The sequence below is a fragment of the Chionomys nivalis genome, chromosome 7, assembly GCF_950005125.1.
Source record: "Chionomys nivalis chromosome 7, mChiNiv1.1, whole genome shotgun sequence".
NCBI classification, from domain to species: domain Eukaryota; kingdom Metazoa; phylum Chordata; class Mammalia; order Rodentia; family Cricetidae; genus Chionomys; species Chionomys nivalis.
Window position 1 is genome coordinate 34,628,322 of NC_080092.1, and position 542,458 is coordinate 35,170,779.

General features: G+C 46.5%; 1 protein-coding gene and 1 pseudogene across 1 annotated transcript; one reads left to right on the forward strand and one right to left on the reverse strand.

The window, feature by feature from the left end:
- The first annotated feature begins 54,462 nt into the window (after nt 1-54,462).
- Fstl4 (follistatin like 4) lies at nt 54,463-485,334 on the forward strand. The gene is made up of 16 exons (XM_057776294.1): nt 54,463-54,668; nt 64,237-64,372; nt 107,122-107,155; nt 287,519-287,764; nt 361,168-361,358; nt 365,553-365,676; nt 429,129-429,295; nt 444,220-444,340; nt 456,814-456,975; nt 457,310-457,444; nt 458,631-458,657; nt 459,953-460,071; nt 462,009-462,158; nt 469,637-469,744; nt 477,939-478,048; nt 479,526-485,334. Exons 2-16 carry the CDS (start codon nt 64,247-64,249, stop codon nt 480,226-480,228), a joined length of 2,523 nt encoding a protein of 840 aa, XP_057632277.1. The 5' UTR covers nt 54,463-54,668; nt 64,237-64,246; the 3' UTR covers nt 480,229-485,334.
- Nucleotides 485,335-534,688: 49,354 nt separating this feature from the next.
- On the reverse strand, nt 534,689-534,995 carry LOC130876736 (NADH dehydrogenase [ubiquinone] iron-sulfur protein 5-like; annotated as a pseudogene).
- Between the last annotated feature and the right edge of the window lie 7,463 nt (nt 534,996-542,458).

A 542,458-nucleotide genomic window follows, 5' to 3' on the forward strand; every position in this document is an offset into this window, starting at 1 on the left:
AAAGTCCTTATTGAATCCCAGGCTCTGTTTCACACACATGTCATAGCATGGCATCATTTAGTTCTCACTACCACCCCGAGAGTTATCACATGTCTTTAAAGATGGGGAAACTGTGGCTTGGGAGCTTCCATAGTTTTCCCAAGATCATGACAATGACAAGTGACAAAATCGACAAGAGCTCAGTTATTTAGCTTCTTGGAAGCATAAATAACTGGTTTTATTCTCCAAAAGTCTGTGCCCTAATCTTTCCAAATTAATGTACATGATCATGTACAAACGAAGATGAAGACACTGAACAGATGTGACACATAGGCTCAGAGCAAAGGTGATGGCCTCAGGAAGCAACGAGTCACTCACTGTGATACTAGTTTAGAGTTTCCCACTGACTCAAGCTGAGGAGACAGGGAAGGGCAGGACCATGTGAATCCCACACTGGGCTGTCAGAGAATCCAGGCTGGCCCCACGCTCAGGGCAAGCACCATGCTTTGGTCACACCTATGATGTTTTCGTGTAACCTTTAGAATGCAATGAGCCAGTGTCCAGCAGGAAGATAGCAGTGCAGCCCACTTCTGTCATGGTGCTGGTGGTGGGGTCATGTCCCTTGTCTTAGCTGAGATATCAGTTTATACAGAAGAGTTGCCTGGTCCCCACAGATGCTGACAGGTTCAGCATCTCTTGCTGAATGCTCCCAGGATGCCCCACACTTTTACATTCCATGTTCTCTGTACCTACTCACTTGACTGGGAATTTGAGAAAAACTCAGAACCCTGTGGCTCAGCACTTTGTCCCCAGCTCTAAAAGAGGGCTTTGAACACAGTGACCATTCATAAGTCATCATCAAATATTTGGAATGTTGTCTCAACTGAGAGCAGAAAAATAGTGTTGGGATACTGGCAGGCATCAAGGAGACCTAGAGTTTTCTCACTGTTTGAATTTGGTCATGTTATAAATGCAAGATCTTGTCTTCCTTCCCTTGGATCCCAGCTCCTTCCTTTGGTCAATTACCCATCTTTCTATTCCTCATTGGCCTTTTGTTTCTTCATTTATTTCCTTCCCTCTACTCTTCCATTTGTCTCTTTAGTTTAGTTTTTGCCTTTGCCTCTTAAATGTGTATGTGTGTGAATGTGTGTGTGTATGTGTGTGTCTGACTGTCTGTTCATGTGCATGCATGCATCCTTGCCATCCTATGAAGCTAGAGGATGATATCAGGCTGTCTTCCTCAATTACATCTCTACCATATATATATATATATTTAAGTTTATTTATTTTTATGTGTATGAATGTTTCATTTTCATGTAAGTGTACCATGTGATGTTATACCTATAGAGACCAGAAGAGGGCACCAGATCCCCTGAAACTGGAATTAGAGATAGTTTGAACCACCATGTGGGTGCTGGGAACTGAACATAAGTTCTCTGTAAGAGCAGCAAGTGGTCTTAACATCGGTGTTATCTCTTCAGCCCGTTTACCTTATTTTTTCAGGCAGAGACTCACTGAACCTCACCATTTCATCTATACAGACTGGCATGTAAGCCCCCAGGATCTACCCATGTCCACCTCTCAACCCTGGAATTACAGGCATACAATACAATGCCTGACTTATAGAGAAATTCATTTTATAGGAAAAATACATGTTAGTATCTTGAGGAATTTAAAGAGGAGAAAAAGTTCTTTCAAAATTTTTATTTCTATTACATATCGCAATTGTGTGTATGTGTGTGTGTGTGCATGTGTTGATATGTGCACATGTATAGTTTGTCCATGGAGACCAGAAGAGGGCATCAGAACACCTGAAACTGGAGTTACAGGTGATTGTAAGCTGTATGATGTAGGTGATGGGAACTTAATTCTGCCTCTGCAAGAGTAGCGAGAACTTTTAACTGCTAAGACATCTCTTTAGCCCCCTATAGCCATTCTTAATTGCTGAGGGGCAGCTCCCAGAAGAGGATAAAGCTAATGTTTAACTTGCAAACCATCTGAAGAAAATATTAGAAGGAGGGGATACAAAAAAAGCACAGAAAATAAAAAATATATTTAAAAACTGCCTATGAGTGATAATTGTCTTTCTGTGTCTTAGTTACCTCACTCACAATAATGTTTTCTAGCTCCATCCACTTTCCTGCAAAATTCAAGATGTCATTTTTTTTCTGCTGTGTAGTACTCCATTGTGCAAATGTATCACATTTTCCTTATCCATTCTTTGGTTGAGGGGCATTTAGGTTGTTTCCAGGTTCCTAAACATAAAGCAAAGAAAACCAGCCTACAAACCACAATCCTAGAGAATTTAGACAATAATGCAAACACTAAGAGAGACTTACATATATCTAATCTACATGAAAGTAGAAAAAAGGCAACATCTCCTGAGTAAATTGGAAGCATGGGGACCTTGGGGGAGGGTTGAAGGGTGAGGGGAGAGACAGGGATGGGAGCAGAGAAAAATGTAGCTCTCAATAAAAATCAATAAAAACGAAAATAGAAAATAGAAAAAGGCAGAAATAAACGTTAATAAAGGAGGAGCTATAATCATTATAAGTTACATTACATTCACTAATAAAGCCACAATGGCCCCTATATGAATCAATTTTGTTTTGATATTCAGTATGTTTACAGGATATGTATTAGAAATTAAGGTCTATGTATTAGAAAAGACAGGAAAGCAGTTACCAATTAATGAGCCATGATAGATAGAAATTTTAACATTAAAGAAGTAGTAATTCAAGACACAAAATAGTGGAAGGGGAAATAAAGACATTATATATTGGCAAAATAGGTAATAGATCAAAAAATATAATGACCCTGAGCATTCATGTCCTTACAACATAACATAAAAGTAAATAAAATAATGGTTATAGAATAGGATGAGAACTAAAAAAAATATGTAAGATGTTAATACACGCCCAATGCATTTACCTTAATTATTCTAGCATTAATAAAAACTTGGGAGCCAGATCTGGGGGTAAAAACCTGGTTGATCAGAGAAGTGTGCAGAGAAACAACCAGTAACCTCCTCTTTCTTGTCTTCCTTGGTCTGGGTCCATGAATCCTTTTAAGCCCTCCCTACTACTTCCTGTGTCTCCCTATATAATCCTGGGTCATCCAAAACCTCTATGGCTAATTCTGGTCAGCTAGTAGTTAGCTCTGTCCTCTAATTCAAGGTAAACTTTATTGTCAGTCTTGAGAGTGTCAGAGAATGATCAAAATAGCCACAACATTTCCCCCTTTTTGTCTAAATAAAAGGGAAGGTTTTAACTCTAACATAGTAAAACTATATACAATAAGAACAATTAACATGTAAGAATTACATTCACAGTGTTCAGTCCATTTGTATTTGGCAAATTCAAAGAAAATATTTCATTATCTATCCTATCTTGGTGAGTTCAAAGTTTTGTACCCAATTCACCTTCTATCCTAACTTATATTGCCAGCTCAAAACTACCTTTTTAGACCTCAAAATATTTTCTTAGATAAACAACTTAAGCCTTTATGTCTTCCAACCTTATACACTTTACACTTATTTTGTGAGTTTCTTTTCTGAATTTGGTAAGGATGAAAACTGTAACTATCTAGTCTTCAATCCCATCAGAGACTTGAGAAGGATATAACTTATCTGAATAAATAGGAAATGTAGAGCAAACAACTTCTAAAACTATAGAAATGACAGAGATATCTGGCTTCCTAGACAGTCACCCGTGATTCCTCTGCAACACTGGGGCATCCATTTTTGACCTATAGGCTTAGAATATCTGACAGGAATTTTAAATGGCTGTCCTAATTTGTCTTGGTAAAGTTTGACAGTTGCTTTCTTTTGTGTCTTGCTTGTCCAGTTTGGATAGCATACTATCAGATGTTGAAGCAAGGGCAGTTTCTTGCCCAGTGACTAACTTTGCCACAGTGAAAGGAAACTCCATTTGGACGTTCTTTGATACCCAACATCTTTTGTGAAGTAAATTGGTGCTGCCAGGAGATGTGTCTCACTGTCGTGAAAAGTCTTATGCTATTAAGACATCTTAAATGCAATATTCTATAGGTCTCTGAAGTGTTTTAAAACCATCTGTCTATCTAAAATATATGTTTGACCTTGAAAACATACCTAACATGGCCACAAATTTGATTGTTGGATGACTAACTACCAACCTGTATTTATTAATTATCCTAAAGGGTTTGTAATACTAACCTTTGAGGACTAGAAATTTACATTACATTGTTAAATGAGCTGCATAGGTACAATACCTTAGACAAGATCAGAAACATATATACAGTATAACAAAAATAATTTTAACCTTGCATCAATATGCAAAAATCCATACCAGTATAAAGTATTTAAGACTAGTAGTCACTTTTTTTTTAGTTTAAAAGTAGATTCACTAATCTCCCCTTTTATCCTATCATTCCTATATCCCCCTTTCCCTTTTCAGAATGAGATGACTGAATCTAATCTCCTTTGCTTAGTTTCTTCCCTGACTATAACCAATAACAACTTGCAACCAACCTCCCTAAATGATGACAAACATGCATAATCCACCAAATGACTAAAAGCCATCCATCCCACCTCTTGGGAATGTTGGTATCATGTTCTTACTACTTCCTGTTGTTTGGGAGTGATGGCATCTTTGGGGACCCTGAGAAAATTGAGGTAATGGTGAGCTCCCGAGAGAGCTAGCTGTTGTTCAGGTGTGGTGGGAAAGTGCAGGGCTTTTCTGAATTCCTGACTGGAGTAGTATACGAGGCTGGACCATCTTAGCTAACTACTTTGAAGTTGTCCTGAGCAGTTTGTAGTCCAAAGCTAATCTCTGGATGCTGTTTGTCAGCTTAGTGGCATTACCACAATCCAGATGGATTCAGCATTATGGGGCTCCATTATCTTAGAGACCTCAAAGGTCATTGCTGGAAATGGTCATGGGTCAGTGCAGAAACTTAAATATTTTAAATGTCATATGCAACATATCTGTGAGAGGTTAAAGGACCACAATTTGTTAAGTATGTCTTGGCTATAATACTTAATTTCTAGTTACCTGCTTCAGATTCAAACCCAAAATCACACATAAAAAACTAGATTAATCATATTTCTAGAATTAGTGCTCTATTTGACCATTAATATCATGACAGAATATATATATATTATATATAAATCTTATAAATTTTGAGATATTGTCTATACCTTAAGAAAGTTTTAAAGAGTCAAAATAAAACCAAAGGATTATGGGATTGGTGACAATAGAACAGTCTGTTAGTTTTTGTTTTCTTCTATACCATACCAGGTAGCTCCTCTAACATGAAACAGAGATTTTTGATTTTTCTTTAATGAGTATGCTTGGAGAAGGAGAGAGTCATGCTCCAACTCCAAAGTTAGCTTTAGTTTTAAATTGAATTGGGACTATGAAAAGACCATTTGCTTTATGTCTGTAGAGGAAAACAGAAACATATATTTAGGAAGATTTATGAAATTTTATCCTGTTGGAAATGTGCTGCACCATTAGGTCAATTTACTCTTTTTCTTGGGACATTTTCTCTGGGTTATTCATCCTTCTTCTTCTTCTTCTTCTTCTTCTTCTTCTTCTTCTTCTTCTTCTTCTTCTTCTTCTTCTTCTTCTTCTTCTTCTTCTTCTTCTTCTTCTTCTTCTTCTTCTTCTTCTTCTGATATCTCATTTGTCCAGTGGTCTTCAGATTACTTAGTTGGATGCTTTTATTATCCTGGAAAGACAAAAACAATACCCAGCCCCAACCCTAACTTTGAGAAGTTCCCTTTTTGGCAGGCTATATTTTACCAAATAAAAGGCATTTGTTAGTTTTATAAGTTAGTTTAGATTTAATGCCCATGCTCTTTGATGATCTATTGCATCTCCTAATCAAGAGTTCTCTTTGATGATCTATTGCCTCTCCTAATCAAGAGGTCTCTCTTGTTCACATCTAATCTTTATCAATCGTGATGGTATCCATAGCTTTTCTTCTCCTGTGTGCACAAAATCAAGACCTCTTCCCAATGCAACATATATCCTGGTTACCATTCTGAGGCCAACATATCTTTGAAGTATATAGGCCAATTTAATTCAGCAGTTTTTTCTACTACCCAACATCTCTCCACAGCTGATGTTCCTTTCTCATTAGCATTTAAAAAATTAAAATTAATAGAGTGTTGTGTGATCTATCTCTGGGAGGGGGGGTCTTTCTTAACCCTTTCTGTTTATTAAGCATATCTTTTAAGGTACAATTAGAACTTTCTATAGCTGTTCATCCTATAGAATTGTGTGGTATACGTTTAATATGCTTTATATTGCAGTATTTAAAAAAGATGTTTCATTTTACCACAGACATATGCTGGAGCATTGTCAGTCTTAATTTGTACAAGTATTCTCATAATGGTCATAATTTCTAATTAATGTGTAACTATAGACTCAGTCTTTAAAGAACTCAAAGCAGTTTTTCATTGAAATACTGAATATGTATCTATAATATGATGAACATACTTCAATTTTCCAAGCTCCACAAAATGAAACACATTCACTTGCCAAACTTCATTTCTTTGAGCACCTTTTGGGTTACTTCCTACAGGTAATGGAATTTGGTTATACAAAGAACAAATAGCACATTTCTTTATAATTTCCTTGGCTTGTTGTCAAGTGATAGAAAAATCCCTTTTCATATCTTTGCTATTAACACAGTGTTTTTCATGAAACTTCCAGCATTTTTACTACTAGCAGTCGATCAATTTCATTGTTACCTTGTGCTAAAGGGCCTGGTATATATATCCTTACGGGATCTGATATGTGTTATATATAAAAAATGATGTCTATTTCTGATTGTTTATTGTAACTGAATAAATAACAAAGTTAATTCTGAATCATCTGGAATATGTTCAGTGGTTTCAATATGTAAAACAACTGTTTATGCATTTTGAGAGTCAGTAACTATATTATAATACCATGAGACTAGCATATAATTCTGAATTTTGAACAGAATCTTCATGGCTTTGAGCCACTTAAATTTCTTGACTTATAACATTCTTTTCTGATTTATTTGCATCAATATAGAATGTAGGTGCTCCAAAAATTAGTGTTCCTTATATGATGTGAGGAAGGACTTAGTTAGTTCTTTATATAAACTGAAGTCTCTTGCTTTTGGGATATTTGTTGCTAATCTCTCCCGATATACACTTTCCATGGTTGAATTTTTTGTAAACCTATCTTATATCTTAGAATCTCCTCTTTGTATTTTGTTCAGGAGCAATTTGTAATTCCCCAAAAGGCAAAATTTTCTTTACTTCTTCAAACATTTTTTTTCTAAGGTATCTGCATCTGAATTGGCATGCTGGCCTTCAGTGAGAATCTGTTTGTGGGACATTGCCATACCTCTAGCCTACTTTGTGGTTCTGGGACCCTAGCTTCCTCTCTTCACCATGTTCCCCATTGTAACTTAGGACCAGCTTCCAATATTGCTATAGCTAAATCTTTCAAGTCTTGTGGGATAATCCTGTTCCAAGCTGCCCATTAATTTAACATCTGCTTCACAATGGGTGAATGCACACCATATGAAATGACTGCTTCCTTATGTCTCTTCAAATCTAACACTTTTACAGGATCCTAGTTGACTTCTGCATAACCTTAGGGGCGCCTGTCATCTGGGGTTTGTTCTCATATGGTCACTGGATAAATTAAGGTTAATTTTCTAATAACTTTGGGCCACTCTTCTTCAGTTTAATAATACAATGGTGCAGTAGGTTCTGCTCTAAATTCCTCTGTCTGTGTGTGAATTATTATTATTTTTTTAGTTTCATTATCAGGTCTTTCTATGGATTGTATTTTATCAGTCAATTTTTTTATATTTGGTACTGTTATCAAACCACTTTTTAAAGGCTAAAACATAAATTTCCAAACTGATAATAATTCAAATCAATATTATATCAATCCCAGTTAGGTTGATTATCCCTTCATTTAATTTTTTGATTTTCAAACTGTCCACTGTGGAGCCCTACAGAAACCTAACTCCCTGCATCGTAATGTTCCCCATTGTTAACATGGGAAAACTAATTCCCATTGAAGAACTCCCACGTGACTCACCAGATCTGCTGACAGTGGCAATGAAAGTGAAGCTGGGCACAGCAGGCCAGCTGTGAGGGTGGCACTCAGATGTGGGCTGGGAGGTTGGCCAAGCAGCTACAGTAGCTCCACTGGATCCAGGCCCTTGTGCCAGTCCATGAAAGATATGTCTGGGAAGGGAGCTGCTGGTGTCCCAGGAAGCTGGGATAGCTCCACTTGGCCCATGTGCTTGTTCCAAGTCATACCGGGAGGGGTAGTAAGAGGCCTGAGAAGTGAACACAAGGGGAAAATGGGCAGAAACCCGTGTGTCTAGGACACAGCATGGGAGGGCACCAGGGCATCTGAATGACAGAACCATCAAAGAGCAGCTGACTCAGGCAGCTGCAGAGCTGGTGGGTGGCTGCAACTGCAGCATTTGGGGTTAGGGAATATAGCCTGGGATGCATCTGTTGCAGGGAGATTGCAATGGGAAAACCCCTGGTGGGCAAAGCTGGTCACCTGCAGGTGGCAGAGAAGAGTGGCAGTTTAAAAGCTGCTGCACAATCTCTCCATGCTTTGTTGGCAGATACTGTGTTTACCTTAATTATCCTAGTATTAATAAAAAATTGGAAGCCAGATATGAGGGTAAAAGCCTGATTGATAGGAAAAGCAGTGGAGAAGTAACCAGTGACTCTGTCTGTCTGTCTGTCTGTCTGTCTGTCTGTCTGTCTTGCTCTCGCTCTCTCTCTCGCTCTTTCTCTCCTTCCTAGATTCAAAAGGGCCTGCAAATCTTTCTAAGCCCTCCTCCCTACTACTTCCTGTGTGTCTCTATATGTCCTGCATCCTTTAAAACCTCTATGGCTGATTCTGGTCATCTAGTAGCTAGCTCTGCCCTCTGATTCAAGATAAACTTTATTATCAGTTGGAAGTGTCAGAGTGTGATCAAAATACCCCACAACCCTCTTACAAATTAGTGACTTAGTGGGGCCTCTAAGACTGTGACCTCTGCACCCGGGAAGCAGAGGCAGGATGATCAGGAGTTCATAGCAAATCCTTGACTAGATTTGTTTGAGACTGGTCTGGGCTACAGGCAGAAATAAGTAAACACAGATGATTACAGTAATATAATTTACCAGTACCTAGCTATCTCAAGAAACAAAATATACACTTTTCACAGACATGCAACAACCCATCAAATTGCCGCACACTCAGCCAAGTGTCTTGGTGTATCTTCTGTTGCTATAACAGGTTATCGCAGGTCTCTATGATGGACAATTGACTTGACTCACAAGTATAACATAGTGGTTCCAGTATCTGGTGAAGACCTTTCTGCTGCACAGGGACATGACAGAGGGTGTGACACAGCGTGGGAGAGACAGAGAGACATCAGTGCTCACCCTTAGAGCAAGAGCTCATGGCTCTGATCACTGACCCCATCTGAAGATAATTCCTCCATCCTTTGTGGTCCATGATCCACTTCTTGAAGGTATTAGCCCTTAATGATGTTCCAATGACTTGCTTACAGTCCATTGTAGACATGGCAGAAAGCATGATGGCATGCAAGCAGATATGATGATAGAGAAATAGCTTGAGAGCTCTATGTTCTGATCCAGAGGTCAACAGGGAGAGAGAGACAGAGACAGTGAAAGGAGAGAAAGAAACAGAGAGAGACAGAGAGAGAGAGAGATAGAGAGAGAGACAGAGAGAGAGAGGAGAGAGAAACCACTATACCTGGCTTTGGCTTCTGAAACCCCAAAGCTTATTCTCACTGACATACTTCATCCAACAAGGCCACATCTACTCCAACAATGCCACACCTCCTAATAGTGCCACTTTCTGGTGACCCAGCATTCAAATCTATGAGCCTCTGGGGGCCATTCTTATTCAAACTACTATATTATGTATGTCTGTGCTGGGTTTGTGCAGGGCAAAGGAGGGTATCAGATCTCCTGAAGTTGAAGTTGTAGGTAGTTGTGAGTCACCTGCTATGGGTGCTGGGAACTGACCTGGGTCCTCCACAAGAGCAGCAAGTGCTCTTAACTGTTGAGCCATCGCTCCAGTCCCTGACAGTGGTAAATTTTAATGGGAGTTTTGAAGGGGATAGATATTCAAATTATAGTAGCCTTCAAAGCAGCTTTACTAAAAACTTAAAAATCTACAAATTTAAAAGAATTAACATCTTTCAAGCAGTGTTTCTGACCATGATGCAATTAAATTTTAGATCTATGTCTAGACTTTCACAAGCCCTACCAAATGGCACCGAGCTATAAAAGAAATCAAGGAGAAGTCACTAGAGACAGACAGTGACATGTGTCAACTTTTCTGGATCATGTCCAAAGCAGTACTCAGAAGTATATTTATAGCTTTAAATAGACCTATTTATTAAGAAATAATGACAACAAGAGGGTTAATTTTTCAACTTACAAAGTTCAAAGAAACAGATTAAGTCCAGATAAGTAGGTAGAAAAGATATGAATGAGAATATAGGCAGGAATGTATGAATCGAGAGGACAAAAATAATAGGAAGTTAACAATTCTGAGAGTGTCCTTTAGAAAGATTAATTATATCCATTGCTTTGCTGTTGCTGTGAGGGGCACCCCAACAAAAAAGCATCGTTTATGAGGAAGGGTTAAGTTGTGTAAAGTTCCAGAGGAGACAGAGTTCATCATGGTGGGGAAGGCATGGCAGCTGACACTTGAGGCTGGCTATTTCATCCATGACCAGGAAGCAGAAAGAGACTAAATTAAGTGGTCCCAGGCTCTAGGACTTCAAAGGCCACCCCTAGTGACATACTTCCTTCAACAAACCTATATTTCCTCAAGGTTCCAAGACCTCCCAAGTTACACAAGCTGAGGCCAAGTATTCACACACATGACCCTACAGGGGGGCATTTGAAATTCAATCCACAACACTAATCAAATGACAAGACTGATGGGAGAGGAAGAAATACAAGTAAGACAGAAGCCAAAAGTGAGTAAGTAAAAATGCCAGAAACTGTGGGTCATGGCCTTGTGCAAAAGGTCACATTACTGAAGGTGGCGGTTGCAAAGAATTTGACAACAGCAAAGGTCTCTCAACAATGCAAGCATGTAATAAATTCAAGGCATTTTTGGCCGAGTTATCCCATGTTGCATGGTGTGTGTGTGTGTGCGTTCGCGTGTGTACATGTGAGTGTGTGTGTTTTGAGACAATTGTTTTAAAATAATTTTCTTTAGATTTATTGTCAATGAATATTTGATTGGTATGGCTCTTTTATATATCTAACACACTTAGAGCCTTGTAAATAATCAGGTTTGAGTTGGGAAGATCCTTCATGATGAAGTCCTTGCTGTGCAGGCATGCAAGTCTGAGTTTGGACCCCCAGAGTCAAATGGGCAGATTCTGGAGACTTGCTAGCCATCACAGTCTAGCACAAATGGCAAGATCCAGGTTCGGTGAGAAACTGTGTCTCAAAATATAAGATGGAGGGACTGGAGAGATGGCTCATCAGTTCAGAGTGCTTGCGGTTACTACGAAGGACTGGCGTTGCATTCCCAGCATCCATGTCAGGGGGCTCACACCACTGTAGCCCGAGCCCCTCCCTGCTGACCCTCTCTTCTAGCCTCCGTGATTATCTATACATCGCATCACATATATATACTCACAGTCCCCTCTCTTCCTTGCCCCCGTTCCCCTCTCTCTATCTCACACACATCCCCCCTCTCTTTGTCTCTCTCTCTCTCTCTCTCTCTCTCTCTCTCTCTCTCTCTCACACACACACACACACACACACAAATTAAAAGAAAAATGAAATCTACAAAAAAGAGTGGAAAAAAATTGAGCAAGACACCCAATATTGACCTTTCATCTCTACCAGTACACCTGTACACACACCCATGTGGACACTTACATACGCTACACAGTTCCTCGGGTGAAAGCCCATCCTGGTTGTAAGTGGGAAAATTTTAAGAACCCTTGACTTAGAGAAAACTCTAGAAATACGTAAAAGGCTGAAGGTTGTCTAAGACATTGGCAGAACAAGGAGTCTTAATAAAATGGAAAAGAAATTATATTTTCAAAAAAAAGGCCATAACACTGTATTGTGGGAAGTGTGTTTACAAAGCCATCAAAAAGAAGATAGTCATACCCACTAAAACACTGCATGGAAGAACAGATGTCAAGGGAAAACTATTGCATTATTTTGTCTGGAAAGTGTAATCCTGGTTCCCAGACTGATTTCAGATAGTTTGGGTGGGAGCTCACTTTGGTTTTACTATAACATGGTATATTATTTTGCTATTGCTGTGATAAAAAAAAATGCAACCATCAAAAGCAACTTAAGGAAGAAAGGGTCTGAAAGGGTTTGTTCTGGCTTCCAACCGGAGGGCGAGAGCTGACCATGGCACGGCAGCGGGAGTGGGAAGTAGAGAGATGAGTTTCATCCACATGCTTCTGACCTCTGCGCCATCTTGCTAGCTCCTGTTACCTAGTTTTCATCACGATTTCAAGCTGAATTCTTGCAATGCAGAGTGAAATAAGAGAAATGTGTGTACTAGTGCTTTTCTTTATGCTGTGACAAAATCCATGGCAGAAGTTCCTTAAGGAAAGAAAGCTTGAGGGCACAGTCCATGGTGGCAGAGAAGTCACGGCAGTGGGGGTCAACAGTAGCCACAGTCAGCTCCAGCTCTCCCTTTTTTTTTGTTTTTGTTTTTGTTTTTTGAGACAGGGTTTTTCTATAGCTTTGGAGCCTGTCCTGGAACTAGCTCTTGTAGACCAGGCTGGCCTTGAACTCACAGAGATCTGCTTGCCTCTGCCTCCTGAGTGCTGGGATTAAAGGCATGCTCCACCACCGCCCGGCTTCCAGCTCTCCTTTTATGCAGTGCAGGATCCTAGCCCATGAGATGATGTCATCACCTTCCTCATCTGCTCTCCTCGGTGAACCTTTCTGGAGGTTCATTTAGACACATTTAGAGGTGTTTCCCTGGTGTTCTGAATCCCACCGGGATTACACTGAAGATTAACTATTGCTATAGGGAATCCAGGGCATTTCTGCAGGAGCAGACGGAGTATAGGCTATTGTGAGCCAACAGGTGGGGATGCAACGCCCTCTGGCTCTATGGAAGGATTGGTCTGCTGGTTAAGATACACACACATCAAGTCACCCACAGCCAGGCATAAGATCTTGTTGGTTTTGCTGTTCCATGGCTTCCACAGTGCTTGTATGGCTGTTCATGTTCCTAAAGACCACATGCTTGCATTCAGACACTCAGTCTTGATAGCACAGAAGAAAAATATTCTTGTAGCAAAATTTATAAAGGAGTTTCAGGAAGCCCAGGCAGCTCTCTTCAGTAGAATGGGTAAGAAAATATAACCTAACATCTATTTTATGTTTTTATAATTATTTACTGTGGGGTATATATGTGTGTTGTGTGTGTGTGTGTTCATTCTACCACATATGTGTGGTCATCGGAGGGCAATTTTTAGAAGCTGGTTCTCTCCTTCTACCATACAGGTCCCAAGAATGGGACTCAGGTTGTCAGGGTTGGCAACAAGTACCTCTACCCACTGAGCTATCTGGTCAACCCCTATCTATGTTTTTTATAACTACATGCAGTTGCAAAAATAAATTAAATATACTGATAGTAATGCAAATAGATTGTAACACAGTATCAAGTAAAGAACAGAATTTATAACGCTTTGAGTTATGGGACAAACATAAACCAACACAATATATTTCTCAAGGATACCTAGATATATAGCGGCATTGATGAATTGTTAGAGAGAGAGGACTAGACCTGGAAACAGGGAACTAGGAGAAATGATCCAACCGCATAACCAGGAAGGAGCTCTCAAGGACTAAAGAGACTTTGCTGGTTAATTTTAAATGCCAAGTTGACACAGCCTAGAGTCACCTGGAAAGAGAGGGACCCACCAGAGTCAGGTTGGCTTGAGGATTGTTAATTCTTAATTGATATGGGAAGTCCTAACCTACTGTGAGTGGCACCATTCTCTAGGCATGAGGCCCTGACCCATGTAACAGTTGGGACAGTTAGATGATTGGCGGGAAAGCAAGCAGGCCACACGGGTGCATTTGTTTCCTTCTGCTCTTAACAATGGTGGACGTTATGTGATTAGCTGCTCCAAGTTCCTGCCGGGACTCCCGCTCGGTGATGAGCTGTAACCTGCAACTGTAAGCCAAATGGACCCTTTCCTTCTTTAACTTGCCTGTTGTCAGGCTCTCTTGTCACAGCAGCAGAAGTGAAACTGGGACAAGGACTGTGTGCTTTAAATTTAGCCGTGTGATTCACTCCGCTCTCTGCAAGCAAGGCCTGACAGACCAAAGCAAGCCTCTGTCTGTCTTACAGACTGCTGGGCTGTGCAGCGATTGTAACCACTGATCCTCATGGCCAGTGTTTCTCCTGTTCGTCTCAGCCCTCCTGCATATCTAAGCTCATCAAATCTCTTCCAGCCACGTGGTACCTGTACACTACATACTAGATGACTCCTAGTGTACCTTGAGTGCTTCTCGGGGGGACCTGGAGGTGGTTACACCATATCACAGCAAACCTAGCTGGACTCCCCTTTGGCCTCTAGTCCTTGTGTTCATGAATCTAGTTACTAAAGTGTTTCTCAAACTTCCTGTCGAAAACACACAATTCCCAAACCCTGTATCTCTGAGCTTGCACCTGCCCTTGTATCTGTCTCCGTGGGTGAGCCCTCAGTTCTGTTTATACACTAGGATGGACTTCTTATCAACTGTCAATTCTAGCTATAACCTGAATTTAAACCCCAACAAAATGCAAGGCGACACACATGTCACTGGGACTAATATCACAGTCTACTAAGGATCCCTTCTGTCCATCCGTCCTGTGGTCTTTTCCCAGCCCAGCACCTAGAAAGACCATTTAAAGTTATACCTGGCCTCTAGGACCCTCTCTGGTGGCAATTTCTATCACACAGCTTGGCCCTGTCAGCCCGAGCCTTGCTTCTCCTCTTTGGCATACACACCAAGGCAGTTGCCGCCCATGGACCTTCACCTATAGAGGGATCCTTTCTATGTGGAATATTCTAGTAGGTGCTTCTGGTGCCTTGACTGTATTATATCTGCTCGGGCCTCCGGGTTTTGGTACAGATGGCCAAGCTACACCTCCTACGTGTCTTTTCGGGCAGCTTTTCTTTGGTGGGAACCTCTACTGTCTCTGCAGATGAACAGGTCATAAGCACCAGAGATTTGTTCCATGGTAGCAGCTACCAGCTGAAGAGATGGGGCTTGGGGTGGGAAGATGCAGAGGCTCATGCTTTACACTGGATCCCAGAATCCCTGGGAGGTAGCATGATGCTAACACAGCCATGGCTTCCTTCCTTCCAGTGTTAGCTACTTCTCTTGTTGCTCTGACAGGATACTCGATGAAAAGCAGTATGAAGGTAAAGGGGTTTATTTTGGTTCTGAATTTGAAGGTCCAGGCCATCGTGGTGGAAAGGCGTTGTGTCAGGAGTGTGAGGCAGCTGGACATATCACTCCCACAGTCTGGAAGCAGAGGGAGATGGATGCTGGTGCTGGGTCTACTTTTCTCTTGTTTTTCAGTCTGGGATCCCAGTTCATGGAACTATGCCTCCTATGTTCAGGATGTATCTTTCCTCTCCGGTTAATTTTCTCCTGTAAACATCCTCATAGACACACCCAGAGATGTGGTTTCCACGGTGAGTCTACACCTAGTCAAGGTGATAATGAAGATTAGGTGTCAAGTGTCTATTCTCTGTCTCACTTCCACACTCCCTTCCCACGGCTTCCTGAGAAGCCTTTCACACAATCTACTTGCTCATGACGGTCTGCCTTCAGGTCACTTCAGGAAGAATCCATCCTAAGTTGCGCCTCCCATAACAGGCTTTAACTTAGACATCACCTCCTGGGACAGGTAGCTTACCATGGTGGTAGCAGAATGGAAGTTGGTGGAAGCAAATGTCCTAGATACAAAAGTCTGGCTCCTTTGTGAACATGGATTCCCTATACTTGACTTCCTCATCTTCGGAACGAAACTAACAGTCTATCTCAGTGGGTTGCTATGGCAGTTGGATGCAGGAATGAACACAATGGACTTAGAATCTGGCCTTTGTGCTCTAAGGATTTAACAGACATCTTACAATCCCTGCGCATCCCAGCCGAGATAGGGCTCGGCCTTGGCATGCATTATTCTTTTCCTTTGCCTTTCCCCCTACTGTGCACACCACTGTCTGACATTCACTTCTGTCCATTCATTCTTTGTCTTTCCGAATGCTCCCCTTGGCGCGTGAACACAAGGACGTGTTGTAGAGTTAATGCCACCCGCCCATTGCTCCTAGCATGGGGCCCGGCTCACAGCACATGCCCAAGGACATTTGTTCAGTAAATAACTCTCGGCTAACACCATTTAAAGACTCTGAAAGTTTTCTCTTATGGTTTATCTCCCATTGACCAACAAGATTAACAAGGATTTCTAGAATCTGGAGGCAGGAGCTCTATTGGAGGTGCATGCAGGCTAGACAAGAAGTACAAGGATAACTTTGGTGTTCACTGCGGGGAAGGAGAGGGAATGGAGCGAGTTGACATTACCAAGCAGGAAGATCCCAAGCTCTGCCACTTGTTTCCCGTGAAGATGGGGAGGTGAAAGAAACAGGAGGAAATAGGTTTGGGGGAAGGCACTGTATCTAGTTTGGGTCCTATTATGTTAGAAGAGGCTGCGGCCCTGATGGAGATCACTCTTGGTGCTGAGCTATGGATATTCATCTTGGGACTGAGGTGGTAGCCCCAACATTAGCTTGTGGGTATGTTGTGGCCTGAGAAAGTTGAAGCATCAGCAGGGAATGAGATCACCAACTTTTATCCAGAGAGAATCCCAAGCTCCATCCCAAGTCCTCTCAAGGCCAAGATGGGGCCCACCTCTGGGATCTTTGTCCCAATGAGAAGGGCCTGAACTCCAAGGTTCCTATGCATATATATCAGGATGCACTTATTGTAATTATTCAGCCACAGATAAGGCTGCACTTCTGGGTTCTAAAGCCACATGCAGACTGACTCTCAGGCAATTGCCTGAATGTTAAAGGGCCCCCGCGTGACCCACATGTGTGCATGTGTGGTTCCATCCACATGTGACTCAGCTAAACCCTTGTGTGTATGCATGAGCCTGTCACCTGCGTCATCTGTGTATGACATAGTCACACCAACCCCCTGTGCACATTTATGCTAGGCAGCTTTTAAAAGCTGGACGCGCCATCTTTCTCTTTCTCTCTGTACACCGATCCCTTGGCCTGTATTCACCCCCTCTAAAAAACTCCTAAGTGGGTTTGTTGTGTGTTTCGTGTTTCCTTTTCACTTGCACTAGGTAATTTCATTTATATCCTTTGCTCTCATTGTACCATCACCTGATATCCCTGTGACTCTGGGCTCACCCCTGGGAGCCTGAAAGACCAGGTTAGATAACATCTCATCTGATGAACTAACTACAGAGCAGAAAGTGCCAGGAATAAAGATTCATGAAAACATTGCCTGGGGTGGTAACAAACCAATCCCTGGGAAACAACAGGGATCAGAAGCAGTGGCCTTGGGGTCCCAGAGCAGTACAGAGACCTGTAAGAGCACCAACTTCTGTGACTTCAGCATGTGAGGCCTGGCCTTCGTGTCTGAGGCAGCCTTCAGGAACAGGGCTGTTGCAGAATAGTAGTTGAAGATGCCTTACATTTGTTTATGTAGAACGTTTGTTAATGATGCAAAGATGTATTACATTCTTTTATGTTTCATTTGTTTAACACTGTGAAGCTCTGTTTCTTTGCCTGCCTGAAAAACTTGCCTGGTCTAATAAAGAACGGAACGGATAGCAGCTACGCAGGAGAAAGGATAAACGGGACTGACAGGCAGAGAGAAAACATAGGAGAAATCTGGGAAGAGAAGATCATGAAGCAAGAAAAGGAGAAGGAGAGGAGGATGCCAGGGCCCAGACACAAAACACACAGCCAGACAAGGATAAGGAGGAAAGAAAAGATATACAGAAATAGAAGAAGGTAAAAGTCCAGATGCAAAAGATAGATGGGATAATTTAAATTAAGAGAAACTGGCTAGAAACAAGCCAAGCTAAGACTGTGCTTTCATAAGTAAGAAAAAGACTGTGTGATATTTTGGGAGCTGGGTGGAGGGCCCCCAAAGAGCGAAAGAATAAAGAGTAAAAACAACCAAAAACACAGGGTTCTTGAGGTTCTATCACTTAGACTTAGATTCCCTGGTTTGTGATCTGCAGGTTTGGGATAGATTGTACATTATCTGAGTCTTGGATGACAAGGACGTGACAGGAACAAATGTGGAGGCTGCAGAGATGGCCCAGTGGTTAAGAGGACAGACTAGTCTTGCACAGGACCCAAGTTTGGTTCCCAGAACCCACAATTGCCTCTAACAACAGGTCCAGAGAATCTGATGCCCTCTTCTGCCCTCTGTGTTCTCAAGTACAGGTAGTCATGAGCACTCAAGTATGTGTGTGCACATGTGTGTATACACACAGACACACATGCAGACACACACACAGACACATACACACAGACCCAAACTTCAAGAATAACAAAGGAATAGCTGGTCATGGTGATGCACACCGTTAATCCCAGCACTTGGGAGCTAGAGGCATGCGGGTCTCTGATTTCGAGACCAGCCTGGCCTGCAGAGTGAGTTCCAGGAGAGCCAGGGCTACACAGAAAAACCCTGTCTTGAAAAACAAAATGAAACAAAAAAGAATAACAAAGGAAAATAACAAATTCATCCTTTTCCTCACAGGATTGTGATATTAATAATCTGTAGACGGGACTCTTGTCAGACCCAGTGCATAGCAAGTGTCAGTTGGTGGTGGCTGCTATGATAACTAAACACCTCAGGTTCACCTTGCACTCATGGGAAAGAGAGATTGAATATGGGAATTAGTTCACACAAGGCTATGGGGCCTGTAAGAGGCAGAGCAGGAACTGCTTGAAATACACATTGAAATTAATTATTGCCATACTCTTTGGTAGAAACGGGCAAACTTTATATCTCCCAGAATCCTCTTCTGGTCTAGCACAAGGCTTTTTATAGCAAGGCTGGAAGCTGGTGAGGAAAGATTAAATGAACAAATGAACAGCAGACTGAAGGACTAAAAGAAGCGGATAATGAGCCTCCTGTTATGTCCCAGTGACTCTGGCCTTTCTCTGGTTCCAGGCTGCAAACTGTTAGAGCCGTATTCAGGACGCAGTCTGGCGCAGTCTCTCATTAGCTGGTGTGCACAAGTGTGTGTGTGTGAGCAGCCTGCGCCTGTGCGTGTGTTCATTGAGATTAACATGGGAATAAATCACAGATGTTTAATCTCCTTGGTCGTTGACAGGCCAGTTAAGCAGAAGTTATCAGGGACATAATTTAACTTGCGTTTCTTTTTCCGCTTCCATCAATCTCGGTGTGGACAGTTGTGGACTGCAAAGCACCTCATGAATTAATAAAGCGACGTCAGCGTCTCTGGCCTTTGCTGCTGTATTGACTTCATTGATGGATTTGACCACAATAAACAGCAAGGAACTCATTTTCTGCCCAATATGCAGCAGTGCTAATCCTCAGACACAAAAAGAAGATCTTTGAAGGGGCCTAAGGTGGAGCAGAGAGGGCCATGTTCCTGCAGCACAGATTTCCAGAGCTGGTGTCCTAATGGGTGCCTCCTTGTGACTTAAAGTATTCAGGATTCCACAGAAGCCTCCAGCGTGTCTGGGGTGCCTTGTAGTGTGTCAGTGTAGACAGTTCATCGTCTGAGGAAATAAGGGCATGAGAAACAATCTGATGAGTGCAGTGCTCTCTGAGGCAGGGTGATGACAAGTTTGAGCTGGGAGAGGGGCTTGCCTTGGCGAGTTTTCTCAGGACTGCAACAACAAACCTAAGAAGGGGGGAGGGAGGATGAAGGGAAGGAAGGGGGAAGGAGAGAAGAAAAAGGTGAAGGGAAGGAAGGAAAAGGAAAAGAGGGAGGGAAGGAGGGAGGGAGGGAAGGAGGGAGGGAGGGAGGAAAGGGGGAGGAATGGAAGGAATGGGGAGGGAGGGAAAAGGGTTTATTTTGGCTCAGTTTGAGGATTCAGTCTCTTGTGGTGGGGAAGGTGGCGGGAGCTTGAGGCAGCTGGTCACGTGACTCCACAGTCAGGAGGCAGGATAGACGGAAGCCAGTGCTGCTCTGCTCCTGTTCTTTTTTTCTCTTTTTTTTTTTTTTTTTTTTTTTTTTAGTAATAGACACAATCAGCCTTTATTCTGTTGGAAGCCACAGGGACTGTTTCTTTCTTTTTTTTTTTTTGCCTACTTTCTTTTTTTATTTTTAATTAATTAATTAATTTATTTCTTAAAGATTTCTGCCTCCTCCCCGCCACCACCTCCCATTTCCCTCCCCCTCCCCAAATCAAGTCACCCTCCATCATCAGCCCGAAGAGCAATCAGGGTTACCTGCCCTGTGGGAAGTCCAAGGACCACCCACCTCCATCCCGGTCTAGTAAGGTGAGCATCCAAACTGCCTAGGCTCCCACAAAGCCAGTAAGTGCAGTAGGATCAAAAACCCATTGCCATTGTTCTTGAGTTCTCAGTAGTCCTCATTGTCCACTATGTTCAACGAGTCCGGTTTTATCCCATGCTTTTTCAGACCCAGGCCAGCTGGCCTTGGTGAATTCTATAGGTGCTCCTGTTCTTTTGATCCAATCCAGGACCCCAGCCCATGGGATGGCCCCGCCCATGTTCAGAGTGAGCCTTCCAACCTCCCTTAGCCTAATCTAGAACTCCATCAAGTTGCGACCTCAGGCTTGTCTCCTAGGTGGCTCTAGATCTTAAAAAGGTGACAATTGATATAACCCTTACAGGATTTTACAGGTACTTCCCTCACTTTGAGTTCCCTGCCCACTCCAGGAGGAGCTGAAGACACAGGGTCAGTAAAGTGCAAACACCCTAACCCAGCCGTGGTGCTCTGCTCTGGGAGTCTGTATGCAGGTGTTTACATGTGTCTGGTTCTGTCTCAAGTCCAGGGAGTATTTGGCTGGGACAGGGATGGACACTTTCATGGGGGACATTTCCTGGACCTGTGAGCCCGCTCCTGATACGGACAGAGGAGGCTCCTCTGACTGTACACAATTTCATAATAAGATCAAAACTTCTAAAAGCTGAGGTGTGACAAGGACATATATTGTCACCAATATAAGTGATAATTGTCTCTTAGTAAGCTGAAGCGGGAAAATTGTGAGTTCAAGTTAGTCTGGGCTACCTAATGAGACCCAGTCTCAAAATTATGCCGAGGAGATAGGTCTGTGGGTAAGAGGGCTTGCTGAACCATCATGGGGATGTGAGTTTGGATCCCCAGAACTACACTACCCAACATCCCCCCCGAAACATATACACACACATACACACACACACACACACACATACACACAAACACACCCACACACCAGAGTACAGCCACATAGGCCTATAATGCAGAGGCAAGGACAGTAGGCCCAGGGCAATCACTGGGGCTCGCTGGCCACCAGCCTAGCCAAAAATTGGTGAGCTCCAGGTTCAGTGAGAGACTCTGGCCTCCATGCATGCCCATGAACACTAGTACTCACCCATACACGCATATGTACATATACAAATTATTATACTTTATAGAATACAGTGAAAGCAGGGTCTAAGCAGGCTTTTATATGCTGCATTCAAAAGAAGAAAGAGTTGAGATCAGTAACATAAATTTCCACCTTAGGAAACCAAAAGAATTAGACTGTTCAGACCACAGAATGTAGAAGAAAGGAGTAATAAGAAATTACAGCGGAAATCAATAACGTTGAAAACATGAATCAATATAGAGAAAAATCAATGCAACCAAAATCTGTTCTTTTCAAAATACTGATAAAATCAATAGGTATTCAGCCAAGCTAACTGAGAAAAGGGAAAAGATACCAATTGTTAATTTCATAATCTAAATAGAGGATGTCACTACAGATGTGTGGAGGAGAAGTAAAATCAAAGAACAGGATGAAGAACTCTATGCCCACAAAATCAATGAGCTAGAGAAAGTGGACCACTTTCATTTTTGTAAACACATCCTGCCAAAACTCGCTGAAGTAGTGGACAATCTGAGTGGACCTATATTCATTACTATTAAATCAATAATTAATCCTCTTTTGAAACTAGAAAAGCAGCAGGCCCCAAAGGCTTCACGGGTGATTCTACAAACATTTAAGAAGAATGGCACCAAGTTCTCTGAAGTCTCTTTCAGATGATGGAAGCAGAGGAAGCATGTCACTCCACAAGACCAGCATTGGCTTAATATCCAAACCAGGCAAAATATTAGAAGGAAAGAAAATTACAGACCATTGTCACTCATACACATGGATGCAAAATTCCTTTAACAAGATATATTGGCAAATCAAATCCGACAGTGTATAAAGAGTTATACTACATAATCAAGTGGGATATTAACAAGATATATTGGCAAATCAAATCCGACAGTGTATAAAGAGTTATACTACATAATCAAGTGGGATATATCCCAAATATATAAGACATGTCCAACTTTTAAAAGATCAGTTAGTAAACTTTATTTAATAAATTTAATTAAAAAATTTATTTAATAAAATCATCCCACAAACAGGGAAAGAGGATAAAAACACATAGTCATATCAATAAATAGAAGAAAGTTATGTGAGAAAATCCACATGTAGTTGTGACTAAAATAGCTAAATAAGGGCTAAGTGTGGTGGTGCAAATGCTCAATTCCGGCACTCGAGAAGCAGAAACAAGTGGATCTATGTGAGTTCAAAGCTTCCCTGGTAAAGCGCGAAACAATCCCACACCAGTTTGGATTCAAAGGGTTATTTATTTGAGGGGGAAAAACTTACAGAAAACCATCCTACACGACAGCCAAGAACCCACATATGTTCATACCCAAGCAACTTGTTATAGATTAACAATGTTACAAGCAGGCTGTTGTTATTGGCAGGCTGCATTTTGCCATTACAAAGGAAGGATCGATCACTTTACTCCTTACTTGAAGTATAAGGAATCACAAATCTAAACTTTTGTTTATAAAAACAATCAGTCAGCTCTACTTTAAATCTTTAGGGTACATACCCACTCATCAATAGTTTTTTTTTTTTTTTTTTTTTATCGGATTAGGGCAGAAAAGGGCACAAGGAATTAATCATCACCTTTGGCCATCAGTCATTCCTAGCAAGAAAGGTACATCAACTAATGATATTTGGGCTACTTTGTTCTTATTCCTGACCTTAATGAGTTTCTCACTTAACTATGTTTCTTTCTAAAACTTTAAATTATCTTCTTGAGTTTCTCAAACCTATTTAACAAAAACATCTTAGTTTAACAAGTTATTTTCAAAGCTTTGTTTCAGCTATGATGCACTCTGAAACACCTGCCAACATTAAGATTAAAAGAATTTAAGCTAGCTGGGCTACTGGGACTCATTTGTTTTCCTTAATCATTAACCTAAGCCACAGTCTATACGGTTCCTCACTAGAAACTCATGTGTTCTAGCAGTGTGACATTTCCTTGTTTATTTTTAACCTTTAAAACTCTATTTAAACTAACATAATTATATAAAATCATTGTTTCAGTTAGACAGTACACCTTAGGAAGAAATCATCTTCATAATCCTCAGGTAAAAATGCCCTGTAGAGTAAAATGTGTCCATGAGATAAACACACTACATTACAGGCAGTGGGGATTTCACCACACCCATTCACACCATGCTAGATACCAGAGAAAGATGGCAGCGGCAAACACGTAAAGGCACAGCAGAAGCAAAGGGTCTAGGGTCTCAGAGCCTAGCCTGCCTGAGATTCTCTCAACAGGCATTTTCCTCCTGGTGGGCTGATGCCTCGAACTTCAATTGCCAAGTTATAGTCATCGAGAATTTTGTAAAAGAACACAGAAACTTTATAGAAAAGTCTAAAAGTCAAGTCGTCCTCCGATCTTCTTGTCTTTCCAGCTTGTACTGGCTATTATGAGTGCACTGCTGGCTTTGTGTGTCAACTTGACACGAGCTAGAGTCATCAGAGAGGAGGGAGCCTCAGTTGAGGAGATGCCTCCCTGAGATCCAGCTGTAGGGCATTTTCTCAACTAGTGATCTATGAGGAGGGCTCAGCCCACGGTGGGCTGTGCCATTCCTGGAGTGCCGGTGGCCTTGTCAGAGGAGCGACCCATAGAAATACAGTTAATCGCTTTGGCAAGGAAGCACATGTAATACAGTGGATTATATGTTATTATTATATATATTAAGATAATTTTCTCAATAAACCATGCTAGAACAATTAAGTAGCTATGTACAAGCAAAGAATTGAGATTGTACTCTGCTTCCTCAGTTAGGGTGGAATCTTTATGTCTCTTACAAAAATCAGCTTAAGATGAACCACAGATCATGTGTTATGGTTTGGAGATGAAGTACCCCCCATCCATGACGATGGTTGGAAGGCTTGGTCCCCTTTTCCAGAATGTTCAGAGGTGGGGTTTGGAAAGGTGACGGTGTTGTGAGACTGTTAGCTTGGTCGGGGGTTAATTCACTGCTCATTTCATAGCTGAATGTGTGGTTAGGAAATAAGTCCCAGTTGAGGAAAAGGCTGTCACTCAGCCAGGGCCTGTGAGGAAGGAGTTAGCCCTCCTTAGGCAGTAAGGGGGAGAAGGCCCATCATGGTAAAACCCCAGGCTGACCAAGTAACTTAAGAACAGAGTACAGTTTAAGAAAGAGCCAGTGAGACACCAGCCAGTGTTGGAGACAGGAAACATCTATAGGGTCAGGACATGCAAAGCCAGCCAGGGTTAGCAGCTGCACGCAAGTCAGCTAACAACGCAACAGAGGTGGTTCAACAATGTATCATCCTCCTAACTGAGAAATCAGAGTGCAATTTGCTCCTTCGTTTGGGTCACATGGGCACGCACAGTGTGGGCCCTCTCTCCCCCCGACACCCGCCACTAGCTTATTCTGTTATTCACCCAGAATTAATCAACCTCAATAGAAATTACCTCGGTCTGCTCACTTCTGCTATGGAGTCTGATGAACAGCCAATCTCTTTCCCTTTCTTGGGCCCTCTCGTGCCCAGAAATTCCTCCCATCTTTCCTTAATTTCTCACTTTTCCTGAATAAATAAATCTTTGCTTGGCTCTCTTCTCCATTTTCCACATCTTTATCTCTCAGTCACACAAGATAAAGACCCCAGAACCACTGATCCAAGTGGACGTTTGGTAACTGTTGATTGACTGACACCTTAGTCTCTGTGTGAAGCCCATCTGCTCTGAGAGAGGCTCCTTCCCTCCCGAAGGCCTGTTTCCCTGTGGTGAGTGAATCTTGTCAGTCACCAGTGCTTTCCTCTTTCTTTGTGCTCTGCTTGCTGGGTGTCCTGGGGTAGCAGCCTCCTCTGAAACTCTCTGCTGTGATCCTCTGCCTTGTCTGAGGCCTAAAACAATGGAACCAGCAAACTAGCCCTTGGCTGTGAAACCAGAACAAATTTTTTCTACTCTTAGTTGACATCCACAGGTGTTTTGTCGTGGTGATGAAAAGACAAGTAAGACATCATCATACATGTAGAATTCCCAGAACATGAAACACACACACATTTGAATGATCTTAAATTTTGGCTGAATTTAGTTATCATGCCAAAGACATGATCCATGAAGGAAATCATTGATAAACAAAATCCACCTGCATGGAAATATTCTCTCTGCAAAAAATGGTGCTGTGAAAATGAAGGTAAGCCACGGGTGGGGAGGTGGGGAGGCCACTGATAAAAAACTTGTATCTAAGCACAAAGAATGCTTAAAACCCATCAATTAGGATATGAACAGGTCAATGTCTTTAGTAGATGTCTCACCAAAGAGATAAACATCCAGAAAAATGTCCAAATGAAAAGTTGTCCTGCATATTATGTCATCTGATGAAGACTGACACTAAAAGGAAATCCCACACTAGCTCATAATTGAATATAATAAAGGGTTCTTTATTTAAGGGTAGACTCACAGATCACAGTCCTCTGCACGAACAAGGAACAGGAACAGAATCATGCAGCTGGAAGAGAGGGCTACCATGCGCTTTACATCGGCATTTATAGTATAAAGGCCACACCCAAGTGGACGGATGACTTAAAGGCTACTGGCTGTGGGATTTCCTACAACACCTCCCCATCTTGTTTAAATAAGAAATTTCTAAGCATAATACAAAATTATATACAATAGGAACAAATATCAGGCATAAAAATTAGAATTGCAACCAGCATAAACAATATCAAGCAAGAAACATGTGATAAATGTTTCAATAATTATCCTATCCTAAGGAGTTTAAGTCTTGTATTATAAATAGCTTGGCCAAGTCATGAGAGGAAAGTAACTATGACTATCTAGTCTTCAACCACATGAAAGACCCGAGAATGGAAATAATATTACCTGAGTAATCAGGAAGTGCAATCAAGCAACTTCCAAAATGTGCAACAAATGACAGAGACAACTGGCTACCAGGGCCAAAGTCTCATTTGCAATATTGGAGCAACCAACTTTAGATAAGGCCTAGAGTAACTGACAGACCATTTTCAGAGGCAAGAAAATTTTCAAAACCATCTTACCCTGTCTTGGCAAGATTTGACAGTCTTTTTTCTTCTATCCTGCTTGTCCTATTTGGACATCGTGCATTTTGTCAGTGGTCAATGCATGGACAGTTCCTTGCCCAAAGGCCAGTTTTGCCAAAAAGAAAACAAGCTCTAAGTAGAGTGTTTTCAGTGCTCAATATTCTCTCAGGAATAGATCGGTGCTGCCAGCAGTAATCATGTCTCACATCAGCAGAACCTAAGTTATTTAAATGTCATATTCTACAGCTCTTTGAAGTAGTTGAAGATTATTTATCTACGCAGAATACAATCTCTATGTTTCTAAAGAACCTGATTAGTCTAACTATAAGTATGACAAACATAGATGACTATTGACCTATAATTCTTAATACCTATATAACTTAAAGACTAAGACTTCATATTAGAATATTAAACAATCTTTAAACAACTGTGCAACAAATGAGGACAATGACCTCAAAATGTAGACATGTATAAGTATCTTGATCAGTGGTAGAAATGTATATTGCAAAATGATAAATATATCCTAAAATTGCATCAATATTCAAAATGTCTTAAGCAGAGGTAGAAGCATACATGCATGCAATATGACAAAATAACTTTGCCTAGGTATACAAATATTGTAGATGAAATAGGAACATATTCAATATAATTTAAGTTTGTATCAATATACAAGAATCTATACCAATATAAATTGCCTACAAATAATAGCTCACAAATATTCACTCTATTATTCACTATTATTTTTAGTGTGAGTAAGCACACACTAATCTATTATTCCATCCAATTTCCTCCCTTTTTTCTTTTCAAAGAGATCCCAGAACCTACATAATTTCCCCCAACCCCTAACCCTATAACAGTTATAATCAACCCCAAAATGATATCCCTAACCCTGAGGACAAACTTTGTTGGGAGAGGGAATGTCGTCTTTTAGAATTACTTCCAGCTGTCATGGGGGTGATGCTCTTTTTATGGGATCCTGTGAAAGTAAAATGATGGTTAAATTTCAAGATTACTGTCTAGTATAATTGTAAATAGTGTTCAGTAGGGTTTTTCTGAGGTTCTTATTTGGAGTTCTGGCCAGAATGTTATAAAAAAAAAAAAGTGCACCATTTCAGCTAACAAAGTTGGAACCATCTTGAGCATCTGGTACCCAAAACAGGTCTTATGGTAGCATTGTCAGCATCATGATGTCATACCAGTCAGGTCGAGTTGTTGCTGTGGGACCCCATCTTCTTTCTGAAAACTTCAAAGATTACTGTAGGAAAATTCACTGTTTATTGTAAAAACTTAGACATTATTTATACAGACATGTATTCAATGAAAGTTATGATAGAGACAAAAATAGGTATGAAGAAAAGTAAATTTTTTTCTAAATTCTTTCTTCTTTCTGTCCCATACCAGATGGCTCCTGATATGAGACAGAAACTCTGAATTTTTTTTAACAACATGCTTGGATTTAGAGGAGGACAGAGCTGTTGTCCAACTCCAAAGCCAGCTTTGATTTTTAAGTGAATTATGACTATTATTCTAGTTTAAGTTTAGATATTAAACTTATCTGATTACCCTCAGATGACCTGTCCTCATAAGTCATAATTCTCTTTGCTTGGTGATCCTATCTGGATAATTATCTTTTCCTCTTTAGGCATCTAGATGTCCAAGGTCTCTTGACTTTTTGAAGATGAGTATTTTCCTGCAAAGACAAGAAGAGAACCGTGCCCCAACCCTTATGAGGTTTCCTTACTACCTGATTGGTTGTCACCTCTGTGGATGAGCCGTCATTTCTTTTTCTCAAAAGATTTCTCTTTTTCAAACTGAGTCTTTATTAATTTTGATGGTATCCATAATTTTTCTTCTGTTGAAACAAGAGCAAAACTCCTTCCCAAATGTAGCACATCTCCTAGCTTCCATTGTGAGGTTAACACATCCTTGAAATACACTGGCTGATTTAATTCAGAAGATTTTTCTGTTACCCAATGTCTCTTTGCTGCTGTTGTTCCGTTCTCATTAGCATAAAAAACAAAGTCAATAAAGCATCATGTTATCTATTTCTGGGGGTATTTTCCAGCCTTTTCTGTTTATTGAACATTTATAGCTTGGTTTGATCTTTCTATAACTGTCTGGCCTATAGGGTTGTGTGGTATACCTGTAATATGCTTTATATTATAATAAGCAAAAAAAGGTTTCACTTTCTTAGAGACATATGCTGGACCATTATCTGTCTTTATTTGTGCAGATATACCAATGATGGCCAGGACTTCTAATAAATGTTTGATTACAGAATCGGCCTTTTCTGAGCTCAAAGTTGTTGCCCATTGGAAACCGGAATAAGTGTCAATAAGTGTAGTGTACATATTTTAATTTTCCAAATTCTGCAAAGTGGAACACATCCATCTGCCAGATTTCATTCCTTTGAGTACTCTTTGGGTTACTCCCTGCAGGTAGTGGTGTTTGGTTATAGAAGGAGCAAGTAGGGCATCTTTTTATAATCTCCTTAGCTTGTTGCTATGTAATGGAAAACTCTTTTTTTTTTTAAAGCTTTGCTATTGAAATGATGCTTCTTATGAAATTCTGAGGCCTTGAATACATTTCCAATTAATAATCAATCAAATTTCTGCATTACCTTGTGCTAGAGGACCTGGCAGACCCATATGGGATCAGATGTGTGTTATGTATATGGGACAAAGCTTTTTCCTGATTATATATTGAATCTGTTTGAATAATGAAGTCAATTCTGTATCATCTGGTATAAATTCAGTGGTTTCAGTATGCCCAACAACTCTTTCTACATGTTGTGAATCAGTAACTGTATTAAGAGGTTCTTTAAAATCCCTTAGTACCATGAGAATAGCATATAATTCTGCCTTTTGACAGAATTATAAGGGCTTTGTTCCACCTTACTTAAATCTTCTGATTTATAGCCTGCCTTTCCTGATTTATTTACATCAGTATAGAATGTACAAGCTCCAGTTATTGGTATGTCCTGTACAGTGTCCAAGTAGTTCTCTTTATAAGGTTAATTGTATCACTTTTGGGATAATTGCTATTAATCTCTTCTGAAAAAATAGCAGAAGCTCTTTGCCAAGGTTCCTTGTCTTCCCATAATTTTTAAATTTCATCAGAAGTAAAAGGCATGATAATCTCTGATGGGTCTATACATGCTAGGTGACAAAGTCTTGATTTTCCTTTTATAATTAATTCAGAAACTTTTTTCACATTAGTTTCTAATTTTTTACTTGGTTTATGTGGTAAAAAGATCCATTCTAACATAATATCTTCCCTTTGTATTAAAATTCCCGTGGGAGAGATTCTGGAGGGCAATATGACTAGAATGCAATTAAGATTTGGATTCACCCTGTCTACATGTGCCTCATGTAATTTTTCTTCATCAATAATCAATTCCTTTTCCACTTGAGCTGTTAATTCTCTGGAACTATTTAAGTCTTTGACACCATCTAAGGTTTTATTTAAATGAACGATTAGATCAGGTGTTATCCCAACAGCTGGTCACAGACTGGAAATGGCTCCTAACAATCTTTGAAAGTCATTAAGGGTCTGCAATTGCTCTCTCCTAATTTGTGCCTTTTGTGTTCTAATTTTCTGTAAACCTATTTTATAACCTAGGTAATTAACAGAATTTCCTCTCAGTATTTTTTTTCAGGAGCAATTTGTAGTCCCAGTTTGGCAAACCTTTCTTTATTTCAAAAATTATTTCTAAAGTATATATGTTTGAATCAGATAGCAAAATGTCATCCATATAATGGTAAATTATAGATTTAGATTTTTTTTATAGATTATTTCCAATGGCTGACTTACAAAGTATTGGCGTAGGGTGGGGCTATTGAACATTTCCTGTGGAAAGATGGTCTACAGGTATCTTCTAGTAGGTTGAGAATTATTATAAGTAGGCACTGTGAAGGAAAATTTTTCTCTGTCCTTTTCTTGTAAGGGTATAGTGAAGACACAGTCCTTCAAATCAATAACTACAAGAGGCCATCCTTTTGGTAATAGAGAAGGAATTCCAGATTGTAGAAGACCCATAGGTTGAATTACCTTGTTGACAGTTCTTAGATCTGTCACCATTCTCCATTTACCAGATTTCTTTTTAACAACAAATACAAGAGAATTCAAGGACTGGTTGATTCTTCAATATGGTTAGGATCTAGATGCTCCTGTACCAGCTGTTCTAAAGCCTGAAGTTTATCTTCTGTTAATGGCATTGTTTAATCCATATTGGTTTCTCAGTTAACCATTTTAAAAGTAGGGCCATTGGTACCTCTAAAGGTTTGTTAGTTGCTTTGTGTTCTTGTACAGCCTGAATGGCTGGTGACCTTTGTGTATAGTACCTTATAATATCTTTCCCAGAATTATGAGTTTCTGAAACTGCAGGATTGTTAATCTGGGTATTCCATTAATGCAGTAGGTCATGGCCCCATAAATTCACATATGATCTCAGCCTTCCTCTCTGTCCTTCTGGCCCTATGCATTCAACCCATCTTGTGTTTTGTTTTACTTGAGATATGATCTCAATTCCGAGTAACTGAACATCTGCATTCTGAAGAGACCAATTTGGAGGCCAAGATTCTGGATTAATGATACTCATGTCTGTGCCCATGTCTATCAAACCCACAATTACATTGCCATTTATACAAGCACTCTTAGCTTTGGTCTTTGATCATTTATAGAAGTCTTCAAGAATATACATTTCCTATTTCCTATTGAAATTTTTGATTTATTCTCCATGCTTATTCCATCATCCAGAACAGAATGATCTTTTACAGAAGGCTCTGGATTTTTAAAAAATTTTTGTGGTAGGACATGTCCTTCACAGTGACTGGGAATGAATAGAACACTTTTGGCTTGGGGACCTGCAAGAGGCCCCCGCCCATGGAGTTTCCCAATGGCATCAGGTTGCCTTGTTCGTCTTTTGTTGATCTGCATTCATTGGTCCAATGTTGACCTTTGCCACACCTTCTACATATACCTGAAGGCGGAGTCCTCCTATTCTTGCTATTCCCAGAGGAGACATTATTTCTAGGAATTCCTTGTCTTCAGTCCCTTCTCAGATGTCCTATTCTATCACAATTAAAACATTTGGCATTTTGATGTCTCCTCATTCAAATTGCTTCTCCTACCCAAAAATAAGTGTTATCATCAAATGTCTCAATGTTTGCAGGGTTCATTCATCTATTGGTGCTGATCTAACCTTTAAAGGCCCAGGTATCTTTTTGCATTCTAAGTTGGCATTTTCTTTCTTTTTTCTTTTCTTTTTTGCTTTTATTGAGTTCTACATTTTTCTCTGCTCCCCTTCCTGTCTCTCCCCTCCCCTTTAACCCTCCTGCAAGGTCCCCTTGCTCCAAATTTACTCAAGAGATACTTTTTTTTCTATTTCCCATGTAGATTAGATCTATGTATGTCTCTCTTAGTGTCCTCATTGTTGTTTAAGCCCTCTGGGATTGTGATTTGTGGACTGGTTTTCTTTGCTTTATGTTTAAAAACCACTTATGAGAGAGTACATGTGATAATTGTCTTTCTGGGTCTGGGTTACTTCACCCAAAATGATGTTTTCTAGCTCCATCCATTTGACTGCAAAATTCAGGATGTCATTATTTTTTCTGCTGTGTAGTACTTCATTATGTAAACATACCACATTTTCCTTATCCATTCTTCAGTCGAGGGGCATTTAGGTTGTTTCCAGGTTCTGGCTATGACAAACAATACTGCTATGAACATAGTTGAGAACATGTCCTTGTAGCACGATTGAACATCCTTTGGCTATATATGCAAAAGTGGTATTACTGGGTCTTGAGGAAGGTTGTTTCCTAATTTTCTGAGAGATTGCCATACTGACATCCAAAAGGGCTGTACCAGCTTGCATTCCCACCAACAATGCTAGAGTGTTCTTTTTAACCCACAACCTATCAGCATAAGTTGTCATCAGTGTTTTTGATCTTGGCCATTCTTACAGGTGTAAGATCAAATCTCAGAGTTGTTTTGATTGGCATTTCTCTCATGACTAAGGATGTTGAACATTTCCTTAAGTGTCTTTCATCCATTTTGGATTCCTCTGTTGAGAGTTCTTTGTTTAGGTCTGTACTCCATTTTTTTTAAATTGGGTTATTTGTTCTTTTGATGACCAATTTCTTGAGTTCTTTGTATATTTTGGAGATCAGACCTCTGTCTGATATGGGGTTAGTGAAGATCTTTTCCCATTATGTTGGCTGTTGTTTTGTCTTGTTGACCGTGTTCTTTGCTTTACAGAAGCTTTTCAGTTTCAGGAGGTCCCATTTATTCATTGTTTCTATCAGTTTCTGTGCTGGGGTTATAATTAGGAAGTGGTCTTCTGTGTCAATGCATTCAAGTGTACTTCCCACTTTCTCTTTTATGAGGTTCAGTGTGGCTGGCTTTATGTTGAGGTTTTTGATCCATTTGGATTTGAGTTTTGTGCATGGTGATAGATATGGGTCTATTTTCATTCTTCTACATGTTGATATCCAGTTATGCCAGCACCATTTGTTAAATATGCTTTCTTTTTTCCATTTAATTTTTTTGCTTCTCTGTCGAAAATCAGGTGTTCATAGGTGTGTAGATTAATAGTCAGGTCTTTGATTCAGTTCCATTGGTCATTCTGTCTGTTCTTATGCTAATACTGGGCTGTTTTCAGCACTGTAGCTCTGTAGTGGAGTTTGAAGTCAGGGATTGTGATGCCTTCAGAAGTTCTTTTATTGTACAGGATTGTTTGGGCTATCTTGGGATTTTTGCTTTTCCATATGAAGTTGAATACTATTCTTTTGCGGTCTGTTAAGAATTTTGCAGGGATTTTAATGGGCATTGCATTGAATATGTAGATTGCTTTTGGTAAGATTGCCATTTTTGCTATGTTAATTCTACTTACCAAGAGCATGGGAGATCTTTCCACTTTCTGGTACCTTCTTTCCCTGCTCATCAATTCCAATAATTTCCTCAATCATTTCAAATCCTTTTGCTACTGTCTTTTGTAAAGGCTGAATCTCCTGGCCTGTATATATTTCTAATGATTTCATTGAGTCATCTAGCCTCAGGTCCTCATTCTGCACATGTGATTCCAAGATCTGAAGTTTTTCCTTTAAAGATAACTACTCATCCTTGGACATTATTTGGATAGTGTGCAGATTGCCTTCCTGGAGAGATAGTCTATCTGCTAACCTATCATAACTTTTTAACAAATTTTGATTGTTAAATTCAAAGTATGAATTCTTTCAGAAAATTTCTTAGTATCCTTTGACATGGATTCAAAACACTGGCAAATTGAATCCAAGAACACATCAGAACCATCATCCACCATGATTATGTTGGCTTCATCCCTGTGATGCAGGGATGGCTCAACATATGAAAATCTGTCAATGTAATCCACCATATAAACAAACTGAAAAATAAAACACATGATCATTTCATTAAATGCTGAGGAAGTTTTCAATGAAATGCAACATCCCTTCATGATAAAGGTCTTGGAGAGAGCAGGGATACAAGGAATCCACCTAAACACAATAAAGGCAATATACAGAAAGCCAACAGTCAACGTCAAAGTAAATGAAGAGAAACTCCCAGAAATCAGGAACAAGACAAGATTGTCCACTCTCTCCATATATGGGGGCGGGCAGGGGGGATTGTGCGCAAGCTTGAGAAATTTCCAAGTCGCCACATGCAGTTAGCTCCGCTGTGGTGGGGATTTTACAAAACCTACTTAGTAAGTAAAAGCAAGCCAAGCAGGTAGGGGTGGGAGACTTTCTGGCCTGTGGACTGGTTAGGCCTTTAAGCCAGTCCACCCAGTTAGGTGTGGAGTTCAAATCCATGTGGGTGCCAGATGAAGACGGACGCTAAAAAGAAATTCCACACTTGCCCATAATTGAGTATAATAAAGGGTTATTAATTTAGGGGTAGACTCACAGATCACAATCCTCTGCATGAACAGGGAATAGGAACCAAATCACACAGTCGGAAGAGAGGGCAACTGTACGCTTTACATTGGCATTTATAGTATAAGAGGCCATGCCCAAGTGGGCTGGTAACTTAAAGGCAATCTGAGAAACACAAAACAATGGCACACTCCTGCATGTTTCATAGAATGGTCACACCCAGCACACCTATACCACCAAACATGGATCAGGGCACAGAGTACCCAGAATGCTAACCCCTTGCCAATAGGAATGTAAAATGGTATGACCACTTTGAGAAACAGAGTGGTGGTTACTCGTAAAAATATACATATTTCATTTTTTAACTAAATAATTTTTACCACATGATCCAGCAACCACACTCTTTTATATTTATTCTAAGGAGATTAAAACTTAGGTCTACACATGGATATTTATGGAAGCATTATTCATAATTGACAAAACCTAGAAGCAACTAAAATGTCTTTTCGTAGGTCAATGGATAGACAAACTGTGGTACATCTAGAAAATGCAATATTATTCAGGACTGAAAATCAAAAAACTATCAAGTCATGAAAAGGTAGGGGAGAAGGTTGAACGCACACTGCCCTGTAAGAAGAGCCAATCTGAGAAGGCTGTTCCCTGTGGCAGTCCTACACGGGAGGAGGTGGCAGAAAGACCAGAGGTTGCTAGGGATTGAGGGCAAAGAAGTGATGAAGAGACAGAGCATAGAGAGTGGGGAGGGCAGGGAAATCACTGTCCAGTACTATAGTAGTAGATTATGTCATTGTTTTGTTTTTCTAAAGAACAAAGAGAAAACCCGAGTGTTGGCTGTGAGTTTTAAGTAAGATGGTGTTTCACTGAAGATTCATCACTTACCCCAGTTGGACCACTCTGATTGATAGTGGGGGGTATGCATGTGGGGGCATGTGAGAAATTTACAGACGGGGTGTTTAGTTTTTCTATGAACCTAGATTTCCTATAAAATAAAACTTCCCTCCCTCCTTCCTTACCTCCTTTACTCTCTCCTTTCTTTCGTCCCTCCCTTCCTCTTCTCTCCTTTTCTTCTTTCCCTTCCCTTGCCCTCTCTTCTTTCTCCTCCTCCCCTCTTATCTCTTCTCTCCTCCTATACGTCTTTCCTTTTCCTCTCTTCTTTTCACAAGTCTACATTAAATCCCAAGTCACCTCTCATTGTCCTGCAGAGCATCAGCATCTGGGAAAGCCTCGGCTGATGACTATCTGCTGTGTTGCCAGTCTTCCCAGGCTCACAACTGTGCTGGATACATCTTAGTTAATAAATGCTTGCTCTTTCTGAGCTGATAGCATGGCTCCTCCTGCTAAGAGCCAGGTATGGGGTAACCCAGGAACATTTTACCGTGGGCATGTTGGCAAAGGACATCCCTTCTCATCTGGTACTGAGAATCATTTATTAAACCACACAGCAATTCAGTGTCAGCCCCTTGAACAATTGCACTAAGCGATAATATCTGCCTGAACACTGTCTGGCCTCACATTTTCCCAATTCTTCTTTCTGCTTATTGCATCCTTTGTCCTTGTGCTCTTGGCTGCTACCTAATGGCATGCGCTGATTCTAGAATTTTTTTCTCTTCCCTTGCTAGTTATTGCTGCTTATCTCTTGTGAGTTGGAGCTGCAGGTTATCCAGAACTAAGTACTATGAGCCACCTGACATGGGTGTTTGGAATATCTGGATTAAACTGAGAGAGCCTGTAAACCTTGCTGGGAAGGCAGAATCTGGAGTGAACGGAGCTCTGATTTTCCAGTTAGAAGAAACATCAGCCTTGGTTTACGGCTTAAGGCTCTGTGTGCCTTTTGTCTTTTTAACTCTTCCCTGCATGCTAGATAGGAGCAGGGAAACAGCCTGCAGGATGGGGAGGTGATTCTTCTGCAACTTTGCTCAGAAAGATCACCTGTCAGCTCAGCGCATGATGGGCTTTGTGTGGGCTCCATCGTCACAGGCCTTCTGAACTCTGCTTTGGGGGAACGAAGGCATTCTGTTGAGTGCCAGGCATGCCGTCCATCCTTTTGACATTGTGACATGATGTTGTCATCTACAAAGTTCACGCTTAAGATGCACACAGCCAACCTACCCAAGATAAATCACAAAAGCGTGCAAAATGTTTTAATTAATTTTATGACCTTGTGGTGGGAATTCATAGTTATCCTGGCTGCACCAGGATCCAGGGCGCCCATAGTACACTCTGTAGGCATCCTAACCTTTTCTATGGCTCCTCTTCTATTTTAGATTTGTTTTTATCATTTTAAATTGTATATATGTTAATTAAATTATGTGCCTTTGTGTGGGTATGTGTAAGTGAGTCCACGTGACCATGGAGTTCAGAGAGGGTATCAGATCCCCTAGAGTTGAAGTTCCAGGGACTGTCAGCCACTTGATGTGGGTGTTTGGAACTGAGATCGGGTCCTCTGTGAGATCAGTGTGTGCTCATAACCTCTGAGCTACTATGCCAGTATTTTCCCATTTTATATAGAAGAATGTCATCAATTCAGAAGCTCAGTTCAGTGAGATGATGTTCAGATAGAACAGAAACAATTTTAGTGGAATGCTTGACAGGTGGTCAGGTATTCAGAAATTCAACTATTGCTTTTCTGTATCTCTCAATTCATCTTCAGCAATGTCAAGACCATGGTGTGTAAATGTCCAAGTCATGTAGACCCATTACCTTAGATCTCGGGCAACATAAACCGTGATGTACATGGACCCTTCTTCATGCAGCCTGGGGCTCAGGATAAATTTCTCTTTTGAAAGACCTGACTCCTGTTGGCTCTTTCTGTGTTGTGTTGTTGTGTTGCACTGTGTTGTATGGGTACTCAAAGGATTAAATAAATCCAGGGACCAGTGGTCCTAGGAACATTTTTTTCAAAAGTCAAGATATTTGTCCTTAGGCCTTAAAATAGAAGTGGCACATTTTTCTCTATGTTGGAAAACTGGCAGTATAAAGGGAGTGGGGGTCACTTCCAGACACGATGCATTCCTATTCTTTCTCTCATTCCTACACATCTCATCACAGTAAACAGTACTGCACCTGCCCAGTGATGCTAGCTTTGCATCTTCATGTCATGCTGGACTCGTGTCTTCCTCTCATGTCCCATACCCATCAGTTGGTGACAGCTGAATCTCTAAGTGATGCCTCTAGTCTACCTCCTTACCCATCTTACCTGAAAGACTGTGATGCCTACTAACTTGTTCCTCTGCTCCCTCCAGATCCTCCCCACTCCCTAAGATGTCCCCACCAATAAGAAGATGAACTGAGAGAAACCTTTAAATCGGTTCATAGCAGTCCATTCTTCTGAGTCCTCAGGAACCTTGTCACCAAAGGACAGAACCTGGAGGCCTTTGCACAGGCTGTGCACCCCATGTGTCCTTCTGACTCCATTCCAACTTTGTGCTTCTCAAGCCTGCTGTACGGTTCCCATCTAAAGCCTTTGACTTCTTGCCTTTGCCTGGACACCCATACCCAGAACTTCCTATGGCAAAGCCCCTCTCCTCTTTGGTCTGAGCTAGGAGGTCCCTTCCTCTGAGAGGCTTTCCTCAGCATCCTTGTCACCCCACCTGAGTATCTTTGTTATCTGTCTGAGCAAATGTAGCTGCCTTCTAGTCGTGTTCCTGGAGGCAGCATCAGCAAATTCTTGGTTCATCAAGCAAGACTTGTGTGGACTGACTCCTTTGTTCCATTGTCGGTGCTCTATCTAGATGGAATAGATGGTTGTTCATCTCTCCCTGGGAGTAGTTAGCTACAAACAAAACCGTCCCCCACAAGGAAAATAACAGCAGGTATGCCAGTGGAGAGAGTGAAGAAGCAGGGCTCACCTGTTGAGTCAGAGGAAGAGCTTTTACCAAGAAGACAGCACCAGCAGAAGAGAAGACGGGGTGCTCATGGATCACACTCTTCGGGGGTATAATCCAGCGGGGAGTTATTGTTCTGTTAAGGTTGATGAGACAGAGAGGAAGTCATGTCAACAGAGTCTGATGAGGGCTGAAGTGACAGATGTGGGCCACCTGCAGGAGGGAGAGCTGAGAGACAGCAGGTCAAAGCAGGCCAGGGCAGAGGACGAAACATGTTCCATCTCTGAATTACTGGTGCTTTCCGGTTGAGGAAACGGGAACCTAAGCATACTGATGTTAGTCCACAGAGGTCAGCCACTGTGGTCCAGAGCCAGAAAAGGACAAGGTAGAAGCCTGGGGGGAGGCAGATGGGAAATAATTACCAGAGTAGGGTGGCCAGCCGTTGTCTTGGTTTGACAAATCAGAGGAGCAGCAGGGGCTGTCACTGGACTCAAATGACTAAACATTAAATGGGAGCCCTAGGCTGGCTCCTCTTCCTCCCTCCACACTGGTACCCTTCATGCAAGCAGGTGGGGCTGGCGGCATGCTTTCTCTGCCCTCCTGTCAGCCCAGCAGCTGCACTGCTGTTAGCTCTCTGCGGGGTCCTGTTCCCCTGAGTCTCCCTTACAAGGCTCTGGAGAATATAGAGGCCAAACACACAATGGAGGGAGGAAAAAGCTGATAGAGAGCAGGGGCCAAAGGCCACCAAGACATTAACAAGGACCGGGGAGGGGTGTCTCGGCAAGAACTTTAATTCCGCAGCTGGTTTCATGGTTCAGTCCCTCCCTCTGCTACGGGTTAAGGAGAAACAGACTTTCACTCTTTCCTTAGAAGAGGAACAAAGGAAGGGCTGAGAATTAGAATGGTCTTTCTCAGCACAGCTGCAAACTTGAACTCTGGTGACTGGAAGGAAGCTCGGGCTGAAAGCAGATTGCACATCTCCTTGAATGTCCAGTGATGCAAGTACAGTGAAGCTTCTCGTCTCATAACAAGGTGCACACGCCTGTGGTCCAGCGAGAAGGGCACATTTCACAAAGCCCTTCTAACTCTTTCCCACTGCTGTTATATTTGATAGCGGCTGGAATTTAAAAGCTCTTTTCTGTTTTATTTTTGAGATTATAATATAATTAAAACATTTTCCTCTCTTTCCTTTCTCCTCTCTTAAACCCTCTTGTATACTCCTTGCTCTGCTTCGCATTCATGGCCTCTTTTCTCATTAGTTGTTATTGCGCACACAGTAGCACTGGCCCTGGTGACATAGGTGTGGGTGAGCTGGTTCTGAGGACATGAGAGCAGGAGAATTGTAACAGCCCCTTGCTGCCACATAGGGTGAGCTAGCTGGGGTGGTGCTGGAGCGCTACCGGGGGTTGCGGATCAGGGAGTGCTGGCAGACTGGCCAATCTGGCAACCACTCAGGCCCAGAACCAGAGTTGAGTTGGCCCATCCCATCATCCACCCCATCTATGATCTGCTGGAGCACATGAAGGGGCTGCTCCTGCAGACACAAAGTTATAGGATCTCCATGACACCGGACAATAACAGGGTATCCAAGAAGAGACCCAGTGAGGGCCCAGTATTGATGATATTGCAGAAACCAGGTACTCCAAACCAGGCCAACGACTCATTGCAATGAACTTATAGGAGGAGATATCTCACTGGAGATGGCTTTGGAGCTTTGAGGTTTGGATGTCTGTTCCCACTTCCTGTCTGGTTTCTACTTCCTGGAAGTATAAGTAGAGTTACAACTAACTTTGACTGTTGCTACCAAACCTTCTCGTCACCATAGACTGTAGCCCTTCAAACTATGAGGCACAGTAAACCCTTCCTCCCTTCTGTTTCTGCTTGTCAGGTTTTCTGATCATAGTAATGAGGAAAGTAGCTGATACACCTACTAATATCTCCTAATATCAGAGATGGAGGCAAACAGTCCAGAGGGGTATGAAGGTCTCCTGAGACACTCCCCACATGATAAACCCTACATTTTGAAAAGCTCTGTGGAGCCAAGGATATCCCACCCTTCAAAATGGATATATGCCTTTAAGATTTTCAGTGATGATAACAGTATGTAAATCTTGCTCACTGCAAATCTTTAAACAATTTAAGCTGCATGAAATAACAAGAGAAATTCTTGTACCATCTCAACCTACTGAGTTAATAACTTTTTAGTTTGCAGAGGATGCATCTGTAACTTTATTTCAATGACTACATGAAATACATACATATATATTTATATGTATATATGCTTGCAGGCTGGATTCAAGCTTATACACGCCTTCATCCTTCTTATCCTACGTTGGAATAGATGGGCAATCTCCTGTGTTCACACATAATATATGTCTGAAAAGATATTCAAAAGTTAAATATGCAAAAGTGGATAGCAGATACACACCTTCAGAGGTGATGGCAATTTCGGAGTTCTGAATCATTCTGGCATCTTATTCTCAGCCTTACATAGCTGAACACCAACCTCAGCAGCTTACGCCCCACAGGTAGCAAACCCAAGGTAAAGACAGAGTCCCAGCAACTTCTTTATTTCAATCCCATTTAGCATGTCTTCTTGAAAATATCTCCACTTTAATTTTTTTATTTTCCATTGTATAAGACAATGAGGCACGTTGTAATAAAATGTTTGTGCATAATCATCTGAACAGGCCCTGCTATGTATCGATGACTGTGGTCCTTCAGCCGGGCTGAGGACCATTGTGCAGTGACACAGAATTTGAGCATGCATTCTTCTTTGGAGTTCTGAAAATCTAAACTGCACGTTTGAATCATGGCTAAGAGGATCTTTGTGTTCAGAGTTGTGGATTCTCTACAAATTCCAACAGTGGAACCAAGGATCATGTATCACAGATTTTTTTTTTCTTTTGTTCAAGCCGAAGCAGCTCATAGAAAAGAAAGAGTAGCTGGAGAGGGGCTCAGAGTTTAAGAAGCAATACTCCTACAGCGCTGCTGACTCTGGCTCCAGAGATCTCACAGCTCCCTGTACCTCCAGCTCCAAAGGCTCCAGGGTCTTCTTTTGACTCCTCAGGCAACTGTGCTCATGTGCATACGCCCCTCCCCCTCCCCCACAGGCACACACAGCTAAAAAACGAAGAAGAAGAAAATATCTTCACTCAGTACTCAAGTCAAATAATTTTTAAAAAGAAAAGGAGTTTAATGGAGGAGACTGGGCATCTCACAGAAACACCAGAAGACCAAAGAAGAAGGTTTGGTGCTCTGGCAAACAACAGTCAAGCTCACCTGGCAGAACCATCCTCATGAGAAAACACCATTGCGATAGCCAGTGCAGCCATTGGGAAGCTCTCGGTACTGCACGTGGCTTGGCTGTGAGCCCATCTTTGCTGACCCCACCCACTTTGTGCTACCACTAGCCCCACATAGTGGTATAAGTGCAAAAGGACCTTTTTGGCCACTGTTGGTCTTCTCTAAGATCTCCTCACTCCTTTTGGTTTAATTTATCTTATGTTTATGTGTGTTTGGATATGTATGTGTATATGTTTATGTGTGTGTATATGCATCTTATGTTTATGTGTGTGTATGTTTATGTATGTGTCAGAGGACGATTGTGGGAGTCAGTTCTCTCCTTCTACCACGCGGGTCCTGGGGATTGAACTCAGGTCATCAGGCTTGTGGCAAATGTTTCCCCTGCACCCAGGCATCTCAACAGGTCCTAAAATCTTGCATTTCAGTAAGTTGTCTTCCTGCTTGCTAGTGTACCTGTCAGTATAGAAATATCATGTCTAAAGAATTTGTTAGCAGGCAAGATAGCTCAGTGGATATAAGCGCTTGTCACATAACCTGATCACCTGAGTCGGGTCCTGAGAACCTGTGATGGAAACAGAGGATGGACTCCTAAAAGTTCTCCTCCAACTTCTGCACTTGAGTTATAAACATCCTCCCCAACATACCTACACAGACAATCAAATAATAAAAGAGCTGTTAGGTTTACAGTGTTTTAATGATTTCAAATATCACTTACACACAAATGGGCAACCCATACTTGACATGATGCTGTTATTGAATAAGTAGAGTAGTGAGCCTGTCAACAGAAAGCTAACTATATTAGTAATTCACAAAGTCTATACATAGATTTTTTTTTTCAGGCTATTGATGTGACTGCTATGTGGCTGGCTCTTTGTGGCCTATTTTGTGACATTCCACAAGCCCTTAGGAACACTCAGCCTGGGTTAATCAGCGACATGGTTGATGCGTGTTGTTGTGAAGACTCCATTGCTCTTGCAGGTACTGTAGCAACATGGAAACAATGGATTATATACTGTGCACGGTATATCACCTGCAATGGGACACAGAATCCCTGCCAAGCAGAGCAAGAGACACCGCATGAGAGCTCTTCCAATACTCTTTGTGGACCTGTGATTCATTTGTCTAAGACAACCAATTATGAAGCAACAAGCCTGGTTTCCCCTTCAGAGCAGCGAGGCCGCCACAGTGACAGTTCCTAAGTACATAAGAAATGTACGTGGAATTCTGTGACATTTTGCATTCCCAACTCTGCCCGGCGGCCAGCAGTTCCTCCTTCCGAGTGACATATTGATTGGAAGTACATGCAGGCCGAGTATGATTGTGTTCAGTATTTTGAGTTCATCATCTGTTATCCCATTCGCATTGTCATCCTGGGTCCGGACAGTATCAAATTGGAAGCAGTAGTGTAGAAAATTACGAAGAAATCAAAAAAGACCACAGCTGTGAAATGAATCAGGCCAGCGGCCCCTGGTTAGTGCTGCTCATGTGAACGCCCTGGCTTTCTTTCCTTGCCTTGGCAGCAGGTCTTAGAGCCAGGATTACCCTGGGCTGATTACAGATCAACTCTGACCTTGCTTTGGAATTAGGTACAAGGTGTCCCCAAGAGCAGCTGATTTTTCTGCCCTAGGAACCAGGTCACGCCACGCCACGAAGACTGTGGGTGGCTCATCAAGGTGTGATAGGGAAGAAGCAGGTTGGAAATGTGATGAATGCGGCTGGCTGTGCATGGCGGTCTCCCTCTCCTGGGGAGCTAGGGATGACCCATTCCCCTGGGTTGTATGAGCTGCTCACGCATATACCTCCAGGTGACTCTGTGACCAGGGCTTTAAGAGCATGCTGTGTTGCAAGCTGACACGGGTGTAGGGGCAGCTCCACCATGGTGGAGAATTTAATGCGTCATCAGGGTGAAAAGCCTTAATGAATCACATATCTGAGAAGACAGCTCAGTGCACGCAAGCGTGGGAAGCAGAGTTCAGAGCCATAGAACCCATGGAAATCTGGGTGCAGCCGTATGTGCCTGTAGTCCCCGTGTGTCTACAAAGAGATGAGAGGCAGAGTCAGAAGACCCCCCCACACACACACACACCCAGAGGCTTGCTGACCAGCTGGCCTGGTACTTGCAGCAGTCATGAACGAGAGACTCTGTCAAACAAGGTGGACACCGAGGACTGACTCCTGAGGTTGTCCCCTGACCTCAGCATGCAACACCACCACACAAGCGTGCCCACATCCATCCCTCTACAAAATGACAGCTGGGCGGCCCGCATATTGCCACCATGCTAATTGTTGGCTCATCTGTCACGCACCTGGATGGTTGGCATGTTTGCGTTTGCTTAGAATACCTGTACTTGCTGTAAATGAGGCCTGTACTGTGATGTTAAATCAGAACTAGGGCACGCTTTCTCCTTATTCCAGAAAGTGCGTTCTGGCTCCTCTTCCTAGCTCACTGTGAGCCTGGGCCAGGAGACTTGTGTTTAGGAAATGTACCTTTCTTGAAAGATAACCTCAGCGTCTACCCCCAGAGTGAGTGGGATAATAGCTGAGTTGAAGTGATTGCCTTGCGAGCACTAAGACCCAAGTTTGATTCCCCCAGAACCCACATAAAAAGCCAGGTGTGTTGGTGTATGCTTGTAATTAGACGGGGAGGTGAGACAGATGGATCCCTGGGGCTTGGGGGGCAACTAGCCTAGCTTAGCCTGCTTGGCAAGTTTCAAGTCAGTGAGAGGCCCCGTCTCAAAAAACCAAAGTGGATAATAACGAAAATTGTCCCGTGGCCTCTATACACACATGTACACATCCACAATTGTACAGACATGTTTACACATTCACCCCCTCCGAAACTTCATTCCATGAGACAGTAAAAGCTTGCTCTCTCTGTACCTGTTATTGTGACTGCTGAACCAGACAGAATATTCTAGAGAGAAGGTATGTTCTAGGAGTGTCTAGCGGAAGTCTTTCCTGCCCACTGCCCTTCTCAGTAAAAGTGGGATTCCAGATACCTCTCTCCTCTGTTGGGGAGATTCTGCCCCTTTTCAAGCTCATATCATGGCTCCCCAATTTTATTTGTTCACTTGGCTTTGGGGAGGTCTGATGGGATACTCACAGACTCCACCATATATACCCCAACAAAGGCCAAGAGGGGAGATCCACACTTACACACTCACTAGACTGCAGTAAGGTGCCCAAGTCCCCGACCAGAACAGTGTCCTAGAAGACCAGTGTGGTAGCTTTCTGATGCTGTGACAAAAATATCTTCAAAGGAAGGAAGGCTTATTTTGGCCCATAGTTTCAGTTCATGGTTGGCTGGCCCCATTATTTGGGAATTTATTGCACACACACGCATACTCACTGAGCACTTGAACATTAGTGGGAAAGCTAAGCCCTAGACATGTCTTTTATGAACATTCATTCAATGTGGGTGACAGATTTAAATGGAAGGTCTAAAACTCCTAAATTTGTTTCTTAAAAAATAGGAGAGACTCTTTGGGATCATTGATTTAGAGGAAAACAGAAGAGAAATTCATACAATGTTGATAAATTTGTGTCAACATTAAGTCATTTGCTCTACAAAAGATTTGTTTAAGCAAAGAATAAACAAGCTATGAATTAGAAGACAACATCTGTGAGTCTTGTGTCAATCAAAGGCTGACTTTTGGCATGTATAAGAACCCTCAACACTCAAAAGTTTTTTTCCTAAAATTCCATTTATGAAAGGGTCAAGGTGAATACAATGGTTCACATTTGTAATGCCAACACTTGGAAGATTGAGGCAGGAGAATTGCTATGAGTTCCAGGAAGTGTTCACTACATAGAAAATGGTCATGAAGAGACATTTTACCAAAGAAAATATATAGTTGACACAGTAAAAGGTTGGGGCTGGGGCCATAGCTCAGTGGGTAACCTGCTTGTCACTCAAGCATGAGGACCTGAGTTTACACCCCCAGAAACCCATGTAAAATGTGTATCTCAGTAATCTCGGTGTCCTAAGGTAAGACTGGAGGGAGAAAAAAATTCCTGGAAAGTCTTGGCCAGCTAGCCTGGTATGCACAGCAGTGAGCAACAAGAGACCTTGTTTCAAACAAACAGAAGGGCAAGGATACACACCTAAAATTGTCATTTGACCTTCAGAGCCCGGGCACAAGTATGACCTCTCTCTCTCTCTCTCTCTCTCTCTCTCTCTCTCTCTCTCTCTCTCTCTCTCTCTCTCTCTCTCTCCCTCTCTCCTTCCCCCCCCCACAATCACATACACACAAACTTTTAAAACTGAAGTCCATCACCATTAGCCATTAAAGACATGCAAATTTGCACTATAGTGAGCTGTCACCATATGCCTATCAGGACCAATGAAACCCAGATCTAAAATGTGGGTGAAGCAGCAGACATGGAAACATTCGTGCTTGGCCGGTGCTAATGCAAAATGGTGCAGCCATTCTAGAAAATGGTTTAGCCAATTTCTCTCTCTTTTTTTGGAAACACTTTTATTTAAAATTTGTCATTAAAAAAATTGAACATGAAATTATTGTACTAACCAGCAGTTGCATTTGTGAGCATTTGTCCCAGAGACATGAAAATTTATATTCACATAAAAGTGTTTATAGCAACTTTATTCAAAATAGTCCCAAAGTAGAAAAAACCCAGGTAGTTAAATATATGTGGTACATCTACATCAGGGGATGCTACTCAGCGATACAGAGCAACCGCCTGTTGGCCCGTGGGCCACCATAGATGAGTCCTGGTCCTTGCACAGGGTAGACTGAAGCTAGCTTCCAAAGCTGTGCATTGCAATTATTTTTTTATAATATTCTCAAAATGAGAAGATAATAGACATAAGAAGATGACCCATTTATAGAGATTGGGTTTGGGAAAGGGCAAAGGAGAAAGGGAGTGAACATGGTCATATGGAAAAGCTCTTGTCAAGGTCAGGAGCTTGGTTGAGATGGTGCACATGGCTTAAATATCTATCATCTATCTATCTATCTATCTATCTATCTACCTACCTACCTACCTACCTACCTACCTACCTACCTATCTATCTATCTATCTATCTATCTATCTATCTATCTATCTATCTATCTATGTATACAATATTCTGTCTGTGTGTATATCTGCAGGCCAGAAGAGGGCACCAGATCCCACTACAGATGATTGTGAGCCACCATGTGGTTCCCGGGAATTGAACTCAGGACCTTTGAAAGAGCAGGCAATGCTCTTAACCACTGAGCCATCTCTCCAGCCTGCACATGGTTTAGAAGATGCTGGAAGATGAAATGGAGTCAGGTGTACACAGGACCCATTTGTGTCTTTGCTTGAAACCGTGAAGGCCTGGAGACCTTGATAAAGTGACTACTGCACAGGCAGGAGGGCCTAAGACTGGATCTCCAACCCATGTAAAATCATGGCGTGGCCACGGGTCTGCTACCCAGTGCTGGGATTGTAGAGACAGGTGGATGTTGGGGTCTCACTGGCCAGGGAGGCTAGCCCAAATGCAGAAGTCCAGGTTCAGTGAGAGGCCCTGTCTCAAAATAATAAGGTAGAGGGTGTCTGAAGAAGACATTTAACATGCCTCTGCCCTCCACACATGTACTTAAGGGTGAACATGTTTGTGCATACACACACACCACATACACCCTGTGTAAGCGGCAACTTGAAAGAGGGCCCAGATTCACAGTGCATATAGCTGTTGCAGAAGACCTGAGTTCAATTCCTAGCACCCACACAAATGGCTCACAACTGCTAGTAACTCCAGCTCCAGGGGATCCGATGCCCTCTTCTGGTCTCCACGGGCACCTGTACTCATGCCCATAACCACATATACACAGATGTGCATGTCATTTAAAGTTAAAAAACTTTTATAAAGAATCAACACATGATCATTGAAGATTTCTTTCATTTGCAGTCAGAGACAGCAGGCCTGTCGGAGTGTGGCAGGGGCCACAGGGTGCGTGAGGTCAGGGGAGGATACACATGCATCGGTTGCTCAGATTGTCTTTCAGCTAAAAAGCATGAGCTGTGTGAGACGGTTAGGATGGTAAATTGCTTCTCTTCTTAGTCATAGATGTTTGATTTGTGTCCATAAAATACTATGTTTAAAGGCGAGAAGCATAAGGAACCCAATGATGAAATGTAAGATAATTAAGGGTGGAAAAAAATGGCAAGTCTGCACTACGGTTACAGAATTACCTTTGCCAGTCTGTGAAGTGTGCATCCATCTGATAAAGAATCCTCATATGGACCCTCATGATGCCGTTGGTACTTCAAAAACAGTGTTAAAAAAAGGAAATAGGGTGACAATTACATTCAATTTGGGTTTGCATTTGAGAATAAAGGTTTCACCCACACCTACAATGTGGCATTTGCAGAGGACTTGTAAATGGTGTCCTGGAATCTTTCCCTTCCTGTCACTTATAAATTAAACATGGGAATTATAAAGATAAAACAGCAGTATTTTAATCACATGAATCTAGATGTTTTAATTGATTTTATTTTGAAGTGGGGCTTCTTGCATCCCAGGCTATTCCTGAACTTGATGTGTAGTTGAGGATGGCCTTGAACTTCTGATCTCCTTGTCTCTACCTCCTGAGTGTATGCTGGGCTTATGTGGTGCTGGGGTCTAAGTCGAGGCTTTGTATTTGATATGCAAGCATGCTACCAATTGAGCTGTATCCCAGCTCCAGTTCCAGAATTTTCGATGTCAATTTTTAGAAGATACATTTTTGCTCGTGATTAATGCTCTGTCAGTATTTACACAGTCTTCCAATTTGCTATGATGTCACCTCTTAGTGTGCTTGTCAGAAAGTTATACTTTCTTCATAGAATTTAACAAAGATCATGTCTGTTATAAAAAAAACTTACGAAATAAAATATGACTGTGACATTTATCTTATGACTATTATTCCTGACTGCATTAAAGCAAACTTCAGGAAACAATATTTATGCAATACCCTAGAAGACTTCGTTGAAAACAACAGATCCCTCTTTTGGGTACACACTACACCAAAATGGCAGGATTGTTTAAAAATGGTTTTGAACAGGGTTGTAGAGAAAGACATTTGCGAGTCACATATGGTCAGGCAAGGCTGATGTGTGTGCACGCATTCGTCAGCTTTAAAGCATCCTGTCAAGTCACTTGCTTTGCACCCACTCTCTTTATCCAGCGCAATTAGAACTAAAGGATCCTGGTTGATCATATATTCCCTATAACAGAAAATTGCCACAGTCTGAGCTCTGGGTTAAAGTCCAAACCCTTTGCACTTTGGCCCGCACGGAGACCTTGTCAAATAGCACGGGAAGCACATTTCCACATGCAAAGCAGGAAAGCCTCCCTACTGTTCTCTTCCCTGGTCATGCACTGGCTTTTATTTCTGCTTTGGTTTCTTGTGTGATATATTTTTCTACTGCTTTCAGTGAGAAATCCCCAATTCAACTGATTTAGGAACCATGAGAAACCTAAGTCCCAATTTAGGAGCTTCAAAGTTGGTTACATCAGTGACTCACTCAAGACCTAGATTCTTTTTTTTTTTGTTTTTGTTTTTTTTTGTTTTTTTTTTGTTTTTTTTTGTTTTTCGAGACAGGGTTTCTCTGTGGTTTTGGAGCCTGTCCTGGAACTAGTTCTTGTAGACCAGGTTGGTCTCGAACTCACAGAGATCCGCCTACCTTTGCCTCCCAAGTGCTGGGATTAAAGGCGTGCGCCACCACCGCCCGGCCTAGACCTAGATTCTTTTCCTGTTCTTTCTCTTCCATCCTCCATGGGTCAGCGCAGCTCTTCTCAAGAGCACAAGTTGGTGGCCATGAGTATACAAGGCTGTCATGGTTAATGATGGCATCCAGAGAAGAGTAACTGTGTCTTCCTGGGATTCTCTTTATTCCACAGGAAGTTTTCTCTCTGGTTTCCTTGGCTAACGTTGGGCCCCCAACTCGGTGCTTTGATTGACCAATCACCATGAATGTCTTGGATGTACTGACAGTGAGCGACATGCTACAGTCAGGAAAGCCTAGAGAAAAGAATTTTGAGTCTGCAACTAATTTTGAGTCTACCAGGGATCTTCAAGATCCCTTGGTTTTATTACATGACAATGGTTTGTGATGAGGAGGCTGACATACATAGGCTCTCTATATACCTTACCTATTTCTAGGAGTTGGATTTCGAGACATGTGCTGGCTGCAGTATGTAACTGGTGCAGAATGGCCATAGTGAACACAAGGATTAAAGTCAGACCTAACACTGGCATTTTCCAGCCAGTTAGTGTTTTGGGCTAAGAATACATTTTATAACTAATGTTAGTGTTTAGGGTTAGGGATAAGGTTTAGGGTGAGAGTTGAGGTTTGGGGTTAAGGTAGGGATTAGTGTGCATGTGGAGAGGGTTTATGATTAGAGTTAGGGTTAGCATTGGTTAGAGTTGGTGGTGAGGGTTAGACTTCGTGTTTGGGATTAGGGTTGGGACTAGGGTTAGGATTGGGATTAAGGCTAGAGTTGAAGGTTAGATTTAGGTTTGGGGTTTAGGATTATGGTTGGGGTTTAGTTTCAGGGCTGGAGTCCACGCTTAATTATGATTTAACATACATTACATGATGATGTGATGGCAATATTGATAATGGTGTGCTAGACAGGACTTTGTGTTAACAGTTCAATATCTGGTCTTCTTATCTACACTTTCTTCGTCTATACTACAGCTGGAATGACTTTTTAAATCATGTCATTTTCTTTGCTCAGAAGCCTCCACTTGCTTCCATGATACCTACAATCAGAACTCAAGTCTGTCTAATCCTCAGCCCTTATTGGCATCTCTATTTTCTCCCCTTTCCAACTGGATCCATGGCTAGGCCACTCTGGTGCAGCTGATATCAATCCGTCCCCCGTCATTGTTCTGGCCTTCTATGACTGCTGCTAGGGGCTCTCACCCCTTCCCCTAGAAGCTATTTATTTTTCTGCTCTAAGCCCCTGCAAAGAGAGAACCTTCTCCTCTGACTTCCCTAAAGGCACAAAGGTCAACTAGTAGGTGCCAACACTCTATCAAGGAGACAATATTCGTGATGAATGTCTGAGTTTGTATTCCCACTTTTAAAATGCACTTGGCCCCTCTGTCCTTGGCTTTTCTTCTAGGCCCGTCTGTCCTCCCTCTCTCTTGACCTCAGCAGGCTGTGATCCTTAGTTACATGGAAACCTGGCCTTTTCGTTCTGATTTTAAAATTTGAGGTGCCCTGAATTCTTAGAGTAATAAGCTCAATTTCCTTCAATCACTGGAACCTTCCTTGGGTTCCTTGTGCCATCAATCTAGCCTCTGGGAGTCAATGGGGCTTTTGTCTCTGGAGCAGTGTCATGGAGAAGGGCTTCATTTTTCATCTCCCTCCATCTTTTAGTACCCACAATGCCCTTTCCATCATCACATCTTCTCCTTCATCCTAACTTCTGAATGAAATTCCTCCTTTACCCAACTGCTTCTTCATTAGCCTTGAAATCCCTCGATCACAGTTATCTCCAGACTCAATCCCATACTTATCTTTCTGTCTCTCTTCTGCTTAAACCGAAGCTTAAAACAATTATCTGGGGCTGGAGACATGGCTCCATGGGCTCGCCGAGAACCTACCAGCCAGCATACACTTTGCTATTTTAAAAAGCCATTTGTCCTGAGTTTGAGACAACTAATGTGGTGAAGATGGGCATTTGGATAGAAAGTAGTCTTGGAACTTCATTTCCAGGGCTGGAGAGATGGCTCAGTGGTTAAGAGCACTGACTGCTCTTCCAGAGGACCTGGGTTCAATTCTCAGCACCCACATGGTGGCTCACAATCACAACTCCAGTTCCAGAGGATAAACGCCCTCTTCAGGCCTCCATGGGCACTGCACACACATGGTGTACAGACATACATGAAGACAATACACCCATACACATAAAAATAAACAAAAATTTAAAAGGAAATTCATTTCCTATGTCTGTCTTCCACTCCACCCATCCCTAGGTTTGACATAAGAGAGGAAAAAGCAGAATTCTGAATGGATGTGGTGTATCTGGCCAACCAAGTCCAAGTGCAGCACAGAAGAAAAAGACATTGGAGGGTAGCAAGTTGCAGAAGGTTGATCATGGGAGACAAGGAGGAGGTTGCTTCTGTTTTCTGCCTTGTCACATGGCTTCCCAGACTGGCTACCTCACCCATAGCGACTGATGGGGACAGTGTGCGACTGGTCTGGAGGAAATGGGGCGTGCCAGTCTCTGTGGAATCGGAATGAAACTAAAGGCAATGTATACAACCTGGAAAGAGGAGGAGGGGAGAGTCTTAAAAGCACAGTGCCAACTGCAGAGATGGCTCAGCAGAGAGGAGCCAGGACCTCTCTTGCAGAGTTTGATTTCTGGGAACGATGCCTGGTGGCTCACGACCACCTGTAACTCTAGCTCACAGGGGACCTGATGCCCTCTTCTGGCTTCCTTAGGTACCTACACACACATGGACACCCCCACCCCCAAATATGCATAATGAAAAACAAATCTTTAAAAAATACTGGTAAAGTTTTTTTTTAAGTCACTGTTAACTTGGGCTATATAGTGAGGACCAATCTCAAAGCATAACAAAACAAGGAATGTTTAGACTTCCTGATTTGTAGAGGAGTATATTAACCACTTTCTTCTGTGTTTCTGAGTCTGAATAGCTGAAATGCTCACCAGCGACTAAGGCTGAGGGTTAGGGCAGGAATAAAATTTGTGTCCAGAGCCCTTCCACTCCAAACTTATTGTATGGAATTCAAATTTTACCTTAAAAGACAACAAAACAAAACTTTCCCAAGCACCCTAGTTAGCTAGTGGGAAGCAGTATGTGTGCAAGTTCTGAAACAAGGATGCAGGCCAATTCTGAAACTCTCTGTGGGAAACCTAGCCTAGTTCCCAATTTGGGATGTGCTAGTAAACCAAGAATTATGCTGTAAGATGAAAGCCCAGAGCAATTGGAAGAGGTGTCAAAGTGTGGCGTGTGATGCTGTCTCCTGGAGGCCCTCTGACTTCACCCTTCACACCTCATTCTCTTTCAAGGTGACTCCTCAGACTCACTGTGGAGGTCAGCGCCAGGGCTCAGAGAGCCTCAGTGCACCTGGTTTACAGCAGGTTCATTCTCCTGCTTCCTCGGGAAGCATGAAGAAGCCCGGTGTTGTTCAGAACATTACGTATCACTATTTCTGGTCTACAGTCGGTCTCCTGGCCTTGACTTATACGTGACCTCTAGTTATTAAAAACAAACAAAAGCAAAGCGCCCAAGTTCTGGCTGGAATACTGTACAGTTCCCTGGGCGGCTTGATGCTTCCAAGGGGAAGCTGCATTTCTCCCCCACTTCAACTTGGAGAACTGTGTGGTTTAACCTTGTCTGTGGACTTAGAGTGCAAGTCCAGATGGGGGCGTAACATCACTTCCCTGCTACCTGTTAGGTCCACTCCTTGCTTTTTCTCAAGATGGAATCTACACCTTCTAGATTTCCAGATTTACTCAGAGAATCCAGCCTCCCGCCATCCTCAGGGATTCATTCATGAATGGCCTTGGCAGAGAATCTGGTCAAATAGGAGAGAGCCTGCTGCTGGCCACAGCCCCAGGGCAAGGAGAACACAGTTGCATATATATATATATATATATATATATATATATATATATATATATATATATATATATATATCTGAATGCAAATCTTGGCGTTCACAGGGCAAATCACAGCTGCCTAAGACCTGGAAGTCTCCTCGTTTTGCAGCTGGGAAGCAGTTATAACCGGGTCTGAGTTGCACCACTCGCTGGACAGTGGTAGAAGGAGGGCTAAATACCAGACCAAAAAACCTGAGCAAGAAAGACTAGTAGGCTCACTCACCGCGGTAACTCCAGCAACCAGTCCAGTGACTTGTACTCAGTGAAAGGAAAGACTCCACCAGCCCGTTAGTATTTCCCCCACTTCCTTTTATATCTAACTAACCTTGTCTCCAGAAAAGCCCCGTTGCACCCTCCTGCAAATCAGGAGAGATCTCCAGGCGTGGGGCAGGACACTGTATTCCTAAGTCAAAAAGCCACTGGGCATCCCTACAACTCAGCAGGAGGCCGGACCTGGAGAGGCACCGGCCACCCCTGCCTAGCTGCCAGGTGCTGCTTTCTCAAGTGTGAGGTTAGATCGAGCGTGACAAAGGTGGATTTTTTGCAACTTATCTGAGCACATAGCAAAAGCTGTGGAGGTTGAAGAGAGAGTTGGAAAAGCCAGGAAGCCGCGCTGTCTCGGGATCGGGAGAGGGGAAAAATGATCTTGTTTTAGGAACAAGACACGCTCCCGGCTTGGCAATGGATCTAGCTTGACAAATATCACCTGGGAATTTTTAAGAGCCTATAGTTGGGAGTAACGAAAACTTTGCTCTTTCACAGGTAGTTGTTTCTCAACGCAGGGAGAAGTGTCTTTTGCTCCAGGGACAGCTCTCTGGTGCAGTGTACCGACCCGCTAGGGCTTCACGAGAAATGGCCGCTGATTGAGAACAATTCTGCGCTTTGAGCAAAGCACAACCTTGAAGGAGGCTGGCCGGAAAAGGAGCTTGGAGGAGAGGAGGGATGAGGAGGGAAAAGGAGGCAGGGGGTTATCACCTGCTGAGCTTCCCGGGAGCCAGGGGAAAGAGAGCCGCCCTGCCCAGGTGGTGCAGGGCGCAGGGAATCCTCGAGCCCCGCGTGCGCGCCGGGCTCCTCCACACCTGCCGCGGGGTCTGACCGGCAGGCGGGCGGGCGGGCGGCGAGCACAGGTGGCGGCGATTGGGCAGGCGGGGCCCGGAGGGTGACGTCACGGGCTCCGGTCCCGGCGGCAGAAATAGGGCAGCCGCGGCAGCGGTGGCACAGCGGCGGGCGGCGGAGGCTCCGAGAGCTGGAGCTTGTACTGTCTCTAGCACGCCGGGGTACACCAGCCGACAGCAGGAGACGACCCAGCGGAGAACGTGGGGGCCGGGTCGCTGCCGCTGTCGCCGCCACGGGGCGCTCCCTCCCTTCCACCTGAGTCCGGCCACCTGGTCTTCCTCACGGCCCCGGCCACCGCAGGTAAGCGGGGCGCAGCTCTGGAGCAGATGCGGGTGTCCGAGTCGTGCCACTACCGCCAGCCCGTCCTGCTGCTGCCAGCCGAGGTCCCGATGCCCGCAGCTCCGCAGCTCGCTGCAGGGCCCGGTGCGGGCGTTCACTGGTCCTCATTGCCCACGCCTGAAAAGCCAAGTTTGCGCGTCTGGCCGCGGGCACGGGACCGCAGGGCTGGGACTCGGCAGGGCCACCGTGGATGCGCTAGGACTGCAGGTTAAAGCTGGGGCATCTGCGGCTTGACACCCGGACATCAGCGGTGGGGAACTGAGCGATTCTTACAGGCGCGCGGGGCGCCACGCAGAACCGCTCCCGCTGAGCCCAAGCTCGCGATCCTCACCGACACCCTGCGGGCGCCGCTCTTAGGCTCTGAACCTCGAATGGCCTCTCTCGTACCTTGGCGAGCTACAGACCCTGGTTCGGACCCGTGCCCTTGGCTCGGATCTAGAGTGCGGGGCGGTCATCCTCTGCACCTCCTTCCCCTCCGCTTTGCGGGGAAACTTGCGTCCCCTTGTCGCAGCCAAAAGATGAGCTGCGCCTCTCCTGGCCCTCATTTTCCACTACGGTCCCGGTGTAGGGAGCTCGCTGAGGACATCCGGGCAGAAACCTGCTCGGGAGACCCCATATCTTTAATTCTGCGAGACCACAGTTGTTGCCAGTAAAGGGCTGCTGGAACCCACTGGGAAGTCTCCAGGGAGCAGTTGTCCTGAGGACATTCAGGTTGGGGTCTTGGTGCTAAGAGCGATTGTGCTGAGTGGTCTTGCCTCCCCTTCCACCCCCCCCCCCCTTAGCCCCGGTAAAAGAAGAGAGACCATTCCCAAGTTTCAGGGGGGACCTGGGGACCGCAGGCAGAGTGCTGCTCTTGGGGCGCACATCGTCTAGAGTTTGGGTACCACTGCAGCTTTGAGCATTCCCTGCAGCTGACAAAGCCGCGTCCCACTTGGCTTCTCCCATGCCTACCACCTGAGGACTTCGTGTCTTGAAACTCTTGCGAGGGCAGAAACTGACAGCAAGCAGTCTGTAGAGCTTGTGATGCCCTGATTTGGCGAGCACCTGTGCTGTACTTTGGTCTACTCAGAATTCCCTGGGAGCTGGGCCCCTGCTAGGTCTGTATTTGCTCCCAGAACTGGTCCACCTTGCACTGCCCAGAGGACTTCCCTCCCTCCAGATAGCCGGCCCTTGACACTGATGAATAGCGCTTCTGTAGTCTCCCCTCCGCTCCCCTCTAGGTGTCGCTTCCACCGAGGTTTCCATGAGTGAAAAACAGCGCCAGGAGCTTTAGTCTGTTGTCTTAGTAAATCTGTGGCAAACCTGTGCTCCAAGAATTGTTCTAGATACCCCCTATCCGTGAGGTACCCAAATCCACCCCCCCTTTATGCGCCTAACACAGAAATGGGGTAACTGCTAGACAAAACCACGCACAGCAATACCCTTGCCATTTTTTAAGGGAAAAAAAATGGGGTCATGAAGAAGACATCGGGACTTTTCCCAGAAAGCCTCCAAGTTATTTTCCTACCCACCAGCCTTTGGTGAAACAAGAGTCATTTTTAACAATTTATTCTCATCCTTGGTACTGGTCAACCTCGTTCTAGTCCCTCTGATTCTGAGGACAGGCTCTGTTTGGTGTGGAAAGCAAATGGGCAGGGGCGTAAGTAGGGCTTGTGTGGTATCAGAGCGCCAACACCTCTCTGTCCAACCCTCGAACCCCTAGACCTTGCAGAACTTAGTCACTTCTGGTTTCAGCTTGAACTGAAAGGAAAGGGTCCCCTGGACGTGGTGTATTAGCATTCCTAATTATGTTGTCCCGGTGGCTTTTATTTTCCTCTTAGAACTTTTAGGTCACCAATTTTTGTTAATTCTGGAAAGACTTTTAGTTCTTCCTCCCAGAGAGGGGCCAGCTTGTTGACTTGGAACTAGGTCACTCGCCATGCTTTCTTCTGCTGGGGACTTGTAGAACCTATTTATTTACTGTGGCCTCGTGTGCAGATCTTCTGTTTGACTTAATAGACTTTCCCAGGGACCGCCACTGAGCGGTTAAGATTCTCCAAGCCTGCCCTTAATGGCGGCCCGATCTCTGGAGGTATTTTTTCTCTGCAGGTCCCACCTTCTTGTATAGCTTATATGTAGTTATTGTTGTTCTTCCAAACTTAATAAAATTAGATATTTCAGGAGATTATCTCTCCTGAGGTGTTTTACCTCTTATACATAACACTAAAGTGTGGAACATCAAATATAATGAAACAGCCACAGATAAAAGAACATATTAATACAGTATCACCTGAAGGTCAGAGGAGAGGGTGGATTAGAAGCCATAGGTGAATGTACAAACTTCCGTTCCAAGATGAATGTCATCAGTTTATGCATTGCACCTGGAATAATTTAGGTAGCCAATTCAACCATTGTTGGAAAATATATAGAGTGCATAGTTAATAGAAAATGCAATTCAGGCCTGGTTAGATGCCTCAGAGAGTAAAGGCATTTGCTGTCAGGCCTGGCAGCTGAGTTTGAGCCCTAAGATTCACGTGTGGAAGGAAAGAAAGGATTCCTGCCACCTCACTGACCTATACACACACAATAAAGAGATGAACAAATAAACCAATGTATTAAAAGCGTCAAAAGAAAATGCAATTCCACTTAATTATGGTGTTAACCTGATAAAGTTACAGGCTTATCTTCTCCAGGTTGATATTTTAGGGGCAATTTGGGGCAATTCGAAATGCTAAAACACACAGATCAAAACTATAGAGTCCTAAACCTCTCTGCAGAAATCGAGTAGTCCCTGGTTTCAGGTTGGGTTTGGTGTGTGCCCCCTCTCCACAACATTTGGGAGGACAACAGGGCTCTGGGGTGCTCCCCGTTGGATTTCTCTTCACTGACTATCAGCAGAACATGGTGTAAAATAAAGTTCGATTCAGGTATCAAGCAAATGTTTGGCAATGCAGGTGCCTCCAGGGACCTCATTGCTCTCTCTGAGGCTCTACCGAGTCATCTTTGTAATTTCTAAGCCATTTGTGTGACTAATCCATGGTGACTGGCCTGGTAAGGTTCCCGTGTTCGGGAAAAAAGGTCAAGAGAGAAAGAGAGCTGGTGAGCATTGTCCCCGGTGGCCAGCATTTCTACTCATCCTGATAGGGTTGGTTACAGGAACAAACAAGACTTATCTTAAGCCCATCACCCGCGGAAGACTCTGGTCACGGTTCTGCACGGTAAATACAGCGTACATATTGGTTTGTGGTCTCTGGATGGGGGCAGATCTTGTTTTTCAAACATGAGTTCATATTAGTTTTAGTCCTTCCCTAATAACTTAAGTTTTTAGTCACATTTTTTCCAACTTTCTTGAAAAAGCAACTTGGCATTTGGAATGTTACATTACACTACTTTGTCATAGCTCTGTAATTTTGAACACAGAAAGATAGCACAGGCACAAGCCTGTTTTACAGCGTCAGGAAGTCCTGTGGTTTGCACAGAGAGGCTACAGCACTGACAAGCACAAACACAACCTGCAAAACACGCAAACCTGAGTGCATTACGCTATAAGTCTGTAGCAGCGAAAGAACACAGGCGGGTGAACAGGAGGTGGGATGCTGGCCTGAGAGTCTAGGTCTGGGCAGGGCCTTGGTTCCAAACCTTCTGTGACTTAACTAAAGCTACATCAGGCAGGCTAGTACCTAGTTCTCCTGGCTGTGGGACAATGTTGAGCACCAGGTGGGGACCAGAGGAAACACTGGAGTGCCTCTCTTCAAATGAAGATGTTTTATCTGCTAAGTGATTGATGCCCTGAGTTGTTTGGAAAAAGACGCTGTCTCAGGGACTCCATCCTAGTGGAGTTAGAACCAGTGCTTGGGGTCTGTCCAGGACTGGAGGAAAGATACAATAAATGAAGTGTAGTCTCAGAAGGAGGTCTAGGCTGGTAAAGAGAATCTGCAACCTTGTGAGTAGCTGATTCCCAGATCTGTAATGGAGGAACTCTTGCTAAAGGCTGGCAAGGCTATTTAAATTGGAGTTGCAATGAGTTCAGTAACAGATTGATGTCCTCAAAGTGACTTGTGCACCCTGGAGTTGGAGGAACATCCCTGCCTCCTAGAATTCTGTGTAGTTTTTCTTGGAGAGTGTGCACAGTTGCACCCACTCTGGGGTCAGATACAAAAGGGTGGCAGCTTGGCTCTTTCTCCTTACTCTGAATCTTTGACCATGGTCAGAGCCCTGACAAGCAAAGGAAGCTGGCTCTGGGCAGCTTTAGGAGCAAGAAGGGACTTCCAGTTTGCTGTGTATAGAATCACTCTGTCATATGAAAAAGAGCTGCCTACTAAGATTAAATATTGCCAAGGGTGGAGAGGCATTGAGGGACAGGATGTAACAGAACCACCCACCTGCTGACTTACATGCCACGTAGCTTTGACAGGGTACTTACCCTCCCTGTGACCCTGTTGTCTCTGTCAGGAGATGGAGAGGAAGGATAGTCATTGCCTTCCGCAGGGAGTGATGAGGGTTATGAGTGAATGCCTGTGAAGCAGTTAGAATAGTACCTGACACATGGTAATTGCTAGGTGAGTGTTAACCAAATAGAGAGTCTCTATTTGGTTATTAGACAGATCATCAAAATTGATTTAGACCCAATATTAATTCCTCTTTTTTATTGACTGAGTTGTCATAAAACTCAAGCTGAAATTTTTTAGGCTGTTGCTGTTCTAGATGCAATGAATTGTCAATCACCCTTTGTATAAAATGACATCCAAGACACATCCACAGTGTAAATGAAATCAGCTAGTGGTGGCCCAACTGAGCTGCATTTTATAAAGAAGCTGTGTAGGCTATTTCAGCAGTTGATCTGGCTCACGTGTCTCCCTGTCTTCAAATAAGGTCTTAATAGGGAACCTCAATGCAAGCTGAATAAAGATCAGCATCAGCTCCAGCTCCCGAGGCTGGGGCTGGGGTCTCAGAATCCAGCCGGCTTAATGCTCACCCTTAGGACCTGCCTCTTAAATGATGCTACATCATACTTGCCAAGACAATAATTGAAATGAATAGATTTTATTTTAATACTATCCATTAATAATAAAACACCATTGGTGTTTTTTAACTACTAATTGGTCTTAGATTACTAAGCAAATTGAAAGTAAGGCGTTAGATTTTGTGGCTTGTATATTTCATAATTCCAGGATTTGACTGACATCTGTACATTGAGAAAGACAGATTTTGATTATCTCTGTTTTTAGTGGGTTTGGGCAAGGAGGCATGATAAAGGAGGTAAGTAGACCTTTGAATGCAGGCACTTACCTCACAAGCAGTATCTGTAAGAGGACTAAGTACAGGCAAATTTTTAAAAAAAATAGCATAGTCTTTCTCAGTCTAGCTTGAAGTACTATAGTTAGCTCTTAAAATATGCAGAAGTCCGGTAGCTGCCATCTGCAGTCTCTGCAATGTGGCTCCAGGTTCAAAGAGGATAATTCATGAAGAATTTGGAGTTGCTGTTATTTTTGAAGAAACAAAATGGAGTATGGGAAATACTCTGTTGTAGCCCCACATGTGAGGATTCTTTTCCTTCCACCATCTCATTCCTCTGAGATCTGTCTGTCCTTTGTATAGGGTCAGGAGCTACAGGTTGGTATCACAGGCCTCAAGGTAGCAGCCAAAGCCACACTGTGCGAAGTTCTCATCAGGTGTAGAGATGGTGACATCCAGTGATAGCTGCTGGCCACCTGGACTGCTTTCTCAGTAGCTCAGCTTTGCTAACAGATGTCAAAAATGAATGGCTAAAGAAATAGAGAAATGAGCTGGACAGTGGTGGCGCACGCCTTTAATCCCAACCCTTGTTAGGCAGAGGCAGGTGGATCCCTGTGAGTTCAAGGCCAGCCTGATCTACAGAGTGAGTTCCAGGACAGCCAGGACTGTTTCACAGAGAAACCATGTCATAAAAAAGGAAGGGAGGGAGGGAGAAATGGGGTCTCTGGAGGTCTTTCTGAAAGATAGCTATCCCTGGGTACCTTGTCATCTCATAAGCCAGAGTGTGGTGTTCCAAGTTTGCCTTTTCTTCTCAGTGGGCATTTTTTTTTGTCTCACACATGGGGAGGCAGCAGAGGAACCTGGAACACGGTACAAGTGGACGGTCTGTTTGGTGACCATGGCCATAGCACTAGTGACCGAGTGACAGCCTTTGTCCCTTGTCTAGGTCAGATTCTTAAACTGTTCCTGATCCCTTTTTGCCTCTTACATAAATTAGATTATAAATCAGATATTTACTGATGATAAATCTTAAAAATTTCTACTTGTTTTGTTTTGCTTTTGCTTTTTGAGACAGTGTTTCTCTGTGTAACAACCCTTGCTATCCTGGAACTTGATTTGTAGAACAGCCTGGCCTTGAATTCACAGATATCTGTCTACCCCTGTCTGCTTAGGGCTGGAATTAAAGGCATGCACCACTACCATCCGACTGACTTTTACTTAGACCCCAAAGCTACAGAGAAACACTGTCTCAAAAAAACTAACTAAATAAATAAATAAAATTTATTGATTGTGTTTGTGTGTGTGTGTGTGTGTACGTGTGTATGGATGTACTAGAGAGGAAGTACCTCCCATCCCATTGCAGGCCAGAGGCATCAGACCCCCTGGAGTTTGAGTAGGCTGACATGGATACTGGGAATCAAACTTGGGTCCTCTGCAAGAGCAGTTTAGAGCAGTGTGTTCTTAACCACTGAACCATGTCTCCAGCCCCCAAGAAATGTATTTTAAAACAATTCTTTAGTATGTACTTTTACCATTCGTTAAAGATGAAAGTAAATTTGCATGCTCATGAGATGATGTGCATAAGGAATTAAATTTTGGCATACATTTGATACTGCGGGAGGAAGAGCATCTTTGGTGTTTCTCGGAGCTGATTAATATTTTGATTTTTTAATTGTCAGTATTGAACACTGTGTCACTTAAATACACAGTACAAAATGGCAGAAGGGTGTTCAGGACCATTTCAGAAACGGTTGGAAATTCTGTCCTGCTCCTGAGCCAAAATTCATTTAACAAGTTTTATGGAATTCCAGCCAGTAACTCAAATAGCAATTTTAAAAATCAAACATTCTTACACAATGCCATCCAAATATATATACTCATTTGATACTTACATGCTGAGGAATGACAGTAGGAAAATATTAAAAGACTTTGTCTTCTATAATCAAACCATTATTTTCCATAAGAGCGAGAAAACTTTGCTCAGTGAAACCTGCGGTTCAGAGCATGCAATTGTCTTGGCCCTGAGCCCTGGTGTTTCAGGCAGCATTTGGTGGTAGTGTGTTTGGTCACACGGCATGTGTGAGGCAAAGCCTGGTGTGCTTGGAGCCAAGGCTGCCGTGAGGTGGTCAGATGTAGCATGGGTAAGCATTGCCAGAGACCCGTGGATTTGTTGTGCATTTGCTTTTTAATTAATTGTTGGTTCTGTATTTTACTGTTTACTATATTTTACCATTGCCCAGTTTGTAACAACCCCCACAGGAGAAACTGTACCCTCTGAAGTTGTGATCCCCAGTTGAAAAGGCTGAGGTCCAGAGTTAGAAGTTATCCAAGGATGTTGATTTGAGTATAGGGATGGGACTCTTCAGCTACAAGGTATCTCAAGCCCCCAAGTTTTTGAATCAGATGTGGGCTGTAGCCCAGTCCCCAGGCCAGGTCATTTGGGGTGCTGGCCTCTAAAGAGTGCTACATGTTTTCTTCTCTGGGCAAGGTCACACTGTGGCATGGAGAGCTTGCAATGAAATATTATTGAAATTATGGCTAATATATACTAACAGTGAAAACTTTATTTAAAAAGTAAGCAGGTGGGCCAGCAAGATGGCTCAGCACCTGTCACCAAGCTTGGTGACCTGATCCGTGTGGATCCATGTGGGAAAAAAACAGAAATGACTCCGACAAGTTGACCTCTGACCTCCAGCATATCCCCCACAAAACAAAAACACACACAAACATACAGACACACACACATCATACACAGACACACAGACACACACACACAAACACACACTAACACACCCACCCACAAATACACACACAGACACAATCACACACAGACACATACACAAACACACACAGACACCCATACCCACAAACACTCCCCCCACACACACACACAGACACACACACACACATGCCACCCTAATAAAATTTTTAAAAAGTGCAGCTACTAAGACACCTGGAGCAGACTATCCTCGCTCAATCAGCCCAGTACCTTGGCACATGAAGTTTCTCTTTCTCTCTCTGTCTCTCTATTTATTGCGACAGGGTTTCTCTGTGTAACTGCTCTGGCTGTCCTGGAACTCCTCTGTAGACTAGATTGGCCTTGAACTCACAGAGATCCACCTGCCCCTGCTTCCTGAGTGCTGGGGTTAAAGGTGTGCACCACCACCAGTACACATGAGGTTTCTCAACCACTGTTTATGCCCGAGCCCCAGTGTCTCAGTGCGGTGCGGGTCTTATATCTTTGGTTACCTTGAATTGTCCCTTTGTTTCATTCTAGGACTTTAGGTACTAATGTTACCAGGAGAGTGTCGGGGAAACAACTTCCAGGTTATTGGGGTTTAATTAGTTTTGGCTGCTCAGATTCTGCTGTAAAAACTAAACTACTCTAGACCTTATGATGCTATTTTGAAGTTCATCATTTTGTAAACTGAGGTATTAGATATAGAGAAGTTGCTACACCCTTAATATTATTCCTCATCAACATTTCTCTAACCGCGTTTGTTTATTTAGTATGTGTATATGTGGGGATGTGTGTGCCATGGAAGACGACTTGCAGAAGTCAGCTTTAGGGGATCAGACTTAGGTCATCAGGCTTTTCCTAAGCTTATGTGCCGAACTCCAAACAGTTTCTCAGGATACTGAGGCATGTATGTGCCCAATAGCTCTGACTCAGCTGACTCATTCTGGTTGTCCTTGTAGATGTGGCGGTTGGTGGCAGTTCAGGTGGGACACTAATGGCTTACATTTGTAGAGATCTGCTATGTGCATGACACCAACTAATTCAGCTCTCAGAGCATCCCCCATGAGGTCTGTAATACCGTGCCCATTTAGAGACAGTGTACTGAGGCCCAGAAATAATGCTACTTCTCCCAAGTAGAACAGAGGGTTTATAGGGTATTTTATGCTTAGATTAATATGATTCTTTGTGTGTGTGCACCGGTGTCCATGTGTGTGATTGCATGTGCGTATGGGAGCCAGAAGTCAACCTTGATTGTGGTTCCTTACCAGCCATCCATCTTGGTTTTTGCGAGAAAGTGTTTTTCTCACTGACCCACCGCTCACCAATTAGGCGGTGCTGGCTGGCCAGTGAATCTCTAGGATGTGCCTTTCTCTTCCTCTCCAGCCCTGGGATTAGAGATCCAAACTGTCATTCTCAGCTTTTTATGGGGGTCCCAGGCTAACACTCGGTTCCCATGTTTGCATGGTAAGCCTTTACAAACCAAGGTTAACTTGATTCTGTATGTCCATCACCTCCCCTGTGACTGCTGTGACTTCCTACTGCTTCCCTGCTGAGCCTTTGTTATTTTCCCAACAGGCTGGACAAAATGAAACCAGGAGGCTTCTGGCCACATCTCGCCCTGCTTGGGGTCTCCCTGCCAGCTGTGCTGGGATGGATGGACCTCGGAGCCAGCAGAAGCCCCAATGTGGTTCTGAGAGAGTCCCAGGCAGAGGTATGTTCTGGTAACTACTGACATGACATTTTGTACAGGTTGCTTTTCAACGTTATAGTGTCTGATTTCTCTCCCACCTGTAGATCAGTTGTACCACTGTGTAAATTTAAATTGCACTCCAATTTTGGTGAGGGACGAGAGGAGGCAACAGGCATTGTCGTCACGGGTGGGCCATGGTCCTGGAATCTCTCACTAGTGAGAGCACGTCCCTACACTACGCTTTCTCACTGTGCATTTATCCTGCCACACAGACCCTTCTAGGACTGACGCTTCTGTGTACTTAATAAAACCCCACGACTTCTGACTAATTGGTGGAGCACAGCCATAAGAACTGATGAAGTGTTTTAATGACAAAATATTCTTAAAGGGAATGGATCCCTCTTAGGGTGTATAGATAAAAAAGAATCAAGCTTGGAAGGAATTGGCGAGCTGAGGTCCCGAGGGAGACAGCTTTAATGAACAGATAAGAGTGATTAATGGCATGCTAGGTGTGTAAAAATACTTCTAAAGAGCCTGGAAAACTTACTCTCAGAAACCTCCCCAGAGGGCCTGGATGTACCGCTAAGTTCTTAGTGATCTCTAGTCTTAAGTATCCCATGCCAGCGCTACTCAAGGTAGCAGCTTCAGTGAATTTGGGGTGGCCTCGTGGATTTAGGGTGCATACGGAATGCAGGTTATCTTCAGAAAATGCACTGTGAAAGGGCTGAACTTTGAGAGAGAGCACCCCTTCATTAGAAACACCTGGGAGTTTCCTCTTTGCCTTGAGCTGAGCCCTTATCGGGCTCTCCCAGGCGTCCCCACTTCCATTGTCTTACACTGATACATGCCCGGTCCTTTTCTCTGCACCTGTGTCTGTGTTCCTGGGGAAGGAGAAATCAAAATTACCAGAAAAAGTCAACATACTCGGAGAGCAGATAAGGGACACACGCAGTGTGTGTTAGGATTAATGCATTATTTGATCAAACGGCACAGAGTTCTCTCTCATTATTCCTTAATTGTCATGCGATCCCAAACCTGCAAGTCTTATTCTTCGGGGAGTTTTGGAAGTAATTTAATGCACATTTCTGCTGCTGAAGTTGGTGCCGTGTGCTTTTGTCTCCAGTCGATGATTAAATAGAAACACTATCACTCCTGTCTAAATCTATGAAGGACATACCTTAATGTTGCTTTGAAAGCATATAATGGCAGCCGCCACTGGGCCGGCGAGAGCCACATTTCCCATGTGGAAAGGGCTTCGTTTTTGTATGCACATCCCTAGGGGAAACCACTGCTTAAGGCCTATAGATCCATCCTTGAATATTTAATAGGAAAGCAAACAGGCAGGCCTTACAGGTAGCTTACTCTCCTGAAAGTGGGGGGCTCCATGGCCCTCTTTGGTGAATCACTTATTTCAATTAAGAGGCAGGCTAATTAAAGTGGGATTTAGCTGGTGGTAAATGGGAGGCAAGTTAACGTCACCCAGAGCCTCCTGTGTGAGCACTTAACACCTCAGCTTTGTGTAACAACAGGGAGGCAGGTGCTGAGCATGGGGGGGAAGACCTCTCTTTGTTTGTCTGCCCACCCCCATCTTCCCGCAGCTCCAGCTGCGTCTCCCGTCTGAGTCCAGGAATGTCACTGACTGCTTCAGGGAGGAGGGACTGAGGGCAGGTAGAGCTGGCCTTCGGGCACACCTCTCAGCTGTAGCTCTGTTTTCTGCTGTGCCTTAGCTCATTGAACCTGCACCTAGCTCTGATTAATGAGGCGGTCAGGCTGTGAATGGGCGAGTCCACAGAAGCTGAGGGTGCCTTTGGTCAGTGTCTAGCTAGCAGGAGCAGAGCATTCGCTGCAGTGGAGGTGCTTGCTGACTTTGGTCATGGTCTGGATGCCCCCCAACCTCTGGTATGTGCGTATTTGGGTGCCTGTTCATACAGTAATGCCAAAGCCAGAGTGGGGCGTCCTCCGCTATCACAGGTCCACCGAGCCTGGAGATAGCCGTTTTTCAATTGGGCTAGCTGGCCAGCAAGCCCCAGGTATTCTCAGGCTTGCACTGCAAATGTTCTTTCCTACTGAGCTGTCTCCCTAGCCCAGCAGCTCTCAATCCGTGGGTCACACCCCCTTTGGGAGGGTTGGATGACCCTTTCACAGCAAAATTATAGCTATGAAGTAGCAAGAAAAATAATGTTATGGTTGGGATCACCACAACATGAGGAACTGTATTAAAGGGTTGTGGCATTAGGAAGGCTGAGAACTACCGCTCTAACCTAAGCTCTTGTTCTTACTCCTTCTCTAAAACCTTCTTAGACCACTATTAATCACATTTGGGCTGGCTTTTTGAATCTTTAAAAGAAAGATTGATTTGCTCATTTTAATTTATTTGTGTGTGTGAGTGTGTGTGTGTGTCAGAGGGGAGGTGAGTTTAAGTGTACCAAATGCATTCTAGCCCACAGAGGCCAGAGAGCATCAGATCACCTAGAGTAATGTGGGTGCTGGAAATTGACCCCAGGTGTGGTGGTTTGAATAGGGATGGCCACTATAGATTCTAGTGTTTGACTGCTTGTCCGATAGGGAGTGGCACTATTAGGAGGTGTGTGACTGTGTTGCTTATAAGAGTTGCCAAGGTCATGGTGTCTCTTCATAGTAATAGAAACTGTAACTAAGACACCGGGTCCTCTGCAAGAGTAGCACCTGCTCTTAAACCTTGAGCCGTCTCTCTAGCCCCTTATTGGTCCTTCTTATCTTTTTTCCTACTTAGATACTTTTATTTTGCACATAGATGAAGCTGATCTTGTTTATATTTCTCTCCCTTTCAGTGTCTTATTATGAGCAAAATGGAGGCTGAGTATTTTTTTAAGTCAATCAAAACTTGATGCAAAAACCCAAGGGTGGGTGCCTTTCTACCCACAGACATGTCTGTATATGGTGAGACAGTAAACAGTGTCCTCTGGTAGCTGGGAGTGGCTTGCAGTTCTGAGTTTACACCTTACTGACTGATATCAAGATTGCCCTTGAGGCCCGGCAGTGGTGGTGCATGCCTTTAATCCCAGCACTCGGGAGGCAGAGGCAGGCGGATCTCTGTGAGTTCGAGGCCAGCCTGGTCTACAAGAGCTAGTTCCAGGACAGGAACCAAAAAGCTACGGAGAAACCCTGTCTCAAAAATAAAAAAAAAATAAAAAAATAAAAAAAAAAAAAGATTGCCCTTGAGGATCATGGCTTCCGGATCAAAGTTTCTTCTTCGAACTGTAGCTAATCATATATTTATAACTCACTGTCCAAGCTGTACTGAGGTCTTCTAGAATTTTCTTCAGGTAGTCTTGTTTCTGGGAAGAATTCAAACCAAGAGAGATTTCTGAGATTCTAAAATAAGTGAAAATCAGACAAAACAATTTTTTCTTCTATATACATTCGTGTGTGTGTGTGTGGTCTATCAGTCAGTGTTGGGTGTCTTTATCACTCTCCATCTTGTGTTTTGAGGTAGGGGCTTTCATTGGCCAGCTCACCCATCCCAGCACAGGGATTGCAGATACACTTACTGTTCTACCCATGTTTGTGAGACATGCAGCTGGCCAGGAGGCGCCTGTCTAGTAAGACCTGCCCGGTTCTTTATATGGATGCTGGGATCCAGAACCTTACGCTTTGGCAGCAAGCACTTTACCACCTCACCCATCTCTCCAGCTCCAGCAAAATGACTTTTTGATAAATAATATTAAAGTGGTTTTCTGGGTCTTTTCTCCCTGGCAGCGGTGTGTCCAAAGATTATCAAGGTTTTCTAGGTACTCAGGAAGCATTAATAAGGGTTGACTTGTCTTTAATGTTATTACAACAATTACTTCATTCTCCTAAGAGTAAATGAAGATTAAATGACCAACGGACATGCATATGCATACAAACACGTATTCTGAAAGCAATTAGAACCAATATGAATTTTAGTAAATTATTGTTTCTTGTACAAAGACTGGAGTTAAAATAGCTTCCGGGATTTACCGTTTTACAGATGTGGATTAGGAATGCAGCTGCCGGGTGTGCTGCTTTATAACAGCTGAGGAGCAGGATGTGGTCTGGAATGCCAATGAAAGAAACAGTTCTGGGGTGGAATTCACAGAAATCTTAAAATATTATTTCATTGTCTCTCTTCCCACCATACACCATGGGCAAGATAAGCTGCTCATCCTTGACCCCCAAATCTGAAATCCAACATAACGGGTCATTTAGGGACCAATAGGACTTCACAAATAGAAAACCCCACACCCGACTTCATGTGACAGGCTGTGGTCAAAAATGCAGGCACCAACAATATCATACAAAATTACTACAGGGCCTGGAGACATGGCTCAGTTGTTAAGAGTACATTCTGGCCGGGAGGTGGTGGTGCATGCAGCACTCGAGAGGCAGAGGCAAGCAGATCCCTGTGAGTTCGAGGCCAGCTTGGTCTACAAGAGCTAGTTCCAGGACAAGCTTGATAGCTACAGTGAAACCCTGTCTCAAAAAACAAAACAAAACAGAAACAGAGAAACAAAAGAGTACATTTTGTACTCTCAGAGGACCCAAATTCCATTCCCAGTACCCATGGGGGTTGACCCGCAACTCCATGCTAACTCCAGCTCCAGGGGATCACATGTCTCTGGCATCCTTAGGCATTGTACTCATGTATATGCGTGCACAAACACATAATTGAAAATAAGTAAATCTTTAAAATTTTCTGCAGGTTATGTGTATAAGAAACATATGAATTTCATGTTTTGACTTGGGTTCCATGCCTCCAAGAGCTCATTATATGGGTGTAAATAGTCTCAAATCTTTCCAAATCCCAAGTGCAAGCCATTTTTGGTTTTAGGCTTTCCAGGGAAGGAATTTATTCGGTGGGGAGCTGAGAAGTCAGAAGAGAATGAAAGAGTTCCCTAGCTGAGTTTCAGCAGAGTGTCTGACCTAACTGCAGTACTCAGGGCTGGACAGGGAGCCCATCCATGACCACCTGTACCCTTCATGCACTTCACTTGGTTCTGAGACCTGTGTCACCATGGAATGCATAATTATGCATGCAAAATAGCATCGATGCCTTTAAAACTGTACCCCAGGGCTTACAGACAAGTTCTAGGCTTGGAGGTCAAACCCATGTTTTCAGCATTAGCAAACACTCTCAAAGGGCCTTCTCTGAGGAGCAAATATATAAGGTGGGATTAGTTGACTCCTCCTACCCCAGGGGTTACACTCGAAAGCCGTTACTCTACGGTACTGGCTGGCTGGCCCCTTCCCCTTTCTCCAGACATGGGCCACAGATACAGACAGCTGGTGACCACTCATGTCCCTTACTGACCTGCCACTCTGCAGGCTCCCTGCATGTTGTCGGGTTGGACCATCTGGAGCACTTGACTGATTGGTTAGGAGAGTCATAGTTTGCCAAGCGGTTTCCTGTCACTCCATCTCACTGACTCACGGCAGCACTTCCACCCACTTTTAGGAAGGTCCTCCTGGGGGTCCCAGGGAGGAAGGCTGGTCACTTGTGGAGGGTGAGGTGCATCCTTCCACATCCCTGTTTACTCTGCCTCTTCCATGACTGTAGGCATGGAAACATAAAACTCTGTTATCTCGGAATGGTCCAGGGCCCAGACTGGGTGCCTGACATAGCCTCCCACCTGTGGGCAAATAAATACATCTCCAGTTTTCAAGGTGAAGCGTGGCAGCCAGCCCCATCTTGCTAAGTTAGTGGGGACTGTGCCCTGTGCCAGTATCTCCTGAGTTTCTATGTTCTTCAACAGCCCAGGGCCTTCTGAGATGCAATTAGTCTAACTGGGTCCTGAATCTGTGTTTCTCATAGGCTTCCGACAGTATAGGTACTTTCTGTTCCAGGGAATGCTGGGTAGAAAAGCATAGGGGTTGTTACCTTTACATGCACTGGGTGAGGACAATCCCAGTTGAATTCCTCCCCCACTAGTCTGTTGGTGATTTTAAGTCCCTTGGGAGGCAGTTCTCAGTGGCTGCTGTGATGGGTTATTGTCAGCTTGAGAGAATCTAGAGTCTCCTGGAAGATGGGCATCTGGGTGTGCCTGTGGGAGATGACTTTCATTATGCTAATCGATATGGGAAGATTTATCTTAATTGTGTGTCGACCGCCTTGACGGGTTACTCTGTCTAGGGTCTGACACCCGCCTGGCTGGTCAGTTATTCCAGGGTCACGGAGAGGTACCACCTGAAAGACATGGGAAGAAGGCTAGGCAAACTTGTCGAAGCCTCCGTTTATTAGTCATGGTTGAAGCTTATATAGCCCCTGGATGAGGAGCTTGGGGGGCTGGGGCACGGGATCTTGCCACGTGGTCCACGCCGGTCACGAGGTCGTTGGCCAGGAGGTTACGATCGGTCAGGTCACGATTCCTCTTCCAGGAGTTCACAAGTTGACACACCTAGTTCTCTAGATAGTTTGGAATGTGAGGCGGGTTCCTCTAACAGATAGCTCTCTATTAACAGACAATTTGGGTGTGGGATAGGCTTTGTCAATAAAACAATTCTCAATACAATTGGGAAGTAGAGCCCTCTGCAAACTTCTCAGGGCAATGCTCCCTATAATAATTTTGGGGTGGGGGGGACATGGCTCCTGACAATTGTGGGTTGGACCATCCTCCTGGGTAGGGACTTCAAAGTGTGAGAAAGATGACTGAGCGACAGCTGTAAGCATTCATTGCCATCTTCTAGCTTCTGAAGTAATGCGGAAGCTACATTTGACTTCCTCAGTCTTGATGGGCTGGACCTGGAACTGGGAGCTGAAATAGCCCATTGTTCCCGAGGTTGCTTTGTCAGAGTATTTTATCATGGTAACAAGATCAGAAACTAAGACAGATGCTGAGGGTGGTGACACCCCAGTCGCCAGTTCATCCACAGACCTACCCATCACCGTGTACCCATATTGGTGTCTCACCCCTGTCTATGCCCACAGCTACTTAGAGACTACAGCATCTGGGCAGACACTGTTTGGGGTCTTGTTTTTATTTTATCCTTGGACAGGGGACATACATCATTGCCTGTGCTCCTCACATCATGACTCCCAGCAAGCCCGCCCTCTCTGTAGGCAGACTGTATTCCCTTTAGTAGTTTGACATCATGGTTGACAGAGTTTTAATTGGCCTTAAAAAGTTCTGTGACCCAGGAAAATGAGTATTTATGAGTTCACAGAAAGCCATTATTTTCTTCCTCTTAATTTATGCAATAAGCTATTTTTGCCTTTGCAGCTAAATAATCTAAGCCTCTCTAGGAGGCTCTGCACCTCGTCATTGGGACATTAGGCCACGCACTGTAAATGGGGCTGTGGTTCCCATCTTTTGGGCAAGTTGTATCAGCAACTTTGCTAAGCCCCAAGTGTCGACTTGATTTATCCTCCGTGACTTCTGGGTTATCACTCGAACTTCCTGTTTAGACAAGTATGTTGGTGCCAGTCTGATACTAAGAACTGGAATGAGTGGCTTCTCCTTTGCCATCCTGCCAATTGTCCTTCTGCCTCCATTGCTGTGGTCTCCAGTATGAGGCTTCTGGGCCCTGTCCTGCCACTAACCACAGGAGAGGTGAAGGGTACGGTTCCAGAAATGAAGTCCTACAATGGAGCATAAATCGGGCTCTGTTCTCTGAGCAGGAGACATGCATAGAAATTACAGAGGAAGTCAGCATATTGGTACTAAATGGGAGATGCTTTCTGTCGTCTGTCCTTTTGCCTCAGCTCTCTGGTAGAAAGAGAAGGATCAAGTCCTCAATGCGTTCTCATCTACTATGAAGATATAAAGCACCGGGAACCCTGTGTCTTCTCCTGGGCTGGGGAGCTAGCTCTTTCTGTAGGTTGTATGCTTGGTTAACACTAACAAAGTCCTGGGTATGATCCCCTATGCCACATAAGCCAAATGTGGGAACTCCGAGAGCTAGAGGACCAGGACTAACTTTCTTCCTATTTTCTTTTATGTTTCTGAGACAGGATCTTATTATATAGCCATGTTTGGCCTCGTGTCGCAGAAACCCACTGGCCTCTGCTTCCCATGTGCCAGGACTTTCTTTCTTTTTGACAGTCTTGCTCTGTAGCCCAGGCTGACTTTGACTTCGAACCCTTCCTGTCTCTGCCGTCTCAGAGCTGGGGTTATAGTTGTGCAACCACTATGCCTGAAAAGACAGCTTTCTTGATGCCCAGACAATTGGGTTAAAATTAAAACCTTGTTTGACTTCTATGTCATTTAAAGCTTGTCTCTCTATTTAAAGAAAGCAAAATTCTTTTCCTATTTCTTTTCCTGGCGTTTAAAACCATGATTGGAAACCTTCCCTGCAGAAAAGACCTTTTGGTCTGTGTTTCTGCTGAAGCTCTTGGGAGCATCCATCCCAAGCAGATAGACTTCCTGTGGGTCGACCAGGCCAGCCTCAAACTTGTGGCCATTCTCCTGCCTCCAATTCTGGCATGTCTAGCTACTTAAGCCATTCCCATCACCACAAGCACAGGGGCCTTGTGCATGCTAGGCAAGTGCCCTACCACTGAGGTACATTTCCAGCTAAGATATGCTCCATGGATCTCTGCATTCCCCTCTCCTCTCTTCTGCCTGGTTAACATGCTGGCTGATGTCTTCATGTCATCACCTGACTGTGAAGAATGGACTTCTCTGCTTCCTGCACAGTGTGGTATTATGTTTTTGTCACAAAGGAGAACTTCAAGGCTGATCTCTCATAGGCCCTACATGAGCCCTGGGCTATCCTAGCCAACTGGAAACTCGTGTCTTAAATCTAAACAACAGGTCTCTGATGAGCACCCAACTACGTGTGCTAAGCTCAGCCATATGGCCAAGATTCCATCCCAAGAGCCCGAGGGTTGTTGGAATGTGTGTGTGTGTGTGTGGGGGGGGGGTTAAAGGCTGTCGCAGAATGGAGTCCGAGTTCACAAGCAGAATTAAGCAACTATGTTAATGATGTTTTCTAACATAGAGAAGTTGTAATGACTAAATTAAGTGCTCAACTTTTGCAGAAAGAAAATTAGGTTTATTTATGGAGTATTAAAGAAGAAATTGGCCACTGCCTCCTGTGTGTCCACGTCTGCTCCCAGGACAGGAGGCACACGTCCCTTCTCCAGGACACAGGAGGTGTGGGACTGTCTACTGTTGAAATTTTGTTTTGGAACATGGCTCAGCTGCTCTGGATACTTGAGGATGGAGTGGAGAGGCAGCTGGCATCTCTTGAATGTCACCTGTATAGGGTGGGCATGGTGCTGCATGCAGCTGCCCCTGGGGTGTTTCTAATCCCAGCACCCCTACTCTTCTTCCCCAGAGCTTGTCCTCCAGCACCACACCCCTCTGAGACATTTACCTTAAGGTTGCATTCTTAGTGACTCAGTGATGCCTAGGTTCACTCGGAGAACTTGGGTGGGCTGTGGGGAGGGAATGGCTGCTCCTTACCATTCTGCCCCATTAGGGTACCATGCACCATTATACCCCAGGGCAGCACACGCCATCATATCCCAGTACTCCAAACTGCCAAAATGTACATCATATCCTGAGACTGAGGAACCCCACTCTAGGCCGGGGGTCTCCTGACTGAAGGGCTTACAGACAGCTGCTTTGGAATGAAACACCTCTAAGCCATGTGGACCGGGGCAGATTAATCTGTGACTTGTTATATATTCTAGATAGAAATGTGTTCTAGAATTCAAAGCGCAAGCCTTTGGAGGGGCTGCTGTTGTATCAGGAGAAAAGCTGATTGATCAGCCATGAATTAAGACCATACATATCTACTGGAGGAGGAGGGAAAAGAAATTGGTCAGGTGGGCATCAGAGCATGTTGTCCAGGTAGTCCACCAGGGACCTATTGGCGACCAGGACCTGGACTATCTGATTAGGTGCTCAGTGATAGAAGGACCCAGATGACCCACAGAGCAGGTCCTAAGTTACTCCAGGGTCTTGAAGAGGCACTATCTGAAAGACATGGGGGGAGAGAGAAACGGACGCCAAGCAGTATTCCTTGTTAAGGCATCCTGTTTATTGAAGTAAGATTTATGTCTTATATACTCCTCAGTGAGGAGCTCGGGCAGGGGGGAACTGAGGAAGGGGGAAGGGGGGAAGGAAAGGAGGGGCTCGGTAGCTAGGCAGCTAAGCGGGGCAGTTGCAAGGTCAGTGGCTAGAGCACCTGCTATTAGTGATAAGCAGCATAGAAGACACTCTGAGGTGCCGTCTGAAGCTTGAATCTCCAAGGTCAACATACAATGTCTCAATTAACTTTAAGTTTTTCTGTCTCAAGATTTCCACCTCAAGGCCCTGTAAAACGTGAGAAAGGAGAAACCTAAAATGGCTCCTGACACCCAGACATTCTCTAGAATGAACAGTAGGAGGTCCCAGGGGATTGAGAGCATCGGGCAATGGCAGCCTGTTTCTCCTTTACCTTCTGAGTTGAACCACCTCTCCCCTCTAGCTCTCTCTCCTCTTGCTTGTCCCTTTTCCACAAAGCCAGGAAGCCTGTTCTGCTATCTAACTATGCTGTGAGAGCATGTCACCTTGTCTCTGCTAGCACATGGACTTCCAGCCCCGGGCTATGGTCTGTCTCATTCCACATCTGGTTTGTGTGATTAGAACTCGGGACAAGAAACTCAGGGGGTGAGCCTGGTGAAGCAGTGGCCCCCACCCAGCTTCTTTGGCCAGTGTGCAAGTCCTGGCTTGTGAGATAGGGTTCAGGGGCTCCAAGAACAGAGCAAATGTAAGGTGGACATCTCTGGTGGAGGCTGGGAGAGGTCGCTGTGCATAGAGGACCCGTGGAGCCTGGGGAGTCTTGGGCATCTGGAAAAGCATAAGAGGACCATGAGTTGAGTTCTTACAAAGATGGATGTTCTATAGAGTTGAGCTCTCCATCCTGCCCAACATCACCAACCCTGCCCCTCTTCCTGGTGTCCGTTCCCACTTCCAAAGCCTGTACTAAGGTTTGAGTGTGTTTCCCCATAAATAAGATTTGGAAACTTCAACCCCAATGCCATAGTGTTAGGAAATGGGCTGCAAGTGGAGGTGTTTGGCTCATGGGGGCTCCACACCTATGCATTGAGCCAGTGTGACTAGCAAAGACCCTGAGGCTGTGAGTCTGGTCTCTTGCTTTCTGGTCTACTGCTCTACTCCTTCCACCTCCACCATGGGATAATGTGCGAAGAAGGCCCTTCCTTGTAGCTGGTCTCATGGTTAGAGTCTTCCCAGGCTCCAGAGCAGGGAGCCAGGACAAGTCTTCCATTACAGAAACACCAAAAGGACTAATGCCACCTGTGGCCATACCCTTCCTATCAAGTAGACTAAATAGGAGCAAACAACAGGGTTTGGTGTGGTCACATGGTTGAGAGTCACACATCCTGGGCTCCAGAAGGTGCTTTGGAGCCACTGCTTTGACATGGAGTTGGAGTTCTGGGTCAGAGAAGGCCACAGGGCAGGGAAGTCGTGACTCAACCAGCGAGCCACAGCCGTGCTGACTCCAGGAACAGCCTGGTGATTGAGCCGGTTTGGGGTAGTTAGGCCAGGCAGCCATGGATGCCTCTCCAGCTCTCAGGCTCAGCTCTGCTTCCAAAGAGGTACAAGGCCTCGGTGTGATAGGGCTTATTTTCTGCTGTGGAGTCAGGACTGCAAGGAAGAGAAAAAGCAGGGGCATCTTCAGAATGGGATAATGGAGGGGTAAGCTCTTCAGCTCAGGCAAGGGGCTGAATAACTTTCTTACCCATCCTTTAAGTAAGTATCTTCTTTGTCCTGAAGGGAATTCTGATTCCTATCATGGAATCCCTACAGTCCCATAGCTGTGGACAGTAGCATTAACCAACAGCTTGTCTTGTCAAAGTTCTTGGTCCTTACTTCACCGGTCTTGTCTGGCTTACTCTTACATGCTTGGCAGCTAAGACTGGACTGGTATGAGCTGCTGGAGTTTGCCTCCATAGCATTGGAGCAGGGTTTGCGCCTGGTTTTCTGACTGCCCAGCTTGTGCTACAAGATGCTACCTGTGTTTCCTTGCGGCACATATTTCCCATGTGACGAAGAGCCCTTCTGATGTCATAAAGCAAACAGAAAAGGCATCCCACTTTCTGGAGTTCAAGCGAGTCTCCCAGAGCCGGCCTGGACACAGCCTCTTGACTTTCTCCAATACACAATTCATACAACCTCACCCCTGCCTCACACCCCCACATCCTTCTCTTGTCTTTCTCTTGGGATGAGGTTGGGTCTACCAGATAGCTATTACGGAAACTCTGAGAATGAACTTCCCCTTGGCTGTGTATTTGTGTCTCTTCAAGATACCTGTAGGAACTGGGCAGGTTCTCTTGAGGTGGGGTGAGACCTAGTCTGCTCTGGCCATTGCTGTTTCTGCAGGGAAATCATCAGCTTTGGGAGAGGGCTATGTGTGAGGGTGTGCAGCCTTTAGAGACTTGGCCTTGAGAAACCCCTGAAGAATGACTCTGCCAGTCTCCCTTTCAGAGGGAGGCCCTGCAGCCCTGACCTTGGTGAGGGAAGATTCTCAGCCTCAGCAACCAAGCTGTTGACTGTCAGATAAAGGTGTTGATGGGTCAGGACCCTACTGCAGGAAAGTGCTGTGTTTGCTGCCTTCTCCGTGGGCCGCTGGAGAGAAGACCGAGGGGTGTTGAGGCTAAGTCAGAGGCAAGCCTGGTGCTCCTGCAGGGAGGAGCAGATGCTGAATGTGGAGGAAGCCCTGAGCAAATTAGTCCCTGTGTTGATTAGCTCCTTCATGGAGGTGCCCTTATGTGGGGGAGCCTGCATGGGGGAACACCCAAGCAAAGCAGCCCTATGTGGATTAGCTCCTGTGTGTGGGTGCTTGCTTGTTAGGAGAGCTATGTAGAAAAGCTCCCACATGTGGGAAGCTCCTGTATAAATCAGCCCCTATGTGGATTAGCCCCTGCAGGGAGGAGCCCTTGCGTGGGAGAGTTGTTGCATGGGGGAGTAACTGAGTGAATTAGCTCCAGTGTAGAGGAGCCCTTATGTTGATTAACCCCTGTTTGGGAGAGCCCCTGTATGTGGGAGCCCTTACAGGAAGGAGTCCCTGTGTAGGGGGAGTCTCTGCATTGGAGAGCTCTTTCCTGAGGGAGATGCGGGAAGCATTGAGTCCAGTGTGAAGCAGTCTTGTGTGAATTCGCTCCTGTGTGGAGGAACTGCTGCCTACAGGATCATCTTTATTGAGGAGCTCCTGTGTGGACCCTGGTCCCCTCCCTGGAAGAGGAAGCAGGATCAGACACACCGGGCATAAGATTTGTCTAAAATGTTAGACTATCCCCACCTCATGTGGGTGACTGAAGGACATGGCTAGTGAGTAGTCAGAGCTGCCTGGAATGACAACAGGGAAGACCATTCTGAGGGAAGCCAGAGATACCCCAGGCTCCTGCAGGACCCAGGACATTCTGAGTACCCACACCAGCAATGCCACGGGGAAGGAATCGCAGCATTCACATGGTTTGAAGCAAATGAGCCAGTGGGGTCCCAGAAGGCAAAAATAGGTCATGGGTGGACGCACTGGCCTGGGATAAGAGCAGCTCAGGCCAGTGTGGCTGATTCCTATCTGTGTCATTTTCTGCCTTGTCCCTCCTGGTCACTCACCACTGGCCACTGGCCACAACGTAAGAGCTCTTCTCTACCCCAGAGGCCCAGACAGACTGGTGGGCACCTCTTTCAGGCCAGCTGCTAGGCTAGGTACTGGGTACATAGTACATGGGTGTGCCTTGGGCTGAGATGTTGCCTGTTTGGGAAGCATGGTGTTCACTATGAGAGAAATATGGACGGATGAACTGCCCATTTCCCTCTGCACTGTCGTTGGGATGGATGCGCTTCAGGGAAAGGCCAGTTCAGGCTGTTTGGGATTGGGTAGGGTTCTAAGGCATTTGACTCGAGTAAAAGGTACTGGCGGGTTGCATGGGTGTCTTTGATGACTGGCTTCTTAAGCGGCACATATTAGCAGAGTGGTGACCCTTGTGCTTTGTGTAGGTTCCTGGGTCATCAAAAACCATCTGACACCATCCTTAACCCCATTCTCAGGAAAGGACAGCAGAGTCCCCAGAGATTCCCGCGTGGGCTCGGAGAGAGGACAAGGAGCGGGTTGTTGATGTTTCCAGAGGGCCTAGGTCCTGAGTAAACATCAGCCCAGTTGTGATGACCCCTGGTGCTTTTCTTCCTTTGGACTCTGTTAGGAAAGAAAATTGAAAAAGAGCCTCATTGTGCCTTACAGGCTTTTTAATTAAATATGATGCATTTAATTTAAACAACTCTAAGTTCCATTTTCTAAATGTAGGTGTTAGGGTGGTGCAGTGAGTGTGTGTGTTTTCTATTCAAAACATGGGGGAAGTGGTTCTCTTCCTGAGCCTAGGCAGGAGCCCACCCCAGTAATTTATTCAGACAATGACCCAAGCTCATCAAGTCTGGAGAGAAGGCAGGTGAGGCAGACTCTACCTGGATGAGGTGGGAGACAGTGTTCTCTGGGCTTGTAGGGATAAGTCCCATCCCTTAGGGGGCGTGTTCGCCTCGGGCTAATGTTTACCTATAAATCTGGCCAGCGTGTTTGCTTCTGCTTTCCTGGTCTCTGAGGGAACGGTGGTTCTGTAAGTCTATTTCCCCATTAAAGGTGTATATATTTTTACAATATTTTTACATTCGTTTACGCCGTTACATTTTGGCACCCAACGTGGGGCTATTTTGCCCCCGACTCAAGCGCGTAGCCCGCTAGCTAACACAGCACGCTCCCAGGTGCCGTTTTTTAGTTCTTGACTTGGGCCCCAGTGCCTAGTCTGAGATACACTCAGCCACACAGGCCCATTCTGCCCCGCCTGCTCGCTGGTTGTGGTGGCGCACGCCTTTAATCCCAGCACTTGGGAGGCAGAGGCAGGTGGGTCTCTGTGAGTTCAAGGCCAGCCTGGTCTACAAGAGCTAGTTCCAGGACAGGAACCAAAAGCTATGGAGAAACCCTATCTTAAAAATAAAAAAAAATAAAATAAAATAAAATAAAATAAAAAAAAGCCTGTTAGTAAGAGAAAAACCCAGAGTTTCTGGAGTTTCTGTCTCATGTCAAGAGCCATGATATGGGACAGAAAGAAATATGAGTTTAGAAAACATCTTTGCTTTTCTTCATATCTATCATACTTTTCATTGAATATATCTATCATGCCTTTCATTGAATATATATATGTATGTCTATATATGTCTATATGATTAATGTTTAAGTTTTTCACAATGAACAATGAGTTTTTCCTGAAGTGACATTTGAAGTTTCCAGGAAGAAGATGGGGCCCCACAACAACAACTCTACCTGGTTGATATGACGTCATGATACTGATAGCACTACTACAAGACCTGTTTTGGGTACCAGCTGCACAAGACGATCCCAACTTGGTTAGCCGAAATGGCGCACATCTTGTACAACATTCTGGCCAGACCTGCACAAAATACTCAGAGACTATTTGCAATTTTAAAAGACATTGATCTTGAAATTTAACCATCATTTTACTTTCACAGGATCCCCCAAAAAGAATGTCGCCCCCATGACAGCTGGAAGTAATTCTAGAGGACGACGTCCCCTCTCCCAGTAAAGTTTGCCCTTGGGTTTAGGGACATCATTTAGAGGTTGGGAGATTGGGGAGGAATTTTATAAGCTCAGGGATCATTTTGAAAAAAAAAAAAAAGAAGAGGGAATGATGGGATAATAGATTTATAATTGTGAGTTACTGTTTTTAGACGAATATATTGGTATCGATTCTTATATATTGATACAAAGTTAAATTATATTGACTATTGTATGCATGCATGTTTATACCTCTGTTTAAAATATTTTTTGTGTATTGACATATATTGTATTGATAAATATATTGTATATATTTACCATATTGCAGTGTGCATTTCTACCTCTGATTAAGATACTTATATAATGTTTGTGTATTGATATATATTTACCATATTGCAATGTATATTTGTACAGTATTTATATTTGGAGGTCATTATCCTCATTTGTTACACAGTTGTTTATTGTCTTAGTCTTTAAGTTAGATAGATATTGAGAATTATATAGATTAATAGTCATCTAAGTTTGTCATTTGTAATTAGACTAATCAGGTTCTTTAGATATATAGAGATTATACTCAGTATAGATAGATAATCTTCAACCTCTTCAAAGAGCTGTAGAAAATGGCCTTTAATCTAACTCAGAGTTTTGTGATAGTGAGACACATTTGCTCCTGGCAACACCACTCTATTCCCGAGAGAATGTTGAGCACCAAAGACACTCCACCTGGAGCCTTTCTTTTTGGCAGAACTGGCCTTTGGGCAAAGAAATGCCCATACCTCAACCACTGACAGAGATACAGAGCGTGCATCAATGGATAAAACAGGACTGTCATATCCTGCCAAGACAGGATAAGATAGTTTTGAAAAGTTCCTTGCCTTTAATAATGGTATGTCAGTTATGTTAGGCCTTAGCCAAAGTTGGTTGACTCAACATTGCAAACGAGACTTTGGGTGATTGCCCAGGTAGTCAGTTGTCTCTGTCAATTTTTGCACATTTTGGATATATCTCGTTTATTAAGTAATATTTATTCCCTTCTCAGATCTTTGACGGAGTTGAAGATTATATCATTGTAGTTACTCTCTACATTATTTAGACTCCTTGAGATAGAATGTTTAGCAAAACTTTTGTTCTCAATATTGTTTGTTATATTTATTATTTGTTATTATTGTATATAGTTGTATTTGGTTTAGTTCTGTCTTATTTAGACAAAAGGGGGAGATGTAGGGATAAGTCCCGCCCCTTAGGGGGCGTGTTCACCTTGGGCTAATGTTTACCTATAAATCTGGCGAGCATGCTCACAGCGCTTGCTTCTGCTTTCCTAGTCTCTGCAGGAACGGTGGTTCTGTAAGTCTATTTCCCCATTAAAGCTGTATATATTTTTACAATCTGTCTGCATTCGTTTACGCCGTTACATGGGCTGAAGGAGGTAGACATGGGAAGGGCTCAGCCGGTCCGTCGTAAGCAGTTCTCTGCCAAGTCTAGGAGCCATTGCTGGCTCTCGGCTTTAAGTGCCTCGAGTCCTCCATTCCCCTCACCCCACAGCATGGTCTGGGACCTGTAAACACAGGACCAGAAGTGAGAGGAGATCCCGGAGGGGGAGGCATGCCTGGTGGACAGGAGGAGGAACGGCACAGTTCAGGAGCAAATGCCTGTACTCTCAGGTGGAGCCGATCTCTCATGCAGCATAGTTCCGGTGCGAGGACCGCCTTGATGACTAGTCTGAAATAGTGCTCCCTAAGGCCCCAGAGTAGATAGTGTCCCCCTTCCCTCTCAAACTGTGGCGCTTCTCGTCATGGGGTGATTTGTCTCCTTTGCTTCTTGATCACCTCTTTCTGAATGAAACTATGATCTTCATGGGGATTGTGACCATGGCTGCCCTAGTATGTATATCTGGAAACAGCCATAGTTCTTGACTGAATGAATATACTATTATGAGGGAAAGATCAAAGTAACTGCTTAGGAAGCTCACCAAGAGTGCTAAGGAGAGACCCTGTTAAGAGCTTGTCTTGGAGAGAGTTCCTGAGGGAAATAAGAGGGTAGGACTAGGTGGAAACATGCCTGCAGACCCAAGGAAGTGAGAAGCAGGGTCGTACCTCAGAAGGTAGAGAAACCCCAGCCTCAATGCCAACCATAAATCCACACGATGCTACACACTGTGATTCTAGCACACTTCTTCAGGTAGATGACTTTCGGTACTTAAAGTTAGGAGCCAGCAATGAGTCCTAGCGTTGACAGGAAACTGGAGGATCTGAAGTTCAAGGCTATCCTCGACTGTACAGTGTATTTGAAGCCAGCCTGAGCTATGTGAGGCTTTATCTCAAAATGAAAAGGAAGGATAAGTAGAGGTGATATTCAGGAAGCTGGAGGGGACACTGGGCAAGGAGAACAGAGGGACAGAAACTTGTTTCCAAATAAGATGGCAGTTCATGGTTAGAATCCCCACCTGGGGAAGAATGCAGTCTTGTCCTTAGACATCAGCCACTTTAGATATATCTGCCTTTCTCTTACCCAGACGGACACCTCTCTTACCTAGCTCTGGTCTGCAGCCACCCTCTCCCGCTGGCTCACCTTCTCACAGGTACACCTACCCCCACTTACCAGGACTCAGGAACAATTTGTATATACGTGAGGTCATCTATATAAGGGTGACCTTTCACTTCGTGTATGAAAGCAAAAATAGAAAATGGAGTCATGCCTGGGGATACCCCCAACCTTGCTCATCTCACTCTCTTTAAATTCCTGGGCACAGGTCGTTCTAACCCTCATCTAGGGACTGCCACCGGCAGAAGGGTGGCAGTTGAGAACATGCTGTTGAACAAGCTGGCGCAGTTATCTCATCTTTTGGATGGTCCCTAGAGGGCATCCTGAATGAATAGTTAAGACTCAAACTCCTGCCCTCTCCTTCCTGGGCACAACTGTCCTTCCTAAGAAGTCTACCTGGTGGCCTTGATTCAATGGAACTTACACAGCGGTGACAAGGCCTGGCAGGGGGTGACATTGCTTGCTTGTTTGCTGGGTGGTTACAGAGCTTTTCTAGACTGCTTGCCCAGTGTGCATGAAGCCCCGGGTTTGATCCTTTGCACCACATAGACCCAACCTGGTGGTGCACACCTGTAACCCCAGCATTCCAGAGGCCTAGAGGGGGAAAGAATCAGAAGTTCAAGGTCACTCTTAGTTTATGTGATGAGTTTGAGGCCAGTCTGGGCTATATGAGACCCTATCTCAAAAACAAAACAACAAAACACCCCCAAACAAAGCAAATATTAAAAAAAATAATAATAATGAAAAAGCTTCTCAAGTGGGCAACATAGTACTGACAAAACAAACCACCAACAACACACCAGTAGTCAAGAGTGTGCCCCAAAGGTCTGGAGCGAAAACTCACTATATTCAAGTTTTTAATATAATTTGGTTTCTCTGGGCAGTGGTGGTACATGCCTTTAAACCCAGCACTCAGAACTCTGTGAGTTCAAGACTACCCTGGGCTATAGAGTGAGTTCAAGGACAGCCAGGGCAACACAAAAACCCCATCATGGAAAAGATATACATACATATACATATAATACATACATACATATACATACATATACATACATATACATACATATACATATATACATACATATATACATATACATATACATATATATATATATATATATATATATATATATATATATATATATATATGATTTCATTCTTTGAAGAAACGTGTTTGGAGCCTTAGCTCTCATACTGAGGATAGAGGATCTGTGGACCACAGGATAGGCAGATGCTGTTCTCAGTGCTATAGTCTGGTACAGGCATGACTGTGAGGTGAGAGGTTCTGCACAGGCCCCCCTCGTTTGGGTAGAAATGATATGTGAGCGCTGAGGTCCCTTGGGTTGCCGTATTAGAGCCCCAGGCTGCGGACTGCTATGATAGCCCTGGACACAGTGATTGCTTCTTCTGGGAAGGCATGGATTGCCTTTCCCCTGTTAGAATGATCATTAGGTTTTAATTTGTTGGGTTGTCAGAGAGATACAAGTGTCGAGTGCCTGTCTTCCCTCTCTCTGGTCCTTCAGTAATACTGTTCAGTCCCTGATTTCCGATAGGTGGAGTGATGGATTGGAGAGTGTGATTGATTCTACTCAGTTCAAGTTAACGGTTCCCTGTGCTGTCGTGCGGAGGCTCTACCTTGACCGTGGAAGACGGCAAGATGGCCTCAAATGCAAAACTATCCCTTCTTTTTAAAGTGCAAGCGAACAACGTTCCTGTGTAAAGCTTATAAAGATACCTACAACTTAAAATCACCAGATCTTCACATTTTACCTGTCATAGTTTGGTTTATTTTCTGTGAATTTGGGGAGGCTAGGGCTTTACACATGCTAGACATACATTTTATCTGTGATAGAATCCTACTTTTTGTTTTATTGAGACAGGGTCTTTCTACAGAGCCCTGACTGTCCTGGAACTTACTAGATAGACCAGGCTGACCTTCAACCCATGAAAGATCTCCCAAGTGCTGGGATTAAAGGCATCACCATGCCTGGCTTACTTTTTATTTTGAGATAGGGTCTCTCTCAGTTGCTCAGGATGGCCTTGAATTCATTCAGTTGCCTTGAACTTGCCCTCCTCCTGTCTTTGTCTCCTGAGTAGCTTGAGTTATAACCGCATGAGGCTCAGTACCCCAGTACCGTGAGAGGTATGTTTACATGCGTGTAGTTACATGTGGATATCCATGCATGTGTTTGAAGAGACCATAGGTTAATGTTAAGTGTGTCCCTTAATGACTCTCTGTCCTGTATTGAGGCAGGGTCTTTCCATACAGAAGTAGAGTTTCCTGAGCCCAGAGCTCATTGGCTTGGCTAGTCTAGCTAGCCTGTCTCTGCACCCAGGTCCTGGGATTATAGGTTGCCACCATGCTCACCTAGCATTTTCATGGGCGCTGGATATCTGAACTCCAGTCCTCACACTTGTACAGTGAGCACTTTACCCACTGTGCTATCCCCAGAGCCCCTCTGTCACTTTTGCATGAGAACCCAAGTGTCCAGATGATCTTTTCCTCGAAGGCCTGACAACTGCGCCCATACCTTTCCTTTCTGATTCTAGAAATAACCACAAATCCCATTCTCTTTAGAGTGACATCTTTCTCTTTCACTGACCACTCAGAAATCCCTGATAGGAATATCTCTGGATTTTCCCCTTGTTTCTGAGACACCTCCCAATTCATACTGGCTGGGTCCTGTCCACCATTGCACAGGTAAGTGAATTGGATTGAGAGCCATCTGGGTGACTCCCTCGGAGGCTGCAGCAGACAGAGCAGCTGCTAATCAAATGGTTGCTCTAACCCATCAAAGACGTTGAGGGCCCATGTAGCTTCCCAGTTTTTCTTACGGAGCTGACAGAATTGATGTTCCCAGATACGCTCTCTGGAATGCTGTTCATGGGATTATTATGTTAGTTATTTTTTATAGTAAAGTCAGAAAATTACCTCAACAGTAAAGAGATTGTTTTGATCAAAAAAAAAAAAAAAAAAAAGTCAGGCATGATTTTTTTTGGTGGGTGGTGGGTGAGTAGACCATGTCATATAGCCCAGGATGGTTTCAGATTCCCTATATAGCTAAGAATGACCTTGAGTTCCTGATCCTCCTGCCTCTACCTCTCCAGCGCTGGGATAGCAGGCATGCACCATCACACCCAGTTTATGTGGTTTGGGGATGGAATCCAGGACTTTGTACATGCTAGGCACACACTCCACCAACTGAGCTACACCTCCATGTGTGCGTATGTGTGTGTGTGTGTTGATGATGATAAGCCTCCCTTCAAATTCCCTGGCTTGGTTATATTTATTTATTTTAGCCTTCCCAGTGTTGTGTGAATTCTGATTGCTTTACATCAGTTCATTGGGACACACAGAATTTGCTCACCATCCTGCTTGTGTTTTTAGCTTCAAAGTGTGAGATAATTACACTTTCTCTGTCCGTGTGATCAGGCTCAGCTTCTCCCTGTTAGCCCTTGTACTCCTGTGGTAGTGTATAAGCAAGCCAGGGCTCGTCTGCCCAGGCAGTCTATGGTCAGGGCTGATAGACAGGTGCCAGGGTCTATGATGCGAGTCAGACTTCTCAGCTCCCTTGCATCTCCATGTCTCCACTTTTCAGCCACACCTTTCCACACTGACCTGGCTTTAAGGCAGGAGCCATAGCAGTTCCCACACTGCTCCTTAACTCCAGGATCCCTGGGACCCTGTCCCTTGTGAGGGAGGAGATGAGCTCTGAACCCTCCTCTAGGTGGCATCCTCAGGAAGCCTGTGGTTTGGCACTGTATTGGATACTTGAGTAGGTTCTGGATGAGTGGAGGAGGCAGGAGATGTCCACTTTCTCAGAAAAAAAAAAAAACAAAAAAAAAACAACAACAACAAAAAAACACCTCATCATGTATCTGTGCTGGATAGTGTTATGTCAATTTGACATAAGTTAAAGTCATCTGAGGGGAGGGAACCTCAATTAAGAAAATAACTCCATAAGACCGTGCTATAGGTAAGCCTGTAGGGTATTTCTTAATTTGTGATTCAGGGGAGAGGGCTTAGCCCTTTGTGGGTGGTGCTATCCCTAGGTCGGTGGTCCTGGGATCTATGAGAAAGCATGTTGAGCAAACCACAGGGAACAAGCCAGTAATCAGCACCCCTCCATCAGCTCCTGCCTCCGGGTTCCTGCTCTGTTTAAATCCCTGCACTCACCGCCTTTGATAATGAATTGTTATATGGAACTGTGAGCAAAATAAATCCTTTCCTCCTCAAGCTGCTAGTGGTCATGGTGTTTCATCACAGCACCAGTAACCCTAAGACATGGTCTACCTACCTAACTACCTATGCTACCGACCATCTCTCCATCTACCTCCCTGCCTACCTATCATCTCTCTCCCTTCCTACCTATCATCTATCCTTACCCATCTATTTCCCTATCATCTGTCTATCTATCTATTGTCTGTCTTTCTATCATCTCTTTCCATAGCTATCTACTTATCTAACTGCTTACCTACCGACCTACCTACCTATTATATGTCTCCCTACCTACCTATCAGCTCTATCCTTACTTGTCTACTTACCTATCATCTATCTACCTACTTATTATCTATCTATTCTTTAGTTATTTATTTACTTATTTACCTATTATATATTTATCATCCATCTATATCCATCTATCATGTCTATCTAGCATGTGATAGATGCATGTGCATGCACGTGTGTGTGTGTCTGTGTATGTGTGTATGTGTACAGGTTAGATGCTGGTGTCAGGTGTGGCCATCTAGCATTCCTTACTTTATGAGACAGGAGGCTCTCCCTCTGAACCTGGAATTCACCTTGTCAGCTAGACTGACTGGCCAGTGGGACACCACATTTGTTTGTCTCCAGTGCACCAGTGCTGAGATTTCAGATGTATGCCATGCCTGCCTTTTACATGGCTGCTATGGCTCTGGACTCAGGTCCTCATGCTCGCTCAGCAAGCACATGCCTCACTAAACCATCTTCCAGCCTCTTCTGCCTTCTTGTTTCTGTAGCCTGGATCTTGAGCTAATCACAAGTTGAGAGTCAACTCTCTAGCCTTCTCTCTTACCTGGTTCTGAAGCTCCAGACACACATGCTGGGAAGCCTTCTCTCGCCGTGGCTTTGCTTCTGCCTCTACTTCAGTCACCCAAAAGAGAGCGATCCTACAAAATGCTTGTGCCTGCTCAGTGAGTGGGAGCCAGTCGTGGAACGCACGCCATACAAGACGTTGCTTTATTTAGCTGTCTGCTGTCAGTCCAGGAGGAGATTTTAATTGCAGAACGGTGTCTTGCTAGTGAAAATGAAAGTGGTTGGAGTGGAGCTGTTAAATTTCAAATGAATCCGTGGAGGAGGTGCAAGGATGCTTGGTAAAGCAGCCTTGGTTCTGAGAGCATCTCCGTCAGGAGAAGCTTGATGTTGAAATCTCAGCAGCAAAGAGGTGTCTGTCTCCTCCACACACCGTGGTTTAGAAGCTGAGTGTGTGGGTTTCCTTTTGTCGCATCTTCTAGAAGTTAGGGTCTGAGGAATCCTGGTGCAAGCAGTTTCCTCAACTCCTCTGTGGCTGGATAGTGGTCATGGGGGGCTCTCATCAGAATAGTGATACTAGGACCCCTCACAGTCCTGCCCATCCTTGACGGGCTATCCTCCACCTAATCTGCATACACTGATCTAATTGGGCTCCACTTGGTTTCCCAGAAGATCGCTTTTCAGTTGAAGGTGCTTGTCACGTCCCATCTTCCTAAACCACATGGTCCACACTTTCCCAGAAGTCACTGAATTCCATCATAACTTGAGGGACAGCCTGAGACTCTTCCACTAACCAGGCATAGTTGGGAACATGGCTGAGGAGTCAGAACTAGGGTCATGGGAAGGTGCTACCCACCTTCTCCTGGACCTCAGTCTTTGTCCCCAAGAGGGACACGGGAGGCTCCAGGCCTGCCACGGGAGATACTTTGTTCAAACACTTTAGACAGCCCTCAAACTGCTTTTTTTGGTAGTGGAGAACTTCTGAATTAGGAAAAATATTACTTGGCACTCACATTATATTGATTTAAAAATAAAGATTATGCTGTTCAACTGCACAGTGAAAATACAGCTTTCTGGAATGGTAATTTCTTTTTACTTAAGTTCTTCTACATTATAGTGGGAGATAATGGATTCAGGAAGGGTACAACGAGGAATGAAGTCGTTGTATTGTATTGGTTAAATGACATTTAGAATGATTTGGCTGTCAGATTCATGGAAGGGTTATGAACAGTGAATGAAAAATCTAAAATTAATTCCCTACTTCAAGAAAGTATGATTTATACCACAATAAAATTAGATTTTTAGTTAAAGGAATTTAGTCATTAAGAAAGACCCATGTGCTTGCTCATTTATAAGCATCTGGCTTGATGCTTCCCACAGAAAATCATTTCTTCCTTCAGCGAGGCACCCAGAGCCCTGATGTCACCATGCATGACAGTGAATTCACTTTTGTATGTTTCCTCTCTTTTTAAAGAGTTGCTCTCTTGTGGTCTAGAAGGGCGGGTTCTGATTAACCCTCTATCATCGGAAGACCTTCTCTGCCTCCTCCAGGGGTCTTTCTGTTGTCCCGCTTGTTTGTTTTCAGTCGTGGTCAAGATTAACATTGGAGGCCTCTGTACCGAACACCTACTAAGCAAAGTTGAGACTCATTGTCATTTGCATCAACACTATTCTATGGAAATGTTCTAGTCCTGCCTAGATTGCTTAGATACACAAACCAAAGCTTAAGAAGCTCAAATGATTTAACAAAGGAGATGCTTGTGTGTTTGGAGCATCTTGTGGGGATGAGGTTAGAGTCATCTGATCTGAAAGCCCAGTTGTTCATCTCTGTCATATTTTTCAGGGGTATTTGTGGGTTACTTGTTTTGTGGCAGGAGAGTGTGTGGTGGTATTTCAGACACTGGAGTGGAGCTCTGCCTGGACCCCTTCCTCTGTGTGGGGTAATGAGCAGAATGTAGCCTTTTTCTCAATAGAACTGACATTGAGAATACATAAGACTAGTTATCCATAAAGAACTTCATATAGTTCTGGAGACTGGGAATTCCAAGAGCATGTCACCAATACCTGGAGAGAGCTTTTGTACTGTATGAAAGAATGGCAGAGGGTGTCATACAGTAAGGACACGCATACACATATGCACCAGAGAAAATTTCAACCCATTCCTGGGCAAAATAGCCCATTCCTCTAACAAGACCCTTAATCTGTAACCTTTTCACCCCAAGGTTCCATTCGTTCATGCTGTTCAGTGGTCTGTTTCAGAGGGGACAGTCAAAAACTTTCCCTTGCCTTCTGTTATAGACCGTAAAATTTACAGTAGAGACTGAAGTCTGTTCCCTCAATCCAGCAAACTTCCAGTGTGCATTCTTTGTATGATGTCTTCTATTTTATATTTTAAATGTCAACAGATGGGTATCAAATTCATAGCAAAGCACACATTTCCTGAGTGCAGAGCTCAATTAATTTTGATAAAGAGAAAATGCTTGTGTGACCTGCACCAAAATCATGACATGAGCATCCCCAACCCCCAGAACCCTCTTGTATCCCCCTCATTCTCCACCAAAGGTCACCACTAATCACCAGATGGCTTCTTTCTAGGGCTCAGGAATAAAATCTCACACTGTCCTCTTCCTTCATTCATCCCTGCTTTTGAGACTCCCCCAATCTCTCTTGTGTTGCAGAAATTGGTTCTTTTGCATTGCTCTCAGGTTTCCCATTGCATAGCTGCGCCACAGACTATTTATCCATCCTACCACTGATTAGCATTTGGTTGGCTCCCATTTTTGGCTGTTATGCAACAAGTTGTGAGCATCAATGAGCGTGCCTTGTGGTCCTTATGTGAATGCTCTTCTTGTTCTTTCTTTCCAATCCTTATTTATTCTTTCAAATGTAGGACTCAAATCTTTTTCTGCATTTAATGTATTTCATTATCTTTGGTTTCTGGAGTTAAGGAGTTTGTGAACTTGAGGAGGTGTTATAATCACTCATTGTCTTGCATTCTTTTTTACTTATTAAACTTTTTGTACAATATATTTTGATTGCTTTCCTCTCCCTTAGCTCCTCTTAGATCTTTTCCCACCTCCCAACCCATCCAACTTTATATACTTTCTCTCTCTACCCCTTCCCCTCAAAACGAAACAACCCCCCCAACAAAGCTCAAAACAAAACAAATAACCCTAGTAAAGCAACAAATGCCAAAACAAAAAGCCCACTAAAAGCCATAAACTTTGTTTCGTGTTGGCAAAGTTCTCTTCCTAGGCATGGCGCCTAGCTTGGCTTGTGGTTGATGTCCGAAGTGACCCTGTGCTGAAGGAAACTGATTTTCCCTTTTACAGCAGGTATCAATTGCAAATAGCATCTTGGAAAGGGTAGGCCTTTGTGTCCACTTCCCCCCATCAGTCCTGATCCCTGCTTGTCTGGAACCTGTGTGAATCTTGTGTGTGCTGCCATAGTCTTTGCGCGTTCACATGGGCATCAGTCTTGTGTCGGGAAGACAGCTTCCGTGAAGTCACCCACCACCTCTGGCCCTTACAGTCTTTCCACCTGCTCTGTTGGACTGTTACTTTCGAGTGGAATCGTTAAGTCAGAAAAATAGATGTCACAATAATTATTATGGAGTTTAACAAAATATTTATTTATAAGCAAGCAAATTTCTATGAATTTGAAACCAGCCTCGTTTACATAGGGAGAACCTGTCTTAAAAAACAAAAATAAAAAAGCAACCAAACAAAACAAAAAAGACATTATTTTATCCACCTGTCTGTCCATCCATCCATCCATCCATCCATCATCCATCCATCCATCCATCATCCATCCATCCATCATCCATCCATCCATCATCCATCCATCCATCTATCCATCATCCATCCATCCATCCATCCATCCATCCATCCATCCATCATCCATCATCCATCCATCCATCCATCCATCCATCATCCATCCATCCATCATCCATCCATCATCCATCCATCATCCATCCATCATCCATCCATCATCCATCCATCCATCCATCCATCCATCCATCCATCCATCCATCCAGTGACAGAGTCTCATGTGTCTCAGGCTGGCTTTAGACTCTATGTTCCAGAGGATGACCCGGAACTTCTAATCCTCCTGCCTCCACCTCCCCCTCCCCCCACCGCACTTAAGTTTTTTATATGGTGCTGAAATGGAATCCAGAGCTTCATGGATTTTGAGCCAAGCATTCAATCAACCAAACTTCATCCCAGCCCCCAAATATGTCTTTTAGTGAATTTTTAATACAGAGAATTGGTTAAACATAGGCTAAAGAAAAATTTTAAAACAACAAAAGACTCACGGTGATAACCTGGAACCATTCCTGAGAGGACACAGGTCTCTTTGGTGACCTGCAGGACATAGGTCTTGCTGCTGAGGAGGAGACTCACAGAGCCAGATCTTTGACTAGTGAAATTAATCCTGCTGTAGCTGATCCCCCCAAAAGCAGGAAAATGATAGCCACTCCAGGTCTGCACAAACATTTGGCATCTTGGAATATAGTTTTAAAAAAACATATTGTTGATTCTGTGGAACATAGTACTATTCCCTTGTTTAAGAATGTGCTGTTCATAGCATCTTTTGCTCATTCTTCACCTAGGCTATTTGTATGTTTCTTATCTACAGAAATACTTATAGTCAGAGAGATACACTTCCAAACTTTCCCGTGAGACATCTGTATCTGTTTGGCCTGTTCTGTTACATTTCACTAGAGACAGTTGTGGGGTTTGGGGATGGCTCAGTCCACGTGGCTTGACTAGCATCCATGAAGCCTTGGTTTCCCCAGCATCACATAGACCATGTGTGGTGGCACACACTTGTAGTCTCAGCACTGGGGAGGTGGAGGCAGGAGGATTAGAAGTTCAAAGTCATCCTCCACCACATGGAATTGAAGCTACTACATCTTTCCCCATCACTACAGAACCTTTTTAATAATTAAAAGTCTCCGTTTTGGTCAAGTCTAGATAGCAGTCTTAACCTTTTGGATGCCCCTTCGTCACCTACCACAGACATCTCCATTCTCTTAAATGTCACCAAGATACAGGTTGAAGCTACCCAGGGTTTCCAATTCATGACCTTTCACCTCCAGACTCAGCATCCATCTGGACCTGACCTCTACCTGCATGTTGTGGGGCAGGAGGTTGAGATCTGATTTTCTGCCTGTGGATGCCACTGATCTAACACCGTCTGCTGCCAAGACCATTGTTCCCTATTGTGTTGCAGCGACACCGCGAACAGAGCGCGTGTGATTTGTTAGCATCGCTAACCTCCCTTCCCTCTTTGATTTGCTTTCTTAGAGATTTATCAAGCTATTAATCTTTCCAAAGATTTAACTTTTTCATGGTGTAATTTTCTTTCCTATTGTATTGATTTCTGCTTCTGTCATATTTTTTTTTTGCTCTACCCTTTGTGGACTTAAATTGTTATTTTTCTAGTTTTTAAAGATAAATGCTTAGGTCATTCATTTTCAGTCTTTTAAAGAAATGTCCTTCAGGAATTCATTGGAGGCTATCATTTTCATTTCAACGCTGACATATCCCACTAGGTTTTTTTGTTTGTTTGTTTGTTTGTTTGTTTTTTTTCAGTGATAGGGACAAACTCAAGGTCCCATGCACCCTGGGAAAGTGCCCAACCACAGAGCTGACCCCATCCCTATATCCCGTGTGAAATGTTGTAATTTAGTTATTACTCTGCTCTGAAGAGCTTGCTTCTCATGTGATTCTTCCTTGTGGAACTTATGTGATATGCTTTGGGGTCTATGGGCCAAAAGTTTGTGGAAATTTTCCTCACTGTCTTTGTTACTGATTTCTACTTTGAAATCACTCTAGTTAGAAAGTTACTCAGAAAGCTCTCAGTGCGGGTCCTGTAGTTTGAAACTTGCTGAAGGCTCAGTAATTTCTTTCTTTCTTTCTTTCTTTCTTTCTTTCTTTCTTTCTTTCTTTCTTTCTTTCTTTCTTTCTTTCTTTCTTCCTTCCTTCCTTCCTTCCTTCCTTCCTTCCTTCCTTCCTTCCTTTCTTTCCTTCCTTCCTTCCTTCTTTCTTTCTTTTTTTCTTTCTTTCTTTCTTTCTCCCTTTCCTTCCCTTTCCTTCCCTTTCCTTCCCTTTCCTTCCCTTTCCTTCCCTTTCCTTCCCTTCCCTTCCCTTCCCTTCCCTTCCCTTCCCTTCCCTTCCCTTCTCTTCCCTTCCTTGTTTATCCTTGGCTGTCCTGGAACTTGCTCTGTAGACCAGGCTGGCCTCAAACTCAGAGATCCACTTACCTCTGAGTGCTAAGATTAAAGGCGTCTGACACCACCACCAGGCAAATAAGCAATTTTTAATAAATGATCTACGGAGACTTGAATGAATGTGTAGGGCTCAGTTATTGGAAGCAGTGATTGTGTGTACCATTAAGTCAGGCTTCTTCATCATGGTGTTCAACTCGTGTATGTGTGTGTGTGCGTGTGTGTGTGCGTGTGTGCATGTATGTGTGTTATAGGCATATGTATGTGTGCAAATGTGTATACTGGTCAGAACAGGATATCTGGTGTCTGCTCTGACACTCTTACTTCTGTGAGACATGGTCTCTCACTGAGCCTGGAATGAGGCTGGGAGCCAGAAAACCTGAGCGATCCTTCTGTCTCTACCACAGTGGTGCTATGGTTACAGGTGTGCAGACACCTCTATCTTGGTACATGGATGCTGGGATGGTCTTCACGTCTGTGTGGCAAGAATCCTGCCCCACTGAGTCACCTCTCCAGTCTCTCTTCTATATTCTTACTGATTTTCCCTCCATTTGTTTTGTTATTAATAGAGATTTCTTAAGTTTAAATATAATTATATCCTAACAATGTCTCTTCCTAGCTCTTTTAGCTTTCATTGTGTGTGTGTGTGTGTTCTCTTATTAGGTGTATATATCATGAACCATCCTTTTTTATCACTAATACTAATTCTTGCTGGAACTAATGTGGTGTATCTGCTTTTAAACATGTTTACACTCAAACTTTTTATGCAGTCCATTTCTTTATTATTTTAATTCTTTTTTATTGCTTTTTATTGAACTCTACATTTTTCTCTGCTCCCCTCCCTGCCTCTCCCCTTCCCACTTCAACCTTCCCCAAGGTCTCCATGCTTCCAATTTACTCAGGAGATCTTGTCTTTTTCTACTTCTCATGTAGATTAGATCTATGTAAGTCTCTCTTAGTGTCCTCATTGTTGTCTAAGTTCTTTGGAGTTGTGATTTGTGGGCTAGTTTTCTTTGCTTTATCTTTTAAAACCATTTATGAGTAAGTACATGTGATAATTGTCTTCTTGTGTCTGGGTTGCCTCACTCAAAATAATTTTTTCTAGCTCCATTTTCCTGCAAAATTCAAGATGTCATTTTTTCTGCTGTGTAGTACTCCATTGTGGAAATGTACCATGTTTTTCTCATCCATTCTTGGGTTGAGGGGCATTTAGGTTGTTTCCAGGTTCTGGCTACAACAAACAATGCTGCAATGAACATAGTTGAGCACATGTCCTTGTAGCATGATTGAGCATCCTTTGGATATATACCCCAAAGTGGTATTACTGGGTCTTGAAGGTTGTTTCCTAATTTTCTGAGAAATCACCACACTGACATCCAAAGGGGTTGTACCAGCTTGCATTCCCACCAGCAATGGAGAAGTGTTCCCTTTTTCTGACAATCTTTCCAGCATAAGTTGTCATGAATGTTTTTGATCTTGGCCATTCTTATAGGTGTAAGGTGGAATCTCAGAGTTGTTTTGATTTGCATTTCTCTGATGACTAATGTTGAACATTTCCTTACGTGTCTTTCAGCCATTTTAGATTCCTCTGTTGAGAGTTCTCTGTTTAGATCTGTACTCCATGTTTTAAATTGGATTATTCTTTTGATGAACAATTTCTTGAGTTCTTTGTGTATTTTGGAGATCAGACCTCTGTCTGGTGAGGGGTTGGTGAAGATATTTTCCCATTATGTAGGCTGTCGTTTTGTCTTGTTGACCGTGTTCTTTACTTTACGGAAGCTTCTCAGTGTCCGGAGGTTCCAGTTATTAATTGTTTCTCTCAGTGTCTGTGCTGCTGGGGTTATATTTAGGAAGTGGTCTCCTGTGCCAATGTGTTTGAGTGTACTTCACACTTTCTCTTCTATGAGGTTCAGTGTGGCTGGCTTTATGTTGAGGTCTTTGATCCATTTGGACTTGAGTTTTGTGCATGGTGATAGATATGGGTCTATTTTCATTCCTCTATATGTTGATATCCTACACTCAAACTTTTTATAGGCTTGTAGTTATCATGAGTCTCTTCTAAGCAGCATGCCATTAGTGGTTTTTTTATTTTTATTTTTTTTTCCTTGTTTCCTTCCATCATTTTCTTGTCTCAGTTTGGAGTGGACACTTTCTTGTTGTTCCATTCCATTGGCCTCATGGTGTTATAATGCCATGGAGGCCCCTTAAGGAAAGCTACTTCCTCCAAGTCAAGAGAATAAAATCTACTTCTCTGTAGAGACTTAACATTCCAGTTGGGCTGACCAATCACCTGCCTATGGGAATTCCCCTCAGGGAGGCTGATCCCCCTCAAGACATGCAAAGGAAGATTGTAGGAATAATTATTCCTTTAATGAGGTAATGTATCTTACCTTCCCAGAAACCCTACCCATGTAGTTGCCTACGGAGCCACAGCCATGCAGCTGAGTTAAGCCTGCCCAAGTTTCTGAGTTACCGAAAAAGGGATAACTTTTCTCTTTCCCTCATTTTTTTCTCCCCTTTTTTTCTTCTTTCAGATAGTTTCCGAAGCCTGGGCATGCTTTCCCAAATGCTCTGGGTTTTCTCTCTCTCTCTCTCTCTCTCTGAAGCCCTCCCCACATTTGCCATGCAGCCATTTGTCTGGCAAGTGTTCGCTTGCTGACCTCCATGTCTGACTCAAAAGGCATGGTTTTCTCACTTCCCTTCTCTGTCTTCCTTCTCCGGGCAGCTGGTTTTATTTTAAATTCTAAAACAACAAATCCTCTCAAGCTTCCTTCTGAGTTTATTCTTTAAAACTCCCAAGATGGGAGTCCAGCTTTCCTGAAAATATGGCACCCAATGTGGGGCTCCCCAACATTTGCAGTAACAAAAACATGTTTTTAGTCATTTTGAGGGGAGAGTTCTAGGACAGTCTATTCCATTCCACCCTCTGACCTTTAGTGATTATAGTCTCCTGTAAGTCAGGTTTTGCCCTATAGGACATTACTGTTAAACAGTGTTTTAAACGACAGTCATACTCACCTTTTAATCCTATGTGGCACTTCTTATTCCACCTTACATGGCTGTGCACTTAGCTCAATAATTTTCCTTATGCTCACATTTCCTTTTCATATTGCTATTGTGAATCTGCAGCATTTCCTGTCAAGTTTCGTATGCCTAAGTAGATCTTTATTTCACCTTTACCTGGTTCACCATATTAATGTCTAAATTTTTAAAAGGATTTATATTAAAATTTATATATGCACCCCTCTGTGTGTGTGAGAGAGAGAGAGAGAGAAAGAGAGAGAGAGAGAGAGAAAGCGAGAAAGCACATGTGTGAGTAAAGGTTCCCCAGAGGTGAGATGCTGGCGTTGGACCCCCTGGAGATGGAGTTACAGGTGGTTGTGAGCCACCTGGCATAGAAAGATGCTTGGAACCAGACTCTAATCCTCTATAAGAGCAACATGCACTTTTCAGTACCATGCTATTTCTTGAGCTCCAATACCTGTTTTCTCACAGGATATGGAATTTTAAGGTTTTGTTCACCATACTTTTAAGGGTATCATTTCATCATCTTCAAGTTCTGCTTTCTCCTCAGAAGTAGGCCTCACCCTTCTGTTGATGCTGCATGCTCCATCTCCACCAGCCTCTCTCTGACCAGTCTTAAGATTTCTTTTTGTTCACAGCCATTCAGCTATTTTGCTGTGAGAACCCAGGGGTAGATTTCTTTGTATTGATTGTGGTCAGAGTTTGTAGAGGTCTCAAATGTCTGGCTTGCTGTCATTTATTCATTAAAAAATTTACCACCAGTTTGTTTCCAAATATCAATTCTCATCAATTCTTTCTCTCCCTTTATTCTCAAATTCCAACTACACCCATGTTTGGCCTTTTCACTGGGTCATGTGTCTCTTACACACATATAATTTTAATTCTCGTGTTTCTTCACCACAGTTCTTCAGTCTGATTGTTTGCTACCGACCTGCCTCTTATTCAGCAAGTCCTTTCTGTTAGGTGTTAAATCTGTTTAATTCTCTCAGTTATTTAAATTTTAGTTCAGAGTGTCCACTTGGTTCTTTTAATGGATTCCTGTTTTATGCAGAAACTTAGAACCCTTTTTTCTGTTTTTCAACATTTTAGCCATATTCTGAAGCCTGTGTCTGCTGATGTAGAGTGTAGATAACCTGAGGTCTCTTTTCTTGGGTTTTCATTGTTTAATGCTGTCTTCTGTCATGTTTGGTAATTTTGGATTGGATGCTGGAGAGTGTGTGTAAGGAGCCTTAAGAATAATTCTTCTGGCTTTCATGAGTTACAGTTTTTTTTTCCTAGGCACAGAGAATGCTTGTAGATCATCTTGATCTAGTCAAGTACACAAATTACTTGAGAATATTATGATGTTATAAAGCCTGTCGTGTACCAAGACCATTCTTCTGACTCCCTGGTATCATGTTGCCATTGAAGTCTGTACTCAGATTTTATTATTTGGGGTTTATTTAAAAACACTTTTCACTTTGTAAGCCTGGACTATATTTCCTTATTTTTTGGTCCCTTGTCCTGTGTGTGTCCAGTTTAGTCACAGACCTTTCAGGGGAGCTTTGTGAACACCAATGGGCAACCGCTTTCTGAATCCTGTCTGTGGGATTAAAAGAAAAATTTAGAAAAATGTTTTAAATTGATTACTATTCATTATGATGTTGGTTGTGGGTTAGGTGTATGTATTCTTTCCTGGTTTAGGCATGATATGTCTGTACCAAGTTTCTTAAAGGTGTGTTGAATTTTGTCAAGGGATTGTTTTTTATTTGGATCTATTGAGCTGGTCACTTGATTTTTGTTCATGATTCATTTTACATCCAAGATTTGCCTTTGTTGAACCATCCTGACGTTTCAAGAATAAAACCACCTTGATTGTGATATGTGATATTTTTAACATGTTATTTAATTTGGTTTGTACATATTTGGTGACGATTTTTGTGTATGTCCATCAAAGATGTTGGTTTTCAGTCTTAAGTTTTGGTTGTGCCCATACCCAATTCGAGTATCGAGGTAACAGTGGTTTCACAGAATGAACTCAAAAGCATCCTCATCCTTTGTATTTCATGGACCAGCTCGAGGAAGAGCATCATTCATTCTCCAAATGTCTGTACAGTTCACCAGAGAATCTGGTACTGAGGTCTTCATTGTTGGGAGACTTTATTTCTACACAATCTCATTCCTTTTTCTTTTATTTCCTGAGGTTTTCTTAGATTTATTTTTATTGTATGTGGAGGAGTACTTTGCCTCCTTGCTTGTATGTTTGTATGCCACATACAAACATATGCCTGATTCTTGCTGAGGTCAGAAAAGGGTGTTGGATCCCTTGGAACTAGAGTAACAGATGTTTGTGAGCCACCATGTGGGTTCTGGGAACAAAACCCAGGCCCTCAGCTCCTAACTACTAAACTACCTCTCCAGTTCCCCTTGCTGAAGTTTTTAATTTCCTCTTTGTTTAATTTTCATAGGCAACTTATACCAAAAGGTGTAATCATTTCTTCTAATACTCTACTTTATTAGGGCCAAATTGATCCCTGGTGATCCCTGATTGTGGTGATTTGTGCTGTAATTGCTCATGCTTAACCCCAAATCTGTTCATTTCAGTCTCCTCTATCTTTCTTTCTTTCTTTTTTTTTTTTTTTCTTTTTTTTGAGACAAGGTTTCTCTGTGGTTTTGGAGCCTGTCCTGGAACTAGCTCTTGTAGACCAGGCTGGTCTCGAACTCACAGAGATCCGCCTGCCTCTGCCTCCCGAGTGCTGGGATTAAAGGCGTGTGCCACCACCGCCCGGCTCCTCTATCTTTCTTTTGGATAGATTGGCTAAGGGTTTGTCAATCCTGTTTATCTTTGAAGAAAAATGTCTTTTGTGATTGAACCTTTGTTTTTTTTTTTTTTTCAGATTTTATTTCACTAATTTCAGTTATAATTTTTTATTCTTTCTTTCTTTTTTTGTTTTTTTTTTTTGCTTGGGATTTAGCTTATTTTTGTTTTTCAAAGATCTTGAAGTATACCATTACATAACATGAGATCTCTCTGATTCTTTTCTTTTAGGCATTCATTTATATAAACTTATATATGTAAGATATATATAAGATGGCCTTCATTGGACCTCACAGATTTTGATATATTTCCATTTTCATAAGAATCTAGGAAAAATTTTCCTTTTGCAATTTCTTTAGTGTCTTACTGATGGAACATCTCAGTTTCTGTATGTGTTATACAGTGTCTGTAGTTTCTCTGGTTGTTGATATCTAGTATTATCTTATTGTTATCTCACAAGGCACAAGAAATTGTTCTATTTTTAAAAGTTTAAGTCTTACTTTCATGACTGAAGGAGTGTTCAAACTTTTGATATGACAATTGCTGTCTAAAAGGTTCATGCTCAAGAACTGAGCAAACAGGTTACAAAAGAGTTTCAAAATTATCACATAATATTTAAGCAAGCTTATGATTTTATATTAGACCACATTTGTATACTTGGCTGCATGTGTTGCATATAGCCCATGAATTGCAGGACAGACATGCTGGACCTGGAAATCTGTTCTGAAGACAGTTCCATGTATTACTTAAAGAAGGTATATTTTGTAGTTACTGGATAGAACATTCTATAGATGTCTGTGAAGTCCAGTTAATTTATAGTATGGGTTAACTGTGAAGTTTCCATTGTTGATTACTAGTTTGAATGACTTACAGTGGTAAGAGTGGAGATCTGAAGTTATCCAGTACTAGTATAGTGATGTCTATCTATTATTTTTGTTCAGTGGTGCTTGTGTCCTGTCATTTGGTGAGCCAACATTCAGGGAACCTTCTTTGATGTCTGCTTTACTGACTAAGTTTTGGTTGGAGTCTACTTTGTGGGAGAGAAGCATAGTATTGCTGCTCTCCTCAAGATTTGTTTAGAATGTAAGTTCCCATCCTAAGACTTTGTCTGTATATGTTTTTGCCAGTGAAGTGTGTTTCTTGCATTCAGCAAACAACTGGATCTGTGCTTTAATCTAGACATCTCTTTCATATCTTTTAATTGAGGTCACATATAGTCAGAGAGACAAACTAAACGTATATCCTAATTCCTGTCATTTTCTTATTTTTCTGATGTTTTTTTCTTAATTCTTGCTTGATGATCTATACTTCTACTAGAATTTATTCTTTTCTGCTTGCTAATGGTTATTTTTGTTCATTCTCTTGTATATATAGAGTTTCATTAAGTTTTTCCTATAATACTAGCTTACTGATCATAAATTGTTTTATATTATACTTATATTGTTAAATCTTTATTTCTTGTTCAGCTCCCAGAACAACTGTGCTTTATAGTAATACAGCTTAGAAGTTGTTTTCTTTCAGAGTTTGGAACATTTCATTCCACGTGCTTCCATCCTTAAGAGTTTCAGTTGAAAAAGAACTCCAGTTATTCTGGTGGGTTTACCTGTGTAGCTGTGTTTATCCCTTGCAATTTTCAGTGTGCATTCTTTGTTGTGTATTCTGGTGTGTCTGTTGTGAATCTAGATACGTCCTGTACCTGAATGTCCAGATCTTTGAAGAAATGTTCTGATATTATTTTATAAACATGGTTTTAGTATGTGCTATAACACTTCATTCAATAAAAAAATCAGTTTGGTCTTTTAAGCATGTCACAAGTTCTTACATGTCTGTTCATAATTTATTTTCTCTTAACTATTGTGTGATTGTTTTCTTTTTTCAACATTATTCTCAAACTCTAAAATCTTCTTCTAAATCTCATTTATTGGCTTTTCAGTGAGTTTTTTATTTGACTTACAGAGGCTTCCATTTATAAGATTGTTCCTTGTCCCTCACCCGCCACTCTCTTTATTGAGTTCCATTAATATTCTGCATTGTATTCTTTAATTTTTCATCTGTTTCCTTGTAAGTTCTTGGAATTCATAGGTATTTTTTAAGAGCCATTATTTCGAATTCTTTATCTGACATTTTTTTCTACTTCAGTATCTTGGTAGTTATTTGCTAAAGAATATGACTCTGGGGATTAGTCATGTTGCCTTGGTCTTCTGTGTTTTCTGTGTTGAGATTTGTGGGTCTGTTGTTCATGAATCTCTTCTAATTTTATATTAGAGGCATTTTAGGAAAGAGCCTTCTCTTGGTCTTGGTGGTATCTTTGGACATCAGCTTGATGTCCTATGTGCTGAATGCATTTCTGATTGGGTTTCATAGTACAGTTTTTCTGTTACTCCTTTTGTTAGGATTAGTGTATTTTGGCACAGTGCATACTATTCCAGAGTCTAGGTGTCTGCTTTCTCCATGGGCATGAAAATGTAAGGATCCTTCTACTAAATCAGGGTAGGGGTGTCATGGACAGCAGTGACAATAGGGTAGACTCAGTTCTATATGAACTGAAGTGTTCTAGAAGCCGCTCTCCCACAGTGCTTTATAGGCATGGTGCTCTGTACGGCTGCTGTAGCGTAGGTGGATGTCCAGGACTGGGTGTGGTTGCTCCTGGCCATGCCTATCTGGCCATTGACTTAGAGTTTTTATCTCTTCTATTTTTTTGAGGTAAAGAATGTGTTGAAGTGTGAGCAGAAGTAGGATGTGTGTAGAGGAATCTGCCCTGACTCTTAGCTGGATAGCCTGACTCATCTCAGTGGCATTGGACCAGGGCCACATTGAGTCATAATGGGGATGCTGGCCAAGACAGCATGGCACTATTTGCTGTGTGTTCCAGAGAAAGGGGGAGTGTGGAGACGCCTGCTTCCAGAAGCAGCACGTGCAGGCACAGGGTCCTTGTGACCCTCCTGTCACAATATTTTAACGCTGAACATGGCAGAGCAGCAGGTAGCTCCCACATGAGCTGCAGCCACACTGCCCTTGGATCGGACTCTGCTTTGTGTTCGCTCCCCTAACCTAAGGTGTCTCTCTCTTTCTCGTTCTTCCCCTTATTGCTTTCTCCGTCACACCCCTGAAGGCCACCGCCTCAGCACTACTGTGCTTCTCACTGTCTAGGTTCCTCCCAGCCTTGTCTGCCCCGTATTAAACTTGAGAGTATCTCTCCCATCATCCACCTCTCTGAGATGCTGTTTGCAAGCTGCTGGGTGCCAGGAGGAGCTGCTAGCTTCTAATCCATCAGCCTGGCTCCACCATCAGCTTTGGAGTCAGGTTTAGGGATTTTACAATCAACTGGCCGCTGACCAAAATAACAGACGTTAGACAAGTGTAATCTCTTCGCTGTTTAATCAATAACAGAAAAATGTGAGTGAGAAACCTTAAATGATCAGGCAATTCCCCTTCCACATCACTTTTATTCAAGTTTGAAACAAGGTCTCATTTTGTAGCCAACGCTGGTCCAGGAATTTTGCCTTCCTGTCCAGCCTGCCAAGTGTTTACAGAGCTGGGCTACGATGCCAATCTTTCCTAGTTTTGTTTAAGCTGTATTAAGTCATGGTAATAGGAAAACTTATAAATTCATTACATAAAGCTAGAATCCTTTAAGTTCCTAAATCTATAAAAAGTTTTATCAACCTTATTTATGAGTATAAAATCCTAGATGAATCAATATGAAACATACTTAAAAATCACAGCAGACAGTATTCAAGATCACTTTTTTTTTTTTTTTTTTTTTTTTGGTTTCTCAGTAGCTGTAGAGCCTGTCCGGGAACTTGCTCTATAGACCAGGCTGACCTCAAACTCACAGAGATCTGCCCGTGTCTGCCTCCCAAGTGCTGAGATTAAAGGCATGCACCACTACTGTCTGGCCAAGATCACATTTTTAAAATATGTGTTTGTTTTAATTATGCGTGCTTGGGTGTTTGTCTACATGTGTATATGTGCACCATGTGTATACAGTGCCTGTGGAAGCCAGAAGAGGGCTTCAGATGCCCGGGTACTGGAAGTAGAGATGGTTGTGATCTGCCACAGGGGTGTTAGGAACTGAAACATGATCCTACCATCCTTCTAGCCACCACAATGGTGTTCTTAAAAGTGCATCACAAACTAGAAAATCTTATTCCAGAAAGGTAGAGTATTATAAAATCTACTTGATAAGCCTCCCTATTAATGAAACTAAGGCAAAAAACATTTCCATAAATGCAGAAGAAGCACTTGATAAAATTCAAGACATACGTATTTTATTTTATTTTTTCTTCAACAAATATGTATCAAGCACCTGTTCTCTTACAGTCCTGAGGCTGCAAGAGTGAAACAGATACTGGCTTCATCCCAGCCCTCTCACCAACAAAGGGAAGCAGTCAGCAGATAAGCGAGCAAGGGGACAGGAAGTTTCACCCAGGGCATTGTTTACGTGAAACTCAAAGTATATTGATCGCACTAGTATATCACACATCTCTGCCCAAGACTTGCTTCTTGAGTAGAAAGACGCTAAAGATTTTCTCTTGGAAGTCAGAAATGAGTTGAAAGTGCTCACTTTGTCTGCACATTTTTTTTTTTTTTTTTTTTTTATTTTCGAGACAGGGTTTCTCCATAGCTTTTGGTTCCTGTCCTGGAACTAGCTCTTGTAGACCAGGCTGGCCTCGAACTCACAGAGATCCGCCTGCCTCCCGAGTGCTGGGATTAAAGGCGTGCGCCTTTGTCTGCATATTTTTTATTTTAGGAGGTGGGGACAGAGTCTCATGCCGTGTCTCACCTTAACTCATGTAATACAGACTGCCCTCAAACTTGTGGTAATCCTCCTGCCTCAGTCTCCCAAGTGCTGGAATTCCAAGCATGTACTGCTGTGCCCAGCTTGAAGCATTTACTATCCAGCTAAGGAAGAAGTTAACAAGATGGGAAAGTGGAACTGAAAATGGGCACTAAGAACAGATGAGGCTTGCTGTGTGCAGAGTACAGGACAGTGAACTGTAGCTGCTTTTCGTTGGTTAGGGAACCTCGGCAGCTCATAAAAGCTGCAAATGGGAATCCCAAAAGAAGCAAAGAGGAGACCTATGGCAAACAATAGGAAATTTGGTCAAGTGCCTGGCTTTTAAATCTGGCTCAGTAGGTAAAGGTGCTTGCTGCCAAGTTTGAAGACCTGAGTCCGTCCCCCAGGTTCACGTGGTGGAAGGAGAGAACCAACTCCCTCAGGTTGATCTGAGACTTTCACGCATGTGCTATGGCATGCTTTCATCCAAACATGTACGTATGTATGTGACCATCTCTCACTTTCCACAGGGTCTGGGGATCCAGACTCAGGTTCCATGCTAGTGTGGTAAGTGCTTTATTCACTGAGCTATCTCCCCAGTCCTTCATACTCCATGAAGAAATGATTAGAAATGCCATGTTAGTTGAGAAGATACAGCATCATATAGACACCAGCTTTCCTTAATGTATAAGCTTTACACAACCACAACAGCAATATCGTAAAGGTTTTCTTAACAGCACAAGAGCGGACTTATGACTACCTGTCTGTTCCCAGCACTGTGTGTGGTTCCTAGGGGGTAGAGTTGCCAGGCCCAGGAACAGACTGCTGAGGAGCAGCTTGGGAGAGATGACTTTGCCTTGGACTTATACATCTCGTATCATCATTCCTGTCTCCAGGTCGTCCCCACAGGGGCTAGCATTCAGGAGGCCCTTTGGTTTCTTCGTGTCAGGAGACCCAGCATTGCTGAGTGTTGTTTCTCAGTTTACCTGCCCTCGTGTGACTCGCATCTTCCACTGGTCCCCATTGGGGCTTTTCACTCACAGGAGAAGTTACTTGAGTGGTCTGGATTCATTTCCGTGGCTGTGTAAGACATCCTACCTAAAGCAAATTAGGAGGAAAGGGATTTATTTGATTTACAATTCCAGATTATAGTCCATCAGTGAGAGGAAATAGAGGCAGGAATGCAAACAGCTAATCACGTCATATCCACCGCCAAGAGCAAAGAGAGAAATGGAGCACACGCCCTTGCTCGCTTGCGCCTTGTGCTCAGCTAGCTCTCTTCACTCCTGTGCAGTTCGGAATCCCTTTCGTCAAGAGTGGTGTCACCCATGATGGCCTGGGCCCTTTCCTTGTCAATCAGCTGTCTAGAGAACCCCCACACACATGCCCACAGTCCAAGTGAGCTAGTCCATTCCTCCCATTCTCAAGGGTGACTCTCTTCCCAGGTCATCCCAGGCATGGCAAGATGACATTTTAAACTACCACCGGAGGTAGGGAGACTTCCCAGGATGGTCTCTATTGTTGCTTCCCTCTCCTGACCACTCAGGAATGCCAAGGTGGGAAAGACCATTCCACCTGCTTACCGTGCAGTGTTGAACGGCCTTGGTGGGGAGGAGGTGGAGGGCCACATTGTTGCTTTCTTTTTAGCAGACAGTGCAGAGTTCCAGCTCAGCTCGGCCTTGTGGTTTCCATTTGAAAGCGGCCGTTTATGATGAGTTGTATCTTCTTCATATCCGTTATGTAACCATGGTGTGTGTTTCCAGCCTCTTCCCTTTAATTCTTCTCCCGGGGACTGTCCTCCTCTCCCCCAGCCTACTGTATACCCACTCAGCGTGTGACCTCCTGTTCTCTCATCCTCCCATCCCGGTGCACGCTCCCTTCCTGCGCCCTGCCTGAAAAGCTGCCCATTATTCAGTGCCATGTTCAAAGATTCTCTTAAGAAATAATTTTCCTTGTTTCCAGCTGAATTTGAAATGCTGGCATTTATCAAGGCAAATCGCCCTTTGATTTCTCAGTAATGTGTATTTCTTCTGAAGCTCCCTGTTCAGCTGAATTTTAATGCAGACGTCCGTGGCACCTGGGCAGTTTCTGAACTAGTTTGCTTATTGCACTGCACAGGGCACAGGCATCAGAAAGATCCCTGGGGTCGGAATGGCTAAGCCAAAGGGCTTGACTTAGCCCGGCGACCTAGACTCACTAGCCAGACTGTCCGTGAGATCTCAGCCTTTGGGAACTACAGTCATAGACTGCATGACGATTTTTCCTGGGGGCCATACAAGCACGTAGAGATGAGGCTGAGCATGGGAACCACATCCCGGAACTATCTATCCTTTTTAATATTTGGAACTAAACTGGCTCAAACTTTACATAAAGAAGATCCATGATTAACAATGTATTTTTAAATGTTTTAGCTTTATTTTTAATTACTTGTATGTATGTGTTGGGTGTTAGTGTCCATATGAGTGCAGCTGCTGGAGGAGGCCAAAAGAGTGTATCAGATCCCTTGGGGCTGGAGGTACAGGTGAACTGCCCCACAAAGGTTCTGGATACTATACTTGGGGTTCTCTGCAAAACAGTGTATACTCTTAATCTCTCAAGTCCCAATAATGTATTTTTAAGATGTAAGTTTCCACAATAATAAGTTGTTTATATTTACAAGTGTGTGTCTGTGCACTCACACGTATGAGCACATGTGTGTGCACATGCTGTGTAAGGTTAGGAGACCCAACATTGCTGACTGTCCCACCTTGCTACTGGATTCACCTTTTGGTGAAAATGCAACTAACAAGACAGGAATCATTTGCAAGTATATCTGTACCTTCGGTATCTTTGAGTTATTCTTCAAAACCACATCTCTTTTCTCTTCCAGGAAACGAGAGACTTTGAAGTCACAAGAAGAGAAGGTAGGAAAAATTTACTTACATCTATATCATCCTTGGCACTATTGATGAAGCTAAGGTGAACTTAGACTACAGGCAGCCTGTTCTTTGAAACGCCATGTGGTCTTTTCTGCATTCTAGCTGTTTGCCTTTGGTTCAAGAGACCCAAGAACTTAACGCTGGGTTTGCCTGTGAGAGCAGAGGCTTCTGCCTTCAAGCATCAGGGACGGCTCTTGGGAACTGGTTTATTCACCATCACATCTATGGTCTCTGAAGAAGACCCTCATTTTTGGGTGATGTTTGAAGTCATTGGGTTTCACCCAGAAGAAAACATTAATAATAGGGACACACACACACAAATAGTTTATTGTTTGGGGAGTTTCACTGTTGGGCAGGCAAAGCCTCTATGAAAAATGTTTCTGATTAGATTTTTATAGCTTCATCCAAGCCAGAATAGAAATAACCAATTAATTTCCCCCTTTGAAAACAATTCCATGATGTTCCATTTCCCCTGGCAGCCTTCCTCTGGCACATTGGTTTTCTAGTCTCAGAGGTAAGCATGTACGGATGGCAATTTCAGAATCTTCTAATGGAAATTTCTCTTCTTTACTTTCAGTAACAGCTAGTCTCTAATGAGAGAATGTCTTTTGTGTGATTTGTGGAATCATCTCTTTACTGTAGGGACGGGGAGTGAATAAAGCCAGAAACCATAGTGCACCATAGTCTAGTGCAGAGGCTTTGGTTTTAGCCTTAACCACATCCTCCTCTGTGGTACCACCTCCAAAAGAGTAATGATGGGGTAGAGAAACACCCTTGGCTCCTAAGTCAAACACTCCTGGTTAGAAGCTGGGGTAACTGTGGTACGAGTATTTAAGAGCTCATTGATAACATCCTGGTTATCAACTGCAGTACAGTCCACACCCGTCACCCGAGCGGCTGGCGTCCATGCTCTGGAACCATAAATCCAAAGGATTTGGATAATCTGATTCTAGCAGGAATTTTCTGACTTCCATGGACTCAGTGTACAGTGGCCTCTGGACCATTTCAATGGGGCAAACCACATTCTCTGGCTATTGATTCTGAATTAAATGGGATGAAGGTGATGGGGCAGTTTTCATTTTAGAAAATTCCCTTCCCACTGGGACTAGTGACTGTAAGCAGGGGAGAAGGCATGAAGGTAGAAGTTGGCATGCTCTGTGTGGCTTTGAATATGTTGTTTGTGTGAGTACCCTGCCTGAGAATGTCTGAAGTTAATTTTGTATGAAGGACTCACAAATAAATTTAGCTTCTTTGTAATCTTACTGTCTGTGTATTGAAAACATCTTTGACTATGTTGGAGTTTGGGACAATATTTCTTTCTAAAGACATAATTGTCCACCCTGAACTCACAGGGTTTAGAATTTCCCAAAGGATGACTGTGAGTACACCAGAAAGGGCACAGACATGTGGACTATGCTGTCTTCATCACAGTTCCTGCTTTCTAAGCCTTGGCTTCCATAGTGACTAACTGGGAACATGTTTCTTGGGTTGTTACTAAGCAAGTCTCTCCCTACATCACAAATGTAGTTCTTCCTATTGTGAACGATGTCTCTCCTGTTTTCTTCTGTCAAAGTTGAGTGTTTAAGAGTTCCTGAAATAGCTTGGTGTCAATGCTTGTCACATGGCAGTGAGAAAGGGAGGTTGGGGCTTTGGAGGGTATTTCCAAGTGTTTGGGGACCTGAGAACTCAAATGCCTTGGGTTTTGCAGGTTGTTAATCTTCAGAACAGTATATTAGTGTAAAAAATAATAACAGTTCTGTGAAAATTTTACCAAATTATTCCTATCAACAGGAGAGATCACTCTGAATGACTTTTGAATCTAACAGAATCTAAGAGAATTTTCCGTGTAGGTGTGTTTTATTTAATTTCTATAACTTGGAGCAGCAGCTCTACCTGACAGTTAATGTCACAAACACATGACCCTACACAAATTCCCACTATGACTTTCAGAGGTGCTTGAATAAGTGTGGTGAGATATGAGAGAGGCTGGCACTAGCCTGGGAGGTGACGAGTCTAGGCTGAACCTCAGCGAGGGGCAGGGACGAGGGAGGTGACTGCCTATGACTCCTACAGCCGGTATGCTTTGTGCCTCATTCCAAGTCCCCTCTGCTTCATAGCATCCAACTCTTTCCTGACGCATCTGGCTTCAGCTGCTAACCCATCCTATCCATCACCTAACAGCAGAAACCTCTTCTGTCCTTCTCCATGTTCCCCACAATCCTAGGCCAAGGCCAGTAATTTGTTCATACGTGTTTCTTCTTTAAGGCAATATTTGAGAATTTCATTCATGGATACAATGCCATTTGATCATATTCACCTCATCCCTTAAATTCCCCCCAGATCCACCCCTACCTCTATCCTCAACAACTTCATGTTCTTTTTCTCATAAACTATTGGCTCTGCTTTCTGATGCCTGTATGCACGTGAATGTAAGATCATCAACTCAGGTATAGACAACCTATTAGATACCACACCCTTAAAGAAGAGTTTCTCTCTTAGCTGCCAACAGCCGTCAATAGTTCCTAAGCGATGGGCAGGAAGCAGCGAGCCCCTCCCCATCCATGCTAGAATGTTGACTGGCTTGATCAACATTGTAGCTGTAGGCAGCTACAACTGAGGTGAGTTCAAGTGCAGTGGTCCTAGAATGTCCAAAATTTCAACCCAGTCCTTTCTGGTGTCTTAAAATCTTTCTGCCCCTCTTTCTTAATGTTTTCTAAGCCTTTGGCACAATAGTGTGGCTGGGTACTCCAGTCATTTATTCTCTGCACAGTGACCAGCTGTGACTTTCTGAGTTAAGCACTGTCCACCACACAACCAAGTGTCTCCAGCAAGGGCAGAGAGCGTGGAGAAACAATAACGTCTCGATCCTACTCACTGGGAAGCAGAAGTTAGTTTGATATTATGTCCATTTAATAAAACAGCAGTAGTCAATTCCCCCCTAGGGCCCATGAGCTCCCCAGCCATGGGTTCTTGGCCAGATTTACAGCAGTATCAATCACACATCTCCTGCAGAGCAGGCCTTCTATCCGAAAGTGGCTGGTAAGGCCCATAGTGTCCACACCACTATCAGACCCATGGATGTATCTTGCCAGGCTGGTTGTTATTGTAGCTTTCCCAGTTTACAGCTGAGTAAGACTGGTGATGATTTTTTTTCTCCATCAGCCTGCATAGGACTGCACGGGAATAATTATTTCTTGAATTATGTACAAGCTGCCCATGTGTGCTCTGCTCTCATCTTCATGATATACTAGTGAGGACCCAAGGCCTTTATATTTTAAAAAGGTAACTTAGAAGAGATATTTTGAATTGTTACTACTAGTTTTAAAAATACCGTTATAGTTCTTCAGTGTGTGTTGCCTTCTCTGGTGACATTATATTCTAATAGGTTCTAATAAAAAGAAAAGACACATTCTGTGTACATCCACTAGGTGTTCCTCGGTGATGCATTAATGAGAGGACTTCAGGTTCAAATAAACTTGGTGTCATATGGAGCCATATTATGAGACTCTGTTCTCAAAGAAAACTGACGAAAATGGTATATTGAAGTCCAAAGCCGGAGTTTGTGAACATGACCTTATTTCCTAGGGTCTTACAGACAATAGACAAGTCAAGTTAAGGTAAAGTCATATGGTTCAGTGCTGGCTTTGGTTCCATGTGTGAGTGGCAGTGGGCGCTTCATATATAGATGCAGAAGGAGAATGCCATGTGAAGGTAGAGACGGGGCGACACTGACAACTACTAGCTAGGAAAAGGCATGGGGGCATTGCTCCTAGAGCCTTCAGAGAGGAACCGTGAACGGTCCAGTCAATGCCTCCTTCGATCTTGGTCTTCTGATTTTCAGAACTCTGAGAAAATGAGTTCCTGCTTCTGAAGCCTCCTAGCTTGTGGTACTTGAATACAGCAACCCTAGGGTACCCGTACACTCAGAAAGTGCTGAACTCAAACAAGCAGATGAGGAGTTTGGGCTGCAGAACCACTCTGGCTTCTTTTGTCTTAAACACCCTCTCGGCAGGGAAGATAATAGGCAGCACTTCCCCAGATCAGCTTCCCATGGGATGAAATTTTGCTGGTGTTCAGGGCTGGCACTGCACTCGGTGCCCTCATGAGATCTGCTATAGCGAATCCAGGCAAGTGGATGGCTTCCTCAGCCGCCAGGCGCCAGGAGCTGAGCCTGTCTGGAATGGTGAGGTGGGTGCAATAATGCTGACTTGCTCATGAAGTTTCGAGGATTCGTTATCTGCCTTGACCTCCAGTGCTCCATGACACACGCAGAGCAGACGGCACCCCACACTTGAGGTTCCTCCCTTCCGTTCCATGTTGTTGGTGGAGACAAGGCCTCTCCCGCACCCCACTCTCATAGGTGTGCAAGTTGTCTGATCATGGTTCCTCCCATCAAGGGGCATTGCATATAACAGTGGCTACCAAGCCTACATAGCTGAGAGCAACTCATGAAGTTCTTGGGACTTTGTAGCCAAGTTAGGCTTGCAGTGATTACTCTATCATAGTGGTAAAGATGGGGGTAGGACAACGAGACCACAGGTGTCTCTAGGCCAGGACACGTTCCTCCTCAGAGGGACAAGGCTGTTGCTTCTGCATTACGTCTCTGTCCTGACCTAGTATCTAGGACCTACCTGTGCGAGCTGCACAGGAAAGCAGCCATGGCAACATTTTGTCTGTGTGTGTGTGTGCGCGCACATGCGTGTGTAAGCAATGCACATGGAGGTTGGGGTGAGTGTTAGCCATCTTCTCTGCTGACCCTAGAGCTCACTTGGTCAGCTGCACTGGCTGGCATGAATGCTCCGTGCATCCTCCTGTCTCCATTTGCTCAGCACTGGTGTTACAGATCATGCCACCCTGCCCAGAATTTTACATGGATGATGGGGATCTGAACTCAGGGCCTCATGCCTTCACAGAAAGCCTTCTACCCATTGAGCCATCTCCGGAACCCAAGCATGGTTCTTTTTACACCTCTTTCCAGACACCTAAAATTTAATTTCAACCTCTTCTGAAACTTCACAGCGAAGAGTTGCCAACCTTAGTCCTTCCGAGCCACTCCCATGTCCACTCAGGGCAGGTGCTGATTGTGCCTGCCAGAATCCATCGGCTCCCACCAGCGCTTTTCTCTGACTGATCCCATCACTTTGGATTACAGCCATAGAGCACCCTCGAGCTCTCGGAGCAAGTGACTTGGATAATTCAGCCCTCGCCAGCTATCTCTGAAGGGCAGGAGGTGATCTGTAAGCTATTGCAGATGTCTGTGATTGTGCAGTGATTAGAGGCTTGAGTTCGGAGCTGGGCGCCGGGTGTCCTCCCAAGGATGCTCCACTCACTGTGTTCGGCCTTAGCCGGCCTGACCTAGCTTTCCAGGAAGGCAACTGGAGACTGGAAGGATGAGGATGCTGCTGTTTTCAGGGGAGAGGAAAGGAAGGAGAGACTGTTACCCTTAGCCTGGGTGACACTGGGTACTTAGGCTACTTAGCAATGCAAATCCACCCAACTAAACAGGACTTGCCAGCATTGAGTGTGAAACTGGGACCCTAGCTTCCCGAAAGTCCCTGGAATCAGTCCCCAGTTGACAGCTGCCTCTAATGGCCCCTTTATTGTTCTCTGCATCTGGGGGAACTTCAGCTATCAAGATCTGTATGGTGTTTGCCATTAATTCTGATTTTGTTTAGCAGATGTTTTCTGAATCTCTCCGTTGCCTGCATAATGCATCTCACTCTAATGTGAAGTGGCTGACTCTGGGCTGAAACGGATGAATGAACTCCCAGGTTTTGAGGGGACTAACTTTAATGGGTGCAGATGGAGGGAACTTGAGGGAAACTGACCAGAGTTGACAGCGCTGGGGCAGTAAGTCCTTTTCAGTTGTAGATGTCTACTTGTCTACTTAGGCGAGGTGAGGGGTTCTACGCCCCCACCCATTCATTCCTCTGTACTGGAGAATTACTCATTCTTGTGCAGGTGCTGGGTTCAAAGAAGTGGAGAGTGCCGCCGCTCTTTACAGTCCTGACTCAGCAGAGTCATCGTTTCTGTGGCACTCTGTCTCTCATAAGCAGACGGAGAAGACTTTGTACCCAGTTGCCCCAGAGTAGATGGGAAATGGACAGCTCTGCTGCTAGGATGTCTATTGAAGTGCAGGTGTTCTACACTCAGTCTTTTGTTGTTTGTGTTTGTGTAAGTGTGTGTATGTGTGCACTGTGGAGGTCAGAGGACAACTTGCAGGAGTTGGTTCTCTCCTTCTTCCATGTGGGTTCTGTTGATTGAACTCAGATCATCAGGCAAAGCTGCCTGCTGTGAGCCATCACCATCCCTCCACACTCTACAACCATCCCTTAAAGACAATGCTCATGGGCCACGTCCTTGGGGATTCCCACCACAATGCTTAGACCAGGGAGGCTATCTGGAGTTTATGGGGAGTCACATTGTCAATGAGATAATGATTTTTCTGTTCTTGTTTCATTTCTGTTGCTGTGATAAAACATCTTGACCCATAGAAACATAGGTTGGAAAAAGAAGGCCATTTGGCTTACAGTTCCAGGTTACAGTACATAATTGCAGGGGAGTAGCATCAACAGGAGCTTGAGAGCTCTGGTCACACCGCATCTATAATCAAGGACAGAGAGAAACAAGGCACCTGTGTCAACTGCTTGCTCACTCAGGAAGTGAGTTTTCTTTACTCTTACACAGTTCAGGGGCCAGACTAGGTTTTGGTGTTACCCACAGTGGGCTGGGTCAATTAACAATCAATATAACTCCTTGCAGACATGACCACAGAACAAGCTGAACTAGATAATTCAACTGAGACACTCTCCCTGGGTGATTCTAGATTTTGTCAAGTTGATACTTAGAATTAACTAGCACAATTCCCCTCGGTGTGAACCACTGCAGTGTCACAAGGACCGTGAGATCACCCTTCCCCTGTCCCATCATTATGATCCCACCCCTCAAAGTTCAGGAGAAAGAGGAGATAGGCACTCTTATGGGACCTGCCAAGTTCTCCTCCTTGTACAGAAGTTGCACCTCCCCTGAGTATCCACCAAAAGATAAGATTGGCATTTGTTATCTTACATCCTTTCTTAGTCCCCAGATCAGGAGTCTACACTTTATAGGAACCTTTGAAATGGTCTTTTTTCTGTAAGCACCGACGCTTTGTGAAGCTGTTTGCTCCGGCATATTAATGTGCCATCGGCAAGCCTTTGGAGTTAATTATCTGTGACTTAAGAACCATTTATTTCTGTCTCTTTGTCTCATTGTCATCCAGCACTTTTCTTTATTAGGAAACAAAGTAGAGAACCCAACTGACCATTATGTCCTAATTCTCTGGCTGTCATCAAAATTAGTTTACCTCTAAAAAATTCTTTTTAACAACCCCTACCTCCCAAACCTGTGCCATCTCATTATTTCCAAATCGTGCTGTCTCTTAACAAATCTTTAATTTCTCTGCATTGGCATGAGCAGAGTCCAAACTGGGACTGAGCTGAAGGGGGGGAGGTAGCTCATCTAAATTAGCAAGGCTGTCAATGTTCTCGTGTGATTTATCAGCCTTACTAGCTGAACAGTTAGCTTTTTTCCCCTCCCTCCCAACTATGGAGGGAGAACCACAATGTTTCTTCTAGGGTACACAGGCTGGTGAACTATGGTAACTCAAGTTACCATAGTTGAGTGGGTCTGTGAGTTAGTTATAACATGTTCCTGGGTCTCTGTATTCTCGTATTTGGATTGTTCTTCTTACCCAAGGCTTCAATTCCTGGAAATGCTTTAGGGCCTGCTTATAGAAGGCTTTGTGTATGGTGTTGGATTTCACCACAGAGAAGATGACCTTGTCTTGATGTCCCTGGGAAGTCAGGGCCCGTGTGCTGGAGAAATGAGCAAATGGGGTGAACACTGGCTCTGTATTATGTTGACAGTATCCCACACCTCTTGGGACCGAGGTTCCAGCGAGTGGTCTGAGTGTGGTTGGCGCTGTAAGATGGTGCACAGAGCTAGTTTGCCCCTAGACCATCAACTCTTCACTGTCTGTGCAGGCCATGGCTCCTCAGTTCATCCTGGGCCTCTTGAGTGTTCTCTCACTACCGCAAAGGCAATGTCCTGGGGCCAATTGGAAAGATAGCGTTTGTGGTGGAGAACCTTCTCTGTGAAAAGGTGACACATCTCTAGATTGTTGGTTGATACTGTAAGTTTCCTTGAGGTGACTGAAGGGTTTGCTGCCTTCAGCGCACTTGATGTGGGCCCAGGGACCTGGCTTTTCTCTTCAGTTCACTCCTCTGGCTGACTCCCCATATACTGAGTGCCAAATTTCCTCATCATAAAGCCAGTTCATTCGAAGAGAGGCAGCATAGCGTCAGCCTCTAACTGCGGTGCTGGGGTTCTCTGGGTCTGCATATATTTAAGTCACACAGCCTTCCTAAGCCAATGACTGAGGACTAGGGAGAGTCACCAACTATGCCCTCTCTGGCGAGTCATTAACCAAGTATGGGAGGAAGATAATTCCCTAAATGACAGCTGGGACGTGGAAGCAGAAAAGTTAAGAATAACAAACAACTCTGTGGGGTTAGGAAGACAGCCCGGGGCTGGGGGTGGGCTGAGAACACTGCCTCACAAGCCTGATGGTCTGAGTTTGATGCCCACAAGCAACATAAATGCCAGAGCAGTAGGGGAAGCATCTTCAATCTTCAATGCCAGCATGCCCTATGTGGAGATGGGAAGTGGAGATGGAATACCCAGAAGCTTGCTGGCTAGCTACCCCACCTTGCAGCATCTCACAACCAGAGCTGCCATTTCCTCCTTCATATTCTCTCTCTCTCTCTCTCTCTCTCTCTCTCTCTCTCTCTCTCTCTCTCTCTCTCTCTCTCTCTCTCTCTCTCTCTCTCTGTTTGTGTGTGTGTGTGTATTTGAGGCTGGGTCTCACTATTTAACCCAGGCTGCTTTCTGTCTCACAGAGACCAATCTACCTCTGCCTCCTGAGTGCTAGGCTTAGCCGGGCTCACACTGTCTACATTGTAAAGCCAGTTTGGAGACAAAATTCAATTCTGCAGGTAAGAAGGGTTCTAGTGGAAACATTTTCAGAATAGCCTTACTTGGTCTCCAGAAACTCCTTTCGTGACGGGGCAGTGCACTCTCAGTTTGTAAGCAGAAAAAAGACTGGGTGGGGAACACTGAGACTTAGTTCTGTAGGAGACTGATCACAGAATTGAACTGTAGATTTCCTAGAGGCCACTAGGGAAAACTCATTCTCTATGGCTATCCAACAGTATTTGTATGACTCTGTTTCAAAGCTCAGGCTCGCATATGGACTCCTTGTTCTTCAGGTGACAGGGGAAGGGACCCTGCAGGGCTCTTGGTGATGGTAGGGTTGCTTGCTCTGAGCCCTGGCTTGCTGCAGTCCCAGAGGAACAGAGCCCCTCACATCAGCAGGGCTGGGCCTGGCAGAGCTGTGGGAAGAAGAGGACTCCAATCTGTGTGTTTTACTAATTTTAGGATTCCTTTTTGGCTGGAAGCAGTACTCGTATCAGCTGCTTAGTGGCTTTATCTGCCATTCGATCATTTGCATGAGCTACTGCACATTCAGACTCAAGTCCAGAGTCCCGTGGCCAAGGGGAGCCGGGTTACATCTCATCTGGTGCTTAGATGCTCAAGCCCAGCAGGAAATGACTTGATCCCTTGCTTTGGTTTTAAAGACAGTGGGTTTGTAAAAATGGGCTATGAAATCGCTTCCCTCCTTTTAGGGAATTTGAAATAATGTCTTAGACTTGAAGTGTTCCTTGGCTGCCCTTGCTCCTCAAATGCTTTCTGGTTTCTCTGCTTTTTCTACTTTTATTCATTTTTACACTCACTTATCCGTGCATGTGCCAACACGTGCACCATGTGAAGTCAGAGGACAACTGTTGGTGCCAGTCATCTACCGTGTGGCTCCCTGAAATCGAACGGAGGTTGTCACCTAGGAGCAAGTGCCTTTACCCACTGAGCCATCTTGCCAACCCTGAGTTTGTCCTCCTTCTAACATAGTGGTTCTCAACCTTCCTTTAATACAGTTCCTCACGTTGTGGTGACCCCAACCATAAAATTATTTATGCTACTTCATAACTGTGATTTGCTACTGTTGTGAGTGGTAATGGAAATATCTGGCATCTGGCGTGTGGGGTGTCTGGTATGCGACCCCCATGGAAGGGGTTGAGAACCGCTGTCTGACATGTTGAAGAAACTCTGTGAGCTGGAAAGAGTGAAGAGTCTGTCCTTGGTGTTTAGAAGCAGAATCTAGCACAGAGATAGCAAGGGACTTGTTCTGGGCCACACAGCTCATAGCTGTGTTAAATCCAATGGGATGGGGCTGGGGGCATAGCTCAGGGCAGAGTGCTTGTCTCACATGCATGGAGGCGGTCCCCAGCATCGCACACCGAGTGTGGGAGTATGTGCTTGTAATCCCAGTATGTGGGAGGTAGGTACAGGAGGATCGAAGTTCAAGGTCATCCTTAGCTATGGAGAGAGTTAGAGCCTATCCTGAGCTACTTGAGACTGCATCTCAAAACAAAAAACAAAACATCCAACAACAAAAACCATTGGGAAGCAGAGATTTGAAAACAAAACTAACAAACAAAAACCCTTTTGGGGTGGCGTCCTTTAAAATACAATAACTCAAAGAGAACTTTATCAATGCAATGAGCCCTTGCCTTGGAGAATCAGAATATTTAAAATATTTAAGTCACATTTAAGGTGTCTGTCTATGCTGATGTTTAAGTACCATGTGACATAGCTCATGGTTTGAAATGACAACAGTTTAAAACAGAGCCCCCCAAACTCCATTCCCGAGGGCTGGAGAAATGGCTCAATAATTAAGGGCCCTTGCTGCTCTAGCAGTAAATCTGAACAGCTCAGCAGATCTGCTGAGTTCAAATCTCCGCACCAACATGGAGCCTTACAACTGTCTGTACCCCAGCTCTAGGAGATCCAACACCCTCTTCTGGCCTCTGTAGGTGCCAGGTACATTTGTGGTACACAGATATACATACAAGCAAAACACTCATATGCATAAAATTTTAAAAAATGGAAAAAAAATAAACTAAGGTTTCCTGCCACATGTCAGCAGACACATCAGTAACCCCAAACCAAGGTGGACAGTTCTGCAGCTCTGCTGAGAGCTCCGCGTCTCCTGGAGACCAGAGCCTGAATTGTCAACTCTGAACTCAGGACCAGCAGATGCTTGGTGGAGGCTGAGATTCTCCCGTGAATCTCAGTGCTCAGTTCCCTGTGGTCTCTCACAGCCGGGCCTCTCCGTGGTTCTCTATAGGGTTTCTTTTCTATTGTTTTTATTAATTTGTCTGTGTGCATTCATGCATCTGACTCAAGCTTCCATGCCACAGTGCACATGTGGAGGTAGGAGAAGAACTTAGTGGAGCTTGGTCTCTCCCGCCTCCATTAGATGGGTTCTAGGGACTCAGGTCACCAAGCTTGGTGGTAAAACCCTTTACCCACTGAGCCATCTCACCCGCTCCTTTTGCAGGGTTTCTGATGGACAAGTTAATTCGCATACCCAAATGAAGGAAAAGCACATAAACCTTCCTCTAGTCCTTTTGGGAATGCACACCTTTCCAAGGCAAGGAGGCGGCAGTAGCACTTTTTATTCCTTGTTGTTTAACAAGCTCAGCAGCATCTGTGTGTTTAGGAAATAATAAAATCACTGCTTCCTCCCCAAGAGATTTCTGCAGGCAGAGCTGTCCAGGACCAACCCATCTGTCCAAATTCCACATCTCCATGTGGAGAGTCTCGGGAGAAGACCAGATGAAGCCATCTCAGAGCCAAATGCAGCTAGACAACTCTTAGTTCAGAGTGTTTCCATGCCTGATGGCAGAGTTCACTAGGATGCAGGAGTCAAAGACCTGAGATGCTGGAAATACAGGGAAACACGGGTCCATAGCTCAAAACCTTGATTAGATGGTGTGCCTAGCACTCTGGGAAGATTCATTTCCCTTCCTGGTGCTAGGCATGGTAGCAACCATGCTTTCTTCGGCAATGCCATTCATGGTATCATCCCAGCTACTCAAATGCAGATACAAGATTCCTGGACCTCTTGTGGTTTGGATATGAAGTGTTGCCCTCCAAAAGGCCCATGTGTATTATAGTCTGGTTCCTAGCTGGCTGCACTAGTAAGAAGTGGCTGGAGCACGAAGCCCTAACCTCATCACTGGGCCAATCTACAGATGAGTTCAAAGCTGGATGCGCTGTTAGGAAGGACGACCTACCTGGTTGGAATAATCCCTCACTGGAGACGTGCCTTTGATAAATACATCTTGTGTCTGACCCCTTGTCACCCTCTCCCCGTTCCTTTTGAGCCTTCCCCGCTTTTCTGCCACTGTGAGGTGAGCAGCCCTCTTCCACTGTGCTATCGGACACAATGCTCCGTGTCACTATAGCCCAGAGAATTCTGTAGCTCTTCTATATTCAAGGGCTAAGAGTTACAGGATTCACAGCTCTTTGTGCACACACAGCATTTCTGTTGGCTGCTAATACACACATACAGACACACACACACACACACATATTCCACCATTAGGGCTCCATTCTCCCTTTCCTTGTGAACACTCAAAGATATTTTAGGTTCTGTTGAACTTACTGAACTTCTGCTGTACCAGCTTGGACCCCACCTACAGTTTATAAAGCAAATACAGACTTTTCCAAGACCTCTGAGCCCAATTATCGCTCCACAGTTGTTTTAAACATAAGGTAGTCCACAAGTCAGATGTAGCCTATAACCATATTTTGTTTGTTGGCTTAGATTATCAACCTATGGGGGTGTACCTTTTTTCTATTTTAATTTGAAATAGTTGCCATCATTAAAAAATATGGACATTTTGCATATGTTATTCAAAACAACTCTAAGCCCACACAGTATCCCGCAAAACATGTAAAAAAAAAAAAAAAAAAAAAAAAAAAAAAAAGACACTGGAGGCAGCCATGCCCCCAGGTGTGCATTCTCACCTGTCTGACACAGTAAACATGCACCACTCCCCTGGGCATCTCTGATACGGACACTGCTGGATACAGTGCAAGAAAGAAATGCAGCCAGCTGGAAAGCCTTGGAAACGTGCATTTGTCAAACCATCGGTGTGGCTTTAGGAAACATTTGGGTTAATTTTTTCATATTTACTTATTCTGTGTTTAAGAGTGCATGTGTGTGTCTCCCTGTCCACACACACATGTATCACATTGGGTGGAAGTCAGAGGACAACTGACCATCTAATTTCCAGAGATGGAACTCGGGTTGTCAGATTGGGTGGCAAGCACCTTTGCCTACTGATCCAGCTCACTGTGGTACCAGCTCAGGTGTAGCAGGTGCTCAGCACAGCAGAGTAGTCAATGTCAGTGAGAGCAGACAAAATGCCCCCCACCCCCAGAGGCAGGGACCTGTCCACACCTTGAAAATATCTGACAACACTAGTGTTTAGAAGTGGGTCCACGGTTTCCCCATTCCGCTGTTTTAATTTCTATTATTAAACCCTTGATCTATAAGCATTCACTCTGGGCAAGAGATTTGCAGCCAAGCACAGGCGTGGTAATTAATATTTGTACCTCTTTGTGTCAGCTGCACAGATTTAAAACAGTGCTGCTTAAGCATTTAAAAGACACTCCACGTGTGTTGAAAGTAATTACTTTCCAAAGATATTTCCCACTGATGTCCCGTTGCATCTAAATACGTATTTACAGGACTCGGTAGACCAGAATAGCTCTAATTGATATATTTCAGTTCACTGGGTTAAAAAAAGAGAGACATTTTGAAGCATATTTTTAATCAGTGTGTTTGTCCCAAAGACAGTGTTTGGCATCTCCAAAATCAGTCACATGGTGCTAGAAAAACATTACATATGGTATGCTCCCTGTGCAGATTCAGAATTTAATGAGAGATGACATTGCAGCCTAAGCATGACTGTGGCTGCAACTTCAAATCTGGGCTCATGAATGTCCTAGATCTTGGAGGAGCTGATGAACTCCCTCTGTGTCATTTTCTTAATGTGAAAAATGCCTGTGACACACAGCCGCTGCCCTTGCGTGGCAGGAACTAATGCTTGCTGAGTTGCAAGCGTTGTTCTAATAAAACAGTCTTAATTGTTTGGTTTGTACATTTTCTATTTTATTGTTTTTATTATTTCTCTTGCCTCCGTAATTGGTAATTATTGGGCTCCCATTAATTCTTTATTAGTCAGTTTATAAACGCTACCATGTGATTTAGCCTCCTGCTTACACTTGCTCTCCCCTCGTGACTCTGCCTGCATCTAATGGGGCCAGCAGGGCTGCCAACAGCTTCCCCTGGCTCACTCTTGTCTTCAGGACTGATCATTCCCAATTACTTGGTTGCTTTGCTGTAGAAGGATGAGTATGAAGCCCAGGAGGTTTATTAGAAATGCATTCGAAGAAGCAGTAAGGGGGCACAATGAACAGCACCTGAACAAGGACTCTACGTTTCTTTTCTCTCTTTTGTTATGGGAGAGAGTTTTTAAAAAGTGCCCTTGAGGCTTGGGACAAGCATCCTGAATGTAAATGATCACGTAATGTGGCATGCCGGGTAAAAGGTCAAGGACTCATCATTCATTCAGAACCACGAGGCCAAGGCCCATTGAGCCTGAGATGTGGTATCTTGACTGTACTTCTAGACACTGTTACTCTGGTTCCTTCTCCTGCTTCTGCCTTGTGATTCCACATAGTGTCCAATCATTCTCATCTCTCTCTCTCTCTCTCTCTCTCTCTCTCTCTCTCTCTCTCTCTCTCTCTCCCTCTCCCTCTCCCTCTCCCTCTCCCTCTCCCTCTCAGCAGCTTTGCCAAATTCCAAGCAGCATAAGTTATGATCCAACTCACAGAAACCTGAATGAATTTGCCCTGGGGAGATGAAGACAAATGTTTATTTGCCCCCCAAAAGACACAGGGTATAGACTAGAGTAACACTGCACACAAGGCTTATGTGATGGTTAGTGTCTGTTGTCAGCAGACTCTAGAATTACATGGGTGACATGCCTCTGGGGGTGCCTGTGGGGATTATCCTGACTGCCTTACTTGGAAGACCCATCCACTATGGGTGGCACCATTCCCTGTCAGATCCTGCACTGTGTAAGTGGAGAAAAAGAGCCGAGTGACAACATACGTTTGTCATCGACACTTTATACTTTTTGACAGTGAGCTCAATAACCCGCTTCCTCAAGTTCCTGCGCTGTGACTTCCCCACAGTGATGGACTGCATCCTTGAGCTCTGAGCCAGGATAAGCACACCCGTTTTCCTTAAGTTCCTTTCTTCATGGTTCTCCTTAGAGCAACAGGAAAGAAGCTGAGACGGTTGGCTTCATGACATTGCATTTATTGGGCATACATACAAGGAATACTTAGAGGAGCAGGTGACCCCCACATAGATGCATCACCAGAAAAATCTTGCCCCTTCGTGGATCATAACTTCAGCATAGCTGTAAAGATGGAATCCACCCTCTTTTTCAACCTTCCACACTCTATGGACTCTTGTACCTCTCAAGACCAGATGTATCTTGGGGATGGGGATGTATAAAGAATAAATGTCGCTAGATTCGTGGACAGCTCCTACCAACTGTTCAGTCATTCACCTGAGGGATGTCAGAGGCCTGAGACCGGCGTCTCTGAGGGGTGATCTCATCTGCTATCATGTAGATGTCAGTGGCTGTGACACTGGGAGGGACAGCATTCTCCACCATCCATTGTGTCACTTGGAGGAGGTGACTTCATCTGGGCCTTGCTATGGGTGATACCCTGCGTGGTAAATCTGTGAGTTAAATCTGTACAAAAAAGCTTAACATAGCATTGGCCCACATTCTGACCAGGTTCTGAGTCATCTTTAATTAGTTAATCAGTTGATTAGTTTTATTCTTTGAGAATGTCATGCACTAATATAACGTGCTTGAATTAAATAAATTCCCATTCCCTTCCCTCCACTTCCTCCCCATTCCCCCCTACTATTTTTCTCTGCTGTTGTCAAATGCTATTCTTTCTCTCTTTTTTAACCCATTGAGTCTACTTAATGCTGTTTGTATGTGCATGGGTGTAAGGCCCTAAAGAAAGCCGACCCCTCTCCTCCAGCAGCCATTACTTGCCAGTCATTCCTTGGCAAGGTATAGGATTTCATGAGCTCCTCCAAATCCATGATGGGTTTTTAACGGATGCATGGAGTCACAGGTATTATGGATTTGTGTATGTGAAAGCCCCATCACGTTGGCAAACACTTTCAATGCAGACATCCACCTACAGCTCTTATAATCTCTCTGCTCCTCTTTGGTAACAATCCCTGAGCCTTTGGGGACAAGGGACGATATAGATGTCCCATTTAGAGTGGAGCACTCCACTGTCTTTTGTTCTCTGTGTGCCAACTATTGTGAGTTTCTGTGTTAGTTCACTGCAAAAGTAGGCTTCTCTGATGAGGGTTGAGAAACACACTAACCTAAAAGTATAAAGATAACAACTTAGGGGAAAGTTTATTATAGCCATTTAGCAAATAGTCGTGGGATTTTTGGCTAGTTAATAGTATCAGGCATGGGTTCCATCTTGTGACGTGGCTAAAAAGCCATTCAGGAAGTGGTTCCTCACTCACAACATTGTACCACTGTTGCACCTTATGCTAGTGGTACCTCTTACCAGGCCAGTCATTACTGTAGCTCACAGAGTTCATAACTGGGTAATATTGTTGATTATTTTTCTTCCCCAGTAGCATATACGAAACCTTACAGCTCTAAGGATGCTAGCCAGTGGGAACTAAGCTTCCAGGTCAGTACTGGCTTGATTTCTCCATGTCCTGACTCAAGCATGTGGAGTCTTCAGCAGTAGGGTCTTACATTCACGTCGTTCTGAAGGGTAAGATGGGCAGAAGTGTAGTGATAAGGAGTAGAAGTAGGGGCAGGCCGCTTCCTGTCTCCCGGCTCCTGGCCACCGGCTAGCTTTACCCAAAATAATTACACGGAAACTGTATTCATTTAAACACTGCCTGGCCCATTAGTTTCAGCCTCTTATTGGCTAATTCTTACATCTTGATTAACCCATTTCTAATAATGTGTGTAGCACCACGAGGTGGTGGCTTACTGGGAAAGATTCTAGCCTACATCCGTCTCAGATTGAAGAATCATGGCGTCTGCCTCACTGCCTTCTACCCAGCATCCTGTTCTGTTGACTCCGCCTACCTAATTTTCTGTCCTATCAAAGGGTCAAGGCAGTTTCTTTATTAACCAATGAAAGTAACACATAGACAAATGACCCTCCTATATCACAGAAGGAATAACCTGCAATGTTGGGAAGATGTCTACAGGTCCCTGCTGACAAACAACTCAAACAGAGGTAACCTGTACCTGTCACTGGGCCTTTTATTTGGTAAGTTATGATTTCAAACTGCCCTGCTGCTAAAAAGGAGCTCCTTGTGTATGTGTGTGTATATTTATGAATTTCTACAGCCTTAGATTTCCACATGGCATTTCCAAAGGCCTTTAGTCACTTCCTGCTGTGCTTACTCCTCCACCCTGCCCTCCCATCCCACTGTAATGTGATCCTAATTGGTCTTATTAAATAAAAACCTGGAGCCAGATATGAGGGAGGGAAAGTTAGAAGATCAGAGAAGCAGAGCAGCCAGTCGCTAGAGTTCATGCCTCCCCAAATTCTCAGACTGAAGGGAGTATCCTGTCTCTGTGAATCCTCAGACTGATTGCCCTAAGCTCCTGTCTCCTCCTGTCTTATATTCCTCTCTCTGGCCAGCCATATCACTTCCGATCTCCACCTCCCCAATGCTAGGATTTAAGGCGTGTGCCACCACTGCCTGGCCTCTATGGCTAACTAGTGTGGCTAACTCTGAACGCTGATCTTCAGGCAAGCTTTATTTGTTTAAGCACAAACAAAATATCACCACATTCTCTACTCCATTCAACCTTTCTTGTTCCATTATCCACCCACCTTAATGCCACCTGAGTCTTATTCTGTTTCACTTGAAGGCCCCCTACACACATACCCACCCTTACCCCATGTCATGACCTCACTAGTTTTCTGCCTTCTGTGGTTAACTCCAATTGAAACACACACACACACACATCAAGATTCAAAGCTAACATTTAAAGATGAGATGTCTTTCTATGTTGTCCTTCATTGCTGGCTATTATTGGGTTCTCTTTGGGGCTGGGGTCCCCTGGGTTTGTGTCCTGTTCTCTCCCTTTGTATGCTTGAGGTACTGAGAACCAGGGAGTCTTCGGAGAACACTTGCTGAGATGCATTGCTCAGGAACCCTTGGTTAAAGCAGGCCAACTTATTTTCTTTTATCTCTGCTCGGTAATCACATTTACCTGCCATGTGGGCAGAGGGGGAATAATAAAGTCAAATTCCAGGACTGTTTGCACAGGTTGTTTCTGGCCACGTGGGAGATGAGATACCTTAGCTGACTCTTTCACTCAAAGCAACTGAAAATTATGGGTAGAATATTTCAGCCATCCTTTAAAGACATCAGTGGGAGGCAGGGAAGGGAAGCCTCACGCTAAAAGGCCAGAAAACTCAGAGAAAATCGGAAATCAGGGCTTAGAGGCAGACTTTTTTGCTTTTAAGAGTCTTTGTCCATACTGTTGTTTGTGACCTCAGGAGGCACAGGGTATGGGAGCTGAGCCCAGGACACATTGGTTCATTAGAAAACCCACTTCTGTTACCAGGAGAGTCTACTGAGCCCCTGTATGCCTCGGTGTTAGTTCCAGGGTAGAGCAGCAATCACCGTGCCCTAGCTTCCCTCAGGAGGGAAACACGAAGGGAGATGGCTTGTCTCAGAACACAGTGCTAGGCAAAGACAGGAACGAAGGGAGCCTCTCTGAGAAGATGCCCAAGCAGCATTCTCATCAGAGTTCTGCCATCAGGAGTTCTGGAGGAGGCCTCAATCCAAGAACTGACCATAAATGGTCCCAGTCCGAGTATTCTAGGGCACCTGGTGGGGTAAACAAACCCTGACTGGGCGGTCTCTTCCTCATAGAGCTCAGGATATTGAGTCTGTTGTCAGATGAATACTGTGGTCTAAAGTTCTTTTTTTTTAAATTTTTATTCATTTTACATACCAACCACAGTTTCCTCTCCCCCTTCCTCCTGCTCCCCCACCTCCCCCCACACCCATCAATTCCACAGAAAGGGTAAGTCCTCCCATGGGGAGTCAACAAAACTTAGTACATCAAATTGAGGCAGGACCAAGCCTCTCCCCACCACATCAAGGCTGAGCAAGGCATCCCACCATTGGGAATGGGCTCCAAAAAGTCAGCTCATGCCCTAGGGATAGATCTTGGTCTCATTGCCAGTGGACCCATGAACAGACCCAGCCATGCAATTGTCACCTGCATGCAGAGGGCCTAATTTGGTCCCAAGCAGGCTTCCCAGCTGTTAGTTCAGAGTCCTTGAGGTTCCATGAGCACTGGTCTGCTGTCTCTGTGGGTTTTTCCAGCATGATCTTGATTCCCCCTTCTCCCTCTCTTCAACTGGACTTCTGGAGGTCAACCAAGTGATTAACTGTGGATCTCTGCATCTGCTTCCATCAGTTACTGGATGAAGACTCTCTGATGAAATTAGGATAGTCACCAATCTGATTACAGTAGATTTAGGTACTCTCTCCACTATTGCTAGGAGTCTTAGCTGGGGTCATCATTGTAGATTTCCTGGGATTTTCCCAGTGTCAGGTTTCTCCCTAACCCCACAATGAGTTCCTCTATCAAGATATCTCTTTCATTGATCCTCCTCTCTATCCCTCCCCCGACTCACCCATCCCATTCCCTCTTGTTCTCACCCCAATCCCCTCTGCTGTACTGCCCTCACCCCTAGTATACCCAGGAGATTTCATCTATTTCCCTTCCCCAGGGGTCCCTCTTGGGTCCTCCTTGTTGCCTAGCTTCTCTGGTCCATTTGATTGGAAAATCTTTTCCCAACCCTTTACCTCAAGGTAGTGTCTGTCTTTGAAGTTGAAGTGTGTTTCTTGTATGCAGCAGAAGGGTGGTTTCTGTTTCATATCCATTCTATTAGCCTGTTTTTATAGGCAAATTGAGTCCATTGATATTAAGGGATAAGAATGACCTGTGATTGTTAATTCCTGTTATTTTTTTGGTTTTGTTGGTGGTGATGGTATGTGTGTTTCTCTTCTTTGGGATTTGTTGATGTGGGATTATCTATTGCCTTTGTTTTTATAGGTGCAGTTAACTTCTTTGGGTTGGAGTTTTTCTTCTAGTAGTTTCTGTAGGGCTGGATTTGTGAATAGGTTTTTAAAAATCTGGTTTTGTCATGAAATAATCTTGTTTTCTCTGTCTATGATGATTGAAAGTTTTGCTGGATACAATAGTCTGGGCTTGCATCCGTAGTCTCTTAGTGTCTGCATAACATCTGTTCAGGACCTTCTGGTTTTCATAGCCTCCATTGAGAAGTTGGGTATAATTCTGATGGGTCTGCCTTTATGTTACTTGGCCTTTTTCTTTTGCAGCTCTTAATAATTTTTCTTTATTCTGTATATTTGGTGTTTTGATTATTATGTGGCGAAGGAACTTTTTTTTTTATCTAGTCTATTTGGTGTACTGTAAGCTTCTTATATCTTCATAGGCATGTCCTTCTTTAGGTTGGGAAAATTTTCTTCTATGATTTTGTTGGATATATTTTCTGTGCTGTTAAGCTGGTATTCTTCTCCTTCTTCTATCTCTATTATTCTTAGCTTTGGTCTTTTATGGTGTCTCAGATTTCCTGAATGGGTTGTGTTGTGACTTTGTTGGATTTAACATTTTTTCTTTGACTGATGTGTCTATTTCCTCTATTGTATCTCCAACACCTAAGATTCTCTCTTCCATCTCTTGCATTCTGTTAGCTATGTTTGCATCTGTAGTTCCTTTTCTTTTACCTAGATTTTCCATTTCTAGAATTCCCTCAGTTTGTATTTTCTTTATTGCCTCTATTTCAATTTTCAAGTCTTGAACAGTTTTCTTCACCTCTTAGATAGCTTTTTTGTCTTGACTTTCTTGGCATTCTTTAAAGGATTTATTGATTTCTTCCAGTTTTTTGTTTGTCTTTTCCTTGATTTCTTTAAAGGATTTTTTTCATTTACTCTTTAAGAGCCTCTATCATCTTTATAAAGTTATTTTTAAGGTTGTTTTCTTCTGATTCGTCTGCATTGGGATGTTCCAGGCTTGCTGTTGTAGAACCACTAGGTTCTGGTGGTGTCATGTTGTTCTTTATGTTGTTGAATGTGTTCTCATACTGCCATCTTTCCATCTCTTCCTCCAGTCAGTGCAGGTGGTGCCAGCACCCCTGGGGCCTCTGTTGACTGGCTGCTGGGGTTCTTCCTCCAGTAGATGCAGGTGGTTCCTGTGTCTCTTGTGGCATTGATGCCATGGTGGATGGTTAGGCAGGGGGAGGATGATGGATTCTGTGGGTTTGTGGGTTAGGGTGGGACTAGTAGGTTGCAGAGTTCAATGGGTAATGTGGTTGGGGTGGTGAAACGACCTGACCACAGGAGTCTTACCTGCTGACCCACTGCTAGGGCTGCGATAGGAGGGGTGTGGGCCTCTAAAGTTCTTTTTAAATATGAAGGGAAGAAGGGAAGCAAGAAATTAAGTAGAGCTAACAGAGAACCATGAGGACTTCAGATAATTTAAATTAAGAAAACAGAATAAAATCATGCATGATACAAGAAATAAAAAAAAGGGTAGGAGCAAAGAAAATAGTATAATAAATTATTTGGGTAATCTAAAAAAATACCCAAATGTAATTTTTAGAGATAAAAATATTTAATTGAATTTTGAATAGTCAGAACTGCAGGGATAGGTCAGTTGATAAATGGATTATAAGAATAGGGACCTGAATTTGCTCTCCAGAAGTTCTGTAAAAAGCTGGGGTGGGGCCAGAGAGAGAGCTCAGTGAATAAGACCATTGGCTGATCTTCTAGAGGGTGCAGATTTGATTCTCAGCACCCACATGGCAGCTCACAACCATGTTTAACTCCAGTAACACATGTGGTGTGTAGATAGACTTTTACGGAGACGAAACTCTCATAAAATAATATAAATTTTTTTTGAAAGCGGGGAGCGGCATGAGTGTTTGTAATTCCAGTTTTGTGGAGGAAGAAACAGGAGAATCCCCGAGACTCACTGACCTGCTGCTCTGGTGTACGTGGTAAGCTCCAGGCAAGTGAGAGACCCTGCCTCAAAGTGACAAGGTAGCCAGCACCTGAGGAACAGTCCTCTGGCCTGCACACATGTGTGGTCAGGTGTCGTTGAGCACACATGCCCGCATACACACGCACATGTACAGGTGCACTTGCTTACCCATATTCACATGCATGTACACTCACATGCGTATACACAATCAATCGTGGGTCTAAGAGCAAATTGGATGTAACTGAAGAGAACGGGGAGATGTTCTGGATGTACCAGGATGCAGTTAGGCGGCAGGGTCATCAAGGTTGCACAGAGCCAGGACAAGAAGGACGGAAGCACTTCTACAGGGAGCACAGGAAGAGAACAAGCGGGCGACGGATGTTAGAAAAGGCTGTGGTTGAAAATTGTGAGGAAAACCAAAGGAAAACAGCTTACCAGCAACATAAGAAATCCAAAATCCCAAAGAAGATAACCAAAAAGGAATCTATACTCATGTGTTTTGCAAGGACCAAATGATGAACTTAACCATAGCCACAGAGAAAAAGACATTTCTTGCCGGGCGGTGGTGGCGCACGCCTTTAATCCCAGCACTTGGGAGGCAGAGGCAGGCGGATCTCTGTGAGTTCGAGACCAGCCTGGTCTACAAGAGCTAGTTCCAGGACAGGCTCCAAAACCACAGAGAAACCCTGTCTCAAAAATCAAAAAAAAAAAAAAAAGACATTTCTTATGTACTTTCCTGATGGAAATCAGGAAGTGAGAGAATAATCTCTTCAATGTGTTGAGAGGGACGATTGGTCATTACGGAATTTTAGACTTATTAACCGTGTCCCATGCCTCTCTTGCCCTGCCTCGTCTTTCTAACTATGCATCCATTAACCTGTACTTTTCAAAATGCCCATTTTGATGTTGTCTTTGTCAGTAATTTCTTAAAACCAGGGGCTACATTTCTGAGACCTAGAGTACCCATTTGATTCTATCTAATAGCTTCCAATTAGCCATTGGCTTTCCCCATCTTTGTCTCAATAATGATAGTAATTTTGAAGTTCTCTGTCCACTCTTGTCATGTGGTGAGCTCTCAGAGGATGCATTGGTGAGTTTATCCTGTGATTATGAGTCCCTTTTCCTGTCCTGCATACCTGGACTTCATTAGAGGATTCTGGTTTGCAGGAGGCCCTTTTCTGAGATGTGGTCCTCACGCAAAGAGCAAAGCCTTTTAGAGATCAGTTCTGACACTCAGTGGCACACAACAACTGAGTTCTGTCACTATCTGAAGTCAACATTAGTCACCCCATCCCCATGGTTGGGATTCAGTCCTTAGTGAGAAGCTCGCTCTGATATTAAACTCATTATTTCAGCCCACTCTTTCCCCAGAGCTCAGGCTAGCCCCCAGCTTCAAGCCTCTAACCGCATGGTTGCTCTCTCTGGTGACCAGGTCTTCCTTCTGTCATCTCATCTCTTAGTGTAAGTACAGAAGTTAACTATGGGATTCAAAAATAACAAAGATTTTCCTATTATTAGGAAGTTTCTCAGGATTTTTTTCCCTCACAGAAATTGACCAAAACCTGTCCAACTCTTTCTTAGGCCACTGTGTCTCAACTGTGTGAGAGTTCAAAACTCTACCAGACTCAACTAGGTCATCCCCCATTTGTCTGTACAGCCTGCCGGGTCTGTATTCATCTCCACAGAGACATCCTCTTCAGTTCTCACAATATCACTATTATCCTCAGGATTTAGCTTAGGACCAAACAGAAGCCCTGTTCAGATTTTGGAGATGCTTTTTCTGCATTTCTTTCTTCTGAACTTAACCAAAGATTAAAGTTGTGATTATCATATTTATTTAACTGGGTATTGTGGAATATATCTTTAATCTCAGGAGACAGAGGCAGGTAGCTATCTATAAGCTTGAAGCCATCCTGGTCTATATAGCAAGTTCTAAGACAGCCAAAGCTACATAATGAGACCCATGTGTAAAACTCAGTGTATGTGTGCACGCGCGCGTGTGTGTATGTGTGTGTGTGTATTTGTGTGCCAGGTTACAGAGTAAGGGTCAGAGTTCAAATTCCCAGAATCCATGTAAAAACCAATTGGGTAGGAATGGCAGCCTGCCTATAGTCCCAGCAAGCCAAAGGCAGAAATGAGATCTTAGAGCAAGCTGGCTGGGTAGACTGGCTGAAGTAGCAAACAGTAATTTCCATTAGAAACTGTGCCTCGGTATAAAGTGGAGAACAATCAAGGAAGGATCTGGTAGGATGTCAACCTCAGGCTTCTTCCACTCACATGCACTCACACACATATGATAAATATATATACATGAGTTCATACACCGGTGAATATATGTGCACATATACAAGCACCATAAACACATACATAAAATAGAATTAAAGGATAGTACTGGGGACATAGCTAGTGGCAGGCCACTGGCCTAGCATGTATGATGCCCTAAGTTGAGTCTCAGACAATAATCATAAATAATAATAATAATAATAATAATAATAATAATAATAATAATAATATACAAGGATAATGAAAAGCCGAAAATAAGGAATGGAAGAAAATATTACAGGAAACCCACCAGAGCTGCCTGTTGGTGCTGCCATCAAAGAAAGGCAGAGTCACAGGGCCTTGCTAGAGAATAAGACACTCAACAGGGCCAAGGGTGACTCAGTGGTAGAGTGCTCGGTCCTAAGAAGAACGCCCTGGGCTCCACTCCAGCTGTCACTCGTGGGTGGGGGAGCATCACTAAACAATAGTAAATTTCCCAGGAACACAAGTAATCTAAATCCTGGTTATTCATCAAGGCCCTCATCACTGCAAATATAAAGTCTCCTTTTTGTGGAGTAAAGTAGACAGATTCATAATTGCAGTGGGAGCTATTACATAATTTTAAATAGCTCCATTAGAATAAGAAAGCACAAAATTTGATGAGTTAAATATCCGACTCATAGAGTTAGGAAAATACTGTTAGAATAAAGCCAGTGAACCAGGATGGAATAAATAATAAAGAACCATTATGAAAAGAGATGGAAAAAATAGCAGGAAGAATCAAAAAAGCCAAATTCTGATTTTTCTGAAAAAATATAACCAGCGAAAGTCTGGCAAGAGCCATAAAGAAAAGAGAAGAGGGTACACTTATCAAGAATGAAAGGAGAATTTAATTACTGGGTCTGACAAAATTAAAATGCTAACAGAATCTTATTTTGGCAATACAGTTGAAAGTTCTGATGGTCCAGGTCAGAGAAAAAAGAAGTTTGCCAACTTACGAACCAAACCTGGTCATGGAGCTGAAGCCCGGGGGTAAGAGCACAGCTGCTCTTCTAGGAGATCAAGTTTGGCTCCTGGTACCCACATCAGGGGCTCACAATGCCTCCACCTCCACCTCCACCTCCAAGGACCCCAATGCTCTCTCCTCTCCTCCCATGGGCATCTGCTCATTTGCACATGTTCACACACAGACATGCATGTAATTAAAAGCAATAACACTCTTAGCAACGGACAGGGGCTGCTTGTAGTGGGGAGCTGCGGGCCTCTTCCCACAGCCCGGCTCATGGTTGCCTGGCTAGCTTATGCCCCAAAATAAAGACACACAAACTCTATTCTTTTAAACACTGCTTGGCCCATTTCTGTTCATGTATGTAGCACCCCAAGGTGCGCTTACCGGGAAGATTCTAGCCTATGTCCATCCTGGGTCAGAGCTTCATCGTGTCTGCTCTGGAGAAGAGAGCATGGCGTCTGTCTCTCAGAGGAGCTGCCCTGCATCTGAGCTCACTTCCTCTTCCTCCCAGCATTCTATTCTGTTTACTCCACCTATCTAAATTCTGCCCTATCAGATGGGCCAAGGCAGTTTCTTTATTAGCCAATGACCTTCCTCCATCAGCTGCTACAGAAAACCACAGCCAATCAATATGCAGAGTTGTGGTGTCCTGTCCCAGTGGACAGGTCTACAGCATGCTCCCACATCTAAGGGTCAGGGAACATTGCAGAAGAGAGTGTAAGGGCTGGAGGAGCAGGGACTTCCCCATGAGACTGTGTCTCCTAGCAACATCAGAAGCTACACCTGTAAAGTCTCACCAACATGACTGGTCAGATGTAAGCTGAGCAAGGAGTACACAGCGAACACGTCAAACTGGACTCAAGAAAAGCCCACAAGACCTCAACCCTGCACACAGAAGTCACAACTGAGGAAAGCGGGATATAGGAGGGGCTGTCTTCCCCAGGGAAAGCGCAGTGCCAGGTGCTCAACCCTGAAGACATACATACAAGGAACACTATAGACAGGCAACAGGCTATATCTGGGAACATATATTTACATACAAATACATATGTGCATACAATAACAATGAAAAAAGACGATCTTGCCTGTGAATTGGAGTACAGACAAGGCTGTGAGGGGTGAGACATAGCACTTCCTGGGTCCCTGTGCTAACAAAACATAGGAGCAGTAGCTTGTGATACTGCAGGGAGCCCCTTCGCGCCCAGAGTTCTCCACCAGGACTCACTTCAGGAATGGATGATTCTAGCACCAGAGGAGAAAAGGAGCAGTGGATCTGGAGCCCTGCTTTGTATGAGAAAGTGAGACTTTGCCATAGTGTACATGGGTCAGCTGGAAAGGGAGCACCAGATCATCTGAGCTGGGCGGGAGAGGGAGGAAGGGAGAGAGAGTTAGGGGAGATAGCAAAGCGTTCACCATACAAACATGAGGACCTGAGTTTGGTCTTCAGAACCATGTTTAGAAATAATTACGGAGAAAGCTAAGCATGGTGCATACCTATATAGGCATACTTATAACCTCAACAATGACAACACAGAAACAGGAAAATCTCTAGGACTCTCTCTTAGTCTAGCCTAACTGGGGAGATTTAGTCAGAAAAAAACAAGGTAATGCCAGGCGGTGGTGGTGGATGCCTTTAATCCCAGCACTCGGGAGGCAGAGGCAGGAGGATCTCTGTGAGTTTGAGGACAGGCACCAAAAACTACAGAGAAACCCTGTCTCAAAAAAAAAAAAAAAAACAAAAAACAACAACAACAACAAAAACAAGGTAATGTCACTTGGAGAACAACACCTGAGGTTGTCCTCTGGCCTCCACTTACACATGTGTACATACATGTACCTGTATACATGTATGCAAGCACACACAAGACAAAAAAGAGTAAGTGCTAAGTCAATAGTGGCGTATTTTGTTTTACAAAGTTAGTCAATGCAATATTTGATGTATTTTTCTTACTTTGCTCCCTGTCCTTGAATGTGGGTACATTGGTAGAAATTATATAGAGAATTTTTGAGGTTGGTCATAAAATCTGGGTGGCTACACAGTTCTAAGTAGAGAACCCATGCAGGGGCTTAAGCCTGTCTAAGTTTCCTGGGGTCACTGTGCCATAAGGAAGGCCTACTTAGTCCATATGAGAGAAGCACGTGGGGGAGGGACCCCAAAGTGAGCAGAGGAAGAATAATGTCTTGCCAGCCACCACTTGACAATAACTACCCATGAGCTCCTGAGCAGTGGTAACCTGCCTGCACCCTCCCCAAATCCCAGACCTACAGAGACTGAGACACACTGGAAAATGCTTGATTTAAAGTGCTATTTCATGGTGGTTTGCTGCAAGGTGTTAAGTAATCTTCCCTAGTAAGTTGTGTGATGAAAGCCTGAAGTCCAGCACATTGTTCTGGGACAACATGACCAATGTAGCGAAGAAGAAGCGGAGGAAGGGCTTTGAAGAGACACTGCCGGCAGCAGAAGGGCCTGAGTGAGAAGGTTAGTTGTTGTCTGGAGGGCTCTCAGGAGGCTCTTACCAAGCAAGGAGGGAAAATGTTATTAGAAGTTAGATGCTAGAGGACTCTCCATCTGTGGAGGAGAGTTTGCCAGTATCGGCTCTTGTCATAATACAAGAAAAGGGAAATCTACCAGATAAACTCTGAGTCGGTTGAAGAGATTGTCGGGAGAATGTTCAGCAGACCCCCACAAGGGCTTCCTGCCTGCTTGTGATAAAACACAGGAGGAGAACGGTGAGCTCAAAGGACCAGCAACCCAATGGAAAGGTGGCAGGACTCAGTGGGTTTGTAGAGCAAACTCTGTCGCGGAAAAGGACATCTAATTATATTTTAGGGCAAAGAACAAGGCCATTGGGGGAGAGGGTACATGATCCCTTGTGAAACCTTGGGATATGTAAAGTGTCGCAGGTGTTTCCACCCAGGAAGAAAGAGTCAGGTCTTCTAATGTGTTTAAGGATGTACCCTTCTGTAAGTGAGCAGGCGTCTAGTATTGCAAGAGCATTGCCCCATAGAAGCCTCACATAGACATAGATTAATCTCAGCGATTTGTAGAACTGCCTAGAATATGAAAATATATGCATATTATAGAATAATATAGAATATGTATGAGCCAGTATTCTTGGAAGAAATACAACCAACGGGATGTCTATGTGTAGGAAATACTTTAAGAACTCCTATGGCTGTGAACGTTTAGCAAGTCTAAAATCTGATGGACCCATCTAGCATGCTGGAGACCAAGGAAGGGTTGCAGCTCAAATCCAAAGGCAGCCTGACAATTGAACACCTTCTTACTTGAGAGAGTATTATTATGTTGGGACCTTTATCTGATTGTTAAGCTTAATCTTCAGTATGACACCAGCTGTGTGTACTTATCCCTGTGAGGGACCCCGAGCCACAGGAGTCACACTTGGTGAGCTGCAGAAGCCTTACATGTTTTAGAAGCATTCCTCTACACCGTGAACTTTAATTACAAAAGAACAAATAGTGACGGCTTTGTAGGGAGACCCTTGGTAGGCACTGCCTGATAAAGAAACAATTAGAGCTTGCATTGCCAGTCCTGGGACAGACGAACATTGCCTGTCTCTTAATAGGCTGTCCTGAGAAAGACAGAGGGTCAGCTCAGCGCTATTCTTGTGACAGGGTTGTGACTGAGACCTGAAGAGGACACATCAAAGGCGTCCAGGTTGAGGGTCATTCTACAGAATAGCTCTCCTGCTCTCTTCAAAAATATCAGGGTCGAGAAACAGAGAAAGGCCAAGGAACTGTTCAGATCAAAGGAAACTAAAGAGACATAACAACTAAATGCACTCTGTGATCCTGGAATAGGGAAGAAAATGGCCACAAGGACATGCCTAGGGCAACTGACAACGCTCAGATAGGGCTGCGGATTGGTGGTAGTCAGGTAGGATGCCGACATGTGCAATTACACCAGAGGAGACTCTCTTGACCTTAAGAAGTGTGTGCTTGAGGTCAAAGAAACATGTCACCTTATACTTGCTCTCAAATATTCACTCAGCAAATGCATAGCAATACATATTGTGTATGTGTGTGTATAGAAAAGTTAGTGAGCAAATAGGTCAAAATGGTGACTCTGATAACACAAGTCCTTATCTATTCTTGCAATAGTTCTAAGCTTGGAATCATATTTTGTTGTTGTTGTTGTAGTTTGGTGTGTGTGTGTGTGTGTGTGTGTGTGTGTGTGTGTGTGTGTGTGAAAAGGATGGGGTCTCAAGTAGCCCAGACTGTTCTCAGAGTGTTTACAAAATAGACAAAGATCTTGTTGTTAGAATCCTTCTACCTCCTCTGCCTCTCACATGCTGGGATTACAGGCTCCATGGCATTGATTTCAAGGCAATCCTCCTGCCTCAGCCTCCAAAGTGCTGGGATGTAAGCATTATATTTATTTTTAGTAGAGAAATATTTAAAGTTTCTTGAGGTTGAGGAACATGACAAGGCAGCCAGCTTTCCTGCTATTTAACTTGTTCCAGAGTACTCAAGCAGCATAGCAAAGCAAGACAAAAGTACAGCTGTCGTTCACAAGTGATGTAATTATATAGGAAATCCAAAAGACTTAATAATTGTTAGTATTGAGTAACTTATTATATTAAGGTTCTTAAATAAAATCAGTATACACAGTTTAGCCACAGAGACAATAATAGCAACAAAGAGGTTGGTAGGTTGGATGGACAGATAGACAGACAGACAGATAGTTGATGTTAGAGAATACATACTAGATTTGAGAGATGACTCTGTGGTATAGGCGTTTGCTGCCAAGCATAAAGACCTGAACTTAATTCCCAGGACCCACATGATAGAAGAAGAGAACCAACCCCTGCAAGTAGTTCTTTGACCTCCACACATGCATGTATACAGATTCACACATGTACACACACACACACACACACATGTAAAATAGACAATACCCATTAGAGTAAAGATTGAATGCATTTCAACTACATGCATTAACATTGACTCCCAAGAACACAATACTGGACAAAATAATCAAAAGATGTCTTTATAAATGAGTAAAAGTTAAATAATACACATAAGCAATCATCTTATTATTTTATTTGCTACCTGTATCTACAGATACTTAATTTCTATTGGAGCTTAATTTTAAATAATTTTAAATTTATAGAAAATGCTCATCATATTGCCTATAAGGGATGTCTTACAAAGGTAACCAACAAATGCCACCATGCTACATCCATCCTCCTAAACAGCTGCTGCACAAGGATGTTTGTTGGAATGAAAAATTGTCTTCAATGCCATGTGAGGATGTGGAAGACAGTTTAGAAAAAAGTACGCTTGCAGGCTTACAGTTTGAAAAGCACAGGAAGCAAATACAAGTATATATGGAACAACATTTATTGTTTATTTTGATTTATTGTTGAAGGACCGAAATTAATGCACAAGAAAGCACAGCACTGTTAAACACAGCCCATCTGCATAGACTTTTCTCCACAGCTGTTGGGATCTCCGAGTGTTTCCTCACAATAAGCATATGCTCCTTCTATAAAGAAGGTAAATCTGATGCTGGGGAGGAGAGCGGGAGAGCGTGGTCCACCCCCAGGAGCTCCGTTCAGCTGTTCACATGCTTGCTTGTCACTTAATGAGGGCTTGCAGAGGCTCCATAGTGTGAGAGTGGTGGCATGGGGACCGTGAGCAAGGTGTGGTCCTTGCCTGTAACTCAGTCAGCACACATAGTGATACAGCATCCTATGTATTCAACACGCAGGACTATACTCTTGATAACACCAAAGAAGCATCCAGAATCTCTCACATGATTTCCATCCCCTTGTCTTAGTCTGTGTGGATCCCACCACAAAATATCAGACGAGGATTAAACCTCAGGAACTTATTCTTACATTGTTGGTGGCCGGGTCCAAGATCAAGATGAATATGGCAGCCACTGTGGCCCTGATGAGGGCTCTCTTCCTACATTGTAATACCTGCCTCTCTGTGTCCTCATACTGGGGCAGCGAGGGACCTCAGTTTATGTGTCTCTTTTAGGGTGCTAGGACAGTCTGATAATCACACACGGCTCTTTTCCCTCCTGGATGACGTCCTTGGCATGTCATTATGTCAATCTAAGTCCAAATGCTGTCACATTGGAGGAATGGGCTGTCAAGCTATGAACATGGGACAGGCACACTGCAGTCTGTAATGCCCTCTTCTGTCTCCCTTCTTCAGTAAAAATCACCATGTTGAAGAGGTGAAGGAGGGTATAGCAGAGAAGAAAAAGTCAAGAAGAACGATAGAGGAGCTTAGCACACTTGTAGGGAGAGACACCAGGATGGCTGGGGTAGAAGATAAAAGGGATGGAAACAAATGCTTCTGTAAATTATGTCTTTACCCCAGTGGCTATTCTAGAAAAAAAATGAGCGAAGAATCTTATTTTTGACCTGGGGCTGTGTTTCTTCAGCCACATTATTCTTGTGAGGCCAGGACCTTATGGGCCCTGAATTTAATGGTTATACAATGATGGTTATGGGTGCATAGAGGACAGAGTGACCAAAACCCCTATTACCAGGCATAGATAGAACCTGAATACGTGTGAAGAAATGAATCAGAATATAAGAAACTCAAGCTGGGTATAGGTTCACACATTGTTAGTCCCAGCACTTGGGAGAAAGAGGCAGGTGGATCTTTGAGAATTCAAAGCCAGCCTGGTTTACATAATGAGTTCCAGGACAACCAGGACTATGTAAGAGACCCCGTGTCTTTGTTAGGGTGTCTATTGCTGTGATGAAACACCGTGACAAAAAGCAAGTTGAGGAGGAAAGGATTTATTTGCTTACACTTCCACATTGTAGTCCATCACTGAAGGAAGCCAGGACAGGAACTCAACCAGTTGGGAACCTGGAGGCAGGAGCTGATACAGAGGCTATGGTGGGGTGCTGCTTACTGGCTTGCTCTCCATTGCTTGTTCAGCCTGCTTTCTCACAGAACCTAGGACCACCAACCCAAGTATGGCACCACCTACAATGGGCTGGGCCCTCCCCCATCAATCACTCATTAAGAAAATGCCCTACAGCTGGATCTTAAGGAGTCATTTTCGCAATGAAGTTGCCTCCTTTCAGTTAACTCCAGCTTATGTCAGGTTGACATAAAACTATCAAGCACACCCTGACTCAAAAAGCAAAACACAAAACAAAACAAGAATATAAGAAACTCATCAGCACACCTCAGTGTCTTGGTAATGATTCATTTTCTGTCCTGGATCTTAGCTCTTACCCTATGCCTGGGCTTGTCACAAGTCAGGACCACACTGTAGAAGCAAAAAGGTCTCTATTCACTGGGAACTGGCAGAGAGATTTCGTAGGCAGATCTGGAGTTGAGAGCACACATCTTCAATCCCAACACTTAGTAAGTACGGGCAGGAGGATCACCTGAGACACTTGTGGAGACCCTATCTCAAAAACAACAACAAATGTTTAATCACAAACTGTGGATGATTTCTTAACCTTAACTTGGAAATTTCTTCTAAAGGAGGGTCTACCTTATTGATTGTAGGTGGGAGACTAAATACAGCCTTTTCTTCCCCATGCTGTCTGGTTGCTACAGTAGAGCCAGCTTTGGGTGGGTTGAGGAGCCATAGCTAATGGAAGCTGCTGAGAAGCAGAAGGCAAAGAAAGGCAGGGACAGGGTGGAGAGTCATCTGGGGCAGGGCTGAATCCGCTGCCCCCTTTCCTCATGGAAGACCTAAATCAGCTTGGGGAAGGCTCCAGGACCACACATTTCTTCTTTTGATTTACTTATTTATAAATATTCAAGTAGATGTTTATTGTATTTATGCTGGGAATAGAAACAACGACCTTGGGCATGCTTTAGGAACATGCACGACTGAACTACAGTCCCCAGCTCTTCAGCAGCTCCTTTCTGATGAGAGATGATGGCTATTGGGAAAGGATGTTGCTGGGTTTAGGAGTATCTGCCATGCTAAAGGGATGGGACAACTGTTCTAGAGAGCTTCTCTTCCTTTCCTGTTGCTGTGGTAACAAACTCCCCTAAGCTGGCTGGGTTAAACCAACACCGATTTGATGTTTTACATCTGGAAATTACAGCTGTAGAATCAAGCTGTACAGTGCTAGAACCAAGGTGTCAAGCATCAGGGTCACCATGGGGTTATTTTGGTGGCTCTGAGTGCATGACAAAGCCTGTTTTGTTCCTAACATGAGCTCCTGGCTTATGTTAGGCACTGCTCTGAGCATGGCACACCTGAATCCAGAGCCTGGAAGTTTCACAACTGAGATGGGATCTGGGGGTGTTTCCCTGGTGTTTTGGCCCCTGAGTAGATGGGGCTTGTTATACCAAGAAGCTAGCTGGTCAGCCCTGCTCTGATAGGTCTTTCTAAGCAGGCATCTTCAGGGACATTGGTAATGCATGATCTGAGCGTAGCTACTGTCTGTGCATATCCTTACCCATGTCTTTGGAGAAGCTGAATTCTGTACAGGTAGAAAAGACAAAGCCCTGCTTGTAAGGCCCCTTGGCCAGGGGAAGCATCTTAGCCCCACCCCCAACAGTCTCCTATGGGAGCTCTTCACCCTCAGGGTTTTGGATTCAGTAGTGACATCCCCTCCCTGGCCTAGCTCCAAGATGGAGGCTTTGCCTTGTGCCATGCCCAGAAAGGAGGCTGTCTTTGCCTGTAATCGGTTCTGGAAAGTACACTCGACACTATTCCCTAGCCTGTGAACTTAAAAGACACAGCATGGAGTGGGTGGTGTGAGGACAGCGTGTGCTGACTGTGGATTCTTTCTGTTTGTTTGGGGTTTTTTTGGTGGTGTTGTTGTTGTTTGAGACAGTGTTTTTCTGTATAGCTTTGGAGATTGTCATGGAGCTCATTCTATAGACCAGGCTGGCCTGGAGCTCATAGAGATCCACCTGTCTCTGCCTCCCGAGTGCTGGGATTAAAGGCATGTGCCACCACTGCTTGGCCTGACTGTGGAGTCTTGAGGTTATGCACAGTACTTGGTCTTGTGGCCCCATACAGCATACAACAGGCTGGGAAGAGCACAGTTTGGGAGGCAGGGGAGGGAGAGGATCACCTAGCTTCTAGAGGCCATCTGTTTCAGGCTGGTGACTCCACACCACTCTCATGTCGGCTTCTGTCTGTGTCCACTCATATTCTGATGCTTCTGCCTCCCTTTTAGGAAGATCTTGTGATGATATTGGATAATGATGGCCACCTCTCTACCTCTAGACCTTTCCTAATCTCTCCGCAGAGGCCCTCCTCTTCATAAAGAACCGTACAGAGAGCCCTCGGTCATGGACACGATGTCTGTGGGCGCATTCTGTCCACTAGAGAGCTGCGTTCTGAGCCCTGTTTTGTCACCTCCCCATCCTGGAGTATGCTTGTTTTCTCTTCTCATGGTGAATGTCCACTCAGTATTAAAATGCTGTCTACTGTGGTGATGGATGTCAGAATGAGGTCACTGTGTACTTACATGTGGCTCATCAGAGCATGGCCGCCAGCAAGGAACTGAGGGTTTGGGTCTCTGTTGCCATCACTCACCCTGTGTTGGTACAAACTCAACCCCAAATGGCAGTTGAGAAAAAGGACATCTTTCTTCACTGTAGCTCAGAATCTAAGTCACTGGAAGGATTCATGGCTCCCCTCATCCCTGTACCCCCCCAAACTGAGGAGTCTATTCGGCGCACTGTTCTTTTAGGGAGACATGGATGGAAGGCTCAGACTTCTGTCTGGATGGGAAGATGCCGTGTGAAACACAGTCTAAACCCTGCTGCTTCCCAGTAGATCTGCAGCAACAGAAGTAGGGTTCCTGAGGGAAGGCTCCCCAAACTCTTAGTATGAGTTCCCTCCCTGGTAAGGTGACTATAGAGGTCAGAGCTAGGGGTTCAGGACTACAGCCTGCCCCTCCTTGCTGGGGTTTCTCGTTCACATCACCGAAAAGTTGGCGGCAGTACTGTTTCTGGAAGAGGTACCTGTGATTGTGATGGCTCACTGAAGGGAATATGAAAAGATTATTAGGATCTCTGTGTGCGATATGTGTGTTTATGTACATTCATGTTATTGGGGTGTATGTGTGTGCCTGTGTCTATATGAAGGCCAGAGGTCAATGTCTTGTGTCTTCTTCAATCGCTGTCTTTTGTGAAACAAAAGACCCTGAAGCTCGCTGATACAGCTAGGCTGGTTGGCCAGGATGCTCCTTGGACCTGCTTGTCTCCCCCCAGTTCTGGGATTACAGTTATGCACCACCATGCCCAGCTTCTTATGTGGGTGCTCCAGACTTTAGGTTGGGTGCTCATGTTTGCACTGCAGTCAGTCTCTGACTGAGCCGTCTCCCATAGCAGAGAGTCAGCCAAGCAGCTGGACCTGTTGCTTTTTGCATTAGTTCCCCTGGCACCAAAAAAAAAACCCCACACAAATCTCCAGCTGACTTCCCAGAAGGGAAAAATCTCTCAAGTCCAGGTCTGGGCATTGACCACTGAGTTCCCAGGTCCTTGAAATTTTGGGTAATAGGGCAGGATTCCAGACCAAGGGTCATGTTAGTGTTAGCCCAGTGTATGACCTGTGCCCATCTGAATATCACCTCAGCCTGAGGCTTTCTGCACTGGGGCCTGAACCCTGGTGAGCTGTGGGCAGAGGTTGCTGGGCTCTCCAGCATACAGGTATCTTTGAAGAGGTTTCGGGGGTTATTGTGTTCTAGATGGAATCATTGATCCTAACTCCCCTGAAAGCTACCTGACAATGCAGAGGCTCCACAGGAAGGGATAGAGTTTCCTCTCGTTAACCTTGTTCATCCTGTGCATGATGGTATTTCAGTTGTCAACCGGACACAATGAAGAATCCTGAGAAGAAAGTCTCAATGAGAGATTGTCTAGATCAGCAGGCTGGCATATCAGTGGGTTTTGTGGTTGCCTTCATTGATGTGGGAAGACATAGCCTAAAAGGAGACAGCGCCGTTCCCTAGTTTGCAGCCCTAGACTATTTCAGAGCAGAGAAAGCTATCCAGCCACCAGCATGTGTGCAATCTCTTCTCTGTTGCTTGACTGCGGATTTGAAGTTCCTGCTTAATGGTGCCTCCCTGCTGTGATGGTCTGCTACCCAGAACTGTGAGCTTAAACAAGCCCCTTTCCCCTAAGTTGTTTCTTGTCGGTTATGTTACCACAGCAGCAGAGAGGAAGTCAAACCCCTGAACGCAGGAGCAATACAAGCCCAGCTGTTATAAGAAGTCTGTCTGATTGCATCCTCCTTGCTGGCAGGTGCTGTGTGCTTAGCTTACTTTGTGGCTACTTCATTACTTTGCCCTTCATGACTCCTAGGTTTGTGCCCAGCATGCAAATACTTATCACATGACTTCGTATCACACATGACCCTGGAGAGCTGCACCATGAGAGTTGGCCCAGGATGGCTAATGAAGTGCACAGACGTTAGACCAGAGCCTGGAGTTCTTCATGCATAGTGGCTTTAACTTACCATTCCCTTGAGATGAAGTATGAGCAGAAAGTGCCTCTGCCACCCTCACAGACCCATAAAAGTCCCCCGCTCTTGTCCCCAATGCCTCTGAAATGCTAACATGTTGCATTTTCCCTGAACTGGTTTCCATAGTTTCTCACTCTGGTTTTTACAGCACCCTTGGGTGCCTCCTGTCCTCTTAGGGGCTGGTAAAGATTTCCAAAATCATTGACTTCCAACGGAAAACCAAAGCAGCACAATACAGCAGTTTTAGCTGCATTGGAAGAAGCACAAGAAGGAAAAGTGCCACCAAATCCAAGCAGGCAGACTGGGTGTCACACTCTGAGGCTTTTACTAGCTGCCCTAGGAAAAGAGATGTTTCGGGCTCTGCAGGGACTTGGAGTACAACTACAACCATATGGGGTTTCTGATTTACAGATACTTGTACTTATTTTTCCCTTTTCATAGAAAACAAGTATTCTTACAGGTGAAGAGTGTTGTTAAAAACAAAATACAGCAGAGGTCTGAGCAAGAAACCTTGGGAAGTGAGTCTGCAGTGACAAGAATGTCACCACTTGGGCACTGGAGAAATTGGCTATAAACAGTGAAGGGTGTGCACTGTTCTTACCGATGATTCGCTTCTTCTCCCAGCACCCACATCAGAGGGCTCACAGCTACCTGTAACTGTGGCTCCATGGGATCCGACGCCCCCTTCTGGCCTCCAAGGGCACCTGCACTCATGTGCACATTCCTAGGCACAGAAACACACATAGGCATCTAATTTTAAAAATAAAATAAGCTGGGTGTAGTGACTCACATGTCTAATCCTAGTACTTGGCAGGCAGAGGCAGGTGGATCTCTGAGTTCAAGGACAACCTGGGTTACACGGTGAAAACTGCTTCTCAAAAACAAAAGTTTAAAGTTTCAAATTTGTTAACAAAGCTTTAAAAGATCACCATCTGCTAAGGCTATGTTCAGGAGTGTGCTCAGATCCAGAAACTCTTAGCCTAGATTATGTGCTTTCCAACTGCTTGACCTGGCACTGGAGAAGCAGCTGACCTCAGTTTCCCCATCTTTAGGATGACAGTTATGGTGGTATGTATCTCACAAAACTAGGAGAATGAAATGAGCCAATATTTATAGAACTGTGAGAACAAATCTTGGCACACAGTAAGCATTTGATTAGTGCAAGCTTGGTAAGATGCTGAGCACCAATGTAGACCAAGGTTGGTAAGTGCTAGCTAGGTGGGTTTGTGTCTGGAGAGGATGGAGAGGGAGCCAGCTGAATGCAGGGCCTTGTGGATGCTAGCTCTTCGTGCAGCCATGTGGGGACTCTTAATTAAAACATGGAATCCACTGCTGGCTTTTGTTGTTAATATTTTGGGTGAGTCATTTATCTCCCTCTGCCTTGGGGTATTTGTAGGGAATGCTGGGTTACAATGACAAATAGGCTTCATAATTTCAGTGGCACAGCACAGCACAACTTTATTTCCTGCTCTGGGACAAATGTTGGGCAGGTGTTCAGATGTTGAAGGCAGCTGCCCTCTACATGGTCATTCGGTGACCAGGCTGATTCTGGCTTCCAAAAATCAGACTAAGAATCAACATCCTTGCCATGATGGGAAGGGCACAGTGGGATGCCTTCTTGGTGCTCCTGAAGCTGCATCACCACGGGCAACTGGCAGGCAGGGTGTGATGATGTAGCTAAACTGAGTGGCAAGAGAACCTACATGTTATCCTCAGTAAGTCTAAGGCAGACCGGATCTTGCTGGGTGCCTCCATTTGCTCATTTGTAAAATCCCACGTGATACTCCCTGACTTACAAGGATCAACATGGAAGCTCTGTGCTCTAAAAGGAGCCAAACCACCTGAGCTAGAAAGACCATGCAGGTGGGACAGGGTGGAGGGACGGGGGGTGGTCAGTCATTGTCTGGGTGGAGTGACTTTGGCTCAGGAGAGTGAGCTGGGGAGCTGTTGGCATCTGGGCTTCAGTCCTTTGGTGTCTGCTGACGGAATCAATTCAGCTCAACATAGGAGGGGTGACAGAGGCCCCATGGCAAGTTTGGTAACTTTACCAGGGGAGAGCAGGTATGAATTAGATTGACAGTCAGTAAGACATGCAGAATAGATGCGTGCTAAATTCAGACCAGGGACTCAGGATAGCTTTCTCAAGAACGGAAGGAATGTGTCCAGTAGGTAAGGGAGAGACAGCATCCCATGAAGGTCCTGGGGGAGGGAGAGTCTAAGTGAGAAACTGAAAGTTGTGGGACCAGAGTGGTTAGTGCACAGGGCAGAGTTTTGGAGGAGACTGTAAACAGTCATGGAAGCCCACCTTCCCACGGGAAAGGTGCCGTTTCCTGAAGCCATGGTGATATGTACTTAAAGCTCTCACTAAAGCATCTCATCTAGAGCCAATTCCATCTGCTCCATCATGCGCATCACTAACCTAGTCCCTGAGAATGACGGGCAGATAGTGCGGAGACGGTGCTCTGTGTTTAAATACATCTGGCCAACAAAGGTCACCCTCATTCTCAGCACACACCATTTATTTGGGAGGAGCTGAGCTCATGAAGTATGTGTCTTCCTAGGGGGATTCAGGGTTTCTTCAGAGTGGGAGGCCAAGACTAAGCTTGGTCAGGGCTGCAGTGCCAAGCGGCTGGCTCCTAGCTACGTACATTACAGCCTTACAGGAGCATGCCCCTGTGCTTTCAGCTGTAGCCCTGGGTGTTTAACGCGACTGTCTGTCAAGAATGCTCAAAATATCAGCCAGTAATTCAGTAAACTCAGCGTTTTTGTATGTGGGTGTGTGTGCATACGCTCATGCAAATGCATGTACATGCAAGAGAGAGACAGAGTGAGAGAAAGTAATAGAAAGAGAAAGAGAAGAGGAGGTAAATGAGGTAGAGCATGATAGAACTGGCACTGGCTGGAACCCCTGATTTGGGGGTGAATCCTATTCTTCAGAAGTCATTTCGGGTGAGAGTGACCTGACTCTCAGAAATCTAGCTGTGCTGATCTTCCTGGAACTATGACTAACTTTTGATTCCCTGATTCCATCCACCAGGCATTAGCCAAAGTACCAAAATATACCCTCAATTTGCAGAGAAGTGGAAGGTGTTTAAACACAGAATCAAAATAAAGGATAATTTTTCATCTGTCCCGGAAGCCTCTCATTTTCCAGTAGCATAGAAACAGAGTGGGTGGCAGTGGGGACATGTGGAGATGGCAGATCAATGCACTAGTGGCCCCCAGAGAGGACAACACTCATCAGTGAGCTTCTTGGGACCGAAGCCGCAGTCAGGAGGCATCTCTGCCCACCACAGTTGTGGGGCCCTCAGCTTCCACCAAGCAGCTTGCTGTAGGCAAGAGCACTGCAGAAATGAAAGGGATCCACTGGTCCCTCGTCCATCCGAGCTCAGCAAGGAGCAGACTCCTCTGGGTCCCATGTGTGACACATCTGGTTTGGCCAAGGAGCTCTGTTCTTCCTCCTCTTTGGGCTCACAAAGACAGCTTGGTTTGGGGTTGAAGCGTAGGTGATGAAGCAGTTCTCACGGACCTCAGAGACTGCCAGGAACCCTGGGGAATCTGCACTATTTCCTGCCCCAACTTCAAGGCCTCCTTTGGTTGACCTTCACCTACCCTTTTAGTGATGCTTTCCCCCCCAACCCCTTCCAGTATTCTTTCTTTCAGACGGTGTGTTTCAATGTGTTCCTTCCGAAGTTCCTGTACTAGAAAGCTAATCCCCAGTACAGTAGTGTTGGGATGTGGGCATATGAGAGGTGAGCAGGTAAAGAGGTCCCACCCTTAGGCAAAGACTAAAGTCTTCATGCTTGACTAGGCTAGTTATCATGGAGTCTGACCCTCTTATACCCTTCCATTTTTCATGAGCCAGTGTGGCACAGAAGCCCTGGACAAATGTCACACCATGCTTTTGAACTTGCTAGCCTCCAGAACTGTGAATCAAAGAAATATCTTTATAAATCACCTAGCCAGTGACATTCATTCATAGGAGGAACAAACACACAGGCAAAACCAAAACCAAAACAAAAAATTGCAGACTTAAGATTCTGGCTTTTGTCATCTGTGAACACATTCTGTTCTCCCTCCAAGACCCAGCAGAGGCCTCCTGTCTGTTTCCTCTCTGCCTGCTCCTTCTCAGTATAAAGGCACTAGGATTCACTCATGAGGCTACCTTCTGGTGACTGTATCCCAATCCCCTCCTAATGACCCAATCACTAAACACTGTACCTGGGTCAAGTTCCCACAGAGGAGATTAAATGTCAATATAGGCTGCCTTGGGGAACACACTCAAATCTTATCTAAATCAGAGCAATATCAACACTCATTTATTTAGGCATTTGATTCTTTGAAAAACAAGTTCTTGCCGGGCGGTAGTGGCGCACGCCTTTAATCCCAGCACTCGGGAGGCAGAGGCAGGCGGATCTTTGTGAGTTCGAGACCAGCCTGGTCTACAAGAGCTAGTTCCAGGACAGGCTCCAAAACGGCAGAGAAACCCTGTCTCGAAAAAACCAAAAAAAAAAAAAAAAAAAAAAAAAAAAGAAAAACAAGTTCTTACCATGAGGTCCAAGCTGGCCTGGCCTCCTACTCACTATGTAGCATAAGATGGCCTCAAATTCTCTTCAATCCACTTGCCTTATTCTTACAAGTTCTGGGATTATAAGCATACACCACAGTGAGCTTCAATGTCTTACTTTAATTAGCAAATCACTGTCAAGATTCAGAACTATTTTTCTGTAAAAAGCAGTGCTTTTTCTTCAGGACCTTCTTTGTGGTTGGCTTACGATTGGTGCTCAGTAGATACCTACTGAAGTACTGATATAAAATGTTAACTTTTTCCCAGCTTGGTACCAAGCATGCAATACACACTCAACTAACAAGTCTCTGTCCTACAGATTAGAAATAATTAAAGGCTGAGTTAGTCAATAAAGTACCTCCTACACAAGTCTGAGGATCTGAGTTCGAATCTCTAGCACCCACATAAAAGCTGGGCATGGTTGCCTATGTCAGCAACCCTCGTACCATGAGGAGTGGAGACAGGTGGCTTCCCCAAAACTTCCTGGTTTGTCTGCTTCTCCGAATCCATGAGCTCCAGGTTCAGTTGGAGACTGTCTCATGAAACTCAATGGAGAACAAATGAAGATATCTTGACATAGACTTCTGGTCTCCACACAAATGCGCACACATGCACACATAAAATAAAAATAAATATAAATAACCAATTTTTAGAAAAGGAGAATTCTGACTCTCCCTTCTGATGGGGAAGGTAGGTTAAACTGGGGTTCCAAGAGACAGAATGGCTTTCCATATTCTCCTGGCACTCTACTGATGGTGGTGTGGCCTCTGACCCTAACATCCTTAATCTGGACTCCGTCAACTGAACGACAAGGTATTCTGTGTGGGTCTTGTGATCTCTGGGATTCTCCACGCTGTTATTTTCATCCTTTGAAGAGGTTAATTAGGACTGGTGTTCGTTAACTGGCTATTACGCAACTGAGATGCATCCCCTTGTTAGTGAGGATGGACTCATTGCCGAGACCACAGTGGTTACCTATGATTATTTGCTGGTCTCAGGAGAATGGAGACCCAGAGACTGCTGAAAATGAGTAGAAATGGCCCTCTCTCTCCAGCAAATGGGAAAGCCATGATTCAGAGCTAAGGAGTCTTTCTCACATTGAAGAAGGAAGGAGCTGCCTCAGAGAGGAGCTCTGCTCTGGCAGCCCGACAAGCCTGAGAACAGTGCAGAGGAGGGACCCAGCCCTTCTGGAGCACCGAATGCCAGGCTGTGCTCTTGGCCAGCTCTGTGTAGGCTACAGTGTCTATAATGAGCTAATTCACACAGAGATGGAAATAACCAACAAGCAGCATTTGCATTTTTAACCAAAGGGATGCATAATTTATAGAAGTCCTTCAGCCATCAAGCCAACCCTGGGCCCGTCTGCCGAAACAGCAGAAAGACTGTAACATCCGCGGGCTCAAGAGAGTCCATGGAGCAGCGTGACAAGCGAAGTGTCAGTGTTCTTAGTGGTAATGCTTCCGTTCCAAGATTCTTAACATCATTCATGGGCAGATTAGCGATATGTAGTGATCCCAAGGGGTTAAAGAGGACCTAATCCAGGAGGATCAAGCGTGGTCCCGAAAGGTAAATTTGCCAATGGATCCAAATAGGGAGTTCAGGGGGGTGATGCCCTTCACAGATGGGTAAGGTAGGTGGCACTGCCATCGAGTATGAGAGGAGACTGTATTGGGTGTGACCTCCCTGTGTCTAGTTCTCCACATTTGACCCACTGTGAAAGCATATGGCTAACCCTGGGAGATGTCCGTGGAGGGTTCTCTGTGTGCAGCTATGTATCAGAGAGGGCTGGCTGGGCTGAAGCTCAAGTTCCATGTACGCCTGTTGCTGATGTTCTCTGAGAGACGGTCATCCCATCAAGCTCCTTGGGGCTTACCCTACTCGAATCTTTTTCTATTGCATAGACAGAGGCCATGACAGTGGTCCTTTGCCTCTCAGCCACCGTAAAACCTTTATCTTTAGGCTTTGGAAACTCCAGAGGACAGCTGGGACTTTCTTCCTAAATCTTAAGTGTCCTCCCATCGCACTCAGGACTTTCTGCTCTGTGCCCTCAGCCTGCATTGCTCCCGCAGATCCCCATTCTCCACAGCCACAGAATCTGTCTTCCTGCCCCTCCGATGGAACAAACTCTCCCCACTTTAGACCTTTGCCTAGACCTGCCGTGGCTTCTGCTTTCTCAGCTCCCCAGAGAGATGGTCACGGACTGTCCCATCTCACAGTGCTCCAGCTTCCTCTTCAGCCAGCCCCTCAGAGTCAATCTTATTATCTGAACTAAAAGTGGGTGTTGCTTGCTCTGGTGAGCATCAAGGCATGAACATCTGACTTGATAAGCACTGAATCCCAGGTGTCTGGGACACTGATATCAGGAGGAGGGTCTGAAAACCATCAGAGAACCACTTGCCTCTTGCTGAACACATAGTTGTGTGTTGGGATCCATATATTGACATAAGTAATTGTCCATCACACCAACTCCACGTGCCTGGTGCTGTTACCTTACATGCAGGGCAATGAGAACTCAGATGCAAGTAGCCATGTAAGTAATTCCCGTAAGTAAGCATGATAGCGGGGTTTAGACCCAGGTCTACCTGACCTGGGAGCCCACACACATTCTCTAAAGAACAGTGAAAAGCTTGACATGTTACCCACAGGCTGCCACAGCAAACTGCATGGGTTGGGGGAGATGAGGCAACAGCAAAGTATTTTGAGATCATGGATCCAGCAGGATTGTTTTCTGCTGAGGTTTTGTTCCTAGGGTCACATATGCTGTCTTCGTATTCGTCTGGCCTTTCCTCTCTAGACACAAAGGGGTCTTGAATGCCTCCTCCTCTTTCTAGGACCCCATCTTTATCACACCACAAACCTTACTGGTCTCCTGGAAAGCCAGATTCCAAATGCAGTCATATGGGTGGTTAACCTTTCAAAACTTGGATTTTTTTATTTTTTCTTTTTGTCTTGCTGCAACAGAATACCTGACCAAAAAAAAAAAAAAAAAAACAGCTTAAAGGAACAAGAATGAAATAGTTTTTTGGTTTATCTTTCTGGTTTTATTTTGTTTTGTTTCTTGTTTATTTGTTTTTTTTTTTTTTAACCACAATTTGCAGGTACTTCCCATCATGGCAACAGGAACATGAGGTGACTGGTCACATTGCAACCACAATCAGGAAGGAGAGGTAGAAAGCAGTGTTCAGCTGGGCAGTGCCATCTTTGTTTAATCTGGGACCCTCCCCCGGCCTAATGAGTGATTGTGCCTATATCCTGGGTGAGTTTGCCCACCTCAGTTGCCTTAATCCAGATAACCCTTCACAGGCGGCCCAGAGGCCAGCCTCCTAGGTGACACTAGATCCTGTCAGGTTGACAATCTTACGTATCAGCGCTCACTCATTATGGTAACAAATATTAGTTGCCAAGAAGTGCTTCAGGCGTTAATGAAGATAGAAACTTAAGAGTTTGGGATCACAGACTCAGTGTGCTGTGTGCTCTTTTAATGGTGAAAGAGGCCTTTGCTATGGATTCTGGATGCCCTCATTGCAGCCTCTTGGCTCTGAGGGGCCACTGGGGCGGACACATGTTAAGAATGTGTCAATTAGATAATCAATTAGCTTAATTTCAAAGTGGCCACCAGGGAAAGATGCATCTGAAATTGTTTAGTCTGCAAGTCACATCAGAGAGCCGTCTGTGTCAGCATTATATCATGCTCCAGCCCCCAGAGTTTAGGCAGGATATGAGGAATCTGGAAGAGGTCCAGAAATAAACAAGGCCAGATGAAGGGGAAGAAAATGAGGCTGTGAGGAAAGGTAATAAGAGTCATGGGCTTTTTATTGTTTCAAATCCCAAGGCCTAAGAGAGTCTGGCAAATCAGTAATGTACTGTCTTCTAGGGGGCTGAAGGAGGAATGCTGACCAGTTTTCTCAGAAAACTTAATAGGAAACTTGGGCTTCAGCCCAGCAAGAGGGCTAATGTTGGAGGGTGCAAATAAGCCATCATTTAGATTTTTAGTGTGACTCAAGACTGAATTGGCCAGCAAAGGAATCACACCCTGTGGGCTTGTTCTGGTAGCTACCTGTTGTGAAAGGCTTAACATGAAAGGAGGTTCCAGACTTTGTCTCCCCAGTGGAATTCCTGCCCCTCGTGGATAATTTCCCTTACAGATCTGTGTCCTGGGGTGAACTCTGGGGACCCCAGGAGCTGTCTCTCTCTGTTTTATGTCCCCCAGGGTTGCTACATCTTCACCAGCTGAAGAACTTAACTGGGGCTGGGAAGGCAGGGAATGTAGCTCAGTTTGTAAAGCACTTGCCTAGCATGCAAGAGGCCCTGGGTTCAATCTCGGCACTGCACAAACCAGGTGTCATTGGTGCACGCTTAGAATCCCAGCACTTGGGGGATGGAGACTAGACAATCAGGAGTTCGAGACCAGCCTTGGCTACAGGAAGCTGAGTGGGGTGGGCAAGTGGGAGAATGAATGAAAATTAGCTGGATGCTGCGCTGTACCTCCTGGCAGTGTCAGCATCTTGGGGGACAGAAAGGATGCACAGTTCCTCACTGTCACCCTCAGCAGGCTGTCAACTTCCCCTGGAGTTCTAGAAAACTCGACAGTGGCCAAACTCGGATTTGTAGGACACTGAAAAGAATTTTGGGAGTAGCTAGTTTATGAAGCACAGTTGGAAATTTTATTAATAAAGGCTTAATCTCAAAGATAGGGAGAAAAAGAGGTGCTCAGAGAAAACAAGAAACAAAGTGTGGTTCAGGCTTCTCCAGGAAAAGCCACAGCTCATTGTTTTTACAGTGCAGCATTTGGGAGGGGTTTGAAGCTACTGTCTTAATGACCGAGTAGTTCCTGGGGGGCACCTGACTGTGCTGTATTTGGCTAAGACCAACTCTAGCCCACAGGCATTTAGGAGCTAGGACATGAATGCTATAAACGGTGAGTTTTGTTTGATAATCGGGCAATGTCTTCGGAAAGGAATGAGGCCCCATCCAAGATCGCCACAGTGGGATTTAAGTTTGGATCATAGACCATTGCTGCCTTAACATATCTGTCTGCGGAAGGCACGTTAGCTCTGCATTGGCAGCTTGGTTGCAGGCGTTAGCTGTGTCCAGAGTTCTGCTTCTCCGCTGGTGAGAGGCTTCTACCAGACGCCAGCAGGAGGGACACTTCTTATCATGTCTCCATAATTCTCCCCTTTCAAGCCTGTCTGAGCTTTTCTCCTCTCCGGATAAGTACTAAGTCTACCCACCTGAAGGCAGGCGATCACACCTGGCATGGCCAGAATATCAAGGAACCTTATTTATGAGTAATGGGTACAGTACCCCACCTGCCCATTTGGCCTTACCACAAAAGAGAATTGACTAAAATCTCTAAGACATTAATAGGCAAATAAAGAGTTAACAGGATCCCTCTCTGGGAGTTAATTTAGAAAGAGTCGTATAGGATGATGGGCAATAAATGGAAAAGGAAATAATGTTTCTAGAGACTCATTTTTCTTTTAAAACATAGCAGACTTATCAAAGAGAAGCAATTGTTTCTACTATATCATTCAATTCAGTGACTCCACGAAGATGTTTTTATCAAATTCAAGCTCATTTATTTTTCTCCATTGGCAGATAAAATTGCATGTGTTTCTCATGTATAACATGATGCCCAGAGGCACATACATATTGTGGAGTGATGTCTAGCTGGTGTTCCGCTAGTCACCATGCTCGTGTGAGAACACAGAACTTCCACTCTGTCAGCGTTCCTCAACATCTGCTTCTGAAACCCAGCTCAAAGCCAGGCACTGGCACAGGTTTGGAAGGTGAGAAGCAGATTGAACCAGGTCCTGCCTTTGTGCAGCCTGTGATTCCCACCAGCTGGGATTCCCAACAGCCAAGGACAACCCAGCTGTCTTTAGCAAGGAGGAAGTGATTCTTGCCTAGGAAATCCAGTCCCTGGCTAGATCATGTGATTGCTGGGCTAGGGACAGCTAGGGATGCCCACACCCACATTCAACCCAATCCAGAAGTATTAGGTATATAATTGGTATAGGGTTAGGGGTTGGGGGAAAATTATGTAGGCACAGGGATATCTTTGGGGAAAAAAGGGGGGATTGGATGAAACGATAGATAAATGTAAGCGTATACTAACAATAATAGTGAATAATAGAGTGAATGCTTGTGAGCTATTATTTATAGGCAATTTACATTGGTATAGATTCTTATATATTGATACAAACTTAAATTATATTGAATATGTTCCTATTTTCATCTACAATATTTGTATATCTAGGCAAAGTTTTTAGTCATATGCATGCATGTTTCTACCTCTGCTTAAAGCATTTCTGTATATTGATACAATTTTAAGTTGTATTTATCATATTGCAATGTACACTTATGTTTGTCATACTTATAGTTAGACTAATCAGGTTCTTTAGATACATAGAGATTGTATTCTGCATAGATAAGTAATCTTCAACCACTTCAAAGAGCTGTAGAATATGACATTTAAATAAGTTAGGTTCTGTTGACGTGAGACACGATTGCTCCTGGCAGCACCGATCTATACTGAGAGAATGTTGAGCACTGAAGACACTCCACTTGGAGCTTGTTTTCTTCTTGGCAAAACTGGCCTTTGGGCAAGGAACTGTCCATGTATCAACCACTGACAAAATGCCCGATGTCCAAACAGGACAATCAGGATACAAGAAAAAAGACTTGTCAAATCTTGCCAAGACAGGGTAAGATGGTTTTGAAAATTTTCTTGCCTCTGAAAATGGTCTTTCAGTTACTCTGACCTTAGCCAAAGCTGGCCGCTCCAACATTGTAAATGAGACTTTGGGTGATTGCCCAGGTAGCAGTTGTCTCTTTCATCCTGTCCACCCTTTGTCTTCAGCACCCAATTGGTTCTCTGTTTTCCAAAATGTCACCTTGTTCCAAACCACTCCGTAGTGCAATGGAAAAAGCTATGCATACAGGTCACAGGCACAGGGACATGATATAGGTGAGTCTTCATAAACAGCCCCGTTTAAAAGCCCCCTTTCTGAGATATTCCAACCCTCCCCTGCCTCCGACCCATGCTGAAGTTGAGCACCACACTCTGAAAACAAAAACAACCACGCTAGTTTCTCTCCCTGGAGAACTGCATTCTCTGGGTGTGTTGGTTACTTTTGGTTGCTGTGGCAAACTACCAGAGGACACTGAACGGTGAAAGATTCACTGCGGCTCCGAGTTTCTTAGGTTTCGATCCAAGGTCACCCAGATCCGTTGTTTTAGGCCTACAACAGGCCAGAATGCCATGGTGGCGGGAATGTGTGGAAGGAGGCTGCTCAGTTCATTATAGCCAGGGAGTGGGAAGACAGAAGAGACCAAGGGCAAGATAAAGCCTTTGGAGTCATCCTCAGTGACTCACTTCTCCAAAAGGGCCCCACCTTCCACAGTTTCCACCATCTCCCAACTGCTCTGTTCAATTACAAGTCTAGCAATGTGTCAATTGGTGATTGGTTGATAAAATCTCTGCCTGAACCCTCCCCCCCCCCCCCCCCCCCCGGCCAGCTCTGAACGTTGCACTGGTTACCTAGCTCTTAGCATGAGAATCTTTGGGGAACTTTTTTTTTTAAACTTACAGACAAAATTGCATGTGTTTCTCATTATAGAGCACACAGTGCCTTCGGCACACAGGCATTATGAGATGCTTGGATCTGCTTAAGCCCTCTCAGCCCTGGAGTTCCCCTCTTAGTGCCCCCATTCACACTCTGCACATGCTCCCGCTGGTGTCGCAGCTGAGGAGGGACAGACTGAGCTAACGTAGTTCCCCGGGTTGCAGGATGAGAGGGAATGCCCATCTCCTCTCCAGTGTGTGTGTCGTTTCTTGTCCTGGGACATTATCTACCCACTGGACCTGCCCATTCCCACACTCTCTTCCCCTCAACCTTGCATTCTTCCATAAGAAATACAACCCTGGTGCCTAAAGAGAAAGAAGGCAGGCAGGGAGAAAAAGAAGGGCAATAAAAACAAGATCCCAGCTAAAGAAGTAGGGAAACTCATTACTCTGACTTCTTCCCAGACTCATTTCCCTGGGCATCTGTTCTGTGTCGTTTGTACTTTTCAACACCGAGCCTACATCTACTATAACATCTTGTTTATATCAAGTAATTTCGTGTGTATGTGTGTGTGTGTGTGTGTGTGTAAAGCTGGTTCCCAGTTTCCTCTATGTCCTCTTTAGGGTTAACACCTACCTACCCGCTAACTATTGTAATTAGACCTCAAATGAAGTGCACGTGGCTGACAGGGTTGAAGATTCCGTGTTCCCTCTCCCTGATAAGGAGATCCCAGGGATGACTTGTTTTGAATTCTCACTCCTGATGCTGCCTCTTAGGGCCGAAACAATTCTTGTTAAACAACAAAATTTTTTATGAAAGACATCTTGCTGGGAAAGGAGGGATAATGTCTGGTTGGGAAAGCATAGCCAGTTCTTGTATGGAAAGTGTCAGCGGGTTCCGGCACTGTTATTACTGCTATTACCCTTTTCTAAAAGGCTTGAAGCAACTCTGCCATTTGGAAATGAACTGCACCCCTCGGGGTTCTCCTCTGCATTGCTCAGTTGGCATACCAGACCAGGAAAAGTACCCCACTCATAAATGCTATCACCCAGCACCTGCTTCCTGAGGCTAGCTCAGCACCTAGCCAGGTGCCAGGGTAGGAGCAGAAGGGTGAGGTCTGTGTCTGGGGTCTTTGGAAAAGAGCTAGCTGTATGGCAGGTACTGGTGCCCAGTTCCTGTATATCTAAGAAGCAGTGGGCAGAGTCTGGCTTATGAAACGAAAGTCTTGGTGTGGGAATGGGCTGTGGGCCTTAACAACAATCAGAGCAAATAGTAGCATTTGATAAGCACCATGGGCAGCAGTCAATGCTAGTGATCAGCAATTGGAGCTTAGAGGCCAGAAGCAGGAGGAGAGCCCCATCTCTGCTTAGTGGACAATCGTTCTACCTGTCAAGTGAGCCTAGAATGCCAGGTTTGGTTCTCCTTTCTTCTAGGCATCAATACTTTGAAATATAATAATCCAGTCCTTCCAGATTATGACTCAAAGAAGCACTCCGTACAAAGATCATTGTTGATGTTGCTCTTTGCTTTAGGTCAGGCGACAGTATCCTTCATAATCTGGCTTTGGGGAAGGTTTACTTCTCCCCACCCCTTTCCAAGCTAATACATCTTTGTTGTCATAGTTTTAGCCTCTTTTCCCATCGCTGGAATAAAACACTCTGTCAAAAGCAACTTGAGGGAGAAGAGCTCATAGCTCAAGGGTGGAGTCCTTTGTGGCACGGAAGTGATGGTGCAGGAGATTGAAACAGCTGGCTACACCACACACACAATCAAGAGACGGGGAAAGGCCCTTTCTCCATCCAGACGGTCCAGAATCCCAGCCAGGGAATGATGATACCCACAGTAAGTGGGTCTTTCCACCTCAGTCAATGCAATTGAGATAACCCCCAAAGGCGCGCCCACTGGAGAGTCTGCAGGTGATTGTAGGTTCTGTTGATGCACTACCCATTGGAGTCATCAATTCAGCAAATAGCACAAAGAACATAAAAGTATTTTAAAATTACTACCAGACATCAACAGGTGTCATCATCTGCATGTGTTCCTGAACAATTCTAGGCTTTACTTTTCCACCTAAGTTAAGAAAAAACAAGCATTTAGTATCGTGTATAGTTCTTCTTGGTCTATGTATTCCTATTTTTTCCCTAACGTGGTCACCATACTGTTACTTTAGAGAACATGTCTGGAACTTTAGATCTTTAGAGGCACAGGGTCAAACTGCCATTTTGAAAGGTTATTTCAGCTCACATCCCCACCAGAAATGAGAGCTAATGTCTTTCCTCCCCCTCGCCCCTGTTCATCTGGGTGTTAGCATTTCTAAAAATCACTACTAATTCGATAATATTGAAATGGTATTTCATTGTTTCAATTTGCCTTTCTTTGATTATTGATGGTGATGAACATGTTTTCATCTGTTTATTGGGACCTGTATTGATTTTTGTAGCTAGCCTGCTTCCTTATCTTTTTTCCATTGACATGTTTCCTCTTTTTCACTATTAGTTTGTAAAAATAATGTGGTTTTGGGTTTTTTGTTTGTTTGCTTGCTTGCTTAATCTGTTTAAGACTTTAGCTTCTCAGCATCAATTTGCGGTATTTTCCTTCTTTTCATTTGCCTTTTATTTGTGGCACATGGAATATTACAGAAGGATTGTTTATTTTTCTATTTGTTAGCCAAAAGTTTCAGTTTTCCTAGTACAATATTTGAATTTGTTTTTATGCTTAGAAGTGCTTTTCGGATTGTGATGGTTGCTGCATGTAGGGGTGCATGCCTCCAGTCCAGCACTTGGGGGCCGAGGCAGGAGAATCAAGAGTCCATTGCTATCATGGAACATATAGACAGAACCTGTCTTAAAAATCAAAACCAAAAACCATGGCTAAGCCATGGTACACAGATACTAGGTCAAACATTATTTTATTCTATGTATTAAGATGAATATTAAGATCAGTAAATTTTGAGTAAGGCAGATTACTCTCTGTGTGAGTGGACATTTTCTCATTAGTTGGAGACCTTAATGGAAAAATAAACTGATCTCAGGCGGGAGATGAGGCTCAGTGGGTGAGTGCTTGCTCTGAGTCTAAGGACCTGTTCAGATCCTTGACACTGATGTAAAACCTAGCATAATGGGTGCATATCTATAACCCCAGTGTTGGGCAGGAAAGAGGTTGCGGGGCAGAGACCAGTGGATGCAGGGGAATCACTGGCAAGCCACCCTAGCAGGAACAGAGGGCCCTAGGGTCAGTGACAGAGAGCCTGTCTCAAAACAGTAAGATGGAGTGACTGAGGAAGAAACCCCACGTTGATCACTGGCCTCCACTTGGGCGAGCGCAGGTGAGCTCACCCACACACATGTGCACAGACACACAAAGAAAAAGAAAAGAAGACTGATATTCCCTGAGGAAAAGAGAGTTCTGCCAGTAGGCATCTTTGGGCTCCAGCTGTACCAACAGTTCTTCCTCTGATCTTCACCCTGCTAGTCTGCATGGCGGCTTTTGACCTTGCCTGCTTCTATGAGCACATGAACCAATTCTTCAAAATAGATGGAGTCTCTCACTCCACCCCAACCCTCAAGCCCTCTCTCTGCACCAAATCCATGTGCTGTGGGAGTTGTGTCTCTGTAGAATCCTGACTGATGTCCAGACCAAGAATTAGATATTCATCTATATAATTCCTTGTGTTTATCATTTTGTATGATGGTAATAATTGAATCCAGAGCCTTGCACATGACATCCAAGTTACTCTACCACTGAATTACACCCTCAGCTTTTATCTCTATCTCCTCTTAGCACTATTGTACTTTGATTTTGTACATTTTTTCCAGATCATCAAGCATTGAACATTTTCTGTTAGGGATTTTATTTTATCTTTCTTGGGGTTAACTAGGTTCACTGACAACTGCCAAACTAGATGCATCTATTTTTTTTCCATTTGAACTGAAATAATTTTTAACATGTTCCACAAAGAAATGTCATTGGAGATTTACTAGAATTGTGTTAATGCTATATGTGTGTATGTATACATATATATATGTGTCTGTATATATAAATATATGTGTGTATATAATGATATATGTGTGTGTGTGTGTGTTTGTATTCATTTCTTTTCTCTTGTTGTGAGAAGACACCATGACAAAAAACAAGTTAGAGAATAAAGCGTTTATTTTGACTTAAAGTTCCAAAAGGATACAGTCCAGTGAGGTTCGGAAGGCATGTGAGTTTGGCCAGGAAGTGGAGGGGGAGACACAGAGAGGAAGTGAACCCAACTCTAAGACCTCAAAGCCCGCCCCCAGTAGCATACTTCCTCCAGCAAGCCTCCACCTTTTAAAGGCTCCATAGCCAATAGCGCCACCATCTGGAGAACAAGTGTCAAGCACATGAGCCTGTGGGGTGCATTCCTCAATCAAACCACCACACAGTTTTAGTGGAGAAAATTAAACTCTTTACTATTATGAGTTCTCCCACTCAGGAATATAGACTCTCTCCATTTATTTGCATCCATAATTTTTCTCAACACTCTTGTCCCTTATTCTGTGTGTGTTTTGCTTATTTCACTGGTGTGTTATACTTTGGGTACAGTTGGATTTTGGGGGGCTGTCATATTTTGTTTTTATTTTGTTCAGCTACTTCATTTTGTAAACAGTCTTATGTATGAAATTAAACTCTCTTGCAAGTTCCAACAGTGACTATTTGAATTATAGATTTTCCCCAGAAGACGATCATTGCTCTCTTTGTCCCTTTGACTATTGATTTGTTTCTTATCTAATTACAATGGCTAGATGTCCTCATTTGTTTTCTGTCGGTTTAATAAAACACTGACCAAAAACAACTTAGGGAGGAAAGAGTTTATTTGGCTTACCGTTTATAGTCCATCATTAAGGGAAGTCAGGATGGGAATACAGGCAGGAACCTGGAGGCAGGAACTGAAACAGAAGCCATGGAGGAGCGTTACTTACTGACTTGATCTCTATGGCTTTCTTATACTACCCAGGCTCACCTGTCCAAGGATGACACCACCCACAGTGGCCCTGGCCCTCCCACACCCATCAAGAACTGTTAAAATCTTGCCTACAGGTCAATCTGGTGGAGGCAGTGTCTCAACTCTGAGATTCCCTTTTCCAAGGTATAGCAGGTTGACAAAAACTAGCTGTGATACTAGCCCTTCCAGAAAACTAGCTGTGATACTAGCCCTTCCAGAAAACTAGCTGTGATACTAGACTATCCAGAAAACAAAGCTGTGGCACATGAGCCTTCATTCCAGGCATTCACCACTGGGATGACGTTGGCTGGTACTTTATCCCAAGGAGCAGTCCCCACACGGGGATGACTCTGGACCTGGCCTAGCACTGGTCCTCCATTGGCCCAGAGTAATGTGTCAGTCTCTAACCATTGTACTGTCAGTGTGCAGGCAAGGTAGTTGTGAGTTCTGGAGCTGAGTTCCTCTGCTCAGGCTCAGATACTCTCCTTGCTAGCTATAAAGATCTGGGCAGGTTACTTGGCTTATAGTATCTGGCTTTCTTCACCTTTTGAATTTCTTTTTCTCCAACTCTCACATCTGTCGAAACACTAGATCTTGAATCCTAACGTTAATTCCTTTGAATAAACCGTAGCATTTTCCCCCATTTTTCTCCACATCTACCAATTCCTACTATCACCACCATTGTTGTTATAGATTTAGAGCCAAACCAATTAAAAAAGAACAACAAAACCCCTTAGTCTGTATTTTCAAAATTGTTGACAGTTTCTTCACTTTATAAGCAAACACATCACTTATTTAGGTTTCCTCTCTCGCTTGCTGTGTTGCTTGGTTTGTTTAGGTTTCCTTTCCAGATGTTCATTTCCTTCTCCTGGGTTCTGTTAATCTCGCGTCCCCTGCAGTTCTGATACAAGGGCACATAAGTGTAAACCCTGAACACCGCATATCTAAGAATATAATACTTTTGTATACAAAAGACACCTCCCTTCCTATACTTCTTATGGAGAATTATTTTCTCATTTCAGTCTTATAGATACCAGTCCTTTTGTCTTGTAGTATTTTGCGTTCTGTAATAAAAGTCTAAAGGAGCCCTGATTTTATTTCTTCTGCACAACAACAACAAGATCTCTTTGTTCCTTTGTTTCCTTGCCAAACTGCAGGAACCACTTGTTCTTTCTTGTTGTTACTGAAGTGTTTTATTTGGATAAGTAAGTATAGGCCTGTGTCGCTCACCATGTTCCAGAATGACGAATGGTAAGAACCCTCAAACAGTGCTCTGTTCTCTAGGGCTAACGTTATCAGTTGTGACATCTGTGCACCCACCTCATCTGCCATCACAGTGAGGACAGGGACTCTGTTGTCTCTCTTCTCCTTTCTTTGCTGCATTTGGGGACAGTTTTGAGTGACAGTCATCTCTGTCACTGATCTATTTTTGTCTGTGTCTAGACTGCTCTTCAGTGGCACCACAGTGACAGAGAGTACTCACTGCACAAGGGTACTCATTCCTTTTGTCTTTCATGGGCACAGGGCCTACTACAGTTGACAGTGTAACCTGCCAACAGCACGCTGAGCCCCTCTGTCCTGACATGAATTCAATGTGTCATTGCTTGTTTTAGGGGTGACCATTTCTCTTTCTGACAAGAGAGTATAATTTAACCTTTGTCTGTATGAAATAAATGATGCATATTTATGGAAAGAGTAACCATTCGACCCTGTTTGGATCTAAATGACATGGTACATGTATACCAAGAAGCATCATGCTTATGGCTGGAGTGAGGTATCACCAAGACAGACTGCCGGATACAGAAGACAGGGAGCAGAGGAGCGGGCTCTGGGTGAAGGGTGGAGAGGATGGTAGACAATCTTACTCAAGGAGTTGCCGAGATGCCTCAACAATGAAAGCATGCACTGCTCTTGCAAATGACCTGAGTTTTTTGTCAGTTCACAAATATCTGTAATTATAGCTCCAGGGGACCTGACACATTCTTCTGGCCTCTGTAGACAATTACACTCGTATGCACATACACACTATTTAATTTAAAAAAATTGTAAGACTACAGCCTACTCGCTTCTTGGCTTCACCTTTCTCATCTAAGCCCACCCCTCTTGGCAGCTAAGGCTACCACAGAAATCCCCTGTAAAACTCACTGCTTTTCTTGCTGAGAAGATGGGCATTTCTAAATATATAGAAGAACAAATGTATACATTTATCTTTTTGTAGCATATGATACATAATTTATAATACAGAGGATTGAAAAGCACTTAGGCTGCCTCAAATATCACTCACCATATGTAGGAATATAATTGAATGACATGCATTCTAAAAATCTGGTGTGTAAAATTCTTTGAAAACGTACTCACATGATTGCGTTAAGTCTCTGTTTAAAATAATCTGAAACATTGCATTGGGTTGTTGTTGATTTTAAACTCCAAGTCTCCAAATTGTTTGAGATCAGAGACCTCAAAAGACCGTAAATCCTTGGTAACACAGTTTGTTAACTGCCAGCATTGCATGTGTCTGTGGCGCCCATTGAGGACCTAGAATAGATTAGATTGAGGGCAAGGAACGAGGGTGCTGTATTTGGCAGTGCCCCTCTCTGCTCCCCAGTGGTGGCTTACATTACAGCAGTTCTTTAAAAAAAAAAAAAAGATTTATTTATTAATTATGTATACAGCATTCTGCCTGCATGTATGCCTGCACACCAGAAAAGGGCATCAGATCTAATTACAGATGGTTGTGAGCCACCATGTGGCTACTGGAAGTTGAACTTAGGACCTTGGAAATAGCTTCCAGGGCTCTTAACCTCTAAGCCATCTCTCCAGCCCATTAAAGCAGTCCTTGTCACACCCAGAACCCCCTCTAAGGAAAACTAGCTTGGTCTCAGATCCAGCTGAAAGTTATGTGCTCATCGTTGGTCTTTTGCTACAAGTAAGATTGCTCAACAGATCCTATTGCACGTAATGGCTTTGTGGGAGCCTAGGTAGTTTGGATGCTCACCTTAATAGACCTGGATGGAGGTGGGTGGTCCTTGGACCTCCCACAGGGCAGGGAAACCTGCTTGCTCTTTGGGCTGAGGAGGGAGGAAGACTTGATTGGGGGAGGGGGGAATGGGAGGTGGTGGCGGGGAAGAGGCAGAAATCTTTAATAATTAAATTAATTAATTAATTAATAATAATTAAAAAAAAAGATTGTTCAACAGAGAGAAGAAGGGACCCCGGTGGGAATCATGGGGTGGTACATTTGTGCTGAGAAAGGGTGAGGCTGACGTAGGCAGAGCAAGTGCTCTGGGTTTCAGGCTCTAGAAGGATCAACAGCCCTGCTCAGTGTAAGCCCTCAAAGATGTCCTGCAGGATCTTCACTATCAGACTGGGGTGACTGAGATAGCCTGAGGGAGCAGTAAGGACAACAGGGACCTTCGAGAACAGACCACGGAGAGCTATGGCTCTGGGAGAGCCATGAAACTGGAATACATCATGGAGTAGATAGCAATAGGCTGTGGGCAGGCTCCCTGTGGTCACACAGCTCTCACACCGTGTCCATCCTCGAAAGACGTCTGCTGGGTTCCGTCCTCACTTCTCCTACCACATCCGTTCTAGAACCTAACATCCCCTCTGCCCTAGCTCTTTATTCTACCTCACAGCTTCTGACTACCCAGGGATGCTGCTTTCTGTGCCTGCCCCCCAATTCCTGGTCACCTCAAGACCATCTTTGAAGCTTCTTTTTTTATTTCAGTTCTGGGGGAAACTGATTGATTTATCATTTGGATTTTAGTTTGTTTGGTTTTATTTGTTTGTGTAAGTTTATCTCAATAAACTGAATCTAACTGGCCTTGCTCTGTTCTTATAATGTGTTACTGAAGAGTCTTTGGAGTTCCCTCCTCTGTATGGGGAGTGTACCATTGTAGCATAATTAATAAAAACCTAGAGACAGATATTGGGGTTCAACCTGAAGGCCAGAAAAGCAAAACAGTCAGCCACTGGCTCTTACCTCTATCCCAGTATGAAATGGTGATCCTGCCTCCAGGGATCTCAGAATGAGACTGAGAGCTGTCTCCTCCCATCTTATATTCCTTTCTAGAGCTGGGATTAAAGGCGTGCACCACTGGGATTAAAGGCATGCACTGCCCAGTTTCTATGGCAAACTAGTGTGGCTACTGGGATTAAAGGTGTATGTCACCACTACCTGGTCTGTAAGGTTGACCAGTGGGGCTGTTTTACTCCCTGATCTTCAGGCAAACTTTATTTATTAAAATACAAATGAAATATCACTATATACTATGATCCAGCTAGAAGGTTTACAGGAAGTCACAAGGCACAAAAATGGCTGCTTGGAGCCATCCTTTCAGCTGATTCTGTCGCTGAGATGGTTTTCCTTAGAGGGAGTTGTGGGCGAGGTAAAAACTAATGTAGTATCTTCAGCCATTGAAGAACATAGAGGGCACCACACGAGCACAGCTGCCTTGTTCCTTGTCTGGCTGCAAAGACAAAGGGTACAGATGCAAACCAGCAAATACTCAGAATATCAGGGGACCAATCACATCTGATACGGCTTGGATGTGAGATGCCCCCACAGACTCACATGCTGAGAACTTGGTCCCAAGCTGATGGAGCTACTTTGGAAGATTCTAGAAACCTTAGAAGTGTGGCTCAGCTAGAGAAAGTAGGTCACTGGATGGGAGTTGTCCTTAAAGGTCATATTTTTCCTTGACTCTGCTTGTCTGCCTCTGCTTCCTGAGTGCTGCTTGGTGAATAAGCTGTTCCACCACAAACTTCCTCCGCCATGATGTTCTTCTCAACACTCGAGGCCAAATGATGGAGAACTGAACCCTCTGAAGCAACGAGCCAAAATAAGTCCTTCCTGCCCTAAGTTGTTCATGTTCAGTATTCTCTCACAGTGATAAAAAACAAAACAAAACAATCCGCTATTACACTACACTAGGGACTCGGACCCATACAAACCACTCTTGCTGCAAGAGATGCAAACCTAGACAGAGATGGCCCAAAGCTGGCTCGGCAAGCATGAGGCATCCTCGAAGACTTACTCCATGGTCATGGAGGAATTTGCAGGGATGCATCCCGGGCATAGTCATCAAGATGACAGGACACCTTGAACTGAACTGTGAGAGGACCAAGCAGCAGAAACACTAATTGCTAAAACCGCTAATGGTTTAATGGCTAAACTGTTTATGGCTTCTGGGAAGGCTTCCTCTACCAGAGCTGTAGAGCTATCGTTGTTGCTGAAGGACTGGCTTTCCTGTTCCTGTCCTGCAGATGGGTCCTGTGGCCAAGGGCTTCGAATGTGCAGCTCTCACTCCAGCCCTCTGCTGAGTCTGTTCTGCTGCCTCACCATAGATGTTGGGGATCAGAACCACATTTCTTCCTGCTATGTGGGGTCTGTGGAGTCAACATCCCTAGTAACACACTCTACATTTGTCCCCGTTTGCCTTTAAACTACTCTATTTTCCCCCAGTGCTCTTGGAGCAGGTGATAAAATCTAGGCAGGAGCTGAGTCTGTAGTTTTCTCTCTGCTGGGAAAATTGATCTTCAGCAAGCCTCAAGGAGGGCTGGGGACATTAGAGGGATGGTCCAGTAATGAACTCCCAAGTCATGCATGAATCACAGGTGGTGGACAGGAAGGTACCACCTGGCATCATGAGCTACTGCCTCCAGACCTGGGAATACACAGGCCCTGTCCTTGGGGTTCAAAAGGTAATTTCTAATACAGTCATAAGCAGAGTCTCATGTGTCTGCCTGGTGGGTCTTTGGGGGTTCAGGCCTTAGTGAATATACAATGCCGTCAGGTTGCTTTGTGCAGAGCTTGGTGTTTTGGTGCAGGCTATGGTCTGCTAGTTAGGAGCCTTGGGAGTCAGGCAACTTGGTTCTATTGTCTGACCCTATGGCTTAATAACTTGGTGATCTTACACAAATGAGTGAAACCCATTGGGCCTCTGTTCTCCTACTTGCAATACTGGTGGCCACCTTGTAGGCTCATTGTGCAGATTTAAGGAGATAGTGTGTATATCTAGCTACCATGCCCTGGAGCCTGCATCCAATGCCAGTTATAATCTGTAGGTATGGGTAAGTGGACTGGAGCTTTTGCCTGTTCTCTGTGTCTGAACCGTGACATCTAGGACATGAACCAGTCACTTGTCCCTGAGAGCTTCACAGTTAGTGGATAAAATCATGACTCCCACAGCCCCTGCCTAGCTCCTAAACAGGCACAGCCTCGTCAAGGTCTTCAGCTGGCAGATGGTGCTCAGAGCGGGCATGGGCAGAGTGGGCACACTGGCTGAAGCCCTCACACTCTCTCAGTATGTTCTCCGTGTTCTGGTTTCTTGCTTTCATCTGTAGGTGGACCCATTATCTATAATGAAACACTCAGCATTTAGCAGTTCCACAGCTATTGTGGTCCTTGGCTGAAGGGCTCTGGTTATGAAATGTAGCATTTCCGCGAGAAAGCAAATAAGGACACCGGCAATTGTGTTCCTGGGCTGAGAGCAACAACCATTTAGCAGTGAGGACTCACACTCAGTGGCTCCAGCCCTCTCCATGGTTTTCCTGGGATACTTCAGTACTGCTTGTTTGGGTCATGTCTTTGAGAGTTCTCAGAGCTGCCGCAGTACACAAACAGTTGAGGACTCATCGGTAATAAGGAATCAGAAAACTAGAACATGAAGATGATGGTGGAGAAGGCAGGCCAGACTTTTTTTTTTAGTTGTCTAAAGAAAAGAGCTCTGTCCTAGAAGATTCCAGAGGCCTAGGGAGGTGCAGAATAGGATGGCAGAACAAGTTTCTTCAGCACATAGGAGTATATCTGCTGTGGCCAGGAGATGCCCACACACAGGGATGGGGATGACGGAGCCTTAGGGCAGTGCCTACGGTCTGAAAATCATGTCGGATGGTTTCTATTCATGATCTCTGCTTCCTTTTGAGAGGGAGCAGTGGACCACCTGCTGAGTTGACAAACATGGGTTCTGAGCTTCTTTAGAGAAGCCTTCTGGTCGACCTAAGGAAATATCCATTGAGCCCAAACTTTTCCAGCCTGAGAAGACCTTAGATAAAGTGATAGGCTGCTTTATTCATATTCATTAAGACACAAACAACAACAACAAAAATTTAATATTTGTACTTCCTGATTTTTCTAAGCCTACCTAATTTATTTTAGGTGAACTCTATTGAAATGTGTGCTGCTTGTTTACTCAATCACCCTGCCATCCATTCCTCCTGAAAATGTTTATTCAATGCTTAGCAAATGGCCTCACTTATGCCAAGAGGTGGGAAGCTAAATAACTGGTTTTCAACCTGATTCTCAACCCACCTCAATTCTCAAATGTTCAGAGTGCCTTCTGGTCACGTAACAACATTGGGTAGCTCGGTTCTTGCTTCCCAACTAAGAAAGCCATGATAAAGAGTGGTTAGTGGGGCCAATGAGATGAGTCCCCCTCAAAGGGAAGAAGAAGTAATGAAAACATCAACATGGTTTTCACAACATAGGCACTTCCCCACCAACCAGTTACCCCCATCCCTATGTGAGGGCATCCTCCAGGCCACGGTATACACACATGTTTACCAAAGAAACATGCTGGTATCCTAACTATCCTGTTCCTCACTTCCCCTAGGCTTCTGGAATCTTATAAGTAGAGCTTTGATGAGCTGATTTCAATCCCCAGGACCTACACAATGGAAGGGCAAACACAGACTTCCACAAGTCTCCTGACCTTTGCACTCATGAGTGGGGGGGACAAAGATAAACGATAATATAGTATGTATGTATTATGTATGCATATATGAGTTGGTGGGTCCATGAATTATCTAAACTCATGGGGGAATCAGAATCCAGATCTTCACTCTCCTCCCCATCTCTTCTTGTCCACCTAATTGAGTTTCCAATCTTTGCTCTGCTCAACTCTTGAAATCTTATCTGCAGCTTTTTTCTTTCCTCTAGGACTGATCTGTCGGCTTTTCAGGGTGACAGGTTGATAGAATCAAGTCATCTGTGCTAGCCAGGAAGGTAATAATGGCTTCCTGCAACTCTTCAATGTCTTCGCTTTGATCCTGGCTCAAGGTCATGTGCTTTCAAACAGTTCTTCACCTCTGGCTCTAACAGAGTCTGGCTTGGTTGAAGTTAGGAGTGTATTTTAGGCCAAAACTTTAAATCTGGTTAAGGTATAATTTTACCATGTTATACATCTCTGGATAGTCAGATGAATTCACACACACACACACACACACACACACACACACACACACACACACACCCTTACTTGTATGTATATAATCAACATTTTCCCCAAGAGGTGAGTTTGAGTGATGATAGCCACAGTGACTTCTCATCTAATAAAGTCTTCCAAAAGTTAGAGGTCCTTCTCCAGCTCCCAAAGAGACCCCACACCTGCTTGGGATTGGCAGGCAGCCCAGCTGCCCTGCTGTCTGGGATCTGGCAGTTGTCTTGCCCTAAATAAACCAATCTAAAGGATATATTCCTGAGCAAGTAAGATGGGTATTTTTGATGGGCATTGAGCAGAGATGTAGTTTATTGGATTTTATCTCACAACTGATTTGTTTCTGCCAGACGTTGATATGCAACCCCCACTCCGTGATTTCAGGCCTCAGGAGTATTAATGTATAAAGAACCCTCCGTTGCTCCGTCTGCTAGTAGGAGCCTTAATTTATCACAGAGATGGTAGAGTTACAATTTCTCATCTACTTGCAAAAAAAAAAAAAACCCAAAAAATAAAAAACAAGAGGCAGCTGTAGGGAATGTATCTTCTTCTCGTCCCTCTTTTAAGAATTCATTCTTTGGAATGAGAGAGAAATTTATTCTAAAATATCTTCATCCCGAAGGAAATAAAAACCCTGCTTAATGGTGGAGAGTCTCCCCTGGGCTTTGATTAAGCGGAATTGCAAGGCTTTCTGTACTTGTTGTTTGTCATCGGGGCTGCTTAGACTTGGGGAAGAAAATCTTGTCTCAGGCACCTACTGTGACAGGTACCTTCTGAGATACAGACGTCTGCCTGCTAGAACCTGCTGCCGCCACAGATGTGCGGGCAGGATACACGTGAGTCCGGTGGCCTACTGATGAGTGTGGAATGAAGGCAGGAAAACATTGCCTCTGTTACTTAACCTGGATACGATGCCTCTTCTACTATGCTGAAAACATAGCATTCTTTGTGGGTTTCTTTCTGATTATAAAGACAGAACCGTTTCTCATGAAAACATTTGAATGTATAACTTCATAGCGAGGATGACAAAACCTGCTTGCAGAGTTGTGAATGGCTTAGTGGGGAATAGTGCTGGTCATGCAAGTAGGAAAACCTGACTTCAAATCCCCAGAAACTATACAAAAGTCAGACACATAGCATGAGTACCTGTAATCCCAGTGCTCCTATGGGGAGATGGGAGTTGGGGAGGGGTGAGTCCCTGGGAACTCATGGGCCATATAACCTGAAGCATGAGGCAGAAAAAATCAAGAGCCTGTCTCCAACAGGAGGAAGGAAAGGACCTTGCACACATATATGTCTGTGCACATGCACACATGTGTGTGTGCACGCACACACACACACACAATCTTCCTTATAATCCCACCACTAAGAGTTAACATTTGTTGCCACTCTATTTATACCCAGCCTATTCTGTCTTAATTCTGTGTTGTTTTCACAGAACTGAAATCTTCCTATACATCTTATCTGACCTGTTCTTCACTCAATTGTATATTTCTTAGTTGTTGTTATTAAAAATATATTCCACATCTCTGCACAAAAAGGTCATTGTAATACCACGACAACAAAGTAATGAATAGACTTATAGCACCCACTACCTTTTTAAATTCAAGAGAAGAGGACCCTGGAGAGATGGCTCAGTGCACTTTCTATACTTGCAGAAAACACAGGTTTGGTTTCCAATACCCACATGGTGGCTCACCACTGCCTTTAACTCCAGTTCCAGAGGATCTGATGCCCTCTTCTGACATCATATGTTGCACATGTATGATCCATATGTACACATGTATACACACACACATAAATAAAATGAAAATTTTAATATCTATAAAGTTCAAGAGAGGGATAGACATTACATCATTCTATAGAGGACTGTTTGATTGTAATTGAGATAAACAGTTATGCAGGGGGTTCTGAGCACCTGACCTAGTCTTGGGAGGTCAGGAAGATTTCTCCAAGCAAGTGATGTTAAGGCTGAGAGCTCAGGATGGGCTGAGGCAGCAGCTGGGAGAAGCATGGCAGGGGACATGAGTACTCTTTGGCCCAGAGCTCGGGTAGGAGGAGTAGATGGGAAAAGACAGCAGTGTGGGTGAGAGGGGGAGGAAGAGCTGAACCGAGATAATAGCAGACATGGCAAGGACCGACCACATGAACGACTACAGTTTAGGATAGGGGACTTTTTCTGAGAGAACTGATAAGCCATCAAGGGTTTTAGTCATGGGTGTGGCTGGAGAGGGTAGGGAGATTGTCCTACGTGGTCCTTCTATTGTACAGAATTGTGAGGGTGGTGGCTGTGAGGAGCTGGATCAGGAAGCCACTACTGTGACCTAGGTGGCCCTCTCAGGATGCTAAAATGGGGAAGCCTGGGGGAAGACCAGGTCTTTGGGGGTAGGGGATGATGGAGAGAAGCCCGCACATTGGCTTCGTTTAACAGACTGGAATGAAGCAAGTACATTCTGAGTGAAAGGTGGAGAGCTGGAAATCAGCGTGAGGACAGCAGAGGAAGCAATGAGTGGCTGAAACTGTCCAGGCTAAAGTGCTAGAGAGGCCCAACCTCTGCACTTTGGGAGGCTCAGCTACACCTTCTCATCTCTGTCCACCCAGGCTCAGCTGAAGTCAGCTGCTCATGACAGCCTTCACCATTTGACGATGTGCGGCATGCAGCTCCCGCCAGTGCACAAGTGCTGACTGGCTTATCTTGGGGGCTTTTCTGTGCCTGTTGTTTGAATTTGGCCGTGTCAGAAACATCCACAAATGGGAACTGGCAAGTGCTATGAATTAGCGCTTTGAAAAGTATCTTTTCCTTTTCACAGATAACAGATTGTTAAATATTTACCAGCATGCTGTTTTTGACCAACCTCTGTATTTGTTCCTGGTGTCATTTTGTAGTTTACTTCCCTTGGAATCCATGAAAGACAGTAAACTGTGATCATCTTGATTTATGTCTTGAAAATCTCCAATTTGCTTTTAAATCATCAGCCCTCCAGGGTAAAGAGTCAGCCAGCAGCTCCTTGAGTCATGTGGCCTTCTCAGTCTCAATGCGATTGTTTATTTCCCCACCACAAACACATTAACAACCTAACACAGATCAGTGTGCTCTTATAGTTTCTCTAGTTTGAGAATCTTGGGCAGTTCAATGGGGTTCTTGGCTTAGGCGGCCAAGGGCTCTTTCTAGAGGCTCTAAGGGCAAGCCCCCTCCTGTGCCCCACTACAGCATGCTAAATGAATTCAGTTTCTTGTGCCAGTGGGACCAAAGTCATCACTGTTTGCTAGCCGGTAGGGCTGCTGCGTCCATAAATATCACATTCTCTTCTGCCAATGCCTCCTCCTCTGCTCCCAGCTGGAGAAAGCCCTGGACAGCTCCCCCATCTTAGCCTGCCCCTGCAATACTGTCCTGCACCTTTCGTAAGCTGGATAGCTTAAAACATTGATGATTATTTCTTTCGTAGTGCTGTAGGCTCAAAGTCAGAACTGGGTGTTCCCTCCAAAGCGCCTATATAGGACTCTTTCTTTTCTTTTTCCAGGTCCGAGTGTTTCTGGGTTGTGGCAGTAGCACCCCAGTTTCTAGCTCAGTCTTCGGTACTGTAGTCCCTCTATATTCTCCTCTCTCCATGCCTGAACCCACATCTTCCATTACTTGTATGGGGCCACCCTGATGACATCATCTTCCCTAATGCAATGGTTCAATTTTAAATTTTTCATAATGTCCCCCCATGTGTTAAAGGCATAGTGTTTTGATTGCCAACTTGATACATCCTATAGCCACCCGGCAAGAGAGTCAAATGAAGGATGGTCTAGATTAGACTGTCTGTGGGTGTGTCTATGGGGATCATCTTGTCTAGATTAGACTGTCCATGAGTGTGTCTATGGGGATCATCTTGTCTAGATCAGACTGTCTGCGGGTGTGTCTATGGGGGGGATCATCTTGTCTAGATCAGACTGTCTGTGGGTATATCTATGGGGATCATCTTGTCTAGATTAGACTGTCTGTGGGTGTGTCTATGGGGATCATCTTGTCTAGATCAGACTGTCTGCGGGTGTATCTGCATCAATTGTCTTGGTTGCCTTAATTGATATGGGAAGACCCAGCCTGAATATGGGCAGCATCACTCCCTGGGCCTTCTAAGAGTAGAGCAGGTAAGTTGAGCACTAAGCACGCATGCGTGCATTTCTCTCCGTGTCTGACTGTGGGTGTGATGTGAGCAGCGGCCTCAAGCTCCTGACTCACTCCCCTGCTCTGATGGACTGTAGTCAAGAGTTGTGAGGGGAACATAACCTTCTTTCCCCTCAGCTGATTTGGTTAAGTTTCTTATTCCAGCAGCAGAAAGAGATGTAGAACCTGTATCCACAAGGCTGGGGTCTTTTTCAGAAGTGGAAGGCACTCAAGAGGCAGGGCCCAGTGGAAGGAAGTTAAGATGTGCACTCCTTTTCCTTGTTACTATTTAGTAGCCAAGAAGTAAGGTATTTTTCTCTCTACTGTGTGCTCCCTGGCCGTAGGCCCAAGGCAGCATGGTTATGTGACCAATGACCAAAACTAACGAAGCCATAAACCCAAACAAACCTACTCTTTAGAAGTTATCTCAGGGACCTTGTCCCAGCAAGGGAATGTCTCAATAATATCTGTAATAATAAGATTCTATTCCCAAATCAAGACACATGAGCAGCTGGTTAAGATCTCAGCATATCTTTCTGAAGAACACAACACACCCCCTTAACAGTGCTACAATAACAGTTTAATCACAGGAATGGTGTCGGTGATGGCAAATGTTGATTGTCAACTTGACAGGACTTGGGGTTGCCTAGGAGACACACCTACAGGTATATCTACATGGGAGTTTCCAGAGAGGTTTCACTGAGGAAGTAAGATCCACCCTGTCTATGGAGTTAGAACTCCCAGACTGAATAAAGTGGGAAAAGGGAACTGAGCACCGGCATCAGCCCCTTCCGGCTTCCTGACTGTGGACACAATGTGACCACCACTCTATGCTCTACTAGGCCTTTTCCACCATGATTGACCAACCATACCCTTAAACCCTGAGCCAAACAAACTCCTTCTTCCTTTTTTTTTTTTTTGATTTTCGAGACAGGGTTTCTCCATAGCTTTTTTTTTTTTTTTTTTTTTTTTGGTTCCTGTCCTGGAACTAGCTCTTGTAGACCAAGCTGGCCTCAAACTCACAGAGTTCCTCCTGCCTCTGCCTCCCGAGTGCTGGGATTAAAGGCGTGTGCCACCACCGCCCAGCTAAACTCCTCCTTCCTGAAGCTGCTTTTGTCACGTATTTTGTCATAGCAACAAGAAAATTGACGAACTCAGTATCTCATTATATTCACAGGTCCCAAGAATGTGGGTGTGGAGTATTGGGGAAGGGTGTCGCCAATAGAATCCTGTCCGTTTTCAAATGTGCCCGTCAGGGTCACTGGCTGACAAATCAGAGCCCATGCTATTCATGGGGTGACAGCAGTGCACTGGTTTCGTCTTTCTCCTGTCATGAAGGTTTTGCAGTTTTACATTGTAGTTGTGTGTGTGTGTGTGTGGTGTGTGTGTGTGGTGTGTGGTATGGAAGGACACGCATATGCTGTGGTGCATTTGTGGAGGTCAGAATCAGTTCTCTCCTTCTGTATTGGGCTCCCAGTGATCAAACTCAGGTCCATCAAGCTGGGTGCAAAATGGCCTGTACCTTCTGAGCCATCTATCTAGTCCATCTCGAGTTTGTCTGTCAGACCTCACCATTTTCCTTCTTGGGGTCAGGCTTGTGAGCTGAACCAGAGGCCAGGATGGGGCAAGCTATCATGAAGCTCACTCCTACTTTTCAGGCATGACCATCTCTGCTCCAAATCAACAGCAACGGCAAGTTTGCTGTTGCTTTTTAGTTATGTTCCTGACGTTAGAACGTGTGTAACAAACCGCTCCTCATTTTCCCTCACGGGCCTCGGCGTGGAGGAGGCTTTCACTCTGTAGCTGCCCGGGCCGTTCTGCAGCTCCCCTGGCGGCTTGCGTGCTTGCTCGAGCTCCAGCTGTCTTCAGGGCACCTCTTTTCCCATCTGCCCTCTCTTTTCATCTCCCCCAGCAACGGGGTACCCACTTTGAGTGATGGCTGTGTTTCATCTGCAACTGACTAAAATTACATGGCAGTCAGAGACTCCCTTTTATCTCTCCTCGCCTCGAAGTCCAGCAAATCCCAAAGTTAAAACACGGGTTTTTATGAAGCAAAGAGGAGTCTGGTTGGAAGCTATGGCTTACAGACATGTGGACAGCTGGAGGGCCTCCCGCAGTGGGAGCATCCTTTGGGAATTTTAATTATGTTGAGTTATCCTCTGACCTATGACCATCCGCTCCTTCTAGAAAGGTTAGAGAATATCATTAGTCACTAGGAAATTTTGTTCTTGGATATGTTTGGTTCTTCTATCGCCTTGTATATTCTCAAAGGATAACGTGTCAATCACTTTTCCCCCCACCACGGCTGTTTTGTAAAACAGCTTGAGAACCCAAGCTTGGAAAATGTTCTCTTTCATTACTGTGTGGTTTCCCATGCTGAACCCCTTATCCCAGGAGGCACGACAGCCCCGGATGCAGAAGCTAGGGTCTTATTGCCACCGAGGCCAAGCTCTAGCCATATCTGCCACAGCCTCATAGATCACAGCTCTGTGCTGAGGTCACAACGTGAGGATGAGGAGACTTTCATTGGAGGACAGAGCTGAACCTGCCACTTAGTCTTATCATCCTCTGTTCAGAGCCAAACATGTACCGTGCCCAAGACCAGGACTCCAGGCACACGAATCCTCCGTCTTAGAAACGAGGGTTAATGGTGCTGAAGCCGAAGACAGGCTGACAATCGTGAAACTTGTCTCTGCAAAGCGAGGGCTGGGTTCCCTTCCGGGGACGCTGCGAGAGAGACGAGTTAATGGAGCAAAAGCCAGGAGACTGGAACGACAGGAGCAGGAGAAATGACTAGAAGAATAAGACCTCTGCTAATGGCATTTCTCAGGCAGAACAGGGTCCCAGTAGCCCCCCCCCCACCACACACACACACACACTCTGAACAGAGCGAGTGAGTATTCAGGTGAGTAGACCTCACCCTCCACCTCCCCAGCGAGACTTGACAAAGACAGAAGTCGCCGCTGTGGGATGGCTGTAAAGACAATACTCCACGGGGAGTTTCTACATACACTTTGGTTGACAGAATAAATGAAGATCAAAATCTGAAACGGCAGGGTTTGGGTCTTCCCTCGCCAGGATGCCCTCCTCCAGCTACAATGCGTGCAGCGGGAGGTGGGGATGGGAGAGAGCTTTGCTGCCTCCAGGACTTCAAAGGGAATGCGGAGCCATTCACAGTGACTGGCGAGGCCTTGGCAGAGGCTCCAAATCCCCAACACAGGATTAGTCATCTGAGCCCGTGTTCAGCCACAGAAGGAATTTAAAGCCATGTAAGAGTGTGCTTCGCTGAAGCAAATGTAAGTTGTCACGATTACAAACAGCGCATTTTAAACTGAACAGAAACCCTGGGAGGTTGCTTGATTCCTGGGGGGGATTAGGGGAAGCAGCTGGTAATTGCAGCTTATAGGATCTTTCTCAGGCACCCATCCTCACGGTCACGATGATGCGTATCTGGCTTTTGCTTGAGTACCCAAACAAATAACTGCATTGTGAGGGCCAGTCCTGCTTCCCAGGCCTTCTGGACCCACTGATGTAATTGTAACCAGGAGATGGGTGTTCAAATGACTCATCTTGGAGCTCTCTCTGCTGCTTCAAGCCACTACCCCAGGACCTGACCAGACAGGGTTGGAAGAGAGCCAGGTAACAGATCTGTGTGTGCTTTGTAAGGAGCCTTGAGGGGGGACTGTTGTTCACCAGGCAACAGCTCATCCTGATTGGCCAGCATTATTAAAAGTTTGACTATTACTGGTGGGAATAAGGGGTGTGTGTGTGTGTGTGTGTGTGTGTGTGTGTGTGTGTGTGTGTGAGAGAGAGAGAGAGAGAGAGAGAGAGAGAGATTTGTTGATTCTGAGTCTTGAGAGATTGCTCAGAGTGTTTTTTGCCATACGAATATACATAAGTTTAACCCCAGAACTGTTGTAAAAATGTCAGGTGTGATGGTCCTCTCTTGTAATCCCAAAGCTAGGAAGACAGAAACAGGCAAACCCCTACACCCTCCTGCCCAGCGAGCCTAGCCCCCTAGGTAAGCTTCAAGCCCGCAAAAGACCCTGTGCTGAGAAAACGGTAGAAGGCATCTGAGGAATGACCCTCAACATTGTCCTGTGGCTCCCACACACTCATACACACATGTGTACATATATACACATGAGCACACACATGCATAAGGAAATCCCCATATTCCCATACACACATGTGTGCCTATATACACATGAGCACACATGCATAAAGAAATCCCATTTAGACAGCCATGTATGGTGATCATGGCATTTCCTGTAAATGCAATATATATATGTTGACCAAAGACACTAGAAATCCCTTCCCCGGGGCCCTGTTCTTCCAGGGCTGCCCAATGGGATAATTCTAGCTCTAAGACAGCAGGTGGAGTACAGAATTCTCTCACGCCTGTCTTCAGCAAGATAGGATTAGAGAAAACTTCAATCCCCTGGACTCTCTTGTTCGTAGTCTTGTTCACTAAGAACTTCAACACAGAAGCTAATGAAAGCTGGGGCGAGTGTTTCAGAGACTGCGCATTGAAGTCTCCTTTCGAACCAAGCTGATGAGGCTGTTAAGGCCCTCTTCAGCTTCCCAGAGTCCCGTTAAGATTCCGTCAGTGACTCTGCTCCCCTCCCCACCTACACAGTCTGTGCTGCCTAGCTGGCTGGGTCCTGAGCTCCTGCCAAAGCCTGATCCACATGAGGTGCTACTTTGACAGAAAAAGGGATGGGAGGAAGATGCTCACAGCTTCTGCTCTCGCAGACGCTCTAGGGACATGTGGCCTAGAACAGGTGCCCACAAGAGGTCTGGGCACTGCTGTGACAAAAATAGAAGAGACACTCAGATGAGGTATTAATTGGTGCGTTCTGAGGGGACCATGGGAGAAGAGGCTGAGAACGGGGCTCCTTGGGACCAACAGTTAGACAGGCGGCAGCAGAGTTGGCCACCTCCTGTTTCAGCTCCAGCCTCTCATGCCCAGCCCCTGTGAAAGTGGGCTAGTGTCTGCATGGCTGACACATGGTCCCTGGAGAGGTGCCTGTGTGGATGCTGCAGCCCGGAGACGAAGCACCCCGCCCTCTGTGTTTATTTACAATGGATATGTTTGCTTTTCTGCCTTGGAATGGAGACGGATGTTTACAGGCACAGCATCACAATATTGACTCAAAGTAACCCGTGGTTCCAGGATTGAGAGCAGGGAAAACACGACTCACTTTCTGCACCGATAAAAGCCTGTGTACTGAGCGTGCCATGGTGCTCGCGTCCTCCGTATGCTAGAACAGCATGGTGGTAGTCCGCTGTCGGGCTTCCTCAGCAGCAGGCCATGGGCTTCCTTCTCAATGTCGTGTGACACAAATGTACGGAAGCAAAGCGCCCGTCTGCAGAAGGACATCAGGGTCTCGTTGTCCACATCTGCCTTCGCCCGAAGAAACAGAGGAACACAACATTGATCGGAATCCGTGCTGGCAGTCTCACAAGGTCTGAGGACGCAGGTGTGAAATGTCCCATCTCCCAGCGCTCCTCCCTGCCTCTCTGCGTTCTGTGCTGCCAGGAGATCCAGAAACACCTGGAAATGTGTTTGGAATGTGAGATTCAGTTTTCATTAGCGTCTGTTGGAAATAGTCGTCAGGACACTGACACTGGCATTCGGCAAATCACTCCTGTGCCTCAGTGGATGAGAAAGACTTTCGAGGAAGTGAAATTACATATCTGTACAGCCCAGCGTTGTAAGAAGACATCATAGTAAGAATTGTCTTAGGCAGGCTAATCCAGTGTGAAGTTCCTGTGGGCAGGTGAAAGTTGTGGGAACCATCACCTGGGAAATCCCTAACCCTCTAGACCTAGGGCATGCAATCCCTGTGTCTCTGCGTACGTGGGTGTACGTTTAGTGTACCACTGCACTGACCAATTCTCTTGCTCATGTAACTCTTGCTTCAGCATAGCACTCAGGTCTGTGAAAAATCCCGGATGGGGAGCTGGCTTCTGCACTGAGCAGGGCCAGGCAGCTGTTCCACAGGGAGCTCAGCTGAGAAGGGCTCTTCAGGGATCCAACCCCTCACTCCGGAGGCCCAGGGTTGGTACTTTCTGTGGACTTAGAGCCTGCTGAGCAATAGCTCCTTGGGTGGGGCAGGACCCAGACCAAGGTAAGCCACCCTGATATGAGTAAAACCCAGTTCATATCAGTGGTATGGCCCCTCAAGTGCCCACTCTGCCTCAGTAGGACTGGCAAAGTGACCTCTGGGTAAAGCTTGTAACCAGAGCTTTGGAGACTCAAGGATTCATGAACGGAATGGGCAGTGTCTAGATATCAGACAGCAGGAGTAGTGGTCCAGAAGCTGCCGGAAGCATGAATGGTCTTGTCTGTGGTGAGAGCCGGATACCATGGGGCCTGGAGCATGGAAACATATACTACCTGGTGATGGATACCCCCAACTCCTGATCACCCTGACTGATACCCCCAACTCCAGGGAGGTTTTTCTGTTCTTTTTCATTTTCCTTGAAAGAGAAAATTGGCATTGGGTTGGGAACTTTTCTCCAAATTTGCATATTTGGGAACATTTCTCTTTCTCGCTGAGACAAGCGTGTAATTCCTACACCACACACAGGGGGACATGCCCCGTCAGCAGTCTGTGTTGGTTTCTGGCTGCCAGGAGGGTCTTTGATGAAACTGACTCATTTTCTGTGACCTTTAAAAAAAAACCTAAATCATATAAGAGAATAGTGTCAGCAAAAATGAAGATTATAAAAGCATCATTTAAAAAGCACAAATATGGATTAGAGATTCTACCAGCTTCCGGCCTCCATGACAGGGATTCTTCGTCTTTTCCACTCACGGGTCCTTTTCACCAACACTTGGGCTAGAGAGAGGGCTCAGCAGTTCTGAGCCCTGTTCCTGCAGAGGACCCCAGTTCAATGCCCAGCACCCATGTCACGTGACCTACCAACTGCCTGTAACCCCAGCTCCTGGTGACCAGATGCTTCCTTCTGGCCTCTGTGGGCTCTGCACTTGTATTCGCAAAGTTACACAGAAATTACACAATTAAAAATAACAATAAAATCCATAAAAATAATGAATCAAACATTCATTTATGATAAGTTTTCTTTTAAAACAATTCTTTGGCATGCACACAATTTACCATTTATTAACGATGAAAGAAAATTGCATACTAATGAGATGGATGTCATTGTTTGTTGACCACATTACAGTCCGAAGGCATCTTACATGTTGAATGATAGAAAAATATTGTCTTTGTTTACCATAATTAAACCATTATATTCTGCTAAGAATAGAAAACTTTATGCACATAGCAAAAACACTATAATGCATAACGCATAGTAGGTCCAATCTGAGTCCAGTATCTGTTGGTAGTGTGTGTGCACACGTGCAATACAAGAGCATGCCTGTTATATGTTCAGGACCAAGGCTGCAGTGAAGTCACGTGGTCCAACACAGGCTACTCTGTCAGGAAGACCTCGGATTCATTAATACATCTGATTTTGGATTGTTGGTCATCTTGTATTCAGAAACCTTTCATTATTGATCAGGTCACAACCCACACTTTAAGAACCTCTTTGAGTGCCTAGAGAGATAGCTCAGTGGTTAAGAGCACTTGATCTTCTTGCAGAGGACCTGGATTCAGTTCCCAGCAATCCTGTTTGGCAGTTCCCACCTGTAACTCCAGGTCCAGGTGATCCTAGCTGCCCTGTAGACTCCTGTTGGCACCTGTGGAAACATGGTGCGCATCCAGACAAACCTTTTAAAGACAAGTGTCTGAATACCGGTTCCTTCTCTCTTGTGTTCTTACACATTTTCCATCTTTGCACATCAGACTCTCATTTGCATGGTGCTGCTGTTGTACTGGTTGGTCCTTCAGGCCCTAGTAATCAGCATTTGGTTCTAAGAAAACAAACTGGTAGCTGAGTGAGAAGATTTTGAGGTCCTCCACAGCAGAGATGGAGCCAGTTATACGGCCCCATAGGGTTTAAAATCAGAAAGTCTCAAGTTGCTTATGCTAGTCCTGTGTGGTAGCTATATACTGTATGGAGGGGCCAGTAAAGGGCTGGGCCAAGCAATAGCAGGCTTGGTTTGTGTTAAGAAAGTATGAATGTTTCCATTCATAACTCAGAAAACACTTACAGTGTTCGTGTGAAAGATGGGTTATTATGTTTAAGAAATGAGAGCCAAAAGCTGTGAGGCAAGAGTTAAACCCGAAGTCATAGAGACTGTACAACACCTCACCACAATGCAGGCTTCACTTGTGCACACGGAAGGACTCCCTAACTCTTACTTAACCTCTGGTCCCTCTTCATCACCTGCGAGAAAAAAAACGGTGACAACTCCGATGCAGAAAAACGTGTGTTGAAACAAGCAGCATCTTCAGTCACAGGGACCTACCCTTCACCTTGAGCTCCTAACCTGAACTCCACACTCCTGGAAGGGACACCATGTTCATGCTCCATGCAGGGAGATGTGAGGGAAGTAGCAGAACAGAGGGGCAAGAGCGCTACTGGATCCTCCTTGTGCCCTTGGCATGATGCCCACATTAGAGCATCCTCTCCAGCTGTGTGCACACACTGGCGCCCTGAGAGGCAGCCGCAGACCCACACGCCCAGACAGAGCTCTTGGAAAGAAGACTATATTTGAGATGTAGTCCCTGGTTAAGCTAGGCACTACTATCCCTCCAGGGAGGCAAGTGGCAGGGGTTCCTGCTGATGTCACATGCCGCACAGGGGCACCAGGTTCCCATACTTTTGGCTGCCTAATTTTTAGCTTATTGAGTTTATTTCCTTCCCATTACTTTCCTGGGGAGATGAGTCCAAATGTCTCTGCACTCCAGAGAGGGCACCAAGCACATACCAGAGGAACGATTCCACCCAAGCCTCGACTGGTGAACCAATGAGTTTATTGTGGTTATTTATGGAAGTCAGATAACCCAAAGGCAGATGCTTTATCAGAACATCCACCCCGGCATGAGTGATGACTCATGGAAGTTGCATCCCTGGAGTTTCCCACACAATGAGAAAGGAACTCCAGCCACAGTAGTTTCCTTTCTCCAGCAATTGTTACTGCTGATAAAATGGGGTGGGGGCGGATGTGAACCCTACTTTCCAAGCTTTCTGAGTCTCGGGAGCCCTTTTCTCTCCAGGATGAAATATTTCGGTTTGGAGGATAGAACTACACAGTATTCACTGGGCCTTAGTTTCCTCATTGGTCAAATGTAGGTAGCATCCCCTTGCCTGGGTCTGAGGCTCCCCAATGTGTATGTTTCTGCCCATGACAGGGCGGTCCAAAGCTTTTCCTCTCCTGCAACCCTGTCAGTCTCCTGGCCCCGTAGGACCTTTACCTCAGATGAAGAACTCAGGGCAGGAGCCGTTTCCAGCCGCCTCCGGTGGTCTGATGGTAACAAGTCTCCTGAATTGGCTTCCCTTTCTTCACACAAGTCAGGGAGAGTGAGTTGTGTTGGTGATGGATTTACATAGGGGAGCACATTTCTCTTCAGTTTATCTCCTCAAATCCTTTTCCAGACATGGCTGATGGTTGAGCTAGTTTTAAAGAAACTGAAGGACAGAGCAGGCTGAGGAATGCTTGCTGCAATCATGTTCCCTTCCCTTGCTCCTCAGAAAAATCAATCACTCCCCTATCTTTCTTTCCTTTTCTGTCCTCCCTTGCCTCCATCTCTCCTTCAGTCTCATTCTCCCTAAATGTTTTCCTGGTCATGGTTCTTCTTGTACCTCCCACTTCTCATTTGTTACCATCTTATAGCCTGCTCCCTTCTTTCAGACCCTTCTCTCCCCCTCCCCACACACATCTGACTCATTGATCTCCATGAGCCCATTTTGTACTGACAGCTTCGTGGAGGTGAGGGGTCAAGGGTGTGAGCTAATGCGGCTGTGGCTGCTGCTGTGGCTGCTGCCGCTCACCTGACAGGACTTCCTGTTCCTCTCAAGTGAGACCCATGACCTGATAGAAAGCAGGTTCTGGAGCTGAGCTTGGAACTGAGGCACGTGGAAATATGCTGTATGAGGGAGTTTGTCTCCCAGAAGAAGTCCGTTAGGAAGATGTATTCATGGGAGCAGTAAGGGTGCACGACCCCAGGAAACCGCGGCACAGGACCATGTTGTGCCCATGTATGGGGACTGGGCCCCTCAAGGCAAACGTGTGGTTAAATTCTCTCGTACAAAGTGTCAGAAACATCGTCTTTGAGACGGGGTCTTACTATGTAGCCCAGGTTCACTTTGAACTCTTGATCCTCCTGCTTCAGACTCCAAAGTGCTAGGATTCTAGATGTGCTCCACCACATCTGGTTTAATATCTACATTTTGCATCAGAAACTGGCTCAGAGCACTTGCCGGGGCTGTAGGTATCACAGTGTCAGTGCCTTCTGCCTGCCCAGTCTGCCTGTGAAGGACAGTAGCTTGTGTGCAGCTGCCGTGGCTGGGGCGACTGGGTACTTGCCCGGAGTGTGCTGATAACATACCGTTTCCCTCTAGTTGAAAGGGTTCAATGGGCTTCTGTGGAGCAGCAGGTCCTAGCCATGCTTTCTTTCTAGTCTAAATAGCTAAAATGAAATCATACTTAGTTTGCAATGTTCCCATATCTGGCCATTGCTGACATAGGCTGGCCCTCCACCAGTTAGGTGGAACTGGTGAGGCTTGCCTGCCTGGGATGTAGTACCGTTACCTGCCATCAAGCCCTCCCTCCTGCTTTCTCTGTGAGTCTTCAGGCAGGTGTTTCTTTAGCATCTGTTCCCCAGAGTCAGCTGTGAACATGATCCCTGACTCCTTAGCTGTTCTGAAGCACAAGCGAAAGGGAAAGACGGTTCCTACAGTGGAGGCTGCTGCGGGGCCTTCTTCATGGCTCTACGGAGTATTCTAGAATGTCTCATAAAATTATCTTCTGGGCAGAGACTTAGCACTACCTGGGGCAGTCATATTTCATTTTTAAACCAAAATTCACAGCTGCTGTCCAGAGTAACATATTGAAGTTTTTGACAACAGAAAACTAATAAGCCTAGAGCCAGAAAGTTCTTTTGCTGGAGTTACCCTTCTAATCATGCCTGGCCCGAGATGGAGCCTTAACCATGGGATCTCCCCTACAGCCGCAGCAAGAGCGGTTACTCAGTAATTGCAAAGGAGCTTATACTTGGCATTCTTGTCTCATTTCTTTTGCTCTGACAAATTCCCTGACAGAAAACAACACAGGAGAGGAATGGGTTGTTTGGCTTACAATCCTGGTAGCAGTCCATCATTTCAGGGAAGTCAAGGCAGGAACTTAAGCAACTGGTCACATCATATCCATAGTCAAGAGCAGAGAGAAAAGAATGCCCCCTCCCCATTCTGCTTTCTTCTTGCTCAGCCAGCTTTCTTCACATTCTGTTCAGGGTCCAGTCTAGGGAATGCTATCACCCTCAGTGGTCAGTTAACAATCAAGAGAATCGCCACAGATATGCCCACAAGCTAAGCTATGCAATCCCTCATGTAGGCTCTCTTCCCACCTAGTTCTAGGTGGTGGAAAATTGATTTTGCAAATCAAAAACCAGGCATCATCTACATGATTTCAGTTCTCCGTTACCACAGACATGCAAACTAAGCAGAGAAAAACTGAGTCCCTCAGACCAATCTCTGATGGAGAAGCTTGAGAGGCTTTGGGGTGTCCCTAATGCTCACGCTAGGCTCTCTTTGATGAGCATGCTTTCATTTGAGAGACAGACAGCAGACAGCATGGATGCGCTGTGTGGAGAAAAAGTGCTACCACTAAGCACAGATAAAGCAGTGGCAATGTGGAAAATGCTGGTTGTCTGCTGGGATGGAACAGGATGGGAACTGCAAGCTGAGCTACCCTGCGTCTGTGTGTATTGTATATGTGGTGCTGCTGATGGAATCCAGGACCTGAGCTACCCTGCGTCTGTGTGTATTGTATATGTGGTGCTGCCGATGGAACCCAGGACCTTACCCTTACTAGGCATGCAGTCTGCCAGTGAGTTACATGCCCAGGCCAAACCAACCTGTTTAAAATCACAGACAGAAGTCTAAGCAGGTGTGGCGACATGTGCTAAAATCCTTGTATTCAGAGACTGAGTCAGGAAGACCACAAGTTCAAGCCAGCCTGGGCCACATAGCAAGACATGTTTCAAAACAAAATCAAAACCTAAAGAGGACCCAGAAGCCTGTTTTTATTTGACACATGATACTTGGTTAAGGTCAGAGAATAGCTTCTTCATCCATATAGACTAGTGAATTTCTTCTTTCTTTCTAAAGAAAGTAGGGGTTTCCCACCCTCTGATGCCTAGGAAAAGCTTAGTTTATGGAGTGCCCTTCTTCTACATGGAACAGCCCCACTTTCTGTGATGCCCCTAAGAGTAGGGGCAGATGCTCACGTACGGCTTATTCTCCACCAGTGTTACCCTGGTCTTTCACACAGGGAAACAGGCTCACAGAGATACATTCATTTACACAACCTCCAAGGGCTTGCCAGTGGCAGCCTGGCTTCAACAGGTGCCTCTTGCCCTTTGCTTGCTGGATGGGGTGTGTGTGTGTGTGTGTGTGTGTGTGTGTGTGTATGGCAGGAATACTACATCTGCCCAGTGTGCTCTGTTCAGTGCTGTCCCTAACTTTGCTTTGTTGGATCCTCACACAACTGCTTCCATCTTTCTCCTGAATTGCTTTGGATGCTGTGTGTAATTTGCTTTGTCAGAAGGAGGAGGGTACATGTACCATACCACCACGCCTTCCCCCAGGACCACATAGAAAGAGCTCATAGCACTAACAGAGTTTGTTTTATTTATGCACGTTTGTATTTCAGGCATACATTGTGTGCATGCATGTGGAGGCCGGGGCCCAACTTCTGCTGCCTTCCTCAGGAATCCTTCTCAACTCCTTAAAAAAATTATTTTTAAAATAATCAGGATTCCTCATTGGCTTAGGCTGGCTGCCCAGTGAGCCCCAGGAGCCTGGTGTATCTACCTTTCCAGTGCTGGGATTACAAGGGCATGCTACCCTCACCCCAGATTTTTTATTCGGTTTCTAAGGATCAAACTCAGCTCTCCATGCTTGTGAGGATGTTGCCAACTGAGCTATCTCTCAGCTTCCCGAGTCTCAAACTTAATAGCTCTGGAGAATTGTACTTTGATAGCTATATTAAGATATAACTTGAAGATATAGTTTAAGATACAATTCATTTATTTGTGCAACTCAATGACTTTTAAAAATTTTTTACAGAAGCATTCGGTCACTGCTACAGGCTAATTTTAAAAGTTTCTGTTACCCCACAAGAACCACCAAAGAAACTTAAAGCCCTTTTCTTTCCCAGCCCAACTCACAGCCTGAGGCAACTGCTCCGCCACCTCTTGTCTCCACGGTTTGCCTCTCCAGGCGCTTCATCTGTGAGTCAGACAGCAGGGGCTCCTGTGTCTGGCTTTCCACAAGCCCCAAATCTGACTTTCTCTCATGTTGCTCGAGTCAGCTCTTTGTTCCTTTGTGCTGCTGAAACACGTCCCTCCGTATCTGCCACACTTTAATGGCTCTTCACCTGGTTGGTTTTCCTTCGTGGGTTGTTGTGTCCCCTTCTTTGGATGGAAAAAGGAAAAAGAAGTCATAAGCTGCCCCAGGCTAGCCCCAGGCTAGCGGCTTCTGTTTGATTCAGTCCACACGTGTAGTTAGCATCTTCTGGGTGTCGACTGCCAGGCCATGAGCAAGGGGCACTCGGCCCATCCACTGTGGGAGACTCGTGCTGCAGGAGGCAGATGAGCAGCGAGTAAGCAGATCAAAATGAGGTGGTGATTGCTGATACCAGGGGACATAAGGAAGATCATGTGAGGGGCCAGCCAGATGGCTAGGCAGGCAAAGGTGCTTGCTAGACCAGACTGAGTTAGATCCCCAGAGCCTACACAGAGGCAGAGAGAAAACCGACTGCACAGACTTGTCCTTTGACCTCTGTACGCATGCCATGTGAACTCTCTCAGATAATAACAACAATAATAATAATAAAAAATAATGGCAATAATAAGAGATCATGTGGGAACAATAACCAAAAATGCAAAATTTTTTAGAATGTTCATTTTACTTACACCTTTATCAAAATTACCACCCAGCATCAAATGCTTAAGGAACTATCCAGGTGAAGTGGCATACTTCTGTCATCCTAATGCTCAGAAAGCTGAGACAGGAGGATCGTGTTAAGTTCAAGGACAGGGGCTGGAGAGATGGCTCAGAGGTTAAGAAGATTGTCTGCTCTTCCAAAGGTCCTGAGTTCAATTCCCAGCAACTACATGGTGGCTCACAACCATCAGTAATGAGGTCTGGTGCCCTCTTCTGGCCTGCAGGCATACACACAGACAGAATATTGTATACATATTAAATAAATAAATAAATATTTTAAAAAAATCAAGGACAACCTGCACTACCAGGTTAAGACCCTGTTGCAAGAAAAAAGAGAGAGAAAAGAACAGAAATACAAAATTTTTATGTGGAAAAAAAAGCTTTGTATTTCGCATAAAAAAATGTTCAGATTTGAGAATCCTTTAGCCTGTGTTGTTTGGGGATACAGTCACAGCTACAAAAGGTCTTATGGATAAGTTAGTTTTTGTTCACACTCTTTGAGGGGGGCAGTAATGCAAGACCCTCTAGCTTCCATGTCCTCACCCCTGCCTGGCAAGACAGCCTCCTTCCCACTGTGCCAATTCAGGTCAGTGCCGAGGCCTCAGGAGCCTCCAGCTGAATGGAATCAGTGTGTGTGAGCAAATTACCCCAGTTATCTGGCCATGTAGAAGGCTGCAGCACTGCCTTTCATGAAAAATTAAAACCTTGTCCTGATCTGATGGAGAGAAATGGATGCGGCAACTTGGGGGGCTGCTCGGCTATTGTGCACCAGGCCGATGATAAACTACACGTTTTTCTGACTCTGGGGATCAATGGAGAATGTTAAAGAGAAAAACCACAGAAGAAATTAAGATTAAATTTGCAAGCCCATAATATTGGGCCTGCATCCTAACAAGAGCAGCAGAATGAGAACCGCTCCTAAAAATGCATTATTTATCCCTGCCTGTTATCACAGTGACAGGCGCTCCTCCCAGAGGCTTGAACCCAAGCGGGTTACAGAGGGAGACCAGAGACAGACAACCAGCTCACGGATACAGTTAGAATTTCAGATGAGCTGTGGAGGCTGCGTTTTTTAGGCTGTTGCATGGACCGTCATGCCATAAATTGTGAGGACGAAGGCAGCTGAGTGAGTCTAAGTCCAAACGGGGCCACAGTGTGCTCTCTATGCAGCACACATTTTATTAAGAGGGGGGAAACAGGGGTTGGTTATGCAGCTCATCCCCACGTCTTTCATTAGTAGAATCTTAGAGAAGCATCGTAAGTGGTTTGGGGTTCAACAGGGACCTTGCACAGAAGAGCATAATTCATTTCCTAATGAAATCCGCTCGTCGTAATGTGTACGAGAGAAAGTGGGAAAGAGAAAACGGGCCCACTGGTGTCCGTGGCTGAGCGTCTGTCTCCGATGCCGTCGCCATGGAAGTCACACAGACCAGGCAATGGACAGTTTCGAGTAATTGAAGTATAAAATGATATGAGATGCCCCCAGCTCCAAGTGTCCTTTAGTACCCATGAACAGTTATCAATTATCTGGGCAAATTTCTCTCTGAAGTCTCCGGGAAACTGGCATTTCTCATGGGAGGAAAAACAGAGAGAACGAATTTTACAAAGTTTTAAAGGTAACGTTTGAAATGGTGCTTAAGGACAAGTTGCCGTCCAGGCCAATTAGAATTCCAGCTGGTTGTTATCAGGGAGAAGAGACAGCAGCAGGGTGCTCAAGGGTGATTTGTTCCCCGGGTCTCTCCTGAGGGGATTGTGCTGGGGCTCTCCTGGGAGGAGGTGTCGGAAATCACTCCGTGCAGTTAGAGTTCCAATCCCAGCGGTCTCTCGGCCTCAGTTTCCCCCTCCTCACGTGTGAATGTAATAAAGCCGTCCCCCAACAGGTCTGTTAAAAAGATGCAGTGAGACGCATGGAAATTGTTAAAGATGGAATAAGGAGCATAGCGTGCCTGCCCTGCATAATGGCAGGCTACTGGAAAGAACTAGAAGAAATAGAATTTGTTATATGAAAGGCTAGGGAGATGGACCATTGGCTAACATGCTTCTTCACAGTGTGAGGACTGAGTTAAGATACCCAGGATCCAGGTAAATGTCAGGTACCTATAATTCAAGCCTGGGAAGGCGGAGACAAGATCCCCAGAGCAAGCTAGCTGTGGAGGCTAGCCACACTGGAGAGCCCTAGGTTTGATTGAGACCCTGCCTCATTGGATAAGGTGGAAGAAGGGCGGAGGATTATCTGATGCCAGCCTTGGGCTGCCACATGTATGTGCATATGCACACACATGCACTCACATGTACACGTGTGTGTGCACGCACACACACACATACACACACTCCAAAAAGAGAATGAGAAAGGAAACAGTAGAATGGTGTATTGGTTGTTTATGAGAATTTGACTCCCTCCCCTTAGATTTCGAGCCATATTTTCAAAGACCATCTGATAAAAATAGAAGCTATCAGCAGGTCTAAGGAATACGTTTAAAACCCTCTCCTTCCCCTTTTCTCCCTTTCCTCTTTTCTCCCAATCCCCTCCTCCCTCTGTTCTTTCCCTCATTCCCCCCCTTTACCATCTGAACAGGTGGTTTAAACCTTAAGTAAGGAGAGTGGACAAACACGTTCCTGGTGTTGGATCCTTGAGTAGAGTGCAGTGGCTGGAAAGGCACAAAGCTTTAAAACTGAAATGATTGACGGAGCACATTTTGTGTGCCAGGCACAGCCTCAGGGTTTAAAACACTGTTGGAGGAGGCATCCTGGTGGGGTAACCTTCAGGGGGTCAGTTAGTTTATGTAGATCTGCCTGATCTTAAGATTCTCTAACCTCAGCCCTAGGGACTGAGAATCCGTGATCCTGGCTAAGCTTGGTCCTTGACCCTGTTCAGTCATTCCCCAGGTTTGTATCGTGAGGTACAAGAGACAACTTGGGCATCAACCTTCCAGTTACAAGTTATGTCTGTGTAGAGACCTACAGCCTGCTCAGCAGAGGGCCCAGCAAGTGAGGTCCACAGTTCACAGAAAGGACAGTCTCTGACCTCTAAACAGAGGAATTGTGGTAGAGTAGTGACCAGAAAAGGGATGTGGCAGCCACTGTCATGGGGTGAAAAACATTGTCTTCTCAGAGATTGCTCACACATGGGTGAAGACGGCCCCTCTGACATCCAATGCTCTGTTTTCTGCAGGAGAGTTTACCAAGGAAGTAAGTGGCCGCACGACAAAGATTTCACAGGATAATTTGCTCCTCCGCAACCTCTCCCTAGCCAGCTTTTCCATGTCAGTCATGAATATTTATGTCTCAACTACTTGAAATGCTTAGAAGAGGAAAAAAACAAATTTTGATCTGTCTTAAATTTTTCTGAGACGTGAAAGCACTGGTTTAAGGTAACAGGAAGGTCCTGCTAAATGGAGGCCTTGGGCAGTGTTCAGGGCTGCGTGGCAGTTGCTGGGGAGGTGAAATCAAACACCTGTTTAGTCTGGGTAGGGCGCTGGCGGCAGAACAAAGAAGTTGATCCACCCAAGCCCAGCTCGATGAACGAGACCTGGAGGGGCTACTTGCAGAAGAGTGGGTGACTCAAAAGAAGTTGGATCTCTACAAAGTCCACCCCGGCATGGGTAGGGACCCAGAAAAGTTGTGTCCCTGGAATTCCCTGCAGAGCTCCAGGCTTCCCCAGCAATTGTTTATCATTTTGATGACTCTGGAGAGGGACTTGTGAATCTTGTGAGTTTCTTGTACTTCCTGAGGCTTCTAAGTGTCCTTAGCTTCCAGAACTTTATGACCCACTGCCTCCTCAAGTCTGCTACACGTAAGAGAGCTCAGTTCAGCTCTGATTCAAACCCTGGTGTGGCGGGGTGCACTTCTAGGTCTGCATTCTGCAGTCCCAGAAGAGGCTCATTTGAGAGTCCAGGAATTTGAAATCAGTCTGGCAATATAGTGAAAGCCCATCTCAAAACAAGTTTTCAAACACCAGGATGCCGTAAGACAAAAAGTGAGAGAAAGTAGGTGCCCAGGATGTACTAGTAACTGGCTCTCTGATGCTAGTGTGGTTTTGTAACCAAGCGTAAAGGAATCAGCCTCATGCAGATGATAGGTGCTTCCAGAGGCCTGGCATCATTTCCGTTTGGTTTCCCCCAGCTCACTAAGCATTTCCTCTGGGTTTTGCCATCTCTGCTCTGTCCCTCAGTCTCCTCACACTCTCCGGCTGGCCTTGGGTCCCTTTCTTTGCCTCTCCCGCTGTCCTTTTCTCTCCTCCTGCTCTTGTACTTGCCTCCTGCATGGTCATGCACACACTCACTACACCACCCTGCCACCTCCTCAGAGAGCCCTCCACTTCCACATGGACAAACAGCTCTGCCGTTTGGAGTTTCTAGAAAGCCGGGCTCTACTCACACAAGCTGGCAGGGTGGCTCGCGCACCAACACACACTCATTCCCAAGCAAATTCTCTGAAGCGAGGGGAAGCTGATTATGCGGGACCACTCCAAATTCAATCTGCTGGTTATGTTATCACTGGAGCCCGTGATGGAAGCACTGCCCGATAATTCAGACTTGCCTATTACTTATTCTTTATCTAGAGGAAATAAAGAGAAACAATTACCTTGGTGTGACATTCTGCCATCTCTACAAAGCCACCTTGCACCCGAGCCTTCGCCAGCAGCTGAAATAACGAGTTAAATGCTAAATATTTCATGGAGAAGAGAGTGGAGGGGCTATTGAAAATAAATTTAAAAGACCTTCATGTATTCTGGTCATATATCCCTGCATAAAACTTCTCCAGAGATAAAATGGCTTTATGACAGGCGGGGCTGTGGGGAGGCAGAGTGAAGGAGGTGGAGAAAGGAATCCTGAAGAATCCTGCGACCTCAGGGTGACACTGCAGCGGGGAGCACGGCTGTAACGGCATCTTGGAAATAATTGAGGTTGGGCTGTTACTGCAGAGCCCTTCTCAGTGATGAATTTTAAATTATGAATGACATCTTGTTATGGCCCCTTCACACCCACCTGTTGGCAGATTGCTGGGAAAACAAATGCAGATGTCATCAGGGTGGACAAACTTCTCAGGGACTCAGCCTGGAGCTTAGGCTAGGTGCTTAGCTTGAGAAATGAATCATGTGACTCTTAGACTCTTCCAGACATAAATATCCAATTCACTGTCTCCTGGGTTCAACCAGGGTTGGTTCAAGGCTTGTGAGCCCTTAAACATGAATGTATTCCCTTTCATTTTCTTACCATTGAGGACAGGCTAAGGAGGATGCTAGGGCCATAAGATGACTTTAGCTGAGCCGGGCAGTGATGGCTCACACCGTTAATCCCAGCACTTGAGAGGTAGAAGCAGGCAAATCTCTGAGTTCAAGGCCAGCCTGGTCTACAAGAGTTAGTTCCAGGACAGACTCCAAAGCTACAGTGAAACTGTCTCAAAAAACCAAAATAATAATAATAGTAGTAGTAGTAATGATAATAATAATAGTAATAATAATAAAGATGATGACTTCAGCTGTTCAAGGGGTGCTGGACTGATGCTCTTCCTATGGTGTTGGAAACACTGTAAGGGGGTACCAGAAACTAAAATGACAGGACTCAGGCTGGGGAAATAGTTCCGTGGATAAAGCGTTTGCCACACAAATATGAGAAAGTTTTTATGCCCAGAACTCATGTGAAATCTAGGCAGGTATGACAGCTAGCTACCTGTAATCCCAGCATTCAGGAGGCAGAGACGGGGGAATCCCTGGGACAAGCTGGCTAGCTAGATTAGTCTATATGTGATCTCTACATTCTGTTGACAGATCTTGCTTCAATAAAGTGGCAAGTAAGCAAGAGGATACCAGAAGTCAGCTTCACATGCATGTAAACACACATGCATGCATCCCCAAACACACATGTGCCCACACAGGCACCGACACATGTGCAAACTTTCACATGAAGTATAAGACTAGTTCAATTACAGAGTTAGTCAAAGCTACAGAGGAACTGCTGATGTTTACCGCCTTTAAAGGAAATTGCTAAGAAAGGAGAAAGATAATTTAGCAGTAATCACGGGTATGCCAGCTCTTCCCACTGACCCTGGTGCTCACGGTTCTCGCTCACTGCAACAAGCATTCTTGGCAATTAGATGTGATTGCCTTATTGATGCCAGGGCCGGGGAGCAGAAAATGAAGGGCCTTCATTGCAAACAGCTACCTAATGTTGCACTGCCTGCCTATAAGTCAGAGAAGCCGTGGGTCTCTGTCCATCCCTGTTCGCAGACTGCCTTTGATGACAGCTGCAGAATAGAAGTGTTGACACAGACGGGCACACCCTGACAGTTTCTGCTGGCCTCTGCACTTTGCCATTGCACGGGTGGAGCTGGGACACTCCTCCATCTAAGTCAAAGATGCAATAGCCCGCCGGTTCCCTGGGAGTCTGATCCTGCCCTCAGAGGGTGCCGTGAGTTGAATTGCTGGATATGGATCAGGAGGATCATTTGGGAATCAAAATCTGGGCCGTGGGAGGATTGTGCGACTGTGTGAGACCTTATTTACCAGGTGCCTGCATGTAAGATGCCATAGCAGGTGACACATTCCCCTGTCCTCAACTTCCCCTGGAGGTGAGGACCAGCTCTTTGCAGTTCGCTGACTCTGGGATGGGAAGAGACTATGGAAGGAATTGCTGTGAGACCTACCAGCTGCTTTCTTTGCCAAGGTGGGGGAGGGACATACCAGCCTTGTGACAAGATTTCTCTTAAGTGTTCTTACTCTCTCCTTGGAGTAAGAACATACAAGATATTTCATTTAAACATGTCTAGGGAGGAACATTGGTCCAGAAACTGAGGACTGGCCTCACTTAATTCTTGACTCCATAACCACTTGGCAGCCACACCAAGGCTGCCAAGGTGGCCTTACCCTATGCACAGCTGATCAGTGCCAAGTGCAGACTCACGGGGGCCATAGGATAGAAGGGACATGCTGCATGCGACAGGAAACCACAGTGTCCAGCTGTAACCAAAGGCTCAAACCTTGCTCTGTCCTGCTAATGCTTTGCAGATGGAGCAGTGTGGAACTGCCCGCCTGGAAGACCGCCAGGCGCCGACAGGTTCTGAAGAGTCACCTCTTTGGAGCACACAATTGATTTTTTTTTCTTTTCAAATCAGTCTTTCAGATAGTCTCTGAAAACTGGAACCAGAGCATTAGATGAGAGCAGTCGGACAGACAAGGTTATCTTCTCTTAAGAGGAAGTTGACAGCCACCCCTACTGGGAGGAGAAGTGTCTAAAGCGGCAAGAAGGGGGGGGCTATCAGAAGCTGATCAGGGGAGTGCACTCTGCGGAAGTCACATGGTGTTCCCTGAGAAAGAGAGGTCATGGGTAGGAGCTCCCCTGCCATGGCTCCTGGGAATTTTCTTTTGAACGGGGTAGGGCATTGAGATGGGGGTCATACATGGATGACTGATCTGGAGTGCACTATGTAGATCAGGCTGGCCTCAAACTCATAGAGAATCGCCTATCCCTGTCTCCCAAGAGCTGGGGTTAAAGGCATTTGCCCTCAGACCAAGCTTCCCTACCATAGCCCATCAGCGTGGATCCATACATGGGCAACTGTGCAGATAGTAAGACAGCAACAGGCTGGGTCAGGGCCAGTGCAAAAGGGCCACACAAAAATCCCATCCCTAGTACCCAGCTTCTTTGTATTCTATATGGATTGGAATCGGATACAATGACCAAGATCTGCCTACTCTTGAGCCAGCATGTTCATAGCCTTCCATCATTGACCTGTTAGCTGGTTCTAAAAGTTGAGGGCAGGAACTGGAGAGATGGTTCAGTAATTAGAGTGTTTGCTGTACTTATAAAGGACCTGGGTCTGGTTCTTAGCACCTATGTGGTGCCTCACAACCTCTGTAAACCAGTTCCAGAGGATCCAGTACCCTCCTCTGGGGCACGTGTGGTGCACAGATGTACATTCAGACAAAATGCCCATATACATAAAAATAAAATCTTAAAAGTCAAGGATAGTCAGGACCTGGAACTAAAAGCATTACAGTCAGATTTCCAAGGTTATCCCTAGGAATTGTTGACCTTGGTCAATCCAGTCAAATGTTGGTTTCTCTACCCTTCTCTGGGCATCCAGCCCTGGTTCTCCTCACTTCACTGCCCCAGAAGCCCTCAGACTATCTCTTTGGTCATCACTTGTCTTATTTTCCTGGGGCCCTCTCTTCTAGAACCTCTGTCGGTCTGTTCCAATCTAGAATGTTCTTTTGAGTTGTTCTATCCTTTCCAAGATAGCTTGTTGTTTGTTTGTTTGTTTATGCTTTTCATTTTCTGGAGCACATTCTTCTTACTTCAAAAAACAAAAAGTAGGACAGTAGCAACAACAACAAAGCATGCTTAGGGGGTCAAGTGTCTGTCCTTCGAATGTCAAAAACTGTTCTTGTTCTGTCTTCACATCTTATTGGCTGGACAAAGAATTCCAGTGCTCTTCCTAGTCAAGATAATGTAACTGTCACAATCGACAGCCCCTGCCTGCCCATGGTCCACACTGCATGCTTATGTCACAGCCTGCTCATGTCCCCTGCAGTGCCAGAACACAGGTATTTTTACTGCATACAGTAATTTTGGTGCCAGACTCCTTCCCTTGTGTGGTTTCCAAAGTCACTGTGGATGAGGACAGAAGAGAGAGTGTGGGAAAGGCCCCTGGCTTGTAACTGGCCCAGCTTAAGAGTGATGCCTGTCCCTACTTCCCTGCACAGGTCACATGGCCCCATGTAAATACAGATGGGGTGGAAAGTATGTCTCTAGGAAGAGAAAAGGGCATCCCCATACTGTTAAATAAGTCATCTTTAAGGAAGTAGTGTCACTGATGGAGAGCCCAGTGCTGGGGCTGGAGCGTAATCTGTCAGTACAGGGCTTACTGTGTAAGCATGAGGACCTGAGTTCTGATCCCCAGCACCCTCATAAGAGGAGCACACAGCAGCACGTGTCCGTAACCCAGCACTGGGGATGGGAGCGAAACAGGTGGGTGCCTGAGCGCTCACTGGTCAGCCAGTCTAAACAATTGGTGAGTGCCAGGTTTAGTGAGAGACTGTCTCAAAAAATGAAGTAAATGACCATCAAAGAAGACACCCAATATTAACCACCCAATATTAGCCTCTGGTCTCCAGAGGCTTCCACTTACAACATGTACAGAGGACCTCACTTGCATATACACAGACCTACATCGTCACAAAACTTGAGAGCGGAATGTGAGTGGTGTGTGTGTGTGTGTGTGTGTGTGTGTGTGTGTGTGTTCTACACTGACTCTTGTTCCTAATGGGAAGCCTGTTGGGTTTATTTGAAATTTATTAGAGTCACCCATGTCTTGATGTCCTAGACTGTCTGTAACAGGATACCGTGAACCGCAGAAATCTCTTTCACGGGCTGGCACTTATTGGCTAAAGGTGATTACAGTCAAGTCTGATGGCCTGAGTTCAACTTGTGGAACCCGCATGGTGGAAGAAGAGAACTGACTTCATGTTGTCCTCCACGTGTGTGTACACTCATGCACATGCACACACATACACCCTAGATTAACTGCAAAGAAAGACGTTTGCTTATCTTGGAGGCTGAGATGCTGACAGATTCCTTGTCTGGTATAGATGGACCTCCCGTCTGTGTCTTCACCTGGGGGAAGGGTTGAGGTATGTCTCTGGGGCATTGTGAATAAAAGCATTGATCACATTCATGAAGGGTCCGTCTCACCCAGAACACTGCAGCCTACCACTACTTCATGGTCCCATTCACGAGGACTCTGCCCCACCCAGAACACTGCAGCCCGCCACCCCTCTGTCTTCTTTAAGGTCGTGAGAGTAAGAACAGTGATTCACCCCTTCATCCTCCATGCTATTCCCAGGCATGAGGATATGGCAGCTGAGGCCCTTGCTTCTAACACAGAAACTCAATCAAGAAAAGTGATGTTAAATGCAATATTTTACAAATTAAAATTAATGTAAAAGGTACGTGGTGAACAGACTAATTAATACCCTTGGTGTTGTGAAGTTCTGCAAGGCTGTATCGGGCTTTAAGGCTTTAGTGGTCATTCCCTGTGCTTTCCACAGTCTAGCTGCACTTGCCTGTTCTCGAAGGAAAGGAGGGAGAGAGATTCTCTCACATTGGCTTTTTCTTTCTGGAATTTTTAATTCATTTAAAAACCGCCCTGGAATAGAAGTTCCTCTCACAGTTTCCCCCAAAGCTTATGCCTCCCAATATATTTTATTCTTCATTCTTGAATGCCTTTCGCTTTGATGCTCAATCTGAGTATTGAACGTTTTAGGTCAAAAATCCATGCTCGGAAAGCATAATATTAAGTGAGATCATTCAAATTAAAAAAGAAACAAACATGTCTGCCTTCGTATGCAAATCCCCAAACTATAAGGCATGCATATATCTATGGAAACAGGGGTAAGAGTGGGTAGGGTCTAAAAGTCTAGAAAGGAGACCAGGATTGGGGACATAGGTAAATGTCCCAAGGGACATAAAAAAAGGAAAATCACAGGAACACACTTTGTTAAGACATTTCGTAACAGCATCTAACACATTGCTATATGCTGGTTTAGAGAAAGAAAGGAGCTTGTGCTTTGGCTGGGGAGAAGGCTCAGCAGTAGAGCACTTATCAGCCAAAGCTGATGCCAGAGTTTGATCGCCAGGACCCTGAGTGGGAAAGGAAGCTAACCAAGTCCTGAAAGTTGTCCTCTGACCTCCACTTCTTTGCTGTGATTGTTAGCTGTCCATTCATGCATAGGAACGTGGAGTGTCCAAAGGCTGGCTGGAGGCACTCAGCTCTCGCTCCAGGGTGGGACTTGGCTTCTGGCAGCTTCCTCTGTAGGATGAAGGGTCTGAGATGGACGCTCTCTGGGCTTCCCCTCTACAGTACCCAAGAAGGATTCCAACTTCCACATGAGCCACTTCCTCTCACAGTTCATTCTACGTTTTTAAGGTTTTATTTTTACGTGTGTGTGTGTGTGTGTGTGTGTGTGTTTTCTGGGTGTGTATTTGTGCACATGAGAGTGCAGTGCCCACAGAGGCCAGAAGAGGGCACTAGATCTTTTGGAGCTGGAATAATAGGGGATTGTGAGCCACCTAATGTGGGTGCTGTGAGCCAAACTCACTCCTGTTCAAGATCACTAAGCTCTCTGAACTGCTGAGCTATCTCATTTTACTTTTTAAGAAAAGAACCCTCCACTCCTTTTTCTTACATTAGCAAGTCTTCCATATTCAAGTCTTGGCTTTTCCCGTGCGTCTAGGGGAGGTGTGAATCTGGAGGTGGGTTCCCTTTCCAGAGGCAGCTCCCTCTGCATATTCTTTTGGCTGTGGGCTGTGAACTGAGGCATCTTTGGCCCATGTCCCGGAAATGTCCTAAAGTCCCTTGCTCTAAAGAGGCTTCTCCTGTTCTCTTTGCTGTTGTGACTTCTTTTATAAGTCACTCTGATAGAGTCTCGGAAGGAGGTGGTAAGTTGGTTGTCATCTAAGCAACTGCATCTTTTTTTTTTAAAAAAAAACTTTGAGAGACCTGCTTTCTGCTTGCTTGTCCCACCCCACTTCTGGAACCAACATCTAAGACCACACCATACATGTTTATATCAGGAAATAGCCATTGACCCTTGTCCCTTTCCTGTATCCTTCAGCAACCCCACACAGCTCCACTTTTTACATTGAGATGTCAAATCCATCCACATTTTTTTTTACCAAATGCCAAAGGCATCCTCATTGCTCTACCTTACCCCGATGGTCCAGCCTCTCTCACTCCGCATCGGTCACTGGTCTTCCCTTCTCACCCTCTTCTAGCCTGTCCTCCTCGGAGAGAGTGACCAGACTCAAAGGCACTTAATCTTACCTGTCCTTTCCGAACTGGACCCTGTTGCCCATCAGCAGCATCCAAACTCCGTCTGGCTTCCTGGTCACCTGGTCCCACACTGCCTTCCTTACCTTGTTCCCTATGGCTTCTGCATTTGACGAGGTTTCAGGGGGTGACCACCAGCCGCCTCACGGAACCTCTGCCTTCACGTCTCAGTGCCTTGAACTGCCGCTTCCTCCTGATCTCTTTTAAAATCCTGCTTAGATTTGGGGGTTCTGGACTAAATACTCACTCTGCCAGGGAGGTTTCTCAATTCCCAGCCATAGCAAGGAGCTTTGCCCCTTCATACACTTCCTGCCCCCTCCTGGTGTATCTGTCACGCAGCTTTCAGGCAGTTCTGTCCTGCATCTCAGTAATGGTGATAGGGCAGTGTCCATTTCCCCACTGAGCTGTGGGATCCCAGAGGTAAGGTTGGTTATGACCAGGTCCATCTCCTGTGGTCCTTCAGCAGGCACATGACACAGGGAGAGGCTGACCCATGCCTGGCTGATGAAGAATCACAATTCTGAACCCTGGACCTTTGGCTGAGGTGTAGCTTGGTGAGCAACTAACCCAGTGCCTGGATGGGAGGGCAGTTGTCATGAAGCTAATTTCCCTCGGGGTACAGAAGGCTGTTCTGTGCCTTAGCAGGCAGCTGTCATCATTCCTTCCAGAAGCTTGTGGTGAGCGTTAACTAGAAAACAGAGGCAGCCATGTGGCCACTGCCTCCCTGTTGTGTGACTTTTCCTGGGGATCCATGAACAAAGAACAAACATCTGTTCACCCCATGTAAGACACCAGTGACAGACCCGAGAAACGACTCCACTCCTGCCTAGCTTGGGGAACCAATCGCGTAGTGGGGTTACTTGCAGGAGAATGACTCGGAGGCAGCTGCACCCCACCATACACTGCCCTCCAGCATGGGCGGCAACTCAGAGCAGCTGCATCCCTGTATGCCTAGCTTGCAGGCAGCTCCCCTGCAGCGCCTCCCCTTTCTAGTAACTGATTACTGCTTATGTAGCTTGGGGCCTTGTAAGTCTTGTAACTCTGAGCTTCCTGAGTCTGTTGAGTTGTACCAGTGTCTCTTCTCTACAGGAGAGAATGTCTCAATTTGGAAGAAATAACCACGTGATGCTCTTTCTATCCTAAGGCACAGCCAGTGGTGACTTCACTTAGTAGAACTGAACCACCATACACATAGCCAGGAGCCTAGCCCAGGTTGCCCTCTCTACCCATCCCAGATTGTAGTCCCTGTCATCCCAAGACAGTCCCCAAATCTGGTCTGACCCATCAAGATGAAGTTTTGGGGGAAGCAGGAGAGCTATGTCCTCAGCAGAAGCACAGGGCTTTAATGTTGCCAAAGGTGCTCTGTGGTATGTAAGGGGCTGACGCCCTGATGCCGCCATGGCAGATGCCCTGGTGCTGTGTGGCAGAAGCTTTTATTTCTATCCTTCCAATGTGTGTGGCTGCTAAGAAGCTGTGAAGGGAGGCCTCGGGGTCTGCCCAGCCTCACACCTTTCCGTCCCTGAGATGTTTCTGCCCTTGACAGGACAGGAAAATTAGTCCATGAATTACGACCCTGGAAGGAACCTGCCAGGCACCTCCTGTGTGGTGTTATGGTTGTCGCCTATGAGTGCACCATTCTGAAGGCAATTAATCTAATTGCTTTTGTTATTTCAGAAAACAAATTAAGCCACCCAAGTATTTCCAGGTAGGAAAAAAAGAGGTCTGTAATGTAGAAGACACATTTCTGGGGTGTTCAGCTCACAGCCAGCAGTCAGAGCAGACACCCACAGAGCCATTGGAGGGCCTTTACGAGGTGAGCAGCTTCTTGAGTGGAGTCTGGGTGTCTGGAGGACCCTGGAGCCGTTGGACTCCTGCTCCCCTTTTCCTCCCTGGCCTGAAAGGCCTGTGTGTGGATTCTGTCCCCTGCCATCTGCTTTCACCGCTGCCCTAGGGCGGGGCTCCTTCAGTGGTCAAGATTAGTGGGACAGCCACCCCACACACAAAGTGAGCTCTTTGCCCCCAAACCAGTCACCCTCCCTCAGCCACCATGGGGACTGTAAAAGGCAAGAGTGCCACAAATCAGACCTGGGCTTCCTATACACTGGAGCACATGCCTGTCTGCAGCCTAGCTTCCTGTACTCTCTCAGCTTTGTCCTGGGGTTTGGTTGCTATTTTAGAGGCTGGGCACAGAATCTAGGGATTACTCTATGCCCAACAGGCCCTCTCCTTCTTTCATTGTGTGCTTAACACTCCTGTACCCTTCTCTCTCTCTCTCTCTCTCTCTCTCTCTCTCTCTCTCTCTCTCTCTCTCTCTCTCTCCCTCTCCCTCTCCCTCTCCCTCTCCCTCTCCCTCTCTCCCTCCCTCCCTGCCTCCCTCCCTCCCTCTGTGTATGTGTGTGTATCTTTGCTCCTTGCTTTCTAGACCAGGTATGCTATCTTAGTGATGTCGTCATCTGCTCATATCATAGCAGAAAGAGCTTGACATTTGCAGCTTGGTACTTGCTCTTAGCATCAGTATCAGTCTTCAGGTTTCTCCCACATCAGCTGACACTGCATTGTGCCCATTGAATTTGCCATTGCCCTATGAGCAACCAGAGTAGCAACTTGTTCATCTACCTACCTGCCACGTGCAAAGACTGTATCCCACACGATGAGTGTAGCAAGCCCCAGATGAATAGAAGGCTAAAGAGATAGAAAAATGAGTGAGCAGCTAAGGATTATGGGTAAATATTGTCCCAAGGAAGTTCCACTTAAAATTAGAAACTACTTGGGGTGGAGAGGTGGGGGCATTGGCTCAGCCAGAGCCTCTGTTGTCTATCTGGCCCCGTGGGAAGTGCAGGGAGCAGAAGGTGGCGAGGAGCTACTCTGAGAGTGGGGAGCACTGTAGAGGCAGAGCCTTGTCACAGCTCCATCTGCTCAGAATGAAGGAGCACCCCAAATCAACTGTGCTCCTGTTCCATACCAAGGAACACACAAATCCTGCATACCCCCATATCAGGCTCTGAAAGTAAGGTTGACATGACCTCAGAAGGTCTGGTCTCCAGGACATATGGGCCTTGTCATGGCAAGCTCCTCTGCGTGCCCATAGGAAGTGCTTGATAATCAGAGACACCCATTTTGTCAATATTTTCGTAGCACCATGTTGGAACTGCAAGAGGGCAGAGCCAGGAGGCATGTTTCATTTTGAGGACCCAGTAGTTTCTCTAAAAGGGGACCTAGAGTACCTGCCTTGGAATCTCAGGGTTGGGGAGCATCTCTTGCTCTCATCCTGCTGATCAGAGCTTAGCTGGCTGTGGGAGAGGATGCCGTGCCAGCCTGAGGACTGAGAACAGTAGAAACAAGTCGCCGTCCGTCTCATCCTCTTTACTTTCTCAGGCCTGAGACTTGGCCTCTTGGAAACCATCCAGGGGCTCAGCTGCCTTCTGCTGTGATCTCAGCATCCTTAGCCTCCAGTCTTTAATCTACATTTCCTGCCTCTAATGAAACACAGCCTTCCCGCCATGCCATCAGCAAAGTGTGGTGTATCTTCAGCCAGCCATGGAATTACTCAGGAATACCGAGTGCCTCTTGGGATTTATTTTGGTCACATGTATCTCGGTGCCACTTTGTCAGACTCGGGATTTAGGCTTCTTTAGCATCACACCTGAGAGTGTGCCAACCTTCCCTTCATGCCTACAGCACACTGCCACACAGGCCAGAAGACACACATGAGTCCCTTCTGTACCCACAGCTTATCTGGTTCTCGAAATCCTCTGCCTCCTCCTGTGGGTGAACCCCAGGGGCAGAAGCTTCTGGGCTAGCCCCTCTGATCATGCTGAGTTTGAAGTACTGGTAAAGTTTTCCCCCCTTTGGTGAAAAACAGTTATTTCCTTCAGAAAGCTTGAGCTTTGTAAACTGGAGCCTCCTTAGGGCATGCAGAGGCCATGGTAGAGAGCTTTCTACTGGCTTGCTCTGTCTGCTTTCTTAGAGAACCCAGCCCAGAGATGGCACCACACACCATCGGTTGGGCCACATTGATCACTAGTTGAGAAAATGCCCTTCAGCTGGATCTCAGGGAGGCATTTCCTCAACTGAGGCTCCTTCCTCTCTGATGACTCTAGCTTGTGTCAAGTTGACACACAAAATCAGCCAATACTTATATTTATGTGTGTGTCTGTCTGTCTGTGTGCTTGAATGCTTGGCCATGCCAGAGTGTGCATCTGGAGGACAGAGGACAACTTGTAGGAGTCTGTTCTCTCCTTCCACCAAGTGGGTTTCATGACGCCAGGCTTGGTACCCTTACCTGCTACATCATCTCAACAGGCATTTCTTAGCCTGATCAGTTGATAATCCAAATTACCCATCATGCCATCCATGGAGGCTTTGTGCCCATTCCTTCTCCTCACTCACTCTCTGGAAAGGGCATCTTCTGTTCATGTATCCAGATGTGCTAACGTCAAGCTCCTTGACATTGGCTATGTGGCTTTTAATCCTAATGGTGTCGTGGAAAACTCGGGTTAGTGTTTGTGTGAAAGCATTGTACCAGGAGACTGAGGAATCCGAACAAGGGGGAGAGGAGAAGTGCTCTGAGTGGCAGGCTTTTCCCAGATACTAAAAAGAAAAGCAGACATGGGTGCTGAGGGCAAACGAGTGGTCTCTGACCGTGAGACTGTGTTGACACATGTTAGACATGGTGGTGATGTGGAGATGTATCTCAGGTGGTAGAGTGCTCGCCTACCAAGTACAAAGCTCTGGGTTCGATCTCAAAGCTATATAAATTGGGCATCGTGTTACCCACCTGTGGTCTTAGAACCTGGGAGATGGAAGCAAGAAGATCAGAAGTTCAAGGTAATCCTCAGTAACATAGTGAATTCAAGGCTAGCCTGTGCTATTTAAGACCCTCTCATATAAAAAACAACAGATACAAAAATGATGGTGGGGGAGGTTTTATTCATATGGTCAAGCCTGTCACCAGGGAGAAAGACCCTGGACTCAATTATAAGCCCAAGAAGGACATGTAGGAATTTGTAGCCAATGGGCAGGGAAAGGGTAAAAGTTACTGCAAGGTCCTTGGTCAGCACTGGGGAGGAGGAAACTGACCGATGGTCAAGAGTAAGGAAGAGAAGCCTTATGGGATTGCAAGCCTGGGTTTCTGGATAAATTGGCTTGGTGGAATTCTCTTAAACTCAAGATAGCAAGCCAAGGTTAAGGACCCATTGAGACTAGGGCTCCAAGAAGTTCAGCTAAATTTTAGTCAGGTCTTGGTCAGCATGTATCCGTGAAGTGAACCATGACCTGAGAAGCCTAGTGTACCCTCTGCGAGATGCTGGAATAGCCACACCCACAGGTGAGATGAAGATAAAGTCCTCATCCAGATTAAAGGCAGTTCAGTTTCTAAGGTCGAGAAAAGCCCTCCTGCCTCACGGGGCATTTGTCAGCCAGACTTTGGGAAGATTCAGACTTTGGGTACTAGAGAGCCAGGAACACTGAGGATCTCAGATCACTGCTCCTGTCGCTGAGATTCACAGCTTGTCCCAGCTCAAGTCCTGAGTGCCTTGTCAGTCACTTATCCCCTCAGGTTACAGAAAGCCCCACTCAGATTGGCCCAAATGATTGGAGAATCATTCTCATGCATTGCTTAGTCCTAGCGATGGTAGGTCTAAAGCTTGGGGCTGTCATTGTGATCCAGAACCTGGTTGGTTCCACTCTGCCATCCTCTATAGAATGGCATAACCCTCCACCTGACCCCTGCATTCCCCGTCAGCACACAAACATGACAGATCCTTCTCTGGTGGACTCACACTTCATTATCCTCAATAGGATTTTTGCCCTGTCCTGAAGCCATCCTTGGTGTGGCAATGAGTTTTGGGGAGTGTCTTTGACAAACTGCATGGGGTAAAATGCCAGGGTAGGGTCAACAATGTGTCCTCTACTCATGCTCCTCTAAGCTCACTTGAGTGGAGCAGAAGTCAGGGCCACAAAGTCGGCTACTGATAAGCTAAAAGATGAGCAAGGTGTCTCTTGCATCTTTGAGTGAGAGGAAGGCGAAGTCCATGCACCAGAGGTTCTGGGCACATTCCCTCGAAGTTCCCTGGGGCCTCAGGGAAGGGGCACTACATTCCTAGGCTTTGCCCCTCAAGGGCTGTTTACATAAAAAAAAAAAATGCTTTTCTTAAGTACCCTCAAGCCTGGCCAGCTTCTGTTTTGAAAAGGTTCCATCTACCATCACAGCATCAGGGACAGGGGGAGATAGCACAGAAACAGATATATGCCCCCTGGTGTGCTTCCTGGGGGAAGTTACAACCTCAATGATCTGTGTTAGCTTTCTCCATCCCTCTCCTCACCTCTCTGGCTAGTTCCCATGCTTGACTAGAGCAGCTCGAATGGTCTTTGGAAGCAGATGGCCTGTTTGTCATCTGAAACCCTTGTTTTTTTCTCGTCTTGACTGGGAGAGACAGTATGTGTCTGACAGAGCCCATCCACTGAACCTGGCTAGGCCTAGAACTTGCCTCAGCTTCCTAAAGGCCGGAAGGTTCCAAGATGTGGTTGTAAAAATGTGTAAGCCTTTTCTCCCTTGAGCCCCTTAGGGTGTGAGTGTGTGTGTGTGTGTGTGTGTGTGTGTGTGTGTGTGTGTGTGTTGCAGTGGGGTAGGTTCTCAAGATGTCTGAGGTTTATTGTCTAGGCCAGTCAAATGGCATAATAAGTCACATAGATAGTATGAAATACTTAGATAGCAGTAGTGAATATGGAGTGAGCCCCAGACCCCACCCCGAGAGTACTAGAGTGACTGGGATGTTCTGTATTTTGATGAGAACTTCTTTGGTGGTTTTGAGGGTTTTGCTAAGCTTGGGCAGGGGGCAGATAAAATCTTCATTCTTCATTCACCCCGGTATGTTTCTGGGTTACAAACATTGATGAGTTCAAACTTTGAGATTACATGGGGGTAAGATAACAGCAGAGGAAAAATTTGAAAACCCAGTATATAGTTAGGCACTGAATGAACTCCCTTGTAAGAGACTGAAAGGCTGGGGACAGCCCACCATTCTTGAAGACCCACTTCTAAGGGCAATCAATCTGTTATGACAAGCAGGGATGGATGGCAGGTCCCAATATTGAGACATGGGATTGAAATCCATACTCATCATGGATTCTCCTTCTAGATTAGAAATTTGAATAGCAGAGCAGCATGGACAGATGGAATTTGAGAAGTAATTTGTATAAGTAGTCTACAGTTCACCGGAGGGTTTTGTTCACAGTAGTTTATCACAAGGTAGTCACTGGTCCTTTGGAAACAAAAATTAATTTTTCTCCACAGCACAATACCCTTGAATGTGTTTTGATTTTTGCATTAGTGGTCCCAAATTTATTTACCCTTTAATGCTGCAAAAAATAATTTGAATGTTGGATTAATCAGAGGCCTTTATTATAGCTAAAAGAGCATCATGGGAAATAATCACCTCAATTTCCTTTGCTTTCCTGGGATAAGATACATGGACCAAAGCTGCTTAGGATCACAGTAGGGAGGTCACAGCAGCAGACATGAGGGCAGCTCATCACATTGAACACACAATCAAGAAGCAAAGGATACCTGTGCTCAGCTCACGTGTTCCTTTTTATACAGTCTAGGATCCCAGCCCATGGAATGGTGCTACCCACAGTAAGTGGGTCCTTCCCACCTCAGTTAGCCTTGCCAAGTTCATACCCCACAGGTATGCCCAGAGGAGCATCTCCTATGTTATTGCAGATCTCATCCAGTGAGATGAGATGGCAGTAAGATGAACCACAAGGATGGTGGTGCATTTCCTACATTGGCTGGAGTGACCTGAAGAAAACCGACTTGCCTGAAGGAGGAAGAAGTTAATAACCTCATCACGTGTAAGAGTGGGAAAGGGTCTGAGAGAGAGTTGGGTTCACACCCTTACTTAACAAATAATGAAAGTAGCATTCCAAGAGAGTATTTGACCCAAAGCTACACAGCCAGTGAGGTATGACTAGAACCCAGACCCACTCTGACCAGGGAGTAATGCCTGTGAGGTTTCTAAAGAGACTATCAAATATTTTCAAGCAGCATTGTGCTTCACTGAGAGTCTGTTTTCCCAAGTTCCTCATAACGTATGCCCTGTTCTTCATTTTATAAAGAGGTGAGGGTCAGAACTGGGGGCAGAGCCCCAGTATCTGCGAGAGGCAGAGCAACAGCAAGTCTAGACTGATGAAGATGGGGCTGTGGGGTAGATGAGTCTGAGGCAGGGGGAATGCATGGTCCAGACAGGAGGCTCACTGAGATGGAGTCAGGCAGGTGCTGTAGCCATGGGTAGTCTTGTCGCTGACCTTGTTAGAGAAACACCATAGAAGGCCAAGGCTCCTTGGCAGGAACAAGGCAAATGACGACTTCCTTTGTTACAGTGCTGTGACAAAATTGCTGACAAAAGCCACATGGGATAGGAGGCATTTGCACTGGGGTATGATGTAAGACGATCAGTCATTGACAGTGGCAGGACAGATGTCATGGCTTGGGTTGTAGCAAAGTATTTTTTAATATGTATCTTAGTAAATGAGGAAGCAGGGAGCTTGGGCAACATGGGGAGCAGGCTATAATCCTCACCCTCTTTCCCAGTAACCTATTTATTCTATGTAGCCTACTGAAAATTGAACAACTTCTTAAACAGTACCACATCTGGAGATCAAGTGTTCAAACACATAAGACTACAGGGAACATTTTTGTATTCAAGTCATAACTTTCTACCCCTGGCCCCCGTAGACTCATGGCCAGCTCACATTGTAAGATGTATTCAGTCCAACCTCAAAAGTCCCAATACTCTTAACAGTTTCAACACTGTTCAAAAATCCAAAGTTCAAAATCTCTTCTGAGACTCACGGCAAACTCAAAGCTGTGAGCTCTGTAAAATTTAAAAAAAAAATAGTTTATATATTGCTAGTACACAATGCTACAGAATAAACATACCCATCCCACAGGGAAAAAAGAGAGCATGAGGAAAGACTGAACCAGCATGAGTCCTAAACCCAGTGGGTCCAAACTAACTCCTCGAGCTCCGCGTCTAGCGTCTGCAGTGGTAACGGCAGCATCTGTGCCCCCAGGGCACGGGTAGCTTCACTCCTGCAGCTCTCCTGCCCATTGCAAACATGATCTCTCTCCTAGACCGGCTCCACTTAGTGCCTACAGCTTTCCTCTGCAGACACTCTGCTTTGCTTTATGGTTTCTATTAAAAATTAGGTCTCGTGTTTATACATTGGCCTCTCGGGGTCACTCTTCAGGAAATCCCATCCTTCTAAATACTGCCTGACCTTGGTGACTTTGCTCCGGAACCTGATGTGAGCCTCTGTGACTCCGTAACTCTTGCATTCTGAATGTCTGGGGAAAGAGTCTGCACAGACACTCCCCTAGGTGGGGGAGCTCAAGCAGGCTCCTGGTCAGGCTCTTTGCTCAGGCATCCTCTTTTCTAATGACAGTTTTTAAAAATGAGTGTGTTGTTACTCCCTGGGACTCTCGGTGGATGAGGTCTTGCACTTAAGATGCTTTTCTTATTATCCTGGGGCAAAGTGTGAGATTTCTCTTTGTGTTGTCAATCTGCCTAACAATTACAGTGACTTTCTCTGCACCCAATTTGTCTGGAGCTTTAAATACACTCAAGCTCCTGTCTTTAATAAACTCTACATTTTCTTCATATTTGTGTTCCACTTTTCTCTGTTCTCCTCTCTCTCTCTCTCTCTCTCTCTCTCTCTCTCTCTCTCTCTCTCTCTCTCTCTCTCTCTCTGCCTTCCTCCTTCCCTCCCTCTCTCCCTTCCCTGTCTGTTGTATGTACATCTAAATACCACGAGCAGTAACCACACCACAGTCTAAATGCTATGCTGGTTTAAATTACTCCACCAAAGAAATAAGTGTTGTCTATCATTTTTAGATAAGCATTACTCAGACTTTCAGAACACAGGAAGAACACAGCCAACTTGTCAGAAGGTAATACGAATGGTTTCTAGTACAATCCCCAATAGACGCCTTGTCATCCCCAAAACCTCGTGAGCACAGACTGTCTTGTCTGCATTCCTGCTGTCATTCTAGCCTCTGAATCCCTTCAGAATAGTTCACTACACTCTCACGTTTGTCCTGCAAACCAGTTCTAAATATCTACAAATCACAAGGTCAGGTTTCTCGTAGCAATAACCCCACTCCTGATACTAATTCTTTAACCCTCATGGCCTATCTCCCAATGACTTGCCTTTTTCCACCTGGTGCCCACTAAAGGTTTCACGACATTCCCAAACAGCACCAATAGCTGAGGAACAAATGCTCAAACACATCAGCCAGTGGGGCACATTTTACATTCAAAATATAGCAACTTCTTCAATAAATGGGAGGGTGGTTATCCAAAGGCACAGAGCTCATGATTCAAGTGTACGACACTCAGAGACATTAAAGCTGAGTAGGAAGTGAAAGTCGGAGCTTTCGCTCCACAGATCTCCACCAGCATCCGGTCTGAACATCACCGCTCTGGGCTCAGGATGAACAATGGGGCCTCGCAGGGCTCTTTTCTCTGTGTTGTCCTTCACCTCAGACTACAAACTGCTCGAGGACATGGGCTGCCTTTTGGTTTTCTTGTTTTTAAATTCTCCAGAGTCCCCAGCAGCTGTTGGTAATATCCACTGAATGAAGTTACTCAGTTTTAAGTGGATTTCTGACAGCAAAAATATTTGAAAAAAAATAACACTATGTAAAATTGGCACTTGAAATTCAAGGCAAACATCTCTTTAAAATCTATAATTTAGAGACCTAATCCTAATCATGGCGCTTTGTATGGGATCCTGTCTGCATTCGGGCTTTTTTTCTGGGGGAAGGGGGTTGTTTGGCAGCTTCCCCACCCACCCTGTCCCAGGGCCATGGAGACAGTAGCTACTCTTGGGGACAGTCTGGGGTCCTGCCTTGTTCTTCATTTTCAGCTCCATAATAAATGCACAAGCTCTTTGCTTTAGCCACCCAGATTCTTACCTGTACCCCACACACACAAAAAAATAGAGGCAATGATGTGATCCCTGTTTTCTGGAAAACGCAGCCCCATGTACCCCCCTTTGGATGCAGCTGGGTTTTCTGGAGGAGGGAAGGGGCCATGTCTCAAAGGTAGAGATTCGAGCCACCTGTCAGCATCATCCTGCCCTCCAAAGGCCCTGGAGCTGAATGTCTCATTTCCCCCAGAGTCTCTCTCCTTCCCTCTAGAATATGGCATAGGAACTTATCTCTAGCACCCTAGAGCTATCTAGCATGTCCTCTGTCCTCTTGGGAGGCTGACCAAGTCACTGAGGTTCAAATAATCTAATAGCACCTTCCCTTTCCAACCTTCTGGGATTTCATAACCAGACTCCTTTTAACAGCAACAGTGATGGAGCCCTCATGTCTGTGAGGCCCCTGTTGTTGGCATGCAGGTGACAGTCCTCTAGTGTAGTGCCTTAAAGCCATGTCATCCCCATTTCACAGATGAGGCACAGGCCCAGAGAGGGACTGGCTTGATGAAGACTGAGGGGTCAGAAATCCACCCCATTTGAGGGGAGCTCCCAGGAGGGAGCCTGTCCCCCATCCCTGACACATAAGGCATGCCATGAAACTGGGCCAAGTCCATGACTAACTTCACTTAGGAATGAAGATAAGAGTGGTGATGGGAGGGGCTGACTTAGCCCCCCCAAAGACAGCAATAACATCCCTGGTTCCTCCTGGGTGTGATTGACTAGGCTTGCAAAACCCACAGCTGAGATTTCAAGGCTTCCATTACTATTTTGTTAAGGACAAAAATCATTCTTTTTTATTAATACATAAATAACTTTCTTTTTCTCAAGCAAGCCCCAAGAAATGAAACATAGATGGTGATAATGTTGAAAATGTTTACCTATTTCCTCTCTGAGGACATCAGATTAGTCCTTTCTGTGGGTGGAATGTGTAATCTGAGGGAAGACAATATCACCCTTTTGATCTTGCAATACATTTTTCATATCTTTGCCACAAAAGCTGATTATTATCGTGACATTTTTAAACAATGACTGTCTCTCGTGCAGAATGGGAAAGGAGAGCTGAGCTCAATGTATAGATAGATGGATGGGTGCTTGTTGAAGGCCAGGCTGTGCGGATGAGTTTTCCTGGTGCGGTATTCACCAGGGCAACATCGTGATTAACCCCTTCCTTCGTCCCAGGATGTGATTCTATGCACCAATTGGAACCCATGCTCGGCCGTACGTATTTGGCCTCTTCTCTCTCTTGATTAATAGCCCCATCCACTCCTTCCAGGGTCAACGTAGCCCCTTTTCTTCCAGAACAGGAGAGAATCCTTGATTAGATGACAGAAGAATGGGCAAGAAAAAGACAGGGAAGACTTCCACACACCGAGCCAGGGCACAGACTTGGTGCTGAGAACCTCATGTCTAGGAGGCCATCTGAGAGACAGGCTCAGCTGCCTGGGCTGGCTAACATGGAAAATGGCGTTTCTGGAAAGTTCCTGTCTGGGGCTTACTAGTTCCCCTTAGGACTTTACCACACTGCAACGGGGTGTGTGTGTGGGGGGGGGGGGTTGTACTGAAGGAGGGTGATTCAGAAATGGGCGAAGGATAGAGATTTCAAACATTTCTAACATGACTATGTGTTGGGAGAATGGAGCAAATCCGTGTACCTTTCTATGTGAGGATTTGTGCTATTGCTGAGTGCCACACAAGACCAGGCTAGGAGTCAGCCACGTGTGAGGTGGAAAGCCACCAGCAAAGGAGAGGTTAACATTCCGGGAGCTGTTCTGCGTTCCACGGCACGCAGCACTGGGCACGGGCAGGCCATCTTGCAGTGTGGTTAAAAATTCTCCTGCAGTCACAGGGAGCAAACAGATAAATCATGAATGAATTTGAAATTATATTTCCTTCTCTCGGCTTTCTTCCTGCCCCCACCTGCCTCATCCACCTACTGACCCCAGAAACAATGTTATAGAAAAATTATTGGTTGTAAATTCTGTCCAAAGCATTTGGCTCCGTCCTTGCTAAGAGTTTAGGGAAGGGAATCTCCAGTATTATTTAACGAGGTTATGGGTAGATATTGGAGGAGCAAAAGCCAGACACACCAGAGCGCCTGTGGAGCTGAACACAAGAAGAACGCAGGTGTCCTAGACAGTGGGCGGATGTCACCAGGTGTGTGGGCTTCTTGTGCCTTCAACCTTCCTCAGAAAGTCATGGCAGTAGGAACATGACAAGGTTGGTCACCTTGCGTCTTCTTCATTCAGTCGTGGGTGGTGCCACTCATACCAGGGGAGAGGGGATCTTCTCACTTCAGTTAAACCTTCCCGAAAACCGTCAAAGACAACTAGGGGTGTGCTTCAACCAAAGTTCTAACTCTCACCAAGGGGACAGTCACAGAGCCTCTCCTCTCCCCCATTGTGTGTTAGGCACGTTGGTATTTTGTCCTCTACGCCAGATCAGAGTTTTCACAAGGCAATACATAGGCTTACATTGCTAATGTCACTCTCCTGAAACACACTCCACAGCCCATGAACAGCGAGTGGGTCACTGGTACCTGAGGGAGAGATGCACGGTAACCGATGGCCCCTCCGTGGGCCTCTGCAAGTACACAGAAGCATCATGGGTCTGTGCTGGAACCTCCTTAGCACACAGAGCAGGAATAAACCAGGTTTCCCCTGAACAGGAGACCCCCTGGGTATCCCTGCCAAGGAACCCCAACCTCAGGCTATGGGACACTTTGACCACAAAACTGGGAGTCTCTTTCATAGTTCTATAGCCCCAGTTCTTTGCTTTTTGACAAGCGTAACCTGTTTCAAGACCTTAAAGACTAAGCCTTGAGTCAAAATGGGTCTAGAAGCCCTGATGGGTCAGCTACCTGATACCAGCCCTTCTCTATGGTTTTCCCTTTACAAAAAAAAAAAAGATGATTTCTCATCCTCCTACTCTTCTTCCTCTTCCTCCTCCTCCTCCTCATCATGTGTGTGAGTGTACGTAGCAGGTTCCTGCAAAGGCCAAACAGATGATGACGTCAGATCCCCTGGCGTTGCAGTTACAGGTAGTTGCAAGCTGCCAGATTTGGATGCAGGGAACCAAAGTCCTGCCTGTTGCAAGAGCAGCAGATGCCTTTAACCTCTGAGCCATCTCTAGCACCTCCATCTTCCATACTGGAGGATCTCTCCTCTTTTGCACGTACCCCTCGGAGACCTCACCTCTGCCCCATCTGCTGTGCACCTGGCCCTTGCTAAAAAGGCACACAGTATATGTGAAGGAAATAGTCAGTGAAGTGTGCGTGCATGCACGCACACACACACACACACACACACACACACACACCTAGAAAGCAGTTCTTTCTTCCCCTGCCACGCCAACAACAGCAGCTACAATACATTACCTTTTCCAGAGGTCCTGGTGTCTAAAATCCTCCCACCCATTCTTCCAGGGCAAGCATTTCATGTCCATTGTCTTTTTGAGAGATTTAAAAAAAAAAAAAATCAGTCTAGTGCTTTTTTTTTTTTGTGATGTGTTTTGCTTTTCTCTATAGCAGGAAAACTAGGAAGCACCAAAGCAAGGTGCCTGGGAAGGCAGGGATGTTAAGAAGGAGGAGATCAAAATGTGGGGGTGTCACTGGCTATCCTAGCCCCATCTCCCTTTATCCCACCTGGACCATACACGTCTGGCAGCAGGGTAGCTGTCATCTCAGCCCCTTTCCCTCTGTCACCTGTAGAGCCTGTCACCTGTGCATCCATCTAACCAGTACATGAGGGAGGCATCCCTGCAAAGCCCCCAGCTGTGAGGGGGATAAAAGGCATGTGAGACACATCCCCGCCCTCCACATTGGTGGGGAGATTGTATGTCTATTTCATAAGTTATGTAAGAATACGCCTTGGATTCACAGAAACGTGTGTTCGCTCCATTCCTTGGGATGCCTGCAGCACCCTAGCATTGTGGGTGTCACTTCACTGGGCTCTGTCTCCCATAGCCACCACATGTGTGGGAAAACACTCAACATTCACGCTGCCTTTTTCAAGAATACAACACATGCTCATCAAGTCATCGTCACGTTACATGATAGACCTCTTGGCCTTCTGCCTCCTGGCTTGCTGTGATTGTGCATCCTGGGACCAGGATCTCCCCAGAGCCACTTCCCCGGACAGCTGCCTTTCAGTTCTCTGCCTTTTATGAGTTTATGGCTTAAGAGTCCACATGTGAATGAGGTCATACAGTATCTGCTGTGTGTGGCTGTCCCACTTCAGGTGACAACATATCATCCGGGTTGTCATAACATGATACAGAGTGGAGAGTTTCCCAGCAGGGAACAAGATCAAGGCCAGCCTGGGATACCAAGTGAGAACCAGTCTCAAACCCAAACCAGTCAAATCCCAAGTCAGCAGAGCTCAGATTATGGTAGGAACGTAAAGGGACAAGGTTCAACTCTCTAGCACCCAGTGGGGTTAATAGAGAAGCAGAATAAGAAAGAAAAAGCCTATGAACAAGGCATGCTGGGAGATGGCCAGTTCTTGCCTTTCCATGGCCTTCTTGCCCCCGGTTATAAGGAAGGCCTTTTGTATAGTATTTCAAAAGAAGGTTGTATGGGTCTCAGAAAGTGAATGTCTTGTGTTATAAAGTGACCTCTTCTTCTGAGAGGTGGAGTGTGTGTGTGTGTGTGTGTGTTTTCTAGTTCACAAAGTGGGCGAGTCACATCCCAGTGGATCTAAGACAGACACAATCACCATTTCTGTGCTGATTGGAATCACTTGTGTGTGTTTTCGATGTAGTTAACTTCCTTCTGGAATTGACCTTGACTGTGGCTGGGGCCCAGAGAGTTACCATGGAGGATGTTTTTGCAAGCTAACTTCGGTGTATTGTTAGTCTACCAAAAACAGACCCCATGAGGCAGCCAGTCCTTGCTAAATAGAGAAGGGAGGGACAAGGAGAAGGTTATGAGAGTTAGGGGACAGGGGGGGATGTATGTGATCTTTCAAGGGCAGACTGTGGAAGGCTCTGTGGCCTGAGGTTGGGGTCCCTTGGGAATCCTCCCCCAGGGCACTCAGGTGAAATGGACCACAAGCAGAGGAACGTCCCCTACTGAGGAGTGAGGTCTCTCCATTTGACAAATGGCTGGTGTCTTCAGGCATCCTTCTGCCACCTGTGCGAGCATCTAAACTGCTGACAGTATAGATTCTGAGCAATGGCTTTATCCCAGCAGATCTGCCAGTGTGTATGTGTGTGGGGGTTGGGGAGAATAACCTAGTACCCTTGCAGAGGGAGCCTGACCAAGGGCTTCCTTGCCAAGTTTCATTTTTCAAAGCTCTGCAACTTTACTTAGATGTATGTGGGTTTTGCTTTGTAATCAGATTCCCACCAAGCATCTATCATTAAACCTTTGTTTTTATAATACATGCTTTATTGTAAAACCAATTTCAACAGTGTTGCAGATGCAATGCAATTTTCATGTCTTAGTTGGATTGTCTTTTATTTCTTTGCTTTTTGTTTTTGAGGGTTTTTTTTTTCTCTCTTTTGGTTGCTAGGGTACTAAGCACTTGCGAAAGTAGCTCGGTAGTATCTATAATACAGAGGTTTTCTGAAGAAGAGATTGCATTAGCCCTGTCTTATATATTTGGGCAGATTGTATCCATCATGCCTCTGCAGGATAAATACATTAAAATGCACTGATTGGGGAAGAAATGAGATACTTATATTGCTGACAATAGTTTACGCTTCTCTTCTGACGGATGCTGTGCTACTGGCATCGCTCATACTTGCCCGACGTAGCGGTTTCCATTTCTTAAGGGAGACAAAAGGCCACAGGAAGGCTAGGAAAATAGTTCAGTTGGTGAAGTGTTTACCTCAAAAGTCTGAGGGCCTAAGATAGATCTCCAGAGCCTATGTAAAAAGTCAAGTATTGTAGGACTTTCTTGTCATTCCAGAGGAAGGCAGAGACAAGAGGCTCCCTAGGGCTCTCTCTGGTCAGCCAGCCTATCCTATTTGGGAATTCCAGACCAGCAAGAGACCTTGTGTAGGCAACCATGTCTGCTGCTTGCGGTAGTTCCGTCATGGCTAGTCCTTCCACCCGCCCCCTCTTTCACAATGGTCCCTGAGCCTTGGCACAGCAGGGTGTGATACAGATGTTCCATTTGTAGCTGAGCAGCCCCCCCCACCTGTTCTTGGTGCTTGTGGGTTTCTGCATTAGCTGTATCAAAAACAACAACAGCAACAACAAAAATACACCTTCTCTGATGCAGTCTGAGAGCTGCACTAATCTACTGCTAAGGAGATACGGATTTAGAAAGTAGTTTTGTACAATGTCCCTTTAGTAAATCAAGTAGTAAGTTTATTGCTGGGACCTGTGAACTCTTGAATAATGGGTTTGTGACCAGATTAAAGTACAAGGTACATGTTTCCTCCTGTGTAGAAGGTCTTAAATTCAAGCAGAGTGGTTGGTTAGCTTCATAGCATTCATGCCACTCTCGTACCCATGGGCATACCTTGCCATGCTGGCCGTTACTGTAGTTTGTGAGGTTCACAGCTGGGTAAGAAGACTATTGATGACTTTTTTTCCCCAGCAGCCTGCAGAGCACCTTCCAACATGGTGAAAGCCAGTCAGTAGAGAGGAAGCTTCCTGGCCAGCCCTAACTTATTTCCTCCGGGTCTTTATACACATTTTTAAAGGGATATAGAGGAGCTAGAGATGGCATATTGTATTGCAGATACAAAGCAATTTTCATGCATTAAAGTGCTTGGCACACAAATATGAGGGCTGGAGTGGACATGGAGGCTCAGTGCATCTGGCCCTGGAAGATAGAGACAAGGGATTCCCAAAGCAAGCTGGCTAGTGAATTCTGGGTCAATTGAAAGACTGCCTCAATGAATAAGGTAGAACAATGAGCCTAATTCAACCATGAATATCTATATCAACACGTGTGCAGCCACACACCTATGAACATACATGTGCAGTATACCTATATTATACACACACACACATCTCCCCAGTTCCCCAAAAGATGCATGACATGCATGCAGGCTATGCCTCAGAGGTGAGCTGCCTAGCAGCCCCCTTCAGGCTCTGTCTGCTCACCCTGACCTTCTCTTCTTGGAATAACAAGAGTTGAAACCAAGGATCACACTTAGCGTGCGTCCCTCATAGACTAGGGTGGGCTGCGACTCCCATTGAACTCTAGGTGGTCTGTTCATCTCCTTCTCTAAATTGGCAGCTGTGGCTGGCCAGGAGTCAGGGCCAGTCCTGGCATCTAACCTATAGCAGACACATAGTCTTAAGATGATGTAACAGAGCCCCTCTGCCCATCATGAGGCCATCTGCCTAGGTGCAGTGAGGCCATTCCCAGTGATGTGCTCCCCTGTCTGGGAGCCAGAACACTCATCCTAAAGTCCATTCATTTAGACTATGAAGCAGTCCTGTGCACTTGGATAGCACCCTATGCAAGCCCTGGGGCATGGCAAGGACGACAAGCTGCAGACTTCTAGAGAGGATGGCACTGGTAAGCTCTTTATGAGTAGCTCTTGTTCATCTCACCTTTTTTTGTTTTTTCAAGACAGGGTTTCTCTGTGTAACAGCCCTAGCTGGCTTAGAACTAGATCTTTAATATTTATTTATTTATTATGTGTACAATATTCTGTCTGTGTGTATGTCAGAACTTTGGAAGAGCAGGCAATGCTCTTAACCACTGAGCCATCTTTCCAGCCCCAAGATCTTGTAGACCAGACTGACCTCAAACTCTCAGAGCTCCACCTACCTCTGCCTCCTGAGTGCTGGGATTAAAGGCGTGTGCTGGCTCCACCACCCATCCTTATCTCAGCTTCTATAACCTGTCCCTGCCTTCACACTACCTGGGTTGTCATGGTGTGGAGAAATGTGCCTAGGGGCTATAGCAGAACACAGTGTGGTAAGGTCTGGATTTCAAAACAGACTAGTTTGTTCATTCATTGACCATTCAGCCACCCACCCATCTACCCTTTTGCGTGTCTGAGGGAGTGTGTGAGTCGGGAAGCGGGGCTGAAGGTCAACACTGAGTGTCATTGTTCGTGTGGTATTGCCTTTTCCCCTTCCTGTTTATTCATTTTGAGGCATGGTGCAGAGCTCTTGAATCACAGTAGGCTGGCTCACCAGGAAACCTTAGGAATCCACCCATCTCTACCTCCCTGGTGCTGGGATTATACACCTGTTCCTCCTTGCTCTGATTTTTATGTGGGTCCTGGAGATCCAATGCAGGTCTTCATGCTTGTGCAGCAAGGACTCTGTCTCCCTCAGCTTCATCCATTCATTTCTGAGCGCGCATGTGCTCAGACAACAACACTGACCCTGGTTCACAACGCACTGTTTGCATTGTCCCACTCAGTCATCCCTGTGAGCCTCAATTACCTCACAGATGCTCCTGGGAGGATTAACTACTAACTGGCCACAGCACAGAGGAAGCCCGGGACAAAGAATTTCACTGCTATGTCTGTCTCTGAGATGCGGTGTAAGGGCTGCAAAGGTGTAAACCTACAATCTCTCTGGGCAGGAATAGGATGGCCACCCCCTACTCAGTGACCTGGAGTCTCCTCAAAGATTACTGAGTGTATTCCCCGCTTTCTCAGAGAGAAAGCAGAGGAAATCGCAAGATTCCAAGAACTGTAGCTTTTCCATTCTCCCGTGATAACAGCTGTCTCTGAAGTGCTCGCCTCCCAAGCTAGGGAACTTGAGTTTGGGTGGGTTATAGTAGCACATGCTGCAATCCCAGTGCCAGGGATACAGAAGTAGGTGAGTCCCTAAAGTCACTGTCCAGCCGGCCTGGCCTAATGGGTGAATTCAGGGGCTGTAAGAGACCTTGTCTAGTCTAAACAAATGACAAAGTAGGGAGACACACACACACCCCTATTTCCCAGCCCTCTGAATTCTTCCCAAAATAGATTCCTACAAGATGTAAACTCTTATTAAAACCAGCTAACCAAACCCTCCCAGCCCAGCTGTGGAGATCATGGGAGCCAGAGTCATTGCCTGATCTATACTTAGTACCCACAGCACATCCACAATCAGATGGTGGGTTCTGAAGCCGTACTGCCTGGGTTCAAGTCCTGGCACTGCTACTTACAAGCCAAGTGATCTAAGATTGATTGTTTAGCCTCCCTGAGCCCCGACTCCCTCGTTTTTAAAAAGTAGACCCACTTCCTAAGGTATTCCTGAAGCTTAACTGAGTTATGTGAGGCCTTTCTGTGCGAGGGCTCAGGGAAGCACAAGGTGTGCTGGCTGTTGTTCCTCTTTCAGGAGGAATTTCCATTTAAATGAGAAATGTCTACAGAAATTGCCTGCACAGAAATCTCTCAGCTCAAGAAAATTTCCCAGAGCTGCAGATCCCCCCGGCTAAGTGTGCCTCTGTTGTTTTCTTCTCCTTCTCCTTCTGCAACACACACACACACAAAAAAAACCATTGTCATCTTGGTACTTGAGAGAGATGAACAGCAGATGAGGCAAGAAAAACCCTCACCGCCTTGGACAAGCTTCTGGGGACTCAGCTAGGCCAGAGGGACACCCAGCAGTGCAGGTGGACTTCTTAAATTTCCAAGGCTATGGGAACAGGTGCCCATCCCAATATACTGTTAGCTTCCAGTGAGAGTCTGAGTTCTGGTTCCCACACTGTGGTTCTAGCCACAGCTCTCAGTTCCAAGGCTTTAACATACTTATAGGCTATTACACACACACCGTCACCCAGATGTGTGCTGGCATGAAGCCATGCCTCCTGTAAGTCCTACGTGCTGTCTTCCTTTGATCCTGACCACTGCTGTGTGATCTCCACACAGAGTCAGGGCCTGCCTTCCATACCCCCCATAGCCCAGCATGTGGCACAGATGCTCCTCCTCATCTCCTTAACCAGGCAGGAGTTCCTGAAGGAAAGGAACCCTTTGCATTTGCACTTGGAGTGGCAAACGCGGGGCTCAGATGCAAGTCGGGGACCTTGCAGGCCGGACCAGACCCTCTCTCTCCCCCTTGGTCACAGCCACTCTGAGTATTTTGCAACTCGATCACCTTGGTGAAGAGTTACAGAGAAATGGATAAGTCCAGGACTTCTGCTTCCATTTGACAGCTCTTCTCCCATCAGTCACCTAGGGGCCTTGAAGTCCCCTCTGCCCTCTGGCCACTCTCTCCTCTGTGTGGTTGCTCTATACCCAGTTATGCACCCACAGACCCTGACCAAATCCCAGTCCAGAGAGATGCCAGCAGCTCTGAGCTACACATGTGTTTCTGACCCCCGCTCAGCCCTGTTCACCTCTGGCTGCCCTTGGCAGTCTTAGGCTTTCCCATTGCGTACAGCAGGCTCTCGATGGAACTTTTGAGTAACGCTGGCACCCACCAGTGCAGGTGGGGTTAATCAGTGTGTATAGACACTGCCTGCCTTGAGCAGTTTATTCGCCCCTCTAGGAATTTGCAGATACTGTGAAAAGGTCCATTCTGCAGGTTGCTGAAGCCCGGAGCTTACTCCCCACCTTCATCCCCCCTCCCTCTCTCCCTTGCCCTCCTCCGCTCCTTCACACTAAATGCTAAAAGGCAGCATTCACCTGGGAATACCTGAAACATAGGGCTCGTCCACTTTGCATGTTGGCACTGTCTGGCTCTCCCCTCAGCCGTGAATACCCAGCCCGTTGATGGATCCAATCTGAAAAGGCATCTACGGACTGCCGCATCAAGTGGACTGTGGTGGCACAGAGATGACAGATGTGGCGTGTTCCCGAGGATGCAGGGCTGAGCCTAGCACAGTCCTCTTTTGTAGTGGAGTTAATGGTGTTCTTCTGAGGCAGCTGCACTTACATCCGGTGTTAAGCCACTGTTATTTAAACTTCATGATGGGGGAGCATGCCAGCCCGTCCACTAGCAGCATATAAATTATGTCGATGGCTCATGCACTTTGTCTAACCCCAGTTCTCTTGAATTATGGAAGATAGACAAGACTGGTGAGGGTTTTTAGGATTTCCCTGAGCAGATAGCTATGAAGTGGTGGCTAAAGTCCCCAGTCTGTCACCACTGCCTCTAAGGCACAGGCCTTGCTAAGCCTTGGGGCTCTGAAAAGGCTATCACTGGGGACTCCAGGTTCACCCTCAGGCAGTCTTTTTTTGGGGGGGGAGCCCCTGACCATGTACCATGGCACAGATGGACCCTATAGCCAGTCAGCATTCAAAGTCTCTCCTGGTGGACACTCACATGATGGCTTTAACTTTGCCTCCTGTATGTTTTCCCTGGGCACAGGGATGTCAGAGGCTGGCATTTGTGTTGGTGAAGAAAATGAATGGGGCCCTTAGCATGAATAATTCTTGGAAGGAAGTTGATAAGTGGGTGATCCAAAGCCACTTGTATAGTTGCTGATAAAAACAGAAGTCCTTCGCTGATCTGAGTTGAACTTGATCTGGATAAAAGAAACTAGATTGTAACTCTGAATGTGTGTGTGTGTGTGTGTGTGTGCGCACACGCATGTGTGTGTGTGTAGGTTTGTGTGTGATGAGCATGTGTGTACAGATACATATAGAAGTCAATGGACAAGTTCAATTGTCACAGGCTCCTTACAATGTGCTGGAATCTGCCAAGTAGATGAGGCTGGCTATCCAGTGAGCCTCAGGGATCTCTCTCTCTCTCTCTCTCTCTCTCTCTCTCTCTCTCTCTCTCTCTCTCTCTCTCTCTCTGTGTGTGTGTGTGTAAGTGGATTGCAAGCACATATCTGGCTTTGTGTGTGTATGATTTTTGAGATTTATTTAGTTTTATTTTTTGTGTATGAGTGTTTGCCTGCAGGTCTGTGCACCATGTTCATGCCTGGTACCCACAAGGCCAGAAAAGGGCATCAGATCCTCTGGACTTGGAGTTCCAGATAGTTGTGAAACCACTGTGTGGGTGCTAGGAACAGAGCCCAGGACTTCTGCGAGTGATACTCTTAACCACTGAGCCGCCTCTTCTGACAATGCCTAGCTCTTTGTACATGGTTCTAAGGATGAGAACTTGCATTCTCAAGCTTCTAAGGCAAGCACTTTACCAATTCAACAATCTTCCCATCCCCCAAATTTTAAATTAACATGGACACAGGTGACCACAACATCTCCCCCAATATAGGCCAGGTTGAACCCCTAGGGCAGGAATGCTGGGGATCAATTACTATGGAATCCTTTCACTCAAGGCAAAATCCAATTTGCCTTCCATTTCATTTTCTCTGAATTCATACATTTGCCAGTACTTAAAAGCCCCTGCAGCAAAAATGAATTGCGCAGTGATATTGAGGAAGAGAGTTCCAAACAGTGCTCGGTGGGAAAGCCAGCATCTTGGAATCATGCCGCTGTCCTTACAGGCTAGAAAGAAAGCTGACTTGGGGGTCACTGGACCCCCATGGGGTGTGCCTGTCTGTCCTCTCAGGTGCTTTTCAAGGCTTCCAGTATCTTGGCCTGGGCCCCAGCTACTGACCCACTTCCAAGGTCATTGCTTGTGACTTTTGTTCCAACTGTTCGGTCATGGCTGCGCTTAGCCTTTCTGACTCTGCTGCTCCAAGTGTCACTCCAGCCTCCCTCCGCCCCCTCCCCAGTCTTTGACGGTGTCTCTGTATACCCAGTTCCATAGACTCTACCTATGGTCTGGTGTAGAGATGCCCAGCCTGCCAAAGGAGCAGCCAGGACTCTACATCCTCATAATACATCTACCATGGTGGGTGACAACGAACTAAGGACAAGGCAGAGCCTCAACGACCGCTGTGGCTCACATAAAGAGATGTTCCAGGGAACAAAGAAGAAGAAGCCATGTTCAGAGATATACCCAACACCTCATCTCCCAGGAACTGCCTGTTTGCCTGAAGGCCACCACTAAAATGTGCTGTCTGGAAGGGAGGCATTGCCTCCTCAGTATAACTAGTCAATTAGACATCTGGATAGAATTAGTCAGTTGATTACCTGAACTGGTGGAGCTGTGGCTTTTTAAGAAGTTTGCTATTAAGGGGATCTGAACACGGAAAACCCTGCTTTTGTACCTTTGAGTCAAATTTCAGGCTGCCCCCCCGAAGCCCAACATTTATCGAGAAACAGAATATTCAGAGGCCCAGTTCTCAGAGTTCCAGGGTCCCCTGTGTCAGTGGGAGCTACCCACAAGCTCCTTCAGCTTTCTTCTTCTGTCTGTGGGGTGAGGGCAGTAATGTGCTCACCTCAATGTCATTGTGAGGAGACTGAGCTTGGCTAGGGGTCAGCAGCACACTGCTTCCCAGGTGCTACCATCCCCACTGTGAACCGCAAGGGCTGGAAGCACCAGACTTCTCCCCTAAGCATGAAGAACAAACACCAAGTGTGAACTGGGCTTGGGGGCACAGGCCTGTGATCCCAGCACTTGAGAGGCTAAGGCGGGAGGATTACAAGGTCCAGGTCAGCCTGAGATACATTGTAAGATTGTGTCTCAGAAAGATGTGCACGCGCGCGCATGCGCACACACGCGCACGCGCACACACACACACACACACACACACACACACACACAGGAATGACACCTGTGGGACATCCATGACATCATCCCCACAGCTATGCTCTGGTGGGGGTCCGAGCAGCGTAAACCTCACTGGCAAGGCGGGTGCTGAGCCCAGTGTGCTCCCAGGTCACCAAGCAAGACAGCAAGGCCTGTGGAAGATGGAAAGTGTAGAGAAAGATCGCTCCAGCTGTGCCAACAGAAGCAATGGAAACCAGTAGACAGGCACCCCAAGGAGGAAGAAAAGCATCTGGCTTGGGTGGGGGCAGATGAGTGAAATGTCGGCTCCTGCTACTTTACGACCACTTTTTCCTGGTGGCACTTAATTGAAGTGTCTTCTCCCATCTCCTGCGTGAGCAAAGACTAAACAGTCACTTCCACGCTCATCTGTGAAACGTGAGGTCCTCGCCCATGAACGCAGGGCACAAATAACGGTTTCCGCACTGCAGCTATTCAAGATAAAAAATCTCACCATCTGTTCCAAGAAAGAAAAAGAAAAGAAGATCTGCTGAAAATTACCACATTTCCACCAGGGTTGGGGGGTGGGGGTGGGGTGTAGCTGACATGAAGTTCATTTTCTGAAGGCAATCCCATGTACAAGATAGATCACTGTGCGTATCTGACTTCGTCAAATGTGAACTGCAGGAATCTGTGCCCAAATGTGATCACGTATATTTTTCTTTCCCTAGTAACAGTCAGGGTGCTTCTCTCAAGCATGGACTTTGGAAATTTCCAGAACATGCATTATATACTGGAGGAAGGAAGGCGCATTTGTGCCAAGGCAAGCATGCAAAGGACCGCTTCAGGTGTCAGTCTTTTCCTGTTACTTTGTCTGAGACAGTTCTTGCTCACTGCTTGTCACACGGGCTAGCTGGCCAGCGAGCTTCTGGTGATTGGTGGTGATTCTCCTGGCTCTGTCTCCCATCTCCCAGCAGGAATGAGTTGAAATTACAGATGCCTGTACTACTGTATCCTGCTTTTACAGGAGTTTGAGGATTTGTGTCATAAGGCTTGTGTTGTAAACCCTTTACCCAGAGAGCTCTCTCCTCAGCTCCACTATGTACTATTTTGCCATGGCTGACTAAGGGCAGTCTTCAGCAAAGTCAGAAGCCATAGTGACCTGGGAACAGGTGGCCTGGGATGGCAGTTTAGGTCCTGAGCAAAGCCCTTCCTCACCCTGTGCCTTGACTTCTTCACCTGTTTTGTGTACTAATGCAAACATGGCCTCAGATGAGGTCATCACAGCTTCCGGCACAGAAGACAGCTGCCCTGATGAGGACACGTGGGTGGTGCAAGAGATAGCGAGGGGAGCCCAGGATGGCTAATATCACTGAGGTCTTGACAAGCTAAAAAGAAATGGCATCCTGTGTGAGCCTTCTCTACTCCCCAGCCTTCCTGCTGCAGGCCTATGTCTCCCTGTGGCCTCTCAGCTCCCATAGCTGCTCACCAAGGAGTAATGACTAGTCACAGCACCTGAGAACAACGTCGAGAAAGGGAGTTGGATGTGCTGAGACACACAGCTAGTAAGGCTAGCGACAGCCCTGGACCTTTGACCCGCAATCCAAGCAGGGGCATTGGCATATGGTCATGGCTTTTGCAGATCTCTGCTGAAATAGGAGACATGGTGTTTGATTCTGACTGTCAAACTGACCAGATTAGGAAGGCGCTGAGGGAACTGGCAGAGCCTGTATCTGGGTGTTTCTGCAGTAGTGTTTCCAAGGACATTAAATTGTGGGGGCTCCGATCTAATGAGTGGACTCATCAGTCGATGAATTCTTAATATGATGGACTTGCTGGAAGGTGGTAAAAAGGAGACACGGGGCCAAGTTGAAGAAACTGTGCAGTAAGGCCGCATCTTTGAAACTATACCTCACCCTGGTACCTCCTTATACTCCCCTTGTCTACTGCCTGTCTGCCAAAAAGTGAAGAACAGCCTCCACCACAGGCTCCCACCGTGATGTTATGCCCAAGCACGACTATGAGCTGAACATTCTAAGACTCTGAGTCAAAATAAATGTTCCCTCCTTGTTATCGTTTCTGCTGGGTGTCTGGTCCAGCAATAGAAAAGTATCAACTACAGGAACCTTGGTAAAGGATTTGGGAGGAGCCTGGGCTGTGGGAAAGATGTTACCAGAAAAGACCATGCGAGGGCTTCTATCTATTGAAGAATATGCTTGGGCATGGCACTCAGACCAGACATTCCAGGACGTTCTGAGGAGGGAACACCCACCCATAGATCCAAAAGTTAACATTGTTAATTTTGGAATAAGCATGGAATTTGGAGCAGATGTTGCTAGACTCTACCTGTGCACAAGGGCCTTGGGGTCTTGGTGGGGCTCACATTGTCCAGATACCTCCTGAAGAGGGATGGATAGGCAAGGACTCTTCCTGGGAGAAATGAAGGTCATAGCAATTATCAGTTTTATGTTCTAGGGTCTCAGCAGCACTTGAGTTTATAAAGCACACACAATCTTGTAGCATCCACGAACAGATTTGCTGGGGTTCTTGATTCACCCATAACAGCCCCCAGCCTGCCATCTGCTCCCACAGAAAATGATCTATGTTTTATGATCTCTCACAGTATTTGTTTAAAGAAGATTGTCTTTTTTCTCTTTCTTCGAAACCCAAATGTAGGGCTGTGGAAATGGCTCAGTCAGTAAATCCCTGCTGTACAGGCATGAGGTCCTGAGTTTGGATCTCAACACCCATGTCAAAAACCAGATGTGGGGGCTGGAGAGAGGGGTCAGAGGTCAGAGCATGGCTGCTCATCCAGAGGATCAGCTTCAGTTCTCACATCAGCCCACATGACAGCCCACAGCTGTCTGTAGCTCCGGTCTGGAGGATGTGATGTCCTCGTCAGGCTTCTGTGGGCACCTGCTGTACACACGGTGATGACATATATGCAGGGGAACGCTCATGCACAGAAAATTAAAAGAATTAATGTAAAGATTTTTTTTTAAAAGGCCAGGTGTAATGAAATGATATGTGCCTGTAATCCTAGCACTGAGGAGGTGAAGGCAGGGTCTCTGGAACTCGATGGGCAGCTGGTTAGCCAAATCGGTAAGCTTCAGGTTCCGTGAAAGAACTCATTTTTTTTTTGTCAATTCATTTTTTATTTAATTTTTTAGATTAAAATTTTTTTTGTTTCATTTTCATCCTGACTGCAGTTTTCCCCCGTCTACTTCTCCCAACCCCCACTCCCCACAACCCCTCTACCCTAGATCCACTCCTTCTTTATTTTCCTTCAGAAAAGAGCAGGCCTTCCACAAATATCAACCAAACACAGCATAACAAGTTACAATAAGACTAGGCACAAACTCTCATACCAAGGTCGGACAAGGCAACCCAGTGGAAGAAAAGGGTTCCAGGAACAGACAAAATAGAGTTCATTCTCAGCATTAGCGGTTTCACGAAACAGCACGCTAACAGCCATAACACATATGCAGAGGACTTAGTACATCCATGCAGGCTCCATGGCTGCCTCTTCAGTCTCTGTGAGCTCCTATGATCCCCGTTTAGTTGATTATATCCGTGAAAGAACTTATTGCAAAATACAAGATAGAGAGCAGCTGAGAAAGATATCCAGCATCAACACACTCTAACCTCCACATGCACACACACACACACACACACACAAATGTACACCTCTTTCTCCCCCCACATACACACAAATGTACACCTCTCTCTTTCTCCCCCCATACACACGTGCACGCGCACTCACACTCACACACACACACACACACACACACGGTTCTAGTATAAACTCGAAGCTCACCTAAAGAATCCTCAAGAATTTCTTTCAGTTTGAATATTTGCCACAGTTCTGAGAAGCAGATGTGCAGGTCAGGGGGACCCTACAGAGCCTGTTCTGGCAGAGAAAACCCATGTTTTACTCCCAGTGTGACTTAGAGCCACCCATTCTCAATTTGTCCTTGAAAAGTCAGTCCACCCTACCTAGTTGGTCTCTCAGAGGTTCTCACGTGGAGCTCCCTAGTCACTAGAGGGGATGCAGTTTGTTCTCAAGCCCCTCAAAGATCTCTGGGAGTATGGGGCAATGACTGAGATAGTGTACCCCAAGACTGGCCATATCTCAGTGTCAGGGTGGAGAGGGCTCAGGAGGCTGGGCCTGTGTTCCAGAGACTGCACTCACTGGGGCAGTAATCTTAGGGCACGCATGCTCAACCCCAGCCATCAGATGGGCAGCAGCAGGAGGTCCTGTATCCACAGGCGAGGCAGGCTAGTGATTGGCCCTGGAGCAGCCTCTGGTACTGCTTTCCTCAGTCCTCCTAACTCAGCAGCCTGGTAGGCGTCCTTCCCATGCAGACCACAGAAAAGTGAGCCTGAGTCTTTATGTTTTGCTTTTTCCTCCTTCCGCCCCTCAATTTTCAGCAAACAGTTCTTGCATGCTTAGCATGTCTCCAGTGCTGTAAGGAGCTAGGGCCGCAGCAGCCATGCAGACACAGCTCCACCCTCCACATGCTCTGCTCTGACTAATGAACAGCTACAGCTGCAGATGGGTGCCGCCTGCGGGAGGAAAAGGGTTAAGACTGGTGTCGCCCGTGAGGGATATCTAAGCGGGAAACCAGCAAGGGGACGATGCAAAGGGGTGTGGGAGAGATCACAACAGAAAACCATATTCAAAAGCTTGATCCAGTGGTGCAGCATTGCCGTAAGCAATGAAATCAGGTTGGAATAGGGCACAAGAGGCAGAAACAGAATAGTGCTTCCCCTGATGCTGGAGGGGTTCCCCAGGACAGTGACAAGACAATCTGTGGCCCTCACACAATAGACTGAGGCCATAAAGCGGTTAGTCTGAAGGAACCAGAACCACTGACATACCCAGGTCTGACCACATCTGAGTCAGAGAACAGTGTCCCAGAAGTGTTTGGCAGACGCCTGATGCTCTCCCCGTCTTGTTGGAAAGTTCTGGAGGGTTAGTCATGTACACTGGTTTGGAGGAACAGAAAGAACCAGGTACTTCCCTACAGAAGTTGTACCAGCAGCGGAAAGTATGAAGATTGAGTCCCAGTTGGAGACTTGGGATAACCAGGTGCCTTCCCTTCCCAGGTGGCATTCTGTAAATGCTGCCATTTCTTGTTCAAAGCAAATAGAAGGATGGAGACGCCCTTAGCCCTTTCTCACACCTGGAAGAAAGAGCTCAAGAGGAACGATATGGTAATTTGGAACTTTAAACAAAGTTGAATCCCACGTTTAGATTCCACCGTCTCTGTTGAGCTTTTAATTACCGTGTACTCACGCACAAGGTGCTGTGCACAAGACAGTCTGCAAAGGGAGGCTGAGGATGGGCAGGAGCCACAGTGGCCCATATGGAGCAAAACGATATTGCCATGAGTATATTTAGACCTAACAGTTTTCTGATGAGCTATATCTGGGAATGTATTGTTCAAAAACACCAGATTTGATGTAATGAGTTGGGTTCACATTTCATAAGGTAAACAAAATACCCTCTGTTGCTTTGAGGCAGTTGTGGTGGTGTGTGTAACTGCATGAAAAACAAAGGAACAGGGGTGGGGCGTGTGAAATGTGAAGGCGGTGTCAGCCTCAGGTCGCTTATACAATGCAGCCTGGTCTAGCAAATGGATTGGTCCCGCTGGCTGTGAAAGCCTGGGTGAGGCTGTGTTGCTTGAGAGAAGGGATGGCATGAAATGTGGGCCCCGGGGGACTTACATAGAGTCACAACACGGAGACCTTTGTGTTTCCTCCTTCCTATTTCTACCAGGGTTGAAAATAACATACAGCTCCATGAAAATTGTGTTTGTTTGTTGTTTCTAATGTATAGGCACTGGAAAATGGGTTAGTCAGTAAGTGGTTGCCGAACAAGCAGGAGGGCCTGAGTCTGGACCCCTGGCAACTTCAGACAATGGTGCAGTGGTCCATGCTTGTAACCTCAGCACTGGGAGGCAGAGACAGGAGGATCCTTGGGGCTTGCTGGTCCACCAGTGTAACCAAACTGTTAAGCTCTAGGCTCTTCAATGAGAGACCCCCCGCCCCCAAAAAATCATGATGGAGAAGCAGTTGAAAAAGAGAGCAATATGGCCTCCAGGCATGGACACTCACGCACACACAAGCTTCTACACACAAAAATGTTGTAAGTAAGTGCATCATGCTATATGGTATTGGTTTTGATGAACATATTTTTACTGACTCTGGTTGAGAACAGAGTAGGATTTTTTTCCCCCTTAATTTCGATGAAAAGAGGTAGATTTAAAACACGCGTGGGCACATACTTCCTCATGCACCGGCATCGTATCTCAAGGAAGCTGCACAAGATGAGATTCGATAAACACAGATCTGACTCCATGCAAGCGTAAATCTGCTTAGCATCCCCTCTGGCCCACTGTCTAGATAAGCACAGCTATACAATTATGAACGAAGAGAAAGTGTTGGGGGCTGAAAGGGACATCATGCTATCAATTTTCAGCCTTGTGGGTCTTTTGTTGTTGTTGTTATGAGAGAGGGAGGGGGAGGTGGGGGTAGGAATTTTATTGTCCCATGGTGCAGAAGCATAGCTGTCCTCAGGCAGTAGTTTGTCGAATTATTGCCACCTCAGATCATGAGATGAGACAATTGCAGGAAGACACCCCTTCATCTCTCCTGGAGGATATGCCTAGTCCTGCTGCTGGTGTGCACATCTGGGGAACTTACTGGCAGCTCAAACCCAAGGCATGAGATTCCCCTGGTCCCATATGACAGAGAAAAGGCAGATCACTGCCCCCTACCAACCCAGCTCCTCCATCAAGGGAAGGACACCATCAGCTGAGTCATGACTAGCAGCATAGCCTCCTACTGTTAGGCAGAGGTGCGACAGGGTTTCTATCCATGGGCACTCACCCGCCTGAGCCCCTTCCACTCTGGACTGACATCCCTGCAAAGGAGAAGCTGGATTCCCCAAGGAGACTGCGGCTGACGGCTGTGTGTAGATCAGCGTGCTCTGTGAGGGTGGGAAGGAGTGGGCTCCAGTGCCGGTGCCTTAGCTGGAAGTCAGATCTGGGTTCACTGGCCCTAACCTTGCCAGCCACTTCTACAGCCTGAAATAAGTGACTTAATTTCAGTAGTCCTGTCTGTCACCGCTGCTCACTTCAGGCCTTCCTGCTCAGGTGATCATCTTGTTCTGCCCTGTATTGATGGATTTTCTATGCATGGCCTTCTTCAATCTCTTCGCTGGACATATTTTCTCATTGTAATAGTCCGCAGTGAGCCACGCTGGCTTCCTGGCTCTCACTATTCCCTACACACTGAATATGTCTTCAGCAACTCTCTGCTCCACCTTAGACCTTGCCAGGATCCAGGGGCTTTTTCTATGATCTCACAAGACAGAAAAAGTATGGGAGCTGATGTACTCGGGAACAGCCTTCCACAGCCACAACCATGAGTTGGTAGAAAAGCACCAACTCCATGGGCATCTGCCCTGGTTCAACATACTCCTCCTGCATCTCCACAAAGGCCCAAGAAGCCCCACTGGCCATGGCAGTAACCTGCTCACCAGTGTTACCTTTGATGGCTAATTTCTATCCCTCGTTTCATGTCCCCAGCCCCTGCTTGTGCTTCCTGGGACCAACTCCTAGTGAGCTACCTGCACTCATATCCTATTGGGCAGGCAGTGTGGCAGTGTGAGCCTAAAGTCAGCACTCGCAAGTCTAAGGCAGGAAGACAGACAGTATGAGGTTAGCCTGGGCTATGTATCAAGACCTTGTCAAGCTTGCTTATACCCTACTGACACTCAAATTCTGATTAACTCACTAATACTTGAGGGTGACCTTGAACCAGGCCACGCTGCTTCCATTTTCTATCTATCTCTGGGGTAGGACTGACCTTGTAGGCTAGAAGGGAGGAGCGAGCTGCATCAATCTCTGGGATACTTGCCTCTTCTATGTGGTCCCAGGGTAAAGGGGTAAGAGAAGGGTGTAGGGTCTGGTTCTTATGAGATGGCTAAGAATCTATCTCTAGTTGCCTTCTCTTTCCTCTTCTTAGTTTTGCCAGGGGTACAAGCCACTCGCTGCCCTCATACAGTATCCTGTGGAGGTGACCCAGCCCTCCGTAGGACCCTTGGCATGTCCAACCAGGATAAGCAACGGGCTGAGACCAGCTCCAACTGCTTCCTGTATAAAGTTGATGTCTCAGGCCAAACTTGGCAGCATTAGACAGCTTTGTCCCCCAGCTAGCTGGAAGGGCTCCGTGCAGCTCTATGACATATTGGGTTGGTGGAGCAGGACTCCGCATGGAGTTGATTGAGTAGAAATGCATGAGGGCTACTGAGGCAGAGGTCAGTAGATGTCGATAACCTCTGTGAGAAGATGCCTTGTAGCCTAAACTCTCTTCAGTTGTGAGCCTGGAAAGACAACTTATAGGGGCCCTGGGCTATCTACCATTGGAAAAACAGGGAGCTCTTATTTCTGTGTGCCTTGCCTGGCTGCTGAGCCCTTTCTCCTCGGTGGTTTACAGGAGTTAGTTCATGAGCTTGTGTAAGCCATGCATCAAGAACCCTTTCCTCTTTGTCCTGCCCAGCTGGTATTTGTTCTTCCAAGGCCCGTGCTCCAGGATAGCGTTCTCGCCTTCCTCTCTGGCACCCTTCCCAGCATGGGCTACATCCATGGTGTGTCTCTCTCCTAGAACTTTTGACCTTTACATGACTCAACAGTCATGCCTACCTACAGCCAATGAAGGCCACATCCAATTCCTGCCAGGGAAGGAGAAAGAACATTTCCAAGGAAATGAGTTCTACCTCCAAAAGGCACACTTGGGCTGAGCTGAGGTGTCCTCAACACGCAGACCCTTGTGTCTCTCCCTTGGGGACAGCCTTCCACTTACATCTCAGGATGTGCAAACTGACAGACACAGGCCTCCCTCATGCCACTGTACTGTCTCTGCCATCGTGGGTAGTGGGGCTAGGTTCTGGAGCACTCTGCCTCTATGTCCTGACTCAGGGACACAGAGAACCTTTGGAATAAAGGGATATTCCCAAGATGCCCCTGCAATCAGCCCTTAAAGATTCCCTGTGTGGAGAAAGAGGACTAGCAAGGTGTTGATTTTACCAGTCAACCTGGCAATCCTGGACCACTTGGCTTTACTGGAGGAAAAGACAGGTGACCTTCCCCTGATAGCAGTAGAATAAAAATGTCACATGGGCTTAGAGAAGACTGTCAGCACTGTGACAGGCCTCAGGCAATGCAGGCACACACTCTGCCATGTGCCTCCACAGGTTTCCTCTGAGGTAACACTGGTAACGGGTACAGTAAGAGCCAATATGGCATCACATGTCCATGGCTTATTAGCGCAGCTGGCCTCACCATACTGGCCAGAGAGATGAAGGGAGTGTGAGACTCCGGAGCTCCGGAGCATCCCTGCTTCTCGTGACCCTGTTGTGTGGATGTAAATTATTTCTCACAAAAGCTCATTCTCAGCCTGCAGCCAAATACACCCTGACTCCCCCAGACTTTCTCAAAGGGAGTGCTAACTAGCTAGGAGAATGATGGGCCCCTGTTCACCCTCTAAATCTTTTATTTCGTTTGCATGTGTGTCGTCCTCATCACCATGTCCTTTCTGTGAGGTGTGAGCCTCAGTGTCAGGGCATGCAAGGCGGTTTATTTGCAGTTCAGCCCTCACTGGAATCCTCACTCAAGCAAACTCCGTCCATGCCCCTCGCTCGTCTGTGCCTGGGATCCCATGAATATAGAGGTTGTGCGGCTTTCACCCCGACTCCTCTTGTATCCCGTGTCCATTTGTCTGTAGCACCTCAGGGATCTTCACATGTGTCCCTGGAAACAGGCCCTTCATGGATTCTTTCCTGTGAACACTGTCTGGTATCGTTCCTTCCACCTAAATGACCCACCCTCCATCTGATCAACACATCCCACTTCATAGGCACAATCTCAAAAAGGCTTTTATTTGTTTTAAAGTTAGTTATTTATTTTGTGTATGTGTGTGCACGCACACATACATATATATACACATGTGAAGGTTATAGGACAACTTGGAGGGCTCTGTTCTCTCCTTTCACCATGCAGGTCCCAGGTATTGAATTCAGCTTGTCAGCCTAAGTGGCAAATGCCTTTGCCCATTGAGCCATCTCATAGCTCCTGCAAAGAATTTTTAAATCTATACACAAAGAACTTTTTCTAACATCCTAGAAGGAAAATAAAATCCATTTATGGCTTTTTGTCTGTAAGCACTGAATGCCAGAAGATGATGGATCAGTGTTTGGAGGATTTCAAGGACAAAAGATTATAATCCATGAATTTTGTGCCCCGTCTGAATGTTGTTCGTGTGTGAAGGCAGAAGAAAGGCTCTTGCAGAATGTACAGAAGCTCAGAGATCCCAGCTTCCTGCTTTTTCTTATTTGAAAAATAGTGTTCCTCTCACATGCCACACAATTAATAAATGAACCAAACAACTCGGGAAGCGAAACTGTCTTAGAAGAATGGCCATGAGAGTTGAAATCAGTCAGTAATGAAATTAAGCATATGTAGTTAGGGAGGTATGTAATAATTTGGTAACTATCGGTTCAAACCAGGTGTAGGGAAGGAGACGAAAAAAGAAGGGAAGGAGGGAAGAAAGGAAGGGAGGGAGCTAACTTGGTCCTATGATGCTGAAGACAAAACAATATCAAGGAAAGATGCATTAGTCACAGGTACAGGAAAAAGTTAAGAGGAAAAAAATTCTGATAAAAAAGCAAAGACTCTCAAATTTGCCAAAGAATCCAACTACACACAGTTTGGGTTCACTGTTAATTACCAAATATCGTTAGTTATCTGGGAAAGTCAGTTTTAGCTACCTTGCCTTCCACTCCATGATCTCTTCTGTAAGAGCTCATGCCTGTTCCTTCCAGAACATGTGACTCTTCTGTGGTTTCCAAGCCCACTGGTCTAACCGCTACTTTGTAGGCAGAGTTTTTCCATCTTCACTGCCAACTCCCCAGTAACCACACAGAGACTTAATACTAACTTTAAATACTAACTTTAAATGCCCAGCCGATAGTTTAGGTTTGTCACTAATTAGCTCTTAATACCTAAATTAACCCATATTTCTGGTCTAAATTCTACCATGTGGCTCATGGCTTGTTACCTCATTTTTTACACACCCTGCCTCCTTTGCTCAAGACTCCTCAGACTCCACCCTTCTTCCTCTCAGCATCCTCCTAGCCTGGCTCTCCTGCCCACTCTCTTCCTGTCCTGTTATAGACCAGTCAGCTCTCTATCAACCAATGAGAGTAATGCGTATTTATGGCGTACAAAGACTTCCACAGCGCTACTTGGTTACTAAAGCTGAACTCTTACTTTTTCAGTATCACCTAACTCTCTATCCAGGATTAAACAAAACACTTCCTCAACCAGTTACATGTCTCAGTGAAAGAAACAGCTACTAATCTATTTGTATAAATCAAAGAAAGATGCAGGAAGATCCCTGGTCCCCTCTGTGTCCTGTAACACCCTATTCTAATGTACTTCTGTCCAACTGTGTAGTCCATGTCTGTCAAAAAACATCCGCTTTCTCTATCTCCATTGCCTCTGTTCCAATCCTAGATACAGTTTCATTGACCAGAATCCTGGCAGCTTCCTAGCCAGCCACCCTATATCCCTGAAATCTGTTTTCCTCTGAGACGCGGTGCATCCGGGATAATGCTGGTCAAGAGTATGTGAGTAAATATTTAACAATAGGCTCCCCAGGGGGAAAACTCCGGTTGAGAACAGATGCCCATTTCCGTGGTCTGAGCTCCATCAGGCAGTTTCAGTTGGTCATCAGGGAGCACAGGGGTGAGAAGATGTGCACTCTCGTGAGCAATGGGCTGCAGCACATGATCACCTCACACAGGAGAAAAACCGGACACGGTGCTGAACCTTTGTAAAGCTAGTTCTAGGGGAGCGGAGACAAGAGGATCTCTGGGTCTCACTGGACAGCCAGATTAGCTGCATTAGTTAGCCCAGGGCTAACGACAATGCCCTTTCTCAAAAAACAAGGTAGGTAGATTGACCTCTGGCCTCCATGCACATCCACATATGACCACAAACACACATGAATACACACACATGAACACACACACAGGCCTGGTGCTATAACTTGGTAGCAGAACAAGCCCTCTGCTTAAAGCATTTAATGACTTCTTGTTCCTTGTAGATCAAATGTTCAAATTCCCCATTGGTCTCTCCCACGTTTACTGCTGCTGCCGTGCTGATTATCTGTGTTTGGCCAACCTTTGACAGCAGGCTCCTTCCTGCCACCATCTTCCTTCATCGCAATGAACCCAGTGACTTCCCTGTCCTCGAGCTAGTTAACAACATCCTTGTCCCTTAGAGTCAGTCCTCAGCTCTACCAGACTTCATGCTGTCATCCCCTTAGGAATCTCTCTGGCATTCAGTCTCTCACAGTACTAACCCTGCGCCTCCACTGTAGAAGCCTTGCGTCTGTGAACTCTCTGATTAATGTCTGCCTTTTACACGGTGCTGATTTCTATTTAGGTAAGCATCATATTTGTTTTATGAAGTTTGTTGGATTCCCTAGTGCCTGATACTGGCACTGTACAAAATTCTCAATAAATTTTTGATGAACAAGAGAACAAAAAGACACACACTTAAAGCCAAATGGCCAAAAGGGTTTCAGGTGGGTTTAAGATTTAGCAAAAATCTAATAGTCAAAAACCCAAAGAAGAAAGCAAAGGTAGCAGTTTTAGAGACAACACGGAAGTCAAGTAAATTTAAGGTTAAAACACTGAATGAGAAAAGTAAAGGATATCCTTTCATGGTAGGAAAAATCTATAAAGAGAATACAGTGGTCTGGGAGGTTTGGGTACCAGATTACCCAACACCAGCCATTACTGCTCTGAATAGAAGGGAAGCTGAGAGCACACTTGGTGTGAGAGAGACAAACATGTCAGCAGGACTGATGGAAAGGCCATCAGCCAACAGATGGCACAGCTTAAGACAATGCTGTCTGACTAAACATTTTCCTCCCCAAATGCAAGAAATATCAACAGTGCTGAGACAGATGATCAGGCATTAGAAACAATAATGCTATGGCTCTATGAACCAGGTAGATACAAGGTGACTTCTAAAGCATTGTCCCAAACACCTCAGAGCCACCCTCGCAGGAAACAGACTCTGGAGTCAAGTGTAGATCAATGCTGAGCAAAATCAAACAGATTTAGTCTTTCATTTCCACATTTCAGTTTCAAGGGGCAAAGATGGGGCCTGTGCAAGTCAGGGAGGCACTGTAACACTTGCCTAGAGTCTCTGAACTTAATTTTTATCTCTAAAATTTGAGACAGGGTCTTGCCAAGTTACTCGGGCTGCCATAGCTACATGTCATCCTACAAGCCTTGGATTCACTCTGTAGGTCAGGCAGACCGTGAACTCACAATCCTCCTGTCTCAGCCTCAGAGGGCTAGGGTTGAAGGCCTGTACCACCAAGTCTAGCTAAATAGGTTCCTTTCAGAGAGGGGGGACTTGAAAACTACTTCAGTGCACACCACAGCCTCAAGAGCGACTGATACTGCTCCAGCTGTCCCTGTGACCCTCTATCAGGAGACCCCTCGTGAGACCATGGCTCATTCTACAGGAGTCAATGAAGAAACGAGGACTTTAAAGATTAGCAAAAGGATGGAAATTATCTCAAATAAATATGAGTTGGTATTTGGGAGCTTCTGTTCGGTGAAGAAAGCTCTGATAAAGCAAACAAAGGGAAGGCAAAATGAGGGAAACTTGATATATACGGAAAGACATAAATACTTAGTGAACAGCATAAGAAAGATGGAAACAGGAGGAAAAAGCAGCTGGGTCGAGGAAAAGCACACAGGAGGACTGCTAGGAGCAGGAGAGATGGCTCAGTGGTTAAGAGGACCTGGATTTAATTCCCAGCACCTATCCAGGTAGCTCACATTCTCTGACTCCAGGGAATCTGATGCCCTCTTCTGACCTCTGCAGGCACCCATACATGGACAGATACACATAAACACCGAGGCATATAAACATAAATAAGTATGCCTGGAGAAACTTTTAATAATCAAGAAAATGGAAGAGAATGTGAATAAAAATATGAACAGGGCACACACGTGCGCACACACACACACACACATCCTACATGATTGTTAAATATTAGAAAGATGTTGCTATCAGAAAAAGTGAGTTAAGATAGTGTATCATAAGTTCTGGGCTATGGAACAGACAGTGTTCTGTTTTGGTTCTAGTTCTGGTCTTTTGTTTGAAACAGAGCTCATGAAGTGTAGGCATGCCTCAAGCATAGTTGAAGCTGGCACTGAACTGATCCTTCTGCCTCCAACCCCAAGTGCTGGGATTTCAGGTGTGCACTCTCATGCTGGGCTCTGGAATAGGGGCTTTTTAATGATAAATTCAGCTTGGCTGATGGTAGAGGGAAATGGGAATATTCAAATGTAGACAATGAGAATATCAAACAGCACCTACTGTGACCAGTCCTTTGACAGTACCTATTTATCAAATCTCCTTTTAAAAATGCCTTTGACTCAGTAATTCTGCTTCAGGAAATTTATTGTGGGCAAAACCCTCAGAGATCACCCAAAGAGTTATGTTGGGAGTGTTTGCCACAGCGTTATTTCCAATAGCAGAGATATTGGAAGTCGCCAAATGCCAAGCTGTGATTGACTGAAGAAATTATGATGAGTTTATTTGGCCATTAAAAATTTCAACTTGTGGAAATATTCACCAAAAAAAAGAATATTAAGTTGAAAACAATTATGTAGAACTGCTTTCTGATTCCGGTTTTATAAAAGTACATATGTAACTGGAAAAGACGAGAATGAAATTACTCAGATGCTGAGTTATTCTCCCTGGAAAACATTCCGTTTATTTTCTCACCCTCCCCCACAGCATCTAATCCATCAGCCAGGTCTTATCAACCTGACTTCCAGCACACACCCTGAGTCTTGTCTACTTCCCTCCGTCCCCACGACTCTGCCCCAGTCAGAGTTGCTGTCATCTTTCATCTTGACAAACGGAAAGGTGCTCATTGGCCTCCCTCCCTCTTCTTTTTGCTCTCTTCTGATCCCATCTCCATGCGGCAGCTGGAGTAATCCATTTCCAATGGAAATCAGATGGCATTAGCTCCTGCTTGAATCCCCCAGGGCCTTCCCACCAGGCATCCAATAACACAACAGAGCCTTCCCCAGCCATGGCTACCCTCTGGGCTGACCTCTTTTCTACCCACCCCCACTTCTGCTGAATTCTCTCCTTCACACCCCTCTTTGGTCCTGTCACTAGCTTGTCCCTCTGCCTTGGTTGCACACTCTCTTCTTTACTCAGCTTATGTCACCTCCTCAGGGTCACCTCCTAGTTGCCCGAAGTCATCTTTCTTCATTAGCCTTTATGACCACCTGATTTTTTTTCTTATATATTGATGTGTCTCTCTGTGTATTGTCTAAACTTCTGCCCATTAGACTATAAAATTTATCACAGTTTTTGGGGTTTACTTAGCACTCTGCACAGTGCAATGAGGGCTTACTGAATGAATGAATGAATCAGAAAATGGAACCAAGGTTGTGTCATTAAAACTGGAAAAAGTAAATCTTGACAAAACTTGGCCGCTTATCTTCAAACCTCAGATACAGCGCTCCAGTAAATCCCCAGGCTTAAATGGGCACTTTCTCCTGTGCCTGGGTGCCCCGCTGCCCTCTAGTGGGTGATTCCTCTCCAGTGTAGCCCACCAGACCAGAAAATGACATTAATGTAGACAGGCAGGTAGAATGGATTGTGCTGTGTCCCCTGCTTCAGGAACAAATAAAACTGTTGAGCCTTTTTGGATCTCTGGGGAACCTCTCTAGGTTTTGGTGAATTCCAATGAGCTCTGGTTTTAAACATGCAAGATTTCAGCTCATGGAAAGAAAACACCTTGAGTTTTCTTTACTTTATCAGCCTAGGAATTTCTCTTCCCCTCCCTGACAGGTGGCGAGGACATAGTGGTGCCAAGTGGCTTTTAATGAGGTAGAACTCAAGAGGCGGACTCCACTCTCTAGGAACTTAGTGGATCTGGGCCATAACTACACACAGCAAGGCTCAACAACGCATCACCAGCTGCCACACTTGATTCAGTGAACGGGTCTATGGGACAGGTCCCTAGAAGATGTTGATCTGTCCTGTTTCCATAGGGCACACTGTGTCAGGGAAACTCAAAGCTTCCATGTAAAAATCAATCATTTGTCTAGTGAGGGGGTCATAGCTGGTCACCCAGGGTCCCCTGTCTCAGTGGTTTACACTTGACATTGAAAAGCAAGATCTGGAAGGGACATGGGGATGCCTAATTTGTTCTCCAATCAGTCACTGGTACCTTGAACTGCAGTGATCAGATGCTCAATCAATTGTTAAAGAAGTTAGTAAATGACTTGTATTGCTCTCCACTGAATATGGGGTCCATCGGTCTTTACAGTAATTCAAATTTTTTTTATTCTCAGTAGTTTGATATGGATAGAGTATTTAACCTACATTAAAGACATCATATTGATAAGCAATTTTGGCTATTTTTAATCATTTAAGAATTTCATGCACTGCATTTTGATCATATTCATCCTTCACCCTGTCTACTCCCAGATCCATACCCCAATTCCATACTCACCTAACTTTTTATTTTCATGGATTTTTTAAAAGCATAATTCTTTATTGACTCTTTGGAAATTTCACATATGCACCCCAATCCCACTCACATCCCAATCTCTCCATATCAGCCCCTCACCCCTGTAGTATACCACTGCCAAAATTAATTAAAAACAAAACAAAAACCCCACCTTACTCCATCTTTCCAACCCCTCTTCATTCACGCTAGTGGCACAGGAGCTGGGGTGTGTCACACGGCGGTATGTCCCTGTGTCCAATCAACCCCACCCACAGAATGTTCACTGAAGTGAGTTACTGGTTTGGTTCAAGGTCTCTGGCTCAGTATCATCACTGGGCCCTCAGGGAAACTCCTCTCAGATTGCCTGCTGTTGCCCTGAGTCATGGAGATCCTGCGGTTACCCTTCTGCAGGACCAGTCCATTTGCGCACTCCAGGAGATCAAAGATGGGGCAGCTGCTAGGGTGAGCCAACCCAAGGCCCAGGATGTAGGTCTGGGTGGTAGCTGAGCTGGTCTGTCTGGGCCACTGGGACCTCCCCACTCAGCCACTCCTGTGGTGAGGGGTAGCTCTATCTCTCCTGAGTGCTGGGGTTGGCTCTCCCATGGCATGGCAGGGGGGGGCTAGCATCAGCTCTCCTGCTACAGTGTCCAGCAAGGGGCAGGGCCAGCTATCCTGGAGCCACTGAGGGACAGGGCTGGGTCAGCATGGCCCTCGGATCTCAACATGCCTGGTTACTATGACCCCCGTTGTAACATGAGCCATGGACATCAGCCCATCCCCCAGCTGCTGTTGGGCCAGGGACCCAGACATGGTTCATGGCACCATCCTGGCCCTGTGTGGCTGTGCAGGTCCCTTGGATTAGCATGGTTCCCATGGCAATGAGGCCCTCTGACACCAACATGATGACGGGGCAGTCCAGACTGCTGTCATCAGCATTGCCTTCGATGGTATCAGGAGCCATGCCATGGTGAGGATGTTTTTCAGAGTGCAGTGTGTACCAACCAGGTCACTCCAAAATCCAGCAACTTGAAATGGCCACTCTCATCTCATCCCTTACAGTCTTACCAATAGAGCTTGGTCAGGGATCAGCTGAGTGTGTGGTTCTTTGGCTTCAGATGGCAAGGCTAGAGTGTCAGTAGTGACAACGGTGCTCCACTGATGGCCAAGCTTTAACTGAGGGTCCTCCACAGGGACTCACATTGTCTAGCATTTTGACAGCGTCAGCTCCAAGACTGGACCCACAGCCTTTTGCCCCTGACATTTTTTTATTCTAAAAAAAAAAAAAAACAAGCCGGGCGATGGTGGCGCACGCCTTTAATCCCAGCACTCGGGAGGCAGAGGCAGGCGGATCTCTGTGAGTTCGAGACCAGCCTGGTCTACAGAGCTAGTTCCAGGACAGGCTCCAAAGCCACAGAGAAACCCTGTCTCGAAAAACAAACAAACAAAAAAAACTATCTTTTTTTTTCATTATACATACCAATCCAAGTTCCCACTCCCTCGCCAGTGTCTCCTCTTTATGGTTTCTGAGTTCCTTAGCCTCTGAGGGCACAGTTGTAGCCTCCATAGTCCTCTATAGTTTCAAGTATGTAACCAAGGCCAAACCAGATGTCAGAGGCGAATCAGACTCTGCCTCTCAGAGAACATGGTACCTTCTTTAACCTGCCATAGATAGTAATGCTGACACCTTAGCCATTTAGAAGAAGGATGGGTAGAAAGGAGGACTTTGTGGTGGCTGTTGTGGGGTGATGTACTAGTATTCCACATTTGCTATCTCTGACTTGGGGCTTTGTGCTCCGGAAGGCATCCCACATCTTCCTCCTGGATTGTGTGCACTTTTTTCCTGCCAGAGAATCTTAGAACTTTGCAGGAAGCAGGGTGGGGAGGAGGCTTATACTTGTGACTGAAACGCCTGTCTTTACACGGAGCCCTTCTCCTTGGCTGTTTCCTCTCTAGTTTTGCCAGGCTAGAGTTATACACAGCCAGGAACGCATCTCTATAGATGATCAACAAATAGTCGCCAGATAGCATGAATGATGTTGTCGCCTCTAATCTACCAGATGGATTCATGTTGAAAGAACCCATTGTGAAATCGAGGAAAGAAGACACAAACGAGCCAGGTCGTCACTTTAGAAAGCTCCATTTTACCCTTTTATTCTGTTGAGTTTTGTGTAGGGCAGCACACACAGTGAGCCGAGGCATGCCTGAACAGCAATTTCCCCCAATTCTCTTGCTAGTTCATGAATATACATCTCTAACCAAACTTGTAACCGCTCTGGCTTGGCCATTCTTCTCCCAGGTCCTGCTGAGATAGTACTGATGGACTGCAGACTTTATATTCATTGTCATGGCAACAGATATCACTGTCCTAGGGCCACTCCTTGAACCCTTTGCAAATGCCACTTCCTTATTAAGTCCCACTCCTAGGAGAGGGTGGACTGTATGCAGAAGCAGCGAGACCCCATTCCCACAGGGCCCCTCCAACTGGAACAAGACTAGGTTTCAGAAAGGGCTGACGGGGCTCCGTGCACACATAGGCAGCAGGTGGAACAAAGACAATTAACTCAATTGGGTTTTCTCCAGTTGTTCCTTTTCTTGTAAAGTTTGCCCCTAGTGTGAAAATCTCACTTCCAGCTTGCAATCTATGCCCAAGTGGTTCTCCATCTAGAGACAGGAAAATTGCTTGGACAAGGAAAAATGCACCTTGCGTTTCCCAAGTGGTTTTTTTTGTTTTTTTTTTTTTGTTTTTTTTTTTTTTTTTGGTTTTTCGAGACAGGGTTTCTCTGTGGTTTTGGAGCCTGTCCTGGAACTAGCTCTTGTAGACCAGGCTGGTCTCGAACTCACAGAGATCCGCCTGCCTCTGCCTCCCAAGTGCTGGGATTAAAGGCGTGCGCCACCACCGCCCAGCTCCCAAGTGTTTTCTTGTGGCTACCCAGTCTCTCTCAAGTGTGAGCGTTTGTTTCCAGCTCACGTTTCAGATGCTCGTGGTGTGCAATGTGAGTCTGTAGCCAATGACTTGCCGTTAATCAATAACCAGAGATGTGAAAACAAGAGTTGTGAACCATGGTACGGACCTCACCCCGAGACAGAGAAGACGCTTTATCCTCTGTCTGAGCTACATCTTGATGTGGGGTTTGCCGGTGGATTCTGGGAAGTCACTGGGTCATGGTGACCTACACAGGGAGTAGAAATCTCACAGGCAATAGATGCCTAACTCACCAGGATCAGTCCTTGCTACTCTGAGTTACCTGCAGCGTCTAGAACCCAAATGACCTAAAAGTCCTGCAAACATTTGAACCAGGGCATCCCCAGTTAAGACAGAGCCACTGAGTTGGTTTTCCTGGAGAGGTCTGTGAAAATGCCTGTGCACCCCAGATAGACTGAGGAAGTGATTCCATTAAGCTCAGTTTGGTGAATCAGCGAGTTGGGGGCACCACATTACATATGGCACCACAGTGACTAAAATGCTGCGTATCACCAAAGACGCTCCCACCAAGCATGGCCGACACCTCTAGAAAGCTGCATCCTGGACTTCCCCATACAGTTGGCAGAGGGTCTCTCCAGCAGAGTCCCCTTCCCCCATAAGTTGTTCATCGCTCATGTAACCCACAGGAGGCTCCCCATCCCTCCACGAGGGGATGTTTCAATCTAGAGGAAGTACCTGGAAAAAAGGGTGCCTGATTCTGAGGAAGTTTCTAGAACATGAATGAGTGCACTCAGACCCTGGCTGTCTCCTCTCTGCCATGCACCTATTGTCATTAACACTGCTTCTCTTAATCCCAGAGATGTTGGCCATGATCAGAGGATCTGGTACCACACTGTCCTAGGGTAGAGTCCTCCTTCTGCCTTTTCTCTTGTATAGATGAGAGAAATACATTGGGACTAATACAACCTACTTGTCCAGGTGGGGCACACATCAGAGAGATTTTTCTATGAAGTTATAGGATGCTTAGGACTTGGTTCTTCTTAAACCATACACAAACCTTAAGAACCCTCCTCCTTGATTAACACCAAAAGGAAAGAGTTGAAGCCCTCTCTCTGCATCAACCTTGGTGGTACATGTTTCAAAATTAGAGATTAGGACCCAAGGCAGATGATTCAAATGATGGCATCTGTATTCTGTACAGGTGGAGATGGTACCTCCATATCTCAGTCTGTCTCTTGTAATGAGAAACCAGATGAAGGCAGGGTGTCCCCAGCATTGTGTGACACTTCAGGCTAGCCCTGGCCAGAGACTTGAGTAATGACAGGGAGAACAGGTCCTTTAAAATGTGGCCTTAAAAGGAATGCCCTTGAAGAAAGGTGACATCCCGAGTTAGACCGCCTCTGCCAGGAGTTTGGCATGGGCTGCTACTGCAGAAAGTGAGGACAGGAGCCTGTGTGTGGAGCCCCTCTGGGTGACAGTCTCTTCCACTTTGGTATCCTGTTGCTCAGGGTCTTGGGCTGTGTGGCTGCCACCAAACTGAGCAGAACACTGATGTCACAGTGCACAGGACTCAAGCATTGGTGTGTTCTTGGTGTGTCCTCATTGTGGACGGTTAGAGCCTGCCTTCATCATGGCTGCCCCTCTTCTTGAGATCTGAGCAGGGTGTTCAGAGTCCCTGACATTCCCTACTTGGATCCAGCCAGGCGGGTGCCAGTAAGGAGCCCTGGGACAATTTGTGGGTTCACAGCCCAGACAGGACACATGATACTTCTGCCATGACACACAGCAGAATACATTTCAAGGGAACAAAAGCCCTGCCTATTCCTCACACTAACTGGGATCCTTTTCATATTCATTGTGGTTTTTCAGAGATCAAGGGTGGGAGAACAATGATGGTACTGAGATCAATTTAAATCTATCTACTCAAACTTTTCAAAAGGGGCCCACACCCAAAGTGGCACTCCCGGAGTTACTTGTGCTATTTATGACCTCATGCTTTTGATTTTTACTTAGTGTTGTGTGGCCAAATATCTGCGCAGAAGCAATTTACAAAAGGAAATTTGTTTAGGCTCATAGTTTGGAGGAACACAGTCCATCACCAAGGGGAAGGTATGGCGGCAGGCACTTGGTGATGGCAGGAGCACGGGCAGACTGCTTATTTGCATCTCAGCAGACCAGGAAGCGGGTCAGGCAGGAAGTGGGGCCAGGTTACAAGCCTCAAGGTACCTGCTCATCACCCCCCTTGGCTTAGTTATTTAGTTAGGGGCTCCTATTGCTGTGAAGAGACACTACGGCCACAGAAACTCTTTTTTTTTTTTTTTTTTGGTTTCTCGAGACAGGGTTTCTCTGTGGGTTTGGAACCTGATGGAGGAAGGTCATTGGCTAATAAAGAAACTGCCTTGGCCCATCTGATAGGGCAGAATTTAGATAGGTGGAGTAAACAGAATAGAATGCTGGGAGGAAGAGGAAGTGAGCTCAGATGCAAGGCAGCTCCTCTCAGAGACAGACGCCATGCTCTCCTCTCCAGAGCAGACGCGATGAAACTCCAACCCAGGATGGACGTAGGCTAGAATCTTCCCGGTAAGCGCACCTGAGGTGCTACATACATGAACAGAAATGGGCCAAGCAGTGTTTAAAAGAATAGAGTTTGTGTGTCGTTATTTTGGGGCATAAGCTAGCCAGGCAACCATGAGCCGGGCTGTGGGAAGAGGCCCACAGCTCCTACTACAGGAACCTGTCCTGGAACTAGCTCTGTAGATCAGGCTGGTCTCGAACTCACAGAGATCCGCCTGCCTCTGCCTCCGGAGTGCTGGGATTAAAGGCGTACACCACCACCGCCCGGCCAGAAACTCTTATAAAGGAAAACATTTAATTGAATGGCTTATAGTTCAGAGTTTCTGTCCATTATCATCATGGTGGGACATGGAGGTGCACAGGCAGACATGGTGCTGGAGAAGTAGCTGAGAGTCCTACATCTTGCAGGCAGCAGGAAGTGGTCTAATACCCTGGATAGTATCTTGAGCGTATCTGAGACCTCAAAGCCAGCCTCCACAGTGACACACTTCCTCCAACAAGACCACACCTACTCCAACAAGGCCACACCTCCTAAGAGTACCTCTCCATTTGTGGGCCATTTTCTTTCAAACCACCACACACCTCCAAGAACCCATTCCCTCCAGGGGACACTCCACTTCCTGAAGGCTCTCTGACCTCTCAAATCATCATCACCAGCTGAAGTGGCCAGGTTTTCAAATACTTGAACTTGTGAGGGACATTTTACATTCAAGTCCTAATACCTTACAAATAAGGTGCACTTGTTTTGGGGGGCAATTTATTTTCCCACTCGGGATTTCAGGAAAGGCCTTGGACTACCCCTCTGCCCAGATTGCTGGCTCTCACCTCCTGTGAAGAGTCTGTTGCCCTCAGCATGGTACTGCCACCCACGGGACAACACATGCTTATAGGGTGGGAGGAAAATTGCTGTCAGGAATATGGGGAAAGTTTTCATATTGAGTGAATTCAACTTGCCCTGAGATTGGGCATCTGAGAGACAGCAATGTCAGCATGACAAGACGCTGAGGAACAGAGATTATTTCAAGGCTTGAAACCTCTGGGTGCTCTTTCTAGAACACATTTTACCTTCTAGAAGGAGCAAACCTAAGCTAAAGAAAGGGCATGGAGGTCCATCCAGTGTCTTGTTAATACAGGGAGGAGGTGGCTCCAAGCCTGGAGCTAAGGGCTAACAAGACTAAAGTTCACTTCTAGCCAGAGAGAGCTCCTCCCCAACCCCTCCATTACCTTTTTTACCACCTCCGTTCACTTCCTGTTCTTTCACTGACCTACTCTGTTAGGAAGCAAAAAGCTCATGTCAATCATCCCTGACCCACAGTCCACCTCTGCATCCTCAGCCTCTAATTGGCTGTGGAGCTGCATCAGAAGGCATCTGAGCTGTTCGTATCGTGCCTAATGATTGCTGCCTGGACACCAGCTTGAGAAGATGATCCAATTACAGAACAGCTAGTTCGCAGGCAGCACTGCCCACCTGCCCAGCGCCCTCATTAGACAGGTTGTTGTCAATGCAGGGTTTAGAGGGCAGTGAATGTGTCTCCTGCCCTCACACCCGCGGACTCCAGCTCTGTCTTGCTCCTCCTGTGTGTCCTGCCACTGTGGGGACAGCCTCCCTTTTCCTCTGAGAATAATGCTAGTCAGGGAAGGTAGGAGCTGTGGGAGAGGCCAAGCCAGAGTCAGCTACCCTTTCCTGACACAGAAGATGAACAGACAAAGGTCAGCAGGGATAGTAATATCCCGAAGGGCCCTTAGCACTCAGATGGAAACTCTAGGAGCCCTAACGTCATTCTGCTTCCCTCCCACCCCAATTTCACACACCATTTTTTCCATGTTCTGTCCCAACTTTGAGGCCCACTTTCTCTAGGGCCTCCTATGAACCAGGAGAAGCTCTGTGCCATGACCCCAGGCTGTGAGGGTATGGTTGAGATAGTCATGGTCCTGGGACAGCTTGAGTCCATCTCTCTGAAACCGCTACACTCCAGAGCCTCATGTGAGCCACAAGAAAAGCACCCACTGTGTGCAAACAGAGCCCTCGGGGTTGTTGGCTCAGCAAGTAGACTGTATTTTTGCACAAAGAAGATAGTTACCCTTCATCCAGTCCAATCTAACTCCCTGCCAGCGTGTGTAGGTGGGCAAGAGGGGCATGAAATGGATTTTATCCCCCACTTGGTCTTTTGTGCACGATATGAACTACTCAGCTATACACACCAGTCATGATTCGGCACAGCTTTTGAGGGCAGGATCTGTGTCTGCTGTGTTTTCTGCTATATCCTCGGAACCTATGGGTGCCGAGTCCATGGTTGGAAGGCAAAATTACTCAATGAATGAAGTGGTTAATTCATGTTTTAATTTAGAATTCAGATTCAAAGCTTCAGAGATGACCCAGACGGATTACAGAAAGCCTTGAATTGCTAACAGTGGAGGATCAGATGTCGCGGGAGTCTTGGGAGATCCACTGGGCCTTAATCACACCCTGTGGAAACCTGTTGATTAGTTTTCTGCTGAACCAATTGGAGTCACATTCAAACCACTCTCCCTTGTGCTCCTTTGTCATCTCAGCACAGGACAGTTGTTAAGCCGCAGGTGGGAGGGCTTGTGATATGGCTTAACAGGCTTAAAACCTGGGATGGCCTGGGTCTTGTGGGCCAGAGTCTAGTTGCCTTTGCCTCGGGTTGGGACAGACTATTCCTGTAACTTAACAATATCTCCCAGGACAAGTTGTGAGCTTTAACCAAAGTATAACTTTTTGGTCATATTTTTAAATCACATGCTTAAAACGTTTTATACTAAACAATATGTGGTAAAACGATTTTAAACTTGTTAACAAATGAGCAGTTAGCCCTAAATCTACATCACCTCCTCCAAGACTCAGAAAACATAGTGGAAGAAGGGGTGGATTGGATGTAAAAGCCAGAGGGTAGGAAGGAGTACTGAGACACCTGTCCTCCTGACGTGACCTATGGGGCGTGTAGCACCCATAAACCCACAGCAATGGTGATAACCTGCACAAGACTGGGCCAGGCAACAATCCATCCTGGATGGGGGAGGGGCTTATGAGGCCCCACCCCTCTCAGAGAAGCTATAGATAGTCAAGGGCTACTGGCAGAGGTGGGGAGGGGGCTCATGTTCTTTAGTGATGTCGTCATTAGCAAGTTGTCCTCACTCAGTAACCTATCTTTTCATGTTCATGCAAGCAACCCTAATTAGATGCAGCTTGACAGTAGCCCCCCAAAAATGAAGACATAAAAGTAGGAGGGGAGCCGGGCAGTGGTGGCGCACGCCTTTAATCCCAGCACTTGGGAGGCAGAGGCAGGAGGATCTTTGTGAGTTCGAGGCCAGCCTGGTCTACAAGAGCTAGTTCCAGGACAGGCACCAAAAACTACAGAGAAACCCTGTCTCGAAAATCAGAAAAAAAAAAAAAAAGTAGGAGGGGACTTGGAAAGGAGGGGTCCAATGGGAGGGGGAAGGGAATAAGAGGATAATGGAGGTGATAGGATCAAAGTCCATTATAAATATTATATATATATATATATATATAGTGAAAGAATAAATGAATTTATAAAAAGCAAATAAAATATGGAGATCAAAAACTATTAGCAAAATAACCTGTGCAGATATTCCTTAACGGGCAAGCATTTATAAAAGCCAGGCAAAATGAACACTGGGCAACTGAGAGCCCATAGGTCACCATCTGTATCTAATCTATATCAATATCTAGTTACTGAGACTAGACAATGTCAGCAGTCTCCAAGGTAATCACGATCTGCTATAGATCATGGTTTTTCTATATTTTGTTTTGTTCTTATGAATAGATATCTGTCTGGTTATTCATTTACTTATTTTGAGACTGGTCTCAGGTAGTTCACATTGGTCTTGAACGCCCTATGTAGCCAAAGATGACCTTGAACTTCTGATCCTCTTGCATCAACTTACAAAGTGAAGGATTATAGGTGAGTGCCAACACATGAAATTTTACATGGTGCTAAGGGTCAAACTCAGGGCCCTATCCCTGTGACTAGTTCCACAGATATCCTTTTAATTGAATCTTCTGCTTAGAGGGAAGAGAGGAACCATGGGGCCTCCTTCTGTCGTCACTGGGCTCCAGGGACCACAGTAGGTGCTCTTAATTCATTATTGGATGTGTCCACTGACCACAAGAAAAATGTATTCTCTGACTTTTCACATGCCAAGTCCAAGATCATTAGACTCCCAAACCCAGTGTACTTTCTTTGACATGGTGTTTAGAAGCAAACCCAGTAATACATATGCTCCTTGGTGACCTCAGAGCCATGGCCCATGGTGACCATGTGGTCATTGCCAGCATTGCTTCAGCCATGCTTTGGCTGGAAAAGAAGAATGTGACTTTCGGAGGACACCTCCATCCATCCCTTCAATGTCTGAGCACAGCAAGGGAAGAGTGTGTGAGAGCAAATGCAGATAATTGTAGAGCGCTCTAGCGCCCTGGATGTTCTCAACATTGTAATCCTAGTGACTGCTGCGTACACACAGACCTTGTCACAATGTATCATTTCCTTGACTCTAGTGTGCCAAGAAAAACATCACCTCTTTGATCCCCCATCTGCAGAACAGTCCCCTCAGGTTGTGTTTCTCTCAAGTTCTCAGTGACCTTCCTGGATTGTCAGAGCTCCCAGGAGAGTTTCTGTCATCCTGACAGGACTGCCTCGTCATCTTTCCTGACATCGCCTCCTGTGCCGTCCGTGCATCTCCGGCATGCAGCAAAGTCACTCTGAGAACGCGTTCTTGTGTGTCCCGACTTTGAACTGTTAGATAATTCAGACCCCATCTGCCTCTGAGCTGCTACTGTGAGGGGCAGGGCCTGAGGCGCCCCTGAAATCACAGACACAGGTACGCCCTCTGATGCCTTCAGATGGGATGCTGTTGCTCACCCCATCCTGGTTCCACAGATGCACACAGCTTTGCTTGTCTGCCCTTTGACACCTAGGGGCAAGCTGCTAACGTTCTGGAACCTAAGTGCTCGTCCTCTGATTCTGTGGGTGTCTGTGTGCAGGCTTTGTGTTGATTAGATCATCCTGACACCTCGGCCTTGCCAGTGCATACACAGAGGGTGTGTGCTGTGCTGGATGAAGTTCTATCTTCTTGTTCTTCCTGGACACTGCAGGAAGAGAGGCCCTGTGGCCTCAACCATGAAGCATGGGGCTGGTCTCCTCAAGGGTAGAAGCGGCCTGTGCTTCTAACTGCCACTGCTACTTCCGCCCCCTTGCCCATCACCCCATCCCCACTAGCTTCACTGTGAATCACGCAAGCGTCCCCTATCACCACAACTACCTGTAGCTACCGGCTGCTACTCCCTGGCACAACCATTCTCTCTTCCCCACTGCGTCCACCGCCACCAAAGTTTCAGCACTGTTTGGATGCTCCCGTTTGCAGGTGGCAGGGACTTGAATTCTCATGTCGCAGCAGAACAGGGCAGCTCCTGCACTGTGAGGATGTGCCCCGTGCCCTCCATGAGGATGATGTTCTGAAGAATCTTGACAGGAGCCCAGGAGGTCCCTGAGATCACAAGCCATGGTTCTTCCTGGGAAAGAAGACAGGAATGGTCCAGCTCATTAAAAGTCGCTAGAAGGGCACCAGGTGCTGCCTGAATGCATCTGGTTGCAAGTTTTTGATGTTGTGAGCAGAGGCTGCAAACCGCCACCAGGGCCAGTCTGGATGGAGCTGTAGTTAGCAGTGCTGAGTGGCCAAACAGAGGCCGTAGGGGTTGGGACCAGTAAACAAGTGACTTGCAAATTCCTGAGTATAAGAACAAAGCCCGGGTTCTAATGTAACCTGTCAATATGAAAATCCCTGGGGAAAATTCTTTCCTTCTGTTTCCCTCCCTGACCTGTTTCCCGTTCACTTCGCCTCCTGCTTTCTGCATCCCACCAAGAGCATCCAGCAGAGAAGCCATATTTCCCCAGGGCCTGCCTCCACCATGAGCCAACGTGCAGGCACAGAAGGGAAAAGAGGTTCAGATTCACCAGTTTCTTTCAAACCCATCCAGACGACCTGATTAAACAGCTCTTACCTGTGCAGAGGTAGAATTGTTGAATTTCGCAAGTTTCCACACTTGTTAATTGTACAAATGTAATTTTTGCTTTAAGTTAAGCTGTCTTCTTCTATACCCACTCTCTGGGCGACATCATTCAGTCTCCAAACTTTGAAATCTGCCTTAATTGCCTCTCCATTCACATCCCAGATTCGCAAGGCCAGTGACCCCTGACTGTCCCCACATGGACACCATAGAAGTTTCTCACGCTTAATGTAATTGGAACAATCTCTTGTTTGTCCTGCCCCATCTTTACGAGCTTGGGAAATAGCATTCTCCTGGTTATTCAGCTGAAAATCTGCACAGTCTCCTCTATTCTTACCCCATCCACTCTCCAGCGAGCCTCACCTTTCCCTCCTCCCCAGGTCTCAGCCTGCTTTGGGCTCTTGTTTCAGGAGCAACACTAGCCTCCAAACTGTCCTCCTCCTCAGCCACTGGCCCACCCAGAAGTCACAGCGCATTAGTAAGGACGTAAATCACCATGCATCACCCTCTCGCTCTCTCTACAAGCTTCTTCACTAGACTTAGGATGTGACCGATGCTCTCCACACAGCTCCAAGGCCTCCACCCCCACCTTGGTCCCTGACCTTGCCTTATCCATTGCCCTCTACTGTCCTTCATACCATACCCTTCTTATTCCTTCTTCAAAACCCAAATCTACGCCCACTCCAGGTACTTGACACTTGGACAATCTTCAGATTACTTCCGGCTTGTCCCTCACTCTGTTCTCATCACTGCTGAAAGGCTACCTCTCCCAGAGGCCCTCTGTGACCATGTGATCTGGTTTTCCAGTTTTCTATTTCTTGGTGATGTTAATGGTTTTATCTCTGTTTCCTCTTCTCCAGCCTAAGTTTGCAAAGGTAAGGGGTGGGTCGTATTTACTGTTCACTAATACATCTCTAATATTTAGAATATTCTACCACAAGAGTACTTAATAGGCTTATGAATGAATGAATGAATGAATGAATGAATGATCAAGAATAATGTCCACTCAAAAGAGCCTGCTGTCCTTTGTTCCCATCTTTGTGCTCTATGCACCGTCACTCAAGATGGCAGGGTGTGCTCATATGTTTTCCTCCCAAGAACGGTGTTTAGGAGTCATTTCTAAACCCTGTGCAAGGTATGGGACCTGACTCTACTTCCTTCACAGCCTGCAGATTTTGCCATAGGCACAATCACGAGCTTGGCTGGCATGTAGAAGACGGTGTTTCACCAAGAGGGCAGATACAAATGTAAGAGCTATGTCTATATATGTGGCTGCCTGGGCTGAGATCAGGGAAGAGAAGATATGGCTGTGACTGGTCAGGACAGGTGACATAATTTGTGGGGCCCACCCTAGAGTGAAAATGTGCATGGCCCCAGCTAGAAATGGATATCACTGTTCCCCGGGCAACAACTGAACCACGCAATGGTGAGCCCAAGGTCATCCCAAATGTGCCATGACTCTGCCGGCCTGGGTGGGGACAGCCACCCCCTTATCCTTCCCTAAGAGGCTCATGGGTCACTCATAGCCCCATTCATACATCTTCAAGGCAACAGCAGAGTATAAGCCTTTATTCCCCAGTACAGTTTATCGCTGCCCAGGGCAGAGAGTGTCAAGAGAGGTGAATTTGATCTGCTGCCCACCCAGGGCATCTTAAAGGATGGAAGCAAGCAGCGGAACCAACGTGGAGAAGAGAAAAAGAAGGTGGCAAGAGTTAGGACTGCACATGAGCCAAGGCTTCCAGGCCTTGGAACATTATCCACTGCTGACCTTTTTTTTTTTTTTTTTTTTTTTTTTTTTTTTTAATAGTACGAGTTCAAACAGAATGAGTAAGAGGTTCAAGACACCTCCGGGAACTAAGTGTTGAGCCCAGAGCCCTTTTGAATGTTGGGGCCCTGAATTATGGTACTAGTCACGCAGCCATGAACTGGCCCTGGCTGGAAGCCCAGAACACAGGGGAGCCAGCATTACTCTGGGAGTCTCTCTGGTCCTTGGAAGTACCTCGGTAGTAGCTCAATCAATGCCTGACCAATGTTGGACTCCTGATATGAGCGTGATGTCGCTGAAAATCAGACAGATGACCCAGGCACACCAGTAGCCCAGGGATCTGGGCACACCAACATCCTGGGGATGCAGGCACACCACCAACCTGGGAACCCAGGCCCACCAGCAGCCCAGGGATCCAGGCACACCAACATCCGGGGGATGCAGGCACACCACCAGCCCAGGGACCAAAGCATACCAGCAATCCAGACACCCAGACCCACCATGAGCCCAGGGACCCAGGTCCACCAGCAGCCCAGAAATCCAGGCACACCGTCAGCCCAGGGACCCGGGCACACCACCAGCCCAGGAACCTGGGCACACCAGCATCCGGGGGACACAGGCACACCACCAGCCCAGGGACACGGCACATCAGCCGCCCAGGGACCAAAGCACACCAGCAACCCAGACACCCAGATCCACCATGAGCCCAGACACCCAGGCACACTATCAGCCCAAAGACCCAGATGGAAACAGAACACCTACCAGGCAGCCGATGAAGGTGCAAAGCTCTAGATTCTACAAGATCTAGAATCTATAAGAGCTAAAAGGGGGTTCTTAAACTTCTGTTTGCGATAATTAATCTGAAATATGCTGTGAGGAAAAATCTGAGCCATTAGTTATGTTTAATTGAAGTAGAGTTTATAGACAGCAGCATACATAGAACTTCATAAATGAACTCAAATGTCTCACTGTGCCATCCCAGCCATGACAGAGCATTTCCTTCACTCTAGACCAGCGGCTCTCAGCCTTCCCAGTGCTGCAGCCCTTTGATACAGTTCCTCTTGCTGTGGTGACCCCAACCATAAAATCATTTTGTTGCTACTTCATAACTGTAATTTTGTTACTGTTATGAATTGTAATGTAAATATTTGTCATGCATGATATCTGATATGAGACTCCTGTACAAGGGTCGTTCAACCCCCAAAGGGGTCAAGACCCTCAGGTTGAGAGCCTGTGCAGAAGCAGGCGTAGTGCTGGATCTTCACGCCCTAGGTACTCGAACGTCACAGAAGCGGTACTGTAGTTTATAGTAAGGAAGTCTTGGCAGCTGCCATACTCTACTTAACAGTTTTTGAGTTTTTTTCCTAAGCAGTTTTGTCATTACTATGACAAAATACTTGAGGAAAAGGAAAAGAAGAAATATTTACGTGGCCCGTGGCTTCAGGGGTTCAGTCCATGGTTACTTGGCCCTTGCATTTGGGCAGAGCCTCATGACGAAGCTATTCACTTCATGACTGATGGGGGCTGAGAACATTTTAGGGAACATCGTTTTGTGGATATAGGCTGTTGTTTCTCTTGGAATGAATGTACAGACAAGCACATAAGTAGTTTCTCAGGGCCATTAACCATTAGGAGCTACAGTTTAAATCCACAGTGACATACCTTCACACACCCGCTGGGCTGGTTAAAAGGTAGGACCAGTGACAGGCAGGATTGGTAAAGGCAGAGGGGAAGCATGAAATGCTATGGCCACTCTGGAATACAATTAAACGAGAGAGGTAGCTCAGTGGTTGACGCTCACAACTGCTTGTATGCAGCTCCAGCTCCAGAGGATAGATGCCTTCTTCTGATCTCTAAGGACACCATATTCACGTACACACCCTCTCCCCCCACACATGCGCACAAAATTTAAAAATGATTCAGTCATTCTCCTCCCAAGTATTTACCCAAGATAAATTAATACACAGGTCCATGAAAATACTCGTATATGAATATTCATATCAGTTTTATTTGTATACTATTTTTTATTTAATATTTATTTTACATCCTGATCACAGTTTCTCCTCCCTCCTCTCCTTCCACTCTCTCCCCCCACCTACTCCCCCTCTGTTTCTGTCCAGAAAGGGGCAGGCCTCCCATGGCCTATCAAGTTGCAGTAGGACTAAGCACTTCCCTTGAATGTAGGCTGGGCAAGGCAATCCACTGTGAGGAATAGGTTCCCCAAAGCCAGCCAAAGCATTGGGGACAGCCCCTGCTCCCACTGCTAGGAGTCCCACAAGCAGACCAAGCTACATAACTGTCACATGTATGTAGAGAGCTTAGCTGGGTCCCATGCAGATTCCCTGGTTGTTGGTTCAGACTCTTTGAGTTCCCATGAGCCAGGCTAGTTGTTTCTGTGGGTTTTCTTGTGATGTCCTTGACCCCTCTGGCTCGTACAATCCTTCCTCCCTCTCTTCAGGGTTCCCTGAGCTCGATCTAATGTCTGACTGTAGGTCTCTGTATCTGTTTCCATCAGTTATTGGATGAAGGCTCTCTCATGACAATTGGGGTAGTCACCAATCCTATCACAGGGGATGCAAGGTCAGGCTACCGAGCCACTATTGCTCGGAGTCTTCGCTGGGGTCATCCTTGTAGATTCCTGGGCGTTTCCATTCACCTGGTTTCTACTTGTCCCTGAAAAGCCCCCTTTCCAGTCATCTCTTTCAGTATTCCTCCCCTCCACCCACCCTCCCCCATCCTGATCCCTCAAGTTCCCATCCCCACCCACGGTCTTCCCAGGAGATTTCTTCTATTTCCCTTCCCAGGGAGTTCGTACATCCTCCCTGGGCCCTCCTTGTTCCCTAACCTCTCTGAGTCTGGGGATTGTAGCATAGTTATGCTTTGCTTTACTATTAATATCCAATTATGAGTGAGTATGTACCAAGTTTGTCTTTCTGGGCCTGGGTTACCTCACTCAGGATGATCTCTTTTAGTCCCACCCATTTCCCTCAAATTTCCTGATACATTGTTTCTAACAACTAAGTAATAATCCATTGTGTAAATGCACCACATTTTCTTCATCTATTCTTCGGTTGAGGGGTATCTATGTTGCTTCCAGGTTTTGAGTATTACAAATAAAGCTGCTTTGGTCATAGTTGAGCACATGTCTTTATGATATGATTGAGCATTCTTTGGGTAAATGCCCAGGAGTCATATCACTGGGTCTGGAGGTACACTCCCAATTTTCTGAGAAAGTGCCATATTGATTTCCAAAGTGGCTGTACAAGTTTGTACTCCCACCAGCAATGGAGGAACATTCCCCTTGCCCCACATCCTCTTCAGCAAAAGCTGTCATTTGTGGTTTTGATTTTAACCATTCTGATAGGTGTAAGATAGAATCTCAGAGTCATTTTGACTTGCATTTCCCTGGTGGCTAAGGATGTTAAACATTCTTTTAAGTGCTTCTCTGCCATTTGGAATTCTTCCATTGAGAATTCTCTGTTTAGGTTTGTACCCATTTTTTAAATTGGATTGTGTGTGTGTGTGTGTATGTGTGTGTGTGTGTGTGTTGATGTCTAGTTTCTTGAGGTCTTTATATATTTTAGAGATCAGTCCTCTGTCAAATGTGGAGTTGGTGAAGATATTTTCCCATTCTATAGGCTGTCCTTTTGTCCTATTGACAGAAACTTTTCAGTTTCATGAGGTCCCACTTATTAATAGTCTGTCTCAGTGTCTGTGCTGCTGGTGTTCTCTTTGGGAAGTTGTTCCCTGTGCCAATGTGTTCAAGGCTATTCCCCACTTTCTCTTCTATCAGGTTCAATGTAACTGGATTTATGTTGAGGTCTTTGATCTACTTAGATTTGAGTTTTGTGCAGGGTGATAAATATGGATCTATTTGCATTCTTTTACATGCTTACACCTAGTTATACCAGCACCATTTGTTGAAGATGCTTTCTTTTCTCCACTATTTAATTTTGGCTTCTTTGTCAAAAATCAAGGTTCCATAGGTGTGAGGATTTAAGTCTGAGTCTTAGATTTTATTCCACTGATTAGTGTGGCTGTTTTTATGCCAATACTTTGCTGTTTTCATTACTCTGTAGTAAAACTTGAGATCAGGGATGGTGAGACCTCCAGTAGATCTTTTGTTGTACAGGATTGTTTTAGCTATCCTGGGTTTTTTGTTTTTGTTTTTGTTTTTCCGTATGAAGTTGAATATTGTTTTTCCAAGGTCTTTAAAGAATTGTTTTGGAATTTTGATGGGGAGTCTGTTCTATAGACTGCTTTTGGTAAGATTACCATGTCTACTATGTTAACCCTACCCATCCATGAGCATGGGAGATCTTTCCTTCTTCTGATATCTTCTCTAATTTTTTTCCTCAAAGACTTGAAGTTTTTATCACACAGGTCTTTCACTTGCTTGGTTGGAGTTATTCCAAGATATTTTAGATTGTGTGTGGCTATAATAAAAGGTATTGTTTCCTTGATTTTTTTTCTCAGCCCTTTTATCATTTTATCATATTATCATAAGAGGGATACTGAGGGTTTTTTTTTTTTTTTAGTTAATCATGTACCCAACCACTTTGTTAAAGGTGTTCATCAGCTGTAGGAGTTTCCAGTTAGAATTTTGGGGATCACTTATGTATACTATCATGTCAGTGTCTCACGTAGCCTGGGCTAACCTCAACTCACTAGTCCTGTGTGTGCACCACCACACCCGGTTTATGCAGTGCTAAGGACCGCAGTCAGGGTTTTACACATGCAGTGAAAGTATTCCACCCCTGAGCTTCATCCCTAGCCCAACTGTAAACCATTTGAAGCAACTGAAATATTCATTGGCAGTTGAATGAGTAAACGCTATCCATATCATAGAATACTATTTAGCAAATAAAAATAAATTGTTCCATGACAAAGTTTGATGAATTTAAATCTTTTTAAAATATTTATTCTCTCTCTCTCTCTCTCTCTCTCTCTCTCTCTCTCTCTCTCTCTCTCTCTCTCTGTGTGTGTGTGTGTGTGTGTAAACTAGAAGAGGATATCAGATCTCCTGAAAGTGGAATTACCGGCGGTTATGAGTTACCTAATTTTGTGGGTTCTAGGAACCAAACTTGAGTCTTCTGGAAGAACAACAAATATTCTTAACCACCAAGTCATCTCTCCATCCCCTGGAGCTGGAATCTTTTGATTTATACTGCAGCATAAATGAATCTCACAATAGTTATACTGGACAACAGACAAAATGAGTATCTATTTTATGATTCCATTTAACAAAAGTATAGAATGACTAAGCTAGTGTCTGTGGACAGAAGACATATCAGTCATGGGTGGAAGAGCTAGGAAAAGAGGGTTGGAAAAGACCGCAAGGAAACTTGATAAACATGTTTCTTACCTTTAAATGTTTTAAAGTGTATTGATTTTTATTTTATAGTATGAATGTTTGGCCTGCATGTATGTCTATGCACCACATATGTACTAGTGCCTGAGGAAGTCAAAAGAGGATATTGAATGTCCTGGAACTGGAGTTGCAGATGGTCGTGAGCTACCAAATGGGTGCTGAGAACTAAACCAGAGTCCTCTGACGGTGAAGCCAGTGCTCTTAACTGCTAAGTAAACTCTCCAGCCTCTTGTCCTTGATCTTTTTTATTATTTATTCATATGTGTGGGTTTTCATATACTTATGCGTGCTCATGGACCTGCACATAGGTCCACAGAACACTTGTGGAAGTCAGAGGACATATTTTCAGAGTCTGTTCACGTCCTCCACCATGTGGTTCCTGGGACTCGAACTCATGTCATTAGGTTTGGTGGCAAATGCTTTTACCCAATGAGTCATCTCATGGACCCTCTGAACCTTGATTTTGATCTGATTTCATGGCTGTACACAAATTCCAATTTGTAAACTGTGTAGATACAGTTTATTGTTTTTCAGCTATACTTCAAGAAAGTTGGTCTTTGATAGTTGAGTGACCACACACACAGTAAAGATGTCTAATTGACACATCACTGATATTTTTTTATTGTATCTTAAAGTGATTTCCAAATCACATTGGTATTAGTTCTCCAAATCTGCTCTTTTTCAAGGTTTTTAAATATATTCTGGATTATTGGCAGAGGTTTCTGTCCTGCCTGGTCCCACAGCCATTCAGTCACAAAGAAACCATGTGGTTGCTGGGAATTGAACTCAGGACCTCTAGAAGAACAGTCAGTGCTCTTAACCTCTGAGCCATCTCTCCAGCCCCCTGGAACTAGATCTTGTAGACCATGCTGGCCTCGAACTCACAAAGATTGATTCACCTCTGCCTCCTGAGTGCTGGAATTAAAGGCATGGGACACCACTGTACGTCTTATAAGTTGTGCTTTTTAGTGAATTTCCATGTTATTGTTTGTCAGAAGTACTGATATAACATTTACAATATATACCGATCTTCCATGACTCTAGCATATCTCTAGTTACATTCTTGATTTACCCCTAGTGTGGGTGTTTTGTACACCAGTCCCCACCCCTGCCAGATTTGGTAGAATTGGCTCTGATTTTTCCTTATTTTTTTCTGATTTGATTATGTTCTTTCTTACCTTTATTTTTCTTTGTTCAGCTCTCTTTGGTAGTCCTCCTGCCTCTTCTTCTTTCCTGAGGTGGAAGCTTCATTCCTTTTCCTTTGGCTCTTGCTATTTCTTCTGACTGATGTCATGTTGTGTAGTTTGTTAGAAACAAGATCTCATGTAACCCAGGACGTCCTCTCTGTTTTTAATTCCTGAGCACTAGAGTGCATCACCATGTCTGACTTCTGCCTTTCCTAATGTGAAGTAAAATATCGTTCCTATTGTTGTTGCATTGAATGCATTACTTGTGTTTCTTTGCTGCTTTAGGCATTTTCTTCTTCTTTAGTTTCTGGAGATTACCTGGGACCCTGTCTTCTGCTTTACTATGCTCCCTTCTGTTTATCTGGCAGTGGGATTACTGGCCTTGGATATTGTTTGATTTTTTTTTAAACAGCTTTGAAGATTTTTAACCAAAGTCCTTGAAAACGCTTCTTCTGCCCGCTATTCCTCTGTTCCGGGGGTCCCGCTGCTCGTGTGCCAGCCCCTTCAGCCTCCCCACAGTCTCCGTAGAGTCTATTCCATTTGTTCCATCTTTTTTTCCTCCTCTGTACTTCATTCTTGGCATTTTTAAAATCTTAACCCGACTTTATATTTATTAAGCCCCTTTCTCTCCTGTGACGGATCAGCTCTCACTATTATTAAAGATCGTTTAAATCTTTATTTCAGATCATATATTTGTTTCAATTCAAGGCATGTTCTTGTCTGGATTTTAGCTCACCTAGACATGTATTTCTTTCTTATTATCATAAGGCTTATGGTTTGTTTGATGGTTCCTTGTTGTGAAAGTAGAAACAATATGTCTGAGGGTTTATAGCCAGCTAATAGTTGCTGGGGGAGGAAGAGGTAGTGTCTGGAAAGGTGTGGAGGCACTAATAAGGTACCCATATGCCTGTATGCAGCCCTACTGGGATTATTGGACACACACACACAGACACACACACGAGGAGAAAGTGGAAGGAAGAGGACCAGTGGGGTATGGTGGAGAAAAGATAGGGCTAATGTGATCCAAGACATTCTATACATACATGAAAACCTTTTATGATGAACGCCATTGTATTAGTTACTTTTCTCACTGTTGGGACAAAATGCTTGACAAAAGCAGCTTAATGTTGTAATAAGAGCGGCGGGGCTGCGTCCCCGGCACCCGGCCGCCCACATGGCTTATGCCCCAAAATAATTACACAGGAAGTGTTCAAAAGAATACAGCTCTTATATATTGATCTAACCCATTTCTAATATTCTGTGTAGCACCACGAGCTGGCTTACCAGGAAAGATCTTAACCTGCGTCTGTCTGGAGTGGGAGAATCATGGCGACTCACTGACTCGGCTTCTTTCTCCCAGCATTCTGTTCTGTTTACTCCGCCCACCTAAGGGTTGGCCTATCAAATGGGCCTAGGCAGTTTTTTTATTAATTAACCAATGAAAGCAACAGATTAATACAAGACCCACCTCCATCAGCTTAAGAAAGGAAGGGTTTATTTGGATTCATAATCCAGGGTGGACTTGATCATGGTGGGAAAGTCCTAGTGGTACAAGAGTAAGGCATCTGCTCACGTGACGTCCACTGTCAGGAAGCAGGGATGAATGCAACTGCTCAGCTCACAACCCCCTTTACACTATGGGCTATTGGATGTCATCACTCACATGAGTCTTCTTCCCACCTCAGCTTTCCTCATCTGGAAGCCTCCTCATTGCCATGTCCAGAGATTAGTCTCCAACGTGATTCTGGATACCATCAAGTTGACACTCAACAATAACCATCACACTCATCATTATGCAGAATAAAGATACTTAAACTTTAAAGATTGGAAACACTACTTTGTAAACATCCATGTCCTGACCAGTATTTAGTCCGTGAAACTTGGATGTTGTGTATTTTCAGGGTTACTGGAAAGTTACAGGGGAAGTATAAAGATTTCTCACATATTCTTCACCCAGAGAACCTATTCAAAATTTGCCAACTATTCTAATATGTCATTTACAGAAAAAGAATCCACAGCAGAACACTGACTGCCCTTAGTTGTCTCCTGTCATAAGAGTTCTCCAGTTCACAGCTGTTTGAGTCCTTCCTTGACATCCCTCTGCTTTGCATGCTCTAAGACAGCAGACCAGTTGCTTCAATGATGTTCCTTGATTAGAGTTTATCAAATGTGTCTTCACAACCACATTACAGCTGTGGATTGGGCAGGAGCACTGTAGAAATTATGATGTTGTCTTTTCCCTGAGTCCCATCCAGTAGACTGTGATGTCAACTTGGCCCATATATCCGGTTGCTTAAGCTGTCTACTCAACACCATATAGAATTATCTGAGAAGGGAGTCTTTGGATGTGCCTGGGGGGAATTATCTTGATTGCTACTTGATGTGGGAGGGTCCAACCCACTGTGGGTGGTACCATTCCCTGTACAGGTGGTCCTGGGCTGTGTAAGAAAGCTAGGTAAGCATGGGCCTGTGAGTAAATCAGCTGGCAAGTGGCATCCTCTGTGTTCCCACTGTACTGCTTTGGCTGTGGAATGAGTTCCTTGGTCAGGAGTAATGCTATTTGGAACAGCAAGCAGGCCTGCTTTCTTTGTCCTGCTTGAGTCCCTACCCTGACTTTTCTCCATGACAGGCTGGTAAGCTGAAATAACCTTTCCCCCACTACGTTGCTTTAGGTCAGAGTGTTTTATCACAGAACTAGGATCAAGCTAGAATGGCCAGTTGGGCCATGTCTGGTGGTTGGAGTAAGGTGATGCCTGCCAGTTTTCTCCACTGTGAAGTTGTCCTGTCTTCTTTTACAATTCCAGATGTGTTGTGGTGATACCTGCCAGCTTTCTCCACCCTGAAATTATTCTGTCTTCCTTTACAAATACAGATGTGCTGTGGCGATGCACGTTGGGACTCTACAAGTCCCATTATGTCTTTCTTTAACTGTGCAACTCTATCTTGTCTGAGTTAGTGCTACAGTAATTGCCAAATAGAGGTTCTCTGATTCCAGCACTGCATTTCCTAGTTGGAGTTCTACTACAAAATTCTCTCTTGCTGGTTTGTTCACTCTTTAAAAAAAAAAAAAATCCCTGTAAACTCAGGGATTCCATGAAGTTAAAGCACCTGTTACTCTCATTATTTATGTTCATACCTAAAGCGCACTGGACTTGGCCAGCGGGGGTCTCCTCATCCTCCTGGCGTCCTTTGGTACACATTACTCTTTCACTGCTCGCTTATTTTCTCTCACAAGATGTTCCAGGCTATTCTTATTCTTTCCCTGCCCCTCCCTGCAACAAGCCGTGTTTTTCAAAGAACCTTGCTTCTCTTTAGCAGTAAATTGTATCGACACACTGAGACGTGGGTGTTAAATGTGTTTCTCATTCCTGCTGTTTCTCAGATCCTTCCAGAACAGCAAGGAGACCCGCACATGTGTTGGCGTGCACTGACACGTGTCGGTGCGCATTCACATGTGTGTCTTCTAAACCATGAGCTTAAGCTTAACTATGCTGATGTTGACACAATTGAACTGAGAGATGCCTAGGGAGTTAAGAAAGCATACCCCCAGTGTGTCTCTGATACTATTTCCAAACATAAGATAGGATTGCAGGAACTCTGGCTTAATGACTAATCACTGATGGCTTAAAATTTGGAAGAAGCTCTGTGCAGGGTATGGCCTTGTTGCAAGAAGTAGGCCACTGTGGGGGGGGGGGGGTCCCTTAGGGTCTATATCCTGCCCTGACCTTCCTGTCACTGGTCTACATGACTTCCTGTCTGTTATGCTGTGAAATGTTCCAGCCCACACTCACAGCTGTGGTAGACCAAAGCCTCTGCACCTATGAGTTAACTAAACTCTTTGCCACTATAAGTTTTAAATGAACCCTTTCTCCATTTAAGTTGTTTATGTTAGGCAGTCTATCACAGCCTTGGACACCTGACTAACAACCTCCAATGCCAGTTCACTCACGGGTTCCCTGTAAGACTCCTCTCTTTGTGTTCATAACTCTCTCCTAGTTCCCATCATTTATGATATCTGGATGTTTTGCTCGGTTCCTCCTCCCCCGTGAAAATGATCTCCTAACCACCAAACCACAACCCCACTCAGCTGCCTTCTTTGTTGGCTACAGTTCATCTCAAGCGGCCTTCTAGAAAGGAGCAAGATACCCTTCCCACTTTGCCATTTCCTTGTGGTGACCATGACAGGACCCTGTTGGCCATCATCATGATCTGACACCTTCCTCTTCATTACATTTTTTTTTTTTACAGATTAATACCTTGCTGGAATTTTGTCTTCTTGAAAAAAAAGTAGAAAGATAATTCTTATGTGTTTAACCTTGTACTAATATGTACATTATCATAGATCAGGGATAACTTTAAGTTAATATGACACACTTAGAAAAATTTTGACTTTCTATGTTATATAACTGTGCTATGGTAAAAAAAAAAAAACAATTGAGCCAGTGTGCATTGCAGAACGATTCTGTTTAAGCTTTTTATGTAAGCATACCAAGAGAGTGAAGCCCCTCTGAGGTGCTGTGGGATGGCCAAGTCATCAAAGGCAGGGTTGGCAAAGACTTGCAATCAGGTAACATTGTAGCTTAGAGACCCCACTGCTAAGCTTGCCTGGGGCATGACATGACACTCAGAAAGTCTCTCAGCTCAACTTAGACTTTGATTTGTTTTTCTCCTTTCAAACATGATCCAAAAATTGCCAACCACTGCCCTGTAATTGTCATTAGCTACATCTGTGGGTTGAGGCAAGCGCGCATGCCCAGGGCTCTTACTTGTGACGGGGGTAGGGGTGGGGGGTGGAAGTTGGCAACACTGGTGTTTGTTTTCTTGAACACTCCTAATGGACTTCTCTTTGTTGTTTAAGTTTCTAGTGAAGGGAGAGTGTAGATTTGCTTTCAGTACACAGAGGGTGCAGACTACCTGGCTGGCCCATAGCCTCCCTGGGTCTCAGTAGCGTGACCCACTCCTGCACTCCGGAAGGATGGAATGGCAGTGTATTGGAAACAGCGCCCTGCACTTCCCTCCCCGATTACTCTAGGTTGGATTCTATTTTTAAAAGTCATAGTCTGGTTTCTGCCTCGAGCAATGAGGCAGATAAACGGTTTTTTGAATCCTTTAAAGCAGTGGTGTGCCGACAAGAGACAAATTCCTGGAGAACGAAAGAGCAGCCGAGGGTCTGCGGAGATTCCCCAGCTGTTAAAAAGCCCTGGCTGCGCTTGCAGGAGACCCAGGTTCCATTCCCAGAACCCACATGGCAGCTCACAACCATCTGTAACTCCCGCTACAGAGGATTGGATGCCCGTGTCCAGCTTTCATAAATACCGGATACATATATGCCATACATACAAGCAAATAGACATGCAAAATAAAAATTATTAAATCTTAACAACATTAGTTGAGAAACGCTCTGAGGCTAACTTTACCCTGAGGATCTGGCCAACCTGAGTGAGCGTTAGCCCTGGTCTGAGCGAGCAGCCTCCGTGACTCAAAAGGCAAACCCCAGGAGCCTGCCAAGGCAGACTTAGAAATCCCCCTCCCACTATAACCCTGGGATCCTGAAAGGCTTCTCCTCTAGAGTCAAGGAGAAATAGGAAATCTACATTCCTCCAAGGAACTGCAAGAAAGTATGCTTGTTTAAAATCATGGCAGCAAGTAGGGAGAGAAAGAGAGAGCCCCTGATAATTTATAGCCCCCTGTTTATCTCCACAAAGCAAATCAGTTCATTGAAAACTATGTGCGTAGTTTGTTTTTTAAAATCTCAAACATGAATTGTAGAATGCTGGGGTCCATTGGTACCTGGCACAATCAGTAATTTCTCATGGCTAACCCATACCTCAGACGTGTTCACAGTAATATCCAGGAGATGAGAACTGGTTTTTTTCTTTGATAATGATTTCTGTTTATTTATATGTATGTGTCTGTGTGTGGAATAGTGCACACTGATACAGTGCCATGCGGGTGAAAAGAGAATGGCCGAGCTGGAGTTACAGGTGTCCTGAGGCAGCTGCCACAGTGCTGGGGACCACACTCAGGTCCTTTGAAAGGGCTACAAGCGCTCCTAACTGCTGAAGCACCTTTCCAGTCTAGTGGACTATTTGGGGGGCATTTTGCTTGTTTGATTGATTGATTGATTGATTGATTGATTGATTGATTGATTGATTCACAAGAGACAGTGATGGCCAGAAAAGAGCCAGCATGATGTATAAGTAGCAAAATTACACAGAAACATATGCCCTTAATTTTTTAATAGAAATGTAATTTTAAAATCGAGATGATTCAAATGACCAAATGTGTTTGTGAAGAAAAGAAATAGAAGTTTTGTAGATAAAATTTTAAGTTGAAAACTTCAACTGTTCTTTTTTTGTTCAGGATTGTTTTGGTTTCCTGGGCCTTTTGTGTTTTCATATGAAATTTGAGATTTTTTTTTCAATTCTTTGAGGAATTGCATTGGAAGTTTGATGGGGATGGCTTTAAATCTATGAATTGCTTTTGGTAGGATGGACATTTTCACAGTATTATCTCTGCTATTCCAGGACCACAAAGACCTTCCCATTGCCTGGTTCCTTCTTCAATTTCCTTTTTCAGGGTCTTTAAGTTTTCATTGTACATGTCTTTCATTTTCTTGGTTAGATTTATTCCAAGATAACTTTCGAGGCTCTTGTGAGTGGAATTGTTTCCCCGATTTCCTTCTCTGTATGTCTGTTGTGTATGAATAGAATCTTTGTGTGTTAATTTTGTGTCCTGTTCCTTCACTGAATGTGTTTATCAGCTGTCGGAGTTTTTTTTTGGTCTTCAGGGTCTTTTCTGGGTAGAATCATATCACCTGTAAATAATGGCACTCTGACTTCTTTTAGGGTATTGGGTTTTGTCATAGGCCTTTTCTGTATCTGATAATTTGATCATGTGGTGGTTTCTGTCTTTAGTCTATTTGTGTGGTTAATTATATTTGTTGATTATGTATGTAAAACCATATCAGCAACTCTGGGATGAAACCAAGTTGATCTTTGTGGACAATATATTTGATGTGTTCTTGAATTAGATTTACACATATTTTATTCAGAATATTTGCATCCATGTTATTAGAGATATTGGCCTATAATTTTCCTTTTTTTGGCAGTGAAGGTGGGGTCTTTGTCTGTTTTGGGTATCAATGTGAAACTGACTTCATTAACAGAATTGAAAATGTTCCCTCATTTTAAATTTTGTGTACTGATTTTAGGAATATTGATATTAGTTCTTCTTTGAAGGTCTAGTAGAATTATACACTTAATTCATCTGGATCTGGGCTTTTTTAGTTGAGAGATTTTTAATTGCTTCTTCTATCTCAGTAGATATCATCTGTTTGTTTAAATTGTTTATTTCATCTTGATTTGTCCTTTCTAGGCCATAAATGTCTAGAGATTCCTCCATTTCTTTTTAGATTTTCCAGTTAAGTGGGATATAGATTTTTAAAGAATGTCTTTATGGTTCTCTAAATTTCCTCAGTGTCAGTTGCAATGTTTCCCATTTATTTTTTATTTTATTAAATTGAATCCCCTCCTGTTTTGAGACCATATCTCTATTATTTAGCTCTAGCTGTCCTGAAATACTCTATGCAGACCAGGCTGGCCTCAAACTCAGAGATCGATCTGCCTCTACCTCATGAATGCTAGGATTAAAGGTCTGAGCCACTAGACCTGAATCCCTCTTGTCTTTCTCTGGTTTAAATTGACTAAAGTCATGTCAGTGTTATTAATTTTTTCCAAGAATGAGCTCTTCTTTTCATTGATTCTTTGTATTGTTTGATTGTTTTTACTTCTGTTTCATTAACTGTATTCCTTATTTAAATGAGCTTTTCCCATGTAATTTTGGAAGTGTTATTTACTCTTGTTTCCCCAAGGCCTCCAGGGTCATTATTAATTGATCAATTTGAAATCTCTAATTTTTTTTAACACATACACTCAATGCTATACACTTCCTCTTAGGATGTCTTCTTAGTGTCTCATAAATTTTGGTATATCATGGCTTCATTTTCATTCCAGTCTAGAAATTTTAAATCTCCTTCTTGATGTCATCCTTGACTCAATTATTCAGTAGTACATTGTTTAGTTTATATGAGTTTATGTACTTTCTGTAGTCTATTGCCATTGATGTCCAGCTTTATTTACTCAGTTGAATGTGAATTAGGAAAAGATTAGCAATGGCTTAAGAGAGAATTCATGATCTAGAAGATGGAATTGAGGAAAGTGTGCAGAATATAGCACAGCAGCATCAAAAGGAAAAACGTGGAAAGGTATTTAATAGAATGAGAACTGGTAACATATACTGGATCATAATGTCGGAAGAAGATAGAAGAGGAGCAGAAGGAGGAGGAGGAGGGGGAGAAAGAGGAGCAGGAGGAGGAGGAAGAGGTCAAGGAGGAGGAGGGAAAGAAGGAAGGGAAGAAGAAGGAAGAGGAGGAGGAGAAGGAGGGGGAGAAAGAGGAGCAGGAGGAGGCGGAGAAGGAGGATATGGAGGAGGAGGAGGTCGAAAAGGAGGTAGAAAAGAAGGAGGGGAAGAAGAAGGAAGAGAAGGAGGAAGAGGAGGAGATGAAGGAGGAGAAGATGAAGGAGGAGGAAGAAGGAGGAGGAGGAGGAGAAGAAGAATAAAGAGGAGAGGTGACAAATTGGAGGAGATGGTAGATAGCCGAGAATTTATAAGAATTATAAAACACGTAATTACTCATTTTCAAGAAACCTAACGAAGTACAAGAAGACAAAACAGAAATATTCATGGTTCCCCTTCTTTTTAAAACATTTTTTCTCTCACATTAATTCTTTTTAATTTTGTATATAACTGCAATAATTAGGCAGGAAATTATAAAGAATGTGATTTGCACACTTTTACATTTCATCTGAATCAACTTCTGTGACAATCAGTGGATCATCAAGCTTCAGACTGTTAAATTCAATTTAAAAAACAACTCAGAATGGGCATTTTCATTAGCCTAATCAAATGTCTCAGAAGTTAACAAAAATATCTTAAACAAAGTAAGTCTTTAATCAAGACTACTCTTGATTTTCATTATAAATGTTTCAACAGAAAAATCAGTGCTTTCTTATAAATATTTTACAGCTCACAATCAACTTAATTTCTACTAATTTTTCTTGCTTCTATAACTCTACATTCTTCATAGATACATACTGTCTTTTTACTTTTTATTGTTTAAAACAATTTTTAATTTAAATATATTATGATCATATTCTTCCCACGCCCTCCCAGATCCTCTCCCCCACCCATACCCAACTTTAAGTTCATTCTCAAAAAAAAAAAAAAAAAAAACAAACATAAATCCAAAACAACAAAACCAAGTAAACAAAATAAAATACCCCCCCAAAAAAACCCCACCAAGATGTAACCAAATAAAAGCACACCACAAAACTGTGGACTCCATTATATGTTGTTCACCTGCTCTTGCACATGAGACCTGCCCTGGGGTGGTCACTTGCCACTCCATTGGATCAAACCGACTTCCCCTCTCCCAGCAGGTATAAATGACAGTTCCGTTGTTAATCTTTACCTTAGTGGCTAGGTTTTGATTCATTCATTTTTTTTTAGAATATAACAAAATAAAATATAATAAGATAAAACGAACAACCATATTGAATTGTGGGAAGGAATACGGGGAGAAAGCTAAAATTAAGGGGCATTTGAGGGGTAGTATTAAAATGTAATATAGTAGACACTTCCTAAAATATGTATATATATGAAGATGATCTAAATGAAATCACCAAATAATGGGGGAGACAGAGTACAAATTGGCTGTGCCTCATCACCAGATGAAGTTTCCAGTACCAGAAGTGGGCTACATCTAATTGAGTTGTTGGCCAAAGGAGCCTCACAGGAATCCACCAACAGCACAAGCTCTTGCCGAGGCTATAGGTTGCTCTCCACAGACTGACAGCAAGGCCTCATTGTGAAGACAACACCTCCATAACCCATTGAAGATGGAAATCTAGTGTCAACATAGAGCCTTCACCCCTAAGTTCCAGCATCTTCGGTGTATGAAGAAGGTACACGGCGCACTATCAAAAGAGAAACATAAACACCAAGCCAACTACAAACCCTCCATCCACAATAGTGTCCTGCCTGCAAGATGTGCTAGGGCAGTGGTGGTACAAAGGCTGTCGCAGGAACCAAACAGTAGCTAATTTGACTTAAGGTCCACGCCACAAGATGGAACCCATACCCAGCACTGCCTGGGTGACCAAGAAACGGAGACAAGAAAGCCTAGGGACCTAGGGTAAAAAATAAATAATACTGATCTTTAAAAAAAAGTAGTGATCAAATGACTCCTAATGAGTGTCTTGTTCCACCCTCAGCAGAGAAGCTTCCTCCTGCAGCAGATGAGACCCACAGCTAGACCGTGTGCAGAGAGCGAGAGACCTTGGAACACTCAGCCTGAAATGGGATGCCTCCATCAAATCCCTGCCCTCAGAGCTTAGGGAACCCCTCTGAAGAGCAAGTGAGAAGACTGTAAGAGCCAAAGGGGGTGGAGGTCCCAAGTAAACCAGGTCCCCAAGATCAACACGAGCACAGTTCACAGAGACTGAGGCAGCAAGCGCAGGGCAGGAGCGGCTCTGCACCAGGGCCTCTGCACTTAGATCACGGCTTCCAGTTTGAGGGTTTTATTTTTTCTGGGATTCCTCAATGTGCTAACACGTGGGCCTCTGATACGTGGCCCTTCTCTTGATTTCCTTCTTAAAGACCATTTAAACCTTTATTTCAGATTATATACTTTATTCAAGTTAGTTAAATATCTGTTTAAAGTGAGAAAGCAGGTTAAATGAATGGCTCAGTGGTAGAGTATTTGCCTGGCATTGACCCTCCAACACTGCAGCTCAATATGTAAATAAAATGGACATTTTAGACGAATGCAGCTGAGAGGATTTGAAGCATAAGAAGGTATTGTGGTAAATATAGAATCAATACATGTGGGAGTATTTTCAAGTCAAGAAAAGTGGCCAGAGTTCATTTGTCCTAAGAGTCTTTATATGGAGAGTAAAATATTAATTAACTCTAGACTTTCAGTTAATTATGGCTTGCAAATGAACTTTGTAAACCAAAGAATAAAGAAAGTACATTTGGGGTTGGAGCAGTGGGTCAGCAATTAAGAGTGCTTGCTGCTCCTCCAGAAGACCCAGGTTGGTTCCTTGCACTTACACGGTGTCTCGTGACCATCTGTAACTCCAGCTCCAGGATCCAGTGCCCTTTCCCGCCTCCCTGGCTCTGAAAGTGTGTGGTGCACTCTCGTACAGGTGAAACAGTCAGACATAGAAAATAAACCTGTTTTAAAAATAAATTGTATTTAATTTTTAAATGAGTAGAGGGAGGAATCTGCCCCCAAATAAGAAAATGAAAGAAGAGCTGAGAAAAGTGGAATGGAAGACCTTGTATAGACCTTGAGTGTATGATGATAGACCATACAATGGGTAACACAGTGGAAATGAGTGGATTATAGGTATATGAAAGGATGTGGATAAAAATGCTACCAGTATTAAATCAAGGGAACTAGATCTCAGATGAATGCACATGGCTCATTTATATAAAATAAGAAGTATATGAAGCAAACAATATATTACATAAAATGTGAAGCTGAGGGAAACAGGGAGATGACTCAGTGAGCAAGAGTACTTGCTCAGCAAGCATGAGGACCTGAGTTCCGATCCCTAGCAACCCGTAAAATGGTCAGCATAGGTGTGCATGCCTATAATCCCAGCAATGGAGAGACAGGTGGGAGGATCTCAGGGGCATGCTAACCAGCCAGCCACCCCAGTCAAAACAAGTTTCCCATTCCATGAGAGATCCTGTCTCAAGGAAACATGGTGGAGAGTAATGGAGAGGAGGACTCGGGGGATAAGAGCAAATGGCAAAATCACACAGACACACACACACACAACCCTCATCTTTAAGCAGGTGGATGAGGACATGCTTGCTCATGGTACTTCAATGCCTATGCTGTCCACAGTATACACAGCACTTACCAGTATACACAATGCCTCCGGCTTGATCCTTAGGAAATAATAATAAATTAACATCAATTTATCAAATTAATAAACTCAATTATTCGTTGGCTATTTTTCATATCCACTCATTACTTAATAAGAATGATTGAGGCATGTATGTTTCTAGAATTTGGTTGGGGGAGGGCTGTTATGGGTGTGTTCCAGTATTTTATTGCAGGTGGGTGACCAGCTGCACCAATGCCATTTGTGAAGTAGTGACCTTTTCACCTATTGGAATGAACATTCTAGTCACATAGACATTCATATATGTTAAGACTTATTTCTGGGTCCTCTCTTATTTTTTGGTCATCAATTTGCCTGTTTCTGCCTCAATATCCTATCACTCTTTATGTCAGCAGCGGTCTGGTCTGGTCTGGTCTGGTCTGGTCTGGTCTGGTCTGGTCTTCTAACACGGGGCCAGGCACCACCACCCCCATCCTTCTCTTATCTTCCTTCTTTATCTGAGGGCACTTATTCTTTCAAATGAACTTTTAAAGACCACTTTATACCGTTTCAAAAGGATTATATTAAATGTATAAATTTATGGGAATGTCTTCCCCCTGGAAGAATAAGGAATGACTTTGCATTTGTTCAAATCTTATTTTATGACCTTCAATAAGATTTTATAGTCCTTTTCACATAGGTCCTATGGTTTTCTTGTCAAATTTATTCATAAATATTTTATGGATTTTGCCATTATGGTGAGAGGACTGTTTTCCCCTTTTTTGTGTCTAATTATTTATTGCTAATGTAGAGTATAATGGTGAATTTTGACGCATTTATTGTCTGTCCACCTGCTTCATCACAGTTGCTTTATAATTCCATCTATTTTTTTTTTCTTTTTGCAGTATGGGGTGTTAACTTAGAACCCAGCTCATGCTAGGCAAGTAGGCAAGCGGCATTTCCAGCCTTCTTTTTACTTTTGCAGTTTTGAGACAAGCTCTCAATACATTACCCAGGCTGCCCTTGAACTCCCTTTGCAACCCAGGCAGGCCTTGAACCCCTTCCTACCTCAGCTTCCCAGGTTGCTGGGATCACAGACCTATACCACCATACCTGGATCATTTCAGCAGCACCCAGTGGAAACTGCTCATTGCCTTTCTTTCTCAAACATTGAGGTTAATTCATACCCCTATCTCAGCTTATTTTCTTTTTGGATGATGATGGTGATAATGACGATGCCAGGCTGACTCCCAGTTTTTAACCAGAAACACTCTGAGATTGGCTATCTATGGGGACATATTTAAAGGATTTTCTCTTCCTTCTTCCTTAACAATTTTACTTTGAAGGACTGATATTTTTTTTTTTTGTAATATTAATGCATGTGTTTTGACTGCCTTTAAGTGCACTGCATGTGCAGTACCCAAAAAAGCCAGAAGAGGGCTCCAGATCCCTTAGAATGAAAGTGCAGTTAGGGACAATTGTGAGCTGCCATGTAGGTGCTGGGAACAGAACCAGAATCCTCTCAAGAGCAGCCAGTGCCCTTTAAGACTGGGTCATCCCTGCCATGAAAAGACCAAACCTAAGAATAATAGGTATAGAAGAAGGAGAAGTTCAACTCAAAAAGCAGATAAAATATAATTAACAAAGTCGTAGAAGAAAATTTTCCCAACCTAAAGAAAGATACAAGAAGCTTACAGAAACACCAAATAGACTGGATCAAAAAAAAAATCCCCTTGCCACATAATAAAGCACTAAATATACATAATAAAGAAAGAATATTAAGAGCTGCAAAGGAAAACGGCCAAGTAACATATAAAGGCAGATCTATCAGAATTACACCTGACTTCTCAATGGAGACAATGAAAGCCAGAAGGTTCTGGTCAAGTGTTATGCAGATATTAAGAGACCATGGATGCCAGCCCAGACTACTATACCCAGCAAAACTTTCAATCACCATAGAAGGAGGAAAAAAGATATTCCATGGCAAAACTAGATTTAACCCATATCGAGCCACAAACCCAGCCCTACACAAACTACTAGAAGAAAAACTCCAACCCAAGGAAGTTGCTACATCAACAAAAACACAGACAATAGGTGATATCACAGCAGCAAATCCCAAAGAAGGGAAAAAACACACAAATTAACATCACCAACAACGAAAACTAAATTAAGAGGAGATAGCAATCACTGGTCATTAATATCCCTTAATATAAATGAACTCAACTCACCTATAAAAAGACACAGGCTAACAGATTGGATAGGAAAACAGAGTCCATCCTTCTGCTGCATACAGGAAACACACCTCAACCCTAAAGACAGATATCACCTCAAAGTAAAAGGCTTGGGAAAAAAAAATTCTAATCAAATGGAATTTCAACAAGATTTTCAAAGAACTAATACCAATACTCCTCAAATTATTCCACACAATAGAAACAGAAGGAACATTGCCAAACTCTTTTTGTGAGGCTACAATTACCCTGATACCCAAACCACAGAAAGACATTACTAAGAAAGAGAATTACAGACCAATCTCACTCATGAACATTGATGCAAAAATACTAAATAAAATACTGGCAAATCGAATCCAAGAACACATCAGAATCATCATCCACCATGATCAAATTGGCTTCATCCCAGAGATACAGGGATGGTTCAACGTACAAAAATCTGTCAATGTTGTCCACCATATAAACAAATCAAAAAATAAAAACCACATGATCATCTCATATATGCCAAAAAAGATTTCAACAAAATACAACATCCCTTTATGATAAAGGTCTTGGAGAGAGCAGGGATACAAGGAACATACCTAAACATAATAAAGGCAATATACAGCAAGCCAACAGCCAACATCAAACTAAATGGAGAGAAACTCACAGCGATCCCACTGAAATCAGAAACAAGACAAGGTTGTCCACTCTCTCCATACCTATTCAATATAGTTCTTGAGGTCCTAGATAAAACAATAAGACAACAAAAGGAGATCAAGGAGATACAAATCAAAAAAGAAGATGTCAAACTCTCACTATTTGCTGATGATATGATAGTTTACATAGGTGACCCCACAATTCTACCAAGGAACTTCTACAACTCATAAACACTTTCAGTAATACAGCTGGATACAAGATTAACTCAAAAAAATCAGTAGCCCTCCTGTATACAAATGATAAATGGGCTGAGAAAGAAATCAGAGAAACATCACCCTTCACAAGAGCCACAAATAACATAAAATATCTTGGAGTAACTCTAACCAAGCAAGTGGAAGACTTGTATGACAAGAACTTTAAATCTTTGAAGAAAGAAATTGAAGAAGACACTAGAAAATAGAAAGATCTCCCATGCTCTTGGGTAGATAGAATTAACATAGTAAAAATGGCAGTCTTTCCAAAAGCAATCTACAGATTCAATGCAATGCCCAGCAAAATTCTTTACAGACCTTGAAAGAACTGTACTATACTTCATATGGAAAAGCAAAAAACCCAGGATAGCCAAAACAATCCTGTACAATAAAAGAACTTCTGGAGGCATCACAATCCCTGACTTCAAACTCTACTACAGAGCTACAGTACTGAAAACAGCCTGGTATTGGCATAAAAACAGACAGAAGAACCAATGGAACCGAATTGAAGACCCAGATAGTAATCCACATACCTTCAAACACCTGATTTTTGACAAAGACGCAAAAAATATCAAATGGAAAAAAGAAAGTATATTTAACAAATGGTACTGGCATAACAGGATATCAACATGTAGAAGAATGGAAATAGATCCATATCTATCACCATGCACACAACTCAAGTCCAGATGGATCAAAGACCTCCATATAAAGCCAGTCACACTGAAGTTCGTAGAAGAGAAAATGGGAAGTACACTCGAATGCATTGGCACAGGAGACCACTTTCTAAATATAACCCCAGTAGCACAGACACTGAGAGAAAAAAAATAATAAATGGAACTTCCTGAAACTGAAAAGCTTCTGTAAAGCAAAGGACATGGTCAACAAGACAAAACAACGGCCTACAGAATGGGAAAAGATCTTCACCAACCCCACATCAAACAAAGGTCTGATCTCCAAAATATACAAAGAACTCAAGAAATTGATCATCAAAAGAACAACTAATCCAATAAAAAAAAATTGGAATACAGGCCTAAACAGAGAACTCTCAACAGAGGAATCTAAAATGGCTGAAAGACACTTAAGGAAATGCTCAACATCCTTAGTCATCAGAGAAATGCAAATCAAAACAACTCTGAGATTCCATCTTACACCTGTAAGAATGGCCAAGATCAAAAACACTGATGACAACTTATGCTGGAGAGGTTGTGGGGTAAAGGGAACACTCCTGCATTGCTGGTGGGAGTGCAAGCTGGTGTAGCCCCTTTGGATATCAGTATGGTGATTTTTCAGAAAATTAGGAAAATAACTTCCTCAAGACCTAACAATACCACTTTTGGGTATATATCTAAAGGATGCTCAATCATACCACAAGGACATGTGCTCAACTATGTTCATAGCAGCATTGTTTGTCATAGCCAGAACCTGGAAACAACCTAAATGCCCCTTGACTGAAAAATGGATACGGAAAATGTGGTACATTTACACAGTGGAATACTACACAGCAAATAAATAAATAAATAAATAAATAAATAAATAAATAAATAAATAAAATAAATAAATAATAACAACTTGAAATTTGCAGGCAAATCATATTGAGTGAGGTAACTCAGACACAGAAAGACAATTATCACATGTACTCACTCATAAGTGGTTTTTAGACATAAAGCAAAGAAAACCAGCCCACAAATCACAATCCCAGAGAACCTAGACAACAATGAGGACCTTAAGAGAGACATACATGGATCTAATCTACATGGGAAGTCAAAAAAGACAAGATCTCCTGAGTAAACTGAGAGCATGGGGACCATGGGAGAGGGTTAAAGAGGAAGAGAGAGGCAGGGAGGGGAGCAGAGAAAAATGTAGCTCAATAAAAATCAATTTAATAAAATGAAAGAAGGAAGCATAAAATTGAGAAGGTGATGTCTTATGGGGATCCAGGAAGAGTTAGAAGGGAAAATTGGTGTTGGAGATATTTTGTTGTATTATGTAAAAAATTTTGCAAATAATAAAAAAACAAAAAAAAACTATTTTAAAAAATAACCATGTTCTCTGAAAAAAGGAAAGGCATGTTCTTTACTAGATTCTCCTGGAGTTTGGGTATTTTTGTGACGCCATTTAAGTTGGCCTTCTCTGGAAGTTCTGTCTGTTTCTCCTCTTCTCTATGGTGGCCAGACCTCTTGATACATACAGTTATTTTCTGTGATGGATCTTTGGGCTACAGTGCAGAGCCTAATGCAGTAGTGATCTTACAAACAGCCCTGGTGGATGACCACTGATCCTGGGAACCTGTTGTGAAGACAGTTTGTTTGGTCCCTAGAGAGGAAGGCATGGCCATGAACTCTTCTGGTTTCATGAGGAGCAGACCCAGCAAGTCCCTCAGCCCACCTGCCAGAGGTTTCAGCTCCACTGAACCTAGTGTCCGGATTTCCTTTCTGTGGCTGTGATAAAATCGCATGACAGAGAGCAGCTTAGGGGAGAAAGGGTTTGTTCGAGCTTACAGTTCCAGGTTAAAGTCTATCATGTGGGGAAAGTCAACATAGGTCAAACAGCCACACCACATCCATGGTCAGAAGCAGAGAGAATGAGTGCACGCCTGAATATTGTGCTTGGCTTTCTTTGCTGTTACACAGTCCAGGGCCTAAGTGAGGAAATCATGTCACCCAGTTCTAGGCTTGACCTTCCCACATCAATGCAATGCAAATCAGTGCAAGCAAAACAGGCCCCACAAACATCACCACAGGTCAACCTGAGCAAGATCATATCTCACAGAGACCCTCTTCCCAAATGAATTCTGGGTTGTGCCAAGCTGACAATTAAAACTTGCCGTCACACCTAGAATCTGATAGTATTGCCAAGTTTGGACATGCCACCAAACTTACATGTTTATGCAAGTTGTCCCACTGAGATAAAAGAACAGTTATTGAGGAGAAATTGGCACCCTACTGATTATAAAATAGTCGTTCGTGTGTGCACTAATATTTAACTTTTATTCCTATTTAGGTATATGGGTGTCTTGCCAGCATAGATGTCCGTGCGTTACATGTGTGTCTATCAGAGAGCAGTAGAGGGCACTGAATCTCCTGGGGCTGGAGTTATAGACAATTGTGAGCCACCTTGTGAGTCCTGGAGATTGAACCCAGATCCTATGGAAGAGGAGGCAATACTCTTAAGCACTGAGACATCTCCCTTGCCCCAATTTAGTCTTTTTTGAAAAGTATAATTGAGTCAGAGACCATGCTTCTTAGCTTTTTTTTCCTTTTGCTGTGATTAAAATACGCCGAAACAGAGAATTTGTCTCACAGTCCAAGGGTACAGCCCATCGTGGCAGGTACATCATAGCAACAGGAGATTGAGGCAGCTGGTCACAGACAAGAAGCAGAGAGCAATAAATACTTGTACTCAGCTCACATCCTTTTCCATAGAGGCTAAGATCCCAGCCTAGGGAATGGTACCACCTTTTGTGGGCAGTCTTCCCACCTCAATAGTCTAATCAGATTACTCCCACACAGGCATGCTCAGATGCTAACTTAAAATAGACAGTCCCTCCCAGGTGTGCCTGCAGGCTTGCCTCTTAAGTGATTCTAGATCCTGTCGGGGTGACCTTAACAGTAACCATGACAACATGTTATCTATCATCTTGAGATACATCCATGGCATGGGACTGACCTAGAGGCTACACTTGCAAAGTGTATAGAGTGCTAGAGGAAGTTAGCATCATTTTAGCCTGGTAAGTTTTCAGGGATAAAGTGGCAAGAGACATTCCAGCTCTTCCCACCGAGTGCCTTCACAGTAATCCCTGAAATAATTGGAGACAGCCAGAGGAGCAGTGCCCTTTAATCATGAGCAGAGAAACTGGAGCAAACCCACATACTGGGGCATCCACAGGTCGGTTCTACAGTCACAGAAACTAGTAACCGCTGGGGCCCTCAGCTCTGAGACGGAGGGAACTCAGAGGAGCCAGAGAGAGTGACAAGGAAGTTAAGTACCATGTGGGGCAATGCTGGGCCTGCTGGCGGTAAGAAGGATGGCAGCTGGAGGGGCTTCTTGGAAAGAACTTGGCGAGAGGAATTTATTTGGATGCAGTACTCTAAAATAAAGCCATTTTGAAAAACCAAAACACCCCCCACCCCGAGCAAAACTCCTTTGGTGCTTTGCATTTTTATGCTGTTTTTGTTTGCAAGAAGATTTCTAAAGTAACTCCTCCAAAGCCGGTTCAGATCGCATGGTTGAGCATGCAGAAGGGAAGGGAATGAGATGACTTCCCTCTGTAGTCTTGTAGCGGGAAGAGCCCAAGTGAACGGTGGCCATATGCCAGATGGGAGATGAGTCTTTTCAGTTCCAATGTATCTCTTTCCATTTTGGTTTCTTGAGGCAACAGAGTTTCCTCACAAATCCAGGGGCTCTCCTCCTCTGACACTCTGATTGTCTCTGTTCCTTCTGCTTCCTGTGAGTCACCCCCTTTCCTCTCCCCTCCCTGAGAGCCACCTCTTTTCCCTGTCCCTCCCATCTCTCACCAGCCAGCCTTGGGACTCCACCCACGTCCATCAGATGTGTCTTTACCTGGGGTTTTCTACAACTGACTCTGTCAGCCCCGGAATATTTGAGAGGTGGGAACTGGCCTCAGCCAGATACCACAGAGGCCTCATGCTGTAGACACCCTCCCCTCCCCCACTGGCTGCCTAGGGCCCCACCACAGGGCCTGCTGTTGGGGAGCACAGATCCCCAATTGTATGACAAAGAATGTAGTGAGCTAGCAAACTGCCAGAAAGAGTCCGGGGACATAACCAGGAGCTCCTTTCATGCTTGGAAGAAAGTTCTAGAAATAGTGAGACCAGAGTTGCTATTGTCTCCCCACATAGCAGAGGGGAGATAGCTGTTAATAGTCATGGAAAGGGCTCTAGAAAGTATAAGAGAGCATTGACCTGACTGAACTTAGCTAGCCTGCCCAAGACACTGGGCTTCAGTCCTAGCACCATGCAATTAATTAACTAATTAAAATAAACAATAGTGGAGATTAGTTTCTGGGGTTTTTTCCTGACCACCTATTTTCTTTTTTGTTATTATTAAATTGTTTTTAATTGAACTATATATTTTTCTCCATCCCCTCCCTTCCTCTCTCCCCCCTTTCTACCCTCTCCCATGATTCCCATGCTCTAGCCTCCACATACCTGGGGGCACACATACACTCATGCACACATGCACACACGCACACACGCACACACGCATGCATGCCTGGACACACAAGAGTACTGATGCCCTGGCTCCCGTAAGACTGCCTTTGACAGTGAGCTTCGGGGACCTGGTGAGGCCCACAGAGTTTGTCCTCCAGTCAATCAACTCCAGGCACATTGTCCTGACAGCTTGTGATTTCAGATTCACCCAGCTTGAGCAAATCCTGGGGAAAGTGCAATAGAAGTGTCCTCTGGGCAATATTGGGAGGCATGCTGTTTTGAGTCTGCCGTATAAACTCAGTCAATACTTTCAACATAAACGCGTCTCCCGAAGGCAGTCACCACCCCACCAGGCTCCTGGGCACTTGAATTTGACTAGTCACAGGGCTCCCTCATGTCCAGCCCTGTGTACTCTTCCCATCACTGACTCAGAAGCTCTGGATCCAGCCTTTGCTGAGTACCAATCTCTTTTCAGTCCTCTCAGCCATCTTGTGAAGAACATACATCATTCACGGTTTAAATAAGAAAGAACACAGGGAGCTTGCCTCGGGTCACAAGCTACCACCAAGCCCCAAGGAGCACGGGCCTCAGGCCTGGGTAAAACAAAGGTTTGAAATGTGCGGTTGCTTGAGGGCAGACACTAAGCCCAGCAACAAGTTCTGATGTAGGTCAGGAGCATTCTTCTGGCCCTGGCTCCCTCTCTCCTGCCCATGGTGCCTGTCTAAGCAGCATTATCTGTATCTCTAAAGCCAAACTTAGTTATCTGGAACCCCCACATTCCTCCTTTTCTGGGGTCTCTTTGTGAGGTTGGGACTGAAACCCCAGTTTGGGAAGGATGAGAGCCCCGCCCAGGCTCCCTGGGAGTAAAACAAGTCATAGTGTCAGGCTGGTGCCTTGTTTACAGACCCACCTAAGCCACAGCCCTAGGCTAGCAGGTCACTGCTCTGTTTAGCTCAGTCCTTAATAACACTTGCCATTCGTTAACAGCCCGGACCGTAATGTTATGTATGAATTTATACATTTATTCCAGTAAGAATGCAAATTATTCCTTCTGGTGGCAAAGGTAAGCCCAGAGGTCCTAGTTTGCCCAACTGTATCGGTCATTGACTGGCAATTATGCCATGGCCAACCACCTCACTGCTTCCTCCTTCTGTGTGTGGTTCACTTCTCCAGTTCCCCTCATGCATAGCATAACCACAGCTGGGGAGACAGCTCAGGAGGTAAAATGCTTGTCATGCAAACATTGGGGACCTGATTTCAACTCTCAGTACCCATGTCCAAAGCCTGTAAGCCCAGCACTGGGAAAACATAAGCAGGAGGATCCCTAGACTGACTGGAGAGATGGCTCAGCAGTTACGAGCACTTACTGCTCTTGGAGAGAATCGGGGTTTGGTTCCCTTCATCCTACATAGGGTAGTTCACAACTACCTGTAACTCCTGTTACAGGGGTTCCAATGCCCTCCAGCCTTCATTGGCACCTGCATGCACATGGCACATATAACTCATGCAAATGTACATGAGTACACATAAATAAAAATAAGTTCCTCTTTAAAGATAAAACCATCAAAGAATGACACCTACAATCCCTGAGGTTGACCTCTAGCTTCCATATGTATGTGCTGCCTCTATTACATGCACTAGCACACTCACACGTGTACACACACACACACACGAGGAACAATGCATAGATGACCATGTGTTTTCTTCCGAATGCCTCTGCCGGCAGAAGCTGAACATGGCTGTTGTCCCAGGCAAGGGTTTGTGGCAGAGAGCAGACAAGACTCTTGAGGTTCTTGGTTCTTCTCTGTTTTTTGTATCCAACTCCTTCTTTGAGCTCAGCCAGCAGTGAGTGGTTTCCCCGGAACCTCACTGTGGCTTCACAGGGTGTGGGTGGAGTTGTGGAGCTTTATCCTGGGGTCTTGTTAGGCATTGGTGGTGAGCGGAAGGCACGTGGCTCCACCTGAGATCTCGAGCAGACATTTGCAAGACCTGCTGAGGGGAATGCAGGGCTGCTATCTGTACCAAGCAGAAGGAAAGTTCTAGACACGGAGACACAACACTAGGAAAAACATGCCAGCCAGCAATCCTCATCCCCACGTGGAAAAATGAATGGGTCTCCCCTCATGTTTGTCCATTTTCTCTAGCTTTAACAGAACACCATAGACTGGGCAAATCATTAACCACAGAAGTTTATTTGTTCTTGTTTTGGGAAGCTGGAAAAATTCAAAAACATGGCCTCTGCACTGCTTTGTGGTTTGACAAGAAGGCAAGAGAGGGCTAGGGCTGTGACGAAATGAGTTGATGGGGAGCCCACCTGTGTCCTGGCTCCCTCACTTCCGTGCTGGCGCTCCTGCAATCATGGCTGTCCTAGCTTCACTGTCACCTTGACTGGATTTAGAAACACACCTCTGGGCCCATCGATACAGATGTCTCCAGAAAGGTTTGGCTAAGGAGGGAAAGCCTACCATGGATGGTGGGTACCAGCATCCCGTGGACTGGGGTCCCAGACTAATGAAAGTGAGCTGAGCTCCTGCATCCATCCCGCTCTGCGTCCTGGGTGTGGATGCCACATGACAGCTGCCCCATGCCCTTGCTGCCGTGATGGACTGTGCCATCAAGAAACTGGCTGCCAGGGGAGACCCTTGCTTCCTGGGTTGTTTTTGCTGGCTGTTTCGCCTCAGCAGTAAGGAAAGAAGTGCCAGTGCCCTAGCCACCTCTGAAAAACTCTGTCTCCTTAACTCTGTCACAATCATAATTCATGCCAGCACGAAATCTAAAGGGACATTCAACTGTAGCTTTCCCATGTGTCACCCTGGACACCATTTCTGAGATGGGAACACTCCTGGGTATACTGGAGGACCAAGGAGCCAGAGTTTGGAAGCAAAGTAACCCACCTGGATTCTTGAGCACGCTGGGCTAGGAGGAAGCCACATCCTAAGCCACAGGTGTATCGGACTCCACTTTTCTGCTTCCAGAGGCTGTGCTGGAACTCGCCCACCTTGAGCAGCCTCCCCTGGGGCTCAGGCTAGTGCTGAGTCCCCCACCTTATACAACCAAGCTCAGAGCTTCCGGCCACCAGGTCTGTGACACTCTGGTCCAGAATTGTCTATGAACGACAGCAGAGGGTCTTCAGCACCAACAAGTACAAATAGATTTGTGGCTGTACCACCATCCCTTTAATGTATCAATTCCCATGTCTCCCCATGTTCCGTAAATTTAATTAGTGTTGAAAAGCAGCTTATTTGGCAAGATGATCAGTTTTTAACCTGGGTAAATGACTTTCTTTATGACTATAAATTAGGCGCACGCTATCTTTTTCACGCATCACGGTTGTCCTCATAAACACTGGAGGCAGTTGCCGGGAGTCTCACTCCGTTACCTTTTCCATTACTGTTTTATCATTGTCCCGGTAGGAGTGGGGAATTCATTCTGCTTTAATGACTAAAAGGAAGTGGCGATGAGGGGCTTGTTTAATGAGGAACTACCTCATGGTCAGCGTCTCCATCCACGCCTGTCCCTTCCCTGGGCAGGCTCAGCTCCCCATGGGGCCTGCTGGCCACAGCCTTGGTGAGGGCCACAGCCTTGGTGAGGGCCACAGTCTTGGAGAGGGACATACACGGGGCTTCCATGCTCCTTTTATCTTAATTGCAAATGACTAGAAATCAAATATTTGCCGAGAGCTGATTTTCACAGCAGGGAGAGAAGGTGAGCGTTCTCATTGTCTTCCATGGCCACAGGTTGGCACAGATGTTTTCTTAACTGTGACCCCCTCAGAGCACGGTTTATAGAAAGTCACCTGCAAGCTAATCATGGAGCAATGGACCCCAGTGGTGTTTGCTACAATCCAGCCTTTCCAAGAAGAGTGCCAAGTGCAGAGGTTGCCCCCATCTGAACAAAGGTGGTCTCTGAAGTTCCCTTTCCCCTGTCTCTCCAGGTCTCTGGTTCCCTTGACTGCAGAAGCCCACTCCAGAGAAATGTCTATCATCCTCCATGCCTCCATCTTCCACTTCCTGCCCCACTGAGGAGAGAGGCAGGCAAAAATGAACGATCACAGCGTGTGACCCCCATCTCCCTCCCCATGCCAACCTCTGACCTGGCATTGGAACATTGATACTAATTGTCCTTAAAATTGTTGTGTTTTTTAAAACCTAAGGGGGCAATGGCCTGGAATCTGTGGAGCCTCCTAAAGCTAGAGTCAGAGCACTCATTCCAGGACAGTGGGTAAAGGGAAGGAATGCGGGCTGACTAAGAAGAAATACCCCCCAGGGTAAATTGGAGCTGATAGCCAGTGGGGGAACAAAGGGGGGGTGTCACAGCTGGAGAAGAAACCCCACAACTGGATCTCAGAAGCCAAAGACTTGAGCGGTTTCTTTTCGAAATGAGCCATTAGTCAGTCTGTTCTGTTTGCACAGGGAAGTTTATTGAAACAGCATCTAGGGTAAGCCTTCACTTCCTTGCTCTGTCTTAGGAAAGAAACAAAAACTGATCATTTCACCACTGTGTTAGTTTCTTCTAGAAGCTGTCAGCATTTTCCAGGGTGGTCCATTTCTCAACAGCCCAGGAGAAGGCTGCTAATCAAACACACTTGGTGGCCAAGCAACCCCAAGTCCCATGAGAGGGGTGCTTCCAGCCTAGACCCTCCTCTATGAAGAGCCTGCTCTCTGCACCCTCCCCTTCCCACTGCCATTGTTCAACCTCCAGAAAGGGTGGGAGGGGTGGCTTCATAGTGCCACGGAGTCTTAGCAGAGATGTGGGCGCAGTCAGACCGTGGATAAAGGAGGTTTTCACGCCCCGCTCTGGATCTGCGCTCTTGCTCTGCAGAGATGTGTTGACCTTCGAGTTTATTATGATGCAAGAAAAAAGTCAATACACTTCTTAACTTGCCAAGGTTAGGGGAATTTAAATGAGTTATTGAATCAAGTAATTAATCTTCCCATAACTGATTTGTTTCCTTTTCAAATCTATGATGACAAAAAGCAGACCTAACCCAAAGCAGGAAAAGGAGTCTTGGTTTTCCCCTTATATGTGTGTTTGTCCCAGGAGTGGAAGGCTCAGTGTCGATGACCAGGGCTATCCTGTCTTGTCTACTATATGGGACGTGGTTTGTTTCGACTAGGTTGCTTAAGTGGTGTTTTAGTTTGAGTTTTTGGTACCTGGTCTTATGTAGTCCAGGCTTGTCTCAACTCACTATGTAGCCAAAGCTGGCCTTGAACTACTGATCACCCTGCTGCTACCTCCAAGATGCATTGATGACAGATGTGCACTACCTTAACAAGCATGAAAGATCATTGCATCAAACCATAAAGCAGATAAACTCTGTATCCACGTTTTAATTCTTTGGACGTTGGGTTCTCTTTTTCATTCCCAGCATGCCACATGCTGTCATTAGTGGCATGGAGTCATCCTCTAATTCCCTGCCATCGCTTCATATGGTGGACTATCAGTTAAGTGTTCTCTGTGGACGCCTCACTTTATCAGTGAAATAAGCCACCCCCTAGCTGCCTGCCTCTAGATGTGAGCTCTGAGCACTACTGTCCCGAGATCCTTGTGAGTGGGTGTCAGACACAGGAGCTACCCAAGCAGTGTGCCATCCCCAAACTCCCGGGTCTCAGCCCTCTGTCCACAGATACAAGATCAAGCTGGAGAGGACTGGTCAGGGGTTAGAGGAGGGTTCTGGTGGCCCTGCTGGTGGTGTGGTTTTCCTACTTGCCTCCTCGCCACACTTCCTCTCTAGACTCTCCAATAGCTTCCCAGGGTCAATGTAGCACTCCTCAGTTCCTCTGCTCAGCTCTCTCTACAGCTATAGTCTTTGCTCCTGGACTGCCCATCTCAGTTATTTTTAAACTGCTATGATAGAAGATACCATGGTCAAAGGAACACATAGAAGAGTTTGTTGGGAGCTTACAGTTCAGTGAATGAGTCTGTGACCATTATAGTGGACAGCATGGCAGCAAGCAAGCAGGTATGGTTTTGAGAGTAGCTGAGAACTCACATCTCATCCACAAGAGTAAGGTAGAGAGAGAAGCAGAGCTAATCCAGAATGGCATGAGCCCACCCCCAGTGGCACACTCCCAACAAAGCCACATCTCCTAATTCTTCCCAAACAGTTCCACCAACTAGGGACCAAGCATTCAAATACATGAGTTTATGGGGCCATTCTCATTTAAACTACAGCACCAGCCTTGACTATATCATGGCTTTGTCACATTCCACCTTCAACAAGAATGACTAGGTCGGAGAGAAGTAGAGTTACAGCTTATTCATCTTTATCTCTCAGAAACCTAATGCACAGCCTGGCTGCAGGTCATCACTTAGGAAAGAGAAAGGTGGGTGCGGTAGCCCATGCATGTGGTACCAGCACTTGGGAGGTGGAGGCAGGAGCATCAGGAGTTTGTAGCCAGTCTGGGTTAAATGAGACTATGTCTCAAAAGAAAGAAAAAGGAAAGTAAAAAGAATAAGAGGAGAAAAAAGAAAGAGACAGAGGTAGGAATGGGGGAAGGAACCAGTTTGATAATTTTGATAGAGTTCTGGTGTGTGGAGTCGTCTCAAGGCACGGGACCGGTGATTTTTAGGTCTGTCCTCTGGTCTAAGGCACCCCTTAGTGAGCACGGGAGGACTGAACGTCCTCACTGATCCAGTTGACAGCAAGGAAGAGCAAGCCTATGAAAGCACAAATATTCACCAAGGCCTCCCATGGGTTCTGGAGGAGCAAGTGCCCTGTCTGAGGTGTTCAGGGTGAACCTCATGAAAACATACACAGGAAAATACACATTTTTGACTCCTGTAGCTACTTCTTGGAGGAACATGGACTCCATGTAGACCCTAAGGTCCTTTGTCCCACCTTGGGTCACCTCAGCCTCACGGAAAGTTGAGGTCTTTATTTTTCTAGTGTTTGTGACCTGAAAGAGGAACATGAACTCTGTTCTCCAACCCTGAGCTAACCCTCTGTGTTTGTGTGCATCCACAGGTCTTCCTAGTCCTGGACTGTCGGCCTCCTGTGGGAAGAAACCCTGCAGCCCCGGGAGCAGGTGCTTGCTCGATAGGGCCACAGGGCGGCCCCCGTGCCACTGCGTGGAGGCGTGCAGGCCCCGCTACATGCCCGTGTGCGGCTCCGACGGGAGGCTCTATGGGAACCACTGTGAGCTTCGCCGTGCAGCCTGCCTGCTGGGCAAGAGAATCGTCAGCGTACACAGCAAGGACTGCTTCCTCAAAGGTAGGAGAGGGCTCCTTGCCCTGGGCCTTAGAGTATGTGATGGATCTCCTGACTCTCTTTCAACAAAGGCGATGACGGTGCTGGATGCACAGGTCACAAGTGTAGAGAAAGCAAGGAGAAGGATTGGTACATTAGCCCTGTAGCGGCAGAGACCTTTTTTAGCAATGTGTCTTTAGGCTGAGATCCACCCCCAGAGATCCTCACCCCTTCACCACCCTTGGAGAACGGAATCTAGGGAGGTCAAGCCGAACTCTTAACTGGAGTGGCATCTGTATCCTCTAGGCACCAGACAACAGGCTATGACCCAAGTCTCCACACTGCACGTCCTTGCAAAGTGACAATGAAGACCACATGAAGCAGAGTTCCATGAGTCAGGAAGTGACACTGTACATATAAAATGACCAGATGATACCAACAGAGTGATCCCCAGCCTGTGGGAGAACATCCCATGCCTTGCCTGTTCAGAGAAGCTCTGAACAAAATCAGGAAACCACCAAGACAGCCAAACATACAAGTGGAGTCAGAGTCCAGAGAACTCACTCTGTGCTGGGCTCAGGTGGGAAGAAAAGGGCCAGACAATAAGAGCCCCAGGGAGGGGCTCTGTTTTGTGTGCTCAGAGGCTTGCAAATACATGTGGGTGTGAAGGCTAGAATGGTCTTCTTATGTCACTGTGGCCTCAGCACACGTAGTATGTGCCTTGGCCTGCAGAGATGCTTGTAAGCCTAAAGTCAAATGGCCATGTGTGCACTAAGCCACAGAAGCAGAACCTGGCAGATGAACGGACCTACCTGTACCAGGGTCCCTAGGGACACAGGAGGTGGGAGAGCTGCTCCCGATCCTGTGAGAGCAAAGGTTTGCTTTGGATAGAGCAAGGAAGGTGAGAGGGGCATATGTCTGCAGTGTTGGCCACCAAGGGCTGCAGAACTACTTTGTGGTGATGAGCTGGGTCTCCCAGGCTCCCCGTGACTACCTCCAGCATGTGTGTGCGCCGTAGGACACAAGCCTAGGTTGGGTAGTCACAGCCTTAGGTGAGAAGTACAGTTATGTGAGCCTCCACCCCCTCTGCCCCAAGCCACCAACACCCAAGTAACAAATAGGCGGTTCTGGGTTGGCTGTGGTGGAGGGGGCTCTGGGAAGATAGATACACTTAAGCCTGTGACAGGAATAATCTCAGACGCTTTCATGGCTGTGCTCATGACGCTAATGTTAAGGTGCTTCAAAATCATGAGGTGCATTATGCAAATGAGACCACAATGAGCTGAGGACAAATGCCTGGAAGCGCTGCCCAGCTCATGCCCGCCGCCTCCCCGGCAACCGAGCACACTAAAACACTTGACCAGTTGCTCCAGCTTTATTGGGCGTGTTGAGTTTTATAGACTGATGTTCCATCCTCTGGTTTCCAATATCCCCCAAATTGCATCTTTCTGAAGGTTTTTTATTTCCTCATTGGAGTGTGCACAGCCTCCCTTGCCATCGCTTATTCAAACGGCATTTCTCATTTCACACGAGGGAAAGAACGGCCACAAACCCTGCCGCAATGAGAGATGACAAGGGCGGCCTCCAGCAGGCTCTGTGGTGGTTGAATTTATGCACTGAATCTTCCTAATGCAGTGAACCACCGGTTCTGTGAACCCCGACCATGCAGAACTGGTCCCCTCCAGACCCCTCTTCAAGCGAGCAATGTCTGCACATATCCCTAAATACCAGGTTACATCTGGGCTCTGGTATGTCTCCGCTGTGTGACCCTGGGTATCTCTCTTGTACTGCTCTGGTCCATCCTCTCCTTCAGCTATAACATGGGTCTAGTGGCCATCACTATCTGCTCTGGCTGTGCAAGGTGAGGGAAATACAAAAGATCATATGGTATAGGACCTGGCCCACCGCATCTGATAGGAACCATCATTGCTTCTTCTCAGCTAATGTGGCCACAGAGTTAGAGCATGGAGATGCCCAAACTGGAGAGAACACAGAGACAGGGACAGACAGGGACAAGTTTGCCTGGGAAGCTCTTGAGGGGACTTTCTGAGCCCAAATAGCTTAATAGTGGCTAGAGATTGGATGTAGGAGGTACTGAGTGCCAAGCACTGATGTTGTCATGACGTGCCTACCTAGACCCAGGACTTCTCTCCCCTTGATCCTTAGGTCTGGACTTCTTGGAAAGTCCTTTAACACAGTTGTTTTCGTCCTTCCCAATGCTGTGACCTGTGACCCTTTAATACAGTCCCTTGTGTTGTGGTGATCCCCCCAACCATAAAAGTATTTCCTTGCTACTCCATACTTGTAATTTTGCTACAGTTATAAGTAATAATGTAAATACTTTTGGAGATAGAGGCTTGCCAAACGACAGGTTGAGAACCCCTGCTCTAAGACCTCATGTGAACATTGGCTCCAGTCATGGCAGGCAGGAAGGCCCAGCCTCCTCCTCTAACATTCCTCTAGGGTGTGTCTAGCAAACTAGAAGGACCCAGGCACCGATTAGCAAGGACTTACAGGGGCAGAGGACAGATCATCCTGAGCAAGGAACTCCCCCCCAGAGCCGTGGCTCCAACAGAAAGCCAAAGGCAGAGGCTTGAGGGGTGGCAGCTGAGGAGGGTGTGCAGGACCATGCCATCTGCTGTCTCCACCTCAAAGTGGCAGCAGTCTGTTTGATAGCAGCTTGATCTCCCAAACTTCCACGAAGTTATTAACACAGAAAATTTTAAAACACTTTTTTCCCCACAAAAAATACAAATTCTAAAATCGTCTGTCTTCGTTCTCCCAGCGAACATGTGATTCCACTCTCCAGGAGTGCTCCTGTCCCCAGAAGCCGATATATGGACTCTTGTAACGGGGCCAGGGTGTTGATCGAGTGGGAGAACTGTGGCAGATCACACTGGACCAAGGCACTGTGTCTACAGCCCCTGCGGGGAAAGCTTCTGCCAAGGGCTGGATGGTGACACACAGCCCTCTCCACACAGTGTGAGAAAAGAGTCAGAATTCTAAGCCCCCTGTTCATAAGAAAACTTCTGGTATCAATCAATCCCAGTTGCTATGGTGACAGAATTCAAAGTGTCTTTTAGGGATCATTGGTCTGCATGAAAAAAAATCAGACTAAACTCGGATGGCTTCTACCCAAATTTGTGGCTTTAATCCCAGATCTCCTGGGCCAGAAGCTGGGCATCTCGTGTTCTGTCAGGAGCAAGGAGAGGTGGGGGAAAGGTTGTTTGTGCATGCTTTTCCTCAACTCCAAATACCACCAAGATGATGCACCCGAGATAGTGAATGGGACTCACAGCCTGGCTTCATGCAGAATTCATGTTTGAAGGCATCTTACCACACACGGTCCTCCTGCACACTGGTTTTCACTCTAGAAGTTATTTTTCTGACTTGGTTTTAAAGCCGTGCTCTCTCTCTCCTGTGAGCGTGTCTTCCAAGCAATCCCTCATCACGCTAGAGTCATGTTATTTGGCTGATCTGGTGGCATAGTTCAGAAGGATGCCAAACAAACCTTGAAATTATGGAAACGCAGAAAGAAAAGGTGGTTCAAGTTTGTGTTAAGTGAACTCTTCAACTTCCTCAGCCTGCTGTGTTTGCAGATGTTCTTTAGATGGCTCAGCATCCAGAGGCCTGCAGCTGTGCTAGTGACATCCAAGAAGAAAATTTCCACTTACATTTACCAAAAAAGGAGTAGGCCACACAGTCGCTAGATTTTTCTATCCTTTTCCAAAGACTTACCCTTCTAAAATTCTATGCATGTGTGTATCTGGGTCTCTGGGTCATGTATGTGAGTGTGAACATGCTCACAGAGGCCAGAACAAGGTTTCAGATCCCATGGAGCTAACGTTACAGGAACCTGTAACTAAACTCACTGGGAACTAAACTCCCATCCTCTGCAAGAGCAGCAAGTGCACTTAACTTCAGCATCTCGCTCTAACACCCTGGCTTTTTTTTCCTTTTTAATCTTAAGTGTTGGTGAACAACCAGGAAAACTCAATTCTTTGTTCACACATTAATAAAGCAAATCTTGATGCCAGAGAACCCTCTTTTCCTTCTACCTCTCTTTTTATCTTACTGTTATATTATTATTATTATTATTATTATTATTACTATTGCTGTTACTTGCATCTTGGTGCCTTCAGAACTTATGTTAGGTTCCACACCTTCCCAGGGCCTTTTCTATTCTTGTACAAGTCTCTCCTGTCCTGCCAGCCTCATCCTAGACTATGCCAACCACGGAAACTCTAGTCGCCAAGATGTGTGAGATCTTGCTGCTGACTTGGTGACAGAATGGGGTGTGGCTAAATTCTGCCAGATGAGCAGTCCCTCTAGCTCAGAAGTTCTCTAACAAGGAAAGACTTAGACCTGAAGAAGCAAGGGAAGGTTCAGGATTCTGGCGCTCAGTGTAGTTCTATGCTTCCCTGGACTAGGACTCTGAAGTTGGCCTCATCTGTAAAGTGGCTATAACAGCCTTGGGGTGTTGTGAAAACAAAATGGGCCACCACAACTGCTCTGATCAAACACTTCTGAATGGTATTGAGGGCTTCGGATGATTGTGATGTCATTGCAAACAGCTGGATACATTCAAGGGGCAGGTGCAAGCCATTATACAATCCCCAATCTCTTCTTACATGACCATGATGGTCACGCTTGATCATCTGCTTGACTAGACAGAGAGATGCCTATGAGATTGGTAAACTGCTTCAGTGAGCGCGTCTGTGAGGACATTTTCCAGATTAGCCAGACACGATGGCACAAGTTGTCATCCCAGCACTGGGGCAACTGAGGCAGGAATGTCAAAAATTCAAAGTGAACCTGAACCACATGGTGACGAGAGACAGAGAGAGACAGAGACAGACAAAGAGACAGATAAAGAGAGACAGACAGAGAAAGAACGAGAGATTAGCCTGGGGTTGTGAAGGCTTGGGATTCAGACTGAATTAGTCATAAAACAGTAGCATTTTGAGGTATTACAGAAGCAGAAGAACCAGGTGATGGGGTGTGTCCTACAGAGCTTCCCCCCACACATCCCCTTCTCAGCTTTCCAGCAAACACGGGCAAAGACCCCTCCATACCAAACTTCCCCGCTACTGGCTGCCCAAGTGCGTGAAGCCAAGTGACCATGTGCTGGGCCTTCCTTCTTTGAGATTGTCCTCTCAAGTACCCTTGAGCCCAGCTACACAGAACTGCAGTGCAATGCTGGACAAGAGTCAAAAGGTGAAGGCTGCTAGGTCTTCCTTTGAGTTAGAAGAGACGAGATGGGCCTTCCCTGTTTCTTTAGTAAGTGATAGCGTTTGACCTCCTTCGAATGGCTCCTTCTATGAAAAGAGATGAGTCACTGGAGTTTACTAACTGATTAGCAAGAAGCAAGAGAACCTGATACCCAGCAAGGAAGCGGTTCCTGGAGTATACAAAGGGTTTAGGGAAATGCTAGTAGAAACCGAGGGAGAGATTCATCTGTCAGATGGGAAGGAGAGCAAGCGCTCATGAGCATGCTTGGCAGAGGAGACCAGGAGGTGGATAGAGGGGCTGCCAGATAGAAACAGTGGGGAAGGATTTCTAGGGGTGCAAAAAAGATCAAGTGTCTAAACTTTGGGTTCTGGGGAGGGGTGGGGCTTAGTTAAGGACCAAGCAGAACAGTGTGAACTCAACTGACTCCGTATGAGGGAGGCGGGGAGGGGGGAACAGCTGGAAAGAAAGTCAGCTCCCGTCCTAGCATCTGTACTCTCTCCTCCTACAGCTTCTCTAGCCAGGGATACCAAGATCTCAAGGATAGAGAGAAATCTATAGACAGGGTACTTCCCACTCCATGGAGCTGGTCAGCATCCATACAGAAAACTAGAGATTGGCTGAAGTGAAAATTAATCCACATCCCAGCATAAACATGCATCCCCATCTCAACCCCCTTGGAGTGCATTTATCCCACTTGTAGAATCTGCTTCCAGAGTAGAGAAGAAAATGACTTCAAACAAAGTCTGCTCTTTGAATATTTCCCCTTGAATTTCAGCAAGAAATGTCTTGGTAGGAGCCCCTTGCAAATTCACAAGAACCCTATCAGTTCAGCATGTGTGGTGTGCTCCACAGAACAGCTGCACTCTGAATGAATTAATTACAATCCAGTAATTAAAAATTGCTAATAAGTTATTGAGCTGAGAAAGTCTTGCACTGCATTGATTTCATGCACAGAAACGAGTCACAGCCTCCGAGCCTCCCCACCTCTGCCATTGTTCCCTGCTGTCTTCAGGCACCCCTCCTGCTTGTCTCTACACACTCCCCTTTCTGTCTAACGTCCTCAGTGTGCTGGCCACTGCCAGGTTCCCCCTCTAATCCTAAAGTCAAAAGGAAAGGTTTTGCATTGGGTCCTTCAGGAACCATGTAAGCTCTCTCTAGCCCTTTCTGCCACAGCCATTGAATTATTTAAGGTTGCCCACAGAGGGCCATGGCAATGGCTGAGGTTTGAAGAGTACTCTTTGAACAGCCATGGGAAACAGTTTAGACTCCAGCAACCACGTTACATGCTGGGTGTGATCTTGAGATCCCCTGTAGCCTCAGTGCTGTGGGGACCTGAAGACCACTGGATGTTGTTGGCTGCCAGCCTAGTCAATAAAAGCAAGCTCCAATTAATGAGAGACCTTGTCCTAAAGGCATAAGGTAGAGAGAGATGGGGGGTACCCAGCACCCTCCCTCCACTGACCTCTGTGCTTTGTTCTCATGTGTACATATACCATATAAATATAAATGCATAAAGATCATCCACACAGACTAATAAATGGTAGATAAATACATGATGGATTGATATGATATGATTTGATATGATACATGCAGGACCAGGACTTTGCTGAGTGAACTCCAAGCTAGCTAGCGTGCCAGGAGAACTTCTGCAGAGTCCAGGATTCCTTCCGTGATAAGTTCTTGCCAGTGCCTAGCTCCCTTCCATACTGATCGGCCTTACAAATGTAGATGTCTACTTTATTTTTCTCTGTCTAGGTCACTGGAGATGTTCTACTAATTTTTTTTTTTTTTTTTTGGCTGAATCCACACATTAGTGACTATTCAACATACAGCCTCTTTGAGGACCCAAAGATACAGAACAGGAACCCCTTATAAGGCCTCTCAGCAAAGAGTAGATGGATCCACTGGGCTGGATCCATCTGGTATTAAAGGTACAAGCCTTTAATCCCAGCACTTAGGAGGCAGAGACAGGTGCCTCTTTGAGTTCAAGGTCAGTCTGGTCCACAGAGCAAGTTCCAGGATATTCAGAACTAAATAGAGAAACCCTCTCTTGAAAAATAAAACAGACAGGGGACTGGAGAGATGTCTCAGAGGTTAAGAGCATTGCCTGCTCTTCCAAAGGTCCTGAGTTCAATTTCCAGCAACCACATGGTGGCTCACAACCATCTGTAATGGGGTCTGGTGCCCTCTTCTGGCCTGCAGGCATACACGCAGACAGAATATTGTATACATAATAAATAAATATTTAAAAAAATAAAAAAAAATAAAACAGACAGAAAACAGAAAAGATTAGATGGATCCACAAGAAGGACCTTGCTCAAAAGCCTTGTAGGTTCTCTGGTCCAGGAGGGTGTCATGCCTTGGATCTAGAAAGCCCCCACAGACTCATGGTTTACATCTTTGCTCCAGCTACTGGCACCATTTGAGGAGAAAAGCTTAAGAAGGAACTGTTAGGACATGGGACCCAGCTGGTGGAAGTGACTCACTAGAGGCAGACCTTGAAGATTATACCCAGCCCCTGGATCCTGCCTTGCTCTTGATTCCTGGTTTACCAATGTGTGAACAACCTCCACCATATACTCCCATTGCCGTGAACTCTCTCCCCCCAAAAAGTCATGAGCCAAGGCAAAACTTCCTCCCCTAAGTTCTTCTTGTGTAATATGTTGTCATAGAAAGTCATCAAGGCATTGCAGAAAGAGGAGGAAGGAAGGGGCACAGTGAAGGGACAGACAGACATGGAGCCCCCCCTCTGACAGCTATCTCTCTAGGAGGCTGCTCAGGGGAAGGCCTGCGTGGGGAGAAAAGTGACCGTCCACTCCAGCAGCTCAGGCCCTTCGGAGTGAGCTGGCCCCACACCTGGGAGGTTTCAGATGATCATTCCAAGTCAAATGTTAAGTTACTAGAGCAAGAAGTAGTTGATTTGGGACTTCCTTAAGGCTCCCCCCTACTGTGCCTTCAATTACCATCAAGGTCCCTGTGCAGCAGTCACTAAATGGCACTGCACATTCAGTCTCTGTGCTCGAGCAGTTCATCTAATTATGTGTGTGACAAGCTCAGCAGCTGTCAGAGCGGCCCAACTCAGATGTGTTGACTCTGTCCCTGCTGCAGTGTGTGTCTGCTTACTCAGATCCCAGGGCAGATGTCCTCCCGCTCCTGTGAATGTGTGCTCCTTTAGGTTTGCTGCTGTGCGGTAACTTGAGGATCTGGAGGGCTCATGGGGGAGAGGGGGTAGAAGTTGGGCAAGAAGCCTGGTGGCCAGACTGCTCCTGATTCCTAGTTCCTTTGCCCTTGCCTCTAGTCTCCAGGGGTGACAGACGTGCCCAACCCCTCTCTGCCTACTTTTCTGCTCAGGAAAGCAATGTTGAGGCCACCTGTCCTTCTCAAAAGAGAACACAGAACCATGTCCAGTAACTGAAATGAGTAAGCCCCCTGCAGCGACCCAAGGAAGCACAGTTGGAGTCAGTCAGCAGGGGCCCTGGTGGAGTGAGCTCACGCCTTGGGCCTCATGGATCAATGGTTCCTTGTCAGACAAAAAAACCATTCCAGCTCCCAGGTGCCATGGGAGAGCCAGGTCCAGGACAGAGAATGTGTAGGTGTCACGGGAAAGAGTGCTCAGCTGCGTCTGCCCCTCTTAGGCATCACCTCTCCTCAGGAACCCTGCCTGCCCTCTGCTTTCTTCGCCAACTCCATTCTGCTCCGATGCAGCCCCACCCCTCAGTAATGGAGGCGACTGAGTGGAAATGGCTTTCAAAAGCCTCCTGCTAAATAAAAGGAGAAGAATCACTTTATCTGCAGCTAATTAAAGCAGCCAGTTGCAGTGAACTCTGTCCACTTCCTTCTACAGGCAGGGGTTTCTCTGTGTAGCTAGAGAGGTGCTCCCCCAGGAACGGCCAGTCATACTCCTTTACCTCTCTTCCTAGGAGAACTTCCATTTCCTCTTCACTGCTTGTTCTCAGTCTACCCTCACTTCTTAAGATGGCTAAGAGGGGGCCTGAATATCTGGGCCTCAGTGGCCCAGCAGATGCCTCTGGGGTGTGGACCAATGCCTCCTTTACTCTTACCCTGCCTTAGTAAACTGGTACTCATGAATTCACATCACATATATTCGCTCTGTGTCTGTCTGTCTCTCTGTCTCTCTCTCTCTGTGTATATGTGTATGTGTGTCTGTCTGTCTCTCTGTCTGTCTGTCTGTGTCTGTCTCTCCCCCTCTCTCTATGTGTCTCCCCCTCTCTCTCCCTCTCTCTAGTCCGTTCCTTCCTTCCTTCCTTCCTTCCTTCTCTCCCTCCTTCCTTCCTTCCTTCTCTCCCTCCTTCCTTCCTTCCTTTCTTCCTTCCTTCCTTCCCCAGTTCTCTCCTTCCTCTCACATCCCTGTTTCTCAGATGCTGTATAGTTCATTCTAACACAGTGACGTGGTCCATATTTCCTTTGACACATAATAAACCTGAGGTCTTTGTTGAGGGCATTGGCAGAGATCTTCAAGTCTATGTAGACCATTTAACTCCACCTGATACAGTGATAACGCTCACACAGACCCAGGTTTCTTTGCCCCCCTCCAATAGCTTTCCCAGTGCTCTAAGAAACCCTAGAACAGGGGTCTCTAAGCCATGACAGCCTGATGGCAGAAACTTTCCTGATAGGGAGATGAGGGTCAAGAAGGATGGGCCAAGGAAATTTATTGAATTCATGTATGTCTGTGTGTGAGTGCTTAGTCTGTATTTGCACCCCAAAGATGCAGTGCCTGTGGGGGTCAGAAGAGGGTGCTGGAGCCCCTAGTGCTTGAGTAGCTGTGAACCTGCTCAGTGTGGATGCTGAGAACCAAGTGTGGGTCATCAGCAAGAGCAGCAAGTGCTCTTAACCGCTGCCACCACCTGCCCCCAAGAATGCGACAAAGAGAAAGCCGTGGTCCTCAAGACTTAAGGGGAGTATGTGGCTGCCAAAAATGAGAAGCTGTCTAAATAATTGTCCCAAATGTAATTAACAAGAATTGCAAAGGGGAAATTATGAAGTTAAGCGCACTTCATTCCTGTCTCTTGCTGTGCCGGTTAGTGTTTTGTCAACTTGAAATAAATCAGGGTCATGAGGAACGGGGGAGCCTCCTCCGGGAAAACGCCTTGGACATACTGGCCTGTAGGCAAACGCGTGAGGTGTTGTCTGTATTAATGATTGATGTGGGGGGGGGGGTCAACCCTCTGTGAGTGGCTCCAGGAGCAGTGGACCTGGGTTTTATAAGAAAACAAACTGAGAAAGCCACGGGGAATAGACCAGTAAGTATCACTCCTTCATGTCCTCTGCTTCAATCCCTGCCTCTGGGTTCCTGCTTTGACTTCTTGCCCTGACTTCCCTTTATGACAGACATAAACTGCAAGATGTAATAAACCCTTTCCTCCCCAAGCTGCATTTGGTCACGGTGTCTATCACAGCGATAGAAAACAAACTAAGACACTTGGGTAGGGGAATGTCAACAGATTCTACACCATGTTTTCAGACAAGGTCTTGCTGTATAACCTGGGCTGGACTCACATTCCCTCCTCCTGCTACAGCCTCTCAAATGATGAGATCACTTGTTCGGGCCATCATACCAGGCCAGATCATATACGTACATACTTCTTAACTAAGAACACTGAGTTGTATATATAAGCCAAACGAGGCAGTTTTCCATTCCCTCTGTCCTAGTAACCCAGAATAAACCAGTGCTAGCTCTAACAAGCATCCTTGATTATTCCCAGTTGCTTGCAGGAAACCCTACCTCCTTGCCTCTGGTGGTGTGTCCAGACAGCACGGCCAGGCTTGGCCTCTGGCTGAGGTTTTGTCCACAAAGATCAGGCCTTCCGTCCTTCATCCCCTTTGTTCCCCAGGAATCGTGATGAAGATGATGGTAAAGGGGAGGAGAAGCCTCGTGCTGACACACAAGCTCTGCTGACAGCTGATTAGATTTCAAATCCCCTAGGAGACACACCTCTGCATGTGTCTAAGTGCTGTTTCTAGAGGATTCAACTTGAGAAAAAAGACACACTCTGAATGTGAGTGGCATCCATGCATGGGGTCCTGAGCCAAATAAAAAGGGGCAAAGAGAAGGCAGGGTGAATGTCAGGATTCCTCTCCTCTCCTCCTCCTCCTCCTCTCCCCTCCTCCTCCTCTTCCTCTTCTTCTTCCTCCCCCCCCTCTCCTTACTAAGGGTGCAGTGTCTCATGCCCCCTGACATGCATTCCCCTCTAAGATAGTGTATATCCTCAACCTATAAACCAAAACAAGCCCACCCTTCCTGACTATATTTGTCATAGAGAGAAAAGTAACTAACAAGGGTTGTGGTGTGTCTTCCTTAGGCCACAATGTGCAATAAGCATATGACACAATGCCTGTGAGGTGCAGTAATAAGTTGGATGGCCAGCACTGTTAGCAGTAAAGTTCCTCCGGAAACTACAGCTAATCGCTGAGAGAAATGTGTGAGAGCCTCGCTTTGCTGGGGAGAGGGAGGCAAAGCGTTGCACTGCTCAGAGTTGGAAGTGGAAGGTTAGCTCTCAAGACAGCCGAAACCAACATGGAACAAAACCGTATGCAGAAGTAAACAGGGGCCAATGCAGCGGGTGTCATCATCACACCCACCACTCACTGAGGACCTGCCAGGCTCCCGGCTGTTCACTAGTCATCATCTCCTGACCTTCTCCCCCAGCTGGCATTTGGCTGAGGAGCCAAGAGAAGTCAGACTGTGACCAGCTCTGTTTATGAGCTGGCAGATGACTGGAACGCTGGGATGTCGTCTGTCCTGTGCATCGGACAGAAGAGGACCGTCCTGCCCCTCAGGAGGTGCACACGATAAGTGACCAGGATGAACAGATGGAAACCTCTCAGACAGATTCCCTAAGCAGTCATGGTGTTCCTCCGCCACCAAGCCAAAAACGTGGGGCTTGTCCAGCATGAACCTGAACACGGTCACCCCTGAAAGGGACAGGAAAGAAGTTTGGGCTCTCACGGACATTCAATGTGGCCATATCCAGTCTTCAAAATGGAACTAATCACATTCATTCTCTGGCCCCGAGTGGCTGTCTCCATGTGGATGTCACCACCACAGTGAGCACATTGCAGAGAAAAGGGTCCCCACTGATGCCAAGCAGGACAGGCATGGGTGGGGTGAGCAGGCTTTGCCCCTCCAGGAAGATGGGCACCACCCACATTTCTCAGTAGCTTCTCTCTGGCTCTTTCTGCTTCAGTCCCCCTCATCTCTGCTAGCCTTCCCACCCCTGCTAGGTTTTAATTGCAAGGTCTTGTTTAAGTGCCAGACTTGCCTCCATAAACGCTTCCCTGCCTGCCAGTTGTAAAGACATAAACTGCATTTTAAAAAGTTGCCAGGCCCTCTGGGCAAAAAACTTTGGTTCTAGAGAAGCCTTCAGAACAGCAGCAATGGATAGGAAAGACAGGTCAACATGGACTCCCTTCTGTGCCTCCAAAGCCCAGATTCTAATGCACAGAAACCATTGACAGGGAGCAGGGACACACCTGACCATGACCATCTAGAATACTGGAAAGAAATATCTAGAAGAGAAGGTCTCACCAGGCTTTTTGGGGGTCCAGTCTGCAGGGACTTCACTGACTGATTAAAATTACCCAAATTTGTAGTGAATTATTATTTTTACACGTGTTGCTTTTGTAAGAAACTGGACATTAAATGGTCATGGAGGGCAAGGTTCAGAGGCCCTAGTTCAAAGCCAGGTCCAGCACTAAACAATTTATTTTCTTAGCCGGGCGGTGGTGACACACGCCTTTAATCCCAGCACTCGGGAGGCAGAGGCAGGCGGATCTCTGGGAGTTTGAGGCCAGCCTGGTCTACAAGAGCTAGTTCCAGGACAGGAACCAAAAAGCTACAGAGAAACCCTGTCTCGAAAATGCAAAAAAAAAAAAAAAAAAAAAAGAAAGAAAAACCAATTTATTTCCTTGATTTAGTTTACTCTTCAGGATGAGGACTTCCATTGTGCCTACTTGGCAGATGGAGAAACGAAGGGCACACTGGCCCTCTGTCAGGGGTACTCACATGTCATGCCCTGTGCTGCCTTAGAAGAGGCTCAGCCTGGGTGTGATTCCTCACCCACTGCCACTCAGAGTGCTGGCTCTTTTTGTTCATCACATCCCCCTCCCCACCTTGGAAAACCCTGCCCTCCCATACATAGGCATCCACAGGATAGCGGAGAAGCAGCGGATCCCAGACATCCCCAGCAAGCCTGACAGGTGCTTTCTGCCATTGCTGCCTGCCCACTGTAGTCTTCCAAACAATAACCATTTGAAATTACCATTAAACATTCAAACAAGGGGCTAGAGAAATGGATCTCACATTGCTCCCACAATTCCCAGCACCCATGTCAGGCAGCTCACAACCTTCTTTTAACTCTGCATCCAGGGGTATCTGATACCTCTGGTCTCCACAGTCACCTGCACACATGGGCACATGCCGTACACAAATACACACACGTGCACGTAATTAAGACTTAAGTACAAAACACCCACAGTGTAAGATGCAAATCTCTGAGGAGAAAGCTCAGAGGAAAATAAAAGTAGCAAGAATGACAGAGAGAAGGAGGCAAAGAGCAGAGGACGCCTCGGGTGCCAACACCTGCTTGCCCCAGATGCCCGGGGCTAGTGCAAGCGCATGCTCAGAGACACTGGGATTCCAGTCTTGAATCCCTGGTCTGAGAGACTGCCATGAATGAAGGATAGGGAGCCGCAGTGACTCCTGGAGGCCAGCGAGGAAGGCTAAACACAGCAGTGGTCAATTAACAAAGCAAATGTTTGAGGTGACCTCCTAGCAATGAGATGGCTCATGTCTCCCTTCAGGGCTCCCAAGGCCATCGGTCAGACGAGGAAATACATGAATTAAGTTAATTGGAGAAAAACTCCTTCCAGGGAAGTGGCCACTGGCTTGGCTTTTAATGGGATAAAGGTTTTGATCTGACCAGAATCTTTGCCTGACCCAAGAAAGGACACAGCCTTCAGAAAGGCTCTTCTCTCGCCTGCTCTACCCTGCCCCTGACACTCTGTTTAGAAGTTCGTATCCCTGAGACTCTTAGAGCCAAAGGTCCGGGCATCTGTGACCCAGGAGATTAGGGTGTGAGAGCGCTGCAAACACCTTCCAGAGGAGATGCTACTCCTTTCCAGGTACCCAAATGGGTTCCACCTGTCTCAAACCCACCAGGTTCTGGTCTCTGCTGTAACTGTGGAGGAGTGTGATGGGGGCCATGGGGGAGCTGTATCCGGAAGATGTCCAAAGGACAGGGTTGGGCAGTAGCACCTGGGCTGGGTTGGCCATGGCCAATGGAGACATTTCATCGCATGTGAATGAAAGCCATTCAAACATGGAGGACCTTCTTCAGCCAAAGTAGGCGCCAGAGAGCAAAGCCTATGGAATCTCCATCCTTCTCTTGAGCCACCAGCCATCCCATGCTCTCACTCCCTTGTCTCCCCTCCCCCATTGCCTTCCTTTTAGCTTCAGTGAAGCTGGTGACCAACAGGTTGTACAGGTATCTGCCGTTTTCATATCTCCAGCTCGCTCAACAGTTATTAAATCCCTGGTAACAGGAGGCGACCAGTTGATCTACCCAGTGGACTCACATCCCCAGCCGGCACAGTAATATGTCTCTGGCCCCCCACATTTATCTGTTTGGGGCTTGGAGCGAAAATGACTGGCACAAACATAGAGCCCATGGGATCTAATGATTGCTTGTCTCTCTGGGAGATTGCAACCAAACTGGAAACAGGACGCCCCTTGATCTAAGTAATGGGTGGGTGGGTCCCAGCTCTCTCCTGCCAGTTTACAGAGGTCCATGTAGAGGTGGGGGAACCAGGCTCCTAGAGGGGTCTGATGAGAAGTAGTGCTATTGGCTATAATGCCACTGTCTGTGTTGACAGTTATCCAAGTTTGCTTCCATGCAGCTTGTGGGTTTCCTGCAGCTCAGATGCCAACGGGTCCAGTCACCACAGGAGCCATATTACCGCTTGCATCACACCCAGAATTTAAGGGGTTGCCGATCTCTTTACGCCTATCATCCTTAACCTTGATAGTCCTCCCTGAGTGTGAAGGGATCAGCAGGCCTGGTGTGGGTGTATTGAACCTAGGTGGCTATACTATCAACCTTGATCGCCATGGGTGTGCTTAGCAGGATGGCATATGGTCCCTTCCATTTGGGTTCCAGTGGCCCCAGGCAGTGTCTCTTAGTGTAGACCCAATCCCCTGGTCAGACCTGTGGGGTCCAGGGGAAATACCAGATTCATAAGGGCCCTGAGCTTGAGCCAAACTTTCTTATGTAACCACTTGACCCCTTGCATAGCATCAAGGAGGTTTTGGTCATCCAATTCTGCCAGCAAATCTGCCTAGAAGTTGGGACTGATGGGAGGTTGGGTGCTAAACTTGGTTTCTAATGGAGTAAGCCCCATCTGGTGGGGGAATTCCAGATCCTGTACAGGACAAAGAGAAGGAGAACCACACAGCCCATGCCAGTCTCCAAAGTCAATTTAGTTAGGGTAGCTTTCAGAGTTCTGTTCATCCTTTCTACCTGTCCTGAACTCAGGGGTCTGAGAGCACAATGTAACTTCCAATCACTCCCTAGGAAGGTGGCTAAACTCTGACTTTCCTGGGACACAAAATATGGTCCGTTGTCTGACCTATCATATTTGGAAAGCCGTACCTTGGCAGGATGTCTTCAAGTAACTTCTTTGCCACCACCTACACCATTTCATATTTGGTGGGGGAACCCTCTGTTCACCCTGAAAAAGTATCTACAAATACTAGCAAATACCTGTAACCGTACTTGCCAGGTTTTATCTCAGTGAAGTCTACTTCCCGGTAGGCTCCAAATTTCTTTCCTGAGTCAAGACCCAGGGATTTTAGGCTTGGCAACAGAGCTGGTGAGCTGACAGGCTTTACAGTTGGTTACAATATAATTTTTTGTTGCACATTCTTGATTTTGATTTTTTGACTGTCTGAGCAAGTCCTGTATCCTCTGTGTTCCCATCAGTGGATCATGTTGAGCAGTCTCTTTCCCAGCTGGTCAGGCAGGATAATTTTACTATCTACAGCTCTCCTCTACCCATACTGGGTCATAGGGAGGGTCTAAACCCAGGCAAGATCTTCCTCACTGTACCCAGAGTTCTCAGGTAGGTTAGGGGCCCCTTTCTACCAGTATGTGTGCAAAAACTACATTAGTCTGAAGTGCCACCTGCCGGGTGGTTTTGACTGCCAGGTTGTTTCCCCTGGGGATGGGTCCAATCCCTCTCTGGTACCCTGAGCAATGGATGATGGCCAGTTTCTTGGATAACCATAGCTTTGAGGAGGTCCAGAATTTCATCTTTATTTTTGATGGGCTTTCCTTCCACGGTTAGCAGTCCCCTTTCTTTGTACATTGGCCCATACACGTGCATTGCGGCAAAAGCATACCTGCTATCAGTGTAGATGTTAACTGTCCACCCTCGCTCCAGTTCTAGTGCCTTAGTTAGGGCTATCAACTCTGCCTGTTTGGCAGAGGTCCCAGTTGGCATTAACTCTGCCCATATTACTTCCTCTTTGGTGGTGACTGCTGCCCCTGCATACCTTCTGCCATCCTGCATGAAGCTGCTGCCATCAGTATACCAGGTAACTTCCGCATTGGGCAATGGGTATCCCGCAAGTCTGGCCTAATGCTATGTGTCTGGTCCAGGATCCTGGGACAGTCATGCAATGGTGCTTTCAGGTCAGGGCAGCAGAGTAGCTGGGTTCAGAGCTGAGGGCACCTGGAAGGTTATTCTGGCAGGGTCCAGCAACAGAGTCTGATAATGGGTCATCCTGGCTTTGCTCAGCCACCAATCACGGGTTGCTTGAGAACTCCCTCAAGTGCACAGTGGGGATGGTTATGGTGAGACTTTGTCCCAAGATCAGCTTGTCAGCAGCCTTGACCAGTAGGACCAAGGCTGCTATTCTGTGAAGCAGGGTAGCATGCAGTTGTCACAGGACCCAGCTTCTTTGACAGGTAGGCTATGTGCGGTTGCCAGGGGCCAAGTGTTTGGGTCAGGACTCCCTTGGCTGTCCCTGTTTTCATCTACATACAGGTGCAATGGTTTGGTCACTTATGGAAGACCCAGTGCCAGGGCCGAGAGCAGGCTTTGCTTGAGCTTAGCGAAGGTCAGCTGGTGGTCCTCATCCAGGTGAAATCCTGCCCTTCTTTGGGGGCCTCATATAAGGGCTTGGCCAGTTCTGCAAAGCCTGGAAGCCACAGGCAACAGAACCCTGCAGAACCTAAGAACTCTCTCCCCTGCCTGGTGGTAGTGGGTGTTGGGATCTTAAGTACTAGCTCCTTCCGTGCATCAGAGAGCCACCGCTGCCCTTCCTTTAAGATGTACCTCAGGTATGTAACCTGCTGCTTGAACATTTGGGCATTCTTGGCTGAAGCACAGTACCCTAGTTCTCCCAGGGTTCTCAGCAGCTGCTCAGTACCAGTCAGGCAAGTTTCTTGGTCTATGGCTGCAATCAGTAGGTCATCAACATACTGCAACAAACTGATATCTGGTTTCTGTGCCAGGTACTCACTCAGGTCCTCATGCAAAACTTCATCAAAGATGATAGGGGAGCTTTTTAATCCTCGTGGTAGTCTGGTCCATGTCAGCTGGCTGCTGATCCCCATCTCTGGATCACGCCATTCGAAGGCAAAGTGCTGTTGACTCGGAGGCCAGAGGCATACTGAGAAAGATATCTTTTAAGTCCAGGACAGTATACCAATTCTGGTCCAGGTGCATTGAGCTGAGTAGAGTATATGGGTAGGCACTATGGGGTGTATGCCAACCACCCTCTTGTTGACCTCCCGCAAGTCCTGGATTGTTCTGTAATCATCGGTATGAGGCTTCTTGACGGGCAGCAGGGATATTTCTAGACCAACTGCACAGGCCTGAGGACACCCAAGTTCAGTAGCCTCCTGATGTGTGGTGTGGTGCTCTTTTTGACCTCTAGGGGCATGGGATACTGGCAGACCTTGACTGTGTCTGCCCCCTGGCTTAACTTCCACATAGATGGGGTGATGTGCTGCTAGCTGCATTCCCCCTGCTTCAGCCCAGACAGATGGGAACTCCTGAAGTCATCTCTCCAGCTGGGGGTCAGGCCCAGAGGATACTTGATGCAGCCTGTACTCTTCGGTCAAACTACTTGTCGCCGGTACATGAATGGTTTCCTATCCTCATTGAGCTACTTAGCTCCTCCATTAGAGAAGTAGACCCAGGCTTTTATTTTGGTCAGTAAACCATGGCCCAACAAGGGTTATGGGCATTCTGGGATTGCCAGGAATGTGTGTGTTACCTGGCCTGCTCCCATGTCCACTGTTCTTCAGGTAGTTCATGAATAAGGTTTAATTCTGGTGGCACCCTGAACCCATGTCTGTTTGTCTGTCGCGGGTCCATCAGCCCCCAGTAACACTGAGTTCTGAGTTCCTGTGTCCACCATGAAGTCCACTGGTTTCTCCTCCACTCTTAGGGTTAGCCTGGACTCAGGGAGGGGGGCCAAACCCCATGTCCTCTAACTGCTATCCATATCCGCTGGCTGAAGACCTTAGTGTTGCCTCTAGCCGCCCTGGGGGGCGGGGGTGTCACTCTTTGCCCCAGTGTCCTTCCTCTTTACAATGCACATTAATATTTCCCAGTCAGGTACACCTCAGGTTGCGTGGTTGCAGCCGCAGCACACTAGCGAGGTATTGGTTCTTGTACCGCTCCTTTTTAATTTCCTTTCCTCGGCACTATCCCTTCCATTACACACCTCCACCACTGCTACCAAATCCCGGATACTCGCCTCTCTGAGGCTCAATAGCCTCCGTAACTTTTTCTTAATATCTGGAGCTGGCTGGGTAATAAAAGCCAGGGTGATTACAGCAGCGTTTTCCTGGGGCTCTGGATCATAGGGTGTGTATCTCCTGACAGCCTCCTGGAGGGGCTCCGTGGATGTCACTGGGCTTACATCACAGACCTTACTCTAGTTTGTAGGCCGTCTCACGGCTGCTTTGAGACCTGCCAACAGAGTTTAGCGATAGACCAGGAGGCTCCCCCACCTTCGTCTGTGATTTAGTCCCACACCAGGTAAATTAGGGGGAAGGGTGCATCTATGAGAGCCTGGTTAGCAGTGGACTCTCCATTGGGGCCCAGAACCAGTTTCCAGGCCTCAGTCTGTATTCCGTCTCTCTCCTCTGTCGTGAAGAGAAGCTGCAAGAGTTGCTAACAATCATCCCAAGTGGGCTGATGGGTGAAAAGAATTGTTTCAAAGAGGCCAATCAGTTCCTTAGCATTTTCCAAGAAGAGCACTGTAGGCTCTCCAATTGTAAAGATCACTAGTGGCAAAGGGTCAATCGTGATGTGGCTGCTTCCCATCCTGGTCTGGGGGTCCCTCTGCCCTAAGGGGACATATTCTGGTCCCTGGGTCAGGGGTGTCTCCTCTGCAGCTATGGGTCCCGTGAGCCATTCCTCCCTCTAAAGCAACTGGGACTGGTGGAGGAGGAGCCGGCTGAATTGTCGGTGGAGCTGGTAGTGGAATAAGTGCACCAGGGTCGGGGTGTAGGGAGGAGGGGGCAACCTCCTCTTCCGTGTTGCCTCCTTGAAAGAACTCTGACTTGGGAACCGAAGGGGTCTTGGTGGACCAGTCTTCTTCCGCAGCAGCCAAGACCTTAACCTGCCTGGGCAAGAATGGTTTAATCCAGAAGGGTCCTCTACCAGGTCTCTCTAGACCACTACATAGGGCCTGAAGACAATTTCCTGTGATGCTCTTATAAGGGTCAGGTCGACGGTTCCCTCGGGGCGGGAAGGGAGGACAACCAACATCGAAAGCTGGCCATTCTGACCTGCAAAAGTGAGCAGTTTAGACTTTTTAATCAGGACTGAGAGGTAGTGAGCCTATGCGTTCGCATCCGTGTAATGAATCAAGAGTAAGTCTAGGGGAGAAGAAGTTGTCTGTCCCATAGCATCCATCACAGTCAGGAACACAAGTACAGACAAACTCAGACACACAGGAGATGGGGGCACAGGAAAAAGTTCACCCCAACGAGACTGAAAGCGAAGCGGCAAATAGAAAGATGGCTTGTTCTTGTCGTCACATCATGGGAGTGACCCATTTGTGCGTCCAAGCACTGTCCAAACCTGAGGCTCTCTGTCCTCAATTAAACAGACGTAGGGTTCTCATCCCCACCACCGGGGTCTGGAACATCTTCGAGCCCCTTTTGATCCCGGTTGTCCAGTGTGTCTGCTCTAACTGATGTCGATCACAATTACCGACTCATATATGCCACAAGAAGCGAAAGTAAGGAAAGTGAGTGCGGACAGACAAAGAACAAAGACACTTACGGGCTGGGGTCCATGGGGTTCTGGGGGTTCCCAGTCAATGTGCCAAATGTTATGCCCGCATCACAAACCCCTCAATGAGACCACCAAGGAGCCAGTTTCCAATGCAAACACACAAAGGTCTCCAGCTTGAGCCTGGCCCACAACCCAAGGCTCCGATACAGCAGATTGGGAATGCAGCCTGAACTCAGGGGAGAATGAGTTTAAAGGAAAAATCCTCAAGTAGGGAGTTCCATGTCTTGGTGTTTCAGGATTGGGTCACGCAGAATGGGGCAAGGTGATTTTTAAAATCCTTGGTCAGGCTACTGGTGCGAAACCACAAACTGCCCACAGGATGTCTATAAGAACATCTGGACCTTGTAAAGTTTATTGCCCTGTCTTCTGATTGGCTGTGTCTAGGGGGGTTGTTTAAATTTTGCTGCCACAGCACATTCTGTGTCTTTTTTCTGGAACTGAGTTCAACCCCCGGTCACCAGATGTCTTAAGATGGAGACCCTTTTTCAAAATGGAGTCTGTGAGGCCAAGTAGGTTTTCTTAGGTCCTCACTCTTGTTTCAGGGTTTGGGTGCTGCACAATGCGACCGTGCCCTTATGCGGACTGCGTCAGGACTTGGACTTGGCAGCAGCAACAACATGTTTATCCTTACTCCTTCTGTGCACAGGATGGGTCAGCAGGAGCTCAGCTCCTTGTCACAGCCCGCTTCAACAAGGTCTGGAGCCACTGATGAGGGGGAGGGGATTCGCCCAGCCTGGAGTTCACACAGGTTCACTGAGGTGTCTGTCTTGCTTGTGAAGGAAGCAAGTCACTCTGCCGGAGCCAGCTGCCTCATGGTTGTGACATCACGCGGCTGTGAGAAGCCCCTGAACACGTGGCCAAGGGTGCTGCCCCAGAAGAATGGGGAGCTGGTATTCAGGGTTGTCTAGAATCCCAAGGCTCCCACTTCCAAGCTTGAGTCTGTTTCAGAACCTCTTTTGGCATCAGTTTCTCAGTCTGTGAAATGGGCCAGTGGGTGCCGTGATCGTCAACTTCCATTATCAAGTGGATTGGATTAGAAAACACCTAGGATTGTTGAGGTATGCCTTTGGCTGTGTCTGGAGGGGGTTGTTCTCAGAGAGCGTTAGCTGAGGATAGAAAACTCATGGAGTGTGGACAGCATCATTCTGTGGAACTGGAGGCCTGGGTCTAATAAAAAGGGAGAAAGTATGCTTCCTGGATCAAGTCATTTCTGCCACCATGCCTCCCTTATCATAATGAACTATTTGCCTCCAAATTGAGCTACAATAAACCCTCTTGTGAGTAGCTTTTTGTCAGATAATGGTCACAGCACTGTGAAAAGTCCCTGATAAAGTCCCTGTATTTCTAACTTAGTTTCTAAATGTCCCCAGAGTTCCTTCCACAGCAGGCAAGGAATCCAAGATTAGGGCAGCAGAACGGGAGAGAGGCCTGGCCATAGACTAAGACACAAACAAATCACGGGGACTTGTGTTGGTTCCTTTGTGAACATCGAGATTACATGACAATGAGAACCAATGTGGAGTGATATTGTGTAGCACGGGGCACGATGCTCCTTCCACATCCAGGCTGCCTTCGAGTGCTTGCTTACACCTTCCCCAGGTCTTGTGGGAGAGAGAACACATGTACGAACGGAGACATAGATCTCTATCTGACCTTGCTCCCACGTGAGAGCACATTAAAGTAATAGGTCAAGTCTTCTTCCATCCTGCCTACTTCCCTCCAGAGCTAAGGAAATTCTCTAGGGAGGCTGTAAATTCTGAAAACGGACTCGGAGCTAATGGATGTAAGGCTGAAGCTCATTCCCTTTGTGTCATCAAAGAAAGCAATCTCCTTACACATAGCGTGGGTACCTCTGGGCGATTACTTCCACCTTGACCTTAGTGCCCACCAGGTATCTTGAATATCCAGAAAGGAACAACAAAGTGGCCAAAGCAGAGCACACTGTCCCTTTCGCACCCAAGCAACACATCAATCATACACAAATTCCTAATCACCAAACTTCCCATCTCGGAAGCTCCAGCTGTTTACAAACATCCACAAAATTAGTATTTTACAGACAAGAGCAAAAGGCCACACTATTTTCCAAGGTTTATGCACTGGACCCAGTACTGGGTATGGTTCAGTGAGCTGGAGTGTAAAAGGTTCTGGGTTTTCCTCTGTGCCCCTTGACACCGATAATCAGAGTGATCACAGCGCACACAGTTGTCTTGCTGAGCAGAAGGGATCTATTCTATCTCACTCACTACTACATTCTAGGCCTGGCCCTAGGGTTTCTGTTGCTCTGAAGAGACTCCATGACCATGGCAACTCTTATAAAGGAAAAATATTTAATTTGGGAAGCTTATAGTTTCAGAGGTTTAATCCATTGTCATCATGGCAAGACATGGATGTGTGCAGGCAGACATGGTGCTGGAGACGGAGCTGAGAGTTCTACATCTTGACTCATAGGCAGGAAGAAGTGGACTGAGACACTGGGTCTGGACATATATGAGCCCTCAAAACCCACCTCCACCGTGACACGCTTCCTCCCGCAAGGCCATACCTGCTCCAACAAAGCCACGTCTCTGATAGTGCCACTCTCTATGAGCTTATGGGGGCCAATTACACTCAAACTGCCACAGTGCTGTAAACACTCAGGGAGAGAAGGATGGCAGAGAAGGGTCAGGGGGTGGGCAGCAGTCAGTGTTGACCTCCATCCGCAGAGCAAAGCTTTATGGGGGGGAGGGGCAGTGAGGTGTATTTATGGGTGAGAGCATTTGACGCCAGGTCTGCCAACCTGAGTTTGCACTCATGCTCTGTGGTGCATGCACACACACACACACACATACACATGCACACGTGCACGCACACACACACACAAATGTAAAAATGCTAACAGTTGCAGAATCAAGAACAGCCTTCAGAACCTGTGTGAACAGAACCCTCCTTGTTTCTTGTCATCAGTCATGACATTGTCAAGGTCATCAGTGCGTGAATCCGAGTCACCCTTGCTTGGGGGTCACCCTTTCCTGGAGAGCACCCCAAAGCCATGCCTACCACTACAGGCTCACCTCTACATTAGACTGGACTTGAGAACCAGTCCCCCACTCATAGTACTGAAGGTGTGAACATTGCTCACTGTCCCCCCTGACTCTATGACCGCCATCCTCTGGTTTCCGCTTTTGCTGGGATGTGTCTCAGTATACCTTGCCGGTTCTGTTTTGAATGCTGTAGACGCTCTTTTCTGATTTGCTTTTATTTCCCTCGGCATCTTGTTTGGAAGATGGTCCTCTGAGAATAGTTGGAGCTTGTTCATTTCTGCTACTCTGTCTCCCCTTACAGGAACCTGCCACAGTGTGTCTCTTCTGCTGACAGCCAGCATTTGGGCTTGTTTCCATTTGGGGCTATTCCAAGCAATGCCACCACCTTCTTGTCCCTGACTTGGAATGCACCCCCCACAACTGTTTCTCCCACGTGGATCTCTGTAAAGATGCTAGTTTCACCCAACTAGATGAGGTTGTACACTTCTCTAAACTCATTGACAAGTTTACCTTGTGCACAAGTTAATTTTCTCATTACTATGACAGAATACTTTGCAAGGGCCATTTAAGGAAAGAGAGGTTTATTCTGACTTTTGGTTTAAGGAAAGCATGGTGGTGGAAGCATGAAATTGCTCACATGGTGGCCTAGTCATTGGAGTCTCTCAAGGCCCTTCCCCAAAGACCCACTGCCTCCCCAAGGCTCCACTTCCAAATAGTTCCATGGCCTCAAAAAAGCACTACCTGCTGGAGATCAAGTGTTCAGACACCTGAGCTTAGGGGGTGCTGTTCACATTCAAACCTGCCAATAACTGTGTGTGCAACTTTCCACACTTTATATATTTTATTTGTTTGAGATGTGAGGAGGGTCTCGCTATGTGGTCCTGGATGTTTAATTTTTGCTGGTCTCATGTTTATCAGAGAGTTCTCTGATGGCCCTTCTCATCAACATAAGACTGAGCATCCTGTTGTTTGCTCGATTGGCCATCCTGATTTCCTCTTCTGTGAAGTGCCTACCCAAGTATGCATTATTCCATCAAGTCAGCTTTATTATTATTGATTGATTGATTGATTGATGGCACTCTTTATATATTCTGGATACTTACGCTATTGATTATAATTATTGTAAGCATATTCTTCTGCTAGTAGCTTGACTTTTCACTCTGTCTTGATTTCTTTTTAAGGATAGAAATACTTCATTTTAATCGATTTGAATATATCAGTCTGTTTCCACATGGTTAGTGCATTTTGTGACTTTCAAAATAAATGCCGCCCAGTCTCCAAGGCCCAGAATTATTCTACTTCACCTCTGCCTCACCGTTCTGCCCTTCACACCCAGTTTTTTGACATGATAGTGTCGTTAATATCCACATACCTAACCAATTTGATCCATTAAATGTGCAAGTCAGTCACTGCTCCTATATCCAGAATTGGGCAGTCAGCGGCACAAACTTTTCATGCTTTCTTGCCTCCAAAAGGAAGCCGCCTTCCCCAGCAGTCACCGTCTGGATGCCGTGACAACACACCCAGCAAAAACAACAGAGGGGATTAGAGACTCAAGGCCTGAAGGCAGTTTCTAGCCCTTTCCAGTGGTCATGTCTGGCCCAGAAGCTATGGTGTTTACTTGTTCGTTCATCGTCTCTCCAGATCCAGTCATTTCTCTGGAGAATGGCTCTACCGAGCTCCTGCGCTGCCTTCTATGAGTAGAATCATGTTTATTTTTTAGCTTCCTTGGATTTAACTTTTGGGATGGCATAGAACTGCTCGGTTTCCTTACCTTTCAGATGAATCCCAAACCACACTGGTGCTGTTTGTTTTTGAGAATCCGTCTGTTCCCCCAGAGATCTCCATGACCCGCCCTGCCCTGTGATGCAGTCTACATTTGCAAAGGGCCCCCCGTTTCTGCACAGCCCCCCTGAGCAGCAGCTCTGCAGACTTCATCTCCAGAGTTTGCACTAAGTTTCCATTTTCACCCAGCGAGCTCTTTTTCTTCAACAATACTGCAGATACAGCCGCCGCGAGTCTCTGTACAAATCTGCAAGTTATAGTATCGAATTGTCAGGAGTGTGCGTGCATGTGTGCACACACACATGCACACACACACACACCTACCTGTTGAGAATTTTGTGTTGTATTGCATTTGTGACTCAAGATGGGAAAAACTGGCATTCCGTGACAGTGTTTTCCAGTCAATAATCATGGCATCTTCCTCCCTTTCTTCTAAGTCTGGGTATCAGTTGACATGAACAATATGTCTCCCCTCACCCAGCGTGGCTCTTTCAGAAATCTGTAATATTTTCTTCTGTCGGTCTCAACCCTTTCCTCACAAGGGATCCACTCACTTTAAATCATGTCTGTGTAGGAAGAACACATTCAACTTGGAGTCTATGGCTTACCCGCACTTATGTGAGAATCAGGCAGGGGATTCTGGGAAACTGATGCTAATGGATCAACCACAACCAACCGGAGAGCAAGGATAAGAAAGGACATTTTTGTCACACAGCAGCACCTGCCCGAGAGCCCCCTCCAGCACTTTCTGCTCCAAGGCTCCAGCTGTTCTCTGTCAATGAGGAGCTAGCATGAGGCTTGCTGTTTCAGTCGAGGGAGGAAATTCATGATTGGGCGGGTCTTTAAAAGTCATGGCTATTACTTCTCATTGTCGTTTTTCTGATTACAAAGGTATTGTGTATTATTGCTAGAAATTTAGGAAATACAGAAAAGCACAAAGGAGAAAATAGAAGCTATTTAGCATCAGAGGGAACTGCAGATAATGGTATAGAATGTAACTTTATAGGGTTTTTTTTTCTTTGTGTTTATACAACAGACACAGGCACACTGGTTTTTCAAACTGGTACTTTACACACTGATGTCTTTATTCAAACCATAAGTTTCTTGGGCAGAGGTCTCCCAAATTCAGTGTAGGGCTACATGGAATGCCTTCAAGAGAGATGGATGTGTCAGAATTGAAACTGCCAGCTAGGGCATGCGTGTGCCCACAGATCTCAGCTAGCCTTTCTCAGGTGGATACACAAATCTGATGGCCACCCAAATTGCTGTCCACTTTTAAAAGACTGGGATTCCAAATTTCCCTCTCTAGTCAAGGTCCATTTCATAGCCTGAACTAAAGTGAGGAGGTGTCTCAGCTCATCTGATTGCTAAAACACAATGCGATTGACTGGCTACTTTAAAGAGCTTTTATTCTCACGGTTATGGAGGCCAAAAAGTTCATGATGGGGGTGCTGGTCATTCTGGTGTCTCACTCATTGGGGCCTTCTTGCTAGAGTCAAAATGGCCACTTCTCTTTTTCTTGAGAGAGAGAGAGAGAGAGAGAGAGAGAGAGAGAGAGAGAGAGAGAGAGAGAGAATATGGATAAACCTCTTTCATGCCTCTTTCCTTTCTTTGGATTCTTTGAAAGTCTCTATGTAAACAAAAGCTGACCTTGAACTCCACGTAGCCCAGGCTAGCCTCAAGTCCTCCTGCCTCCACCTCCTGGATGTTGAGATGACAGGTGTGTGCCACCCAGCGCTGGTTCTTCTTACAAAGGCCCTGATCTCATTTGTCACGGCTGCATCCTATCGGACAGCTGGGGGAAGGTCTGGCCAACAGAGTGTAGGACTCACGAAGTGCAGGCCCAGAGGCTTTGCCCTGTGAAATCACTTCTTCTAATGACCCTTCTGGGCAGGACAGCCTTGATGGACATGAGGGTCAAGGTTCCTTTTCCTATGAGATCTCCACGCCTCGTCCCTGTGTTTGTGCTTCTGAGGATAGTTCCTGGGGAAAGCCAGCCTTTTCGGGGTCGGTGCCCAGCTCTGACTGCTGGCCAAGTGGCATATGCCCGCTCTCGTTCTATACTGGTTCTGCTCTGTGTCAGCACAAGGCTGCCCTCAAGCTGTGCCCAACAACTTGTCCGTGTTGTTATGTGAGAGCCTTTTCCTGGGAAGACACACACACGTCTACCTACCCTAGAAAGGGAACCCTCCACTCACCAACTTGGTGAACTAATAAGTTTCTGTTGGGCCTGCTAACTGGCATATGGGTGAGAGGTCACTTACAAAAGCAGGAACAACTCAAAAGCAGCTATTTGACAGAAAAACAAAACAAAACAAAAAAAAACCACCCCAACACAGGTGACAGCTCAGGCTGCAGCCCTGGGCCCGTCCGCACATCTTGCTGGCAGCTCGACAGGCTGGGGACTGTCGTCCCTGTGGATCACCTACTCAGATCTTCCCCACCATTCTGTTCTGCCCCTGTCACTCTGAGGAGGAGCCCTAATGAATGTTGCAAGCTTCAGCTTCCCCAGACACATGATGCTTGCTCGCCTCTTGAATCTCTTGAGTCTCTTCTTCCCTCTTACAGGGAGTGTTTCAATTCAGAGGAAAGTGCCATACAGCGTGTGTGCACACAGTGGGTCACCCATTCTACAGACTTCAATCAATACTAACAGAGAGAGAAGAGTATTATTGTGGGTAGAGCCAGACAGTGCTTCAGTGCAGGGTTGTGAAAGGGCCATGACCCCATGCTAGACAACATAACATGCTAGGCTAGGGTTAGGGGTTCCCCAGCCAAGAGGATGAGACATAAACAGTTGCTCGACATGCAGCCGTGCATCCAAACCTGTTAAGGACCTGCTTACAGATGGGGCCACTCCATCCTGAGCAAAGCCATTGATTGCAGGTAATGTTTATTCCTCCCTCTGTCTCGTAAGTACTGACAGATAGAGCCCCAGCAAGAAGCCAGTGCTACAGGCTGAAACTACGTGCACCATGGCCGTGGAGCAGTGCACTGCAGCTGCCATCCCACACTGCTCCTGTGCACACACAGTAGAACTCGTTCTAGAGACAGGTTATTGTATGATGATCCCATGGGGCACTGTCACTCATAGAGCCCTCGTTGCTCCCAGGGTGTTGCAAGGCAGTTATCACTATAGTAGATTCTCCTAGGCCCCAAGGCCCAAAGTATTGAATGTTCCAGTCACCCTTTGAGTAGCCCCATTTGGGGCAGTGGGCTGAGCATGTCAGTTCAGTTCTCAGTGGCTACGAAGCCATGGATCCATTCCATTCCTCTACATGGAAAGCCAAGTTTACAAACCAAAAAAAAAAAATAAATAAAAAATAAAAAAAAAAATGAAGCCCTCCAGAGGCCTAAAGAGGGTAGATGGCCACCAGATGACCCAAAGGCTGTTCAGACTTTGTCCCAAGCTGCACCCCATGAAAGTGATGCTACTGTAACAGCTGCTTTTGATGCAAGCAGGCTTCACGAGTCCCTCTGAGTGTCCCTTAAAATGAGCTCATAATGAAGCTGCATCTCTCCACAATTGCCCTCATTGGCTTTTAACCAAGTTTCTAGAAGTTGGGGTTCTGCTGACTCCAGAAAGTGTGTCTGGGAGGCCTGGCAGATGGTGGCCAGAAGGACCGGGTAATGGCACAGTCTGGACTGGGACCATTCAAGAGGATGGATGCCTTTAGTGAGCACCAGCTGGCACTAAGTGAAGCCCTCTGCTCCCTCTCCTGTCATCACAAGTTGAGGGGGACCCTAAATCACAGGTGAATTTCAGGGGCTTCAAGACTATAAGATAACATTGCAACTTAGAAACTTTATCCTGTAGAAGAGTGTCTTAGCTCTTTATTGCTGTGATAAAACACCATGACCAAGGCAACTTATAGAAGAGGGTGTTGAATATAGGGTTACGATTTCATGGGATTAGAATCTATGACGGAGCTGAGCACTTGATTCACAAACAGGATACAGAGATGGCACATTGAAAATGGTGCACCTCTTTTGAGGTCTTAAAGCCTGTTCACGTAACACACCTCCTCCAAGAAAGCCACACTTTCTAATCCCTCCCAAATAGTTCTACCAACATGGGACCAAGTATGAACCTATGGGGACCATTCTTATTCAAACCACCGCAGACAGGTACAAAAACATCCCCCAGCGACCTTGAAATCACGCCTGAAGCAGTCTCCTTTATGCTGTAAGAAACAAGATAAGTTTCTTCAGAACCCCAGGCTCTCCACCTGGATGTTGGGGGAAGTAGGTGTTGGGCAGCTCAGGAAATAGATGTTGTTCCTGCAATTGGGCGACAAGAAGGGCTGATTTCAGACACCTGCCTGTCACTACTGTGTGCTCTCATCCCTTCCCTCTGGAAGTTTCCACTATCAAAGGGTGACCCTTCCACCAGCGGGGCTGCCTGCCCAACTGATGAATAACTGGTTTCTCTGACCCTGGAAGGAGGTTATGAGCAGAGGCCACAGGGCTGCCTTGTATATTCTGGAGGAGAAACTCGCCATGAGTATCCCTTCCAGCTGCAGTAGACACTGCTGGTACCTCAATATTGTTTGTGCCTGTTATCAGTTTTCTTAATGAACCTCCTATAACTGACAATGCCCAGTGATAGCTGTGGGGGTCCTCTCCTATCACACATGAGAACTAAGGTGAAGGCAGCATCTCCCTGTCTTTCAGAAGACAGTCTGTACATGAATCAACCGCCAAGGTCTAGATCACTCTACTTGATCTTTGCATGGTTACCGATGCCAGGATCCCCAGTGAGCTCTTGTGCTTTAAAGATGGGGGCAGTCCTGCTGTGGAGACACCAGCAGCTTCCTCCCTCCAGACAGGTCCACACACAGGGCAACACTGCCCACAGCACACTGCCCTACACTTTCCCAGCCCCAGGGCCATTTTCCCTCATGTTTATTCTCTCCCTGGTGAAGGTGTTAGGGACCCTAGTTCTGACTTTACATTTCACGAGAACCTTCTGGGGGATGTCTTTGGTAGCAGATGCTCTGATGGAACACCACATGAAAAGCACACATTACTGCTGGGTGCCCCCAGAAATGCAGGGAATCTGAGCTTATCACCTCTCTGAAGTGTATGCCTAGCCTAGGTAGATCAGTTTCTTTCACTGCCCAGGCTGGCCCTCGTAGGTGTGTGGAAGTGGTATTCCCCTGAGTGCCCTTGCGGGTGCCTGCCAACACTGTCCAAGGCCACCAGGCATCCAAAGAGCCAGACCTGTCCCTGGGCTGGGGAAGCAGTCAACAGCTGCTTAATATATGTGTCCTAACCCAAATTGGCACCCAGTCCTGGAATCTAAGACACATAAACTCTTGCCCTGAACTGACTTAGCATGTTAGCTAGCTCAGTAGCCCCCCTCTTCCTCTGAACTCTCTGTCATCCTTTCTTCTCTCCGCTTCCTGTAGCCCCCACGTGATCTCCTTCCTGTGACGAAATACCTGAGAAAGCAAAGCTTAAGAGAAAACCCTTCTTAAGGCTCACTCATTCCATTGTGGCAGGGAAGGGAAGGATCATGGTTCCCAAAAAGCAGAGGTGGGGGGAGGGGAGAGAAAATACCCACGATCTCTAGCTTGCTTCTCCTTCCCCCTTTTAGTCCATCTGGGTCCCCAGCCTATAGGATGGTATCATCTACCAACCCTATAAGTGATTCTTAACCCTGTCAGAGCGACAGTCTGTAGGGGGAGTCAACCCTGCGGGAGGCAAGAAGGCAGTTCAGCTTAGTGCGACTCAGTAGCCAGTGTTGGTTCAACCTTCTGAAGTCTGACCCCGCATGGTTTATTTTAGGCGTATTTAAGCACAGCACAGTTTGGTGGGAAATTATCCTGGCGATAAATAACTCAGTCCTGCATTCACAACATAGGATACATAAGTCTGCTTGAGGAACGAAGTTAGCCAAGTACAGCTTAGACATGACTGCACTGAAAGTCTTTGTAACGTTCGTAAAGATAAGGTCTCCAGATTACCTGAGGATAACAGATTTGCAGTAATGGTCTGGGGAAGGAGTCTCCAGCCACACAGGTGGAGCAGAGGTCACCAGGCTAGTTAGTTAGCACGTGCGCTCCCAGCCTTCTGGATGGGTAACAGGTGTTGCATTGCTTTCCTTGAAGGATCAACCCCATGTGCTTAACGGTCCAGGTTCTCCTAGTGCTTATGCGAGGGTACAAAGGTCTTCATGCCTTCTACAACAGTCAAGATGAACCGTAGCAAGCTCCCTCCTCCCTAACCACAGGCCACCCTGAGCCCCTTGCTCACATGCTGGGCTATAATCCTCACCTCAGGCTCTTGCCTCTTGTAGAACCATTTCATCTCACAGGCGCCATCTGGAGCTGGAGGACAGGAGAGACCAAGCCTGGGGCTGCCTGCAGACGGGCCATCCTAGGACGAGGCCCTCCCTGTGTTTGTCTTTGTGCTCTTCTGCCCTGGAAGCAGGGCCATGCAGGCCCGTGATCGCACTGACTGGTCATGCCCCGCCTTTTCTCTTCTGAGCCGGACAGGTCCTCTCCCTCTTAGTGTGCCTCACTGCCCTCTGCCCAGCCTCCTAACTGTGTTTCTACCACCATTGTCCTTCTTACTTTGTCCTGCCCTGAGCTTCTCAACTGGGAACACAGGGTAGTTCTGGTTCCTTTTTCTGCCATGGAGGACTCAGAGTCAAGACACAGTTGGGGGTTCCGGGGCTCTGACTACATGCCCAGCACCAGTCTAAAAAAAGATGGAACAATCAGCGTAGGAGTGACTAGGAAGCTTCCAGAAAAGGTAGGAAGATGATCTTGGCTTGGCTAAGTGTGGAGGTGGCCCTGTAGACAGAAAGTAAATGCTACAAGTGGATTGCCCTTAATGGTGCCTATTGTTGTTTTTTGGTTTTTGGTTTTTTTTTTTTTTTTTTTAACAAAATCCCAATCGTTTGATTTTTTTCAATGAATACTCAGGAGCCAAATCCTGGGGTGAAAGCCTGATAGTTCAGAAAGGCAGAGGAAGCACCCAGCTGACCTTCCTCCTCAGCTTACATCCCAGAAGCCTCTCCCTTTTTCTACTCCGTTTCAAAACCAACTTCCTCAAACTCCATGTCCCTCCCTTCTACTTCTTGTGCCCCTCTCTATCCATCCTCCTGACTTCCTCTTACTCTTTGTTTTTTTAATAAACCTATGCTTACTTCCTGCCAATTGGTTGCTTGTTCTGCTTCTTGACCTATGGTTGACTTTATTTAATCCTATTTACAATACTCAAACGGAAAACTCTTGGATGAAAGAGCTAAGGCTGAGCCACACCACAGCTAGAAGCAGGGTTTTTCCAGTAAATAACACAATCTCGGGGTTCACGGTGTGAGCAAATACCCTGCAACAGGTGCCAGCTGGGGTTCCTAAGCGCACACCGCCTAATAGGCTCCCACCTGTCAGGCTGGAGGCTGCCCACACTGAGAGCCTAAAGATAGAAAGTAGGTCAGGGCAATGGAGAAGGCTGGCTGGGTGCCAAGTCCTTGTGAGTCCAAGCTGACTTCCTGGCCTCACTCTGTCCCACATGGTCACGGGGCTGGCCTGCCTACCTCCCACTCTCCTTGCTGTGCCTCTGCTAGGTGTGGCATTAGACATGTCCGAGTGGGTCTCAGCCGAGGTCCTGTGAGGAGCCAGGAGAGCAGTGAGTCCAGGCAGCAATTACCACGGGAACCATGCACCTTGAGTGGTTAGCAAGATAACATTGCCAAGAGCAGCGGCTGCTTTATTATAAGGCTTGACTCCCTCAAGCCAAGTCAAAATGCCAAATGAATGCTGAACTTTGAGATATCCAAAGAGCTTAACCAGGAGCGCACAGCAGGGGCTATCTTGGGTCGCTTTGGAACTGATGATTATTAAGCAGGCCATAAGCGGGTACAGGACCCCAGCCAACCCTAGAAGCCAGCCTCTATAGCTTCATGCCTTCGCCAGTGGGGGTGACCACCTATCTTGGTTCAAGATTGACTTTTCTCACCATGAGAACTGAATCCATCTGCTGGAAAAATCCCCTTCTGCAGGAAAAATATTCGCCTGCCAACTGATCTTCGCTCGGTAAAAAGGAGTAATTCCAATGGGCCGGGTGGGGGCTGGGGAGGTGGCTCAGTTGGTACAGTGCTTGCCTTGCAAGCCTGAGGACCTGAGTCGAATCCCCAGAAGCCATGTCAGAAGGTCAGACACAGTAGCGCACAATACAGACCAGAAGCCGCAGAGCGAAGGGGCTTCCAGATCGAGTTGCAAGAGAGGTGGAGGGAGTTGTACCTATGGAACGTGCTCCTTCTCGTGACCGTACATGACAATACAGTCACCCCTGAGTCAGCCCTGCCCTCAGTTCCCACTGAGGTTGGCTACTGGAAACCAACTGCAGAAGCTGTAGAAAATTCCAGAATTGCACCATTTTAACAGCCTGATACAACCTCATGCCACCCTGCTGTGTCCCACTCGGCGTGTGTGCCATCCCTTCCTCCCGTGGGTCTGCAGTGTATATTACCCACCTGACAGTAGCAATCAGAATGGCTGCCACAGTTTGGGAGTGCTTGCACACGAGGCTTGATACACCCAGTTGTAGGCATTCACTGGGAGTGTTAGAATGCACCCACAGTGGGTAGCAGGGGACTACAGCATGCATGGGTTAGTGCCAGCCAGGGAAACTTACCTGCGCCTAGGTATTCAAAGACTGTGATGGGGACCAGCTGACTGACTGCCAGAGGTCACCAAAGCTCTAGACTTTCAGAGGTGGGGCTGGTCCTACCTGGTCTGTATGGCCCACCAGAAATTACACTGTTAGTACAGACTAGGTGGCATGGCCGAGAACCGTAAGGTCAACAGAGGTGATCTTACCAGGGAGCACAGTTCAGGGTAAGTCACCTCCAAGGAGCCATGGCCACAAAACACCAAGTCCCTACTGGGACAAAGCTAATGGGCTCTAGACAGGGCTGGCCATACAGGATGATGGCTCCTTCAATTCTCAGACGGCAGCATCTTGACAGGCTTGGGTTTATCTGTAACACAGCACGGAAGACAGCATTCCAGCCGACCTGCAGAAAGGGATGTGAGACTGTGTTTGGTTTCCATTCAGGTACATCTCTGTCACCTGTGGGATTGTTTGATTCGCGCTCTGCCAAGGATCAGAGCTGGCAGGCTCTTTAAAACTGTTAGCTTTCGTTTCCTTTTCTCCATTCCTGATCTTTGATTCTAAACTCCTGCTGTAGTCGGCAGCAGAAACCCCACAGTGGCAGGGACCGTTGCCTCTGTGCACTTCTGAGCATCTTTCATCCTTGAGGCATAAGGGAGCTAAGGAGAGGAAACATGGACACGGAGCCTTGGTTGAAATGGTCCTTCATACGGCAGTCTGAGACCTGAGTTGGAGGTGCTCACCGAAAAATGGTGTACTCTGTGGTGATGAAGTGGCTTTCCTAGAACATCCTGAAAAACCAGGGTCTGTACTCATGCATAGGTGGTTTTTAAACATAAAGAAAACCAGCTTACAAACCACAATCCCAGAGAACCTAGACAACAATGAGGACACTAAGAGAGACTTACATAGACCTAATCTACATGGGAAGTAGAAAAAGACAAGATCTCCTGAGTAAATTGGGAGCATGGGGACCTTGGGGGAAGATTGAAGGGAAGGGGGGGAGAGGCAGGGAGGGGAGCAGAGAAAAATATAGAGCTCAATAAAAATCAATAATAGTAATAAAAACAGGGTCTGACTGGAACGGAATGAAAACAAAAATTTCCCAGGATGCTTTTCAAAGATTCTTTGGAAACCAAGAAGCGTGTCATGCAGCTGTTCCCTTGTGTGTGCCTCGGGACTGCAGGCAGACATTCTGGGCCAAACCTTCCACACAATTCCAGGGATAGCACCTGCAACCCTGCATGCCCTCAGAGAGGCCTGTGGACCCATCTTTATTCTACCTGTCGGGCCACCACCCAGAGCTCAGCGAGGGGAAGTCTCTAAACAGACCTAGGCTCGAACCCTGCGTCCTGAAGATGATTGCAATGTTGTAAATTTTCACGCTACCACGTGCGTGAGGAACTTCTGGCTGAGTCATTTGGTAGCGCTTCGGCTGAAACACTACAGTGAGTCTAGATTCTAGAGGCTGGGTTTCACCTGGCATCTGTCAGCTGAGCATTTGCAATAGGGCCTCCCAGAAGAGGGTGACAGGAGGGGACCTGGGAAGCAGGAAGAGGGAAGCTCTCTGTGACCAGAGAGGAGTCCCAGTTAGGACATCCTTTCTCAGCCAACTGCATTGTGACTTTCCACCAGCACACATTCACTGAGGACCTGCTATGTCCCTGTGACTGCCCCAAGCCCTGGGGATGCAGAGAGCAGATGCTGTCCACCTGCCGCCCTTTCTCTGCCCTCAACATGCGACATGGATGAGATAAGCAGGTGGCTACTGACGGGCTATAAACGAGATGTTTAGGGAGATGGCAGCCAGTAGCGTGTTTGTATCCCAAACATGAGGACTGGGTTGGGAACCCCAGCACCAAGTAAAAAGCCAAGTGTGGTGATGTGCCTGTAACATCAATATGAATAAACCGAGCTAGGAGAATTCCTGGGGTTTGCTGGCCAGTTAGTGAGCTCAGGGTCACTAGTTCAAAAGATAAGGTAGAGACCAATCAAGGAAAATCCCTGGCCTTGACCTCTGGCCTCTCTGTGCATGAGTGCACGTTGGCATATGTACCTACTGGCATCAAAGAGAGAGAAAAGGGAGCAGAGTATTGTTTCCATGAGGAGAGACGCATGGGAGATGGCACTGGAGCCTGGGCTATGCGTTGAAGGAAAGGCAGCCAAGCCAAAATCTAGAGAAAGACAGAGTTAAAGCTTAGCATGTGCAAAGGCCAGGACTGGAAGGAGACTGTAAGTTCAAGGTGTCATATGAAGGCCACTGTGGCCGCAGCATCAGAGTGATGCGGAACTTAATGGGCAATGCATGGGACCTTGCAGGTCACAGCGAGTCACCTGGATTGCTCATTACACGACAGTGACAGTGTCTGCTTGGCAGGGAAGAGGACCTGAGGACTAAATCCATCGCTTTGTTGGGTCCCGTGGAAGGTTAGGAGCCTGGCAGCCTGCGGGATGCCGGGGCAGATGGTGTTAGCACCCACCCCGTGGCAACCTTTTCAGCGTTCAGCGCTCTGATTAACTGGTCATTCTTCCTCTTCAGCACACGCTGAAGACGCTCTGTTCAGGAGAAAGTTGAAATGGCCAGCCCCTCTAATAACAGAATATTGAAAAGGTCACAGCAGTTCAGCCGAGTTCTCCCACCTACAAATCAGAGACCGGCAGCTCAGATAACTCACTCTCCTGACAAATCAAGAAGCCGGGACTGAAGACCATACCGCTGATTAGGCTCATCCAAATCCAAGGCCTGGGGAGAAATCGATGGCCAGAACGGGGCTGCCTGCCCAGGGGAACAGGTCAAAGCAGCAGGGATGCTGATTAGCAGATCAGCAGGTGGGGTGCAGTGCTGCCCCCTGGTGGCTGCTCCTAGGACAGCAGGAGGCCCTGCCTTGTGTTTGCCATGTCAGTTAGGAGAGCTCCGGGAGACCTTTCCATTCAGCCCCCAAAGAGCCTTTCCCAAAAAAATCATTACTAAACAAATGTTTGCTGTTAAACCCAACATTTTTTGTTTCTTTCTTTCCATATAGTTTATATTCTTTTCTCTTAAGAATTTTTTTTTCTAGAAATTAGCTTTTGCTCAGACCTGGTAGAACAGGCCTATAATCCCAGGTACCTGTGAAGCTGAGGCAGGTGAATGGAAAACCAAGGTTCTGGTTAGAGAGATGACTCAGCAGACAAGAACACCTCCCGTGCAAGCCTGACGACCTAAGTTCAAGTGCGGTTGGGTGCTTGCCTGACACCCTGCCCTGCAGTGAGGGACAGAAGGAGAAGGGTCACTGGGGCTTGCGGGTCATCAGCCTAGCTCCAAGTTCAGTGAGAAACTTTGTATCAAGGAAATAAAATAGTCAATGAGCAAGACACCCAACTTTTTTCTCTGGCCTCCCTACGTGCAAGCAGGCACAAACATAGCCATAAACACATGTGTACATAGACACACAGAGAGAGGAGAGAGAGAGAGAGAGAGAGAGAGAGAGAGAGAGTTAGTTTAAGGCTAGCCTAAGCAATTTACAAAGACCTTGTCTCAAAGTTTAAAAACTGTTAAAAAAAAGGGGGGGGGATATAACTCACAGGTAGGGTGCATGTGCATACGCAAGGCTCTGGGTTCAATCCAATGCCACAAAAAAATAAATAAATAAAAAGGAAATTAGCTTCTGCCATGGCCAGTCTTCAGGAAAAAAGTCAGCAAGAGCGTGTAAAACTCAGTCCTCATAAAGCAAGGACAGGTTTGCGGCTTAATTTACCGTGAGCTCTACAAACAACATGAAAGGAAAATGATTTCGTTAAAAGCTGGACAATTAGCCTGCGTGCTAAGAGAGAGGGCAGCAAGAGTTCAGCGCGTGCGGGTCTTCGTCTGTGGGCGGTGGCCACAGCGAAGCTTAACGGGTCCACAGAGCCGGGTGTGAAGGGGAAAACTGACCTTAGGAAGAATCTGAGAAGATCAAGGGAAGGATGAATGTCAGGAACGACTCTGATTAAGCCATAATAAAGCACACCGGAAGCTGGGAGGGAGAGACGGTGCATGGGAGTTCTTTTTAAAGCCATAGTCCCTGAGATTGCAGCAGGCTTTGGAGATAAGGGGACTGACATTTGAGAAGGGTTGATTAAAAGCTTTTCGGCACCAATGCTCATTTTCACTGGGGGTTGAACACAAAAATCCATGGAGTAAATTGAAATTCTAAATGCTAAGAGAAGACTCAAAGATTTACTGCCACAGATTCGATTAAGGGCTAAAAACAAAAAAGGGATGGTCTCCTTCAGGATTCATTTAGACACCAGACTCATAACCACCCAATTTCCCATGTCTGCTAATAGGATAAGCCCTGCAGGTAGACCTCGAGCTGGAGAAAGGGGCCTTAGCTTGGCGCCTACGTCTATACAGTGCCCTGGCATAGCACAGCTGGTGTCTTCTTGACTATCGGGTCCATTGTCCAATAGAAACCTACTCAGTGACCCTCTGAGGTTCCAGGCCTTGAGACAGCAAGCTCTCCTCATATGCCCTCCATCCCATGCCTCCAGAAGATCTTGACTCCAGCAGTTACCAGCACCAGCCCTAGAGAGACCGAGGCAGGAAGGTCAGGAGTTCAAGGCCAGCCTAGCCTACAGGAGACCCTATCTCAACAAGGAGAGAAAGAAAATGAGCAGAAGAGGTGAGAGGCAAAGTCACCTGATGTGAAGCACAGGGACCTGGGAGCTGCCTGGGCACTGCTAGCTGCAGAGTAAGGAAAAACTCCCCGGAAATAGCCACGTGGGGAGGGACAGGCAGAACTGGGGAACTGAGGGTGAGAATTTCTGGGGCTAACAGAGGAGAGCAGGACTGAAGGCGGCTGCTGTTGATGGTCCCCAGGCCTGTGAGTCTCAGAGGAGGAGCAGGCTGGGCCCAATGGAAACAAAGACACCAGTCCCCACCTCCTCCACCACAGGCTGAGCCAGGAAGTCATTTAACACCTGGTTTGTTTCCTTCTCTGTGGAATACCCAGATTACTAGAAGGGATAAAGGAAGGTAATTTTCTTCTTTGAAAAATGACACAGCAGACCCCAAACCCCAAACGGAAATAAAGCAGGAACACATCAGACCGGTGGAGAATCAATAAAACGGATGAGATTAAAAGTGAGAGGGTTAAAGAGCTGACAGCGACAGGAAACAGGAGAAAAGGAATTAGGAGACAAGAATTTTAAATCCCAGACATTAAACGTGAGATAAAATAGAAAAAAGGGGAATAAAAGCAGACTGAATTTTGAAATCTAGTATGAAAAGGGGGGGGCTAGGTTAAAAGCGTGGAAATTAGTGCTGTTAAAATAGAAGTAAGAGATAAGGACTTTAAACCTAAGAAAAAGCTGCTGAGGAAAGAGAGATGCGGAGGCAAGGGAGAAAGGAGGCAGTCCTAGGGAATAACTGCCCCTTGTGTACCCTCCTGGTGTCTTTCATGCCCTTTTAGCCAGAAAGAGCTGTCCTTTTAGGCTCGAAGATGTAGACACCTTAGCCCTTGACCAGTGGTAAAACCCTGACTGCATGGCCAGTAAGCCCCATAGAATGATCTAGAAGCTGCTCAGTGCCATGGGGTGCTTGGTTAATGAAAACTAGTTAGCTGGAACACAGATGAGCAAATGGAGCCCCCTCCTTAACATCTTTTGGGTAGCCATGACTTGGAACACAGCCAGATCTCCAAGTATGAGTTCTAAACTCTTTCGGATATAGTACTCATTTTTCTTTTTTTAGTACCAATGCGACGTCCCCTCTCTGGTACTGAAATGATAGCATAGACTTCCATGTATTTTTTTCCCCAAATAGGATGTGTTAATTGATACTTTTGTGAGCAATACAAAGGAAGCAATCAGTAGTGTAAGATACTGCCGCCGTCCGATATACAGGTCCTGATGCAAACCCACAGCAGAATTCCTAGTGATGGAGCCCGATGCCTCTATGAATGCAGTTTCTGCAAGCACAGACCATACAGGTGCACTGAATTGGCAGCTCATGGACCACCTGCTGTGTTACCATGGGCAACACAATAATGGTAAACAACTTTTGATAAAGTTCTGAACAAAGCAGCATATATTCTTTCCTTGGTTTTCCAAGTACGTTAGCCATGCTGAAAGGCTTGTGTGTTCATGTCTAGCTAGAGTAGGCTCTGGCTTCAATGGCTGTGGACGTTTTCACGGTTTTCAAACACTGAGGTCACAGGACACTTCATTGATGTGAAGGATTAGCCTATGTCATTCAGAAAGTCCAGCATGCCTGGATTTCTCATCTCAATATTAATAACAGTCGGTCCTTTTGGCTACGGAAAATATTCTGAAACTTTCCAGAAACCCTGCCATGCGTTCTGCCCTACTGGGAACCACTGTTTTGGAAGGAGATGCTTGACTGACAGCTCTGTGAATTTCCTTGTGGCTACAAGGAAATCACAATGACCTCGGCTCAGTTTTACAGGACGGTGCTCCAATGAATACTTATAAAAACAAGGGCAGAGAACCTGGAAGGAGACACCTGTGAGTCTTGGCCAGGAAGTCCCTGTTGGACACTCCTGGGAGCCCTGCCACTTCTTGGGCAGAGGCAAGAAAGGAACATGGAGAAAGTGAAGACAGCTGGAAAACAAAATGAGGAATGTGAGCCCGGCAGAGACGGACAGCCTGATGAGAGCCTGCCCTGTTGGCCACCTTTGTACATGAGCCACACAAGGGGAAAAGCCTGGTGCATCTCTGAGAGTGGGAGATAGAATTCTTCTGCTGGGCTGGGAAGATGCCTCAGTTGGAAAAGCGCTTGCCTTGCAAGTATGAGGACCTGAGTCAAATCTCCAGAGCCCAGGCTTAAAAGATAGATAGATAGATAGATAGATAGATAGATAGATAGATAGATAGATAGATAGATAGATAGATAGACAGACAGATAGATAATAGATAGACAGACAGACAGATAGATGATGATGATGATAGATAGATAGATAGATAGATAGATAGATAGATAGATAGATAGATAGATAGATAGATGATAGATAGATGATATACAGACAGATAGATGATAGATAGATAGATAGATAGATAGATAGATAGATAGATGATAGACAGACAGATAGATAGATGATAGACAAACAGATAGATGATAGATAGATAGATAGATAGATAGATAGATAGATAGATAGATAGATAGATAGATAGAAACCAGGTGTAGCATGTGTGCTTTCCATTATCATCATAGCATCATAGCACTGGAGAGGCAGATGCAGGGGGATCCCTGGGACTAGCTGCTAACTTGAGCCTAATCATAGAGACCCAGGTCAGTGAGAGACCCTGTCTTCAAAAACAATGATAACAAAACCCAAGGTGAACGGCGCCCAGTGAATGACAGCTGAGGTTGTCCTTTGGCCTCTAATGTACGCACAGACACAAACATACGATTATTTCACCAGCCTCAGAACCCGAAAATGACACACAGAGGCTTCTACTCCCAGGCTAGATTTCATCCCAATACAAAAACAGTTCTTGGAAAATTCTAGAGAAAAAAAAAAATGGCCTGTGCCATAGAGTAGCAATAGCCCACCTCCTCGGCAATAGTTTATTGGTGACTTCGGAGGTCAGAAGTCAGGATTCAGGCTCATTCTCCAGATGCAAGGACTTGGGGAAAGTTAATTCAGTGTCCTCAGTCAGTTAACCCTGTTTCTGAATTGGTTTCGTAGTCAGAGGAGGACTTTGAGGTGTATAAATGCCAAGGGAAGAAAAAGGGCTATACTCAATTGTGTTATTGTTATTGAACAGTTTTATTCTCAGTGATTCAATTCCCCCAAGTTTTACCTTAGGAAAAAAGAAATCGTCATAGCGCGAGATAAGATGGCAATTAAACTCGCTGTGCCAGGGAGCATCCATCGCGGTGATAATTGGAAGAATTGACAGAGAAGGGGGCGCCGTCTTTCTGGAACCTTATTTAGGAGTTCTGGAGGGTGATGCATTGCTGCTCTTCACTGCCTGAAATTAAAGTGGGTATCAAAGAATCACCTCCTTTATGATCTTATTCTTATTTTTTTCCCTGGGCGTGATTAGATGAGGTAAAGGTAACTTTGCCTTTTAAATGCACCGTCTCCTGTTTCCCTGCAACTGTAATCACATCACTTGAATCTTTGCCTCTGGAATGTTATTGCCTTGCCTCCAATCCCCCTCCAGGCAAGCAAACTTAGTAAACTTAAAGGCAGTTCACAAATCAGGAAAGCTGGGTTATTACAGAAATACACACGTATGTATTATTGACTGAAGAGCAAACCCAAGAGACACTAATCGTAATATTTATGCTTTTAAACTTGAGATTTGAAGCAAGAATATTTTCAGGTACAGAGCCTGTGAAATGATCATTGGGATCGTAACACATTTCCTTGCGTTAAGGTCGGAGCTTGAAGTTAACTTTGAATTAAGGTTCCTTCTAATCCACTGTAAAAAAAAAAAATAGGCTTCAGATGGTGCTGAGGGTCAAGCACTAGCCCCCTTTGATATTTATATTTACACACAAACACATGCACATATATTAAATGTGTGTGGGGTGGGGAGAGAGACAAAACACCGTGACCAAGACAACTTACAGAAGAAAGACTTTATTGAAGTCTTATAATTCCAGAGGGTGAGTCTGCGACCATCATAGCGGGTACACAGCAGCAGGCAGGCAGGCATGGAGCAGCAGCTGTGATCTTGCTTCTTGAGACAATACCACAAGGCTGAGAGAAAAGGAGGTAACTGGGAATGAAACCTCAAAACCCACCTCCAACAAGGCCACAACTCCTAACCCTACACAAAGTATTCCATCAACTGGAGGTCAAATATTCAAATCTATGAGCCCATGGGGGCCTTCTCATTCAAGCCACCATATTCCATTCCCAGGCCCATAGGTTCCTGGCCAATACATTTTGTCCAACCTCGAAAGTCCCCATAGTCTTTCTCAGTCTCAACACAATTTAAAAGTCCAAGTCTCTTCTAAGATCAAGGCACTCTCTTAACTATAAACCCCTGTAAAATCAAAGAGTCAATTACACGCTTCCAACTTACAAGGGCACAGGATATACATTACCATTCCAAGAGGAAGGAAAGGGAGCATACTGAGGAAATACTGGGCATAGTGAGACCAAACACCAGCAGGGCAAACTCTAACTCCTATAACTCCTTGTCTCGTGTCAAGGGACTTAGAAGGCTCTGCCCTTCCATCTTTGCTGACAACACACTTCTCTCTGGGGCTGTCTGTGGGATCGATGGACTTGCCAGCAAGATTGAAGAAATGCAGCTAAAAAGAGTCTCCTTTTCTTACATCCTTTTGTCTGGGTTGCCGCTGGAAGGTGCTGCCCACACTTTGAGTGGTCCTTCCTCTCTAAACCATCTAACCAAGAAAATCCCTCCCAGAAGGACCCAGCTGCTTGCATTTTAGTTGATTACAGATCTGGTGAAGCTGACAAGCAGGACTTGCTGTTCTAACATCCTAGTCCCCGTAATCTGGGCTTGTATTTCTAACAGCCCAAGGCTGCGTAGGCCCTGGGAGCACATTTGCAATAAGAAGACCCTCAGAGTGTAGGGAGAGGGTAGCATTTATACCTGTATTATTTGGGAAGGCGGAGTTCAAGGAAGAATCCTTTCAGCTTAGCAAGTAGGAGAGCTACAGACTTCTTAAGTCCTTCCCCTGACTCCCAGCCAACCCGTGCCTCTAACTTGCTGCCAGTCAGGCTCCCAGTCACTGGTAATGGGCATATCACATCAGTGCACGGCACTGAGGGATCCCACTCTGAATTAGAAGGAGAGGATGAGGGGGGAGAGCGTTTGGAGTCTGAAAGAGACAAACAACAGAGAAGTCTTAACAGGATGGGGCATGGAGGATGTACCAGAGGGAAACAAAATTAAAACTCTGCAAGCTACTGCTCTTGCCCTAGTCTAACTTCAAACATTCTCTCTCCTTCTTCCCTCATTTGCCAGAGATGTCATGTGACCACTCTGGTTAGCCATGTACAGGTCCCTGCTCGAGTCTCCCATGGCTGCCCATGGGTCCCCGTGTGTTCCATCCTTGCACTCATGCTTCACGGACCCCGGAGACTCTGGGGCTAACGTGGCCTGCGGCTGAGCCTGTGCCCCACTCTGATCCTGCTGTGTTTCAAACCTGAAGTTTGAAAGGAGATGACAGGTCCCTGGATAGGCTTGGGCAGGAGGCAGGCACACTTGCTGTTATGGTAACCCCCTACCCCTGCAACCTTGTCTGTGAATGTCTACTCTTGTGACCTCCCTGCTCATTAGCAGGATCCCCATCAGTCATTCTGGTCCCTCCTGAGGACATCTGCTGCAGGGGTGTCCAACCTGACTCCCTTTGATTTGGCATGTCTCTGTAGGAGATGGTTGGGCCTGGGTCCCTGGGTCTGGACCTGCCACCAAAAGCTCGCCACAACACGGTTCTTCCTCTCCAGGTGCTTCCTCTCCGAGGAGCTCATGGACACCACCTACTGGCCTAGGCTCAGTGGGTCCATAGGACGTACCCCAAACTCTCCTTTGTCTTTGTGAGCAATGGTGAAGGAACACAGCACTGCCTCCAACAGCTTTGAGGAGTTCCCTTCCTGCCTCAGGGACCGCCACTCAGGTAGAGCAGGATCTTTGACTATAATGCAAGAAAGAACTTATTTCAAGGTGAGCCAAGTAAAGAAAAATTAGTAAATTTATCAATGCAAGGGAGAGGGCATGCCTGAGGTTACAGCATGGGAGAGCGAGATGGACCTAGAAAATTACAGTATGCATACAAGATGCAGAATTGGTTTTTAAAAAAATTATTATAATTTAATTGTAAAATTTCTCCCTTTCCTTTTTCTCCCTCCCTGCTCTTATTCAAATTCATGGCCTCTTTTCTTACTAATTGCTATTGCACGCATACATGTATATGTTTATACATATATATTCTTAAATAGAACTTGTTGAGTCCATATAATGTTACTTGCGTGTATGTTCTCAGGAATAACTGTTTGGTACTAGATATCCAATTGTGTGCTCTTCTCCTGGGAAGATCATCTCTTCCACTCCTAGCCTTCCTCAGTTACCTATAGTTCCTTGTTAGTTGAGGCCTCAAGGGCTTTTGCCCATCTAGTTTGGCATGATCACTTTGTCACACAAATAGAAAACAAGCTAGAACAGTCCCCTCTCCCTACCCTATTAGAATTACACTCAGTTTGAACATGGAAATTACATATTAAGAATGACTTGATACTGCTAAAATCTTCCTCAGGAGTTCAGTGTGCACCTCAACCAAAGACTGCTGCAGACCTGGGACTTCCCGGAGGCAGTCAGCAGCAAGAAGAGCCTCCTAGGGCAGGAGTCCCCAGGCCCGCAGGCAGTGACAGGTCCTGTTCCCATCACGGCTCCCCCCGACCCCCCACACACATACATGCATGCATGTGCACAGACATTCAAGAGTGCCCTTGAGGGTCTGCCTACCATCTGGAGGGAAGCTGCTCTCTGTAGCCGCAGCTTGGGAGAGAGGAGGAAACTCTGGTCTCCCTGGGCACCATCAGGAATTACAAAGTCAGCATGCGAGATTCAGCCCTCTTGGTTCTCCCAGTCTCTAAGACATGGCCTCTGCCTGCCTGCCTGCCTGCCTGCCTGCCTGGTTCCCATCTCCTTGCCACCCTCTGGAGGCTCCATCTGGACTATAGGAGGGACCAAGTCAATCCATGGGCACAAGGGACCTGCAGGGTCAGGTTGGAAAGTAAAAGAAGCCCACATTCAGCAGAAATCAGCTGGCTAGGAGGCAACCAGACTGCTGGGGACAGAAGGCCAGATGCCTGGGACCTCGGTGTGCCTTTCCCTCCCTCCACCAAGTTACTCTATCTTCCCAGCTTGTACTCTGAAGTTTATGGGCTGCATAGTTCCATTTCTTGCTATAAAAAGCCAAGGTTTTAGAGCTTTAGAAATAAATTATTTTTTTTCAAAAAGACTGTCTTCTGCAAATTGAAAACCTTAGTTTTCAGAAAATTGTCTCTGCTCTGAGTTTCAAGAAGCAAGAATTTGCCAGGCAGTGGTGGCGCACGCCTTTAATTCCAGCACTCGGGAGGCAGAGGCCGGAGGATCTCTGGGAGTTGGAGGCCAGCCTGGTCTACAAGAGCTAGTTCCAGGATGGGCACCAAAGCTACAGAGAAATCCTGTCTCGAAAAACAAAAAAGAAGAAGAAGAAGAAGAAGAAGAAGAAGAAGAAGAAGAAGAAGAAGAAGAAGAAGAAGAAGAAGAAGAAGAAGAAGAAGAAGAAGAAGAAGAAGAAGAAGAAGAAGAAAGAATTTGACACCTTGCTGCTCTGTGCCCCTACCCAAGCCTGAGCACTCTGCCTCTTGCCTAGTTTTAGTAGGGAAAGAACTAAGGAGATGGGGATAATTTGCTAAAGAAAGAAAAACAAAACAAAAAAGCCACTGGTTGTCCTTTTTGAAACAGTTTTGCTCACCTAGCTATGACTTTGGACGAGATGGAGCAGCGGGTTTCTGTCTTCTGAGTGATGTGTGTCTCTCCCTGGTACAATCCAGCAAGAACACCCAAGTCCTTTCAACGAGGACATGGCAAGCAAGGGTCTCTCCTCTGCAGTTGGAGGCGATTTGGGAAGCCAAGGTTCAGTCTGCGTCTTCCATGCTTTGAGCAGCACTGGGCCTGGGACGGAGAGCCTTGGCTGAAACGGAAAGCGATACAGAATGGAGGCTGTGATGGGCCTGATTTGTGAATGTGAATGAGAGCTTTCTAGAAAGCCATTTGTAAAATTCATGGCTGTCTCTAGCCGCTGCCAATACATTCCATCTTCCGTCTTCTCAGAACAGGCGATTTCACATTCCACGCATTTAAAGGTTAGAGTGGATGATGGAGGGGAACATGGAGGAGGCCGGGTGGGGTGATGAGGGTGCCCCTGAGTGCCGCCCTGCTTCCTCACAAGCTCCAGGGACTAACGTGGCCTGCTTAGCCCTAGGGACTCCTGAAAGGGATTTCCTCAGACCCTGGGGACTTTTGCCTCAGCTGCAGAGTTCAGAAAACCAAGGGGCTCTCTGCTGAATCTTTCTCACTTCTGTGCCCCTATTCCCCACTCTGTCCCCCTCTGCCCGCCTCTGCCTGCATCTGCACATTTCTGTGTACCTTCTGCATTTTCAGAACTGGTTGGGGAGAGACCCTCTGGTTTCAGGTCTTGTGAGCAAAACGCCTGGAGTCCCCGCCATCCTGGCAGGAGAGGCGCCTGAGCCACAGCAGGGATTCCTTGGTGCAGCAAAAGACGCACAGCAGTAGAACTAGAGATCTTGACCTGGACACAATTCAAATTTTCATAGTCTGACACATTCTCAAGTCCCCGAAGCCATCTTATATCCTTTCTGGACTGAGGTCTTCTCTGGCAAAGAGCCATTGTACTTCTGATTGACTTTTGAGGTAGGTCTGAGATTAGCACTAAAATTGCGGTGGCCCTGGATTCAGTCCCTAGCCTCCATAAACTGGGTGTGGTAGCACATGCCTGTAGTCCCAGCTCTTGAGAGGTGGAGGCAGAATAATCAAGAGTTCAAGTTCATCTATAGTTACATGGTGAGTTTGATGCTAGCCTGAGCTGTTTGAGACTCCAACTGGAAAAAAAAAATAGTAATCAATTAGAGTAATCAAGAAAAGTAGTTTCCTAGCTGGGGGATGGCTCAGAGGGTAGGAGTGCTCGCTGTACAAGCATGAGGAACTGAGTTCAAATCCACACTGTTCACATCAAAAGCTATGTGTAGCTGCTTGCTCCTGCAACCAGAGCCCTGCAGTAGAGACCGAAGGATCACCAAGTTCCCTTTTGCCGGCAACCAGCCTAGTTCCCGGTGTAGTGAGAGAGACTGTCTCAAAGGAATAAGGTGCAGACCAATACAATATGATCATTGCCCTTCCAGCCACTACATATGCACACACACACACACTACACATGTTCCCCACACACACCTGCCACACATACAAATAAATAAGAAAGCAAGCAACATTGAAGAAAGTAACTTCTTTAGCTGTGTTTGGCTAACACTTTCCTTATCCTCAGTTTACGTGTTTGTGGGACGAGAAGAGTCATCTGCCTCTCAGCAGATCGCTGTGTGGGACCCGATTTCAGTGGCAGAGGGGAGTGACAGTATGGACACGGGGGTCACTTTGGTGGCTCTGAGCCCATTAGAAAGCCCCTCAGTCTATAGACTACATGGCATTGTTTGCTGCTGAGTCTCAAGTTCCTGCCTTGCTCAACTTGAGGTTCAAGATTACATTCAGTTTTTACCATAACCAGTAACTGTCCTATGCAAGGCCCTCTTGGGGACCAAAATAAATAATGCTAATCTGACTACAAGAAGCCTGGGAGAGGGGGGTATCAATCTGCCTGCCTGTCCCCTACCTGAGCTTCTTAAAGCTCTGGGTTTGATTGAGCCTGTCTGGTGACATCACCTCCCCCACCCAGGAACAAGACACCCACAGCCACACAGCACCCAGTGTCTGATGACAGCATCGTTCAACCTATCACATACAAGGGGATGGTTGAGCAGGGACCAGGAGACATGCAGAGGACACCAAGAATGCAAAAGACATAGGCCAATATAGACGAGACAAACACCTGGCCCCGCGGGTACAGGATAAAATGCAAATTCAACCATGTCATAAAAATTCTTATAGAGACTCAAGGAAGTAATATTTTCATGAAATAGGAGCAAGGTGCTATGAAAAGGGGCAGAGTAGAGTAAGAAATATTTCTTGGAAATTAGAGCTACAGCTGGCGAAAGTGTTAAGATCTAGTAGATAGGTACAAAAGTAGCACAGTTCCAGCCACAAAAGGCCACAAACGTTGTCTTCTTTCTCTTTTATTTTTCCCATTTACATGTGTGTACATAGGATGTACGCATGTGTGTATAGTTGTGGGTATGTACGTGTCTGTGCTTGCATGTGGAGACCCAAGGTTTATGTCAGGGACGATCTGATTCTTTCACCTTTTTCATTGAGTCGGGATCTCTCCATCAAATCCAGAGCTCACCAATATGCTACTTCTTCCTAGCCAGGTTGCTCTAGAGACCCTGGCCTCTGACCTTCAAGACTGGAATTACAGATGGGCCGCTACACCCACCTGGTATTTTACATGGGTCCTGAAAATCTGAACTCCAATCCTCATGATTGCATGTCAAGTACTTTAGGTATGGGTCATCTCTCCAGCCACCTCCTTTCCTTAAAAGATTATGCGTGTATACTCACTGTGGAAAGGGTGGGTTTCATAATGGCATTTTGATTCACGTATATCATGGTCTGTGGCCATATTTTCCTTTCTGACTCTCCTCTGTCACCCTCCTATTAGTCACAGACAGTCCTTCACATACTTTTGTATCATGTGCATGTATGTACATGTAGAGAAAGAAAATCGAAGCCCTATATTTGAGAGAATATTTGTTATATCTGTCTTTCGGAGTCTGACTTAGCTTGCCTAGTGGGGGGAGGTATATCCAGCAAAACGGAAAAGGAATGAAAAGAAAGGAGAGCTGGCTCCGGAAAAAGTAAAGCTAAGCCAGGTGTACAGCAAAACAAATCCCAAAATGAGATGGATCAACAGTGTCAGACGCCTGGAAGATGAGAAGTGGAATGACAGTGAACACCTAGAATCCCAGTTACGTGGGAGGCTGAGGCAGGGGAATCTCTTGGTCCTAGCAATTAATGACCAACACAGAAGAGAAGGACTCATCTTCAGAAATTAAAAAATAAAAGTTACCATTCAAGTTAGAATAAGAATAAAAACTCAGAAGAGTTGGCTCACTCTCAGCTGGTCAGGTCAAAGACAAGGCTGGGGCTTGAGCTTAGCTGGTAGAATACTTATCTAACATACATGAATTCCTGGGTTCAATTACTAAGTAGGCATGGTGCCCTACACCTGTAATCTCAGGACTGGGAGGGTCAGAAATTCAAGGTCATTCTTGACAAGTTTGAAGCCAGCCTGGGCTACAGGAGACCCTGTCTCAAAAAACAAGACAAAAGATTAGTCAAAGCTGGAAAACCTTAATGGTAGGATGGAGGAAGCATGTATTCTGTCTTTCAGTACATTTTTGCGTGTGTGTGATGTGCATATACATATATGCATGTAGACATGTGTGTGTGTGTGTGTGTGTACAAATGTGCAGTATGCATACAAGTCCAAAATTGATATCTGGTGTCTCACACAATTGCTCTCTAACCCAGAACTTGCATTGCCCCAGCAGCCTCTGGTCTCTGGAGTGCTGACACTCTGAACTCTGACCCACATACTTAAGCAGAAAACATTTTCTCCATTGAACCATCTCTCCCCAGACCTCTCAATGCATCTTACAGGGAATTCAAAGTTCTAAGAAAGACAAATAGCTAACCCAGAAAAGCATGGCCTAACGTTAAACAAATGACAATCTGTCATGGTTCTAAGCAGTAGAAGGGAGGCGAAGACAGCAAACCAACAGCAAGGGTGACACTCGCCTGAGCCAGCATGAGCCCTGCATGTGGCTTGCTGTATCCTCCTGCCAGGGATGACGGGAGCAGCAGGGTATGCTGACACTGCCCTACTGTCCCTTTGGCCATCAATGAATAGAAGCGTCACGTCTGTACTTTTAATAACCAGATATAATGAACTACAAATTGATGCTGTAGGTAACAGTGAGAAGTAGCAGAAGCATCAGAGAATGTGTGGCTTCCAATTGGTAATAAGATATATTTTGAATTTTGCTTGTTTGGTGACGTTTTGTTTATTGTGTACTTGTGTGCATGTGCACATATTTGTGCCATGGCACAAGTACAGAAGTCGGAGGAGCAAGCACTTTTACCCACTGAGACGCCTCACCTGTCCAGTTTTTATTTTCCTTTATGGTATGCATGGTTTTTACGTTTGTAAACTTTTTTTTTTCCAGAAATGGTGCTACATGAAACATCTGAAGATGTTTCAAAGGCTTCCTCAGACTACTAAGAATCTACCACGTTTCCCATTCTGTGCCTTTTACTGGATTTATTTTGCTGTTCCCTAAAGAGCGCATTGTGGAATTGCTCAATATATTTCCTCAGCTGAAAATGCCAATGTATTTATGTAATGAAAATGCCAATATGTATGTATATATTTAAAATTAGCATAGATATGATTAAGGCAGTTCAGGACTGATCAATAATCATATTTGATTTGGCTTTTCTTATTTTGCCTCCCTCCGTCATCCTGGGCTTTGATATTTATTACCACCCACTGAGATTCTGGCCTTAACTAAATAGAAGTTGCTTGGGGAAATTCACAGTCCAGGGATTGAATTGAAGCGGCTGCCGGATACAGAATTAGCTTCGGCAGAGTAAACAGAAAACTCAGTAAGCCGGCACTGTGCCTTTGATAAAAATGTCTCTCTCTACCTGGAACACAGCAGAGTCAATAGTGCCACACTAGAGTCCCCAGTTACAAAAATTTCACAGTTCAAGAATAGGGTCAGAATCCTTTCTCAAATGTACAAAGGGTTTTTTTTTTTTTAACCAAATACTGTATTTTTAATTATGTGAGTGTGTGGATGGATGCCATGCATATACCCATGTGGAGGCCAGAGGTCCACGGCAGGTGTCTCCCTCAAATGTAACTGCTTGATTGATTGATTGATTTTAGACAGGGTCTTCTCTGATCCTGGAGCCCACTAGCCTGGCTGGCCAGCAAGCCCCAGAGATTTTCCTGTCTCCATGAGCACCACTCTCACATGGGTGCTTGGGGTTGGACTCAGGTCTCCGTGGTCGTGACCATCTTCCCATTACTCCCAGATACTGTATTTTTAAAACGCATGGTGCTGTGGTTTGGATGTGACTTGTCCCCGAGAAGGTCATGAGCTTAGTCATCAGTATGGCAGAATTAGAAGGCAGAGAACCCTTTAAGAAGAAGAACTTAATACCAGGTAATTAGGCCATGGGTCATAGGCATCTGATGAGAATTAATATGAGACCTTAAGATCTCAGTTGGATTCCTCAAGGGGAAGTCTCCATGAAAAAAGTTAGTCCAACAGCTGACTCCGGTTCCTTGTTGCATTTTCCATCTCTGGTGACACACTCCCACCGTTGTGACACCGCCCACTCTGAGGCCCTCGCCAGCAGCCAAGCATATGGAGCTGCCCAATCTTGGACTTTCAGCTTCCAAAGCTGTACCCAGCCTTGGGTCTGTTGTTATAGCAACAGAAAATAGCTTACTGCATGTGGGTTTAGAAGGCTAGAGACTCTCATACCCAGAAGAATGAGGGGTACTTTGCTGTTTGGAGATTGCTGAAGAGTTCCTGGGGAGAGAACAGTGACCCGGGGACAATCTTCCAGGAGTCCAGACACCAGTTGTTCGAGATCTCCACATACAGGCTGAGCATCGGACTCCAGCTGAGGGGTGCTGGCCTTCTGTTAGTGCAGCCGGCAGCCCCAAGAGACACTGCAGAGCATGGGTCCAGAGAGGTTCTGTTTTTTCCACAGTTGCTAAGGAAACCTACACCCTGCTTTACTGCTTGCTAATTGAAATGAAATGGATTTTTCCAGGACAGGTGACCTGGGCCCTTAGCAGAATGCATAGCAATCCAACACAGGACAAGAGACATCTCCCCTGGTGAGGGGCCAGCAGCGGTGGCCCACTCAGTCTGTCCCTTTTCAGAAGAAAGGAAAGGCCTGGAGAGTTCCAGGCCTTCAGGTTTTCCAAGGCTGGTGGGAAGTAGATCTCCTGGAGAGGAGGATCCATGAGCACCTAGAAACCAGAGTCCTGTGGGAGACGTTAGAGATGCACACACGGAACGTAAAGGAGAGTGACCACAGAAGATGAAGAAACAGAGGTGGCAGGGCTGGGGGCAGGCATGGCTCAGTCAGTAAAGAGTCTGCTATGCAAACACAAGGACCTGAGTTCAATCCCCAGAACTCAAAGGGGTCAGGGGGACCCTGTACTTGTAAGCCCAGTGCTTGGGGACATGGAGACAGGAGGATCCGGGGGGCTAACTAACCAGCCACTATTGCCTGTGTGGTGAGTTCCAAGCTAGTAAGTGCCCTGCCTTAAAAACCAAAAAGGTAGTCAGATCCTGCGGGACGACACTGGAGACCTCTGGCTTCCACATGGATGTGTAAACACACACGCGCACACACACATACACACACAGAGACATGAGATAGAAAAGCAGTCTTGTCTGTCTGAGGTCATTATTTTTTCTTTTGTCAAAATTTCTTAGAATCACCAGGAAAAGGAGAACTTTTAAGACTGAGGTTTAGTTCTCTGTATTGAACTGTTTGCTGCATGCCTGGGGGCTCTTCCTACATCACACCTAATGAACCGCTATGTAAGATGACGTGAGACTATGCCTGCTGCTCGGCTCCAGGCCTTCCTTTCTCTCCCATTCTGTCTGCAGAGGGAGAACATCTCATCACTCACAGTTACCTACTTCCAGTGTAGAGACTGGCTTTCACGGCTTATTTTTTTTCTTTGAAAACCTGTCACCATCCCCAGGGGAGTTTCTCACTTAGCAGGACCTGAATTAGCCAAGTGTCTGTCCATCTCTAGGAGCCTGGTCAAGCAAAGATCAAGGAAGTTAGAGGTCTGTGGATCCAGACCTATGCCAGCTTGCCTGGGACCCAAGCCTCCAGAATAAGCCAGCCAAAAATGCCCTCTTTTCCACAGAGCCCCCACCCGGCCTACTCAGGCTGAATTTGTCTTCTCTGGCATTTCTCGTGTATGTGTGTGTGTGTGTGTGTGTGTGTGTGTGTGTTCGCGCGCACACGAGTATATGTGTGAGCACATACACTTGTGCACATATGCCTGAGTGCTTTATAAGGCACGAGGCCCCTGCTCTCCACACTTGCCTTGTAGCATCCTTAGCCTGATACCCTCAACTAGGCCCCACTGCCCTGCAGACATGGAGACACTGGGCCCCTGTGTTTAGGGTTACAGTGTTTGCCTCACTGAGTGAGCATGACAGGAAGATGCTGCGTGTGCACAGATACACAGGACTTCCGCTCCTCCCGCTTTGGCAGAGGCAGGCTTAATCTGTCCGTTTTGATTCCAAACTTGCTCTATTCTCACCCTTATCCAGCCCAGACCTGTCACCATCTGGGTTCCACCCCTTACCATGATCTACGGCCCTCTCCCCACGCCCATGCGGACTCTCTAGTGTGCTGTGTTTCTCATCACAAGCTTGCCACTCCCTGAGTGGTGTGCCACACATTATCAGCTCCAGGACTCTCTTCCCTGTCTGACCCTAATTTCCTCTGGATTCTTGGGGACTCCTGTGCAGTTCCCTCTGTGTGAATACTATCAATCTTTCAAAACCATCAGCGAAGTATCTCAGTTTCCAGGGGAGATTTCAAGGAAGATGGGTATCTGGCCACAAAGCCAGAAGAGGTGATGGGTTTGGTAATACAAGTAGCAGCAGGTAATAAATGTGGAACGGGGCTTGTGGTCCTGGCAAGATCAGAGTTAGACTGAGGACACTAGGGACGTATCAGCCAACACGGTAAAGACTTGTGATTTTTTTTTTCTTGCTTTATGGATGCACTAAAGTTCAGAGAGACTGTGTAACCAGAAATCGCACAGCTTGTGAGTGGTAGATCCAGATGGGCCTAGAAGGATGGATGGGTGTTGTAGAGTATTATTTGAAGATGTGTTGAATTTGTTTAAGCTGTGGAACATTTGTTTTAATGATGCAAAGCTGTGTTGCATTCTTTATGCTGCATTTATGTAACTCTGTGAAGCTGTGTTACTTTGCCTGTTGAAAACACCTGATTGGTCGGCCAATAGTGAGGCTGGAGCAAGGATAGGTGGGGTTGGCAGGCAGAGAGAATAAATAGGAGAAATCTGGGAGGAAAAAAAAAGAAGGAGCAAGATAGATCAAGGAGAGGAGGACATCAGGGGCCGACCACACAGTCACACAGCAAGCCATAGAGAAAGAAAGAAAGAAAAGTATACAGAAATAGAGAAAGGTAAAAGCCCAGAGGCAAAAGGTAGACAGGATAATTTAAGATAAGAAAAGCTGGCTAGAAACAAGCCAAGTTAAGACTGGGCATTTATAAGAAAGAATAAGACTCCACATGATTTATTTGGGAGCTGGGTGGTGGGCCCCCCAAAACAGCCAAAAGAGTAATAAAGAGTAAAACCACCACCAACAGATGAGATATGGTCAGGCCAGACAGAGCACTGGAGGCTGGGGCAGGGGAGGGTGGAGGGTTGAGGAAAGGGAAAGGACCTGAAACTTGCACAAAGGTGTTGATAACTTAGTGTGTTCCCTTTACACACAAGCATAGAGTCTCCATGGTCCTTCCCACATTCCTCCCCTCCCTTCACACTCTCAAGGGGGACTTGAGAGGGGACTATAGATCACAAAAGGGAAGGTGCTTGAGGGGGGTGTAGGTATTGTGTCTGTAGCTGTGTGGTGGCTCCTGAGTGCTTGCTTAGTCATCCAGCAGGAAGCCTGCTCCCAGCTAAGGACAGTGATCTTAGCCTTGAGCTAGACCTTGGAAAGTTCACGCAGGTACGTTCAAGTCTCTGTACAGATTTCTATTTCCCACTTACTGCTAGTTAGGAGAGATACTAGCTGAAGACATTATACACGTGCATGGCCCTGGGAGACTAGCCACCTCTGGGATGTGTGACAAAAGGCACAGGAGGCTGCTAGTCCCATGCCATGGGGCATTGAGTGACCTTGGAGGCCTCTGGTACCACACACCTGGGTTGGACAGTGGTTCTGAAACCTGGCTACACCTCCATCCTCAGCAGAGCAGAGGAGACACGAGACAGATACTATGTAAAAAGAGCGAGTCACAGAATCAGATAACCCCAGCTTCTCACTATCTTGGAGGCTCCCTCCTGTCTTGGGGCACACTACACATTGCTGTGGAGTTATTTGAGTGAGTTATTTTATTCCTTTTTTAATGTCCCGAGCAAACCCACATCATCATTTTATTAATGTATTTGCAATTACTGGATAATGATTCCTGGTAGCGTGTGGTCTGTGATATGGGGACACTTAATCAAATATCCACACGACGAGCCTTTAAGTTCTCTGGGGCCAGAAGCTTTTCCCATCAATTAGGCTTTAAAGAAATGGGTTTCGAGCCCATCTACAACTGCATTTTTATGTGTCTTTCATGACTCCCTGGCCTCCCCCTGGTGTCTTTAAAGATACCAGGAAATGGGATATGGGGCAGAGGCATTTATTAGTGGGTGTGCAGAGAATGGGTTTATAATGCGGCTGCAGAGTATTAAAGTGACTGCTTTGCAGCGGGCTGACTTATGTTCCCCTGGTAGTCACTCTGTGCTGTTTTCTATACACAGTGCCACCAGGAAGAGAGACATTCGTTGGCCCAGTGAACTCCCTGGAATCAAGCCCCAGGGAGGTGCTTCCTCTGACAAGAGACTAGATGTTTAGAAACTTCGACAGTCCTGCACTTTCCCCTTCACTACCAGAGAGCTGGGAATCTGACTTAGTGGAATACAGAATATCTCTTCATTGTCCTCACCATCCTGGGACACTGACCCCCACAACCTGGCCATGGGGTTATCATAGATAGCTCAGGGGAGGTGGGAATGGCAGCCTGGGCTTCTGGTGAGCAGGCTGGTTCTGTTCTGCTGTGCCTTGGCCTGTACGTGAATGTTCGGGAGACTCTGGACTTCCATATCCACTCTGCAATTTCAAACTGACTCTTGAAATATTTTAGGGATTCCCTCTTCATAGAGGGGATGCTACAGAGGCATCGGAGAGCTGTTAAGGTAATTTTTTTCCTTCTGGTCTAGAGAATGTAAGCTACGTCTGCTATTGGGTGGAGGCTGTTCCAAGGTACCCTAGCTGCTTCCCTAGCTTTGGTTTACTCTCTTGAATGGCTTAGCATTCCTTAGCTACCTGGTGCAGATTGGAAACTAAAAAGCCTATGGTATCTACTGTGTTCTATCAAACTGGGGACTCAGAGGCATGAGCTGGGCAAAGAAGCTCTTGAAAGAAATGGGTAGCATCTAAAATGGAATTCTTGCCAATGTTTTTGTCTGAAGTTTTCAAGCTAGCCGATTCTCTCATTTCTTTTAGTTTTCCTCTGTTTCCTGGGATCCATTAGCTTCATGGGGCCATTTAAAAGTTAAAATTGTGGCTGTTTGTTGGGGTATATATAATCCTGATAAGTGGATGTGGGTCCACACCTTGAGGGTGTCATGGACTATCGTCTTACGCTTATACACCCCAGAAAATCACAAAGCACACATTCCTCTTAGTCTCCCCCCATTGCGTAGGACTCAGATAAGTCCATGAATGGGTTAGTGGCAGAAGAGCCTGTCCTTCTGATGGCAATTGAAATGGTCACTTCCTTAGCCTTATCATTTTGGACCACAGACACATGGAACCTTCTAGAACGCAGCTATGGTTCCCCTTCCTGGTTAACCTCTTCATCCTAGAACTGAGACCTGGCTTTGCCCATGTCCAAGAGCAAGCTGTGGGCTACAGTTACCCAGACTATTACCCAAGTCAAGCAGTATGGGACTTATAGCCTCTACCCCACTGTGGTAGTTTGAATGCAGTTGGTCCCCATAGGCCCGTAGGGAGTGACACTATTAGGAAGTGTGGCCTTGTTGGAGTAGGAAGAATGTCTCACTGTTTCTTTCTGCTGCTTGTGGATCCAGATGTAGAACTCTCAGCTCCCTCTCCAGCACCATGCCTGCCTGCACGCCACCATGCTTCCCACCATGACCAGAGTGGTCTGAAGCTGTTAAACTATGTAAGCTGCCCCAGTTAAATGCTTTCCTTTATAAGAGTTGCCGTGGTCATGGGTGTCTCTTCACAGCAATAGACACCCTAAGACACCTACAGACTCCCTGAATGCAGATCTGTGCCCAGAAGCTACAGGTGCCCATGGCTCTCTTCCCCTCAAAGCAGGGGGTGCTAATGGATTGTTCAAATCACCCATCCTATCAGAGGTCATGTGTCTAGAACACATCTGTTGTCTCTCTGTATGACCCCCATCACATCCCGTGGGTCTGTACAGAAGCAGCTGTGCCCTGGAGGATATACAGTGTGGCTCAACCCATTGGCATTTCTTCCCACCCACCATTAGATACCAAATGCCAAGAGGGACTCACGGGAGAACGGTACAGGATAAGGAGTCCGAAAATGCTGGAGTGAATGAAGAACATAGCTAGCTTGAGGGACGGGCAAGGCTCTGGGGGTCAGGCCTGCTAGAGTCCTAGGTCAATGTGTCATTGGACTGGCTAGGTAGGAAGAAGGCTAGTAGCTGACCAAGAGGGAGGAATGGATGTGGGGCCTTCGTTACAAGTCTAGGCACGACTTCTCTAATCCGTCTCCTAGCCCTGCCCTGGCTGGTAATGAAGTCCATGGTGCCATCCCTTCTGTGTATTTTATAGAGGCAGTGGCACTACATGTGGAGGGGGTGAAGGGGGAGCCTCTAAGGCCTACTGAGGACAACCAGGTGTGTTTGGGGGGCTTTAACATGAAGGGGGGCTGCTATTCCGTTCAGAACACTTTAGTGTTCAACTTGAAATCTAAAGTTAACTCCAGAAGCCCAGACAGTAATTTTCATGCTTATGAATTCTCAGCACAGGTGGCTTCCAGGTCACGGATGCCTGTCAAGCCAAATGTTCAGCATGGTTATAAATTATCTCCTGGGGTGGAGTGCACTTTCCTCTACTCCCTCTGTGTAAGCAAGCCGAAAGGGGAGTGCCTAGGGTTAATTGGTCTGTCAGCACAGGTGCCAGACAGCTCTTGTGGGCACGGTAGGTGTAACAAGTCCAGACAGTCTTAGAGGGTCCTGCAGGCAGTTCGTGGGGCCCCATCTGTAGGTGGGTGTCACCCTCTGCAGCCGAAAGAAACCTAATAACACTGGTCAGTGAGCTGTGCTACCTGGAACTTGACTGCTCCAGCAAGCAGAAGCTGGCCTGGGAAGACACTGTAGAAGTAAAGGAAACACAATTTGTTTAACAAACAAAAGTCAGGACTCAGCCACAGAAGCCATTTCAGGTGGAGGATCTGACTAAGCAAAGCCGAGAGGAAGTCAGGCTGGGACTGTCCATGCCCAACCTAGCGCTGAATCAGGTATGACTTGGCCATGCGATGAAGATATCAAGGACCCATGTTAGTTCCTTCTGGACAGAAAGTCTTTAATATCTGTGTCCTGTGAACCAAAAGCCAGAGCCATATGGTGAGAGACGCAGCTGTGCCCAGGTCTTCATTTCAATCCTTGGTGGCCTGGGGCAGAGCAAATCATCCTGGTTCCTGTATCTAGTCCCTCATGCTCTCTCAGGAGCGGAGGGTGAGAGTGAGGCCAGGTTGTGAGGATGTCCACTGGGATCCCCGACCCCTAGGCTCCAGCATCCTTCCTCCTTTGATACTCAGCAAACCCCTGCTTCCACATGCAGCCTTTCACGTGCAGTCTCAGGTCCAGAAGACTCAGCAAATGACCGTGATGGGGAGGATGGGCAACCCAGTTTCTAACGGAAGGCATGCTCAGCTCTGGATGTCTTGCTGACCAAAGGCAGAGTATTGGAGGCCAATAAGCCAAGGCCATGGTATTTCCATGTCTTTGACCAACTGTGGGAACCCTGGTCTCCACCCTCCCATGTCCCCAAGCTTGGATTTGGCTGAGGTATGTAATTAGTGTCTTTCAGTTGTTGAGATACAATAGGTGACTTTTTTTTCTTTTTATGTGTGCATGTATTATGCATGTTTTTGCAAGTATGTGGACACATGTGCCCATGTACACATGCAAGGCGAGGACCACAATGGACATCAGGAATCATTGTCAATCTCTCATCTACCTTACTCATTAAGGCAAGGTCTCTCAGTCAAACCCAGAGCTCACTGATAAGGTTAATCTTCCTAGCCAGATTGCTCCCAGGATCCCCTATCTCTACCATCCAAGGCTGGAATGGCAGGCAGACTGCCATACCCAGCTAGCATTTCTGTGGGTTTCTAGAGATCTGAACTCTGGGCCTCACACTTACATAACGAGTGCTGAGCAATCTCACCAGCTTTCAGGCTGCCTGCTAACTACAGCAATTACTAACATCCAACACACAGAGAAAGTGCCATAAACGTCAAGCTCATGAGCTTTCCCCATAGAACACATCTGCGCAACCAGCAGCGCCCAGGCCAGGGGGCAGTCTTACCAGCACCCCAAGTGCCCTAGTATGGAGCACATTCAAGGCTCTACCCAAGTACAGCCATTGCCCAGTAGGCTTTCCAAAGAGAGGGAGGCACAAGTCAAACAGGGCAGAGGCCAACAGTGTGTGTTCGGGGATGTGATGATGAGCGTGGATTTTCAGCCTGACAGGATCTAGCATCCATTGTCCAGGAGGCTAGCCTTCGGGTACACTGGTGGGGGGGATATCTAGTTTAGGTTCTTAGCCTCTAGGTGTGTCCACGCAGAACAATAGATTCAGCTAATTGAAGGGAGAAGACTCACCCTAAATGTAGGTGGCACCATCCCATGGACTAGGATCCAAGATTTAATAAAGAGGAGAAAGAGGCCTGTGTACCAGCAGCCGTCTATCCCCTTCCTGACTGAAAACAATGTGACCAGCTGTCTCAAGCTCCTGCCGCTAGGTGTTCCCTCCAGGGCCGGCTCTGCTCTCGAACTGTGAACCAAAATAAGCCCTTCCGCCCGTAAGCTGCCTTTGCCTGAGTATTTTATCCTAGTACCGAGGAAAGTAGTGTCCGGGAAGACATAGGGAAGAAGATAGAAGGCGAATGGTCCAGCAAAGAAAAACTGATCCAGTAAGTGTTCCTGACAACTGGCCGCTGTGGTTTGGGCTCTGCTGGAAGCAATGTCAGCAGCCACATAGGAATTAAATAGACTCAGTTGCAATATCTCCTTAGAAGTTGGACTATTTCTGGGCCCTGCACCCAGAGGAAGAGGAAATTTTGAATTGGAAGAGATAGCAGAGTGAAAATAGAGCTGTCCCATATACTCTCAGCCTTAGGCAATGGCTAGGAATTCCATGAAACCTGACTTTTCAGGGGTCAGGCATGGTGCACCAGCATCTCTTGCCTTAAGCTGGGGTCTGCCTGTTCTCTGGTAGCCCACAGGTCAGTGTCTGCTTCCTATAGAAATGCCTTCCGTGAATGTGGCTCTGTTTCCTCAAAGGGAATTGGCTACAGGTCACTTCTCTCAATTAAAAGATTGGCAACCCCATCCTTGTGGACTCTGGTTTCCTGGGCGCTGCATAAGGCTAAATCCAGACTCCCGAATCTCTAAGCCAAGGATCTGACGAGAAATGGCAGCATGTCCCAGTGTATTCGTGAAGATAAGACTTGCCAGTAAGAAGCCTCGGGCACGTCCAGGATTCTTACAGCTTCCTTGGGCTGTGGAGCCTCCTCCTCTCTCACATCTCAGCATCCCATCCCTGTCCCTGGCTTTATTCTCACATCTGGAGGGGGTCTGTGCAAGAGCTGGGTGGCTGAAATTAGAGCAGAAGGAAGGTGTCACTGAGAAGAAAATGCCCCCAAGAGTGTGCGACAACAAATGCCAGGCCATGTTGTCTTTCTGTTACCGGGGCCTTGACCCTTAGGCTGGGTCTCTGTCTTCTTCTGGGTCTCTTCCCTAATCTGTAAATAAGGAGTTAGCTACATCATTCCAAAACCTTTACCTGCTCTTGTGTTCTATGGCCTGGAAGCCATGGTGGACTGGCTAACAGGCAAGCCAGGAGGGGGATGGGGCTGCGACTAAGCTGCTGGCATAGGGCCATCGTCTCTGGAATACAAGCCCAAATCCAAAGCTCTGTGTATGGGAAGCAGAGATAGAGGGGGCGATGCCTCCCACTGCTAGCAGGAGGGTAAATCAAACCCCATGAGTGCGAGGTGTCCCCACTGTTCTCTCTGCACTGACCCTTAGGTTGTGGGCCACACTTTCCTCATGAAAGTCCCACCAGGAAGGACATTATTCTCCTTAGAGCACTGTTGATGAGGGAAACAAAACTCAAGGTCAGGAAGAGATTGGCTTTTTCACTGCTGGCTCTTGGTTTAGGAGGCAATAGCATTACCAGATGGGATTTCTGAGAAATCCCTGACATGCACGTGTATACAGACACACACACACATACACACACATACACATACACACACACACACACACACACACACGGAGCTGGGGGAGCAGCACAGTGTATTTCTACATCAAAACTTTGTGAGATATCTTTGTCTAACTACATTCTCAAAGTCTGATCCCCAAAAATGTAGACACGCCTGTCCTGAGGCAACAGGTGTGTGTCCGTGGTACATGAAGGCTGCGCTACATACACAGGGCACAGGTAGGCAGGGTACTCGCTTAGGCTCTTGGGCACAAAGAGCTTCGGGCTGCATGCTGCTGCTCCCATGTCTCCAGGTCCTGGCACACTTCCAGTTGTGTTCCTACTTCCTCGGGGAATTCAGGCACAGCCCTCTCGCTTCCATCGTCTCCTTGAACCCTGAGCCCTTTCAAAGCTTCTGAATCCATTTCCATGCTGGCCTAAGGCAGCTAGGAGGCTGTTCTGGGGCTTGGAGAACTTATGAATATGGAAGACAGAGAGGGCCAAAGGGATTTCTTGGTGCGGGAATGTAGCAAGAGCCGGCCTACCCTCAGACTCCCATCCCACTGCCACGTCCGTGGCGTTTCAGAGGGCACACCACAAACACCATGCAGTCAGTCGGGCTGAGATGTGACCAAAATAACTCAGCCGGTTTGGGAGGATGCTTTGTGGGAACTCAGAGGAGAGCACCCAGGGTCCTCTCCCATCCGCCCTGCCTACTTCCCTCACAGACTGCTCACTGCGCATGTCCAGGCCCTGCTCCCGGATGCCAAACCTGAAGCTGGTCTGTGACCTGCTTAGAGGCTTTGGGGTAAAAACCCCGAATGTGCCACCTGGGTGTGACATCCACAAAGATGAGGTTTTTGACAGCTCCCCCATAAGCTGCTGCATTCTGGAAGTTCCCAGACGGAACAGTGCCCAGTGGGCAGCCTGTAGGAGAGAAGCCATCTCCCCTGCGTCCTACAGCCCCAGTATTTCTCGTATACCCATGTTCTACCTATAGCCCTTCTGATCTGGCTCAGAGTTCCCAGCAGCTTTGTTTGGTTTTGACCTGGGATTTACTATCAATCTCCGAACACAGGGAAGTAAAGAGCAAGCTCAAAACCCCAGGAAATCCCCAAATCCTGCCAAGTCTAAACCTGTTCAGCTTGCTCTCTGAAATGCTGTTTCCTGGGAGCTCAGGCTAGGGCAGGACTGGCCTCTACAGACCATCAGGAGGCCTCTTCCCCAGCTCCGTGGAGCTCCTACCAGCAAAACACCCAGAGCGTTTGTGTTTTGAGCGTAGCTCCGCCCTGGCATCAATACATGCCCCTCACCACAAAGAGAAGGCTCTGCCTGCAGTCCTTAAAATCTAGTGGCTTTTTGGCTCAACTGAGAAGCCAACAATTGCTGTGTGTAAGCAAGAAGCCCTGAGATAATCCCCCAGGCAGTGCCAAACAGTGAGACACCATCTGGCACTCTGGCCGGCTCCATCTTCTCACAAGGCCGGCCAGTCTTTTACTTCCATGACTAGGGTCTTCAAAAACTCAAATGAGGTTCCTAGCTGGCCACCAAAGGCTGGTTGAGCACGATGAAGCTGCCATGACTCTGGCCACTACATGTCGTGAAGTCTTCCTCCACATCATTGTGACAATAGAAAGTGCTCACGCGCGCAAGCGAGCGCGCGCGCACACACACACACACACACCATGTGCTGTCTCCCAGGAACTCTTGATGAGAACAGTGCACGCCCTCCTGACGCATCCTTTAACTCACATGAGAATTAAGTGCTCCTGCTCTTCCTGGCTGCCGAAACTGAACCCTACCCTTGAGCCTGGTAGCTCTTGTCTCAGCCACTACCTGAGGGAGGGACAGCCCCAGCTGCTTCCGGGGATGTATGTACTCTATCCGTCAATCTGGTCGATACCTGACGACTATGGCAGCTTTAAGTGTTGAGAAAGAGCATTTTTGCTATGGTTGATACCTGGGGAGTCAAGATAGTCCCACCCCCAACAGCCCTACTCTTTCCCTGACTAGATGTCCAGTGTGTGTGGTGGGGGTGGGGGTCAGTCTTGCAAGAAAACTTCTCACCTCATTCATTCCCTCCAACTTCCCCGTTCAGCTGTTCCCTGACTCCAGCTCTCCTGCTGCTTCCAAGTGCAAATGAAGGGTGAGGCTGGGAATGGCCAGTGGCGGGTCTTCTAGAAAGACCACTGAGACAAGCCCCTCCCTGAGTCTGTGAAGAGCTAGTGCCCACATCCCCAAAGTAACTGATTTCTTAGGGTGAGTGGATGGCGGAGGCGGGGGCTCAACTAACAACAGTAAAAAGTGAAATTCTTAATTCCAAGAGGGCTTTAGTGTTTATACAAATTCCCAAACATTATTCCTTCACTCTGGGGCACCTGATGGATGTTCCAGTCAGCCATAAAAAGCGTCAGTGATCCCTCTCCCAGGAATCTAGCCAATTTTGCTTTCTTTAATAGGAATAAAAGTGAGGGCTGTAAATGTCAAGTAGCAGATTGTGTGGCAACACCAACTGAGCCCCGCATTCGTGCGCCAGTGTAGCACTTACCTAACAAAGGTCTTTGTAGCTCTGGATCATTTAACTCGCCAGGTTCTGGGGCGAGGCTTGAAATGTTTTGTCCACATGAGGTGTGGGTGTGGGTTTGACTAGTCCCAGTTCAGTGAATTTGGGAATTCAAGTGTGAGATCTGCTCATGCACATATGGGCACATGAGTGTGTGTGCATGCATGTGTGCGAGCGTGCATGTGTGTGTGTGTCTGTGTGTTATGCATTGTAGGTCGTGCAAAGCCCTAGATATGCAGATTCTCTTTGTGGTCCCCAAACAGACTTTGTGCTTTCAACTTAGAAAGTTCACCATCAACTGAAATGACAAATGGGCACCCCCATCACCACCCCAGGAAAAGACCAGGTGGAGACTAGCCAGGGACAGCTTCCTAGCCTGATCCCACTCCCACTGAGTTCTGGGAATATGAGCGGCTGCATCCTGGAGATCCCTGTGGCATCTAAGAAGATGCTACCATTCAACCATTTAGTTCTCCTTAACAACCACTGGCTGGCAGGATGCCAGCCTGCCAAACATCTGCTCCAAGATATGGCCTGGCCAAATGCCAGCAGGTGACCTTTGCAAGAACCAATCCTTTCAGCTACAAATCTAGTCATGACTGTGACAGCTGGCAGATCCATGATACAAGACGAACTCCATCCTGTGGCCATGCTCTCCTGTCCCTACTCCTAGGTGGAGGGCTAGGCTAGCACATGCCTGACATTAGAAGATGTGTTTCATGTTCTCTCTCTCTCTCTCTCTCTCTCTCTCTCTCTCTCTCTCTCTCTCTCTCTCTCTCTCTCTCTCTCTCTCTCTCTCTCTCTCTCTCTCTCTCCCTCTCCCTCCTCTCCCCAACCCCTAGGGCAAGGCGCCTATACTCTGGTGTAGCCTGGATTCCCTTTCTCACTTAATCCCTTTGGGTGCCCCTTCCAGGCTCTCTAGAGGGGCATCAGCTTGAATCCCTTCCACAGGCAGTAGGACAGAGCACAGATTATAAAAGGAGGCTGGAGACATAAGTGGCTTCAGGTGAGGCCACGGACAAGCATGGACAACTCCATTGTATTCTGGAGTAGAAGTCATAGTAACTGGTCCACTTAGCAGCCCCAAGACCCGGCTTTGGGTCACCAGGTGGCATGACTTTGGGAACATCAGTCTCGTTAGGATTGGGGACTGTAAGGTGGCCCGTGTCTTGTGTGTTTCACTGTTCTCTGGAATTCTTAGGATTCTGTGGCTCCGTCAACACCATCTGAGGAACTGTATCACATTAGCGAAAACGTATCCAAAAGATAAGCCCATTGGTTGTGGCATTTATTGTTAATTGAATTTTCCCAGAAATGGCAGCTGAAAGATTGTTAATGTGCATGAATTTACATCAAGTGAAACATCTGTTTCTCTTAAGCTAAATTCCAGCACAGCCGTGGTGCCTCGTGAATTAGATCTGGGAGCAAAATGCGTCTTGCTCTTTGCACAGCTTAGCGGTTTCAAAATAGACCTCAGAATGACACATGGCGACCAAGGCTGGGATAGATAACACAACCACTTGGGTGGGAATGTGGGCGCCAGACGCTTATACAAAATTTCTGCTTTGGTGGTAAAAACCACAGAATTGTCAGGGCGAAATGTGACAGTCAGGGGACGGGGGAGGCAGGACGGCTATTTTGGAGGGGAGAGGAGACTGCCTGTGAGCAAACCGAAGGGCAGACAGAAGGATGGAGTCCCGTGCTGTTCCTCAAGCCCTCTGGGGGTGTAACCAGGTGTGGTTCTAAGGCTCTAAACTCTAGTCACAGCCTGGAAGGAGCCGGGCCACCCTGCCTGACCAAAGGCAGCTGTATTCCAGTGCATGTGGCCCCTGTGTGGGTATTGAAGCAGTGGTCTATGAACCCCCAGTGGCTCCTTGAGCAGAGCCCATAGTCCCTAACCCAGCCCTTCCCTCTTCCCTCCCCCCCCATGTTACTTACATTTCTCCTTCTGTGACGAAATACCTGACAGGAAGTGACCTGAGGGAGAAAAAAAGTTGATTTTGGTCACGGTTTGAGGGCGCAACCCGTCTCAGCAAGAACGTAAGGTATCCTGTTACCTAGTATCCCCCAATCAGAAGCAGGGAGTAGACAGGAAGTCAGCTATAAACCCCAAGGCCCACATCCTCCTCTGAGACACCATCTCCTAAAGGGTCCACAACTTTCCAAAGAATGCCAACAACTAGGAACCAAGTGTTCAGATCTCTGGAAGGGTGATTCGCTTTCAGCCTACGAGTCATTCCTCACGCAGGTCCCTGAAAGAAAAGCTACCAGGGGATGACGCTGGCGGTCCAAGTCCTGGTCCTCTCTGCAGGACAGTGGTAGAGGTTGCCTGAGTCCAGGGCTGACCAGTGACCTCAAAGCAGACAACTGTGTCCAGACTCAGGCCTGGGGTCTTTATAACAACCTTGGGGTTTCCCAAAGCCACTGCACCCTCACATCCTGCCTGGGTACCATATTCTGCCCAGGCCCAGAGGGTCCCTGGGCTACTTTTCTGCACATTTACTGGGCAGAGTCCAGGTAAGGGAAGGGGCATTTCCTAACACTATTCATAGCTGAATGCACCCTCAGGCCTTCCTTAACGTTCTCCTCATGGCCACACTGGAGGGAAGAGAGAAGAAATTTTCTTCTGCTTCCTCTCCCAGTCACTTTTCAGGGAGCCACCTTGTGCCCACCAGAAGAGACCCTTCTATATAACCTAGTGTCCACGCTCCCTGTGACTGGCCACCCTGCCCCCACTCCCAGGATGGCCATGCTGAAGTTCACCCTGTAGGGCCAGTTGTGCAGGCTTAGGAGCGTCCACTGGGTGAGGTAAGACCCATAGACCCTGGCCATCCCAGGAAACCTTGACTGTCCATGAGCAAAGCCACGTGCCCACACTCAGGAGTTATCCCCCTGCACCTACATTGTACTCAGGGCTGGCATGATAAAGGACTGGTGCCATCACCTTCAGATGTCTACCCCTCCCCCAGCATTGTGGCACTACCCAAGCCCCTCTGCCTCCCTTCTCTGTGGAGGTAGTGGCGGCATTGTTAACAGCTGTTTAAGCCCTAAACCCCAGGTTCAGGTGACAGGCCAGGGGCTGGGCTTGACGCTGCAATCCAGGCCAGCAGGAAACTTACTTAGCAGAGTGGGGAAGGGTGAGGAGGAGGAAGTGGGGCAAACAGTGGTGGAGAAGGAGTCTGGAGAGGGCTCACTAAAGGCCTGGGGGAAAAGAGCCTCAGTGAGGAAGGAGGAAGCAGCAAGGCGCCCACGCAAGCACTCCTCACTATTTCCATGCAGGCACTCTCAGAGCGTGGGCTTCTCGCTGCCTGTCTGTGTCACTCATTTTGCTCCATGTTGTCCTCCCTTTGACCCTCTGGAGTCCTCCAACCCCACCCACAGCCAAGAATAGAGCTTCACCTGCCAGAGAATGGAGACAATTCCTTTGGAGGCACAGTCTGGCAGAGACCAAGTGGCTGACGGAATATCCCCAGTTCCACCCCTGTGTCCCTGTGTTTTGCAATAGCAGATGTCCCTTTGATGGACACTTAGCTCTGGAGGCAATTCCTACTTCCTAGATCCCTCTGCTCAAAATATTAAGTACAGCTAAGTCTGTGCTCCTGCTGTGATCATCTCCCTCGGCATGGAGGGAGCAAGGCCAGATTGGGGACACTTTGGAATCTCCAAAGAGGGACAGTTACTGAGGGAGCCAGATTAATGAGGTGTCGGGACAGCTTAGCCAGATCTGCAGCTGACCTTTCTCGTGGAGAACGGGCTTGATAAATGCAGTTCATTACCAAGTTCTGACAGAAAAATAGGAACATACTCTGGGCTCCTCAGTACACTGATCAATATTCTATCTGCCAAAGAAAGCCCAGTCTAGATGCAGGAGGATCCTGGGACGAACTGGACAACCTCTGTTGTGGGTAGGACCCTAGACCAGCCAGGAAGTGACGTGGGTGCCTTCTGACAGCTTGTCAGGCTTAGAGAGGTCCCAGAGTAGGAACGGCCCTGGGTAGAGGAAGGGGGTGAGAAATCCAAGATGGCTTCCTCATTCCTTGAGACTATATTGTAGGGTTAGTTGTCAGCTATCTCAGTGAATGAGACAAAAATGAACTAGCAGCATCTCTCCTCACTGGGGGCAACCTGCCAGTGTCACCAGAAGGATACCTCAGGCCTGGATGGCCCCATTCCTTAGCAAAGTCCTTTCATGGTTTCTCTTATGTCATGATGCTATAAGATGTTAAGGTGCCTAGGGCCCCCTACCCCATCAAGCTTAGGTGTCCTCAGGCTCCCTAGGCAGTGCTCATTAGAGATGTTGGTGTTGGTTGTATTGGCTACTTTTCTCACTGACGAGACAAAATTGACTTAAGGGCAAATTGATTTGGGCTCACAGTTTGAAGGTGCAGCTTGTCATGGTGGGGAAGACAAGGGACAGGAGCATGAGGTCCCAGTCACATTGCATCCACATTGCAGAGAGACATGGATGCTGGTCCTCAGTTGGCTTCCTCTTTTTCCTTTTAAGCCCCAGCCCACAGGACGTGCCACCTACATTCAGAGCTCCGCCTCTTTGGAAACTCCCTCACATATGTCTTCAGAAGTGTCTCTCCTAAGTGATGCTAAATTCTGTCAATTTGGCAGTGAAGTTGAAGCATCACACAGGCCCAGTTCAGTAGCCTGTAACATTTATGCTCTGAATATCTCCTGCCCCAGGCTGACCCAAGAAGTCTTGGAAATGGACTAGAGAGGGGTGTGTAGTGCATACCCAAGCCTATGCCATACACCTTTCAGCAACCGTCCCCTTCAAGTCAAGAGTGTTGAAGTTCAGACTAACGCTGGACCCTGCTCTGTTCCAATGATGCCACGTGCCCCTCCTTCCTGGAACCCTAGGCAGAGGCTAGCTTAGCTTCCAACCAACTATGCTGACATCAGTTGCACACACTAAATGAACACAGATGATATGATTCATCTTGTTCTGGGTTCTTTTCTGTTTGTTTTACATTTTGAGTAGGGTCTCTCACTCTCTCTTCCTGGCTGGCCAGAAACCATATAACCCAGGCTGGCCTCGCGCCTGTGGTGATCTGACTCCCGGATGGTGTGATTACCACTCTTGACTTGATTTTATGTGTGCATCCACGTGGATATCCGCTTATCTCTTCAACTGGTGCATTGTTCTTTTAGCGCGTGGAAGTCGGGACAAATTCATGGAGTCACTTCTCTCTCCACCTTCACACAGGTTGCAGGGATGGAACTTAGGTTGATACACTGGAAACAGGATTTGGAACCTCAGGTGGACAGGTGTGGCAGATGTAAATGAGTGCATGTCCCGTGGAGCTGGGTCACTGCTGTCTAAAGTGGGCAGCGTGAAGTGGACACTAAGCCTAGGACTCAGGGAACCCTCCTGGGAAGACAGGCATCCCGGGGTCAAGCCTGTGTCAGGGAGGAAAGCTCACCTTGAGACTGAATTCAGAAACCTGAGGATAGCATGGAATGGTGACGTAGAGTCCCCAGGAGGACGTGTTTGTAGAAGAAGCACCAAGAGAGGCCCCAGGAGGAGAGGGTAGACCACAGACTCTAAAGTTATTGGTTCCATTGGTAGGTACATAAATCCCTACACGTGGATGGCTTTCTCTGCTGCATCCTCAGATCAATGTGTGGGGTGAGGGCACAGGACTAGAAGAGTCAGTTCAGTGACTCTAGGCAAGTGACTTAATGATTTGAGTTAGGCAGAGTTCTCCGTGCCACTCATTTGAAACATGGCTGCTCTGGGAATGAAGAGAGATCAAAGACTCCCTGCCAGAGGCTGCAGTGTAACTCAGTCGTAGAATACTTGCCTAGTGCTCGCAAGGCCCTGGGTTCGATACCCAGCACTGCAGAAGTCAGACAAGAGCAATCCTCAGGAAAGGAAAGGAAAGGAAAGGAAAGGAAAGGAAAGGAAAGGAAAGGAAAGGAAAGGAAAGGAAAGGAAAAGAAAAGAAAGGAAAAGAAAGGAAAGACAGGAGTTAGAAACATTGGGTTTCTGTGTCTGGATCCCTGCCCTGGCTCCCACACAGCCTATGGCCTCTCTGTCCTTCTGAGATGGACCAACCACCGTCTCCCACCCTGATGTTGCCCACAGACCTATGAGTGGCTCTCTAGCTCCACTGGTCTCCAGGTGTCTGTATGTGTGCTGCACACCATGCTGTTCCCTCTGCCTCCTTCCATAGCGCACAATGTCCTCACACCACAGGTCCAGGCCTGCACACCTTCCCTCCCCCTCCCCTTAGCTGATCTACTCCTTAAGACACTCTTGAAGCCTTGGCGTGCACACATAGACTATCAATACAAACCGCTGCACAGCTGGAAGCAATAGGGCCTGATCAGCATAGGACATGACCCTGGAGACTCACGACACTCAGCTGGGCCCCCAGCTTGACTTCTAGACACATAACAGAAGCCTCTGGGTCCTCAGAAAAACTGGGTCTCATATAACCCAGGCTGGACACCTCAAACTTGCCATGTAGCTGGGGATGGCCTTCTCATCCTTTTGCGTCCACCTCGGGAGTCCAGGGTAACAGGCATGTACCACTCCTCCTAGTTTTAGGCAGTGCTGAGAACTGACCCCAAGGCTTCTTGCATGCAAGGCAAGCACTCCAAAAACTAAGTTGCATTCCCAGTCTGAAGAATTATAGGATTTGGTAGGAGAACAAAGCTTGAGATGTTACCTCAGCCCCCAGCTCCACGTCGTGGTCTCCCCAGCTGCCCATGGTGGAGGTTGTCTAGCAATCAACCCTTGGTCCACGGCAGCAGGCAGCTCCAAGACTCCCTGAGAAGGTTGGGAGACCAGCAATCCAAGACCTCACTACCCATCCCACCTACCTGCTCTAGCCTCCAGGTGGCCCTGCTCTCACAGGTTCTCGGGATGCCCGGCTTTGGCTAGCATGTCCGAGGGAGTCTATTACACCACTCCAGTCACTGTAGACACCAGCTTCCCAGCACTGGTACAGGTGCCTGTCCCCGGGGAAACCTGACAGTCCCTCCACATGGACCCTTCTGCCAGCTCCTACCCCAACAGCTAATCAGCTACCTCTCCATTCCCCTTATGTCTGCTCCGTTTGCCAGCCCAGCACTCCCCGTCTTTGGAAAGGCCTGATGGACTAGACTCAGGTGAGACCACCCTACTCTTTCCCCAAAATAATTTTTTGAGAAGTAAAATCCAGCCATAGTGGCTTTGTCATGAGACCAGGCCATGAAGGCCATGTGCAATACTCCACAGCCATGTAGGTTTCAAAATGGGGTATGTCTATGGGTGCCAGGGACTCTCGCAAGAGAAAAGATGTGAGCAGGTCTGGGGATGGGAGACAGTCCTTGTGTCAGAGCGTGGTGACTCCCAGGAGCAAATAGATTTGATTATATTGAACACAGCAATTGATTTTTTTTTCTCCTAAATAAACACACAAGGGAAATAGTAACAGGCATTTGTTTCTGACCAGAAGCAATTGACCCCAAATTGGAAGAAAAATCTAGAAACACAAACAAGTGCAAGAAAAAGTGTTTCAGCCACCGGGGCTTCTCCAATGAGAGAAGGGCAGGAGAGAGCGACAGCTGCTCCCCCTTTCCACTGAGGAGCTTCTGTGGGCCTGTGCTCTCCCCATCATGGTTCCCACAACTAAAAGTGGGAGGGCAGCTGCCAGTCACTGAGCACGGGCTCAAAGATACATGTGACTATGTTAATTAACCTTTATAATGTCCCCATGTGGGGTGCATTATTATCCCATTTCTCGGATGAAATCACTGAGGCCCTTTACTCCAGGTTACACAACCTGGAAGCAGCAGAGCTGGGGCTCACAAACCCAGTGGTCCCCAAATTCAAGCATGTTCACTGTCTGGTCCTGAGAGGTTAACCTGGCAGCTTCAACTGGTGTTAGAATTCATGGGAAGAGACCTGGACCCCAGATGGTCCATACCCAGCACCCACTGATCTTAGAATAGAGGGTGGGGAGCCCACACTAGCACCCCCAGACTCAACAAGGCCAGGCTCAGGAAGTGTTTGTTGTCCCCAGGGGAAGTGGGAAGCAGGGCTGGAGGATCACTGCTCTGTGGCATCCCTGCAGCCCCCATTTACTGACTGTGCCCTATATGGTGGCCCTGTCACCAGCAAGATAAACTGTGTCATGTCACAGCGCATCACAGACCTCATTTGCCAAAGCACCGCGCGATGCTGTGCGTTCAGCAAGCACACCCGTGATAAAAGGCCTAAGAGTAATGGGCTGTGCGCTCCGGTTTAATCTCCTAAAGCTTCCTTTCGTTTCTTGGTCGTGGACTTGTGTATGCACGCTTGTTTCCGAGTAACCCAGCTCTGGGAGTGTACCTAATTACCTTAAGCAGGGATTATTAGCCCTGTTAACTAAAACGCCCTAATCTATGAGGCCAAGGATTCAAAAGCAGCCTTTAAGATAGGATTAAGACAAAAGACGAGCTGTGACAGAATGAAATGGGGGCTGGTTTTCCTCGCACTGTGGGGCAACAGTTGCAGGTTCCACTGGAAGAATTTCCCCCATTCTGCCTGGCTCACACAGGCACTCACTAGATATCAGTAGGCTGGATGGGTGGGTAGATGGACAGGCAGGCCCCCTCTGTGACGTGACAGGGGCTGGAGGGGCAAATGGACAGGCAAGGCCCCTCCGTGACAGGGGCTGGGGGGGGGAGGCGGATGGACAGGCAAGCCCCCTCCTTGACAGTGGCTGGAGGGGCGGATGGACAGACAAGCCCCCTCCGTGACAGTGGCACTGTTCACTGCACACTGGAAATGCCCAGCAGCTGCTGAGGAATGAGATGGATGAATGTATTGATGGGTGGAGCACTGTCTCAAGACTGTAGGGAACATTTGATGTAACAACCCCTTCTCTTTCAGGAGACATGTGCACCATGGCTGGCTACGCTCGTCTCAAAAATGTCCTCCTGGCACTCCAGAGCCGCAGACAGCCACTCCAAGGAACCAACAGGCAGAACCTCGCCTCCCAGAAGCGCCTTTTGGTGGAGTCGCTATTCAAGGACTTGGATACCGATGGCAGTGGCCACCTCAGCAGCTTGGAGCTGGCTCAGGTGGGTTTGGCATGCAGCAGGGACTGTGGAGAGAGCCTGTATGGCACGTGTGGTGAGGAGACACTCCTTGGCGGAGACAATGGTTTGTCACTGTCTCTGTTACAGATTGCCAGGGGCCCTGCTACCCTTCCTAGAATCCATAGCTTGTTGTCAGCACCTCTGAGAATGTCTTGCACACAAAATCCCGCCACCTGCCACCTCAGCCTAGGTTTACAAACCAGTTTCGACGCTTCCTCGGCTTACAGGCAGAGTCTCCCTCAGAGGGGCTGCCCGCTGGTGTTTTTCTCAGAAAGCCAGTCCTTGATGCTTTGAGCCTGTCCTTTTCTACAGGGAAATGTCAAAGGGGAGCAGTACTTGTTAGGGTGAGCGTCTTTGACGCTTCAACCTGGGGGTCCCCGAGGCCTCTGCCCAGTGACAGCGTTGCACTTTGGCGTCCAAATACCAATGATCCACCCCCCACCCCCGCAGCTGTTTTGCTTATGGGATGTCCTGGGTCCACCCCTCACAGGCACTAGCCTGAGAATGCCCGTGGATGCTGCCCCAAGGTTTGCCTCTGCTCCAAAGGCTGTGGGTTAGAAGCTATCACTCTAGGCAACTTTAAGGGGGTGCCTGCATGGTTAGTGTCTATATCACAAAAGAAGCAAGAAAGAGCAACATCACTCTCTGGGGCCACTGCCACTGCCAGTGAGAGGCCTGAAGAGTTCTGGTGGCAGGGAGGCTGGCATGGGACAGAAGGACTGTGATGTCTTAGTCCAGCCAAAGTAGATATAAGCAAGGAAATGGGTGCAGCTTTCCCGGGTGAGGGGTCCATGGAGACCACTCTGCCCCAGAAACCCAGAGTGGTCACCTAGAGAAGAGGTGACAGGATTGAGTTCTCACTTTTGATTCTGAGGTCCATTTTGCTGATGGAACTCAGCAAAATGACAGCCTGGAGGCAGAGGCGTTGGCTTAGCCGATAAGACATCTGCTCTTTGAGGGTCCGACCAGCGTTGAGATCCCCAGAAGTTGTGTAAAGGCCAGGCAGGTATGGCGTCACCCTGTAAACCCTGTGTGAAGGAAACAAAGACAGAAGCCCAGAGTAAGCGCTGGCTTCAGTGAGAGGACTTGCCTCAATAGCATTGAGAGCAGTCAAAGAAGGCTTCCATGGACCGTGCATGTGTAGCGCTCACAGGCAAACATGCAGACACGCGCATGCTCAACAACAACCACCAAGTTGGTAGCCAGATCATTGTGCAGGCCCTTTGCCCATGGTGGATAAACACTGCCGTCTTGCTCTATGGAGGGATAGCAGCTAAGAATGCAAGCTTCAAAGCCAAGCAGCCCACAGTCAAGGTCTGCTGCCAGCATTCATGAGCTAGTGAGTCTCCAGAGGTGCCTCCATGCCTCAGCTGTGAACCTGGAGAGGTCATCACGAGAGTTAATGGGGCTAAGCCAGTGAGATGTGAGACGTGTTTAGCACTGTACTTGGCACATGGGATGTTTCCAGTGGGCGGCAGCATTGTCATCATCCGTGTTCCCCCTTTACCCTTCAGCATCCTCTCCTGTAGGGCCAGAATGGCTACTGTCCCACTTCACAGACGTTTTTAGAGGAGGAATCTGAGGCTCTAGGGAACCAAGTAACCAGCAACTCCGTTCCAGCTCACCACACAAACCCAAGCATCCTAGGAAACCCACAGAGGCCATGGTGGCATCGTGCAAGCACATCACTATTCTATCAGTAATATTCAGCCCCCAACACTAGCTGAGACCTTCAGGAACAGGGCCAGGAACCCTCATATGACAAGAATGACTCCAGGAGAGCCCAGAGGTCTTGTCGGTTATGGCTATCTGCAGGAGCACACCCCACCTGTCAGTCCTCATACTGCAGGCTGGACAGGAAGAATGGGGCATGTGACATCAGCCTGCCCTAGGCAGAGGCAGCTGAGAGCTCCTGGTGCCCAGACCCACGTGGCTCCCAACAGACCTTCTTGGGTTCATTGCTGTAACCTGGCAGAGATGTGGCCAGAGGCATCTGAAGCCATTAACAAGCATGGTAATTGGACTATGATTTTCTCTTTAAATTTTAATATATCTAAAGTCCATCTCATAAATCCACCAAGCAGAGCCCAGCCAATGTGTGCCTTGCCTTGACACTGAGTCAGAGGCGCCGGAGGGAAGAACTCCTCAGTCCTATGAAAAGTTAATCAATTTCCAATGTAGAAATAGACAAAGGGAAATTTCCATCTTTGGAAGATTGATCTGAGGCGTCATGGTTGATCTCCTTTTTATCGAACACGCTCACTTTCTGGGTGAAGGGTCATTTTTTTAAACATTATCACATTAAATTGCCTTTAATATAGCAGGCCAAGCTGGGAATGTTAAACAAAGAGAAAAAATGCCTCTACCTCCACCTTCCTCAAAATAAAACCATTTCCTCTCTCTTGATTTCCTTTGTATGGTCTCCCTTGCCCAGCCTGTGGCTTTCAGGACTCAGCCAAGTGAGGGTGCGTGGAATTTCTACCCACACGAACTTTAGTGTGTGACTGACTGTGATGGGGGCAGGGCTTCTGTGTCTTGTGGGTTAAACCATAACCACAGAGGAATCCACTAGAGTCCACCTCAATCCTAAATCGGAATCCTGACTGAGGGGTGACATTTGTGGCCCTAGAAGACTATGGAAACATAAAATGCCCTAACAAGCTCATGTGTCTGAACACTCAGTCTAGCTGGTGATGGTGTTTGGGAAGGTTATGGAACCTTTAGGAGACAGAGCCTTGCTGGAGGAAATACATCACTGGGGGCCAGTCTTGAGGCTTAATAGCCTGGTCCCCACCTCACAGTCACCCTGTGTTTCCTGAGTGGAGATGTGCTCTGACAGGCAGCATCCCACTCGCCACCATACTATCCCTGCCCTGTCTTCCATGACTTGATGACATTCTGTTCCTAAGAACTATAAAACCACTATCTCCCTTAAAGTCACCTTTGCCTGATGTAACTGAGACAGATCTGGTCACCAACTGCTTTCTGGGCATGTGCTGTGTGGTGAGGGCTGGTGTGTGGTTAAGGGGAGTGGATACATGATGAAATACGGCATGTTCTTTTTCTCATCGCTGGGATATAATACCTATCAAGAAGCAGCTTGGAGAGGGGTTGGCTTCTGGCTTACAGTTTGAGGCGATACAGTCTTTGTGGTCTGAAAATACGGTGACAAGAGCCTGAGGCTGCTGTCACCCTGCGTCATCAATCAGAAAGATGAGTGCCAGTGTTCATCAGGTTTTACAGTTCCTTCCCCCACCCCTTATTCAGTCTGGGTACCCATCTCATGTTTAGGGCGGGTCTTCCCTCCTCACTGAAACCTCTCTGGTGTCTTCCAGGATCATTCCAATCCCAGTCAGGCTGACAGTGAAAATTAACCATCACCCATAGTGGCCTGGACTCCCACCCTGAGGTCAGCTGTTCACTGACTTCCTGTGATCAAGCCCTTCTCTAGTCTGTTTCCCCCATAAGCAGCGCAAGGGACAGACAAGTGGCCACAAACATTCTTCCTTGCTTAGATCCCTGGCTCTGTCTGCCAGTCATGAGACCACAGACCTTCTCTGGGCCTCAGTTTCCTTATCTGTAAAATGAAGGATTCAAATCGGACAAGACCAGAGGTCTCTGGATGCTCCCCAGTGCTGCAACCTACATGACTTTGGAGTTGGGGGAATATCAGGGAATGGAGAAAGGACAGACATACAGACACACAGGACACTGGAATCGGGAGTGGAGATGCACCACCAGCAGTCTAGAAACCCAGCTGGTTTTATACCTCTGAACTGAGAAGGCAAGTCCCTTACATACAGCTGAACCAGGAAGTGGCTTTCACTAATCCAAATGGGAGTTTCTGCAGAGGAACAGTTCAGGCTGCAGTCATCCAGGAGGAGCAGGAAGCTGTGGTCCATGCTGTCTGTACACACTGTCAACATCTGCACATGGACCCAGGGCAGGCTTTACTCTGTCCCTGAGCCTGACCTAGAAAAGCCCTTAACGTTCCATGGGTCCTTGATGCGGCCATGGCCATGTCAACAACACACATTTACTCGGGACTTCATCCGTTCCCATACCCCAAGGCCTATTAGGCTTCCCTGAGTCCCCACCGGACCTGGGCATTTTCCAGCAGCATCCGTGATGCTGAGCTCACTGATAACTCTGGCCTTGTCTCTTCTCACCTCACAGTATGTGCTAAAGGAGCAGGATCTGGACGGTTCCCTGAAGGGATGCTCACCAAGCGATCTCCTGCGTTTTGATGACTATAATACCGATGGTTTCTTGACCCTTGGAGAGTTCTACACAGCCTTCCGTAAGTGAGACCTCTGCACGGGGCTGTGGGAGTGGGAACTAATTGCCTTGGTTGTGATGTGGCATCAGAAGCCTGGACGGCAGGTACACAGGGCATGTGAGCTTGGCTTCAGCAGTCTTCAGGTGGATTTGGCTTAGATGTGAAAGAAATTGAGATTGCTCTGTGCAAGCCTAATCTATAAGAAAGGGACAAGGTAAGATGGGTGGGAAGGAGAGAGCTTGCCAACTCTCTACCTTTTGAATAAATACGTTCTTCGTCAACGGAGGATTTGGGGCTGTAACCACAGCAGATCTGTAACAACAATCCTCTTGGCTGCATATCATGTGATTTCCTGGGGAGACTTGAAGAAATGTTTATTCACCTCAGATGTGACATCAGTGACAGACCACAGAATCAGCTCCATCCATGTCCAGCTTAGTGAACCAGAGGAGTTATTGGAGTTACTTACCAGGGGCCTGCGTGACTCAAAGGTGGTAGCATCCCTGAAAAGCCCACTAAAGCATGGGCAACGGCTTGCAAGTTAACAATTTTCCTGCAGGGCTTGAAGGCAACTTAACTGGTCAGAGAATCTCCTCTGCCTGCAATTTCCATGTCTTTGGTAACTTGAGAGAGGGGGTCCTGTGAATTCGGTGGGTTTCAGGAGCTTTCTGGTCTTGTTTCATTTGCTTCCTGAGTCATAAGCCTCCGTCCTTCCTAAAGGAGGGAATGTTTTGATCTTGGGGAAACTGGACTACAGCACTGAACATGGAGGCAACCAGGTTGCCTGGACAGAAACTCTGAGGGATGGGCTGGAGGCATGGCCAGGCAGAAGCTGGGCCCAGTCATTGCCCGAGGGCAATAGAGAAAGTCTCTATGTTCAAGAGAGGTAGCAGGATATCTAGAAACGTCAAAGACAGTAAGTACTACTGTTGGAGTAGGAGTGGGAGCTTTCAACTTCCCCCAGTGAACAATTCTCGGGGGAAAAAAAACTTATTTAGTTAACATGCTGTTGTAGCCTCTGCTACTGCTCTGAGAGGCCAGGCTGCGTCAGAAACATTTCATAGGGTTAGGCATTGCCGTAATCTTGTGACCATCTTAGTGTGATCTTTTTAACCCTACCCCAAAGTAGATTTTTTTCCCCCAGAACTAAGTAAGTTTTACAGAAACTGAAATGTACAGGTTTCTAGTTAAGACAGTTTTAGCAGACATCAGTAGTTCATACAGTGTTAGGTCAGTAGTCTCAGATGATAGACCATATCTTACCCCTGTGTAACTTCCCGTCTCCTAAGTCAGCTTGCTAATCATAGTGTTAATGCTTGCTATTTTCGTTTTCTTTTTCACTCCTGTGCCCTGAGTGGCTTATCCTTGGGTTCCCTGGTGTGTGCCATACCTGGAGATGACCTGCTTAGAGATTCCATCAAGCTAACTCTGGGCAGGGTTGCTGACAATGGAAGTAACCTCAGAGAGGTCCACCAGGGCCCGCACTGAGGGAAGGGCAGCTAGTGTACTGGTCCCACACAAGAGAACAGAGGAACATGCTTTGCCTTAAGGAGGGGACACCCCTTTATATTCAAGGGTACGCTGGTCTACTTATAGCAGATAGTGTGTGAGCCCTGTGATGTGCTTGTGGGCGTGACCTGCAAGCTCCCAGCACCTGATGGTAGGTATTGGCCTTGTGGAGGCATTATGAGCTCCTGAAGACACTGAACATCCTAAACCACAGAACTTAGAATCTTTCCTCCTAGCGCTCATTAGGAATTTCATCTTCCCAGAAAGTATCTCTGCAGCATAGTGACACTTCTTTGAGCTCTGGTTATTCCCAGAGGCAGTTCTTCCTTCTTGTTGGCAAAACGGGGTTTTGTGGCAAATAGAAGATACACTTGAAAGACATAAAGAAGAAAAGCAAGTGATTTTTCTCTGCAGGAACTTCCTGTACCTGGTGTGGTTCTGTGGGGAAAGAGAAAGCTTTCCAGTTCTTTGGTGTCCAGGGTTACCAGCCAATCACTACTCCAAGGCTTTGTTTGATGTACAATGATTATGTTTGGTCTCTAGCATCCTCATCCTTGCCAATACATAAAGCCTGTATGTATCTGCTGATACTAGTTCATGACAAAGTGTGATTGACTTGTAAGCTCGTCATGTTTCTAGAAGTTCCTGTTGGAACATCAGAACTTATTAGCAAAAATAAATCTTGAGATTTAAACTGTTTAGGGAGTTGACTGTTAAATGATCAGGCACTTTGAAAACACACAGTTGAGTAAATCTACAGTGGTGGGGATCTTAACACCTCTGATATCCACAACCACAAAAAGACTACCCAAAAGGGAAAGAGGAGTTGTTGTTATCATCATCATGATCTGGAGAAACACATGCTAAGTGTTGACCTGGATATCACAAGAGACCGTCCCTGTTGATCCCAGTGCTTGCTTCATCACTCGTCTCTCCGTCCACTTCTCTTGTCAACTCTAGTCCCACAGAACTCAGATGTGTAATAAGGAGGTTACTTGTTGGTTCCCAACTGCTTAGCCCCAAAATAATCATAGAAACTGTATTAATTAAATCACTGCTTGGCCCATTAGCTCTAGCTTCTTATTGGCTAACTCTTACATATCAATTTAACCCATTTCTATTAATCACGTGGCTATGGCTTATCAGCTAAAGTTCCCAGCATCTATCACTGGTAGCTCCATGGCTTCTCTCTAACTCCACCTTCCTCCTTCCATGCTATAGGTCAAGCCAGTTTCTTTATTCATTAACCAATAAAAGCAACACATAGACAGAAGGACCTCCCACACCACAGATGAACTAGAGAAGCAGCATTAGAAGAGATGACAGCCAGACTTGTTCTCCAAGTCAGGAAGTTGGAGGGGACAGATCTAATGTATTTCAGGAATGCTGCCTAAAAGCTGCCTAGAGGGCAAGATGGCCTTGAAGGCACTTTGTGGTGTGCAGGGAGGGAGTGTCTAGATTGGGTTAGTTGGGATGGGAAGAGCCACCCCTAGATGTGGGCAGAGCCATTCTGTGGGCTGGGGTACTAGACTGCTTGAAAAGGAGAAGGCAAGCTGGGCACCAGAATGCATCTCTCTCTGCTTCCTGACTGTGGGCACAATATAGCCAGCTGCTTCACGTTCCTCCTGCTGTGCCTTCCCTGCCGTGATGGTCTGTATCCCCTCAAACCGTGAGTCAAAGTAAACCCTTCCTGAAGTAGCTTTTGTCAGGCAGTTGGTGACAGCAATAAGTAATTAATAGAGCTGGCTAGTGCCACCACTCATGTGGCCAGTGGTGGCACACCCTCCATCCTGGGAATGGATAGAGTCAAACAACAAGCTTGTGGATTTGCTCCTAAGGAAATGCAAGCATCTCTCCTGCCCATGAGGATAGACAAATAGATGTCGATATAAACAAGAGCCACTGTAGGGGAGGGGGGCACATGGTCCCTTCGGTTTCAGCCATAGATCTCAGGCAGGGTACCCTGATGTCTGCTCCTTCCATTCCTGGGTTATTACTTGAAAAGCTTTATAATCATCATCTTTGAAGCAAATTAGATTCTGCGGTTGCCTTGGACTTGTTTCGAACCAGGCAGCCAAACCATTCATCACAGCCCAACCCAAATAATAGATATGCAATAAAATGTAAACTCGCAGCCACTGAGGAAGCCACAAAATGAGTTAGCCCAGCTATAAAGACCTGACATGCTGAGGCTCTGAGCATCCAAGGATCAATGGCTTTTCAAAGTTCCAGGAACTACATTCTAATTCCCAGAGCTGTAGTGATAGATGCTTGGCTCTGTGAGTTTTAAATGAGTAATTTAAATGAGACAAACAGGTATAACTGGTTCCCTAGAAAGCAGTGGGCATTCGAGAGATCTCACTTAAAGTCATATCTTACACGTCTCAGCAACAATATTTTAGATTTAATTTTAATAACTGGAGTTGATGGGCTAGCAGAAGCTGGGAGTTTGGACTTTTGTTTGGGCTACCAGGTAGGGTAGAGGATGCAGTGGGACTCGAGCCCCACAGCCTTCTGAAGCAAATCCCATCACTCTACTGGAGATGGTAGGTCTAGGCTGGAGGTGTTGGCATGCACCTTTAATCCCAAGCATGCCCAAGCAAAAGTGGATGGATCTCTGTAAGTTCCAGGCAATCCAGGATGACATAGTGAAACCTTGTCTCAAAACAGAGATAATGTGTCTCAGTGTTTGCCCTACAGAAATGACATGTATTGATGAGTTTGTGGCAGGGGTGGAGAGGGAGATTTCCTCATAAGCTCACCTTATGGTGCAGCTGTTTTGGCTGTTCTCTGAGCAGGACTGCAGTATGCAGCCTATTAAAGCCTAGCCCATGTCTACCAGCTGCCTTGCTAACTAAGTTGGTTAATGGTGAGGTTGCTTTAGGAATGCCACTCCTGGCTTTAGGAATGCCGCACTCAGGGAAGAGGACACAGGACAAGTGTGTTAGCCATAAGAACCAGATCTCTGAGTATCTGTCTGTCTCTCTGTGTCTCTCATCTCTCTCTCTCTCTCTCTCTGTGTGTGTGTGTGTGTGTGTGTATAGGTAGGTATATACGTGAATGCAGGAGTGTGGAAGCCAAAGAACAACCTAGAATATAGTTTCTTGGTCACTGCCACCTTGATTTTTGAGAGGGTTTCTCACTGGTCTGAAACTCATCAAGTAGCCAGGGATGCCTGGCCGGCGAGCCCCCAGGATCTGCCCATCTCTTCCTCCCCAGTCCTAGACTGGGATTATAGTCATGTGCCACCAGGCTGAGTTTTAAAAAGGGGGAAATGGGTGTCCAAGGATCAAACTCAGGTTCCCATGCTTGCAAAGCAAGCCCTTTGCCAACTGAGCCACCTGCTCCACCCCGCATCCATCTCTTTCTGACCATCAGTCAGCGCTAGGGCTCTCTTCCCAGTCACCCACATAGTGACAGGCATGAAAGATGAAGGTGGCCTCCCTGTCTTGCTCCATCTATCAACTAAACATTGTTTTCAAGTTGCTTTTGACATCCCAGATCAAAGTCAGGCCTAGGAACTAAAGACACAGTGTCCTCTCTGCATGTGTCCTCCCCCTTCCTCCCCTCCTCCCTGACAGCCACCTGTCCCTGCTGTGGCAGAGACCCAGGCACCAAGGCCACTGGAAAGCCAAATGCAAGCTGGTCCTGACTGTTCATCACAGTCAATTAACTCAAAAGTCGCTCACTTTAAAAAGCTTCTAGATTTTGCATGTTTTTACACTTTTCCAAATGTTCACATTGGGATCGTGGGGGAAAAAAACAGGTCGCTTAAATGAGGACTAATTTTTTTTTCTCTTTAAATTCATTATCAGTTCCTTCTCCTTTTGGAAAGATACTTGTCCGCATAATTAATCCTCTGAAGGCAAGCCCAGCAGATGTGTGGATGGGGGCAGGTTTTGAGCAGCCACATGGGCTTCACACAGTAACACTCCGGATCACCAGGGACCCCAGGGTACTGACAGGGTGCGAATCTGACCCAGGCTTCCAACTGGCACTTGGGAGCTCCAGGCGTACAGAAAGGGAAAAGCTGTGTTGATCTCCTGACTCTTGTAGCCAAGGCAACTCTGAATCAGACGGCCCAATCACCTGGTGAAGTTGCACAAGTTTTTCCACCATCTTTGCTGCCAAGTGGAAGGGAGGCATAGTCTGGCTGTGCACATCTTATCTCCTGGAACCAATAGACGCTGCCACCATCCCTGGCTTCCGTACCCACCTCCTCAAACCCAGTGATTACCTGGTAGAGAAAGAAGATAGCCACAAGCTGAAGCCAGCTTTCTCAAACGTAGTCGGACTTTCCTTCGTGCGACTGCCAGCTCCCAATAGCAACATGAAGACTTAATATTCACTTAGCCTTTTTCCCAACTAGATTTTTTAACTTAATTAACCTGCTTTTATTACTCTATATTTTGCCACATGACTTTGTCACCTCTCCTCTGTATATTCTACTTGCTCCACCTCTCACTGGCTTCTCCATGAGCCTAGATTCATCTCCTCTTCCTCTCTCTCTCCAGACATTCTGCCCATCCTCTCCTGCCTTGTTGTTGGCCATATTTATTAAACCAATCAGAAGGCGCCTTGACAAAGACACATCTTCACAGTGTACAAAAAGTTTATCCCACAACAAGCACCCTCACTAACCAGCTCTTTTGGGCTCTTTGCCCAATCAAGGTGAGTCTGGCTGCCGGCGAAGGCAGATCCTGCTTCATCCTTGCCATTTAGTTCCTAGCAGTAGGAGCAGGCTGGAGGATGGTTCAGAGTCAGCACAGCCTCTTAGGGTCTGTGTATGTCAGTATCGCTGTAGTTGGTAATGGGCTCTTACAGTCATAGAGACACCTAGCACCTAGCTTGTGCCAGTTCTGTGCACTTTTCCAGAGAAAGAAACAAACTCAGGGAAGTTTGCAGCAGGTAGCAGAATTGGGATTGCCTTGCACACGATTCCAGAACTTTCTCGTGCATTTAAACTCCTGTGGCGTTCCCCTCTACCATCTCCAGGGAGAAGTGTGTTGTCCCCACATTTCAAGGTTATCCCAATAGTCTCCTCCCACCAAGATGTCTTTCTCACGTTCTCTCTCACAGGAGCTAAGCCCTACACCACATCCTCTGAGAGCCCAGAGACGGTCCTGAGCTCATCTCTGCTCTTCTCCCTCCTCCTTCTCCTCCTCTTCCTTCTCTATCCACTTTGAAGTCTCAAAACCATGCTGCCTCTTTTTCTCTCCACAGTTTGCTTCTAACTGCAACTGCATTGTGAGGCCCAGCATCTCCACCCTTTGTCTGGATCTCAGTTTTCCTTTTTAAAATATCCCAGCTGGAGGCTGTCAATGGCCTCAGTGCAGAGCAACTGAATAGTAGAAAATGAACTAATTACAGGTTGTTATTGAAAATCTATTATATATAAATTGCAAAAAAAAGCCCTCATTAAAATATGACGCTTTAGTGATTCTTTTAACCCTTCCTCTTGAACATCTAAAGGCTGTAGAGCTAACTCACGTTCATGGAGTCAGACAGCCCAGCCTGACTTTATGCATCATGGAGAAACTAAAAATTCTGCGTGGAGCTCTCTGGATATTAGTAAATACTTTAAAATGACTGCAGAGGAGGCAAAAGATTTGGTTGCAGGGATATGAACGAGAACAATTGAAATGTCAGCCTTTTACAGGATAGCTCCGTATTACCATCATGAATCTCACTGTTCTCTGCAAAGCTTTTGTGGGAACTTTAATGCGCGATTCAGCACTGAAGGTCATATATTTCTGATTTCCAGGCTTGATCCCCTGAATCACAGTGTTGGGAAGGCTTGGAATGTGCAAGCCTGAGCTATCCGAAGCCTGTATCTCAATGAGGATCCTTGTGTGGTCAAGGTTGTGTCCAAGGCTCCAGGCAAAAGCCCAGAAGGCAAACTTAACAACCACACAGAGTGAGACACCTAGCCAGATACTGCCTCCTTGACCTGCCAATGACACCCTTTTCTCCTTGTGGGTGTGGCTGATGGTGGGAGCTTGAGGCCCCTGGTCAGGTGCACTGGAGTGTGAGAAGGCACACACAAAAGGTGCTACGATGTGGAGTGTCCCCACAGGATCATGTGTCAATGCTCTGACCCCAGCTGGTGGTGTTCTTTCAGGAGCTTATAGAACCTGCAGAAGTGGGACCTAGATGGAAGAAGTGGGACCTAGCTGGGGGAAGCGGACCTAGATGGGGGAGGAAGCAGGACCTAGATGGAGGAAGTGGAACCTACATGGAGGAAGTAGGACCTAGATGGAGGAAGTGGAACCTAGATGGGGGAAGTGGAACCTAGATAGATGAAGCGTGACCCAAATTGAGGTAGTCGGACCTAGATGAATGAAGTAGGACCTATATAGGAGAAGCGGGACCTAGATGATTGAGGAAGCAGGACCTATAATGAGGAAACAGGAACCTAGATGGAAGAACTGAAACATAGATAGAGGAAGTGGGACCTTTATGGGGGAAGCGGGACCTAGATGGAGGAAGTGGAACCTAGATGGAGGTAGTGAGACCTAGATGTGAAAAAGTATGACCTAGATGATTGAGGAAGTGGGACCTTTATGGGGGAAGCGGGACCCAGATGAAGAGAGTGAAACTTAGATGGAGGAAGCTGGACCCAGATGGAGGAAGTGGGACCTATATGGAGGAAACAGGAACTAGATGCAGGAATTGGGACCTAGGTGGGGTATGTGGGACCTAGATGGTGGAGGAGGTGGGACTTAGATTATTGAGGATGCGGGATCTATATGGAGGAAGCGAGAACCAGATGGACAAGTAGGACCTACATGCATGAAGTGGGACCTAGATGATTGAGGAAGCAGGAATTAGATGGAGGAAGTGGGACCAAGATGGAAAAAGTGGGACCTACGTGGAAGAAGGGGTACCTAGATGTAGTAAGTGGGACCTAGATTATGGAGGAAGTGGGATCTTGATGATGGAGGTAGCGGGACCTAGATGGTGGAGGAAGTAGGACTAGATAGGCGAAGCGGGACCTATGTGGAGGAAGTGGGTTGCTGTGGGGGTAATCTTAAGGTTTATGATCAATCTCTAACTCCTGGCATGTCTTCCTGACCACTCAGACATAACATAAGCCAGCACTGTCTCTCACAGTCCTATTGTCATGTGTCCCTGCCTGGATGGACCACTACCCGAAGCAGGAGCCAAAATCAGAGCTAAGAAAGAAATAGACACAAAGGTGGACCTCCCCAGACTGGACACTTGAAGCATAGTCTTGAGTCTACCACTTCTGTCCCTCTGTCTGTCTGTCTTCTCCTACCACCTCTTTTCAAATGCAGTAACAGTCCCTTGCAAGACCCTACAGCCACCATTACTCAGGCCCAGTCTGGAGTCTGTACATGGCATGTGTCCTGGGGAGGGGTAGGGAGGCAGTAGTCAGAAGAAATCCGTGACAGGACACAGTGACTGGTGAACAACAGTCACACTCAATACCAAGCCCCAAGAGCAGGGTACCCCTTGGTGAGAGCAGTCTGGAGAGTCACACCCTGGGAAGCAAGAAGCTCTGGGTAGGTAGAGAAAGGCATTCGATGGCTATGCTGCTATGCTGCTACTTAAACACCAGGTAAAGGGGAATTGCGGGCCCTAGACTGCCAGATGCCGCCTCATCTTCAGCTCCTCATACATCATCCCCTTCCCACCATGGCTCTCACAGGGCACCCTCCCTCCCTGGAGGTCAAGGTGTCTTCTGACCACCCCAGAACTTGGCCTTTCCTTGGAGCCTCCCTCTGGGCCCAAGGTTGAAACAGGGAGGATGGTAGGTACTTGGAATATTGGCAGAGGCCGCAGGACCAAAGATTATCCCCAGAGATAGCAGCAGAGGGCACGAGGCAAAGGAGAGAGGGGTGAGGGAAAGGAGAGCAAGATTGGTATTGTCCTGAGGTCCTGTCCTGCTTGGAAAGGAAAGGCAGCTGAGCTGAAGGGGAGAAGCCTGGAGCTGTTCATCTCATGGACTTTCAGCCTCATAACAGCAGGAACTCTTTAAAAGATTGAGGCCATACTGAAAAATAAATATATATGTAAATATATAAGAAAAGGGTCAAAGTGGTCTGGCAGTTTCCTGAAAGAAGAGTCAAGATGTTTCCCTGTTCCCCTCATTGTGCTAGCCGTGTTAGCTGTCCTCCATGGTCCCTGGGGTTTTCTAGGAGTTGGGCAGTCAAAGAAGTCCCTTCCCCTGTATATAATCCAAGTTACTCTCAACCCAGCTTGCCTTCTCTCATGTTCCCACTCACTCCATGCTGACCGCATAGGACTCTGTTTAGAAGGTGGCTTTTGCTGTCTGTCTGACTGGGCATCTGACCAGTCCTGCCAAGAGTCTCCCAGAGGCTCCCTGGAAACTTTGAGCAAGTCCAAGAGACTGGCAGTGCACTCTGAAGTAACATGTCTGGACCCAAATCACATCCAATTTCTGTGTGTGCAGAACCTACAAGGTCAGGGGTTGTGGTCACTCTAGAAGTTGGTCTTTCTAGCTATTTGTGTTCTCGAGGATACGGGACCACAGTGACCGCGCAGAAGCCCAAGCCAATGAGAGATGCTCTCTAGTGATGGAGGGAGGAGCTGGTGTTCTGACTACGTGGAGGGAGGCGCATGCTAAGCATCACACACTCTGATAACAACTCACACAGATGCGAACAGGGAAAGTTCTGGTCTCCCCTTCCCTGACTCCCCCATGAGTCCCACCTAGAGTTGGGCAATGATCAGAGGACATCCAGTCATTCTGACTGCCACCACCAGGGGACTAAATGCTGCTTTTTAGCACAGGATACTTGGTAATGTTTTTTTGTTCCAGGCTACAAATAGACGCCAGTCCCTCAGCCACAGTCCTGCTGGCGTGGCCTCCCGCTCCTGGTATGGAGCTGCCCCCAGGGAAGCTGTGCAGCAGCTGGCATCCTGAGCCTCGGAGAACAGTCTGGGTGGTGTGGGTGTTTGTCTTCAGAAAAGGGTTTGGAGTAGAACAACATGGTTTGTTGGGAAATCGCCCGCATCTGGGGATGGACTCATATCACAGGGCTCCCTTCCCCATCCAAAGTAAAATGTTCTGAGACGCCCCCACTGCCCCCTGTCCGTATGGTGCATCTAGAACACTTTGGAGCCTTTCTAGGCTGATCTTCCCCAGCTAGCTAGTGCTGACTCTCCTTAGCTGCCGTAAGCCACACAGAGACACACACACACCCCAAAAGCCCAAGGAGGCTAGTGGCCACAGAGTTCCATTCAAAGCCAAGTCACTGGTTCCAGATCTGTCCAAGACATGGCATACAACTGAAGACTTCACACCCTGCTAGGACCCTTTAGGGTCCTCAGTTGTCTTCCTCCAGCTTGTCTGGGCACACTCGGGCTGTCCCTCCAGCTTGTCTGGGCACACTCGGGCTGTCCCTCCACCTTGTCTGGGCACACTCGGGGTGTCCCTCAACCTTGTACGTGCACACTCAGGCTGCTCACACATACACTGCTGCAGAGAGGAGGACCCTGTGCCTCCACCTTGCTGAGCCCTGAAGCAATGACATCACGGGTGCTTTCAGACTCCTGTCACCTGCCTCCTTCCAAGACAACACCACAAAAATAACAGAGATACTGGCTGGCAGATGGATGGGCAATTACAGCAAGAACTTCCTGGTGAATCTGGGGGGCTTTGGTTCCACAGGGAAACTGATGTCCCAAGAGCATACTTGTTCAGCCCTCCCACCCCACCCCCCGCTCTCCCTGGAGTTACTGACTCTATGTACAATGTCTTCCTCTGAAACCCAAACATATAGAGAACAATGATTTCTCAGCCCCCAAAAAATAAATGCAGTTCCAGAGACTCTCTGATAGCCTTTTCCATCTCTAGTATTTGCCCTAACCATCCAAAGACCACCTCTTTGTTATGGCATTGAAAACACACTGGTACCTGGCAATGGGTTCAAATGTGAACAAGGACAGACTTGGGGACAAAGGCTATATATCTCTGCCTCTCTGTGTGTTCAGAGCGCTCATCACTCAGCCTCCCTCACTGATACCTTGGTGGCAGCTGACAGCCTAAGAGCTCCCAGGAAGCTTGCGCTGAGCCCTTGCCTGCCATAACCGTGTTCAGGGCTACATTGCTTGCGCTCAGGACATGGCAAGGTATTTAAGGTTTGAGGTGGCCTACAGCTGGCTCAGACAGGATGAGTGAGAGTGGATCAGATTGGCACCAAAGAATTACAGGTCTTATAACTCAGCATCAAAAAGTTCCTGGTGTTGGCGAAGAGCCCTGCCAGCCTCTGGTATGTGTCTGAGTGAACAGATGGGCCTGGAGTAGGCAGGTTCCATCCCTGTGGGAGACCAGAGTTCCCATGTTTCCTTGTATCACATCGTCCAGCACAGGGCGCAGAACACATGCAAGGTAAAGCAGGCCCACATCATCCTACCGGCCAGGCCCGCCACATCACAGCCCTGCCTTCCCCAAGGAACCATGAGACCTGAGAACACTGGCATATGAGTGTCAGGCAACAGATGACCAGTTCTTCATGAAGCTCAGGGTTCTGGGTTTGGAAGGGAAGAAAAGTTGTGGAATATCTTCCAAAGAGGTGGGGAGTTGAGAAAGCGATTGTGATCACATCCAGAGGGGGTCTTGGCCTCAGGCAACAGTTCTGTATTAGTTGGGGCTCTCTAAAGGAACAGAGCTGATAGAAAAGTTTATACATGCACACACACGTGGATGTGCGCATGCACACACAAAGGTACACACACACGTGGATGTGCACGCACACACACGGGTGCACACACACACGCCTCATTAGAGCGGCTTACAGGCTGTGGTCAGTCAGTCCAGCCATGGCGGTCTGCTAATGGGCAGGGCAGGAATCTGGTAGTCCACAGGCCAGGTGTCTTCGCAGTTCCGTTCCGATACTGGCCTCCCAGAGGGTCCTGGAGAACTGCTGCTCTGCAGTCTGTGCTGAAGTTCAGAAGAAACAGATTCTAACACCAGGAGAGAGGAAGCTGCTAGTGAGAGTGAGGGCAAGCATGCAGAAAGCTTTTGGTGTGGACAGTCATCGGAAGGTGTGGCCCAGATTCAGGGTGGGTCTTCTCACCTCAAAGGATCTAATCAAGAGAACCCCTCACAGGTGGGCTCAGCTTCAGGGTTTTCGTTGATTCCAGACGTAGTCAACTTGACAACCAAGATTAGCCATTGCAAGCCCCATGCCCCCAGCCTAAATACAAGTCTGTCATTGGGGCTCCCAGGCAGATTGTGTCATGTAGGAGCCAACTTCTGTCCATCCATCGTGGGTCCTCACTTCCCCTCCCCTCTGCTCTCAACTGAGGGTGCGATGGAGCGTCTCTTCTCAGACATGAGGGTGCAGTGGGTGCTATTTGGAGGCCCCATAGAGCTCCTTTCAGGGAGGGCGGCTCCTACAGGCAGGGGAGCAGTTAGCAACTGCTTCTGACTGGAGAAGGAAGCCAGTGTGTTCATACTGCGAATGCAGTAACCATAAAAGAATGTCCTGCGTGGGACCCCTGGGTCCCCCAAGTCGACTCTCCATCCTACAGAGGCTGAATGTCCACTTCAGAATATTCGGGGCCAGACTCTGCAGCCTCCCCTCCCTCCCCTGCCTTCCAGCCATGACTTGGGAAGAATTTGGAAAGAAGCCCAGGTGAAGGGGAAGCCGAGACACTGTGGCCGGAGGGAGAGTTCAGAGCAGCTGTGCCGCTGCTGATTAACAGCTCTGGGCCATGGCAGCTTTGAGGGGGAACGAGGACCTCCCGCTTAAATGGAGCTAGGAGGAGGTGTGAGGACGTGTGGCCATGCAGGTCCCCTGTGAGCCTCTGTGCTGTGTCTGCACACCTTTGATGTCAGAAAAGCTGATTGATCTCATCTGGAATGAAGGGCAGAGACCCAGCCCACGCCCGTGATCCCTTGCTCCCAGACCACAGGCTCTCTGTAAGCAGCCTTGGCCAGGCCGCCAGGCAGATGAAATATTAAAAAGCCTCAGAGTCTGGAAAGTTTCACTCTAAATGGGTTGTGTTGGGCTGAACCAACTGAACTAAAGAACAGCGTCTCAGAAGGCTGTGGGCCCTGACCAACTGTAATGTTTGCGAGCAAAATGGCTTCCAGATGCCCAGGATGCAGGAAGTAGTCTCCACCATTAAGGGACAGTGTGACGTTACAATGGCTGCAGCCCAGGCTTCAGCAGTCCCGCTTGAAACATGAAAATGGCTTCCTGGATGCTAATCCCTGCTCCTAATTCTCAAGAGAGGACGCTGGTGCCAAGAGTTCTTTGGGGCTGAATGGTTTGATAAGCACCTGTCAGTTAGTGTTGGAAGGACAGTGAATGACCAGAGTAAACTAAGACACCCACAGATGTCAAATGGTTCAGCATCATGGCTTCATTCACAACAAAAATCTTTCACACGGCCCTTAAAGTCATAGAAGCAGCAAGGCTTCTTCCTGTGTGATCCTGGCATAAGGAAATGATGAGGTTTGCATGTCTTATGTTTGAACACTTGATCGCCAGCTGGTGGCGCTGCTTAGGGAGGTTGTAGAACTTTCGGGACATGAGCCACAGGCTCTGAAGACAGACCCAGCCCTGCTTCTAGCCCTTCTCTTGTTCCTTGGTCCATCAAGACTTGAGCAAGCAGCCACATGTTCCCACTACCCCCGTCTCCAGCTGCTCCCACCGACTTGCCTTCCCCACCACGGTGAACTAGAGCCCTTTAGACTATGAGCCGGAAGAGACCTCTGCTCCCTGAAATTGTTTTCCACCAGCTAACAGAAACAACCATGAGAAAAGTAACCAATGTGTGCCCTAAATCAAAGCAACTAGTGACATTCGCTGTCATGTAGCCCTGCATGCCTAGATCTGCTCCAAGCAAGCTCTGGGCTTGGCCCTGAGAAGACGGTGGTCACAGAACTGTCCCCTTATCTATGGATTGCCTACTGAGGAAAATGGTTCAGGTCCCACAGTTGGGGAGCCCGCCCAGGACGGACATCTGCCATGTGAACAGGGCATGGTGCCAACTCACACTGCAGAGACACCATGACTCAAAAGCTGAGCGCTGCAGGTCCTCGGCATGCAGCAGAGCTAGCTTCTGAAGCCACATCATTAATTTCAGGTAATAACCCAGTATTAATAGCTGATGCTAAGCCCGTCTAGGTGAATTCATTAATCCTTACACCAATCTACAAGGGAGGAGCTATTCCTCTTCACAGATGAATCCCAGAGGCCCTGTGCATTTGATAACTTGCCCATTTTCCAGACCTAGAAAGCTATAGGACGGGACTTGAATCCAAGAGACTGGCTTCAAGGCCCAAGCTCTTGCCTGTGCTGCTCTGACTCTCAAATACCTCAAACTGCTTTGGTCACCAGCATGTGTTTCATGGGTACCCTTTGGGCACCTCAGATTTGGCAGCTCTTGTCTTTCCAAGCCCCTGTGGCTCATCGGGGGGAATCTATCTAGCGAAAGATAGACTATTGATCCCAACTCTATCCTGCCCCACTCCCAGCATCCTGTCCCACAGGGACCAGTCCAACCCAGCTCCTGCTTCAAGAGTCTGTGAAAGACTAGATCAGGCTTTGGGGCTGAATTTATAGTGGGCCAGAACCAATTTGGCAAGCTCTCTCTGGATCTCCGTGTGTCCATCCTCAGACATCTGTGGACCGTGAGTAGATAGATACACTGGGGACCAGTCAGGCACATAGAATTCACACACAGGAAGCAAAGTGCAAGAGTCTTCGGCTGGTGACTGAGCCATGGCTTCTATTTCTAATTAAAACTTTTATTGCATTAGCCAACAAAATATATTGCCTAACTTTGTGACGATTCTTACGAAAAAAAACCAGTGTGTCACCCAAGTTAGAGATGGGGAAACAGAGGCACCGAGATGCTAAAGAATTTGCCTGTGGTCACCCAGCTGGAACCCAAAAGACCAAGGACCCATCAGGGATCATGGTAACTCCAGAGCCCCCATCCACATCTCTTAAGAGACCTCATGCCACCCACAAGTCCACAAATTGGCTTAAGGACCAATATGAGTGCTCTTTCTGCTCCCAGCATCCTGGAACTTGCATGTGACTTTTTTTTTGCCTGATTTAGCCCATCTTTTCATTCATTAATCAAAGGACTGAGTATTCCCCTGTCAATGATGTTGTAAAACTCAATTAATACCCTTTAGCAAAATGCTGAGATACCATGTGTAGGATATGACACATTAGCATATTATTTTTTTTTTGGTGATACTGTTTGACATGAAATATCATACCATTGATGCCTATAGAGAGCCTTTATTTCAAAAGGCTTTGATGGACTATGCCCATTGGAAGGTGTAGGTGCTGGGCTAGAGATGGCTCAGCAGCTGAGAGTGCTTCCTGCATGTCCGGAGAACCTGAGTTCGGTTCAGCACCTGTGTCAGGCAACTCACAACCACTTTTAACTCCAGCTCCAGGGTAACTAACCTCTGCTGGCAGGTGAGCATGTGAGCATACACACTTTATAAAATATATATACATATAGTACAGTCAGAGGTGTCCAACGTGTCCCCTGTAGTAACTTTCCTGATTTCCCCATCACCCCCTGAGCCCTTGGATACAGCACCAGCTCACCCACACAAATGCTCCCTGGCAGGGCATGTGTAGGCCATGGAGGCTCTGCAGGCCAGGGAACAAAGCTCACATTGGTGGAACTTCCACTGCAGTGAGGCCCCTGCATAAGCTCTAGCAAGCTACGCTGGGGGTGCTTTGAGAGCAGCACAGAGGGCGGGCAGGACAGGGTGGGTGGTAGGCAGCAAAGTTACAGCATTTACAAAGATCAGAGACAGCTCCTCCAGAAAAAGAACAGCCAAGCCTTGTGCTAACACTGGGAAAGATGAAATCCAGCCATTTGGTTAAGACTAGGTCTGCTCGCCGGGCGGTGGTGGCGCACGCCTTTAATCCCAGCACTTGGGAGGCAGAGGCAGGCGGATCTCTGTGAGTTCGAGACCAGCCTGGTCTACAGAGCTAGTTCCAGGACAGGCTCCAAAACCACAGAGAAACCCTGTCTCGAAAAACCAAAAAAAAAAAAAAAAAAAAAAAAAAAAAAAAAAAAAAAAGACTAGATCTGCTCTCTGGAAAGAAGGCTGAGGTTCTCAGAAGCCAGTTTGAAGATCATTTTGTCACTAAATGGAAAGATCTTTGGAGGGTATAGTGTGATACTTCTCCTGGGGAGACACGAACAAAAGATCTATTCACCCCAGATAAGGAAGACATTGGCATTTTGATACTTGTAAAGCCATGCGGTCGGACAAGGCCATCGATTAGGTGAGGGTAGAGAGAGAACAGGCAAGACTGGACTCTGGAAAGAAGTCAGGGAGATGGGGCGTACCAGCTGCAAAAGACAATACAGAGCGATGCTGGCACTGAGGGAGGAGAAAGCTAAGTGCAGGGTCCTGGGAGCCAGAGAAGAAGGAAGCAGTCAGCTGGGCTGGCGGGAGGTCTGGACAGAGCACAGAAGAGAACAGGCCTTTGGCGGTTTGAGTCTTTAAAGGGAGTTTCCTCTGTGGAGTGGCATGAGGAGGGGAGACAAAAGTCTCAAATGAGTTTAGGGCAGAATTGGAAGGGATCCGTGCCAGAGAGTCTTTCAGGGGTTTTGCTGAAATGAAGCAGGGGAGTTTCTGACAATTGATCAGGTGGGGTTGGCACAGGGGGGAAGTCAGGCCTCAAGATGGTGGAGTGCCCAGTCCAGCCCATGGCAGTCCTCCAGGCCACTGTCTGGCCTCAGAGAGGGGACTAGAAAGGACCTATTTTAATTTTCTTCTTGGGCCTCCACATGACAAAGGAGAAATATCACCCAACATTATTATCTCTCAGAAAATACTCTCTGGAACCATAAAAAGGGAAATACAGCAGAGGCAGCCCACGAAAGCGGCCCCTAAATCAGCAGCTTCTAAATTACCACAGTGGTACTCTCTAATTCCTGTGGATGAAAACATTAAAGATGACAATGTCCCTTTAAATCAAACTCCCTGGGACTCGGTGGAAAGAGTCACTGGGCTTTCCCTTCTCCCCCCTAGATTTTTTTTGTCTCTTTTCACCTTGTAATAAGATATAAATCGTAACTTGTGGGGGCAAGCTCTAGTAAGCAAGCTGTGAACATGGATTTTTCTAAAAATGAAGGTGTTTTGTTAATGGGAAGTGTCTCATCCCTGGGAATGGGAGAGTCTCGAGTGGAGTCCGCTATTTAACTTCACACTTCTAAAGTGTATTTTCTTCTCAGGCTGGTCTCAGGCTAGCTGTGGCCTCACCACAATGAATCAAGTGATCTGGTGACACCGTAGGAGATCCGGAGCTGCCGGCTCTCCCATAGGGGACTGCTGGACTCAGGCTACATAGACGCAAAGACAGAGCCCCTAGGGCCTTGCCCCAGGATGCACGGAACCACCTCTCAGAAAAGGACACAGAAGCAGGATGGAGCCCTGGTACCTGGGTACTGTCCATGCCTGCCAAGCCTAGACAACTAAATTCAAAAGCCCCACATGGGATCCAGAGCCTGGTACATCCTAGGACAGGAGGGAGACAGGAGTCATAGGTCAGAGCTTCCAGAATGGCCAAGTCCCAGATATGCAGAGTCATTGCTGTTTCTGGGGTAGGAAGCGGGTAAGAAGAAAAGAAACTCAGGTTTAGCCCAAGCACTGGCGGAGGCAGAGTGGCCCCAAGGCTCTTACCTAGATCAATTCCTTTTGGCTTTGTAGTCATCCATACTCTAGGCCCAACTCCTTAGGCCTGAATGGAGAGCCAAGGCCAGTCAAGCTATGACTTTGGGGTTGTACTACATCACCACGATGACCTAGACGGTCAACTCAGTAGGATCTAGACTCACTGGGAGATGGTCCCCTGGGCACATCTGTGAGGGAGTTTCTACTCTGGGTTGACTGAGACAGGAATGCCCAATGTAACTGTGGGCAGCACCATTGCATGCCCTGGGGTCACAAGCTGCTTTTATAGGAAGGGGAACACAAGCTGAACACTGGCTTTTACTTCTCTCCACTTCACACATGCAATGTGACCGTCCATCTCACAGTCCTGGCACCATGCCTTCCAGCTATGATACCCCCAAGCTGGATCGGACCTTCCTTAAGTCTCCTTTGCCAGGGATCTTATAGCAGCGATGTAGACAGTATACAGTGAAGCCACCAGGGTAGGAAGTCTTGGTGGTTTTATGGGACAGCTCTCGCCCTTAAATGGAAGGATTTTCTGGTTAAACCCAACAGATCCCACTGCCTATGACCCTTTTCTCTTCCAGAATAACCAAACACTTTAAAAGTTTCTCTCAGCCCATGGCTTTAGCTTAACCCTTCAGTCTGTGCCCTGTTCCCTGCCTTGCCCACCTCCACTACGTATCTGTGCAGATAAAGATAGTGAGTCCCTCAAGTTCACTCATGGCCCAAAGGACACCCTAGGCCCTCATACACTGTGACCTCACCGCAGACCTGGCCCCGCTGACTTCTCTCCTCCAGACTTGCCTCCCTACCCCACGCACACACACACACACACACTGGCCATCTCTTTTCTGCCATTGCCACTGCCATTGTCTTCATCATCATCTCCTCCTCCTCAATCTTTTCCCATTTTCATGTCTCTGTGTGTTGTGCATGTATGTGGGCATGTGTGTGAAGGTGCGTGTACATATTGTGTGCATGCATGTGGAAACCTAAGGTTGACGTCAGGAATTATTGCTTTTCCACCCTATTCACTGAGGCAGGGTCTGTCAGTCAAGCCCAGAGCTCACCCATATGGCTAGTGTCCCTACCCAGCATGCTCAGGATCCCCTGTCTCTGTCGTTGGGGCTGGAATTACAGGTGTACTGCCAAGCACACCTGACCTTAACTGGGATCTGGGGATCCAGCTGCAGTCCTCTCACTTGAGCTGCTGAGCCATCTCTCCAGCCCTCTTGCTTCTAAGTGGCATCTTCCCACTATATGTCCCCAGCTCTTTCTCTGTAGGTGACAAGGAAACAAATTCTTTAGACCTTGCAAGATACAGTCTCCATCACATCTGTTAAATATATAATGAGGAACACTGTGGAGGAGGCAGAAACCAATAGTGTGACTACATCCACTGGAACCTGACTTATGGATCATGAGGGACCTCCTTCCTCTAGCCATGCCTCATTCCCTCAGCAGGGTCTTCCAAGTCAAGCCTCAGATCTCAAGTTTCTAAAACAAACCCTTGGCTGTTACTTAGGGACAGCACACATTCATATGACTAAACTCCCGGTCCCCATTTCCTGAGTCTGCCTCATTAATGTATCATTCTTCCCGACTTCATTTGTAACGAGACTGGATCCAAGTGCAATGTTGAGGTCGCAGAGTCATAGGATTCACGGGGAGAGGGAGAACTGTGGGTTCTGACTTAGGCCACCAGGTGAGGAGGTACGACTGGACAGGACAGGCACTGTGTGGGAGGCCTGTTGGGCCTGCTCAGCTTTCTGCTAATGGCTGGCTGGCGCCCAGCCTAGCACTTGGCATGCCCCATGGAAACTAGTCCTAGAGATGAGTGAGGCTACGTGGAATCCCCAAGCTCAAGCAGGAGAACACAGGTGAAGGGCAAATAGCTTGCGGCTAGACACACCTGTCATCCGGCCTGCCCATCTCCGGGTGTTCCCATGAGCACTAATCTGAGAGAAAAAGCAGTTCTTAGAGCCATCTGTGAAGAGTCCAGGGCTGCCACATCTGAGGCCTGCCCTTCCTCCAGCTCTTGAGGTATTTGCCTTGTCTTATGCCAGAGGGTACTCACAGCAGAGGCCTAGACATGGTGGTAAGATTCATGGCCTTCAGACATCCATCACAGGTTCCACACACCTGGAGGAGGTAGCATGTAGAGTTGCCCATGTGAAATACATCTCCACCCCAGAACCAGGAAATAGGGTTTCTGGGTCAAGAGAAAGGACAAGCTGGAGGTTGACCCTGCTCCCATGCACAGGAACTAGGCCCTCTGTGACCTTGAGGTGCTGAGTCCTCCAGGTCCATGTCTCTAGGTTCTGGGATGCTGTGGAAAGGGGTTAAGCTCAGGTCACGATGCTGATGGATGACACTCTAAACACTTAGCTGCTAGAAGTGGCAAACAGCCCCCCCTCACTGCTTCCAGACCAATGCGAGCAGAAACAAAATTGCATATTATTTATTATTTTTTTCTTCCTGGTCCAGGCTGTGGTCCTTGATAGTTAATCATCAATTTGCCTTTGTGAGAAAGCATGCACACACACACACACACACACACAGAGCGAGAGAGGGGGAAGAGGGAGAGGAAGGGAGAGGAAGAGGGAGAGAGAGAGCGCGTGTGCACCAGGAGAAAGAGGATGACAGGGTCCCTCCAGGTGGCATGCCTGCATGGCTGCTGACCAGATTGACTGCCCAAGGCTTGTTCAAAGCTTCATTTTTCATTCTGGCCTCTCTCGGGGCCAGAGGGCCAGCAGCAGCATGCCTTGCACACTTGGGCATCTCGCCTGGCATACTCAAGAAAGCACTGAAATTTATTTCGTCTATTTGAATACAAATGCAATTGAGGCAAAATTCTTTTTTTGTTTCAGAAGCCATTGCTCCAGTTCTGCTTCTCATCAAGTGAATTGACAGCCAAAGAGAGACGAAATAAATAACTCTGCGTCTGGCTGTGCCAGGTGGAATAAAACCCCTCACTCATTACTGGATGTGGGCATGGTAGTGTCAAGCTGTGTTAGCAGTCCGGGGTGGCGCTTCTCCCTAGCTGGTATATTAGTTACTTATGCATCTCTGTGATCAAAATACCTTACAGAATAGCCTAAAAGACAGAGGACTGACTTCAGCTCAGTCTGTTGTGGTGGGAAAAGCTTAAAAGAGTTAGTGGGAATGAGAACATGTGGGTAGGATTGGGTAGGAACAAAGAGCATATGGGACCAGCATGACTTTCAAAGGCCGACCTCCAAGAACCTACTTCTAACCATCAGGACCCCGCTATCTGCAGGTTCCACAGCCTCCCAAAACACATCATCAGCCAAGGTAGGAACACTCAAATCAGGAGCCCAGGGGCGAGGGAGTTATTTCATATTCAGATCACAACAGGAAGGTCTGGAGACAGAATGTGGGGGCTTTGGGGAGTCTGGGGTCAGAGGAGTTGGAAGACAGGCACCCACAGCAGGAGGTTACTTCAGCGCCCACTGTCTCTTTCCTCAGCGTCTAAGCAGAGGGAGGGAGAACATCCAGTGAGTCTTCCAGGATGTGTGCTGCAGGAGCCTGAGAGCCGAGAGGGCTTCCTAGAGGAAAGTGGTCTAGGCTGGCCTTGAAGACGAAGGTGGGATGGGTTTGTACAAAGAAAATGCCTTTGCTTGAGGTGAGAAGGAGCTAGAGAAAGATCAAGCTTGAGTATTCAAGAGTGGACACTCCACTTGCAGGTCAGCGTGGGGCATGGAGCTGAGCCTCCAAGGCCAGGCTCCTGCTGTGCCCAGTGTGCCCTGAGCTGCCAATCCTTGGGCCTCCAAGGCCCTGACTCTCCTTCCAGGTCCCAAAGGTAGCTAAGAGGTCAATGCCGACAAGCCGACCTTGCTTCTGAGAAGTACTCCACCAAAGAGAGGCATATGATACATGGTACCCTGTCTCTACAGAGCCTCTTGCAAATACAGGTTTGCTTCAATCCAGGTTTTGGGGAGAGGAATGTTACCAGGGGTCGGTATCTGGAGTAGGTGTTCCCAGGCTCTTGGAATCTCACTCAAGGAACGAAATAAAGATGCATATCAATACCTTGGGTACCGACACCGTTCCCCGTGGAAGGCTTTATCTCCTGAGAGGCTTGCTGTGGGTCTACACTCCTGAGAGTGTGACAGGTCTCAAGCCATTCGTGTCTGGCCAGGTCCTGCTTGCTCTTATAGACACTAAATGTGACGTTTTATAGAGGACCAACCACTGCCTCTGTCAGACAGCTCAATACGGGACACAGGCAGGAACCAGGTCTTGGCAGAGCAGGCAGGCCCAGCAAGCAGCTGCTGCTGTGTCCCCAACCCCCTGACTGTGCTGCATAGGATTCTTGAGCAATTATGGAGTCCCAGAAACAGAGGCCCCAAAACCTGGACCCAAGATGCCCATCTTGGGCTCTCACACTCACAAGGCTCCAGCTGAGTGAAGTCACATCAGTGACTCTGAAGCTACCCAGTCAACAAGAGCCAAGGCTGGGATACTAAAAATAAGTCAGTCATCCCTTCAAAGGGGAATAACTTCTTCACTGCGCCATTACTCGGGCAGTGTGCTAAGAACATTATACTGTACGTTGTTGAGTTCTCGAACAGGGTGCTGTTACTAGTCCATTCTACAAATGACTGAGGCCAGACAATAGCAGCGCTGTGATTAAAGCCAGAACTCCAAAGTGTGCATCCCGCCCCCTATACTGCTCTGCTTTCCATAGGAGACTGTCGGACAGAGAGTATGAAGTAGTAGTCCTGCAAGGCTCCCTGGAGGTGTTATTTGATATGGGAACAGCTCCTAGAAGGAGGTGATGCTTGGAGTGGCTGCAGGGAGAAACTATTCTACGAAGACACCAGGGTGCAGAACACACTCAGGGAACAGTTAGGGTGGTGCTAGAGCCTGGAGGACAGGCAGAAAGGGGTGACTATAGTGAGGTCAGCCAAAGCAAGAAGACTCAAATGTTGGGGGGGGGGGCAGAGCAGCCAATCAGTCTGCCAACTCCCTCCTGGCTCAGCACCCAGGTGGCATCCCAGGCCTCTGTGAATGCAGCAGGTGGTCTCCCAGACCCCCCACAGCAGGGCTGGTGTCTATCAGACAGTCCTCATAAAGCTCTGGCTAGAAGGCAAGCTCTCTCCCTACAAATGTCCTGGTGCCTAGCCCTGGGAAGTACAGGATGCGAGCCAGGGCAAGCAGCCTAGCAAGGCAGGGCTGCTGCCCACCGCCAAGGGACTGCTTCTAAGCGAAAGAGATGGAAAGATGGTTAAAATCAATACTCTCAAATTAGCTTTTCCTTCTGTGGAATTGAACATGTTCCATTCAAGCCCAAATATGAAAGAATGTCCAGAGCTGCACCAAGGCGTCAATGTGTCTTGTGAATTACAGGCGCTCAAAGGCACTTTGAACAAAAACAAAAATTGCAGAAATTGTCTCCAAACAATAGCCAGTAAGGCTGCTTGCAAATCGTGGTCCTTCTACTCCACTGTGAGCCGGCTCAGCCGTGCCTGTGTCCCCACGGGCCACTCCCTCCTTGTTTGCTTCGTTCAGAGGGTCCCTGTAAGATGATATAGCTGGGGGGGGGGGGTGGATCTCCATCCATCCACAGGCTCCAGAGCAGCCACATGGTCCATGGGTGGAAGTTTTCTTAAAGTCCTTTGAAGCATAGCCTGAAGGGGAGAGGTTTTTACCAAGACCGAGGAGCAAAGTCTGATTGGGTGGGCAGCGTCCAAAATGCACCCCATAGAAATAAGATTTCTTCAGAATAAGAACCAGATCTCAAGATAGGTAATTTTATTTACTTGAACTTGGACACCGGGGGTTGTCTCTCAGAGTTCTAGGACCCATTCTCTCTCTGACAATCTTACAAACTAGCATGCATTTATCCCATTCTGGCACAAAATCAAATACCTCACACATGACCTTCTCAGGAAAGCTCGAAGACAGAGCTCATGATGACTCCCAGAAGAGAAAACTAAGGTACTGAGAGGTTAAAGAATTTGCCCAAGGTTCGCAGTCAATAAATAGCACAGCTGGAATTAGAGTCCAGGCTCCTAACCACTGCACAACATCCCAGCTGACATGCCGTGGTCCTGCCCCATACTGAGACAGGAAAATTCATATCCCATCCTCCTCAGGTACTCATAGTAGGACCAGACACCAAACAGAGTTCTTGGTGCCCTAAGTGATGAACTGACCCAGTTCCCATCCAGAACTCTATGCTTACAGCTCATGGTCAACCCCGAGAGCTGCGAGAGTCCAGCTGGCAGGGTCACGACACAGTTTGCTCCTAAACATGCCAACCCTAGGATCCATCCTAGAGTCTGGGGAGGGCTCCAACCAGTCTCTGCTTCTGCAGCCGTGGGGCCCAGCAGCCACAGGCTGTGCCAGGAGATATAAGCTAGATGCATGGGAGCATCTGCCCCAGCTGGAACTACGAGAGTGCTGTTAGACCTCACAGTCTGGGTGAGCTTCGGTTGCCAAGCTCTCGTGCCAAGGAGCTTATGGGGCTAACTCCAAGTCCAGAGAAGAGATGTGTACCTGAACTAGATGCAGGAGACTCCCCAGGGGACAGGACCTGCATGAAGCCCCAGGGTATTCTGGGAAATGATACCACCAAAGCTTTGGAAAGGAAGGTGTGAGGTTTAGGTTCGCCTGGCAAGGGTAAGGGTTGTGTTTCAGAGAAAGATTAAACAGAACCTTGAGAGCCGGCAGTAACCTTTGTGGGAAGAACTAGAGTACTAGCAGGTAGCCCCTGGCTCAGCCACTTTCTAGATTAATTTAGCCCCCTCTATTCTGCCAAGACACTTCAAAACTGAAGTCTTCATTGCTGAGCTTTAGCGACTCCGACTCCATGACCCACTCTGCCTTTGCTTTCCTTTGCATTGTTCGTGGCTTTTCTCTCCTCTGAATTCTCTTCTCTTTCACCTCTTTATGGACAGAGGATGAACAAATTCTGTGCAGCTCTCTCTGACCAGGACGTTAGGTATGGGCAGTTCCAGGGTGTCCACGCTGACCCGGTGCTGTGCTCAGACCGCTCTCAGGACTGCCCAAGACAGCTCCCAAAGCACCACTCGGTGCTCACCTGCTCTCGCACCTCTGATGGCTCCCTGTCTCACCTCACCTAATCTGAGATCTTATACCTCTTCATCTTGTCTCATGCTCTGGCCACCCTTTGCTACCCAGGGTCTCTTCCTATAGATCTACTTACATCCTCCTGGGGGCCCCTCTCCACATACCCCCCATTTGTTCCAGGATGATAGGAACTCTCTAATTCATCGGTCCTCCCAGCATCAGACGCCATAAGCCCCTTCAGATTATAAAACGTCTAGGGGTGGGGGCTGGGCAGCTCAGTCAGTGAAACTCCCATCATGCAAGCATGAGAACTGGAGTTCAATATCCAGGCCCCACATAAAACAAGAAAGCGGTGGCCCGCTCTTGCAATCCCAAAGTTGCAGGGAGGAACAGGAGGCTTCCTGTGGCTACCAGCCAGCCCAGCCTGCTTGGTAACTTCCAGGCCTATGAAAGACCCTGTGGACATGCCCCTTGAGAAATGACACAGTGCTTTAGCGGCTTTTCTATCCCTGTGAAGAGGGAAACCCTTATGTGGGCTTATGGTTCCAGTGGGTTCGAGTCCCTCAGCATCATTATGAGGAAGCATGGCAGCAGGCGGGCATGGTGGCTGGAACAGCAAGCTCAAAACTCGCATCTAAAACCTCAAGCAGGAAGCAAAGAACAAACTAGGAAGGTTGTGAGTCTTTGAACTCACGACGCCCACCCCCAGTGATAGATCTCCTCCAGTCAGGCCACACCTCCTAAACTTCCCCAAACACAAGCTGTGAACCCAGTCTTCAAATGCCATCAACTATGGGGGACATCTCATTCAAACCACCATCTGCAGCTCCCAGACCTCAGGACTCACGGGCACACACATCCGTACACCAGTAGCACACAACACACACAGAGTTCAGTGTGAGTCATATCCAGGTCAGGAACGGGACGGAGTTGGGAGTTCATCTGGGTCTTGACTACCTGAGTCTGCTCTACAAAGGCAGGGCGAGAATTGACAAAATAGAGCGAGTAGTCCAGGCCAAGCCCAGCTGCAATAGCACAGCAGCACTAAGTGGGAGACCTGTGCCAGGCTCACTCCACACAGACGAAAGAAGAAACACAGTGACCAGGGCATGCTGGGAGGAGACGAGGCAGCAGGAGCCACCGCAGCAACAGACCCCAGCTGCAGAGCCTCTTGCTGCCACCAGCTGTCCACATCCTTCCCTCAGTCCTGCTTCTGCCCCAGGGACACCTGTCTTAGAGTCAAAAAGGCACATCACACTCTAACAGTCAGCAGGTGGCATTTTTAATGACATCGGCGGAGGTCTGTCCATGAAGGAAGTAGTGTTTTGATCAATAGCAGTCCAACCTGGGAGCCTGGACTGGGCAGCCCCTACTCGAATCTGTGCTGATCACTCCTCCCCTGCTTTGTGCCCATCTCCTGCTCCTTGACCCTTACCTCAGGCCAGCACTGGGAATCCCTTCCCCCACAGTACAGAATCCTCAGGGAAGGTCTCTGCCCCCCAAACACCCCCAGCTCCAACGACACACTTTAGCCAATGACTTCAGAGCCCATTCTCAGTCTCTACCCCCAGCCATCCATGAAACCTGCCTCTCTCCATGAACCTGTAGCCCCTGTCAGGACGGAGATGAGGAGAGTCGGATGTGTCCGTCATCATTGGCAGATCCACTCTTCTGGTGGGACCCACATCCGATTATTTGGACCATCAAGGTCTAGGCCCACAGAACAGGGTCTTCAAGTCACAATATGACCCTGTTAGAGCCTGTGGGATTCTTAACAACCCCACTCCTAGCAGGGATCAGAAGCCCCAAGGGTCCCAGGAGAGTCTCCTATAATATACCTTTAAAGGACACCAATTCCCCCACCATCACTCTTGAAAGTGTCACCCAGAAGGCAAGCTGTGGTGGCCTGGTGAGAAAATAATGGCATGTTTTACTCGAGTAGGGCATACCATATCCCTGCCAAGGGCTCACTCTGCACCAGCACACAATGCCTACCCGCTGCTCCTAAATCACGTCTCAGAACTTGACACTTATCGACGACAATCTCTGAGAAGAGACAGATGTCACCTGAGCATTGCAAGACTGTCATATCTTGAGAAGATGAGCCTCTGGGAAAAGGACTCTGCTCCTTGGCATAACAAAGTCAGGACAGGACAGACCCTTTCAGATCAAGAATCCTGAGAACTAGAACAAGGGTGACCACCTGCTGGTTCAGTGGGACCCAGCCCAAAGAGAATTCAGGGTGGGTCCCACTGGCCAAGGCAGAGTCAGCACCCTGACCCGTGGGCAAAGTGACTCCAGTCTCTCTGGGAGGGGCAGTGTTAGGGAGGAAGCTCTAGCCCCGGGGATGAAGACAGGATGCTGTTAGCCTATGAACAAGTCTCTACTCCCATCCACTAGATAAGTTACTCTGCCTCCCCACAGCAACAGCCGCTGTTAATGGGATTACAATGCATCTCAAATTTCCCATTACATATTTCAGTTATTTCACAAATGCTAATCGGAACTCGACAATACAAGTATGAGCTGGCAGCAAGCCAAAACAAATAGCCTCTCTCCCAGATGGCTACAGGATCCCTACCCCAGGACACATATGCAAGGCAATTCCCCTAAGGCTCCAGGATTTTAGGAGCCCTCAGCACATGCCTAGGCAGCCTGGCCAAATGTGGCTTTCCTGTATCAACTGCTGCCTCTTCTTGGGAGCCCTCCTGGTACCCACCTTCCCCATCCACCGGCAAGTCCCTTAAGACTCAATTTCAGAGTCCTTCACTCCCAGAGGCCTTGGAAGAGGCGGAGCAGAACCCACAAGCATTTTTCATTCACATCCCAGCTTCTGCGCTTGGCCTGACTTTTCAACGTTCTCTGATGCTCATAGAGGACTCTGTTCCTGCTGAAGAGAAAGAGTGGATTTGCCTGCTCTCACCAGCCTTACTCACCCACCAAGCCAAGTCCTGGCCAGGTCCCTAGACTTGAAGGCAAGAGCCTGTGTCCCAGACCCAGCTCCTAAAGTCATGTAGTCACCATCTGTCCACCGTTCACCCAAACCCTCTGGCCATGCCTGCCATTGACCTGATCGTTTGGGAACCACCCTGATCCCCAGAGTCAGCAAAGAGCGGCATGGGAAGCCTGCTTCAGTGGGCAGCTCAAAGGAAAGCCTCTTCCTGGTTGCTCCCCTCCAGACTCCAGTCCTACTGTATGCTGCTCCTTTCCTTCTCTCCCTTCGGTTTTGGGGACTATCAGGAACGCCTCTACACTGTGACAAGAGGAGCCTTGGCTCTAGAGTCCTGAGGAACTAGAGGGCCACACCTTTCTGTGCCTTGGTTTCCTACCTATGCAATGGGAGTCTCTGCTGCTCAGAAAGTTCTATTAGGTAATACGTGTAAAGGCTCAACCTGTGGGGGTCAACTGACCCTTTACGGGGGTCGCATATCAGATATCTGCATGTCAGATATTTATATTACAATTCATAACAGCAACATTACAGTTATGAAGTAGCAATGAAAATAATGTTCACAACATGAAGAATTGTATCAAAGAGTCACAGCACTGGGAAGGCTGAGAACCACTGGCTTAGTGGATGGAAAGCAAGGCAGGATGCTCAAAGAATCTCCTTTTGATGGACTACTTTAACCTATTTAAGAGATGTTTTCCTAGATCTAGAGCATTCTGGGCCTGGCCAGCGATCTCAGGAGGCCCTGGACCCATGCATGACCTTGAGGTGCCCCTCAGAGCTGTTAATATCTGTCACATCAGGCCCAGGATCTCAGCCAAAGGAAAGAGCAAGGGAACTATTGTGATGCAGGCTCACAGCTCACCACCAAGGGTTCAAGCCCCTTGTTCTGTGTGTCAGGCACTGAGTGGATGCTAGAACTCAACAGTGAGCAATAGCGGCTGTGACCTCTGCCCTACAGACTTGCTTCTTCCCAGGAAAGAGACAGAAAAGTTCTAGGTGGACTGGTGACCAGGGAGGCCCCTCTCTAAGGAGCAGTGCTAAAGAAGAGAACTGGGACTGTGAAGGAGCTAATCATGCATCCAGGGGACCTGAAGCTGAGAAACGCTACCACATTTGAGGACTGAAGGCAGGCCAGCATGGCTGGGAACTGTGGTGGGCAGCCCTCATTTGCTGTAGGCAGGATGATAGGCTACTAGGCTTGGTTCTAGCTTGGGGAAATCACCAAAAGGGAGACCAGGCTGTCGAGATCTTTGCCCTTGGTATCCTTCTCGGTCATGGGCACTCATTTGGCCCCCCCTTTGGCGGGGGGGTAGGCATTTGATGCTACCACGTCAGCAAGAGGCTTCAGGGCAACTCAGGGACGACTTCCATGCTTTATTCACACCTACCTGGCCCAGCCCCACCCCCAAGTGTCCCAGATCCCACTGGAGCTAGGAGTGGGCTCAACCGTGACTACTCAAACTTGGGCTCTCTCGGGTAGCAGGCCCAGTGCCCCTGGGATGCACACATGTGCCTAGCCATGGCCAGGCTGCCATCCTGCTCTTCCTCCTCAGACTTACTTACCTGCCACTTGCCACCCAAACTGGCCTATGCGGCCTGGCTGGAGCCACTGGCCCTGAAGTGATTAGCAAGGGTCCATGAGGTAGCACGCTGCAGGTCTGGAGGGGGGGTGTGGGTCGACTTGCTTCCCCAAACTCCACAAATGACCCTGCATGCATTTCCTAGCCATGTCATAACAAATCACCACAAGGTGACTTTAGACACCGACAATTTATTCTCCGCTAGTTCCAGAGACAAAGGTTAGAAATGAAGGTGCCACTAGGCCAGCAGCTCCTGGAGACTCTCCCCTGTGCTCAGCCAGCTTCTGGCAGCTCCTGGTATTCCTGGCACGTGGTAACACAATGCCAGGCTCTGCCTCCATCTTCACAAGACTTTGGTCCTGCATGCTCCTCTCTTCCTGTGAGGCACTGGACCCTAGGGCTGACCCTAAGTCCTAGATAAACAGTCTTTAAACCCTTAAGTGACAATACCTGCAAAGACCGTTTGTTTAAATAAGATGACATTACAAAACCCCCTGAAACGTGAATGGGGACAATGTATTCAGTTCCCCATAGGCCCTAAGAAGGCTGGCTCTGTCAAGAAGCTGCCAGGTGTCCTGTCCTGGACCTCCCACACCCTCCAGCCTCTACTCCTTACATGACGGCTCACTCTGTCACCATGCTCAGGTTCCCCTCATGTCCACTGAGGCACCCTGACCTTCCTAGGATTGCAGGATACCAGCCTGGATTCAGTCCATCCCTCAACACCAGGTTTTGGGGCTCAAGTGCTGGGTACAACCTATGGCACCCCATCTAGAGAACACACTACAGCTGTGGAGAAAACACATTGCTAACCAGGCATGACACAGGCAGGAAGGAGGATTGGGGCTTCAATGTCATCTTCGGCTATACAGCAATCCAGACCATGCCATGTTAGGGTTCTTTTGTTGTGGTGGTGGTTAACTCAACAGAAGAGTCATATGGGAAGAGGGAACTTCATTTGAGAAAACACCCCGATCAGATCGGCCTGTAGGCAAGTCTGTGAGGCATTTTCTTGATTAATGACAATATGGGGGTGGGTGAGCAACCCCTGGGCAGATGGTTCAGGATTATATAAAACAACAAGCTCAGCAAGCCAGAGTTAAAGCCGCACTCCTCCTCAGCTTCCGCTTGAGTTCCTGCCCTGGCTTCCCTCAGTGACAGACAATAAAGTGAGAGGTGAAATAAACTCCTTTTCTTCCCCCAAGCTGCTTTTGGCCAGGTTTGTCCCACATCAATGGAAAGCAAAGTAGGGCTCCTGGGCTACATGAGACACTGTCAAAAAAAAAAAAAAAAAACTAAAGAAAAAACAGGAAATAACTAACTTTTCGAGCCGCATGCACCCCTGGGTTCCATTTGGCACCCATCCTGAGCTGAGCCTAGGGCTTAAGTTTTGAGGTAGCAAGGTTGCCAGGAGCCTGTACACCTCAAGCTCCCTCTCCCTCTGACTTCCTGACTACACATTTTATAAAGAGCAAGGTCAGCTAAGGTCCATAAGGACCCTTCCCACCCTCATGCCACAAGTCTGAAACCCAGCTACTGAGATCTGGGGTTTCCCAAATAGGAGTGACCTATAGACCTGCCAGAGTTCACCAAAGGAGAACTACCCCCTTCTGGGATGCCCCTCAGAGGCCAGTATCTGGTACCCAGTGTTCCACCATGGCCTTCTTGGGATGCCCCCAAGGGATTCCAGATGTGGCCTCAGCTGGGATAGCATTCTAGGGCAAGCAGGAAATCACACTGTGGCTCCCATAGGCTGTTCTGGGAAGGACATCATCATTAAAACCTCCCAGCTCACTGGATGCAAACACAAATCAGTCATCCCAGCTACAAGGGAGGCTGAGATAGGAAAACTGCCTTCCGAACCTGAACCACAAAGTAAGTTCAAGGCCAGACCAGGCGACTTAGAAAGACTCTGTCTTAAAACTTAAAAAGAGCCAGATATGCGGCTCGGTGAGAGTCCTTGCCTAGCATACCCAAGACCATATTTGCATCAGTCTGAGACCTGGCATGCCTCTGGGAGAGCCATGTCCCCTCCACCACAGCCTTACATGCCTGGACATTCCTACAAGCTCATCCTTGCCTTTGGGACAATACCACTGCCTGGGAATGTGAACCACAAAGCCGAGGGCTTCTGAGTTGAACTAAAGGAGCAAAGAACAGCAGTTGGGAGTGAGCTGAGGCCAAAAACACCAGGTCCCTTCCATTCCCTTTAAAACTTAAGAGCCCCACGATCCACTTTCTCCACTGTGATGTCAATGTGTGGTAAGGACACATGGGCCAGGGCACAGGTCTGACTACAGAGACCTGTTGTGGTGACAAATCCCTTATTACATAGACAGGATCACAAGGACCCCTGCGTACCTTGGAAAGGCTGCTCCTTCGTGTCCTGTTAGTAGTGACTGTCCTTATGAATCCTCCATGTTAGTTTAGAGCAAGGCTTCAGTCAGAGAGTGATGAGGGAACCCAGAGTCCCTAAGATCCTTCTAGAATCAGCCTTGTTCATGGGCCTACATACCCTACAAACTCTAATTGAAACATATGCAGAAATGCATTCCACCCCACAAAGAGACATAAGTGCCCCTCGATAGCTTGCCTAGCATGTACAAGGCCCTAGATTTAGTCCCTGGTACACTCAGAGAAGTAACCTCACCAATGCTCTTGACCTCACTCATCCCATCCCATCTGTCCCTTCCTGGTCACAGCGCCTTTCCCTCCTCCCCAGCGGAATGATTTCCTGCCCAGCACTGCAGAGTAACCTGTGTGCCTTAGAACTTTGTGTCAATGAAATCACAAAGTGTGACCCTTCCGTGTCTGGCTACTTGCCCAAAACCATCTTCAGGTTCAGCTATTGTAACTCCATCTTTAGCAGGAGCCCATCTTTCTCCTGGGCAATAACAGTCCATTGTAAGAACATGCCAGAATTGATACACCTGACTTGTTTCCAGTTTGGGGAAATCATTTTTTTTTTTAAGTTCCAGCAGAGAATGAAGAAGTTCTCACACAAGCCTTTGATGAGCATTTCTGCATTTCGGCATCAAATTACCAGAAGGGGGTGTATGGAGAATGACAAGTAAACACACCCCTTGTCCTGTCCAGAGATGGGGGAATTAACTGGAGGGGGTGAGGGTACAGAGAGCATCTTCTCAAAGTCAGCCAAGGACACAGCCTGGATAGACATCACAACCCCATCTACCACACAGGGACATAGCCTGGACAGATGTCACCTCCCCTACCACACAGGGACACGACCTGGATGGATGTCACAACCCCCTCTACCACAACCTTACACCCCTGGATGGTCCTGCAGGCTCATCCTTGCCTTTGGACAAATGCCACTGTCTGGGAATGTGGGTCCTAGAGCTGAGGCCAAGGGACACAGAACAGCAACCAGGAGGGGAGTCAAGGCCCCAGACCCTTCTAGGTCTGTTCAGTTTCCAACCTTTCCACAGAGGAGTCTTTTGTCTGCACCACACTCCTACTTCCTCCCCTCCCTCCCTGTTTTTCTCCCCTTCACCTCCTCCCTTCCCCCTCACTTCCTCCCCTCCTTTTCCTTCCTTCCCTCCATCTCCAAGACCCCCAGGCAGCCAGGAACTGATAGAGAACTATGAGCCCCCTCCCCATAAGTCCCATCTTGGGACAAGATTACCCTACTTAAAGGGAAAATGTAGTTTCTCTCCGTCGATTTAAATTATGTTTGGTATACTGTTAGTTAAATATGTACAAGTATAAAGCTGGGTACATGTCCCTTATGCATAGAGCTCTCTTAGAACCATAAAGCTCAAACAAATTTATAAATGAAATAAAAAACAAACTGCAAAACCAATAAACTTCAAATTAACAACATTAATTTAATGGGACAAATGATGCTGTTTTCTTGAAACTAAATCAGGGCTCACAGCGTGGCTCTGGGGCAGCCTGCTGTGGTCTCCATCTTCTCTGCAGCTCCTGTGAGCTGGCGGGTGACGCCACTCTTCCACCATTTCTCCGTTCGAAACCTCCAATCCTGTAGCGCATCCCAACCTCCTAGTGCCTCAGTTGCTCATTCGTGAAAGGGAGTAAACAAGACAACTCGCGAGCCCCTGAGATGTGGCTCAGTAGGTAGAGTGATTACCTGGCACACACAAAGCCCTGGGTTCGATCCCCAGCACCACATAAGCCTGAACATACTGGTGCACACCTGCAGGCCCAGGAAGAGGCAGGAGGGTCATGAGTTCAAGGTCATCTTTGCTGATGTCAGTTCAGTTTCATCTTTGGCTACATAGTAAGCCTGAAACCATGTTGAAATACATGAGACCATATCTCAAAAGTTGGGGCAGGATGGGGAAAAGGCTCAGCAATTAAGAGCATGTGTTGCTCTTGCAGAGGATCCAAATTCAGTTCCCAGCATCCGTGTGGTGGCTTAAAACCACCTGTACTCCAGTGCCAGGAGATCCAACACCCTCTGCTGGCCTCTATGAGTTCCTGCATATATAGGCATGCATTCGTACACATAAAAATGAGAGCTTTTTCAGAGACTCAGAAGAATTCAACATTTGGTACACATGCAGCTTCCTGGACTTGACCCTTTGAAAGTCAGAAAGTCGTGATGACTCCCCTCTACTGTCAACATTTCAGAATTCTTACTAATTCTTTGAATATTTTTCTTCTGAGTATGTGTATTTTGCATATATGCACCATATGTGTACAGGGCTCACAGAGACCAGAAGAGGACATTGCACTGGATATCTTGAATAGTAGTTACAGATGAGCTGCCATGAAGATGCAGGGGAATCGAACCCAGGTCCTCTGCAAAAGCATCCAGGGCACTTAACTGCTGGGCTGTTGGTCCAGCCCTTCTCAGTGATTTTTAACAAAGGGTCTTCTGTCCTCATACTGCACTGAGCCATGAACCTATGTCAGAGGTCCTATGTGTAGAATAGCCGAGCACACAGTGGGTACTCAGTCCTGTTTCTAGGAGTGCTTAGTACTCCTGATACCAAGTGTAGTTTCTTTATGATGTTTTCCTCAGAGACAATTTTATCTCCCTATTGTATAATAGAGGTTAGAGAGGCCACCTCATGTGTGTAATTGCATTGAGTAATTCCTGAGGTTGCATATGTGCTATGGAGCAGGGACTCTGTAATGAGGGAAGGAACTAGCATACAGGGTCATATGGGCATCGTGAGCCCATGAACCCCGCACCATTGGCTCAGCTCCAGCTCCCACGCTTCTGCCCCAATCTCCTGCCTTGATACTCAATCACTTTTATCGGAACTGGTTCAAAAATGGGGCCAGCCGAAATACTGCTTGCTATTTTCTTCAAACTGCTTAAGTCGATGGCCAGAGTTTAAGTTAGCAGGTTATGGAGCTGAAGACACCTTAATGGATTAGAAGCTCATATGGAGTTGCTAATTTAATTTCCCCTTTTTATTGTTGTTCTCTTCTAAAACAGCACAGATAGCCCTTTTTCTGAGAGTGAGATATTAATAACCAAGGCATACTCTGAGAGCTAGGGAGGGCATTAAGATTTTGCAAGGTCTCTCTATTTGTCCCTGACTTCTCAAGGCTCCTATGCTGGCCCAGAGAGGATACAGACCCAAAGGATTAACTAACTGTTCATTCTAGAAAATGGGAACTCTCCTTAACCACTGTCAACAGAGCCAAGTAGCAGCCCCAGCTGCCCAGAGTAGATGTCTGTAGTCAGTGCCTTCAGGCCCCTGGCGTGGTGAGTGGCTTACCAAAGAAAAGTGGGCACTTGGGCTTCTAAGAACAAACCATTAATATCCCCTCACTATGCAAGATCTCCCAGAGATTCAACTCCTGGGAGAGTCCATCTTCCCTCTTGGGGCACAGTAGGCTAGAGCCCTCCCTGGGCTCAGTGAGCAGTCTCATGGCTACTCTCCTGGCAGAGGCTCAGAGGGCACCTTCCTGGGTCAGGGATGGAAAGAAGATATGGGCTGTGCCCAGCTATCAGCCCCTGGACTGAATTCTTCCTTCCCCTTACCCGCAAACCTGAGTTTCCTTTACTATACCAAGGTCTGTGGACAAGGATCTGTTGTAACCAGCGCTGTTGGAGCTAATTCTCCTGGCAGCCATATTCCTGGGCCTTCTGACTTCCTGCAGCCTTAGGGTTAGATGAGCCTCAGAGGCCATGCCTGGCCAGTATCACTTATCGTACCTCCGTGAGATCACCGCCAAGGACAGGACAAATTTACCAGGTACCTCTGAATCCAAGATGCTCCCTCCTCTATCAGGGGGTACCCTGGGCCCAGGCTGCACATGACTCCAGAGGATACCTCCAGTATGGCAGTTAGAGTCTAGAGATGATTTCCTCGCAAACCCCGCATGGCCTCACAAGCCATGTGTACAATACAGCCAGGCTGAAGTGACGCAAGTAATAAGTGTAAAATGCGCATCTTCAAGCCTTGTATGCAAAATACGTCAAACTTATCTCATTAGCTTTTATGTTGATAACATGTCAAAATGACTACATGTTGACAGATTGAGTTACAGTAGATTGTTGAAATGAGCACTGCTGGGTTAGTTTTTCTTTTTTTTTCTATTTCCCTCTATTTTTATTCTCAAGGCACCATCCAAGACAATACTCAAAAATAATGACAATGACATGTCACTTTTTTTTTCCAGTTTGCAAGTAGAAAGACATTGTCTGTGGTATTCTTACCAAAGGCATTTTATCATATGAAGAAGGTTTCTTACAGTGCAACATCTCTCAAATTTCTTTCAATAAAAAGATTCTGCAAACTACTTTTAGTTAATGCATTGGTGATAACAACTTTTCCTATTATTTTCTGTTTTGATAAACATAGTTTATTTATTTATTTATTAAAGATTTCTGTCTCCTCCCTGCCACCACCTCCCATTTCCCTCCCCCTCCCCCAATCAAGTCCCGCTCCCTCGTCAGTCCTAAGAGCAATCAGGGTTCCCTGACCTTTGGGAAGTCCAAGGACCTCCCACCTCCATCCAGGTCTAGTAAGGTGAGCATCCAAACTGCCTAGGCTCCCAAAAAGCCAGTACGTGCAGTAGGATCAAAAACCCAGTGCCATTGTTCTTGACAAGATCAACTCCAAAAAATCAGTTGCCTTCCTATACACAAAGGATAAGGAAGCAGAGAGAGAAATCAGAGAAGCATCACCTTTCACGATAGCCACAAATAGCATAAAATATCTTGGGGTAACTCTAACCAAGGAAGTGAAAGATCTATTTGACAAGAACTTTAAGTCTTTGAAGAAAGAAATCGATGAGGACACCAGAAAATGGAAAGATCTCCCTTGCTCTTGGATTGGGAGGATCAACATAGTAAAAATGGCAATTCTACCAAAAGCAATCTATAGATTCAACACAATCCCCATCAAAATCCCATCAAAATTCTTCACAGATCTGGAAAAGACAATAATCAACTTTATATGGAAAAACAAAAAACCCAGGATAGCCAAAACAATCTTATACAATAAAGGATTGTCTGGAGGCATTACCATCCCTGACTTCAAACTCTATTACAGAGCTACAGTATTGAAAACAGCTTGGTATTGGCATAGAAACAGAGAAGTCGACCAATGGAATCGAATAGAAGACCCTAGCTTTAACCCACAAACCTATGAACACCTGATTTTTGATAAAGGAGCTAAAAGTATACAATGGAAAAAAGAGAGCATCTTTAACAAATGATGCTGGCAAAACTGGATGTCAGCCTGTAGAATAATGAAAATAGATCCATATCTATCACCATGCTCAAAACTCAAGTCCAAATTAAAGACCTCAATATCAGTCCGAACACACTGAACCTGATAGAAGAGAAAGTGGGAAGTACTCTACAACACATGGGCACAGGAGAACACTTCCTACGTACAACCCCAGCAGCACAGACATTAAGGGCATCATTGAATAAATGGGACCTCCTGAGACTGAGAAGCTTCTGTAAAGCAAAGGACACTGTCACTAGTTTTTCTATTTCATGTAGTTCCTGGGAAAGGAAAAGTAAATATACTGCGTGCATCTATATTTCTAAGGCTGTGTCAGGAGAAGACAGAGGAGATGTCTCACGGGTCAACTAGATTGGAGTTGAGGATGTAACTAAGTTAATAGATTATTTGATTAGCATACACAAAGGCTAGCTTTAATCCCTAGCATCCTGTAAATCAGGCACGGTGGTGGGTTCCTGTAATCCCAGGACTCAGTAGGTACAGGCAAGAGGGTCAGAAGGTCAAGGTCATTTTCCTCCATTCAAGGCCAGTCTGGCTGTGAGGGACCCTGTATCAAGAGCCAACCCAATAGAATCATCACCAGGCAGAGAGCTGAACAATCTCCTCACGCGATATGGGCCCCACAGCAGGCTTTCTCTAGGTGGCCTCCCGTGCAAACCCCCACAGCGGAAGGGGGTGAGGATTGAGAGCCCTGGAAAGAAGCCCTCAAAGAAGGGACTTCAGGGCTGTACTGTGACAAATATTTTCAGGATCAGAAAGACAAAGTGGCTTTTCCTGAGCACCTGAGCTTCACAAGTGCCAACAGATGGCCTGAGTCTTCATGGTCTCTTCTGGATCTCACTACAGAATCCAGAGACACCATCATAGACCTGCTGTCGCACAGACGCGGGCAGACACTTGCCACTCGGAGTGGCTCCTTCAGTGCTAACGCAGCATGCTGGTTTACAGACTCATAAAAGCGCAAGCATTATTATTTCTCTACACCGCAGGCATATCTGGGGTACCCACTTAACAGCGCCCGTAGAATAAATTACTTCCGGATGACACTTTTTAATTGAATTGAACTAACAGCTTAGTAATATGTTGCAATAAGAGGAATATTAGGATGATTAAAAGATCCGAAAACTCTTACGAAATTAAATGATTAAACGTAACACTGAGTAAATGAATGAGTCTGTATACGTTAATCAGTTGTGGCCTCGGCAAACAGTTGTGTAGCTAAGTGTTCATTGCGGCCCTGCACTCACGGCTTCCCTCTCCCTGTGTGTGGCTCCATCGCTCCCTCTTGACTGCCATTCAGAGAGTCAGGCAGGATTCCCCCAGAGGCAACAGAGCTGAAGTCCTTCAGCCTGGGAGGGTTACATGAGTTATGGCTTCTGGTCAACCACTTGTTCCTATGGTTCTGGCTACACAGTTCAGTCAGGTTGTTTATTGTCAATCCTTGTTTTTAGAGTAAATGAAACTTAAAGGAGCAGAAATTCACCTTCTGGCCAAATGACATACAACACCCCTGTAATTTCAGCCCTGATGGTGGTTACAGCAGAAAGATAACAAGTTCCAGGACAGCTTGGGCTGTATAATAAGATTCTGACTCAGAAAAGGAAAAAAAGAATGTTAGGATTCCGGGGACTAGGGAGGTGACTCAGTAATTCCTACTGTTCAATTATGACAACCTGCGTTTAGATCCCTAGCATCCATGTAAAAGCCTGGTGCAGAGGTACAAATCTGTAGCCCTAGCGCTAGGGAAGGCAGAGATGGGCACCTCCCCAGAGCTCACTGGTCATTTAGCTATGCTCACGGCCAGCATAGCTAAATGGATAAGTTATGGGTTCAGTGAGAGACAGACCCTGTCACAGGAAGTAAGGTAGCAATATATCAAGGAAGACAACACCACCAACCTCTGGACCCCCCCCACACACACACACACGTCCACCTGCATGCACACTTATACACTTGAACACAGACACACACACAAGGAATTTTAGGAGTCAGAGGGATGACTCACTGGTGAAGAGTGATTGTTTCTCTTCTGGAGAACCCAAATTTGGTTGATTCCCAGCATCCAAGTCAGGTGGTTCACAACCACCTGTAACTCCAGTTCCAGGGGATCTGATAACTTCTTCTGACCTGCACAGGTACCCATATACAGGCCATAGGCACACATGGACTCTGTGTGTGTGTGTGTGTGTGTGTGTGTGTGTGTGTGTGTGTGTGTGTGTGTGTGTGTGTAGAGAGAGAGAGAGAGCAAGAGAGACATGGAGGAGGAGGAGGAGGAGGAGGAGGAGGAGGAGGAGGAGGAGGAGGAGAAGGAGGAGGAGGAAAGAGATCATTCTGGCTTTTGTGTGATCACTGGAATTATAATTTCTGATAGGTCCCCTTCCTCCCTTTTGATTGTTTAAGATGTCTCTCATGCCACATAGCCCAAGTGGACTATTGGATCAGCTAGGATGGTCTTAGAAAGTGGAGGCGGGTGTCATATGGGAAAAGCAGCTGTGGAGAAGGTCTCAGGAAGGTGCCTTCTGTGTCCCCACCCTCTGCCACTGGCCACATCAGCTGGCACCATGCAGGTACCTCTTGTGTGACCTAGAAAAACTAATTAACTTCTCTACACAGCTCATCCCCCACCTGCCCAGAGAAAACACAGGTCGTTTCTGATCGTATAAATCTTTCATGCCCTGTTCATAGCCATAATTAGTCACATAAAAATTCAGGTTATGATTCAGGCTGTTATTAGGGAAACATGAAAACACTGGAAGTTGTGTTTCACTCTCTGATACGCTCTCAAGGTCTTCAGTGCAGAGAGAAGAAGGGACTTTGTATCTCATTAAGGTGAAAATTCAATTCAGAACATACTCCCATTGGCTGGACTTGATACTGGATGTATTTCCCCAGGCGCACCTGGCAGGAAATTCAGGGCAGGCCTGCTATTGTCTGCCCCCTGGGATGCCCTGGTGACCTGTCCCCCACCCCACCCTGCCCAAGGTGCCTTTCCAGGCTAAGGGTCTGGAACATCCTAAAGCAGGCTGCAAAACCTTCCTCAAATGAAAATAGATAAGCTAGCAGCTCCCAAAGTGTAGGCCAGCTCTCTGTTAAGTTACAGAAACGATACTGCCCTGTCTGAGGTTGGGGTTGGAGTAGGGGCGGGACATGTGGTCGGTACCTGTTGGGCCACTGGATTCTTCTCCCCCAACCTGGCAATCGCAGAGCCCGAGGAAGGAATTGCGTTCCCAGTTACCCTGGAGACCAAGAGGGCTCTTGAAGGCCAGCGAATGTCGGCAGGCTGCCATTGTGCCTCTAACTCTAGCCATGCTCCTAAAGCTGCTCTAACTGGATTCTAAGAGATCAAGAAAGCTCCCCGAAAACAGCCAAGGGTCTGAGTCCCGAGGACGGGCTTCGTGGCTCTCAGAGCTTCCTGTAATGAAGACCCATTTCATACATGAAACTCACCCTCTCTAGGTCACACAGTTCATCACACCCAAAATGCTTATTTTGGCTCATAGTATCAGAGGTTTCAACCCATGGTCTCTTGGACCCATCACTTTAGGCTAGTGGAGGCACTGTACATCTCCATGAAAACAAGCAGCAGAAGAAACCCATTTACTTCATAGAGGTTGCAGAATTACAAAAGGAAGGAAGATGCTGGGGTCTGGGGATCCCCTTCAAAGGGACCCCCGATGATTTGACTCTTCCGCTGGGTCCTGCCTCCTGTATGTTCTACCGATTCCCAACAGTGCCACGAGCTAGAGAACACATAACCCCATGGGAAACACTTCAAAATCAGGCCATAATACAATCAATCCAAGATCCAGCAGTTAACGGATTCTGAGCCTTGGCAGTGAGCAGGGAGGTGTTTACAGTCTACCAGATGGAGGAGATGGAGCGGGAATGGCCACACCTCAAGGATTCCCATTCCCTTGTCACCTGACATGCCCTCTCAGCTCTCACCTCAGCAGATTTCATGGCTCGGCTCGCTTGTCTCCGGGACCTTTGTTTGTCAAAACTCTGAAAAACCACTGGCCTGAGCCAACCAGGAAAAAGGTGCCCCCAGCTTTGTTACTGGAGGATGCAGATGATCCCAGTGTCCTACTGAGTTAATCCAGTATGTGCTGGGCCATTATCATAACTACGCCCTTCATGGCCAGGCCAGTTGGGGAGTGAGCACTATTACATCCTGTGTAGAATCTCTTTCTGGGGAGGACGGGATCCTGGTGGCCCTTGACGGAGAGGACCAGAGCATAAGGCAATGGAAGACTCTTGGAATGCTAATGTGCGCTCCCTGCAACTTAATTTTATTTTATATATATAGATGACATTTCACAGCTCCATAGCCTCGATAGCTACAACAGCATCGTAAAACTGACAACGCGGTGATTTAGGGAGGAGAGCCCATTCAAGTGAAACGGTTGGTGGGTCTTTAAAGGCCCCGTTTAGTGACTCTTACCTGGGGTCAGTGTTCATTTTCAATACGTCATTAAAGCATTCTGTTAAATCACTCACAGAGTGGCTCGGCTCTTCTCCATCTTCATGTTGGATTACGGAGCTAATGAGGCAGAACCCCGCAGGATAGACTCACAGCGATTTTCCCAGGTTAGGAAGTACCAGGGAAGGCCGACTTGAATGAAAGAGCGTCAGAGGAGAGGAGGGGCGGACGAGCAGGTATGTGAGCACAAAGGTTTCCGTCCCCCTGACTTTGGTAGTTAGTGTCGGGTGCCTCTCTCTCTCTCTCTCTCTCTCTCTTCCTCTCTCTCTCTTTCTCTCTCTCTCTCTCTGCTGGCTTCACAAGCACAGTGTTCACCAAACCAATATTCATAAAAACCCCAAATGCAGTCAGGTCTGCAGCCAGCAGCATAGGAAGATGAAAGTGGACACACGACATGCCTTGTAGAATTTTCTAGACCTCAAAGGTAGAGGGGCTCAGCAGATCCAACGGAGCAGCGAAGAAGCTGAAGCCCAGCCTCAGGCAGGACCCAGATTAGCATGACCTTGAAGAGCGAATCTGCTCTCCCCCTGAGATCCCCATGAGACCCAGAGACAGTGGCACTCCTGAGGACTCCCCTCTCCTTTCTTTTCTTTCTGGAATAAAAACTGTCATTTTATAGTAAAACGTTCCGATTTTATCCAAGTGGAAAGATAGGCTGGGAGGATGGCTCGGTCAGTGACCTGCTTGTCACTCAAGTGTGAGAACCTGTGTTCAATCCCCAGAACCCACACTTAAGGAGCTGGGCAGACTGGCGCTAAGAAGACAGGCAGAAGAATCCACGGGCTGGGAAGACAGGCAGGAGAATCCATGGGCTGGGAAGACAGGCAGGAGAATCCATGGGCTGGGAAGACAGGCAGGAGAATCCATGGGCTGGCCAGCCAGGGACAAGCTGTTGCCTCGTCTTGCAGGTCTAAAGTTAGGAAACTGCCCAACAGTCCAGTTCCTCCTTCCTGTTCCAAAGAAGAACAGGGAAACAGCTCGGGTTCATTTAGATTTGCCCCATAGAAAGCTGGGTTGCCAAGACAAAAGTAAGGTCTCGAGAACCTCCCATCTGAACCACAAAGGCCTCAGAACTCTCTAGGACCTATATCTGCCCAGTTTCTCCAACACCCCCATACCTTACCCAAAGTATGAGGAAGTGATTGGCACTTTGGGAGTTGGCAAACATGCTCAATTTCAGTTAGAGGGCTGGCCCCAGGAAACGTGGATCCCTCCCTCAGTGGCTGTCCATGTACACAGCCTGTCCTCCTGCATTCTGCTCTTCTGCCTAGCCTGGGTGTGGTTCAGATACCTCAACACAGCCAGTCAGATGCGGGGAATATCTTGACCCACCACCTGTCCTCCCCGCACCCCAGGCACAAAACATTGCCTAACAATAGGCTCATGGAAGTGGCCCAGTGTCACCCAAACATCTGTGCTCCTCAAATTCCATAAACCAATAATATTACATGGGTTTCTATAGAATAAAGGCACCAACTCTTCACTTGGCGCTGTTGTCGAGATATCATCCAAAGAGTACAACATCAGAAAGGGGGTGAGTGCAGTCCACAGGGATGGCTCCTGGGAAACTCTAGTGACCTCAGGCATTCTGAGCACACACCACCTGAGTGAGTGGCCATCTCACAGGGAGCAGCATCACAGCGCCAGCCCTCAGATGGCATGTGAGCAGGAACTATATATCACAACCTCTGATATAGGGTGGGCTCTCCCCGCACCCTGCTCTGTAAAGCTGCGGGCACCATACCCCGACAGCCACTATCCACCCTCGCTATGATTAGTCAGTAGAAAGAAAGACCTGGGCCATCCTACCTATACTACAGGTAAGCATTTGACTTCTCGGTCATGCCAGTCCTGGTCCTGGCCAGCTTGCCGAAAGCATGGGAGCTGGCAGCTGTGGAGAGGGAGGAACATAAGGACCAGGACAGTATGACCTATGTTTGGTTATGAGCTCACCTACTCCTGACAGAAATAAACACAGTGCAGTCCAGGGGTTGGGGGAGAGGCCTTCTGATTAAATGCTTCAGTGTTTACGTTATTAATTTACACACATATGAGTAATTTTTAAAAATATAGGCAAAGCTTCGAGGTCCATGACCTAATGTAGAATGCTAAACACCTGATTTGCCTAGAGCCTTGTACGGGGTGGGATGTGTGTGCAGCGGTGTGGAATTGAGAAAGCACAGTCACTCAATCCCAAGCACTTGGCTCCAGGGCATAGGGAAACTGCTCTCTGAAAACACTCGAAGCCACAATACTTTCCTTGCTCCCCTGGGTATCCATGAAAAGGATCCACTCAGAGACCTAACGCGTCAATCTGGCCGCAGTTTCATCATCTGTGATATGGACAGATATCCCCGACCCAGGCTCTCTGTAAGGTTGATGGGACCTCAGATGTGAAAGTGCCTTGGGTAAAGAGGGGGCTGTCCTCATCCCAAGCATGCCTCCTCACCTAGCCTAGGGTCCTCTTACGTCAGTCTGGAAGAAGCACCATGGCGACAGGCGGACACACAGCCTGCGCAAGATTGATTCTGAGCCTGCCCTGAGCTGACCTGTTCAACCTCCCCAACTCTGATGCTGCTCTCTCCTGTCTGTCACCTCCCACACACACACCATCTCTCTCTCCTCCTTGACTCTTCCCTGCCTTTGCTCCTCCCTCTCCTTTCCCCAGTTCCTCCTGCTACCTCCCCCCTCTACCCTGCCAGGAAAGGTGAGTCTGAGAACTATTACCTCACAGATGCCAGGCAAAGAGACAAGACACACAACGGGAGCCTAACCTGCTGGGCTGGAAGCTGGACATTCCAACATCATGACTTGTGGGACCTGTTTGCTCTCTAGTTTCAATGGCAGGGGTCAGAAAGTCATGGTTCTCCTAAAGAACTGAGGCCTAGTGAGGATTCAGGGACAATGGGCGAGTAGCTAGCTGGCACCATTCCAGGCCAACCTTTCCTGGAGAAGGGTAGCAGGGACCCTGCTGCTGTGACTATAGCAATTTGACCCAGAGTGGCTCTCCTGACCTGCAGGGAGCAGCATGGCCAGCTCCTGGATTACCTCCACATCTGCCTACTGAACAAGCAGAAAAAAGGAATGGACAGTGTCCTTTGGTCTCTGTGCTAGGGACTCCCTTGAACAGGAACTGGTCATTCTTCAATTGACAGGGCCCTAGGGGGCATGATGACAAGGGGACAAGAAGAGAAGAAGATAGCCAGGTGTGGCATCAGGAGGTCCTAAAAAAAGCTAAAGGCTCACGTAGGCAAGTTTATTAAGAAACACACCACCTTATAAACGGTCTTCCTGGAAGGAAAAAAATGGGACAGCATCAGCAAAAAACTTATCATACAATAGGACAAAGTCAGCAGGAAGTTAATCAAGCAATGTTGCACAAGGGAACACGGGATGGCTCAAGGATGGCAGAGACTGAGCGCACAATAGATAGCCTTGGGACAGATAACTCCAGTCTCTTCAGGGGGAATGACAACTTCCCAGGGACCAAAACCTTACCCCCTTCAAGGTTCTGGCCCCAGCTGTAGACCGAACCTTGTCAAGTCTGCCCCTAGGCAAGGATTGTAGACTAGGCTCCTTTTGTCCTGTCTTCAGGGACTCAGAAAGCCTGGTACTCAACACTCCTTCGCCTCTTGGCTAACAAGAGCAGAGAAAGGTCAGGCAGGGCCTTAGCTCTCCGAGTGTTCTCCCTTGGCTGAGATTCAGCCAGGAGATGGCTGAGGAGGTTCCCGAGCCTATCATTTCATTGGGCACACATCACTGCTGTCTGTCCCGCCTATGGGAACTCGATTAAGTTGGTGGTGGTGTTTGGAATAACACAGAGCCTTTCTGCCCATGTCTCCGTGGCTCATCTGTAGAACCACATGAGCAAGGAGAAGTCACACAGTGTATACTTTGTGATCTGGGCACCCTGTGTTGACATAGAGGTCCCCACTCCTAGGCTCTGACTTTCTGTAAGAGCAGCGACAGTCAGTCAGTATTGGGATGGCTCACAGTCCCCAGTGAGAGACTAATAGGAGTGCTAAGGTAATAGATTGAGGGACCCCTGAGCTTGGTGGCCCTAGGGTCATTATTCAGGATGGCCATGCTACACTCCTCTTTAAGGAGAGCTTAGATGCCCCATTGTGCACCTGGGGCAGGGAGAACATGACCAGGCTTGGTAAGGTTGCTGCCAGGATTCATGGATTTATGTCCTGTGGAGAGTCCCATTACTTGCAAAGGAAATATGTGACATCCAAACCATGGACCACAGCAAAACCCTATCACAGGAAGGGTGCCCCAGCCTGAGTAGTGAGGCAGTAGGCTTGGACAGATCACCCACACACAGCTGGAGTCTTGCCACTTCCCAGCTGTGTGACTGGGAGCTTGTCTTGCACCTTCGGGGTTACCCCGCAGACTGGAGTAGTGGGCTGGTCCTGTTGGGGCCTGTGCACAGAGACCTGGAGCCTCATTGCCATGGCTCATATGCCCATTCTCTTCTACCTCTGCAAGTCCAGCATCCCAAGCGTCTGGCTGCTCTTCCACCTGCTCTGACCTCCTGCCTCTACAAAACTGTCTTTACTCCTCCTCCTCCTCCCACTTGTTCCTTACCAAGTTCTTTCCCTTGGATGCTACTGGGGTCAAGCAGAGTGCTCAGCCCCATGCGGGGTGCTGAAAGACAGCAGGAAGCCAGGCAGGGGCGGTTCTTGTAATGCTGAGCCCTGCCTACTCCTGTCTCTACTCCTTCACACCCCATCCAGGACTCCCTTCCTGGTCAGTGCACCCACCTCCTGTGAGATCTCACCCATCTGATCTTCTAGAAGCCAGACCCAGGGCACTTATTGAGGCCATGGCCCTGAACCAAGAAGCATGTATGATTGACAGGCAGCCCAAGAAGGCACAGGGAGAGGAACAAGGCAGGACTGAGATAGGAAGTGGGAGTGGTGCCACTTCACACCCTGGTGTCAAGGTGACCTTCCAAGACTTGGTCCTGAAGGCAGGAGGCCTTCATAGAGGCTGTGGCCTATAACTGCACAAGTACAAGCAAGGATTCTCTGAAGAGGATAGGAAGAATGTGGGCAGATCTGGGGACCACAGAACAAGGGGATGCTCTGAAGAGTATAGGAGGGAGGTGGGCAGGCCTGGGGACTGCAGAAAAAGACTCTAGGAACCAGGAGGGAGAGTGAGGCTGGGCCTGGGAAAGGAAAGCTGGCTGGTGGAGATGAGCTGAGGGACGAGATAAGCCATCTAGGATGTAGGCTCTGAGCACACAGAACACCACAGTCCAAAAGGCACAGCAAGGACACCAGGAACCCACTGCTGAAGGCTCCCAGGATGCCCAGGGCCTGGCCCCAGTGGACACTCATTTAGCAATATAATTGCTTCCAAGCACCAGGAGTTATCTTTGGAATGTGGACATAGTAACTGCCCCGCTGGTGGCACTGAGTAGCCATTGGAGCCAGTCACCAACAGTGACTTCCAGTACATCTCAGGGACCTCTGAGCTGGGATTATGACATACAACATCTGTAGAGATGAAGACAGATGGAAGCCTCATGGGGTCATTTCCCCTAGTCCCCTATAGACAGTAGGACTCAGTGGGGAGGGGGAAGGGGCCAGGAAGCACCTGCCATCAACAGAGCTTCCTCGGCAGGTCTTTGTGACCCTTCTCTTCCTGACAGGTCTGGTGGGAAGACAGTGAAAGCAGACATGGGACCTCTTGGCACAGATGGGTTTCCAGTGGACAGGAAGGACTGCAGCGTACCCTGACTCTCCAAGGCAGCCAGGTGAAGCCTGGCACTTGCAGGCAGGGGGTGGGTGGAGTCTCTAGGAGAAGGGCAGGAGAATGCTCAGTCGGTGCAGGTGGAGGCATGTCTGCATGACTTGTGCATGAGTTGGGATTTATAAACAGCCAGAATCACTCCTTGGAACCCAGATGGTAACTCTACCCAAATATTAAGTCTGTTTGAACCTGTTTTCATAATGTGGCGGGGGAGAAGAAGAAGCCAAGCCCAGATTCAACACAGAAGCCTCTATGCCCAGGACACACATTGCCCAGGACACGCAGCCTTCCCACCGTGGGAGCCCTTTACCAGCATGCTGACTTCTGCTCTGGCTACCCCAGGAACCCCGGCAGCATTCCTGGGCTGTGGAAACTGCTTGAGTTCAACAACAAAGGCCATTTACACCACAGCTTCCCGTAAAATGCAAGAAACCTACGCCCTCCACTGCTAGGGAAGGGAAACTGTGGCAGGAACACTGATGGCAGCACCAGTCCCAAGCTAATGAGTCTCAGATTCCAGTGGGGAGTTTGCCTACCGCTGTTACTCTCTGGACCTCTGTGTTCCCGTCACCCACACTGGGAATGGCCCACCAATGACATCAGACGACAATGGCCAGTCATGCAGGGTTGTGATCAGCCCACCTGTCAGGCATCTCCTGTGGGCCTGTGAGTCCTGGACGTGTAGACCATGCCTCCCTTGCACGTGATAGACTGCAGGCCACTCCTCTAAAGTTGCCACATAATGTTTTGAACTTTAGTTTTATTCTTATGTGGTGGCTGGAGTTTCTCTGATTTTGTGGGATTGGGCGGGGTGGGAGTGTAGGACTCACCCTTGGGAGCAGGGCAGAGAAGAGGCTAATTCTATAATGTTCACATTGGCCTTCTACCAGCTTCCCTGCTTTGAGCAGAGATATCCCAGGAACATTTGCATATGGCTGGGCTCGCTGGTGCCAGTATGGTCTGTGAGCATGGGAAAGCCCAGGATGCATTTGGAGACCAGCCAAAATTTCAGTTTGGCTCCATCTAAGTGGGAACAGTAGGATATGATGTGTTAGTGGACCTTAAATGCTAGGCAGGGGAGGGCAGGCATCCTAGAAGAGACTGCTGGCCAAACACTGCCATCTTCCAGAAAAACAAGGTTCTGCCTGGGAGCCACTGTGGAAGGGTGGAGAGGAAAGCGTAGATGTGGAGGGACATAGGGTGGTTTGTCTGTAACTGTAAAGATGAGGGAGGTGGGATATGGGTCCACCTATCCATTCCTCAAATGACCCGTTCACTCAGCCGGCCAGCAACCCTATGTGTCTGCAACCTAAGGCAGACACCACATGGCACTGCCGCCAAGAAGTAATTTGCCGTGGGTCAAGATGTGGAGATTTCCAAACTGACAGATGGCGGAGGGGTCTTGGGGGAGGGAGCAGGAGGCGTTTTTCTTCCTGAGACTTGTCCTTGGACAAAACACACATTAGAGGGTTTCCTTTCTAAAAGATAAATGAAAGTCTGGCCAAGACACAGAGAGTGGAGAGAGATCCCCACATTGGGAAAGGAAATTCTGCACATCCAACACTTGTTTAAAACTTTGCTGACGTGCATGTTGCCTCAGTTCAGCAGGTATGGGTGAAGGCTCTACGGCATCTCCAAAAACGGTCACACTGGATCTCAGGAGGTCTCCCCGCCCCCCAGTCAGCTGCCTGCCTGGGGATCTATCCCCCACCAGGGACGGCGAGTGGGCCCGGCAGAGTGGGTGCTTCAAGCGTGCAACTGTTCCTGCCTAGGGACAGAAAGCCACTTCCAGCACGTTCATCTAAGTCATGATATTGATGTAGGCTGTGGTTCTCAATAGTGCCACTCCTGATATCAGAGCCAGGTCTCTTTGTCGTGGGGACTGTCATGTACCTTCTAAAATGCTCAGCCGCATCCCTGGCCTTCACTCAGTAGACACCAACAGGAGACTGCCTTCTCTCCTCGCCACCCCCATCGAAACAATCAACACCATTTCCAGGCAGCACCAAAGGTCTCGAGCTGAGAGCCACAGATTTAGACTTGAGGGTCCAGCCTCATCTCCCCCACGCTCCATTCCACCTCCCTGTCATGTCCCACCCACCTTCTGCTCTGTTATAAAGCTCCAGGGACTGGGCAATAGTGGCACAGGCCTCTTCAGGCAGGAGGATGAAGAGTTCAAGGCCAGCCTGAGGCACATTGGTGAGTACCAGTCCGCAAGCCTCCAGCCCCTGGCTCTTCTTCACATTCTCCCAGGGATCTCACTGGGTCCCATTCTAAATATCTCTTGAGAATGAATGTATTTCATGGTCTCATCCTAGCCTGAACCACCTCTCCCCTGAGCCCTAGACCGAGATCTCACTGCTCACTCCTCGGTCCAATTTCTGGAGTTAGAAGCAGAGTCCTCTATTTCACCTTCAGTTTCTTCTGTCATTCAGCAAACACAGTCAGTACCTGCCTAGGATTTCAGGCTCAAGATCAACAATCGGCTCAAATCTTTCCTTCCTATCAGTCTCTCCATCTCATCTATCCTTCAGTCACTCTGCCTCCGGCAGGTGACCCAAATCATCCACCATTCAATAGCTCAGGGTCTAGCCAAAGCCCCGGGCACCCAACACCAGCCTCCTGTCAGCTCTCTGTCCCCTGTTCTTCCATTGGGAAAGAGCCTCCCCTTGACAGGCTCCCCAAGCCAGCCTTCTTTCCTTGGTGGCTTTAGGAATGACAGCATATACGCATGTGATGGTGAACTTTGAGGGGACATTAGTGGGGGCTTTGGAAAAGGGGTTCTTTCTTCTTTCGATTTGTATATCCTCTCTACCAGCTTACACTGTGGGGCCCAGATCCGTGCCTGTGAAAGCAGGGAGGCAGTGGGATGCTGCGGTGGCGTGCTGAGGGCACTGGAGGGACCAATGATTCCCTAATGCCAAGGGATTAACCTGCCCGGAAAACTGCTGCCAGAGTGTTTTGTTACCACAGCTGGGGTTTCTCCTGCCATGCACATTTTGTCTTCCCTATCAGAGCATCTCTGCCTCCTGCCTGAAGTCCTCCTAAAATAAAAGCCAAGCTCCTTCCCGCCACTACAGGGCCAGCCCTGCTCCGGGCCTCTCCTGTTGCTGGGGTTGCTAGGGTTCAAAGCCTGTCTCTGACAGCCCCAATGATCTAAAGACAAATGGGGGCTGGAAAGATAGCTCAGTCAGTAACGGGCTTGCCGAACAAGTTCAATGCCCAGAACACACATAAAAAAACAGGCATGGTGTATGAACCCAGGTTAAAAAAAAAAGAAGTCAGATGTGACGGTATGGCCCTATAATCCCATACTAGACTATTTGGCTAGTCCCAGGCCAATGAGATACTCTGTCTCTATAAACAAGGTGGATGAACGGCTTCTAAAGAATACACACACTCCCTTTCTTTCTCCCTCTCTCTAAATAAAACAAAATTTAAAAACTAAATAAATAAATGAGAGAGTTGGCCGAAGCGCCAAGGTCCTGGAGCCTCTCAGCTGGTGGGGAGCTGGCATCAGATACAAGCGCAAACCACGCTCCAAAACAGACTGCTGATGCCCATTTACAAAATGCAGCCGTGACTGGGCTTCCTCTAGAGGATAATTAGCCAGAAAGCATGTTATGATTATTCATGACTTTGTCCACCATAGCTTCTCCTGTTTCATGCATGAAGCGTGCCTGGACCTTGGGGTGGAGGTCAAGTGAGAGGAGTTGGGGGCCAGGGAAGGTGAGAGGAGAGGGGCCTCCTGCTGGGTAACCTGGCCCCAGGACACAGAGAGAGAGACTTGGGCCCAGAGACTTCTTTTCTCCTATATGGTGGCTCGCAGAAGGCTGCCGCTGAGGAAGTCCTTTCAATGCTTGTTTACTCAGGAAGCAAGAGACTGGCTCTGGTCTTCATTCGGCCTGACGCCTGGAAGGGAATTGAGGACTAGAACCAAGCCACCAGGGCCTGTGGGCTAAGGGAGAGGGGCCGTTCTCCATCCTGGAGTTCCCCTCCTCATCTGCCTGCCTCAAGGATCAGGTGGGGACACAGGCACCACCTCTTGGTCCCTCATCCAAACCGATACTGAGCCCAATTCTGTCCCCTGAACCACTAAGGTTCTTCCTTCCTGCCTTGATCTCTGTGTTTTCCCAAATCCTCTCCTCTCCCTACAAAAATGCCTTAGCCACACAACTACCAGAGTAATGTTTTAGCACATGCAAGGTCAGGCAAGGTCATTCCCTGGTTTAAAAAACCTCCCTCTAGGGCTGGGGAGATGACTCAGTGGTTAAAATGTTTGCTGCGCAAGTGTGAAGTCAGAACCCCAGAATCCAGGTAAAATGCCACATGGGAGTGGAGGCCTGCCTGTGCTTCCAGTCTCAGAGAGCAGAGAGGGGACTCCCCAGAACACGCTCTTTAGCAAGACCAGCCAAATCAGTGAGTTCTGGGGTAAACTGAAAGACCCTGCCCCAGTGATTAAGATGGAAGAGCAATTGAAGGTTTCCAGCATCAACCTCAGGACTCCACATGCATGTGATACGTGTATGCACACACCTACACACCACACACGTGAACATGGGAAAAGGGAAAAAGTTAATTCCCTGACACTTTCCATCACTTTAAAAGCTATTTAGGCCTTACCTCGACCCTGCTCCACCCAGGCACTTCCTGTCCACCTGCAATGGTGTCGCATGTCCCTGCCTTGTTCCCTGTCAGCCACACTGGTCTTCCAAAGTTCCCATAGCGATTTAGGCCCCACCCTGCCTTGGGAAGTTTGCCTGAACTCTTTCCTCTAAAGTGTCCTTCTAAAGCATACAGATAGCTCAGCTCGCAGAGTATAAGAACATGCACAAAGTCCCAAGTTCGATCCCTAGTACCACATAAACAGGGCATCGTCCTGCATGCCTATAATCTCAGGACTGCACTGGAGTTATAGACAGGAGGAGCAGAAGTTCAAATTCAAGGACTGGTAAGATGCATCAGTGGTTAAAGGCGTTAGATGCTAAGCTGATGACCTGAGTTGGCTCTCTGGGATCCATGGGGTGAAAGGAGAGAACTAACTCCTGCAAGTTATCCTCTGCCCCCCCCCCCACACACACACACACTAAATGTGAAAAAAATCACCAAAAAAAATAATTCAGGCTCATTCTCAACTTCATAGCCAGCTCTGAGCCAGCTTGGGATGTCTAAGATGCTCAAGACAAAAAATGCTCTTTCCCTGGTCTCCTCACCCTTCAGGTCTCAGGTCTCCATGTAGCTATAGTTGATCCAGACTCCTTCACCAAGCCAGGAAGGGCAAGAGACCCCCTCCTCTGTTGTCCCTCCTCATCTGTCCTTTGTATCCATCACACCTGTCACCCCGTTGTCATCTACATGTGTGTTTTCCCCTACCCCTCCGAGATGTCCTCCATAAGCAGGGACTCCAGTGTAGGGTAAGGGAACCAGCTCCCAGGAGAGATGTTCAAAGGCTAAGAACAGGAAGTAGATAATCTGAGCAGGAAGATGCTCAGAGGTTTCCTGACGCTGGCTCTCCCAGGGCCCGCCCATGTCTCCCTGCTGTCCCTTCAGCAGAAGTACATTTACTTGTTTTCCTTCCTTTCTGAGGGGGTGTGATAGGTAATTACAACACCATCTGCTAGAGAAACCTCAAAATCTCAGTAGTACGCCACAGTGAGGCTGAGTTCACCACCCTCATCAAGGCTGATAGGGTTAGGCGGCTTGCCTCAAACAAGGATGAGGAGGTCATGGTCCTCACTCCCACAAATGCTTGACCACAGCATCCCTGCAGAAAGAGGGAGGGGGCAGGATAATGACTTCATTAATCAGGGTTCTCCAGAGAAACTAAACCAACAGGACATGGAGGTATCAGTGGAGACAGAGATAGCAATAAAAACAGACATAGATTCAGTACGAGGAATTGGTCCAGTTTTGGAAAGAAGCTGACCAACCCACTCTGCTAGTGGCAAGCTAGGGATCCAGAAAATCTAAAAGGACAGGCAGTATCTTGTTGTGAAAGTCAGAAGTTTCATGATCCAGGAAGGGTCAGCTCATGAATTATTTGTCTTGTTTCTATGACAACACACCCTGGACAAAGTTGAGGGAAGGAAGGGTTAGTTTAGCTAAAAGTTGCAGTGTGCAGTGCATCATGGCACAGGAGCCAGAGTCAGCTTGTCACGTTGTGTCTGCAGTGAGGAAGGATGAAGGCACGTTCGGCTTTCTCTCTCCTTTCTAGGCAACCCAAGCCCCAGTCCAAGGAGTAGTGCCTCCCACACTCGTACATTCCCACCTCAGTTAAACTAATCTAGACAATCCCTCAAAGACAAGCCCAGAGACTGGTCTCCTAGGTGAGTCTAGGCCCTGTCTACTTGACCAGTCAATATTAATCATCACAACCAACCTGCTACCTCCATGGTCAGGCAGGAAGAAGCTTCCCTTACTCAGCCTGTTTGTTCTATTGAGGCCCTTGATGCACTGGATGAAGAGCAAACTGCTTTGCTCTGTCTGCAGATTCAGATCTTTCTCTCCTCCAAAAGTTTCCCCACACAGACAGAGTCTGATGGAACAAATATCTGGTCATCCCATGACCTGACCAAGTGAAGACACTAAATCAGCCCCCATAGTGATGCTGAGGGTGTGATCAGGCATGGGCACCCACACACACACACAAACCCCACCGTGAATCAGATTTAATCATATACCCTCCTGACCCTGAAAATAATGGGGTGAATACTCAGGAATTGGGGAAAGACACACAACAGCCTTTCTTGGGCATAGAAACTTTCTGTTCCTCCCTCTGGGTAATCTCTCCAGAGTTCTGCATCCAGAGAGATTTCCGAAATGCAGAGTAAGGCCATAGAAGATACATTTTAATGTCTCTTTTCCCAGTGTCATCAAGCAATAGAAAAGTAATGTTCTTCCTTTTGCCAAAGTCATCTTTTTGGCAGAACTGAGGACTGAACACAGGACCTTGCTGCCAGTATGAAGCGGGTATCCTGACCACCCAGTTACATGCCTAGCTCGGCCTGTTGCACGTATCTTGAGCAGAGCTATTTCCATCCTCCTCTGGAGTAGACAAGGCAAGGCATGGGAGACATGTAGACTAAACTACCTCATTGAGGCATCCCCAAGCACAGAGACAAATAGGGAGGGAGGGAAGGAAGGAGGGAGGAAAGGAGGGAGGAAATGTGGGCAAATAGAAAGCAGGGCAAGGATCTACCTTCTGCACTGAGCACATGGGGAGGGACCAAACAGGAGGGCAGTCGGCACAGCAGGAGTCAAGGATCTCACCCTGTATCTACAGATGGCCCCGTCTGCCCCACTCTGTTCAAGACCCATCTTCTCTGCTGAGCTGTGAGCTCCAGGCTAGCAGGCGCTGGTCTTGTTTTGCTTGCTAGTACATTCCCACTGCATCTTGGCAGGTAGTAGGTGTCCAGGAAATAATAGCTGAATGAGCAGGAATCCTTCGCCTGCATAAAATCACTTATTCAGTCACTTTTGTGTGCCCAGCCTTGTATTAAGTATTGAGGATACATGGGAAATAAAAACAAGTCTGGTCTCTGTCTGCATGAATCTCATAAAGAGGTTTGTTTACACTGGAGACCACACCTTGACAACTAAACTGTAATAAAGAGTGAAGCAACGCCAACCCATGTAAGTCAACTGAAAATGTAAATTACCCATGACTCTGTGGGTAATTAACTAATAAGTTTATTGCCAGCTCCAGAATGAGGCAAGCAAGAGGGACAGGGACAACAGAAAAATTGAAACTGGTTATGCATAAAGAAACAGGATGCCTCGAAGTGCCCTCTTGTTTAGCTTTGAAGCAAACCACCTACATAGGCTTGCTGTACCTTGGTATTCAAAGCCTGTGTCAAGATGACATGCTCTAGAACAATCCATATCCAACCACACGACCGCATGGCTGCGAGATTCCCACAGGTGCTTGGAAACAGCGCAGCCTGACAGTTCTGTGATGGAGAGAACAGAGGGGAAAAAAGGATATACAAGCCAGGTCCTATCTCCAGTACAGTGAACGCACACATGCAGGTACACACATAGAGAGAGACGGACAGACAGACACGACAAACACCATTCCAAGCCCAAGCAGCGCCATTCTATAAATGCCTCACAAAGTCTAGGATGTCAACCGTCCTGTTTGGTATGGAGACCTTGGACACACACTTAACACTTAACATCCTCACACTGTGCCCATCATGAGGGTGACACCAGAGTTTGTCACACAGTGGCCACACCTCCGTTAGTGACACCCAGGTGTCTCTAAAGAGTGAAGAGAGCATTCATCCCTAGGAAAGTACACATGAACAGAGGTTGCCTCTATAGACTTAAGTCTTAGTACCTGGCTTCAGCTCTCCTACAAGGAGCTTTAATCCTTCAGCAGGATTATAGTAAGCCTCGGTGCACCCTTAAAGACTCCCAAATATTGAGGTAGGAGCTGAGGAGATGGCTCAGTGGGTCAAGCACTTGTCACTCAAATATGAGAACCTAAGTTCAGATCCCCAGAACCCACATAAAACCAGACATGGTGGTGTACATCAGCAATCCCAATTCTCCAATGACAAGGTGGGAGGCAGAGACCAGAGAATCCCCAGATGCTTGTGGGCCAGCCACTCCGGTGTCTGCAGCAGTGAACAACAAGAGAAACCCTGTCTCAAAGAAGGTGGAAGGCGAGGACCAACACCTGAGGTCACCCATGACCTTCACACACAGTCCACGGGATGAGTGCATACCCACACTCACACACACCAGGATGAAAAGGAGATTCATTGGTGTATAGGCAGGCTGAACTTCTAACAACAGCTTTTCACTTAAAGCACCCTTTGGAACATGGCATTATGTCCAGGCCGGGCCATGTGCCGGCCACTAAATGCATTTCTGAAATAAGAAAACTAACACCAAGTTGGTGAGAATTGGAGAAATTTAATTTCTCTGGCTAGGGAGTGCCAGAGTCCCATTTGAGTGGGTGCTCATGTGTTTGTGAGTATCTCACTGAGTTCAAACTCACAAGGAAAGGAAGTTAAACTGAGGTGGAGACAGATTCAGCAGCTAAAATCATATGGCTCCCTGCTTTCCAGGAAAAGGGGTATTAGCCTGACATGAGGGTCTCTAAGTTCTTACCTTCTTGAAGGAGGTAATTCAATCAAGAGACAGAAACAGCTTCAGCAGAAGTTTATTTAGTTAAAACACTCCAAAGAGAGATTGCAGTAAGAGAGATTGTCCCAAGATAGGGCAGCTGCTTAGTGGGTCTGTATTGTGAGTTTTTAATTTTTTTTTAATTTTTAATTATGTGTGTACATGTGTGCATGTATATGTGTATGCTTGTGTGTGTACATGTGCATACATGCTCATAAATACATGCACATGCACCCAGAGTCCTGAAGTATCAGATCCCTTGGGGCTGTAGTTTCAGGCAGTTGCAAGTCACCTGATATAGGTGCACTCAACGGAACTCAGGGCCTCTTCGGAAGCAATAAATATTCTTAACCACTGGGGCATCTCTCTCGTCCTGTACTGTAAAATTTAAAGATACTTTAAGGAATATTTATGGAGTAGGTGGCATATTCATGGGGTAAACTAACCTTTCAAATCAATTCCCTTTTAAATCATGGTAGCCTGGATTTCCCTTTTAGGGTCTTTCCTCTTATGGGTCCTCTAGAAAAGCCAGCAAAGGGGAGTGTGGTGGTTTGAATGAGGGGTCCCCCATAGTCTCAGACATTGGAACATTTGGTGCCCAATTGGCGGTGCTGCTTGCGCGGTTTAGGAGGTGTGGCCTTGTTGGAGGAAGTGCCTCTCACTGTTCCCAGTTCCCTCTCTGCCTTGTGTTAGCCATTCAGTATGTGAGCCCTCAGCTCCCTGCTACGGCTACCATGCCTGCCATTTGCTGCCATGTCCCCTGCCATGACAGACATGAGAGTCTCTTCGGAACTCTAAGTCCAAATAAACTCTTCCTTCTATAAATGCTGTAGTCACGGTGTTTCATCACAATAGGAAAGTCAGTAATACAGGCAGGATGTAAACCACCATGCAAGTGCATAATGATGTCCATCTTTTAAGTGTGGGACCCTGTGTTAGTGTGTGTGTAAGAAGATGCTTGTACATCTTTTGAGTGTGGGACCCTGTGTTAGTGTGTGTGTAAGAAGATGCTTGTGGCACAGTGGGGAAAGGGTAGCTATAGTTTCAATGATATTTAACCACAGGGGGCAATTTGACCTCATTTACCTGGTTTCTAACCTCTGGGTTGCTCATAGACACCCTTCTCTCCAACATCGTGAAGGCAGGAAGGTGGAGGTCAGTGCCTACAACACTGTCTGCAAAACCAAGGTCACACTACCACTCTGGGGCAGATGAGTAGAGAGGGGCCTATGCCTCAGCCCACCTACCGTGTGCCAGTGTGCCAGGCACCATGGTCAGCAAACAGCACCACGGCGACAGGACAAACCACCCAGCCAGTGCCCCTCGAAGGTCTACTGGAGCTGACCACCCTGGTTGACAGGAGCTCTCTCATGCAGACACAACAGCCGTCACAGCATATGTCCTATCTCCTCACGCCAGGGGGAAGCAAGAGGATGCCCACGTATGCCAGAAAGCCAGACCTACAGCGAGATAGATGCCCATCTGTGTAGACCACCTTGACTTCCTTACCCTCCTTAAAACCCTTCATCTCCCAGCAACTTGGCAACACAGTTCTCATAGCAGCGGCATCCGTGTCCCTGTGGGCACAGAGCGCTGCTCTAACCTCCATACACACACACCTGAGTGTAAACACCAGCACTGTTGTGTGCACACGCACACAAGTTTAAATACATGAAGCAAGAACCAGCTTGAGCATAATGTCCAGGGCAGAGTGGGTACAGAATCAGGGACTCCTCTCAATTCTGCATATTGGATCTGCGGGTGGCAGCAGTTGGCAGCTTTGTTCTGGAAGGGAAGGATTTACGGGAGGAAGGGGCATTGGCTACATTAGAGATATATTAGCTGCTCTTCTCAATACCGTGATGAAATGCCTGACAGGAAACTTAGGAGAGGAAGTATTTATTCTGACTCACAAGCCACAGGAATCATTCCATCACAACGGGGAAGGTGTGGCTTCAGGCAGGGAAGCTATGGTGGCAGGAGCCCAAAGTCAGCTGAAGATAGCAGAGTTAACAGGAAGTGGGGCTGGGCGATGAAGCCTGAAGGCCCTCCCTGGTAACCCACTTCCTCCAGCAAGGCTCCACCTCCAAAAGCCTATGGGAAGCAATGGGGAACATTTCACACTGAAACCACGGTAAGATAGGCCTGTGAACAAGAGGAGAGGTGCCTTGAGGGACGGGCTTGTAAGGTACGGCAATCCCTGGTGCTTCTGCTTGAGATGGAGACAGATAGCAATGGGGGCAAGGCAAGGGCAGCAAGCACCTGAAAGATGGAGGGTTCTGCAGGGGCACCCACCCAGAATTATCTGCTCAGAGATGTAGAGTCTAACAGTCTGTGGGTGACGGTTAATCTCCATTGTCCACTTGGCTGGTTTCAAACACACCACTGAGTACGTCTGTGGGAATGGTTCCAGGGAGGGTTAGCTGAGAAGGGATGTATTAGTTATGTCTGTATTAGTTAGCTGAGGAGGGATGTATTAGTTATGTCTGTATTAGTTAGCTGAGGAGGGATGTATTAGTTATGTCTGTATTAGTTAGCTGAGGAGGGATGTATTAGTTATGTCTGTATTAGTTAGCTGAGGAGGAATGTATTAGTTATGTCTGTATTAGTTAGCTGAGGAGGGATTAGTTATGTCTGTATTAGTTAGCTGAGGAGGGATGTATTAGTTATATCTGTGTTGCTATGATAAAGCACCATGACCAAAACCCAAAGCAGCTTATAGAAGAAAGGGTTTATTTTGGCCTATGGGGTTCCAGGGGGATACAAGTCCATCATGGTGGGGAGGCACGACAGTGAGCTGAGAGCTCTCCTCTTCTGACACAAGCATAAAGTAGAGAGAGAGCAAACTGAAAGCGAGAACAGGCTGTATGATCTTAAATCCCATCCCAGCAACGGGCCCCCAGCAAGGCTGCACCATCTAAAATTCCCCAAGCAGTACCACCAACTGAGAGCCAAGTATTCGAACACCCTAGCGCAGAGGAGACATTTCTCATTCAACCCTGCACACGGGAAGAGCCACTCTGTCTGTGGGAACCACCTTCCCATAGGTTGGGGTCCAGCGTGAGTGAAAGGAAGGAAGAAAAGAAGCCGAGCACCAGCATTTGTCTGTCTGTCCTGCTTCCAGATGCCATGTGTCCAGCGGCCTCACTCCCCTGCTACCATGCCCTCCCCAGCATGACAGTCTATACCCCTTAGAAAGCCCCAAGCCAGAATAAATCCTCCCACCGCAGGCAGCTTCTTGTCAAGTATTTAACTAAATAGTGCGGGTCCCTTGGGCTCCTAGCCACATCTTTCATTTTATTGACATCTACATTGAAGTCTAAGGAAAGGAAGGGACCTGCCCAAGGCCACTCCACTGTTCAGAAGTTGAGCCAGGCTCAGAGGTAAGGGTCCTATCTTGTCCGGTTGACCCCCCCCCCCACAGAATTCACCCCAGAAACCTAGCTTGCCTGATCCTCCCACTTAGCCTGGAAGCAGGGATTGCCAGGGAAAGCTTGCTGAACAGTAAATAAAGAAACAAGGGTGGGAGAAGAAGGCTCAGTAACCATAAATCTCTTTAGAATTTTAAAAGGAGCTGGGGAATATTGACACGAATTAAATCCAATAAAACATTCATTTAATTAAACTTTAAATGATCCAAATATTTGCTGTTTGCTTAATATTTGTGTAGCTGACAGGAGCGGAATTACGCTGGTTCTGTGGGTACTCACGCATTCTAATTTTGCATGGGTTTTTCCTGCACCAAGTATATGTCTTCATACATACAAATGATGACTAACTCAACCAAAGAAGCCACCCAGGCCAGGAGGGCAGCAGAAGGCTCCCGCTGCCTTGACCCTAGGATGTTTGCCTTGTTTGTATTGGCCCTGTGCTCCAGCCTTCTGGAAAGGGTTCAATACAATGAAGCCTTCAATACATGAAGACCTTCTGTGAAAATTGTGACCTTGGGGGTCCCATGGAGGAGGGGCCCTGCAGTTCATGTTGGTACCCTAGCCTACATGAAAGCCAGTACTTGCAGCCCAGAACTCTAATCCATCAAATTGCCTCTCTCATCCTCTACTTTGCACTGTCAGATTCCCAGGCCCCTCCTATGTTGGGCCCCTCCTAAGCTTCTAGGATGCTTCTGTGCTCACAGGAGTCTACAGCAGCCCAAGCAGAGAGAAAGCACTGTGTGCTAATCACCTAGGGTTGCGATTCGGGTAGCTAGGGAAATCACAGCAGAGCACCAGAGCTCTCAAGCCCAGGGGAAGCCCTGTCTCCTGCACGGGCCACTCCATGCTGATTGCTTTGCCCCGTCTTTCTGGTCTTGATGGAAGTCAGACGCAGAGAAAGTGATGATCCCTTTTGTACCTAGCCTCACTTCTCCCGGGACACTGAGAAAGTGACAGCCGAGCATCCCCTCCATTGGGAAGCCTGGTCCACACTGATGATTCCACAGTCCATAGGCATGAATGTTCTGGGTATGAACAGAGATGCCCTGTGCATCTGCATCCCAGCCGCCCTCCAGACTGGCTGCCTCTCTCCGCTGCCTAGTTCCACCCAGCAGGACCTCCAGAGGCTACTTGGATCAACCCTGTCACCCACCCAAGCCTCGCCCAGCTTGTCCCCACCACTAGTACCTCTTCAGGCTCTGATCTGACTCACAGGATGTGGGCAGGGTACAACATCTTTCAGAGCCCCTTGGGAGCCTTCCCTCTACACACCTGAGAGGCTCCCTTCTTATTCCCACCGTCCCTGGGGCAAGAGGGGCAGACCACTCATGTTACTTCCAGAGCACAGTGGTCATTCAATGAGGAGGAGCCCCTTTATCCAATGGAGAGCCCCGAAGTTCAGTGAGAACTAAACAATTTCAGCAAATTCTCTCTCTGTCCCTCTCTCCCTCACACATACCCTCCCAACATACCCTCCTCCCCTTCCTCTGAGTCTCCAAAACCTGGTTCTTGGTCTTGCTCCACAGTCCGCACCTCTTCTTCCAGCCCTGAGCAATAACAGTCCTGGCCCAGAGGTGGGAGGGCAGCAGGCCGACCATGATTTAAGAGGGAACTTGAAATGCACCGCTATAATGTTTATGAAATATTGCACCAGCCGCGTCCACATCCATCACCCGGTGCTTATCTTTCCTCACGCTGGCTCCTTCGCGCGAGTCACATTTTTCCTCAGTGTGACTGCCCCTCCCCACCGGTCTCTTGGCTTGTGGGCTCCTTTATTTTCATTTTCTCTGTTGTTCATCTATCCATCCAACGAGCACCGAGGAAATGCCTTATGTACAGCTTGTTCATCGTCACAAGCCCGGGGCAGGGCCACTACGTGGCAAGAAAGGGACTTGGCTGCTGCAGATCTGACCTGAGGCAAGTGTTTCCAACTCACACCCTGCAGCGCAGCACCTGCACCTCTCTAGGCTCCTGTTCCCCTCCCCCACACCCTGGCGGTGGCCACTTCAGCTTCCAGCATTGCAGCATCCCAAGGAGCTCAGCTCCCAGCAAGGGTCTGAACTCTCCCAGTATCCCACAGAGCTCAGCGTCCAGTATTCCAGCATCCTGTGGAGCTTAGCTCCCAGCATCCCAGCATCCAGCATCCCAGCATCCCAGCATCCAGCATCCCAGCATCCCATGGAGTTCAGCTCCCAGCTGGATGCTTTGCTTCAGACTCTTTGGAAGACACACCCGTCAGGATCACCTATGCCCAATACAATGGCATAGTAAGATAGCACAGCACCGGGCAGTTTCCACAGCACCTTAGATTACACACAGACACACCCACACCTGAAGCCAACCCGCCTCCCCAGCCCCTGAGTGCACATAGAGGAAGAGCAGGGGGCCACCCATCCCACTCCCCTCCACTCCATCCAGCCCAGTCCCATGTTTGCACTGAACAGCCTGGGTTTGATTAATTTTTCATAAATCATGAGGATTTCAGGGAGCCTGGAGGGGGTGGTGCGGAAATATTTTAGATCCTTCTATGTTTGCCTAAAGAATGACCAGTCTCCGTGCCGGTTAGCAAGTGAAAATGGCAAGGATTCATAACTTGGCCAGCCTGAAGTATACTTCAAAAAAAAAAAAAATACTACTACTAATGAAAGGCCACAGTGCATGGTCACAGAACAGAAATCCAAATCCAAGCTCAGTGAATCTTCAGACAGAGACAGACCTTCAAAGGTCAGCCAGTTCCTGCTCCAGACCACAGACAGCTCAACCTTTAAGCTACCCCCAGATGGACGGCATACCTGTCGGCTCACCAGCGGACCTTGACCGCACTCAGCAAGTTCCAACTTTATTAACCAGAGCGCTCCAAGCAGCGTACCCCACAGCTGGCTCCATCGTCTCTCTGCTGGGTGGGACTCATGGGCCCTGACAACTGGGGCTCTCAACTCCACTCCCAAACCCATGGCCCAATGTTTTCCCTCACCTTAGCTGTGGCTCCTCCTGACTGGTTTTGACCCATCGAGCCTTTCAGAGATTCGACACCACGGTAACCCAGCAAACGTGTCTACCTGTGCATTTAGTTGGCGTTATAAAGCATTTCTGGGGGCCCAAAGCCCCCCTTGGCCCTGCCCTTGAGTGAACCCACGTCCGTTCACCGAGAGCTGAGATCTGGCCCCTGAGTCCGCTTCTGACAGCTCTCTCCTCTCCCTCTGCAGAGGTGATTCAGCTGAGCCTCGCCCCTGAGGATGAGGTCAGTGTGACCACAGTGACGGTGGGGCTGAGCACGGTACTGACCTGCGCTATTCGTGGAGACCTGAGGCCACCAATCATCTGGAAGCGCAACGGACTCACTCTGAGCTTCCTGGGCCTGGAAGACATCAATGTAAGTCACCCGGCACTCATTCTGAGTGCGAGGGATGTCCTGGGAATGCTAACATACAGGACACCGTGTGGCAGCCGTGGCAGAGGGCTTCTGTTTAACAGGTCTACACTTGTCCTGACAGCTTTAGAGGATCCAAGTCCATGCCTGTACAGAGGGCAAGATGGGTGATAGCCATCAGCCTGATAGTTATGTCCAGTCAAAGGAGAGGGGTTACCGACCAGGAGGCACCTGGCCAGGACCCTGTTTTAGCAAAGGCCTAATACAGGCCCTAAGCCTGGGATCTGGAAGGGACCAGGCTGTGTGCACCCAGTCTCATCCCTCACAGGGATGATGCGGGGATGAGCCACAAGCTGCCAGAGAGCACAGCCAGGCTGAGAGAAAAGCTGGCCAGGAGCTCTGTAGCTAGGGAGAGTATGGGCAGATGGGTTGTCCCTGCAGAAGGCAAAATGAGCAAGATGACTGGCCAGGTGGAGGATAAGTGGCATGTGAGGAGGTAGAAGGGGTCGAGGAAAGCCAGAGGAGGCTTGCTTTAAGGACCTTCTTTCTTGGGTAAAGAGATGAAGATTCAAAGAATTTCAAGCCACCTCCCTCCACAGATAGATACAGAGGTTATCCAGTCACAAGTGGTCCTGGCTTAGCATGGAACCAATCACAGTCACAGTGTCCAAAGGGCGTTTACAAACTGATGCCAACCATGAGAACTTCTGTACACACAAGCCCACACACCCAACACTACACACACACTCCTCATCTACTCAGAGGAGAGTAGGTGAGTGACTTCGCACAGCCTCATGTGACCAACAGGGGATACTTCTGTACCCCGAGGAACCTGACAGCTGCTTCTATAGCAGCTTTGGGATTTTGGTTAATCCCTTGGCCTGCTGATCCCTGGTAAATTCATCTCTAAGAAAGCGACCTGGGCTGCCCCCTCCCTTCCACTGAACTGCAATAAGACATGGACTATTTCGAATATACCAATTGGTCTAGCTTTGGCAAAGGGTAGACATGGTTGCCCAGACATCTCTGGGAGAAGTCAGCAATGCCACCCATGTTGGTGAGATACTGGGGCACTGTGGGTCCTGGGTTTAAAATAACAGGAACAGAGTTTTCAAGCAGAGGAGACTGTCCTGGTGTCCTTGGCTCCAGACAGAACAGTTAGGTCTACAATGAGATGCCTGCATCAGAGAAGATTCATGGGATGAATGGTCAAATTCTGGCCGTCTGTAAGGAGGTAGAGACCAGGTGGGGTGGAGGGTGATAACCTGACCATGTGACCACACAGGAGACTGATCTGAGCTCCTTAGATAGGACATGGCTGTTGCACTGAGCCTGCCTTATAGTAGATTGAGTCCCATCATCTCTAGGGGCAAGCAAGCAGAAGCAGGGACCGTGGGCAGCCATGCTGCAGCCTCAAGACGGCAGCTAAACCCATGATCTGAAGCTGCTGCCAGGGCTGAGACTATCATGGTGTAAGTAGTCCAGCCCAAACTACAGGCACCATTAGAGTGGAGGTTCAAGACTCTAGGCCCCTTGGAGTGAAGCCTGCAGGTCACAGAAGAAACAGCTAAGAAAAGTGACCACTCTGCAGCGTCTAACCTGGAAGATCTGCTGAGGAATGTCCTCAACCCTCTAGTCAAATGAGGCAGGGTTGTTTCCCTGAGATTTCCCCCTTGTGGTATCCTGGAACAGCCAGTATCCTCCCCCATCCATCTCTGAATGTCAGTGAGGCGCTGCCCTGATGGGTGCCTAACAGACACCTCTTGAACAGACTCTTTCACCCTCTAGACCTGAGATGACCAGGCCTTGCCAAGACCATGGCAAGAAAGTTCAGTGTCGAGTGAGTGTGTTAAGGGTGAGTGTGTATATGTATTTATGTGTGCACATGTGTGTGTTGAGTGTGAGCATGTGTATGTGTGTGCATGTGTGTGGGTTGTGTATGTGGGGTTGTGAATGCAGAGCCTCTTGTAATTGGCATCCATGTGCACATGCCTTTGGCTGTTGTGATTGACTCCTCACTGGTGACTGACTAACCTCCTCAGCATTACTTGGTGTTCCATTTAAACACATCCAAAATAAAAGCAGAAGCACACTCTCCTTAGTGCACTTGCCATCCGTTAATTAAATTACTCAAACATGCCTCCCAGCACCAACTCGATTGCATTTCTCCTTTTCAAATCAGGTTAGCAATTTGGATAATTGTGGGTGCAACCAGAGATTAATGGCCCCTTGTTACCTCCCCGGAAACACTTGCTCAGTAGCCTGCAAACAGGCGGGGTCAGGTCTGTGCTGCTCAGAAGTCCCAGATACAGGTGCAGGGCAGCACCTCCTCCACAGGGGTCCTCACTACATGCAAACACACACATGCAATGCCCATGCCTGCCTCCTCCACATCAGGGAGAGGGAGCAACACCTGCTGATGAAGAACAGAGGCTGTGGGTTCAGAGGGTCCTAGGTTCAAGTCTCAGCTCTACCACTTAGTTGAGAAAAACCCTTGACCTTTGAAAGTCTAAATTTTCTTCATCTATGGAATGGGCTAAATGACAGAGAGAACACTTGCCTTATAGATTTACAGTGAAGAGATGTGTGTAACATCCTTTGCATTGAATAGTCTATAAATGTCATTATCATCTTCATTATTATTGTTCTTTATTATTACTGAATGAAAAAAATAAAAAGGAAAGGACATGGCTGCTCCTAGGTATGGTGAAGGAGAAAGTTTATTGTAGATAAAAGGGAAAAGATAGCCAGAGGCAGAGACATCTGGGAGAATCCAGAGTGAATATGACCCTGAGCCATGTGAGGAGGGGCTAAGAGGAGAGGGGGGAGAGCAGCCAGGAAGCCCAAAGAGGACGGGTAACCAAATGGTTGCTTATATAGGGAAGGGCAGCTGGGGGAAGATATGCCTGGTCCCTGGGCTGGAGAAGTTCAGGGTAGGGGGTGGGGCACACCAACCAAGAGGACCCTGTAACAGGTAGGGACTGAGGGAAGCTGGGAGAACCTAGTGGCCAGTGGTCAGTTTGATATGTGGAATAGGCACTTTAACCATTTGTGCCAGGATTTGAGACTAATATCTAAAATCATTAATATTAAGCTGACCATGTGTGGGAGACACCCAGCTCAGTGTGGGACATCCAGAGGGTTTGCCCAGCATTCCCATCCCCCCCACGACATCGAGGAGGTCACTTCCAGGAGTTAGTCAGGCCAAAGAGGGCAATAACTGGGTCCTCAGAAGGCCCCGGGCATTTATAAGCAAGAATTGGTCAGGAGAAAACAGCCCAGGAGGAGTAAAGATCGGAGGTTCTTGGGGTTTCCAGAGTCTCTTGGCCATCTCAGCACCCCTTACCCCACCACCGTGAGTGCTGAAATAAAATCAACAGAGCTATAATTAATGCCTGGTACCCAAACATGGCTTCCAACCGGGGAAGCAGACCAGCCTTCCAAACCCAAGGCAGGGAGATCAGAAAACTCCAAAAGGTGTGGGTCTCCTTTCTTTGTCATTTGTATGAGACATCTTGATTGGTAAGAAAATATTAATCACTTTTTCTCTACTCTCTTAATGAGCCGCTTTCATGGGCAACAAAATATTAATTTGTCTTGTCTTATCTGTTAAGAATTCTGTTAATGAATTCAGTCACAGAGCTATTAGAGAATGCCATCCTAATGACACATGTAATTAAACTTTTCTGACTTGCAAACATCAAAGATGCCTTGCGCATCAGAATAATATTTGATCAGAAAGCCAATGTTCCCCTCTAGCCCTGAGGCAAACGAGGAGCCGCCTGCGGTCTACAGAGAGCAACGGCTTCCATCAGAGGCACCAAGCTTGCCAGTCATCGTTTCTGCATTGATTTGCTTACTAAGTGCCACAAACGCTCCATGCTGGGGCCCAGAGCAAAGATGCTGCCCCCAGAACACAGGGAGGGGCAAAACTTCCACAAACACCTGCAGGAAGGGCTACAGAAAGGAACTGCCCTGGTGGGGGCTGCCTGTGACTAAGACAAGCAGGAGAGAGCAGTGGAAGGGCCCCGGTTGGGGACAGACCCCAAGCTCTCTGGATATTAATGTTAACAGCCTTTGCTGTTCCCCATGGACTCAGGAGAACTACTGGGTTTCTATCAGGAAGCAATGTGGTCAAATGTGGCTGTTAACAGGGCCAGAGACTCTCCCAACCTAAAGTTGAACATGTCTCCAAGAAGAGTCCCGAGTTACATGGGCCCCAGAACAAAGGGGAGGTCCGCGGCTACCTTTGAGCCTTCCCCCTCTCTAAGGTGGTCTGGAGCACACTCAGAGTGGCCACAGCAGCTCCTGACCAAAGCTCCTTCCACATAGCTGTGGCACCGCTCACACTGCTTGAGTTATAATGTGCCTCCTCTTCTGTCAGCTTGAAGAGAAATCGATGGCTTCCACTCCAACCCAGGGTCCCTGAAGCCAATAACATGCAGCCTGTAATTGAGTTACTTCCTGGCCACCTATTGGTTTCTTTACTGAGGCAGCCATTGTTCTCAGTGTGTCTTGGATCCAGCCCTAGGCTCCACTCACCTCAGCCCTCAGAGAACTATGGCCAGGGTCACTGACCCAGAAGCTGCCTTCTTCAGTCAGGCTGCCCTTAGGAGTATGTTCACACTGGTGTTGTCTCCATCCTATGCCATGATGCCCCCACAGACCATCCCACTGTGGGCACCAGAAGTCAGCAGTCAGCTCTCCCTGGCTCTGCTTTGTCCAGGAGGCAAAGGCTATGTGGGTAAGAGGCAAATGCTGTCACTCACACAATGCCAGTATCAGGTGTCTCCCAGCAGCCAGAGCCCACGCTCATCCTGGAGGTGGCTGCTCTGCTCAGACACCACTCTCTCTTAGGAGCAGAAAGATGTCTACCACTAGACAGATTAATCTCTGAAGGATCTCCCAACCCTGAGGTCACACAACTCAGTGGTGAAGAAGCTGCTTTGGACTCTGGGATTTTTGAGTTCTGCACAGAAGTCAGGGGAGCATCTTGCTTCCTTTCCTGGACCACAACACAAAGAAGAACCATGTCTCACCTTTCCTGGATAGCTCCTCATGCATGCACACAAGCACGCGCACACACACATATATACATACATACATACATACATACATACACACACACATTTAGAGGCTCAGCGCCAGGCTTTGAGGTCTAAGCTGGGGCCCATGTCAAAGACAGACATATTAAGCTACTCCCAGCCCCACACTGGACATTCTGGGGTGGAGGTTGAATGCTGTTTCACTTTCTGTACAAACAAACATGCAGACCCACTCTGAACCACAGTCCTGGTTCTCTAACCACTCCAGGCTCTGCAGCAGCCGTCAAAACAGAGTGAGGGACGCCTCCAAACCCAGACTGTGTGCCATTGCCTTGACAGTATCACTTGTCCTCTACCACGACTCCTTCGCTCTCCCTGTCATCCAAGGGTCATGACACCTGCCCGAGGAGGGGACAGAAACAGGGCAGGACATCCCAGAAACCACAAATGATGGCAGATCAGCCGAATCACTGAGTGTTGGTGCTGGGTTCTTTTCCTATAGATTCACAGCTACTCCTGCCTGGGGTAGCAGGTACCGGGCTGGTCTCTTCCCAGTAACCACATCCCTTCCCACAGCTGCATAAAATGGGTGGGGTCAGAGGTGTGGAAGAGCTTTCTGGGGGCCTGCAGCCAGCCTGCCACCCAGTGGCATTCCTGGGGTTTCTTGATAACAGGACATAATAATACTTAGTGCCTGGCATTACCGTGCCCTGAGGTCCCACAGCTGCGCCCACTTGGATATGAGGTCAGGTATGAGGTGCTGGAACATTAGCCTCTTCCTTCTGGCCCCACTGAGGACCTTGGGGGGGGGGGAGTGTGTGTGTGTGTGTGTGTGTGTGTGTGTGTGTGTGTGTGTGAGAGAGAGAGAGAGAGAGAGAGAGAGAGAGAGAGAGAGAGAGAGAGACCAGCACCTTGTTCATGCCAAGCAAACACTGTACCACTAAGCCCTATCTCCATTCTCTCTTATATTCTTCTGTTTAAAATAGAGGTGGGGAGACGCGGGCAGGCAGGACAGTAAAATGACTCAGTGGGAAAGAAAAGTGCTTGCTGCCAAACATGATGGGTCACTAGTCCCACATGATAGGAGAGAAGGAGAGAACCAAATCCCTCAAGTTATCTTCTGACCTCCACAGCTGCACACACATATACATACACACAAATAAATAAATAAATGTAATAAAAAATTTAAGAAGGGGAAGGAGAAAGAGGCAGCAATGGCTCAGTGACTAGAAGCACTTGCCACGAACCCTGGCATACCTCACGTCTGTGCTACACACATATGCACACAGAAAATAAATGTTTTTAAAAGACCTACCACACACTCAGCATATCTCAAATAACTTGAAAGAGCCACTCTTTATTTGGTTGTAGGTTTGAGGTTTCTGTGGGTTTTCTTTTTTCTTTTTCTTTTTTTTAACTGAAGCTCACTATTTGGGGCTTTCAAATGTTGGCAGGCAGAGTACAGTGATAAAAGCAGCAACACAAAGCCCACTAGAAGAAAGTATCTGTGCCATTGTTTGAAGGGCCTGTTAAAAGGCTCCCTTTCCCCCGTGGCTAAATGGGGGGAAATGGAGAACAAATATTTCTAATGAAGCATGTGCATCTCTCTCCAAATGTTTCTTTGGAAGTAAGCTCTTTTTTTTTTTTTAAAGAGACCAAAAAGAAAATGATTTAGAAGCTCATGACTCATTTAATTTTTATTGTCTTTGTATGAACTGGTCATGAATCCATTGTGGAGTGATGAGAGGCGTTTGATTAGCATGGAGAGCTGTTTGCCACACGGCAGACAGTAGCTGTCATTCTGCATTAAGATCATCTCATTAAATGCCTGGGTACATTTTGTTTTAAACTCTTGGAAAACACAGCACTTGAAGCTGGGGCCAGTTCTTTCCAGCTTGGGTGGAAGACCCTGGTGATATCTAAACCTCTCCTGCCTTTTTAATCCCTGGGTGGAGTCAAACCGACGGATGTATTATCCAGAGTGGTCCAGGGGCTGGGAACGTGGGTCAGTGGATGGAGTGCTTGTCTCGTACGCACAGTCCTTGGGTTCCGTCCCCAGCACTGCCTAACAGGGCGTGGTGACACACGCCCGTAACCCTAGCATGTAGGTGGTAGAGGCAGGAAGATCCGAAATTCAAAGTCTTCTCTTGCCTCCAAAGCAAGTCATAAGCCTACCTGTGCCACGTGAGACCCTGTATTGGAAAGAAAAGGAAAAAAAGGCACTCTGGGGATGGGTCCCAGGTCTGTTGTGTGCCAACTTGCTGGTCAACTGTCTCCAGTGCCTCGTCTGGTGTTGGCTTTCTAGGTAGCTTTCTCTAACTAACTCTTTCCCCTCTTAGTGCTGCCTTCAGTGCCTACGAACCCCTCAAAGACTCACCACCAGTCAGTGCAGGAGGCTGACCAGGGTCCCTCTTGGCCACTGCAGGTTGGAGCCCAGCCCTCCAAAGGATGCTCTCCAGAGCCTGCAGTCCCAGCCCCCCACCAGAGCAGCTACCCCACCCAGTGTGCCTCCACCTGTCGTCTGTCACATTGTGTCAGCCTTGTCCACTGTCCACTGTGATGCAGCCCTCATCCAGACAGACACACAGTTCTTATATCAGATCAAGTCCATAGTGGAAGGGGACAAAGTGCAGTGTAAGAGGGGGTTGATTGGTTTGTTGTGAAACAGGCTGTCCTGTATCTCAGGCTAGCCCTGGTCTCCCAGTGTAGCTAAGGTTGCCCTCCTGCCTCCTTCCACTTTCTGATTGCTAGGATTATGGGCAAGCCCCACTGCGCTCGGTTTAAGGAAAGGATCAAATCCAGGACTTCATGCATGCTAGGCAAGCACTCCACCAACTAAGCCAGACTCTCTCCCTGGCATTTTCAGCTTGGAGACAGATTATTAAATCTTTTTCCAAAGGGTGTACTGGTTCGTACCCCTTCCAACAGTATATACGGGTTTTAAGCACCAGGTCAATGGGAATATCCTGATCAAAAATCTCTTGGTCCCTGCAAGAACATGTCGTCAAAAATCCTCTTGGAATGTTCTAATGACAGTAGCTGGCTCTCACGGAACAGGCTGGAACCAGGGGCGATCACTCCATTAAGCCTTTTCAACCTTGGGACTTGTGACCCAAGAGGAAGAGGGACGCCGGCCTCCCAGATTAAAACAATTGGTTAAAGGGGGTCTGGAACCTCATTTGATACTATCACACACAGTCTGCTGCCTGAATCCCTTCAGATCCCCTGCACACACTGGCAATTATCCATGGTCCCAAAGCGCCCTTCAGGGATTCAGGCACCTGGTCATAGGACCCAACAGCTAACGCTTATACCTCACAACACTCCACCCAGATGAGTGCTGTCTACTCTCTGAGAGTAAGCAAGCTCGGCTCTCAGAGCAACATCTCTGGTATGGGCCTCCAGGGGCAGGGACCTAGGTACATGTGTACACCCAGATTCTTACACATGTCCCCTCAGTATGGCACCCCAGAACCCATGCAACTGGACGAGAACCTCTTGTGTGAGTTTTGTACCAACAATGAAGTTAAAGTAGTACACACACATGTGCACACACACACTTCTAAAATTATCATAACTCTGGGGTTCCCAAACCAGTCTCAGAGTCAGTGATTTGCTGAGAGGACTCACAGAACCCACCAGATGCTATGAGCCTCACAGTTGACAGCGTCCAGCAGAGAAATTGCAGGAGAAAATCAATCAGGAGACACCAGCAAAATCCAGGGAGTTCTAAGTAAGATGCCTCCCATCCCGGTGAAGCCACAGAAATGTTCTCAACCATTACCGTATGACAATCATCCTAAGTGTGCCAGTCCTTTCCAGAGCTCTTTCTGGAACCTCATTACAACCTGTGAATGACCTTTAGCCTGCAACCCCTCAGGAGGCAGGACAGACCCCACATAGCCTGAAGATCCCACGTAAACAAAGACGCCAATGAAATATGAAATCCTGGTGGCTTAGAGACCACCGTCTACAGAACTAGCAGTGTCTTGAGTGGCAGCAAATTTTGATGCCCTTCCTTTCCAGCACATGCCATAAGGAAGAACATCCTAATTTACACGTCTCCATGCAGTCAGCCATCATACCTGAGTTCATTATGTGACATGAACCATGTGACCCAGGGCGATGACACAGGGATGGAGAACTACGGGAGACCTCCTTTGAGGGTCACAGACAGGAGGGGAGAGACTGACTCCCACAAGCCAATAGTCACCCAAGTCATCCAGTGACCACCCATCACCAAGGTCTTGAAGAAGCTGGGAGCTTTCCTTGCAATGTTTTCTCATGTGCCTCTGACCCCCTTGCTTGGTCTTTAGCCTGAAGTGGGCAAGACAGTCCCAGCCCAGGATACCTAGACCTGCATGGCCGCTCTTTTCGGGCTTCAGTGGCCACCCAGGATAGTGATGCAATATCCTTAATAGAAAGATCGGGAGCAAGAGGACAGTCTTGGCAGGTCCCTGCAGAATGCCACATCCGTTCTAGGAGGAGCTTGGAAGAATAAGACAGCACAGAACCCCCTACATAAGTGGTCAGCTATAGACACCTGGCAGCTTGGGTGGGTGGGTGTGTGCACACACATGTACTTTCTCATACTCAATACATGTGTTTGTATGGATGCTGTATGTTTACCAATGCCTGCGTGGGAGCCCCATTTGGTCTGGATGCTAAACGTGATTCAAATGTCTGAGTATTGGCTGTGAGTTGTCACTCAGTATAGGACCACACTGTCTGACTGTATAGGCAAGATATCAGGATGAGTGACAGTTTAGGGGCTGGAATCAGGCCATGGACTCCTGCTGACACCCTCTTACCCAAAGAGAATCAGGAGTGCTCCTTCGGTTGGTTTGTTGGTTTTGTACGTTCACGTTTTGTCTGCATGTACGTGCACCATGTATATGCAGGACACCAGAAGATTGTCAGATCACCTGAAACTGGAGTTAGAGATGGTGGGGAGCTGACATGTGGGTGCTGGGACTGAACCCGAGTTCCCTGGAAGAGCAGCCAGTGCTCTTAACCACTGAGCCATCTCTCCAGCCCCTCAGTGATGCTTCCTGAGAGAGCAGAGTTGGAAAGTTCTAGATAAATGCCTGCAAGCTGAGCTTCAGCTTGTAACTTTGACAATATGGTTAGGCTGAACTTTAGTGTCACCTGGAGTCCTTCTGTTTAATGCTGAGTCACCAAATAGTCAGCCGTGGTGGCTCATTGTAACATTACTTATTCCTGACTCTCGTGTGTCACCGTGGAGGCATCCCCCTCCTCCCTCCCTGTTTAACTACTGTTTAATACTGAAGTCTCATCTAATTACTTTCTTTAATAAGGGCAAATACTTAGAAAATCGCTTTTTAATAGACAAACATCGTGTCTTTAAGTAAAATTGTCTCCTTCCCAAAAAATGGATGTGCACCCATACAAAGAATGGTCTAATCTGGCATCTGTTTATTTCTGGAAGGAACTTTGATTTTGCTAATACATTTCTATGTATCAGAGGGAAAAAGCTATCCATAAAAAAACAATTACAGAGATGCAATCAAGCATTGATAGCAGTATTCAGACACATCTCAGGAAGTATTCGGAGGAGAAAAGATTGCAGGCTTAGTTTTATGCAGCTTCTTATAAATCAATGTTTAAAGTAATTCTCTCACATCCAATGAGGTAATTTGATTTCTACAGCCAGTATTCATATCCAGAAAACAATATGCATTTCGTGCTGTAATTATATGATGTCTATTGTTTTAGCCTAGAGAGATTATTTTATTTATTACAGAGGCGGGCTCTCTCTGAGCTGACACCACAGGCGGTAATGTGCTCCACACTCACCAGGAAAGCTGTAAGCATCTGCCTGGCTCTCGGGTCCTCTCAAGGCTGGCGCAGCCCTTCCCACGGGCCACTGCCCCAGGGGTGTGCTCTGCCACAGGGAGCAAGGACTTATTCTTGAGAGACAAGAGAAGCAGGCAGGGGTTAAAAGACTCTTCCAGGGGTATATAGTCAACAGTTTGGGAACTCTGCACAAGGACATTTCTATCTCCTGCTGCCCTGAGCTAACTTTACGTCCATCCTAGATGCCCTGACCTGAAGGATACGAAAGAATAGAATCTCTCAGAGAGCCAAAGTAAAAGGTAGGGAATAAATAGACAAGAAGTGGAAACAATGAGACCAGACCTGGGTAGGTGGCTCAGTCAGCAGAATGCCTAAGGTTGATGAGGACCTAAGTTCAAACCCCAGAACCCATGGACAAAAAGGCAAGCGTGGTGGTGTGCTTTGTAACCCCACCACTGGAGAGGCAGAGACAGGAGGATCCCTGGACACCTAGCACATTCACATGAGCAAGCTCTGGGCCAAGGAAGAGATCTCTAAAAGAAAAGTCAAAGTGGGTAGCACCAGGTTAACCTCTTGCTCCAACATGCACCTACATACATGTGCACATGCACCTACCTGCACACACACAAACGCACATACACATGAGTACTTGGGACCAACCCTTTGCCATTCTGCCAGCCATTTTGCTATATCTACTCCCATGTTTGGGCCTTTCATGGCTAATCAATACTTGATCAGTTATGAAGGCAGGGGGTGGACACCCCGATTTTCATCCCAAAGAACCAGACCAGAACTGTATCCCTTAAGAAAACCTCACTCAGTGGCTTACTGCCCCCTTGAATACCACCAACGTTAAGTGTTGCGCTCAGCCCCAGGGGCACAGCTTGACCAGAGTTCAAGCATCCACTCCCCATGGAGCTCAAGTCTAGAGTGTTTCACAGATGATGAACACAGTAACACAAAGAGAGGGAGGATGGAACTTTGGGGTGGAGGTCAGATGATATGGGAGCACCCCTGAAGGAGACAGAGATAGATAGATAGATAGATAGATAGATAGATAGATAGATAGATAGATAGATAGATAGATAGATAGATAGCAGCCGCCAAGGAGGAGAGACCGCGAGTGAAAAGTTCTGGGAAGCAGCGGGAATCAGGGCTGGGCACAGGGAGGGGAAGAGTGGAGAGAGCTGACTGGGGCTGGGCAGTGCAGCCACTCTCGTCCAGGTCAGGTGAGGATGGGCGCCATCTGGCGTTTGCTTGAAAAAGCTTGTTCTGTGGGAAGCTATGTGGGTGAGCAGGCTGCAGGGGGACACAGGTAGGAGGTCTCTGCTCCCCAGATGAGACCATGGTGGCTGGATTCAGGGTGTCCTGATAAAGAGGGTAAAATAAATCAAATATTTTCAAATAGATCCTACCGACTCACCCCATGGGACTGAGTGTCTGTTTTATGTTTGCTTCGCCCCCCCCCCCATAGAATAAAAGAAAGTGACGTAAAGCTGGAGCTGTTCAAGCCCTTTGTGTAAAATGGCATAGCATTTGCATGCTTATGCATACCCTCACCTAAACCATCTCTAAATAATGTGTATATTGTCACATGATATAGATGCTACACAGACCGTTACTATGCTGCCCACTTCAAGAGTTGACAAGAAGTCTGCAGAGGCACCATTTTTTTCTGCCGATTTTCTCCCCTGGTGTGTTGAATCTCTAGATATAGAACAGTGGCCGTCAGGAAGGACTAGCCACACATTAGGTTCTGACACAAGTAACCTCTTGAACTCTGTGTGCTGATGCTAATGGGGTACCACTCTCAGGTGACTCCCCTGGGAGTTTGACTTTGCACAGACACTTCATCTGTGCTGTGACCCAGGTGATTAGCGATGCTGAGAAGGTGGGGACAAGAGGGAGGGGCCACAGGAGTCTGAGGTTACCTTCAAGGACTCTAACAGGGCTGTGGTGTGAAGAGTGAAGAAAAATTCAAATGACCTCACATTAGACTCCCAATAAGCAGCTCTGGTTCCGCACTTTGGGATGCAGTCTGCCTGGATCTGACCATGTGGAGCACTGGGTTTCCCTCCCTATTAGCATCCCCATAAGGATGAGCTACAAGTCCCCCAACACACACTGGGGGGGGGGGCTTACTCCAGCCTCCCAGACGTCTTTCAGAGGCCTGCCATCCCACCACTGGACTCCAAGAAAAACATATTTTTCTCAACACATATTCTGACTCAGGACACAGCTGAGACAGAATATGTCATCCCAGCATTGACCAGCCATTAATTTTTCATCAGCAACTCAGGTGTGAGCCCTTATGGCTCTATTAGAACACAGGGTAAGTCGGCTATCTGCTGTGTTCATTTATTACTGAGACTTCCACGGAATGGTAGGGATGTACTCTCTTAAGCAACGAGATGTTTCACAGTCAGAGTGCAGGGTTACAGAACCTTCAGAACCTTCCTTAAGAGGAGAGCATGGGGGGGGGCGTTTTTTGTTTGTCTTGTGGTTTTTTTTTTTTTTACTAATATTGAAAGCAGACGCCATGTTCACTATCAACCTTCCTGACCCTTTCTCTCATCCTTCATTTGGGCTAAGTTAACCCAAAAGCATCTTTTTTTTTGTTATTCCCCTCTGAAATATGAGCTCATGTATCCCAGACTGGCCTCGAATGCACCACACAGATGACGATGGCCTTGAGCCTGATCCCCCCCACCTCCACCTCTTGCATGCTGGGATTACAGGTGTGTACCATCACACCTGTGTGTGCTCCAGGCACCAACTTCAGGCTCTGTGCATACCAGGCAAGCACTCTACCCAGAACCCACCCCCCCAACATCTTTAAAGGGACTCCTGTGGCTGTGGTCAGTTCCTGGGGGTATGAGCAGGGGAGAATCTCATTGCTGCCTGGGCAGAAGCAGCGTGTTAAGGAGTGACCCTCCAGAACGGCTCAGACATCTTGTGCATGGTAGCTGGTGGCCTTAAGTCCTGCCACCACAGTACCACTGCAGACAAAGGAAGCTCCTCTTGTCTCCAACGTACAACCCTGGGCAGCCCCTTTTTCTTACCCTTAAGCTGAGGCCTTCAAGGTCTCAATAGTGCCAAGTCCCACATCCTTGGAGATGTTTGGTAGCTAAAGCCAAACCTACTGAGGGATTTCCATAGACAACTAAGAAATCATGAGCCCTAACTTGTCGGCAGCTGGTGCCTGGAAGGAACCAGCTTCATGAACATCTCCGCAAGAAAGAATACAGCTGACCAGAGAGATGCTAGTGCCCTGTGTTCATTGGACCCCCCATATATTCTGACCCAGGAAGAGCCATCCCAGGAGGCTGCAAGGACCACTGAGCTGAGACCTACTGGGTTACTTCCTGTAGAAACCCTGGGAAGGGCTCTTCTGTCTCTCGCATGTCCCAGCCTTGTTTTGGTTTGTCCCATATTCCCATTCATTCTGTCTCTCTTTCCTTGGATGACTACGAGCCTATACCAAGAGGGACTCTTCCTTGGAAACCCCAGCACCATTCCCTAGGTCCTCACCCCACCCTCCTGCAGGTTGACAAGAAGCAGACTGCCAGGTTGGACTGAGGAGGGGTGGTCAGTCTGGGCTACTCCGCGATCCTATAAGCTGCTTTGGTCCTCCATGAGCTAGTGGGTCAGGCCCCCTCAGCATTGTGCCTATACTCACTTGGAGATCTGATTCCACCAAACACAAGCACACTCATTCAAATGCATATCAAATGGCTATTGTCAGGCCATCCTGGCAGAGCCAAGGAGCTGACAAAAACCAGAAGACTCTGGAGGCTGAAATATTCACCATCTAGCCCTTTAAGAGAGTTTTCACCCTTTGCTCTCAATAAGATCATCCCTCCAGAATCAAGCCTTCCACCAGGTGAGCACGCATCCTGTGAAACAAGCCAGCATCCCCAGGAGCTGGAGGGAATTTGATTGCAGAGTAGGGGAGGTCAGGAAGGAGGCGGCACCAGGGAGGGAGATGTTTTTCCTGGAAAACTCGCTCACCAGCTGTCCAGTCTGCTCCACAGAAGAGATCTCATCATCATTCTTTGCCCACAGGACTTCGGAGAGGATGACTCCCTTTACATCACCAAGGTGACCACAATCCACATGGGCAACTACACCTGCCACGCCTTGGGCCACGAGCAGCTGTTCCAGACCCACGTCCTGCAGGTGAATGGTTAGTAAATGACTCCGTGCATGCTGTCCCCTCCACGCTGCTCCGAGAAAACCTTACTCTCTCTTGCATTTTGTCTTGTTAAAGACATAAGCAGCCCATCTGTTGTAATAAAGAGAATGGTTTAGGAAGTGCTGGATTCGGTTTACCCAAGGCTTCCACGGATGAAATGCATCCAAATGCGGGGAGAGGGGCTTGGGGATGAGCCAAGCAGAAAAGTCACCCTGGGCTGCGGAGGCTCCAGTGGCCACCGTGAAGTAGGGGGCAGGTGTGGCCCATGGGCAACATGATACTTTGATCTCTGGATCTAGCAATTACAGAACCTATGTCCAAGCCACCACTGCTCTTACAGGTGACATGAGACCATATCGTTGTGCCATCTAGAAGGCGCGGTATCCTTCAGCACAGGGCTCCATGAGCCTCCTCTCAGCCAGTGAGGATGGATGGGTATGTTTGGAGGGATTGTTTTCACTGGTTCAGGACCAGACATTACCAGCGATCTTGAAGTCAAGGAGGAACTGACCCCCTCCTGGCTACGCTTCCCTCCCCCACCTAGCAGTTTTCCAAGCCAGAGTCCATGATCGCATTTGTAGCCCGTCCTGAATAAGCACCGTGCAGAGATTCCCAAGGGCTTATGCTGTCACCTACTCTATGGGTGGCTTTAAAGGAAAGTCACTTACAGTGTGGGGCCATTGTGGAAGTAGAGCCTACCTCCATATCACCCTGCTTGCCATCTCCATCTAATTCCACCCATCACCAAAACGAGCCCTGGTCTCCCTGAAGTCCCATCCTGAACTATCAAGTCCAGGGAATTAGCCTCATCCCACTAAGCCCAACTGTCATTGATCAGACTTGGAGCAGGCACTAGGGTATCAGAGAAGTGTGAGGCAACTCAGCTTACAGATCCTCTGTGACAACTGGTGATTGGGACTTCTCCCAGGAGAAAGTGAGTGAGATGTCAGGAATGATGACATCTTAAGATTCACCTTGATTGACCTCAAGGATCCAGAGTGAGGGGCAAGCCGTTTAAGGGGTGACTGGGCATCTTCAGCTGTGTTTGCCTTGACAGAGTGTCTGTGGGATTTTTATATTTGTGCATGTCTAAGTATTATCTCATTGGAATTTCCCTCAAGCTGAGATGTACCTTTGGAATTTCATATCTGTGTGTTCAGATTAAGTATCAGGGATTCTAGTTGGCAATTTAACTCAGTTGGTAGAGTGTTTGCCTAGCAAGTGCAAAGTCCTGGGTTTGGTCCCCAGAGTCCCACAAACTGAGAAGGTAGAGTTAGGAGGATCAGAAGTTCAAGGGCATCCTTAACTATATAATAATGAGCGTGGGGCCAGTCTGGGCTACATGATACTCGGCCTATTAAAAAAAAGAAATGTATCTGGATTTCACCACGCTTAAGTGCTCCTACTTATTATACCCCAACAGGAATGAACCCAGAGATTTGGGGATCATTCAGAAACTAGACTTCTATGCAACAGACAGGTAGTAGGGTACACTCCTAGCAGGGACTGGTCCAAGTAGAAAATGTGCTGTGCAGAGAATATCACCATTTGACTCTGGCAAGTGATGACCAGAGACTGAAGGTGCTTTGACTATTCAACTGCAAAACACCTTTGCTTTCTGTTCCATCCCCTCAGATCCTCAGGCAGGCTGCAGAAGTACACTCGTCTGGTATCACACAGGCCTTCCATCCAGTCCTATTCGTAAGAGGCCCAGGCACAGGGCTGGAGAGTTGGCTCAGTGGTTAGGAATGCTCCCTGCTCTTCCAGAGGACATAAGCTCCATTCTCAGCAACCATATCCAGTGGTTCACAACTACCGATAGCTCCAGAGGATCTAGCGCCCTCTTCTGGCCTCCACAGCTATCTATACTCACATTCACATACCCTCACACAGATGCATGCGTGCGCACGCGCACACACGCACGCACACACACACACACACACAAATAAAAATAAATCTTAAAATTTAAAGTGTCTAAAGCAAAAGGAGAGAGCTGGGGCCTTCTCTCTAAGACAAACGTGAAGAGGGGGGAACTCATGCACAGCAATGTGAGAACCTCCTAGATTAGATGTCTCCTCTACTGGAGGAGGCTCTAAAGTCTCCAGCTCCTTCATAAATGATGTAGCAGGCCCCTGTGCTGAGGCCCCTGGGGACCTGGAAGGCTAAGCATGGATTCAATAGCGAGATCCCAGCACCATGGCATTCCTGGGCTCAGACTGTCTCCGAAGGGGAAATGGACTGCTTGCCTACTATCTTGGCTACTTCTCTCACTGCTGTGACAAACTGCCTGCTGAGAAGGTAGCTTGGAGGATGAAGGTTATATATGGGCTCAGAGTTTGAGGATGCATTCTCTATTATGGAGGGGAAGGCATGGTTGTGGGCTGTGAGGTGGCTGATCCCAGTCAGAAAACAGTAAGAGAGATGAATGGTGGGGCTCAGCTTACCTTCTCCTTTGTACTCAGGCTAGGACCCCAACCACAGGATGATTCTAGGCACAGTTAGGGTGGGTCTTTCCGCCTCAGGTCTTCTCTCCGATAGCATCCTTATGTGTGTACCAAGACATGTCTCATCGTCAAGCGACAATGAAGATGAACTATTACACTATTCAGAGGGGCTGGAGAGCCTTCTGAAGAAGAGATTCATAGACCCATGCTCTAACTGTTGAGAGATTCAAGCCTTCACTACTAGACAAAGGAAGAGTCATTGATGGGGTGGGGAGAGTGCGCTGGGAGCTGGATATCTTGTGATCAGTTTCCTCTTTCATTGTGTGACCTGCTGGACAGCTGGGCTGGTCCTGTCGGGTGCTATATATAGCTCCTGGCACTCATGAAGGCAATTGATGTGGCATGCAACACCCTCATTGGGATCACCTCTAACGTAGGCGCTATGATTATCTCCCAGGTATACAACATAATGATCTGCTGACCCTAGAAAAAGGCAGGAAGTTTTCAAAGTGCTACAGGACTTAAACTTCTGTCAGCCTTAGATTGAATCAATGTGCACCTGTGTGGAAAGACAGGGAATTAGGATGTCCTGAAACCATAATTACAGTCGTAACGTTTACTGCATACCTACCATGTGTCTTCCCTATCTTACAGGCAAGGTCACTGGGACTCTGAGAACTGGGGTGACATACCCTTACATCAGACATACACATAGCTAATAACTACAGAAAAACCTTGACAACACCTGGGCCAGTGCCTACCCAGCTATGATGCCATGAAACTGCCCTTAGAGATCCTGGATGTGAGGTATAGGGTAGGCAGTTGTCAGGTCTTTGTTGCGGTTATCTGGACTGCACACTCTGGAGAAACAGACGATAGGAGCCCTGCATCCCATGTCTCCAAGTCTGGTGCACAGCGTAGACCAGGTTGGAAGCAGCCACTGAAACAGACTCTGAGGACAGAGCCCTAAGTGGCCGTCTCAGATCCAGCCATTGGCCTCAGCAGGTCTGAAGTGGGTGGAACACACAGCTGGGTGTCGCCTGGTTCCCCAGAGGGCTCAGTGACTCCTGATGGTACATGGTTTCCAGGAAAAACTGGGTCACTGTAGGAATCTTGCAGATCTTTGAGGGCTATGGCTTGGTACTGAAGGAGGGAACCCCTCTGCCGGAGACTAGAAGGCTAGGAAGGCCCTGGAGGTTGTCAGTGGGCTGAGTCGCTAAAGGGTCTCCTGAGGAAGGAGGGGACATGGTAGTGACGTGAACCTATTCTTTCCACCATCCACCCCACACCTGAGGATATGAAAGATGGCCCTGAGTAGCTTGGGTGGAGTTTGGCCGGTCACCTACTGTGCTATTGGAGGTCTGCTTTGGTCCCTTCCTGGCCTGGCAGGAAGATGGTTGAGAAATACATGGGATAAAGGAGGGGAGGCCTTAGTGGAGGCTTTGGATTCATCTTAAGCCATAGTTAGTCATAGCTGGTAGACATTAATAATCAAAGCTAGTGGCCATTTGCTGGGCCTCCCAGCCCATCATACAGATATGGGGAAAAGATGATCATCCAAAATATAGGTAGCTTCTCTCTAGGGCCACGCTACTCTCAAGCTGTCTGGTAGCAGAGTTGGGATCCCATACACGGACTGGACTACCACCATCTTCTGAGACTCCCCCACTTCCATGACTGCCTTAACCCAGCTGCTTAAAGAAACCCTTCCAGGAAGCTACACTACCTCACACAAATTATTAGTATAGCTTACCCATAGCCCAGGCTGCCAGAGATGAGGCCCAAATCCTGACATGATTTATAGCTCGCTGCAAAGCCCCTACATTGCTTTCATGGGAAGGAGCGAGAACTTCAGACATCCGTGATTAATCCATTAAATTAAAAATACCTTCGACCTCCCCACAGTTCAGACAAGTAGTGATTCATCCCCGAAACACAATAATCATCTTCAAATCTGCTTATTACTCCAGCTTGGTGCTTTTGTGACTTCTTACTTAAGAACATATTTATGCCGCCTAATCCTTGGCAATGGAGATGATTCCCAAAGAAAATGGACCTTTGTGTTACGGATCCAAATGGGGCGTGGGCCGGCATATGGGAGTGGGTGTGTACACCTGCACGTGGAGGCCAGAGGTCAACTTCAGAATCATTCTTGCAGAGCCACCCACCTTGTTATTTTTGAGACAGTGTCTCTCACTGGCCTGGAATTCATCGAGTAGGCTAGGCTAGGCTGACTGGCCAGAGAACCCCCAAGGCCGGCCTACCTTCCTCCCCCTCCTGGCTTACTGGGATTCTAAGCACATACCACCACACCCAGCCTTTCTTATTGGGTTTGATGGATGGAACTCAGATCTTCATGCTGACAAGGCAAGTACTCTCCCAACTGAGCTGTCTCCCCTCCCCCCCCCTCGTGAAATTGTATGAAGGCTTTGCAAATCTAAAAGAAAATGTATTTGTCTAGGATCCCTTGTTTCACCTTCTTAATATGCAAAAGATGGGGGGTAGGTCTTGGGAGATGCATGGCCTGGGGACACAGGAGAAACAGTTGTGTCCTTCCCATATTACTGAGACCTGGCATCTTTGTCTGGCTCTGACGGGGACCCACATAGATGCCTCACAGGCCAGGGTTCTCCTCAGGACCTCTCTGTCCCGACAGACTCTATAGAGCTGGCACTGGGTGTGGCCAAAGTGTGTGACTGCGGGGATCAGGGCTAGGTGGGTGAGGCCAGGTACTAACTCAGAGCCTGGACCTCACCCATTGGAGAACCTGTTAGGTTTTTATAGGCAGCCATTGAGTGCCCACCCAACTGACCTATGATTGTTTTAGTTCCTCATACCAGCTTCATCCCCAACAAATGGTCAGATTTAAGCAAGATAGCTTCCTTGGAAAAGCTGCTTGGTGCCAGTATTGCAGCCCAGGATAGAAGAGACCAAGAGACCTCTGATCCTGCCACTACCCAGGTGCCCAGGATGGCCCATAGGGTCCATTTTCCCCGTCCGCCAAAGCTGATGACCTAACTGGGCACTGTCATCCAGCTCCACACCAGCTACTCCAGGGAAATGCTGAGGGGACCTGACCCACTAGCTCATGGAGGACCAAGGCAGCTAACTGTTCCCATGACCCCAAATCCCTGAATGCAACACATAGCTGCATGCCCTGCTTGCATGTACATACATAATTACATACATAGACAAGAGCCCTGTGGTCCAGCCAGCCCTTCTCCGAGCTTCATCTCTGCTATACCCCCTCATGCTGGTTCCATCAGCGTCTCAGTTTCCCTCCCAGAGTTCCTGTCATGGATTTATTTCATTTCTTGTTCAATGGTCTTCTCGCCATCAGTGTCTTCAACAATCTCCTCATCCCCTTACTTACTACACATAACCCCTCATCAATGTGTTCAACAGATCAGCATGCTTTGGCCTGCCACATCCTCATGGGTGGCAATTGGCAACGTGCTAAGGAAGAAATTTCTAAAAATAAAATAAGGAGAATTGGGGGCTGGAGAGACGGCTCAGTGGTTAAGAGCACCGCCTGCTCTTCCAGAGGTCCTGAGTTCAATTCCCAGCAACCACATGGTGGCTCACAACCATCTGTAATGGGGTCTGGTGCCCTCTTCTGGCCTGCAGGCAGACACACAGACAGAATATTGTATACATAATAAATAAATAAATTTAAAAAAAAAAAATAAGGAGAATTGGAGGAAACACTCACGGTTTACATAGGACGGTAGGACAAATAAATGGAGTTGATGTGTTGATGTAAGGTGATGGGGAGGTCAAAGGTAAGCCCCAGTGCTCTGACAAGGGGAGTTGGCCCTTTCCTGAAATGATAGAGTTTGTTTTAAGGGCAAGGTCTGAGCTAGCAGGGTGCATTTCAGAGGTAGCAGACAGGCGGCAAGTCCATGGGTGAGTTAGGCTAGCGAGGAGACCTGCATCCAAACCCCGGGGCTATAAGGAAAAGCCAGCTGAGCAGCTGAGAGGGAGAAGCCAGTGGGAACCAGGAGGGATGCCTGGGGCCAGGTGGAGACAGCGCCTTACAAAACAACCCAGCTGCGTGGTGCAGTACAGACCGGCCCGGGGCAAGGATGAGGGAGGTCAGGACAGGCATTGTGGAAGCAGTTCCCACGGGGTGACAGTTTCGTGTGGCTGGAACTGGCTGAGGGAAGAATGAAGGATGAAGGAGGAGGAAAGGGAGTGGGGTAGGAAAAAAAGTCAGAGGGACGAAGAGCCTCTATTCTGGGGTGCTTTAGAGTTACTTTGCTTTCTTTAATCTGGGAGAGAATGAACAGATTGTAGGAACTGAAGGGGGAAGGTCCTGAGTGAGGGGCATTAGAGGCGCATCCTGGAAGAGGAAGGGTGAGATCTAGGGCTTGAGCTAAACAGAGCAAAACAGAACAGCAGTCTCAAAACCCCACACTGTCGTGTGGAAGGGAACAAGAACGACCAGGAAGTGAGAGGGTCACTGCTTGGGGAGCCTTGGGGGACAGATCCTTCCGGCCTGGGGAGAGGAAGGGCTTAAATACAGGCCTGTAGTCCCAGCTATTCAGGAACTGAGGCAGGAGGATCACAAGTTAAAGACCTGCCTGAGGTATGGAGTACAGTCCAGGGCAAGCTAGGTAGCAGTGAGACCCTATCCACCCTCCCCAAAAGAAGACAGCTGAGGCCATAGGTCAGCGGTACAGCACTTGCTTGGCATGTGTGTATCACATGCACAGAATTAATTCCAACCAATTAAGGTCGGGGGCTAAGTACAGGTTGCCCCTAGGAAGCTGCAAGAGAAGCAGTGTCCTCAGGAGAAAGCCAGGTCTCCGGGGAAGAGGGACAAACAGATAAAGGAACCTCACTGCAGACTTGGTAGGTGAGAATACAAATTCCAGGTGGCAGAGGGTGGGCCCAGGAGGACAGCATGACATGATGTCATTACAGGGGACAAAGGACATGAAAAGAGCCTGGTGAACCCCACTCAGGTTTGAAGCAAGCTGGGGAGAAAGGAGCATTGGATGTGGGGGCAGCAAGTCCCCTCTTCAATTTTTCTCAGGCTCTCCTCAGGGAAACCTCCAGACCATCAGAGGGCATGTGTGTGTCCCGTCGGTCCCCCTCCCCCTCCCCCACCTCCCCACCCCCCTCCCCACGCCCCGCCTATGGAGAACCAGTGCCTTGAATTTAGGCACGTATTTCTGTTGAGTGACTCATCCTACGCCCTTGACTTTGAGTCAGGCGTCCTTTTGTTCTAGAACACTGTCACATATTTTAGTTTAAATCGAGTCCCAAATTGGTCTGGGAAAGCTCTCATCTCGGAGCAGGGCGCGCAGGCGCCAGGGGTGGGGTGGGGGGATTGGGGGTCAAGGGAGGGAAAGGGGTGTGCATTACATGTGGTCGGACAGATGATTCCTGCTCAAGTGTGAGAACGTCTCAGTCTGCCCACGCATTCCTGTCAGAGAGCAGAGCAGAAGCCAAGGGCAGTCTCCAGGGCTGGTACTGACCACCGCAGAAACCAATCCCCCGTTCCTCGCGTCTCAGTTCCCTGGACAAATTCTGCGCCAATAAACAGCAGGTACCGCAGACCTCTGGAGGGCAAGTCTCCCCCGGAGGAAGAGGAGAGTGAAGACTGCTAGGATCTGTTCCCCAAGGCTCCCCAAGGAGTGCCCCTCACATTTGCAAAGTTGTTCAGCCATCTTTTCTACACAGAGAGCTCCGCTGCTCAGTAAGGGACCAGAGTTCTTAGCACTGTGGGCATCAAGCCCAACACCTGCCTGGTGTTCCAGAGCTGTCAGCTGCCCGATAAGGGATTGACAGAGGCTTGTAAAATCAATCCAGGTCTTTAGTCAGGTGCTAGGCTCAAAGAGGAGGAGCCCCTCAGCTCACCCCCCAATCAATGGTCTAACGCTCTGTGATATCTTGGGTTTAGCAAAATGACAAGGAACAAAGTCATTTCTCAGATTCCTCAGCTATGCATTGAATTTTTTTTCCTTCCTAGATAAACTCAGAATTATTTTGTCAAGCCCCAGTGGGCTGGTTTTAATTGAAATTAGATTCAGTCCCTGGGTTAATTTGTCAGATCTTGTTTGTGACAATGGGAAATCTTCCTAATCAATGACCTCCCTCAAATTGTTACTTTCTTATAATGTCAGTGGTTTTATCATGTGGGGCCAGTCTGTTGTCTGTCTGGTCTGCACTTTGCTTGGGTACTAGCTCTTTGTTGTATTCATGTAATCGTTATCTTGTTTTGGTTTGTGTCCCAGAGTACAGCTACCTAAAACATCATTGCTCTCTATTATATGGTGACAATCTTAAATGTCCTCTAAGAGAAGGAAGAGATGGCTTAGCAGGTAGGTAAGAGTATTTATCTAAGGACCAAGGTTCCAGGACCCACAGCATGTGGCTCACAACATCCTGTAATTCCAGTTCCCAGTGGCCTGACGCCCTCTTCTGGTATCTGAGGGTACTACATGCACATAGCACACATACAGACAAGCAGACACATACATTTAAATAAATATAAATTTAAATCTTTTTCATTTTAAAATGCCCCCATAGGTATTTTAAGCATTTGATGCTCTGTTTATGGCCTTATTTTTAAGGCTGGAGAGCCCTTAGGAGATGGGTCTCAGCTAGTGGGAATAGGTTCAAGGCTTTGACATTGATCCTCACCTTTGAGGGACCAAAGAGCCTCAGTTGTACCAGAGAGAGCCCTCCCACCGCTGTGCCTCCCCACTAAGGTGAGCGGAGATTCCTTAAGTTATCTCTACTGGGTGTTTGGTCACAGGGGCTGGAAACAGCCTCATCCTTTAATATGGCCGTCTCTGTGTGTTGCTTCCTTGACCACACCAGCAAGCTTCCAAGTTAATGTTGCTTCCTTTACTTTCTCCTTTTTCTTTTTCCTGAAAGGAATGGTGCCGTCCCTTCCTTTTATGGACATACTCATTGTAGGAAGGAAATATCATTTTGTTCCTATTTTATTGAGACTCACACACCAAGAAATGGGGTTTGGGTCTTTTTCAAAGGCTCTTTTGGTAAGAAAATCAAATGACTTCTTTTTGGTCGCCTTTGACTTTGGGTTATAGATTTCCTAACAGCACTGGGACAAACTGTACTCAGAGTAAGTTCTGCTAATTTTTATGTATGTGTCTGCATGTTCATATGTGAGCATGGGTGTGCACATGCCTCAGTACATGTGTAGAGGTCAGAGGACAACCTTGGGTTCTATTCCTTACAGTCCATCTTGCTGACCTCTTGTTCACTGATGCTGCCCCATGAACATCTGGGGATTCTCCTGTCTCTGCCTCCCACCTTGCCTTCGGAAAGCAGGATTCCAGATGCATGCCACCGAATCCAGCTTTCCTACACGGATCTTTGGAACCTGAACCCAGGTCCTCACACTTGCACATCACAGGCTCTGTCCACTGAGACATCTCTCTAGACATCCCTGAAATGCCTAGATTTCAGCAGTTCACAGTGACTTACACAGGATTGTCGTGGTTTACACAAGAACAGTCCCCATAGGCTCAGATAGTTGATCACTGGGTCCCAGTTGGTGGAACTGTTTGGGAAGGACACAGAAGTATGGCCTTGTGGGAAGAAGGAGTGTGTCACTTGGGGATGGGTTTTGAGATTTCAAAAAGCCCACACCATTCTCAGCACTCTTTCCCTCTGCCTCCAACTCTAGGATAAGATATAAACTCCAAGGCCACGCCTGTCTGCCTGCTGCCAGGCTCCCCACCATGGTCGCAGACTCAGTGTAAACCTTGAATAAACTTTGTTCTGTAAGTTACCTTCGTCATGGTTCTCATCACAGTGATAGAAAGGTAATTAAAATAAGGACCAGGTGAGATAAACTCACCACTTGTTCATACATACATACACATATATGAGCCAGTTCTACAGCCCCTAAAGGTTCCTTTTAAATGATCCATTTCCTTGAGGTTTTTGTCTTTATTGCCTATAATACTGCATCTTCACATTCTTAAACCCCTTAGTATTCTTTCTCTAGTTCTTCATTGATCAAGCTTTCTCTTCTTACAACTAGGCAGAGCAAAGACTTCCTCATTGGTCTTCCCTTGACTTTTGAGTTGAGTCCTCCATTTCACTTCTACTTTCTCTGGGTTTGCCTGCGGTTGCCAGGCAGGCTGCTATGCTCACTGATGATGCCCTGGACAGTCCTCAACCAGAGCCCTGGTTCTCTCTAGAGACTTCTCAAACCACCCATCAGCCTCAGTACTCTGGGCCTCCAAGCTCCATCTCTGTGCTCTAAGGCTATAGGCCCCGTACTCAAGTTCTGTACACTCCACTTAGACCCCAATTCCTCCCTCCTTCCATCCTTCCCTCTCTGCCCACTGGAAGGTGTGAGGAAGGTTTGTTCTTTCCTATATGAACCAAGTGTGTCAGATAAAAGAGGCTTACACCTATACTCTTAAAACTAATCCTCGGCCGGGCGGTGGTGGCGCACGCCTTTAATCCCAGCACTTGGGAGGCAGAGGCAGGTGGATCTCTGTGAGTTCGAGACCAGCCTGGTCTACAAGAGCTAGTTCCAGGACAGGCTCCAAAAACCACAGAGAAACCCTGTCTCAAAAAACCAAAAAAAAAAAAAAAAAAAAAAAAAACTAATCCTCACCCACATCTCAACTGGCCCCACTTACCTCCTCCATCCTTGAGGGCTTGATCTGGGACAAGGTCACTCTTCTATAGCTTAGGACTTTGAGCAAAGAGGATCAAGGGGAGAGATGGCACAGACATCTTGCTCATGGGGCTCCCTGAGCTTAGTTTGGGTTCCCCCTCTTCCCCCCAACTTCACCCCTTGATCTTGGGGCTCCCTAAGCTTAGTTTAGATTCCCCTCAACTTCACCCCAGAGGTCAACCAGGGCAAGCCTTGACACTCTAGCTGAGTTGGTAGATGCTAAACAGACGCCTGAAAAATCTCTGTAGAAACTGCAGATCATTGCTCCTAGTGAGCCTAGAGTTTCTTTGTTGTTATCTGTCCTCTGAGCATAGATCACCAGAATGCTGCTAACTCAGACTCCATTGTCAGTGCCATTGCCCCCTCCTATGTGTGTTTCAGGTGCTCTCTGCTAGTCCAGAGAAAATTCTCTCTTCTCAAATACCAGGAGTCCTACTTTTAATGGACAAAGGAGCTTCCAGATAGTAGTAAGAAAACAGTTATCCACTTCAAGAGGGGTATGATTTAATACTCAAGTCTGCTTACATACGCTCTCAAACCTTGGCTTTAAAGTATATAGAGTAAAATGTATAAACATGAGCCCTCACGAAGGTGGGAAATGATAATGCTTTTATGTCCAGGAACAGGACTCTCCCTCACCAGGCTGCACGTCTCCAAGAGCCTTTGCCCTCAGCCTGCCCTTGTCAGAGGCCAATCCACTGTGGAGTGTGCCAGAGTCTTACCCACCCGCGAACGCTCCTCTAGCCAGTGGGTTGGGTTGCGTGCCCAAGCTGAAACTGGACTACCAGGGCCAGAGCTGAGTCGCTCCGTGACCAAGGAGCACACGTCCTTCTTTCACGAAGGTTCCAGGGCTTAGAGAGTGAAGAAATAAAAACGACCCACTGGAAAATCGATGGGCTTCCCCACAGCCGTGATGTAATTAGCAGCCCTGCCAGTCAGTGCCTATAAGTGCTTCGTGAAGCATTTCCTGCAAGAAATTAAGGCCCCGTCCAATGGCTTTCCGATAACAGGAATAATACATCTGAATTTCATTCATTCAGAGATGAATTTCAGTGGCTGTTGCTCTTTATGTGCAGCAGCTGAACAGCTTTAAATATTTGGATGTCTTCCTGATCATATTTAGAACAAGAGTGGAAGCCATGAATTACAGGGTACCACACCGGATGTGTTTATTGCCCGTGATCCATTTTACAGCCTTGTCCCTTGACGCTTGCGATGCTAAAGACATCACTGTAAGCTGGTTCAGAGACCTCCAGAGGTGCCTCTCGGGTTCACCCTCTGGAGCAGGGGTCTTGGGGTTTGGCCAGGGGTGGATTTTCTCTCACCAACACCGTTCTCACCCACAGTGCCACCAGTCATCCGCGTCTATCCAGAGACCCAGGCGCAAGAGCCTGGAGTGGCGGCCAGCCTGCGATGCCATGCTGAGGGCATTCCCATGCCCAGAATCATTTGGCTGAAAAATGGCATGGATGTCTCAGCCCAGATGTCCAAACAGCTCTCCCTCTTGGGTAAGAACTGCACATTAATCCCAGGACAGGAAATGAGAGGTAAGATCATGGCTGAGCCTGGCGCACTAAGAGGAAACAGAGGTCCCCTGATGACTGGCGCACAGGTCTCGTGGACATCTGAGAGGCTGTTAGCCAGATTCCAGGGCACCCTCTGTATTTTAGCAGTGCCAGCCTGTCCTGAGCCCAGTCCCAAGAATGATGGCTGCCCCCGGCCACACCCAAAGACTGTGTATTTAGCCCGACACTCTTCAGAGTTCCTGAGAAGGTGGTAGGGAGGGCACACGAAAGGGTGTTCCCCTGAGAGCACCACCCTGAGCCACTGTCCCTTCTACAGCCAATGGAACTGAACTCCACATTGGCAGCGTTCGCTATGAAGACACGGGGGCATATACGTGCATTGCCAAGAATGAAGTGGGCGTGGACGAAGATATCTCCTCCCTCTTCATTGAGGACTCAGCTAGGAAGACCTGTGAGTCCACTCTTGACTCTGAGACCCTCAGTGAGCTGTTTGGGAGTGTTACGGGGACAAGGGGGGGTGCATTAACTCTCAGGGCCATAGTCACCAACTGGAAACCTCTGGGACAAATCTATTTCCTCTGTGCACAAAGCTAGGGCCACAAGGAGGCCCAGATAGCCCAGCTGTGCCCCTGCCTCCTATGTGATGAACGACTGGACACTTGGTCCCAGAAGCCTTTGTGCCACCAGGTGCCCCATCCCAGTGGTCCCCTCTCATCTGTGGTTTTTCTTCCTTTGATCCAGAAATGAACCCTTTAGGGTTTTTTTATGTGTGCTTTGGTGCACAGGTTCCCAGAGGCCAGAAGAGGAGGCCAAATCCCTTGAAGCTGAAGTTACAGGTGGTTATAACCTCCTGATGTGGGATGCTGAGAACTGGACTCTGGTCCTCTGGCCATTTCTCCAGCCCCTTTAGTAGCTGTTCATCACAGGTGTTGTTCTTATCCTGTTGTCTGTATAGCTAATCTTGTGCTGCCTGATTTATAAATTGAGCTTTATCATAGGCGCATATGCACAGGAAGAAACACGCATGAATGGGGTTTAGCACTGTCTGGTACGGGGGCTACTGGAGAGTACACAGCTGGGAGCGGCCCCTGCTCTAGGAATCATACCCTCCTCATGGGTCAAGTGTACTCCTCGTAACCACCACTCCCCAGATGGTTCTGCAGGCAGAATTCATGCCATGGATGCCATTCAGTTCCTTTCCCTCAGCCAGACTCCAAACTACGCCTTTCTTCCTTCAAGTGTCCTGACTGAAAATCAACTTTCCTAGAAGTGACCTAGGAAGTCAGGGAGAGATGCTATGCTATGCACTCCTTATTGTCCACAGAGTCAGGGAGTGGGGATTAGCTGCTGGGACCCTGGGACTGAGTTTTAAAGATTGTTTAGAAAGCAAAAGCATCCTGAGACCCAGAAGTATCCACCTGGGTCTTCCTCGTAGACTGATATCGTTGGTCCAGGGTCATGAACTGATACTGTTGCTGGGCCGTTGAGAGATGCAGAGTCTTTCAGTGATGAGTTGGTACAAGAATGTCCCTCAATGGACTGAACCAAGAAATCCCAGCAGCGAAGGTCTGACATTGTCCTTTTTCTTTCTCTTCCGGCTGTCATGTTGCTGCTCTCCAAATTCTCGGCTGCTACAGTAGCAAACATCTTGTGGCGGGAAGAAGGTACTGAGTGTGGTTGTCTTGAGTCATGTGTGCTTGGTTCCACAGTGGGCTACCTTTCCCTTACTCATCAACCTTGCAGAGCCTATGTACCAGTGGGGGAGGGGGAGGTCATGGTCAAACTCACATGGCACACACGTGGGCAGATCCAGTCCAGTTTCCTGAGCATTGGGCACTGAGCCTGACACAGTACGTGTGAGGGGCGGGTGCCAACAGCAGGGTTGCTGGCTGTGACCCTTAGTGCACTGTCTGGCTGCCATGTGCACTCAGCTTGTGCCCCATGCCTTTTAAGCATACTGCTAGGCTGAGGTTACTGCAGAGGGACTCGGGTTTGCACAGTGGATTGCTATGCATTTTAGGTACCTAAGTCACATTAAAGCCACCTTAGAGTATAGGGCTGGTGGGGGCTACCTTCGGATTAAATGAAGCATTGCACAAATCCATCTCACGTTGGTGGCTGTATGCTATGCCCTTCTCTGCTGATATTCAAATCCTAGAGGGGGGGGATACAGAAGCCAAGAGGAAGGGCCCATAGGCCTCAGGGCACCCTCAAATCATAATCAGAGAAAGATGAGACCAAACAGTAGCAGCAAAGGAAGCTGGGAGCCCTTTGGAGCCCCATAGCAGAAACTAGATTTCAAAAGAACCTTGCGGGGGTGGGGGGGGCGCAGATCAGGAGGCTGGGTCTCCTGCGAGGTTGATTGTGTGTTGAATGAGTATTGACTCTCACATTCCCACACACTGAGAGCACTGCACTGAGCCAGAAATGTAGCTGTGTCTACAAGCCCTATGTGGGCTACATTAAGCTGTCAATCTTACGTTGGCTCTTCTGGTGATTGACTTTCAAAGCAGCCCCAGGAGGCTGTGCCCAGACTTGCTGTTTCAGTTCAAGATTTCCAGGTAGGCCATTCATGACAGAGGTGTTTTGGCAAGGTGCCTCAGACAGAGATGCTGTGGGGCAGCAATGAGGCACGTGCACATAGCCTCCTAGAATCCTGGAGGGACACCCAGGATTGACTCCTGAGATTGCTGTCAGGCACTCCCCAGTCTGGACATCTTTCAGGGACGGGGTTTCAGATGCACAGCAGCAGGGGTACTGGGTACTGCAGAGCTGTGATGGGCTATATTGGTTCCCAGCCTTGGGGACACTACTTTACTACCATCAAGAAGTATTGTGGATGGGCTGTCTCCCCTTCCCCACCGGGATAGTGTGTTATCTCTTCTTGCCACACTGCTGTGCCCTGTGTGACCCTACCAGTGGCTAGAAGTTCATGACCACAAGTGTTCACCCTCCCCAGGCCTCAGCGTGGGAAACGTGTTCTATGTCTTCTCCGACGACGGCATCGCTGTCATCCACCCTGTGGACTGTGAGGTCCAGAGACGCCTGAAGCCTGCGGAGAAGATCTTCATGAGTTATGTGAGTTTCTACGGCTGAGGCAGCTTCCGCATCATACACGGTCAAAATCCAGAGGTCATGCTCCACGTGTGCATGTGTGTATGAGAGACTGGGTTTCTTCAGTTCTGGTCATTATATGTGGGTGTTGAGTCCAGACTAAGGGAGACGCCTATGGCAGGGAATTTTAACTCTCCCTCCTCCATCCAGCACCTGTGAGGGTCAGGGTCCAATAGGTTTGTGGCCCCTGGAAGTTCATAGTCAGATAGAGGCAGCAAGGTGAACAGACAGCATCTAGACAGGTATTCTTGCCTAGCCTTTGGCATGGACTCGTGTGAATGAATGCCCAGAGTTTTAGAGATGCTACAAATGAAACATGAAGCCAAGTATGAAGTGACGGGGGCAAGGATGGGGCAGCAGTAGAGGTAACCCCTGGGGGTAGATCCAGGGCAGCCCTTCCCCACTGCCATTCTCCTGGCTTTCTCTGCTCTGTGGTTTCCCTCGGCCTGCCTATGCCTGAGCTGTAGCACGCTGACTCCGTTGGGCGTCAGATCACAGTCCCGTTCTCCAGGACTTCGTAGCATGCCGTGATACCAAGTAGGGGAGACACTGACTAGCGAGAGAGGCCCGGTGTGGAGGCAGAGTGCTCGGCACGCCCTGGAGTTTGGAGGCCTATGAAGAAACCAAAGAGACTAGAGGGACGGGACACGTCTGAGCTGAAGATGCAGATCTAGGTACCAGCTGCTTGTGAGTGCTGTCAAAAGCCGAGGAATGGACAAGGGCGTGTGCAGTTGGCATGAGAGGGGCATCCAACAAAGTCCTGACCCATCCACAGCTCAGGGGCGGGCAGGCTAAGAGAAACCAAAGAACAGGAGCACAGCGTGACAGAGAAATCCAAGAGAACAGGTTTCACAGAAGGCAGGGAAAACAATGTTCCCATCTTTTAAAACACAAAACAAAAGGACCAGAAGGAAGGAAGGAAAGCAACAAGCTCCTAGTTCTGTATAGAATGAATGAGCAAGCCTGGAGAAAAAGAATGAAAGGTTGATTTTAGACATGCAGGTTTGAGATGCATATTAGTCACCATAGTAGACAAGAGGCAGCAACAAATAAGAGTGGAGCCCACACAAGAGGCTTGAAGACAGAAACTTGGTTAAGCGCTTTGCCTGCAAGCATGAGGACATGAGTTAGTGAGCCTTGAACCTGCATTAAAAGGGGACACGGCTGGAGAATGGCTCGGTGGTTAAGAGCACTTGTTGCTCTTGCAGGGGACCCAGCACTCACATGGGGTTCACTACCATCTGAAACTCCAGTTCCAGGAGATCCGATGCCCCCTACTGGCTTCCAGAGGCATCAGGCACACATGTGGTATACAAGTAAACATGCAAGCAAATCTTTTTTTTTTTTTTTTTTTTTTTTTTTTACGTTTGTAATCCCAGCCTGGGGAAACAGAGGCAAGCAGATTGTCGGGTTCATGGGCTAGCTAGCCTAACCTATTTGATAAACTCTAAGACACTGAGAAACCCTATCTCAAAAATAGTAATAGAAGAATAAGGTGGAGAGCCTTGGGGGGTGACATGGCCTCCACAGGCATTGTGCAAACACACACGCACGCGCAAATCTGGGAGTGGCAAATGTCCAGACAGTACATAAAGCTGTAGGTCTCAATGAGATAAACAAGGGAATGGGCTTCAGAGAAGAAATCCAGGAATGGACCCTGGGCCATTCCACACAGAAAGATCCGCAAACTGAGCACACAGTGACGGTGACGTAGTGTTGACCTTGGTGAGGAAGGTGAGGGTCGAGTCATAATTAGTGAAATGGCAGGGCCTGCCTGCCATTTTCATGTATGAATCCCAAGGAGTTTGGGAAGAGAGAAAAAGGAAGGTTAAGGAAGAGGGACCCCAGAGATGTTGGAGAGGGGCGGAAGAACAGATACATGGCTATCTGTCTCCTTACAGGAAGAAATCTGTCCTCACAGAGAAGGAGATGCCACCGAGCCTTGCCAGTGGGCGTCTGCAGTCAACGTCAGGAACCGGTACATCTACGTGGCCCAGCCAGCACTGAACAGAGTCCTTGTAGTTGATGTTCAAGCCCAGAAAGTCTTACAGGTAATAGCTCTTGGAAGAAGTGGGGACTTGGAATCCCAGGGCCACCCCTGCTGTGTGCACACTCCCCAGATCCTGTGAGAAGAGACTCCTGTATAACAGTCTATCAAATATACATTACTATGTGCCCAACACTATTGTAAATGCAAAAAAAAAAAAAAAGCCATGAATGACTGCACTGGAGTCCCTGGCACACGGTTTCAGTCAGGGAGGCAGAACGCAAAGTGAAGTTTCAGGGTGCCATAAGAGCTGTGGAAAGCCAGGGTTCAGTGACAACAGGATTGTAAGACTATTGTCTTACCGCTGCACAGAAGCCAAGATCTGAATGCCACCTAGGACCCAGACCATGGAGCCATTGTGCAGTGATGGGGGCCAGAGTGGAGACAGTGAGCTTAGAGATAAACAGAAGCTAGTCCCTCACGGGTCCTGGGGGCCAGCTGGGCTGTAGAATAAGATCAAGGCAGAAGAGAAAGCCATGAAAAGGTTTCTTCTGAGCATCAATACAACTGCTACTTTAAGAACAGCAAGAAGACAGAGCAGAGATGGGTGGAACTTGTTCCAGACACAAGATGGTGGCAGCACCAGAAGGCCATGATGAGAAAACACCAGACTCACTTTGTTGGCTTTAGATCTGTGTGTATGCATGTGAGCACCAGCTGCTCTATCACTGGAGTTACAGGCAGTCACGAGCCTACTGTAGTACTGGGAACCTAGCTTCACTCTTCTGGAAAAGCAGCAAGCACTCTTAGCTCCTGAGCCATCTCTCCAGCCCTCCTAAAATTCTTTCTGATGGTTAACTGTAAAGCTTGAGAGGGGACAAAGACAAAAGAAAAAAAGCATTATGTGGTTCTTTCGTTAGCTTGAGCATAGAATGGTTACATCATTTATAACATTTGATAGGTTAAATAATGGCCCTCAGGACATTCCATCCCAGAAAACTGAATGTTTCCTTATATAGCAAAGGGGATAGTATAGGTATGGCTAAGGATTTTTCAAGTCAGGAGATCCTGAAAGATACAGGTGGACCCCGACTGCAATCACAGGTATTTGTGTAAGGGGGTGGCAGAGGAACATTTGACCACAAGTCATGGATGCAAGGATTAAAGCAAGATGCATTTCAAGGCAGAGAGCAGAGCGTGGAGCAGATGGAAGGGAGATAAAATACAAAATGGTGTCAGATGTTTAAGCAGCTATGTCAAGTAAACAGGTCTAAGGTCAAAAGAAAGATGGAGGCTGGAGCTGTCAACTTGAGCATCATTCGCCTGTGGCCTGATTAAATCTAGAAAACTGGTTGAGATCACCCAGTGTATCCAGACAGGAAAGAGATCAACACAGGCAGCTGTATAGAGGGATTTCAATACAAAACTAAGAGTATAAAGATGAGGAAGGGGTCCCAAAGAATGTTTTCAAGGAAGTGCTATCCCGGAGTGTGCATGCTATTGGAATATCTGTTTCCACACTCCTCCCACGCATATCATAGTACACAATTGTGGACTCCAGTGCACACAGATGGGGACACCAGCCTTAGCCAAGAAAATATTCCTCCACTAGGTACAATTCAGGGGCTGTAGGTAGATTACTGTCTTTTGAATACTTTTTTTCAGTAAAACAGAAGGAAGATTATCACCAGGGCTGGAGGTTTGAGGAGAAAGGTGAAAGCTAAGTGTGAGGTTAGATTGACCAGGCACAGGTGCAAGGAATGCTGGGCAATAGTGATTACCCACTGAAGGACTGCGACCAGAAACTTAACCTGAAATCAACCAGCAGAGTGGTCTCTGCCCTGCCCTTTGTGTTAAGAACATTTGATATAGCCAGTGCTGTGGTTTGTCCTGGTATATGCAACAGGTTTTCAGTTTGATTCCCATGAACAGAAAACACACTGAGTAATTTTTATCTTTTGAAGTATACTAAAGCTTATTTTAAAACAGAGCTCATGATAAACTTTGATAAATGTTTTGTGTTTACTTTACAAGAACATGTATTCTGGTATTAGATGAGCTATTTAATATGTGTCAGTTTTGTCAAGTTGATTCATTGTGCTGTTCAGATTGCCTTTCTCGGGTGATTCGTTTTGTCTGTCTGGTCTATCAACTGCTGAGGTGTGTTTTCAAAATTCACTGTGGCTGTAGAGTTATCTGCTTCTAAGAGTTCTATTCATTCTTTGTCTCTGGTAATGCTGTGAATCTGTTTTATTTTTTAAAAAATAATGTAGGATGGCTAAATCACATATATATATATATATTGGTTTTTCAAGACAGGGTTTCTCTGTAACAGACCTGGCTTCCTGTAACTTGCTTTGCACACCAGGCTGGCCTCAAACTCACTGAGATCTCCCTGCCTCTGCCTCCCAAGTGTTGGGATTAAAGGTGTGCACCACCACTGCAAGGCTGCTAAATCATATTTTAATTACCATTCTCATGCTACAATTTTCCATCCTTTTACTTTCCAACTTCTCTGTGCCTTATATTTAAGATCTTCTTTCATAGTGTTTAAGTTTTTTAAATCTTAAGTCTTTTATTTAAAATAGTTGACCCATTTATATTTAATACAATTTGTATAGCTGAGTGTTTCTATCATGTTTCTTACCTTTAATTTAAACTGTTTATGTTGCTTGATTTTGGCTTTGCCAAAGACTTTTATCCTGCTTTTTTTCCCCTCTATTTATTGAGGAGGAATGCATTAGTATCATGGAGACAGCACACATCCTCACGCTGATACTATCACATGCAAATTGTTACTTCATGTCTTGGCTTCCTTTCTTGCTTCTGTGCTAACATATCCTGACAAAAACATGTAAGGGAGAAAGAGTATAGTTCTGATTACAGTCCATTATTGCAAGGAATCAGGTAGGAAGCTGATGTCCCCAGTCACATTACATTGATGGTTAAGAGCAGAGAACAGGGCTGGAGAGATGGCTCAGCAATTAAGAGCACTGGCTGTGCTTCCAGAGAACCTGGGTTCAATTCCTAGTACTGACATGGAAGCTCACCACCGTCTATGATTCAAGCAAGCTCCAGGAGTTCTGACACCTTCACAGAGAGACACATGCAGGCAAAACACCTATGCACATAAAATAAAGATAATTTTTTAAAAAAAAAAGTTTAAAAAGAGCAGAAGACAGTGAATTAGTAAAGGCATGCTTGTGCTTAGCTTACTTTATCCACTCTTAATCCAGAATCCCCTGCCTAGAGAATGGTGCTACCCACAGTGGGAGGGACATCCCACTTACCTTATCATAATCAAGATAATCTGACATAGGCATGCCCAGCTGCCCTCTCCCAGACGATTCTAACTTACATCAAATATAAAGTGTAGAAGGACTTTCCTTTGGGTCACCAGCTCCCAAATAATGATACGAAGACCTATTAATTATTAAAGCTTGACCTTAGCTTAGATTTGTCCCACTAGGTCTTATACTTTAACCCATATTTTTAAGTCTGTGTTCTACAACATGGCTTTTACCTCTCTCCCATTCTGTGTGTCTGATTTGTTCTACATCTCCATAGCATCTCCTGTGGGTCTCGATCACCCTCTTCCTCTCTCTGCCAGGAAGTCCCACCTATCTTTCCTGTCTAGCTATATAAGTTGTTTTGTTTTTTTATTACTCCAATCACAGCAACACTTCCTCACAGTGTACAAATATCCTACAGCAATAAAGTTTAACACTAACCATCACACTTCATTTCCTCAACAATGGCAAAATACTAACTCCTTTAACCTTCTTGCTGCCTTTTGTATTACTATATATTGTTATTGTGTATAAATATATATACATACATCTATCCAGGCAATCACTGATATTTACCCAAATATTTACTTTCTAGTCCACTTTATTACTGAGGTAGGTGGTAGTTGTTCTGACAACATGTCACTCCATAGCCCAGGCTAGCCTTAAACTCACAATCCTCCTGCCTCAGCCTCCAAAGTGCTGGAATGAGGCCATTTTTATCAGTTCTGCTGGCAACAGATCTCAGTTTTGTTTGACATGAAAATATTTTCTCTTTATTTCTGAATAATTCTAACTGACAGTTACTTTCCTTCAGCATTTTAAGATGCCATCCATATCTTCCCCTGTTGCTGAACCAACTGTGTTTTCCCTCTCTCCTTCTCTGAGTTCCTCTCTGTTAGCACTCTAACTGCAGTGCTTCTCATATGGAGATCTTTGTATTTATTCTGATTCGAGGTCTCCAGAGGCTCGAGTTTGTGGACTGAATATTTACAGATGGGAAAATTCTCAGCAATTATGTCTTTAAATATTCTGCTGTCCCGTGCTCACTTTCTTTCTGAGGAGCCCGTCTTTAAAATGTTTGCCTTTCCATTGTGCCCACATCTTCTCCTCTTTCAGTTTTGTATACCCTACAGTGTGTCTTTCAGTTTGCTAATCCTACCTTCTCCTTCATCTAAGGTGGGGATTTCTGTTTATTGTTATATCAGAAATTCATTTTTAGCTTCAAATTTTCTATTTGATTCCCAAATTCTTTTTTGGTGTTGTTTGTGCTTTTAGTTTCTTGAGACAGGGTTTCTCTGTGTAACAGCTCTAGCTGTCCTGGAACTTGAGACTATGAGAAATCCCGTGCTGAGTTTAATCAATGTCTGCATAGCGAGCCTATGAGAAATCCCGTGCTGAGTTTAATCAATGTCTGCATAGCGAGCCTATGAGAAATCCCGTGCTGAGTTTAATCAATGTCTGGCTTAGGGCTGGAGAGATGGCTCAGAGGTTAAGAGCACTGCCTGCTCTTCCAGAGTCCCTGAGTTCAATTCCCAGCAACCACATGGTGGTTCACAACCATCTGTAATGAGATCTGGTGCCCTCTTCTGGTCTGGTGGCATACATGCAGACAGAATATTGTATACATAATAAATAAATAAATCTTTAAAAAAAAAAAAAAAAAAAAAAAAAAAAATGTCTGGCTTAGTCTTCAACTCCCTCTCCCACAGCACTGAGTAGGAGCAGGAAATCTCACAGGAAGGGATGGGAAGGGAAGACAATGGCTGCTGTCTAACACCTAGGAAATTCTGATGATGAGTGGGATGAGTGGAGAGAGATCTTTAACGAGAAAGTTGAAGGTCTGGAAGGTGGCTCAGCATTAACTTCCTCAGATGATAGCGTTACCGTGGCACGAAAAGCTCCAAGTAGGATTACAGCAGCACTAGGTGCCCGAGCCTTTGGTAAATGTACCAGTTACTTGTCATGTTGCTGTGACAAATGCCTGACACAAAGCAGCTGAAGGGAGAGGGTCCAGTCCATTCCCAGCAGCAGGCATCTCCAGTGGGAAGTAGCTGGCCATCTTGAGTCCACAGTCAAGAAGGCGAGAGATGGATGCTGGTTCTCAGAACACCTTCTCCTGCTTCCCTTTCCAGTCAGCCTTGAGTCCAGGCTGTGGAAAGTGCAGCCCACATCCTCCTTTCCAGAACACGCTCACAAGTGTAGCTAGAGGTGTGTCTCCCGGGGGATTTCCAAAACCGGTCCAGATGAGAGCGAACATTGACCACCACAATAAGCGGAAGCAGGGAGACATGCAGGGCTCACAGGAGACTACATCACTCTTGAGGTTCAGTCAAGGCTAGTAATTAGACTCTCCTTGGGACTTAGGTAGGTGTTATCAGAAGTGAGACTTTAGGGACAGTGGGGACAGAAGAAGGAACACATTTCAGCAGCAGGGACCAAAATCACAAGTTCAGTTCTGCACATATGGGTGAGATCCTCAACAGAGAAGACCTGGTACATAGCAGCTCTTGCTCAGGAGAAAGTGGAGAAGCCAGGGAGGCCAATGGAGTATCTCTAAAAGGCAGTTATGAACACATAATGTCCTGCAATGCTAAAGGAGGGTCATGAAGTGACAATGGACTTTAGAGGAGGCCTGGGATACCTCACCACAGTGATGGAGGCAGAAAATGAGAAGTGGGCAGGGGGCTCAAAAGACAGCTATTTAGCAAACTTTGTGTGGACAAAGAAGATGGTCATTTTCCCCCGTGGACTAAGAAGGCTAGAATATGGATGAAAGTGAAATTTCAGAAATTATGTTGATGAGGTATAAGCTATAATGGTGAAGGAAGTGGAGGAAAAGTCATGGAGAAAGGGATTTGGGGACACATGCTGGGTAATTTTATATCAGCTTGACACAAACTCTAGCCATCTGCGAGGAGGAGGCCTCAACTGAGAAAATGTCTCCATGAGATGGTGCTGTAGGCAAGCTGCCTATCCATTATTTTCTTAATTGGTGATCAGTGGAGAAACCCCAGTGCATCGTGGGTGGGGACACACCTGGGCTGTTTGTCCTGGGCTCTATAAGAAAGCAGGCTGAACAAGTTATGAGGAGCAAGTCAGTAAGCAGTACCCCTCCATGGCCTCTGCATCAGTGCCTGCCTTCAGGCTCCTGCCTTGTTTGAGTTCCTGTCCTGACTTCCTTCACTGAAGAACTGTGATGTGGAAGCGTAAGCCTAGTCAGCCCTTTCCTCCCCCGAGTTGCTTTGGTCATGGTGTTCCATCACAGCAACAGTGACCCTAAGATAGGGCTCACACATATGGATTTGAAGGCATCAAATTTGGTGGCCAATTGGGCAGAAAAGATGGCAGAGAACCTGTGTCTGCCTCTTCACTGAGCATGGGGGTTAAGAAAAGAGCTGGTGGTTCATAGTCCATTACTAAAGATCACTAAAGAGGAGTTCTGTAGCATAAGCTGCACTGTGGGGCTGGAGAGATGGCTCAGTGGTGGAGAAGGCTTGTTGATCTTACACAGGAGTTGAGCTTATTCCCACCACCCACACTAGGTGACCCACAACCACTTGTAACTCCAGTTCTGGGGTCCAAAGCCTTCTTTCTGACCTCCTCAAGCACCTGAACTCACATACAACATATACATAAATTTTTTTAAAGATCTACATTCTAAAAGGAAAAGAGCATTTTTGTGCCAGGGCCCTGGGAGAAGCTATGGCCTCAGCAGGTAGGAGACTTTCCACTGATGCCGTTTAAAAGGGGAGTGTGTGCCTGCCTGATGCCGTAGTCTTGAGTCCAGAGCCTTCAACTGCTGGATGTGCGACAAAGAGGCTGCACAGGGTGGGACAAAGGTCAGAGCTGGGTACCTCAGATGATCCTGGCAAAGGACCAACCCATCAGAACCCAAGTGGGTGCTGAGGGTCCAAGAGGCCCCTAGGCTCTAGGAAGACTAAAAAGAGTCCCCAGAGCTGGTTCTTGAGTGGAAGTCTTAGAGCCTCTGTACTCAGTCTCTGCCCAAGTTGGACATAGGAGACTTAGGTGAGATATAAGCAAGAAACTAAGTTCTTCAAAGAACCAACTCACTGAGTCCCTTGTCCTCTGAGAACAAAGCCCATGGGATGACTTCTACACTGCGTTTCCAAGCAGGATGATGGGCAAGGGTTCGAGGCCAGCTTCCCTAGTGAGATAACCACATACGTGAACGTCCAGAATGAGCATCGCGTCAGCCTCAGCAATGACCAACTTGTCACTATTTCTTTTCAAGTCCATAGGTGTGGACCCTCTGCCAGCTAAGCTGTCCTACGACAAGTCACATGACCAGGTGTGGGTCCTGAGCTGGGGGGACGTGCACAAGTCCCAGCCAAGCCTGCAGGTACGTGGAGCATGTTGAAGCTGACACGCAGCCTCTAGCAGGATTCTGCTGCAATAAAACCATTGTCCTGTGCTTCCCTGGGTGGCCATCTATCCAAACTGTTTCCACGAAGGCTTGAGAAGGAAGCAGGAAACAGTATGAGTAAGCTTTACCTGCCCATCTAAGAAACTCTCAGTTGAGAAACTGTCTAGAGCAGAGTGGCCCATAGGCATGCCCATGGGTGAATAGTCTTAATTGTTAAATTGAAGTAGGAGGATCCAGTCCACTGTGGGAGGCACCATTCTCTATACAGGTGGTTGTAGGCTATGTAAGAAGGCTAGCCAAGTATGAGCATGTACCCAAACCAGCAAGCAGCGGCCTCCAGGCTCCTGCTTAAGTTCTAGCCTTGACTTCCCTCAAAGAGGAACTGTGACTCAGAAGTATGAGCCAAATAAATCTTTCCCTTCTTAAATTTCTTTAAGTCAGAATATTTTATTATACCAATAGAAGGAAGCCAGAAACAGCCTCCAAGCAATGTTCCCATTAGGCAATTCACAGGGTATCTTCACCCAGGACTTCAGCTAAAAAGAATGTAAAATGATCAAATTCTAATTTCATGACAACCCAGTCCCTACCCAGCTGTATCACACCTGCTTCTCCTGACTCAGTAGCTCTTAGGGACAGATAGGATGTCTCTGGGGTCCAGACAGTGAAGAAGAAGACAGGATTTTCTTCTCCTTGGAATGAGCTAACCATCTAGAGAATAGTGCTAAGCCATAAATGTGGGTTTTTTCCATTTGTTCTCTGTTGTTACAACACAATGCCTGAAGCTGGGTGATGTTTAAAGGAAAAGATCTATCTTCTTTCATGGTTCTATATGAGACCAAGCAGCCCTTTCTGACCAGCTTCTGGCAAGAGGGGCAGCAATGCCACCCGCCATCACAGTGGACATGTAGAAAAGGGAAGCAAATGGATGAGGAAGGGGTACACATGCCAGCGGGTGAAGAGAGAGGCATGATGCTCCCATTCTTGTGAGAGCTCACCCATCCTAGGGGGCTGCATTAATATCTTCAGGAGAAGAGAGATCTGTGAACCAATAGAGCCTAAGAAGGTCCCACCACCTCTCAACATCACAGCATTGGAGGCCACGGCACAACATGAGTTCGGTGGAGACACACTCTATTGAAACTATAGTTCTAACCAATAAACAGGGGCAGCAGCCTGCAGGCTTAAACTCACAGACTATGTGCTCACAGCGTGCTAGGCCACAGAGAGTTAAGTCATCTGCCCATGGTCCTGGCCCACTCAGCATGGTTCTGAAGCCCCTTACACTGTACCTCCTGCTTCCTGAGAAGAGGCTAGGCTCTCCTGAACTGTAGAAATTTTCCCCACACCAGCTAGGGAGGTTTGACACTACCTGGCCCTGCCTCTTTCCCCAGGGATCCACTAAGCCCTATGAAAAAGTCACTTGATGGTCAACTCTGTCCTCCTACAAAGCAGTAGACAGAACCATCTGCATACAGGGAGGAGTTAATGCACTGCATGCACATGAATGATTTGGGCCACTGGGGTTGACTGTCTTTAGCACCCACAGAAATAAATGCAGACAGGTCGGCCCTGTTCTCCTCCCAGCCCTTGCTGCACCCAAGGGGGAGATAGCAGTTCCAGTAAACCTGACAACGCAAAGAGCTTACCAAAGGTCCTGGGAGCCAAAATGAAGGTCGCTGAGAACAGAAAATGAGCTGGAAGAACTGCGGGAGACTCTCTTATTCCTTTTTCTCTGTCACCAAATGCCCTCTGAACCGCTTGCGGGCACAGTCCACCACAGCTGCAGGAAAGCCTCCCAGGTGTGGCAGTGGGAAGGGACGGCTATCTGCTCACGTCTCAGTGGCTAGGATGTGGACAGGGTACCATAAACAGCGTCAGGCTGTACTCATCAAGGTCCTCCCTCCCTCCAGCAGCCTGCTTTCTCCAGTGATGTGTCACCTCCCAACACAGCGTCACCAGACGAAGAGCAAGTGTTCAAACCCATATGTGTGGGGGGGACATGGCACAACAAAGCCACAACAGGGACAGATTTCCCGAGAACGCTAAGAATGAAATCCAAGGAGGGATCACCAGAAAATTCGTCTTATTTCAACTAAAAATGAATGAAACCAACTTCCAAGTTTAAAACTAAGTGATTTAGAAAGAAAAAAAAATGTATCCTTATGAAGTAGCCTGAAAGAAAAAGGAAATCTTCCTGAAGAGAAAAACCTATGAAGGTTTGGAGATGTGGGGCAGGATCCTGTAACACCCAGAGAGGAGGCTCACAGTTGGAATAGAATCAAACATTAAATGTGCTAGGCATGATACTATTCACCTATAATCCCGGCGCTTGGGACTCTGAGGCAGAAGGATGCCCGTGAGTTCCAGGACAACCAGGGAGATATAGTGAGACTATCAATAAAGGAATCTAACAAGTTTGGAACATAATTGTTGAGTCAAAGAACTGTAATGATGCCGGGCGGTGGTGGTGCACGCTGGATCTCTGAGTTGGAGGACAGCCGGGGCTACAAAGTGAGTTCCAAGAAAGTCAGGGCTACACAGAAAAACCCAATCTCAAAAAAAAAGAACTATAATCATGTGGGTTCAACAAGATCTAGGACTGGAGATAGGACTCAGAGAGTAAGGGTGTTGTCACACAAGCCTAAGGGCCCGGGGTTCAAATCCCCAGACACTGTGTAAACGTGGATGAAGAGAACTGATTCCACAAAGATGTCCTCTGGCCCCCACACATGCACCATGGTGTGTGCATGTATGCACACACTCATTCTCAAAGAGAGAGCTCTACACATCCCAGTCCTAAGTGATGAGAAGCAATATATCTCTTGTTAATTCTTCGTAAAATTCTAGAACTCCAAGAAAGAAACTCTGACAAAGGAAGCCCGTTGGGGTTGGAAAACAAATCACCCATAAAAGACAGACAACCAGGCTGACATTAGATTTCCCCACCCCCTGTAACAGTAGCTGAAAACCACAAGTTACATCCTATGTGGTTGGAAGAGCAAAAAGCTGAGCATTCAAAGTCCTGTCCCAGCAAAACCCCACTTACCCAGGAAGACATGAGGGTGTGTGAGCACCCAGGGTCTCAGCACTAAAGAAACATGAGGGGACATCAAGGGAAGATATAAAACAAACATCAGATGAGTCGGACCAGAGACATTATCACAGTGTAGAGAGAGAGGAGGCACAGCACTGAGGACTAAGGAGGGAAACACCTGGAAATGTGTGTACTAAGAAAAGCTGGAGACTTGGGGCCTGAAAGAGAAATAAAAATATATACTAAGAGTCACTTATTGTAATCAAGAGTGGGTGGAGGCAGGGCAGAGTGAAAATGTAGGTCTCACTTTGTTGGGATAAGAAGGGTGGGGGAGGGCTGGAGGGATGGCTCAGTGGTTAAGAGCATTGCCTGTTCTTCCAAAGGTCCTGAGTTCAGTTCCCAGCAACCACATGGTGGCTCACAACCATCTGTAGTGAGGTCTGGTTCCCTCTTCTGGCCTACAGGAATACACGCAGACAGAATATTGTATACATAATAAATAAATATTTAAAAAAAAAAAAGAAGAAGGGTGGGGGAAATGCTGGAGCATGAATATCCTATTTCTCCAACTATCTCTTTTTAGTTTGGGCTTGGTTTGGTATTTTGAGGCTGGGTTTCTCTGTGTAATAGTCCTGGCTGTCCTAGAACTCACTCTGTAGATCAGGCTGGCCTCCAACTCACAGAGATCCGCCTGCCTCTGCCTCCCAAATGCTGGAATTAAAGGCGTGAACCACTACCACCTGGCTAAAATTTTTTAATGATGTTTTTATGTGCGTTGTTGCTTCGCCTGGATGTCTGTTCAAGGGTATCAGACATCCTAGAACTGAAATCACAGACAGCTTTGTGAGCGGCTGCATGAGTGCTGGGAACTGAACTCGGGTCCTCTAGAACAGCCAGTGCTCTTAACTCCTGAGCCATCTCTCCAGCCTACTGTATTTTTTAAAGGCAAAGATGTGCCAGGGGTATAGGGTGTAACTATAGGTAATGCGCTTCTCTGACAAGCACAAAACCCCAGATTCCTTCCCAAGAACTACAGAAAACCATACATGGCAGTGTATGTCTGTTATCTCAGAACTTGGGAAGTTCAAAAGTCCAAGGTCAGCCTCCACTCCACATTGAATTGGAGGCTAGCCTGGGCTACTTGAGAGAGACCCTGTCATTTATAAATAAATAAATAGAATGGTTTTATTGGGCTTTAAGAAGAAAATTATTTGATATAATTTGTTTCTAAGAAATATAAAGCCAAGCTTGGCGACACTGACCTATAATCACAGCTACTCAGGAGGTCAAGAAGAGAGGGTCATGAATTCAAGGCCTGCTTGGACAGTAAAGTGAGTTCAAAGCCAGCCTGGGCAACTTAGCCATTGCCTAAAAAAAGAACAAGTGGGGCAGAGCAATAGCTCAGTCACTATAGTGCTTATGTTGCAAACACTGGGACCTGACCACACCCCCAGCCCATGGGGCTAAAAAATGAATATGGCGCCAGCAGGACAGCTAAGTGAGGGCACCTGCCACATAAGCCCCAGAAATCTGTCCCTAGAACTCACAGCAGAGGGAGAGAAACCAACCCCCACATTCATTCTTGCAGGCTCTCACACAAAACCAAGCTGGAGGCTCTGGGGAGACAGGATGATTCCTGAGAGACTCTAGCCAGCCAACCCAGTCTACATAGCAAATTCTAGTCAATTCAAGAAACTGCCTCAAAAATAAATAAGGGAGATATATAGCTCTAGAGATTGCTCAGTGGTTAAAACACTGGCTGCTCTTGCAAAAGACCTAGATCTGGTCCCCAGCAGCATGGTAGCTCACAACTATCCATACCTCCAGTTCTGGGGGTCTGATGCCCTCTTTTGACCTCCACAAGTACCAGGCATGCACACGGTACACACCCACATGAGCAGGCAAAAACGTCATGTACGTAAAATAAATATCTAAAGTATATTTTAAGTTTTCAAAGGAGGGTGTAAGAACACTCAAGGCTGGCCTCTGACCTGCACATGTGCATTTCCTAGTTAAAGGGGCTATAATGCAGCTCCCTGCTAGAATGTTTTCTCGGCACATACAAGGTCCTAGGTTTAGTCTCCATTACCTAAGGGGGCGGGAGACATGAAAGAAATAAAGAACTACAGTAGAAGTTATAAAAGGAGAGACCTCAAGACTTGAAACAGTGATAGCAGTTGATCAAAGGGATGTTTGAGAGAGAGAACGCGAGCACTGGGTGAGGTGGCTTCAAACTGAAAAGCTGTGGACAGCAGGAGAGACTTTCATGATGATGAATAGTTATGTGCCCGACAATGTAACTAAACGCATAAAGCAGTGATTAAATATAATATAGCTTGATCAAAGATAGGCCTAAATCGTACATACCAAGTAAAGAAAATAACACAGGAGGAAAATCCATCAACACAGACAAGGAGCTGAATTTAGTATATAGGAGACAGCTCATCTAGTGAGTTCTTGCACATGCATATAGATACAAAAGTATTTCATTAATCGAAGGTTTTGTAAAATTTGATGTTGTGGGCTGTGCTATCTGATAACCAGAAAGCAGCCCAGGTGCTGGAGAGAGGGCTCAGCAGTTGGGTCTTTGCCACTGTTGCAGAGGGACCTGAGTTTGGTCAGGAGACCGACAGCCACCTACAACCTGAGCTCCAAGAGACCTGATGCCCTCCTCTGCCCTCTGCACGCGCACACGCACACGCACACACACACACACAATTTTTTAAAAATAACTTAAAGAATATGCCTAAATACAAATGAGAAACTGCATAGCCATGCACACCTATGGCACTGAAACTCTGGATGTTGAAACAGAGAGATTGGGAGTTCAAGGCCAGCCTGGGATAGATAGTGAGATCCCGTACCCCAAATCTAAAACACAAGCAATGCAGAAGGCTGCAGGGGTGGGCAAAGATCGTGTTGTTGATACTTGAAAAGCAGTAGAAGCATACTCTACCATTCCTTCTAAATAGTCATTATTCAGGTATTTGTTAAGTTCTGCCCTGGCTGTGTGGAGGTGAGTCCATGCATGAAGCCCATCCCCACGCTCTCCTCCTAAGGCATCATCACCGATTCTACCCAGTTGTTCTTACCCCAGGCCCAGCTTTTAGTGCCTCTAGCTTGTCCCCCTAGATGTTACTTCTCAGCAGGCATTGTTCACCCACCTAAGAGATGCTCAGCATTTAGTCACCTCCCTTCTATCCAGATAGCCCCTCATGCTACTAAGCCATCTGTGGCTCTCTCCTGAGCTGAGCCCACAGAACTAGGAGATCTTCAGAATTATCTTTGTGGCATCTGGGGGCTCAGCTAGGTGCCAGGACACAAGGCCAGGGCAAGAGATACTCAGGGCTCCGAGAAATAATGTTGACACACTGTGTCGGCTCAAGGGTCCATGGGGCTGTGTCTGATGAAGCCACCTCTGAATATAGGGTGTCAGGGTGATGAGGCGTGAATGACATTGACCGATGACAGCCTGTAATTTTCCATCTCTATTATAAGCGTAAATGACAGGCCTGGTATCGAGCAGCGATTGCACGCTGCCTTGGAACGCTCAGCCACATTTCCCAGAGACACTCGTAGACCCAGTGTCTAATCCTTGTATTTTCTTAATGCCCAGTTCTGTGAGCTTTTCTCCCGTGAACTTGTCAAGAAAGCATCATGCTGCCATTTGTTAAATAGAAAAATCACAGGAAAACATGCTCCTTGCAACTTCCAAACCCCTTGGAGACCAGAAATCACAGCGTGCACCCCTCTGGCTCCAGCGCCGTGCCTGCTGACATCCCTCACCCTCAAGGCTAGCATGGAGGTACACAAAGATTCCAGCCTCAAACCTGCCTGAACAGGCCAGCCAGCTGCTGTTTGCTCTGTCATTAAAGTGACAGCCAGAAGGCAGACCCCTTCCTCCAAGGCAGAAGTGCTGGGTGCTGCAAGCTGTGTGCTCAGCAGGCCCCTCCTGCGGCTGCCCTTGTCCTGTAGGCTGGCATTGGGAAAAAAAAAAAAAAAAAAAAAACCTGGGTCCTTTCTGTTACTGCCATGGCCACAATATGATCAAGAAAAAAAAGAATGTTTCCTTTGTTGGTTGAGAGTTGAAGGTAAGATTCCTGTCCCTAGTGCCCTTGAGCTAAAATTGCCTGTGAGCTGGCCAAGCCCATGCGGTAGTGTAGATCTGCCTTTCCAGGCAGTGGCCTAAAACTGTGGATCGATGACCCTGTACAGAAGGTGGGGGGGGGGGGTCATGGGCTGCCTTAGATAGCTCTTAACCAAGTGACTTCCCACAGGGCACCCACAGGACTCACCTTTAATCTAACCTCTTAGATTAACCTCTCCCAACACCAAGCTATCCTTGCCCCAACTTAACACATCAGGGACACACACCAGGGATTAGACCTGCTTGCTTTCTGCCAAGTCCACAGGGCAAAAGCATTGCCTGTGGGGTAACAGAGGCAACCATGATCCAGTTTGTGCAAAGCATGGGGCCTGAGTTCCAATCCCCAGAGCCCACATTTTAAAAAAACAAGCCAGGCATGGTGATACACACTTGTAACCCAGTGCTGAGAAGCTGGCAGGTTCCTGGCCAACTTAACCTATGTGATGAGTTTACAGGTCATTGGCTCAAACACACCAAGTAGACAGCACATGAGAAATAATACCCTGCATTGACCTCTGGCCTCCATTAGCATATGCACACCTGTGCACACACTTGTGCTTGCCCCACGCAAACACACAGAAACACTAAATGTGTTCATAATTTCCTAGTACATCAGTCCGTTGTTCATTCTCTCCCCCTTTCCCTGGGGTTGAGCAGAGATGCAAACGCTAGACTCTTCCTTGGAAACCCCAGCACCATTCCCTAGGTCCTCACCCCACCCTCCTGCAGGTTGACAAGAAGCAAATGGCCAGGTTGGACTGAGGAGGGGTGGCCAGTCTGGGCCTTTACTTCCTCCCCCAGGAAGGACAAGTGCCCGATCTCCACGTTCCCAAACAGCTCCCACTTGGCTTCTGTCCCTTTCCTGAGACTAGGGTTTGTCCACCATATATCTCACCATCTGTGGGGTCTATAGTTGAACATGCACATGTCCAGCTCTCCAGTCTGCTCCTGAATGGGCCCCCACAATAACCCTCTGTGTGTTACAGGTGATCACTGAAGCCAGCACTGGCCAGGGCCAGCACCTCATCCGAACGCCGTTTGCAGGAGTGGACGACTTCTTCATACCCCCAACCAATCTCATCATCAACCACGTCAGGTAGGACTGGTCTGCCCCGTCCCTGCAGACCATGCTCAGTCCCCATCTGCCTGGGCCGTCATGCGCCCCTCTCTCCCTCCCAATACTTTCTGATCTGCCTCCCTCTCTGGCACAGCAGACCCAGAGCCTGGTTGCCCTGCTAAGCATACCTTCTAATTAAAGAGAGTTCACAGTCCCCAGAGTCTTTAGGGACTGGTCCCTCTCCTTCCTTTCTCATTTCCTAGAGCTCACACAAGCTCTGCAAATGTCCCCTGCTGTGTCATCAAGTCCCCAAAGACCTCACTTTGTATGCCTCTGTGAACTGACATCAGACTCAATCTTCAAGAAGAAATGACTCGTTTTTGCACGCTGATGCTGGGCACCTTAAGAGGACAATAGCCTCCCTCAGAACCCATTCCCTGCAGAGCTTCAGGGCTTGATGCACACATGAGACCCCCACCAGGACCCAGCCAGGAGCCCTGAGGTGCAGACGCTCCTGAGTGGCTCTTAAGTTCCTCTTAAGAGCATCGTCTTCTCCCTCCACTTCTTTAAGGATGCTTTAAAGTCAACATCTGGGACATTTTGTCCACTCTGAAGATGCCTTTTTTTCCCCAGGGAAAATTATAGAAACAGATTCTCCTATTCCTTTAGGTGCATGCATTCAGCACCGAAGGCCTTTGTGAGCCAGACACTAGGTGCAGATCTCAGGGGACGTCCCTCCTGGAGTCAGACTCTCCTATACTTGCAGTCAGTCTACAACAGACTTTCAGAAAGCCAGATGAGTTCCCATCTGCTTGAGCTCCCTCTCAGATCTGATCTTCCCTACTGGCCTGGGAAGAGACAGCGCTCTTTAAAGTCCCTGAGGCTCAGAGAGGCAAGGTCTTGGGCTCTGCAACCAAAGGGTATCCCAGCAGCACCAGGCCAAGTGACATCTGGGGCAAAAGTTGCCCTGAGGTTCTTCTTGCCCACATCATGGATGCCAGAGGGGAGACCACACTATGGATTCCTCCCCCAACATCAGGACAATAGGAACTCTGTCCTTGTTTAGCTGTGTCTTCGAATTCTGACTTTCCAGACAGCTCAGGAGCAAGCAAATTGACAAGTGTCCTTGTGACAAGTCAGGCAAGAGTCAGTCTTTTCCTGCAAGCCCAGATCCCCATCCCAGCTAACCGAGCTAGGGAAGTGGTACAAAGTCACCTCCAGAGAGAAGCCCCTGAGGGTCATTCCCCTGCCCTTCAAAAGCATTTTCCCAAGGATGAGTGGGTTTTGCAAACATGCAAATCCACAAACATTATACTCAACTGTATGTGACTGAAGAGTATAGATAGCTGGCTCGGAGACATCCCCTGCAGAATGATAGATCTTATTAATAGACCATTAGATGACTGAAGGGTTAGGATGCTATCATTTAAAACAAATGACAGATCCCCTGCCCCCACCAGCAACCTCCTGCTCTCTGACCACCATGACTCTCTGACCTCCACTGCTCTCCTTCCAGGTTTGGCTTCATCTTCAACAAGTCTGACCCTGCTGTCCACAAAGTTGACCTGGAGACTCTGATGCCCCTCAAGACCATCAGCCTGAAGCACCATAGCTGCACGCCTCAAGCCATGGCACACACCCACCTGGGCGGCTACTTCTTCGTTCAGTGCCGACAGAACACCCCTACCTCCACCAGCCCACAGCTGCTCATTGACAGCGTCACAGACTCGGTGCTGGGCCCTAACACTGACGTCACAGGCACCCCCCACGTGTCCCCTGATGGACGCTTCATCGTCAGTGTCTCCAACAAGGGCCCCTGGCTGCACGTGCAGGAGGTCACAGTGCGGGGGGAAATCCAGACCCTATATGACCTCAAAATAAGCCCGGGGGTCTCAGACTTGGTGTTTCAGCATTCCTTCACAGAAGGCAACCAGTACAATGCCTACGCCACTCTCGACAAAGAGCCAGACCTGCTGTTCCTCGAGCTGTCTACCGGGAAGATGGGGAGGCTGAAGAACTTAAAGGAGCCACCCACCGGGCCAGCCCCATCCTGGGGTGGACCCCGCAGAATCCTGAAGGACAGCGGGCTCTTTGGACAGTACCTCCTCACGCCTGCTCAAGAGTCGCTGTTCCTGATCAATGGGAGACGAAACGCCCTGAGATGCGAGGTGTCGGGTGCAAAGGGTGCGGCCGCAGTGGTGTGGGTCGGGGAGGTATGAAAGGGTCCAGGAAGGAACCGAGCTCGGGTCCAGGAGTACCACCTTAGTCCTGACACCACAGCCCCAACCGGGCGCACTGTACATTCTCACAGACAAAAAAGCCAAACCCTGTACTTCGCTTTGTGGTTCGACACTGATCTCCTTGCAAGTTCCCTAGTAGAAGGTACACACAGCAACCAAGATCCGGGGGTTTCCATTCAGAAGTATGATGTAATGCCTTGAGCCGTGGCGAGAACACATGCTGCTGTGTGCAAGGAAATCATCTCTGTTCCTGGCTGCACACCACGTCGCCTGGGGACATCACAGAAGCGAGGGATCCTGCTGCCCAGGCTGACACTTCTGTCCGTTGCCTTCACATAGTCATTATCCTAACCCGCCAGCCCCAGCCAGTGCCCTGCAGGAGTGGCCCCGGCAGCGGGGTTGAGCAGGGCTGTCCTTCTTAGTGGGCTAGCCTCCTACCCCTGCTAGGGACCTCACATGCTCCATCCTGGACGCTGCTTGCTTGCTTTTCCAGTCGAGTGCTATACCCCTGAGGGAGAGCCTCTGAAACTTACTACACCTTGGGGGATGGGAAATCACTTGCTTTATTTTGGAATTTTTTGATTAAAACTAATTTTTTTATAATCTCAGATGTGAGGACACAGAGATGCTCTCCAAGGTCCAGCTATATTCTTCCCTGCCTTAGGCCAAGTCTCCGAGGGGAGAGGGTCCCAACGGTACATCCCATGTGCAGAAAAAAATAGACACCCAAGAAATAGCAGCCCTTTGCACCATTGTGTTGGCCCAAGTGCAGTCCATAACCACCATGTTAAAATCCACGCTGGGACCCCAAGAGACCAAGCTAAGCCCCATGTGCCTGCTCTTCACCACAGAAAGGCAACACGTTATTAAGGATGCCTAACGCACCAGCAGAAGTCCAGACCCAGGGCAGGCCAGGCTTTCCTGGTAAGGTGTAGGCAGCCTCTGGGTTCCATCCAGAAGCCATGAGTGCCATCCATCCAGAGCCCTAAGGCTGTGTTTCTGCAGGAGCAATCGGCACTGATGCCTCAGCCCCTGTCACCACACTGCAAGAGAGCCCTTTTCCCTAGTGTTTTCATTCCCATCCCCTCATCTACACACTGTCCACAGAGGGCTCTGTCAGTCCCTCCTGTCTCTGCCTGCAATAGGAAGAGGCCCAACCCAGCCAGCCCTAGGGGACCACCTGTGTCAGACTCAACAGGAAAGAGACCCCCACCCAGGTTTCTCAGAACATTCCTCCCTCTCTCACATTCATTGCCAAAACGTGCTGGCTTTCTAGTTCGAATTCTCTAAGCCCCACAGAGTTGAGACAGTGGGTCTACCCCAGACCAGCTAACTTAGCCACTTTCACCAACCAGCAATGGCCATGACTTTGAAGACACAGATTGCACCTTTCTCCCACTTCCTGCATGAGTGCTTGACCCCCACTGTTCATGCCAGCTTCCTGCTGCTAGTCTGGCCTCCCCCGTGTTTCCTCTCCTAGTCCACTGAACCACTGTCCCTGACAGTCCAAGGCAGTTCCCCGTACATATGCTATCATGTTTCAGATGTGGGTAAGAGGTTGAAGATGCTGCCCTCAGAGGCAAGCTTCACAAGTGGGGTAGGTGGCGATGATACATCTTACCCTTTCTTATCTGATACGATTCTGGGGTCCCATGCTTTCACTAAAATCTTCCAATAGTCACATATTTCTCCTTTTGGAACAATAGTGTCTGCCTCAAGCAGAAGATTCCCTGAGCCTCAAAGAGGCTCCCCTCCCCCAAGCCCACCAAAACCACCTTTACACCCTCTTTAGATGCAAAAGTCAAAGACCAATACAGTCCAGCAAACCAGAAGAAAGCAAGATTGCTTGACCACTGTCCTGCTTCTCTGCACATTCCTAGAAGGTACCCCCCAAAGTCCTCTTTTCTTCTGCTCAACTGCTAGAGATAGCCAGCCTATGTCCAGTAGCCTGGGTGCAAGACATGTTAAAGAAAAAACTCGGAACCCTGAAGCCTAGGCCAGATGTCAGTCCAGGCTGCAGTCACAAAAGCAGAATGGCTTCCTGGCGATGAGATCAGTAGAGGAAGGCAGAGGACTGTGGGGAAATCTTGCCTGCCTTCCCCCTCTTCAGTCTGGGGCCAGAAGAGACCCATGAGATAAGTTTAAAACCCACTGGCAACACACAGTGAGTGAGTAGATCTCCTGCAACAAGCCCAGCCTGTGGGGGTTCTGAAGAACACAAGAAATTGACAGCTAACAGTTTACCCAGAAAGGACTGGTTTAACTAAGAAAACCACCAGGAAAGTGATTTACATAAACCCCATTCATAATTTTTAACATTCAAGTGATGATACAAACATTTTACTGTTCTTTTTTATTTTCCCCAGAAAACCACCACAAATTCTGTGCATATGTAGCTACTGGTTCTCCTTCTGCCCCAAAGTCCTTGCCCTCAACATCCTACCCAGCAACCCCAGACCTGCATGGACAAGAGCCTTCCTGCTTCTGACTGAGTATATAACCCTCTTGTCCAAACAAGCCTGAGACTGGGCCACCCTCCAATGTGGTACATGGATCTCTTTGGTCCCCAAGCCACACAAATATCCTGCTGCCTCCCTGAATCATAGGAAGAGGCTGGAAAACACCTGAAGTCATGGCTAGGATCAGAATCTAAGGCCAAACTGCAGGTTCTCTGATGAAGAGAGTGGGCGTCACCAAGGAAGGGGGTTCAGTTCCTCCCCCTCACCTACTCTCTGTTAAGGAAAGGGCTCCCAACTGAAAGGAAGCACCCCCAGGAAGGCTGCTTGCTACCCCAGACAGAGCCAAGGGCAGCAGCTTGCTGCACAGACCCTGGGAGCTTCTGAGTCTTCACCCAGCGAAGCGTGAGTTGGCTTTGTCCAGTCACATCTTCTCGTTCGTCTGATGACCGATAACCTGTGAACTAAGGGGCTCTCAGAATGGAGATGTGAAACAGACCCGCTCTGGATATATTTTTGTACCGTGGGCTAAAGTGTAGTTGCTTCATTTTCTCGTGTGTTTCGAAAAACCACTGATGCAGAACCATCTTCACTAACAAACCCCACAGCCCTCTCTCCAACCCTCCCCTCCAGAAGCAAGTCTCCGGGGATCTGTCGCCATTCCCCTCCCTCCTGCACACCTACCAATCTACCTCACATCTTCCTTCCGTGTACCCAGCACTCCCAGAATGCCCCCAGGAGGCCAGAGATGAGGGGAGACTCCTAGAGACTGATTCAGAAGTCCTCCATCAGCCCAGCCCCAGCCCCACTCCATGTGTGGTGAGAACCACAGACAGCACCTTGCTGTCCAGGGTCTCAGCCCAAACCCAGCTCTCGGACCCAGGGAGTTAGAAGCAGAGGACTAGAAAAAGCACCATCAGGGTGGTCAGAAAGAGGGAGAGAGCTGGTGAGATTTCATTTCAGCCCAGTCTCACATGAGGCGGTCCACCCTCTCCATCTTCTCCCACTTCATTCCCTTTCTTCCTGGCTCCCTTCCTGTATCCCACACCCCCTGCTCCTGAGTTCTCCCGTGACGGCACTCATCCTTCAAGGAGCAACAACTCTTCATCACACCAGCTTCATGTGCCCTTTGCCCACATGCTCCTTGCTCTGAGGGTTCAAATGAGAAGTCCCTCACAGACCAGATGCTGCCTTTTGCTCCCAAGCCACCACAGAGGCAACGTGGTCTTGTTCAAAAGCATCGCTAACTGCCTAGGTTTGGCTTCTCTCCATAACCACAAAGATGCTAAGTGGGATACTTAAAAGATCCAATGGGGGCAGGGCACTCAGGATGTGATCACAAGATGCCAAGCGGGTGGTGGAAGGCAAGCCACATCCTGCTCGCCGCACTGGCTTGAGGATTTGGGTGTCGTGGCTGGGTCTCCCCAGCAGATACCTAGAGATAATAATCAAGCATCTCAGGCCTCCACAGTCTCCTCTGACTCTCCGGGCGACTCGCTGGAAAGTGTAATCTAACCAAACACAATGGCTGAAACGAGATATGAAAGGAGAGAAGAAACGGACTTCCAGAATTCACAGTGAGGCTTCTTCAGCTGGCACCGGCGCATTTAGGACGTTTTTGGCTTTTGACACAGTCACAGCTTGTGCGCCTTTCTTTCCAAACTCAACTTAATGACCACGTTACAGTTCCTTTCCCACGGCTCGCTCCCACGACAGCTCCTACCATTCACGGAGCACCCGTTTCCCACCATACAGGCATCATGTGACCCCTTGCCATGACGCCTTACTGCTTTAGCGCTCCAATGAAAAGTCGCCTATGGCCTAGAAAACATGGTCCTACTCTACCCTAGACAACTGTTAGCGAACCCTGCCTACATCCCACAAAGCCTTGCCTAGGGACTGGCCCCCTACACCACGCCTTGGTGACATGTTGCTCTCCACAGTTCACCTTCTGGATAAAGGGAGGCCAGCATCGGCTGGTTGTGCCATCCAGGGGCTGTCTAAACTCTAAATCCTCGTCCACTGTCTAGCATGCCATCTCCAGAGATGGGAGAGAAACAAGCCTGCAGGCCACCAGACCCAGACCCACTGTGCCCCCTGGTGGTAGCACCCACATTCACACCCTCCCCGCCTGCCTCCAGGGCTCCCCACATCCCCCAGTGCTGCTGCCCTGCTTCCTGAAGGCTGTATAAAATGACCCAAAGTGAAACTGGGCATGAAGTTTTGCTCGAGTGGTCGCACACCATTTCGCGCTACCGCGTCGCCGAATGACCTTCATGTTGTGGAACCCCACACACGCCATCCCGAGAGTCATCCTTTCCCCACCTCAGAAAAACCCTTGGATCGCTTACATCGAAGCAGGCTACGTTCTTTTGAGCAGTTGTGTAGACTCCAAAATATATTTTCTGTAATCAGTATCTCTCAAAAGGCCGCCTGTAATTATTATACACATGTGAATTTTTTCCTTATTTATAAGATATATATAAATTATTTTTAATACATCAACTTTAGTAGAAATTTGTACCAACACAGTAACAGTATGTGGCATTTGAAATAAGTTTGTGTTTATTTTGATGTATGACACAGTATTGAACACATGATGTATTTACTGTACCACTTGACAAAAAAGAAAAAAAAAGACTCACAGATTACCATAAAGTATGGTCATTGTCAATGCTCTTTTTCTGAGGATTTTACAATAAAATTTAAGAAAGAATTCCCTTTCTGGATCGAGTATGTCAGCAGCTGTGAAAGTGAGAACTGATAGATGCAAGACCCAAGGTTTTGTTCAGTTTGGTTTGGTTTTTGTCCAGTGTGTTTTTCCTGTGTAGCCCTGGCTGTCCTGGAACTCACTCTGTAGACCAGGCTGGCCTTGAACTCATAGATCCACCTTCCTCTGCACCACCACCCCATTTCAATGGAAGCAGGGGCTCAGAACTGACTCCAATTCAAGTCTATAGCAAATGAACGCTGGTCCCTGTGCTCTGTTCACATACAAAGCCTGAGCCTCAGCTCCCCTGGCCTCTGCTTTCCAGATCTGCCTCATTAACATTTGCGGGAGGATGGGAGTCCAGTAGTTTCCTGTGTGGTGAGCACTGAGCCAAATGCAATCACGCAGTAAGAAGCAGAGCACAGTGACCAATTGCCACTGCTTCCTGCCCTCAGCCCCACCCAAGTCTGTGCTCATCACCACATGGGGCAGTTCATTCCAAGACCTGTCTGTAATGGGGCGGGAGCTTGTGTCTCACCTGACATCCCAAATGTAAACCTGCCCCAGCCAAGGAGGACACTTAGAAAAAGTGAGCCCCATGTGCCCAGATTATCTGTCTAAGAGGAGAGTTGACCTCTTGGTTCCTCCTATTGCCAGGACACTTTTGCAACCACATCTATTCTCTCTGTTCAGCCACTGTTTTCCAAAACACATCCCTGTATCCAGGATTAGTCTGCATGGAGCTCGGAGTCGAAAGGTATGAAACCTAAGAAGAACTACAAGAGCCCAGGCTCAACAGTGCACACAGGGGGATGATCACTTGGGAATAACTCTTGGATGAGATGGTCTGAAGTTAAATGAAGATGCCTGATTGAAGAACAGCATGGGTCACAACCTGCCTACCAATAAAAGAGGCAAAGCCATGGGTTTACATGAGAACAGCCCGAGTGCTGGCCCCGTAGACATGATGGCTGTATGAGATCTCTGCACACGAAGGCTGAGGCTAGATGAGCTGTGGGGTAGAGTGCCATATTGTTATAAAAACTGGTGGCTGGCCTCTGACTCTGCAGGTGAAGCATCTTCCCTGCCAGGTGGCACAGGTGTCTGGATTGAAAGGAAGGAAAGGGAGACATTTCTGAAAGCATGCCTATGTCTCCTGACTGTATCCGCGCCGCAGGTTACACAGAGCTCGGTCCACTACCTATGCACAGCCTGAGGTCATTCTGTTTAGGGGAAATGCTCAGGGGAGTCACAAGGGGTTCTCTCGGGAACGTATCAAGAAAGGGAGCATTCCCAGAACCTGTAGGCAGAGGCTGCAAGGGGGTCATGACAGGGAGTCTGTCCTAGAAGCACAGAGGACCTGGAGCACCACTGAAATGCTTCTATAGGGGGCTTTAGAGTCAGGAGGCAGGTGGGAAAGGAGTGTGTGTGATAAGTGACCTGAGGAGAGGGAAGATACCCAGGCAAGGACAGACAAGAGGATGTCTCTATTGAGGGAGTGCACAGGCTCCAGAAAAGCTGAAGTATGGTGAGCCCACAAGTATTACACAGCAAACGTGCAGCTGGCAGATCTACTGGACTATCCACAGGAAGTGTATACGTACTCTCCACCTGGAGAACCCATCTTTGTAGAGCTGCGGGCACACCTGTCCTTTGGGTAAGTCACTGTCAACCCTGTAGAAATCTTGTGAAATTATGGCATTTCTCCTTCTATAGTATCCCAGCAGTGTATAAGCCTGACTTTCCCTGCAGGGCAACTGGCTGCCTCCCCCTACACCATGAAGCCATGGTGTGAAAAGGATTCGGTCAAGTCCTTACTCTCACGGTTCCACAGTCCCCCACAGACTTTCTTTATTGACAGTAGTGGTCACTGGCAAGAAAGGAGCCTCATACAGGAGGTAATATGTCTGCTCTAATGGCAGACTCGGGAAGGTGCAACCCTACTGGTCTTCTGCTCTGACCTAACAGGCTACTAATATTCTGTATTTACCCTTTACCTCGGTTTTAACTAACATAGGATCATAACCCAAGAAATTAACTGTCTATACAGGGAAAAGGCCTGAGTCACTAAAACTAGCTTTAGAGAGAACACTTCTCACCTGGGCACCCTGCTACAGTCAGAAGCAGGTTCCCTGGAAGGGATTCCTTTTAACTCAACCAGCAAGAGGCTAATACAAATCAAGTCCGCGGGTTAGTATAACTACCAAGGCTGTGTTCCCAGAGCAGCCGCAGGGGAATGTCACAGCCACGCCCCCTCCGAGATGTAAAGCCAGATCCACTGGTTCCTGTGACTCTGTGAAAAATGCATGCTTGATGCTATTGTTATCGCCTATGGGATTGCTAACTTGTCTGTATGCCTGTGTAAACTGAAGGCTTTGTGAAGATCACCCCCTTTTCTTAGCCTTATGCCTTACCCCTTACCCTTATGCATTGCCTTATCCCTTGTGCCTTAGGCTTCTTTTTATCCCTTCTTTCATCTTCCTCCAAGGAATAAAGAAACATGCAGGTAACATGTGCCTAAATCAGTTTGTTCTGTCCCTCAGATCTGCTTCCAAAGTTTCCAAGCCAGTTTTCGCTTGTCCTAGAAGCCCTGTTCTGAACCCTGACAGAGTGCTGAGGCTGGCACTCAGTAGCTCCCAAGACTGAGAGGACTTACAGAGGGCTGTGTCCCAAGGTTTCCAAACTGCAGAAGGCTAGGAAGCCAAGTTTTTTTTGTTTTTGTTCATTTATTTGTTTTGAGACAGAGTCTCACCATGTAGCCCTAGCTAACCTGGGATTCACAATTAATCCCAGTATTCAAGGGATAGAGGCAGAACCTGGTGGATCTCTGTGAGCCAGACTTGTCTATCTACATAGTAAATTCCAGACCAGCCAGGGAAGAGACTGTCTAAAACCTAAGGCAAACTAAAGCTTTTGGATGCAGTAGTGGTCCTTCATGCCAGATGGGCTTCGTCTCGATATGTAAATGCCTGTGCAAAGAACCCTAGTGATTACTTACCTGCCACTCCCCAAAACCACTAGTCATCCTCATCGTGTTCAGAATTCATCCTTTCTAGGCAAGGTTTCCCACAAAAAAATGAAATCCAGTTACCAGTGTTGGTCACCGGTGACCAATGAGACCAGGCAGTCCTGAGTGGTTCAAACGATGGGGTACAAACTGATCAGCCATAGACTCTGCACTGTGTGCAACCGGTAGAATGTTCCCCAACAGAAAACAGGAACACTCTAGGCTTCTCTAGGGCACACATAAGAAAATACAACGTACAGAGACCCTGATTAGCTGGAAAGAGAGCCTCAGTCCTGGGTGCACACTGATCAGGCATCTGGGAAAGTCCAGCTCTCATCAGTGCTCAGTGATGTTCCACTTGGCAACCACACTCACACACTTGTGTCAGAGTGTAAGAAATCTATGTTGTATGTTCCATTCTCATTTTGTAAAAGCATAAGCACTATAGAAAGCACTGAGTTGTAGAATTGTTGCATGGGTACACAGGATCTCACTGTGTTAAGTATAAAGCTGCAAGTGAATCTATAGTTAAAAATTTTTTAAAAACACAGGGGGAAGCCCTAAGGCCCAGACAGTGTCACCAGTGACCCCTTAAACATTAATGGAAGCTACAAAACCAATTTTAACACAGACCCTTTCAACATACACAAAAGGGCGAGAAAATCCCTATCCACTTTGTGATGCCGTAAGTACTCCTTATCCTAAAAGCCACTAAAATCCAACAAAAACATCCCAGGAAAGGGGAATCACAAGTCTATTTTATACTCCTAACATACATGACAAAATTCTTTTTTGGGAGGTGGGGGCTTTTCAAGACAGGGTTTCTCTATGTTATAGTCCTAGCTGCCCTGAAACTAGCTCTTGTAGACCAGGTTGGCCTTGAACTAACAGAGATCTGCCTGTTTCTGCCTCCCGAGTGTTGGGTTTAAAGGCATGTGCCACCACTGCCCGGACCCTTTACAAAATTCTAATGAAAATACCAACAAACTGAATCCAGCAATTTAGAGAAAAGGACAGTACAACATGACTAAGTCAGATTGATCTAAGAATTGTAAAATATTTAATGAAGAAATTACTTATATGTTCTATTATTAAATAAAATTCCAGAATTCAATATTGAGGTAAAAACCTGATTGATCAGAGAAGCAGCAGAGAAGGGACGGGGGGGGGGGGGGGGGCGCCTGCTTTTCTCTCTTCTTCCTCCATTCAAATGGGCCTGTGAATCTTTCTAACCCCTCCCTACTACTTCCTGTGTCTCTCTTTATATCCTGAGTCCTCCAAAACCTCTATGGCTAATTCCAGTCAACTAGTAGCTAGTTCTACCCCCTGACTCAAGGTAAACTTTGCCAGTCTCAGGAGTGTCAGAGTACAATCAAAACATCCCGCAACGATTTAATGTTGGGGGAAAGGATGTAACTTGCCAAATTATTAGATAAAAGGAGGGAAAGCATATGAGTATCTCAAGAGAGTCAGAAAAACTGTTGACAGAATCCTAAAGTCACTCTTACATGACCTAGACCAGCAAGTTGTTCTTCAGTGGCAGAATCTCGAGGGGGAGACCCAGAAGATGAGAAGACAGATGAAGATAGGAAATCTCAAGAGATCAAGAGGCCTCGCATGAGCTAAATCTTACGCCAAACAAATTCATTAAGAAGTACAGCATCTTGTGAATATCATTGGTTAATAAAGGAACTGCTTTGGGCCTATAGCAGAGCTATAGGGGAATAGAACTAGGTGGGGAAAACTAAACTGAATGCTGGGAAAAAGAAGGGTGGAATCAGAGAGAAGCCATGTAGCACTACCAGAGACAGAGGCCGAAACTTTAGCCCATAAGCCACAGCCACGTGGCAATACACAGATTAATAGAAATGGGTTAAATTAATATGTAAGAGTTAGCAAATAAGAAGCTAGAGCTAATAGACCAAGCAGTTATTTAATTTAAAAAAAAAGTGCAGCATCTTATATACAGTTTTTAGGGGAGACATGGACAGTACCAGCATCAAGCTATCACACAATGGGACAAAGTCAGCAGAAAGCTAATCAAGCAATGTTGTACAGAGAGAATGCTGAGCATATTCATCCATAGATCAGGGCCTCAGCAAAGGCCTTGAATCAGCCTAACCCTCAACACTCACACATGACCTTCTCTCAGCATAAAGACTGCAGCCGGTTTGTGGAGATGAAGAAGTGCAACCGCGACAAACCTCACTGAAGTGTGACCATTAGGATGAAGCCCTGAAAGCGCTCTGGGTGGGACGAGGAACGATGCCAGGATGCCACTATTGCCAGTGCTGCACACACAGCATAGCCACGGCAGCAAGACAAGAGAAGGGGAGGATGGACAAAAAGATCTGAAAGAAAGAAGACTGTGGTTATGTACGTAGAAATTTAAGCTGAATATATAAGACACAGACGTGGTTAGCATCAACAGGAGTTCAGTAGTTATTTTCTGATCATTGTCATGAGAAAATACCTGGAAAAGCAACCGAAGTAAGCACGGGTTTGTTTTGGCTCATAGCTCACGGGTATTGTCCATCATGGTGGGGAAGTCGTGACAGCAGGAACAGGAAGTGGCTGGTCGCATTGTGTCCACAGTCAGGAAGCAGAGTTATGACTATTCCATGACCACAGAACCATGAAACAGTGCCACCCATGTTTAGGGTGAGTCTTCTTGCCTCAATTAGCCTAATCTAGAAAATCTCTCACAGACATGCTAGGGATTTGTCCCTAAGGTGATTCTAGGACCTGTCAGTTTGGCAATACAACAATCACAGGGCTTCTAACTACTGTGTTAACTCCACAAGGGATACTAAAAGGGATATTTCAATCTGAAGAGAAGGGTAAACACACCCAAGAGGTGACAGGAACAAATAAAACAATGTTGAGAAAGGTAATCAAGAAATATCCAAGAATCACATTACAGCAGACTGAGAGCCTGGCGATGGTAGCACATGCCTTTAATTCCAGCACTCCAGAGATAGAGCCGGGTAGATTTCTGTGGGTTCAAGGCCAGCCTGGTCTACAGAGCAAGTCCAGGACAGCCAGTGATACAGAGAAAAAACCCTGACTTGGAAAAAAAAAGGGTTACAACAGACACCAAGAAAATTCAGAAAATCATAAGGACACACTTTAAAAGTCAATATTCTACTGCTGGAATATCTAAAAGAAATGGAAGAAATGAATTAAATTTTTAATATATATGGCCTACTAATTTCTTAATTATTAAATATAAGTGATAATATTACAAGGAAGTTTTAACACCACTCTGTCAATTGTCCTGAACTAATAAAAATTTGTAAGAATATGGAAGATTTCAGTCACACAATACATAACCTTGATAGACTTATATAGAGCATTGTATGCAAAAATTAGAAAAAAAAACTACCAAAAAAAGTAACAACCCAGTAACCATGCCTTTGAAGGTGTGTCTGAACATTAGACCACCTACCCAGCTTCTTCCATTGCTTGGCCCTTGCCGTATATTCTCAGCCACAGACAGAAGAGTTGGTTAAAACTTAAGACAAGACCCCAGACCGTGTCAAGAACCGTGTTAACCGCAGACTTGTGTAAGCAAGTGTCTACAAACCCCCTGTTAAGCTCGTACAAAGGTCTTGCTATCACAAATTGTGCTAACTGTAGAATGTTACCGCAAGTTGGAAATTCCTGGGATGTGCTGTCACCCTAGACTTAGTCTCAAACTGTAAACATTATGTCTTGTATCACCCGTAACTCCCTGCTTCTTGTGGCTTTTGTTTTAAAAGGGGACCTACTCCCTCTGCTTGGGGTCACAGGGTCAGAACCCCACCTGCCTGTGGCTCTAACAAGTTAGAAGTTCTGGTACCTTGCAGCGATGGAATAAAGCTGCTTTTGCTCATCTCACTTTGGTGGCCTTCTCCTCAATACTTGTGCAACTCCCAGACCTAACAACTTAAATATAACACTCTAAAAACTACTTTCAATAAATAGCATAAAAAGCAAAAATCATAGAACATGATGTCTGGCCACTGTACTTTAAAACAGAACTTATCAACAAAAAAGATTGCTTAAAAATACCCATAAATTGCCGGGCAGTGGTGGCACATAGTTTTAATCCCAGCATTTGGGAGTCAGAGGCAGGCAGATCTCTGTGAGTCTGAGGCCATCCTGATCTACAGAGCAAGTTCCAGGACAGCCAGGAATACGAAGAGAAACCCTTTCTCAAAAAACCATGAATTTTGAGAATTAAGTATAAAATGGTAAATAATTCAAAAATCAAAGAAACATTATAAAAATTGAAAATTTGTTCCAGAAAACTATGAGAGATTCTATTAATGTTTGTATTGTCATGAACTCGATGCCTAACAGAAACCATATGATGAAGGAGAGAGCTTGGCTTATGACGTCAAAGGCTTGACATGGTGGAACTACTCAGTTGGTGGTGGGAGCATGTGCTGGAGATTTGTCACAGCATGGCCAACCAGAAAGCAGAGAGGGAAACTTATCTTTTAACAACTAACCCCTACCTCTCAAAGATTTCACAGCCCCCCAAACAGGAATCAGAGCATGAGCCTGGGATGGGCACTTCAGGTTCAAATTGTACCGAAAATCTGTCCATACATGGTGGCTTTATATAGAAGTATATATTGTCGGCCATACATTATAAATGGCTGTTGTTTGAGTGTTCTTTAGAGGGAGTAAAGAGGAGCAGCTGGGAGGCAGTGCAGACCTTTAAAGGACAGAGCCTAAAGGGAGGTCCTTATGTCACTGAAAGCATGACGTAATTTTAAGCAGCCCTTTGACAATTTTTGTGCAAGGTTTTGAGTCTTTACAAGTCATTGTGATAGTTGATGTTCACTGTCAGCTTGGTAGGATCTGGAATCACCTGTGGGCGAGCCTCCAGGCATACCTATGAGAGATCAGCTTTTGGGCATGCCTGGGTTGGCTAAGGTGGGGAGGCCTGTCCACTGTGGGCGGCACCATTCCCTGGGACAGGATCCTGAACTGTCAACACAAGCAGCCATCACTCTCTGCTTTCGATTGGGGGTGCGATGTGACAGCTGCTTTCGGCTCTTGCTGCAATGACTTTTCCAGCCAGGATGAACTGGACCCTTGAAGTGTGAGCTAAAATAAATCCTTTCTCTCTTGAATGGCTTTAGTGGGAAGAATATTTTATATGGCTACAAGGAAAGGCGTTAATGTGGTTGTTGTAGAAGGAGCAGCCCTCTTCCCTGGAAGAGTGACTGTTTGGCTCACACAAGCTCCCACGACTCTCAACCTGCCGCTGAGCACGGGGCCTCCACAGCACCACACTGATGTAGCTGGCATGGCCCTGAACCTCCAGGGTGTGAAATAAGCATATCTTTTCTCTTCTAAAATGTCTGTTCTAGTTTCTTTTCTGTTGCTGTGATAGAACCCTCTAGCCAAAAGCCACTTGGGGAAGAAAAGAGTTTATTTAGTCCATCTTTGAGCGAAGTCAGGACAGCAACAAAGGACAGGAACAAGGAGCAGGAGTCATGGGGGATACTACTTGCTGGCTTGCCCCCAATCCTTTGTTCCACTAAATTTCTTATATAGTCTGACACCTACCTCCTACCCAGGGATGTTACCCCAGCAGTGAGCTGGACCCTCAGGCAGGATCCTCCCACATTGATCATCAAGAGTCTCTCACAGACATGCCCACAGGCCAATCTGAGGTAAGTAATTCCTCATTTGAGATTTCCCCTTTCCCGGTGAACTGTAGGCTGTACCAAACTGGCAGCTGAAGCTAACTAGGACAACATTCCATGCCAGAGTTTTTATTTCAAAGACAAAACATTACTAAATACAGATATATATATACTTCATAATACATAAATCATAACAGAGAGAAATTTGTGCATTAGGAAAGAAAGTCTAGGGCTGGAGGTGTGGCTCAGTTAGTAGAAGGCTTACCCAGTATACACAAGGCCCAGGGGTTGTTTCCCATCCCCCCCCCCTTTTTTTAAGGCATGGTGGTACAGGCCTGTAATTCCCAGCTCCTGGGAAATAGAAGCTGAATGACTGGAAATTCAAGGCCAGCCTCAGCTGTGTAGAAAGCTCAAGGCCAGCCAGGGAGACACGAGACCCTGACCTGACAAATAAAGGGGGGGGGTCTACATTAGAAAAAAATTAATGACTACATATCAGAGACCTGAACATTCAATGCAAGAAATTTAAAAAGAACAAGAGAGAAAATCTGGAAACAAAGAAGGCAAAAAGATAAAATAAAAACAGTATGAAAGAACCAGGAATACTTGAAATGAAAGACTGAGGAAACAAAAATAAGAGCTCATTCTGTGCAAATGCAGAGAACAGCAAATTTACAGCAAGGCAGAACAGGGCAAGAAGAGCAGCGGCACTGGGAGAGAAAAGGCGACATTGTTATTGCAGAGATAACACAGATCTCTTTAAATAAAAAAAAACTAACAGATTGTTTCACAGAACAACTTGAAGTAATTTCAACAAAAACTTAGAAGAACTGTTTCCCAGCAGAGGAAGAATGGTTTGCTAAGATGAACTTTAAAAAAAAATTTTTTAAAGAAATGAAAACCCCAAATAAGCCTATAAAAGAAAGCAAATCAATAGTTAATCTACACACGCAAACCGAAACAAGGACAGGCCCAGGCAGTTTAAGAGGAAATTCTATCTTACACAGAATGTTTGAGAAAACAGGAAAGAAAGAAAGCTCGATTCACTTTATGACACTAGTGAACTCCAGAGCAAATGCCAGCAGAGAGCGGTAAGAGACACGAAAATTATCAACCAATCTCACTTACGGGTGACAGGAAAATTCTAAATAAAATTTGAACAAAGCAAATCATAGAAGATCATGCTTCGTGACCAGTAAGAGCACACCCCAGTAATCCAGCTGTAGATTAACCTTCAGAGATCCATAAGTATAACTCCCTACATTAACATAGTAAAAACTCTGGGGTCACCTCCATGAAACAGAAAAAAAGCTCAACAAAATTCAGTGCTCAGTGTTCAATGGAAAAGAGATGGATCAGCAGTTAAGAGTGCATACTGATTTTGCAGAGGATCTAAGTTCAGTTCCCAGCACCCACATTGGGCAGCTCACAACCACCTGAAAATCCAGCTCTAGGGGATTCAAAGCCCTCTTCTGGCTTCTTCAGACATAGCCATGCACACATACATACAATTTAAAATAGTAAATCTTCCCCTAAAAAGAATAGAAGGGAATTTCCTTAGGAAATACATCATCAGCTTTGAGAATCCCTAGGAATAAGCTTTGTTTAAGATCACTGATTAAAGCCAAACAGTGGTGGCACAGGCCTTTAATCCCAGCTCTTGGGAGGCAGAGGCAGGTGAATCTCTGAGTTCAAGGCCAGACTGGTCCACAGAGTGAGTTCGAGGATTGGTAGGGCTATTTGGCACTGTCTCAAAAAAAAAAAAAAAGAAAAGAAAGGGGGGAGGGTTGTTATCCATGGGAGGCCTGCTTTTTTTCTGAAGGTAAATGGGGGTTGGGAATCTGGGAGAAGAGAAGCAGGAACTAGGAGGAGTGGAAGGAAGGGAAACTGAGGTCAGGATGCATCGTGTTAGAGAATAAAAAGCAAACAGAAACGGACTGGGTACCCTTATAGGACCGTCCTGTGACATCTAATCACTATTACTGGCCAAGCGCTGGTTTGTAGCATCCTCAGTTATGAATGTGTATGGTTCACGAACTAGGGACTTGTGTAACCCAGGCTAACTTCACACTTTCCCTGTTGCTAAGGCTAGGCTTGAACTCCAGACCCTCCTGCCTCCACTCCCAAGTACTAGGATTGCAAGCATGTTGTCTTGAATAGAGCTTGGCTTGAGTAGAGATTCTTATGAGGCTGTATCCTTCCCCTGTGGTCACCTGCCAGGGATGGAGAAGGGCCAATCGGGTGACATGTGTCATGGCTGTGACAGATCACCACGGGCAGCACATGTTGTGAAGCCTAAGAGAGCAAGGAATACACTTGTTTTTGTTATAGACACTAAGATTGACACCTTTACCCAAGTGACATTATCTTAGCTAGTAGAGTAACTAAACACCATCATAATGAGGTGAAATGTAGGTGTGCTCACTTTGAAGTTACCTTAGTCTGCCTCCTCTTGCTGTGGTAAAATCCCATGACTAAACGCAGTGTGGAGGGGAAAGGATTTGTTTTGTTTATAGAAGCCAAGGCCTGAGCTCAAAGCAGGAACCTGGAGGCAGGAGCTGCTATGGAGACCCTGGAGGAGCACTCCTGACTGGCTTGCTCTCCCATGGCTCACTCAGCTAACTCCTTTATTCAACCCAGGACTACCTGCTGCTGGTTGACACCACCGGAGTGGGCCGAGCCCTCCCCCACCAATCATTAATCAAGAAAATTTCCCATAGATATGCCCACAGGCTAATTTGATGGAAGCATTTTCTCAACTGAGGTTCCCTCTTCCCAAATGACCCAGGCTTACGTCAACTTGATAGGGAAAAAAGAGAAAGAAAAAAAAAAAAAAAAACAGCCCAGAAGTCAGCAACAAAGTAAGGATGTTGAGAGTCTCTAGTCTCTTCTCCTGCAGCATGGAATAGAAGGGCTAGCAAGGATGGAACGATGGGAGGGGGTAGGCAGGCAAAGAGACAGGTAGCAGGCATAAAAATGCAAGGAAGGGCTCAGTAGATAAGAGCACTTGCAGTGAAAGCCTGGGGACTTGAGTTCAATACCTGATACCCATGTTTTTAAAAGGAGAAAATCAGCTCCACAAAGTTGTCCTCTGACTTCCACGTGTTATGGTGCATGCGTACATACACACACACATACATACACACACACATACACACACACACACTAAACAGAAGTGTAAGGGGGAAAATGCACAAATGCCAACAACAATAAAGTAATAATAATACCGGCTGTGGTGGGTCATGTCTTTAATCCTGGCACTCAGGAGGAAGAGGCAGGCAGATCTTTGTGAGTTAGGGGCCAGCCTGGTCTACATACAATGTTCCAAGCCAGGCCAGTGCTGGGGAAATGGAGACCGAAGGATCCCTGGGACTTCTTGGCTAACTAGCATCTACTCCACGAGTTCCAGGCCAGTGAGAGACCATGTCTCAAAAGAAAGGTAGACAGTATCATAAAAAATGACAGCCAGGGGCTGGAGAGATGGCTCAGAGGTTAAGAGCACTGATTGTTCTTCCAGAGGTCCTGAGTTCAATTCCCAGCAACCACATGGTGGCTCACAACCATCTGTAATGAGATCTGGTGCCCTCTTCTGGCCTGCAGGCATACATGCAGAAAGAACACTGTAAACAAAATAAATCATTTAAAAAAAATGATGCCCAAGGTTGTCCTCTGGCCTCATACAAACACACACATACTCGTCTGTGTGGGTGCACACACACACAGAAATTTGGAGAGCATGTTTAAAGTATAAAGGTTCTGGGGTCTGTAGAGGTTAGAGCACCATTCCATATATACTTACAATGTTACTGATTCTGCAGCTACATTTGATCAAGTTTTCATGTCTGTACTTTAAAGGATGCCATGAGCAAGATGAAAAAGACAGGCCACAGTCTGAGGTGAGAGGCTTATACTCACAATGTAAGCACGAAGAACCCTGCTTTATTTGTGGTTTGTTTTGAGGCGGAGTCTCAGTGTGCTGCCCAGGCTGGCCTAGAACTCATTCTGCAGTCCAAACTGACCACAGTCTCATCTCAAGCCTCCGGCCTCTGAATCCTAAGTGCTGAAATTGCAGACTTGGGGCACAACACTCCACTAAGAAATTCTTTCTTTCTTTTCTTTTCTTTTTTCTTTTCTTTCTTCCTTTATGTATGTATGTATTTATTTATTTTGGTTTTGGTTTTTTTTTTTTTTTTTTTTTTTTGGTTTTTCGTGACAGGGTTTCTCTGTAGCTTTGGTGCCTGTCCTGGAACTAGCTCTTGTAGACCAGGCTGGCCTCGAACTCCCAGAGATCCGCCTGCCTCTGCCTCCCGAGTGCTGGGATTAAAGGCGTGCGCCACCACCGCCTGGCTTGTTTTGTTTTTTGAGACAGGGTTTCTCTGTAGCTTTGGAGTATATCCTGGAACTAGACCAGGCTGACCTCAAATTCACACAGATCTGCCTGCCTCTGCCTCCCGAGTGCTGGGATTAAAGGTGTACACCACCACCATCCGGCTCTGCTAAGAGATTCTTAATGAGAAAAACTCTATCCAGGGGCAGCAAGATGGCTCAGTGTATAAAGACACTTGCTGCAAAAGTTTGGGTACCTGAGTTCGATCCCCAGAGCCCAGGAAAAGGTGGACGGTGAGAACTGACTCTGACCTCCAGACCAGCTGCTGTGGTCCATGCATGCACATGCATACCCACGTTAATAAAATCTTTAAAATTTAAGAAAAAAAAAGAAAGGCAGTCCAGTAAAAAGTGGGCAAAGATGAACAAGTGGAGAACAGACTTGAAGCCCGGTGCCAGAAAAACAAAAAAAAAAATATTCGCCAGTCTCAACAAGAAAATGCTGTTTACAGGTAAATGTCGGTACAACCTCCCCTGCATGACAATGACAGTAATTAACAAGTCCAACAACACCCAGTGCCCGTGGCCTCCAGAGAAAGTGCAGGTTGGGCCACCACTTTGGAGAGTAATTTGGCAAAATCTAATTAAGTGAAAGATCACTTCACGCTTCAGTCAAACAACTCTGCTTCTAAATTCAGAGCCGACATAACTAACTGACGGTTGCAGTCACAAAGAAATACTTACGGAAAGTTTAGCACTGGAGAGGCAGCTCAGGAGTTCCGAGCACTCACTGCTCCTCAAGAGGACGCCAGTCCCTCTCAGCCTCTGCAGGCCTCCACACACCTGTGCACACACTCTCACACATGTAGATTAACAATAAAATAAATCTTTGGCTGGGCAATGGTGGCACACACCTTTAATCCACACACTTGGGAGGCAGAAGCAGGTGGATTTCTGTAAATCTGAGGCCAGCCTGGACTGTAGAGGGAGTTCCAGGACAGCCAGGGCTGTTACAAAGAGAAGCCCTAGTATAGATAGATAGATAAATCTTGCCAGGCAGTAGTGGTGGTGCATGCCTTTAATCCCAGAGAAAGGTAGATCTCTTGTGAGTTCGAAGGCATCCTGGTCTACAGAGAGAGTTTCAGGACAGCCTGAGAGATTCCATCTTGAAAAACCAAAATAAACACATAAATGTTCACAGTAATGCTGTAATAAGGAGAAATGAGAACAAACTAAATGACCCTCAGAAAAGAACAGTTGATGCATGTCTCCATAATGCAGTGTTGAATACAATTGGAGTTGACAAGTGTAAACATGGTTAAACACCACTGAGCTGGAGATGGAGAGCCATGAATGCAATACTGACCCTCGGGAGATGGAGGGGAGAGGGTCATGAGTGCAAGGCCAACCGGGGCTTCATGGGAAGACCCTTTCTCAGTCGAGTGTGGTGGCACACACTTTTAATCCCAGCAGTCTGGAGGTGGAAGCAGAACTCTGTGAGTTTGAGGCCAGCCTGGTCTACAGAGTAAGTTTAAGGACAGTCAGAGATACACAGAAAAACCCTGTCTCAACCCCCTCCCCCCAAAAGAAGACACCATGACCAAAGCAACTGGGGAAGATGGGGTTTATTTCAGTTTATAGTTCTACATCACTGGAAGATGTCAGAAACAACAGAAACCTAGAGACAAGAGCTGACGCAGAGGCCATGGAGGGGTGCAATTCGCTGGCTTGCTCTCCATGGCTTGCTCACCTGCTTCCTTATAACACCCAGGATCCCCCTATGATGAGAACTGGTTCTACACATGAGCTGCCTCTACAGCACGGCACCTGCGTGGTGGTGCCGGGGTTGGCTCCATGACCAAGATCCATGGAGGACGGCAGAGAAACGGTGTCAGGCCCAGCCACTTCAGCAGAGGCTCCAAGAGTGTGGCCAGCAGCGTTCTCCAAGCCCTGGAGGGACTGAAAATGGTGGAAAAGGACCAAGATGAGGGCCGCAAGCTAACACCTCAGGGACAGAGATCTGGACAGGATTGCGGAGGGTGGCAGCTGCCAACAAGAAGCATTAGAACAAAGGATGCTGGGTTAATAAATTGCCTCATTCATAAAAAAAAAAACCCAGCCCAGGGATGGCCCTGCCCACAGTAAAATGGACCCTCTACATCAACCATCAATCGAGAAAACACACAAAGGCTTACCCATGGGTCAGTCCTGGTTAGAGGGTTTTCTCAATTGAAGTTCCCTCTTCCAAAATGACTCTCTTGTGTCAAGTTGGCATAAAACCAGCCAGCACAGTGGGTAAAAGTACTCGCCACCAAACATAACAACCTGAGCTGGATCCCCTAGTTCCCACAGGATGGAAGGGGAGAACCAATTCATACGAGCTGTCCCCTGACCTTCACGTGTGCACCTTGGTACACATGTGAACACACACAATAAAAAATGTGCTTAAGTTTTTCTAAACATGCAAAGTATCCAGCACATATTGCTATTGTTACATTCATACGTATTGAGAGCACAGAAATATTGATGAGGGCAACAGCCGAAAACCTATATTGATGGTTATGTCAGGAGGGAGTAAGAGATGGCCATAAGGTGAGGAGCGGTGAGGAAATGAAGCCGTATTCACAATATAGTTCCTATTACTTTTAATCTAAAAGTCTAAAATAAAATTGGTCTATATAAATCTACATGGACTAAAATAAATCTAGATAAACATAACATTGGCATCCAAAGAGCAAATAATGACCTTACCTCAGTTGCTTTATACATCTCTGTATTTTCTATATAATGAGTCTATTTTTTAAAGATTTTAATTTAATTATGTGCTCATGTATATATGTCTATGTATAAATACACAAGAGTATTGTGCCAACAGAAGCCAGAAGAGGAAGCAAGATTCTCTGGGGCTGCAGTTACAGGCAGTGGTGAGCCACCAGACACAGGGGCTGGGAGCTGAACTCCAGTCCTATGAAAGAGCAGCGAGTCATCTTTGCTGCTGAGTACCAATGAAACAATTTTCAAGTTAAATCAAACTGGAAGTAATTTTAAGACTCTTTAGAGAATTTCAACCTTTGAACTTGACTATACTTCCTATTTTAAACAAAGTAACGTGTTATTATTCTTTTTACTGAAATTCAAATTAAACAGTACATACCACAAATTCTAATAACCTATCCCTGTATTTAAACATAGCTCTGGGTGATGGGTATAACTTTCTAATCATTTTTTAATAAACAAGAATTTGTTTCAGACATCCAAATTAGAAAGTGAAGTTTTCTCAGTTAGCAGATTATATAATTTTGTGTAGAACCTTGAAAATTCCATGAAAAGACATGTTAATACTTTATCAGAACCAGGCATGATGGCACACGCCTTTAATCCTAGCACTCAGGAGGCAAAGACAAGAGGATCTGTGTGTTCAGCTCTAGCCTGGATTGCACAGTAGACAGAAAGAGACAGACGCAGGTGATTTGTCCTGGGAAATTTGGAGGGTCACACATAAAAATGAATGAAGTTGAACTAAAACATATGCAGAAATTAATTCAAAATGTATCAAATATCTAATTATAAAAGCTAAAAAAAATAGAAAACCTTTAGAAGAAAACACAGGAGGAAAGTTTTATTTAAGACTTATTTTAAGGGGCTGGAGAGATGGCTCAGTGGTTAAGAGCACTGCCTGCTCTTCCAAAGGTCCTGAGTTCAATTCCCAGCAACCACATGGTGGCTCACAACCATCTGTAATGAGGTCTGGTGCCCTCTTCTGTCATGCAGTCATACACACAGACAGAATATTGTATACATAATAAATAAATAAATAAATAAATAAATAAATAAATAAATAAATACTAAGAAAAAAAAAGACTTATTTTAAGCCCAGTGGTGGTGGCGCACACTTTTAATCCCAGTATTTGGGAAGCAGAGGCAGAGGCAGAGGCAGATGGATCTCTGTGAGTTCAAGGTCAGTCTTCAGAGTGAGTTCCAGGACAGTCAGAGCTGCATAGAGAAACCCTGTCTGGGAGGAAAAAAAAAGATATTTTGTGTGTGTGTGTGTGTGTGTGTGTGTGTATGTCTGTGTATGTGTGTGTGTGTACCCTACCGTCTCCTGTTCTTTAAGTTCTCTGTGCTGTGCATACTGTCTTTTATAACATATAGTACTTACAATTTTTCATGAAGTCTACTTTGTGTATGTTTTCTTTCCATGTGTGCTCTTTTGCTGTCAATTGAGGAAATCATTCGAAAGTCAATTCTGTAAAACTTTGCTCCTGAGATTGGAGAGATGGCTCAGAGGTTAAGAACACATACTACACTTGGAAGAGAACCCAAGTTTTGAGTCAGGCATCTCTGACTGGGTGACTCACAGTTACCTGTGACTCCAGTTCCAGGGGATCTGATGCCCTCTTCTGGCCTCACACAAGAAAGATGCCACCTTCCACTTATTTAGAACAGTCCAACATAAAAATTTAAAACAGCAACAACAAAAATATACATTGGCAAGGACACAGAAATCAGAACCTCAGGCACCGTTGATAAAAGTGGAAATGGGGTGGGGGGCACTGGAGAGAAGTCGCAGTAGCTGTGCTGGCTAGCATTTTCTCAACTTGAAACAAGACAGAACAGTTTTGGCAGAAGGAACCTCAACTGAGAAGATGACCTCAGCAGATGGGCCTATGGGAAAGCCTATCGTGCATTTTTTTGGTTGGAGGGGGGTGTTTTGTTTTGATAATTGGCGTGGGAGACCCAAGCCGACTGTGGACAGCACCACCATGGGCAGGTGGGCCTGGATGGTATAAGAAGCAGACTGAGCAAGCATGAGGAGCAAGCCAGTAAGTAAGAGCACTCCTCCGTGATCTCTGTGTTGGTGCCTGCCTCCAGGTTCCGGCCATGACTGCCTCCCATGAAGATGAACTGTAATGTAGAAGTGCAAGTGAAATAAAACCTCTCTTCCCCAAGTTGCTTTTGGTCATGGGGCTTTATCATAGCAGTAGAAACGATAAGACAGTTGCTAGAGTACTTGCGGCTCTTGCAGAGGACCCAAATCTACTTTCTAGCACCCACATCACGTGGTTCCCAGCTGCCTATGGGTCCAGCTCCGGAGAGTCCAGTACCTTCTTCTGACCACCACAGGACACAAGCACACATATGGCAGACACACACAAACAAAACTCAAGATAAATCTTTTTAAAAACAAAATTGGGTTAGGCAGTGGTGGAGCACACCTTTAATCACAGCACTTGGGATGTGGAGGTAGATGGATCTCTGTGAATTTGAGACCAGCCTGCTCTACAGAGTGAGTTTCAGGACAGCCAGGGCTACACAAAGAAACCCTGTCTTTTTTTTAAAAAAAAAAAAAAAAAAAAAAAAAAAAAAAAAAAAAAAAAAAAAACCTGTACAGCTCTTGTGAAGACCAGCATGGTGATCCTGGGTGAAGGTGGAGAAGATGAGATTTCCATAAATTCTAATGATTCTGGCTCTGGCTCTGGTTACATTACAAAAGAATTAAAAACAGGGTCTAGAAGAGCCCGAGTTCTTAGTGCTATTCCCAATAGCTACAATGTAGAAATAACCCTGTGGTTGAACAGATAAACAAATGCCATTAACTCACTCAGGCACTTTACAGACAGAAAACCTGACACACGCTACAGTGTGAAAAATGCTATTGTGAAATAAGCTGGTCACAAAGAGATAAGGGGTCTCAAGACCACTTTAAGGAGATCCTGACAGCAGTCAAAACCCAGAAACATGAAGCAGGATAGAGGCTTCGGGGACTCGAGGGATGGAAGCTGAGTTGTTGAACAGATGGAGTTTCCGTTTCAGAAGACAGATAGAGCACTCCAGAGATGAGTGGGGAGATCGCTGTTCACCAGTGAAAGTCGCTAATGCTGCTAAACTGTACACTAAAAATGGTCCGGGTGCAAAGTTTACTCTGCGCTGGTTTATCACATTCTATAAAGGTTGAACAATAGTTACCATGAAACTGGAAAAAAAATCAAAATTATAAAAACTGGACAGACGTACAAATAACACAAATGCAAGCACACTGCAGAAAGATACCATCAGATGAGATTTTTTTTTAATTCAGTTTAGGCTGTTTAAGTGTCACAGCTCAGATGAGAAAGGAGCCTGGCAGTTGAGAGTCAGGGAATAATGAGTGTTACAGCCCAGGTGGAAGAGTGCTCTGGCAGGTGGGAGCCAGGGAATAGCGCAGGGCACAGAAAGTATAGCAGCTTACAACCCTGCTCTAGGGAAAGGTTTCCCAATGTAACAGCTCTGCTCCAGCAGGAGAGGACTTCCCAGCGAAGTTGTAACAACTCAGCATTGCTAGGGAAAGTTTCCCCAACGAAAAAAGGTCTCCACCCAAACCTCATTCAAGATTTATTGGGAGGGAAGAATCCACAGGAGTGGGCTGTACCAAGATGGAGAAAGAGCAGCCACAAACTGAACAAACACAGGGCTTATATAGGGCTTCTTATGGGTGGAGTTTTCCCAGGGAGAAGTGGGATTGGTTAGCTTTCCCTGCTCAGGGATTGGTTAGCTCAGTTGGTCAGGGGCAGAAGCGGCTGATTTCACAGCCATGTTGTCCTTTTTTTCCCTGGCCTTTTTAACCTTTTTGGCTCTAGTTTTGGGGCCAGGGCATGTTTCTTTCACTGACTCTGATTCTAGGAACAAAGTGTGTCTCTTTGGCACTGGTTTCAGAGTCAGGGCATGTTTCTTTGGTTCTGGGTTCAGGGCTAACATGTTTCTTTCACTGGCTCTGATTTCAGGGCCAGGGTGGGATTTTTTTTTTTAGCTGGGCCTTTTCCCTACCGGATGTAGTTGGTGTGTTAATTAGCTCTTGATAGCCCACACTGTGTATGCATTTCTCCGTACCATACTCAGTAAGAGCCAATGCGTTCCCTATGGACTTTAAAATACACGGGTGAGAGGAGGTGAATAGAATGATGGTCACATTCATGGTAGAAACCCAGACCAGGCTGGACCACAGGAATGAAGAGTATAACAGAAACACAGATATACCATCCCCATTGCTCCCTCCCCTCGGCCAAGTGACAGGATGAAGGACAGAGATGAGGGTGGGTGACTTCCCCAGGAGATCGCTGGTACAGAGGAAAAAGGCTTCTTCACACCCAGGTCAATGTTGTTGTTGCATTGACTAGAACATCCGGGGCATTAGAAAATATATCATTTGCCATCCTCCTGGTTTGATTGTTTCCAACTTGGGGCCAGTGGTTTGGCTCAGTAGGTAAAGGCTAAGCAAACCTGGCAACCTCAGCTCAACCCCTAGGACCCTCATAAATGTGGAGGAAGAGAACTGGCTCTGTAAAAACTCCCCTCTGACCTCCAAACATGCAATGTGCCATGCATGTGCACACACACCAATAAATAAAGAGCGCCTCTAAACCAGCTCCTTAAGTATATCCTTACTTCATCATTTAATAAAACCGTTTCAATGCCCTCCAATTACTCAAATAATACAGAATTTCTCAATCTTCACATGCTTAAAATGTAACCATTTGAGAGCTGACTCTGCGGTTAAGAATATTTATCGATCTTCAGGAGGACCTGGCTTCAGGTCCCGGCACTCACCCCTAGCTGCCAATACCACCTGTAACTCCAGTTCCAGGTCATCTGAAACTTTCTCCTGGCCTCCATGAACGCCTGCACAAATGTGCACATGCACTCACTCATAAGAGCACACACACACACACACACAAAAAAAAAAATAAATCTTTTAAAAATTGTCAGTTTGTCTTAGAAAGAACACACACACTATAAGTCACAGTCCCTGAAACCAGTTCACAGTACTTCCAGGAAACTCCAAAGGGAAGCAGGCAGCAGGATAGTACAGGAATATGCATGTGGGCACACAAATAGACAGACACGCGCGCACGCATGCGCACATATACACACGTACTACACCTCTTTCGGCCAAGGCCTCTACAAGGGCAGTGCCTATTGGAAATAAGTACCTGAAATCCCTTTCTCAGTCACACAGTGACTCAAAATCCTGCTCTAAGTCATTCTTCAGCTTGAACATCTCCGAGTCTAACGAGGAGTGGGACCTTCTGTAAAATGCCGGGCTTCTACCTGGCTGCCTGAAATTTGGGCAGGCGCCCTTCAACTGTTCCCACACAGGGTATCTGCCTCCCTGCTGCTGAGCTTCTCAGAAAAGTGTCAAATTAGCCAGGGAGAGTGGCTTCTGACAGCAATCTCAGTGTTGGCAGGTTGCAGAAAAGGGAGAAAGGGAGGGATTGAGAGGGGGTGGGAAAGGAAGAAAAGAAAGAAGGAGAGGAGGAGGAAGAAGAAGTACAGAAGGAGAACACAAAGATAACAATGAAACCAGGCGGTGGTGGCACAGGCCTCTAATCCCAGCACTCAGGAGGCAGAGGCAGAGGCAGGTGGATCTCTGGGTTTGAGACCAGTCTCGTCTACAGAGCTGAGCAGGGCTGCAGGCGGCTGATTTGTAACAGCTCCACAGAGTGGCTGTGATCACTGAGTTCATTAATGTGCCTAGACCAGAACCTGGCACACAGTAGCTCCTCCAGAGAACAGTAGCTGCGAATGACGAAGTTGATACTAATAGTACTGGACAATTTTTACTAAACTCCCAAACCATTTTTTTTAAAAAAAGATTGACTTTACAAATTCAACACTAAAATTACTGCTGAAATAAAGAGCACTATAAGCAAAGTGGAAAGACAGCTTCAGATGGGAAGAAAATGTTTACTTGCAAAGCACTAATGAAAGATCAGTACCTAGATTGTATAAAAGATTGCTACAATTCAATAAGAAAAATTGCTAGATTAAAAAAAAAAAGGAGCATTGACTGAAATATACAATTCACAGAGAAAAAATGATCAGTCAGTAGACAAGAAGTAGACCTAACCTAAGGAACAGTCGAAAAAGGCACTTAAAGCCTCACTGACAATAGACGAAGTGGCAAAGATTCAGCATTCTGGAAGCTGAGGCAGGAGGATTCCAAGTTCAAGGCCAGACTGGTGTCTTAGTCAGGGTCACTACTGCTGTGATGAACCATCATGGTCAAAGCAACTTGGGGAGGAAAGGGTTTATTTGGCTTACACTTCCACATCACAGTTCATCATCAAAGGAAGCCAGAACAGGAACTCAAACAGGGCAGGAACCTGGAGGCAGGAGCTAAGTCAGAGGTCGTGAGGAGTGCTGCCTACTGGCTTGCTCCCCATGACTTGCTCAGCCTAATTTCTTATAAAACCTAGGACCACCAGCCCGGGGTGGCCCCACCCACAATAGGCTGGGCCCTCCCCCATCAGTCATTAGTTAAGAAAATGCCCTACAGCCAGATCTTAGGGAAGCTTTTTCTCAATTGATGCCTCCTCCTCTCTGATGACTCCAGCTTGTGTCAAGTTGATATAAATCTAGCCAGTACACATAATGAGAGCCTGTTCGAAAAAGAGGAAAAAAAAACCACAAAGGCCAACAAGATGGCTCAGTGCTAGAAAGACACTTGCTGCCAAGCCTGAACGCCTGAGTTCAATCCGGGGACCCTCATGGTGGAAAGAGAGAACCAGCCTCTTCAAGTTGTCCTTGACGCACAGGGGCTGTGGCCCGTGAACACTCACACTCATAGCCTCTCACACTCTCTCACACACACTCAAAAACAATCCCAACAGTTTTATAATAAATAAATGTAATTTTTAAATTTCCAATTAAAAAAGCCCAGGGGTTGGAGAGATGGCTTAATGGTTAAGGACACACACTGCTTCTGCACAGGACCCAAGCTCAATTCTCAGCACCCATGTCACAACCACTTCTAATGCCAATCCCTGGGAACCCAATAAATGCCTCTGGCCTCCCAAGACACCTGCGCTCACACAAACCTACACACTGGCATACATGCACGATTTTAATTTTTAAATAAAATGAAAAACCTCAGTGAAATACGATTTCACATCCCTCATGCTGACAAATCCTAAAGCTAACAATGAACCAATTACCGGCAAACATGGCAACAGAGAACCCATAAATGGGTCTATTGATCTGCAGATCAATCTAAACAGGCTATCCCTCAATGTTTAGGCCATACTTCATCAAGCCTAAGACAACGGTGATTACAAGATGCATCGTTATTCCACGTGCTAGGAAACGGGTAAGCCTCTCAGACACTTGTACAACAGCGCGAACATCAGAGGTGTTTAAATGAAAAGGGAACCTTTCAGAGTCTATGAAATAGAGAAATAGTGAAAAAATTAGAAATAGCTTAGATGTTCATCCATCACGGAAATGGCTCCATGAAGGCACTATATATTCACACAATGAAATTCTTACAGCGGTTGAAAGTCACAGATCACAGAAATATGGCAGAGTGAAAACAGCAAGACACGGAGTGACTGACAGCTCACCTTTGTGACCACACACACACCCGAGAAATCTTATCAAAGTTTTAGAAATTACCTTTTGTTATATATGGACCACAATAAAGTCCTGGTTTCCCTGAATGAGTATACGGTCTGTGGGCTGAGCTCTGCCGTTTGGTTTTGCCAACTGCTCAGTACAAAGTTCAAGGGAAGTGGAACTTAATTAAATAAATGTGCACACTGCTGCTGGCAGCTTCTCCCAGCCAGCAGCCAGGGCTGCATAGTAAGACTGTGTCTCCATTTAAAGAAAAGTCATGCTGGTATGCCTAGAGAAAGCATAACTAAGCTAGGGAAAAAAGGAAGTTCTCAGAATGTATGGCTGTGGCTTTGGCAAATGCAGCTAAAGGCATGGGGCACTTGGGAAACACAAGGACTTTGAGGACATCGCATTGCTATGAGTGTGCCAGCCTGGGCTGAAATTACTCTAAATGAAAAAAACAACAACAACGAAAAAGGATGTGCAGTCAAGAAGCAGGCTAAGAACTGCTGCTCACAGGGTACCTCCTCTCTAGAAGGCCACAAGGAAGCCAGGCAGGCTCCCACATACCAGGAAGACTGAAGCAGGGAGGCCGTTGTAAGTTTAAGGTTAGCCTGAGCTATCCCTTGAGACCCTGCCTCAAAAACAAAAACAGGGGTTGGAGAGTTCAAGGTTCAGCAGTTAAGAGTACCCGCTGCTCTCGCAGAGGACCCAGATAGGTTCCCAGCACTCACACAGCCGTTTTTAACCCTGTTTTCAGAGGATCTAATGCCCTCTTCTGGCCTCTACAAGCACCAGGCATATAATAAAACACTCACACACATAATTTTTCTTTTAATTTTAATAAATAAACATGGAGCTTGGCAGTGTTTGCACAGGCTTTTAATTCCAGGCGTAGGGAGACAAAGGTAGGTGGATCTCTGGTTCAAGGCCAGGCTGGTGGCTACAGAGGGAGTTCCAGGACAACCAGGGCTATGCAGAGAAACCCTGCCTTGAAAACCAAGAAAGAAAGAGAGAAAGAGAGAGAGAGAGAGAGAGAGAGGGAGGGAGGGAGGGAGGGAGGGAGGGAGGGAGGGAGGGAGGGAGGGAGGGAGGGAGGGGAAGGGAGGAAAAAAGAGAAATAAATATGTAGTCATAGGAAGTGTGATAATGTGAAGTAGCCCTCCTTGTCCCCAATAGTAATGACTCACATAACTACAGTGACATATCAAGACTTGGAGTGTAGCTCCATGGTAGAGAGCCAGCCGAGCATGCCCAAAGTCCTGGGTTTACTCCACATAGTACCACCAAAAAACAAAGCAAAAACTATATTTAACATGGCAAAATTAGAAAAAGAAAACACTATATATAGAGTGTTTTGTTGATAATGGTGTGTTTTCATTTTTTAACCTGTACTTCTTTATAAGTGTGTGCACACACATGTGCACACAGAGATTAGGGGACAGCTTTCCAGAGCTGGCTCTCTCCCCTCACCATGTGGATTCTAGGGATCAGGTTGTCAACTTGGAGGGTAGAAGTGTCTTTCCATGCTGAACTGTCCAACCATGGCGGTGATGTTTTAAAGACAAAGCCTTATGTAGCCCAGGCTAGCCTCAAACTTGCTACATAGGCAAGGATGACCTTGAACTTCTCTGACCTTCATGCCTCCACCTCCCAACTGTGGGCCTACCATGCTTGCTTTGTGTGAACCAGGGACTGAACCCAGGATTTTACACATGCTAGGCAAGCACTCCACACATCCATGCCCTGGTGTACAATCTCGACCTTCGGTTTGTAAGTGCGAGGAACTGGGCCCAGCTGGGGCTTCACACAAGCTAGACAAGTGCTTTTCCTCCAAGCTCCATCCCCAGCCCTGATATGTGGCTCCAGGTAGGCCATTTAAGATATTCTGCTTGCTTTTTTTTTTTAAAGTAGTTCTATTTATATTGATAATATCAACAATATGTTTATTGACAGGAAGATTATAGCTGCGGTTTTATCTTTTTGTAGCTCCATATAACAAAAGAAAACCGGCCTGGTAAGGAACACACACACAATAACTGGGTGATTGCATCATCAGGACCGTGCCCGCCTTGCAAGCACACAAGCGCAAAACATGGGTCTGGCTCTAAGAATTGTTAAATAATAATAATAATAAATAAATAAATAAAACATGTGGGATAGTGTATGATTGGAGAGGAAGACTGGTTCCTGGGGATCTCTGACTTGTCTGTCTGCCTAATCTACTTGCCTACTTGGCAAGTTCCAGGCCAATGAAAAGCCTGTCAAAGAAAAAAAAAAGGTACAGATAGCTCCTAACTCCTAAGGAATAACACCCAAGGCTGTCTGTGGCCTCCATATGCATACACATACATGCACACATGTGCACACAAAAAGATATCCATAGATGTGTGTATATGGGGAGCCTGAAGGCAGATCTCTCTCTCTGATAACGATCACGGATGCTGATATCTGCTGCATTTCCTCCTGCTCCTGTCCCACTTACAAAGTCTTACCCTGACCCAGTGGTGGCACCTCCCACTCTTACACGGTAAGCCCTGGGCAGGACAATCCTTGCCTTCCCCCAAGCCCGCCTGGAAAGGACAGAAAAGTCAAAAGAAAGTACCCTCTAGAGTGGAGGAAGTCAAGAGAGGCCCTCTGTCTCCATCCTCTTCTTCCCTAGCTTAGGAAATGGCCTCCCTCCATGCCCGGTGCCTGTGCGAACGGTCTGCCCATGAGGTTGAGCCTTCCTTCAAGACCCTGTGCCTTTCTCTCTACACAGCTCCAGAACCTGATCTAGGACATGGCATTTCAGGAAAGCAAAAGGCCTGTGATCTGGGGTCTCCCGTGCCTGTCATCATTGGTGAATATGAAGGCCATGCGTCAGAGGCCCCGGTCCCTCTGAAGACGCTCATCAGTTGATGCACGCTTTCTCACTCCAGTTCCATGCTCTGATTGTGCAACCCAAATTGATTTTTCTATAACTGCAAGAGTTAGCTGACTGATTCTCTACCCTGTACCCGTGCATCAGACAACACAACCCTCCCAGCTGGGGGAAGACTGGAGTCGCTGCTTGCAGGCCTGCTTGTTGCCCGGCCTGTGTGGCTCGTGGACACAATTTCATTATCAGCTCTCCATCTCCAGCCCAGGCACAGCTCCAGAGGAATCTGTCTGTACTATTTATATTTATGTCCCTTGTTTTCAGTGCCTGGGATTGTGGGAACATCTCTGTCTGTAGTGCTGTCACTGACCTAAAAGAAGAGACACGGGTGCTATGACCCCCTTCACAGGGACCTTAGGAACTCCTGGAAGTGGTCAGTCACCAATCACAGCCTATATAGGAGAAGCAGACCAGTCGGGAAGAGTCCACACAGTCTAGGAGAATGGTGGGACGTATGTAGAGAGACATGGCAGTGGTGGTATCCAAGCAGAATATAGAACACATCTACCACAGTAAAGGAGGCTAAGGCTGCAGCTCAGTGATACAGTGCTTGACTAACGTGCTTGTGGTCCTGGGCTCAGCCTTTAGGAACCATAGGAAGGGCAGAGGAGAGGATGAAAGGGGAGAAGAATGGAAGGGGAGAAGAGTGGGAGGGGGCGGACAGAGAGGGGCACAGGAGGGGCAGAGAGGGGGCAAAGAGGTATATCCGGCAAGTCTCTTACTCTGCCCCACAGAGGGACTTATGAGGTCTAGACTACTGACCCCAGACAGGCGCAGTAGTGTACAGCTCTCAAGAGGCAGGGACAGGTGGAAATCTGTGAGTTCCAGGCCAGCCTGGTCTATGAGACAAGTACCAGCGCTATATAGTGAGACTCTGTCTCGATTAAAAACAAGAACAATAATATTGAGCCCTACAAGCCTCCTGATCCGGAATCTCCGGTTTCTCTTGAGCTCTCAAGTCCTACGTACACCTTTCTTGGTCACCAGGACTAGACAAGGACCCAGGAGAACATAAAACCTTCCTGTATGGGCGGAGCCCCAGTCTGACTAGCTGCCCCTTTGCACAGCAGCGCCCACTGACATCCCGACACCACAAAAAGCCACAGAGAACATTAGGTGCAGAATAATGGGCTTGGGACCTTTTCTTGAGCTAGAATGGCTAAGAGGAGCTGGAAGGAAGTAACACTAGCTGAGAAGGGGGCCAGGAACCCCAAGGAAAAGGGACCAGACCTCTATGTCCACCTCCAGGGTTCTCCTTTCCCTTTCAGGAAAAGCCAATTTCATGAACTTAGGTCAGCTTCAGAGGAAGCAAATGCAGACAGACTCCCACTGCAGAATCTAGAAACACCAAACTCTGAAGCCACTTCCCAGAGGCAAATCCATCTCTTTCCTCTTCAGTGGCATAATTCCAGAATTACCAGTTCACAGGCCAGAGTGAACCTGCTCATAACGCCAGAACCCCTCGACGGAGAGAGAAAGCCTTTTGCCACAAACCAGCAAGTGCTGTATTATTGTATCCGAAGCTTCCAGCCCCTGAGGGCTTGCTCATGCTCTCTGGGTACGGAGACAAACCACAATCTGATAAAACAGAACACAGGGATCATAGCTGCAGTGTGGGGAGGAAAATACCTCAACAGGCCAGGCGGTGGTGGCGCACGCCTTTAATCCCAGCACTTGGGAGGCAGAGGCAGGCGGATCTCTGTGAGTTCGAGACCAGCCTGGTCTACAGAGCTAGTTCCAGGACAGGCTCCAAAACCACAGAGAAACCCTGTCTCGAAAAACCAAAAAAAAAAAAAAAAAAAAAAAAAAAAAAAAAAAAAAAAAAAAAAAGAAAATACCTCAACAGTTATCTGGCTGGTCCAGAAGCCCGAGGATGCTAAACATCAAAGCAAACTGGTAAGGGCCATGCATCTAAGCAAAGAGGGACTTTTCTGGTGTCCTGAAAATGCCACACGAAGGGCCATGCCTCTGTACAGGCTTGGGTCCAGGGGAAAGGAGAAAGCCAGTAACTGGTTATAACTTTTTCCAGGCCAACCACCCTCTCTGAGAGTTAGCAGCGTGACTCACACCTGCAGCGTACAGTATATTAGTAAATTACCGTGTTCTGTTTGAGCTCCCTGAGAAGCTGGCTCTGGGAGTAGGGTTACCCCCAGATCCTGCACCCACTTTGGGTCCAAACACGTTTTTGTCAAGGGTCTTCCAAGATAGCTTGGATGGGCTGCCCTTCTCCCAACACTATTACTGACAGGAAGGAAAGAAATAGCAAAAGAAGAGCCCAACAGCAAAAAAACACTGTGTCCTTGAGAACAGCTAGGTCAGCCATCTCCAGCAGAAGCTACTGTTTATCCCATGATATAAAAGCACCTGCAATGGTAGAGAGAAGCCGGGGTGTAGGCATGGGGAACTCAGCCGTGGAGAGAAAGCCCAGCTTGGAACTCCAGTTGTCTGCCTCGACTTCCCCAGTCAGGTTCCGCTGGAGGTGTCCTTCCTGCGGTTATTTGTCCTTTTCCTTGGAGAAAAGGACACCTGAGGGACCTCTCCTCTGCATGAGACTCTCTACTGGCAACTCCAGCAGGCTGCCTCAGAGGGCCTCCCCAGTCAAAATACTGCAGGGTATTTTGAGTCCACTCTGCTGTCTACTTAACTGCCTACTCTACATCCATCTCCTGCTTGGGTTTTTTTTTTCCTTTTATTTTTGCTCACTCATTGAAATTAGAAGCATGGCTATTGTAGATCATTCTCCAGACCACAGAGCACCACCAGAAAGTCGGCAACGCAGTGATGAAGAGGATTAGAGAACCCACCAGGTCACACAGCAAACAAGCAGCGGAAACCACTTCCCAGCCTGGTTCTTTCCTGCTGTCTCCCCTCACCCAGATCCTCAGTGTTAGGCTATTAAACCAACAACAACATGCCAAAGTAGAGAGGGGAGAGGGCCATTAGATACTTCAGAAAACAATGTCTGTGAGAGGCAGGGAGCTCGGAGAGCAACTTCAGACCTCACAGGACTGAGACCCAGCTGGTTCCCACACATTATCTGATCAAATGCGTTCCAATGGTAGCAGATGCCTGTCTCCAGGACACTGGCTTATCTGCCCATTAAATCGGATTGCTAATAAAGAGGTTTTAATGTAGGATATGAATCTTCCAGCAGTAACTGCTTACCTCGAGTTTTCGTGCTAACTACCCCAAAATGAATCTCTGAGCAAAAGGACATCTGTCACAGCAGCGGCTTCCACTAACATTAAACAGCTGGGCCAATCCCAGGCAGAGCGCACACTCCTGACCACGCGCGTGCTGTGTGCTCACACTGTGTGCATACACTCGTGCTGGGCTGCACAAACAGCCTTTTCCCGCAGAGGTGCACACTTGATGCCACAGGATCACAAGACAATGTCACCATGTCCCCATGGGGTCCTTTATCGCCCATGCCAACCCCATAGAGAATCTGAACCCCGCCAAGAGTTTTTCCCTTTGTGGGTTGACGGCACGCATCACCTGGACAGAAACGAGCCAGTGCTCCCCAAGCGAGGAGGCACACAGCTGCCTGTAATACCCTCCCACAGTCCGTTAGCTGTGTCCCAGAACAAATTAGTCTCAGAAACAGAATTACTGACGACTTACCTCTGGGAAGAGAGAACGTAAAGAGGAGATTCCGCCTGCTAACACCAGATGCAGATATCCAAGTTCAGCATGCATAGGAAGTTCTAACGGGTGCTGGAAATAAAGTCATGCACACCTATTGCCCACGCGTTCTCTGGAAGACACTGCGGTGGTCTAAGGGAGAATGGCCCCCGTAGGCGCGTATATTTGAATGCTTCGCCCCCAGTGGGTGAACTGTTGGGGAAGGATTAAGTGTGGCCTTGTTGCCCTTTCCCCCACTAAATAACTTTTATTGTCTCCCGAGGCCACGTGAGGCAGGAGCAGAATGACTTACAGCTGAGTGAGATTTGGCAAGCGTGAGCAGGTGGACTCTCAGGTCTAACGACCCTCCCTACTCACTCCTTCTCTGAGGAAAGGCCAAACAGGTCAATCGTGGGGATGCTTCTCAGCTGCTCTGATGAAGATGGTCGTAACAGTTACGCTCAGAGGACAACAGGCCACGCCCCCACCTCGTGTTAAGCACATGTGCTGTTGGGGCCAGGTGGGAAGCCCTTGCTTTCAAAGGGTGGGATTGCCCTCCTCTGTTCACAGGGAGAAAACGGAGGCCCAAAGAGCTAAGAGACATGTCCAAAGTCACAGGGCAGGGAAGTAATGGAACCTGGAGTCAAATCTAGTTAGTTAGTCACAAACTCCCTGTAAGCAGCTGGATGATGGCAGCAGGGCAATGCTGCCATTGCCATCCTATCCTAGCTCTGGAGGATCATAGACAGGAGCAGCCCTGGAGCTCTCTGGCCAGCCTCGCTTAGCCAGCAGGTTTCCTGTCCCGGTGAGGGAACCTGTTTCAGAAACCAACATGGGGGCCTAGAGAGATGGCTCAGTATTTAAAAACACTGACTGTTCTTACAGCCTGGGTTGCTTCCCAGCATTCCCATGGTAATTCATACTGAGGAGTATCTGCTAGGATCCAATGCCCTCTTCACCTCCACAGGCACACGTGTGGGGCACAGAAACACATACAGGCAAAACACATATGTAAAATTTTAAAATTACATACATTTTGGGGGGGTCGCACCAGGGTTTCTCTGTGTATCATTGACTGTCCTGGAGCTCACTTTGTAGACCAGGCTGGCCTCGAAATCAGAGAACACCTGCCTCTGCCTCTTGAAGTGCTGGGCTACAAGGAGTGCACCACTACGCTCCACTAGAATGGTAAGCTTTGATATTACTACATTTTTCTCACTGGGCAAAGCAGCTTCTGGTCCTCTGGCCTTGGAGCAGAACCGTTGATGTCAGCATCATCAGATATACAGAAGTGTGAGTCCAATATCTGGCACACGCTGGGTGCCCAGTATAAAAGAGTGACCATTACTGAATCCTTGTGGCTTCCCTGATCATCACCAATTTAAGAATAACCGCACTTGGCATTTAACGCATAAGTGCTGCCAGAGAGTTTCTCTTACAATTATGTATTAATTAACAGGATGATCATGGCAGAGTCACTATTATAACTCCACACGAGTCTCCAAATTCAAGTTCAGCTTCCTTTTCCTTCTCTGGCTCCCATCTCCCACAATAAAGTGTTTACCATTTCAATTATTTTCCTTCCAACATTGTGATCGCAGTACTTAAGATTCAATCAGCCTTCTCATTTTAAGCATCTTTTTTTTTTTTTTTTTTTTTTTTGTCTATAGAGCCAACCATTGACAAGCGTCCTGGATTTAACATCTGTTCCCAGCAGTAAATGGTTTTAAATTTGAGAACTGAAAACACATAGAAGGCAATTATGAGCAGTCTCGCACTGTGATTCATGGCCACGCATCAGGAACTTGTTTCTCTGACAGCAAGGCTCTGAGAGATAGGTCCTGCAGCCAGCCAGGCTGATGCACTGGGAAGACTGAACGCATTGCCTGGGCACCCAACAAACACCTTGTTTTGGGAGGTTACCAGGGTTCGTAATGGTTTCAATGAAGTTTCCCACATATTCTCAAGCATTTGAATACTTGGTCTCTAGTTGGTGCTGTCTGGGGAGGCTTAGGAGGTGCCTGTATCACTTGGGGCAGGCTTTGAAAGTTTAAAGACTTACCGTTTCAAGTTGTGCCTGCCTGTCCCATTTTCCCACAGTGATACTGATCTCTCTGGAACCTTAAGCCAAATAAAGCCTGCCTTCTGTAAGTTACATTAGTTATGGTGTTTTCCCACGCAACAGAAGCTAGTTATGCCAGGCGGTGGTGGTTTACGCATGTAATCCCAGCACACATTAGGCAGAGGCAGGTAGATCTCTGAGTTGGAGGCCAGCCTGGTCTACAGAGTTCTAGGACAGCCAGGACTACACAGAAACACCCTCTTAAAAGAAAAAAAAGTAACTACTGCGGGGTTTTTGTTTTTTAATATAATACTTTAAATTCATGCATGCATACACATTGCACTTTGATAATATTCGCTCCCCCTCCAGCTCCTTCCAGATCCAGCTTCATGGCATCTTTCTTAGTTTTGTTTTTGTTTTGAAACAGAATCTCCATATGGGGTCCTATGTAGAATGGAGTTATATAGATAACTCCACGGGCTCCAGATCTGCTGGAGCTGGTGTGAAAATTGGTTCTGAGTCGCACAATGTGGGTGCTAGCGAAGCAAGCACCGTTAACCACCAGCCATCTCTCCATCCCCTCCTGTAATAACTCAGTCCAGTTAGTGCTGCTCATATATACATCCATGCCGAACCATCCCCTGGAACATGGTCAGCCTACCAGGGTCCACACCCCTAAAGAAAACTGACTCCCTGTCAGCTAGGAGCCATTTTCTCAATAGCTCCTCATCTCTTGGCTTGCTTGGTTGTGGAATTTGTTGGTTGGTTTTCTCAGGAAGCCACAGCATTCTGGGAAGTTTATTGCAGTATTTCTCTCTTTTTTTTTTTTAAGATTTATTTATTTATTATGTATACAGTGTTCTGCCTGCCAGAAGAGGGCACCAGACCTCATTAGAGATGGTTGTGAGCCACCATGTGGTTACTGGGAATTGAACTCAGGATCTCTGGAAGAACAGCCAGTGCTCTTAACCACTGAGCCATCTCTCTGGCCCCTAAAATTTAATTATTTTTGTTTTATGTACATTGGTGCATGAATGCCTGTGTGAGGGCATCAGAAGCTCTGGAACTGGAGTTACAGACAGTTGTGAGCTGCCATGTGGGTGCTGGAAATTGAACCTGGGTCCTCTGGAAGAGCAGTCAATGCTCTTAACTCCAGTCCCAATTGCAGTATTTCTTGAGAGCACCAGATAGATATCCCCAGCTTCCCTCTTCACAGCAGCATTGTTGGTGAGGCTAAAGAAGCATGGCATGGGATGCTGGTGAGCCAGAAGGAAAGGATGGGAAAATGCCAATGAGCTCAGAATCCAGAAAGCTTCTCCCTGTTGCTACAAGTGTTTGTTGGTTTGCTTACTTTGTTAGTGTTGGGTTTGTTTTTTGTTTTTTTTGTGGGGGGGGGTTGTTTTGTTTTGTTTTTTGAGATAGGAGCTTAACTACTACAGAGTCCTGGCAGGTCTGAGTTTATGGTCCAAGATGCCCTTGAGCTGGCACAGACCTCCTGTTTCTGAGCCCCAAGTGCTGGGATTCCAGGTGCACACCACCATGCCTATCTTGTTTTGCTGTACACACACACACACACACACACACACACGATGGGGGGGGTGAACAGAGCAGTGGTGCTAGAGGTCACATGTGACCTTACTTCCCCAGCCCTGAGAAACACCTTTTTAAATTTTTGTAATTTTGGTCAGGTGGTTGTGGCACACACCTTTAATCCCAGCACTGGGGAGGTAGAGGCAGGCAGATCTCTATGAGTTTGAGGCCAGCCTGGTCTACAAGTTGAATTCCAGAACAGTCGAAGCTGTTACACAGAGAAACCCTGTCTCGAAAAACAAACAAAACAAGAAAAGAAATGTATTTTTATTTTTAATTTGTGTATATATGTGTTTGTGTGAGGCTGTAGAGGCCTAAAGGGAGTCCCCTGTAGCCAGAGTTATAGATTTTTGTGAGCCATCCAAAGTGGGTACTGGGAACTGAACCCTAGTCCTCTCCAAGAGCAATACATACTCTTAACTGGTGAGCCATCTCTCTAGACCCTTACAGAGCTAGATTGTGTGTGCGTGCGTGCGTGCGTGCGTGTGTGTGTGTGTGTGTGTGTGTGTATTACTGGGCCTTGAACCCAGGGCTTCATTAATGCTAGGCAAAAACCCTACCATGGAGCTACACGCCCAGCCCAGGAAAGCCTTTTGACTAATAATGAAGTCACCCCTCCAAAAAAAAAAAAAAAAAAAAGCCAAAAAGACCCTTTATTCCGTAAGAAACCTGCTGTGTATTGTTACAGACTTTGCCCCATTTGCTCCTCGAGCTGATTACCCTGAGATATTAGGGAAAATGGAGTCTGTTCACTACTTTTCTCATTGCTGTAACCAAACAGCGCACAGGGAGAAGCCCTTTAAAGAAGAAAGGATTGTTTGGCTCACAGTTCACCACTGCGGTGAGGCGGGGAGGGGGGGCGGGGAGGGGGGCGTGGTGGTGGGCGTGGCTTGAAGCTGAAGCTTGCTCACCTCTCAGCAGATCCAGAATGCTGGCTGGCAAATGCTGGTGCTCAATTCAATTTCTCTTTATCCCTTTCATTCAGTCTGGGATCCCAGCCTGTGGAGATGGTGCCACATACATTCAGGGCAGATCCTGCCCCTAAGGTAATCCCCTCAGAAAAAGCCCTCACAGCCACACCTTAAAGGTGTGGTCCACAAACACTCCATGTATTCCTTAATCCTTGCAAGCAGATCAAGTTAGCAATCAAAATTAATCATCACCTTGGAAATCTCTCCCATGGTCAATTAAACCCTTTTAGAGTCTTATTGATGTCCGTGGCCAGGAGACCACGGGAAGACAGATCCTCACCCCTGGTCCAAATACCACTACTCTGCCACATGTCAGCTACTCAGAAGGAAGGCAAGGCAGAGGGAACCAGTCCCCAGCTGAGCCCATTAATACAAATATGGATTTACAATAGGATGGGATGCTACTTGAGCCCAAGGTGATATACTTGGCACAGGCAGGTGATATACCCACAGAGATAACTGTCGAGTCCCTAAGGAAAGCATCAATTTGTTCGGCCCAAGTTGGATGATAACTACATGTAAGTTAGTTAATTGTGGCTGGCAATAAGTAGAAAAATGCTACAAATACATGATTAAGGATGATGTGACTTTTGATTTTAATGTTCGAAGGTATCTAGAAGAACAGTGTTTCTGGACATTTCAGTCATCCACCAGCCCTTTGAGGACTTCTCCCCTATAAACTGAAGCACCTCTACCCTCATCTTCATCCTCCACTCAAGAACCTTTCTGTCTTCTCCACAGGAATTTGGTTTGTGTTTCCTGCCACTCACAAGAGCCAATAAGCAGAGACAGAAATTGAATCTTAAATTTGTGATTTACTCAGGGAGCCGGCGACCTGAGAAGACAGCAGGTTAACAGCCTAGAAATCTGGCTTCCATCCTGTCCCCAGCTGGCAGATTACACAAGGAGGAGAGGGATAGAAACAGAGGCTGTCAGTCCCTGCTGCAGCTCGGTCTCCTCCGTCATGAGGTTGGGCACAGTTCTGAGACCTGTGACATCAATACTTCTCTCCTGTGGATGTCTGGACTTAGGTACATCTTGGAAATGCTGGGTCCCCTTAGTTTCTGCTGCTATCCATACCTTGTGCTCCCCTGGAAGCCATGAAGGACTTAACTCTGATCAAATAAATCATTAACTGTATGTGCATGTTCATCTAGTGCTAACGTGGACCTGCAGGTTCCTTCTAGAGGATGGAGTACAGATGAAGGAAGTGTTCTGTATGGTAACTTCTGCCCCTAGTCAGAATAAGCTTGGTTTTACACAGAGCCCACCTCCTCGGGGTGGTCAGGAAGGCCAGGGAGTCCAGTCCCTGGGTCCTGCCCTCATGTCACTTCTCCACTTCCAATCCCCTCACTACTGTGTAGTCTGATAACTGGAAATGCATCCACTTAAGATGTGTGTACCTAGCCCAATTCCCTCTCCAGCCAAAGTCCTCTGAGGTGGCCTCCATTGCACCTTGGTCTTCACTTCCAGCACCACTGCTTTCTGGGACTGCCTTGGCCACTGAGAGCCACACCCTGGACCTAGTCATCTTTCCTTAGCATTCTTCTTCAACATCCTTAATTCAAACATCTCACTCTCAACTAATCTCACTCTCCCTTCCCGGTTTGTTGAATGAGTTGCTGTCTGGACAACAACTAGCCACTCAGACACTCCAGACCTTCATCTCTCTTCTTTCTTTCGCATCTATCAGCACAGAGTAGGCATGTAAAGCCAAATTTATTTGTCCTTTTCCTTGCTTAATTTAAATACTTAAATTTTTTCATTAAGAAAATTTATTGGGCTGGAGAGATGGCTCAGAGGTTAAGAGCACTGCCTGCTCTTCCAAAGGTCCTGAGTTCAATTCCCAGCAACCACATGGTGGCTCACAACCATCTGAAATGAGATCTGATGCCCTCTTCTGGCTGCAGACACACAGACAGAATATTGTATACATAATAAATAAATAAATATTTTTTTAAAAAAAAAGAAAATTTATTGTGTGATATAGGAAGTCCTTCTGTATATGTGTTGCTTTTATTGGTTAATGAATAAAGAAGTTGCTTTTAGCCAATGGTTTAACAGAGTAAAGCCAGGCCAGAAATCCAAACAGAGATGTAGAGAGAGAGTAGGTGGAGTCAGGGAGATGCCATGTATTTGCCAGAGGAGAAAGACACTAGCTGTCAGCCAGAACCTTGCTGATAGTCCACAAGCCTCGTGGTAAAATATAAAATAATAGAAGTGGGTTAAATTAAGATATAAGATCTAGCTAGAAATATGCATAAGCTAATAGGCCAAGCAGTGATTTAATTAATACAGTTTCTGTGTGGTTATTTTGAGTCTGGGCAGCCGGGAATGAATGAGCAACTTCTCCCAACAGATTGATGCGCCAATGTAAGGTTGACTAAATCCATGTAAAACCTGAGAATGCTTGGAAAGGAATCCTAGACACAAAAGAACAGAGTTAAGCATGGCTTTTGGTAGCAGCATTTTCTCAGGTGGGTGGGCTCTGTTTTCTAGAAGCAAGCAGAGGCATGATTTCTTTAAGAGAAGTCTTCCTGATTCAGCAGTAGCAGGAAAAAAAAAACATGACTTCAGAATGGCAGCTTCCTGGTCCATGCTGCCAACATGAACTCTGGCTCTTCCAAGAGACCAATCACTTGAATGAGGTTTTTGGCAGTGTGCTGCAAGTTACTTGGTGGCAGCATGGGCCAACTGGTTACCAGAGTTGAGGTAGTGAGTGTGGTTCCCTCCCGGCAGTCTCAGAGGCAGTGGACGAACCTCTGCCATATTGGACTGGGCAGAGCCAAAAGGCAAAGCAGCCTTAGTCTTAACCATGCTGCTTTGCATTTTAAGAAGCAATCCTGGTCTAAAAAGGATTCCAGATACACAATCAAGACAAATTCAGATAAAGAAAACCTCTAAGTGGGTTTTAAAATGTGTGTAGGCTTAGAAGAGAGAAGAAAAAGACTATAGAGAGTTATAAAAAGAAGTGTTTTTTAAAAAACAAAACAAAGTCTTTCAAGAGACAGAGTAAACGTGTAGAAAACGTAAGAAAAAATAGCCATGTAAAGATGGAAAATATACAGAGAGTCTGGATTATGTATATTATTGTGTTTCCTTTGAATTTTTTGATTACAGGAAGACATTTTATTCTGGCAATTGCTAAGATAAACCAACAGATATACTTTAAAGGTATCTTGACTTCAAAATTTGAGTCTAAGGATATGTTGCTTTAGAAAAAAAGGTTCTTCTTTGGTTTCCAGAGAGGATGAGAACCTGTGGATTCCTTCTAGACTAATGTAGTTTGATGGACCAAGAGTCACAGTGAACATCCCCAAAAAACTACTTCACCCAACAAAAAGCAGGAAGCAGTTTGGAAAGAACTATGCCCAAATTCCCAAATATTGTTTATAAATGTTTGTTTACATTTATAAAGGGATGTGCTATAGATATGAACATTTTGCATTGGAATGGATCTTGGTCTATTGATACAAATTTGAGGTCAATTTTATCATATGTTTATTTCTACTCTTGACTAAGGTATTGTGTTTGTGCAGCTCATTTAAAATGTAATATATAATTAAGAAATACAGGTTAATAGATAGTCATCTATAATAGTCAAACTTGTAGTCATATTAGTTAGGTTTTCTAGATGTACAGAGATATATTTCAAATGGATAGGTATTCTTCAAACCTTTCAAAGACAAACAGAATATGGCATTTAAAATGTTTTAAGAACTTAGGACTTTTCATGACAATGAGACACGTCTGCTCCTGACGGTACCAATCTACTTTGAGAGGATGATGGGCATCAAAGAGGATTCTTATAGAGTTTGCTAACCATCTGGGTAAGAAACTGCTCTTGCCTAGACTGTTTGATGTTATGCTGTATGAACTGAACATGCAGGGCCCACAGAAAAATGACTGCCAAGCTAAAGGTAAGACAGACTTTTGGGGTTCCTGTTTCATGAAAGAGTCTGCCAGACATTCTGCAGGACACAGAAGAAAGTGCCTGACAAACTGCCAATATAGATGGAACTCTCTTTGACATTTCCTGCTTCATGAAAATGTCTGCCAGATACTATTGGCCAGTAGGCTGAAGATGGTGCCTGCAATGTTACAGAAGAATTTTGGGCGACTGTCCAGGCAATGAGATATCTCTGTCATTTCTAGGGTTTTGGAAGTTGTTTACAATGTAGTTCCTGTTAACTTAGGTAATATTATACATTCTGGAGTCTTTGATGGAGTTGAAAAAGATAGTTATAATTATAGTTTTCCTTAGTTATGATAAAGTAGATAATATAGTAACTGTAATTTTCTTAATACCTGTTTTGTTATATGTAATTTTATTATGTCAAAGTTAAAACATTCCTTTTTATTTAGACATAAAAGGAGAGATGATGTGGGAAGTCCTTCTGTATATGTATATTTATTGGTTAATGATTAAAGAAGCTGCTTTTGGCCAATGTCTTAACAGAATAAAGCCAGGCCAGAAATCCAAACAAAGGTAGAGAGAGAGTAGGTAGAGTCAGGGGAATGCCACATAGTCACCAGAGGAGAAAGATGCTAGCTGTCAGCCAGAACCTTGCCCATAGGCCACAAGTCTTATGGTAAAATATAAAATAATAGAAGTGGATTAATTTAAGATGTATGAGCTAGCTAGAAATATGCATAAGCTAATAGGGCAAGCCGTGACTTAATTAATACAGTTTCTGTATGCTTATTTTGAGTCTAAGCAGCCTCTCCCAACAATTGTGTGTGTAGGAGTGTTTTGTGTGCATATATGCCTTGCGATGCATGCATGTGCAGTGTCCACAAAGGCCAGAAGAAGATGCTGGTTCCCCTGGAACTGGAGTTACAAACAGTTGTGAGCCCGCATATAGAATCTAACCCAGTTGTTCTGTAAGAAGAGCCTGTGCACTTAACTGCTGAGCCATCTCTCTAGCCCCTTAATTTGAATATTTTAATTGGTTCATCAGTAAATATCAACAATGATTTCAACTTGAGATATATATGTATGTGGCTTTTTTAAATCATCCTAAGAAACTAGGTGGAGAGAGAATGTCTTCCCAGGCAGGTGACCAGAACTCACAAAGGAAGTAAGAGAAGAGCTTCAAGCCCTTCTAGAACAAATATTCCAGGCTGAACAGACAGCAAGTTCAAAGACCTGAGACAGCAGTGCGCTGTACAGGTTCAAAGAGCAGTAAGAAGGCCAACATAGAAAAAGAGCAGATGGGGTGGGGAGACATGGAATCAGATGGCAAGAAGGGGCACGGGGGTGGTGCTGAAGCTAGACAAGGGCTGTGGTTTTTATTTTGGTAGGAGGAAAGCCATCAGATCAGAGGGCTTTGAGCAGAGAGGAACGTTACCTGGTTTGCATTTTGAAGGGCCCACTAACCCCACTGGGTGTAGAACAAGCTACAGGGCAGGGCCAAGACAACAGCAGGGATCCTGGTAGAGAGCTGACAGCGACCTAGATGAGGGAAGGGCGGGGCGGCAGAAGCACTGACAAGTGGAAATGTCTGTTCTGCAGATTATGTCTTGAAGCTAAAATCCACTTAACAGAGAAATAGATAAATGGTAGATATCGAAACAAATGTTAGACCAATAAATAAAGGTGGACATGGTGGCTCACACCTCTAGTCCTAGCACTTGGAAGGCAGAGGCAGGTGAATCTCTGTAGGTTCAAGGCCAACCTGTTCTATATACTGTGTTCCAGAACAGCTCAAGCTACGTAGTGAGAAAAAAAACAAAAATTTAAGTTAAAAAAAAATTGTCTCAAAGAAAAAAAAAAGGTAATAAATCAATAAATAGAATAGTCTAGGTATGTAGACATATCTAAAAAGACATCTATCATTTATAGTAGGGTAAAAAACACATTACAGAGAAGCATGTATAATCCTACTTACACTAAAAATAAATTTCTTGGTTATGAGGGGATTCAGAGTGATATATCCAACTGCACTTGGTGACTCCCTGTGGGAACTGTGATTGGCAGGGGAGGGGGCAAACCACTCTCTTTTCCTTTAGATGCATTTCTTGATTTAAACAATCAAAACACACCACACATTACTTACCCTGAATGTGACAGCTGGCAAGCACCCTGAACTCCTGAGAGATTTTCAAGCCTGCCTTCATGACATGGAACACAATGGTGGTTTGAATGAGAACCTTTCCCCCAGTGCTTTTGAACACTTGGTCCCCAGTTGACGACACCGTTTGGGGATGTTATGGGACCTTTATAGGTTTGGCCACACTGGGAGGAAGTATGTCACTGGGGTGGGCCTTGAGGGTTTATAGCCTCTCTCTCTCTCTCTTTTTCTCTCTCTCTCTCTGCTTCCTGCTTCCTGTGTGTGGATGAAAATGTAACCGTTGAGCTTCCTGTTCCTGCTGCCATATCTTCCTTCCATTATGAACCCTATCTCTCCAGAATCTTATGACCAAAATAAACCCTCTCAGGCTGGAGAGATGGCTCAGAGGTTAAGAGCACTGACTGCTCTTCCAGAGGTCCTGAATTCAATTCCCAGCAACCACATGGTGGCTCACAACCATCTGTAATGAGATCTGGTGTTCTCTTCTGGCCTGAAGGAATACATGCAGGAAGAACCCTGTACACATAATTAATAAATAAGTCTTTAAAAAAAATAAACCCTCTCTTTTATAAGTTGCTTTTGGTCATATTTTATCACAGCAACAGAAAGATAATACAATGGGAAGCCCCATCGGGGAAGTAAGCATAGATAGTATGTGAAGCCTAAAGATTCTCTCCAGTCTTGAGTTTCTTTTTTAAGCTTGATACATCCCTGAACTGGTCATCAAGGAGGACCATACCTGCTTCGGAGGAGGTATGGCAATGACCTCTGTAATCATGTGAGTCAAGATACTGGAACACACAGTCCATGAGCCTTCCCTCCCTCTGCCTCCCCATCAATGATCCCAAGGATGTCTGGGAGGGGTGGTTGCTCTCTGTGGTAGTTTGAATAGGAATGGTTCCCATAGGTTCACATATTTGAATGCTTGGTCATCAGGGAGGAGCACTACTTGAGAAGGATTAGGAGGTGTGGCCTTGTTGGAGGAAGTGTGTCACTGAGGTTGGGCTTTGAGGTTTCAAAAGCCTAATCCAGGCCGGACGATGGTGGCGCACGCCTTTAATCCCAGCACTTGGGAGGCAGAGGCAGGCGGATCTCTGGGAGTTCGAGGCCAGCCTGGTCTACAAGAGCTAGTTCCAGGCCAGGCTCCAAAGCTACAGAGAAACCCTGTCTCGAAAAACCAAAAAAAAAAGAAGAAGGAAGAGTATGGAGGGAAGGAAAGGAAAAAGCTGAACACTATTTATCTGAAATCACAGGGAAGCTATAACGTGACCATGATCTTGCCAAATGGATGTCGAAAAAGCTTTGATCTCTGTTTTATCCTGAAATGATCCATCCTCGCTGTAATGTAGACAGATGGGTTTTCTGTGTGTGCCTCAAATCTACCCAGCCAGATGCATAGCACATTCTTAATTATTTTCAAGTGTTTAGAAACAGAGCCACAAATCTATGCCCTGACATGACATGGTGATTCGACCCCCAGACATGGTATAACGGATTATTAATGGTGCCTCCCAAATCTACTGAAATTTTTTTCTAGAGCTATTTGCTAATTAATAGCTGATCTCACAATGATCATTTTTTGAATAATTATGGAATGGATCCATGTTATTTTGTGATGGGGACATAATCATACCCATTAAAATTATTTGTATAGTTTTTGAACTTCTGCCAGAAGTCAATGAGGCTAACCTAAGAGCCATACAAACTTCATGCCAGTATCTGAAGGTCTGAAGGCTATCCACTTGTTCCCGAAAGCTTGCTTTTTTTTTTTTTCTGACGGTCTTTCTATGTAGCCCTAGCCAACTTTGAACCTGTTGTGTAGACCAGGCAGGCCTCAGATTCAGTCTGCCTCTGCCTCCCAAGTGTTACAATTAAAGGTGTACATTCACCACACCTAGTCCCCAAGACTTACTCTCTAGCCCAGAAACTTGGAACTGTTCGTTCTGCTATTCCAGAATATCTGGGAGCAGATGGCACCGATGAGGTGCCCACAGGAACCTTCATGACCTCCACTGCATCTGTAGAGGGAGGCCACCTCTCTCACCCACCCTCCTGAGTGAATATCAGCTAATATCAGGACTGAGACCCAATCCTAAATTTTAGAGGTGATAGAGATGGGCTTACTGAGTAGACACGACCTTGTCTGTCTTAGTTCCTTAGCTTCTCTTCAGTGACCTTCTCAACTCTCTCCTTCTCTGTGTATATAATAAGCCACAGCCCTGCCTGAACCCTGTTTCCTGGATCTACTTTAATTGACTTGCTGAATAGAAAGTAAGTGTCTCTGTGTCCCTCAGAGCCTGTGAAACTGTCCAGGAAGTGATTAACAAGCAGAGGAAGGGGGTCTCCACTTCAGCAGAGGAGTGAGACAAGGTCTTGCCTCCTTGTGTCTAAAGACTTCCGCTTTGGTCGGATATATCTCGGGATTGGGATGGGGTGGAGAAGGTACCTCACTGCTTTCTCAATGAGAAGTCCTTCTAGGCCCTGGAAGTCTGCCTCAAATCCATGTACATGGAAAGATCCCAAAACCATGGGACTACTTCACACCAGGAAAAAAAAAAAAAGTTTATCTAAAGTTCTCATCTAATGGGAAGCTTGCCTGTACAGGGCAACCCCAGGGAAGGATGCACACCATCGGGGCACCTCCCCATACAGTCCACAGGGCATGATTGGAGTCCCAGCCACTCCTATTCTCCGGAGCACAGTTCAGCAATCTATCTCCTGGGCCGGAAGTTAAACCTTCTCTGGGAGAAACTGCCGAAAGATTTTCTTGTTCAAAATAACTAGTATTTGATTCAACACTTGATGATTCTGCATCCCAGTAACTGTCATTAAAAGAAAAAAAGAAGAAAAAGATTTTTCCCTTTGTATTTATCATTGAAACAATTCATAAAAGCAAAACACAAGCATAATGTGATAGTTAAACTGGAAGTCAAACATCCACCCCCTGGCTAAAAGTGACATGCATCGGAAACATTCAGGTATCCTAAGAAAAACAAAAGAAAACTAAATAAATAAATTCAAACATAATAAAGGCAAGCCAGATGTGGTGGCCCACATCTGTAACCCCAGTACACTGGGAGACTAAGGCAGGAAGACCAGGAGTTTGATGCTACATCAAACATAAAGATCACAAAGTGCATTTGGTCAGGCAGGCATGATGATGCATACCTGTGGTCACAGCACTTGATGGATGAAGGGAGGGGGACCAGGAGTTAGAATGTTCTCAGCCACACAGATAGTTGAAGGCCAGGCTGAGCTACCTGAGACCTGGTTTCCACGTTTTCTTTATGGGGGGAAAAAAAAACAGGTTTAAAATAGTCAAAAGATCAGCCAGGCAGCAGTGGTGCACACCTTTAATCCCAGCACTTAGGAGGCAGAGGCAGACAGATCTCTGAGTTTGAGGCCAACCTAGGCTACAGAGCAAGTTCCAGGACAGCCAGGGCTACACAGAGAACCCAGTCCCAGAAGGAAAAGAAATTCAAATCTCTAGAAAATATCAACAAAGAAGATAAAACTTTAAGTGATTTTTAAAAAAGAAAGAAAGAAAGAAAGAAAGAAAGAAAGAAAGAAAGAAAGAAAGAAAGAAAGAAAGAAAGAGTGCCTGTCAAGACAGCTCAACGTTAAAGGCTAAGAACCTAAGATTGAACCCAGGATCCACAGAATGGGAAGAGAATCAGCTCCTCAAAGTTGCCCTCCGGCCTTCACTTGCACCACAGTGCAGGACCCCGATACAAAAGAAAATTATAATTCAATGTGACCGCACCTTCAGGCAGCTCCCCCACCCCACCCCACCCGCAGCCTAGGAGGAGCTACGAGGGTGCAGAGAGCCTGCTGGAGAGTAGTCCGTTAACAGTGACTTATTGGCTGCTCATCCCCGTGATTAAAGCCCTTTCTGGTGCAGAAAATCGAAACCTGGCAAGGAGCAGACCCAGCTGCCCTGCCTGAGGAAGCAGCTGAGGAAGCAGCTTTATTCTTCCTCACACACCCTCAGAGAGACCCGAGCTCCCTGTCCTAGCACCTGCTCCTGAGGGCAGTTATTACATTCTAATGTAGGTCAGGAATAGACTCCCAGGAAGAAAGTTTCTCTGACGGGGGTCTCGCACAGTCCAAGCTGCACTCAAACTCAGAACTCCTGATCCTCCTGTCCCCACTTGCCAAACTTCTTTATTTTAATAGTTTTTTTTAATTTTTATTTTATGTGCATTGGTGTTTTTCCTGCATGTATGTCTGTGTGAGGATGGCAGATGCCCTGGAACTGGAATTTCAGACAGTTGTGAGCTGCCATGCGGGTGCTGGGAATTGAACCTGGGTCCTTTAGAGGAGCAGTCAGTGTTCTTAACTACTGAGCCATCTCTCCAGCCCCCCAAATGTCTTTCTATCTCTGTGTCATTAGCTCAGAATTCTTCACATGGTTTTCTTCATCCTCTCCTCTCTCAGTCACACTCTTGATGGCTTGATTCTTTCCAAGGTCAGATGATGCTTGTCAAAACATGATTGACATCATAAAGAATTCACACACACACACACACACACACACACACCATCTAACAAACATATAATCCACACTCCCTTACTCATCAAGTCCCACCCAGCCTGCCAGCCTGCTCCCCCAGAGTTGCAGAGATGGCTCACCAGGGAGCCCGCAGCTGTAATTAGAAAAAGGGGCTTGATTAGCATAGTCAGGGCATTGAGAACTCCGGAGAATCCAGTGACAGACATGGGAAGCTGCAGATGTGTCTGAGCAAAGCCCGAAGTTAGGGAAGCACAGCATGCTGTGTGCTGACCTGAAGGGCAAGGCCCTTGGCAGCCTTCCCAGGGCCAATTTTGCTAGTGCACACATTGAGACAGGCTTCCTTCAGTCCTCCCTTCTCATCTTCCAGCCACCCACCGTTCAGTTATCCACCATCTTAGCTGCCCATCTGCCCATCTATCCAGCTGTCCTGGTTCCTTCTGTCCATCTGTCCCGACCCACTGTTCTCCATCTTTACCCACTCTTCCATTCACCCGTGTATCGCACATCAGTCTGTCCACCACTCTGAACTTCATGCGCTGTTTGCCTCATTTCACTGACCTTGGTCTCTGCGATTCACAGATGTCCTCAAAGAGCATCCATCCACCTACCCATCCACTGCCTGACTGTGGGCAGGATCCAGCCAGGGTTCCACGGCTACAGAAATGAATGGCAGCTTCCCTCCACCCATAAAGACCTCTCCACTAGATGGAAAGGGGCCCTTGAGAGATGAAGCCCCTGCAGTAGTCTCCTCTGGCAATCTGCATGTGTTCTTGGGATCTGCAAACCACACCTTCTGAACATCCTTGAAGCAGCTTTTCCTAGTTTGCTTTCTATTGCTGTGACAGATGCTATGACCAAAAGCAACTTGGAAAGGAAAGAGTTTATTTCCTCTTACAGGGTCTGGTCAGTCGTCAAGGGAAGCCAAGGCAGGAACTCAAGCTGAATCCTGAAGGCATGAACTGAACCAGAGACCACGGAGGATCGCTGCTTACTGGCTTGCTCCCAGACTCCTATTCAGCTACCATTTTTAAGTGATTTATTTTTATTTTACATGCGTTGGTGTTCTGCCTACATGCGTGTCTTTTGGGGCACTGGAACTGGAGTTATGGACAGTCGTGAGCTGCCATGTAGGTGCTGGGAATTGAACCCAGGTCTTCAAGAAGACTCTTAACTGCTGAGTCATCTCTCCAGCCCTTCGGCTACCTTTCTTAAGCAGCCCAAGTCCATGTGCCGAGGCATGGTTCTTTCCATAGTGGGCTTGGCCGTGCTTTATCAATCATCAATCAAGAAAATGTCCCACAAACATGCACACAGGCCAGTCCTACAGAGGCAATTCCTCACTGAGGTTCCCTCTGCCCAGGTGTGTCAAGCTGGCAACTGACTGTGTCACAGCTCCACTTCCTGGTCAGGGACAGTATCCTAGCATGCTCAGAAGTCACAGGAAGAATATGAACTCATGCAGGGCTTCCCGGAGCTTTGTGCTAGCATTTAGAACAGCTGGCACTCAAATGTTCGGACCAGGGAGGAGGGGGTACTACCTCCCTTGAGCCCCTACAGCAGCACTGTCCAAAGAAGCAGAATATGTAACACATGAATTTAAATTTTCTAGTATCCGCGTTTGTAAAAGTGAATAGGGAAAAGTAAAATTAATCACAATGTATTTAACTTAACCCAAAATGATAACATAAAATATTATAATTTCAATATGTACTTAGCAAATCTGGGCATGGTGGTGCATCCCTGCAATTCTAATACCCAGGAAAAATAGTTGACTGAGAGTTCAAGACCAGCCTGGACTACATACCCTGCCATACAAAGTGAAACTCTATCTTTAAAAAAAATGGGGGGGGGGGTAACTATATATGTATGTGTGTATATATATGTGTGTGTATATATGTGTATGTATATATGTGTATGCATATATAATGTATTTATGCACATATATATGGAAGCTAGTCAGAGGAAAAACAGGGCCGATAAAAGGACATAGGCAGAGAATGTCAAACTCACAACCTTCCCCACTCCCCATCTGTCCTGAGGAGGGAAGGTCTACCACCAGACTTCCACAGTCCTCTCAGCAAAGCCACCTGGCCATCAGATTGTGTAGTTAGTTACCCTCTATGGTTCTCACAATGGACCCCGAAATCGGGTACCAGCTTCATCTCTAAAGGTAATTCCTGAAGCCGTCCCTAGGGGGTGCTGTTGGCCTCAGCACGTGTGAAGAAGGGTCCCCAGAGATGGGTTCGGAACAACATGCAAACAGCCTACCTCGTAATCAGCCTCATCGCTGCTTGGGTGAAGGTGCTCTCTTCAGGACCAGCTGCTAAGGCTGAGAAACAGTAGTTACAGATCGGGAAGTCTGCGTCTGCCCAGTTCTGTCTTCAGACCGGCCATCTAAAATGAGGAAACAGGCTCAAGGGCGCTGATTTACCCAGAGCCTCGCCATCATTTCATCAATGAAAGTGACCGGTAGAGTCGACCCTAGAGCACCCCCTGTTCTCTCTGTTGTCCCTCCCCTCACCCTTCCTCCTGGGCGGCCTCTCTAAAACAGACAACTGGGCATGGAAGAACAGGCTCAGACTGGTCTTCTGTAAGAACCCAGAACCATCCCACACTCCCAAGCGAGGCCCACATGAGAAGTAGTCTACACATAGTAACTGTTCAAGACCCCTAACTACCTGGTCCCAGCATCCCCAGCCATCCCAGAAACTACAACCCTAGAGACCCCAGACTCACGCTACCCTAACGAGCTCCAGGTTTCCCCACCTCTGCACCTCTGCCTGGTAGGTTCCTTCTGCCTGTACTTGTCTTCTCTTTCTTCCCCTCCCTGCTTGGAAAATCCTGACAATCATCAAGGCTTAGGTAGCTCAGAGAAGAAGCAACCTTTTGTCCTAGGAACAAATCGTACTTGCTGGTATCAAGTTCCAGCACTTTCTATACTCGAAGCTCCTTCAAGGGTGACGCTGCAACCGCCTTCTCAATAGTGGCTAACAGGCACACAGTAGGGACACAGAAAATGTTTATGAAATAGCCAAGTCAGAGTGTATGACACCCTAATAGTACATGTCACATCGGACCTCCCATCCTCTGAATCCCATGTGTCTAAAACAGCCAGCAACCACAGGTCCCGTCCTTGGCACAGCCATGGCACCGGGAACCCACACACCTATCTGACCACCAGGGACCCTCCTCCAGCACGTCTCCATCAGAACAAGCTCCATCTCCAGTCCTAAATCCCTTTTGCTGCAGATATCCCATGAGTCTCTAGTACCTACTGCAGGCTCTCACCTGCACACTATGGAGTGGCATTCCATGGCTCTGTATGGGGAATATCAGATGTCACTGGTAATTCAGTTTACTCAGGAGCATATTGGGAGGTGATTTATCCGTGTTCTCTAAAAACTGAAGGTTGGAGTAGATCTTGCTGATTATATTACCCTACTGAGAGGCAGAAATAATCCTGAAGGTGGCAAGTTAAATCTCCACTTCGTAATTTACTAAAACAAAACTAATACCCACAGAAATGTTTTCTCGGCCGTTTTATAGCAATTTTGCCATTAAGCTGTCTTTGATTGCAATTCATAACAATGAATAAGGCAAAGGGGAGAAGGTATCTTTAGCCTGCCCAAGAAATGATTCTAAACACGAACCATTTTCCCTATAAGCAAAAACACCAAGCATCATTCCCAAAAGAGCCGCAGCCCACTGAAATAATGAGGGGAAATGACCAGGGTCATACTGCATAACAAAGTGGGACATCCCTCCTCCCTAAAGAAAGTCACCCAGTCCCCCTCCACTGTGGCTGAGCCATGAATTCCATGACCTTTCTTTCTCATCTCCACACCCACCCAAACCCTCTCACTAAGTTCTGTTTTTTGAAATTATGTATGATGTATGTGTCTGCCTGTGAGCTCATGTACATGAGTGTGCTGTCTACAGAATCAAGCAGAGGGCATTGGATTCCTAAGAGTGGAGTCACAGGCGAAGGGGTTACAGAACTGTAAGCTGCCCAACCTGGATGCTGGGAACCCAGCTCCAGTCTCCTGAAAGAGTGACACTCTATTTTTTTTTGAGGTTGACTAATTCTTTATTTTTATGTACTCAATGAAGCAGTTTTCATTAGACTTTCTCCCAGCGGGAAACAGCATGAAAAGCAGCGTCCACCTGCTCTGCTCAGGGCCTGGGTTCCTCCTGGCCCATGTGGTGAGGTGGAGGGGTGTATCTTCCCTCTTTAACTAGCTTATCCCGCTGTCGTCTGATTTCACCCAGGCGCGTCATCGTTTTATACCGAATATAACATTCCTCGAAATCTCCAAATTCTATCTTGCACTCTTTTTTAGCCCGGGTAGCACCGATGTCATGTGCACACTCTATCCACTCTTTTTCGAGTGGGAATCTTGAAGGGCTGCTCAACACTTTGGAATACGAAGTGACGATCGAGGCTAATGCCCAGCTTTTTCTGCACATCAAAGAAAGGCATGGCACACCACAGAAGTGCCCTTGTAGGCTCCCTGGGCGCAGATCACGACAGCCGGTTTCGGGGAGACACAGACGCCTGCCGTCGTGACACTCTATTTTATTGTATTTCATTTTACCTCAACCAATCCCACTCTAATGCCATGTGATCAAAAAATAAATAATAGATAAATAAATAACAGGAAAAAAAGAGAGAAAAAATAACAGAAAAAGAAAGATGGCTCAGTGGTTGAGAATCCTCCAGAGGACCCTAGTTAGGTTCCCAGCACCCACTGCCTGTAACTCCAGCTCCAAGGGATCTGACACTCATCCAAACTCGCTGGGCAGCTGAATTCACATGTACACACACACACACATGTTTTTCTTTTTTTTCTGTTTTTTTTTCTGATTTTTTTTTCACACACGTTTTTCTAAGGCAGTGAGAACACTGTACAACCACTACCATGATACCCAAGCTATTGGAGTTGAATTCGCAAAGAAATTAGCAGACTACAGATGGAGGGAGGCTGCTGTAGGACCCAGATCCTGACAGGGACGGGACCTGGAAAAGCATGTGTTGCTGCTGGCCAGTCCTCCAGGGAATTTCCAAAATCTGTAAAAAACCAAAATGGTCCCTAGGGCCCTGGACCTCCCAAATCTCAGTCCAAGGAGACAGCTTTATGGATCATTATTAAATTGCTGAGAAAAGGTATAAACCAGGAGAATATTAACCATAAATCAGATAAATGGGGCTGCGGCCCGGTTAGTAATGAGGCCACTTGGACACAGGCCAGCGGTACCTAAGTCTTAGCAACACTCAGCTCAGAGGATGAGGGTAGGGGACAGGGAAGGCAAGGCCTGAGCCCCCAGATCTGGCTCTTCTCAGACCTCCTCAAGCCCTGAAGCTTTGACCTGGAGGGTGGAGAAAGCAGATACCAGCTAGCGTTCACAGCAGGTAAGTATAGCGTGTAGCAGCCGAATGGCTGCCTATCCTGACACCCCAACGAGAGGACCAAGCAAGGAGGGGGCCAGCAGGGCCAGGCAAGGCCAGCAGGGAAGGGGCCAGGACGGAATTCCTGTATCCACCTGACACACGCAGGGAAACTCTGAGAGGTCCCATGAACTAACCAAGAAGGCATGGTCAGGATGGCCCAACCATTTGTCTCAGCTCTCGCCTGGGAGGCAGAGCTTCTTCTGTGTGAGCTGGGCACCTCTGGGGGCAGCATGACAGTTCCCTCTCTTGCTCACCTTACAGTAAGGCAGGACAATGGGCACTCCCCAAAGCACCCTCTATATCTGCCAAGGACTGCACCCCACTCATCATTCTTGGGTGGAAGACCAGATTAGATAGGAGGGGACCCAAGGCTTTCTTCTAGATGCCCAGGGAATCAAGAAAGAATAAACAGATCTCAGGGACAAGCATGAGTGGACCAGGAAGGACGGGCTTTTCCTGAATAAACTGTCCTGTGGGGAGGCACCAGACACAGCCACCGTGATTGGGTTAAAGTAACCAGGAGCATTTAGGCCTAGAAATGTCAGCATGGAGTAAATAAGCTCAGGCCTGAGCTGCCTTCCCGAATGAGGCCACTCTACTGGCCTTTGGACAGTCGTGTCCTCAGTTCAGACCCGAACTCTCTTCCCCACTGCTGAAGCCACTTTTTTGGCCCTCAGACAGTCTTGTCAAAAGCATGTTATGGCATATGCATGTCTACATTCATACACACGAACATCACACAGAGAGACACACGAATACACATATCACCATTATAAATCCTTTTTTTTTTTTCCTGTGTGTAACAGCTCTGACTGTCCTGGAACTTGCTTTGTAGACCAGGCTGGCCTTGAACGCACAGAGATCCTCCTGCCCCTGGCTCCCAAGTGCTGAGATTACAGGCATGCATCATACTTTTAAAATAGAACATATTCTACACCAATAAACAAGATAAATGCCCATGGCAATAATAATAGTGGCTCTTATTTTTCAAGCACTGCAGTTGGTTAAGTTTGGTTTTGTTGTTGTTTTCTTTTTAGATTTATTTGTTCATGTGTATGGGTGTTGTGCTTTCGCGTGTATCCGTGTACCTCATGAATGCCTGCAAAGGTCAGAACTGCACATCAGATTCCCTGGGACTAGAATCATGGACAGTTGTGAGCTGCCATGTGGGTGCTGAGAACCAAACACTGTTTTTTAATTTTATAATTTATTTATTTGCATTTTTTGTAGACCAGTGTTTTGCCTACAGGTATGTCTGTGTGAGGGCATCAGATCCTCTGGAACAGGAGTTAGAGACAGTTGTGAATTGCCATGTGAGTGCTGGGAATTGAACCCAGGACCTCTGGAAGAACAGTCAGGGCTCTTAACCCTTGAACCATCTCTCCAGCCCGGAAACCAAACTCTTCACTACTGAGCCATTTCTCCAGCCCTGGAACTAGCTTGTTTTTAAATTATTTGCTCTCACTCTCATTCTCTCTCTTGAAGATTTATTTCTCTGTGCGGGCGTTTGGCCCGCAGTGCGTCTGTGCACCGCACGCACCCAGCACTAGCTTTCTGACAGGGCTGTTCTCAGGATTTTCCAGCCGTTAACTCACCAGATCCTTTGATTCCATTTACACAAGAGGCACAGGGGCTTAAAGAACGTGTCTAGTGTCCCACAGCAAGTCAAGAGGGCGACACAGAACGGTGTCCCTGCCAGGCTGGTGGCTCATGCTTATAATCCCAGCTCCTCAAGAGGCTCAGACAAAAGAGTGACAAATTCAAAGCCTGTCTGGGCTATAGGATGAGTTCAAGGCCAGCCTGGGGGGGGGACGACAACCAAAAAGAATGCAGCCTTAGGAATGAGTGACTCGGGCAAGGTCCATTTCAGATCGAGCCTCCTCCTCATGTAAAAGGAGTTGGCCTCGCGAAAAGCAATAAAAAGGACTTTTCTTTTCTCTCACTCTCTTTATTTTGTCTGTGCTAGGGTTGGAACCCATGGCCTCACACACTGGGCAAGTGTTCTGCCAGTGCTAGAGCAGGGCTGACTGCGAATGCCCCCTTTAACCTGACAAAGGAGCAGCCAACACCTTTGTGCTTCCCTGCATGTTGCAGGGTGCCAGGTGCGGGGCTCACCCTGTCTTCTGATGCCGTCCAGCTTAGCCTTTGCAGGTAGACTTGGCTGTCACCTACAGCTCAAAGCTGGGAAGCTTAGGTCTACAGCATCCGTGCCAGATGCCAGGGCTGGCTCCCAGGACTGTCTGACTTCATATCCAGTCTGTGTGTTCTCATCTGGGAAACCTTTCTCTCCTGTCTCTGGAAAAGCCCACCCAGAAGGGCCAAACTGGAAACTTCCAGACCCCATGAGGAAAAACAGGCCTGTCTCTGGACCTGGTTGGCAAGGAGCCCCACTGGCTGTGCTAAGGTAACTGGACACAAAGAGAAACCCCAGAACATTGTTCCTTCTCTCCAGAGCCTGGGTCTAAAGACCTGTTGGGTCCCTGCTATCCCTATGCGCTGGGGTTGCCCACTTCCTGAATGCAAGGAAAAGGGGCAGAACCCCAACTATGTTCCTTAACGAGAAATGCCTCTCCTCACCTGCCCCTCTGCCTTCACTGGGCTTTGCTATGCACCTCTGCCCTGGCAGGAGTGGAGGCCAGTAAGGAAAAGTTGAACTGGTCAATGGATAGGGGAGACCGTACTACCAGAGGATGAGGAGGCTCAGAAGAACCGATGGGACCACCCAAATTCACAATGTGGCCCGCTCTTACAGCCCAGCTCCTTACAACCCACACCTGCCTCCAGGAAGGAGGCCTTCGGAACCTGAGGTAGGACATCTATGTCTCCCCATAGGACTCCCATCCCTGCCCCGGACCCCCATGGACAACCATGGGAATAGCTCATCTCTGTCCCTGTGGGTTTCTCTCCATGTGGCCAGACAACGCTGAACTTCATCTGTACCCTGGTTCACCTTCAAGTAACCCCAGGAAGTTAGGACAATCAGCAGCAGCCTCATTTTACACAGGGAGAAACTGAGGCACAGAACACAGACGCTTTGCCCCGAATCTCAAATCATCCTATGTTACGGCACAACCTTTCTGCAGATCCCTTTCCTGTAGGCAGCCCTTGGCAGGCCACTGTCCCTCACCACTTCCCCACAGGCAGCCACACTAAGCGTTTTTACCACATCCCCCTGTGCCCGGAGCTTCTCAGCCAAGCCCACGTACGTCCTCAGCTGTGGCTCGCTGGTTGCCCAGTGAAGCACCAATAAACCCACCTTCCGTCTCTTTCAGAACCTTAGCACCAGAGTGGCAGTGTCAGGCTCCCCAAGTGCTGTTTACCAGTAAATCTCGAAGAATTTATAATCAAGTTGATGGGGCCTAACTGATGGGCCCGGGACAAAAGGGAGCGAATTACCCAGCACTCTCTGCTGGGATCTTAAAACAGATGTTAGAGTGTGTAAAATTATGGCTTGTGCTTGGTAACTGCGGATACAATTCCAACCTTGCCTTTTATGGCCACTCATAAATGTTAAGTGCAGGGAGATCCACATCAGAAACTCTGCCGTCGCCATTTTGTGCTGCTCCTCAAGCCAAGACTGCATTTCAGTGCTGGTATCCTGGTAATTACCCACTGCACCAGCGACGTGCCGAAACACACCACATTCTCAGTCCCTGGTTCAAGGTGCCACAGAGGACAGGCCCTCCAGGCTCTACCCCAGTCCTGGGACAGAGGGAAAAGGGGTCACACTCGTACTTCACATGACACACACCAACAGAACACCCCCCCTCCACTCCAGCCTTCCAGAACCCAAATTAAGGCCAGGTATCCCCACACTGGGGAGACTGAGGCAGAAGAGTTCAGGGACATCCTCGGCTATGTGAGACACGGGGGTAATAAAATATAAAGGCAGGAGAGATGGCTCCACGTACAAAGGACTTGCTGTTTAAGTATGAAGACCTGAGCTCAGATCCCCAGAACTCACCTAAAAGCTAGACTCAGAGGCCAGAGCATCTGTCTTCCCACCACCATGCCTGTAACAAGATGGGAGGTGGCGACAAGGGAATTCTCGGAGCTTGAGGTTCAGGTAGCCAGAGTAAGTAGTGGTAATGAGACTCTGTCTCAAACAGGAGAGAGTGTCTGTGGGGGCCAGAGGGCACCCCCAGAAGCCCTTCCTCACTGTCATTGGCATGGAGCCCACCCATTCAACGAAGGGGTCCCAGGGATCTGCTTGTCTCTCCTCGGCACTGAGATTACCAGCATACACCACCAAGACAGGCAGTTTTTAAAACGGATCCTGGTTGGGGATCGAACCTAAGTCCTCATGATTGCGCGACAAGCTCTTTACTGCCCAAGCCATCTCTCGGCTGTGACTTTTATGCCTCTAAATTGCATGTTCTTGCCAGTGTTTCATTGGGATGACCTCTGCCCTGAACTTTTCTCCATTCCACAGTGCTGCTTGTTGCTCCCAGCATGCCTGGGGTCAAGCTGACCCCAAGCCTCTCTCTCCATCGCGTATCTTTATTTCTCAGCTTCAGGCTCAACTGCGTAGGCCACACTGTCACTCCCTGTCCGATGGCTGTAAATTATCCACTTATGTGAGGCCCTGCTGGACCAAGAGCTGTAGAAGGCAGCTATGGACCCTGTGGTGTCGATGGTGCCAGGCCAATGAAGAGCACAGTTTGTTCGAATGACAAACCAGCAAATGATTCAGCCTCCCTGTTTATGATAACCCCTGAGTTCCCCTGATGGTTGCCATGGCATTTGGGCCACAGCCTCCTCTGCACCCTGTCAATGTCCTGTCCTGTACCCACAGCACGTGGAGAGTGGGGTGCCACCACACAGCCCTGCCAGATTGTCAGGGGCCATTTATTTTGTAAACTCAAATTAACAGGAAGCAATTTCATTAATAGCCAGAGTGGCTTAATGAGTTAGTTCCAATTTAGGGCTCCCTTCCACAACATCTGTAAAAGCATCGAAAGCCGGTGGAGCAGGCTGAAGGGCTGGGTCGGAGTTAATAGAAACTGTGCCACGTGCTGGCTGATCCAAGCAGACAGCCCGAACAGTAAGGACCACTCGTGCCATAAAGTCACACACACCCCCAGCTTGAGGGAGGGATGGCTCGCTGTGCACCTGACACAGGACGCAAGACGGCAGGCTCAATTAGAAAGAACCTGGGACAGCAGATGTAGTTCAGTTGGTAGAGAGCTGACCTGATTTTAATGCCAGGCACAACAGAAACTGGCCATACTGGTGCACAAATGTGATCCCAGCACTTGGGAGGTAGAGGCAGGGGAGCTACAGTTCAAGGTCATCTTCTAGTGAATCTGAGTTCAAGTCCGAGGCAAGCCTGGGCTCCATGAAACCCACTCTCAATATAAATAACTAAATGGTGAGAGTGTAGCTCAGTTGGTAAAGCCTCTAGCTGGCCTGCCTGAAGTCCTGGGAGAGAGTCGCCTGTCTCACCGAGGGAACAGAAAGTACCTCTAGCTCCCACCCTGAGGCTAGCAGCCACACCTCCCAGTTGCTGCCTACACTGCTCCTCTAGCGGCCTGCCCTGGCTTGTAGGAGACAGGAAGGAAGTTCTCCTTCAGCCTTGGAAGCTTAGGACTGCCTTGGACCTGCTGAAACAGAGGAGAGTTTCAGACTGATTCCAAGAAGCATGAATGTCTATGCCAGTGTCGGCCTATCCCGACTTCTTGGTGTCTGTTTACCCCGGTGTCGCCTGTCTATCCCAGTGCCTGTCTGTCTGTCCCATTGCCTGTCTGTCTACCCCAGTGCCTGTCTGTCTACCCCAGTGTCTGTCTGTCTACCCCAGTGCCTGTCTGTCTACCCCAGTGTCTGTCTACTTCAGTGCCTGTCTACCCCAGTGCCTGTCTACCCCAGTGTCTGTCTGTCTACCTCAATGCCTGTCTGTCTACCCCAGTGTCTGTCTGTCTTCCCCAGTGTCTGTCTCTCTACCCCAGTGTCTGTCTGTCTACCCCAGGCCCTCCAGGATCTACCTCAAGCTAAAGTCAGCACAGTAGTCCTCTTTCGTGCTCAGTAATGCCACACTTCAGGTGGTCAGGGCTATAGGTGTGTGCTAGTCCCTTGTCTCCTTGCTGTGACAGGACCTGACAAAGCAGCTTAAGGGAGGAGGGGGTTGATTTGGGCTCTCAGTTTGAGCCTCCAGTCTGCATGGCAGGGAAGCTAGGTGGTAAGAGAAACCCTGTCTGTGGCCGCAGCAGCTTGAAGCAGCTCATCACATCACAGCTGTGGTCAGAAAGCGAAGATGAATGCTGGTGCTAAGCGCTCTCTCGGTCTTGCTCTCTCTTGCTCATGCTCTCTCTCTCTCTCTCTCTCTGTGCATGCACGTGTGTGTGTCTGTCTGTCTGTCTGTGTGCGTGTGCACGTACATGTTGGGGTTTGCACGTGGTAAGGCAAGCACATGTGGAAGCCACAGGTCAACTTTGGGAATCATATATTCTTGAGGTCTATTCACCTGGGTTCTCAACACAAGTTCTCCCTCTGGGGCC

What these genes read in the sequence shown, in the direction of transcription:
- Fstl4 (XM_057776294.1), top strand. Translation starts at nt 64,247, where the DNA reads ATGAAACCAGGAGGCTTCTGGCCACATCTCGCCCTGCTTGGGGTCTCC. An exon ending in CAAGGACTGCTTCCTCAAAG is followed by an intron (nt 287,765 to 361,167) that starts GTAGGAGAGGGC and finishes CTTCTCTTTCAG; the next exon opens with GAGACATGTGCACCATGGCT. An exon ending in GCAGCTTGGAGCTGGCTCAG is followed by an intron (nt 361,359 to 365,552) that starts GTGGGTTTGGCA and finishes CTCACCTCACAG; the next exon opens with TATGTGCTAAAGGAGCAGGA.